The sequence below is a fragment of the Anabrus simplex genome, chromosome 3 (genome assembly GCF_040414725.1).
Source record: "Anabrus simplex isolate iqAnaSimp1 chromosome 3, ASM4041472v1, whole genome shotgun sequence".
NCBI lineage: Eukaryota > Metazoa > Arthropoda > Insecta > Orthoptera > Tettigoniidae > Anabrus > Anabrus simplex.
Window position 1 is genome coordinate 8,927,916 of NC_090267.1, and position 539,239 is coordinate 9,467,154.

Sequence of the window (539,239 nt, forward strand, 5' to 3'; positions counted from 1 at the left end):
AGACGCGAAGATGCCACCTTTCATACGATTATAATCTATGGTCACAGTAGGCTTCATTATAACTTCACTACTTCTACTTGTTCTTCCTGTAGCTTTGATGGTATTGCTGCGTTTAGTTGAGATCATCAACACGTCTCTTTTGTCCATCCACTTCATTACTATTACACCTTTATCACTTTCCATGGTATAAGACTAGTTTTTCTTCAGTTTTGCTGCAGTCACTGCGGTCGGGAAGCTATTTCTGTTCTTCTGCAATGTCCCGACACGATTTTCTTGCGGTCAAGATGTTCATTCGCTAGCTCTAGCAAAGTGTAGCAATTCTTGGTGCGTAAAACTCGTCCCTGGTCTAAGTACGGCTCCATCACGTGGAGTACAACTTCTGATGCCATAGAAAGATTTTTATCAGCAGAGACTGTTCCTTTTCCTACATAAATAATAATTTTATATGTGCAACCAGAATCATCACATCACTTGAACATGTTAATACCATATTTGTGGGGCTTTCCTGGGAGATACTGCTTGAACGATAATCTTCCTCGCCAGGGAACCATAGATTCATCTACGACCATATTGCATCCAGGGGGTCTTCCCTTCCTGAAACAGGTTTACTGACAAATTCACTACCGACTGTGTTTTGTGTAGCCTGCCTACTTGTTGCTCATTGTTGGCAAAGTGCCAGAATCTCAACAGCAACTGAATCCTGTTTCTGCTCATAAAACTACGAGCAACTTTTGAGTAGAACATTGTCTTATTGCTCCACTAACAGGCAAAGGATGGCAGCTGCACAAGACCCATCCACAAGAGCGAACCGAGGAATTTCCTAATTTTGTCAGGTGTTGTATCGACCCATTCATTAAGGCGGCTTGATCTGCTTAAATGCTTAGACATCAAAACTTGCTGAGCATGTTGGTTAGTTTGTTGTACCATTAATTACATCATCTGTAATGAATAAACAATACAGGCGAGGCTTCAGAATTATTCGCCACCCCTGTGTGAAGTGCCTCCGCTCCTTGAAAAAGAAAGACACGCTGAGCGCCAATGCAAGGTCCCCAGTTGCTGCTGGTATTACCATTATTCCCAGCTGTTCCCTGCAGTGAAACTCCATCCTCGTTTTCACTTCGATAATCACTTTCAGCAATGTCATCGTCTGTACTGACCTCAAAGTCATTGTAACTATATTCCTCGTCTATATCGGCATTGTAGGATGTTAAAGGTTTGTTTTTTTCACCTATTCAATACATATAAATTTTATAAATTAGGAATTTATTGTAGATTCCACTTGAGACATGTTTCGCCCTTCATTGAGGGCATCATCAGTCAAAATATCACCTCAAGGTAAAAAATCAGGTAACTGGTTAGTAGTAGACATGTACAAATTAATACATATTATTAACAACATATAAAAATTAAGTATGGGAAAAAATTTGCACAAAAGTGATGGTTGAACATGTAGGTTTAGATGAAAAGTCAGCACCAATGCCTAAAAATAACAAAGTAGAGTTCTGCAGTGGTGCTCTGGAGAAACAGTTGACGCAATCATATGAAAATAAAAAGTTTAAAAAATATTTACAATAAAACAATTAGGGAGAAAAGGTGTAGTGTTTGGCATCAATGTTAGTAACCAAAAATTGGTGTCAAAGGTTGGTAACTATACAGTATTTACATAGTTCAATTGAACAGTTGAGATAAAGTTTTTTTAAAAATATTTACATTTAACATTCAGCGTAAATGTTTGTAATAAAAACTAATGTTAATGATTGGTAACTATATAGTAATTGTCCGAATTATTGAACAAATCGTCCAGGCCATCTTCATTAAGCCTCTTACTGCTTGATTTACTTATAATGGTAATGAATGAAAGTAGCAATTAAACTCACACAACTTCAAAGTCTGCACTGCACACCGACATAGACAATCCGTATGCTAGATAGACAACGACTTTGTCACCCTACAATGCACGCCTGACGTACCCATATGGGGTTGCGCCAAATCAGAAATTGAAGAATGATAGGTGGACTATGCACATACATAAATAGACGGCCGACAGATGGCAGGAAGTGGCTTTATACAGCTACAAAATACATGTATGCTGAGCACCCAAATGGTAACCCACAGTTCTTGATTTCGAACCCCGTATGGGGACGTGAAGCTCAATAATTTACCACTCTCACGTACCCAAATGGTGTCGCATGGCACTCAACGTGTTAAGAACTGTCCATTGAAAACGTTATAAATATATGGGTACATATATTGTTATTCCTTCTAGAATTAGAATTCTGTTATATTCCTGTGAAATTTTAGCTAGCTTTGTTTTTATTTCAGCATGGAGAATGTTGCAGTGTCAACCGTGCGCCCTAGGAAAGGGGCGTTTCATTGTGCAAAGTGCAAAAGCACGTTCACTAAAAGAGGCTCACTTCGAAGGCACATGCTAACACACTCCGGAGATAGGCCATTTTGTTGTGAGGAATGTAATACTACATTTACGCAGCGAAGTCACCTCCGAACTCACATGACTATACATTCTGGGTTAAGGCCATTCCGATGTGATCTATGCGGTAGTACATTTAAACAGCGAGTGCATCTCAGAACCCACATGGTAGGTCACTCTAGTGAACGGCCGTACTCTTGTAAGGAGTGTGATAATACGTTTAGTCGTAAGGATGCCCTTCGGACGCATTTGTTAACTCATTCAAAAGAAAAGCCGTATATCTGCAGGGAGTGCAGCAGTACATTTGCTCGAAAATTTACTCTTGAAAAACACATGTTAACCCATTCGAACATAAGGCCTTATCGCTGCAATGAGTGTGGGAGTACGTTTAAGCAGTTAAGCTATCTGCAAAACCATATTGCGATACACACTGGTGATAGGCAGTACATTTGCAAGGAATGCAATAGTGCGTTTTCTCGGAAAGATGTCCTTGTTAGGCATATGCTTGTACACTCTCAAGAAAGACCATTCATTTGTAAGGTATGCAACTGTACGTTTTCGCAGCGGACTCATCTCCGAACCCACATTAAAATTCACTCTGGGCAAAACAGTGCGATAGTGATTTAAGTATTCTCATCGATATCATATCGTCGCTGCCGGGTGAAAACCTCTTAATTGAAATATTTTAGCATAGAACTTTGACCTGTAATGTGATGTTATCCAAGGTGCAATTTTGCATGAATATTGTCAAGGCATTCTCGCTCTTCATAATGTATGTGCTGCAGGTCAGAATATTTCCAAGAATATTATCACATTCCAGTTTTTGTCCCAGCAACGATGATATGTTAGCTTAGCTTGCAGAAATGTGGTAATTTTATAGTTTCACTCAAAAGAGGATTTTATTCGGATGTAAATCGACTTTAAGAGAACTGCCGTGTTCTTGTTTTGGAAAAGAGTGCCTTAGGCCGATCATAGGCTACGGACGCTTCGCTCCCATGGCCCATTAACGGATTCCTTAACGCACGCAGCAGAGGATTTTATTCCCGTGGAGTGTTTTGAAATTAAGTATACATTAAATTGTGAGCTTCAGTTCGAGTGCAGTTAGACCATCTCCTTTTGAGCACCTGAGGTTGTTTTGCAAGTTGTGAATAAAAACTTTTGAGGACACATATTAACTACTTTCACAACATTTTAGAAGGTATATTTGATAATTCATTCCTTCAAAATCTGGTTACCTTGGACATGATCTTTACTCTAAATTGATAATCGGCCTTATTTAATTTACACTTGTCAGTCCGCAGATTGGACGTTAAGGAGAATACGTGTTAAATATAGCCAATCATAATACGTCGAGGCATTATTTATGTTACTAAATGATGAGGTTTAGTAAAGTTAGATTTAGAAATATTTTCACACAAACTTGATCTAACGCAAGATATTAAAGCATACGTACTAGTTGCTTTTAGTTTTAATAATAAGTTCTTGTTGATTTTGGTAATCCAAAGTTTATGAATGATCCATTGCATCATATTAATTATTTCAATAATTCAGGCATTCTGATGAACTTTACTTGCATCTTGTGCAGTTATTTGCTGGTTTCATTCATTTAAATAATTCATGGCAGACAAATCTACTGCAGAGAAGGTATGATTTCATCTTGTAAAAAAAATTGCTCTTAATTCTTCCATTGTTGCATGACATTTATAATTGTTGTTGAAACTTCGGAGTTTCAAAATGTAGCATATATGATGCTTTTATAATGGTGAATTAAATACATATAACACTCAGCAAATCTTAAGTGTGCATTCGCATAATTCATTATATTCTCTCATAATTTGATAAATTCCTGAACTTACTTATTGCTTTTATATTGGAATAACTCTGCACAATAGTAATTTGCAGCAAGCCATGAACAATCATAATACTAGGTAGAACTTGTGTATGGTCGTTTATTGCTGTCCCAACTTTGTAGAAGATATGTGGGATTTAAGTGTAACTTTCTTTAAACTAGTGTTTCTTGGTTATTATTATTTATTCATTGGTGGTTCTACATGTATTCAGTTCCAGTTCATCATGAATGATGGTTCCTTAAATAGGCTTGTGCTTCAATTAAGGTTGATTTCAGCACATTAACAGGTTTTAATGTACCTACTGACATCTTACATTTATAATTTTGTGACGTTCTGCTTTGATCAACAACTGACGACCATGAGAGGAAGATCCATGGAAAAATTGAGAGAAGAGTGAGCACAGGTAGGAAGTCTGTGCACGAGGTAATTAGGGGAGTTCAGTCAGTAGTTAGAAGTGGATATCATCTGATGAGAGAAGGGGTAATTCCATCTTTTTAGTTATTCAAAGTCAAATCAGCTTGAGTTATCAATATTGAAGAGAATAGAAAGGACGTGTTTTTTTGCAGGGAAATGTTGAAAAGGAAAACTGAGAGATTACCACATGGCAGATTATATTGAAAGGAGTGCATAAGCTCATTGAGCCTCTCGGAGTTTTGACCGGAAATATTAAAACTGGTGAATCCTTAGCCTCATTTAAGGGAAACATTAGGCTACTAACGTTAGAACTGATAGTGTTCAAAGTGTTTGTAGAAAGCTGGTTCTGGGATCAGTATTAATGATAAGGACACCATTTTATATTTGATTGAGGCAACATTACTATGTTCGAATACTGAGGAACTTGTGAAGAGCTTCCCACCATCGGAACCTAATTGTAGAAAAACCATAGAACTGTTTGGTCTGGTCATGGCAGACATTGCTGATAAGGAATGTGTGACTCTTAGTACATTGTATAACAGTTTTGAAATTCAGCTCAGATCCTTAAGAATTATAGGAGTCACCTAAGAAAATTATGTCCTTTGATTCAGTGAGCACTGCCTGAAGGTCTCCTGAACGCAGTACTTCTAACAGGGGTGAGGTCATTAACTTGAGTATCTGCTTAATTAATTTGATAAAAAAATTTAAGCCTTGGGTTGAGGATGAATATTGCCTTCAGCTAGTTTGTTCTGTTACTTTGGGTGCAGTAGTTATGCCAATAACATGAGGTTAGAGAGTGTTAAAACAATTAAGTTCCATCATCTGAATACATTATTGCAGAAGAAGCAAGCAACAGGGCAGACAACATGACAGGAATTGCATTAAGTTTGGTAAAACCCACTACAACGTGACAGAATTTTCTAGCTCCAGTGAAATATCACTAGATGATAAAAGGAATTGCCTACAGAAAAGTGGATGTTATGTGTGTCCAGAAGCAGGTCATGGGGCAAGAAATATAAGACATATGATAAGTGACTTGCTTCTCTTAAACGTCATTTGACGATAATGCGCCGTTATGTTCCCAACCAGTCCGAAGTTTGGAACAGTAAGCCAACTAGGGAAAGAAGTAAGGAACCACAAGTCTTATCTCTGAAATGTGGTCGGTCCCATTCTTCCACAAGCAGTGAGCGTCCAAATAGTGAACATTGATAAATGCAAGCAAGTACTTGCTTTGTGCGACTTTGACCCTCAAAAATATTGTATGTTTAGTAACATCGTTAATGAAGTGAATATCAAACCATCAGGAAAAGGAATGTTGTTGAAGAGAATTTGGTGGAATTTAAACTCGACAATGTCCTTCACGTAACCGTAGAAAATCGAGATGGTAAATTTAATCATTCTATACGTGTATTGGATGAAGCGAAGTTTTGCGGATACATATCCAGAGTTGAACGTCAGAATCTGTATCCCATACTTGACGCGGAAGCGTATCGTCCTGCCATAGGACTCTTGATAGGAGCTGACTTTTCAGATTGTTATTGACAGGTTCAGTTGTTCATCTCGATGAAACGTAGGTGGCCATTGAGACTATACAAGGCCTGTAAAATATTCGAATATTATGTTGTCCAATCTAACCCACACTTGTAACGTGGTTCGGTCCGACCTATGGATGATAGAGGTAGGGATTTAGGATCCAGGGGAGGTGAAACCAAAGAAAAGAGAATTGTAGGCTCTCCAGGTTGTCAACCGAATTGTAAAATTTAATTAAGGGAAAAGGAACACCCGGATATTTTAAATAATAGAGATATAGCAGAAAAAATATTGGCACTTGCAACAATTTCCGCTCAGTCAAGGGACATTTGGAAGAAGGGTATTTTCCAAACATGTCTACAGTGGGGCATAAGAGAGATAGTACTTGCCTAACCATCAGTCAGTAAGAACTCCAGTCAGACCACGAGAATTCGTTCAGATTTTGATGTTTTGACCAAGCATACCACGGAAATTCTTTGAATAGCTGTCTTGAAGGGGGCACTAAATTAATAGACTATAATTAATTTCAAAGTTACTCATTCCATGCAAAAAGCGTGAAATAGTTTTATCTTCCGACATTATGAAGGCTACCTGCACATAAGTTTATCGCCATTGGGCATGGAATATGTAAACTAGTTTTACGAGGAATAGTTGTAATCGGATATCGTCGGTTAATTTTGGAGTTTCATCAAGTCCCTCCCTGCTAGAAGCTACAGTAATTCACCGAATAAATTAAGCTCCACAAATAATGAAACGAACTACAGATCTTCTGGAGAATGCATTTTACGTAGACGACTGAGTGATTAGCCTCGAACCCGAAGAGTAAGTAGACCTGCGATCCCTTACGATATTGATCCCTGCCGATCACCGGGACCTATCCTCCGAATTTAAGGGCGGTTTCAGTAATTATCATCTTATTTTAGCATTTCTCTCATTTTCGCGTTCTGTCGATACATGAACGACCTGGTCGATAGTAATGTAGTTCTAGTATCCTCTACTGGAGGGAAAAACATGGAAGGGCGGCATATCAAGGGTTATATTCCGGAGACTTTTCTGGATGAAGAAGTGTCAGGATCTATACTGGCAGAAATAGGGGTAGTAGAAGCAAGCGAGTAACCCTAACATCAAAAGTGAAGCTCAAGGCCTTCTCTTACACTTAATTACTAGAAGGGTATACATTTGCATAAGTTATAATTACAAATAAAATAAAACAAGTAATATTAATAGCAGTAGTTGACTGATCACATTCAAAAACTTGCGCCATTTCCCACATTGACGAGGATTCTCATGAAGCAACTCAATCAAGCAATTTTCGTCAAAATCTGAAGATCTTCCAGAACTTGGATCATGAGACAAGCCAAACCGTCCTGCTCGAAAGCGGGAAAACAATTTTTGTGCTGTTCATTCAGCAATTGCTTCATTCCCGTGCACTTCAAAAATTGTTCTCGCAACTGCTGCTGCACTGGATCCTCTGTTATACTAAAAGAGTAAATTGAGTCGGAAATGCTCACTTTTCTCAATTTGACATTCCATATCCGTTTGTCTGCAACATACACAAATAATACGTCCACAATCAAGAAAACCTGCGTATCACAACACACAAACTCCAAACTCAGTTAAAACATCGGAATAACGATAAGCAATCCCTTCACGCTGAATTGTTGCCAACCCATTGAATACCGCACTAATTTATGCATCGACCCATTAATATTAATGATAGAATTCTAATTTCAGAATACACAGAATTAAAATTAAATTAAGTACATTTAAATGACGTAACTACGGTAATCCATTCATCCCATTCCTTCATAACCTCAACAATTATCCAGGAAGTCAACGGGATTTGCTCGCGGCCAGCCACTTTAAACTTGCGATGAGAGGGGTTGTTTCTAATTTACCCAGGTTGCGAATTCCATGACCTGGGTACAGAGATTATGAAGGAGTAGTCGTAAACAGCTTTGCGGTTCATAGGTACAGCAAGAGAGGAACCAGATCATGTATTGTGGTCTTGATAGGATGAGAGGTAAGAAAAACATGAAGACAGATAGATGGGAGTATTAGTGGAAAGTAAGTGTAACATGTGAAGTTGGCGGCGCTGGTGCGCTTGAAGCCACGGCAGCTCCTTATGAGCATCACATCGCAGATTAAAGATATATCTTACGCAGCTGTTGAGGCTCCGGTCCAGTTTCTTTTTACTGTCGCAGGTTATTTCAGTCAACACTATCACAACAGTGATATGCAGTATCACAGAGTGAATTAGTTGTATTTTAATTCGAACATATAATACATTACATAACCGTTTCGATTATGTTTGTTGTTTAAAGGGGCCTAACATCGAGGTCATCGGCCCCAGAAACGTTTCATTGGATATAAGCATTTATGTACTTTATTACATTTGCTTATCACCTGTTGAGTCCATTTTAGAGACTCGGTCATAATAATTCATAATTTAGTCATCGAAGTAGAGTAGGGTATGATTTTATCGTTTAAAATTATTGGGGAGATGCCCTGTTGCTTGAGGGAACATGGGATTTTACTGGTACAGATAATAACTTGAGTTTTATTTGGGTTTATTAGTAAATTGTTTTTATTTGCATGGCCACTAAGATGTTGGCCAGAATTTATTTTCGTAATTGCCGTACCGATATCGCTCGGGCTTGGATGATAATAAATCTGTACATGATCCGTATATACTTGCAATTTGCAGAATTTAAACGCTTTTGCCATATCATTAATTTGGATGATAAAGACCCATAAGGGATACCGAAGGTCTTACTTTACCTTCCTGAACTCAGATTTCTAACTGTCACGCGTTGCCGGTGATTTTCAAAGAAAAGGAACAAACCGAAGTGACACATGTTAAAAATTATCTCTCGACGTGTCTGCAGTAGTAACTGAGGGTTGACAGTGTCGAAGGCGCTACTGAGATTTAATAATGTTAGTAGAGTAACGTCCCGTTGGTCCATTGCACGTCTGATTTCATCTGTCGCTCGTAGCGAAGTCCCCTGTCGCAGTGCTATGTCCATTCCTGAAGCCGGATTGAAAAGAGTTGCGGAGGGAATGCTTGGTAAGGTATTCGGTAACTTCTGTATGAACTAGACGTTCAAGCACATTGGGTAAGGGTGGTAGGATGGATACTGAACGATTATCTGAAGGGGATTCTAACATGGAGCTCTTCGGGATGGGCCTAATTACTGCATCTTTCCAAACATTTGGGAATAGTCCGTTCTTCAGGTGGTAGTTAAAAAAATGAGTTAGTATTGGCAGAACAGCTCCTAAGATATCCTTAAGCAGCGATATAGGAATGTCGTCCTTACCTGTGTCATTAGATGTAATAGAGTACATCACACCTTCAACTTCATCACTTTCTGAATACTTCTAGCTGATTTTTCGATGTAGTGTGAATGAGTGCGCGAATGAGCATATTTTCATAAAAATTAGAAATATATTCGCTGGTTATAGGTTTTTACTGTGTTTCCGTCCCTTATTATCACTAATGTTAGTTTTATATTTATTATCATGTACATTTAGATTGTCATGTTGTACATTCTATAATCGTGTTTTCATTACAATCTCCACATTTTCTATTAGTACTATATTATTTTTAAAAGATTTGTTGTATTTAAATATTATACTGTATGTTAATTATTTTAAATATTGTGGTTAATAGAATAGAATAAATCTATTTATCACCTACAGGATGTTCCAATTACAGATGATGTAATAGAAAATTAAATTAAAAATTAAATTAAATGATTAAATGAATTAAAATACAAATTAAATAATATACATACAAATATACATATATATATATATATAAGCAGATATAACTCTTCACATGTTTTCTACAGATTATTTACATAATTTACAAAATTATCATGTTCCACCCTTGAGAAGAACTTTCCGAATTGCAGTGGAAGGGTGGTGAAAAATGTCGAGTGACCCTTCCAGCTGATTTATGGTCCTAACCGTCCTACATTTGGGCAGGTGGAATGTACCTATCTGCCTTGTTCGTCTACTTGGAACATGAAGTGGGAACAACCCCAGTATAGCCGGACAGTCCACTTCACTCTTCAAGCATTTAATCGCTAACATTGCGTTCGCACATTTTCGGCGCGTTGCCAGCGCATTCATTCCAAGAATGTTTAAAAATTCTTCATACCTGCTTGAAGAGAGTGGCATGCCCAGGAATATGAAACTAATCCACTTCATGAACCTTATCTGTACTCTCTCAAGATGGTGTATGTTGCCTTTCTCTTGCGGGAGCCACACCTCACAACCACACTCAAGACAGGGTCTCACTAGGTTAAGTGTAAGAGAGGACCTTGGGCCCTAACTTCGTCATGGAAAAAGACGAATTACTTACTTACTAATTGAGAATTGCTCACACAGAGACTGTGATTCTTTAGGGAAGTCGGTAGAGGCTATATTTGCGAAATTAACAGTTAATGCCTCTGGCGATGTGCCTGGTACATGTTGCTCTACGGCTTTACGTATATGTAACCTACGTAATTTACTCCATTTTTGTCTCTGGCTATTATTGTTCATCAGTTCCTGGAGGGTATTTATATTTTAGAACTCCTAATTAACTGCTTGGTTCTGTTTCTCAAAATCTTGTACTGCTCGAAATCATCTGTGTCATGCGTCCGTCTGTATTGTCTGTACAGTTTGTCATGACTGGCTATAACAGATCTTATCTCGGCCGTTAGCCGGCGGAAGAATGGCGGGTGATTCTTACCTGTTTCTTTGGTGCGTGCTTGTCAAATATTTCTAGTACCAGTGAATTGAATTCGTTTACTTTAGAGTTATTGTTCTGAAAATTACGTATACTATCGCAAAGGCAAGTTACTGTGTGTACATCGTGGCGTACTTTATTCCGGTCCATATGTCGTAAGTCTCGTATTGTAATTTATGTTGGCTTGTAGTTAGGTATTCGTGTACAATGTGAATGTTCATTCATCAGCCCTAAGGCTGGTTGGATCCTCAACAGCTCCTCCATCAGCTGTCATAGATGGCCTAGGCTTCACTAAAGAGGCGTACTAGGGAAATGAGGAGTGAGGTAGTTTCCCGTTGTTTTCCTTACTGAGCCAGAAGTTGCTATCACATATCAGTCTGCCAAGCCCACTGAAATGCATGCACCAACTGACCGTATGAGCAACATTTTCACACCATTCATAGCAGGGACTGGCTGCATAAGGATTGGCATTACTAGCATCGCTCATACCTCAGTCATTTTAATATTGTCAAAGCCAAGGGTAAGACAGAGACAGATCAATTCTAGTCTATCCCAGAAGACTTAGTGCACTGTTAACACTAGGTCCCACCAGCAAAGGCAGTCGTGTAGAATAACAGCGTGCAGTGGGTCATGTGAAAAGATGCCAAGAGCAGGAATCTGGCCTGCTTAATTCATTTTTGAGGTTGATTTTTCACAAGATCAGTTAAGGTATTATTTATGCGGTGAGATTAATGAACGTGATTAGTAGCGTTTAGGGGTAAAATCGTCATGTTTGTAGCGAGAAATATTCAGTAGATTCTTCGCGTCACTAGTCTGCTTTTAAAGGTCACCCATGATTATGTCATTGTATACCGAGATAAGATTTGCTAATGCCTCTTCGAATTCTTCAGCCTGTCTTATTTTAGGCGGGTTGTATAACATCCCTATTAATATTTTATGGCAGTCTAATTCTACAAACATTATTTCCGGTCGCAGTATAAGTCTTGGGTCAGAAGTAGAAATTACCTTACATTTTAGGTCATTCCTGTAATAAAGTAGAAGCCCATCGCCTATTTTGTCAGTACGGTCATGGCGTCAAGTTTAGCTGCCGATGACTTCATGTCTGTACGCATACTGTTTTCAATGATTCCTATAATATGTACCTTATTCACTTCAAAAATAGCCTGTACCTCTTCCATATCAGGTAATAATGACTGGCCATTTAAATGGCAACAGTGTAACGACTGCGGGAGGTTGCTGATCTGCTCTTGCAACACAAGTCCCGTTGAAAGTGGTAGGGACGAAACAGAAGGGGAGGTTGAGTGCTGTGGAGAGGAATGAGGGACAATGGTATTACCGTTGTACTGGTCACCAAACATATGAAACTAGGCAGTAGGAGAAAAAACTAAGTAAGGTGTAAAATGAGCTTACCTGAGCAACCTGGTGAGTAGATCACAAGTACGCACACACACACACACACACACACACACACACACCTAATTTCTTTCTCTATGTTCACGTGGTCATCCTACTCCTTGCAATGTTTTTTAACTGCGCCATCGTGCATATTTGTGTTTTACTTCCATCTTCTCTTTAAACACAAATGTGTCAATATTGAGTCCAGCATTTCTGCAGTCCCCATAAACCCCTTGCCTGATTAAGGATAATTTATCTCACACTTGCGTGGGATCTGTTAACATAAGCCCGCTACCCTTCAAAGGTCGCTTCGCGTGCCCCACTCGATCACGATAAAGGTACCGAAAGAACTTTATAATGTCTGGTCGATTTTCCTGTGAGACCACCTCAACAGACGTTCGATTTCGACGGCCCAGCCTGTGGCAGCGGTCCACATCAAGAATTGAAATTTCTCTCTCGTCGTCGGACGACTGTTCCGGGACACCATACAACAAAAGGCAATTCCGGCGACCTCGTCCAACACGCCATCTTGTTTCATAAGCCGATCTTCCAGAGGCTTCAACTACACTATAAGCTTAGAGATGTCTCCACTGGCTTGTTTCTTGAATACCTGGAACTCGCCGCCAAGCGCGTGGAGCACGTTCGGTGGGTTGGCGGCACTGACTGTTCGGTCTAGGCGAGCTTGAAAGTCCTTCAAGCAATCATTGAAAGCCGATATCTTCTTAACTACTTCCTTCATAGACATAGTGATTACGTTCTAAAGATGAATGCACTTAAATATATAATTTTGTTCACACTGTAGCAGTCTTAGCTAATTAACTTGCAATTTAAGCATGGCGTAGCAAGAGCAACTGTACTCCATCGTCTCACTTGGCGCCAGAGCGTCATGGAGGAATGTTTCTTGGTTGTATAATATCTTAATTACTTTTCACGAAAATTTCTAAGAAATGTGATGCGGTGTTCAAATGCGTTACAAGTAAGAGTTCCCGTGTTTTATGTAAGGGGCAACTTTCACGTTTCTTACTGTCTGTAGGTGGGGATTTTCAGTGGCGCATAGCATACTCAAATATGTGGAGACTAAGAAACAGGAGGAGATGGTCCGTTTTGTAGAACGGAACAAGAAACTGAACTCTTCATATAAAAACTTCAATGTCAATCCTGTCACGATTCCGGGGTCTTCATTTACATGGTTTGTCGTAGAACATAACCTCCCTGTAAATTGTGCCGAATACGCGGTGCCTTTATTTCGCAAAATGTTTCGAGATTCGAAAATCGCTAAACGATACGTGTTCTCTAGAACGAAAATACCGACTGTTATTAGAGAATTGTGGGTAGACGGAAGGGAGAAAAAGTTATCACATTGCACGTGAATGCATTTTCTATTGTTACTGATGGCAGCAGTAAAAGCGGCATCAAATTACATCCTACGTTGTAACGTATTTTAGGGTTGATCTCAGAGAAATTCCTAGGTTCTGCTGTCTATGTCTAATTTATAAAGGGATGTTACTCGAGATAATATTGCCAATATTTCTCCTTCAGATTTACAAGAATTCCCCATTGTATAAAAAAATTACCTAACTCTTGGTGGTGATAACACTCTAGTAATGGTATGATTAAAGAATGGTGTGGCAGGATGTTTGAAGCGGGGAATTAGTAACATAATAATTGCAGGTTCATGACACCTCCCCCCTTTCGTTATTCCAAACCCAACATTACGAATCAGCTGAGATAACACGGAGAAAAACGCAAATGAGAGATCGCGATGATGGAAGGCGATAATTATTAGATGCCACAATCTAATGCTAGAGGGCCAATGTGGTGGATAGTATTCAGGTCCGATAAATCGTCGATCGTACCAAACAAGAAACTGTTCGAAGTTGGACCCCTTTTGTCCTATGTATCCAACTTAACTGACCTTACAACGGCAAACGAAGGAGAGATAAGACATAAACATACGTTTATTAGAAAGGTTTAAATGGAAGATAAATTCATAACAAGAAAAAATCGCTGATCCTACATTCTTTTAGAGAGTATTTAGAAGTGCTTCTTGTAAAGATTGTCAACATAACTCCTTCCTAGCGACCTTTATAAGATAATACAATTTGTGTACAGCACTTTAGTACCAGATATGGTCTAGCAACCCCACTCATTCTTTCATCAGGAGAAAAAATAATTCTCATAAAATCCCACTTATCTCGGAGATGATGTATTTCCGATCTGAATAACTTATTTCAGAAAAATATATAACTCACCACAGAGAGGTACAGACCCCTGAGGAAAAGGCTCCTCAAAATAACTTAGGGTAAAGAAAAAATAAAATAGGGCAAAATTGCGTCACATGTGACGGGTGTCAAATGAAAGGATTCGCGCCGAAAAATAAAACGGCTATCTCTAAAAGAACCCAAAAGAAAGGATAAAGTTATCACTAGGTCGCACAATAGCAAGATATTAATGGGATGTAAGACGAGTCAGCAAAATAAAACATTAATCCGGAGTAAAATAAAAACTTAGTGAAATAAGTCTTTCTCATTGATTGTGTAACTGAATACGATCTTTTCCACTCAACCGCACGACATACATACAAAATCAGGCATCTTACAGATCCAAAATGCCATGTAGAAATGCACCAAAGTACAAAGTCACTCAAGATGATAGTACTGGGGTCACACCGTAGATAGGCCCCAATTAGCAGACTAGATTTTTACCAAAACCACACGTACATAAGCACCACAATGTCCCAAGAAAACAGCATTGATGGTAAATGCCACGTAATCATTTACAAAGAGGTCTTAGAGACTTTAAAACGGGCCAAGCGTAAGACATCGATCAAATCCCCGACAAGATATCCAAAATACCAGATACGTATAAACGGGGATGTCAATCACACGAACAAGATTGGAATAGACCGTATCGTGCCGCAATATTGAAGTGATACATACAAATAAGGTAAGAAACACCCACATAATGTGGCTAGACGTTGAAAACAGGCAAAATCCAAGCAAAGGATGAAATATGGCAATGACTTCAGGGTATAATGTTCGGCTGAACGGTAATCAAACTGTGACCGATAAAGTAGGGTAAACAAGGCAAAGAAATTAACCAAGATAAAGTGGACATAGTCACAAACTTACCAGCTTAAGTAAAATTAGAAATAATAGATTCTGCGCAAATCTCCAGCATAACATTATTTGAGTCTATAATAAATAATGTAATACAGTGAGAAGGCCAGCATAGTGATTCTGGACTCCATTTTGCCTTTCTTCGAATTAAAAAAAAGTCATTAATAGACTTAAAATCCAGGAGGTAGAAAAGTCAAAGATACGAGAGGGGACACTATTGTCATCTTGTGACACTATGATAAACTATCAAGTAGAAGATTGTCAGTACAGAAAGAAAGCAAAGATTTCGTAACAATAATTCAAAATATGTGAAACTGAGAATAAATACAGACAGAGAATCAGGAGCGTCTCATCTTTCCGCTGCCCACACAATCATGTTCGTTTCTTCTGGATCCTTGCAGACATGGACCATTTTGGACAGGGGTGCATACCAAAAGGGACGATACGCCCGTATCTTAACAGCTAAGAACCATGATTGACATAAATTTACCACACAGGACAAAACACATATATATATTGTGACCGTTCACAACGTCACCTATGGTATGTCATGATATCCAGGAGATGAAAAATGCCGTTTTCCGCGTCATTCTACGATAAAAACAGCCCAAGTTAGAATTTTTCTGCCCGCTCCAGGACTCGATTTGCAGTATCCAGAGTCGCGCGACGGAGCTCTAGTTGCTGGTAATTAGCAGCAAGGCGGTGCAAGAGCGCTTGTACTCGAAGTTTTCTCACCCCAACCACGAGCGAGATGAAAGGAGACGCGTTGTCACGTGACAGAGAATCTAGGTCACTAGCTGAGCCCAGAGAGTATATCCAACGTGAAAACTAACATTATACCCTGTTTTCCTCGCTCATTCACCACTGCCAACTTAACGCATTCAGCTGTTTTACTTCTGTTAATTTTTATAAATCGCAAAATACCCAATGGAGAATTAAGCTCAAACATTCATTTGAATCAGGGAATTTTACGCATAATTATGAGACCGAGAAGTGCTCTACTTAATTGACAGAGCGGTAACTACACTGTAAATAAGGGCGCGCCATAATGACTAAGAGATGTTGGACCCTAACCGTGACAGCGAACACAAGGAATCCCCTGTGCTCGTCATCATTCACCGCCAGAGACAAAAGGACGCTTTTAAGATTGCTTGAGAATCTACGAAGCTATTTCAAAAACATTCACTCAGTGGAAATGGAAATACCAGAGCTACAATTTGATATCCTGTTCGTCACGCTACGTTGCGAATTAATGGACCATCGTGTGAGAAAGGGTTGCATTTTCCCCCTCTCTCAGCATCCCGACAGCTCGCCTATATAGGAACGAGCTGAAGAACAGTCACCATCCAATGCATTTTCAGTGTAACGCCAGTACGGTAGTATTTCGTCGTGGTTTGTGTGTGAGTCGTTTGTGAAGAAATAATCTTGTAATTTGAGCAGTGTAATGCAGTGATTCATTGAAGTCTGTGAATATACGTGGAAATAATCACCCCCTGAGTGAGATGTTAGCGTGTACAGTGTGCCGCAAATTTAATAAAATAGGAACGGTACGAAACCGCAATAACCGATGTCCGTGTGTAGAAAAGGTCGTACATCGAGCCTCCTATGTGTCTAAGTTAATACGGCTCAGTTAACATATATAGGGACGTACTTAGCGAAGTGTGTGGAGCGAACGTGCTTGTTATAAATATGAATTACCAAGAAAGTCAGTGAATGGCTCACTGTCGACCTAATTGAGGACAGTGCCACGTTAAAGTAATCTGTAGTGCACTTGAGAGCTCGACTCACGGCTAAGTGCATTAGAACAGGCCTGAACTAGTATCATGAATACGAGAATGCTAATACATTAGTGGCCTAACCACTGTCGTTTCTAGGGAAACTAGTGAAATTTCTGGGCCTATAATAGCTGCCTACAAGAAGAATAGATAAATGAGAAGGGATTAATGTCGGGCTTCTGGGACAGTACCGACATTGTGTTGGAATGCTCGTGCTAATGAGTATATCCAACCATATATTCAAATCGTGGTGTGTAATAAACTAACGCATTCACTTGAGATAATTTCCCCTCATTTACATGTCTACGAGAACGCCGGAGTGAACGCCGACGTCCTTCTGAATGCCAGAATTTTGCCTGTATATTAGAGAGAGCCAGACGCATAGCTGTCTTCGCCTGGTGTAGCAGAGAACGTCGAGAACGTCATACCAGATCAAGCCGTCATGTTCGTGATTTGCCGGGAGGTCATCAAAGGTCTTCACATCGCCGATGACGTGATGCAAGCAGCTTAAGCCCATGGTGTGCCCTCCTGTAAAGCTGTGAACGTGGTATCCAGAAGGCTGAGTACATTTCCAAGTATTTATATCTTTGAAGGTCGTGTCCCATTGTAAATATGTAGATTTTTCACTTAGATGTAACGTAGACTGCAAGCACGCCATTTCAGAGGGATAATAATTATAATTTCATTTTTATTTGAGTCTTTTATAGAATACTTTCATCATGGTTTTGGGACGACCATATTTTACTTCCATCCTTGTATAAGGGTCCGATAATACATGACGTAATTATAAGGACCTTGGCTTAATTAAGTGTGAAGCGCTGTCAAGTAGAGAAGGCTTGAATATTCTGTAAAAATGACTCCAGTTATCGTCCTTCTATAGCATATACGAGTCATCAAGATTCTTCAGTAATTCTTTTTTTTGGTGCGCTTCACCTGGTAGAGATCCCTCCTAATTAGTAACTAAGGCACCTGGAACAAGGCATCGAGACAGTGGGTATATTACATCGTTAATTAATTAGTTCGCGAATGCGCAAGTTAATTTGGACCCGTGTGGCAGGAGTTCATCAATAAATAGCACGGTATTCGAGGTATCGAGAGGAGAAACGAAACGAGTGAGTAGGCCATAGCCGTGATATATACTGTGAGATAAAAATGTGAAGTTCCCTTGGAACTCTTTAGTAATGTACACGAAGTGGATCTCGTGTTGTGAATATGTTAATTACGGCTGGACATAGCCGATATTGAATGTGAGGCCATTGTGGCTCGAGAAAAAGAAACCAAGGTCGTTTACCGCGAAGTCATTGTATGAAGGCGGCCCAGTGGCCGCCCTTTAGAAATGGGTCTTGGAAGGCCATCAGCTGAATAGATTTACGAGCCTGGCTGTAGGGACGAAGAAAAGTGTTTTCTACACTGAAAGTAAACAGATACAAGTAGCTATTTCGTGCCTCTCGGTGCAACGATTACGTGCATTGATTTAAGTATTATCAACGTCGCGGTGATTCCAGATGAGCATTAAATGAAGGACCCCTCCAATTTATTTCTTTAATTATTCACAGCGTGTAGGGAATTCCAGGTCAGGTATACCCTGTCTCAGAAGGTCCTGAGTTCATTGCAGGAGACAGTAAAGCTTACTGTCACAAGCGGCAGGTGACTAAGGCCACCTGTGATTCATTGTGTGTATGTGAAATGTATTTGTTCTTGCCCCTTTTCTTGCGGGAAGTGTTATAATGCTATGTTTATAATGTTTTGGTATTGAAGTCGCTAAGTGCTTGTCCATAGGTAGCAACGTTGTGTGAATACTGTCGTGTCATGTGTATTCATAAAAATCCTAATGAAATGAGTGTGTTTATTATATTGACTATTCGGCAATGATTAACATAGAGAAGTGTTGTAACACGACTTTCAAAAGCTTGGGAGTGTACACACAAGCAACCATCGTATATTTCAGTTCATATGTGTTCGTAGGCCTATATCACAACCTGATATAGTTTGAATATATTAATTCTCGACAAACAAACAGAATTACAGCAGGGTATGCCTATGTTGAATAGATTTGTGTGTAAAGTGATTAGTGTAAGTGTAAAGTGAAATAATTAGAGAGAAAACGCCTCTCTAAGTCTGAGATAGTGTAATAGTTCGAGAGGGAACGCCTCTTAAGTTGAATAAATGAACGTATGATGAAGTGTAGAAAAGGGACTACCGAACATTAACGTCAAGATAATCTCCAATATTACATGTATAGAGCGGTATGGCATACCCATGTAAATAAAGTGTGTTTCACTAGTATAAGTAAAAATTTGTCATACAAGATATTGTCTCTCTTCTCATTACTAATGAAATGGTATTCCTTTCATAATTAACTTTTCCCGCTACTATAGAGACTATTACTAAGAAACTTACCGCCCCATCGGACATTCCACAGACCCGAAAATGCGATATCGACTCGGCTAGCGAATTATTCTAGTAGGGGAGTGTGAGGCTTCGACAAACCGGGCTGAGTTCGAGGCTCACCGATGGTGCACCATTCTAACTTCATATTTATGAACAATGGTAACTGGTTCCTGTACTGATGCCTTGGAAAGGTACAATATGCATTTACACTTCTTGCAAATAAGCCAATAAAGTCGGCCCTTTTGGGCTGTGTTTGCAATCAGCCGCGGGCCAGATACCTCCGCTTATGTACACCTAGTCATAAATTCCGAAGTCATGGCACATTTGCCATTTATCTCGGTTTCCATCTGCCTCCTTGAATTTTCGACCAACAATGACAAAGCCATGAATCCTAGACATGCATTCATTACAGCCGGTATTTTCACCTGAAAGAAGGACGAGTCTTAGTATTTCAGAATCAGGTCATCTGTAATGTAATGCACAAGCTAACTAAACTAAACCATTAATAAGTTCCAGTTTTAACTCACGTGATAGGCCTTTAATTGGGACACATGTGCTCTAGTGCTCTACTTGACAGTAACAGGCCCGAGAAATTCGAGTATTTCTTTCCGCCTTGACCAATGCGACACAGTTTTGCACTGATCCGGTTCACTGCCGAACTAGCAGGAAATGGTCTCGTCAGAACGATGTCTCCGGTCTGGAATAGAACGGGACGTCGGTCTTTATTGTACTTTTTCGCCGCACGGTTAAAGGCATTTTTTACATTTTTAGTGGCTCTTCTCCATTTCTCCTTTACGTCCGTATGCCTGTGCGGTTGAGTTAGGTAGTCGATTTTCCACATTAATTCCAGCGGGTGGGTGATAGGTCTTTCCAGGAACTGTTCTCCCGGTGAGTGACGATTTGATTCATGGACAGCACTGTTGAATGCTACTACAAAGTAAGGCCGGTATACATCCCAATTTCACTGATCTGCAAAATGAAAAGCGCTTAAACAAAACTTTAGATTATGATGGAACCTCTCGACATGTGAGGACTGTGGGTGGTAAGAACTTAGCGAGACGTGATTTATGCCCCAGGCGAAGCAAAAATTACGGAATTTTTGGCACTTAAAAGTGGAGGTATTGCTAGAAACTAAGATTTTTGGAGGTCCGAAAACTCCAAAGACGTGACGGCACAGCAGATCAAACGCCAAGCTCGTGGAGCTCGGGAACATCCCGACAACTTTCGAAACGGCATCAATAACGGACAAGATGGCGATTTAGCCAGATTTAAATCTTACCAAGGACCCAGAAAATAGACGAATAACTTCTCTCCAGGATACGCCGCGACATCAGCAGAATGAAAAACAATCTGGCTGTTTAAAACTGGTTTACTTCGCTGATAGACATAACAACTTCTAACATATTCATAAATGTCCTTTTTCATGTTAGGCCAAATATATACACAGGAAATCTTATGCAAGGTTTTGATTTGACCACAGGTGAGCGCCCAAAACGGAGTCATGAAGATAATTCTGAATCATATGCCTCAAATCACGGGGAACAAATATCCTGGTGGACTTATTGCTAGTGTTTTGGCGAAGCAATAGACCTTTCCTGATTTACAGTATCTTGGAGGGTTCCATCATTCACTCGTTTGATCAGTCCAGGGCATTCTTCATCCCTATTCTGAAATTCTACCAAGTCAGTAAAGCTCCACGGATAATGTTGATGACCATCAATGGATTGGGATGAACAAGATTCTTCAGGAGAGTTGACGACAGACGGCCCGACACCATGCAACATTCGGAATAGGCGGTCCGCAACTACTTTCTCCTTCCCTCTAACGTGAATAACGCCGACAGACGCAGAATCCACCTGGCCGTCCTTCCTAACTTCTTAACGTTAGCGCTCATCCACGACAATGCCTGATTGTTGGTGTGTATGAAGAAATGACGATGTTCAAGGTATGAATGGTATTTCTCAACACCTAAAACCACCGATAAACACTCCTTCTCATAGATTGAATACTCGAGTTCGATACCATGGACCATTTTGCTGAAATAGGCCACGGGTGCTGGCTTCTCGTCTTCCATCTTTTGATTGAGTACGGCACAAACGGCTATATCACTGGCGTCACACTGCAAGACAAAATCCTTGGAGAAATCAGGACTATGAAGAACGGGGCTTCATGTAGGGCATACTTTAATTTGGAGAAGGCTTTTTCTTGGGGATCATTCCATTTGAAACGGACACATTTCCTTTTGAGTAGGTTCAAGGGGCCGAAATGTTGGAAAAATTTGGGATGAATCTGGCTTGACAACCAACTATTCCAAGTAATCTCCTGGTTTCAGAAACATTTTTTGGTCTATGGAATTCCTTGGTGCACTTGTCGGGGTTCACACAAATGCTTTGCCAAATGACATGCCCTAAGAAATATTTACGTCGGGAACACAAAGAAACCTTGTCAGAAATAACGCTGAACCCATACGAGCAAGAAATTCCTGTAGATGAATCATGTGATCTTCGAAGGTACGTGACGATATCACCATATCATCCAGATATAAAAAACGCACAAGAAATTGAGCTCTATATACACAGAATCTAGGATGCCACTTAGTACCAGCCCTCCAATCGATATTCCCAAGGGCACCTTACTGAATTGGTAGAGACCGAAGGGGTGGTGAGAACGGTGTAATGACGACACTGGGGGTCTAACTGTATTTGGTAGTAGCCCGAATTTAGGTCGAAGACGCTAAGAAAACTTGGCCCCTCCTAAATGGTGGAATGCACTCTCTATTATGGGCAAGGGAATACTGTCAAAAACCACATTACGATTCAAAGCCCTACCGGCGACAAAAATCACGATCTGCGCCAAGTAAACTATATCGATTACAAGCGATAGAAGCCTTAGTCCTACATTTTCTGGAAATATGTCCCCTGTTTCCACAATGCCAGCAGGAAATGACTCCTTTAATAATACTGCGGGTCGCATCTCGAGCTTGGACAACACTGTTTACGGGACACGGGTATTTTGGGGGATCAAAACGGGGGGCGAGGACGTCCCATGTTTCTCTCCATTGGACACGGTGGGGGAAAGGTGTCAGGAAAGAAGGAAGCAGAGGGACCAGGGGACAGCTGGTATAAACTGTTTTGAAATAGGGTCGATTCCAGTTCGCGTCCTAAGGCGATGACGTCATCCGGGCAATTCACATCGGTTCTTTTTATAGATAGTTTGTACTTAGGAGCAAGGTTCGTACAGAGGATATCGAAAATTTCATTATCAGGTTCAGGCGTACTAAGACGGGAGAAAAGGGTTAGAATGCCAGTAGCATAATTGTCCGCAGATTATTCTAAACCTTCAGTATGCCAGACTATTTCCTGTTTCAAGAGGAAATCCAGGTTAGGGGGCACAACATTAATTTTCTTTCTCTAACAAATTCGGACCGAGATTGGATCTTTCCTTTCACCAAGCGATATCATTTAGCCGCGGGATCATCGAGTCCAGAGGGAATGCCCGGGACAAAAACATCAAGAGGCTACACTCAGATATGACCAAAACCTTCTCCAGGAATTCCATTACAGAGTGGCTTTTCTCCTCAGCTTAAAACTTCAGTCTCCATTTGCGGGGTTTGAAGAGGGGAAACAAAATTGACCTGGAGAGAGGGGTGAGTGAGGAAAATTTGAGTAGGAGAGAGGTCCTTTTCTGGGCAATACATTTCCGGAGGACATGTGCTTTAATTTTAAATCACTGTGATGTCCTAAATTTTCAGGGGATTCATTAGTGGTACCTACGGACTCGCACGACTTCTTTCATAAGGCTAATTCCAACAGTGGACCTTATTCCTCGACACCTCACTGTCCTCACTGTACTGTTCAGTACTGTTACTCTCCATATTTGGAAACAAGTTTCAGTATTAATATTCACCAAACAAGAGTAACAAAGCACAAAGTAAATGGACACAAAACAGAATGAGATAAATTTAAATTCAGAATGGAACGGATATTCACGCCATATGAACCAGCCAAAGGGTTAGGAAGGGGAGAAAAGAGCTAACCTCCAGAAACTAGTCCAACTTTACCTCACCGAAAGTCTTGTTTTCGGTACGATGCTACGATCGAACGACGCACAATCTGCTACCATTTGTGACGCCCCCTTTTGTTGTTCCAAACACAACATTACCAGTGAGCTGAGACAACGCGGATAAAAACGCAAATGAAGAGATCGCATTAATGCTAGGCAATAAATATTAGATATCATAGTCTAGTACTAGAGGTGGAAAATATTTCGGGTCCGATAAATCGTCGATCGGAGCAAACAAGAAACTGTTCGAAATTGGTCTCCTCCTGTCCTATGTATCCAACTAAACCAACATTACTACGGCAATAAGCAAGTAGAGAGATCGGATGTGCTTAATGAGTGCTGCGGAATGGAGAATACCTTGCAACAATATAGAGCTGCGATAGGAAGTTGGCAGAGCCGATGGAAGAGCAATGAGGTAAAGGATAAGAAGACGAAGGATCCGAAAGAAGAGTTAATGGCAGCGCTGCTTGTTGCAGTGTTGCTAATGATAGGGGAGTGGAGACGAACCCAGGACCAGGCCCAGGTAATTGAGGCGCTCTTGGATGGGAAGGAATTGAGGTAATAAATGAGCTGGTGGAGGAGGCTTGTCAGGCAGACCAAGTACGGGATCTGATAACGAACCAGGCTGAGGATATTAAGCAATGTATTAAGGAGGAGATGAAACAACTAAAGGAGAGGGTGGAAAAGAACAGAGAAGATGTAGTAATACTGCGGAAGAAGGTCAAAACCCGGAAGAGGAGCTGGTAAAGGTGAAGAAGGAAAGAATTGATGGTGACCAGGAAAGAAGAAGGAAAAACATCTTTATTTATGGAATTCAAGAAGGGGCCAGAGAAAATAAAGTGGAATTAGTGTATAAGGATGTGGATGTGGTGCAAAAGAAAATGAAGATCAACTTTAGCGAGGTTGTCATTGATGATGTGTATAGAGTGGGGAGAAGGCAGGGCAATAGGCTCATTAATGTGTCGCTATTATCCACGCTGATGGCGGATATTGCGTTAAGGAACGCAGGAAATTTAAGCGGGGAGGAATGTGGTTAAAGAGTGATATTGGTAGCAAAGCAAATAATGAGCTGAGAATTTTAAGGAAACGTCTTTGGATAGCGAGAAAACAAGGCTTGAGAGCACATTTAGAGGTCGGCAGTTGGTAGTTGGAAGCGACAGGTTGTCACGTGTGTGGGGAGTGAACAAGCTTCAGCAAATAGATGACAAACATCAGTAAGTTAGCGAACAATCGGCGGCTGAAGGTGAAAGGTATGTCGATTCAGGTGCTGAGTGTGCTGACGTAGTAGGGAATAACCGTGACGAAGTGACCGAAGTCCAGTGTCCAGAGGAGGAAGGAGCATCGGGAAGATCACCGAGTGAAGAGGGATTGGTGCTGTCACACGCAAGCAGAGCAGTGGAAGGAGAAGAAAGAAGATGCCGGGAAGGGGAGAAGAAGGAGTCTAAGCTTAAAAGACGTGTGGAGTAAAAAAACAAAGGGCAAGACGACGAGGCCAAAATGAATAAAAAGGAAGAAAGGGGAGCTGTGAAAAAAGGAGCGAGGGTAACGCGAAGAAGAACGATCAACACAACAGAAGGAAAGAAATTTAAGGGAGGAAGGAAAGAGGATGGAGTGGGGAATAAATAGCAATATTGGAAAATAGGAATTGTAAATATTGAACGGGTACTAAGTAAATTGAGCAATGGGGCGATAAAAGTAGTGGAGGATTTTGACATTGTGGCCTTTTTGGAGACATGTTTAGGAGAAGGAATGAGGCTGACGTGGAAACGGTTTGTGGTAAGGAACATAACGAAGAAAAACGGATGAGGAGGGGAAGAATAGCATTGTTAATAAAGAAAGAAGTATGCGATGTGATTGAAGTTTAGAAAATCAGATGGAAGTGTGGGGGCGAGCCTGAAGAGGTATGCCTGGCCCTAGTGGCTCAGTTTCTTCGAGGAGCTGATAGTGGAAATTAGTGGGGTCAAGGAGAAGTATGAAGAAGCGGAGATGATATTGATGGCTGCCTGGAATGCGAGAATAGCGAACAATAAGGAGGCAAAAGGAATTATGAGGAGCGAAAGGAGTAAAGATAGTGGAATAAATGGGTATGGGCAGTAACTGCTGGAATTATGTTTGGCAGGTAATTTATACATTCTGAATGGATGGTGAACTGAGGATAACGTGGGGGAGTTGATATATATTACAACGCAAGGAGGGAGTTTTATCGACTTGGTAATCAGCTCGGAGGAGATGTTGGCAAAAATAAATAATATGGAGATTGTTAACTGGGCTGAATCACATCACGCCCCGATATCTATAAACTTGAAGAGGTTGGAGCACGGGGATAGGTTGCGAAAAGGAACGAGTGATAGAGGAAAGGGTATGAGACTCATTAAATATAAATGGACAGAGGAGACTAAAGTAAGACTTGATAAGTATTTACAAAATGAATTCCAAATTATTAATGTAGGGTGCGAAGTAGCATTGAGATGTAATAATGTGGATAGGGCCTTAGAGCTAGTAGAATACCCCAAAAAGAGGGTAGCAGAGGTGATACGTCACAGGGAGAAAAGGGTGGAAGAGGCAGAGGGGTGGTTCGATAGTGAGTGTAAGGGATTGAGGAGAGTTGTTTCAAGGGTTCTGAAAGACTTTAGGAAGCACGAAGGGGGATAAGAGAGCGAAAGGTTTTGTAGACTGAGGAAGGAATACAAGGCTATGATAATAGAAAGGAAACAAAGTTATGGAAGAAGGAACAAGTGGGGTCGATCAGTGGGGAATGCAAAAGCAAGGAAGGTGAAAAGGTATGGGAGACAATCAATAAAATTAATAGGGGAGAGAGGAGGTACAGTGAACCTAAAATTGATTATGAAACATGGATGGAATATTTCCGTAAACTGTTGGCAGGGAAGGATAGGTGGAAGGGAGATAGAGGGGTGGAGGTTATTGGGAGGGAGTTGACAATATGGAGTTACGAGATGAATAAAGAAATATCAGGGGAAGAGGTATTGGAAGTGTTAGGCAAAGCCACAAATAGGACAACTGGGAGTGGGAACGGAGTAACAAATTTATTTTTGGAAAAAAGTGACAAAGAATAGTATGATGAGGGCGTGTATAGTGAAGCCTTTAATAAGGTGTTCGAAGGTACCAATTTCCTGAAGGAGTGGCAGAAAAGTATTATTCGTACTATTTACAAAAATAAAGGATCGAGGATCAACCCTAGTAACTACAGGGTATGAGTAAGGTGTACACGGGCATATTAGCGAATAGGTTGAGAAAATAGGCGGAAGAATTCTCCATATTATCGATCTATCCGAGCGGGTTCACGAAAGGATGTAGAAGGATGGATAATGTGATGATAATAAAGTATGTGCGGAAGGAAAGAAGTAAGGTGCATATAGCAGTGGTCGATTTTGAAAAGGCTTTCGACTCTGTGAGTAGGAAGGCGCTGCTTGAGGAACTGGGTAGGGTTAGAATATCTAAACAGATCAGACGTGCGATTGAGGTTGTATATGAGGAAATGCATTGTAGTATTAGATTAGAGGAACGGGTTGTAAGTGGTCTAATCAAATCAAAAACTGGGTTGCAAATTATCTCCTATTCTTTTTTAATTTTATCAATGACATATTAGAAGGGGATGGGAACGAGTGTGCGAGTCCTGTATTAGGTGGGCTAGAAATTCCAGAGCTGATATTTTCAGCCGATGTATTATTGATGACACTGACTCGGGAGGATTACAGAGAAGTCTGAAGGAGGTTTTGGTGTATGCTAGGAAATGGTCGCTGAGATTAAATAGTAGGAAGGAAAATGTATGTAGGAAAATTAGGAAACGGAGGACTAAGAAGCATTGGGTGATAAACGGGGAGGTAATGGAGGAGACAGATCAGCTGGAGTATTTGGGTGTTTGTATGATTGGTAAATGGTCCTACCAAATTAATGAAGTAAGTAGAAGGGGCTAGCAGCACTCTCAGTTATAAGAGTACTGGAAAATAAATTTCCAGGAAATTATTTCAAAATAGAGAGAATGGTATTTAAAACCGTGGTTTTAAGTAGGATGTTATATGGAGCAGAAATATGGGGCATTGAAAAGGATCGTATTGTATTAAATTATATTGTTAACAGATTTAGCAAAATTGCAATGGACCTCCCAAATTGTACGGCTAATGCAGCGGTTAGGCTTATGTGTAATGAGTATGTAGAGATTGATATTATGAAGAGAGTGTTGGGGGTACTGGAGAAGGTTGGCAACGGCTTGCTCCTACAAACGGTTTACCAGCACAAAAAGAAGAGTTATTTTGGGGACTACTGGATGGACAAGGTAAAAAATATTTTATTGAGAGAATGGGCTTAGGAAATTATTGGGGGAGGGATTAGGAAAGAAGGAATGTAGATTGTTGGAGGAATACGTTAGAAAGGATCAAAGATATTCAATCACAGGAGCTGGATGGTGAATATAGGAGAAACATGTTTACTAGAAGTAAGCAAGTAGTAAATATAAGAAAAGATAATGTGAACAGATTAGAGAAATGTGGAATAATCTGGTGGATGATGGGCCTTTACAGGAATAAAGAGTGGACAAGAATACATGACAACTAGATATGTTTTTTGTGTGGGGAGACAAGGGATGAGTTCCACTTGATAATAGCATGTAAAGGAACTCGTGTGGAGAGAGAGAGAAATTCATGAGTGAGGGGCCCTTGGAAGCCATGAAATAGTCGGCTAATGAACAGAAGATCGTTAACTGGACTGCGAGAGAATGGAAAGAACACGGGAACTTAAACAAGTCTTTAGAGGTTGTCAGAAAACGCTGTATAAGGAGGTTAAAGGAATCAGAATGTTGAATATAGCAGTGTTGTGACTGTTGTTTGGTATTGATAGAGGAGAGCAGGGAGTATGTAGATCAGCAGCAGAGAAACAAAGGTCTCCTCACACTGATGGCGAACAGCATAGGGTAGGAGCCTGGCACAAGTAAGTGGTCGCCAACCCAGGCTCCCGAGCTAAGAGCACCTGGGGTCAAAGAGCATGGGGCTATATCCCTTGAAACGTTGGTTGAGTGATGAGTTGACAGACTCTACGACAGCTACACATACTGTAACTGGACTCTGTGGAGTTTCTGTAGAAGTAATCGGTGCAATTAACGTATTATCCTTGTACAGCCAAAAGATGCGCAGAATTCCAAGTTATACATTTGGCAAGTGTTTTTAACATAACGTGGCCATGAGGGAAGGTATTCGAGTAACGCATGTTCAGCACATTTATTTACGAATGGTAGTAACTTCTATTATGTGCATCTCACAATCACGAATCATGCCGTATGATCTATCGTTAATTAATTTCGAACAGTGTGTCGATATCTGTGAATGGGCATCGAAGTTGCAGAATTTCATACCCCCACTCTGGCTAGAAAGAAGATTCTCTACCGCGGCATGACGATCCTGATTTTAATAAAATTCAGCAGAGCAGTTTGATTCAGTTGAACAAATGCAGTTGTCTATTCTTTGCAATCATAGACAACACTGCTAATTTTTTGGCTTCCCGTTTTGACACATCTTACGATTTCTTGCTTGAAGTCGAGGAGTTTCTACTTGGCAGTGATGCAAACAAAGACACAATTTTACATTGCCATAAATATAGACTCTAGTGGTCTTTTGCTTCACTGAGGAATGTTTCTTGAGTCGCTGCCGAACGAAGGAAAAGTAATTGTTAGAGGACACTACGGTAGTTAATGGTCTGCTTCAAGAACAGTTCAATGTGATGGCAACAAGTTCAACTGCTGACGAGTCCTTCTCAGGCCTTAAAAGACTTCAGACTTCTTTGTGTACAACTAATGGACAGCAGATATTAAATTCATTGAGCCATCTGCATATACACAAGGAGACTGCCCGGAGAAGGTGGTGGATGATTTTAAATGAAGAAACGAGCTCAGAAATGGGGATTCCTTCAGCGAACTGATTTCCCAATGGAAACGTGTTTGTGAAGCAAGTTCTACTCCGTTTATTTATGAATATTTTTGATAGTTCCGTACCTACACTAGTGTCCAAAAGTTAAGCATAAGTTAGGAGTAAGCAGGTCAACAGGAAATACGTAAATCGCACGACATATGCACCTACCAAACTTACGAGTTCGCTCTGTATAGGAAGCGAGTGCTCCCTGCTTTGACTAGCGACTTAACAGCAAGGTAAACACAGCAACTGCCTACGCCCCAATTCCCTCAGTCGTGTTTGCCCTGTTATAGTGTGCGGAGTGTAGCCTCGTGGTGAATGTGACAACATAATGGCACAACGACGCTATTTGGACCCGTTTTGCAGGGTAGAATACTCGGTCACCTGGAATGAGGCCAGACACAGACCGAAGTCGCCATATCTTTGAATGTGCCACAAAGTGTCATTTCCAGGCTTTGGAGACGATTTCGGGACACAGGAGATGTCAGTCGTAGGCCAGTGCCAGGTCGACGAAGGGTAACCACACCAAAGCAGGAACGCCACGCCCATGCTCGAAACACTTCTTAGCTCTGTGACGAGAAACCCATGAAAATGATTGCTTCTGCTCCACTCACCGTGGAGAGAACGATCGAAAAATGAAAAAAACAACCCTGAACGGTGGATCACTCGGCTCGTGGGTCGATGAAGAACGCAGCAAATTGCGCGTCGACATGTGAACTGCAGGATACATGAACATCGACATTTCGAACGCACATTGCGGTGGTTGCCGTTTCTCGTGAAACTATGTACCGGAGGCTCAAAACAGCAGGGCTATTTGCCCGACGTCCAGCGGTGTGCGTCCCGCTCACTCCAGCACAGGGACGGGCCCGTTTACTGTGGAACCCTCAACATCGAAACTGGACCATGAATGAATGGAGGCATGTGCTCTTCACAGATGAATCCGCTTCAGTTTGCAGAACGATTCCTGTCTCACATTAATCTAGAGAGAACTGGCTAGCCGATACAACCACAGGAACATCGTGGAACGGGACCAGTGTGGTGGTGGTGGCGTCAGGGTGTGGGGCGGTATCATTTGAATGGCCGTACGGACCAGCATATTTTCATGGGTGGTCCGAGGAACACTGTTAAATATCCGAGATACAGGGATGAGGTACCGAGACCACATGTTCGACTCTTCAGAGTTACGGTTGGTCCACACTTCCTCTTAATGGACGATAATGCACGACCGCACCGTCTGTCTGGTGGATGAATTTCAGGCTGGGGAAGACATCGAATGGACTGGCCTGCGATGTCTACGGATCTGAATCCTATAGAACATGCCTGGGATGAATTGGGGAGGCGAATTGCCACGTCGCTGCGAAGCAGGTGTGGTGGTTTAGGGGTAACCATACACCCTATTAACAGCATATTTTGTTGTCGAAGACATTGCCAAGTTTTGTTAGTTGTGGTCACAGTGTACCTTTGCCATCAGAACATTTCTGACAGTTTTTTCGACAAGTTGTGTGACTTATAGTGTGTGATTCTGCTTCTGATTGTTCAGTAATCCGTCTTACATTCCTATGAGGCGGTATGGCCTCGTTTAGTGATTATGCTTAACTTTTGGACACTAGTGTACATAAGACATTATTAGTATGTAATTATGAACGAAGACCTATTTTTCTGTTTGCTTGTGAATATTGTTATTATATATAAGAAAGTTTGCATTAATAGCTGTCCATGATTTCACATGCCTGTGTTCAAGTTTATCATGCCCTTCCCCCAATAGTTAACCGAAGTCGGTGCGGTTGACGGTGGAGGAGGCAAACAGCCTGCTGTGCTGACAAGGGGCCTTGTGAGGATGGGCAAGGAAGAGGTAAAGAAACGGCCGTGGCCTTGGGACGATGTGGGGTACCACGGAAAACCACTTCGAGGATGGCTGAGTGGATCCCGTTCCAATTCTCGTAGGTACCGTACCAGTTGTCCGACCTCCGCGCGTGTCACTGAGGCGGACGAAGTAATTTAGTGATGCTCGGCATTCATGAAGTGATGATGCCATCACATCTCTGGACGAAGCAACGGTGCACGAATTATGAACTGTCACATAATATAACACATAGGCTTCCGAGACCCGCGACTTAAGGTTTGTAAGTCTGCCATCAAATGGAAGAAAGATAAGGTTCTTGAAATAAATAAGTCTTTCAAAGACCATCAATCATAATATATACATATCGAAACTGCAAACACAAGATTTACAACAATAAGGAAGCGTAACGGAAAACTTGTATGCTAGACACTCGTATGAGCATAGTCACGGCCGACTGGATCCTTCGCTGCTCTGCTTATACGGGCCTTGAAAATCGCTTGTCAAGCCCAGCATAATGCTGTAATTGGAAAGTTTCACCATAATGCCGCTCGAGCGCCCCCTTCCTAAATCACTTTCAGGAAACTCTATACCGCAAATTACAGCATTTCCAGTTTCATTTATAGTGTTTTGATGTTCTACATATTGGTAATGTGTTCACAATGAGGTGTTTGTTGGCTTGTTATTGAGAGTTGATTGTTATGCGCTAATGCATTTATTTTTTATTGTGTAGTGTGGTGATTTGGTTTGCAAAATTGTGTTTACAATATCTTGCAATATGTGATATTCTTGTGCGCTATTTTTGTACTTTGACCAGAAATTTTCTGCCAACAAGAACTAATGGAATGAGTGGCTTAAAGTGATTTCACGTCGTAACTTCGTCCTAAATAAGAATTCTACTTTATGGGATAATTCTTTCTTAAATTATTATGTAGTGTAGTGATTTGTGTTTCTTTAACTTTGTTTGGAAATATTGGAACATGTAATAGTGTGTGCATGTTTGCACTTCGAACAGGAAAACGAGCAAAGGGACACGATCAGACCAGGGGTCCAAAGCAATTTCTCGCGATAACTTGTCCCTAACAATGGGAGAACAATGGCGGTTCAGAAAATAGCGTCAGCATTTTTCTGCTGAGTCAGAACGGGAGGTCATTGACCCCTTATTGAAGTGCTCATTTAATTAATCAGTCATTTATTCGAACGTACAGAGAACATTTCATTTTTATTAAGTTCTAGCAACTGGCAGGAAACGCCTACATTCAGCAGCACCTGTCGCAATTTGTGGAGGGAGCTTGCATCTCGGGTTTGTTTGCTCGCCAGCTAAGTTTAGAAGGAGGAATTTCGACATGACGTACACAAAGCCGAACAAGGAAAAAAATAGAACTCGAACGGACAGCATTCCGGAAGCCCGGCAAGAGACGTTTGAAGTAAGGATCACGAGCGCGATGATATGATAGCGTCACGGTCATCTTGGCTAGGCATTGGTCTATGTAGGTGACGGCCCCGATCGAGGGTACGACGACTGCGTCAGTTAATTGCCCTATTATTCGGCGAAATTCTGTGCAGGTAACATCGTGAGAATAAGTTTTTATTTACGCGAGTGATCGTGTGGGGATTTGTAAATTTTGTTGGAAGACGCTCAGTCTGCATTTAATCTATTCAAGTTTTCTAATACTGGGAGAATTGTATTTAATTTTCGATTTCCAGAGGGACAGAACAGTTTCATTTAATAATTTCGAATGCATAGTAGCCTGCCTGTGTAAATGGTTTCCCAAGGACACAAAATTTATAATTTCCAGTCCAGCTATTAAATGGGAAATATATGACCTAGTTACGGGATTTGATATGAGAAGTGGTTCCGCGACTGAATAGGAACTGGTTTCAGATTCGGTGGAAATTACCCCGGTTGTAGTATTCTAGTAAATTGCAGGTTAATCTTGACCTAGTTTCTACATCGTGAACGAGGGGATGTTTTAGACGACATCCAGAAGCAGAAGCAGTGACGGAAAATACATCACCTTTCTACGCCTCGATGGAGACCAAAGGACTGATCCAAGTCTTTTCTGAAGGCATAATCATGGCTGGCTAAAACAAGATGGGGTCGGCTATTCCTGATGGCTGGCAGCGATATGTCAACGAAATAGATGGGTACAGAATTTTCAATGTAATTATGTAAGTTGAACGTGTTTAATGAGGCAAAAGAGGATAGGTTAGTTTTGATATTTAATTTCAGTAAATTTAGCCTTTGTTTGGAAGGACTTTATCCTATTTAAAGTAAATGTTAGGGAGCTTGTTAATGTAAACATAATTGTAACGTAAACGTGGACCTTTTGCACGAGGTCGCAGCTTGCTTTCTTACATTTTACTCTGATATATTTAGCTGAGTGGTTAGCGTCATTTCTTTTACGAGTCTGCTTCTTATTTCAGTCTCACTTATATATATTTATTTGTTTTGCTTTGATGTTTGAGACGCAGTGTACGTCTCGGGGCTTAAATGTAAATGCAAATAAGGATTCAAATTAAAGTCAGGAAGAACTAGATTTAAGTATTATTAATGGGAGCTCAAAGTGTACGGAAACATGCCGTCACGTTTTCTGGGATTTATTGCATGATGAGTGAATGAGTGTATAAGACTGTGGAGTGAGGATCTACACATTTTGATAGCGTCATCTTCACGACTATTTTGTATATCAAGATTGTAAATAAGTAATTGATTCACGATATGTTCCGCGAACGCAGTTTCATATTTCGAGTTCCGAATATCAGAATACATTTTATGTCAAATTTATTATTATGTATTATTATTATTATTATTATTATTATTATTATTATTTTAGTATTGTTATCAATGCGTGTTCCTCGAGTGGTAGGATTGAGATATTTCAGTAAATTTCCGTTGTTCAGACATAATCGATTGTCAGTGAGGCAATTTCTTAGTCTCAGTTTATCATATTTATTACAGAGTTGGCCACTTTACTTTGAGCGCGAGTGCCGGTCTTGTTTATTTTCACGTGAGCTTATGTTAGACGACGTCATTTTATATTCTTTTCCAAATTCAGCAACTTTAGGACATGAGATATTATTTAGTGTGACTTCCCTCGGGTAGACTGTTGAGCAGCACGTGTAAAGTGTTGGATGTTGCTTCATTGTTTTGGGAGACGTGATTCTCCGCTTTTGAGTCATTGTGTTACCGAGGAGAGTTTTATTTGAGCGGCCTATACTTCGTGATTTAATTGTTTCTGTCCATGTCTTTACGGTTGTTGAAGCTGAGGAGAGTTTTATATCGCGACGTTTTGTTCGGATTTTCTTTTGATATAACCGCGCTGTGGGATATTTTTGTTTTGTAATCTCTTTCAGGATACAACGTTGAATTATGTGTTGAAAGTTAAAGCCTACTCTGTTAAGTTTTTGAATTTGTGACGTGTAATTTATTTCAGGAACCTGCGTTGAATAGGTAGTTTTCCTTACAGTGTAATTTGTTCCCTTATATTTCCCATTGAGGCATTGAGTGGATGCGAGTTGCGTGAATGCCGCCTGAGCCCTGGAAAATATGACATCATGTTTTATTTCTTTGAATGTATACATTGCCTTGTGGTTCCGATCCACATTGTTTGTTGTGCTCATGATTTGAGGTGTGTAGGATGTTTTACCACTCAGCGTGTTACGTATATATTGTACAGTTACGTAGGTTCCCCCACCCCTTTTGCGCATTATATCACGTCTCTCTTAAGGTTAGGGACTCCACTACAATGTCAAGTGTGCAGAAATGGGGAACGTACTCATCTACAGTTCAAAGTGGTGCGAGCACGCAAGCCCGTGTGTTAAAATTAATGAGACTTCATGATTTGATTTGCTATGTTAAGTATGGGTGTCGGCATACATTGTATATTTGTAATATATTTCTGATTCTAAAGGTGGACTTTACCAAGCTGAAAGAAAACATCACTCATGAAAAAACTTGAATCATTTGATACTTTTTGCTATTTTTAAAATAGTTTGCTGCTTTACTTTAATAAACAGATTTGCCTCCTAAAACTTTGCCTTGCTTGATTTATATTTGTTGTTGACCTCACCGTGTCCATATTTGGTTATATGTTCCCCATCAAATCCGCGGTGTATGTACTTTTACGGCATTATTTTTATCATATTTCGAACCGCTGGGAGCGGCTGACTAGTCTGGGGAAAATTACCTTGATGGTAGAAACGGGGACATCATTGACCCCATGCCGTCATGACCACGTGACCGTGACATCACATTGTTTGTAAACAAAGCCGCGTGCCCGGCCACGTGGTTTTTGACAGCTGTCATCTTGATTGACCCTAACCTCACTTCACAAGTGAGCATAGTTAACCTCATAGCTGTCATCTTAACAGACCTAAACACTTTGTTGCCACCTTATACACGTGGTGGCGGGCAATTTAAAATCCGCGTGCTTTTGGCAGCTATCAGGTCCTACCCACTTGGGCTTGGATTTTAAACAAGTGAACGTGCTTAACGTCTGTGCTCCCATTTTAACAGATCCTAACCTCACAGTTGCCATCTTAACCATGTAAGGCGTGCCGAATTTAAAATCCATGTGCTTTTGACATCTGCCATCTTGACAGGTCCTAACCACGTGGGCGCGGAATTTTAAACAACTAAACGTGGCTAACCTCAGTACTGCCATCTTGACATAGCCTAACCTCACTGCTACCATCTTAACGACGTAGGAGGCGCGGAATTTAAAATCCACGCTTTTGACAGCTGTCAGGTCCTAACCACTTGGGCTTGGATTTTAAAGAAATAAACGTCGCTAACATCATTGCTGCCATTACGACAGGGCCTAACCTTACTGTTGCTATCTTAACCACGTGGAGGGTGTGGAATTTGAAATCCACGTGCTTTTCTGACAGCTGACAGGTACTTTGTTTGAACGTGGTAACTTTACTGCTGCCATCTTGATAGGACCTATCCTCATTGCTGCTACTTAGGAGCGCGGAATTTAACTTGACGGGACTTAGCCATGCCGCGGTATTTTTGAACGAGGACATAGCCAGGGGCCTAATTACAGTGGAATAAGGCAAGCTGCCCTTTTCGACATGCCCCTTCCCGTTACTATTTTGGAGGGGAACTAAGGACTATAGTTTAAGACAAGCTGCCCTTTACGACATGACACTTCCCGACATAGTTTTCATGCAAGCTGCCCTTCTCGACAATACCTTTCCCGTTATAATTTTAAAGCAAGCTGCCCTTCTCGACATAGTTTTATGCAAGCTGCCCTTCTCAACAAGACCCTTCCTCCTATAGTTTTAAAGCAAGCTGCCATTCTCCACATGGTCCCTTCCCGACACCATTTTGGAGAGAAGATTATAGTTTGAAGCAAGCTGCCCTCCTCGACAAGACCCTTCCCGTTACTATTTTGGGGGGATCTAAGGACTATAGTTTAAGGCAAGCTGCCTTTTACGACATGACACTTCCCGACATAGTTTTCATGCAAGCTGCCCTTGTCGACAATACCTTTCCCGTTATCATTTTAAAGCAAGCTGCCCTTCTCGACATAGTTTTATGCAAGCTGCCCTTCTCAACAAGACCCTTCCTCCTATAGTTTTCATGCAAGCTGCCCTTCTCAACAAGACCCTTCCTCCTATAGTTTTAAAGCAAGCTGTCCTTCTCGACATGGCCCCTTCCCGACACCATTTTGGAGAGAAGATTATAGTTTGAAGCAAGCTGTCCTTCTCGACATGACCCTTCCCGACATAGTTTTTATGCAAGCTGCCCTTCTCGACAAGATCCTTCCCTTTCTAGTTTTAATGCAAAGTGCCCTTCTCGACATGACCCTTCCCAAAATAGTTTTAAAGCAAGCTGATATTCTTGAAATGGCCCCTTTCCGACACCATTTTGGAGAGAGGTTTATAGTTTTAAAGCAAGCTGCCCTTCTTGACATGGATCCTTCCCGACTTCGTTTTGGACAGAGGACTATAGATTTAAAGCAAGATGCCCTTCTCGATATGACCTTCCTGGCATAGTTTTAATGCAAGCTGCCCTTCCTGACATGACCCTTCGCAACACAGTTTTGAAGCTAGCTGCCCTTCTCGACATGATACCTTTCCGAGACCGTTTTGGAGAGAGGATTATAGTTTTTAGCAAGCTGCCCTTCTCGACATTAAGAGCTAACTCACGGCGATCTCCTAATCTAGTTTGCAAAGAGAGGGTTCGTCAAATATTACTCTTCACCAGATATACTGTCCTCGTGTTCTTATGTGTGCGTGGTGATGGCAATCGAAAAGGAAAAACTGAAGAGGATAAACATGTATTACCTTCTCCTTACCACATCCTCCTCCTTCCGCTCCCTCCTAAATCGAAAAGAGTAAAAAGGGTAAGTAAAAGCTTATGCGACGAGGTAAAAACAAGAGGACAACGCTACACCATGCTTTCCAATCAATACTGATCTGCATTTAGGGCAGTCGCCCAGGTGGCAGATTCCCTATCTGTTGCTTTCCTAGCCTTTTCCGAAATGATTTCAAAGAAATAGGAAATTTATTGAACATCTCCCTTGGTAAGTTATTCCAATCCCTAACTCCCCTTCCTATAAATGAATATTTGCCCCAGTTTGTCCTCTAGAATTCCAACTTTATCTTCATATTGTGATCTTTCCTACTTTTATAGACTCCATTCAAACCTATTCGTCTACTAATGTCAATCCACGCCATCTCTCCGCTGACAGCTCGGAACATACCACTTAGTCGAGTAGCTCTTCTTCTTTCTCTCAATTCTTCCCAACCCAAACATTGCAACATTTTAGTAACGCTACTCTTTTGTCGGAAATCACCCAGAACAAATCGAGCTGCTTTTCTTTGGAATTTTTCCAGTTCTTGAATCAGGTAATCCTGGTGAGGGTCCCATACACTGGAACCCCAGTTTAATAACGTAAGTATATCTGGTGAAAGGTAATATTTGACGAAGCCTCTCTTTGCAGACTAGACTAAGAGATCGTCATGAGTTAGCTCTTAATGTCAAGAAGCGCAGCTTGCTTCAAAACTATAATCTTCTCTCCAAAATTGTGGTGGGAAGGGACCATATCGCAAAGGGCAGATTGCTTTAGAACTATGTTGGGAAGGGTCATCTCGAGATGGTCAGCTTACATTGAAACTATAACGGGAAGGGTTTTGTCGAGTTGGGCAGCTTGCATAGAAACTACGTCGGGAAGGGTCATGTCGAGAAGAGCAGCTTGCATAAAAACTATAACGGGAAAGGTCTTTCCAAGAAGGGCAGCTTGCTTTAAAACGATAATCCTCTCTCCAAAATACTGTCGGGGAAGGTCGAGAAGGACATGTTGCTTTAAAACTATACCGAGAAAGGTCTTGTCGAGAAGGGCAACTTGCATGAATACTATGTCGGGATTGGTCATGTCGTGAAGGGCATCTTGCCTTAAACTATAGTCTTTAGACCCCTCCAAGGTGGTAACGGGAAGGAGCATGTCGAGAAGGGCAGCTTGCCTTAAACTTTAGTCCTTAGACCCCTCCGAGATGGTAACGGGAAGGATCATGTCGTGAAGGGCAGCTTGCCTTAAACTATAGTCCTTAGACCCCTCGAAGACGGCAACGGGAAAGGGCATGTCGAGAAGGGCAGCTTGCCTTAATCCACTATAGTTAGGCCTCCTAGCTATGTCCTCGTTCAAAAAATTCCGCGGCGTGGCTAAGTCCCGTCAAGATAAATTCCACGCTCCTAGGTGGCAGCAGTGAGGGTAAGTCCTATCAAGATGGCAGCAGAAAAGTTAGCCAGTTCAAAGCAAGTGCACGTGGTTAGGACCTGTCAAGATGGCAGATGTCAAAAACACATGGATTTTAAATTCCGCGCGCCTTACATGGTTAAGATGGCAACAGTGATGTTAGGTTCTGTTAAGATGGTAGCACTGACGTTAACCACGATCACTTGTTTAAAATCCACGCCAACGTGGTTAGAACCTGGCAGCTGTCAAAAGCACGTGGATTTTAAATTGCCCGCCACCACGTGAATAAGGTGGCAACTATTGTGTTTAGGGTCTATTATGATGGCAGTACTGAGGATAGCGATGCTCACTTCTCCGGAAAATGTGAGGTTGGGGTCCATCAAGATGACAGCTATCAAGTTGACAGCTATCCAAAAGCACAGGTAACAACATAACATTAATGGTTCCTAATTGTCAGTGTTTAAGTATTAAAGTTTGTTTACAAACAATGTGACGTCGTGGTTACGTGGTCATGACGTCATGGGGTCAATGACCTCGGGTGCTGCCTCAGCAAAAAAAAGCTGACGCTATATTTCTAAACCGCTATTGTCCTCCTGCTCCTTCTTTTGTCTGTAGCCTTCATTTCAGGAAATAACCGGGCGAGTTGGCCGTGCGCATAGAGGCGCGCGGCTGTGAGCTTGCATCCGGGAGATAGTAGGTTCGAGTCCCACTATCGCCAGCCCTGAAAATGGTTTTCCGTTGTTTCCCTTTTCACACCAGGCAAATGCTGGGGCTGTACCTTAATTAAGGCCACGGCCGCTTCCTTCCAACTCCTAAGCCTTTCCTATCCCATCGTCGCCATAAGACCGATCTGTGTCGGTGCGACGTAAAGCCCCTAGCAAAAAAAATTCAGGAAATCACTCCAAAGTTTTTGCATTTTTCAGAAATCAGTTAGTGGCTGCCATTAAAACTAACAAGCTCACACATAACTGAGAACTCTACGTTGAAATCTTTGAAACAATAATCTAATTAATTGTGATAGGTATTGTTAAGATTTACTTACAAATTCATCTTCAACTGTCAGTTTCACTGTAAAACATCGAGCATAAAGTAGAGATATTACAAGCACAAGGATGACTGAAACACCTAAGGTTGCATTGTAGCTCCCTACAACTACCCTTGAAGTAGCACTTCCAACTTAGTTTTCGGTTTCCATTTTCTGGTATTTATTGCCCCTAAATTTTCTTTCATTGAATAATACTACAAGTGGAGTCATATTTGCCAAATGGCAGCAACAAAACGGATATTTCCAAGATAATCTGAACTTTAATACTTAAACACTGACAATTAGGAACCATTAATGTTTTTTGTTACCTGTGCAATGAACAGTTTGCCAAGTATTTACTCAAAATACCGTACTTTTCTCTCACTGAATGTTTATGAAAATTCTAGTGCAAGATATGAATGAAATGTACTATGAAACTATATATATTGTAACTAAAATACAAACATGTTTGACTCAAAATATTTTTATCATCCATACAACGACCATGGATGATAAAAATAGTTTGAGTCCATACAACGACTATATGCCTGTTGTAATTTCTTGATGGATACAGTACTTTTGCATCCATCTTTTGGCACAGGCCAGAGTAAAGTGTAGGTTCCACCGAAGTCCCAGTCAACATCTATGACTGTGACAATATGGAAGTTGCTGGGGGTATGGGTAGTGCTGAGTAATGACATTCAGAGCATCACTAGTCCATCTGAGTGTTATCAAGGTGCTACTCATAGGGTCAGTCGTGCTGCAATAGCACTTTCTGACCCAGTGAGGAAAGCAATGACAAACTACTTCACTCCTCATCTTGCCTGGTATGTCTCATTTTGGTGCTGCCATTGGTTTTGGGGTTTTCCTTAAAACCGCATAACCTTTGGTGGTGCTATTTGAGGACCCAACCAGCCTCTGGGCTGATGACTTAACAGACAGACAACGACTATTTAAGTACAAAAAATAAGACTTATATGTATTTACCACGCCCCCTTTCTGGCGGCAGCACTTGAAGAATTTTAAAACTCTAAGTAATCAATGACTTTTGATTTCAAGATTAACATAAGAAGACAAAAGTATTGCGGTAAGTTGCTATGAAAAATGCTATGGAATGCTATGGAAAATAAAAGTAATTACTATTATTCCTCACAGGTAAGGAACATCAGCTGGACTACACCACCTCTCCGCAGTTTCATTTCACGATAATATTTTGGGGAATATCAACGAAAGTGGCCTTTAGGATTAATAATTTTAACAGTATTAACCTACCTGACACTCTTTATTCCTCTAAATCACGATAAATCGGCAATCAAAGTGAATATGTTTTCCATAGCGGTGTAGGCATTTCTACGTACCATAAAACTTACGACGCCAGCGCCACGTATCGAGGTGTAAAACTATTGTGATTACAGTCAAATACAGTAGAGACAATACGCGACACTTGCGGGTTTAGCCTTGTAAAAATGGGAGACAATTCGACGGTGGCGCTCCTAGTGACTTGACCTGAAAAGTCGCGCTAAATTCAAATATCAGTGGAAATGCATATACGAAAATGGATAAATAAATTACGTCCAGAAAGAAAGTATTATTGAGATATTAACTTCGAAGTTGCTAAAGCAATTCTGGATGAATGAGTGAAGAATTATTTAAATGGTTATTATTTAAACACTGAAATTAGACTTATAAACAAGATGTGACATGGACTGCTGTTAAATGGCTTGATCTTTCATTTAAGCATTACTTTTTTTGCTTTAGCATTCCTGCCTGAACTTTAACGGTTAGATTTGTCTTTTTTCTCATTTAAAAAACATTGTATCATCACATTAAGACACTTCTCAATAAAAATATCGGCACATTCCTTGGACACATTATGCAATTAATTAACATTTAAAAGCTGGGCAATTTTCCTCTTGACATGAAACCTACTAACAGGAAGAAAATCTATAAAATCCCGGCTTTAATCTGAGAAGAGTGATAAAAGAAAGAAAAATGTGAAAATGTTGTCGATAGTGATGCTTTGAGGAATATTTACGTACAATTAGAGTAAAAATGTAACATACCCTTGGCTGTATAGTCGAGGATTTCTAAAGTCGCTGGCCTGGAAATGATCCGAACAGATCTTATAATTCTTATATAAATGTAACGTTCCTTCTTTCTTGCACATCTTATCTAAATCACGTCTGTGACATTTCAAAACCCACAGATCACACTTACAACAACACACCAGTATTGAAGGTTAACTCCTGCACTATACAATAAAATATGCTTATTATATTTTAAGCCAGTTAAAATATGGGTCGAGCAGGTCAGAAAATTATGAAGTACTATAAAAATCTCTTTGTCAATGGAAGAATATATATACAAACACAATATTACTTACAGTTTCTTTTTACGAGGTAAGCGAAAGAAAGACCGCGCATTCTTCTCAACTTCATAGTTAATGCAGCCAAACACAGCACACCAATCAATCAATCAATCAATCAATCAATCAATCAATCAATCAATCAATCAATCAATACTGATCTGCATTTAGGGCATGTTGAGAGGAGATATCAAGGAATGACACACGCTACTATTTAATTATGTCAACTCACTGAAAACGCATAAATAACACCAAAAACTTCACACACAAATACACGTGCTCTTATGAGAGAATTAGTAATTCTCAGGTCTACCCGCTAGAGAGAACTGTAATAGCCGTCCCTCGATATCTCGCTGAGTGTCGCGTATTGTTTCTACTGTATTTGTTACAGTGCATGGTCTCAATTGTCAAGGCCAGTAAGTAGCTAGCTAGGGCGAAGCATCAAGTCGGCCGTGGCATAGTGGTAACAGGGACCGTGCGTATAGCGAGTGCTGCCATCTGGTGGCTTAATCTGAAGTAATTGGTAGGAGCATCTTCCACCATCGAATTAGTAAATAGTTTTTATTTTTTTTATTTTACTAGTCTTTGACTGTTCACATTGCTTACTGACGTAGCCTGCGTTTTGATTAGGTTTCTTCAGCATATTCTCTAAGCATGAACAAAACTCACAGAACCAGTAAACGCAGTAAATGTCACGTTAATTGTTCCAAGTACCGTTGTAATTACATCTACGAAAACTGCCAACCAGAAACGAAATTTTTTCGTTTTCCAGTCGCATTTGCCCATAAGATCAGAAGGGAAGTATGGATAACATCTTTAAAACGTTCAACACTTGATGGACAACCGTGGGTTCCTACCAGTAATTCCTAAATCTGCAGCCAACACTTCATTGATGGAACACCTGCGAAACACCCTGATAGCCCTGGATATAAACCTAATTTGCATATGTTACCAGGAAGATCGAATGAGGACGAAATAGAGAAGAAACTGACAGCCAGGTACAAGAGGAAGAAAAGGAGACAAAGTGAAATGCAAGAAAACATGAATTCTGTTCCTGAATCACAATCTCCCCAAACTGTTTGTAGTACAGGTATTCAGACTGATAATTTACTGTTTTCATATAACCAGGAAAATGTAAATGTACTATTTTCTACTTTATATTTGCCCAGTGATAATTCAAAATGTGACTCAGAAACTCTTACAATTTTAACAGTACCTAACATTAATAAGAATGACTGATAGCCTACTTGTTTCAAGAGAGACTGTGGTGTTGGAGTTGACCTCATACAAGTGAAAAATTCATTTTGTGGATACAAATCTGTAGAGGGCAATGAAAATAATTTGCTTGATATAGCTGGTGTAAAAATAGCAGTCTTCCAGGTTTTTTGTCCCTGTTACCTACAATAAGTCACAAATGCACTCTTACCAAACAAAACATGTTACTACTCTTTGTAATGAAAATGAAAGTTGGTTTGACTTTCTCTGCTATTGCAGTTATTTTTAGGTGTCACAGAACCACAGCTTCAGCTAATTTTAAGTTTGATTTGCACCACATCGATCAAAAAACAATAGGTTGGATTTTCTGGCTACAAAGGTTCAGTATCAGAAAGACTATGTCTAATTCTTTCAAGGCCCATTATGAAGATTGTACATGCATTATTGATTGCACTGAAATACATTGTGAGAGGCCAGTGAGTGTTTGACAGAGAATTCCAATGTTTTCACACTACAAAAATGGTTTCACTGTGAAATTTCTTGTGGCAATTATTCCTGGTTTTATTTGTTTTCTCTCTAGATGCTATGGAGGTAGAGCCACTGATAGCTATATTACAGTTAATTCTGGTCTGCTTGATCATATAGAGCCTGGTGATGTTATAATATCTGATAACGGTTTCCCTCAGATAAAGACATGTACAGTATAAAAAGCAAAAATGCAATAATGGTGATGCCACCATTTGCATTTAACCCTCAGTTCTCTCCTGAAGAAATAGACACAACTTATAACATAGCATCAGTGAGTATTTATGTGGAGCGAGCTATTCACAGACTGAAAAAATACAAAATTCTTTGTAATAAATTTACTATAGATTTATTGCCCCATGTGGACAAACTTGTTCATGTTGCTGGAGTATTAGCAAATTTAAACTCTCCCATAATAAAATTACAAACATAGTCACAAAGAAAGCTATACAAAATATTATATTACATTATTGGTAGCCTGTTCTGTACATGCAGCCCATACAGTAGTGTTATATAATGTTCAAAATAAAACCTTTCGAATGTTAGCATGACTTGTGCAAGAACATTTACACTTCCTAGGGGACTATACACAAATAAGTCACATAATCTGAAGTTCAAAACGTATAATGACACTTGAATCTGTGTATAATAAATGTGTGACTTCTTCAACTTGATATCTCCCAATGGATACAACAAAAGGTAGGGCACATTGCACTCATTTCTAAAAATAATTGGTTTTTCTGCACATGAAAGTGGACACTTAATTTCCAGCAATTTTAGTCCATAAGGTCCCTCAACAATGCCATCAGGACTACAACAGAGCCATGGTTGTTTTTCATGAATAAAGAGACCAAAATGTTTTACACTGCACTTATACACATTACAATATTCTGCAATAGCAGTTTCTTCCTTATTTCTCCCATACTTAATGGCTGGCGTGTTTATGTCTTTAATCATCACAAATGATTTTGCAAGCTGTTCATACATTCCAGTTTGTAGTGTCTTACTTTTGTGTGGCTTTATACTAGCAGATATTCTCAGGTTTCTCTGCTCATGCCAAAGTTTTCATTGCAATTGAGATTTTGTAAACATTGCAATTTGAATTTTCTGTGCTTTGCTTACTTCAATGTTCATCTCATAGAACTGTTGCACTCCCTTTGGTAAATTATGCACATAATTAACTAGAAATAGTTTTGCTTTCACTTCTGATAGTCTTTAAATAAATAAATAAATAAATAATAAATAAATAAATAAATAAATAAATAAATAAATAAATAAATAAATAAATAAATAAATAAATAAATAAATAAATAAATAAATAAAAATATAAATAAATACATAAAAATATAAATAAATAAAAATAAATATAAATAAATAAATAAATAAATATTAAGGTTATACGTTTAGGCTAATAACGTTAAAACTAAGATAATTACAATTTTATACATTATTGAAAGTATCTAAATTAAGAAAATTCTCTATTCTTACCTGGATGTTAATATTATATGAGGGTTTAAGTAACATTTGTCTCTCTCAAACATAAACCAGATACTTCTTTTGAAAGTTTTTCTTCCAACTGATATATGTGACGGCTATCATTAAGCTCTCTTCCTTTCCTCAAAGTAGAATTCCTAAAATACTTGAACTCCACGTAATTTTCTGGAAACCCACAAGAATAACAGCATTCGACATTGCGGATTAATTCAAATTATACGTATTCACAACACATTTCAATATGTAAACAACGACAGCTGATGGTATTCTGGTGTTTCTCCTACCGATGAATAATCGTCTCTTCCGCTAGGGGCGCTGCGGTCGAAAATTTGTTGTTACGCACGGTCCCTATTGACGGTGTACGCTTCTGATTCCCATTTTTCTCCCGTCTCCTGGTTGGTACCATGATGTAAGTATAATCAAATACAGTAGAGATAATACGCAACACTTACGGATTTCGCCTTGCTAAAATGGGAGACAATTCGACGGTGGCGCTCCTAGTGACTTGACCTGAACAAATCGCACTAAATTCAAATATCAATGGAAATGTATATACGGAAAGGGATAAATAAATTACGTCTAGAAAGAAAGTGTTATTGAGATATTAACTTCGAAGTTGCTAAAGCAATTCTGGATAAATGAATGAAGAATTATTTAAAAGGTTGTTATTCAAAGACGGAAATTAGACATATAAACAAGAAGTGAAATGGACTGGTGTGAAATGGCTTGATCTTTCATTTATGCATTACTTTTTTAGCTTTAGCATTCCTGCCTGAACTCTTACGGTTATATTTATCTTTTTTCTCATTTAAAAACATTGTATCATCACATTAAGACACTTGTCAATAAAAATATCGGCACATTCCTTACACATATGATGCAATGAATTAACATTTCATAATAATAATAATATTAATAATAATAATAATAATAATAATAATAATAATAATAATAATATATTCGTTTACGGCCATTAGAGACCACGTTAGATAACAATTACATGTTTCTGGAAGCCTTCCTCACAGCCCAGAACTTCAGCATCCTCTCTCTGGCAGCCTGTCTTCTTTCGTCCGTCCACCCACGGTTAAGTTTTGGTTCGTCATGGAATCCCTGAAATCTGTCGGTCACTGACCTAAACCTTGTTCGGTTTGAGATGTCTTCCGAATTTAGTCCCACCTGTCTGAGATCCTTTCTCACCTCCCTGAACCATTTGTCCGACACTTTAGGTCTGCTGTCTAGTATTGTGAAAATCCTTTTCGTTAGTCTCTTCTCATCCATTCTAAATAAATGCCCATAGAATTTAAGTCTCCGTTTTCTCATGGACTCAGTTAGCCTTTCATTGTCTCGGTAAAGTTCTTCCCTTCCTCGCAGCCTATACTGTCCATTCACAATCTTTGGACCCATTATTTTGCGAAGGATCTTTCTTTCAAATTTCTCAGCTTCTCTCAGTCCCGCTTTTCCTGTCATTGGGAGGTATTCACTAGCATACAGACATTCCGTTTTAATCACTGTATTGTAGTGCCTTAGTTTAGCTCTCCTTGTATACAGGATATGTTCTACGAAAAGCCGCAGCCATTTTCTCCCGTCTGGTGTTGTTTGCTTCTCTTTCATTTGTTTTCAGTTGCACTATTTCACCCAAATACTTAAAGCTATCAACTCTTTCTATTTTACCGTGTTCTGTCTTCAGGTACCGAGGGGCAGTTTTGATGTTTGTTATATATTTAGTTTTCTCGAAAGAAATAATAATATTAATAATAATAATAATAATAATAATAATAATAATAATAATAATAATAATAATAATAATAATAATAATAATAATAATAATAATAAGGAGAAGAAGAAGAAGAATGTTTTTTGTTTTACGTCCCACCAACTACTCTTTTACGGTTTTCGGAGACGCCGAGGTACCGGAATTTAGTCCCGCAGGAGTTCTTGTACGTGCCAATAAATCTACCGACAAGAGGCTGACGTATTTGAGCACCTTCAAATACCACCGGACTGAGCCAGGATCGAACCTGCCAAGTTGGGTCAGAAGGCCAGCGCTTTAACCGTCTGAGCCACTCAGCCCGGCGAATTAACATTTTATAGCTGGACAATTTTCCTCCTAACATGAAGCCTACTAACAGAAAGATAATCTATAAAATCCCGGCTTTAATATGGGAAGAGGGATAAAGAAAGAAAAGTATGAAAATGTTGTCGATAGTGATGCTTTAAGGAATATTTACGTACAATTAGAGCAAAAATGTAACATACCCTTGGCTGTATTGTCGAGGATTTCTATAGTCGCTGGCCTGGAAATTATCTGAACAGATCTTATAATTCTTATATAAGCGTTACGTCCCTTCTTTCTTGTACACCTTATCCAAATCGCTTCTGTGACATTTCAAAACCCACAGATCACACCTACAACAACACATCGGTATTGAAGGTTAACTGCTGCACTATAGAATAATATGTGCGTATTACATTTTATGCCAGTTAAAATATGGGTCGAGCAGGTCAGAAGATTATGAAGTACTATAAAAATCTCTGTCACTGGAAGAATATATATGCAAACACAATATTACTTACATGTTCTTGTCACGAGAGAATCTGAAGAACGACCGCACATTTTTCTCTACTTCCTAATTACTGCAGCCAAACACAGCACATACCTTTCCCCTCATGTTGAGAGGAGATATCAAGGAATGACACACACTACTATTTAATTACGTCAACTCACTGAAAACGCATAAATAACACCAAAAACTTCACACAAAAATACACGTGCTCTTATGAGAGAATCAGTACTGTTCAGGTCTATCCGCTAGAGTGAGCTCCATTAGCTGTCCCTCGATATCTCGCTCAGTGTCGCGTATTATCTCTACTGTATTTGGTATAATGGTGTGTCAGCCTACCGCAGTGACGTCATACTGGTAGCAAAGCAAGGAAGGCGGTAACATTTCTCTCTCTATGAAGAGAGCGCATCGTTCAAAATGTATTCATTAACAATCGAGAGGCCACTAATATGTTACTACAGTCAGTTTATTATTATGTCATTGATATTCTAAGTACTTTACTCTTACATTTATATAATGAATGGCTTACACATAAGCATTATACGGTAGCTCTAGCAGTTCATAATGTTTGACATTTTCTTGGACGTTTATCTAATTTTCTTTCTGTTTAACTTAGAGGTGTACAAACTCCGCATTTAACTTGCCCATGCTGCTAGCCGCACGTAAACAACAGTACAGGCAGGCTGCTGCACTCCTGGCCAGGTCAAGCTCAGCCCAACTTGGGCAGGCTACAGGTTAGCTCGCTTGCTTGCTTTCTTCTTCCTGCTGCATTAATCGATGTTTGCTCGTTCATTGTGCTGATATGAGACTCGCGTGAATGCAGGCAGGAAAGGGGTTGTTACATGCCAGAATTTATACAGGATTCGTCAACACAAATATTATTTTATATGGTTATTTAGTATTATGTTAATCATTACAAAGTTATGTTTAAATTTATTTCGTAATTCAGACGTCTTTTGTAACTAATTAACAAATAATATTTCTCTCTGTCAAACATAGTTACTTAATAAAAAGTACTTTCTCTGAACAAAATATTTGAATATTTAAATAAATATTATGACCGTTGATGGAACTATGGCCATAAATAATGCATTATTTATTATTCGAGAAAATTAGAGACAAAGGTATACATAATGTAGGTACAGGTCATAAATATCTTTAAAAGAATATTTTTATAGGTAACTTTTTTTTAAATACATTTAATAATTTAGGAACTCTTTCCCCACAAAACCAAAAGAAATAACTATAAAACTAATCAGTTTAGAAGTGTAATTTTACCACTTGCTCTCTTAGTTTGTGGTCGCCTCATACTGTGCATACTGCACACCAATATTTACTGCATGGACACATTATCGCTTGTGTGTATTACTATGAGGTCATTAAGTCTTTGCGCATCAAACCGGGAACGTTTTCGCTGATTAAACTTCACGAACAGCTGAAGATCCTCTCGCTGGAGAGACTCGTACTGGGTATGTTAAACACCTTTTTCGCTACACAGGCAAGTCGGGGCAGCCTGTGCGAAATATTTTTCCACCACCGCAGTATATTTTCGTCACTAATAAACCCTTCTTGCAAGTACCTACTGACCTCATCATGTATCATTGGCGAATTTTCTGCCCAATCGTCAAATTTCGTTTTCTTACGTTGCACTGAATTTTCTTCATTTGAAGAAGATGGGAATTCTTGTCTATTTTGATTGGGTAGCTGGTCTGAAAATATATCTGCCCAAGTTATTGATATTTTATGCTAATAAAAGAATATTAAAAATATCTAATTTGCATAGGTATAATACATAATAATAATAATAATAACAATAACAATAATAACCAGATAACCTCACCTTCAGCACACATTTGTCGAGCTGCCTTGAAAACCGACATTTGTTCGCCTGCATTTAGTTTCTTTAATGTGTGATATTTAGGCACCAAAGGTGTTGCAATTTTGTGTAACATAGCGACTTCCATTTTCTGCTCCAGGAACACACGACTGGTTTGTTTCAAAAGCTTCAAGTAATCAAAATTCATTTAGTATGAAAACATTTTTACATTTAAATATCAGGAGACTCACATTAAAATGTAAAAGAAATGAAATATTAGCTGTTCATCGTCATCCTGTGGAGTACAATGGGCTTTTAAGGCATAAAACCACGGAAGAACCAGATGTAAAGTCGGGTCCTCATCACCCTCAAGATTGTGGCTTCCTTAAATGGCTTAAGAAATGTTTTAAGCAGGCCAGTAATGTCCTGATCATAACTGAGCATTTTTATCAGAGGCACCCTCCTTCTCTAAAATAGTTCTCACAGCATCAACCTGGGGGTGAACTGATTGCAGCGCGTCAATATAACTGTTCCACTGAGTGGAAATATGGTTTCAAAGATGATTGTAACCTCACACATAGGCCTCTTCTCTTAAAGTACGAAACCAGAGTTTCACTGAATGGATAACAGCTAACACATTAGGAACACTTTCTTTCATAAAAGGGTTCGCTCAGAACATGCGTCAAGACCGTATTAATAATATGAGCCATGCATGGAAGACGCTTGTATATGCGGAGGGCCTTAACAATATTGCTTCCCTGGGCTGTTAAAAATGTAATTTTACAAATATCTTCATGAGAAACGCCATGTCCCTTCAAACGATCTTCCAATTCACTGCGAATATTTTCACCAGTTTTTGGACAGTCAGGGAAGGCCGAACACATGAATACATAGTTATTAAGAGACCAATCTCTATTTATATACTGCATTGTGACAGACATATAGTGCACACTCTTGTACTTATCTGTCCACAGGTCAGTGGTACTCGCACAGATACCAGATTTAATAGCATGTACTATATCAGGAAGCGTTTTACTGCGCACTTTGTCCGCGAAAGTGTGTACCTTCCTAGCAACTGTGACTCGAGAGAGTATAACATTTTAAATATCCACCGAGCCATACCTTTTGCCCATTTCTATCAGCGTTTACCCTAAATTTAAAAATCCTTCACCCTCAATAGTTGTAAACGGTCTCAAGTCCTTGGCGCACATTTCCACGCACTTGTCAGTCACCAAATCCTTGTCCTCTTTCAAAATATTTTTAGACTGTGGAAAATTTGGGTCAAATTTTCAGACATGTCGCAACATACTTGAGGTCCCTGAATGGGTGTTGAGTAGCTTTATGCAAAAATTGCATTTGCGAGTAACCTTATTTGATACCTGTTCATAAACACATGAAAATTTTTCCCATAATAGACTTGAGCCCTGCTTTACTACTAGAATAAATTCACCACTTTTTAATTTTTCTTCGATTTCCTTTACGGTTGATTTGTTCATTTTCCTGCTGGTTGCACCTCGAACTACAACAGAGCTGCACTCGACACAATACGCAGCTACACTAACATATAACGGCACATTCACATCGCAAATTTCACGTTTACTCGTGTCAAGCCTGGCAGCCCGAACGGGTCCCAGGCAACCTGTCAGGCTTAGGGAAACCCAGGTTTTGGTTTGCTATGACTAACGCGCTCAGTACGCGTGCACTCTTGCTTCGCTGACGCTCAAGCTAAGCTGCTTTGCTTGTTGCAGAGCAGCTTGGGGCAGGCAAGCTTGAAGTACAAATTGTACACCTTTAGTTTAATTGTTGCAAGCGAATACAATATCTTGTGCGCGCTAAGGTTAAACTCACTTCTCGAGGAATTTTCACCGTCGGCGGTAATGGCTTCATGGTTCTCTCTGTTAGTTTGTCAAAATTGTGTAGGGTACCCCCCAAAGATAGTTACAGTGAAGGTCATTAAATTCTTTCTCCAGTATATTTGTAACTGTCAGTAACTCGTAACTGGGTCTCATTGAATTTCCTCTTTAGACACATTGGAGCCAGTTTGTTTGTTTGTGGCTGCCGGACAGTTGTACCTTTCTTAATGTGTTTATCCTCCAGGGTTGGTTTTTCCCTCGGACTCAGCGAGGGATCCCACCTCTACCTCCTCAAGGGCAGTGTGCTGGAGCGCGAGATAATGGGTCGGGAGATACAAGTGGGGAGGATGACCAGTACCTCGCTAAGGTGTCCTCACCTACTATGCTGAACAGGGGCTTTGTGGGGGGTGGGAAGATTGGAAGGGATAGACTAGGGAGAGGGAAGGATGCGGCCATGGCCTTAAGTTAGGTACCATTCCTGTATTTGCCTAGGGGAGAAGTGGAAAACCACAGAAAACCACGGAAAACCACTTCCAGAATGGCTGAGGTGGGAATCGAACTCACCTCTACTCATTTGACCTTCCGAGGCTGAGTGGACCCCGTTCCAGCCCTCGTACCACTTTTCAGATTTCGTGGCAGAGCCGGGAACCGGGGGAGGGGGGACGCAGCTAATCACACTAACCACTACACCACAGAGGCAGACTTGATTTTATTTTCACGGTTAATTAAAAATTTTATTTGCCTTCGAGAAAAATATATGTCTGAACATTGAAGTATTTATTTATTTATTTATTTATTTACTTATTTATTTATTCAGTGATGAACATAACAGGCTTTTTGCCCAATTACAATGTTCACAATATACGTACAATTAATAGTTACACTTCTAAACATTAAATGAAAAAAAGACAATACAAAGAATACAATGAACTACCCAAACAATACAAAGCTGGTAATACACTAAAAATATACAGTTACTACATTAATAATTATTTTACAGTGGTGCCTAACACAAAGTAACACATTCAGTTATACAGTTAAATTATACAGGCTTAGTCTTAAACATGACACATGACACATTTTGCACAATGATATTCTAAAAAGAGAAATAAAGTGTTTAATTTATAGGTCATTTGAAAACTGTGAATTCAAATAGAAGAGAAATATAAGAACAACTAGAAGAATGAAATAAAACATATACAGAAAACAGAGATAATATACAACAGTATGTGCATTATAGGAAAGTATCACATGCCAATTCAAAGTTGATTCGATTTATGAAAAAGATATCCAAGTAATTCCCATTCATTCTTCAATAAGTGTTCATATTTTTCCTTAAGGCACTATTTTCTCTTTCCAACAGTAGGATATTTCTTCTCAAATCATCCAACTCGTTAGTTCCATTTTCTCCGTTATAGCCCACCTTTTCTTCAGTTTCATCTTCCCGAAAATTAACATAGATAAGTTATTTATTCTTTTAGTCGAAGAAAAATGGAATGTTATATAACATTTAAACATGTATTCATTGTGTTTCTTCACTCACCTGTTGAAATCAGCAGCCAGCGATCTTAGAAATTCAGCTACATCCTTGTGTCGATTTCTCTGTTTTCCCTCTGAACCTCCTGCCACTATTAGGAGTTAATATATTTTCTCCTAGTGGTATAGCCTCATACATCCGCTTTTAATTCCGATAATTTAGAAGTTGTTGTCTTAAAGGGATTTCAAAGCACGTCATAACGAAATAAAGCTACCTAGCAAACTCGACCTAAAGCAATAACGTAATAACAAACTTTGTATTAACACAGAACGTATTGAATAAAGACAATAATAACTTATCGTGTATTATAAATACGTACCGTGTTTCACACTGAATTTATCATTGCGCCGAGTTTTCCCACAGACTGGCAAGATCTTCGTTTTTCGGGAATGAAAAGTACTTTGTGTATGACCCCTGGGCTTTTCTGTAGTAGCTCAAACAGCCTACTACTGCACAGCCCGGCATTTTCAAAAGTGTCATCCGTACAGATTAATGAAAAGAATAAAAGAGCTTCAAATCATGTACGGTACGGCACGTTTTTAATACATAACGCATGTTTAACACATTAAAAATACAACCGCGACAAGCCATGTAGCCACAGAGGCAGTTTCTCTCAGTGCTCCCCGCGTGACGTCACCTGCGCAGAAGCAACGCGTTTTCGTCTCTCTTAATGACACACCATTATACTCACATCATGGTTGGTACCCACGCCGACGCCATGTATTTTCTGTAGTGATGGGCTAGCGACGGAATGTGCTCTTAGAATCGGTATACTCGACTCCAGACTCGAGTCTAAGCATACTAGTGTCGCTATCTGTGGACATGTCTTAGAACTATTGTACTGGATTGCACGGCATTCAGGGTCACTCTCAGAATATTTCTGTGATGTGGATTGCAGTATGTTTGCTGCTGATGATTGGTTTCATTGAGTCATCGGTCGTCAATACTTTGATTGTTACAATAATTATTATCATCATAGACAAAATATTTATGACTTACTAACAAACCGTCAACTTGAAGAATAGACACGTACGACCGAAGATGAGCGTGGGATGGGGACAATTTCCACACTGTGGTGGGGAACTTTTCTAATGTCGATAACGGCAGCGTTCTCTTATTATTATTATTATTATTATTATTATTATTATTATTATTATTATTATTATTATTATTCTTATTATTATTATTATTATTATTATTATTATTATTATTATTATTATTATTATTATTATTATTATTATTATTATTATTATTATTATTATTATTATTATTATTATTATTATTATTATTATTATTATTGTGCAGCCTGGAAGTAGCAACCAGGGATTTGTTGAAAGCTATGAAATATTATTCCCGTGACGTCCTTGTAGGGAAACGTGTAATAATATTGTGCGAAATAATGACAATATTACTGCCAGAGAATTTATTGCAAAGATGCATGTGTAGGGCGTTCAGAAACATCCATGTGCTGTAGTATCACTTATTGTTATTGTCCAACTCGTTGGCTGAATGATCAGAGTACTAGCCTTCGGATCAGAGGGTCCCGCGTTCGATTCTTGGCCGGTTCGGGGATTTTAATCGCTTCTGATTTATTCTCCTGGCTCGGGGACTGGGTGTTTGTGTTCGTCCCAACACTCTCCTCTTCATATTCAAACACTACACTACGAATCACCACAGAAACACGCAGTTCGGTTAGGGGCGCGCGGCTGTGAACTTGCATCCGGGAGATAGTGGATTCGAATCCCACTGTCGGCAGCCCTGAAGATGGCTTTCCGTGAGTTCCCATGTTCACACCAGGCAAATGCCGGGGCTATACCTTAATTAAGGTAACAGCCGCTTCCTTCCAGTTCCTACGCCTTTCCTATCTCATCGTCGCCGTAAGACCTATCTGTGTCGCTGCGATGTAAAGCAAATAGCAAAAAAAGAAAAAAAAAATAATAATACTGCTTACATCCCGCCGCTATTCTTCGACCTTCGCTCAACTTCTAAAGACTACACTCGGTTTTGTTCCTTTGCACAGTCATGTGTTGCAATGATAAATGTCAAAACAGAGGGTGTATTTTGTTCATGGCGTTCATTGTTTAGCTAGAACAGAATGACGTTCTGTCTGATAATTTGCTTCGTGTACATACATCACATTCCGGACGCCTAATCTTAATACCCTACATTATATCCGCCGAAAGTATGATGTAAGTATAAACTATTCACCTGTTCCCTCGGACGATTGTAGGCATACCGTGACAGTAAAAAAATAAAAAAAATAAATAAAAAAAATGAAATGGCGTATGGCTTTTAGTGCCGGGAGATCCCAAGACGGGTTCGGCGCGTCGTGATGGGGATAAAATGATGATGAAGCAACACATACACCCAGTCTCCGTGCCAGGGAAATTAACCAATGATGGTTAAAATTCCGGACCCTGCCGTGAATCGAACCCGGGACCCCTGTGATCATATCCAACACACTAACCATTTAGCCATGGAGCTGAACACCGTGACAGTAATTTTAAATAATAATAATAATAATAATAATAATAATAATAATAATAATAATAATAATAATAATAATAATAATAATGTTATGAGTTGGATCCCTTCCTTTTTTCTCTCTGATTAGTGTTATATAGAGGATGGTTCCCTAGTTGTACTTCCTCTTTAAACAATAATTTCCACCACCACCACTTTTACGTCAAACTACGTACATTTTTATGGTTTTCGGAGATGCCGAGGTGCCAGAATTTAGTCACCCAGGAGTTCGTTCATGTGCCAGCAAATCTACTGACACGAGGTTGACGTATCTCAGTACCTTCAAATACCAGCGAACTAAACCAGTATCGAACCTGCCAAGCTGGGCTGAAGGCCAGAGAAGCTATGCTATCATTATTAGAATATAGGGCATATTCAGTGGAGTGGGTGAGAGACGCCGTGAACGAATATTTTCGTACCGTACTTTATTATGCGTATATAGTTGTAGTATTATCTTTCGCAAGTCTTCATCAAATTCAGATTATTTATTTTGCTCACTCGTTAAGAATATTTATATCGTACCGGTCCATCGCAATCCCATAAAACCTCGGCGACCACTTGTACATCTTGTACAACTCTGAAAAGTGTTGGCAAAAGGGGCTCTGGTTAAGACGCAGCAGGTCGTTATGCTACTTAGGTTCCAAAATGGGTAAAATATAAATATGTAAATAAATTCAGTGTTAATTTTAATCTTATACCAGTTGTATAGTATTATTAGAAGTAATTTCACATACCGTACTGTATATGAGTTGACTATATTCGTAAGATATTATAAGTAGAATTTTGTAAACAATATAAATTTATTAAGGATGATGTGTGTGTTTAATAGAAAAAATTATTAGCGTAAATTGTATAATATTGTACTCTAGAAAAATTTTCTTCGTCTCCTGTTAATTTAAAATTTAGTGCTTGACAATAATGTATTTTAGTGTACCATTTGCCACCGAGGTAGACACCTCATTTGCAAATAAAGAGATTTTGATTTGATTTTGAATATGCTGCATCCAACCAAGAGCGGGCGAGAGAGCGAACGTGTGACGTCATGCTGTCATCGAGTCTTCGCAAGCGAAACGAGCCCGAGTCTGGACTCGAAAGAGTCGAGTACCGCGATTCCAGGCATCACTCGCGCACATCACTAATTTTCTGTCTTGTGGTGTAAGTGTAATGGTTGGTGTACGTTGTCCCAGATGCCTTATGACTTCTGTCCATGTACAGTAGTTAGCTGGAGGTAAGTGAATTATACCGGGTGTATATGTATACAGTCGAGGAACAAGGCACTGGTTATAAATTTGTATGGATCCCTATTCGCTGTTTCGGGTTTACTTTCGAAGTAGTTGGCTTGTTGTTAATTAATGTTTGTGTTAATTTGTTTTGTACTGCGCATCTCAGACATACTGCGGCGAGTTTGTTCTGTGGATTGTGCTGTTTCTCTTAAGATTTTCTTCATCAGTTTCTTACGTTTTACACTGTGTCCGCTAATAAAGTTGGAGTCTCAATATCTTACATTACTTGATAGGAAAGCTTGATTGTTCAGTTCGAATTTCCATACAAACGAACAGCGGCACTAATCAGCACATGCAGTTCCAACAGAAATTCAGTACTGGTTCTGAACTCATGCTCTTGTAACTACGTTCAGAACCGTTTCGGAGTCAATGCCAGCAGTTCTCGTTCAATAGCAGGGACTGCACATGCACATTTAATTCGAATGGTAAGTGGTGCGACAACATAAAGTACGTACTGCTCATTGGAATAGTTGGCTCGGTTCAGAGGGTCCCGGGTTCGATTCCCGGCCGGGTCGGGGATTTTCACCTTTATTGGTTAATTCCAGTGACCTGAGGGCTAGGTGTTTGTGCTGTCCCCAACATCTCTGCAACTCGCACACCACACATAACACTATCCTCCACCACAATAACGCGCAGTTACCTACACATGGCAGATGCCGCCCACCCTCATCGGAGGGTCTGCCTTACAAGGGCTGCACCCGGCTAAGAATAGCCACACGAAAAATTTTTTGGAATAGTGAGGCCTTCCATTAGCTGTCGTTAAAGGTGTTGTAACAATTTGTACCCTCCCCTGCGAACCGTGTGACCTTGCCGCGGTGGAGCTTGCGTCTCCCAATGAAGCAGATAGCCGAGCCGCAGGCTAAGGAATGGTTCATTGAAAGGGGGGTAGCAGTCTTTCGGAATTTGCAAGGGCGGCAGTCTAGATGATAGACTGATATGGCCTTGTAATAATACTCAACATGGCTGAGCTGTGTTGATACTGCTACACGGCTAAAACCAACGGGAAACTACAGCCGTAACTAACTTCCGAAGACATGCACCTCTCTCTGTATGAATGATGTACTGATGATGGCTTCCTCCCGGGTAAAATATTCCGGAGGTAAACTAGTCCCCCATTCGGATCTCCGGGTGGGGACTACACGAGAGGAGGCGATCATCAGGAAGTTGGATACTGACATTCTGCGAGTCGGAGTGTGGAATGTTAGAAGTTTGAATTGTTGTGGTAGGTTAGAGAATCTGAAAATGGAGATGGATAGACTAAAGTTAGATGTAGTTGATATAAGTGAAGCACGTTGGCAGGAAGAACAGGATTTCTGGTCAGGCGACTACCAAATTATCAACACAATGGTCAATGGGTTATTTTACATCAACATGTCACCCGTATTCTCCTACCCTTTATGCTGCTAAATAATTTTAAATATTTATTATGCCCACTTGCTTTTATAACCCAGTTAATGATCCTGTCGGTTTATCTCTGGAGCCCCGAGGGGTAGGGGGCGGTTGCACTACATTGCAGCACAGGATATGGTTGTATGGAGAGAAACATCAAAGTGATATGAGACTCCCAGGGTAGTGGGCAATAAGTAAATGGCATAGTCACAGGGGTGTGCAAATTAATCCCTATCAATGGATGTGGAATGTTTTTTCATTGAAAATGTTTATTCCTGAGGTTCAGTTTCCAGGTAAATCTAGAGGTCCTCTGGCTATGAGCACAATATTAACAGTGACCTAAAACTACAGGCATGACTACTAAACAGCAATAACAGTGTTTGTTGCTCATGTTTCAGCGCAAGGCCTGTGGAAGTAATTTACATCCCAAAACTGTCGAAACCTTCACACACTATTTAATATGGACTTGGAAGTAAAGATCAAGGACGAACCAATCTGCTTTGAGGAAACATTAAATACTTCATTTGTAAGTATCTTTCCAGATAACTTTATAGTGAGTACAATTCGATTCTTAGCAGTCATCTGAGTTTGACTCATTACACAACTCTACTCGTATCTGTTCAGAAAATGTATGAGTATCATGCTGTCTTTTCTTTAGGCACAGATGTTATTGTATACTAATCTCAAATTGACTAAAGATTGTTTATATGATTACATGAATGCAGAATTTACAGTATGCATCTTTTATTCTGCACAGCATGTCTGAAACCTGAACTCATTAGTAAGGTTTGTAAGAAGTGGGTTTCTCTTTATCTCTTTTTCCTTTCTTACTGCAAAGTCCCTTGTAATCTTCTGAGTATGTGGCTTTTCATTCTGTAGCTCTTGTCAGGAAAAGTGGTAATCTGAGTAGCTCAGCTTGTTTTGGTTTGAAGTTTTCATATTAAATCTCTGATCAGCCTGATGGTGTTTACGGTGCTCAAATACATCACCCACCTGCGGGACTAATTTCCGTCATCCTAGTGTTTCAAAATCCATAAAGCTAGGTTGCATGATATAGAATCAATAATGATAACAGTTTGACAGTGAAAATCTATTCCAGAAACCGTCACCTCCTACTTTGTAAATGTGATATTGCTAAAAGTTTAGTATTCGAATAATGTTATATTGTCAACAGATGGAAAACATCACTTACATCCTTTTTTTTTTTTTTAATATTTAATTTAGCTGTTAAATAGGATACCACATGTTGATATGCCATTGGTATTTACAGAGTTGTGCATTACAGCACAGTCACGTTATTCTTGAAGTTTATTGAAGATCTGTATGGTGAAGCTTGAATTGCTGCAAGTTTTGATTTGATGTTTGCTCTTGAGATAGGGGAAGAGTCTCTGGTACTATAGGATATTCCCTTACAAAGAGGGTACATTCTCTTTTGTTGTGGTTAGCCATTTGCTTAGTTTTCTATGGGCATTCTCACAGTGCTGAAGTAATTATATTAATTCCTTGGAGGGATGATCTAAAGCTGCCTTGGTATATAAGGAATTACATGTGCATGTAATTAGGTGCAAGGTCGAATTAACTTTAATTAAATCAGGGCAGTGGTAAAGAAGTAGGGGACTGGAAATAATAATAATATTGCATTGAAAATTACTCACTTGTGTTTAGGACTCCATTTTGAATATTATTAGGTCCCGAAATGTTGCTTTATTAGTGATTTTGTGCGTAATATTGGTAATAAATGCACTTAGGAGGATATATTTATGATAGCCATCTTTGTTTCCAGAGATGTTATGGTATAGACAGGTTACTTTGACTTTACAGCAAAGCATGGAACTTCAGATAGTTGAGGAAAGCATGGAGGTTACAATGCAAACCATGGATGTTACAACATAAAGCATGGATGTTACAACTCCTCTAATTTAGTAGCTGTAACTTATCTTTGCAAATTCAGGCCAAGCTCTGTAATTAGAACAGTGGCCCCCGGTGGCCCCCTTCGGGGCCCACACTCCCTTCGAGAGGCTCTTAACTATCGCCGCGGCGCATACTGCCCGCACGGCAAGAAAAATAATAATTTACTAGCTGTAACCTATATTTGCAAAATCCATGCCAAGCTCTGTCCAGAGAACAGTGCCCCCCCTCGGGGGCCACACTCCCTTCGAGATCCTCTTAACTATCGCCACGGCGCATACTGTCCGCACGGCAAGAAAAAATGTAATTTAGTAGCTGTAACCTATATTTGCAAAATCCAGGCCAAGCTCTGTCATGAGAACAACACTCCCTTCGAGAGGCTCTTAACTATCGCCGCGGCACATACTGCCCGCACGGCAAGAAAAAAAATAATTTAGTAGCTGTAACCTATATTTGCAAAATCCAGGCCAAGCTCTGTCATGAGAACAGTGGCGCCCTTCGTGGCCACACTCCCTTCGAGAGGCTCTTAACTATCGCCGCGGCGCATACTGCCCGCACGGCAAGAAAAAAAATAATTTAGTAGCTGTAACCTATATTTGCAAAATCCAGACCAGGCTCTGTCATGAGAATAACATCTTTGCATTCTAACTTCCATGCTTTATGTTGTAACATCCATGCTTTGCATTGTAACTTCCATGTTTTCCTCACCTATCTGAAGTTCCTTGCTTTGCTGTAAAGTCAAAGTCTATACCATAACATCTCTGGAAACAAAGTTGGCTATCATGAATACATCCTCCTACTTCTTATGTGCAATTATTACCAATATTACCCAGAAAATCATTAATAATGCAACATTTCGGGACCTAATAATATTCAAAATGGAGTGCTGAACATCCGTATGTAATTTTCAATGCAATATTATTATTTCCAGTCCCCTACTTCTTTACCAGAGCCTTAAATCGGTCTTTTTTGGTACTCACATTATTCCATATAATACATAATATTAAGCCTTATATTTTCTGTAAGTTTTTGTTCTTTCCACTTGTACCAAGACCGCTTGCTTCTCCGTTACTGTTTTTCCCTGTTTTGTAATAAAACCTAAGCCTTTCAGTGGCGGTTTCTTGCAGACCTTCTGTGCCAGATAAGTGAGGTTTTTTCTGAGGAAATTATTTATTTTTAGGAAGCAAGGAATGCATAACAATTATTAAGGGAATGCGTTCATATATTATTGAAGGTTAATAAAAACTTACTTTACACTCTATTTAAACTACAGTGCACTCCCAATAATTCGCATGCGGATAATTATTTTTAGGGTTTTACGCGGGTTTCAAGAGTTATTTTTTAAAGTATTAATTCTTACACCCGCTAATCATCATGCTGAGTAAAATTATCTCTGCCTAGTTTAAAAGAATTTTAATGCGATGCGTGGAGACGAAATCATTGAAATTTGAGGAGACTGGACTTCTTTTCTCTACGATGTAGCAGCAGGCTTATATGCACACTGTTGCCAGAATGCTGCAAACATGAAAACATTCAAGAATGTTGCTGCGCGTGGCACAGCCCAGATTACCATAATCTTGGAAGCAGAGACAATGAAGGAGGAATGCACTCGGAATTTACCCTCCCTTTCCCAACAGCCCAAGGTCGCTGAAATATGAGCCAAGGAAAGGGTAAGTGTGCCGGCAGCAAGTGTATTGTAGGCTACTGTGCTTGAGAAGTGTGAACAGAGTGCGGAACTCTTTTTGAAGTTTCGGATATATCAGTAGTAAGAGTTTCCAATGTGAGTGGTCGAAAAATGAAATATTAAAGGTTACCCATCAGTAAAAAGCTGAAAATTATGGAAAGACTGGAGGAAGGCGAGGCATCATCAAAGTTAGCCTGCGAGTTTGGTGTGGGTGAGAAAGCAAAAGGAAACCCTCGTCAAATTTTATGCTAATTCTGATCTTTCATCGCCCTGGAAATCAATGAGAACATCGGGTCATGCAAATCTAGACGAAGCCATGATACGGTGGTTTAATCAAAAACCAGCGGAAGGTATTCCTGTGTCCGGCCCAATGTGTGCTGAGCAGGCAAAGCGTTTTCAGGATGCTCTTGGCTTAGAAGGCAATTTTAAAGCATCTTCAGTCTGGCTTACAGGGTTTAAGAAATGCTACGGAATACGAGAAATTGCTATTCACAGAGAGTGTCTCAGTGCAGACACGGGTCCTGCTGAAAAATTCGCTCAGGAATTTCAATCATTCATTGAAAAAGAACAGCTTGACCTTAGACAACTTTACAATCCATACGAAGCAGGGTGTTATTGGAAAAGTTTACCGTCCCGAACATTAGTTACGCAACAAGAACAGCAAGCCCCAGGCTGCAAAGCATCCAAGAAAAGAATACCCATTCTGGCGTGTGCTAATGCAATTGGTGATCATAAATTAAAATTATTAGCGATAGCGAAATCCATAAAACCCTGTTGTTTTAAACGAGAGAATGTACCTTTGCAGTACTACCATCAAAATGCAGCGTGGATGGACACACGGATATTTAAAGACTGGTTTTGCAATCATTTTGTGAAACAAGTGATGGCCTAACTAATTAAGCAGTCGCTGCCAATCAAAGCAGTGCTATTGATTGACAATGCACCTTCTTATCCACATGAAAGTGAACTTAAAGAAGGTGATATTTACGTGAAATACTTTCCCCCTAATGTAACTTCTATTCTCAGCCTATGGACCAAGGCGTTATTGCTGCTTTAAAGAAGAACTATAGGTCATCTTTGTTACAGCAGTTGGTTGATGAAGGCATCGATATTTCAACATTTTGGAAGGACTTCAGTTTTTTGGATGCTCTTCATGCAGTCAATAAGTCATGGGACAAAAATACCACCACTACACTTGCACGATCATGGAAATCTGTTCTAGGTGAAGAGCAAGCATTTGCCGGCTTCAGTGACGATGATATTTCGAACGGGCAACGTAGTCTCTCTACAATGATATTATTAATGAAAAACCTGGATAAATGCCAAGATGCAGAAGAAAGTGACATTATTGAGTGGTTAGACATCGATAAGGATGATTATGGTTTCAGACATGAAAGTGAGAAGGATATTGTACGGAATTTAATGGTTGGTGAGCAAGACAGAGATTCAGATGATATTTATTTATTTATTTATTTATTTATTTATTTATTTGTTTATTTATTTATTTATTTATTTATTTATTCCTGACTTACATTTGTGGCGAAGTTAGGGCTCACGGCCCTCTCTTACACTTAACCACTATAAACAGAATTTAAAAATGTAAACATGAAAGTAAGACATAGAAATTCTAAAAAGAAATAATACTACGGACAGATAATTCTAAGACTACCGGTAAATTAGGCCTACATATCAGTACAGCAATTAATGTGACAATACTAATAATAATAATAATAATAATAATAATAATAATAATAATAAATGAAGAAAACCCATTCACACAACATACACACAATGACTCACACAACTCAGTTTTAAGTTACCAGGAAAAATTTTCTGCAGACAGATTTGAATTTATGAGAGGAAGTAAGGTGCCGAATGTCCATTGGGAGTGTATTCCAGAGTCTCGATGCAGTAACTAAAAAGGAACGATTGTAGGAATTCATTCGACTTAGTGGAATTTCAAGTAAGGAACCAGAACGGGTACTAATTTCATGGAATGAGGAAAGGAAACGAAAATTAGAAGAGAGGTAAGTTCGTCGAGACCACTTGGTAAACAAGTGTCATTAGGTGAAAATTCCTTCGTTCATTTATGCGTAGCCATTCCAATGTTTTGTAATGTGGTGTAACATGAGCGTCATGTCACAGTTGGAAGCATATCGTATGCATGAGTTTTGTGCTCTCTTGTTCAGCATTGAGATTGACTAGTATCGTATCACAGTAGTCTAAAATTGGGAATAGTAGTGCTTGGATTAATTTTAAATGAAGTTTTTGAGGAAAAGAATTCTTGTGACATTACAGGGGATATAGAGCTGCATGAACCTTTCTACATACATTTGTTACATGTTTATTCCAGTTCAGATTCTCATTGATGGAGATTCCAAGATTAGTTACATTTTTAAGGTACGGTACAGCAATGTCATTGATTATGATTGGAGGAGGATTGATATTGCTTATTACATGTAATAATTTATAGTTTCCTATGATAATACTTTGTGTTTTACAAGGATTTAGGAGTAAGTGGTTGTTTTTAGCATAGGCAGTAAGCCTTTTAATATCCGAATTAATATGCTGAACTGTTTCATGTAAATTGTTTGTAGTGGTGTGTTTGTATATTTGCAGATCATCCACATATAAGTGGTAGTTGTAATACTGAAGTGTGGAAGATATGTCATTAATATGAAAAACGAACAGTAAGGGTCCTAGAACTGACCCTTGAGGGACACCAGATGACTTTACAGCCCATTGGGATCTTTGATTGTTTACCACTACACACTGGCGGCGATTTGTAAGGTACGACTTGAAAAAATTATGGGCTATCGGGCCGATATGCAGAGAGCGTAGCTTGGATAATAGTATGTCTATATTTACCGTGTCGATCACACTACTTAAGTCAACGAGTGTCAGTATCGTCACCTGCCGTTTGTCCATTGCTAGACTTGTGTCATCTGTTACCCGAAGAAGTGCAGTTGTAGTACTGTGTCCCTTTCTGAAGCCAGATTGAAATGGGTCAAAAAGAGAATGTCTGGTTAAGAATTCTACTAGCTGCTCGTGTACAACTCATTCAAGAACTTTCGAGATAGGGGGAAGAATCGAAATAGGCCGGTAATCAGATGGCGCATTTGCTGTGGTACCGGTATGCTTTAATATTGGGGTTACTAGAGCATCCTTCCATGCAGTTGGAAACGTCCCTGTGGTGAGACAGTGGTTTACAATGTGGGTAATAATTGGTAGGACCGCGCCAATAATGTTTTTTATAAAGCCTATTGGGATGTTATCTGCTCCTTTACTTGTGACTTAACTGAATTCAGAATACGCTTTACATCATTTACACTGACAGAGTGAAAAGAGAAATTATTTTTGTTTTCTGTAGGGTCACTGATTATTTTATTTAGATTGATATGATTTTGAGGTTGAGATTCCTTTATTGGGTTAGTTACAAAGTGAGAGTTAAGTGTATCGAGAGATATAGTTGGCATATGTGTCTCTTTGCATTTTCCAACACCCATAACGTGAAGTTCGTTCCAGGTTTCACGTGCATTTAAGTTCCTTGTTGAGTGTGGTAGTGATGCAACGGAAACTCCGAAAGTTTCCCACAGCCAAGCTAGCGTCTCTATAGACACACTTATCTCTTACATAGAAAATAGAGATGAATTTTTCTTTTCAGACATTGTTTTCTTGAGAAATCTTCGATCCAGTATTAGAAAAAATGAGCAGTCGTCTAAGAAACAAAAAGTGATGACCTATTTTTTTCGTTAGATATGAATGTTGGCATAATCCACATGGCATTTTGTAATTTTTCTCTAATGTGTCTTAAAATACAATGTGAAGTGTTACAATTATTTTCTGCATGTTCATAAAATACATTTCATTATTTTAACCTATGGTTTTGTTTTTACCAAGCTTAAAACTGACTGCACGTAATTCTCAGTTTTCAATAATTCACAGAAGTGCATGCATTAATTACTGCAAATTATCGGGAGTGCACTGTATTTTACAGTAGACCTGTGATATGGTTTTATAAAATATTGGTGTTTTGAGAATACTGTCCTGTGAGCAATAAATTTTTATTTCAGGCTTTTATATTATTCCCATCAGTAACACTAATGCAATAAACTATCAAATATCAAAAGAGTTTGTTTCTTTCCAAAACTGTACCATTGCATGCAAAGATTTATTTACAACTTTTTCAGTGCACATTTTTCAGTCACTGTCAAATTTACAACTTCATCCGTTAGAAACAGTTCAAAAGAGTCAATTGCACTCGCCCCTGGTAATAATCCAACCGTCACACCAGGATTTCCCCTAAATGGAATTATATTAGGTCGCACACTATCCCCAGGCTTACAATTTATCCACAGGGATCTTCACCTTCACTAAAATACTAAGGTCATCATGTGAAGAATAAATAGAATCATTAACAATAATATCAGAAATACTAAGATCACTTAGAGATTCATCTTTGATGTAGTTCCTTATTTAGTCTTCAGGTGAACATCTGTTCCGTTTCGCGTTCGCCATTTCTGTTTACATCGTCAGCTGGCCCGAGATTGTGCAAAGTATAGAAAATAAGGCATATTTTATGCCAGAGACTTCATGAACACAGTTGGAAACCCTCCCACCATCTGTTGTGAATGCTGAAAAGTATTTTCCAAAGAGTTTACAGTACCTGAGAAATTATTGGGTGATCATGAAATGATCACTGCAGCTAAAGGAGAATTTCTCAAGTGGTAACGTCAAGGGGAAGCATGCACGACCCAAGAAGAGGTTAATGCTTTTGTGTTTCTCCGATGCATGACCTGAGTCTTCTCGTGCACTATATGTGAATGGTTGCAGAAGACTAACCTGCATCAGCACCATACATTTATTGCTACGTGGTGCCTCTCAAGGTGTCTCTCTATTAACATGTATATGGACGCAGTGTTACCACATGTTGCCATTGCAATGTGGTCCATTCAGCCTATATATTAGACACATCCTATATGAGAGTTAATTACATTTAAATGTTTCACCATTATTAGAACAGTTGTGATATAATTCTGACAAAATTTCAAGGTAGCCATTCACTTTTGTGGACGGTATCATCAATCAACACATTACATACAAAGTCGGGTCATTGTTCAATGAAAGCCAGGCTGAGTGTCTCATACAGTTGAGGTGCTGTCCTTCTGAACCGAACTTGGCTGGTTGGCTCAGTCTGGTGTTATTTGAACGTAATCAGATTAATCAGTTTCATGTCAGTAGATTTACCGGTGCATAAGAGAACTCCTCTGGGACAAAATTCTGGCACTTGGGCACTGCTGAAAACTGTCTGATGTAGTTAGTTGGATGTAAAAAACAATAACATTACGTTCAATGTAAATTATAATTTGTTAGGCAATTTTCCTGATGTATTGTCATTGTTTCAGACTCTTTGAACAAAACCTTTCAGAATTTTAATAAAAATGTTGCAAATTTTATAACTTAGTATTGATAAAGAATACAGACTGTGTGAATTCATATATATTAGGTGATTCCCTGATATATTTTGCAGTTCTTTCCTCCTGGAAACATATTATCACAACATAGGTTTTCTTTAGTTCAGTTTTTGCCCACTGGCATTCCCAGTCATATTTTCCCACTTTTCCCAGTAATAACATAATAATTGATATGTTTTCATTAGACCTACATATCTTATGAGGTACAATATTTTGTGTGAAATTATTTACAGTAGTGCCAATAACTTCCAATTTCAAATTATACCCCAGTGTTCAGAAATAAGCATAAATCCTACTTTCTTGATTATATTCTGTATGTGTTGGACATAAGACACATTCTTACCCTGCTTTTTATAAACAGAAAGTCTGTCACAGACTACACTGAAATAGAATAAGCTATCTATGTTAATTGGTGGTAGGGGTGGTAAGTGAGCAACAAACAGGATGGGAGAGAACAAACTGTTTTGTTGTCTTAACTATTTTGTTTGTTTGCAGACAAGCAGTGCTGTAATATGTTTTGAAAAGCTACAGTGTGCCACCTGTTAAGAAGTTTCTTGCAGTGTACAATATGAATTTGTTGTGCTCCAATATACAAAACAACATGACAATAGGGAAGCAGAAAAACACTTCGGACCACCATCTGTGAAAAAATCTACAGTATGTGTTTTGGATGTTATATCGCAAAATTTGTGTGGGATTGCCAGCCCAAGACTATGTCTGCTGGGATGCAGTATGCATGTTACACGGAGTTTTCTGGTATTGGTCAAGTTTCTCACTTTTAGATTTGGATCTGAGTCTCATCCTAGTTCTGACAGTATGATAGTAAATGAGGAGTGAGCAGTAGTAAGACCATTCTCATTGCAGCGAGTTCCCATAAAAAGTGTTGTGAAAGTGTTGCTATTGAGGTTGGTTGGTGTACAGATGTCGGCGGGACCAAGCATTAGCGAAAGGAATTGGATCACATAGGTGTCTGCTTGCATTATTGAAATAGTGGGTTCAAACTCCCTCTTTCAGCAGCCCTTAAGGTGTTTTACTGCAGGTTCCCGTTTCCATACCTTAATTAAGGCCATGGTTCCTTCATCCTCAGCCCCGTCCCATCAACGCCGGAAGATATGTCTGTGCTGGTGTGATGTAAAATAAAAGTAAAAGGGCATTTTGCTGGGCTTCATCAGGAAAGGAAGGTAATGGGAAACTAACTCAATCCTCATTTCATTAGTATGTCTCCTTGCTGACTCAATTCCCTGTGGCAGTTCATAGCAGATCTGTTGGAGATCCAAGCAGTATTTCAGCTGAGGACTTGTCAAGTGAAGTGAAAGAGATGTGTGTCATGCTGAGCTGTACTTTCAGGTCCAAGTGTGATGTGCTATACTTTTAAGTGTGATCTGTATTCATGAACGTCTTTCGTGATGTCACAGTGATAATTTTAAAGGGGTTATGTGTGATGTAATTGATTCACAATAAGGAAGTAGTCTTGATCATTGAAATAGGATGATTCTCTTTGGATATGTAGAAATCCCTTAAGCATGCATGAAATTTTGAAATTAACTCAAATACTGGCAGATAATAAATTATCATGCTTGTTATTTGGTGATTAGATTAAATGTGGATGTGGAGAGTGTGCATAATATATATTCTTTCCCACAGGAAAATTTTGAACTTGTACCAGAAATTGTACTTCTGAAACAAGAAACCAAATCAGAGTTAACAGATCCAGGGCCAACACCAAAAAATGCAATGGAGGTAAGGTACTTAATTTGACAAACTATTGTGTGGTAGTGGAAATAGTGAGAAAATCACTAAACAGATTTCAGTAGGTTACTCTTGATTTAAATTCATATGATTTGAAGGTCCTGATCATTTTCTTACCTAATTTTCATACTTCCTACAAGTGATTCCAACATCTGACAGTATTTTTCATGTGGTGTAATTCTAAAGATGACCATGATATTTGTTGTTTAAATGAGGTCATTGGCCATAATTTTTAAGACCTCCACTACGTACCATGGGAGCTGGTATCTTCGCACTAATACTTTTGACTGTGTTAATATCTTTGAACTCAGACTTACTATGATTTATTATTCTTTCCTTACTGCTATTGACACCATGTGGAATAACACGAAAAAACTATTGATCTGATCTCATTGAAAGACCCACCAGTTTAAGGCAATAACTGTGAAGATCCTCTGAAAAACTGTTTTAGTAGGGTTGTCAGATATCCTATATAATACTCTATACTAGTGTCCAAATGTTAAGCATAAGTTACGAGTAAGCAGGGCAACAGGAAATAGACCGCAAATTGCACGACATATTTACCTACCAACCTCACGTGTTTGCTCTGTATAGGAAAGGGTTGTTCCCTGCTTTGACTATCAGTGTAACCGCAAGGTTAACACAGCCAGTGCCTGTGCCTCATATTCCCTCAGTCGTGAATGCCTTATTACAGTGTGTTGAGTGTACCCTCGTGGTGAACATGACAACATAGTGGCACGACGACGCCATTTGAACCCCGTTTTGCAGGGTAGAATACTCGACCGCTTAGAAGCAGGCCAGACACTGACTGAATTGACTGTATCCTTGAATGTGCCACAGTGTCATTTCCAGGCTTTCGAGACACAGCAGAGGTAAGTTGTAACAGGTCGACCAAGGGTAACCACCTCACAGCAGGACATATTGCAAGACAATTGACAGCAGAGCTTGAAGCCATCTGAGGGATTGCCGTTTCCTGGCAAACTGTGTACCGGAGGCTCAAAACAGCAGGGCTGTTTGCCCGATTTGCAGCGGTGTGCATCCTGCTCACTCCACAGTCCTACTCACTGTGGAGCCGTCAACATCGAAACTGGACCATGAATGAATGGAGGCATGTGCTCTTCACAGATGAATCCCACTGTAGTTTATTGAACGATTTCCGTCGCACATTAATCTGGAGAAAACCAAGTAGCTGATACAACCACAGGAACATCGTGGAACGGGACCAGTATGGTGGTGGTGGTGGTGTCATGATGTGGAGCGGCATCACGTCGAATGGCCTGGACGTGCACATCTTCATGAGTGGTCCGAGGAATACTGTTAACGCTCAGAGATACAGGGATGAGGTACTGAGACCGGACGTTCGACGCTTCAGATGTGCAGTAGGTCCAGACTTCCTCTTAATTGACGATAATGCCTGACTGCACCTCGCTGCTCTGGTAGATTAATTTCTGGCTGGGAAAGACATTCATCGCATGGACAGGCCTGCAAGGTCTGCAGATCTGAATCCTATAGAACATGCCTTGGATGCATTGGGGTGGTGAATTGCATCCTGTCAGCCTCCACCAAGGACCCTCCAAGACCTTTTGCATTGCCCTTTCGGAGGAATAGGATCAAATGCCGCAAGAGCTCTTGGACCATCTTATAGAGAGCATGCCATGTCGCTGCGAAGCATGTGTGACCATTAGGGGTAACCATACACCCTATTAACACATTGCAGTTGGGAGATGAGTTAACTCGTGTTCACGAAACTCGGAGATTCTGTGATGTCTGTCGAAACTTCTGAAACTAGCTGGCAGTCAAGGTTACTAGAATCTTGGTGTTGAATCTTTTGTTTATTCCATTCTAGCTTTGCTTTACATTCTTCATTTGTTTTATAAGTCATTTGCTAAGTTTTCCGACCTCATGTTTACATCGTTCAAGGAGCCATGAGGTGGGTAAGATGGCGCTTCCTAGACTGAACACGAGCTTAGACGCAGACATGATTTTTAATGAATTATACACGGATAAGTATTCTTATTGCCCCATTGATGTTGACGATCGTGAGTTCGTTGTTGAAAGCCATTCTGGCGAAAGTGTCTTGGGTGATAATAACGATGTTCGCCTTCCAAAACAGCGTGAAGTATTGGCGGTTGAGAACGATCCTGAATGTGATGTTGTGAGTATAATGTGATATGTGATATGTCTATTTCTTGCGATGAATGGTTGGAAAATAATAGTTCACCTACTTTAGAGGATTTTCTAGGAGTTCCTGGTGTAACGGTAAGTCTTGATGATTTATTTGAACTTGTTGCTGAGCAGACGAACTTGTATCACCAGCAAACTGGTTCATCACACAAAACATCCCCTAAGAGCTTGAAATGGACTGATGTAACTAGTAGTGGGATGCAAAAATTTTTTGCTTTGTTTATACTGATGGGGCAGGTAAAAATGTCATGTTGGAAAGGCTACTGGTCTACTGGTCACCTCATTGAAAACAGTGAGCAGATTCTCTCATTTCTTCATTTCAGTGACAACAGTCAGGCCACACATGATACAAATATGCTTCACAAAGTTCAGCCTCTTTTAGATTATTTCCCACCAAAATTTCAGTCATTATGTAAACCCAAATGAATGTAGGAATGATCCCATCGAGAGAGTGCCTCAAGTTTAGGACATACAACGGAGGAAAGTTGACCAAGTATGGTATTTTGGTGAGAATGTTTTGTGAGAGTAACACAGGTTATATCTGCAATATGGAGATATACAGAGAGTGAGAGAAAGTGAGCCATTTCCTTGGTATGTGGCATCATAATACCAAGATAATTATTATAAGAGTGTGTCCATATCTCAGATTCTTCTGCAACACAAAACATGAGTTTGTGGCACAATTAGGCAGAATCTTGGATTGCCAGTTGAAATGAAATGTGCATCAAAGGAATTGTCGGAAGAGGAGATGACATTTATGCGGAAAGGGGAAGTCTTGCTCATAGTTTGGAAGGACGAATGATATGTTACATTGGTATGTACGATCATTGATGCCTCTATGGCATGTACTGGTAAACGGGACAGAAAGACTGGGCAGGTTATTATGAAACCGAAGTGTGTAATTGAGTACAGTATGTATATAAAGGTGGTTGATCGAGCGGACCAGTACTTGTCTTATTTTACTCTCTTGCATAAGACAATCAAGTGGAGCAAGAAAGTGGGGTTCTACCCAGTGACCTTTGCACTATTTAATGCATTTAAACAGTACTGTGCCTTAAACACTCACAATAAGTTAAGGTACAAGCAATTTCTCATGGGAGTGGCCAGGACCTGGTCGACTGAAAATCGTTGTGTTGCTGATCCTCAACCATCCACTTCTTCAGATCTGTCCAAGAGGGTCCTAAGTAAGGACCCACCTGGGAGGCTGTCGGGGCAAATAAAGGACCATGTTCTAGTCGAAATTTCAGCTACATGAGTGAAACAAAATCCAATCAGAAAGTGCAGTGTGTGTTCCAGCAACGGCAAACGAAGTGAATCAAGGTACACTTGCAAAAGTTGTTGTGTGACCCTTCACAGAGGTCATTGCTACACAGCCTTCCACACCAGGAAACATTATTGTACGCGCACATTTTAGCGATATTTCTTTGTACAGGGGGGTGGAGTAAGGAGGCAGCTCTCACGGTTCCGGTAATACTGCCAACTGAATGGAAATGAAATCTGCATTGAATTGATAATATGATCGATCGATATGAATTTTCTAAACCTTTATTATCGTAGGCCAACAACTGTGTCATGCACACTTTATATGCGAATCTTGTTCCCAGCATGAATTCTATAGCTTGGCTTTGCTGTGTAAACAACAACAGTACTAGTACGTAAAGTGTACGCCAGATGTCACGCAGCGATGCATGAGCGATTCATAGTTTGTGTTTCAAAGGTTGCCAATGCGAATCTCAAAGATACCCGAGGTCGACCTATTCAGCACTAGGGTGTCCATGTATCGCTAAAAGGTGCGCATACGGTAGTAGGACTCTTACCAGAGGTGACCACTAAATTTCACCATAATCAGTACAAGATTAGTGAAGCTAGACTCATTTGTTTATTTGCGTGCGGTGTAGAGATAAGTTACACAGGAGCGCATCGGTTGAGCATTGTGATGAGCATCCAGTCCGCAGTGTGTTAAGAGCATATTTTGTTGAGGAAAACATTGCAAAGTTTTGTTATTTGTCAAAGGTGTACCTCAGCTATCAGAATCTTTCTGACACTGTATTTTGGACAAGTTATGTAACATGGTGTGTGATTCAGCTTCCGTTTGTTCAGCAATCTCTCTGACATTCCTATCAAGCGGCATGGCCTCGATTTTTGATTATACTAAACTTTTATACACTAGTGTAAATTTCTTCTAGTAGTTTCACGGTTCTACACTGGATGCTGTAATGTTCCATAAATTGTGCCCTGAGAGTTCCAATTTAGGATACGTTTGTAGATAATTCACCCAAGTGTCATTGAAATCTGTCTGTTCCAACACAAACTCTTCCATTAATTGTGCCCTCACAGTTCCCATTGCAACAGCCCAATCACAATGACTGACTATATTTATGCCCAGATATCTTGGAAACAAGACTGCTTTTTACATTAGAGATCATACAGACCATTTGTGTTTTCTTACATCTTGCTGAGTATTAGATTCAAAGTATTTAATATACCACAAAATGGTATTCTTTTGATTGACAATTTGAATTTGGACAAATATGAGATTTATCATTAATATTCTCATTACAGTTGGCTTTTTGTCGGAGATAGGTCTTATGGTGATGATGAAATAGGAAAGGGGTAGGAGTTAGAAGGAAGTGCCCTTGGCATCAGTTAACCTGGTGTGGAATTGGGGGAAGCATGAAAAAACTGCTCCAGGGCTGCCGAACCCATTATCTCTCGAATAAATCTCACATCATGTGAGCCCCTTACTGCATGGCCATCTCGCTCGGTGAGACTCATTTCTTCTACATGAGTGCATCTGTATTCATAAAGCATGTAGTGTTTGGTTTTCCGAACACTTGACACTCAAAGCTCACGGTATTATTGCGATAGTGCTGTATTTTTGATTGTCAGCACTTTTGCGCTCTATCTGAAAGGGAGAGTTTGATTATTACATCCGTGGTTTTTTTTCCTAGTGGCTTTACATCGCACCGACACAGATAAGTCTTATGGCGACGATACATCCGCGGTACTGAATGTGGTGTGATCTTTCACATCGTCAGCAAAAGTGAAGGGAACTCAGTTGTTTTATTGCTTTATATGAACTGAAGGTTCAGCTTTCATTAGTTTGAGCACCATATATTCTTGAACATTATCTATATGGCAGTTGTTCTTTTAGGGCACTTATTCACCTACATCAGGCAATGTCACAATAATACATGCATAAACTTGGATTACAGTTCTTTGTAATTCCATTGCAGATGTGTTAGATGAAGCTGTTTAAGAGAAACTGCGGATAAGTATGTGATACCTCAGCCCTAGAGATAAAAGTAAATTAGACGAACCGAAGAATGTAGTCAGGCAGCCCATCTCGACTACAATGAAAGATAACATACTAGTGGTTGTAATTTTGACAGCCACTCATTGGGTGGGGAGGGGGGTTCACTTTATTGGTTAGGTTTCCGAACTGATGCCATACATCGTAAAACTGCAGACATGTATATGAAGACATATGTTCGAATTTAACTGAAGTACGGAGTTAGGTTTGAGTCTTCAATTTTCTTATACTTACTCCCTAGTGTACTGTTTGTAATTATGTGTTCAGACATTACTTATAAGTACATGCAACAATGAAAATTGGAAAATGATTAATTTAAGCAATTACCCCTTCTGGTGAAAAACTGAAAGAATTGTCCAAAATGACCCCATTTTACAGTAGCTTATGTTTCCTTAACTTTTCTTCCTAAAGACTTGATTCACTAAGTTCAGCTAGCAGCTTTTCTAAGTTAGTTAATTACATTCAAACTTTTCACCATCATTAGAATATTCATGATTCATTTCTGAGGAAGTTTCACTTAAGTTTCCAAGAGAAATGTTTTCACAGATGCAGATCTAAATATCACAGCTATAGAACCAGCCTTTGGATGGTTAAGCCGTGTGCATTTACAGAATTTTGCCCAGACATGCCATTTGCGCTTATCAGTTGGATTGGCATTTCCCCGAAGATGCTGCTTAGCAATGGCAGATCAACTGCACGGTCCTGCCATCTTAGCAAATACAGTGGAGATAGAATATTCAATAAGTGGTATCTCCATGTGGCGTACACTCTTTTGGAAATGGAGAATTCACTTTTCCTTTAGCAGGTTAGCAGTACCTATTTGCTAACACGGTGAGTCTGTGTGCCACTGTTAAGTGGAGTCTTTGGGGGCGTGCCATCCAACTAAGAGCAAAACTGTGTAAACGCCTATTTACTAACTGTCAATTGATAGTAGCTTGTCTCTTTCACAAACCAAGGAGATGTCATCAAGCTATATATAACACAGAGTCAAGTCATTATCTGTTCAATTCTCTGCACTTACATATGGTAGGCGATTCACTAATATTTTTTGCAGTTTTTTCTTCCAAGAAACCGATTTTTCCAACACAGGTTTTCCTTAGTTCAATTTTTGCCCATTGACAATATTCATAATCGCATTTCTGCCATTATCTTCTTGCCATTATATTATCTTCCAGTATATTCTGTAATGTTTTGAAATAACCGTAAATCCTCCTTTCTTGTTTAAATTCTATGTGTATTGGACAATAAGACACACTTTTTTAACCCTGCTTCTTATCGACCTAAAGTGTGTCACAGACTACACTCAAGTAGGATAAGCTGTGTAATGCTAATTACTGGTAAGGGTAGTGGGTGACCAGCAGATAGGGTGGGAGAGAACTAAGTGTTTTGTTGTCTTAACTATGGTTTTTTTTTTTTTTTTTTTTTTGCAGACACAAGCAGTGCTGTAATATTTTTTGAAAAAGCTACAGCGTGTCACCTGTTAAGAGGTTTCTTGTAGTGCACAATTTGAATTAGCTGTGCTACAAAATACAAATAAACATCACAATAAGGAAGCAGAAAGACACTTCGGACAACCATCTGTGAAAATATCAACAGTATTTTTTTAGAGGTTATATCCTTGACAGCTTCCTTCGCAAAATCTGTGTGAGGTTTCCAGCGCAAAACTAGCTCCAGTAAGACACAGTATGCATGGTACACAGAGTCTACTGATATTGGTCAAGTTTCTCACTTTTAGATTAGGATCTGAGTCTCGTCCTAGAGCTGACAGTATTATAGTAAGCGAGGATTGAGCAGTACTAGTAAGACCATTCTCATTAAAGCGAGTTCCCACATCAAGTGTTGTGAAAGTGTTGCTAATGAGGTTGGTTGGTGTACAGATGGCGGGACAAAGCATTAGCGAAAGGAATTGGATCACATAGTTGTCTGCTTGCATTATCGAGATAGTGGGTTCAAACTCCCTCTTTTGGCAGCCCTTAAGGTGGTTTATTGCAGCTCCACATTTCCATACGTTAATTAGGTCCACGATTGCTTCCTCCTCAGCCCCGGCCCTTTCCTTTCCCATCAATGCCATAGGATATGTCTGTGCTGGTGTGATGTAAAATGAAAATTAATAAAGCATTTTAATGGGCTTGGCCAGGAAGGGAAGATAATGGGAAAATAACTCAATCCTCATTTCATTAGTATGTCTCCTTACTGGCTCCTGCACTCTCAGTGGCAGTTGGTAGTAGATCTGTTGAAGATCGAAGTGGTCTTTTAACTGAGGAAATTATCAGGTGAAGTGGATGATATGTGTCATGCTGAGCTGTACTTTCAGGTCCAAGTTTGATGTGCTGTACTTTTAAACGTGATCTGTATTCCTGAAAATCTTTCCTGATGTCACAGTGATAATTTTAAAGGGGTTATGTGTGATATAATTGATCCACAATAAATAAGTAGTCTTGATCATTCAAATAGGATGATTTTGTATGGATATGCAGAAATTTAAGCATCCATGAAATTTTGAATTTAACTCAAATACTGGCAGGTAATGGTTTATCATGCTCATTATTTGTTGATTAGATTAAATGTGGATGTGGAGAGTGTGCCTAATATATATTCTCTTCAACAGGTAAATTTTGAACTTGTACCAGAAATTGTACTTCTGAAACAAGAAACCAAATCAGAGTTATCAGATCCAGGGCCAACACAGGAAAATGCAATGGAGGTAAGGTACTTAATTTGACAAACTATTGTGTGGTAGTGGAAATAGTGAGAAAACCACTAAACAGATTTCAGTGGGTGACTCTTGATTTAAATGCATATGATTTGAAGCTCCTGATGAAAATTGCATTTTTTTAATTTGACCACTTTCTTACCTAATTTTCATACTTCCTACAAGTGATTCCAACATTTATCATGTGGTGTAATTCTAAAGATTACCATGATGATGTTTGTTGTTTAAAGGGACCTAACATCTGAGGTCCTTGGCCCTAATTTTTAAGACTTCCACTATGTATCATGAGAGCTGCTATCATTGCTACTAATACTTTAAAATTGGATTTACTATAATTTATTATTATTTCGTTACTGCTATTGACACCATGTAGAATAACATGAGAAAACTACTGATCTGATCTCTTTGAGAAACCTCCCATTTTAAAGCAGTAATTGTAAAGATCCTCCGAATAACATCTTTTTATAGGATTGTCAGGTTTCATACATAATATTCTAAATTCCTTCAAGTAGTTCCAACCTTCTCCACTGGATGCTGTAATGTTCCGTAAATTGTACACTTATAGTTCCAGTTTAAGATATGTTAGTGGATATTTCACCCAAGTGTCATTAAAATATGTCTGTTCCAACACATACTCTTCCAATAATTGTGCTCTGAGAGTTCCAGTTGCAACAGCCCAATCACAATGACTGCCTACATTTATACCCAGATATTTTGGAAACAAAGATGCCTTTTACTATAGAGATCATACAGTCCACTTGTGTTTTCCTACATTTTGCTGAGTATTGTTTAATATACCACAATGTGGTATTCAGTCGATTGACGGTTTGAATTCGGACAAGTATTAGATTGATTATTATTATTATTATTATTATTATTATACTTTTTACAATTGGCTTTTTGTCAGAGACAGGTCTTATGGTGATTATGAAATATGAAAGGGGTAGGAATTGGATGGAAGTGTCCTTGACATTTGAGACAATATTAAATAGTGTGAGCCTCCCTTTATAACCTTTTTGGACTGGACTTGTGCCATGGAAAATTTGTGTCAATCGGCTTTTCGCCAACATACCCTTTTTTAACCTAATGTATGCTGCGCGCCATTGTCCTGGCTTCGTGTGGTTGCGCGTAACTGCGCATGCGCCCGCCTGCTACCAAGAGACTTGCCTCCACCTCGCTTCTGACACGAGAGCCAGTTTGCTTGGGGCAGCCATCATGAACGTGAGTGTGATTGAGTGCTACTCCATGGAGTGGTGGATTACCTTCAAACTGCCGTAACTATTACATTAACGGGGATATTCCCCGTAGAACTAGTTGGAGACCTCCTACCATTTCCTCTGATTATATTTTTGCAACTATATTTCTCCGGGATACTTGCTAACAAGGTGTTGTTGCTGGCCTCGTGACTGCATTCTTTTCAACAATGGCCAGGTTTGGATTTCTCACAATTTCTTCACCACTAAAGGTATGTACCAGTGTTTGAAACATCTTAAGCGTCGTCCAGAAGAGGATTTTGATATTTTCGACGATTTCAGGAAACATGAGAATAATAATAATAATAATAATAATGATTTAAACTTCGTCGTTAAATTGGTACTTATTGGCGTGTGCGGTTATGAAAGTCTGGAAAACAGTTTCGGCAACTAATCACATTAACGCGGAAGGTCCACAGTGAACTGAATTGGGAAGTTTTTTTGGCACCTTAAATTGTAACTTTCCTTGTGAACCAAGGTACAGTCTCCAAGATAGCGGGCTTAACTTTCTTTGGGGTTTCTGTTTGCCTTCCTGTGATTTGTTTTCCCATTTGTTAGGTATGTTTTCTTCCCCCCTCCAGGGTTTTCTGTGAATTAATTTCTCTTGCGGTTTTCCTCCTTGTTTTTTGGAGGCGTTGCTTTTGTTTGGTTGTTACCTTGGCAACGGTTTTGTGTGGGTATTGTTGTCGGGATTTTGATGTAGTCTGGCGCGTGGAGCCTGTGTGGATCTTGAATTATATATTTCTGAGTGGAGTGTATCGTTTACTGTTTTAAAAGTTAATTAATTAATTTTGGCCACCCTTTAATGTTGTGTTACCTTTTCTTGGCCCGGGTGGTTGTGTTTTTCTACGTAAAATTTCTATATGTCTTGGAAACTGTCCTCGGTGGAAATTGAACGATTTAATTATGGTAATCATGAGAAGCGGCCGCGTTGAAAATCAATTTAACTGAAAACCTTGTTAACTGAGTATGGTATTTTTAATTAATTAATTATCCGTGATCGATCACATTTTAATTTAACCTTATTCAAGGAAGTATTTATGTACGGAGGTCATCCTTTTCTTTTCTTTTGTTGTTTTCATAATAATTATAAATTATTATCTGTTAAAGAATATCTATTTTCCTTAATTGTTAATTACTAATGAATTAATTTTTTTTTCAAACTATACCTGGTATTTTCTGATTCATTTTATTAATTGTTAATTACTTTTCCCCCTTTTCAACTTTACGTTGGATTTATTTACTTATTTTGGTTTTACTTCTTAAAATAAACATAGGTTTTATCAACTTAAAGATTTAACTTGTTACCTCCAATTTACCTTTCAATTAAAGTTCTTTAATTCCATTTAAGTGTTGGTTTTCATTCGCCACGTTTGGTGGAGCACTGTCACCGATTTTCTTGAGTATTAGCTTCCACGGCCTTAAGTCGTCTTCCTCCGCTGCTTCCGGTAAGTGTGGTAACTTCATCCTTTGGTTATTTCTATGGTTTCTTGTTTTATTGTGCTCGGACCTTTGTTGTCGTTTTCTTGTGCCCATCTTTCTCCCTCGTGTTCGCTTAAACTCCTATTTTGGGGCGGACACGCTAGCAACCTTCTCACCAGGGTCTCTACCTCTCTCTTTATATCTATCTATCTCTATCTCTCTCTCTCTTTCTCTCTCTCTCTCTGTCCTTTTTCCTTTCTCTTCTCCTCTCACTCTGGTGGGTATGGTTATTAACCCATCATCCCTAGGTCGTACCGGGGACCTAGAGGGTGGTGCTGGTTAGACATTAATTAACCTTGAGTGAAAATGGGAAAGCATGGAAAACCACCTCCACGGCTGCTGAACCCACTGTCTCCTGAATGCAAGCTCATAGCGGCGACCCCCTTACCGCATGCCCATCTCTTTCGGTGAGATTTCTTCTACATAGGTGGATCTGTATTCAAAGAGTGTGTATTTATGGTTTTCCCACCACCTGACAAAGTTCGCAGTATTATTGCGATAGTGTTATATTTTTTGTCAGCATTTTTGTGCTCTATCTGAAAGGGAGAGTTTGATTATTACATCCTTGTACTGAATGTAGTGTGATCTTTCACATCGTCAGCAGAAGTGATGAGAAAAATGTTATTTTATTGCTTTATATGAACTGAAGGTTCAGCTTTAGTTAGTTTGAACTCCATATATTCTTGAACATAGTCTATATGGCAGTTTTTCTTTTAGGGCACTTATTCAGCCTACCTCAGGCAATGTCGCAATAATATATTGTACCGGTTACGACCTGTACATAAGTATTTTTTGAGCATAAGTTACGTTTATTTACCACGCGTAATGTTCCGAGCGCGGATGGTTTGTTTACCAGCAGCGAGGACCAGCTAGCGAGTGTATGACGACTGTGAGCTGTGACGTAGCCACAGGGGCTAGCTAGGCCGCCCGCTCGTCTCAACACGTGTTACCAGCCTTGACTGGTATTTTCTGGATTCCACGTCACTTGTTCTAGTGAGTTTGATGGAGAAAATTTGGAAATTTCTGTAATAATTGTGCTAGCGAATCAAGCGATATGTCATCTTGTTTGGGATCACCTAAACGTCCCAATGCTCGAGTTTCAAGCGAATCCATCGAGGGATTCGGGAGATATTCAATCAAACCGTATTATGACGTAGACATCCCGGATTGAATAAAAAGGGGACCTACTGTAGCCTATTCACACAGTCTCAGCTGAGTAGTCAGCGAGGACACTCTTGCTGCTACTATCATCGTGGAACTCTGTCATTATACAAGTGTGGGAAGACGTTTCTTCCAAGTTTTATAAAGTGGACTCATAAGACTTCGAGTGTGGTAGAAATTTTTCTAAGTCTTCGTAATTGAACTTGGAATATTTACAAGTGTTCATTGAATGGACTTGTATTATTTACGTGTCATCGAAGTTGGAATTTTTCTATGTGTTAACTAAATGGACTTGTATTATTTCCATGGGTTCGAGACCCGAATTCTTCTAAGTGTTCACTGAACATTAATTACGTGTCCTCGAAGTTGGAATTTTTCTAAGTGTTAACTGAATGGACTTGTATTATTTACGCGTCTTCGAAGCTGGAATTTTTCTAAGTGTTCACTGAACGGACTTGTATTATTTACGCGTAAACGAGATTGGAACTTTTCTAAGTGTTCGTAAAATGGACTTGTGTTTTTTACGTGGAATATTTGCAACTGTTGAGGAACTCATTCTTCTAATAGACAGTGATTGATTAACATTGCTAGTGATGAACTTTAAGTTTCCAACGGCTTTGAACAGAGTTAGGATTTCACTTGCATTTACTCAAAGACTTGTACATTTGCCAGTGTTGGTTTAAAAGACTTATAAATTTCGTCAGTGAATTTATTGATGTGAATGGTCTTGTGTTTTCGTCAGTGGTCACTCAAAGACTTTATGAATTTCACCAGTGATTAACTTTAAATATATTCAGACTTCCAAGTGAATGGACTTGTGTTTTTTCGTTCGAGTTTAGGCAAAGACTTGCACCTTCGCCAGTAATGAACTTTGAGTTTAACTATAATTTCACAAGAAGGGACTTGTGTTTTTTCATTGCCAAAAGTCATACAGGGAAGGGGATCTTCCTAGTGATGAACTCTAAAATTATTAATACCACTCATATCATTTTAGGAGTGTTGGAAGTCTTGATGTACAGTTATCAAGAACTCTGCTTATAAGTTGATCATCCAAGGTGTTCATGGACTCAGTGCTACTAGTGACCTTGGGAACATCAATCCTCTCAGTCTCATTGGGCTGAGGTAGTACGTGACTATCTACAACATCGCCTGGATCATCGGGGTTCAACCCGGGCCTCAGAGTTCGAGACATCTCTACTCGCCGTCAATCCAGACAGTCCAGCTGCCTCTGTCTGGAGTATCTGGAGTCTCTGGAATCCCTGGAGTCTTCTGGAACGTGCTTCAACCAGCTTGGCTTGGTGAGCTGGAGAACCCAAGCTATACTATTGGAATACGAGGAAGACAGTCCATTTCTACTTAGAGGTGATGTGCAAACTCATGACTTATTTGAATAAACTCTTATACAATCAGAGTTAAAGTTTTTCTGTAGATAGGACCCTACCTCCTGTACCGAGCCCTAGCTATGATTAATCCAGTTTTTTTGCCCTGAGATCTCTATTTCATGCCCCTATCAAATTTAATCTGAGAGTCGGGCTCTTTTACTGGTACAATATGCATAAACATGGATGATGGTTCATCGTAATTCCATTGCAGATGTGTTAGATAAAGCTGTTAAAGAGAAACTTTCAGTGAAGTTGCGGAGAAATATGGGATACCTCAGCCCTAGAGATAAAAGTAAATTAGACAAACCGAAGAATACAGTCTTGACTACAATGGCAGATAGCATACTAGTGGGTGGAATTTTGAAAGCCGTTCATAGGGGGGGGTATATTTCACTGGTTAGGTTTCCTTAGTAATGCGATATGTGATAAAACTGCAGATATGTATATGAAGACATGTATGTTTGAATTTACCTGCAGTGCAGTTTTAGGTTTGTCTCATAAATTTTTAAAAACATGCTCTCTAGTGTACAGTTTGAAATTACATGTTAAAACATTACTTATAAATACGTGCAACAATGAAAATTCAAGAAAGATTAATTCAAGCAAATATCCCTGCTGATGAATGAAAAACTGAAATAATTGTCTGAAAAGACTCCATTTTACAGTAGCGTATGTTTCCTTAACTTTCCTTACTAATGATTAGATTCACTAAGTTCAGGTAGCAACAGTTCTATTCAGACTTTTCACCATCATTATTCATGTTTCATTTCTGAGGAAGTTTCACGTAAGTTTCCAAAAGAAAGGTTTTCACAGGTGCAGATCTAAATATTACAGCTATAGAACCAGCCTTTGGATGGTTAAGCCATGTGCTTTGCAGAGTTTTGCCCCAACATGCCATTTGTGCTTATCAGTTGGATTTGCATTCCTCTCGAAGATGCTGCTTAGCAATGGCAGATCGACTGCATGGTCCTGCCATGTTAGCAAATACAGTGGAGGTAGAATATTCAATAAGTGGTATCTCCATGTGGCGTACACTCTTTTGGTAATGGAGAATTAACTTTTCCTTTAGCAGGTTAGCAGTACCTATTTGCAAACACGGTGAGTCAGTGTGCCACTGTTAAGTGTAGTCTTTGGGGGCGTGCCAATCCAACTAATGAGCAAAACTGTGTAAACACCTATTTACTAACTATCAATTAATAGTAGCTTGTCTCTTTCACAAACCAAGGAGATGTCATCAATCTATATATAACACAGAGTCAAGCCATTATCTGTTCAATTCTCTGCACTTACGTATGGTAGATGATTCACTAACATTTTTCACAGTTCTTTCTTCCAAGAAACCAATTTTTCCAACACAGGTTTTCTTTATTTCGGTTTTTGCCATTGACAATATTCCCTAACACAATTTTGCCATTACCTTTTTGCTATTATATTTCCTTGCAATATATTCTTCTCAGTACAGATGTTAATAATCAACATGATATCATTAGTCATTCATATTATATGAGGTACATTTTTTGTGTGAATTCTTTTACATTAGTGCCTGCCATTTTAGAGCTTAAAATTTTAGTGTAGTGTTCTCAAATTATCATAAATGTTACTTTCTTCTTTTCATTTCTAATGTTTGCCATAAAATGCTCCTTGTTCCCAGGAAATACAGCCTGAAACTTCTCTGCCATTTATAGTCTGACGGTCTGTGGATACTTTTCACTGAAGACACAGAAATGCACTTGATATAATAAGTACGATTATATTAGATGAATTATGTGATGTTAAATAGAAGCAGGGCATTTATCTCATTGTGTTGTAGGGTTACTGACAAGAACAGTGCTGTAATCTGTTTTGAAAAGTTACAGCATTCTACTTGTTCAAAGGTTTCTGTCGGAGACCGAGTTCTGACCCCACTGCCAACAGCCCTGAAGATAGATTTCCATGGTTTCTCATTTTCACACTGGGCAAGTGCTAGGGCTATACATTAAGTAAGGCCTTCCCACTCATAGCCCTTTTCTCTGCTATTGTCGCCATGATATCAGCCTATGTCTGTACGATGTGAAGCAACTTGTAAAAAAATTAGCTTTCTTGTAGAGCTTAACATTTGATTTAGAAGTGGTAGAATAAACAGAATAATATGCCCGTAGGGCAGTAGAAAGACAATTTGGACCACTACATATTGGAGAATTAATTTGCCAGCGGTAAAAATAAAAGAGTTAGCTATTTGCTCTAGGGAGGTGAAAGTTTGGAAAACAGTATTATGAATTAATATATTTAGGTCTAAATTCTGTTTCTATGGTTTCAATTTACAGTGTTATATTTAGGTCCATGCTGAAAGAGTAACATTCTCTGATTTTTTTTTTGGTGAGAAATGCATCTAAATATTTTCCCTTAAATTCCCACCCTAAATATCAGAGTCTAGTCTGTCTTCTGCTCTGAAGAATATGGTATGTTACTTTCCAGCATAACTTGTATTATCCTGTCCTGAGGTCAAATCCACTTTTGTTGAGGTTGGGATTTTATTGATTGTGCAAGGGATATCTTCATAAAGTCTCTAACTGTATCGGTGTGTTATTTTCTTTTGGAGTCCTTTTAATGTGGTGTACAAAATCAGTAATAAACCACCAGAAGCCAAATTATCCCTATAAGTCATGGAAAGCACTTGCCTGGAAAATGATGTCATGCTAGGAATAATGGATGGTAAAAGGAGAACTGAAAGGGCAAATAACATTTGGTTTGATGACATGTAATGTGATACTAGTATGTACTGTATATTGCCGAACTTAAGGAAGCTGCTAGAAAGAGAGGTGAAAGGCAACGCATCATCCACGGGATAGTCAAGAGTCACATTTGACTCGATGGATGAAGGAATGAAGGAAGGAAATTGCACAGAGAGGGATGATGTTTGCCAATTGTATTCAATAATATTTCCATTCTTTTTATTTAAGCATTGTCAATTTGTTGGAAAAGAGAAGAAATACCATGGGATAAACTAGTATTACAAAAATGTGCTTTGGGAAAGAAAATCTGTGAGAAAATGTCATTGAATAAAAACTTTAATGAAAAAATTATTTGGGAATAATTGATGGGGAAAACTGTCTGGGTATGATGGTAGGGAAGTGATGAACCTGGAGAACTTCATCGGGATGACCATTACATGCCTGCTTGGTGATCAGAATCCTCTTTACAAACCAAAGGAACAGAGAAGTGAAGAGGCAAATCATGTATAGAAGGGAAAAAGTGCACATAGTATTATAACAGAATAGCTGGTCAGTGGTATTGTATAAGCTTGAGGATATTGTCCTCATCATTTCATATTCCTCTCTTCCATTGTCACTTCCTTTAGTGCTCTCCTAGTGTGTGTGTTCCTTCATGTTTCAACGTTTTTTTATATAATTATAACTTCATTTAGCACTTGCTCCTTCCTTTCCATTCTTATATATTTATACACAGTGGAAGATAAATTAATGATAATTTTATTGTGCATGTATGAAATTTACTAGGTCAGCTGTTTTTTGTTCTTTACATCTTGACTCTACTTCCAAGGTTATTTGTTACTTTTAGCCTTCTACAGATATTAAGGGGGAAGTATTCATAGAACAGCAAACAGTTGATCCACCGGTCCCGTGTGTCAAAGAAGCAAACACGTAAGTTTACATATACTTTTACTTTCTTTACAGGGTTATATTTAAATCTAACTTCTTAAAAACCTAGTGATTAAATTTAAGTGACACATTTAAAAACTTAAAAAAATTCTCTCACATGCAAAAGAGAATTGAAATAGTATACTGTACATTAACCAATGTGAATATCAGTGAATCATGCTCACACACACAATATTTAGTCTGTTTCTGGATAAAGTTTTATTGAATGCAAGACTAGAAAAATTATCTCTGGTATATAAAGATATTCTTGAAGTGGGTTTGTATGTAATACCGTTAAACAGCTCTAAAAAATATCTTCATTCTTTCATTGACACTGCATCACGTTTCATCTGAAATGTCATCTGCAATGATTTCCTCCAAAGCATTGTCAATTTTGTCATAAATACTGTACCATTGCAGTATTCAGGGAAGTAATATTGTGGTCAAGTGAGAGTAAAAGAAATTATCTGTGACGAAATTAAGCAGATTGAAATGTCATAGTAATCTCACAAGTCTAGGCTAATACCGTGCGGAAATAGATGTTATCATGAAGGTGGTGTATATAAAAAAACATGAGGTTCAAATTGTTGAATTGGTATCTGACAGCAGGAATACCCACTGGAAATCTTTGCAGACAGAAGTACAGAAGAGAAGCTGCAAATTTAATATCCAAATAACGTCAAGAAAAAAAGAATATTTAAAAAAATATGTTAGCAAAGGTGAACTATTAATTCAACATGACACATTGTGAAAGATACATAAGAATTGCCTCATATCAATGCAGATCAATAACAGGATTGGAAGACCAACTAGCCAAGAAACGCCAACACATCGAGACAGCTACAAAGAAGAAAAAGAATGCAATACACATTATTATTGGCAATACACATTATTATTGCAAAAATCTATTAAAAGAAGACTATCCGACATAAAAGTTGTGAAAGTAGTAGATAAATGCAGAGTTTGACATTATAATAGAGACCAAACCAAGCACTTCATTAAGAAAATAAATTAATTACTCAGAAGGCTTTGGAGATATTTACCTTTTGTCAGCTGATTCCCATTGTATTTGATAATTCTAAGACCGAGTACTGCAACATGGTGAATCTGTAAGCAGACAAAACAGTGGACTTCATGAGATGACTTGAGCCAAACCAAGATGATCCCATACCGAGGATGATAGCAGGACCAGATACCAACTATGGACATCGCTCAGAGATGAAGGAGAAAGAGCATATCTAGGCCAGTCCCCAGGCAACAGGAATAAGATAAGTTTCTAATAAGAATATGCATATTTAATAGATAATATTTGTTATGACCTCATGTGAATGAAAGTTAGGTGTGGTACTCCTTAAGTTGTCAGAAAAATAACCAGTGCTAGATGTTCTCGCGAGTATCTTCACTAGAAATCGATTTATAAGTAGTCGGGCAGTCTTCTTTAACATATAAGTAAATCCCAGTCTAGAGGCAGCACCAAGTGAACAAGTAGCAGTGTCATATGATAGTAGGCAATGTGATTCAGAATGCATATATGAGGACTACATTGTTGTATTAAGGAAGGTTATATGATATTAAAAGGCCATCAGGGAAGAGAAAGTTTATGATGTATTGACAATGTGAGGATGCAATTGAGAATGTTCATATATGTATATAAAGGTATTTATGCATCAAGAGAGAGCCTCCGTGGCTCAGACGGCAGCACGTCAGCCTCACATCCCTGGATACCGTGGTTCAAATCCCGGTCACTCCATGTGAGATTTGTGCTGGACAAAGCGGGGGCAGGACAGGTTTTTCTCCGGGTACTCCGGTTTTCCTTGTCATCTTTCATTCCAGCAACACTCTGCATTCTCATTTCATTGCATTTGTCAGTCGTTAATAAATCACTTTGGGAGTGGTGACCCCATCGTACTAATAGCCTATAGATGATTCATTCCTTCATTCCCTGACCCGGTCAATGACTGGAGCACAGGTTGTGGGTTTTTCATTTTCATTTTTTCATTTATGCTTCAAGAGAGGTTATTAACACTAAGAAGAGTTAGACTTTAAGAAATATGAATGGAGATCGATGATTTACGATAGTAGTGTGTTACGTGAAGGAAATGAATGAAAGAGTAAATATCAAGATATTCTACATTGAGTTGAAGCAGGAAATGGAATGTATCGAATATTTAATGGGAAGAATGACGCAAATAAGGATCACAGGAGCTTCGAATTGTGAAGTTATGAGGATTATCGAGTAACGAGGTGCTGTAGGGTTAATACAACATATGTTAACGTGTAAGAATTAGGAAGATAAGCCACAATCATCGTATAAAAGCATATCCCTCTTAGAACAAGCAACTTATTTAGACATGGAACTAGTAAGATAGAACTTGAGGTGGACAGCTGTATTCTTATAAACAAACCAAGGTTCTGAAGCAAACTGTATGTCTTCTATTCAGATGCATGTAAGTTGATACATGTTAGATGATACTTTATAATTGTGTTATTGTGCACATGAATGCTAATTCTAAGACATTATGATAGATAACAAATTAAATTTAGGTACTGTCAGCGTATTTTGAGTAAATGGAAACTTATCTTATATCCTGCGGCTTGAGAAACCATGCATGAGCATGAGATAATGCCACAAATTCAAAGGAAAGAAATTAAGCCATGAAATAATATATTAATAAACTGTGATAGGTTCATACAGAGGTAGGTTAGATATTGAAATGTTATAAGTTGAGCAAGTATTTGTGTAAATTAATTTCCCTTTTTTGTAAAAGAAGAGTGTATAGATCTATTATTATAACTCATTAACATTGAACATAACGGGATTTAGGTAATTTCAGTGCAATTTTATTGTAAATAAGTGAGAGAGACAGGATGGAAGTGATCATTACAAATGAATTTAGTGCAAGAGACATTGATTTATTAAATTGTTCTGAGTTTCATAATCCATATTAACTTTATTTACTCTTCCAAAGTTTTCTTACTTTGCATAATAAATAATTCTAATTTTAAAGTTAACTTGAAGTGTCCATTTCTGAATTCTATATTAGTGTAAGATGTGTTAGTAGTAAGATGACAAGTTTTCAAGTACATTAAATTAGCCACATGTAGGTCAGATAGAGACGATCATCGGAGTGAATGACAGTTAGGTAACATAGACCGCACATTAACATCTGCTTTCCTTCTTCAGAATCCACGTAAAAACTAATCAGATCAACCCTTGACATTAGTTGGAATAGGCTACTATGTAATTAAGTAGAGGCTCATAGTCCAAAACAGAAATAACTGAAGAATTAAGACTGATAATTATGTTTTTTACAAGTAGGCCTAATATTTTAAAAGCAAACAGTACCAGAATGAACATTTCCTGTCCTGTGCCGTATTTCGATTTCTCTCAGATTCATATCCTGTCCCAAATGCTTCCCATATCATTTTTATCATCATACCTACAACATCAAACTCGCTACCATTGCATTTGTCAACATATTGATCTAATTTGTAACAAATATCCTCTGTATTCAACTGGTTATGAACAGCCATGTTGCTGCAATGTGTTTACATTCAGTCAGCTGTCTATTCTATCTAAGAAAACGTATAAAAAACACTTTATTTTGGGATTCCATGCATGCCAGTAGTAGCTAGGAAGCGTAGGGAAATCACTGGTTGCAAAACGTTATATGTTTAGCAGACAGATAGCAGAGGAAGTCGGTTTGAAAGTCGAGTACGCTTTACTACGCAACCCGCAGGAGACAATGTGCAACTTCAGTAAGCTTTACTATGCAATCCGCAGGAAAGATAGGTAGTATTCTGTCTTTTGAAGAATATGTTTTAAGCTTGTAAGCATGAACAGTTCGCTCCAGCTGTTGCTGCTAATCTTTCACAATACTCAGTTAATGAAGTTGGTTCTAAGCATTATAGTACTTGTGATTAATTTGTCAGAAAGAGAATTTAACTATTATTGCAAACAATAAACCTCATGATAATTCTGTACTGACTTACACTACATAAATAATCACTCTAAAGAGATGTATTATGGGTCCATCTTTTGATGCAATTTAAACTTGACACTAGGTGCATTGCAGTTGCGATCAACAGTATTCTGAAAGAAAGAGGTGGTAGTCAGATGGTACCAGGTCAGGGCAGTACAGCTGGTGTGGATGTAAGTCCCATCCAAGCAATTTCAAGGTGTCTTTCATTGATTGTGCTGTGTGAGATGGCACATTGTTGTGTAACAAAATCACTCTGCCATGTCTTCTGGCCCATTTCAATCTCTTTCAATCAATGCGTGATTTAAGTGATTCACTTTTTGGCGATAGTGTTGTGCAATAATGGTTTCACCAGGATTTAAGAGTTCATAATACACAGTACTCCCTGCACTGTCTTTCACATTGCAATCACCATGTTTGAATTGTTGAAAACATGTCTCGCATATTCTAACCGATGGAGCGTGTTCACCATGTTTCTACCAGCAAACCTTTGACTGCCTTTTTCTGTTGATTAAATAAGAAAAGCAATGTGTACTGCAAATGTTCTTTTTAGGCAGAAATGTCCACATGATCACTGAACCATACAACACAGATGCAATTTTTAGCAGACTCAATTTGTGTGTGTTGGTGGGTTAATCTCATACGAACAAACTGACGTGTGTGTCAAATTCATATGCTGCGTACTGTACGCTGGCACCATCTCTTAGTGAACCTGGTAAAGACTTGTGCATACATCTGGTACATTATGACACTCAGTTTTATCTGCTGTGGGATGTCCATTGCACTATATGGCAGGGAGGCCTGCTCCAGGGATGAGTAACATATGTCATCTGGTCAGAAAGATTGCATTATTATTGAATCCAAGGTTATAAGGTTTTATCCACATTAGAATTGAAGAATGAATATTCCAATGTTAGTAATTTTGAGAATTATGATGTTAGTAATGACCGTGATTACAGTAAAAGTGCTTAGAACCTGAGAAAATAACGCTGTACTTATCCTCTTATGTTCCAAAGTGCTTAGTCCACTCATGCACATAATTAATGTTATTACTGTAGTTTCATAACAGAATAAAAGATCAGCTTTGGGCATTTTTCTGTTATTATTTCTAACCATTCTCGTGCATGAAATAGCAGATGAAACAAATATTACAGGTTTGTCTTGAAGTAAACACCACCAAGTTGAAATTCACATGTACAACAATAAAAAGATGCTACTCCAAACATGCCGAAGAAGACATACATTTTGAAGCGATAAAGCTATCTACGGGCAGCACTTGATTAACCAGTCAGGACAATTTTTGATTAAATAGTTTTGAAGGAAGAAGCAGAGGAATTTTAACCATACAATGCATAATGATTCATATGTGAATCATACGATATTCTAGCTTGCTGCTTTAACCTGTTACTGTAAGTTGACCGTACCCATGGTGCAGCTTCCACTGTACAGCCAATCCAGCACGCGTACCAGTGATGCTTTTTATTTTTTAACACGTTGACTGCCAGGACACATAGCAAGAAATGTCCCGGTGGCCAAAGCATTTTTTCTAAAAGGCATGTAGTAAATAAGCAGTAAAGCAAAATTCGAAGTGATATTTCACTTAAGTGTTCAATGTACGTACGAAATACAATAAAAATTCTCAGCACCCCGAGGTACCGCCGTGGCCCCACAGAAAAGTTCACTGCATGGTTTTGCCTAGACGGCCAGAGCGGTACAGTCTAGCGGTACTAGAAGCTTGCATCGCATGATAGTACACATTGTAGATAACAGTGTGTGCCACGATTTGTTTACTAGCGCTAGGACAACAATCGCAAGGCACTCATTCTTTTACAGTAGGGTGTGTGTGAAATACTTGCGAGATATTTCTAAGTTATTTTACTAGTGAATGGAGAGGTTAGTTATAAAAATGTAACCGTTTTCTTCTCGAACTCGGAAAATAATGACGCTAGCCCTTCAGTATGAGATCTCTGGTAAGTAGTGTCCATGTCAAACTGGTCTATTACATTTTGCAACACAAATAACTCTTCACCAAATTAAATTTGAAGGATATTTATTTCCTATTTTCTCCTTGCCAAATGCTCAGCGGTAATGTAAAATTTTGCTATGTTGTCAATACAAATACGCTCATTTTTACGCTATATTTATTGCGATAACCGTAGAAATCAGCTCAGGTATGGGTGCAACAGTTTGGAAGGAATCAGTGTGGCCTATTGATTAGGTAAGCATAAGCTTGGGGTGAAAATGGGAAATCACAGAAATCCATAACCAGGTTTCGCAACAGTAGTGTTCAAACCCACAGTCTCCAAAATCTTGAGCTTGCGAGTTAGCTAACCCGGCACACCTAAGCGCATGGCTAAACTGATTGGACAAATACTCACATATTGCCGATAAAAGGAGGTTGGATTAATAAAAAATAAAGATTATATTTTGGAAACCAAGCACGCCAGAATTTGCTCCGAGGCCATAGCGGTACGCTAGCATAGCGAATTCAACGGCTCAGCGGTTCGCCGGCCCGGCAGGGAAAGTCAAATAGCAACACCTGTCAGCGGTACTTTGTACCGCCGTGGCCTCGTGAGACACTCACTCAGCGGTACAATGTACCGCTCTGGCAGCCAACGTGTTAAATAACAGACTACAAAACAGCCCTAAAACCAAACGTACTCCTTCCACCCCATCAACATCCTCGCGTACCAACCACCGTTTATTTTACGTGGGCCCTCCCCGGCACATTACCACAGCGTTCAGGATTACCTCTGGTTCAACCTCGAAAACATTACCGACCAATGGTCGCGCAAGTATACTTGCGCCTTGCAATACGTACCAATGGCCAGTAGGCAGTAACGATCGGTCTTTGAATGTTATATGCTTAGCGAAAAATTGTGAAATATCATGTATGTATTCTGTTGTGGCAAATCACATTGCATACGAGTGTTACGGTATTAGTGTCTTGTAATGCTTTCAGATAGGGCAACACTAATGCTCTCTGTAGGTACTGACTGTGGAACTATGACTTCCTTTAGTGAGATTTCTCCACCCAGTAGACAGTCTTACAGCGTCCTGCCAATGTTTTAGAAATGCCAACTATTCTTAAGTGGGACTAATACCTCAACACCATATGTGATGTGGTTTGCCACAATGGAGTATATGTATACAGTATTTCACAATTTTTCAGTAAGGTTTTAACATTCATAGACCGATCATTACTGCCTCCTGGCCATGGGTACGTATTGCAAGGTGCAGGTATACTTGCACGACCGTAGGTCAGTAATGTCTTTGAGGTTGAACCAGAGGTACTCCTGAAGCCTGTTGTAATGTGACAGGGAATGCCCACATAAAATAAACGGTGGTTGGTACGCGTGGATTTTGACGACGTGGAAATGAGTACTGTTCGTTGTAGGGCTGTTTTGTCATCTGTTATGTAAAAAAAATAATAAGGCATCACTGGTATATGTGTGGGATTGGCTGTACAGGTGAAGCTGCAGCAAGGGTACGGTCAACTTACAGTAACTAAGGTTAAGTTACGAGTAGGTTCCCACCTTCCAGTACTTACCAATTTCTGTATAATAGGTTTATTAATTACATAATATAAACCATCTTAATCTCTAGTACATGTTTCGTTCCGATTATGGAACATCTTCAGCTAAAATTTGACAAAATGGCAAGACAATTAAAACACATTGATGTTATGATGATACAAAAGCTAAAAGATACGATAAAATGGCACGAAGATTAAAACATATAATTATGATGATGAAATAAAATTACAGTAACAGGTTAAAGCAGCAAACTATAAAATTGTATGATTCATATATGAAGCATTATGCATAGTAGGGTTAATGCTTTCTCGGTGTTTTTCTTGAATCTTTTTTAACTGTACAATTTAGATATATTGGGAAACTCTGAAGGTATATATTTGTGTTTGAGAGTAACTCCCAGAAACGTGAAAGTTGAGCTCAGTATTTCTCTTTCATTATTACTTCAATGTTCGTCCAATTGTTGGCAACCATGAATTTGCTGTACATAGTATAGTTGTAGTTTGTGTTAGAAGTGATCAGTTTAGGATTCTTCCATAGTCAGTGTAACAATATAAGACAAGAAGGGTTTACCCATATTTTTGTCTACTTTGATATTTCCTTGGAAGTTATCCAAAATAATTCAGCAAAGAGCTTTTACAAAGGAGACTTTATTTAAGCAATGAAAAGTTTAAGCAGAGCAGTTGTAATAGTGTAACCCTTTTTAAAGCATGATTGTAAGTGCCATGTGGAGAATGGTTAATTACATATGATATACTTGGTCATACACAAGTCGTTCTGAATCTTAAGATGGTGCTGGGATAACTGAGTAACAGTAAGCAGAAGGTACAGTAGTTTAGGGTCAGGTTTCTTAGGTATTGGAATAACATGTGCATGTTTCTTGGGAGTTGAAAATGTTCCACTTTTAAGAGGGTACTTAAGTACTTGAATTGTTGATGAAAGGTACACTATCACTTTGGATTTAATTCACTAAAATACTTTCTGTACTTGGATGCAAGGGATCACTTGGAAAGTAGAATGGTGTGTATCATTGCTATGCTATACATCTACGCTTTGCTGTTTAACCCTTTCCCACAGAATATCTTTGACTCACTGTTGGGCGAAACCTAGAGTAATAATTTGCTTGTCAGGTGTAGTTGTGGAGTACCTTCACTAAATAATTTATTCTGTAAAAACCACCTAAGATATCACTTTCAAATTTTGTAACAATGGATAATACACTATAGTTATTCTAAAATAATACAGTGAGATCACCTAATTACACGCAAGACCCCCCTGTTCAGAATGATACATCAGGAAGCATCCAAAATGGAGCATAAAGTTAAATTTCTTGTTCTTGAAGTCAGTCTAAATTGCTGGACATGATGGGGCTCTTATTTTCTTGGTAATACAGAGAACGCAGGAATTCACCCTGAATCTCTCAATTTATTTCATATTTGTGATCAGTCGGATGAAGATATTTAGATAGCAAATCGTGCTTCCTCTCCGACATACAAACTATAAACAATTTCTGACTGAATGGGATTGGAAGATAAAGTGACATTAGTTGGAATAGGCTACTATGTAATTAAGTAGAGGCTCATAGTCCGAAACAGAATTAACTGAAGAATTAAGACTGATAATTATGATTTTTACAATTAGGCCTAATATTTTAAAAGCAAACAGTACCAGAATGAACATTTCCTGTCCTGTGCCGTATTTCAATTTCTCTCAGATTCATATCCTGTCCCAAATGCTTCCCATATCAGTTTTTTGATCATACCTACAACTTCAAACTCACTACCATTGCATTCGTCAACATATTGATCTAATTTGTAACAAATATCCTCTGTATTCAACTGGTTATGTGCAGCCATGTTGCTGCAATGTGTTTACATTCAGTCAGCTGTCTATTCTATCTAAGAAAACGTATAAAAAACACTTTATTTTGGGATTCCATGCATGCCAGTAGTAGCTAGGAAGCGTAGGGAAATCACTGGTTGCAAAACGTTATATGTTTAGCAGACAGATGGCAGAGGAAGTCGGTTTGAAAGTCGAGTACGCTTTACTACGCAGCCCGTGGGAGACAATGTGCGACTTCAGTAAGCTTTACTATGCAATCCGCAGGAAAGATAGGTAGTATTCTGTCTTTGAAGAATATGTTTTAAGCTTGTAAGCATGAACAGTTCGCTCCAGCTGTTGCTGCTAATCTTTCACAATACTCAGTTAATGAAGTTGGTTCTAAGCATTATAGTACTTGTGATTAATTTGTCAGAAAGAGAATTTAACTATTATTGCAAACAATAAACCTCATGATAATTCTGTACTGACTTACAATACATAAATAATCACTCTAAAGAGATGTATTATGGGTCCATCTTTTGATGCAATTTAAACTTGACACTAGGTGCATGGCAGTTGCGATCAACAGTATTCTGAAAGAAAGAAGTCAGATTCCATATCAGTCTCTCTTTACACTGGTGTATTCCTCAAACCAGGAGTTAGATATAATGGACATGAATGCAGACAAAATGATCATTGTTCCAGTCAGGTGGGAACAATGATGTGAGGGCACCTGGAAATAGGAGATGAAGGGAAAGTTAGAAATGAACTAAACAGATGAAGCAGTATGTGTATACTGGCTTCAGTGATGAAGTCATGTGAGGTGAATGGAGGCGGTTGGGTTACATGAAATAATTATGGACTGATCATATAGGATAAGAGAAGTAGGGGAAGATTATGACGAGAATGATTAGTTACAGATTTTAATATTTTAAAGATAAGAAGCGAGGAACTACATGAGATCACAGATCTAGTTAAAAATAGAGGATTTTGGAAGTGTATTATTCACAGAGACTTGCAGACTTAACACTGAAAGAGATAATAGTCTAAAAGGAAGATGTATGTATGCTGAATTCTTGTTGTCTGCTCCTAAGATAGGGACTGGTGTACTGTGTGAGTAAGGTGTCTGTGAACATTCCACAGTACTGCGTTTGTATAATTATCGTGGAATGTAATCGTCTTGTATTATTGTGGTTCAAAAATTGATTATGTTTAGTTGTACACTCCGGTCACAAGTCTGAAGAACCAAGTAGATAATTGAGTTCCTGCTGGTGATGAAGGACATTGAAGCCTGATTAGACTCCCCTGTGAATTCTGCAAACCGTCTGACTTTGCTTTGCACAATGCACAGAGTACAGTGGTCTACATTTAAGAAACCCCAGATAAACTTGACTTTAGAACTTCCCTCTAGAAATGCCAAACAACTTTCCAGGTGAAATATGTTTATCAGCATTCATTAATTTCACTTTTTCTTTGGAATTTCTTCGTGGTTTATCAGATAAAATACTGCTTAAGTGGTGCAACTCTTTGTTTCTGAACTCATCTCTTCTTTAGGTATACTTTGAACTTTGAAATATCTTTTTCTGTTTTGCTAATTGCTTTACATCGCACCGACACAGATAGGTCTAATGGCAGTGATTGAAATGTCTTTTTCACTTCAAAATGAACGTCAGGGTCTATAATGTTGTATCCGTATGTACTTCATGATCTATGTATTCATAGCATGATTTTAGATTTCAGTTCATTTATAATGACTGTTATACTCATTTTCAAAGCACCTGATTTTCTTCAAGAAAAATACATTTTGCTTGACTTAAAAAAATGTTTGCATACATATAGCATGACACACTAGTTTTAAAATGAAGTCTGTTTTTGTGGTAGTTAAAAATAAATGTGATGGAAAGGAAGGTCTTAAAAGTAGGACTGTTAGGCAGTACCATATGGCTGATAAAGCAGGTATGAGGCAGTTTCTAAAAAGTAACTATGATCGGTGGAAAACGGTAAATAAAAATGTAAACAGACTCTGGGATGGGTTTAAAGACATTGTTGAGGAATGCGAAAACAGGTTTGTACCTTTAAGGGTGGTAAGGAATGGTAAAGAACCACCTTATTATAATAGAGAAATAAAGAGACTAAGAAGGAGGTGCAGACTGGAAAGAAATAGAGTTAGAAATGGCTGTGGAAGTAAGGAGAAAGTGAAGGAACTTACTAGAAAATTGAATCTAGCAAAGAAGGCAGCTAAGGATAACATGATGGCAAGCATAATTGGCAGTCATACAAATTTTAGTGAAAAATGGAAGGGTATGTATATGTATTTTAAGGCAGAAACAGGTTCCTAGAAGGACATTCCAGGAATAATTAATGAACAAGGGGAGTGTGTATGTGAGGATCTTCAAAAGGCAGAAATATTCAGTCAGCAGTATGTAAAGATTGTTGGTTACAAGGTTAATGTCGAGATAGAGGAAGAGACTAAGTCCAAAGAAGTAATAAAATTTACGTATGATAACAATGACATTTACAATAAGATACAAAAGTTGAAAACTAGAAAAGCGACTGGAATTGATCAGATTTCTGGGGATCTACTAAAGACAATGGGTTGGGATATAGTACCATATCTGAAGTACTTATTTGATTATTGTTTGGCCGAAGGAGCTATACCAGATGAATGGAGAGTTGCTATAGTAGCCCCTGTGCATAAAGGAAAGGGTGATAGACATAAAGCTGAAAATTACAGGCCAGTAAGTTTGACGTGCATTGTATGTAAGCTTTGGGAAGGCATTCTTTCTGATTATATTAGACATGTTTGTGAAATTAATAACTGGTTCGATAGAAGGCAATTCGGTTTTAGGAAAGGTTATTCCACTGAAGCTCAACTTGTAGGATTCCAGCAAGATATAGCAGATATCTTGGATTCTGGAGGTCAAATGGACTGTATCGCGATTGACATGTCTAAAGCATTTGATAGGGTGGATCATGGGAGACTACTGGCAAAAATGAGTGCAATTGGACTAGACAAAAGAGTGACTGAATGGGTTGCTATATTTCTAGAAAATAGATCTCAGAGAGTTAGAGTAGGTGAAGCTTTGTCTGACCCTGTAATAGTTGAGAGGGGAGTTCCTCAGGGCAGTGTTATCGGACCTTTATGTTTTCTTATATATATAAATGATATGAGTAAAGGAGTGGAATCGGAGGTAAGGCTTTTTGCGGATGATGTTATTCTCTATAGAGTGATAAATAAGTTACAAGATTGTGAGCAACTGCAACGTGACCTCGAAAATATTGTGAGATGGACAGCAGGCAATGGTATGTTGATAAACGGGGCTAAAAGTCAGGTTGTGAGTTTCACAAATAGGAAAAGTCCTCTCAGTTTTAATTACTGCGTTGATGGGGTGAAAGTTCCTTTTGGGGATCATTGTAAGTACCTAGGTGTTAATATAAGGAAAGATCTTCACTGCGGTAATCACATAAATGGGATTGTAAATAAAGGGTACCGATCTCTGCACATAGTTATGAGGGTGTTTAGGGGTTGTAGTAAGAATGTAAAGGAGAGTGCATATAAGTCTCTGGTAAGACCCCAACTAGAGTATGGTTCCAGTGTATGGGACCCTCACCAGGATTACCTGATTCAAGAACTGGAAAAAATCCAAAGGAAAGCAGCTCGATTTGTTCTGGGTGACTTCCGACAAAAGAGTAGCGTTACAAAAATGTTGCAATGTTTGGGTTGGGAAGAATTGAGAGAAAGAAGAAGAGCTGCTCGACTAAGTGGTATGTTCCGAGCTGTCAGCGGAGAGATGGCGTGGAATGACATTAGTAGACGAATAGGTTTGAATGGCGTCTATAAAAGTAGAAAAGATCACAATATGAAGATAAAGTTGGAATTCAAGAGGACAAACTGGGGTAAATATTCATTTATAGGAAGGGGAGTTAGGGATTGGAATAACTTACCAAGGGAGATGTTCAATAAATTTCCAATTTCTTTGAAATCATTTCGGAAAAGGCTAGGAAAGCAACAGATAGGGTATCTGCCACCTGGGCGACTGCCCTAAATGCAGATCAGTATTGATTGATTGATTGAACAATGTTAAAAAATCTATGTATAACCTAAAAAACTTGTTTGCCTTATTTTGACCAGTGGGAAAAGATTCACTCCTTACCAAATGCCTGTTTGAAGAAATAATTAGACTAGTTGAAGAGCAAACTTGTGATTTTAGTTCTGAACATGCCATTGTCCTCAAATTTAGATCAGGATCACCCTTTAAAAGGATTTGGAGATCTAATGAAGAGAAGTAAAATAAGAACTAAAGTCCTAAGTATGAGGGCTTTTCATCAGATCAAGGGGCAAAAGGATACGTTGAAAGGACAAATGAGAGCAAACAATCTTGAAAGATGCTAGTGGAAGAAGCCGTATCATTCATAAAGCGAAGTAGTCAAGTGCTGGTATGCTATGCTGAGAAGATTAGCTGATACACACAACGACAAATTATACCTTAGCTATGTTGAATGCTAAAAATTGTTACTATCCTCAAAGGAAAACAAAATTAAGTGAAAGTACAAGACTTGCTGAACCATACTTCCTTCAAAAGTTGATTAATATCACCCGACAAGAGTGATAAGAATTATATATGACATACTAAATGGGTCTTTGCTGGCAGCACTGGCCGCTTCCTATGTTATAAATCATGGTCATATGGACGACAGCATGACCAGAGCTCGTTTATATCATCTGTTGGACGTCTGCACCTTGTTGAGCATAAAACAGGAATTATTGCATGGAAAAAGCTAAAAACCTCATCTGCTTAATTACGCAGGCCTGTTCGAATGCACTGGGTTCATGAAATATCGGAAGTTACTCGGGTGGGTATATAAAGGTTCAAAATGAGAATTTATAAATTTTAATTATAAATTACACTGAAGTGCAGCATCCCATAATACTATCAATGATAAATGGAAAAATATGCAATGCACAGTCTTTATGGTGAGAAAATTTCAGAAATGGACGATCTACAAAAAATGGCTGTAAAATCCATGGACTATTTGGAGCTTGAATTTGGATTTGGATTTTCAGTTCTGCTTGCCCATTTTGTACTGCCTGGATTTTGAAAAATGGCAAGTGAGCATGAAAGATTGTAATGGAAAACTGTTCAAAAGAGAAACATTCTACAAAACTCCTTCAGAACCAGATTAGGTTTTCTCCAAAGCCAGAATATGGCAATACTGCCCAAAGGTTTTTGAAAATCCTCAGAATGCTTTGGAAATACCAGTATTAGGGTTAGAGTGTGAGTCAATAAATTGTTTCAGAATAATTAAGAGCAATTTCTTCTGGTCATGAAATTAATACTTCAATGTTCAACTGCTACTGCAGTGAACAGCAAGTTTATATGTTCGGCTATAACCGTGGTATTAAATGCCTCCAAAACTACTCAAAATACTTATCCATGGATCTTCCATTTTAGAAGCAACTCTTTTGCTGATTGGGGAACTTTCGAAGAAGCATTATAGTCAAGAAAATATAGTGAAAACCATAACAGAAATTCCTTGACAATTTCCAATAATTTTTACTTATTCAGTAGACTATTGCCAATCTCCAATCAGGTAATTTCTGGCACAGAACGTCTGCCAAGGAAGAAAAGAGGATGGTTGTCCCAGGAAGTGTTTAATTTACTTTCAGTACATGACGATAAAACAAAGCAGGAAAGGGAAGAAGGAGCAGACACAACTGAATATGAGGTTGAGTACGTATATAACTGTAAATAGTTTTATGAATTAACATAATTTAACATTTTGTATAAAACTGTTTGTTTCATATTTCGTTTGAATCTGGCCCACACTGTTGTGGTTGCGCTGCTGCACTTTGTCCCAGAATAACCATCTGAAGATGTTTATTAAATTTCTCTTGGCATAATCGAATGCCAATTTTAAGTCGAATTCTCAATGAGTGGCGCTGACTGAGATGACGAAACCAGATGTCTGCAGAAGTGGTTGTGCAAGGAAATCACCCAATTACCATCAAATTCCTGCCCTACCATGGCTCCAGTGTGTGGCACGGGTTGCATTAAGAGTAGTGGGCATTTTTCCAACCAGTACCTCACAAATGTGACGAAAGCTATATTTAATCTTGCCAGAGACTTCAGGGGAGCAAAAAACTATTGGGAGTCAGTGTGGGAGAGTATGTATGTTAAAAGACAATGCAGTAATCTAAAATACAAAACTAATAATAATAATAATAATAATAGACTAGAAGTACTGTTCCACATTTGCTGATGACATCTCAAGTTAGTGGTAAAAAGGCAGCTGGCATGATGCTAAGAGTGACGCATTGAAGTCCTGTCTGAACTACTGAGGAGAAAGAACACAGAGGGGAACATCATTATCATTAAGGTAACATGAAAAATGTCAACAATTACTAGGGAGATGTACACAGAATTTTAGCATGATGTCTTTACACTAACTCATAATAAGCTCATCGGACAAAAATTAGTCACGCCTGGAGAAATCATTACAAGCATAATTTAATACCGCCTCTGTACTTGATAGCCACCTGGATTTGGCTAGCGTCTTCAACATAGTGCGTCTATGTCACTGAGGATTTGATTGCAAAAAAACAACCAAATTACAGGGATGGTGATATCAGTGTCCTATAGATTTTCAATGGGGTTCAGGTCAGGTGATTTTTCAGGCCAATTGAGATGTAGTAGGTTTGGGGAGGGTTCATCATAAAACCGGGCACTTATGAGTCCAGCCCGATGAACTTTGTTGTTGTCATCTTAAAAAATCGTGATTTCAGTAACATACTCATTATGCTGCTTCATGTTAGTGGTCACCTCAGTGAGCAGACCCAGTCCATGATATGAAACCCACCTCCAGCTTGAACCTGACAACTCGCATCATTGGAATACAGGCAAAAGTATGATCTGCCAGTCAGGTACTGTCCACGTTCAGTGATTTCTAGCCCATTGAATGTGTGTAGCTTTATGTACTTGGTCTCATGCAAGGTGACCCACTCCAAATGTTCTTTCGCTAACAGGTTGGGATGGACCTTTATTCACCGAGTGCAGCAATTCATGTCAGGTTTGGGCGATTTTGATTCACAAGCCGTGAAACGCGTCTCCGGCCCCCCTCAGGATCTTTTTGTAACCACAATACTGATGTTGCATTTCATGGCCACGTACCACTGCTTGTAGACACTTTGAACAGTCCGCTGCAAACCACCAACACATCCAGCAACTTACGCACCATATGGACGTGGCCTAACATGATTCCCCCCCGTTGGCCGTTTTGTCAGAGCCTTACATGTACCCATGTTGATGTACACTGTCCTGTTGAAGCATCAGTGTCCCACTGATTGCTACTGCCTTGTGCTCACGTAGAGGCAGTGCGCATGTGGTTGAGCACGGGACTCATTCCCTGCACCATCTCTACAGGCTTAACGATCCATCCCTGCGTGCACACTAGGGTGGGTAATTTTTTGTCCAGTGAGCTTATTCAGTTCATAAAAAGTAAAAATCATTAAAAAATTCAAAAATACAAATTAAAGTGTGATTTTAAATACTCCGACGGTGTTATTTGAAGAACAAAAAATACCACTCTGGCTTAATCAAATGATATAATTTTCAGGTAAAATACATTAATAGATGTTTTTTTTTGCTAGGGGTTTTACGTCGCACCGACACGGATAGCTCTTATGGTGACGATGGGATAGGAATGGCCTAGGAGTTGGAAGGAAGCGGCTGTGGCCTTAATTAAGGTACAGCCCCAGCATTTGCCTGGTGTGAAAATGGGAAAACTCGGAAAACCATCTTCAGGGCTGCCGATAGTGGGATTCGAACCTACCATCTCCCGGATGCAAGCTCACAGCCGCACGCCTCTACGCGCACGGCCAACTTGCCCGGTCCAAATAAATGTTTTGGTTGTCAAGAATTTTCTAATTTTATTTCTTTCGGCATACTGAAGAACCTGGTATGGATTAACTAAGTTGAGACTGAAAAAGTCCACTATAACATAATAGGACCCAAATACTTACGATTGCACAGTTAAATGCGCTAGCTGTGTAAAATTAACGTGCGACCTGCAAGTGTTATATTTTTTTTTTTTAAATATTTGAATGCAAGTGAATATGTTTATGAACTTTCATTGGATGTATTGAATGCTGTGCTCAGGTGAGCTCATCTTATTTCATGTAGAATGCCTGTTATTAGTTTTCCTAACTGCTGAAGCATCACCCAATAACTTTCTACTCTTATAACACACATTTCCTCTCCATTGCAGCTTACCTTGAAGAATGATAGGCTGTTTTAGAAATAAATAAGTTGCATTGTATTAGGATATCAGCAAGTTGGTTGCATGAACTTTTACCTTCTGCAGCAAATCTCGAGGGATACTCACTGTTGTAACATGATCTCATTGACAGATGAGCAAGTGGAATAGCTGTTTTGCTACAGGAGAGATTTAAAATGTAGGATTATATGCAACTCAAACAGAAACCTTACCCTGAGACCTGAATATGTGGTTTTTGAAGTCACCTCTAATTTGAAAATATTAATAGGAATTTTATATAATTCACCTAATAGACAAAGCTGCTTTCATAGATCTTAATTCAGTGTATGAAATTTTTATAGTCATGGACGTCTTAAAAGAGACCAGCGAATGAGCCAACGTTTTCAGAATGACAGTCCTACCGCTTATCACTACAAATCATGTTATCCACCTTGTACACCCGACTTGCACATTACGTGTATTATCATTGCAAATTAACACTAGAAAATGATTAAACCACATGATGTCAAAATAAACCCACAATTAGTACCAAATTAGCTGACATTTTTCATATGTTTGATGCTGTTGTAGTACAGAATTAACAGTTACAAAGTGCCCATCTGGCTTACCAACAATCAAACTCAAGGACACAAAACAAATGATGGCACACACACTGTCGATTGCCAGCACTACCACAAGAAACACTAGAGGACTGGGAAGTGATGAAATCTGGGCAAACTAAAGTCCAAAGGACCTCAACAGAGGGTGGATCTTGGACAATAGGATAGAACAATTCATGAGAAATACCATAAAACACCATAAATAGTTTAAACCACATACAAATTTTAATGAAGGAAGAGTGTTCTTCTTTACATAGTAACACAAATTAATGATTTTGTTAAATGAAGGAAACAAACTAAAATTAATCTTAAATAAATGAAAAAGTTAAAAAGAAATAAATTTATACACTGAATCAATTAAGAGGAAGGGATTTAAAAAAACTTGTATGATAATCTGGATAGTTCTAAACTAATAATATAAGTTTCCAAACTGACAATTATTTTCCAAATTCATACTTAATACTTTCAGAATTTAAAAATTGTAGCATTACAATTAATGTTTCAAAAAATAGAAAATCATTCAAAGGATTTCCAGTTAAAATATGAATAACGATTAGACTAAAAACATGCATCCTGAGCAAGAAAACTCAAATTATGGTACCCGGTGAACCTAATCACAACTATGTATTACACCATTAAAAAGTTTTAAGAGGTGCAGTTCTTTTGGACCACACTTTTTTATAGAACCTTAATATATGACCATACCATACATCAATAACCTGCTGTTAAAGAAGGTCAATGGATATATCAATTTGAGTCCAGTTGATGAATATGAAAAGTGACATAAGACCAGAAATTTTTTGACGCAATAAGCTAGGATGGCAGTCATATGGAAGAAACGCAACTGTCTTCAGATTGAATATGCCAGTAAATCTGAAGAAAATGGTTTATGATCAGTGCATTCAACCTATGCTGACTTACGCCTGTGGGACCTGCACACTGAACAAATTTATAAAAGGGAATCATAGGACAGCACAGAGAGGCATGGAAAGATAAATGCTGGGTTTTGTAAGGAAAGATAATAAGAGAGCAGATGACATCAGATCGGTCACTAAAGTTAATAACATCCTTGAGGGAATAGCTACCTTAAAATGGAAATGGGCTGGACATATTGCTCGAAGGGAAGATGGACTAAGCTAGTGTTAGAATGGAGTCCAAGAGATCATCAGAGGCCGAGAGGAAGCCCGCCACGCAGATGAAACAAATACATCGAGAGAGTAGCTGGTGCTACCTGGTAGGGAACTGCTCCAGACTGTTCTATCTGGGAGTTCTGCTAAAGACTTATCTGACTTACAGAGGACATGTCATGTAATGACAGAATTGACTGATGGTGATGAACTGTTGAGAGCTTTCTAATAGAAGATTGAAGTGCATATTAAATTGCAACTCACATTTAAAAGTAGGTCACAGTAAATTAAACCAAGAAAATTTAAAACAGAAGGGGAAACACCCCAACCAACAAATTTAAAACTCCTTGAATGGCAAAAGAGTCTGCTACATGCCTAAACACATTTTCACTCAAGGAAAACAATAAATGCTTGCACAATCACCACCACCACAAATAAAAGATATTGTAGAGATCACATTTCTTAAATTTCACTGTGAATGTTATTTAATATGAGGTACTTGTGAACACAGTCACCATCAGTCAAAGACTTGACATACACTACTCAAGCATCTAATCAACAATGCTTTGTCAGTCAATATCAGTCAATAATGATTTGCATTTAGGGCAGTCGCCTAGGTGGCAGATTCCCTATCTGTTGTTTTCTTAGCCTTTTCTTAAATAATTTCAAAGAAATTGGAAATTTATTGAACATCTCCCTTGGTAAGTTATTCCAATCCCTAACTCCCAATTTGTCCTCTTAAATTCCAACTTTATCTTCATATTGAGATCTTTCCTACTTTTAAAGATGTCACCCAAACTTATTCGCCTACTAATGTCATTCCACATCATCTCTCTGCTGACTGCTTGGAACATACCACTTAGTCGAGCAGCTCATCTTCTTTCTCTCAGTTCTTCCCAGCCCAAACTTTGCAACATTTTTGTAATGCTACTCTTTTATCGGAAATCACTCAGAACAAATCGAGCTGCTTTTCTTGGGATTTTTTCCAGTTCTTGAATCAAGTAATCCTGGTTAGGGTCCCATACTCTAGTTGGGGTCTTACCAGAGACTTATATGCCCTCTCCTTTACATCCTTACTACAACTCTTAAACACCCTCATAACCATGTGCAGAGATCTGTACCCTTTATTTACAATCCCATTTATGTGATTACCCCAATGAAGATCTTCCCTTATATTAACACCTAGATACTTAACAATGATCCCCAAAAGGAACCTTCACACCATCAACGCAGTAATTAAAACTGAGAGGACTTTTTCTATTTGTGAAACTCACAACTTGACTTTTAACCCCGTTTATCAACATACCATTTCCTGCTGCCCATCTTAGAACATTATCGAGGTCACGTTGCAGTTGCTCACAATCTTCTAACTTATTTATTACCCTATACAGAATAACATCATCTGCAAAAAGCCTTACCTGTGATTCCACTCGTTTCTAACATAATTTATATATATAAGAAAACTAAGGTCCAATAATGCTGCCTTGAGGAATTCCCCTCTTAATTATTACAGGGTCAGATTAAGCTTCACCTACTCTAATTCTCTGAGATCTATTTTCTAGAATGATAGCAACCAATTCAGTCACTCTTTTGTCTAGTCCAATTGCACTCATTTTTGCCAGTAGTCTCCCATGATCTGCCCTATCTAATGCTTTAGACAGGTCAATTGTGATACAGTCCATTTGACCTCCTGAATCCAAGATATCTGCTATATCTTGCTGGAATCCTACAAGTTGAGCTTCAGTGGAATAACCTTTCCTCAAACCAAACTGCCTTCTATTGAACCAGTTATAAATTTTATATTTCATGTCTAATATAATCAGAAAGAATGCCTTCCCAAAGCTTACATGCACTGCATGTCAAACTTACTGGCCTGTAATTTTTGGTTTTATGTCTATCACCCTTTCCTTTATACGCAGGGGCTACTATAGCAACTCTCAATTCATTTTTGTATAGCTCCTTCAACTAAACAATAATCACATAAGTACTTCAGATATGGTACTATATCCCAACCCATTGTCTTTAGTATATCCCAAGAAATCTTATCAGTTCCAGCCGCTTATCTAATTTTCAAATTTTGTGTCTTATTGTAAATGTAATTGTTATCATATGTAAATTTTAATACTTGTTTAGCATTAATCTCCTCCTCTATCTGGACATTATCCTTGTAACCCACAATCTTTACATACTGCTGACTGAATACTTCTGCCTTTTGAATATCCTCACATACACACTCCCCTTGTTCACTAATTACTCCTGGAATGTCCTTCTTGGAACCTGTTTCTGCATTAAAGTACCTATACATACCCTTCCATTTCTCACTAAAATTTGTATGACTGCCAATTATGCTTGCCATCATGTTATCCTTAGCTGCCTTCTTTGCTAGATTCAATTTTCTAGTAAGTTCCTTCACTTTCTCCTTACTTCCACAGCCATTTCTAACTCTATTGCTTTCCAATCTGCACCTCATTCTTAGTCCATTTATTTTTCTCTTGTAATAAGGTGGGTCTTTACCATTCCTTACCACCTTTAAAGGTACAAACCTGTCTTCACATTCCTCAACAGTTGCTTTAAACCCATCCCTGAGTCTGTTTACATTTTTATTTACCCTTTTCTACCGACCATAGGTACTTTTTAGAAACTGCTTCATGCCTGCTTTATCAGCCAGATGGTACTGCCTCATAGTCCTACTTTTAAGACCTTCCTTTCTATCACATTTTTTTTTAACTATGACAAAGACAGCTTCGTGATCACTAATGCCATCTATTACTTTGGTTTCTCTATAGAGCTCATCTGGTTTTATCAGCACCACATCCAGGATATTTTTCCCTCTGGTTGGTTCCATCACTTTCTGAATCAGCTGTCCTTCCCATATTAGCTTATTTGCCATTTGTTGGTCATGCTTCCTGTCGTTCGCGTATCCTTCCCAATTGACATTTGGTAAATTCAGATCTCCTGCTACAATCACATTTCATTCCATGTTGTTCCCACATAGCTGATTATCTTATTAAATAATTCTGAATCCATGTCAGCATTACCCTTTCCCGGTGGTTACACTGCAAAAACATCAAGTTGCCTATTATCTTTAGAGATGAGCCTTACACGTAGAATTGCATGTTTCTCATACTTAACTTTTTCGTAGCTTACAAATTCTTCATTCACCAGAATAAATACTCCCCCTTCCCACCATTCCTATCCTGTCTCTAAACGATACACTCTCCAGTTCCATGATAAAATTTCTGCATCCATTATATAATTTCTCAGCCACGATTCAGCTCCTATTACAATATCTGGTAAATATATATCTACTAGCAAATGTACCTGTGCTTCGCTACGGTATTCTACAATGTATAAGGATATCAAAATAAATTGCTGAACATGAAGTGAATGAAAAATTTTAATTGAATGTCTCTTGGTGTTATCTGAGAAAAAGCATAGGGAGGTCCGCAGACGTTGTTTCCAATGTGAAGTGCGAGTTGCAGAGTTGTGATGATAACGACAGGTCCACTTGTCTGCCGCAATTCACTATGCGTAACGACAGTCACATTTTGATGGGTAAATTTTTTTATAATTGGGAGCACCTATACCTAATGATAAAGAGGATCAGGTAAAAGGGTTTTAAAAAATGCACACTCTCTTGCCTTCTGCTAGTCAAATCAAGAAGGGAATTATGCATTACAGTGGTACACAGGCGTTGGAGAACTATTCCATTCCTATTGCTAGTTAAAGTCGATGTGGGGAGTACTGATTACAACAGCGGACACCCTCCTGCTGAGAGTCACTATTGATTTGTAAAGTATTAATTACAATGTAAGACACACCCCTTTCTAGATTGCTGCAAATCGACTTAAAGTAATAAATGCAGATCGACATATGGAGGTATATGCATGTTCACCTTCATTTATAGAATAACTGCTGCTAATCAGTGCATTCATATTGGAAAAACGGATTGTATAAAAAGACGACTCTGGCCTCATTTAGTTATCTAATTGGCTGGCCCTATAATATTTCCTCATATGTCATCTATTTAAAGGCAAGATTATTTTAGAATCGTTGAATAGGGTGAAATTTGTGTAAGGTTTTCACACAGTGAATTACTTTTCAGATAATTATGCGACACCTTCAAACATAGAATTTGGCTGGGTGGGCCAATATTCGTTTAGAATTCGATGATCCCATCTTTCCTATAAGTGACTCAAACCATCAATTACATGTGTACAAAGTGCAAAATTTAGGTAAATCCAGAAATAGAGCCAAATTTAACATAAGGGATAGAGATACGACAAAAAGTCATAGGACCAAAGTTGTAGATCACTCCAAATTGAACAGAGATTGTGCCATCCGTTTTGTGATACGACTTACCGTTTAGCCACCAAATACCTCGAAAGGAAAGTCTGCACCACCATAAAAATTGCCTCCGTATTTCGATATTTTTGGGGGGTAAAAAATAAATGTTTTAAACATCTCGTAAAATTTCGATCGGTTACAGGCAAAAAGCTATAATTTTGCCAAATTTCTATTTTCTAATTCGTCTGGGAGATTGTGCTGCCATCTTGATATGGGGGAGGGGGTTAAAAATTAGGACTTTCAGGAAACTTTTAAGCCCATGAAACCTATAGGTTATCGTTCAGGATAAATATCACCGACTGTGTTCTTATGCACATTTGAAAGTGCCAATGTGTCCCTATCAGAGAATTTTGAGAATTTTAGATTTTTCTATGGATCCTGAAGTCATCAGGTTGTCTGGTACCAAGTTTTAAGTTTCTAGGATGCCTAGAATGGTCTCATTAATTCACGTCTGTTTTCATCTTTATGCCTTAATGTATATATGTATAGTACAGTATATATAGATTGCGCCAAACTGACTTCTATTTATTAATATGGATTATATATTTCATTTGCTTCCGAAGTGGTTCTAGGGGCGTCTTACTCCCACAGTATATTTTCCAGGTAGTAAGTCATACTTGAAAGTCATACTGGAACATACACACGTCTGTTACCTTGGGCATTCTTGACCATTTATTTTTTCACCCTTTCTCACCCTCTGTGCCAAAGGGGGGAATTTTTGTAGCTAGACTTTAAAAATCCGGAATGTTACTATTCATCTCAGCGACCCAGAAAACTATGGATTAGGCAGTATATTCGATTATTATTATATCTCACTCCCCCTCCCCCCTAAAGGGGGTTAAACTTTGAGTTTTAAAAATCGGGAGTGTTACTATTCATCTCAGCGACCCCGAAAACTATGGCTTCGACACTATTTTCGGTTATTTTTAAATCTGAATCCCCCTCACCCCCAACCAGAAAGGGGGATGAACTTGGACTTGTAAAATATCCAGGGTCTCACCATTCATCTCAGCGACCCCGACAACTATGGATTCAACATTATTTTCGTTTATTTTCATATATCACTCTCCAATTGCCACCCACCACACAGGGGGCTGAACTTTAAAATTTCCGGAGTGCCATTATTCATCTCAGCGACCTTGAAAAGTATGGATTTGACAATTCTTCCGATGATTTTTATATCACACCCCCTTCGCCCCCCCGCCCCTAATGGTTCCTGGGGTGTCCTCCCCCTATGTGGTTTGTCTCCTGATACTAAAATTTTGAAGTGTACAATTCACCTAAGAGGCAGAACAACAAGGAGATGGTTAGACCAAGCAAAGAAGATCACCGGTCTACCTCTTCACAATCTCTTAAGAAGAGCTGAAGACCGCTCAGCATGGAAAAATCTCGTTAAGGATGCACTTACTAACGAAGTGAAGAAATGAGGTCACGACGCTCAGCAATGAGTAAACCGACTGATGATGATGATAATTCACCTCGGCGAAATCGAAAACTATGTATTCGACACTATTTTTGATTAATTTTATATATCACTCCCCCCTCGCCCCCGATCCCAAAGGGGGATGAACTTCGGCTTATAAAATAACCGGAGTCTCACTATTTTTCAGCGCCCTGACAAGTATGGATTCGACACTATTTTTGATTATTTTTATATATCATTCTCCCATCTCCCCCACTACAATGGAGGCTGAAATTGGCCTTTAAAACTTCCGAAGTTTCACTATTCACTTCAGCGACCCCAAAAAATATGGATTCGACACTACTTCGATGATTTGGTATCTCAGCACCCGCCCCTAATGTTTCCTGGGGAGTATTACTCCCACGTGGTTTGTCTCCTGATACTAAAATTCCAGAGTGTCACTATTCATCTCAGCAACCCCAAAGACTACGTATTCAACAGTATTTTCTATTATTTCTATATATCACTCCCCCATCCCCCCCAACGAAGAGGGCTGAACTTGGACATTAAAAAATTCCGGAGTGGTGCTATTCATTTCAGCAAGCCCGAAAAGTATTGAATCGACACTGCTTTCGATGATATATATATGTCTCACCCCCTCGCGCCCCACCGCCCCTAAGCGTTCCTGGGGTGTCCTACCAGCGCCTCCTAGAGAACAAGGCCTGGCAATACGATTTGTGACGTCACGCGACTGGGCTCAGCCGTGACCACTACGGCTCAGCGCGAGTGGATAGTAGATGAAGCTAATTCCTTATGAAAATTGAAAAATACGCTGGTTAAAGTGCATTCTACGAATATTCTTTCTCGTAGACGCACATATCGGAAGCGAAATGAGGAATATGGGCCTACCGTAATAATTAGAAAGAACAATTAACAGTGCAAAGAAGAATTTTTTAAGGGTCTTAATACTGAACAATTTTAATAATATGTCTATATGACACATTCTTACGTATATTTAAGGGTCAAAAATGATCAGTTCCTTTTACAAAACTCGCCATAAGACCTCTCTGTGTCGGTGCGACGCAGCAAAAGGAAAAAGCAACCTTTAACAAAACTGAACTTGCTGATGAAAGATAAAAGATTAAAAACAACATGTAAGTACAGAAAATGTTATTAAATAAAAATAATAACGTATAAACTACCTTACTTACAGTATATTAGTAGCAGTCCAGGAACATACAAGCTGTAATGCCCAGTGTTGTTGGTCATGAAAACAGGTAAACATTTTTTTTTTACAATAGAAGCCTCACATAAATTAACGGGGTGAAAAGCTCACACAATTTGGCTGTTATGCAAAGAGAATGATTACAGTACATGCCAACAATAGTTTGTTCATCAAGTCATCAAAATTATATTCGCATTCCCTAGTGTAAATAAATATACTTATATGATTTTGGACCCTGATTCAAATAACCAGAACAGGGAAAAAGTTGAAATTCTTAAATTTGAAAGTAGCATGCCAATTCTTATAACATTTGAACTGACCTTCACCCAGACATTTTCTGAAATTGTTTTCAATTTAACTTCACCAGGTTGCTTAAAATTGAAATGGACATGAGGTGAACATGATATAAGAAAATATAAAAGGAAATCTCTATGAAAATTAATTGTTAAAATCCTAAGAAACCATATTAAGAACTTGCATCCCTGCCATTACATTAATAAAAAAGTAGCAGAACATACACTGAACTACTCATTTCATGCTTTATGAACCAGCTGCATTATATAGATATGACACACGTGAGATCAATTAAGTAATTAATCCCCAATTTTTCACAGATGCATGTTAGATTCATTACATAACAAAAGCTGGAAGGAGTACTTTCTCCAAGAGGAAATTCATAACCACAGTGTGAATAGGCTATAATGCTGGAAGAGGAAATTCATAATTGGTTTCACAATTACTCAAACAGGAATGTTTACTACTGAAGGAACTTACAGTGATTAGCCCTGAATTCAGATTTACACATTCCCTTTGAATGGAATTCATCGAGGTACGTCAACTCAGTGATTAATAATAGTAATGTACTAAAAAAAATGAGAAAGCCTCAGCTTACCACAGACAAAAGGAAAGGATGGTTAATGATTTTGTAGGATATATGCCACCAAGGTAATGAACCGTATTTGTTCAATGACAAAATACCTGTTTAACATAAAAGGTGCCCTCTCAAATGTAACATCACTCCCTGAAAACATAACACCTGGCAATAAATATGATAAAATAAAAGTGCTCTTGTGTTATTACTGTGTTCTCTTCTAAAGAAACTACTATGAAAAATAGAGCTACTAAATTTGTTCCTTTTCAGTGCAGTTCCAGTCTTGTTTTACAGATATTGAACTTATTTTTTCTTTAAATTCCTGGAAGTTCTTGAAAGAAACAGTACTGACATGAGCTTCATAGGTCTCTAAACTTTGAGCAAGAGCCTTCGCCAAACTTTCATTGTCTACTCGACAACGCCTATCGTCTGGAACTTCTCGGTGGGCAGATGTGATATCAGACAAGTACTCTGGGCAGTTTGGAAACTGAGAAGGAACAGCTCCTAAAATGTTTAGACCAAGTTAGAATGCATTTGCCTAGATATAAATGCGCTCGTCTATTAATTCATGGCACCACTTACTTCACAGGACCATGTCATGTCTTAGATATATCTGGTTGATTTTAATATAAAATGAATAGCACACAAGGAGACAGAGAAAATCATTGAACTTATAATAATTATACACAACCTAACATAATTGCAATAAACACAATAACATTGTTGTCTAGCCTGAACTAAAAATATTAACCCACACTAAGTGGTATTTTCCCTCATGCGATATAATAAACAGAACTGCCTCACTTGCAGTTAAGGGTACAGCACAGAAGGAATACTTGAAAGCCAATACCTTACATGCCTTCATAATTTAGGCCCTATAAGTTTTCCCAGAATATCACTGTACCCACAACAGTAGTCCTATGAAGTAATGTGACTACTCAGCACATCCCAAACTAAATGTAATAACTGGTCAATTCAATACAGCAAATGCTTAAATCAGTAAGATATAAATCACCCTAAAAAATTTACTACTTCATTCATAATTAGCAAAGATATAAGAGACCTATCCACAAAACTTTCACAAGCCTTGGGTAAGATAAAGGTGCAGTCAATAATTTCCCATTTTTCTCATCACACATGCTGGTCGTCCTTTCAACCTCATGAGTTTTGAAATGGAGCTCGCACACTCACAACACAGGGCTCCATTTCAAGGACCATTCCACAACTTAAGTGATTGAATGATTGACATCATATATAATACACTAATAACTAAGACATACCTTTGCATTTTTGGAAGGAACGAAATCATCTCGGCGAATAGCTGTTAACCACTTAGCTCTCTCAGAGTCCTCAGTTGGAAACGAGAAAACACTCACTTTAGGGCCAGTGCGATAATTGCCCTTACAATTTGGAACACTACATTTCTGAGGCATCGTTATTCATAATTTGAAAAACAGTGATCGCAATTCACAACACACCATTAAAAACAAACTCAGTTCTAACCTCACGTGGTGGCCATGCCAGCACTTTAAACACAATTTATCAATATTAACAATTTATAAGTACTATCACCTTTAACTGAACTTACACTAATAGGAATATTAAGCGAGTGTTAACACACAAGACTCGAATAACATTAATATAATCGATGAAAAACACACATAATAGGGAAACGCGTCCTCATACACCAAGCAGCAACAAGCTAACTGAGTTAACTGGCATGGGCCTCCTTCAACATACGTCATCACCTACTCTCATTCGTATTGCCAGGCCTTGTTCTCTAGGAGGCGCTGGTCCTACCCTCCTGATACTAAAAATCCGAAGTGTACAATTCACCTCGACGACCCCAAAAACTATGTATTCGACACTATTTTCGTTTAATTTTATATATCAGTCCCCCCTCGCCCCCACCCAAATGGGAGCAGAAATTTGACTCTTAAAAATCGGGAGTGTCACTATTCACCCCAGCGACCCCAAAAACTATGGATTCGACATTATTTTCGATTATTTACCTAACCCCCCTAAGGGGGCTAGTGGTGACTTACCCCCACAGTGCTCGTCTCCAGATAGCAAAGAATAAGTTTCAAAATTTGATTGAAATTGCTCCAGTGGTTTAGGAGGAGATGTGTCATTTACACACATACATCCATCATCAGGTCCCCCCTAGCCCCCCCACCCAAATGGGAGCAGAAATTTGACTTTTAAAACATCGGGAGTGTCACTATTCACCTCAGCGACCCCAAAAACTATGGATTCGATACTATTCTCGATTATTTTTTTACCTGACCCCCCTAACCACTCGCTCCTAAGGGGCTAGAGGTGGCTTACCCCACAGTGCTCGTCTCCGGATAGCAAATAATAAGCGTTCAAAATTTGATTGAAATTGTTCCAGTGGTTTAGGAGGAGATGTGTCATTTACTTACATACATACATCTATTTTTATATATAGTAAGATTAAATTACTTAATTATATTCCTTTTTTTACAGTACTTCTACAGTTCAACACTAATATTTTTATGTCATCCCTACTTGCCTTCCAGATCTCTGTACGCCTATCACTGCTCCCTAGACAACCCCGTTTCACGGAATGTACCTCCATATTACCCATTTCCTAACTTATACGTACCACTGTATCCGGTGTGGAAGACAATGACAAACACACAAGAGTGACGCAATGCATGTCTTATCAATACACATCATCTTGTCCTATTACTGTTTAAAATTATGCAACCACAACAATAACAAGAATGGAAGCTATGATAAAAGGAACAAATCCAATACATTAAAGGGAATGAGGCCCCAAAAAGATAAATAGCACCTACATTATTCAGTAGAAAATGAATAATTTTGCCAACTAAAGGAACCTATATGTAATAATATTGCAAAGAAATCAGGTTTAGTACACAATTATATCCTTCAAATTTAAATATTAATAATTATAATTGTAATATTAGCTGCACTCAGAACAGTCTCTTAGGCAATATCAGCTAATTATGGTGACCACAGGTTTAGTTTTTTTAGTTTAAACACATATTCATAATTATCAAACTTTGTAGCAGATCACTTGAGAATATCGAAGGGAACACGTTTAAATTTCACTTATTATTTCAACCAATGAAGCTCAAATTTCAGGTAATTCCATTTAATACTGAAGATATTAACTACATATTATGTTTGCTCAGCATAGTTAATAATACAGTTTGACACGATGTGTACTCCGTGCGCCAAGATGACGAGATTCCCTTTCCAAAATAAGAGTTTTTCGAAACTTACCCACGAAGGTAGTCTGTAAATAATCCTTATAGGCACCCTTTTTAAACAGTAGCACAACCCACAGTAGGTAAAAAACAATAGAATTCAAATCACATGATGACAGTCGTGAAGTTGAAGAATAAATAAAATAATCTTTCACACCAATAATATTGAGTATTTAAAAGAAAAACACAGTTTTACATAACAGGTTCCAAAACCTGTTCAGCCCCATAACTGGGGTGGTAAGTAGTCATTTCGTCTAGCCAAAATGGCTAATTACAGCCAACAGGTGTCTTGCAGTTAATGACACGTTGTTAAATGATACATTTTAGATAGTGAGAATACTTCCTCACATACTAAAATGTCATAGTTGGTAATAATTATAACAGTGTCCCTAAAAATATAATGCCACTCTGTTTTTGTTTACACACTTGCAAAAGGAATTCGTTATTATAAAAATGCTAGAAATTTTCAAACCTCCTAGAAGTCTCATATGTAAATGGATTTTGATGATTCTGTGACTGGTTTCTTGACCTTGTGCTGTATATAATATTGTCAAGCAGAATAGTTTTTGTTACTTAATTTCATGAAGAAACTGAACCAAGATTTCCAGAAATGTAAAAGTTTTACAGCCGTTTCTGTTTCTTTGTTTTATATTTAGATTCGTAACATGCCCTAGTTCATGGTCCTTCATTTGCCACATAATTGGACCAGCAAGCTCCATTTATACTGACGTTATTCAGGTTGGAATGAAGGAATTTGCAGCATTTTCTTAAATCTGAGAAAAGGATAACTGAAAGTTGGCAACACGATTTTTAGGTAGTTGTTCAACTTTAAACCATAGAGATCCATGTTCCATAATTCGGGTGCTCCATTTCCAACTTTATTCTTCCCACAAGGAATTTTCTGCGCTATTTGTAGTCTGGTGTTTACTCCTATGTATACAGTGCCCATCTGCTTCTGACACGTTCATGGTGCAATCTTCATTCTTCTCAGGAACTCTACTTCTACTTCGCTTCCGCAGTTGAAGTGCAAAGCAACATCCATAACACCTCATTTCAGTGTGGCAAACGCGACTTCGTCGCCATATAATTCCATTAAATGGTTCGTTTGTGTCAAATCATGAAGAAATTTGGACATAATGTTCTTTAGTTCACAAAGTGAAGGTTGCACAGCAAATTGTATACAGGATTATATTTGAAGTTGTCGAGCCGATTGGCTTTGGCTTGTTTACATGAACACCAGCTCACCTTTCCTTGGGTCATACTCCTGCACTTCGATGCTAATTGCCACATAATCTATGCTTTCTGGGCTTATCGCTATGGGACTATGACCAAACGAATTAAATGCACAAACATGAAATGAACTGAAGTATGCAAGTCTTTCACCCAGTCGAGCTATGAAGGATGCAGCCTTTGTTGTTTACCAAATACTGAGAGCATAATACTACTGCGTTAACAGATGATCTGTGAATGACAGTTGATACTGTAACATGCAGGAACCAACGAACCTGTATGAACTCTGAAACCTGTGTTGTTCATTTGTTGGCCACACCCTCTCCTTATAATGAAGTGGTGCTGTAACAGGTTGTTGGGCGAGTCCTAGTTCGACAATAGAGAACAGGTAAGGAGGGCAAGAATAATAATATGTCATTATGGTAGGCATATAGTTGAATATCACATCATAAGCCCCAGAGGGTTGAGGGAATGTAGAGAGTGGCAACAAAGTGCGTGACATTTGAGTGGCGAAAGCAGTAACTGCGAAGTATGCTCGGTTGTAATAGTTACCTCAGTTTGCAGCATATCACACTTTAATACGGACTGGATGTTGGCCAAATGCAATTGAATTATATGTGATCCGTTCCTAAGCTCGTGCATGTAATTCCGTCATTTAAGATAGAACACGTCATTGCCGACAAATATGAGATTTCATATTCAAAAAAACTGACAATAACCTCAACAAATGCAGATGTCAAATGTAGAATAGAACTGTACAACTGGCCACTCATTAACTTCCAAAAAATAAACTAACTACGACAATAATATTCAGAAAACAAACACGTAAATTACTACATAAACCAGCATCAAACCGCCATCAAGATGGACTCACCATCGCTGGCCAAGAGAGAAACGATGTAGATCTCCCCTACTCTTCGCCGACAGGAAGGTCACAAAAGAAAAGGCTGAAGTACCTCACTGTTGAGCCGAGACCTATTGTGACTTCAAACAAATATGATGTATTCAATACTGTCATCCCATCTGTTACTCCCACTACCGCCCCCAAGCCTTCCAGCATTGAGAAACCTCCCCCCAATACTCCAGCAACATCTTTCAGATCTCCTACTCATCAACCTTCTCATACCATAACCAATTCTTCCAATCCCCCCTGCAATGCTACTACCCAAGCTGATCCAAATCCCCCACCTACGCAGAAGAAAATCAAAATTCCACCAGTCTATGTTAAGAATGTCAAGGATATCCACGCCTTCACCTCCATCTTAATTGAAAATCAAATCGATTACTCCCTCAAGATCCTGCACGACGGAGTGAGGGTCCAAACCAAAACACCAGAAGATTTTGAGACTCTGAAATTGGTCATCCTCCACCATAAGGGCGAGTTCCACACCCGCCCCCTCTACGACAGGCGCTATAGAAAGCTGTCATCTGAGGTCTCCACGTTACACAAGACCTAGAAGATATCCAAGAGGCTCTAAAGCAACTAGGATTCAACATTACATCTGTGGCCCAACTCACAGCTCTAAGGACAAAGAGGAAATTACCTCTATTTCTGATTACCTACACTGGTGACACTACGGATGAAAATAATATCTACAAAGTAGAAAACCTGCTCCGCACCGATGTCAAAATCGAGCACTACAGAAGCCCTGCTGGACCTGTGCAATGCTATCGTTGCCAGGAGTTTGGTCACCTGTCTGGAGGTTGCCACTGCCACTCCAAATGTGTAATTTGTGGTCAACTACACGCTACTAAGATCTGTCCGAGAAGAGGGGACAAGCAAGCCAAACCCTGTTGTGCTAACTGCGGCCTGGAACACACAGCCAACTACAGAGGCTGTAGTGCCTACCAGCGCCTCATTGAGGCCCAGAACTCCAGATTACCCTCCATCAGGAAGAAACCAGCTGGTCCTCCCCTTGCTCGTCTCAGACCGAATATCACATTTGCCAATGCCACTTCTGGTTCAGAACCTCCCCCTCAGCATACCCCCAATACTCTCTCTCCCTCCGATTTCCCTGCTCTCCCCCTGACCTCGACGGCCCCCTTATCATCAAGGGAACTACCGTCTCATTCTGCTTCCCCATCTTCTTCAGAGTTCTTAGAACTCTTCAAATTACTTACTGAACCATCTCTCAAAGAAATCATATCCTTCATCAAGTCTACTCTTCAAAAAATAGTGGCAGCCCCTACCATTAATGACAAAAAACAGATACTACTTGAAGCTGTATTCCTCTGGTTCAATAATGCTTAACTGTCCTAACAGGAAAACATTTCCCAGGGAATTGAGAGTCCTATTCTGGAATGCCGAAAGTATAAAGCGCCAGCATACTGAGCTCTGTGTAATCCTAAATCAACTCCATGTAGATATAGCCCTCATCGGTGAAACCTGGCTCAAACCCCATATCCCTTTCCGTATACCTAAATTCACAATTTACCGTGATGATCGTCCCACCGCATTAAAAGGTGGCACTGCTGTCCTCATTCGACAATCTCTATCCCATCAAAGAATTCCCACCCCTCCGGATCTCACTTCCCTTGAAGCTACCACTATTAAAGTTGATACACAGAAAGGACCTCTCAATCTCTCTGCTTGTTATATTTCCCCCTCAGCCAGGTTCGACTCAGCTGATTTGGACAAACTCATTCAGGGTAGCTCCCAATGCATACTGGCAGGAGATTTTAATGCCAAGAAACCCAGATGGAATAGCCGAACCACCAATCCCAGAGGCAATCTCCTCTCTAATTACTGTGATAGGAATCTCCTCCTTACTCATGGTCCAGACAAACCAACTTTTTACTCTCACAACTCTAACGTGGGACCTGACACACTGGACATTGCCATCTCTTACAGAATCAGACACCACATTCAACTTAATACCATAGATGTCCTCGATTCCGACCATCTCCCGGTTCTCATGACACTCTCCTTTACTCCCTCTATCTCCCCATTACTCATTCCAATTTACAGCCGTAAAATTAATTGGACTCAATTTAGAGAATACATAGACACCCACATAAACGGCAATCCCAGTGTGAAAGGCCCTGCTGATATTGATGCCCTAGTAACCGAAATAACTAACACCATTATTTCGGCCGCTGAAACTTCCACCGTGGGACCAGCAGTGGTTCAGTCCAGAAAGGACACACTGCCGGTAGCAATTCTGGACCAAATCAAAATTAAAAACAGTACCCGTAAACCACTCGTGATCCGTACTTCAAAGCCAAATGGCACAGGCAAAGAAGAAACCTTAATATTCTCATTAAACACCACAGGATAAACTCCTGGATATCCAGATTAGCTGAGTTCAACGTGGCTGACAACTCCCTTCACAGGATGGCTCGCAAATTCACTAGAAAACGAACTGGCATACCCCCCTTACATGGTTTACGAGGATTGGCCTACACCGATCTCGATAAAGCAAATGCACTTGCTGATACACTTGAAAATACCTGTATCCCAAACGACGATCCCTCTGATGATGACTTCATCGACCTAGTCGAGGATGAGGTTGAAGTCATTGGAGACACCAACCTTCCCCCAACTTCAAATTTGTCTCACCCCGTGAACTATATACAACTATTTTCAAACTCAAAAACAGGAAAACTCCTGGACTCGATAATATTTCGGCATCTTTCCTGAAAAATTTACCCAAAAGAGCTCTCACATTCATTACCAAATTATTCAATGCCATATTCCGATATGGTTACTTCCCATCCCCATGGAAAACCGCCAAGGTCATTATGATTCCCAAACCACTTACAAATACCACCTTTCCTCAAAATTATAGGCCAATCTCTCTTCTATCTATACTATCCAAACTATTCGAAATACTTCTACTCAACAGCCTAAACATCATTATTGAAGAAAATCACTTAATTAACGATGAACAATTTGGGTTCCGAAGTAAGCACTCCACAGTTCACCAACTCATGAGACTTACGGAGGAAATCACCAAAAATTTTAACGATAGAAGGCACACGGGAGTCTGTTTTCTAGACATATCGCGTGAGTTTGATAAGGTATGGCATGAAGGTCTCATATTTAAACTCAATACCCTTGGCTTACCCTCTGTCATGATCCAATTATTTAAAAGCTACCTTACAGATAGGAAATTCCAAGTCGAGGTTAACAAAACCTTATCGAGCCCACGCCCTACCTATTCTGGCTGGTGTCCCCCAGGGCGGAGTTCTCTCCCCAATTCTTTTCATTTTGTACATGACCGACATACCTAAGCCAACACACGCGAAGGTCTACATGTATGCTGACGATACGGCTATCTCCTCTGTCTCTTGGCAACCACCTAGAGCACAAAATTACATCCAAGACGCCCTCTCCACCCTCGAACCATGGTTTCGGAAGTGGAGAATCAATATTAATGTAAATAAATGTAATGCAACGTTCTTTTCCAAACGCTCTATGACTAACCCACTCCCACTGGTCTTTTTCGGCGAAGTGATTCGGTGGAGAAATTCATCTAAATACCTAGGTGTAATCCTAGACAGAGGACTCACTTTTAAAGGTCACACCAGCTCGATTTCGGTCCAAGCGAACAAACGCTTATCCCAAATTATTCCACTTATGAAAGCCGATCAAGGCCTAAATCTAGAAAACAGGCTCACGCTGTACAAGACATCTATCCGACCTATACTGGAGTATGCCAGTCCGATCTGGGGAATGGCAGCCAAAACCCACCTGGATAAGGTGCAGCGCGTCCAAAATCGGGCGCTGCGTCTCATCTCTGGTGCACTATGGTTCGAACGGAATCATGACATCCACCAATCCCTTAGGATTGACGAGATTAGAACCAGAATCAAGAAGACGTCCCGGAAATTCTATTCCGGGCTAATCAACAGGCCCAACCGACTCATCTCATCGCTGGACAATTATGATACCGTAGGCTGCCGTTATAAGCGTCCTAAGGCAATCTTAGATTAGTCGCCCCCAAAAGGGCGCAGGTCATATCCTGACCAGTTCTTATTCCGTTTTTTTAGTAGGTCCTCCCTACCCATCATCAATGCAGCTTCAGCTAAATTGTTACGAGATAGCACCCAAGACCTCACTTAGGTCGGAGGGCTAAAATCCTTAACGGAACCCACTGGATTCCGTCTGAGATTGGGGCATGGCAACAAACCATTTTCGAGCAGCGTTAGTCATCTTTTTCTCACCAGTGGCGCTAAACATCAGACTTCAACTCTCGCATCGAGTATCAGTGGGAAAGATATAGTCAGTGTGTATCCAGCAGTGGGTAAGTCCTGGGCCCACTTTTATTTTTTATTAGTAGGGCGGCGGTTTACAAGCCCAAAAATACCCAAAATAGGCAGGCAAATATGCACTTCAAATCGAAAAACAGGCACTCAAATGGCAGAAAGCACTAAAAATCAGCCCGAATATACCATCTCCTTAGTATTTAAAATTACTCAGCATTTGTTAATCGTGCCACTTCGTTCTCAGTTACGGTTTTATACCAAGGGACAAGTGGTCTCCAATATTAGGAAAAGGTAAATGTAATAATACAACTGAAGACACTGTAAAGGAACCTTTGTCAGCACATGCTGACTTTGTTTCGGCTAATCTATGTGGGTATGTATGTTTGTCTCATATGGACTCAAGAAGCACGGATCGATTTCGCTGAACATTCAAAATTTGTTCTTATTACTTCTGAGATGTTTTAGGAAGTGGTTCGAACGAAATCCGATTGGTAGTTTTTTATGGTGGGTAATTTTAAGTAATTTAACTGCAAAGCCGCACCAAGATTGGATCGATTTGATGGACATGTTGTCGCTAAGCGACCACAACTTACGGTGTATAGTCCGGTAAGAAGTGCTGTATATAGGAGGATGGGAATACGCCGCCATGTTTATGAAGTACGTTTCTTGATAGGAGGCCATGCAACTACAGCAGGCGACTCATTTCCTGTTATTGTAAACAGCATTAATATAATGTACCCTGCTTATACTATTTTACAGGGTCTCTTTCAGTTCTGGGCGAGTGTCCCGCGTTCTACACGGAAGGACACGGCCGGGTATCTAATTTGCCGAGAGATATATTGCTTGATGTCGGGCTAATGTGATCTAATGCGTTAACGATTAAGCCGTAAGTCTCCTGTCTTCAACGCAATAGTTTGGTTTACCATCTATGGTATTGAAAGTGTGTTCAGTGCATTAGCTTTCAAATAGCATAGTTTCTGTATGAATTTAGGAGCGTTTAATGAGTGACTTATACAGTAGAACAGCGTGTATTCATCGTGTTATGGTACGTGAAGCATTATTCTGTTAGCGCCGCTTTCGATTCAATTGCAAGTTTCCTGGCATTCTCCCTCCCCATAGGAATACGATACCTAATTTAGTGAAAAACATGCAGCAGACGAACTGTTTTAACAGGGGAAAAGCTTGATGAAATAGGAGCTCTCTTAGGAAGAACTCCAACAAAATCCCTGTCGCGTCTCGCCGTACAATCTAATGTATGATAGTTTCACTATGGTTCGGTACTGTAACTGGTTTTAGAAATAAAGTTGTGGTGGGGTCCGCTGTCTTTAATGTCATTTATTTCGCCAAACTTTTATATATTTGTCCGTTTTAGGTCAGCTCAAGATTTTATCAGTAGTTACAAGCTTTCGTGTTTCTCTGTGTTTTCCACCATCACGTGTAAACGGCTGAATAGATCTCGACCAAACTTCATGTTTAGAGTTTACTTATCCAGGATCAGTTTTCCATATGCTTATCATTTAAAAATCACTGAACAGACTTGGGGTCTACAAGAAGACCAGAAGAGTATTTTTCAATTTTCACTTATACTATTGATTATATCTCGAACAAACTTTGTATTTAGAGTCTACTTACTCAGGAACAGGTTTTGTTATGCACATCATTTGAAAATTACTGGATCAACTGGGGTTTTATAGGAAGAACAGAAGTGGATTTTTTTCAAATTTTCTCTTTCACTGATTATTACATCTCGGCCAAACTTCATATTTAGAGACTACTCATCCAGGAACCGTTTTTGAATAAATATCATTTAAAAATATCTCAGTAGAATGGGGACTAATAGGGGTAACCAGGAGTGTATTTTCAATTTTCTCTTGCACTATTGATTATATGTAAAATCTGTAGACTGTATATGAAACGCCCCTTCATTTAAAATCATTTTTGTCATGTGCATAGTTTAGTTTACTCTTCAAATTACGAAGAAAATTACTATTTTCTGTGGGCTTCATTTTCTTCAGCAAGTGACGATCACTCTCGAAGACACAGTTATTTGAAGGATCCATAACAAGAAAATTGGAAGGTTCATAATACTTCGCTCGGCTTGAAAATTAATACCACCTAATGTAACTGAACACCGAGGAAACATGAGGTGGAACTTTTCCCTATGGTGTCTCTCTGTCTATTCCTAAAAGTAGAATACAGCTGGATTTATCTCAACCAACCTACGTATAGGAATATTATTCTCAAATATTTATGTAAACAGGGCTATCAAAAGGACTGTGTATAACAAACGTTAAAGAATATCTTATTTCCGTTCCTTTATGCCATGTACTTATTTATCGTACGACGGGTAATAAGCGTATGATTACGAAAAGTTGGATGTTTAGTCCAAGTTCCGTGCGACAAGACATGCATGTCACTTTAAGGCGGGTAATGGAGAAAACTAAATAGCCATTTCAATCTTTTTGATAGGGCAGATATAGGAAGGGGAGTTAGGGATTGGAATAACTTACCAAGGGAGATGTTCAATAAATTTCCAATTTCTTTGCAATCAATTAAGGAAAGGCTAGAAAAACAACAGATAGGGAATCTGCCACCTGGGCGACTGACCTAAATGCAGATCAGTAGTGATTGAAAAAACGGTATCATCAGCTTCAGAGATACAGTATACAACCTAAGAGCCATGGAGATTTTCGCACAACTTCGGGCCAGAAACTCTACCGTGTAATAAATTCGGAATCGTCTTCAGAATCTTTCTCGACTTTGTTTGGCTTCATCTTGTTTAATGTTACGTTATTGCCACGCGCCTTCGTAGCGAAATATAATTTTGACATGCCATATTAAACTTGTGAAGAGAGCCATGTTACTTCTCATGAATTGCACAAGGTAAGGTATAATCCACTGCAAATTCTGGGTACATATGCTAGTATATTTTTAAAATGAGAAAATGAGCTATCCAGTTCACATGAGGTCAGGAGACAGTATATCTGAGCAGCTGGCTCTGCTGGGGTGGAACCTGGTGGTGGTGATACGTCTTTGCCTTCTTCAACAGCAACAATGGCCAAAGCATCTTTACGGTCGGGATTTCTCTGAAACTTGGCACTGATCTCATCTTCATAAAACATCACACACTGATGAGAGTGTTATTCCTGTTCAATGTGTGGTTGAGGAATCAAATCTAAAGAACCTTATAGTGACTGAGGTGCTAAATTGGACCGATCAAGTGACAGATACATGTTTAAACATTCAGAAATCGAATTTTCCACCCAAATTCTGATCTTCTGTATTTACAAAACACGTTGAAACACAACTGTTACAATAACTAATCTGACAAGTTCTAGACCACTGGCACCGGTCGAGTTGGCCGTGCGGTTAGGGGCGCGCAGCTGTGAGCTCGTATCCGGGAGATAGTGGGTTTGAATCCCACTGTCGGCAGTCCTGAAGATGCTTTTCCGTGGTTTCCGATTTTCACACCAGGCAAATGCTGGGGCTGTACCTCAATTAAGGCCACGGCCGCTTTTTTTCCCATTCCTAGGCTGTTCCTCTCCCATCGTCGCCATAAGATTTATCTGTGTCGGTGTGACGTAAAGCAGATCGCAAAAAAAGACCACTGGGACCCTGTGTAAACAGGCATAGCTGTAGAAAATAATAAGACGCTTGAACGGAGCTATTACCTGTCATGGCATGGGGTGCATGAGCGTTACACACTCCACGTTTTGTATGGAGTACTAAATGCTTGTGTACTGAATTACCTCTGCTCGTGTCATAAGCATGATACGCGGAGTGGTTCCACTCTAAATTTCTGTGTCGCTCATTCCAGGACTTACAACCATTCTTTCATAGTTCCTACCATATTAGAGAATTGCGTTCTCGTAAGCTTGATGTTAGTCACCGAAATCAGATTTTGAGTGCTTCCAGCTGACTGGTATGTTAAGTGAAGTGTGAATGAGTCGATATTGTTTATTTTAGAAATTGCTTTCAATGGCCAAATCTTGCGACATATTACCTTTCCAAACAAACTCTTGGGAAATAATGAGGGAGAAAGGCCGAGGACGACCGTGGAAAGGGAATCTTCAAGAAATGGCGCTGAAAAAGTTAGTTATAATGGCGGCGGGTCGACATGTAGTGTTCCAAGTGCTCCGTATTTTGTTGTTGTTTATAGTGGATAAACGTGTCACGTGTGGAAATAACAAAGTGATCTTTAATGGTGAGGTGATCAGTGAGTGTCCTAGCGGTTCAATCCTCCAAGAGAACTTGCTAATTGTGAAAAATTGTAAAATATCGTGGTTAACAAGGTGCGCCAGTGAAAATGTGTACGTGACCGCTGGTACTGGCAGTGCGCTTCAAGCGAGGCGCAGGGTTTCTAGACCACCCTCTTCAACCTTTCACCTCATTCTCCTGGCCATAGCTGCGTGTGGAGATGTAGAAACAAATCCAGGACCTCCGAACAGAAATGTGAGTAACATAGAATGTCATATTTGCTGTTCTAAGGGCCGCATCAATCAGCTGTACGTGAAGTGTGTGTCGTGTGAAATGTCCACGCATAGGACCTGCGCGAAAATCTCTCCATCTGATTACCATAAAATTAAACGTGGCTTTTCGTCTGGGCAGTGCTGGAAGTGTTGTCTCCCGGTACCATCGGACTCGTTCTTCGAAGTGCCAAATGAAGGAAATTATGTAAATAACTCTGTAAATAGTAATGACTCAGGTACAGGGCTCCCGAAACATCACCATTCTCTCATTTAATGCCCGTAGTATAATGGGTTATAGGAGACAGCAGGAGATAAGAACATCACTGGCAAGTATCGAACCATCAATCGTAAGTGTCTGTGAAACGTGGTTGAGCAGTGCTACTTATGACGGTGAAGTATTTCCACAACCATACTTGGTCTTCAGGAAGGATAGAACCTGGACGTCTGGAGGGGGTGTTCTCCTGGAACTACAACCAATCCGACTAGGATACTTGGAGACTGACAGTGAAGCTCTATGGCTGCAGGTGAGATGTAGGGGCAACAAATTCTTGATATGTAGCATATATCGGGCCCCGAAATCCAAACCCTGTATAAATGAAGAATGACTGGAATCTCTAAGACGAATGCAACTCATTCAGCACAAGTACATTGCCGTGTACCTCACAGGCGACTTTAACCTGGACATAATATGGACCCGTGATTCCACTCCCATCCCTGGAAATCCATTGGCAGACACATTCCTAACCGCATTCTACGACCTCTTCCTAGAACAGCTTGTTTTAGGAGCTACACGTATCACCAAAACATCCCGTTCTATATTAGATCTATTTCTCACCAATCATCCCTCCTCAGTATCTCGAGTTGAAGTCATACCCGGCTTCAGTGATCACCACGCCATTCAAGCGGCTCTAGCTACTCTAGATTGCAGAAAACCTGTCAAACACAAATCCAGGCCTCAATATAGCTTCAGGAAAGCTGACTGGAAATCCATCTCTACCTTACTACTGAATCACCTACCCACTCCAACCTCCTTATCAACCTGTGACGTAGACTCTTTGTGGCTCGCCTGGAAAAATACATTTTTCTGGTGCGTTGACCAAACTGTACCGAAATGCACTTTTAAAAGAGAGAAGAAAGCCCCGTGGATTAAGAAAGAACTTTTGAAGTTAATAAGGAAACGGAACAATCTATACAAAATGTGGAAACAGTGCGAAACGGAACAAGCGTGGGAAAAGTACAAATCAGCACGCAAAGACACTAAGAATAGAATCAAGGAGGCTTACGATCAGTATATTCACAAGGCTTGCTCAGATACCAAAGAGCTGTGGAAGCTACTAAAAAGGAACTGTGGCAGCGCTGCACCAAGCTCCTTTCAAGCTAACAGGAAATCCATCTCCACGCCCGCAGACACTGCCTCAGCCTTCAGTGACAAATTTAAAGAGAATTTCTCCCAGGAACAATCAGCTGGGGACATGTATATAACCAACACACCCGTACCACCCCTCCCTCTCACCAGCCTCTACTTCTCGGAACTTAAGGTACCCCATGCGGCGAGCGGCCCTGATGAAATACCCAGCCGTATACTCCGTGACTGCGCTGAGTCACTGGCACCATCTCTCTGCGAACTATTCAACCTGTCGCTTCACTGTGGATCACTGCCTCAAGACTGGAAGTGTGCTGATGTAGTTCCGATTTTCAAGAAAGGGGACAAAGCACTATCGGCCAGTGTCTCTCACATCCCACGTATGTAAATGTATGGAACGACTGGTAGCCTCTAATATACGGGAATACTTCCGGGAAGGTAATCTGCTAAGTGAAAGCCAGCACGGTTTTCTTCCAGGAAGATCCTGTAATACTTTATTAACAAAGGTTATTGATGAGTGGCAGTTCTCTCTGGAGAAATCTAAAATTGTTCAGGTTGACTGCGTGGCTTTGGACTGGGCTAAAGCTTTTGATCAAATCCCTCATGAACGACTTTTGTTAAAATTAAGACAGATGAATCTTAGGGGAAGTGTACTGGCATGGTTGCGGTCATTTCTCGAGGGTCGACCACAACGTGTTGTGTTTGATGGAGTTCGATAATCGACCTTTAAAGTAACCTCAGGAGTATGTCAAGGCACCGTCCACGGACCTTTATTATTTAATGCACTTGTCTCTGATTTACCTAAATGTGTGACCTCAACCATAGCTCAGTACGCTAATGACACTGTAATGTACAGGGATATACAATGTGCAAATGATTGTCTGAAGTTACAGTCGGACTTGGACACTATAGCGGTGTGGTGTTACGTCAACGGTCTCAGCATTAATGCTGGCAAATGTAAATGCATTAGATTAAGTAGGTCTCGACACCCACTAGAATGTATATATACCATTAATAATGTACATATTGAGCGAGTTAAAACTATGCATTTGTTAGGAATAACCATCTCTGAACAATTAAAATGAAACGCACAAGCAGAGGAAGTGAGATGCAAAGCTGCCAGGGTGCTCGGTTTTATGCACAGAAGCCTCCGTGGGTGCAAGTCGAATGCTATACGGACGGCTTACCTGACACTAGTGAGACCTATACTAACGTATGGTCTGCCTGCTTGGCACCCTACCACTGCAGCTAACCTTCACAAACTAGAAGGAATCCAACGTCGTGCTGAACGACTAATTAACAAGAAGAGCTACCTGCCTGCCCTCCCGTCAATCGCCTCCTTGTGTAAACAAAGCGACATCGCCTTCTTACACAAGTCCCTCCAGGGGCCATTCACCTTTCACCATTTCCTCGACTCTCCTTGTCATACAGCTCCGTCCGTAGAGGCAAATGGGTGTGTCTTATACCCCCCTTTGCGCGAACTGAGTCCTACAAACTAGGTTTCTTTGCTCGTTCAGCACGGCTTTGGAACGATCTACCCGCTAACAATGTAGAATTGTAAATATAGTTCAATGTTATGTTAAGAAGCACATACGGTGAGAATGCATGTGAATATATGGAAGAATGAACGAGGGAGTGAAAGGTTGTATAAGTGAGAAATATGTATATATTAGGCTATACTTTGTTACTTTACCTGTAAATAGTGTATATGACTGTTTTACTTTAGAATTTACGTAATTATTTCAAAGGTCAGGGGGTACTACGTGTAGGGGGCTTGTCCTTTTCCCCTGACCTTCCATAGATACTGTAAAGGTTTATGGTAAATAAATAAATAATGGATGAATGAATATTTAGTATGGTTCCCTCTATGAAGTGGTAGGTGGAGCTGAGTACATGGAAGATTGATTGCTTAGAAAAGGAACTGCCTTTCGAAATCGATAATTGTATACTTCGATTACTGAAAACAGAATCCCCTGAATGCTGCAAATTTCGAAATAACGGATTGTAATTCCAGATGAACAAGGCCACAACTTCCCGAAGTGATTGAATTGGCAATGATCCATGTACTCAAAAAACGTTTTTCTGCAAGCTTGATAGCAGGGCAGATTGTCAAGTTTGCGTTCTTGTGGAAATGTACTGAAATATTTTAAATTTTTTCTGTATTATTGGATGAATTATTCAAATATATATAGTCATTCTGAGTATAGTGAGTTATGTTTTAGCTATCTTCCTGATTGCTATTATTATTACTATGATACTTTCAATTCCTTCATGTTTTGTTGCTATTAGATAAATATTTTCCTTATACATTTAAATTCTAGTTCTTTGATTAAGTCTAAGAATGGATTTTGAGCTCTTATTTCGCCACCAACTACCTATACTAGTACATATATTTGGCTTTTATGTGAGTCGTGCTTTCTCGGTCTTGGAAAATATATTTTCTAATACAGGGCGAAGATGTCTACAGGAGCGCTGCCGTTCCCATGTTCAATTTGTACGAAGGCCTTTAAAACTGCAGCTCATCTTAGAAGTCACCGCTTTGCTCATAGTGAAAAGCGTCCACACAAATGTTCAAACTGTGATAAGTGTTTTAAAACGATTGGCCATCTGAGGAAGCACCTACTTGTTCATAGTGATGACAGACCGTTCGAATGTTCTACGTGTGCGGGTACTTTCAAATCCGCGGCTATTCTTCAGGAACATATGGCTATTCATACATACGATCGATCGTTCGTTTGTTCAGTTTGTGGTAATAGTTTTAAATGTAAGGCACATCTTAGAACTCACAGCGTGAGACATAGTGACAATGCACTCTCTTATTGCTCAATTTGTGGGATATACTTTAATAGTGCGAAATACATGAAAGAACATAATCGAAGGAGACATGGTAATCATCGACCTTTCTCCTGTTTTGCTTGTCATAAAGCGTTTACAACTGCTGCTGACCTGAGAAGACACTCCATTGCACACAGTGACGATCGACCGTTTGCGTGTTCTGTATGCCCAAAGACATTCAAAACTAAGGATCAAATGAGAACGCACAGTGTTAGACATAGTAATGTTTCATCTTATAAATGTTCTACTTGCGGAAGAAGTTTTAAGACTGCAAGTAACCTTAGAGATCACAGTTATGCTCATAGTGAACTCAGGCCTTTCTCCTGTATAATTTGTAGAAAGGCTTTTAAAAAATCCGTAGATCTGAGACGACACAATATTACGCATAATAAAAACGGCGCATTATTGTGCTGAACTTGTGGAAGGTCTTTTAAATATACGTGCGAACATACCCACGGTATTGTACTCGGTCATGTATGTATGGTGGGTCTTAAGCACGATGGCTGATTTGATCCTCACAGCTCCACCAAAAGCTGTAATACGTTGCCTAGGTGTCGCTGAGGAGGCATAGCAGGGAAATTAATAGTGTGGCAGTTTCTCGTTGCTTTCCTCCATGGGTCAGAAGTTACTGTTACATATCAGTCAGCCACGCCAACTGAAATGCATGCACCAACCGAACGTATGAGCGATATCTTCACACCATTCATGACGAACTGGTTGCATAGGTAACGGCACTACTAGCGTCGCTCATACCCCAGTCACTTTCATATTATGAAAGCCAATCATGAGACTGAGACAGGTCAACGAAAGAAACACGTTTATTCTTGCCAATACGAGATACATAATGCACTGTAAACACTACATCTCGCCACCAAAGACATCACATTTTCGTAGCTTGACGAATATAATACATAGTGAGATCACTCACCGAATTCAAGCGCACTCCTGCAGAGCGGCCATAGTAGAGCCAATCACCAACGTCACAAGGTCAATTTTATTGGTGGAAGTTACAATGACGCAAATAACCAAATACAACACCCGATTCTTTGTACTTATATGAATAATATTGTCAGAGAGTTGTAAGTAGTATTTTAAGTCCCCACCAAGAAAGATATTCGGACTTTAATAAGAGGACGTGCGTCATAAATTGGAACATTGCGAAAAGCGAAAGCAATCTTGTCCTGCATATACTTTTAAAAATAGACTTTTTAACAGAGCACATACAACAAATATTCTGTGTTCTTAATTTGCCACTGTAGGAAATTAATCCTAACTTTGATTGATGAAAGGGACATTTAGCTCTCATTAAATTGCGAGTTGCATTCTTTAGTCACCTTTTGAAAGAAACCATTGGCTATTGGGCATCGGTAAGAGAACTAGACTGGGCGTGAATTTGACTAAAACTAGGGTGACCTTCTACCTTACCGCTGCTTCACTCACATCCTGATTATTGTTCCTTGGCCTCTTGATAGAGAAACTTCCGTCGAGGACCTTTGTTCCACCTGGGATTAAATAAATAGGTCGGAAGTAAGTCACCCTCTTGATACTATCTTCATTCCTTTTCCTATTGGGTACCTTTCGCGATTTTACAATCCGTGGATAGGTATTTCGGTAAATTCAGAAAATTTGAGACTCAGTCCACCTTAAATCTGTCAAAAAATGCAGATGTCATATTCTGATATTGACTGACAATTGCTCATCCTTCCGCGAAAATAACTCTTGTCCACTTCGCAAAAAAGATTAATTCCTATTGGCAGTATAAATAATTGTCTACCATCAGTCTTCCCTTCGTAACGTGATTTACAACCAGGATCGATACTGTACCACATTTTCTCGAAATAATATAAACATTCTTTATTGCACACACAAAGCATTGCACAGATATGAAAACAAACAGATTCCCATGATAGGCATTAAAATTGTTACCATGACTTCACGCACGCTCTTACCTTCGTCGAGTGTTTGGCACACTTGTTGCAGCTGGTTCATTGCGACTGTAGAGCTATACTCGGACGGCCACCAACAACAATGTTAGGAGAGCGGAGTGATCGCACGAGGTATTCTATTCGTCATCGTCATAGTAGGGTTGCCGTCTTTTTCTATCTGCAGAATGACTTAAACCTAGATGTGCATTTTCCATGCCCATGGATGGAATGATATTAGGAGTTCGAATGATGTATAGAGGAGAGTTTGCACATAAAGTAAGCCTTTCTTTTGTTCGATTTGTGGATATAGATTCATCAGCTGTTAAGTATTGTAAGCTCAAAGTGCATAGGTTTCGACACTATAATTCTTCTACTTGAGTGAATGCACCGTCACTTCTGTCTAATATTACTTATTCATGATGACAGCTTGTCTTTATCATCAAACGTGCTAAATATGGCATCGACAATCGGGAATTGCTTTCAGAAGAGATTATAAATACATACTGACTATGTACAAACTGTAGTTGAGCAATGAACTTTACAAATATGTTCTGAGGATATGTTGTAAACCACATGTATTGATTTATTCTGCATAACACCGGTGGGAAGATTTGCTGACAACAGAAGCTTTTGAATGTTGAAAAATTTGGAATAACTAACTTATATTGTCATTCCGGAAGAACAAGAGCACAACTTCCTGAAGTGATTGAATTGACAAAGTTTCATGTACCTTTCTTACTGGAGAAAGGGCACCTGAGCCGAGGCTCTTAATGGTGCAATACAAGAGTTTACAAAATATGTACTGTGCATTAATAGCTCATTCTTAAATACATTATAGTCTAAGAGAAGAGGAATCCCTTATACATATATGATATAATGCCACTATACATTACTTTGTATGCAAGACTTACTACTAATTTTCTTTAGTCCATTTGTATCTGTATTTTGTTTAAATTTTGAAATTGTTACTACCTGTTGTATATATTAGGGGAGAGCATTGTACACCTTCACAGAATAGTACTATAAGGATTGCAACCATACTTACTATTTTTTATAACGACCGTATGGACTCTCGGCTCCTTGAGTGTGTATGAGTGTAGATCAGAATTCATGATATTATAGTTTTGTGTGAGCTTGCTAGCATGTCTGGTTACCCAGGTGTTGCAGGATATTCTCATTATATCATGATTGTATGGCTGTGTGTTTATTTGTTAATATGTGTACTTATTGAATGCAAATGTGAAATAAAATGTAATGGTTATTACTTGTATGTTGCTGTTGTCATTGAATGACAGTAATTTGATACTTAAAATGATGTGCAAGTTAAAATACATTCATATTGTGAACCAGCACATCAGTGCATTGGCCCTCAAGTAACCTAATCATATTTGTCAGTGCAGATCAATTTTTTGCTCATCACATATGTGTTAGGTATCCACATACATATTCAGTCCGATCTCAGTGTTGATGAAATGGCATAATTTTTATATAGTATAAAACATTCTGCGATTAAATTCTCGTGATTTGCTTGTCACCCCTCAGTGACGACATTAATCGTCATCAGAATGTGCAAAGCAAAATAAATGACTGGAGTGAACAACAAAACAAAAAACATAATCACTGCAAACAAAAGTTTTCCTTCTCTCCCCAAGAACAGTCCACGGAGAAATCTAGTGGGACCCACCCTAATAAAATAAGGTAGTAAACAAAAGAATGTCAGGGAGTAATTAACTACTTAAAGGAATCGCCCGTGGTGAATAAAATAAAATATTACTAATAATTATAATTGAAGATCTGAGTGTGATGTAACGTTATTGTCTTTACGTACCACTAACTACTATTACGGTTTTCGGGGACGTCGAGGTGCCGGAATTTAGTCCCGCAGGAGTTCTTTAACGTGGTAGTAAATCTACCGACACGAGGTTGACGTATTTGAGCGCCTTCAAATAGCACCGGACTGAGGCGGGATCAGGTTTGTCTCCTGATACTAAGTCGTAAATGTACCAAGTTTGGTGTAGATCGTTCTAGTAGGTTAGGGACAGATGTAATACATATACGAGTCGTGTGCTGGAATAAACACACATGCATCCGCAATTTCTGTCATTTTGAACACTTTCTTCTCATCTCCATGCAGATGGGGCTAAATAACGATATCCGCAGTGTCATTATTCACCTCAGCGACCCCAAAAGCAATGGACTGTGCATTAATATTGTCGTCTATTATTTTTATATTTCACCGGTCTTTCTGTGTTTTGTATAATTCATCCCCGCCCCATGGCAATTTCTTCTATATGGTAAGTAATGTGTGTACAAAGTCTGGCTAAGAGGTATGCTAGAACATATACAAATATGTCCTTAAACTCGGCCACTTTGGATATTTTCCTTTCACCAATTTTCACCCCCCCCCCCTGGCGTTTGTGACTGAACATTATCTTAAACGGCAACTAGAGTGTCACAGTTCATCTCAGCGACACTGAAACGTATATATTCTGCACTATTTTTGACTATCTGTACATCCCATTCCCTCTTCGCCTCTCCCCACTCCACACCACCCCGAGAAAATGTGCTGAACTTATAAAATATCCGAACTGTTATTATATTCCTCAGCGACCCGGAAAATTATGGATTTGACATTATTTTCGAATGTTTATATATCCATCCCCCTCGCCCTGACCCTAAAGGGGCTGAATTGGAACTTATAAAAATCCGAAGTGAAACTAATTACCTCAGCATCCCCGAAAACTACCGTTTCGACACTATTTTCGATTATTTCGTATATTACTCTTCTCTAGCTCCTGGGGTTGCTAGACATCGATTTAAAAAACTCCGGTGTGTTACTCTTCATCTCAGCGACCGCAAAATTGATAGATTCGCCACTATTTTCGATTATTTTTATATTCCAACCATATCATTCACACTCCTACCCCTAAAGATGGTAATGTGTCCTGCCACCTCACGGTTAGTCTCCTGCCAGTAAGTCATAAGTGTGCCAAATTTGGTTCAAATCACTCCATTATTCCCAAAACTATGGATTCCGTGCTATTATTGACCATTTTTATCCATATTTCACCCCATTCACATAGGATTTCTAGAGGTAAGTAATATTTGCACCAAATTGCTGGAAAATACGCAGATACATGCACAATCGCGGTCACTTTATTCGTTTTATTTTCACACATCTATACGAAAGGGGGCTGCACGTGAACTTATACAAAATCCGGAGTGAAATTCATTATTCAACGTTCCCGAAGACAACCCATTCGACACAATTTTCGACTACTTTTAAATATCACCCCCTTCCCTCGCCCCCGCGCAAAGGGTACTGAAATTGAACTTAACAAAAATCCGCAATGTCACTATTCATCTCAGCAACACCGAAAAGTATGAATTCAACACTATTTTCTATTATGTTTGTACATCACTCTCCCCCTTTACCCCCACCCTATAGGAGACTGAACATGGAATTTAAAGAGTCCGGAGGGTCGCTATTCATCTCAGCGACCACAAAAAGAATGGATTCGACACTAGTTTCGAATATTTTATAATTCACCCCCTCGTCCCACGCCCCAATGTGTAAATGGGGCCCCCACGCAGTTTGTCAAAAGAAATCCGCATTGTCACTATTCACGTCAGCGACCCCATAAATGATGGATTTGATTGATATATCACTCCCCCTCTCCCCCACTCCAAAGGGTTAATCCGGAATGCCACTATTCACCTAAGCGACCAAAAAAGTAGTAGAGATTCAACTCTATTTTCGATTAGTTTTTTCTCATTCACCTCTTCGGCTCCCACCACAGTGGGGACTCAACTTGAACTTATAAAAAATCCGTAGTGTCACTATTCATTTCAGCGACACCGAAATCTATGGATTCTCACTACTTTCGATTATGTTCATATATCACTGTCCCCCAATTACGAAGGAGCTTGACTTGGACTTGAAAAATCCCGCAATGCCATTACTGATCTCAGTGAAGCCGGAAGTTATGGATTCGACACTATTTTCGATTAATTTAATAAATAAACCCATTGACCCGCCACCCCTAAGGGATCTAGAGATGGCTTACCCCACAGTGCTCGTCTCCAGATAACTTATCAGTGTACCACGTTTCGTTAATTTTACTCCAGTGGTTTAGGAGGAGATGTGTCATTTACATACATACACATATACAAACATTCATTTACTATCTAATCCTGCTATGCTCTATTAGAAATGTAAACTCCCATTACTGGTAGTTAAATGCTCATATATCGAAAGGAGTTCCCGTACATGAGAATAACACACGAATATATAAGGTAAGATACTGTACAATAAAATAACTACCTGTATCGGTACACTACAATTTTATTCTCAAGTGCACTTAGGCTTTTCGTAATTGTAGCAGGTTAAGTGAAACAATACAGCTGGAATGAAACGTATCTAACAGGCCCTTGTTATTTTCGGTTTACTTTTTTAATACCTGCGGGCTAAAATAAGAGAGATTTTACCCTCCTAGACACATGACACAGATGATAAGCACGTGTGGTACGCTATCCTGAAACAGTAAGACTGGAGTTAAAACTAAATAACTGGTACGTGATACTTATCACTGACGTGGTATGCCTGGTCCGCCGCAGCGCAGTGCTGGCTCCGACATTGGCTTCAAGTTAGCGCCAGCGCTTACGATACCTCGTACTTTTAAACTCTTGCGACCAGTTTTGCATGTTAAAAACCGTAAGAGATTTCCTTAGGCGCTAATAAGTTCGACATCTCCACTTGGTTTATTGTGCCCAATTATAATTTCATAAATCGTCTCCCGTAATAGCCCAGTTTCGACAAGAGTACTTTTGTCAGACACACATAGCAACATACATTCAAGATAAAATCGTCATATAAAAGTAGGCCTAAACACAAAATTTTTGGAACCGGTAAGCAAATATTACCAACCTGAAATATAATTATTGCAACGTATCAGCACACACGTACACATAAGCAGTCACATTTATTAATTATATATATTCATTAATCTAAATCCACTAAAGAAAAATATCTGAATATATAGAGGTTGCCAAATTATTAGATTAAACCTTGGAAAATAATATATTTAATTGTCTTAGGTACCTTTACAAATGGAAATTAAACATGCGTGTTCCTCAATACTTTGTATGCATCCCTTTCTTTCAAATAAGCATTTCACCCTTTTGGGCATTCTTTCAGTGAGTGTTTGCCAACTGTTTTTGATGTCACATTGTCATGGTGCTAAATCCGTTCCAAAGTATCAATCAACCTAATTTTTGTTTCAACAGTAGTTTTCTTGATTTTCTTCTTCACAATAGCCCATAAATTCTCAATGGTGTTCATGTCCAGGCTATTTCCGAGCCACGGAAGCACAGAAAGTTTTTTTATCACTGAGGAATTGAGTCACTTCCTTGGCTCCATGCCAGGGTGCACCATCATGCATGAATGAATACGCGAGGATTTTCCCCAAACTAATCCCTTACCTGAGGTAAGAGACGCTTCTGAAGGACCTGCTTCATGGTACCCTCCGGTTCCATACACTGGCATCACACTCCAGACCATAACCATTGTTGGGTGTTTTACCGTCTGTTGTGCGCACTGGTGATGAAACTCTCCTTCTGGCCTCCTACGAACGTACTCACACATTTCTTCACTTACTTCGAATATCGATTCATCACTGAATCAAACCTAGAAACACGTTTTCATCTTAGTAATGCATTGCTGGAATTATTACAAGCTATAAAGGTTATTTAATCACAATTTTTACAAGTTTTTGTAAGTTTCCAGTGTACGTTGTTAAACTGATTATAAAAGTAGTTAATTATTGTATAACTATTGTTTTGATGTTACATACGTTCTTCTAGTCGTATGTAGGCCAATCTTGAAAGCCCTTTGCCCCTTCTAATCTCTTTTCTTCCTTCCTGGTGTGATGTTTGCTTTTCTTCCGCTGTTGTACAGTTACAGTTCTCTGCCACTATTCTTCGAATTAATTCTTAGACCATTGCTAGTAGTGTACCGCACCCCTCTCTTGCTAATGATACATGACGGAATACATAAAACACGACGGGAGATTCGAGGGCGTGGATCCCGATCAGGATAAGGCAGATAATGGCCCCGAACTGAAGATGGCCCTCATTAATAATGCATGACAAGGAAGTAACTTAATACATTTTATTAAATTCCAATAAAAATTGAAATGAGGGTTTATTTATATAAACATATCAGAAAGAAATGAAATAAAACGAAGCCACCAATTAAAATTAAATAATAAAGTATTGAAAGGATACATACATTTGTCCTTCAGCTTAATCGTAGCTGGAATCGTAAGTCATCGAAAACGACACACCTCAAACATTGAGCTGAACAATAATTTACGACGTGCTCACCACTTGAATGAATTCTATCACATCACATTGAAATATCATAAAAGGAAAACAATCCTCACGGTTTTGGTCCTTTCTTTCCGCGAAGTAATTTGCTTAATATTTACCGAGCATTAATCAAGGCTGCACCATCATTAGAGCAGCAACAACAACAATGGCCATTGCGAAGACTAAGATCACAAGTCATCACGGAGTAGAGCGAAATAACAGGTATGCGGGTATCGGGATGGAACATCTCCGCACCAAACGGGCGGCCGCATGAACAAGCAAAACATAGACCAAGATAAAATAATAAACCCCACACTCGATGTGAAAACCAAGTTCACAGGGATGAAAGAAAAGTGATGTAAATTAACTGACCGATACGTCATCTTTTAAACCCCTCGCTGACTCTCACACATACACACAAACATTCTGGCATTGTCGATATCGGGTAACAAAGCACATTCCAAACACACGATGAATGACTCACCTGGCAATAAGTAAGCTCCCAGACACGACGTAGTAATATATAATAAACAGGACGATATGAACTCATGGCCCGCGGACGAGCCCCACCAACTCACGCTCGAACCCATCTCCGTGCCGACACCCAGAGCATAGTTACTTTTGGTGGCAAAAAATAACACAAAACGGTGCACATAGTCAGACTTCTCGCAGTGACCCAGTTATCTCATCACCATCACCACAAGCACATCCCTCAAGCACACATCCCATTCTTTTCACGGGGCAAAGACGTATACCAATCAGTCGCGGTTACAAAGCACAAGATAAACATAAAATAAGAACGAAAACACAGCTCACATTACCTGCAGTTAAAGTTGATAAATTAAAAAAGGGAATATGAGAACAGGCAGAGTTTAAACCTCATAAACGCCCAGCGGTAATTAAGAAAAGCTATCCCCGATCAGAGGCGACTCCATCTTTCTTTTTCCTCTGGTCACACCCACAACAAACACATCAAGTCAAGGAGATGAAGTCAAAGAATCGCGGAAAGAAGGACCATCCGTTTTCAAAGCAGGGGTGCTGCCCTCTCTGGTACAGTTTGGGAAATAGCTAAGTGAAGTCAAACAAGAGTTGATTAAAACTCTTAGCAATCACAGGAAAACTTACATGTTATGAACACGGTAAAGGAGCATGTTTCAGTAGCTGAGCGATGTGACTGGTAAACCTCGTCGTTTTCTTCCATTTTCTTAATTCGACTAACAATTTTCTGCGAATTATTAAGTCTTCTTGCTATCCCCTGTTGTGTGTATTTTCCTTCAGCAAGCATTGTACTTGCCATCGTAATTTTCCTTGGCTACGTATCATTTTTCCTCCCCACAACCTTAAAATTATCTTGATGCGTCGATGTTATGCGCTGCCTTCTAATCATGTCGCAAATACAGGTTTAATATAAGTTTAAATATGTCGGCATAAAGCACCAGAGCTCTGCTCATGGAATTTAGTGAAAATAGTAACTAAACAAACAATAAATTATTTGTTAATTTGAAACAAACAATCACATGTGCACAGACCTACAACCTGTGTCTGAAAAGTTCGGTGAATGGTCTCATGAAATAAAGACAACGTAAGTTACACACAAAACTCCCTTACTGGCCTTCAAAGTAATCTCCCTTAGCTACAACACATTTTTGACATCGACTGTAAAGCTGCTGGAAGATGGCAGAAAACGCTTCTTTGGAATCTCCTAGAGAACCCAGGTCACGCGTTTTTGCTTACCAGCTACACTGTCGAACCGGTGGCCTTTCAAGGCTAAGTTAAGACGGGAGAACAAAAAATCTGCCGGCGCCAAATCCGGAGAATACGAAGGGTGTGGAATAACAGTCACCTGACGTTCAGCCAGGAACTGGGTTACGTGGATCGCGGTGTGCGTACGAGCATTGTCGTGGAGGAGCTTCCACTGTCCACTCCGGTACAGTTCATGCCGAACCCGTCTGATGTGTTGCAGTAGCCACTTCAAAACTCCCTCGTAGAATTCCGCGTTGACAGGTACCACTGGGGTAAAAATTCATCATGAAATGATACCATTGCTGTCGAAAAAGGCGATCAGTATTGTCTTAATCTTGGACTTGGTGCGCCGACTTTCCTCGGGAGGCGGAGAAGACACTGAACACCATGCCATTGACTGTCTACTGGTCTCCGAATCATACTGATAGCACCACGACTCGTCTCCTGTAATGATGGTTTTCAGCACCTCAAGATTTTGGTCACAAACGTCAATGAAATCTCCCGACGTTTCCATCGGAGTTTGCTTCTGCTCGTCTGTCAGGTTGTGCGGTACACACCGGACACAAATCTTCCACTTTTCAAACGTTCGTGAACAATGGTCCTTACACTGTCCTTACTTACACCCACTTCATCTGCTATCATTCGTAAGGACAGTCGCCGATCATACGCAAGCATCTGGCGCACTGGGGATGTGTCTGTGGTTGGTCAACCCGAAAGCGTTTAAACCAGTCAGAAACGCACTTTTTTAATCACTGCTTGAGCGTAGTACACGTGCACTAACATCGTGTGTCTTGCCTAGGTGGAAGCAAAACTTCATGTTAAGGCGTTGCTCCATTGTGCAATGACACGAGTCCTCACACTGACTCCGTGCGATGTGCTGCAGCGTTTAACTGTGTTGAGTTGACCGATAGGGGGCAATGCGTATGCGCGAGCGCATCGCCCGAACTAGGAGACCATTCACTGAACTTTATACAGTCCTTGAGACAGCAGACAATCAATTGTAACCGTGTTGCCAAACTATGCGACAGAAAATCTTTAAAACATTACCCAAATTGCCCTATATCATTGTAATATCCCCAGTGTCTGTTCCCACAGAAACACAAACAAATGTGTACTCAGCAAAACGGAATAACGAATTTTCAGACCTTTAGTTTAATAATTTGGCCACCTCTGTAGTTCAATAATTCACAAACAGCAGTATGAATGCATACAGTTCTCAACAAATCAGAGAACTGATATGATGATGAAGAAGATGATGATGATGATGATGATGATGATGATGATGACGCTAATGATGATATCAAGAGATTTTAATTAATAGTAAATGAATTTGAACAGGTATCACCCTCTCGTGGCCTGAAATCAAGTTATCAAATCTGTAGGGCAATTTTGTTCTTGAGGGAACTGGCTCCTAAGTACACTGACTGACAGAGCAAATGCAACACCAAGGAGGAGTGGTTCGAAAGGGATGAAAGTTGGGGAAAAAACAGAGACGGCACGGACGAATAATTGATGTTTATTTCAAACCGATATGCAGGTTACACAAGCGCACGGCATCGACTCAGTAGGATGTAGGACCACCGCGAGCGGCGATGCACGCAGAAACACGTCGAGGTACAGAGTCAATAAGAGTGCGGATGGTGTCCTGAGGGATGGTTCTCCATTCTCTGTCAACCATTTGCCACAGTTGGTCGTCCGTACGAGGCTGGGGCAGAGTTTACAAACGGCGTCCAATGAGATCCCACACGTGTTCGATTGGTGAGAGATCCGGAGAGTACGCTGGCCACGGAAGCATCTGTACACCTCGTAGAGCCTGTTGGGAGATGCGAGCAGTGTGTGGGCGGGCATTATCCTGCTGAAACAGAGTATTGGGCAGCCCCTGAAGGTACGGGAGTGGCACCGGCCGCAGCACATGCTGCACGTAGCGGTGGGCATTTAACGTGCCTTGAATACGCACTAGAGGTGACGTGGAATCATACGCAATAGCGCCCCAAACCATGATGCCGCGTTGTCTAGCGGTAGGGCGCTCCACAGTTACTGCCGGATTTGACCTTTCTCCACGCCGACGCCACACTCGTCTGCGGTGACTATCACTGACAGAACAGAAGCATGACTCATCGGAGAACACGACGTTCCGCCATTCCCTCATCCAAGTCGCTCTAGCCCGGCACCATGCCAGGCGTGCACGTCTATGCTGTGGAGTCAATGGTAGTCTTCTGAGCGGACGCCGGGAGTGCAGGCCTCCTTCAACCAATCGACGGGAAATTGTTCTGGTCGATATTGGAACAGCCAGGGTGTCTTGCACATGCTGAAGAATGGCGGTTGACGTGGCGTGCGGGGCTGCCACCGCTTGGCGGCGGATGCGCCGATCCTCGCGTGCTGACGTCACTCGGGCTGCGCCTGGACCCCTCGCACGTGCCACATGTCCCTGCGCCAACCATCTTCGCCACAGGCGCTGCACCGTGGACACATCCCTATGGGTATCGGCTGCGATTTGACGAAGCGACCAACCTGCCCTTCTCAGCCCGATCACCATACCCCTCGTAAAGTCGTCTGTCTGCTGGAAATGCCTCCGTTGAGGGCGGCCTGGCATTCTTAGCTATACACGTGTCCTGTGGCACACGACAACACGTTCTACAATGACTGTCGGCTGAGAAATCACGGTACGAAGTGGGCCATTCGCCAACGCTGTGTCCCATTTATCGTTCGCTACGTGCGCAGCACAGCGGCGCATTTCACATCATGAGCATACCTCAGCGACGTCAGTCAACCCTGCAATTGGCATAAAGTTCTGACCACTCCTTCTTGGTGTTGCATTTGCTCTGTCAGTCAGTGTATAAGTGCTGATGGAATTCACTTGATAAATAAGAACAACACAGTCATTCCATTTCATGAAGCAAAAAAATACTGTTAAAATAAGGATGATGTTAAAGGATGTAAAGAATTATAGGAAACTGGATGCAAATCAACTGGATACGAATAAAATACCACATCACAAGGTTATGTAGGCCAACCTTATATTAATAAACTCACCATCATGTCAACTTATGAGATAATAACATGTGTAAGAAAAGCTGTGGGATCTTATTCTTTCTTTTACCTTTAGTTCGATGCCTTAGAAAATTTCCTGGTAGATTTTGACATTCTACTTGATCTCAGTTCCTTCCAGAGTTACGTAATCTTGAAGTAGGAACGACACGTCTTGTAGTGAAAGATCAGTTTTGGTGCAGTCTCCATGGCACGTTGCCATTACACCCCAAGCCTGAATTGTAATATTCTCCGGGCAATTATCAAAAGAGTCACCCCTCAAACCAGAGGGAGGTGAGGGGTGAGCTCTTATTGTCTCTTCTGTCTGAAGCAAGACATTAAATAATGCCTCTGAACCGTGGCACAAATAGTTTATTCCAGTTGAGAGCCACAATCCCGTAAGTTCGTAAAAACGGCAAAAGAATTAGTTGTTACTGCTGATGTCTTGATAACTTCAACACAAGAAGCACACTTCAGAATACTGCTGGCCTGGTGTACAATATAACCAGCTAAATTGTAAGCCAAACATCTTTTAACACTAGCAAGGGCACTGATGGGTGGATTTTCTCCTTATACTGAAAGACATTCTCAACCACTTCCAAAAACAATCGTTTGCTCTAAACTTCCCAACACTGATGCTTTTATGTCCCTATTTTCAATATGAGTCTTCTTTGCCAGAATTCTGATCTGGTTGACAATTGATGTTAAGGAAGTTTCTGTCTTTAGTTCACAATTCCCTCCCTTTGATAAAATTACTGGAACAGAAATTGATTGCAACATGTGAAAGTGCAAGAAATCAACTGTCGAAGTAAGGTGATGACAGGTCAGTGATCGCATGGTGCCAAAATGTCTCTCTAGTTGATCCTGATTAGATTTGCGTCTCAGTACATAGTTTAAACTTTGACCCCACACATGAACAGTAATTTCCAGTGTGCTCTGAATAGTAACTCTCAATAATTCCAATGTTCTGTTGGAAGAGAATGTGCTATCTGAATTATTTAGGACTACAGACATGTCTAGTAAAATTTGATTGGGTTTCGAACCTTTCCTCAAAGTATGTGATGGTGGGTTGAATTTAAAGCAGCAGACATACCATTCAACACCTCCAGGAATCCTTCAGTCGCTCTACTGTCTTCAAAACCTGGAATGCCAGTATATTTTTAAAAGTATGTCATTTGCCTGAAAGGCAAGTTGGGCATTCATTCGCTGGAAGGAGGTTGGATGTATATGCACAAAAGGCAATTTACTGCATGTCTTTACACTAGGGAGTTCTGAAGAATTGTCTGCATTATACACAAGTTCATAAGAGCGATAGCCCAGTGTGTCTGTATCAAATACAACAGCACGCTTGTCATGGAGGTGATTGCATATACATATTAAAATATTTACTGCATCTGTAAAAGCCCATGCTTTTCTATTTCTATCAATAGGGTTAGAGAAGTAATAATTATATCCTTTCTTTCCTGATATTTGTAAAATGCCCTCAGGTCTGTTTGTTTGATTGGCTGCCATCACATGTGAACCCTACCACTTTAGGGTTCAAGTTGGATTACATTTTGTATTAATATTTTTTCCAAAAGCTCTCCAGTAGTACCATTATTACTAGCAAAGAAATCAACTGGTTGAACACAACTGTGTAAGCGATGTACAAACATAAAAACAAGGACATGGTCAGCCAACACTTTCAAATCAAATCAAAATCTCCTTATTTGCAAATGAGGTGTCTACCTTGGTGGCAAATTGTACACTAGAATACATTGTTGTCAAGCACTAAATATTAAATTAACAAGAGAAGAAAATTTTCCTATAATACAATATTATACAATTTATGCTAACAACTTTTTCTATTAAACACACAGCTCATCCTTAATAAATTTATAATGTTTACAAAATTCTACATATAATATCTCCTATACTTACAAACATAGTCAACTCATATACAGTATGTGGAATTACTTCAAATGATACTACACAACTGGTATAAGATTAAAATTTACATTGCATTTATTTACTTACTTTCTTTACCCATTCTGGAACCTAAGTAGCATAACGACCTGCTGCGTCTTAACCAGAGCCCTTTTTGCCACCACTTTTCAGAGTTCCTGAAGGGCCTTCACAGCTATTGTAGCAGTCGCAGGGCCCTCGAAGTCCCCACTGTACTTCATCCCTACAGGCACTCCCCTGCTTTGGCTGTCCAAACTCCTTAGACCAGGAGATGGAATTAATTTATTCACACACATATTTTATTTACATTAACTTGCACTGGTCCATTGCCCTCTAATATTTCATTTATTTTCTCTGTTGCTGTTTATTCTCTTCTCGAATATCTGTACAGATTTTGGAAAAGGATGAAACACTACCCCCGGTAAACTGTTCCACTCCTTCATACCCTTCCCAATGAATGAAAATTTACTCCAATTGCTTCTGCTAAAATTCCTTCTAATTTTATATTTGTGGTCAGTCCTGCCAATATAATTATTTTCCAACTGAAGCCTCTCACGGGTATCTTCCCATGCTGCTTCTCCTGTATAGGCTCTATATAATCCTATAAATCTAGTTTTCTCCCTTCTCTTACTTAAAGGTTCCCACCCAAGTCCTTTAACATTTCTGATACACTATTCTTTCCCCTGAATTCCCCTGTTACAAATCTTGCTGCTTTCCTCTGCACACTATCTATTTCTTTTATTAGGCATTCTTGGTGAGGATCCCAAACACTGTTTGCATATTCCAATAATGGACAAACCATACTTAAGTAACTTTTTTTCTTTTAATTCTTTGTTGCATCCTTTAAGTAGCCCCATTATGACATGTAACGATCTGTATGCTTTCCCAACAATGTCACCCACATGACCCTTCCAGTGCAAATTACTTTCAGATCTTACACCTAAGTTTTTACACTTGCCATCTTTTGGGATAACTACCTCATCCAAAGTATATTCAAATTCAGTTTTAAAACTCCTGTTTGTAAATGTTGTAACAATTAATTTTCCTCCATTAACCTTCATATTATTCTCTTCAACCCACTGTTGGACACTTTCAAGATTCCTTTATAATTCTGAACAATCCTCTATTTATTTCCCTATCAACAATTATATCATCTGCATACAATCTTATTTTTGATGTTATATTATTCCCTAAATCATTTACATATATTAAGAAAAGTAACAGACCGATTATACTACCCTGTGCAATTCCCTTCCAAACTTTCTCTTTCTGCAATACATTATTTCCAGCTTTGACTTTCCTAACCCTTCAATTTAGAAATGTTTTTATCCAATGTGTAACTCTTACATCCAATTCTCTTTGCTCCAATTTCTTTAATAATATTCCATGTTCCACTCTATCAGGCTTTGGAAAGATCTATGGCTATGCAAACTAACTGGCCTCCTGAATGCAATTGATCTGATATGTCCTGCTGAAATCCCACCACTTGTGCCTCACAAGAAAATTTCTTTCTAAATCCATACTGGCTCCTCATGAACCTATTTTTATCATCACATATCCCTCTGATGTACTTTGATATTAAACTCTCCAGTATTTTACAAACTATACTGGTCAGGCTGATTGCCTGTAGTTCTCTGGTTTCCTTTTATCACCCTTTCTTTTATAAATTGGTATTATTATAGATTCCTTCCATTTGGTATTGCACTATTATTTATGACATAGTCAAAGAGAAATTTTAAATAAGGCACTATGTACCACCCCATTGTCCTTAACACCTCCCCAGTAATTTGATCACTTCCTGCTGCTTTTCCTTGCTGAAGCAGTTGGATTTTTCTGATAATATCTTTATTTATGAATGAAGAAGCTTCTTGTTTCCCTCTGTCTCTCTCCCTCTCTATCTTCTGTTTCGATATCCAACTCCTGACAATCATCTACCGAATCTCTGAATTCCCTACTAAATAGGTTTGCTTTCTCAGTATCTGTTAAATAGTGTTCACCCCCTTCTCCCGCCATTGTAGGAATTTTGATTCCTTTTCCTTTTTGATTCCTGATATATGAATACAGTTTTTTTCCATTTTCCTTTGTGGTCATTACCCTCTTGAAGTATGCCATTCATATAATTTTGCTTCCTTTTTCAGTCTATTCAGTTCCCTCATTAGCTGTTTTCTAGTTTCTCTATTCTCCCTACCTTCTTTGATTTTACTGTTTCCTATTCTACATTTTCTTTTTAATCTTATTTCTCTTGTATAATAAACAGGATCTGAAGTCATTTTACCCTTCTTAACAGGTACAAATCTCTTCTCTCCTTCCAAAATGATTCCTTTAAATTTAGCCCAGATTACTCTCTTCACTTATCCAACAACTGAATTGTGATTTAAGGTAAGTCCCAAATTCATCAACTTTAGTTTTTCTGTACAATTTCTTGTCTTGTGTGAGCCTCTTATTAAGTGTTTTAAGTACCAGACCTACATCCATTATTACAGCCTTATGGTCACCTGTTCCTTCAATTACCTCAGTTTTATCAACAATTTCCCATGGTTTAACCAAGAATACATCTAGTAAGTTATTGAGACGAGTCGGTTCTTATACTACTTGTGTAAATCCTCCCTCATGAATTAACTTATTTGCCAGTTTCTGTTCATGGGCTTCACTTGCAGCTCCATTCCATTCAACTTCAGGCAAGTTTAGCTCTCCCCCAATTATTACTATATCATTATTATTGTTTTCAAGAGTATAATCTATTATTTTCTCAAATATTTCCATGTCTCTTTCCTCTCATCCAGGCCTGTATGCTCCTATTATTCCCACCTACTTCATATTATTACAAACTAATTTTATACTTAATATTTCACCCGTTTCATCGGTAAACCATTCATGTGAACAATAAGTTTCCTTCACCAGAATAAACACCCTGCTCCCTTTTTATCACTACGGTCTCTACGATAGACTGTGTACCCTTCTGGAAATACTTCTCTATTACCCACCCCTTCTCTCAACCACGATTCCACTCCTATCACCACATCAGCCTCATAAGACTCCATCAATGTACCGAATTTTAATTGTTTATTTACTACACTCTGACAGTTTACCAAGAGCAATCTCATACCCCCTTACTCCCTAAAACTTGACTGTTGCAATTGGGTAACTTGAAATTCCTTACTTTCCTGAGTTTCATTTTCTAGTTGGCTGAGCCAGCTTGAAGTACAGTTGGCTCTTTCTACTAGTTTTCCTGGTCAGTATTATAATTCAAGGGAGTTGCCTTTTTTACAGTACACACCTCAAGATTAATAAAATCTAGAACAATATTTGCTATCCTTCGTTTACCTGAATTATTTAGATGAAGGCCATGCTTTGTGTAACAGTGTCTCTCGAAACTGCTGCTATCCATTACCTGGGTATTTCGAAAATGTTTACAAATTTTAACCATATCTGTATTAACTTTGTCCACTTCAATGTTCACACACGAGTCTCTAATCAAATTATGCCTGTGGGGTACGTTCGTTACAAAGATGTTAGTGTGAGTCAGCTTACCTAGTGTACATTTAAGTTGAGAAATGACATTGTGAGCTACGTCGTTCGTCCCGCCGATGATCACTACTGCATCACGACTTCCGAGATTTCTTGCTGCCTGTTCCGTGTTTTCCAATACCTTCTTGATTGGGACCCCTGGATAGATGACGGCGGATGCTGCAATATTTTCATTGTTCATTTTCTCCGCAATTCCCTCTCCTGGCTATCACCAAATATGAGAATGTTCGACACTGTGTGGAATTTTATGCCTAACTTTGCCGCTTGTCGTAACGGATTTTGCGCTGTACGTTTGACTGCTCCCCATACGGGTAAGTCCTTGCGTATCGCTTACTTCCCTCAGGGCTTGTGGTGTCAATTACAACGTTGTCTTTATTTAACTGTACACTTTTCCTCCTAGAATCTGAAGCAACTTGAAACCACGCGCTAGAATTCACGGAGCCACCTGTGTTCTGAGTGTTTACTGGTACCGCTACTTTCGATTCCAGTAAACGTACCTTCTCCTTTAAAATCTCATTCTCCGCTTTTAATTTATACACATTGTGTTGATCTGAAAGGTTTAAAGATCCTAATTCTGATATATTAATTTAAAAAATTGAAAAAGGATTGATTTTATAACTGCTTTATTCATGTCACGGATGTTACATTGAATTTGTCACGGATATTACGTCTAACATGATACATGTTATATTAATATTAGATTGTATAGTTAACACAGGTATGCAGTAATAAATTATTAGGTCTCTAAATAGAAATCAGAGCAAATTATTTTATTTATTGGATGGAAGAAACCATGGACTGTAGAAAAGGGTAATGTGTGGTCATTATCCAATTTGTAATTATAATGAAAAAGACTTTAAAGGCTTTTCTTAACAAATACTACTCCTACAAGCAGACTTTGCTTCCGAAATCAAAAATTCAGGCACTCCCGCTCTTCACAAATATTGCAGCACATTTTCTGTAGCAGTGTCTTTGGTGTTAAAATATTTCCTTGATAATCAAGACAGAAACGAGAAATTGCACGAACTAAACATCTGAAATTTTCATGCTCAATACAAACACATGCATTATGGGGAGTGTCTTTTTCTGGTCTCACAAGTCTGGGACGCGTTTCAAAGAACTTTGAAAGAGATATCCTTACTTCAGGATGTATCTCCAAGAATCGGTGGTAAAATTCTGCATCATTCATTACAAGGTAGCGTTTCTGTCTTTTCTCCTTCTTCCCTGTGACATCATCTTTTACTGCGAAGCGATCTCTTTTGCCAGATGTTTGCCAGCTGATATCATCATTTTCAAAAAATGATTTCACTGTTTCCAAATCTTCTTTTCAGTATTATCGTCCCCTGCGAGACACTGTAACTTTCGTTATATGGATGTCGGACTTTAGGAAAGCTTCTTTTAAAAGTTGCCTCACAACAGCCTGTTTTTTTGAAGGGCTGAATGGCAAAGAATTACATGCGTTGTAGACAACTTTTCGAAGTGTGATTGTTGAAGAATATGAGCCCAAAGCTGAAGGGTTTAGAGATGTATTGATCTTTATTGCTTCTGATTTCTTTCTTCTCCACTCCTGCACCCTCAGTCTAGTCTGTTCTCTCCTCAAATTCAAAAGGTTTTTGTCTTTTTCAAATTTGTCTTTAACTTGTTGCCTTTTTAACCTATTCCTTTCCCTATCCTTCTCCAAATATGCAGCCCATCTCTATGGATTTTAGATTTAATTCTAGCTCTCATTTTAGCCATTCTAGGAGCAAACTTTGCAGGTGGCATTATCTACAAGAAAATACACGAGTTTAGACTAAATTATAGGTTATTTTATGTTTCTGTTTACCTACCATTAATTTTAAGGATATTTCATCATAACAAAAAACAAATTACAAATGGAATAAAATTAATTTCATTTTACTGTGTGACTTAATAAAATCAAATTCTACACATCAGCAATATAATGTAAATCTGTCTGAATTTTCCCGGTTATATGTTGTGTAACATGGATTATGGTTCATAAAGTTAGACAGCTTTAAACTAAAAGTATCAGTGGTGATAGAAATGTAACATCCGTGACGCCTATTATATCCTTATTTAAACTCAGATATTCTCTTTAAGATGGTAGGGTGTAAGTATTTTAATAGAATGTCAACATTTTCTATAGAGCGTTCCAACCTTAAATTGCAGTACAGCAGTAATGGAATAATTCCGTCTCTTTCCTTCTCCAATGTTTTGCGGGTAGCGCTGTCCTACTCTAATGCAGCGGGTTTGCCAAATATCCGTAAATCAGAATGTTATCGGTTAAAATGGGTGAATATCGTGTTATGTACAAAATTTCAAGGCGCATTTGATGCCGTTAACAAAAAAATGTAAAAAAATAATTTAGTGTGAAAATGTTAATATAATATAAAGTTTCGCCAAATGCAAAATCTTCATTGCATATAACTTACCATGTCATATCTCCTATTTTATATTCTTAATTTTCCTAATTTTTTCCCTGCTGATAAAGAAACATTTCAGCTCGATGCAGATAAGATTATTTTTAAATTTAAATTATAACAAAATTCAGAATATGCGTTTATTTTCAGTCATGATCAGGGATATTTATGTGCAGGCACGAAAATGTCAGTCGCTGGCAGCGTCTTTCCTATTGAATTTGCATGGGGGGTCAAAGCGAGGCAAATGGTCTTCAGATACGGAAGTTATTTTTAAATCAATCCCCAAGTTCTTATCTTGCTTAGTTCTTAATTTGTGACAGGAAGAATATTTCCTTGAATTTTGGTTTCGCACGTGACTCGGCTGGCTGGCTGTCTGTCTGGGCTGAAGTACCGGTAATGATCTCCCAAACATGCGCCTTTAACATTTCCAGACAGTCGCATGCAGTTCAGTGCTCATTTCGTCAGTAGTATGTATAATAGTGATTAAATACATATCAGTGACATATGTATAATTCTTAAGGGAAAGTGTTTTTCGTTTGTGTGGTTCGTGAGTTCGTGCTCGTGCGTGGGGATCTAATTTCGAAGAAAAAGTGCAGAAGGATCATGGCGTGGTTAAAGAAAAGCAAACGGTATTCGGATATGGAAATTATTTTTAAAACATACCTCAAGTCCTTATCTCGTTATCTCTTAATTTATGACGGAGAACGTCTCGTTTGTTTACGTTTCACGAATGACTCGGCTGGCTGAGCTTTTAAATATACTGACAGCCGTGTGCAGTGGTGTTCATTTAATCAGTATTATAAGATTGATTAAATAAAGAACAGTGATATATATCAATAATATTTAATGGCGTGTGGCCTCCGAAGAGGCCGAATGCAGGTCTTTCCAGTGTTGACGCCGCATAGGCGACCTGCGCGTCTATAAGAATGTGGCCCTACCTGTGATGAATTCTAATGCTGAAGACGACACACACACCCAGCCCCCGAGCCATTGGAATTAACCAATGAAGGTTAAAATCCCCGACCCGGTCGGGAATCGAACCCTGGGCCCTGTGGACCAAAGGCCAGCACGCTAATCATTTAAGGCATGGGGCCGGACAAGATCAGTGATAAATGTATAGTTCTTGAGGACAAGTGGATTGTGTTTGTTGTGTTTGTGTAGTCTGTGTAGATGTCAGTTCGTGCTCGTGCGGGGGGTTCTTAGTTCCAAGAAAAAGTGCAGAAAGATGTACAATGGATGGTCAAATTAAAAAGAAACGTTCCGTAGGTAAACTGACGGGAAAATAACGCAATATTACAATGAGTGTCCTGGATTATTTTTTAAAGACTATGAATATGAGCAGCGCAGTCTGTGAAACAGCTAAAGCTACAGGTTGTTCCGAAAGAACAAACTATGCTATAAAGAAGGAACACACACATGGTCCTTTGCGAACTTCCGCAAAAAAAGCAAAAGAGAGAAGGACGGCAGAAAAATGCAAGGAAAATTAAATATGAAATTGTGCGAAGTGGAGTGCGTCGGGTCGTTCACTCTCTTTTATTTGCTAACATACCACCGACATTGAACGTAATTTTGAGTCGGGTAAATGGAGAAGATTCTTTACCACGATTTTCCAAAACTGCGTTGTATCGCTCCTTACATGATATAGGCTTCCGTTATTTAAGACGGGGTAATAAAGTAGCTTTCACTGAAAGTAATGAAATTAATTGGAGGCACAGATATCTCAGGAAGATAAAACGTTTGAGGGCAAAAAATAAAGCTATAATTTACGCAGATGAATCGTGGGTAAATATTGGGCAGACTGACAAAAAAATGGAAGGACACGACATTGAAAAGCGCACGGCAGGCAGCCATTGAGGGGGTGAGTTCGGGGCTTAGGCCTCCGAAAAGCCGAGGACCGTGATTTGCCTTAGTCCACGCGGGTAATGAACATGGTTTTGTTCCAAATCCTGAAAGAACATTTTCATGCCATAAAACTTGCCATAAACAATTGGGCAAATCACGTGAACGACGTAAAGAAAAATGAAAGAGATTTGTGGAAAGCAGACGAATTACAGGACGATGTCGACGATGAAAAGTTTTTAATACGACTTTCTTAATCGTCCAGATCATCCTCAAGTTCATCTCCCGAACCCGGTTCATCCAAAGCGGGAACATCAGGCCTTGCAGAAAGGATAGAAGTTGTACGTCCAATGTCTGAGAGCAACGCCAGTGATTAAGGTATGTCGTATTTATTTTACCATCCTAAAAATATTAATTTATGAATGAATGAAATTAAAATTACAAACGAAAATTGTGGAACTGTGACGACCTGTTTGAGTCAAACTCGAGCGTGATCATCACGGGTCGATTTGGCAACAGCGCGCTCCATCTACGCTGTACTGCAATTTAAGGGTGGAACGCTCTATACCTTTGACAAAAACGAATTTAGTTCAATGATGTATTTTTAAAAAGTTTCTCCTTTTTTGTCACGGATGTTACACCATGTACATCTGACTACTGGTTTACTTTTAATTATTAAATTTTGTCAACTTGGTCTCTAAAATTCAGTAAGTAGAGTCTCAAAATATATATTCAGCAGTAAACTTCCTGATAATGGAGTTAACAGTGAACTGCATGTAAATAAGTTCTGCCAACTTCAGTGAATAAAACTGGCCATATACTACCAGCTACTTTCGTTAGCAATAAAACATATCAAATATATATTTTTCAAAATATCTAAGCAGAATGCTAAAATTAGAAGTTTTATCTACTCACTGCATGAAAATAGAACATATTTATAAAGAAATATTTTTTTCCGTAGAATTCCCGCTTTAACTTGAATGGCTGTTCTGTAAATGAATCGTTCAAATAAACTAGTTCGCTCATTAATGATCCATCTCTTGACGTCTTAATTGACATAACCTAGTCTTGTGGTAAGAATAGCTTTGAGTGGCTTACCATTTCAGAATACAGAAAAGACTTCTTCCATCTGACACGAGGTAAGTTCAGTACTTTATAGATTATCACAAGGACGAATAGTTTATTTTGTAGCAACTACGTGAAGCAGTGGTGCTTTGCAGTCAAAGCTAGAGTTGTTTGTTCAATTTCTTTCGAAAGTAGTAATAGTGCTTTTCATCGATTTAAACTTATAATGGGTGATAAGCATGTGATTTGGTATGAAAATATTACTTTCACAGCTTTATACTTCTTCAGCTTATTTTTTGCGGTAATGTAAAATCGAATTTGTATAGGAAGGAAAAGTTTCCATCTCGAACTGGCCGTCAAGCGGTATAGAACTAGCTGGAAACTTGTAGAGCAATAATTGGGCAACTGTAAGTTTTCTACTTTCCTTTTAGTTTCTAATAGCCTAAAGTGCTGTGACACTCCAATAAACGATAACTGCAAAAAAAAAAAAAAAAAAAAAAAAAAAAAAGTACGGGTCTGAAATTTTCTAAATGTACAACAAATTTATTTTACTTAACGGATGTAATGATACAAATTTAGCAATTTCCGCACCTTTACATTGAGGTTACACTGAAATACACTAACTTGAGTAAAAACATGCAGACGTCAACAAGATGCACTAATCGTGGTTTTGCTCTAGTATAGTGAAATATCAATCAGTCAATCAATCAGTACTGATCTGCATTTACGGCAGTCACCCAGTTGGCAGATTCGCTATCCATTATTTTCCTAGCCTTTTTTTTAAATGATTGCAAAGAATTTGGAAATTTATTGAACATCTCCCTTGGTAAGTTATTCCAGTCCCTAACTCCCCTTCCTGTAAATGAATATTATTTTATGTGAGAAATGCTGCCTGTGGTTGCCTAATTTTTGCTAACGCAATAGCCTGCTTGTTTGTCCGGCAGTGATACAAGTTGATGGGAATTAGTTCTGGTTATTAACATTTCCTGTCAGTGTGTAATGCTAGTTATTAATATTTTTGATGGAATATAGTGTACTGGTAGTTTTAGTTAGCACCTGGGTTTGTACCAGGGCAGTTGTAGCTTGAATTCTTGTATAACTCAAGTTAGAATTTTCATCTAGAGATAAAGATGGTGTGGAGAAAATGTCTGCACTTAAACCCCGGATGAAAAATAATGAATCTCAGAGTTTAAAAGTGATGTTACATGGCTTGTGCCAGATGTAATGACAGTTTCTGCGATGTAACTATCAATTGCTCACTAACCAATGCTGTTACAGGGGATAGTAGAAGCCTTGGCCCATTTGTGGCTTTAACCTGGGGGCTAATATCCATAGACCAATAGTCTGGTCACTAGACAGACATGTCTCATATTTGGTGATGATCTTAACACTAGCCAGCCAGAAAATAATTCCTAAGTTGGCAACATTGTGTAGTATGCTCTGATGTCATGTAAACTGCACCATGTCAAATTCTTAATGTCTCTTTTGTGATCTGCTGGTAGAGTTTTACTGATCTCCTTTTGTTTCCTCTAACTAGAATTAAGACTAGAATCTTCTGTACTGTAGATTTACTTCCCCTCAAAACTAGAACACCCTCAGTGACATGGACTAAGGACATATAGCCTATCTGTGAATATTATTGGAATTCCCATTTAAGACAGTGGTCTAAGATGATCCCCCAAATTTTATGCACATTGGATTCATTTCAACAGATATATTAATTATTTTTTGCAGGGTATTTTATCGAAAAGTATGGGGGAACCTGTGTTTGTCAAATGTGAGCCAGCTTTGTCTTCGGATACAGAAGAACAACCCTCAAACTTTGTAAGTTTGGTACCATTAATAGTATCAAATAGTTTATAATGTGATAGGGGGTAAAACGGTTGAAAGCAAGTGCAGTTGTTCAGACCACAGATGTTTCTTGGACCTGTCAAGACAGACTATACTATTGCAGAAGTAATTTTAATATCAGGAAATCCACCTTTTCAATGCATACAAAATTGTTGCACATAAATTATACTATAACATTTTTATCATTATGAAGCTACCAGTTTCGACATGTTTACAATGTCATCATCAGCCTTTCGTAAAACCATTCAAGAGAATAAATTCACATATAGCAACAATATATACACACACTAGGTAAAATTTTGTATAATGACCCACATTTAAAAGAGTTTACATAAACTATATGAGGATTGTTAAATGTTGGCAGCATAGTAGTCTTATATTGTCATGAGGCCCCTTCTGTAAGGTTGTAAAGCTTAATGAACACGTTGAACTCATGATAAGTATCTTATTCGTAGTGAAATGCGGCACAGGAATAATCTGAGCACTGTTAATGGCATAGTCTTTCTTATATTAAAATTGTACTATACACGTCGAAAGGTGGTTTTCAGTGTACATGTAGGACCGAGGTTCCTCAGTTCGAGCGGAACGTGAAACCTAGAGAGAAAAGGGTGCTGATTTTAATGTGGTGTTTTACAAAGGGCAAGTCATATGAAGCAAAGGTATTGTGTGAGTTATAGTGTGAGACTCACTTTGCCGCAGCGTGCCAAGAAGCTTAATCTGTGGAGAGGGTTGACAACTGGAAAAGTGCCTCATGACAACATAAGACTATTACACCGCCAACACGTAACAATCCTCATATATTTTATATAAACTATTTTAAATGTGTGTTGTTATAAAAAATTTACCTAGCATGTGTATGTTGTTGCTATATGTGAATTTATTCTGCTCGGTTTTACGAAAGGCTGATGACATTGAAAACATGTCCAGACTGGTACCTTTATAATAATAAAAATGTTGTAGTATAACTTCTGTGCAACAGTTTTGTATGTATTGAAAAGGTGGATGTCCTTGCATTAAAATTACATGTGTGGTTCTCAGTTCAATATGGAACAACCATGAAGTTTTTAACTTCAGAGTATCCTATGTAAGGAATATACAGTAATGCTCATCTTTTGTAGATCTTGATTAGACATATGATGAGAATACCAAGGAAAAGTTGTTTGTTGTTAGGGCTAAATTACATTACAGGTTCACAGCAGTTACTTTGGCTCAAATTTTGGGAAGAGATTGAGGTGTGTGGAAATATAGCAAGGATTCTTCACCAGAAGATAAGTCCTTACCACATTTTTACTAATCAATCGTGCTCTCTTTCAGGTACGTGACAATGAGCAGAACATGTAGAGATTTTGGAAATATGAAAGTGATATCGTGTCATCAAATAAACAGTCTGGAGATGTGAATCTTCATATTAGAATTTAAAGCCATGTGATCTTATAATTTTATTCCACCGTAATATAGTCTTGATTTTATGGAAGTCAGTCATCACATACATAAATCATAAAGATGTAACAGTGGTGAGATAAGTAGGTTCTTCAAAGTAATAGTTATTCATGATCAGATTTATTATTGTGTACCTCTACTGCTTAGAGTAGGAATTTTATTTCAGGCTAGTGCAATTGAAGTAAGATAGTGCAATATTTATTTACAGGAGCAGTGAAGACAATATTAGCCAGAAGTATTGAGAATATATGGTATTGAGAACCTAAGTGTTGTTATAAATCTATGTGATATTGTGTAGCTGAGCGTTATGATGAGTCTGCATATTTATTAAAATGAGGAATTTGATGAATATAGAGTCTTCGCCTACATAAACATGTAGGCCGTTTAGACGTATGAATTAACGTGGAAGTAACGGAATAGTACTATCCTCGATACGAACTCAAGGATATTAGAAGCCGTATGTCAAGCTCTGCTCTTGTTATTTTTCTTAGGTACATTTTTAAGAGAACCTGACCACATCCAGTGACCAGCATCATTGTAATGTTTGTGCATGTGCATGAATTTGTTTTTTCAGCTATCGCAAGAGAGTGATCCAGAATCAACAATCCAGTATATGGTTATGCAATCATGATATATTTTGGGATGTACTTTATCCATTCTATGTATGAGCTGAGGCCACACATGTTGGTGCATTATTCGTCATTCTCAGATGATGATTTTTATATTCATACCTTCAAATGAATTCTTGCTACTTTGTGTTACATTTCATTGTGTGTGTCGAGAAGGGAAAAATCCTTTTCACATTTCATTGAATGTTTGTATGTTACTGCCATTAAGGTAATGGTAACTTATCAGTGATTTAATTAAACTACTTGAAGATGTGTACTAAGTGATGACTGCGGGTGAAGGAATGCTGGTTCATTAAATCACTAATGGATGTGAGGATTTTTCTTAGAACGACAGGCGAAGAAATGCTGGTTCATTAAATCACTAATTGATGTGAGGATTTTTCTTAGAACCACGGGTGAAGGGATGCTGGTTCATTAAATCATACGAGTTCAACAGGTGTTATTAAATCACTTAAATTATTAAATCGTGATGTCATTGAATTATACAACTTGTGTTTACTATTTCATTTCAGGTACAGTGGACATTTAAGCCATGATTCCAGATGGCATGTTAAGCCCTTTCTTGAAGATTTTAATTTTCAATCTAAGCTTGTCAGTTCATTGATTTATAATATGAAGTTTTATTTAAAATTTTAATGTGGACCAACGTGCAGGTAGAACTCAGAGTAGACACCAAAATAACTGAAATTATTAAGAAGAAATATTCTAAAGTAAAATTCATGCAGGAGCTCTGGAAGGAGTTTTAGAATTAAAGCAGGAGTAACAGGGTTAAAGGCTATCTCCGGTTCCTTTCACTGTGTTTTGGAAAACATCTGTGGATAGGAAAACAAACTTGACAAGACAGGAATGCTCAACCTAGTATACATTGGAGGATCAAAATGCAGCATCAAGATCAACTGCCTTGCATTCGCAAATGATCTCAATATCCTGTCTAGATACACTGGCACAGATACAGAGCAGATAAATATACTAAGGCAGGAAGCAGGTAAAGCAGGGCCCAAAATTTCCTTTGAAACATGCAAATACAGTAAAACCTGTCTTAACAGACACCACTCACCGGCGGACACCCCTCATTGGCGGACGATTTTCTAGGTCCGTAATTAAATGCCATGTTGTGTATGAGTAATTTACCCCTCTTATACGGACACCCTTTATTACGGACACGGACACACCATAGCCACAAGAAACTCCAATTAAACCTCTCCTAACGGACACTTTCTTTTTCAAAAAATTCTGTATTTGTGTCCTGTACAGTATGTATTCGCTTACTTTTCGCACAGCCGGTACTTCCAAGAATCACAGACTCCGTAACTTTTGATCCTGGCTGTACACATTCTTGGAAGGCAACACTATGCTACGCTATCACTTCCGGAAGTTGTGTGATCTGACATGCTCGACAGCCCTGGAATTCATACCTTCACTGTCAGGTTACTTTTCATTGACTCGTGGGCTTTTGATGTGTTCAATTTTACGTTAGTAAGTGTTTGTAAACATGGCTCCGAGGAAGTTTTTAAACTTTAAAAGAAAAGGTAGGCATAATAGACTATCATAAACGTGAGAAGTGTGGTGTGCGTAAACTGTCCGAAGTGTTTAAGATTGGAAAGACACAGGCAGCTGAAATTGTGAAAAAGCAAGAGGAACTAGTAAAAGAATGGCATTAAATGGCAACGAACAGCGCATTAAACTGTTTCAAAGTGGTAGTGGAGCTCTCATTGACAAGGCAACGCTAGAGTGGTTCGCTAAAATAAGAAGTCAGAATGTCCCTGTCTCAGGACCAATGATACAAGCAAAAGTGTTAGAATTCGCGACAGAATTAGGTATTGGAGATTTCAAAGCCTCGAATGGCTGGCTAGAAAGATTCAGAAAGCAACATGGTATCAACTTCAGAGTGATTTGTGGAGAATCATCCAGTGTTAATATGGAGGTTGTTGACAACTGGCAAGAAAAAATACCTTCAATCATAGACGGGTATGCTTCGTAAAATATTTTGAATGCCGATGAAACTGGATTATTTTTCCGTGCTTTACCCGACAAAACTTTGTGTTTCAAAGGAAATCGTTGTACTGGTGGAAAAGTTGCGAAAGAACGTCTTACTGTCTTCTTATGTGCAAGTATGAGTGGAGAACGGGAGGAGCCCCTTGTGATAGGAAAAGCTGCAAAACCAAGGTGTTTTAAAAATATGGACATTACGAAGTTTGGCATTGAATGGAAAGCGAATAGGAAAGCACGGATGACCAGAGAAATAATGACAGAGTGGCTAGGGCAATTGGACAGAAAAATGATACGCCAGGGGTGAAAAGTGTTATTATTCCTCGATAATGCAGCATCGCATCCAGACACAATTAAGTTGCAAAATGTGAAGATCGTCTTTCTCCCACCAAATGTAACATCAGTTTCTCAGCCGCTTGACCAAGGAGTGATCCAGAACTTCAAGGTTATGTACAGACAGTTAGTGATGAAGCACATAGTATCAGAACTTAACGGGAATCAAGTGACCCTTCAAACACTGACAAAGGGGCTGAACGTTCTCCAAGCAATTTCATAGATAACCAATGCATGGAAAAATGTCACGGCCTCAACAATTCGTAACTGCTTCCTGAAAGCTGGGTTTCCCGCTAGTGGTGGACATCCCGAAATAGAATCGGATACCCTTCCTGACAGCATGGAAACAACACAAGAGTTGATTAATGCAGCAGGTTACAGTGTACAAGTGAACACCTATATCGAAATTGATTCAGATATTCCAACAGAGTGTGAGAGTGGAGACACGAAAACGATTCTTCAATCCAAGGGAAGAGGGACAAAAATGAAGATTCTGACGAAAGCGGGAGTGAAGGTGATGCTAATGACGACTTTGAAGAAAATACGAAAATGAATGTGCTGCCAATAACCTCGTACAGTGAGGCTCTCGACATTGTTAAGCGACTGAAAGAATTTTATTGTAAACAAAATGATGAAAAAGGTATAAATTTGACCCAGAATTTAATTGCACATAGTGAAAACATCATTGCTAAACCGAAATGGACAAAACAAACGAACATTAAGGATTTTTTCAAGTGCTAATGTTTTACTGTACTGTGCTAGATATTGCTACATCTACATACTGATTTGATGTTTCAAAAACTCATACGTTCTTTTTAATTTTAACTTGGTGAACGGTAATAGTGTACAGTGTGCTCAATACAGGTTTCCATAGAAGTGTTTTTGTCTCTTTAATACAGTGCATCGCAGCTGCAGCAGCCCATCTACAACTTTCTCATGTGAGTACAGTGCAGTATATTGTACAATACTGTATACAGTATACAATTAAAGGTACATTTGCAAGGATTTTAACACATACTATACATGGGTTATTGTGTTCCAACTTATGTTTAATGGTACCGGTTTCATAACCTCTCGCGGGCGGACACCCCTTCATAACGGACATTTTTTTCGGTCCCGAAGGTGTCCGTTATAGGGAGGTTTTACTGTATATGACCAACATGGAAACAGCCCGTCGTCACTTTTAGGCAGTGCATGGTAAGATAGAAAGAGTTGCCAGTTTCAAGTAACTTGTGAAAATCATGCAGCTGAAAACTGCTTTTCACCGGACACATGCTTTATGCAGCATCTCAAGGCAAGCTAAACCGACACACTTTGACTGTGATTAAAACAGTGTCTGTATGCTAGTGAATGCCTCCAAAAACAGGAATGTTAGGACTATGAGAAACCGAGAAATTTAAGGGAAACACCCTGGATTGTTCAAAAATCGTGGTTGGCCAGTATAGGGTGTGAAGGTGGGCAGGTCTTTACCAGGAAAGCAAAACACTGATTGAGTCAATTAGGAGAAGCTCAGATTCTATGGACATCAGTTTTGAACACATGAGAAGTGGCTGACAAAACAGATTTTTAAAACAACACTTGACAGTTGACGTAATGTTTCTGACGGATGGTTCAGAGAGTTAAAGTGGATCTTGGGCAGTCTGGATGAAGTTGGGAAGACATGCTAAACCAAATAAGGTGTAGACTAATGATGGATACTTCAGAGGCTTCCTTAATGAAGAGAAAAAGGACAGGGGGTTGATAGAGGAAGAATGCAAAGATTTTGGGCTGCAAAGACGGCTTCCCATAATGTGTGATTGTTCCTTAACATGGTCTTAAATACCCATAAATTAATATTATTATAATCAACAAGGGATTTGATGCCCTGATGTTTTAAAACAACAGCAAGGTCTGTGAACTCTTTCCCCAAGGTCATGATGTTAACCTAATCTATCAGCTCTAACATAACCTCACACACCCTTCTGGAGAAGCCCAATAGGTGAGGTTAGTGACCTTGGACCTTCTCTCTGTACACCAAAAGTTTGCCATTCTTCTTATCTGTTTATGTCTTTCTCAGGCTTGAACCTGAAGGCTGGTGGATCAGTTGAAGAGGGGAAATGTGGGGCTCTTGTAGTGCTCATGGTCTTATATATTGTGTTGAGGGTAAATAGGAAGGTCTAGGGGGAGTAGAGTGCATACATCTTAAGACTGCAGTAGGAGAAGGTGGGGACTACATGAGAGGGGGCAGTCATCGGGAAGATGGATACTGACAGTCTGTGAGTTGAAGCATGGATAGTTAGGAAGTTTGAACTTTTGCTGTTGGTTAGAGAATCTGAAAAGGGAAATGGATAGATTAAAATTAGATGTAGTTGGTTATAAGTAAAGTTTGTGGCAGGAAGAGCTGGATGTTTGGTCAGGTTCTACAGAATTTTCAACACAAAATCACACAGGGGAAATGCAGGAGTTAGTTTAGTAATGAATAAGAAAATAGGGCAGCGGGTAAGGTAGTATGACGAGCATAGTGAAAGGATTATTGTTGTCAAGATATACACCAAGCCAATGCTTACTACAGTAATGCACATCTAAATGCCTACTAGTTAAGCTGATGGTGAAGAAATCAAAAGAATATATGAAGAGATAGAATATTTAATACAATATGTAAATGTGACAGGAATGTAATTGTGATAGGAGACTGGAATGCAGTAATAGGCCATGGAAGAAAAGATAATACAGTAGGAAAATTAAGATTGGGACAAAGGAATGAAAGGGGAAGTCAGCTGGTTATATTCTCCACCAATCATAATCTAGTCCTGGCTGATACTTGGTTCAAACCCCACAAATGACAGCTGTATATTGAACGAGACATGGAGACACACTGGAAGGTATCAAATAGACTTCATTATGATTAGGCAAAAATTCAGAAACCAGGTGTAGGATTGCAAATCTTTCCCAGGAGCAGACTGGGACTCTGACAACAACTTGCTGGTCATGAAAAGCCATCTGAAGATTAATAAATTGAAGAAAGGAAGGAATGCAACGAGGTGGGATCTAAACAAGTTGAAAGAAAAGAGTGTGAGGGATTGTTTCAAGTAACATGTTGCAAAAGAACTAAATGAAAAGGCTGAAGGAAACAGTGGAGAAAGTATGAACAGTCATGAAGAATCACGTCTCTGGGGTTGCTGAAGAAATATTAGGAAGAAAGGGAAGATCAGTTAACAATCAGTGGATAACTCAGGAGATATTAGACCTGATTGATGAATGATAAAAGTACAAGAATGCAAGAAATGAAGAGGGAAGAAAGAATACAGTCAATTAAAGAATGAAGTGGTTTGGAACTGCAAGTCAGCTAAAGAAGAATGGCTGAAGGAGAAGTAAAAAGATGGTCAAGTTTGGAAGGTCCTAGGAGAGTTAGATGCTGCAAACAGGAAAATCAGGAAAACCTTTGGAGGAAGAAAAACTAGGTGTATAAATATTAAGAGCTCAGATGGAAGACCACTTCTAGGGAAAGACAACAAGGCAGAAAGATGGCAGGAACCTATATCCAACAGTTGTATCATGGTAAAGATGTAGATGATATGGTTCTAGAACAAGAAGAGGCTGTTGTTGCTGATGAAATGGGAGACCCAGTTTTGAGATCAGAATTTGACAGAGCCTTAAGAGACCTAAATAAGAACAAGGCACCTGGAGTTGATGACGTTCCCTCCGAATTATTGAATGCTTTAGGAGAAACCAGTGTGGTGAGGTTATTCCATTCAGTGTGTAAGATGTATGAGACAGGAGAAGTGCCATCCGATTTTTGACAGAATGTTGTTATACCTATTCCCAAGAAAGCCGGTGCTGACGAGTGCAGACATGCCAAGTCTCCTGATTTGAGTGGGAGACTCCCGATTTTTCATCGTTCATCCCGATCTCTCGATCGCCGGGTCTGATCTCCCGATTTTCAGAGCAATATCCGTAATTTTCATATTATTTTAAAATCCCACGGATTTCCTCATTCTATCGATATATGGCTGAGTATGGTTGGTTGATAGTAGTTCTAATAATGATACCTGTTGATAGTACGGGGCACGGTGACCAGTCATGTGCTGCTCTTTGGTCTATAATACAGTCATTCTCTTTGCAAGCGAGTCACACGAGTAACATTCTCTTTGTAGTAACCTAACCTCAGAAACATAGTCGTTCTACCCGAGGCAAGAACTGCAGAAGTGCTCGTGTTGTGCCTTAATATTTGTTTTGGCCAAAATGTCAAAAAAAGAAATATGATGCAGTGTTTAAAAGTGCTTATAGGGAAGAGTTTCCGTGTTTGAGTTAATCAAGAAAGGGACCAACGTTTACATTCTGTACTATATGTAGGTGTGATTTTTTCAGTTGCGCATGACAGAAAATGCGATATACTCAAGCACATGCAAATGAAAAAGCATAAGGAGAGTGTTCAGTGTGTAGAAAGAAACCAGAAAATGAACTTTTCATGTAAAAACCAAGCTGTAAATCCTGTGACGAATGCCGAGGCGTTATTTACGTCATTTATAGTAGAACGTAACCTGCCTGTAAATTTTGCCGATCACGCGTGACCTTTGTCTCGCAAAATGTTTCCTGGTTCGGAAATCGCTAAACGATATGGGTGTGCTTGAACGAAAACAGTGGCTATCATTACAGAAATGTGCATGGAAGAAAGGGCAAAAATTGTATCACACTTGCAGGTGAATGCATTTTCTGTTGCTACTGATGGTAGCAATAAAAGCGACTTTAAGATATATCCCATTGTTGTAACATTTTTTAGGCCTGAACTGAATGAAATTCTGAGTTGTCTACTCTCTGTGCCTAATTTAGAAGGGGATGCTACTGGAGCTAACATTGCCAATCTTTTGCTCTCAACTTTTCGAGAATTCTGCATTCCATTAAGAAACTGCCCAGCTCTTGGTGCTGATAATGCTCCAGTAATGGTAGGATTAAAGAATGGTGTGGCAGGATGTTTGAAGCGGGAAAATAGTAACATAATCATCGTAGGCTGCTCTTATCACCTAATTAATCTTGCTGCCGAGAAGGGTGCGGCATGCTTGCCCGTAAACGTAGATGAAAGTATAATTGATATATTTTATTATCTGGAAAGGTGTGGAAAGAGGAAAGAAAAGTTCAGAGAATTTCAGACTTTACACAACACAGAGATAAGGAAAATTCTGAACCATGTGCTTACTCGATGGTTATCACTAAGAAGGTGATTAGATAGGATTTTGCTTCAGTGAGACCCTTTGGTTATATTATTCAGGAGCGAAATTGTGAGACTTGAAGACTTACAAAATTCCTAAGCACAGTTTAAGTGCAGATGTGTCTTGTTTGCCTGAAAACGTTAAGGACTGTCATAACATTTCACCTCACTCCTCAGTTAAAAGGAAAACCCAGTCATCAGTTTCATTAAAAAATGAAACTACTTATGACTAAGAGCCATGCATTGTCACGTGAAGAATAACTTTTCATGTTCCTTTCATCAAATTTGCATAAATCTTTTTGCCTTTTTCTCTCAAGTTTTATGGATATCTTTGAGAATCCAAACGTAGCTCTTCAGTCAAGTATGCCGCACATCCACTTATTGAGGTCAATTTTGTAGGAACTGTTGAAGAATGTGATTGCAAGTTTTGTGAAACCAGACATTATTAAAAGATCCTCCTCTCTCCTTGATGTAGATTATCATACTCCAGCAAATTAAAAGGATGATTGTTATCTGATGATAGGGATCTCTGCGTTTGTTTTAGTGAACACCTTGAAGTCTACTATAAGTAAGACATCATTTTCTAGCCTTAGATTTTTCATAAACAAGTGTCCGAACACTTTGACTAGTAAAATGGAACATTTGGATAAAGAAACTGATATTCTGCACTCCCAGTTCTGTAACTTTCTGCTCAAAGAAACAGACCTGGCAAAAGGAAGAATTGATGTTCAATGGGCATTGGTAGGTCAGATGAAATTAGCTGATGGTGTACTTAAATATGACAGACTCTATAAGGTGATGCTTGCTATTTTATCAATTCCACTTAGCAATGCAGAATGTGAAAGGATTTTTAGCAGAGTCACAAAGGCAAAATCACAGTTCAGATCCTTGCTGGCTGAACAAACTTTGGAGAAACGTTTAACCTTGAAATCAGTTCAGCAAGGCAAGTGCTTTGAGCAAAAATTTAGTTCCGAGTTTCTGAAGAAGGCTAAGTCAGCTGCTGGTGTGTTGAACAACAATTAGTCGTAATGTGATCACCATGTTGAAGGATGAGAAGTCACATGTTCTTACAGTTCAGGTATGTCCAGTATTTAGTATTCACTTGTAAATGATGGAATATATATATATGGGCAAAGAATTGTTAATGTATTGAATTATAAAGTATTTGTACATGTTCTGCCATCGGTGATGTGTGGTAATACGTCGCGATTTGCTGCGAATCGTGCTGTGAAATTTCTCTTGATTTTTCACTTTTGAAAGTTGGCATGTCTGCAAGTGTGAAAAGTACTGTGCCATCAGTTTAGTATCTCACACCTGGAAAATTTTAACACATATCATTTAGGAAGAATGGAAAGACAAGTTGAAACTGAGTTGAGAGAAGATCAGTTTGCCTTCAGAAGAAATATAGGAACATGTGAAGCAATCCTGACTTTCCATCTGATCTTAGAGGATCGAATCAAGAAGGACAAGCCTACGTACGTGGCCTTCATAGATCTTGAAAAGGCATTTGATAATGCTGATTTAACCAAGCTATATGAGATTCTGAAGACGGTCAGGATCAGATACCGAGAACAAAGAGTTGTCTGCAATCTGTATAAAAATCAGTCTGCAATAATACGAAGCTTTGAAAAAGAAGCAATAATCCAGAAAGGACTGAGGCATGGTTGCAGTGTGCCCGCTCCTTTTCACTGTTCATATAGAACAGGCAGTAAAAGAAATCAAACAGTAGTTTGGAAAGGGAACCCAAATCCTTGGAGAGGAAATCAAAACCCTGAGCTTTGCTTGTGATGTTGTTATTTTATCCAAGACTGCAGACGACATGGAGAAATTGCTGAATGGTATTGACATAGTCTTGGATAAGAAGTACAAGATGAAAATAAATATGTTCAAAACAAAAGTAATGAAGACCGAGGTCGATAGCTGCAGTCACTTAAGTGCAGCCAGTATCCAGTATTTGAGAGAAAGTTATTTGAACCCCACTGTCGGCAGCTCTGAAGATGGTTTTCTGTGGTTTCCCATTTTCACACCAGGCAAATCCTGGGGCTGTACCTTAATTAAGGCCATGGCCTCTTCCTTCCGAATTCTAGCCCTTTCGCCATAAGACCTATCTGTTTCAGTGTGACGTAAAGCCAATAGCAAGAAAAAAAGGTAATACGTAAGTGCAATCAAATGAAATCACATGATGCATGAAATATTAGATAAAGACTTGAAATCTTAAAGGAAGTAGACAACAATTTTTAGTTGAGTAGTAAAGTAACTAACGTTGGTAGATGTAAGGAGGACATAAAATGCAGACTAGCACAAGGAAAGAAGACCTTTCTTGTGAAAAGGAATTTGCTCACTTCAAACATTGATATAGGAATTAGAAAATGGTTTTGAAGACTTTCGTCTGGAGCGTGGCATTGTATCAAAGTTAAATATTCATTATAACTAGCTCAGCATGAAAGAGGATTGGAGCTTTTGAAATGTTGAATTACAGAAGAATGTTGAAGGTGAGATCGATAGATCAAATCACTAATGAAATGGTACTAAATTGAACTGGCGAGAGGTGGTCGATTTGGCTAAATTTGACCAGAAGAAATGATAGAATGAGAGGACACATCATAAGACACCCAGGACTTGTGCATTTGGTTTTTGAGGGAATTCTAAGTATATAAATGATAGGGGTAGACCAAGGTCTAGCAGATTGGAGCAGATGTTGGCTGCTGCAGTTGTGTAGAAATGAAAAGGTTAGTGCAGGATGGAATGGCATGGAGAGCTGCCTCAAAAAATCTATGGACTGATGACTCAAATAACAACCACCTTAACCTTTACCACTCCTCTGTCGGGTGAGGCCCGACATTACGATATTCCCGTTCCAGTCGCATGTCGGAGGAGACCCGACATGGCATTTTATCGCCCACCGCTCGTCTGCCGTCTCTTAGCCGACAAAATACACGATGTTATATTGTACTGCCATCTTTTGGTTCCGCGTGGAACTTTGTAGAATCCAGATACTATTCGACAATCAGTCAAAAATCCATTATTTAGATGGCAGTGTAGCCGTCAGCTGTCAAATCACGCACATAGTAAACAAACATGGCCGCCATGTGCTCTTCTAGTTATATATATGTTGTATATGTCAGGCAACACACAAAACCTCAGTATTTTCGCACCTCTGCTCCTAATGAATATATCTAATAGCATTTCACGATGCCTAAAAGTGAACAGACGATGGTCGGTTTGTGTACCGTAACCCAACATGTACCTGATGCTGACGGCTGGCACGATTATAAATCAACAGATTCAAATTTCAAGAAATTGCCGTTTACAGTGGTTTCAGCCTACATACTACCGCGAGGTATGAAAACAGAGACTGAATAGAGTTTTTCAATTGCTTTTTAGCGATAATTTGTACACTAAATTATTAAATAAACCAATCGGTATGCGATAACGGTAATAATAATAATAATAATAATAAAAATGCAAAATAATTCGTCTTAAATTCCACATATTGCTTTTATTTGCTCCTGTATAGCGTGCTGTAAACGTGCATAGCCTAACTACATCATTTAAAACCAAGTGCTATCTCCAAAATCGTGAAAGATAAAAATGTACATTTAAAATACGAGTAGTAGAGGCAACACAGAGAACTTTAATTCGAGGGGTAAGGGTTAATTAAGACTATGGTCGCTTCTTGCCACTTACAGCTCTTCTCTGCCCCATCACTGCAATAAGACATGTCTGTGTTACTGTGAGGTAAAGGAAATAGTACCCAAAAAAATTCATTGGTCTTGGCAGACTAATTTGTGGTAGCACTGCCTAGCTAAGAATGTAAAGTTATGGGATACTAACTCACTCCTTGTTTCTTTGGTATGCATTTGGTAATACCTGGGCTCTCTGCTGCACATGGGACATAACGTACAACAGGTGAGATGGAAGATTCATATTTCATGGTAGCTGTACTTGCTGGTATAGAGTAAAGCTTAGTGGTCTGGATTTTTAAGAAATATCTTGTTTGCAGTGAGTAAAATAATTATGAGTATTTCTGTACACTTTTTTAATGGTTTTATATGTGATATGATTGATCCACAATAAAAAGTATCCCTGAATATTTTAATAGGATGCTTTTCTTCTGCTGAACTGCACTCACTGATTTTAAGAAACCCCTATTTTTGGAAACGATCCCTAAATATTATTGAAATTTTGAAATTTCTTGCATACTGGCAGATAATAAATTATAATGTTCATTTGTTTGTGATTATATTAATAGATGTGTGCAAATTGCAACTCTGATATATATTAATTTCCACAGGAACATTCTCAACTTGTATCGATACATCTGAAACAAGAAGTCAAATTAGAGTTAACAGAGTCGGGGCCAGCACAGGTAAATGCATTTGAGGTAACGTAAATAATTGGGTAAGCCATTTTTTGATAAAGGTAATAGTGGGAAGATGGCCAAACAGATTTCATTGTGTGATCCTTCATTTCAGTATATGCAGTTTGAATGTCCTAGGGAAAACATAAATATTTAAAACCTGATTTGCATATCTGCCTTGATTGGTTACAAGACCTCGCACTAGGTATTGTGTGGTGGATGGTATATTTTCAAAGTCCTCCAGTACATATGATGTAGAAGCTGGTGTCATTTCTACTAATGCTTTTGACTGTGTGAATATCTTAGAACATAGAGTTTCGGTATGTTTTCGTTTGTTACTTTTATTGATGCTCTGTAGTATAACGTGAAAAAACTATAGATCTGATTTCAATGAGGCACTCCTTTTTTTTTTTTTAGGGTATTTATTCAGAATATGCTCTAAAATGTAGTCGTTTTCATAGCCTTGTTAGGCATCCTATATGATGTTCTAATTTTCTTCACATAGTTCCAAGGTTTCCATTGGGTATTGTAATTCATAGTTAGATGTTGTGTGGCAACTAGCATTTTTCCAAGGCCAGCTGCCTCATATCATCCAACAGCTGATACAGTTCCAAGATTCTTTGCAATATGCATAGTGTATGGCAGCTGTTATATTGCAGTAATTGCCTATTTCAGGCTGTGGCATATTGGCTTGTTTTTATGACAGTTGTGTAGACTCCGTGGCTCGGGTAACAGTGCACCAGCCTCTCACCACTGAGTTCCATGGTTCGTATCCTGGTCACTCCATGTGAGATTTGTGCTGGACAAAGAGGAGGCGGGACAGATTTTTCTCTGGGTACTCCTGTTTTCCCTGTCATCTTTCATTCCAGCAACACACTAATATCATTTCATTTCATCTGTCATTCATTAATCAATGCTTCAGAGGAGTGCAACAGGCTTCGGCAGCCGGGACAATTCCTATCCTCGCTGCTAGATGGGGCTTCTTTGATTCCATTCCTGACCCAGTCGAATGACTGGATTTTCATTTTTATGACACTTGTGTGAATTTTGTATAACTTGTTTCATGAAGTTTGGATATCAGAAGCTGTCAGAGTTATCTTCACTAAATAGAATTTCAGATGCAAATTAGTGTACTACTACGTGTGTTGGGGATCATCCCCATCCTTGCAGTCGATCCTGCGGAGACCCATCTGACAAGAAATTGTTTGCAATGAGACTTGGTAGAATGATGAGTGAAGGCAAAAAACTTGATTATAATAATATTTCTGCTGCAATATATAAGTACTTAAAAGTAGTACATTATTGCTGCAGTTTTAAATGTAATATGGTGTATCAGAGTTATCAGTTGCAATGAAACTTAGTAAAATGGTCAACGGAGACATCAAAACTTTGTCTAACTCCTATCATTCTTATATAATAATGTGTGTCTCTGGAAATATTTGTCATTGGAAAGAAATATAATGAATAACTTGTCTTCAGAAAAAATTATTCAGAAACCATCTGGGAATGTTGGTAGTTAAGTAATGAACATGGGGAGCTTTGTTGGGATGAGGATCATTATATGTCTGCTTTATAGTTAGAATCCTCTTTACAATGGAAAGGAACAAAGCAGTGGAGCACATAATTCAATAAACAAACTAGCTTGTTGTTATGGAATAAGGTGCAATTGAACAAGAATTGTGTAAGGATGTGTATATTATCCTTGTCCTTTCAAGTTTCTCCTTTTCTGTTGCTACCTGTTCAAGTGCTATCATATCATTTTGGGTTCCCTTTTGTTTTCCTATCTTTCTATATAATTACGACTTGTTTCAACCCTTCCTTTCTTCCTTTGCATTTCATAAATCATTACATTGGAAGATAAATTAATGATTATTTTATTGCGGCAATATGAAATTTATTTTGTTAGGTGCTTCTTGTATATGTATATTTTACTCTTCCTTCGTTATTTCTTACTTATAGCCTTCTGCAGGTATCGAGGAGGAGATGTTCATAGAACATCAACCTGTTCCAAATATCAAAGAAGAAGACAAGTAAGTACACTATGAAACCTACATAAGGCATCTCTGAAAACCATAAAGAGTATATAGTGGGACGTAAAGCCAGTAACATTACTATTTAAACCTACAGAATATGAAATATCTTGTTTATTTGTTCACTTTCACAATCAGTGTTAGGTTTTTTTCTATGTCTGTGAACCGGCCATTTTTGTTGCTTTAATTATTTCTTTACGTGGTTACCTTTATACTCTAATACTCTAGTGGTTAGAGATAAGTGAATTATTCAGGAATTTTAAGATCATGTTTAATCTGTTTTTAGATATAGTTCTATTTAATCATTTCTGTAAAAGTTTTCTGATGTAAATCAGGTATTTCTGAAAAATGTCTTCATTCTTTCACTGTCACTGGAGTTTTTTTTTTCATATTTTTTTCATGTGAAATGTGATCTGCTACTATTTCCCCCAAAGCATTCTCAATTTTATCAGAAATACAGCATTACCTCCAGTTAAACACAGAAATAGATTGCTAAGTAACTGGACAATTCAACATTGTTTGATTTTATAGTATAACGAATGAAATAATTACTTCAAACTATGGTAATTAAGAACAGAAAGTTGGTAAACCAAAGCTTCATTGATCAATATATTTGTTTGATATATTTATATTGGCTTCTTTTCTTAAAATTGACCTCATTTTTGAACTGTTGCTTGTAGATATATTAACTTAAAATCTGTCAGAGTTGCATTTTACACAAATGCACTCACATCCAGTTTTGCACAGTACGGGACACCCTACTTGTGTGAGGATTGTCACATTTGTAAAAGGATTTAGATGGTAAACTGTACATTTTTCCAAAGTGAATGTGAAGTAGTCTTTCTCTCACATCCACAATAATTATACATATCACACAGCGGTCAACTAGGTCTTCATGTACAAAGAAAACCATTCATAATCCTTCATCATTGTCGTACTGAGCTGTGCAGTGTACATATCCGTTGGTAACTTTCATCAGGGAATCTCAGCAAGAATCCTTTGAATTTAAGTATTTCTTGTAGGCAGTGACTGGTAGTGACAACATACACTTACAGTTTGAGACACCTTACTGGTGTGAGGTTAGGTGAATGTTATCAAGCGTACAAGTTTGATATCTTAGTGTTACAAGCTTTGTATACAGACAAATCCCAAAGTTCCAGTAGCCTGTTAAACACACACGTGTATTGAACATTGCGATGAAGGCAACCATGTTGCAAAATAAAATGTCACTAGAGAATGGATAGCTGGCCTGAGTGGCTCAGACGGTGAGGCACTGGCCTTCTGACCCCAACTTGGCAGGTTTGTTCCCAGCTCAGTCCGGTGGTATTTGAAGGTGCTAAAACACTTCAGCTTCATGTCGGTAGATTTACTGGCACGGAAATGAACTCCTGCGAGGCTAAATTCCAGCACCTCGGGGTCTCCAAAAACTGTAAAATGTAGTTAGTGTGATGTAAAGCAAATAACATTATTATTATTAGAGAATGGAGAACTGTTTCTCCACTTGAACATACAGGTCATTTCACTAAGTCATTTGATAGCAAAATTAAGTACATTTCTCTTTGATTCTCCCTGTTCCTTCAAAGACTTATTATATAGATGGTTTGTGCATTAAAACACTTTGCTGAACTGCAAGAAAATTGTGCTGGTCTTCTCACCAGTTGTTACCTATTTATGTCGCTTGCAATTTAGAGAATGCACTAATTATTCACAATTTCATTTGCTGAACTGTGCATATTCTTTGATTGTGGTTGTTAGTTGAGTATCAGTCTTTAACCTGGTATGAAACAGTTCCCTAAGCCATGGCTTCTTCTGGAAAATTTGTTGTTAATGATAATTATTGCAAATATTGATATCATGTAAGTGAAGGTCATAAACTTGAAGCTAAAACAGTGTACACTCAGTTTCCTGTGTTACTGATCACATCATTCTCTTTTGTTTGAAAATCTGCAGAGGATAATTCTAATTGAATGGGCTAATATCATTACAGAGCATGGAATGAGGCTTAATGTATGGAAGATTAAAATGCTGGCTGGTGTTATTAAAATGTATGTGAGATATCCTCCAGGATTGAAAATGGTTTGGTCAAATCACCTTGGAACAATTATCACTTCAGATGGTAAACAAGATGTAGAACTGAACCACTGTTTACAATATATTTCAGTTCAGTAGGATTATAATGGGAAAGAGTTACATGATGGAAGAAGGCAAAAGACAGAAAATGTTGGGAGCATGAGAAAACGGTGATTGATATGAGTAGTAAATAGTGTAGAAGAGCTATTGATTGGATGTTAATCGGGGATTTAAATGAAACTGGGTTAATATGTAGGACACTGGGAGTAACAGGATAGATGAATCTGGCGTCAACAGTCCTTCACTTTAATGGCAGTGATACATTTAAATTCTGGGTTTAGTATATCCAGAGAATTGGGGTAGGCTCGAAAGTAGTAATGAGATTACAGTGAACTGAAATTGAAGTTAAGGATTATGTAAAGTTTTAGTGTTGAACTGTGGAAGTATTGTAAGGAATGTGATAGAATTAAGTAATTTAGTAAAAGAAGTAATTTAACTAATTTAAAAAAAGAAGTAATAAAATTTACATATGATAACAATGACATTTACAATAAGATACAAAAGTTGAAAACTAGAAAAGCGGGTGGAATAGATCAGATTTCTGGGGATATGCTAAAGACAATGGGTTGGGATATAGTACGATATCTAAAGTATTTGATTATTGTCTGGTCGGACGAGCTATACCAGATGAATGGAGAGTTGCTATAGTAGCCCCTGTGTATAAAGGAAAGGGTGATAGACATAAAGCAGAAAATTACAGGCCAGTAAGTGTGACATGCATTGTATGTAAGCTTTGGGAAGGCATTTTTTCTGATTATATTAGACATGTTTGTGAAAATAATAACTGGTTCAATAGAAGGCAATTCGTTTGTAGGAAAGGTTATTCCACTGAAGCTCAACTTGTAGGATTGTAGCAAGATATAGCAGATATCTTGGATTCTGGAGGTCAAATGGACTGTATCGCGATTGACCTGTCTAAAGCATTTGATAGGGTGGATCATGGGAGACTACTGGCAAAAATGAGTGCAATTGGACTAGACTAAAGAGTGACTGAATGGGTTGCTATATTTCTAGAAAATAGATCTCAGAGAGTTAGAGTAGGTGAAGCTTTGTCTGACCCTGTAGTAGTTGAGAGGGGAGTTCCTCAGGGCAGTGTTATCGGACCTTTATGTTTTCTTATATATATAAATGATATGAGTAAAGGAGTTGAGTCGGAGGTAAGGCTTTTTGCAGATGATGTTATTCTCTATAGAGTGATAAATAAGTTACAAGATTGTGAGCAACTGCAACGTGACCTCGAAAATGTTGTGAGATGGACAGCAGGTTATGGTATGTTGACGGGGTTAAAAGTCAGGTTGTGAGTTTCACAAATAGGAAAAGTCGTCTCAGTTTTAATTACTGCGTTGATGGGGTGAAAGTTCCCTTTGGGGATCATTGTAAGTATCTAGGTGTTAATATAAGGAAAGATCTTCGTTTGGGTAATCACATAAATGGGACTGTAAATAAAGGGTACAGATCTCTGCACATGGTTATGAGGGTGTTTAGGGGTTGTAGTAAGGATGTAAAGGAGAGGGCATACAAGTCTCTGGTAAGACCCCAACGAGAGTATGGTTCCAGTGTATGGGACCCTCACCAGGATTACCTGATTCAAGAACTGGAAAAAATCCAAAAAAAAGCAGCTCGATTTGTTCTGAGTGATTTCCGACAAAAGAGTAGCGTTACAAAAATGTTGCAATGTTTGGGTTGGGAAGAATTCAGAGAAAGAAGAAGAGCTGCTCGACTAAGTGGTATGTGGAAATTCTAACTTCCCATGGAGGGAATTAGATATTTTTCCACCAATAGAGCGTATCAAAAATCAGATATAAAAGTAGATGTATGGCTTTTCAGGCGTTTGCTCTATTAACCAGCATTTCGTCTTAGGTCTGACACTAGACTCTTCAGAGCGGAATGTGTCAGACCCTACCCACTGATGCTGGGGTGTAAGCAGGTGAACTTACCAGAAGCCTCTTATGAGGCACTGTCTGATAACTGCATACGGGAGATAAAACTCCACAATGGAATTAATGCCCGCCTAGCAATTCCAAATGGAAATTCTATGGTGGTATGTTCCGAGCTGTTAGCGGAGAGATGGCGTGGAATGACATTAGTAGACGAATAGGTTTGAATGGCGTATATAAAAGTAGGAAAGATCACAATTTGAAGATAAAGTTGGAATTCAAGAGGACAAACTGGGGCAAATATTCATTTATAGGAAGGGGAGTTAGAAATTGGAATAACTTATTAAGGGAGACATTCAATAAATTTCCAATTTCTTTGAAATAATTTAGGAAAAGTCTAGGAAAGCAACAGATAGGTAATCTGCCACCTGGGCGACTGCCTTAAATGCAGATCAGTATTGATTGATTGATTGATTGATTGATTGATTGATTGATTGATTGATTGATTGATTGAAAGTATATTTATCTGATACTGTAATAGGAGTTGCCTCATAGCTACAAAATGGCGCTGTGGATGTGGATTCACCCCCCACACAACTGGATTGCTTGTATCATAGTGACAGGACAGGTGTCATAAGAGTATTCGATCTGGTGAAATAAGAATTTGTCTGCTTTCAGCATGTTAATGCTGAGAAACATAAGATTGTAGGTGCTGGGCTTACCTCTGAAGATAATTGGCCACTTGATATTTTTGGGTTTCACAGACCTGTGAGCAGTAGCACTGATGCTGAAGTAGAAGTATTTCATGAGTTCGTCAGTTATGTACAAAATTAAACAGAAAGGAACATGTTAACTTTGGTGCTTGCACAGCCTGAAATTGTAGACAGAAAACTTTGCTCTACATCTTCAGAACAAAAATCTTGACTGTTTGCGAGGAAGTCTTCTACAAGAATGACTTGACTTACTTATTTCCTGTGGCTCCTTCAGGAGCATAAGGTTTGGATAGATTTTCGCCAGCGGACTCTTCTGCAGGCCATCCGACGTAGTTCTCCCCAGGTTTTTCCTGCCTCAGTTGCCTCCTCCAATACAGATCTCTTCCAGGTCTGCCGTGGTCGACCCCACTTTCGTTCTTCATTTCTCTGATAATCTGTTTCAGCTTCCCATTTTCTCTCATTGTATGAACATTCCAACATCCAAATCGTGTTACCTGTTTCACGCTAAAGGTCGTCAGATTTTTGTCCCTCCGGCTATTTTTCATCTCTGCTTCTTTAATAGGTTTATTTAAGAGCTTACGCGTTATTGGCTCATAAACTCTGAGTGCCTTGGTGGGGCTGCCACCTTAAGGCCAAGGCACTGACCCTTACATGGATGTTGGTGTATATACTGAAGAAAGAGCATTTCCTCTCCTCTTCTTAACAGTGTATACTTCGGTTATACCGCCGGTACTCGGTCGCCATTTACCCAGTCTGTGATAACAGGGAGCACCGCAAGAAGGTTGGGTTTGACATTTGGCTGTGTATTACGCATCATCAGCCCCTGCTCCCCTCTACAAGAATGAGGGTTTGAATTTAAAAATATTCTACTATTAGAGAAGTTATCTGTGAAATATAAAGAGCTTCACCTTGATTTCTTGGTACAGTATGAGCCCAAAAGCCCATATCATGTCTAGATAGGTATATAATTGTAGTGGATGGTCTCAGTTCACCAAATGTTGACTGGGAAGGAAATGTGAAAGACAGGAAGCATGAGGAAATGGTAAATATGTTAATCTAGAAAGGACAGGTGAATCCAAAAGTGATAGAAACAGCTCAGGGAAAGAATAATCAGGACTGATAAAATCACTTGAGCTGTATAGAGAAACTGAAGGTGTAGGTGGTAGAAGTAATAATGGAGCAGTTTTATATGTAGTTAAGAATAGAAAGGAAGGTTGTAAAAGTAAGAATATTAATTATGTAGTATTGTAGGGTGGAGAAAAGGGAGATTTTAAAAGGCAATTATGGTCAGTGAAGAGTGGTTAATAAAAAGTAAGCCATCTCTGCAATGGGTTTAAAATAATTGGTCAGATGTGTAAAGACAGTACTTACCTTTAATGGTGGTAAGGAATATCCACTGAGGGAAGAAAATTAGCAGTCATGCAAAATTTATGGAAAAATACAAGGATATGTATATTTACCTTAAGACAGAGAAAGGTGTCAAGAAGGATATCCCGGAATTTATTAATGGAGAAGCCAAATCTGTTTGCGGGGATTTACAGAACTCAGTAGTCAGCTGTTGGCTACAAGTATTATATCCAGGTTGAAGAGGTGACTAATATTGGTGAGAAAACTGGAATATCTACAGTTATATTTACAAAATTATATTAACAATGAAAGCTAGAAAAGCAGCTTAGATTGATATGATTTATGGGGTTATATTTAAGGCAGTGGGTTAAAATATAGTACAATACCTCAAGTACCTATATATCTGCATGTAGGAATTATAACAAATGAAGGAAGAGTTTCTATAATAGTCGCAGTGCACAATGGAAAGTGTGTGAGATATGATGCAGATATATATGGGCCAGAGAGCTTGATATGTGTTGCATGAAAAGCAGCGTTATTGGACCTTTATGTTTTCTTATATATATCAATGATACGAATAAAGAAGTGGAATCAGAGATAAGACTTTTCGCAGATGATGTTATTCTGTACAGAGTAATAAATAAGATACAAGATTGTGAGCAACTGCAAAATGACATTGATAATGTTGTGAGATGGAGTGTAGGCAATGGTATGATGATAAACGGGGTTAAAATTCAGGTTGTGAGTTTCACAAATAGGAAAACTCCTCTCAGTTTTAATTATTGCGTTGATGGGGTGAAAGTTCCTTTTGGGGATCATTGTAAGTACCTACGTCTTAATATAAGGAAACATCTTGATTGGGATAATCACATAAATATGATTGCTAGTAAAGGGTACAGATCTCTGCACGTGGTTATGAAGGTATTTAGGGGTTGTAGTAAGGATGTAAAGGAAAGGGTATATAAGTCTCTGCTAAGACCCTAACTAGAGTATTGTTCCAGTGTATGGGACCCTCACCAGGATAACTTGATTCAAGAACTGGAAAAAATCCAAAGAAAAGCAGCTCGATTTGTTCTGGGTGATTTCTGACAAAAGAGTAGCGTTGTAAATTTTTTACTGGGAAGACTTGGGAGAAAGGAGGCAAGCTGCTGGTCTAAGTAGTATGTTCTGAGCTGTCAGTGGAGAGATGGCATGGAATGACATCAGGAGACAAATAAGTTTGAGTGGTGTCTTTAAAAGTAGGAAAGATCACAATATGAGTATAAAGTTGGAATTCAAGAGGACGATTTGGGGCAAATGTTCGTTTCTAGGAAGGGAAGTTAGGGATTGGAATAACTTACCAAGGGTGATGTTCTGTAAATTTCCAATTTGTTTACAATCATTTAAGAAAAGGCTAGGAAAACAACAGATAGGGAATCTGCCACATGGGCGACTGCCCTAAATGCAGATTAGTAGTGATTGATAAAAGAAAGCTGTTGAAAAGCATTCTTGCTGATTAGATAAGGCATGATATAGATGTTGATTCCCATAGGGAATGTGAAATATTTGTCCCGAATGATAAATTTATAATACCAATATAAATGGTCCGTTATTGGACATTATAAATTTTCCAGCTAACTCATTCCTGTTCCCGGTGTTTCGCCCTCGTGTGCTAGGTTGGGCTCATCAGTTGGTACCTAGCACACCTACCAAGACGCTGGCTAGTGCATACCGTGGAGGCCACTGCGTAGGCTACTTGGAGCTACCGGCGGTGCCAATTCACTATGAGAGACTTTGTCTCTTTACCTGAAATTGATGCCTGCTTCGCTATCAGATGATATAGATGTTGATTCCCATAGGGAATCTGAAATATTTGTCCTGAATGAGTAAATTTATAATACCGATATAAATGGTCTGTTATTGGACGTGATAAATTTTCCAGCTAACTTATTCCTGGTTAGCCAAACTTACACTGTTATAGAAATTATCCATATATACCACGTACCCCTGCTCAAGGTAGGGATTCAGTAATTTCAACACTGTGTCTGAGTGAAATTCCACTTCCACCATAAATTTTGAGAGTGCAAATATATCCTGAACTAAACTCGCACACCATCCGGACTAAATTGCCATACTCAGTAAGTTTTCCAGCGTTGCAAATTCGAAATTTGAAATGCCCTCTTCAAGCTAGCATCCCCTCATTCAATGCAATCTTTTTGGCTGGAATGTGTATGGTTGAATATTTATTGCTCAATATTTCCAAAATAGATCTAATTTTATACAACCTATCTGTACTATCGGCATAATGATTAACGTCACTGAAGTGAACAAATAAAAGAATATGAAGAAAGTGTGTTTGGGACATTGTTTCAGGAAATAACAGAGTCTGAAGAACAGGGTCTTCGGTCCAGGCTTTTGGACTATACCTGTGATGAACATCTACCGTAAAAAAAAATATCAACTCGGAGACATCAATCAGTTTCCAGGATTGCATTATCGAATTCTTTGTGAAAGGCTGGGGCGCTGCTGTCATCACTTCACTCGTGCATAGATTCGTCTGCTCACACACATCCTGATAAAATTTGTTATTCATAAAAACTCACCTAACTCATAATGTCCTGCCCATTTTCTATTTAAACTTTTAGACCTGGATTCCTTGTAAATGTTGGAACAGGTGGACAGTAACTGGGATGACATGTATCACTAGGGACCAAAAAAATTAGCATCTATTTGCTTCAAGATTAGCATCTGTTTTTTTCCAAAATTAGCATCTATTTACAAAGTTAAAGTAGTCACATGGCATTATTAATTTTAACGATTCCAAGTTTATGAAGTGCAATTATTGTCCTTGGTTCACACACAGTACAAATTTATTGTTCACACAAAAGCATATTCAGTACTTCGGCATTGCTTTTTTTTTTTTTTTCGAATTGCACTGTCTGTCTGCAACTACTGTGTTGCAATGAGACAACATGCACTCGCTATCTACGTTGTTGGGGTCCACAACAACTCAAGAAAGTATTTAGCAAATATGCCGAACTCTGTCTGAACTTCAGTTAATGCAAGCATGACATCACATTTTTTACTTTCTTTCATCTGGGTTTGAATTGCATGTTTCAGAGAACAGTAACCAGACCAGATATTGTTTTGTGAAAGATGTGTTACTCGAAACAATTTCTGAAGCTCAACTAATTTATCAGTGTTATTTAAAATTATATTTTTTGGATACAAAGCTTGAGAAATTGACACAAAATGCTTATGGTTGGGGTCTTTAGCTTTCAATGTGGCTACCTTGCACTGTGAAGAATGAGCAGCTTTAACAAATGTGTCTCTACATGCAGCCTGCTGTAGAGGAGTGAGCTTGATGAAAGCATCATTAGTTGCCGCAGAAAAGTTCCTGTCACAAACGAAGGTAAAACTGGCGTTAAGGTTATGCAGTTAGGGCTAAAGGAGATGAGAGGTAGTGTACCTGTCCAAGGCTTCAGTACATAAACAAGTTACCGTGTTTCATAAGTATGATATTAGAATGGAGCACCCCCGACCCGGTTGACGAAGGCTCACCCTCTCCTACTAGAATGATTCGCTAACTGAGTCGGTATCGCATTTTCGGGTCTGACTGGTGCATTCGATGGGGCTATGATTTTCTAATAATCTCTAGAGTAGGGTAATATTAATTATGAGAGGAACACTATTTCATTACTAATGAGAATAGAAGCAATATCTTGTATAACAATTTTACTATACTAGTGAAACACATATTATTCACATGGATATGCCATACAAACACTTTACATATGGTATTGAAGGTTATCTTGACGTTTAAATGTTCGGTAGTCTTTCTCTACACTTCATTATGAGTTCAATTATTCAAACTTAAGAGGCATTCCCTCTTGAACGATTTACACTATCTCAGACTTAGAGAGGCGTTTTCTCTCGAATTATTTCACTCTACACATACACTGATCACTTTACGTACAAATTTAATCAGTATGGACATACCCTGCTATAATCCTGTTTACTTGCCGAGAATTGATATATTCAAACTATATCAAGTTATGATATAGGCCTACTAACGTTGACGAACTGAAATATACGAAGGTTACTTATGTGTACACTCCCAAGCCTTTGAAAGTCGTACCACAACATTTCCTTAAGTTAATCATTGCTGAATAGGCAATGTAATAAACACGATCATTTCATTAGGATTTCTATCAATACACATATCAGGACATAATTTACACAACGTTGCTACCTGTGGACAAGCATAGAGCGACTCGAATACCAGACATCATAAACAGAGTATCATAGCACTACCTGTAAGAGATGGATGGGAACAAATGCACTTCAAACTTACACAATGAGTCACAGATGGCCCAAGTCTCCTGCTGCTGGTGACGGTAAATATAAGCTTTCACTGTCTCCTGGAGTGAACCCAGGATCTTCTGAGACGGGATATATCTAACCTGGAACTCCTTACTCGCTGTAAATAATTATGAAATAAATTGGAGGAATCCTTGTTTTAATACACATCAGACTCTATGCGACGTTGGCAATATTTAAATTGATGCACGTAATCATTGTACCGAGAGGATTGAACCAGCTACTTGTATTCTTTCCGCTTTCAATGCAACAAACACTTTCCTCCGTCCCTTTTGACGGGCTCGTAAAACTCCCAGCTGTGTCGCCCATGACCCAGTTCCAACATCGGCCACTGAGCTCTCTCATACAATTGCTTCACGGTAAATGAACTCACGTTTTTTCTTTCTAGCCACAATGGCATCACATTAAACATTGGCTCTAAATCCGGCCGTACCCATCATCTTCATAGCGCGGTATCCACTTCGCGCATATTAATAACAGATTCCAGAGGAAACCTTACATTTTTCTGCACAATATACCCTAGGGCTACAGCCTGCTTAGCCATCACATTCCATCTCTCGGTATCCTGACTACAATGCTATGTAATGAGGAACCCCTGCCACACGGGTCCAAATTACCTCATGCATCCACGAGCTAAATAATTTAACAATATATACCCCAATCTCATATCTTCATCCGTTGTTTCAGCAGCCTTAATTAAAAGTCAGAAGGACTCCCTACGAGCTCGTGAAGTGCAAAAAAAAATTAATTACTGAGTGATCTTTGATGACTCATATTTGCTATAGAAGAGATGATAACTGGAGTCATTTTTACAGAATATTTGAGCCCTCTTTACTTGACAGCACTTCACACTTAATTAATCTAAGGTCCTTAAAATTACATCATGCATTACGAAACCCTTATATAAAAAATGGAAGTAAAATATGGTTATTCCAAACCATGATGAAGGTATTCCATAAAAGACCCAAAATAAAAATAAAATTATTATTGTTATCCCTTTGAAATCACATATTGGCGATCTACATTACATCCACATTCAAATTTACTCTGTATTTACAATGTGATATGACTTTCAAAGCTACGTAATATTTGGAAATGTACTCAGCCTCAGGATACCACGAACACAGCTTTACAGGAGGGCATGCCATGAATTTACTCTGCTCTCATGACGTCATCAGCAATGTGAAGTCCTTTGATGACCACCTGGCTAGTCACGAACATGATGGCTTGATCTCGTGCGACATTCCAGATGTTCTCTGCTACACCAGGCGAAATTCCGGCAGACAGCTAGATGTCTCGTTCTCTCTGCTACACAGGCGAAATTCCGGCAGACAGCTAGATGTCTCGTTCACTCCGACGTTCTTGTAGACTCCTTATGTAAATGAGGGGAAGTTATCTCATGTGAATGCATTAATGTTACACATCACAAATTAAATATATGGTTGGATCTGCTCAATGGCACAAGCATTCCAACCCCTATGTCGGTAATGTCCCTGAAGACCGACAATATTCCCTTCTCATCTACCTATCCTTTTTATAGATAGCAGACAGCTACTCTGGACCCTGAAATTCCACTGGTTCACTTAGAAACTTCACTGGTTAGGCCACTATCGGCTTAGCACTCTCGTATTTTGAGACAATCATTCAGGCATGCTATATTGCACTTAGTCATTCGTAAGTCGAGCTTTCTACTGCATTAGGGATTGATCTAACATGTCGCTCCCCTAATCATGCCGACAATGAGCCATTCATTCACTTTCCTTATATTTCTCATTTATATCGAGTACACACGCTCCACGTACTTAGTTAAATATGTGCCTATTTATGTTAATTGAGCAGTCTTAGTTTAGGCATATATGAGGCTCGATGCACGACCTCTTCATCATGTGGACAGCAGTCATTACGGTTTCGTACCGTTCCTACTATATTAATTAGCAGTACACCGTACGCGCAGACAACTTACTCAGATTGTGGTTATTTCCACATATATTCACAAACTTTAATAAGTCACTGCATTACACTGCTCAAATTACAGGTTGATTTCCTCATAAACGACTCGCACACAAATCACGACGAACTACTAACGAACTGGCGTTGAACTGGAAATGAACTGGTAGTGTCTGCTCTTCAGCTCCTTACTATATTGGCGAGATGCCCTGGTACTAGCAGTGGGGGGAAAATGCAACCCCTTCTCAAAATGTGCTCCGGTTTTATGCAACTTAGAGTAACGAACAGGATATCAAATTGTAGCTCCTGTATTCCCATTTTCACTGAGTGAATATTATTAAAATAGCTTCGTAGATTCTCAAGCAATCTTAAAAGCGTCCTTTCGTCTCTGTTGGTGAATGATGACGAGCACTAGGGGAATCCTACAGTTCACTGGCACGGTTGGGACTCAACATCTGTTAGCCATTAAGACGCACCCTTGTTACGGCGTAGCTACCGTTCTTTCAGTTAAGTAGAGCACTTCTTGGTCTCATAATTATGCGTAAAATTCCCTGATTCAAATGAATGTTTGCACGTTACTCTCCGTCGAGTATCTTGCGATTTATAAAAATTAACAGGGAAAAACAATTGAACTCGATGAGTTGGCAGTGGTGAATGAATGAGGGAAATAGGGTGTAATGTTAGTTCTCACATTGGATATTCTCCCTCGACTCGGCTAGTGACCTAGATTCTCTGTCACATGATAACGCGTCTCTTTCTGTCTTGCTCGTGGTTGGAGTGAGAAAACTTTGAGTACCAGCGCTCTTGCACTGCCTTGCTGCTAATTACCAGCAACTAGAGTTGGGTCGCGCGACTCAGGATACTGCCAATCGTATCCCGTAGCGGGTGGATAAGTTCTAACTTGGGCAGTTTTTATCGTAGAATGATGCGGAAAACGGCATATTTCATCTCCTGGGTATCATAACATACTATATGTGATGTTATGAACGGTCACAGTGGGATACAGAGACCCTTCAAGTTCAGTAAGGAGGTCAACCAATCCAGCTGCATGATCTGTGACAAAAACCCTGTGGAAGAAGTCTATTCACTTCTTGGTCACTCAGATCAGTCAGGTACTTAATACCACAGTTATTGAAGTCTTTCATGTCAGACATCATCAGTAAAGTAAGCACTCAAATAGAAGACAAGCTATTCCATCGGGTTATGACAGGTGCAGGATAAAGCTTTGCTTCCTTTGAAGCACCACACTTTGATGTTAAGAATTGTGCATAATTATATTTTTGCTTTCCTATGTTCAAAAATGCAGACTTTACCATTGCAACCGCATGATTTAAATCTGTCATCACTGCTACCCAACTATTGCCAACCAAGCTGATCTTATGTACCCAGCACTGTACATGCATTAAATGATCCCCTATGACTACACTTGATGTTTCATAACACCGGGTCATGTATGGGGCACTGTCACTAACAAACACTTTAACTGCATCATATGGTACACTAAAACTGCAGAGCTTCTAAAACAGCATGACCGGGCGAGTTGGCCGTGCGCGTAGAGGCGCGTGGCTTTGAGCTTGCATCCGGGAGATAGTAGGTTCGAATCCCACTATCGGCAGCCCTGAAAATGGTTTTCTGTGGTTTCCCATTTTCACACCAGGCAAATGCTGGGGCTGTACCTTAATTAAGGCCACGGCCGCTTCCTTCCAACTCCTAGGCCTTTCCTATCCCATCGTCGCCATAAGACCTATCTGTGTCGGTGCGACGTAAAGCCCATAGCAAAAACAAAACAGCATGAGAGCAGTTTGTAGCATTTCCTGCATCAAGATAGTTCACAGAAACAACGTGCAGCTCTCTTTTCGATCCGACTGGGACTTGGAATATCTGTAGTTTTATCACAGAGTATGTTGATGGTCTTCCCCACTAGAGCCTCTGTTGTTCTTTCCTGGTGGTCAGAAGCAACTTCTAGAATGGAAGAAGGACCTCAAATTATACATACATACATTATCATTATACACTGTTATGCCTTTCAGCGTTCAGTCTGCAAGCCTCTGTGAATTTACTAAACGTCGCCACAATCCTCGATTTGCAACTAGTGTTGTGGCCTCATTTAGTTCTATACCTCTTATCTTTAAATCGCTAGAAACCGAGTCTAACCATCGTCATCTTGGTCTCCCTCTTCTTCTCTTACCCTCCATAACAGAGTCCATTATTCTCCTAGGTAACCTATCCTCCTCCATTCATCTCACATGACCCCACCATCGAAGCCGGTTTATGCGTACAGCTTCATCCATCGAGTTCATTCCTAAATTAGCCTTTATCTCCTCATTCTGAGTACCCTCCTGCCATTGTTCCCACCTGTTTGTACCAGCAATCATTCTTGCTACTTTCATGTCTGTTACTTCTAACTTATGAATAAGATATCCTGAGTCCATCCAGCTTTCGCTCCCGTAAAGCAAAGTTGGTCTGAAAACAGACCGATGTAAAGATAGTTTCGTCTGGGAGCTGACTTCCTTCTTACAGAATACTGCTGATCGCAACAGCGAGCTCACTGCCTTAGCTTTACTACACCTTGATTCAATCTCACTTACTATATTACCATCCTGGGAGAACACACAACCTAAATACTTGAAATTATCGACCTGTTCTAGCTTTGTATCACCAATCTGACATTCAATTCTGTTGAATTTCTTACCTACTGACATCAATTTAGTCTTCGAGAGGCTAATTTTCATACCATACTCTTTGCACCTATTTTCAAGTTCCAAGATATTAGACTCCAGGCTTTCGGCACAGTCTGCCATTAAGACCAAGTCATCAGCATAGGCCAAACTGCTTACTATATTCCCACCTAACTGAATCCCTCCCTGCCATTTTATACCTTTCAGCATATGATCTATGTAAACTACAAACAGCAAAGGTAAAAGATTACAGCCTTGTCTAACTCCTGTAAGTACCCTGAACCAATAACTCATTCTACCATCAATTCTCACTGAAGCCCAATTGTCAACATAAATGCCTTTGATTGATTTTAATAATCTACCTTTAATTCCATAGTCCCCCAGTATGGCGAACATCTTTTCCCTCGGTACCCTGTCATATGCTTTCTCTAGATCTACGAAACATAAACACAACTGCCTATTCCTCTCGTAGCATTTTTTAATTACCTGGCGCATACTGAAAATCTGATCCTGACAGCCTCTCTTTGGTCTGAAACCACACTGGTTTTCATCCAACTTCCTTTCAACGACTGATCGCACCCTCCATTCCAAGATGCCAGTGAATACTTTGCCTGGTATACTAATCAATGAGATACCTCGATAGTTGTTGCAATCCTTCCTGTTCCCTTGCTTATAGATAGGTGCAATTACTGCTTTTGTCCAATCTGAAGGTACCTTACCAACACTCCACGCTAATTTTACTACTCTATGAAGCCATTTCATCCCTGCCTTCCCACTATACTTCACCATTTCAGGTCTAATTTCATCTATTCCTGCTGCCTTATGACAATAGAGTTTATTTACTATCCTTTCCACTTCCTCAAGCATAATTTCACCAACATCATTTTCCTCCTCCCCATGAGCTTGGCTGTTTGCAACACCACCATGATGATTTCCTTTTACATTGAGAAGATGTTCAAAATATTCCCTCCACCTCTCCAGTGATTCCCTGGGGTCTATTATGAGTTCACCTGAATTACTCAAAACACTGTTCATTTCCTTTTTCCCTCCCTTCCTAAGATTTTTTATTACTGTCCAGAAAGGTTTCCCTGCTGCCTGACCTAGCTTTTCCAGGTTATTACCAAAATCTTCCCATGACTTCTTTTTGGATTCAACAACTATTTGTTTCGCTCTGTTTCTTTCATCTACATATAACTCCCTGTCTGCCTTGGCCCTTGTTTGGAGCCATTTCTGATAAGCCTTCTTTTTACGTTTACAGGCTGCTCTCACTTCATCATTCCACCAAGATGTTCGCCTTTTCCCATCTTTACACACAGTTGTTCCTAGGCATTCCCTTGCTGTATAACAAAATAATTTAAAATTACTGGATCAATTGCGTACGGGTAAAATAGTTCGATATGGAAATTGCACTCAAATTCGGTATCCTTTAATTTTGCGTGTGGTTTCGAAGTCGTAATACCTAAACTGTACCTGATCAATGAAATCGAAACTTACCCGGTAAATATACTTCACGTAGAGTTCTGACACATAGCAACTCTTCATTCCAAAACTTGGTAATCCAGGCTCTTAGCTCTTTGCTTTGCAGCTTTACCAGAGGTATATTTGCTTTGACAAATACTTTAATTGTGCGTTTTGAGAAGTTATCTCTGGAAACTTTTCATCGTTTACAAATATGTAACTCTTTAAGCACAGTGGATTGTTTTCTTTGAGACGTTACTAGCAGCAGGGGTTGAACTTTCGTTATCGCGTCGCTTACCCACGTGTTTTTCACATTTCACATGTTTCACAATGCTATCTTCTTTTCCCACCCAACTCGGCAATTACAATACTTGCAAAACACTGTTGCTCAATCTGTGGAATATAAATCATCCTTTGCATATTGTGAGCACTTTCGTGCGCAGCTTTTGTCGTGTGACCCATAACCTGAACGATCGCTCGACTTTTACTCTTCACAAATTTCAGTTTTGGACAACAGGAAAACAACACTCTGTCTGTCTCATTATTTTCATGACACTCAATGTATATTTCTATAATAATCCATACAGATCTTATTCCCCTTGCTATTCCCATTGTAAATATTGATTAAAGTCAGCAGCCAGTGATCAATCAGCTACTCTTCTTCAACGGTTGATAGATTTATGCATCATATTTTGAGTACTTCCGATGATTTTGTCGAAATATGTTATTTTCAACACTAAAAGAGCACATTTTTGTGAATTTGCACCAAAGTCACATATTCATACTAATTTCGGATTTTGGGTCACAATTCACATTTTGTTGCACTTATATTTATGCGTAAAAATGATTTTATTCCACATTAAAATTACCATAGTCAGTACAAGATTTAAAAAATGTGCATTTATTGCAAATGCGATCTTTTCAGGTCCCTATGTATCAGGCACTTCACATTCCTTTATAGGCCTATCGGATTCAGGAATCGCAATTTTCTAGTCACTCTCACTTTCACTATCTGAGTCTATTTCAGGAATATGTTCATCACCAGAATCATCATTGTGAACAGTATCTAACCATTCTTCTTCCGTAAGAAACTTTCTTTTGTAAGCCATTATACTACAGTAGTTGTCAATTGGGTACAATCAGTAAGAACGACGCATACTGCATTCGAATCTCAAGTACCGATTTGACGCATGAGGAATTGCAGAGATTTTCCCACTAAAATAGCTGCGATAAACATGAGCCCACTCAACACGAGGCTTAACTCAGCAAAGTTAGCCAACTTTCTGTTAAAACCAGTAATGCTGACTAAGGTGTAAGAATGTATAGACGATGAATATTAACAGTATTGCTTTGTGTGGAACATTAAACGATATACGCTATACACGGCCCGCAGCAAAGGAGCAAGGTTAAATGTCGTACGCCGTTCACGGTCCACGGTGCGTTATGCATTATCTGATCCTGGAATTATTTAGCAAGATTCTCTGCAAGGCAGTATTATATACTCTTGATATGAGTAATGAACTGCAATCGCAGATAAGGATTTTTGCAGATTATATTATACTTTATACGCTAATAAATGAGGTGCCCGAAGATAAGTATAGTACTTCTAAAACTGTTTCATTCCATCCCTAAAGGGGACGGCGGGCTCCCTAAAGGGTATCACAGTCTCTCAGGGGCTAGATGAGATACAGTGAAGGAGATATTCAGAGAAGGCGAGGGGGTTGGCAGTCGTGGCCTGTACTAGTAACTGTCCCAGCATTCACCTTAGTGCAAGGGAATAGAAAACCATTCTCAGGATAGCCGATGGTGGGGACCAGCATCACTTTGTCTCCTGAATGCAGAGGCACTGATCCAGGGTAGAGCAGTGGCCACCCCTCCTCTGCTCGGTTAGTCGGTAGGAGTGCAGAGCTGTCAAACCACGGACCAGCCATGGCCACCTGGAGGCCGAAGTCCACTCTGCAACCTCCTGCTGAAAATAACAAATATTGTAAAATGTTAAAGAATATGCCGGGGTTGAGTTTCTCAGATGGTTGAGGCGCTGGCCTTCTGACCCCGACTTGGCAGGTTCCATCCTGGCTCAGTCTGGTGATATTTGAAAGTGCTCAAAAACATCGGCCTCATGTCGGTAGATTTACTGGCACATAAAGGAACGTCAGCAGAACTAAATTCCAGCATCTTGGTGTCTCCGAAAACTGTAAAAAAGTAGTTAGCAGGAAGAAAAGCTGAAAAGATTATTATTTAAAAATTCCAATGATAATTAAATTTGTTTTAATTTCTTAATTTTTGCATGGATTAATCAGTAGGCTGAACCTTGGTGGATGTTCTCTCTCATCATGATTGAGATGCAGATTTCATCTCTAAAGACTATCATCAAATTTTAATGCAAAAAATGCAACTGTATTTCTTTATACAAGATATAATTTAAATTTTTATATCATTTTACACCTGACTGCTTCCTTAGTATATGAGAATATTGTAGAGAATACTGGACAATTAAAAAATAATTGTTAATTCCTGCCAGATGTTAACAAAATTATTTTAAAAAACAGGATATGTCCAACAAATTATGACAGATGGTAACCCTGTTTTTAGTTAGCTGTTTAATGTCGTACTAAAGCATCAATAGTTTTTGGTGATACAAGGATAGGAGAGGTCTAGGATTGGCAAGGTAGCAGGTGTGGCCTTCATTAATGTACAGCAATGATATTTGCCTGGGTGTGAAAATGGGAAACTGCAGAAAACCATCCTCTGGCCTGCCGACAGCAGGGTTCAGACCTTATATGTCTCAAATGCAAGCTCACAGCTGCACGCCCCTAATTTCACAGCCAACTCACGCGGTAGTCCTCAATTGATTAACCCTTCATAAACAAATGCAAAGGTCATATACGTATGTGATAAACATATTTTAATTTTAATATATTCTTCATGGTATGGGTTACTGTAGTCACGTCCTAGTTCGTGAATCATGGGCAACGGCTGAGTGGCCTAGCAAGTGGTCCTGACAGTCGGGATAGCAGTTGCTACGGAATGGGAGTGGGCATCTCGGACATATTCTTAGTCATAGCCTTCCTTGTGCTCAGGCGGTTAGGGATATACAATCCACCATGGTCCCTAACCCGTTAGAGAAGAGATCCTCACCTATACAATGTGTGAGTGGGGTAGCATCCTGCTTCATGAATTTATCAAGCTTAGAACATTAAGCAAGCCTTGGGCCTATGGGAGTAACGGAGTCCCTCTCCCATTTGACAGGCGAGGGACTACTTGGAAACAACTTGGCAAACAAAATGGAATTCGACTGGGCTTAATGGGGCTTACAGAAGAGAGAAAGTAGAACTGGCTGAGTCAGCAGAGAGGATGCATCTAGATGTGCTAGAAGTAAGTGATATTTGGGTAAGGGGAGATAACAAGAAGAGATAGGAATTATAAAGTGTGCTTGAGGGGTGTTAAAAAGGGAAGGGCAGAGTCTGGGGCAGGGCTGCTCATCAGGAATGCTATTGCACACAATATAGGCACATAAACGAGCAAATGATGTGGGGGAGATTTGGCAGTTAGAGGAATTAGGATGAGAATTTTCTCAGTGTGTTCACCATGTGAGGGTGCAGATGAGGATGAAGTTGACAAGTTTTATGAAGCATTGAGCGACATCGTGGTTAGGGTCAACAGCAAGGATAGAGTAGTGCTAATGGGTGATTTCAATGCGAGAGTTGCGAATAGAACTGAAGAATACAAAAGGGTGATTGGTAAATGTAGGGAAGATAGGGAAGCTAATGGGAATGGGAAGTGTTTGCTAGACTTTTGTGCTAGTATGGGTTTAGCAATTATGAATACATTCTACTATCATAAGGCTGTTCACCACTACAGATGGGAGGCTAGGTGTACCAGATCCATAATAGACTTCATCTTAACTGACTTAGCATTCAGGAAATCTGTTAGGAATGTATGGGTTTTTTGGTGTTTTTCGATGAAACTGACCACTATCTGATCTGTAGTGAACTAATTATCCCGAGACCTAGGATAGAGAAAGTGAAATATCTCTGTAAATGAATAAGCATAGAAAATCTCCAGGACGAGGAAATTAGGCAGAAGTACATGGATATAATTAGTAGGAAGTTTCGAACAGTGGAAAGTAAGCAGCTTCAGGATATAGAAAGAGAATGTGTGGCGGGAATGCTGTAATAGCAACAGCAAGGGAACAACTGTGTGTAAAGATGGGAAAAAGCGAACATCTTAGTGGAATGATGAACTGAGAGCAGCTTGTAAATGTAAAGAGAATTCTTATCAGAAATGGCTCCAAACAAGGGCTGATGCAGACAGGAAATTGTACATAGATGAACAAAACAGAGTGAAACAAATAGTTGCTGAATCCAAAAAGATGTCGTGGGAAGATTCTGGGAATAACCTGGAAAGGCTAGGTCAAGCAGCAGGAAAACCTTTTTGGACAGTAATAAAGAATCTTAGGAAGGGAGGGAAAAAGGAAATGAATAGTGTTTTGGGTAATTCAGGTAAACTCATAATAGATCCCAGAGAATCACAGGACAGACGGAGGGAATATTTTGAAAATCTTCTCAACGTAAAAGGAAATCTTGATGGTGGTGTCACGAACAATGGAGCTCATGGGGAGGAGGAAAATGATGTAGGTGAAATTATGTTTGAGGAAGTGGAAAGGATGGTAAATAAACTCCATTGTCATAAAGCAGCAGGAATAGATGAAATTAGACCTGAAATGGTGAAATATAGTGGGAAGGCAGGGCTGAAAGGGCTTCATAGAATAATAAGATTAGCGTGGAGTGTTGGTAAGATACTTATAGATGGGACAAAAGCAGTAATTGCACCTATCTATGAGCAAGGAACAGCAAGGATTGCAACAACTATCGAGGTATCTCAATGATTAGTATACCACATCAAGTATTCACTGGCATCTTGGATGGGAGGGTGGGATCAGTGGTTGAGAGGAAGTTGGTTGAAAACCAGTCTGGTTTCAGACCACAGAGAGGCTTTCAGGGTCAGATTTTCAGTATGCGCCCAGTAACTGAGAAATACTACGAGAGGAATGGACGGTTGTGTGTATGTTTTGTAGATATAGAGAAAGCATATGGCAGGGTACCGAGGGAAATGATGTTCGCCAACTGGGGGACTATGGAACTAAAGGTAGATTATTCAAATCAATCAAAGGCATTTATGTTGACAGTTTGGCTTCAGTGAGACTTGATGGTAGAATGAGTTTTTTGTTCAGGGTACTTACATGTGTTAGACAAGGCTGTAATCTTCCACCTTCGTTGTTCGTAGTTTACGTGGATCATCTGCTGAAAGGTATAAAGTGGCAGGGAAGGATTCAGTTAGGTGGAAGTATAGCTAGCAGTCTGACCTATGCTGATGACTTGACCTTAATGGCTGATTGTGCCGAAAGCCTGCAGTCTAATCTCTTGGAACTTGAAAATAGGTGCAATGAGTATGTATAAAAATTAGCCTTTTGAACACTAAATTGATGTCAGTAGGTGAAAAATTCAACAAAATTAAATGTCAGACGTTACTTCTGGATGGCTGCAACAACTAATGCCCTAATTTGGCAATATTCTGGGCAGACACTATCTGATATATATGTTATTAAGTACCATTATGTTATGTAAAATATACACTTCTGATACAAATAAATAAATAAATAAATGTCTGATTGGTGATACAAAACTGGAACAGGTAAATAATTTCCAGTATTTAAGAGATGTGTTCTCCCAGGATGGTAAAATAGTACGTGAGACTGAATCAAGGTGCAGTAAAGCTAATGCAGTGAGCTTGCAGTTGCGATCAACAGTATTCTGTAAGAAGGCAGTCAGCTCCCAGATGTAACTTTCTTCATATCGGGCTGTCTTCAGACCAATTTTGCTTTACGGGAGCGAAAGCTGGGTGGACTCAGGTTACCTTATTCACAAGTTAGTAACAGACATGAAAATAGTGAGCATGATTGCTGGTACAGATATGTGGGAATAATGGCAGTAGTGTACTAGGAATGAGGAGATAAAGCCTAAGTTAGGAGTGAACTCAATGGATAAAGCTGTATGCATAAACAGGCTTCGGTGGTGGGATCATGTGAGGCGAATGGAGGAGGATAGGTTACCTAGGAGAATAATGGGGTAAAGAAGTATAGGGAAACCAAGATGACGATGGTTATACTCAGTTTCTAATGATTTAAAGATAAGAGGTATGGAACTAAATGTGGCCACAGCACTAGTTGCAAATAGAGGATTGTGGCGATGATTAGTAAATTCACAGAGGTGTGCAGACTGAATGCTGAAATGCATAACAGTCTATAATGATTATGTATGTATGTAGTATTTTGAACCTGTAAGAGATACACAGGGCGTGTGCAATCTTAGATTAGGAGAGTGTACAGAAAGGGAATTGCAATTGAATAAATATTGCATAGTAGGCCACACTAACTTTTGTTGCTGTTGGTAATTGTAAATAAATTCCCTGTGATGTCATGAAGTCCTTGTCAAATGGAACTTGCATACCTTCAAAATGTGATATTTGAAAGCAAATGAAATTTATTCTTTATGTTTGAATTCTGTTAGCAAATGACTCATTAGGTGTAGTAAAATGGTTAAAGTTCATTCCTGAAAGTGGAGAAAGCACTCAAATAAAAACTATAATGAAATAAATAAAGTTCCTTCTTAGAATAATTAATCAATGTGACTTTTTAAAATTTCATTCTTGTAATCGTAAATTAGTCAGAGCTCACTCGAGTTCTAATTCACTGAAAACATATCTAAACAAATGGCTAAGTCTCAATTGCCTTCAATAAATGTCCTTCAAGGTTCTTTCCACTCATTAGCAAGTTTGTTTGAGCTTTGGAGTAGCTCTGTTAAGACTTAATATTACTCTGGCTTTACATGTGCATTTGAAAGTTATTTGTAAAATTGTACATTACTTGAGAAACTGCAAGTGACTTATGAACTTGAGAGTTAAATTGAAAGTCACTTACAAAATTGATAGTTACATGGAAAGCTGGAAGTGACTTGTAGACTTGAAAGTTAAATTGGAATTCACAGTTCATAAAGTTCAAACTAAATGGTTTTCCGTGGTTTCCCATTTTCACACCAGGCAAATGCTGGGGCTGTACCTTAATTAAGGCCACGGCTGCTTCCTTCCAACTCCTAGTCCTTTCCTATCCCATCGTCGCCATAAGACCTATCTGTGTTGGTGCGACGTAAAGCCCCTAGCAAAAAAAAAGTTCAAACTGACTGTTTTTTAAACCACACAGATATATGTCACCTTTATGTTGTTTTTCTGGATCTTGAAGTTGCTGGCTCCATCTGACTGCATCTTTGCAGCTCCGCAGTAGCACGTATCCACCAATGACCAAGAACATCATCATATGTCCCCCAATGATTTGGAACACCATCATAACGTGTCCCACGATGGAATTTCACACTACGACGCGGGTGGTTAAGTGGTGTGAAGTGGTGGTGTGGTGTCAAATTGCTCATGCCACTTGGTGCATTATAGTACAGTCGGTTCAAGATCAACAAGTGTAACTTCATAGGGAACTTTCATTTGTAATATTTTGAACCAAGGTTCCACTTAATAATGCAATTGAACCATCACTGTCCAGCTGCACAAGTTCAATATGTTGAATGCACTGTGTTCCCAACTGTGAGTTTGAATAAGGTTTATGATGTCTAAACAGAGTCTGTACATTCTTCCTTGTCAATGATAATGTCATAATGTTCAATTACACAATCTATGTTCTCTCACATAAAATAATGGGCATGTAATATTCAAGAAATAGTCTACTGCCTATGTCGTATACTGTAAGTTATTAATGCTCAGTTCCATAGTCTCTGTTCCCTTAAGTGAAGTAATGGGTACGTATTTTTTAAAAACAGAGTCATAAATAGCTGACCACTTGCAAAAGTTCAAACACGTAAACCTGTCTCATCAAATTATAAGTTATGTTATTTACTGACAGCCCAAAATTATGCCCCATTGAACAAAGTGTAACATATGTGTTTTCAAGCAAGCAACGTGATGTTAAATTGTTTGATTGCTTTTAAATAAGTCCTTTAGAAGTGGACAAAACATTTTGGAGTACCCTAAGTTTCACTGCTGTCACTGTCAAAAAGTTGTCTCGCTGATACTGAGTTTGAAGTTCAGACGTTCGGAACTTGGCACACCCAGCACTAATTCAAATCATATTCGCAGATACTACATCATGCAGCAGACCTCTTCCAGTCTCTGCTGGAGTTCGCTGTGTGCCGTTGAGTTTCGAGGCTAGCCTTTTACACGAAAACTTGACCCTGAGCATGAACATCGTGGATATCACTTGATATTTTAACATCTTAATATCTCCGTAAATAATGTAGTTATCAACTTGAGATTTAAGTACGAGGTATTTGTTATTGTCAGCTACATGGTCCTGTTGTCCACTTGCTGTTAGCGGAGATAGGGAAAGGCTTCTAGATTATTTCTTCTGGCGTGGAGGCCACGTTTTTGGTGACATAGTGGTTGTGCCTTGGCAAGCTGCAGCCGACCTTGTTAGCTGAATGCATTGCATCACAGGCTACAATGCGCACAATTTAAAATTATGAAGAAGGCCGTGCGGTCTTCTGTTCGATTACGGGCAATTGCCCGCTTAACTGGATTGTTCCAGCTTCAATATACTCTTCCAAATTACAAATAAGGTAGTGCATCGAACGCGGCAACATCTTACTGCTCAGCCAGTGATCTATATGATCTGTCCATTACAAATATAAACTGATATAAAAGAAATGCAGTGAATTCATTTATGCATTTCACAGTACATATGTAAAGACTAAAATGTAACCAACAATGCAATTTTCCAACCACCTGAGCCAAGAAAAGCCACAAAGTAACTGATAACTGTTTTTTTTCTTTTGAAACATAAAATTCTGAAATTTATAAACAATGTATAAAACATTCCATTCTATATTGTGTAAAAATTTGGATTTGAAAAGATAAGTTTTCAGAGACGCAGAGGTGTCAGAATTTTGTAGAACTAGCTGATTCAGCAAAGGGGGGATGCATTAGTAGGTAGTGATATCTGGGAAAAGGGTGGGTAACAAGGAAGCAATTGGACATTATAAAGTATTCTTATCATTTATGAAAAAGGGAATGACAGAGTGTGGGTTAGAACTGTTTATCGGGAATACTGTTGTTCGCAAAATAGTTTCTGGTGGACGCATTAATGAGAGCAAATGACGTGAACAGTGAGCAAGGATAATTTAGTGCTAATAGGCGGTTTCAGTGCTAGGGTTATAAGTAGAATGTAAGAATACAAAAAGGCTATGCATAAATGTGGGTCAAGTATGGAAGCTAACAGGGATGGGAAGTATTTATTGGATATCTGTGGTAGTATGGGATTAGCAATTCGAATGCATTCTTCAAACATGAGGCTATTCACCTTTGCAGATGGGATGAAAGGGCACCTGATAAATAATAGACTATATAATGACTGCCTTTAAACTCTGGATGTCTGTTAGGAGTGTACGGATATTCCGAGTATTTGTTGATGATGCAGACAGCTATCTCATCTCTAGTAAACTATGTACCTAGGGTTATGATTAGTGAAAAGATCCAAACAATGGATGTACAAGTTATATAAAGAAAACGGGTGGCATACAAGGTTGTAGTAGAAACAGCAGGGGAATATGTGAGGACAACTGTGTGTAAAAATGGGATAAAACGAATGTTTTGGACAAATTATGAATTGAAGGCAGCTTGTAAATGCAAACGGAAGATATATCAGAAGTGTCATAAAAGGACTAATTCAGACAGGGAATGTTACATAAATGAAAGAACTCGAGTAAAACAAATTGTTACCGTGTTTTAGCGGTAGGTAGAGGCGTAAGAAGGTGCGGGCGTGAATGGGTTTCAAACTACGGAATCAAAGTTAATGTAAAAGTAATTTAAAATTTAACTAGGTTATATTTTCTTTTCAAAAACAAAGCAATAACAGACATGGCAGGTACAATGTAGCAAAACAAGGGGAGATACAATATTTACAGGTTTTGGGCTTCATGCCCTGACTTCTGCGATCAGCTCAGTTTTACCACAAACACAAGTTTTAACAGAGGGGCAGAAAACCCCATTCATCCCTAGGAGCCCCTGGCTCCGAATTACACAGAAAAGCCTCCACGAGGCATATGACACTCCATTTTCAAAAGAGCGATCCGCTCTTAAAATTTAAGCCTTTCAACGGCCAAACCAAACTCTACCTTCAAGCTGTCCTTTAAGGACGTATTCACAGGGGTAAAATACCCAACCTACAGAGGTCTATTACATGAAAAGAAGGTTGATTACATGACCTCTAAAATAACAATTTGAGAGGAGGCGATCTTGCACTCCTAATACACTTTGTTTTTTTAAAACCTAATCTGGCTCTGGGCCACTAACGCAAGGGCTAATCCCATACTACAGAGGTGACTTAGAGAAGAACACTTTACATTACATAAACGAAGAATAGTTTGAGAAAATAAGTTCACCTCAAACAAATGTGAGTGGGAGCTCGAGAGGGTTAGCACTCTCTATCCCAATATGTAGCTTTACAAGAAAAAGATGAAACGAGTAATTACATTTTAGGAAAAGGTTACATGATGGAAATGCTTCGAACCCGCCGCGAGTGTTAAACTGCCGACCTAGCAAGAAAAGAAGTTATTAATAGGCCATTACCTGGAGTTGAACGGCTGAAGAAGAAAGAGGCGCTTCCCGCCTCCTGCTATGTACTTAATACACTGAAAGATGGAACAGAAGTGGCCCGGAGACCCTAAAATCAGCAGTTTATATCCTCTCGCGGAAGATTCTAGGCGTTAGGGGAAAGAAAACACCCTCCCTCAAAGTTTTTATTGGTTCGGGAAAAGAAGCCCCTACATAGAGGAAGAAGAAACACATTATTGGTGGAAAATTAATTAAAGAAATTCGGGATTGGCTAGATCCAAAATAAGGGGAAAAGGAGGGGTATACAGCCAACGTAAACCATGACAGAAAGAAATTTAACAAAGAACAAACTCTTGAAATAAAAATTTCTCCAACAAAATAGTTCTTTGATTTCGCACTAGGTTGCACTATTGTAATTCTTCAGTAGTGTCCTCTAGAAGAGAAAGTTCACACTTCTTACTTCAAGCGAAACAAAAACACATCAAAAGTGACACAGTTCAAAAACTCAAAATTTTCCACGTGGTGACATCTTCTGAGAAAGTAGAGAATTAATAGAATAGATAAAGTTCAACCTTCCTCCAGAAGAGGAGTTTCGACTGGCGCAACTTTTAAATAAACGGTGTAGAGGTGTACCGCCCGGTACAGACCTCCCCCCCCAAAAGTTCCTCCAGGGGTGACACATGAAATCAGTTTGAAACAAAGTCCAAGTAATGATGTTGATACGAAGATAGATAGCAGAAGCATTTACAAGATTTCTTAATTCAGTTTCAAAATATTGTTGTTGCCGGTGAATGAAAGTCTTTATGTTTGTAGAATTTGAATTTCTGAAGATAAACTTTTAATACTTAAAGGTGAAGAAAAAATTTTGCAATGTCCACCAAATATTGTTGTGGAATTCCGAAGTGTAGTTATTGCTTATGGTGACTGTCCATGTAGTTGATGTTGATGAAGTTGGATGGCCGGACCGGCCGTTGCAGCTTGCGTCCAACGGAGGCCGCTCGGACCCCTCAAGTACCCTGAGATACCGCTCGCCCGCACTATGAGGGGAGCAGAGGTGTTGAAGTACGCCGCGCCCGCGGTGAACAGATACAGGCTGCGGGCATGTAGCAGGTCGTGCGCCGCACATCAGCCTTGGCCGGGAGGTGAGCTCCGGCTCGCCGTGCACATGTCGTCCTCGCTGGAGAGGAGGGGGCCCATCCCCCTCCCCAGTCGCTGCACGGCGCTGCGCGGCTGCGGGGGCGCTGAAACATTAAAGCTAGGCGGCAGAATTGTGTTGGACAATCATTTTCTTTGAGGGTACAGGCTTGTGGAGAGGTTGAGGGGCCAGCGGCGTGTAGATATCCATGGCATTTACTATTATGAAGCCACAGTGTAAGGTGGAGCAGGAGACGGGAGCGTGGTAATGGCCGTGGCAAGAACAGGATGGCAGTTTAACGGGTCGGGGCAGGTTTTACACAAGGCTTACATCTAAAACCAAAATATTACAGAAGGGGCAGAATGCCTTAAAAGTGAAACTCAAAAAAATATAACCTTCATATCCTTTCAAAATAATATGAAGCAAGTTAACACAGAAATTACACCGGTTTCACCTGGGACAGGTGAACTCTAAATATCCTCTCGGTGGCTGGATTACTTAGCAATAAGGTAACTGGCGTAAGAAAATCGAGAATGATACAAGGCCCATGAAATCTGGGGGCAAGCTTGCCCGCGGGAACAAAATTTTTGACCATAACCTGGTCACCTACCTTCAAGGTGGTGGGTCTCCGTCCACGATCATACCTTTCCCTAACCTTTTCATGAGACACTTTAAGATTGGCTTTAGCCTTCTTCCAAAGATCTTTAATGTTATCCGGATCTATTGTCTCGGGTAGAATGTCATTCAAAGACCAGAGGTTAGAGAGCGGCGAGTTGGGAACAAACTTGAACATCAAGGAAGCTGGAGTAAACTTGTGAGATTCATGAACCGCCGAATTCAAAGCAAAAGCTATCCAATGCAGGGACGTGTCCCACCTGGAAGGATCTTCATGATGATAGGCAATGAGTGCGGACCTGAGATTACGGTTAACCCGTTCAGCCAGAGATGGTTGAGGGTAATAAGCAGATGTAGTTACATGAGAGATGGACAAGTCAAAACAGAATTTACGAAACAGATTTGATGTAAAAGCTTTAGCATTATCAGATACAATATATTGACACGGACCAAAAGAAGCAAAAATAGAATTTAAGCAAGTAATGGTTGACTGCGCGGTAGCCAGCTTAGTCGGAAATAACCAGGAAAATCTTGTAAAACCATCTACACACACAAGGATGAACTTGTTGGCATTGCCCTTTGACTGGGGGAAGGGTCCCACATAATCAATATACAGGCGTTCCATGGGGCGCGACGCTTGATGAGAAGACAAAAGGCCTACTTTAGTGGACATGGTGGGTTTACTGAGCAAACAAGATTTACAAGCTTTTACAAGTTCACGGATTTCACCGTCCATACCTTTCCATATGAACATTTCACGAATCTTTTCACGAGTTTTAAAGATACCCAGATGCCCCCCCAATGGGGTCTCATGATAGTATTTGAAGATCATAGGTACAAGAACCGCTGGAACAACAACTTTCATCAACTTATCATGCCTCGAAGGGCAACATAGAACACCATTCCTCAGAACATAAGGGACAGCATGTTCCCCAGAAGAAAGGGTTTCCATTATAGGAGCCAGCGTCGGATCTTCACGTTGGTATTTCTCAATATCCCTAAAAAGCATGGGAGCATCTGTTAGGATGGCATTAACCTCGGATAGTATGGACTCGGAAGGTGATGAACTGTCGACCGGTTCGTGGGTTTCGACGTCGTTGTGAAACATACGGCTGAGTCCATCAGCAACAACATTTTCGGTACCTCTGATATGTCGTACATCAAATTGGAAGGCAGAAATACGGATGGCCCAACGGGCTATACGACCAGTACGACGCGGCCTACCTAAGACCCAGCTTAAGGCTTGATTATCTGTCTCCAGGTCGAATTTGACATGTTCCAGATAGAGACGGAACTTTTCTAAGGCGAATAAGACTGCCAACCCTTCGAGCTCATAGATGGAATACTTGGCTTCTTGAGCCGATAGAGTCCTAGATGCATAGGCGATGGGACGCCTCCCTAGTTCAGTCTCTTGAAGAAGGACTGCAGCTACAGCTGACGACGACGCGTCCGTTTGGACGATGAATTTCTTCGAGAAATCAGGCATAGCAAGTACAGGGGCATTACAGAGAGCTAATTTAAGGTCTTCAAAAGCGGCTTGTTGAGAAGGTCCCCACTCAAATTTGATGCCTTTCCTACGAAGAAGGTTTAAGGGCGCCGCTCTATTGGCGAAGTTAGGAATAAACTTCCTGAAGAAATTCACCATACCAATGAATCTAGCGATACCTTTGATGTCCTTAGGAGGTTTAAAATCACGGATGGCCTGTGTTCTAGAATGATCGACAGCTACCCCATCGGGTGACACAATATGCCCTAGGAATGACATGGAGGGCTTAGCAAAGGCAACCTTGGACAACTTGACAGTTAACCCAGCCTTACGAAGGCGATTCAGAACTTCTCGCAGATGATCTAGATGTTCTTCAAAAGTCTCGGAAAATACGACGACATCATCCAAGTAGTGATATAAGTACTCAAATTTGATGTCGGAGAAGACCCTATCTAGTAGCCTAGTGAGCACAGCTGCCCCCGTGGGGAGCCCGAAAGGCACGCGGTTGTATTCATATAAATTCCAGTCCGTGGCAAACGCTGTAAGGTGTTTAGACTCTTCGGCAAGGGGAATTTGATTATAGGCCTGATTCAAGTCCAAGATAGTGAAGAACTTGGCCTTTCGAAACCATGAAAAGCAAGAATGAAGGTCGGGAAGGGGCACAGATTGTAACACCACCTTCCGATTGAGAGCCCTGTAATCAATGACAGGCCTGAAGCCTCCTTGGGGTTTCGGGACTAGAAAAATAGGCGAAGAATACGCTGACTTAGAGGGCCTAATAATACCATCCTTCAACATCTGATCGATGATTTCCTTCAGAGCCTTCATTTTAGGTGGAGATAGCCTATACGGTGGAAAACGGACAGGAATCGAGTCCGTGACCTCAATTTTGTATTCAATAAGGTCAGTAACACCAAGAGTATCAGAGAACACCTCGGGAAACGACTGACACAGTTTCCGAATACTATCAGCCTGCTCCTCAGGTAGATGTCTAAGGTCTAACAACATCTCATCCTGGGTAGGCGAAATAGATGAACATGCTACAGAATTACACTTTAATAGTGGGATTTTACAACTAGAAGCAAATTTGAATGTGCACGACCTAGACCGGAGATCGAGCACAAGACCAGTGTGAGAAATAAAGTCAGCTCCCAATATAATGGGGCAAGACAATTGCGTGGCCACAAACAATTTAACTTTCCATGTAAACTTAAAAACACGAATTTTGACATGTAAGGAACCTAGAATTTCTAATGGAGATGAATTAGCCGAAACATATTTAACAGGAGATGAGTCATAGTCAGGGAGTTTACAAACAGATTTCAATTTAGAATACCAATCAGCCGAAATAATGGAACAAACACTGCCTGAATCTAAGAGAGCTGTTATAGGCTCGTTATTTAACTCAATCTTAAGAAAAGGAACAGGTGCGGGGGTATCCGCCGCAATCCTAAGACACTCTTTAGGGCATTCAAAAGATGAATTTGAAGGCTGGTCGTTCTCTGCATTTACAACCTGTTTACTAGGGGCTGAGTCTCGGGAAGATGGATTAGTCGGCTCAGCCGACACCACTAGTCACTTTTTATTATTGGCATAGCTGGAATTTGCACCAGAAGTTGAGCAGGAGGGGGTGCTATTTGAGTTTGGGCAATTCTTGGCGATATGTGAGAAGGCCCCACACTTAAAAAAGCCTTGTGATGACCCTGCTCCATTCCTTGTCCCACTTGACTTGATCAGAGGACACTTATTCCGCAGATGGTCAGGCGACCCGCAAGCATAACATTTACGGGGATTGACTGGTCGGCGAGGTGGAGGCCGAGTGTTACTAAAGGAAGGCGGGGGTTCTTTCGCCACACGCAAGGAATCGGCATACCTAACTCCTTCCGCAGAGACGGCTAATGCTTCCAGTTCAGAGAAGGTTTGCGGGCACGCCGCGAAACACAAATATGACCTATAGGATGGTGAAATACCTTCCACAATAGCTTGTACAATTTGATCCTCAGGGAAGTGAAGAGCAAACACCCTAGTATAAAACTTAATATCTTGGATGAAGTCTGCCAGGTTTTCATCCAAGCGCTGTACCCGATAATAGTATTTCTGAATAAGGGAGGACCTGGCCCTAGCCGGGATGAAGTTAGCTAGCAAATGGGCATGGAAATCCTCAATAGAAGATTGCTCAGCGATGGCTCTAACTATTTTGTCAGATAGAACACCAATAGCATAAGGATAGATAATTTGCAAAATTTGACATGGGGAAAGAGAAAACACAAGGGCATGATCCTGAAATTCCACTAGAAATCTTAAAAATGAAATTACGTCACTGGTGGTGTTGACGGAAAACTTAGAGATACCTCTAAGCAACATTGCCAATGGATGAGGCAAGCTGCTGAACCCAGGTGACATAGTCGTTAAAGGTTTCAATGGCAAAGAAGTTAATTCAGCACGTACATTGTTCAACGATGTGCGGCGTTCAGACTCGTTGTCCAATGGGGCAGAGATAGTTTGAGCAGCAACGGTTATCCTATTGACTTCTCCCTGAGGAGGCTCTTCCTCGTTACCTACATTCACCGTGGCGGGTTGATCAGTTTTGGGAGGAGCTTCGCCGGTTAGCAATTGAGTGACCTTATTAGACAATTCAGAAATAGGTTCAAGGAGCGTATTAGCTTGCTTCCTCTGAACGTCATTCACCTTTAGAGACAACAGATCATTAACTCTATTTGCAAAGTGATACAGCCTGCCTTGCACACGCTTAATTTGATTAGGAGACGGATCGTTTTCATCAAAAAAGCTGACTACAGATGCTAGCCCAGTAATATTCTCGACGATCGTGGAAAGAGAGTCATCAATTTCTTTCTCTCCCAAATTGGGGATGGAAATGGGCAAATCAAGGGACTCTCTAAGCTTGTTGGTGTCGATTGCAACCGTGCCTCCAGATTGCACATTTCTGATAGTTAACTCGTATATCAACTCCTCTTTGCGCAAATAGTTAAGGAGGAGAACATCGCGAGGGCCGGGCATGATGACAGAACAATTTTGAAAAACTCAAAAATTCCAGCAACTGAGACAATTGTTAGAGTTCGAATCAAAGCAATGTTTAGCCGTCAAAAGGGGCTAAATTGAGACCCATTCAACCACGCTCTGCTACCACTTGTTACCGTGTTTTAGCGGTAGGTAGAGGCGTAAGAAGGTGCGGGCGTGAATGGGTTTCAAACTACGGAATCAAAGTTAATGTAAAAGTAATTTAAAATTTAACTAGGTTATATTTTCTTTTCAAAAACAAAGCAATAACAGACATGGCAGGTACAATGTAGCAAAACAAGGGGAGATACAATATTTACAGGTTTTGGGCTTCATGCCCTGACTTCTGCGATCAGCTCAGTTTTACCACAAACACAAGTTTTAACAGAGGGGCAGAAAACCCCATTCATCCCTAGGAGCCCCTGGCTCCGAATTACACAGAAAAGCCTCCACGAGGCATATGACACTCCATTTTCAAAAGAGCGATCCGCTCTTAAAATTTAAGCCTTTCAACGGCCAAACCAAACTCTACCTTCAAGCCGTCCTTTAAGGACGTATTCACAGGGGTAAAATACCCAACCTACAGAGGTCTATTACATGAAAAGAAGGTTGATTACATGACCTCTAAAATAACAATTTGAGAGGAGGCGATCTTGCACTCCTAATACACTTTGTTTTTTTAAAACCTAATCTGGCTCTGGGCCACTAACGCAAGGGCTAATCCCATACTACAGAGGTGACTTAGAGAAGAACACTTTACATTACATAAACGAAGAATAGTTTGAGAAAATAAGTTCACCTCAAACAAATGTGAGTGGGAGCTCGAGAGGGTTAGCACTCTCTATCCCAATATGTAGCTTTACAAGAAAAAGATGAAACGAGTAATTACATTTTAGGAAAAGGTTACATGATGGAAATGCTTCGAACCCGCCGCGAGTGTTAAACTGCCGACCTAGCAAGAAAAGAAGTTATTAATAGGCCATTACCTGGAGTTGAACGGCTGAAGAAGAAAGAGGCGCTTCCCGCCTCCTGCTATGTACTTAATACACTGAAAGATGGAACAGAAGTGGCCCGGAGACCCTAAAATCAGCAGTTTATATCCTCTCGCGGAAGATTCTAGGCGTTAGGGGAAAGAAAACACCCTCCCTCAAAGTTTTTATTGGTTCGGGAAAAGAAGCCCCTACATAGAGGAAGAAGAAACACATTATTGGTGGAAAATTAATTAAAGAAATTCGGGATTGGCTAGATCCAAAATAAGGGGAAAAGGAGGGGTATACAGCCAACGTAAACCATGACAGAAAGAAATTTAACAAAGAACAAACTCTTGAAATAAAAATTTCTCCAACAAAATAGTTCTTTGATTTCGCACTAGGTTGCACTATTGTAATTCTTCAGTAGTGTCCTCTAGAAGAGAAAGTTCACACTTCTTACTTCAAGCGAAACAAAAACACATCAAAAGTGACACAGTTCAAAAACTCAAAATTTTCCACGTGGTGACATCTTCTGAGAAAGTAGAGAATTAATAGAATAGATAAAGTTCAACCTTCCTCCAGAAGAGGAGTTTCGACTGGCGCAACTTTTAAATAAACGGTGTAGAGGTGTACCGCCCGGTACACAAATAATTATATTATTGAATTCAAGAATGACATGGTTTCAGTGCAAGATAGAAAGGCTAACTCGAGTGCCAAGTTAATCTTTTTGGAAAATTATGCAGAATATTAGAAAGGGACTGAAAATAGTAATGATTGATGGTTTGGTAAATCGGGTGAAAATATAGATCCAAGGAAGTCACAGGACTGGTGGAAGGAATATTTCGAAAATCATCTCAAGAATCCTTCTGGTGACATTACGAACAACTGAACTATTGGGGAGTTTGTCATGGATGTTGGTAAAATGAGACTGAAGTGTAAGGGATGGTAAATAAAATCCATTGTCACTATATGGCATGATTAGATGACAGTGAAATTATGAATTATGGCTTCATAGAGTAATACGATTAGCATAATGTTAGTAAGATAGCTTTTGATTGGACGAATTCAGTAATTACAAGTCGTTTTCATCATTGTTCTGTACTGAAAACAATTTTATCACAAAGTTTATACAAGGAGTATTTTATTATACCACTTATTCTATACAATCCACTGTTGTGTGGTTAAATGAACATAGAAAGTACCAAATTTTAAAGTACAGGTTTCGCCTCTCTTTACTGGGCATCATCAGCCTTGTTCAATCCTGAAACAAACATTGGTCTGAGGACCTTATCCAGTTTATATAAACTATGCTGTTAAACACTGACACTGTGGTTCCTTATATCTACAGTACAAGATTACCTAGAAAACATGTGTACACACATGAAAATCACTTTAGAAATATTGAAATGTTCGTCTAAAATAATTTGAGTCACATTATTTCTTTAAAATGTTCGTGTCTGATTCTAAAATGGATCTTCTTCATAAATACTTGAACAATAAGCAACACTTAGGGACCAGTGTACTGAACCCAAGGCTATCAGTGGAACAAAGCATGCATATTAAGTGCAAAAGCTGTTATAAAAACATAAGGGTTAAAAATGCATAGTCACATTGAAATGATATGGATTAAGTTGTCATAATATGTGTTGTGTAAAAATCTTTGTTGGTAACGAGTACTAGCAGACATTCGGTTGTTGGTCAGGATCGCTGTTAAAACTTTTCAAAAGAGTTAACTATTGGCCCATATGACAACTTCATGGAAACGTTATACCCCTTTTAGATGTAGACAACCGTAGAATGAAATGTGAATATTCTGTAATGAAACAGAAAAGGGACTTGTTGACATATGATGGAATGTGGAGTTCCTCTGGAAAATAATTTTTTATATAAAATGGGTACTTACTCATTCACCAGATATTATGTACTTCCTAATGTTTCAGCAGTGCTTGCTTGTCTGATGTTCCTACTCCTAGTGTTATATTGATGCGGTAGAGGTGGTGGGCATGTATGTTTTATATTGGGTTGCGTTGAGAATTGATGGTAGAATGAGTTATTTTTCAGGGTACTTAAAGGGGTCGTAAAAGGCTGTAATCTTTCACCTTTGCTGTTCATAGTTTGCATGGGTTTTCTATTCAAATGTATAAATTGGCATTGACGGATTCAGTTCATTTGATATGTAGTAATTTATTTGGTTTATGCCAACAACTTGGTCTTAGCGGCAGATTGTGTTGAAAGCCTGCAGTCTAATACCTTCAAAGTTGAAAATGCTTGCACTGAGTGTGATGCAAACATTTGACTTTCCAGGACTACTGTAATGTCAGTAGATAAGATACCTAAGAGAACTGGCGGTCAGGTTGGGAATACACTGGCAGAACATTCAGATAATTTCAACTATTGACGGTGTGTATTAATTGAGGATGGTCATATAGGAAGTGAAATTGAGTCAAGGTGCAGCAAGATAATGGTGTGACCTGTCAGTTGTGATGGACAGTATTCTCTAAGAAAGATATCATTTTCCATTTAAAACTATCTTTAAACTGATGTGTTTTAGGCCAACAATGTTTCATGGGAAAGAAAGCTGGGTGGACTCAGGATATAATAGGTATGAAGGTAGTGACAATGTTCACTGGAACAATCCCAGGAGATGAGGTTTGGTGTTGGAATCGTGCAGTGTGAATTGAGGAGGATAGGTTTCGCAGAAGATTAAAGGACTCAGTCTTGAAGGGGAATAGTTGTCGAGGGATACCAGGGTGATGGTGGTTAGACTCAGTCTAATGATTTAACGATAAAACGTGACATACTATGCAGGACGACAGAGCGAATTACAATTAGATACGATACCTAAGAGAACTGGTGGTCAGATTGGGAATGCACTGGCAGAACATTTAGATAATTTCAACTATTGACAATGTGCATTAATTGAGGATGGTCATATAGGAAGTGAAATGTGTTGGGATTAAGAAAATTTACATACACTGAGAGACTGAATGTTGAAAGACATAACAGTCTATAGTGAGGGTGTATGTACGTATGTAAATTGATGTGGATGTATATATTGTAATCTATTTTATAATAAGTGGGCAACAAAATGTAACCTTTATGTAAATAAATAAATAAATAAATGTGTTAAATTATAACAAAAGTGCACCTAGGTTACAAGGTCTGTATATAATCAACCTAAATGAAGGCTATGTTGAAGCAGGCATACATCACTTCCAATAAATACATATCATAACCATTGACTAGTCAGAGGATAAATTTCATAGGTTCATAAACAGTCGAATACCAGAGCAGAGGATTGATCTCCAAGGAGAAAATTTCTTAGTATTAAAGTACGGTATAAATCAGGTTCTGAGCACACAATTTGCGTACATTGTCCTAAGAACTGTGCTGACATCTACATAAAACTTTAGTAAACAGGTGACGATTCATCAAACTACCATATAACAAATTCAATTTGCATTGTTGAGAGGGAGGTTTCTCCATTTATTTCATTCCTTTTAGATATATGAATGAATGAAGTCACAGTAATGACATGTTCAAGTAAGACTAACAATACCATCAGCAGGTAGAAATATAAATGACATCGGTTCAGACAGTAAAACAGCTGATGCTAATCATCTGAGAAACCCAATTCAATGTTATATGAAAATCTGAAACAACTCATACCTTGACCAGATATATATCATGTGATATAATAATGCTGAGTTCTGACCAGTATTTATATATCAATATACAGCATTCAACTATCATCCAGTATGAAATCTATGTCTAGCAACCAAATTGAACACTTATATCCAGCTTCATTTGTATTATCTCAGTCGTGATTATTTATTTATTTATTTATTTATTTATTTATTTATCATATGGCATATACATGAACAGTACAATAAATTACAGGTACAGTACAGTATATCTATTTATCTTCTAAAAATAAATGTAAAAGTATACTTAGTCGCAAGACAGCCTCTGCATGAGAGGAAGTATTTCATAAAATATGAAAATAAAATCTACATTATTTACATATGTAATTGCCTGTGGCGTCGCCAGGAAAAATTCACTTTTTTTCTCCATTGAAACGTCTCGGTGGGCATTCTTGTGTGATGTGCTTCACAGTTTGCCTCTCAGCACCACAGTCGCAGCAGGATGGCGGCTTTTTCTTCCATTTATACAGAAGATCTGCACACACATCGTGGTTAGTCCGGATGCGGTTTAACTTGGACCATACTCTCCGCGGTTGTTCAAAGCCAGGTACCTTCTGTGTAATGCATGGTATATTTAAGGATTCTGCTGAAGCAAATTGTCTCCATTCATTAGACCATCTCCCAGTCAGATTGAAATGACTATGTACAAGGTACTCCGCCGTACAGATGGGTGGACGTCTTGACTTAAGTCTGTCTACATGTAGGTGAGGGATATCCTCATGAATGGGCAATCTTTGATTATTCTGGATCTTATTGTATTCATTCATCAGAGCAATGCTTCTACAGAGGTGGGGTGGAGGAATATGGCTTAGTACGGGCAACCATTGAATTGGAGTTGATCTGATCGTGCCAGTGATCATTCTCATTGTGTCATTTAACTTAACGTCTAATCTCTTCACATGAGGACTGATCATCCAGACAGGGGCACAATACTCCGCAGTAGAGTAAGCTAGACTGAGAGCTGAGTAGCGTAGAGTAATTGCACTTGCACCCCAAGAAGAACTACACAGTTTTCGAATTAATGTGTCTGAATCTTGGCAGCGCTCTTTCTCAGATATTCTTGGAATGACAGTATTCTGTTGAGTGTAACACCTAGATATCTGGGGTGTCTGTTGTGGCAGAGGAGAGTGTTATCAAAGTATACTTTGAGGTCCCTTGAAGCCATTTGGTTGTTCAGATGAAAACAAGAAACTTCTGTTTTACTCATACTTGGTTGAAGTCTCCATTTTGAAGGTATTTTCCTAAAACAGAGAGATCTTTTGTCAACGTTTCCTCTGTCTGCTCGAAGCATAGGTCTTTAGTGGCAAGAGCCCAGTCATCTGCATACCCAAATTTCCTGGATCTTGTGGATGGTATATCTGAGATATATAAACTAAACGAGAGTGGGGCAAGCACTGAACCTTGCGGGATTCCATTATTTAGTTTGCTGGGTTTGCAGATTTCATCCCGCAAGACTACATGAAATGTTCTGTCACTCAGCATGTTATTTATCAGATGAGCCAGACTCCTGCATGGAATCACTTTAAGGAGTTGCTCACGTCCGTAGGTTTTAACCTAAAAGTACCCTACACGTGATCCCTGGGTGGTGCTAAGCGAGCAACAGCGATCAGGCTGCCAGACTATCCTAGTGATCTCCTGGCTATTTTTACATGAAAATGATTATGTGATACATATAATTAACTCTTTGCATATATGCAACCTGGCATGTACTCTGACCTTATCATGTCATCAGCCAGCATCTTATATAATCGAGTTTAAATAAGCTCCCCAGACAACAAATTAATCACCCCTGGATAAACCATTACAAGCATTATAAAATACCGTGTAACTCCGCCTGTAGACTTGATAACCATCTGGATTCTGTTACGAAGTTCGTCCACAAGCTTGTGCAGGTTAACCCACTCGCTGAGGACGCGCATTTCCACCAAATGGCGGGGATGCTGATATCCATGTTTAACCCACTGTTTCAACATCTCGCACAGATTTTCATTAGTGCTCACATCAGGTGATCTTGCACACCAGTCAGGATGTAATTGGGTGGGGAAATGTCCATAAAGCCAATTACATATGCGTCCAGCCCGATTAACTTTACTGTCGCCATCTTGCTAAATTGGGACATCAGTAGCATATAAATCATCCAGATGTTGATTGAAAGGCAACACCTAATCATCCAGAATGTTTATAAACATGCTGGTTCATCTCGGTGGCCACCTCAATGAGCGAGCCCAAACCATGATACTGAAAACATCACATATGCACCTCCGGCTTGAACCTCACCTTGCACACATCCAGGATGAAATGCTTCATTTTGCCTCTGGTGCATTTGACGACGTGCATCATTGCAGTATAGTTAAGATCATAATTTGTCAGGCCATATTACATTCTGCCAGTTAGCTTTCTAGCAAATTGAACACTTGCAGCTTTGAGTGCCTGCGCGAGCAGTGGGCTCTTATGAGGCGACCGACTCCAGAATGCCGTTCTTGTCGCAATGTTCTTTTGCTAACAGGTTGAGATGAACCTTCAATCACTGACTGCAGCAATTCCTGTCAGGCTTGGACGCGATTGTGATTCACGAGCCCTGAAACGCGTCTCCGGTTCCTCTCAGTCGGGATCTTTTTCCGACCACAACATTGATATGGTGTTTTGCGACCACGTTTAGTACATCGCTACTTGTAGACACCAACACCAACAAATGCAGGAATTTCACACACCGTATGGCCATGGGTGCGGCCTAACACGACTGCCTCTTTTTTCCACTTGGTCACATCTTTATATTTGCTCATATTGACATACACTGTCTGCTTGAAACATCAATCTCTCACTAATCGCTACTGCCTTTTGTTCACGTAGGGGAAGTGCGCGCGTGGTTGAGTACGGGACTCATTCACTGCGCCATCTGTACAGGCTTAATAATCCATTTATGTGTGCGCACGTGGGTGAACAAAATTCTTCGTCCGCTGTGTTCACCTTACGTACATTCCTAAGTAGAATCTTCAGTAGTATGATGTTGTTGAATGGATGTAGACCTTGATATTCCCAAGACATTAAGATGTAATTTATGTATGTTTTTTGAAATATGGTGAAACTTACTATTCTTACAATAGTATTCTTAAAATCTCAATATTATATTTGTCCTTGACCCTTGTATACTTAGAATGAATTAAATACCTCTAAAATATCAATATTATAATATTACATCATGACTTTGTTTCTTATGTATAGATTAATATGTATGGGTGGTGTGGATTGTTTATTAATTCCATAACGTAGGCAGTCGATAAGTATTCTGCATTCGTCGTAAATTATTATTTAACCACGGAAAAAATTTAAATTACCAAGATAATTAAATGAACACAAAAATATCTAAGTAGGCATACTTTGAGGAAGATTGCCGAAGAGAAGTAAACAAGGAAGGCAGCCGATGAAAATCCAATGTAAACAATGACGGCCATGCTAAATATTAGCCAATAGCAATCGATAAATTATGGCAGCAGTGCAAAAATGTGATCCAATAGTGAACAGTTAATGGCGACCATGGTGAACTTAAACAATGTGATAGAAAAATCAATGTCGTCTCTATCGTTGATGCGAAAATAGCAGTGGCTCCACTTGAAATAAACAGACAAATATCCCACTAAAGTAACTAGGTTCATGCATCTGAAACAAGCATGATTCTGAAGATTCCCTTCAAATTACAACCCGAAATTTCTTTAATGTATAAAGATCATCATTTCCTCCAGCTTTAGTTACATGGTAACCGCCTGAATTATACAGTCCTGAATCACACTGGCGGTCTTTGTTCATGAGATAAATATCAACGCGGGCGGAATATGTTCATAATCTCTCTAAAGGTCCTATATATATCGCGTGTCAATTCTCACTCAGTACGACGATACTATCTCGTCTACTTCATTTAATTGCATTATCGACAACTCCCAATTATAATATAAACATACATGGCTTATAACAAAGACTTTGCTGGCATATCAACAATCACATTACAAAGATCCACATGTTGTCTCATAATACCATTATCTTACGTTATTCGTAACAAGGCGTAATATACTTTATTCTCGAAGACTGCAATCTTTCCGTGTACTTGAAGGTCATAAATATTCCTGTCGTCAAATATAGGCTACCTTTCGTACTGATGAGTAAGCTGTATTCAAATGACTATTACATTTATAACATGTTTAATTCTCAAATATGCACACATCGTCATGAGATAATAAGATCTGACCCTATTCTGGTAATTATCATTGAAGACCAAATTCCTACTCAGTGAGGTACATGTACGATGAGACCAGAAATCAGACGAATGGTTTTTTTTGCTAGTGGCTTTACATCTCACCGATAGAGATAGGTCTTATGGCGACGATGGGATAGGATAGGCCTAGGAGTTGAAAGGAAGCAGCTGTGGCATTAATGAAAGTACAGCCCCAGCATACGCCTGGTGTGAAAATGGGAAACTGTGGAATACCATCTTCAGGGCTGCTGACAGTGGGATTCGAACCCACTATCTCCCGGATGCGAGGTCCAGCCACGTGCCCCTAACTGTACGGACAACTCGCCCGGTCAGACAAATGTAATCCTTGCTCCGATTCTATACACAGTTAACATAAACTATTCAACACTTAGATATGACATCTTTTTAGTATCCATAATATGAAAATGAAGGTATATAACGGGTTGGTATTTTTTGATGAATTTGAAATATCACCATCATCAATGTCAAATAGCTGGAATAATCAGTAGTTTTCTTCAAATTAAACCTGTGTAGTTCACCTCTCATCTAATAAATAATATTTACATGAATATACCCTCAAGAAATTTAAAGGAATCTTCATACTGTATACAAGAAAGGAAAAGAATGTATACTATTTATATTAACTGGAGCTGTTGTTATATGGTGGAGTGTTTATTCAACCATGAACATCAAATCGCCCTTGCTCCGTGGATGGTTTTAGCATAAAATCTTATTATAAAATTCTTCTCCACATAAAAAATGAAATCATATGGTGCATGTGGTCTGTAGGAATATCGATTACTAAGTGACAGCTGCTCATCCTGAAGACCTATAGATTATGAGTAGTCATGTTGTCAGCACGACGAAACTTCTCGTCCATTATTCATGGCCTTCTAGACCAGCTTTTGCCACATATTAAATTAGGTTATTGGTAGCCATAATGGAAGTTTACATGAAGCTGAGAGTCAAGATTTAGTAATATTGTTAACAAAAAACACATAACTCGCAGTCTATTTCATAAAATGCTAGAGAGATATACTTGCTTCCTGGGTAATAATTACAATAAATTCATTTACAATATACAACTAAGCCTTAATCTAAAACAGTGATATGATACACTTCATATGTTTATTTCAAGAAAGCCACATTAATTTCCCTATCTCACTCCGGAATAGTTCTTGAGGATTATTTCAATGCACTTCTCACAGACACAAGACTCAACAATTCACTTTTAAATCTGAACATGAATTTACATATACGTGATCACTTTCAACCTATCCTTCTGAATGTATCGCGTCACTAATCAAGGATTTGTAGAAATGCCCCAGTGATTTTATGGTTTCAATTACCACAAGTTCACAACTTGCTTTTCTGGTATGAACAAGTTTAATTGATACATTAGCATTCTATATGATAACTTTTGTGTCAGCTTGCCATCGCGTTAACCTCCGCACGTAATAAGAGTATACTGTTATTCAGTGTCTTGGGCAGATCCAAAACTTCTGCTACATGGGAAGACATACCATAGACGAGTGATATTGACTTGACTAATATCTGTTGCAACTTGAGGAGCAGACATACTACTTGAAATTCTCAATGTGCTCAAGGCTCAACTTCTCATGAAATGATGTTATGTCCAAATCCATTTTATAGAGATTAGAGGATAAACAGTACATAATAATTATCTTCATCAATTTCATCAGAATTCTAAAAAAAAGTTGTAACAGTCAAAATCCAAGACAGAAAAGAAAACTGTTTATCTCCTTGTATTCAAATTTCCCATTCAGAACTCTATGAACAAAAATCTGGGAAGATTCCCGTTGTTGAGTTGCCTGGACTAAGGACTGCAGTATGTACCTTATTCATTTATTTTATTTGTCAGAGAAATAATTTATATATTTAAAATGACTTGGTATTTCAAAACAAATTTGTGAGATTAGATACAGAGGCTCCTGCCATATTTTGTTTCACTTGTTGTTGAAACGGGCCTATCATCGAAGGTCATCAGCCCTCCTGCCACATTTTACTTTTGGGGAATATCATGCTTAATAAAGCTATGTTTTGAACTTTTAATTCTTAATTTCCATTCATTGTGTACAGTGTTAACTTTACTCCAGCTAATAAGCAAGATATTATTGCTTTTATGCAAACACTTGATCACATGATGAATTCATCTGCAAGGTGGGAGAAATGTTGCATGTTGGGAACTTCTAAAGCACAAATAATGATATTTGATTTGTTCGGTGAAGCATTATGTACGGATTCATTAGTATTTGTTTTGATCTTAATTTGGTTTATATTTCAGAGTGAAGAATGTTGTCGTATTGACCCCGGAACCCGGAGAATGTATGCGTAGTTGTACAGTATGCAATATGGTGTTCCGAAACATCTCCAGTCTCCAAAAACACATGTTATTTCACTCAGGGGTCAGGCCGTATTGCTGTAAAGAGTGCAATAAAACGTTTTCGCAACGGCGTTATCTCAGTAAACATATGTTGACACACTTAGGAGACAGGCCTTTCCACTGTAATGAATGCAACAATACGTTTTCGCAGAACGCTCACCTGAAAAGACACATGGTAATTCACTCTGCGGAGAGGCCCTTTAAATGTAAATTGTGCAATACTAGTTTTGCACACCAAGGTAATCTTCGGAAGCATATGGTGACTCACAGTACTGATAGGCCATTCCGGTGTAATGAGTGCAACAGCACTTTTGCTCGAAAGGATTCTCTTCGCAGCCATGTTTTAGCTCATATTCCACATATTTCCTATCGCTGTGAGGAATGCAATAGCAACTTTGCGCAGCAAAGAAGTCTCCGGAAACATATGTTGTCCCATTCTAACATAAGTACATTTCAATGTGAACAGTGTGGCGGTAAATTTAACCGGAAAGATACCCTTCGATTACACATGCTAACTCACTCTCAAGAACGGCCACACCAATGCTGCGAATGTGGTATTGCTTTTACAAGGAAAGATTACCTCCGGACACATATGTTTCTACACTCTGGGATCAGGCCCTATGTTTGTCCAGAATGTGATATATCATTTACGCAGGTTAGTAATCTCCGAGCCCATATGGTTATTCACTCGGCTGAGCGACCGTACCGTTGTGAAGTGTGCACTGCCACATTTACACATCGAGGTAATCTCCGAACCCACATGGGAAGACATTCCGGAATAAAAGACGCGCTTTTGTAAGGAGGGTGATAGTGCATGTGCACGGCGAATTAACGTGTTTGCCGCCGCTCGGATATCATGTTTGGTGTGAAGGTGTTCATTTCTGTGTCCTTATGCATTTTAGATTATTAATGTAATTATTTAATATTGTTTGTGTGAATACGAGGCATGACGCGCTCGCTGCATCAGCAACACTACCGATGAGCTTTTCGCCTTCGATGCCCTTGGATGCAGAATATGCATCATGACTGGTAATGAAGTGGAACGAGGAAAATAATGTTTTGTTCGATTGTAGAACTTCTTTACAACAGGGAAATAAATTTTTAACATTTCACACAACAGTACTGTGCAGCAGAATATTATTATTGCTGTGTGAACAATGTATATTTTCATTACTCCTTGTCCGGTCTCGCGGTGTAGGGGCAACGCGTCCGCCTTTCATCCGGCGGCCCTGGGTTCGATTCCCGGCCGTTTCAGTGGGTTTTATTTGTAAATAATTAATATCCCTGGTCTGGCGACTGGGTGTTTGTGTCGTCCTGAATGTTCCTTCCCTCACATTCAACACTACACTCTTCCACAATTCCTATTATATGGAGGTTCATATCATATGGTGCAAGTAGTGGCAAAAGATCCACAGGATTCGACACCACAAACAAATATCATTTTATTAAAAAAATCTCCATAATGTGTACAATGTAACTAGTCAATACCGTGTTCTACAACAAACACTGGGAGACATGCCATTGTTTGTGGTCAATTATTTATGTCTCTTGTGGAATTTCTGGTCTCTCTGTAGTAGAACATGCTGTCCCTGCGCTGCCCCTTTTTGTAGCACTGTTTACCCCATTTCCTCAGTCTACAGCCTTTCTCCTTAGCCACACATTTACTGGCTGGTAATCACTCCTCCATTATCACCAATTGGAAATTGTTGAGTGATACCTTATTTACAGAGAATTTGTTATACAGCATGTAGGAATTGTATTACATCATTTCAACCACATGAATTCCTAGTTTTTGATATCACTTTAGTTGTTTTTCTTGTGAAAGGATAGTAGAAAATCATTTGGTCCTGGTGATCTAAGCCCGACATATGTCTATTATACTCCACTATAGCTTTAGGCTTCAGTTTTTTGGCCCATCTTGTTGCTGACCTCCACCATGCAAGCTCATGTTCTGTGGAAATGAATTGTACCTCGCGCTTATCCCGCCACTTTCCCGCGGCTGTGCCGTTGGCATAAGAGCAGACAACTTTGCCAACTTTTAGTTTGCTCTCAAAAACACTGGTGGGTGTTTCCTTTTTGCCAACTCTGCCTACTAGTAGAATGTCTCCCATTACTGAGAAGTGTAGCAGATAAAGAATAGCTGTTATAGAAATTGTCCGTATAGAGTGCATGTCCTAAATTTATCTGGCCTTGCATAAGACAGAGCACTATATTTGCAGCATGGCCTTTCCCACCTATGTTTTCTGTTATCCTGGTGTAGACAGTAAAATTTATAACTGTACCATCTGGCTCCATGAGCTTATAGAGCTTGATGCTCTATTTACTGGCAAAACATCAGCCTACCACAGCACTACACATCTCCCTACCTCTTTCATTTTATCTTTGATGTATTCGATCATTGGTCATATTTAATACAAACAATCTGTTGGTTTTGGATGTCCCTCAGCTGAGTTTTTTTGCAAAATGGAGGACCTTCAGTAGAAGTAGAAATCTCTTTTTATTCATGTAGTTCCTAAAACATGGAATGTTTAATACCCTGTGACACTTGCACAACATCCATGTGATACATAGTCCTAAAAATACATAAAATTCATCCACAGTGACATCGTACAAGTCCGTAATCCTCTTCTTTTCAGTGACATTTCCTCACAAAAATAACTTATGTAAATGCGTTACATTAAGTGACAGTGTTATTCATGTTGACTATAAGCATATAAATATAGAGTATACACTGCTCTAAAAAATAATAACAACCTAGTTGTCATCTGTAAGCAAGTGAAAATAATCATAATAATATCACTTGCAGTGGAACCTTCATTCCCGGCCCACCAATGAGGTTTAATTGTTTCATTGAGTGCAAATCTGATCTGCAAGAAATTTTGGCCATGCAATTTGGTGGGGGGAGATGAGATTTTGCTTACATCTTTCTCATCTTCTGTAATGTGAGAATTGGAAGTTGATTCTCGACACACATACGTGATTAAAATTCCCACTTGGGTGGCTATAGTCACTTTTCACACTGTCATCACTGTTGTCACTATCAATGCTGTCATTGTCACTAGCGTTCAGGAGAGCTTCCAGACTCAAATCAAAAATCAAATCAAAATCTCTTTATTTCCAAATGAGGTGATAACCTCGGTGGCAAATGGTACACTAAAATACATTATTGTCAAGCACTAAATATTAAATTAACAAGAGAAAAAATTTCCTATAATACAATATTATATAATTTACGATAACAATTTTTTCTATTAAACACACAGCTCATCCTTAATAAATTTACGTTGTTTACATAATTCTACTTATAATATCTCTCGTACTACTTACAAATATATTCAACTGATATACAGTATGTGGAATTACTTCAAATGATACTACACAACTGGTATAAGATTAAAATTTACATTGCATTTATTTACTTTTTCTTTTCTTTACCCATTCTGGAACCTAAGTAGCATAACGACCTGCTGCGTCTTAATTGCAAATCGCCTGTTTATCCCACTAATACAGGGTTTCCGCCGGTGAGAAAGTTCTGAAACTTCACTGTTCTCTCTTGACATTGCAGAAATGTATGCCATCTTCTAATTAACAATTGATCTGATGCCCAGATGGCGCATATATTTAATAACACCTTAACAATGCACAGTAAAGAGGTCTGTTGGTTTACATACATATTGGCGGAAATACGAGCTTTAATATTTGGTGCAGAGTGTGACACGTGTGTCGTCGTCTGCACTGAGTGAATGTGGCGTCATGACACTTTTATGTCATCATCGGCCACGAAAGTGTTAATCTATAATCGTGCATGATTCTACGCTGTGGACGCACATGTTTCCGTTTTAACAATTGCAGTATTTTGTTCATAAAAATATTATCTTTTTACAAATGTATTATTTCATGCAGGAAGACGATGTTTTTGTAAAGGATGTAGTATTACGTTTATTCATAAAAGTAATCTCCGAATCCATAGTGCTTTAAAGAACTCCTTAACGTAACTAGTGGGCATGTTATTCCCCTGCACGGTGTATACAAATATTGGAGAAGAATGATGTTTTTTAGAAGCATATTTTTAATCCTGCCGCATTCGCACCGTCGATTACAGAACATTGTGCTTGGAATGCACTGTGTGTTTAGAAACTACCATAGACTCAGCTAATTACTTTTATAACATATTTGTAGCTATTACTATTAATCCTTCCCTACTTACTCTGCTTATCTCTGACCATTCATCTTCATTGCCTTACCTAATTTACACTTATAATTTCACAGATTGGAGTTTCAAGAGCATGCATGTTAAGCATAAGCACTGATAAATGATATAGGCCTTGCCTTGCAATCTAGATTATGAAGTTTTGTAATGTTCAGTCTTGATTGAGCAAGCAGAGAGAATGGATGGGCTGAGGAATGGGGAACACCTTGCAACAACATAGGGCTACGACAGGAAGTTGGCAGAGCTTATGGATGACTAAGAGGCAAAGAACAAGAAGATGAAGAATGTGAAAGAAATGATATTGGCAACACTACTTGTGGCATTGGTGGTGGCAGTGTTGTTAACAATAGTGGGTGTGGAGATATATCCAGGTCCAGACCCCATGGACACTCTAGGATGGGAAGAAATTGATGCAATAAGGGAGGTGATGAAGGAGGCATATCAAATGGAGCAAGTTAGGGAGTTGGTAAAGGAGCAGTGTAAGGATATAAAGTAGTGCATCATGGAGCAGATGAAGGAGCTAACTGAGAAGGTGGAGAGCTGTAAAGAAGAGCTGGAAATACTGAGGAAGAAGATCAGAAACTTGGAGGAGGAGCTGGTAAAGTTGAAGAGGAAAGGAGTTAATGATGATCAGGAAGGAAGAAGGAAGAATATTTTTTATAATCACAGCAATAGAACCAGCTTTTGGGTGGTTAGGCCGTGTGCATAATGCATAGTTTCGTCCAGACGTGCCATTTGGACTCATCAGCTGGAATGGCACGCCCCTCCAGGACTCTGCATAGCAGAGGCAGACCAAACTGTGTGGCCCCGCCAAGTTAGCAAATCAAGTTTGCTAACCTGCTAAAGGAGAAAAGATTTCTCCGTTCAAAAAAATGCTCCCCCATTGGAGATACATCAAAAAAGGCTTTCACGGCCGCAGATCTTATAATCACAGCAATAGAACCAGCTTTTGGGTGGTTAGGCCGTGTGCATAATGCAGAGTTTCGTCCAGACGTGCCATTTGGACTCATCAGCTGGAATGGCACGCCCCTCCAGGACTCTGCATAGCAGAGGCAGACCAAACTGTGTGGCCCCGCCAAGTTAGCAAATCAAGTTTGCTAACCTGCTAAAGGAGAAAAGATTTCTCCGTTCAAAAAAATGCTCCCCCATTGGAGATACAACATCAAAAAAGGCTTTCACGGCCGCAGATCTTATAATCACAGCAATAGAACCAGCTTTTGGGTGGTTAGGCCGTGTGCATAATGCAGAGTTTCGTCCAGACGTGCCATTTGGACTCATCAGCTGGAATGGCACGCCCCTCCAGGACTCTGCATAGCAGAGGCAGACCAAACCGTGTGGCCCCGCCAAGTTAGCAAATCAAGTTTGCTAACCTGCTAAAGGAGAAAAGATTTCTCCGTTCAAAAAAAATGCTCCCCCATTGGAGATACAACATCAAAAAAGGCTTTCACGGCCGCAGATCTTATAATCACAGCAATAGAACCAGCTTTTGGGTGGTTAGGCCGTGTGCATAATGCAGAGTTTTGTCCAGACGTGCCATTTGGACTCATCAGCTGGAATGGCACGCCCCTCCAGGACTCTGCATAGCAGAGGCAGACCAAACTGTGTGGCCCCGCCAAGTTAGCAAATCAAGTTTGCTAACCTGCTAAAGGAGAAAAGATTTCTCCGTTCAAAAAAATGCTCCCCCATTGGAGATACAACATCAAAAAAGGCTTTCACGGCCGCAGATCTTATAATCACAGCAATAGAACCAGCTTTTGGGTGGTTTTTATTTAATGAGTGCAAGAAGGTGCAAGAGAGAAGAAATTGTGTCTAGTGTATAAGGTGGTGGATGTGGTGCAAAATAAAATGAATATTAACTTTACCTAGGTGGACATAGAAGATGCGTATAGAATAGGGGAATTTCACTTGAGATTATAAATTATAATTGAGGAGCACTATCTTTGATAATTGTTTGGATGTAAGGCTACATCTCAACTCAGTTAAAGCACATGCAGCTCTGGAAAAAGCATGCCCACACGGAACACACAGTCGTATTAACATCACCAGGTGCAGCTTCTGTTTCCTGCCACTACCTAAAGGGTTCTGCCTTTCTTAATGAATATAGCTCTACTTATCATATTCTATTGTCGTGTAACAGGGTTTCTAAAATGTCGGACTCTCCCCACAATAAATCTTCATCTGAGTCCCCTGCATGTTATTGCTCCTCCAATTCCTTTGGTACCTAATCACAGGGAATTTTCACAAATGCAGTTTTCTGGATAAGTGACTATTTCGTCGTATTGTACATTGCAGTAGACCAATAAGCTAGCTTCTTTAATCTGGGGGAGAACAAGGTGGCTTCAGCTAAAATTGTCATTAACATAAGTAATTCAAACTGAAGTATACCAGCGACACATTCCCTTATGCTTGACTCGCCATTTTGTATCTCTAATCTTTATGAAGTCGTCCGTTCGGGCTGTATTGTACCTCTAACCTTCATGACATCATCCGTTCGTGAAGGCTCAATAGAAGTTTTACGTCCATTGAGTTGGTGTGGAGCCTGGTAAACAGATATGTTGTGCGAAATAATAAAACTCGCAGAAGTCAGGGCATTAATAAAACTCTGACTCTGGTGAGTGTGATGGAGGTGGGAACGCTGACATCCTGTCGGTATGACTTCTGATCGTCTCATCATTAATCTGAATGATATGAACAGAAATGAAAAAGGGGACGTAGAGAGAGATAGAGTGGGGGGGGAATCCGACTTGAAAGAAGTTACCCTTTATCAAATTATAATTTGGTAAAATCCTTTTTATAATTTACTTAAATATTGGCTTTTCAAAACCATGTTTCACTATGACAGTTATTTGTGCTCTAGAAATTGCAGCAGGGAAGGTGGAATTCTTATTTATATTATATCAGAGCAGCAAGCCATATAATTATTGTCAGTCAACTGTATAGATACATCGTACAATATACTATAAATAGAAATCAGTAGGTTTCAATGGGAATATTTATTTTAGCTTCTAAATGAACTTGAAGAAATATGGAAAAAGAATTCTAGGTACTTTTATGTTACAATTGGGATACTTGTATTGATAAAATATTACAAGGTATTAGAATCATTCCATATTGATGGTTTTCACTTTACAAAGGTGAAAAAAATGAGAGTATCCTAATTCAATACATCATATATTCATTCATTAGATGGAGTAAACAAATTCAAACATGTTTCGGCTCCTTTGAGCCATCTTCAGTGAAAGTACAGTGATAATACAAGTTAAAAATGCCAAAAACATAATGAAGGAACAAATAAAAAACAAACAAAAGAGAGCCTAGACGGAAACAAAATTAGCACATATACAATATTTACATCAATATGTGGAGCAAGAAACAACTCACTGTGACAAAATTCAGTGAAACAGGTATTAATACGAAAATAATAATTGAAACTAAAAGCTGTGTTAACCTAAGAAGAAAAGAAATGATAAACAAATGATACAGATGGAAATGAACAATAGGTGCACATGGTGAGTTTGCGGACCGTATAGTTTACAAAATATTGGTTTTGTAACAATAACAAAACAGGTTGAAATCACTGTCAAAAATTCAGGCAGAAAAATCATCCTGTAGAAACCCATCGGATCAAATTGGTTGGGAGGGGAGCAGGAGCAATTTTTTTTTCAGAAACCAAGCTTGATATAATGTGCAGATGAAAAGCCTGTAACAAGGAAAAACACTGATGAAATTTAGAGCTTTAGAAATAGCAGTCCCTTTCTTGATTCTGTCAGTCATCAGCCCAGATGCTGGTTGGATCCTCAAATAGCAACACCAAAGGCTATGCAGTTATAAGAAAACCACAAAAACCAATGGTAGTACCAAAATGAGGCGAACTAGGCAAGACGAGGAGTGAGGTATTTTGCCATTGCTTTCCTCTCTGGGCTAGACAGTGCTATTATAGCACAACTAACCCTATGAGCAATACCTTTCATGACACTCACACTTGTGCTGTGAATGTCATTACTCAGCACCGCCCAATCCCAGCAGTTTCCATATTGTCACAGCCATGAATGAGACTGGGACTTCAGTGGAAGCTACTCTTTGCTCTGGCCTGTACCAAGAGATGGAAACAAAAGTACTGTATCCATCAAGAACTGAGACAGGGCCGCTACATAAAATTGAGAAGCTGTGTTAGGTAGATGACAGATGCATGGTAAACTGTAAGTGAAAACGTCAATGAAGTTCCAATCTGTAATGGAAAAAAATGAGGTTGTGTGAGAAACCTGGGCTGATAAGTAAAAAGTGTGGAATGGCTGTGTAGCAGGTGTTTGTCCTGTAGAATGGCCTGGCCTTCTTAAAGTAACGGTCTCTTTCGCATGGTCGAGTGTATTGTTGGTTCAGCTGTGTTTGCGAGGATGGAAGGAGCGGAGGGAGAAGGGGTGGTGCAGGGCTGGTGTGAGGAGGGCGGAGTGGTGGTGAGTTGGAGAGATGAAGGTGGGTTTTTTTGTGTTATGGAAGTTCTGACAAATATATGGAATGAATGTTTCAAGTAGAATGTTATTTTTCTCGTTGACTTCATTTAAATTGTAAGAGGGGTTCGTAAACTGATCTAAATCTATGTGGATGCTCTCGAGAACGTTGAGCAAGGTGCCTTTTTTGCCCATAATGCAAGATCTTATGATCTTTATCTGTTGAAGTGTATTCGTGGCTGGATGCTTTATGATGTTCACTCATAACTGAAAAATGATTATATTTGAGAGCGTTGCAATGTCAGGCGTATCTTACGACAAAATTGCGGCCTGTTTGACCAATATAGCTGGAATTACTGGATTGGCATTTTAATTTGTAAACTCCAGAGTTCAAATATTTGTTGTTAATATTATTCTTATTGTTGACAGTGTGTGGATTGAAAATGTGTTTGGAGTTGGTGTGGGAGGTTTCGTATGCTATTTTGATGTTGTGTTTCTTAAAAATAAAAATCACAAAATCAGCAGAGTTGAGTAAACTATGATAATACTATAGCCAACTGCTACCCCACTAGAGTGACACTTTTAGATCATATTTATATTAATGCACCCTCTAAAAATATTGTGTATAATGTTTACAGTGACTTCAGTGATCACAATCTACTGGTCTGTGACCTTGATATTCCAGTAAGAGATAGTAGCAGTATGTTTAAATATTCCATAACGCACATCCTAAAAATAAACATTAAAAGTGCCAGGAAACTTTCATCTAAAAATTCTTTGATATTTGATACTAATGACGAGTGTGAAGCTACTGTTAATAAGTTAACTAATCATTTAGCAGAAGCCAGCATATTGGGTTTTAAGACAATAACTGAATCAAGACATAAAAACTCATGATGTCCATGGATGACTCCTGAATTTCTCAACCTCATAAAACATAAAAACAAATGTATGAGAAAATTAAGAGACAGCATTATAGGTTGTGAAGGGGATGCCAGTATGTCTCATAATATCTAAATGTCACTAGACTTAAAAGAGAAGCTGAAAGTTCTTATTAGAGTAACAGGTTCATTTGTAGTTAAAAATCCCTGGAAATTAGTTAACGAGGTAATTCAAACAACAAATAGCAACAATAGAGATTTTCAACTAAAAGTTAATAATATAATCACCAACACCTGTGATATTTCCACAACATTAAATGAATATTTTATTAGTATTGGTGACGATCTAGCTGTTCCAACAAATCGTTAGCTGAAGGCACAGTTCCTCCATTTTTAAAAATTGCCAAAGTTATACCCATCCATAAAGGCTTAGATAAATTAGACATAAATAACTACAGACCGATCTCTATTGATCCCATTTTAGCCAAAATATTAGAAAAATTGTTAAAATGAGATTATTCCAAATTCCAGCACATACTATGCTGTTGAGGACATCTGTATACTGCAGGAAAATTAGTTCCTGGTTAATTTGTAGACTTAAGAAAAGCCTTTGACACAGTTCATCACGCGATCATGATCAGAAAAGAAGCAGGAGTAAGAGTTGTAGTGATGAACTGGTTTGAGGATTATCTGAGCACAGTTTGTTTTGTACAAAAAAGCAAAAAAAGTTTATCTCCTCCTATATCAATTGGAATTCCTCAGGGTTCAGTACTGAGTACAATTTTACTTTCAATATGTGTGTGAAAGATGTAAGCTCCCTAAAATTACAAGGACAGGTTTCTCTTTTTGAGGATGATACAAATATTGTTTATGTTGATACTCCTGCTAAAGAACTGAGGTAAAAATGCAGTATGACAGCTTATTACAAATTTACACTTCAAACAATAGACTATCTTAGCAAGACCAACTACATAATTTTCCACAAGCACTCGCGTGCAACTCTTGTTGACCTCACATTAACATTTTTTGATCATCCTTTACCAAGAGTACAATATACTAAACTTCTATGCTTAAATATTGATGAAATGCTTGACTGGAATGAGCAAGTTAAAAGCATTTGCAAACAAACTCCAGCAACTGGACTGCTTCACAGACAAGTTTTAAAAATCTATTTGTAGTGCTCTCACTGAAAGTCACCTGACTTAATGATTCAAATTTGAGTACGTTCCAATAACGAATTCTTGAGAAAATTGTCATTTTACAAAAAGGAGCAATCAAATAATTTATTATTTACCACCCTTAACAACTACAGATTATTTGTATAAGAAATGCAGACTTCTACAACTCCACATGTTACATGTTAGAACTTCAGGTATGATGGTATATAAAATCAAGCATAATTTGGTTCATACAAGCACTACCTGTTTCACAAATTCTGACATGCACTCATATAATACCTGAGGAGCTGAGAGTCCATACAGAATTTGTTAAAGTTAGTATATATGGTTTTAACAACTTAGGGCTCTACTCTGTAAAGGTATACAATGCTCTCCCTAAACGGATACAACAGGCATCAACAATTATAAAACTTAAACAAGAAAATATCTAATAAAGGGACAAAAGAAAATGAGCACTAAATCTTATAAACAAACTAATGTACAGTGGTCTTATATATATTTGTAAGGGTTTCCTTTTCTCTCAGACTGTAACGTATTTAGAAATAAGTTATTATTGTATTGAAAATATTTCGCAAAATCTGCCTTGTATTGCACCGTTAAGAGCTCGGGCCAGGCGACCCCTCTTCAGTAAATATAAAATGTCTTTGATGGACATAGGGTTGTGTTGCTTGTTCTATTTGTATCAATCAATCAATACTGATCTGCATTTAAGGCAGTCGCCCAGGTGGCAGATTCCCTATCAGTCGTTTTCCTAGCCCTTCTTAAATGACTTCAGTGACATTGGAAATTTATTGAACATCTCCCTTGGTAAGTTATTCCAATCCCTAACTCCCCTTCCCATAAATGAATATTTGCCCCAATTTGTCCTCTTGAATTCCAACATTACCTTCATATTATGATCTATCCTACTTTTAAAGACGCCACTCAAACTTATTTGTCTCCTGATGTCATTCCATGCCATTTCTCAGCTGACAGCTCCGAACATAACACTTAGTCGTGCAGCTCGTCTTCTTTCTCCCAGTTCTTCCCAGCCAAAAATTGAAACATTTTTGTAATTTTACTCTTTTGCTGGAAATCACCCAGAACAAATCAAGCTGCTTTTCTTTGGAATTTTTCCAGTTCCTGAATCATGTAACCCTGGTGAGGGTCCCATACACTGTAACCATACTCTAGTTGGGGTCTTACCAGAGACTTATATGCCCTCTCTTTTACATCCTTACTACAACCCCTAAACACCCTCATATCCGTGTGCAGAGACCTGTATCCTTTTTCTTACAATCACATTCATGTGATTACCCCAATGACGATCTTTCCTTATATTAACACCGAGATACTTACAATGCCCCACAGGCATGATTTGATTAGAGACTTGTGTGTGAACACTGAAGTGGACAATAATACAGATACGGTTAAAATTTGTAAACATTTTCATAATACACAGGTAATTGATAGCAGCAGTTTCGAGAGACACTGTTACACAAAGCATGGCCTTCATCTAAACAATTCAGGTAAACGAAAGATAGCAAATATTGTTCTAGATTTTATTAATCATAAGATATGTACTGTAAAAAAGGCAACTCCCTTGAGTTATAATACTGACCAGGAAAACTAGTAGAAAGAGCCATCTGTACTTCAAGCTGGCTCAGCCAACTAGTAAATGAAACTCAGGAAAGTAAGGAATTTCAATTTACCCAATTGCAACAGTCAATTTTTAGGGAGGAAGGGGGTCTGAGATTGCTCTTGGTAAATTGTCAGAGTGTAGTAAATAAACAATTAAAATTCGGTATATTGATGGAATCTTATGAGACTGATGTGGTGATAGGAGTGGAATCGTGGTTGAGAGAAGGGGTGGGTAATAGAGAAGTATTTCCAGACGGGTACACAGTCTATCGTAGAGACCGAGGAGTTAAAAAGGGAGGGGGGTGTTTATTCTGGTGAAGGAAACATATTGTTCACATGAATGGTTTACCGATGAAAGGGATGAAATATTAGGGATAAAATTAATTTGTGATAATATGAAGGAGGTGGGAATTATAGGAACATACAGGCCAGGAAGAGAGGAAAGAGACATGGAAATATTTGAGAAAATAATAGATTATACTCATAAAAACAATAATAATGATGTGGTAATAATTGGGGGAGATCTAAACTTGCCTGAGGTTGAATGGAATGGAGCTGCAAGTGAAGCCCATGAACAGAAACTGGCAAATAAATTAATTTGGGAGGGAGGATTTACACAAGTAGTACAAGAACGGACTCGTCTCAATAACTTACTAGATGTATTCTTAGTTAAATCATGGGAAATTGTTGATAAAACTGAGTTAATTGAAGGAATAGGTGACCATAAGGCTGTAATAATGGACGTAGGACTGGTACCAAAAAGACTTAATAAGAGGGTCACACAAGACAAGAAATTGTACAGAAAAACTAAAGTTGATGAATTTGGGACTTACCCTACCTACCTTAAATCACAATTCAGTTGTTGGATAAGTGAAGGGAGTAATGTGGATACACTTTGGGCTAAATTCAAAGGAATCGTTTGGGAAGGAGAGAAGAGATTTGTGCCTGTTAAGAAGGGTAAAATGACCTCAGATCCCGTTTATTATACAAGGGAAATAAGAAAATTAAAAAGAAAATGTAGAATAGTAAAGAGGAAAATCAAAGAAGGTAAGGAGAGTAGAGAAAGTAGAAAACAGCTAATGAGGGAACTGAATAGAGTAAAAAAGGAAGCAAAAGAGAATTATATGAATGGCATTCTTCAAGAGCGTAATGACCACAAAGGGAAATGGAAAAAGCTGTATTCATATATCAGGAAGCGAAAAGGAAATGGAATCCAAATTCCTACAATGGTGGGAGAAGTGGGTGAACACTATTCAACAGATACTGAGAAAGCAAACCTCTTTAGTAGGGAATTTAGAGATTCAGTAGATGATTGTCAGGAGTTGGACACCAAAACAGAAGTTACAGAGGGAAACAAGAAGCTTCTCGTTCACAAATGAAGATATTTTCAGAGAAATCCAACTGCTTCAGCAAGAAAAAGCAGTAGGAAGTGATCAAATTACTGGGGAGGTGATAAAGACAATGGGGTGGTACATAGTGCCTTATTTAAGATTTCTCTTTGACTATGTCATAAATAATAGTGTAATACCAAAGGAATGGAAGGAATCTATAATAATACCAATTTATAAAGGAAAGGGTGATAAAAGGAAACCAGAGAACTACAGACCAATCAGCCTGACCAGTATAGTTTGTAAAATACTGGAGAGTTTAATATCAAAGTACATCAGAGGGATATGTGATGATAAAAATTGGTTAATGAGGAGCCAGTATGGATTTAGAATGAAATTTTCTTGTGAGGCACAACTGGTGGGATTTCAGCAGGACATATCAGATCAATAGGATTCAGGAGGCCGGTTAGATTGCATAGCCATAGATCTTTCCAAAGCCTTTTAGAGTGGAACATGGAATATTATTAAAGAAATTGGAGGGAATAGGATTGGACGTAAGGGTTACACGTTGGGTAAAAACATTTCTAAATTCAAGGGTTCAGAAAGTCAAAGTAGGAATTAATGTATCGCAGGAAGGGAATTGCACAGGGTAGTATAATCGGTCCATTACTTTTCTTAATATACGTTCAGGGAACAATATAACATCAAAAATAAGATTGTATGCAGATGACATAATTGTTTACAGGGAAATAAATACCATTGAGGATTGTTCAGAATTACAAAGGGACCTTGAGAGTATCCAACAATGGGTTGAAGAGAATAACATGAAAGTTAATGGAGGCAAATCAACTGTTACAGCAATTACAACAGGAGTTTTAAAACTGAATTTGAATATACTTTGGATGGTGTAGTTATCCCAAAATGTGGCAAGTGCAAATACTTAGGTGTAAGATTTGAAAGTAATTTTCATTGGAAGGGTCATGTGGATGACATTGTTAGGAAAGCATACAGATCGTTACATGTCATAATGAGGCTACTTAAAGGATGCAACAAGGAATTAAAAGAGGAAAGTTACTTAAGTATGGTTCGTCCATTATTGGAATATGCAAACAGTGTTTGGGATCCTCACCAAGAATACCTAATAAAAGAAATAGATAGTGTGCAGAGGAAAGCAGCAAGATTTGTAACAGGGGATTTCAGGAGAAAGAGTAGTGTATCAGAAATGTTAAAGAAACTAGCGTGGGAAACTTAAAGTAAGAGAAGAGAGAAAACTAGACTCATAGGTTTATATAGAGCATATACAGGAGAAGCAGCATGAGGAGATATCCGTGAGAGGCTTCAGTTGGAAAAGAATTATATCGGCTGGACTGACCAAAAATATAAAATTAGAAGGAGTTTTAGCAGAAGCGATTGGGGTAAATTTTCATTCATTGGGAAGGGTGTGAAGGAGTGGAACAGTTTACCAGGGGTAGTGTTTGATCCTTTTCCAAAATCTGTACAGATATTCAAAAAGAGAATAAACAGCAACAGAGAAAATAAATGAAATGTTAGAGGGCATTTGACCAGGGCAGGTTAATGTAAATAAAGAATGTGTGTGAATAAATTAATTCCATCCCCTGGTCTAAGGAGTTTGGACAGCCAAAGTAGGGGACTGCCTGTAGGGGAGAAGTACAGTGGGAACTTAGAGGGCCCTGGGACCGCTACGGTAGCTGTGAAGGCCCTTCAGGAACTCGGAAAAGTGGTGGTAAAAGGGGCTCTGGTTAAGACGCAGCAGGTCGTTATGCTACTTAGGTTCCAGAATGGGTAAAGAAAAGAGAAAGTAAATAAATGCAATGTAAATTTTACTCTTATACCAGTTGTACAGTATCATTTGAAGTAATTCCACATACTGTATATCAGATGACTATATTCGTAAGTAGTACAGGAGATATTATGAGTAGAATTTTGTAAACAATGTAAATTTATTAAGAATGAGCTGTGTGTTTAATAGAAAAAAATTGTTAGCGTAAATTATATAATATTGTATTATAGGAAAATTTTATTCTCTTGTTAATTTAATATTTAGTGCTTGACAATAATGTATTTTAGTGTACCATTTGCCACCGAGGTAAACACCTCATTTGCAAATAAAGAGATTTTGATTTTGATTTTATTTTTTATTTTAATTTTTATGATCCTCAAAAGGAACTTTCACCCCATCAACGCAGTAATTAAAACTAAGAGGACTTTTCCTATTTGTGAAACTCACAACCTGACTTTCAACCCCGTTTATCATCGTACCATTGCCTATTGTCCATCTCACAATATTATCGAGGTCACGTTGCAGTTGGGCACAATCTTGTAACTTAATTATTGCTCTATATGGAATAGCATAATCCGCAAGAAGCCTTACCTCTGATTCCACTCTTTACTCATATCATTTATTTATATATAAAAACATAAAGATTCAATAATACTGCCTTGAGGAATTCCCCTCTTAATTATTACAAGGTCAGATAAGGCTATGCCTACTCTAATTCTCTGAGATCTATTTTCTAGAAATATAGTAACCCATTCAGTCACTCTCTTGTCTAGTCCAAATGCACTCATTTTTGCCAGTAGTCTCCCATGATCCACTTTATCAAATGCTTTAGACAGGTCAATCGCGATACAGTCCATTTGACCTCCTGAATTCGAGATACTTGCTATATCTTGCTGGAATCCTACAAGTTGAGCTTCAGTGGAACAATCTTTCATAAAACTGAACTGCCTTCTATCGAACCAGTTATTAATTTCGCACACATGTCTAATATAATCGGAATGAATGCCTTCCCAACCCATTGTATTTAGTATATCCTCAGATATCTTACGAATTCCAGCCGTTTTTCTAATTTTCGACTTTTGTATCTTACTGTAAATATCATTGTTATCATATGTAAATTTTAATACTTCTTTAGTATTACTCACCTCCTCTATCTGGACATTATCCTTGTAATCAACAATCATATATACTGCTGACTGAATACTTCTGCCTTTTGAAGATCCTCACATACACATGCCCCTTGTTTATTAATTAATCCTAGAATGTCCTACTTGGAACCTGTTTCTGCCTTAATGTACTTGTACATACCCTCACATTTTTCACTAAAATTTGTATGACTGCCAATAATGATTGCCATCATGTTATCCTTAGCTGCCTTCCTTGCTAGATTCAATTTCCTTGTAATTTCTCCTTCCACAGCCATTTCTAGCTCTTTCTTTCCAGTCTGCACTTCCTCCTTAGTCTCTTTATTTCTCTATTATAAAAAAGTGGGTCTTTACCCATTTTTTTATCACCTCTAAAGGTACAAACCTGTTTTCACATTCCTCAACAGTAATTTCTTTAAACCCATCCCAGAGTCTGCTTACATTCTTATTTACTGTTTTCCACCGCTGATCATAATTTCTTTTTAAAATCTGCCTCATGCCTGCTTTATCAGCCATATGGTACTGCCTAATAGTTCTACTTTTAAAACCTTATTTTCTATCACGTTTACTTCTAACTACGACAAAAACACCTTCATGATCACTAACACCATCTATTACTTCAGTTTCTCTATAGAGTTCATCCGGTTTTATCAGCACCACGTCCAGGATTTTTCCCTCTAGTTGGTGCCGTCACTTTCTGAATCAGCTGCCCTTTCCATATTACCTTATTTGCCATTTGTTGGTCATCCTTCATGTCGGTCGTTCGCATTTCCTTCCCTATTGGCATTTTCTAAATCCAGATCTCCCGCTACGATCACATTCCCTTCCATGTCGTTTCCCATATAGCTGATTATCTTACCAAATAATTAGGAATCCGTGTCAGCGCTACCCTTTCCCGGTCTGTACACTCCATAGACATCAAGTTGCCTATTGTCTTTAGAAATGTGCCTTAAAATGAGAATTTCATGTTTCACATCTTAAATTTTTTTGTAGCTTACAAATTCTTGTTTCACCAGAATGAATATTCCCCTCCCACCATTCCTATCCTACCTCTAAGATACACACTCCAGTTCCGTGAGAAAATTTCTGCATCCATTATATCATTTCTCTGCCATTATTCAACTCCTATTGTTCTACTCCTTTCTTTGCAATACCTCTACAGTTCAACACTAACATTTTTATCTCTTGCCTACTTGACTTCCAGATCTCTGTACCCTTATCACCGCTCCATAGACAACCCCGTTTCCCTGAATGTACATCCCTATTACCCTTCCAAACAAATTTCCTAACTTATACGTACCACTGCGTTTTAAGTAAAGGCCATCTGAGCGCGGATCTCTATTTCCTACCCACCCATTAGGATCTAGAAATTTCACCCCCAGTTCCCCACATACCCACTCCATATTCTCATTTAAATCCAATCACACTCCAGTCAGTATCCCTCCTACACAGTATTCCAGTGATTAAAATCTCCGCTTCCTAAAACTGCACCCGTGCTGCTTTCACCAGATCCCACACATCCCCAATTATGTTGGTACTTACACCAGCTTGCCTTAGGTTGTTGGTACCAGTGTGAAACTCTACCAGCTTCTCCTGCACTTACTCCTTCTCTTCTGCTTTTCTTAGCATCTGCCTCACACTAATTCCTGGATAACACTGTACCCTGGTTCCCTTACCGCCACACACTTTCTCCACGTGTCTAACGATGGAATCCCACATGACCAGAGCTTCAACCCTACCCACCTCCTTTGATCTCCTCCCCTCGACGTCAGCCTTATCTTTCCTGATAACTGCAGAAGCTACTTCCTCCTCCCTTTTCTCCCTCCCATGACCCTGTTCCACCTGTATTTTCTTATAATGTACTCTACATTAACTTTTCCTATCTTTTCCCTTCCTCCTACTTCCACACATCTCAGCAACAGTTCCCTGTTCCTCATTTTCCCACCTGGAGTGGCTCGTACCGATTTCTCTAGACACCTGTCCTGAATTCTGTTCCTGTATAGAGCCCTTAGCCTCCAATCTCCTTCCCCTTAGAACACTGGACCACCTGTTTTCTACAATTCTTCCCTTTCCTTCCCATCCCTCTTTTACACCTGCTGTAACCTGTACATTGTTTGAGAGAGGCCGGCGTTCCGTCCTGTCTTCTGTGAGAATCCTAATGGTCTCCCTCAAACTCTCCAACTCGTCCCTCATACCTCTCAATGCCTCGCCACACCCACAGTTCCTACACTTGCACTCCTTAGCCATTCTTTACGGAAAAATAAAAATAAAGTAACTTATTTTGTCCAAAAAATCGGAAAGAAATATTGTCTAGGATAGAACTCAAAGATCACACGACAATAAGGTAATTAGGTACTACTACACTACAGTAATATTTAGTCCTACTATATTTTTATCATACGACACTCTAAGAGATAACAACTGCTGTTAATTACTGAATAGCGAAAGGAATACACATGACTTATACAATGCTATACTGCAATTAAGGCTCTCCTAATTTCAACAACAGAATTTTTGTAAGAGAGTTTCTACAGATACTTCTACTGTACTGCACAAATATTTTACAATAATAAAGTACGCACGCTAATTTGTAATAAGATTTCTAATACGTTCAGACGTATAGTAATTACAATGTTGTTACTAACAAGGGACGCCTTTGACTTCGAACACTCCGAACCGCACGCAACCGTGCTTAGATTAACAAGCAATCATAAAAAAGGCAGTGGTGTGCTTCATTTCCATGCAAAATGTTGATTCTACCTCAAGTAACATATTAATAGAGAGAAACAAAGTAATAAGATATCAGTACTATAGGATGGAAATTATATGTGATTTAATGGCGTCAGTGTATCATTACATGTTCAATCAGCAGCGCCAAAATCTCTCTGCTTACACTAGTTTTAATAGCGCAAACACACATATACAGCTGTAACACACACCTGAAAGTGTTATACAGCATGTTAAAAACAGCAGCTTCGTTTAAGTATATCAAGGTTGCAGAGCGTTCAGAAGAGCAGCTTGCTTTAAAAAAACACCAGCTTCGTTTAAAAACTAAGTTCTCTAAGAGAACAGTAGGTTGAGAAGTGCAGCACAGTAAGTATGTTGAGAATTCAAATTTTTCTCTCTGTTCGAATCGAACTTCTTAGGAAGAAGGTATCCCCTGCTAAGCAGTGAACACAACAATCAGTGTTCTAAATACCTGTAACAGCAGCTTCGTTTGAGATAGTCAGTATGTGTCAACAAGGGGAACTGAATTAGCGATAGTCTGTTGTTTAAAGATGTCACCTTGACAGCTGTCCAAAATGCACGTTACCACGTACCTAAGGTATAGAGCGTTCCAACCTTAAATTGCAGTACAGCGTAGACGGAGCGCGCTGTTGCGAAATCGACTCGTGAAGATCACGCTCGAGTGTGATCCAAACAGGGAGTCACAGTTCCTCATTTTTCGTTTGTAATTTTGTAATTTTAAGTTCATTCATAAATTAATATTTGTAGGATAGTAAAATAAATACGACATACCTTAATCACTGGCGTTGCTCTCAGACATTGGACGTACACCTATCATTTCTGCAAGGCCTGATGTTCCCGCTTTGGATGAACCGGGTTCGGGAGATGAACTTGAGGATGACCCGGACGATGAAGAAAGTCGTATTAAAAACTTTTCATCGTCGACATCGTCCTGTAATTCGTCTGCTTTTCACAAAACTCTTTCATTTTCCTTTACTTCGTTCACGTAATTTGCCCAATTGTCTTATGTTTTTATGGCATAAAATTTTAGTTCAGCATTTGGAACAAAACCATGTTCATTACCCGCGTGGACTAAGGCAAATCACGGTCCTCGGCTTTTCGGTGGCCTAAGTTCCGAACTCACCCTTTCAATAGCGGCCTGCCGTGCACTTTTCACTGTCGTATCCTTCCATTCTTTTTTCACTGTCTGCCCAATATTTACCCACGATTCATCTGTGCAAATGATAGCTTTATTTTGTGCCCTCAAACGTTTTATCTCCCTGAGATATCTGTGCCTCCAATTAATAATTTCATCGGTTTCAGTGAAAGCTGCTTTATTACCCCGTCTTAAATAACGGAAGCCTATATCATGTAAGAAGCGATACAACGTAGTTTTGGAAAATCGTGGCGAAGAATCTTCTCCATTTACGCGACTCAAAATCACGTTCAATGTCGGTGGTATGTTAGCAAATAAAAGAGAGTGAACCACCCGACGCATCCACTTCTAACAATTTCATCATATTTAATTTTTCTGTCGTCCTTCTCTTTTTTTTTCGAGAGTTCGCAAAGGACTATGTGTGTGTTCCTTCCTTATAGCATAGATTGTTCTTTCGGAACAACCTGTAGCTTTAGCTGTTTCACTGACTGCGCTACTCACATTCATAGTCTTTAAAAAATAATCCAGGACACTCATTATAATATTGCGTTCTTTTCCCCTGAGTTTACCTACGGAACGTTTCTTTTTAATTTGACGATCCATTATACATCCTTCTGCACTTTTTCTTCGAACTAAGAACTATACATACGAGCACGAACTGACAACTACACAGACTATATAAACGCAATCCACTTGTCCTCAAGAACTATACATTTATCACTGATCTTGTCCGGCTCCATGGCTAAATGGTTAGCGGGCTGGCCTTTGGTCCAGAGGGCCCCGAGTTCGATTCCCGGCCGGGTCGGGGATTTTAACCTTCATTAGTTAATTCCAATGGCTCGGTGGCTGGGTGTGTGTGTGCCGTCTTCAGCATTAGAATTCATCACAGGTAAGGGCCCCATTCTTATAGACGCGCAGGTCGCCTATGCGGCGTCAACACTGGAAAGACCTGCATTCGGCCTCTTCGGAGGCCACACGCCATTAAATATTATATATATACATATATATATCACTGATCTTTATTTAATCAACCTTATAATACTGATTAAATGAACACCACTGCACACGGCTGTCAGTATATTTAAAAGCTCTGCCAGCCGAGTCACTCGTGAAACGTAAACAAACGAGACGTTCTCCGTCATAAATTAAGAGATAACGAGATAGGGACTTGAGGTATGATTTAGAAATAACTTCCATATTCGAAGAGCGTTTGCTTTGCTTTAAGCACGTCATGATCCTTCTGCACATTTTCTTCGAAATTAGATCCCCACGCACGAGCACGAACTCACGAACCACACAAACGAAATACACTTTCCCTCAAGAATTGTACATATGTCACTGATATGTATTTAATCACTATTTTACATACTACTGACGAAATGAGCACTGCACTGCATGCGACTGTCTGGAAACGTTAAAAGCGCATGTTTGGGAGATCGGTACCGGTACTTCTGCCAGCCAGCCAGACAGCCAGCCCAGTCAGGCGCGAAACCAAAATTCAAGGAGATATTCTTCCTGTCACAAATTAATAATTAAGCCAGATAGGAACTTCGGGATTGTTTTAAAAATAACTTCCATATCTGAAGACCATTTGCCTCGCTTTGACCCCACATGCAAATTCAATAGGAAAAACGCTGGCCAGCGACTGACTTTTTCGTGCCTATACATAAAATTCCCTGAACATGACTGAAAATAAACGCATATACTGCATTTTGTTATCATTTAAATTTAAAAATAAACTTAGCTACATTGAGCTGAAATATTTCTTTACCAGCAGTGAAAAAATTAGGAAAATAATGAATATAAAATAGGAGTTATGGCATGATAAGTTCTATGTAATGAAGATTTTGCATTTGGCGAAACTTTCCATTATATTACAATTTTCACACTAAATTATTTTTTTTACATTTGTTTTGTTAACTGCATCAAATGCACCTTGAAATTCTGTACATAACACGATATTCACCCATTTTAACCGATAACATTCTGATTCCCGGATATTTGGCAAACCCGCTGCATTAGAGTAGGACAGCGCTACCCGCAAAACATGGGAGACGGAAAGAGACGGTATTATCCCATTACTGCAGTACTGCAATTTAAGGTTGGAACGCTCTATAGTAACTATGAAGTTTAGTGTTGTAAATATAGCAGCACTGAAGTTAGCGATGCTCTGTTGTTTAAGGATGGCAGCTATCAGCTGTCAAAAAAGCACGTGGCGTTGTTTAAAAACAAGAGCACGTTGCTAAGGTAGCAGCTATAAGGTTTAGTGCCATAAAGATGGCAGCACTGATGTTAGCGATGCTCTGTTGTTTAAAGATGACACTGACAGCTGTGGTCAAAGAAGCACGTGGCTTTGTTTAAAAATTCAAATTTCGCGCGCCGAATTCAAATTTCTCGCGCTGCTGAATCAGCAGTCACGTGACCCGCTCCGCGGCCTCTGATTGTCCCGTTGTTGAACTCCCTGTTCCCGGCTACTTGTATTCATTTTATAAAGAATGTTATTCCATTTATGATATTGACAAATCTATGAGGATGAATATTTTCAAACTTTTATAGTTATTGCATCTCTAAAATCATAGTCGTCGTAGTTCCATTAATGTCGATTAAGTATATTTTGAATATTGTCATAAGGAGGTGCAAATAGCAGGCAGTTTGGTTCGTAGACAATCGGACCACCAAACTCGGTGTCTGGCAGAAAAGAAGCAATGACGTTAGTTTCTCGATATTAGCGGTGTCCACCTTTTTCAAACATTCCATCGGCTAAATTAAAGTGAACTTTGACAATCTCGACGGGAATTATCTTTGGTATGTCACGCGCAAGGGTTCTTTTTGACTTACGATTTGATTATTGAAACTAAATACTGAACCGACACTCTCTTCGTTATCAAAGTACAATTGAAAGTCGTTATTGATTTCGACACTGTTTAGATGTTTATTTGGTTCAATACTTATGTTGGTGGTAACGAAAGGTGCTTCAATCTGAATCGCTTTTTCCTAAATGTTCTAGCGTATATTGATCTGGAGGAACAGTTATTGTTCTTTAAAGTTCTTTATCTTGTTGATGATGGAGTTCGGTTTATTGTTTTTCTCCTCAGAAATCGAGAATAAAATCCCGCTAAACGAATTTGAGTAAATGTGCTGCTTATAGGCACTGTGAGTCTCTTTCCTGGGAGAGATGTATCTCCACTCAGCTGAAATAATCTAGAGACAAATAAATGAAAACTGATTGGGAATCAAAAATAAGAATTCCTTAAAAAAATAAAACATGGACATGGAGAACTTTTACCAAATTCTATTCGTTGCGGCATCATAGGACCCAGCGGCTTTGGAAAACTACACGTATTATAGATAACTACCTCTTAGCACCAGGATGGCTCAATTGGGAAAATCAATCACTTGTACGTTTACACAAAGCCTTAGACCAATCAAAATATATAAAAAAACTTATCAGCAGATGTAAAAAAGTGAAGATAAAAATATGAGATTCTATAGCTATGTTTATCGACAATAATGAGAATGATTTACTTTTAGATTAGAACGAAGATTATTCTGTAGTTATATTTGACGATTTTATTCCAGAAAATAAAAACATCGTTAGGAATTGTTTGTGTATGGGGAGACGCAAGTGCATTGTTTACTTTAATTTAGCTCATACTTACTCTAGACTTCCAAAACAGTTGGTTAAAGATAACTTGAACTTTTTAAACATATTCGAAATAGACGAGTTCAACTTAAAACATGTTTACAATGAAAAAATATCTGGAGAAATGAAACTAGGTAAATTTAAAGAAATGTACAAAAACTATTGAAATCAAGATTTTGGATTTATACATACAGACTTGACTCGTAAGCCCCACGATGGAAAACATAAAAATAAAAAACATATAGACACATACAACAGCATGATTATCTGTTAAATAACTGCTACTACATTATCGGTCTATGTTTGATTAAAATCCAGAAAGAAGAAGAGAATACAAACAACAAATTAAGATTCTGAAACGGCAGTTCAGCAAGCAAATAAAATCTTTGGTGACTTCAAGAACTGAAAGGGGGTTTCAGAGCCTTGAATTAAAAGCCGATAACAGAATTCGAGATATATAAGAAAGAAACTTAAGTGGTCATAGATGCTATTGCTAAAGTTCAAACTAAATTAGGAGGACTCGAAGAGAGTGTCATTAAAGCTATAGAAGAAAACAGAGAGGTTGAGGAAAAATTAGTGCCTTAAAAACACGACTTTAATAATTTATTCCCAATGCCTCCATCTCCTGAAGAAACATCGTTTGACACAGTTTATTCCCTGAGGTGCAATACGTACTCAGACAAGGAGACGATTCGAGCCACTCTTAGAAGAAGTTGAAGAGCGATAAATCTCATCAACATAGGACCTCAATTACTAGAAGCTTCCATCAATGCTTACGATGTTATATTTGGATTTAGGCCAGTAGGAAAAGTGACGTATATCGGAGATTCGAGAGTCATTTTTGATCAGAATGATTTCGTCGTTGAAAAAACCGGCAAAAATATACAGCAACATAATTCCATGTTCTAAACACCAAAAACCAGCTGTAAGAGACGACTAAAAGGGGTCCAGGGGGCTCTGAACTCTAGTGATAGCGTTAACTACTACACTGCAGTGGCGAGAATAATAAACATAATTTGCTCAATCTAGATTGCGTGCATGCCAATAACATACTATCATTTAGCGCGTCAATTGTAATTACTTAATTTATGATTTACGTTTATTCATTCATTTTCTGTGACTATGTTCGATGCATAGCCACGTCAGAGATTTTTTCACGGTATTCCTCGCCTGTCGTAAATAGTGACTAAAAGGGTAAAATCATATTATTTTTATGAACAAGGTAAGATAACAACAGAAAATTTATGTTCTAAAGACCAAACAAATATAGGTTGTATGCATTTAAAAAATGTCAGGCGAGTAGCCATCTTGCTCTTACCGCACAAATATGTTTCCGACCCCTCTCCCCTCTCCTCTCCCTCCACCCACACAGCTGAAAACGGGATTGAACGCGCACAGTTTTTGCGACGCAAGGGCCAGCGCCTTCCGAGCCATTCAGCGTAACAGAGTAAGTATAAAATAAAATAAAATCCTCTCCGCAATGAGGGTGGATATAACGCAGTTCGTTGTTATTTGTATGTCGGGTGGAGGCGTAAAGCCTTATGCAAACGTCACGATGCTGTTCGAAAGGAGATGTATGTGTCACTACCAAGTTTTTACCCCTCGCCCTTCCTACTATCATATATCATATAATAATCATTTCTACTACCGTGTTTTGGTGGATCGCAGAGAACTGAAAGGAGGTGCTGGGATTCAATGGGTCTAACTACGATATCGAAATTTAATTAAACATTAAATAAAGGTTATATTCCTTTTAAAAAACCAACTTAACAATCCTTCACTTAGTGAATAACAATGACAAATTTGGGGATTAAAACGGAGCACCCTAGAAAAGGGAATTTAACAATTTCGGGCTTCAGGGCCCAGATTTACAAGTTTTGAGCTACAAGATCCAGTTTACACAATTTACAAACTCGCAATGTTTAGACAAGAATCAGAATATTCCAATTTAAGAGCACTTTGCTCCAACAGCCTTCCAGAGGCGCACCTCAACATTGCAATTGAATTTAGAAGACACAGAAAAGAGCTTACGTGCTCTCCAACTTCACCAGCCCGCTATACAAAATTTTATGATCTCCGGCCTCTCAAGGCAAAACTAGCATGTACCCGCGTTTATTAATGTTTTAAACCATTTATTTTAAATAAAAATTATTTATTAACACACATCGTTTTGACATAAATTGCATGAAATACATTATTTTATTTTTGTACAGTTGATAATGGGAGAAGATGGACTCTTACAACTTTAAGCGATTGTCCTTGTCCCTGTTTGATGCACATGGCAAAACTGAAATACGTGGAAAATGGAATGGTATATCTGGAGGGGTGATATGAATCCCAGGAATGAATACTACATCGCCTGCGGCGTATCTAATCTTTACGGTGACTCGAATAATATTCGGTATCAGTTTCTTGAGAATCGTATTCCTTTGCACAGGGAAGGAGGATTCATATTTCTAAGAACGATAATCGCTGCCACAATCGTCCGCTCCAAGATATCCGAGGGTACTCCTGAAAGTACCTGTGAAACAACCAGTTCGTTGAGGCGTAGGATATGTCTACGGAATCCCTTGCTTCTCGTAAGAGGACACTAAAAGTTGAGACCGCAGGACCCCTTCCCACGCACTTCTACGAGCTTCACCATTTTCATCGTTCTATCGGGCCTCACTTAGTCAACCCTTGTAGTCTTCGATCTCAACAGTATTTGGCTCGCAAGACCTAGCCAAATTTAATGTTCATAGTTTCCTGCTCACAAAATATAGAATACATGCATGATATCCCCAACTCTTATTGTGATCTGACCCCAACGTTGTTAAGTTTGTGAGTCCTAGGGACTGCACATGGTCTGGTTTTACGACCGAATGTCTTTCGATGATGATGATGATGATGATGATGATGATGATGATGATGAATGTCGCTTGTTGTTTAAAGGGACCTAACATCTGAATGTCCTTCGTGATACCAATGCTGTGTAGAAGAATATATTGAATAATTGTATGTTTCTGCTTTGGTTGGCAATGTGTAGTGCTGTGTGTAATTCGAAGATAAGAGACAGAACGCTACGAACTAAACACTATTATTGATTTTATGTACCAGTAACTAATTCTAAGGTTTTCGGAGATACAGAAGTGGCTTTTGTTCCGTGCAGTTATTTTACGTGCCGGTAAATCTACCGCCTTGAGGCTTCGTGCCTGACCACATTGAATGAAATAACGCTTCTACTGTCAGGTAATCAGCTCGAAACACAGCTAGAGGCCGTCAAGCTGGTTACTCAGTCATCAAGTGCCCATCTCTATGGAATTTTTGAACTTCATATCCATGTATTATTATTATTATTATTATTATTATTATTATGTCTGTTTTGCATCGTTATTCTCTTCTATTGTTATCACTTAACAGGTCCCTTTAATGTGATGCATTACGAATCGCACTATTTATTTATTTACTGTTATTTTTGCATTTTCTCGCCTTCTCATAGACCACGTTCCAGTACATAGTAACTTTTCCAATTCCAGTCTGCGACAGATTCATAGAGAAAAAGTGTTTGATTTTCCTTCAGATATCCTATATTTGTCATGTCGTTGTGAAAACAGCTCTTTACCTGCATAATAATTCATCTAAGAATACGCCTAGTTAAAAATTTCAGATCTCTACGTGCCGTACATTTTGCTGGGCAACGCACACGTACTCACAGACAAACACTTCCGGATATTACGGATTGAATGTGGTTCCTCGTGTTGGGGACAGAAAATGGCTTCCTACGCCATGGACTTAAAATGGCTCCTTGATATGCGTTCTCTACCTACCTAATGTACGTTGCCTAGCGACAGTGACTCTATGCATATAATCTTGGTGACAGCACGTTGAATTATCATATTCTAATACATGTTTTCCGATGGTTTTTCGTTCATAACTCATCAAAGAAAGCGAAAATGAAAATTACGGCTTCGAGGTGCATTCGGACCACCTTCCATCTATCTATGTTCAAAATTTCAGATCTCTGCGTGCTGTAGATTTTGCTGGGCATCGCGCACAGACAGACACACAGACAGACACACAGACAGACAGGCAGACAGACAGACAAACACTTCCTTTTATAATTATAGATTTTACACAGGGTTATCTATTACCCAACCTACCGGGACTTTGTGGAAAAAGAACAGGTTAAATAAATGGCCCGAGCACAAACTGAATGAAGGCGTACAATTGCGCTCCTAGATGATGAAGTATTAAAATCCTAACAGGGCTCTCGGCCCGATGATACAGGGGCTAATCCCAAACTACTGAGGTGACTCGAATGAAAGTGTAATACATTACAGGAAAGAAAACTGTTACAAAATCGTAGTCACCTCAAACCAAGATGAAGGTAAATTCGAGAGGGTAACGCACTCTCTATCCATTATTTACAGTTAAAGACTTTATGAAATTTTACATGAAAAAGAAGAAGTTTATATCACACGGTTGCATAGTTATAATTTCGGACCTTCCCCTCCGATAAGTTTGCGGAGACAGCCAGAAAGATAGAATATAGGTGGCCATTACCTGGCTGTTGTTCTGTCTGCCGAAGAATGAGGCGCTCCGCCTCCTGTCATAACACACACACTCAGAAAAACGACGAACAATGAGTCAGTGTGGCCAGAAATGCCTCAGCTTATATACCCGACAGGATTATTCGAGATGATTCTGGACTAATCAGGACACACCCTCCAGCTTTTATTGGCAAATTCAAAAGTTACGAGCAAGAAGCCTGTGATAGACTGAAACAATAATTACCGAAAATTCTTATTGGACAGATTTAAAACTGGCGGAATGATATGGAAGTGTTGCAAACTAAGAAATATATACAAAAAACAAATTAAAGTTAATTTACTTGAAAAAAACCGTAAACGCAAAATTTATTTCAATAACAACTTCTTTTACCTTCCACCAGAGTACATAACCAGATGAGAAATGTCCAAACTTCTTGAAGTAAACAAACACAAAGCAAATAAATCCAGCTGGTTCAGGCAACTTCAGACTAACCCAATTACTCAATACTTCAATAGTGACATCTTCTGATTAAAGTTCTAACTCTCTGTAGTAGCAGTTTCACATTTTGTAGGACAGATAGAGTTCATTAAGGCGCTCCCTTTGAATGTGCGGAGTTGAGGTGTACCTCCCGGTACAACTTCGTGTGGCTATTTCTAGCCGAATGCAGCCCTTGTAAGGCAGACCCTCCGATGAGGGTGGGCGGCATCTGCCATGTGTAGGTAACTGCGTGTTATTGTGGTGGAGGATAGTGTTGTGTGTGGTGTGTGAGTTGCAGGGATGTTGGGGACAGCACAACCACCCAGCCCCCGGGCCATTGGAATTAACCAATGAAGGTTAAAATCCCCGACCCGGCCGGGAATCGAACCCGGGAACCTCTGAACCGAAGGCCAGTACGCTGACCATTCAGCCAACGAGTCGGACACATATCATATCATATCATTTAATCATATTACCTTCCCTGTGTCAGGAAGACCATCCAGTGGCTGTCCGTAAAACGTGCCCCTCCAAAATGGCGTCCGGAGGGGCATCTCTCCGTACAACTCTGCACTGTGTAGTTAGGCCCGTAAAACTGGGCCAGACGATGAGGAGGAGGGCGTCAATCAGTCGGATGGATACGAAAAGCCTTTAACAGGCCTCAAGATGACACAGGTGCAATGGTGTCAGAAAGAGCATCTGGCCGTAAAACTATTCCCTGTAAGAGGCCCTCCAAGAAGGCGCCTGAAAGGGCAACTGTCCGCAATGCTAGGCCCTGTAATGTTAGGCTCCTCCAAGATTGCTTCGGGAAGGGCAGTAAGTTTAGACCTCTCGAAGATGGCGTCGGGAGGAGCATCTAGCAAGATGGTGTTCCATGGTTTCCCATTTCCACACCAGGTAAATAAGATGACGTCGGGAAGGGAATCCAGAAAGATGGCGACGGGAAGTGCATATGGTCGTAAAAATTATGCGCTGTAAGATTAGGCCCTTCGAAGATGGTGTCGGCAAGGGCATCTGTCCGTAAAACTAGAACCATTAACGTCAGACCCTCCAAGATGGCGACGGGTAGGGCATCTAGCCGTAAAACTATGCCATGTGAGGTTATGCCCCTCCAAGATGGCGTCGGGAAGGGAAAATTGGAAGATGGTGTCGGGTAGGGCATCTTCCTGTAAAACTGGGCCCCGTAAGGCTAGGCTCCTCCAAGATGGCGTCAGGAAAGGCGTCTGGCAATATTACGTCGGGAAGGGCATCTGGCTTAAAACTAAGGCCTGGCCTTAAATGTGACGTTAGATCCCTCCAAGTTGGCGACTGTTGCGTCGGGGAGGGCATCTGTCCGTAAAAGTGAGACTAGGCCCCTCCAAAGTGGCATCTGTGAGGTTAGGCTTGCTCTCTTATGCAAAATTCTTGGGGACAGTATATATGTATGTATGCTAGGGGTCAGTGACCTTGCCAGGGGTCAATGACATCGTGTGTTGACTCGACATTAAAATAGAACATTCATTGCCCTACTACTATTTTACACTAGAGATAAAAAACCAAAACCAAACCCCATGGCACTACAGCCCTTGAAGGGCCTTGGCCTACCAAGCGACCGCTGCTCAGCCCGAGGCCCTGCAGATTACCAGATTACAAGGTGTCGTGTGGTCAGCACGCCGAATTCTCTCGGCCGTTATTGTCGGCTTCCTAGACCGACACTGGAGATATATTGATGCTTATTCTAAGCGATGTTTGGAAAGAAATAAAGGCAGAGAAAGGTACAGGATATAAATCGAGATCAATGTCGATAAATACTCCTTGAGAAACTGGGACTGATTTTGTGAAAAAAATACACGGAAAAGCCGGTAGGATATATCTGGATGAATGATGGTCGAGATTTGATCGATAGACTTGAAGTTATTCATGGAGGGGAAAATGCCGGGAACAATAATTTTTACACCGAGAAAGTTGGGACCACACAATTGCTAACTAATGAGTTTAGTGACTTCATCTTCAATCATCCTAAGGATATTCCATGTCTAATTCGGTTCTGCTCGATAGCTGCAGTCGCTTAAGTGCGGCCAGTATCCAGTAGTCGGGAGATAGTAGGTTCGAATCCCACTGTCGGCAGCCCTGAAAATGGTTTTCCGTGGTTTCCCATTTTCACACCAGGCAAATGCTGGGGCTGTACCTTAATTAAGGCCACGGCCGCTTCCTTCCCACTCCTAGCCCTTTCCTGTCCCATCGTCGCCGTAAGACCTATCTGTGTCGGTGCGACGTAAAACAACTTTAAAAAAGTAATCATCCTGATACATTTTGGAAGTCAGAGAAGCATAGTAAAGAAGTTCTTCAAAAAGTGGAATTTACGGGCGAGTTCCTGATATTGTTTCATTTCTAAATAGAATTCCTGAACATCTAAATAGAACTCCAAAACATTTCTGAAAAATGAAAATTAGTATCTGGAATAGGCGAAAACATAATTCCTTAGTTAAATAATTTAGCAAACACATTCGGCAGAACATTAATTTTCCCAACACATTAAAAAGTTTGTAGTGGAGTAGTTAACTGTTTAATTATCAAGCAGGAAAGCATAACGTCAGATTAACTCACTTGGTGTTTTGAATACTGCAGGCCAGGCAATGCACTAGATGAGCAACTAGCTTAAGGTGTTGTAGAAATAAATACTCTTGATGAAAAAGAATGTAGACCTCATGATACTGCTTACTGTGCCGGGAAATAGTTATGGGGCAAGAGCATAGCAAGGATCTCAGGTAGTGTGCGGTTGCGATTGGAGTCGGTACAGAGAAGGATGATTTCGCAGGGCGAATAATAGATGGTAATTAAAATTTTTGACAGTGTTAATTGATAATCTCCAGCAAATCACCCTGTTCCTCCTTCATCAAAATTAAATTTTCAATTGCTCTCTTCAGAATGCAGTTAAGTAAATGAAATAAATGCGCTGTTTTAATCCAATACATCCACTCGATGTTACTAATATTCACAAAAAATACCAGTTTTCTAAGATCTCAATACACCCTACAGTTAATCTAGGATCTCTCATAGAAACTCAAATTCAAATGAACACTCTGATCGTAGAACTTCATTCAACCACTTGTTGATTTACCAATAGTTTTAAATTGCAAATTAAGTCCATCATTTGTGGTGAAAACCTAAAGTCTTTCTAAAATTATTAAACATAATATTACTTGCTTTAGCAGTCTTATAGTTCAAATTAAATATTTTCAATCACCTGTTGAATAAATCCTACAGTTCATCTTAGCAAATTACACAATATTGTTATAGAGTGCGCTTGTTATATGACAAGCCCTACAGTTCGTCTAGATATTGTGCAATGATTTCAGTTTACACAACTTCGAAGATAAACCTAAAGTTCATTGAAATATGACTTGAAGTATCCTACAATTTCTACAAGCAGAATTCACACGATTAAAAATTACGAGGCAATTTTCATTTGAAAAGCTAGCACTGTTGAATGAGCGTGTACATTATTAAAAGGTTAGTTATAGTCTAAGTGTAATTACTCACTTAAGAAAAGGTAAAATACACTTATATCAACTGTATTCTGCTCATAAGAATGGATGAAGTACAGCACCAGTAGCGTACCACGGTCCATCCCACGACGACACCACGATTAGTCCCTCTCTGGATACAATGAATGTCCCTCGAAGACACCACAAATAATCCCACGCTGGATATGATGTTCGACGTAGTGTAATATTACGACACTTCGCCAAGATTTCTGGTGTTTTAAAATGAAAGTTGAAACGCGGACAAGTTCAATTCGCGCTACATAGCGAGTTGTAGGACTATTCATTACCATTAATGAGTTGAATTTCACACTGAAATAGGTCCGAATGCACAGATTATACTCGCACTATTGTACTATGGCATTAAACACGTGACTTGGAATAGCACAGTCTACGTCACAGTTCGACCTATAAGTCAAGTTACTGTAGTATTGAAGTGATATCGCTTCTGCAGTCGAAAGCACAGTTCTTCACCCCACAGTTTATAAGACATGAAATGAGACACTGCCACAGTTCATAATAATCACAGATTATGTCGAAATTCAGTATAAGAATAACTATCACAGTCCGTTAACCCGCGAGTGGTCGCGCGTGAGGCTATCTCTCACGTTAAAATAAATATGACTTTTCTCACAGTTTTGTGGGGTGTAAGGCTGAAATTTACTACTGAAAGGAAAGGCAAGTTCTACCTTATAAATTATAGAAAAAAAATGAAAAGATTAACTGTGTGTGAGAGATGGTATATGACTTTTAGCGCCGGGAGTGTCCGAGGATAAGTTCAGCTCGCCAGATGCAGGTCCTTTGATTCAACTCCCGTGGGCGACCTGTGCGTCATGCGTCGTGATGAGGATGAAATAATGATGAAGACGACACATACACCCAGCCGCGTGTCAGGGAAATTAACCAATTATGCCTAAAATTCCCGATCCCGCCGGGAATCGAATCCAGGACTTAGCCATGGAGCCAAACATGATTAGCTCTTCACTAAAGACACAAATTATCACTTAAATAACATGTGCAATATACATAAAAATACCTTCCGTCCTTAAGTTGTAAAAAATAAAATCTAACACATGCATTAAATTTAGTAATATTTACGTACAAAGCAAGGTTTCTGAACACAATAACATTTTCAAAGAGAAGAAGTGCTCATAATACAAATACTAATGCGTACAACAGGAGTAAGTTTCCCGCTCCACTTCAAAATAACACCAACGTCATTAGTCGCGCGATGAGAGAAACTCTCACGCAGTGCGCACAGACACACAGGAACCTTCCTTCTGACTAGGGAAGGGGGTGCTTACCCTTCAAATGTGAATCGCTCTACTCACGACAGTTATAAACTCAGCTAGAAGAGGGAACAGTCACCTCCCTTTCATCACTGTGAAGTAATATCACAATAAAATATAGTGTGAGAGAAAATCTCATATAGCGGCCACTCGCGGGTTAAATACTCGAATAAATGCAATTAATGTCACTTCTAGAACAGTCTCTTGAATCATAATGTTCACTGCTTAAGTGGTTTTTATGAACGAGTTCTCATAATAATAGTTCGTATGACCTAATATCACCATAAAAATGTCCTTAATATTCAGTTCTTTTCTTATGGCACTAATCGAATGTTCAAGGAAAAACATGAAATTAGCCACACTCACTCCTATTACTGAATATTTGACTGAGATAGTATTTCAAATATCTCACAATCATAATTGTATACGAGAGATGCGTCTCAAACTAATATAATTGTCTCTAATTGAAAGTTTAATTCATTACGCAATCTTTCATAATATGCTTGTCACTGTAAATGATCACGACAGATTTCAAATATATGGGGATTTAACCAGTCCATAATACTGTCGAATGGTAAATTAAACGCTGGTATTCTCAGTTTTACCTAAATGCAGTCTCTGCAGAAAGATCACTTGTTCAAGAAATCCGTAAATCTTATACGACGAAACTCGGTGTGATAGAACTTTATAACATCTCACACGTCCACGACGCGGTAGAAACTTCACTTACTACGATCTCGCACAAATTCAAAGTTTTAGAATATGACTTACACATCTCTCGCGAAGCGCGACGGAGCAGTATGACCGAGTTATAGATTTCAACGGACTATACCCTTGAGTCGTTGACCTATTTATATTCAGCTGGAAGCGAGCTCACTGGGTCAGGCGACAGAGGGGTGGATACGCATTCCAAACTTCAACTTAAACTCCTAGCTGGATTAATCTCAAATTTTGAACATTGTTCATTTGAAATGTGGGCTACATATTGGTGTTTGTCTCGTTTTTATCTGTCGAGCCGTTTGGAAGTTCTAAAAACCATTTCTAGACGTTTCCATGGGGAGGTGAGATACATGTGGCGCTGACGTCAGTTGACCTTGCTGTCTCCCTCACACTTACACGAGCAGTAATGACGAGGACAGCTGTTCCTATGTCACAACCCAGGGCCTATGTTCCTCCCGACCTGAGCAAAAGAAAATTCGCAGGATTTTCTGTTCTTATGTCTTACTCCTCTTGTTGGATGTACTGCTTCAGACTGGATGAGTTGTAAATGCCTTCGAAGGTACCGTCCAGTCGTACGATTTCGTAGGCTCCATTCCTTAAATCAGTTTTGACACGATAGAGCAGTATGAATAAATTTTAGCAAGGCAACTGAAAAGTTCACACCGTGAAATCTTCCAATAATGTCTTTAAATAATGGAGGGCGGCCATACTCTAAGGTAAGTCGATCGTTGAGAGCACGAGCATCGAGACAAATCCTGATGTTGCGATTTGGCTTACGCACTAGTGCCAGAGGATTTAGGTACTTAGTTACACAAGGCGAAATAATTCCATCATCAGTCATTTTATGAATTAAGTTCCTGGCTTCTTCCGTGTATTTCTCCGGGGTTGGATACGGCTTCTTCTGGTAAGCAGATAAGTCTGTCACGTTTATATGATATTCATATCCAGCTATTTCTCCAGGTTTATCATCGAACACTCAGGAAAACTTCTGTACGACTTCATTTTTAGACTCATCTAATTTCATTGTGGGTTCCGGATCTTCAACTACACTGGCTATAGACAGCAAATTATCTGGACCTATAATGGAGTTCTCATCAAGTAGGGACTCTACTCCGTCCTCTTCCTGGTCACCCACTCCATTATCAGCTACGGCTGGCGCTTCCTCGCTCGCAGCGTGCTCAATGCAGTCACCACTGGCTCGTTCGAAGTGCGCTCCAATTTCTTGGATCTCCAGGTCATCCCTTCCTACCAGCTGCAATTCTACGGAATCTTTTTCAATTTCACGTGGTTGGCATCATAGTCGATGGTCCCCTTGTATTGAATCATGAAATTCGAGTCAAGTATCAAATTAAAATTAAGGTGTGTCGCCACCAGAGAAATGTGCTCAAATGAATGGTTATTATTCTCAAATTCCAAGAATGCATGTGACTTGCACTTGATAATTTTGTCAGGGATTATTCCTCTAATCTAAATTTGCGCTACAGGTAATAACAGGATGTTGCTCTAATTTTTCAGTGAATCAACAAGTCTGTCAGAAATCAGGGAGGATTGCGCTCCAGAGTCAACGAGTGTCGTAACGTGTAAATTACCTACGCGTGCAGTAACAACTGGTAATGAACGTAAAATAACCGGGCATGATTTTTCGAATATCAACTCTGACTCGTCAATATGCCAATAGTTGAATTCTCGTCCTCATTATGGCTTGTAGGCAATCTCCTTCTTGCAGAATTGGTGTTTTTTATAGCTCCCGTCGATTCAGGGTCAGGTGATCGTCACTCCTTAGGTTCAAATTGTCTTTGATGTTCCAGAGTTGTGGCTCCTGGTTCCTCAGGATTACGATTCTTTTCTCTCACGTATTCCCGAGTATCTCTCCATCTTCTTTCTAACTCCTTTCTTCTCGAATCTCCATTCTCTTCAGGGGTTTTTTCCCGTTGCATCCATGGATTTCGTGTGCGGTAAGGACTCCTTTCTTGGTTCCTTTGACGTCTGAAATTCCGAAATCGTGTAGGAGTAGTCTGGTTTATCCTACTTTCTTCTCGTGGTTTAGGTTCTCTCTCCTGGGGCCTTATTTTCGTGGAGTTCGTGTTCACTACCTTAGCTCCACTAGTTTTCCGAGCAGTTTGTGTGTTAGCTGTATCCAACCTGCGTAAAGCTGCATCACAATGTACACAAAAAGAAAGTTAGGTAAGGCTATCGAAGTTGATCAGAATGGATTAGCAATGTAAACAATTTTTGGTGTATATAAATGAGTTCGTTTAGTATCAACCTTGATCATTGTCCGAGTGGCAACTTGGTAAATGCAGGTCTGCTTCTACGAAATCTTCGAATGATAAGCTAAAATCGATAATTACCTAACTAAAGCACAGAAGGAAAAGGAACAAAGTCATATTAAAATAGTGGAAATTTACTTGTAACATTTGCTATAACTGTACTGATAAAATATGCGAGAATTTACTAAAAAAGAAAGAAGGGTTCGGTTTCTACAAACACGAAGAAGAAATGTTGCGCTCTTGGTGCATTAGCTGGAGGAGCTGCAGCAGTAACAAGCTCTTGGTGCATTAGCTGCAGGAGCTGCAGCAGTAACAAGCTCTTGGTGCATTAGCTGGAGGAGCTGCAGCAGTAACAAGCTCTTGGTGAATTAGCTGGAGGAGCTGCAGCAGTAACAAGCTCTTGGTGCATTAGCTGGAGGAGCTGCAGCAGTAACAAGCTCTTGGTGCATTAGCTGCAGGAGCTGCAGCAGTAACAAGCTCTTGGTGCATTAGCTGGAGGAGCTGCAGCAGTAACAAGCTCTTGGTGCATTAGCTGGAGGAGCTGCAGCAGTAACAAGCTCTTGGTGCATTAGCTGGAGGAGCTGCAGCAGTAACAAGCTCTTGGTGCATTAGCTGGAGGAGCTGCAGCAGTAACAAGCTCTTGGTGCATTAGCTGGAGGAGCTGCAGCAGTAACAAGCTCTTGGTGCATTAGCTGCAGGAGCTGCAGCAGTAACAAGCTCTTGGTGCATTAGCTGGAGGAGCTGCAGCAGTAACAAGCTCTTGGTGCATTAGCTGGAGGAGCTGCAGCAGTAACAAGCTCTTGGTGCATTAGCTGGAGGAGCTGCAGCAGTAACAAGCTCTTGGTGCATTAGCTGGAAGAGCTGCAGCAGTAACAAGCTCTGTCCGCAAAAAACAAAAGAACGATGCAGCACTAGAAGAGCAAACGATGCATAATCTCGCTATGGAGAGAAAACAGGTAAAGGGATTTTAGCGAAAAAGACAAGAACATCCTAAATTAATTAATCAAACAATATCCACGTCCGATTAGTAATATTGACATTTAGAAATAAGTTAAACATTAAAAATTGTAGAGAAATATTTACGATTGACGAGCTACCAGCTAAACCGGGTAAAAAATTTGAATCAGGCATTTTGAACCTAGATAATTCTGATCATGTCGGTACGCATTCGATCTGGTATTTCAATATAGGCGATGAAACATTTGTATACGATTCCTGCGGTGGCAATGTTCCCAAACAATTGGTTGATTACCTCAAACCCTAAAAATTAAATGTTAATGCAGAAATACAACATTTCGACGAATATATCTGTGTTCACTTGTGTTTACATATTTTGAAACTGTTTTCCGAAGGGCATGGTAAACTAAGTGAAGTTTTAGACACAATAAATGTCGTTAGATATTTTTGGAAATCACCTTCCGTTTGACGTCATTTTTTCCTTTCTATAAATGTATAAAATCGAAAGCCATCAGTGGCATTCATTCCCAGTGAATGAAAGGACTAAAAATTACCTTATGGTGCCTAATAAAGACAGGGAGATAAATATCAACGTTGGAGATGGATGGGAAAAAATAAATTCCAACTAGCTATGAATTTCACATTACTCACGTCAATGGTACCGATAATACATATTACGAAGGGAAGTCGAACGTAAAACTCATAGGTAATTTCGCTGCTTTTCTGTGGTCTTCTGTAACTACTAAAAGGGGCAACCATATTGTGCCCTATCACAGTCATGAAGTAGTGATCCAGGCACATATATTCAAAATTGTATTAAACATGTTCTGTATTTGGCTTGCGCGGATCCGAGACGGGAACACGTGAGCATTTAACCCATGGAATGTCCCATTCAAGGAGCGAGTGTGACAGAGATAACTGTGCAACGGAAACAGAAGAGGGCAGGTCTCATTCGCGTACCACGTGATAATACCGTAGGGGAGCCAACCTAACGGGACGAAAAGGCGGGGTGAGATTAAATTTGCACCCCGATTTTCACTATGATTAGGAGAACAAATGACACCACATGCCTCTTCGGAATTATGAAGGTAGATTGTCCGGAAGGTGTTGCTAAATAACCCGAGGAATTTAAATTACACAATTGTGACTTTATCACATAAGGAAAGCGTCCCCACGCGATACACAGAACACATGGCCTGCACAGGGATTCCCGCAATTGCTTCAAAGGCAGGGGTGATGCTCTGGATAATTGCAAGGAAATATACGATCGGATTCGTTTCCGCATGCAATGAAGATTCATGGAATTATTTTAGCTACCTCCCAACCGCACTGCTTCACTGATATTGGTAATATCAATGGAATAGATTGATATTCTCCTTGGGAGGAGCCTAGGGTCAACCATCTTGTGCCAGTCTTAAATAAATAGTCCATCCAGACGTGCACGCCAATTCAGTCAGGAAATAATCTCGGAACTTGCTCCACGTTGCTCGTCGCGAGAATCAGTTTCTTTGTGCGGAGATGACCTGAGATATATGAGGTCGTATTTAGATAACAGTTCACTACTGTATGTGTTTGAGATCGAACAAATATAGAATAATTTCTGTAACTTTTAGAAACGGTTTCTGATTTTATTTAAAATATAATCGGGCGTAAAATCAGTGCGAGACGATAGCCCTGAGGTCACCATAGAGTGTGATTGCAACATTAAGTGAACGAGTGGTTAATATACTGTGTTGGTGCAAACGTTTCTTCAGTGGTGAACGAGATATCAACCACGATACTAAAAACAGCTACCCAGTTCTGGACCAATGATGATCGTCTTTGATATGGACCTGCAGGGGCCTGCCCGATGCTCGAACGGAAGGCACCATGGAAGTGTTTAGATAAGTGCATAATCCCATTATTAGTGATTATGAATACATAGCTTGTAAATAGTTCAATAGTAGATCAGGATTTATTTTTATCATAGTTCAGTGTTTAGCGTAGGAAGCTTTATGAGTGAGTTAATGTAGTTACGTTGCAGGAATTCATGTGGGGATCGTTGTAATTAATCCACTGTAATCATTGATTCACACTGATCGTGTAATTCATTTTGGGGACGGACCAGATGTACAGTTTCAGAAAAAACACCTTTAAATTTATTTTGTGAGTGCGTTAGGTTAAACATTAAGGTGATGAAATATAACAGTATGCCTGTAATCATTGCATATAAATAGAGCATAATTACTGCATGTTTTTTGAAGTAGGAATGCACTCCATACTAGTTCTTTTCAAAGTCAAATTAGTAGTAGTTTTGTAGCGTAAGGTCCATGGCTGCAGATTTGCTGTACGGTGTATTATGAACGACGCTGGGATTCGACTCCACGACCTGCATTAAATAGAGTTTTCCGTAAGGAAGCATTTCAGGTTAATTCCTCTACTCCCCTGCATTTTAAAGAAGTATGGGAGTGTGACGCGTCATTGCAACTATAACATAAGGACTGGGCAAGTTTGAGTCCTCTAGCCTCTCACTCCAACTCCAAGCACGTAACGTACAGGACGTGCCCCCGTTAAGCCGAGCAACCCAGTGGAACGTTCGGGTAACTAATCCCAGCGGGAAGCTGGGTCGGTGAGCCGATCAGTGCTGGAGGATCACCGACCCGTCAATGAAGCAGACGTGGTGATTATGCTTCACGTCCTTTAAGTTAAAAGACAATGAGTGACAATAAGGTGAAATTCCTGAATTCCGGAGGTAATATAGCCCCACAATCGGATCTCCGGGTGGGTGCTATTTTGATGTCTCATGAAAGAGAAACAATCATAGGAAAAATTCAAACCTACCAGCTTTGCACGTACAACTGTCGTTCTCTATTAGGCAATGACAAATCAGGAGAGCTTGAAAATGAACTTGGAAAGATCAGCTGGAGCGTAATTGGTCTATCTGAAGTACGCCGTAAAGGGGGAGTGTGTTACCTTTTGAATTCTGGTAATTTATTCTATTACTGTGGTGAACCAGAAGGAGGGCTTAATGGAGTAGGGTTTCTAATCAATCGACACCTCGTAAACTAGGTCTGTTTCAGGTAGAATTGCGCGATTAGTCCTAAAACTTTCTAAGAGATACGAAATGCACATTGTGCAAGTATATGCCCCACATCAAGCCATTCAGACGAGGAGTTAAAATCCTTTTATGATAGTCTACATGAAACCTGTGAGAAGGGGAATGACTGTCACTTTCAAATAGTAATGGGTGACTTCAATGCGAAGGTTGGAACCTGTAAGACTGGTGAAACTGTTATTGGAAACTATGGGATAGACAAGAGAAATGAGAGAGGGGAGTGATTGGTCCAGTTTGATGAATACACAAACATGCGTATAATGAATACATTCTTTAAGAAACACCCAGAGCGCAAATGGACATGGAGAAGTCCCAATTTTGAATTCACCAATGAGATTGATTTTGTTCTCTCTAACATCCCTCAAATCATTAAAGATGTATCAGTCCTCAACAGATTCAATACTGGTAGTGACCACCGATTAGTCGAGTTAAACATTAAGGGACATCGACTTAAACTAGTGCGGGAGAAAAAGAAACAAACAAATCTTAAATATCTAGAAGAACATAAAGAGAAATTCCATCAAGCCCTTCAACAAAGTCGGCATGAAATAACTGGTGAAAATCTGGCAAAATTGCTAACGGATACGGCTGAAGCAATTGGAGGGTTGAAAAAGAATAACACTCGGGATAAGAAACTCAGTGACGATACCAAGAACCTGCTAGAGAGGAGGAGAGAAATGAAAATTCAGTCTGACTGTGACAAAATGCAGTACTCTGAGTTGTGCAAAACCATAAGAAAGAGAATTAAAATCGACTTAAAGAAATTCAATGAAGATAGACTAAGAAATTGCTTATCTGATAAAACAAGTTTGAAGTCTGCTAAAAGGATGTTACAGACAGGGAAGAAGCAATTAATAGCATTAGACGGGGATAACGGCCGAATTACTGTTATGGAAGAACTCTTTGAGTTCATCAGAAACTTTTATAGCAAATTGTACGAGAAGGCTGATGATAACCTGTCTTTTCCTGACTAATCCAACATTTCCCACGACCAAATACTCCCCCTTATTGAAGTTATCAGCAGAAGTAATGAATATCGAATGCCGCTCTGTCTAGCCTTTGTGGACTTTGAAAAGGCTTTTGACTCGGTGAGCCACGCTGCTGTTATGCAAGCCTTGGCCGAACACGGCGTCGATGCTGCCAACATGAGAGTACTCCAGCATATCTACAAAACCTCTTCAGCCTTCGTGAACGTCAATGTGTCAACCACAGATTTTCTCATTCAAAAAGATATAAAGAAAGGCGACCCCATATCCCCCAAGCTGTTCTCAGCAGTGTTAGATATGGCCATGTCAAAAATCAACTGGCAAAGTACAGGAAGAACAATCAATGGGAAAAGGCTGAACAATTTAAGGTTTGCAGACGACATTACACTTTTGGCCAACGACATCGATGAACTACAAACTCTAATACAAGATCTTTTCTCAGCCTCTGAAAAAGTGGGACTATCCATGAACCTTTCTAAAACCAAAGTAATGCTCAACACATGGGCCCCAGCAGGAAAGCTGCATGTGGGGAAACTCCACATTACAACAGGTCAATGAGTATGTCCATCTTGTAAAGATGAAAGGGGTCTTAAGACAGGAAATCTCCGTACGTATCAAACTAGGATGGAAAGCCTGCGGAAGAAATTCTTCAATCTTCAAATCCAACATGCCAACTCACCTAAAGAAGATAGTCTTTAACCAGAGTGTTCTCCCTGTACTGACTTACGGTTGTGAAACCTGGACGTTGGGCGAGTTTGTAAAGCAAAAACTGAGAACAACCCAAAGAGCCATGGAACAGTTTATGCTAGGCTTCACGAAGAAAGACACGAAAAGAGCAGATTACATCAGGTCAGTGACATTTTAGAAAGTGCGTTTACCCTAAAATGGCAGTGAGCAGGCCATGTTGCTCAGAGAACTGATGGTAGGTGGACAAAGCTTGTGCTTGAGTGGAGTCCGAAAGATCATCTGAGACCTAAGGGAAGGCCACCTGACAGATGGGATAAAGACATCCGGAAGATTACTGGGATCAATTGGCAGAACATCGCTCAAGAACGTCCCAGATGGAGAGACCTCATGGAAACATACCTTGCTTTGGACTTAAAGAGGCCACTTCGTAAATACGATTGAATATGGCTGATAGTGATATATATATATCTGTATTATATGACTGGTCATTGAGTTTAAGAGTGTTGTTCCTTTGTGATTCTTCGGCGTGCTCATGTCACGAGAACCGGTCTGTATTCCTTGAGTCTGTGTCAGTATGAACTGTATAGTGTGAAGATCCATTTCTAACGATCTAGTTCTTTAAAGATGTGATTTGTTGTCTTACCAAATGGTATTGCTACGGACATTTATACGAGAAGTTTTAAAGCATGTTTGATTTGTTTTCAATAGAATGAAAAGTAAGAAGACAAATGGGCGTGACTTCCCAACTGTTCCAGCTGTCAGTATGAAATGTGTGGCTCTCTGAGTGAAGTACCGTGCGAGGGGAAAGCAGATTCTTGACCAAGGTCGTATTTTACTGTCACAATGGAGATGTAATTGTGTTACGTTTCTTTCATAACCAGGAAATTGTTCGGCCGCAGGCCCAGGTAACTAATTGAAAGTAGGTGATAGGAACCCCTTTCCGTTAATAAAAATATGTTTTTTCTTTCAGCAACCCGCTACAATAGCATAAGATCCATGATTTGAATCCTGTCAAAAACAACGTGAAATTGCCCGAGTTTTCTTTGATCTTGACAGATATGCACATACAGCCAATAATTGAATTTGTATTTTTTAATTGTTTTCCTTTGTTTTTCTTGATTGCCTTTGCATGTGATTTGATTTTTCATTATGAGTAAATTTTAACTTTACTCACGTAATGCTGCTAGGTTCGTATTTCTCTGTCCCAAGTTATATTATATGTATAATGTCATTTCATTGCTTTGTGTATTAATGGTAAAGGGGGCAGCATTGACCACTCAACCAACTTCAAGTGTTTTACTTGTTTAGTTGTTACTTGGTTCCCAGTATCGAAGGGATTGCCGTTTAAGATTCGCTGACGCATTCGTAACTAGAGTAGTTTATTAAATCTTATAATGGGGATGCATTTATCTGAATAAATACATTATGTCTAGAAACCATCACGTCATATAAATTTCCTTTGGTTAATTTATATCGGAGTTTCACGTACTCCAATGTATGGTCTCAAAGACTTATGTAAACGTGTGTATTATTTTACCTTAGAGTTTTATTTTATGCCAAGAACATTAAATTTTAGTTTGTTCATATTGTAAGAATTCCATTTGCCGTAGTGTAGAGCAGTCTGAGCTTTCCTCACCACCCTAAAGCCTGTAAGCTAGATATAAATCTCTACATTCGGACAAACCACCCCAGGAGATCCAGTAGGCAAGATCAATGGTGCGGAGAAGTGTGCGTTCGAATCTTGCACAGGACTTGGGCGTTGCCACATCTGCTGTCAACGATAATTGAAATTTGCTTCCACCATGGCTTCGTACTCCAGGCCAGAAAGGATTGAATATCGTTTATAGAATAGAACATCCAGTTATCGAAAACAAGCACCCCTTTTGTTCAACATATCTTTCTTTTCTTCACTCATGAGATTCCTCACTTTAAAACAATCATAAGGTATATTCGAACTCTTGTTGCACCAAATCCAAACAGTTCCAGGTCTCTGATCCTCCCCTGTAAGCAAAGCAGCAGCAGTGGGAAGTGTCTCTCTTCTAACCGTAATAATAGAGTGAGCAAGCCAAAAACTTTCTTCGCTCTCTACTTCTTGTTTTAGAAACAGTAATGACTTGGTTAGGTGATGATATGAGACACACGAACCCTCTCCATGCCTTCATACCCTCTTCCGGCAATGCAGTCTTAGGATACAGCATTGCTGCATACTTATCACAAGTAACCCTCTCAGTTGTGTTTCTAATTTATCGTAGAGGCTCCCAATACTGAGCCTACTACCTTCGGTAGCTTAATGTAGAATCGGATTTAGAAGTTGTTGTACGTATATTTCTATGAGTAATTCTTCCCTGGCATACCTGGATTTTAGGTGATCTACATTGCCATACGATAGTTTGCACCGGATGGAGGGAAAGTGTCAACCATCTCCCTGGTCACAGAACCTGGAACAGTAGCCTGTAAAATATATTGAAACATTTCCTCAAGTCCATATAACTAGCGTCGTTTATTTTTAAGCTGTCCCCAGAACCCAATCCAGTTCGTTATATCCCCTTCGATCTGTTTAAATTGAAGCTTGGGCAAACTGAATTTCCTTTTCTTGGTATTTTTGACCTCGCTCCCAACGGTATCACCACCAACAGACAAATTGACTTCAAATTTATTTCTGAATCAAACCTTAGCCTGTTGCCACTTCTACCGGCACGATTCTGCCGTGTCGAATTCGTTAGCGTCTTCTTCTCTTGTTCTTTCAAAAACCCTGAGGGCTTGAACTTTCTGATCTAAAGATAACATTCGCGTTGTCTCCTCTTCTATAATACGGAAGGGCGTCAACATCTACGACTGCTTCAGAAACTCACCCTGAGCTCGCGTAAATAACCTGCGATCTTTACTAGAACGCTCCATCGTAAGGCGGGTCCTGTCACGGCCGTCAGGAATATTACGTATTTGATATAAATATTACGGAGAGCTTAATCTATAAACACTTTACATAGGAATGTTTTCTAACATGATTTTAATAAAACAAGTCTTTTAAAGCAAATTGACACAACACTCATGACTGTCTTCTGTTTTATTTTCCGAAACAGAACCTGTGGGATGGTTTGATGATTTCAATCAGTAATAATAAAAATTGCGCAGAAATTTAAAAAAAATCACTAACGAACCTGCTCCACCTCCATCCTCGTATCCTTTTCTCTACGTTTCCCTTTTATATTAGTCCCTTCCATCTTACCCCGCTCCACAGCTACACTTCCCTTATCTCAATCTTCCCTCTGCTGATCTACCTGCAGTGACTCGTACAGATTCCTCACCGACACCTCTCTTGGACCTACTTCCTGAGAGAAATCCTTTACCTTTGTTGTCCTTGACCTTAAATCATTAGCCCACCTCTCCTCCACAACGTCTCCCCTAGCTACCCTCTCCTGTAGGTACACTGATTGAGAGAGAGATTTCTTCATTCCTGTCCTCCATTATAAGTCTAATTATCTCCCTAACGCTCGCTATCTCTTCCCTCATCGTCCATACAGTCCTTATACCTATCTCTCTCAGCCATTCTTTTACCTCTTCAAAGAAATGTGAAATAATACGGAATAATCAACAGAAATAAAATTGCGTATTCTATGGATAGAAGTACGTATATATGTCAGACGTACACAAAGATTTAACGATAATGGTACAATAAGGAAACAAACTGTTAGAACAGAGTAAAACGGAACGTCGAAATTAACGAGCAGCCAGCCAGACGGCATCAATTTTATATATCAGGTCATACGGTCATTGTTACTTACTACACTACAATTAATAACGTATCTTGATTATAAATTGCAACTAATAAGAGGCAAACTATAGAAATGTTCAAATACACTAAATACATATAGTTATGGATAAATTATTATTGTATTTATTATGATTATTATTACTTGCGAGCAAAAAAAAAAAAAAAGAAGCAAGATACTCTCTAATAAGAATAATTACGGTAAAATTCTAAAATTTAGTGAGGCCTATCCTAATTTCAACAATATAATTTTAGTAAAAGCCAAATATCTTCAGATATATTTCCCCTACTATCTGCACAAAGTTCTCGTACTACACAAATATTTTCCTATAATAAAATAGGCACACTAATTTCTACTACTACAATAATTCTAAAATGCGTTCAAGCGTACCATTACAAAATGGTATTAAGCCTACTATGCGGAAAAATGAATGAACATTTCCGTTAAATGTTGAAATTCAGAAGAATTGCTCAAGGTCCAAAAAACAAAGCTAAATACACACACACAGATTATTATAATAATAATAATTACTGTCAAATCCTACTATGCTCCAATAGAAGTGTAATCTGTCGTTACCGGTCGTTGAATGCTCAAATATCGAAAGGGTTTACCGTACATGAGAATAACATAGGAATATATCAGGCAAAATATAAGTGCCTGTACCGGTACACTACAATTGTATTCTCAACTGCACTTAGGCTCTTAGTAAGTGAAACAACACAGCTGGAGTGAAACGTACCTGATAGGCCCTAGTTATTTTCAGTTTATTTTTTAATATCTGCGCGGTAAAATAAGAGAGATTTTACCCTACTAGACACATGACACAGATGATAAGCACGTGTGGTACGCTATCCTAGTTATAACAGTAGGACTGGAGTTAAAACTAAATAACTGGTACGTGATACATATCACTGACGTGGTACGCCTGGTCCACCGCAGCGCAGTGCTGGCTTCGATATTGGCTTCAAGTTACGCCAGCGTCTATGGGACTTCTAAACACTTGCGACCAGTTTTACATGTTAAACACCGTAAGAAAACCCCTTAGGCACTAATAAGTTCGACATCTCCACTTGCTTGATTGTCTCCCGTAATAGTCCAGTTTCGACATTAGTATCTTTGTCGGGGCCGATGACCTTCGATGTTAGGCCCCTTAAAACAACAAGCAGCAGTATCTTTGTCACACACACATGGCAACATACATTCCAGATAAAATCGTCATATAAAAGTAGGCCTAAACACAATTTTTGTGGAGCCGGTAAGCAAAATATTACCAACCTGAAATATAATTATTGCAACGTATCAGCACACACACACACACACACACACACACACACACACACACACACACACACATAAGCAGTCACAAATATTAATTATATATTATATTAATTAATTGATCTAAATCCACTAGAGAAAAATATTATCTGAATGTACAGAGGTTGCCAAATTATTAGATTAAACCTTGGAAAATAATATATTTAATTGTCTTAGGCACCTTTACAAATGGAAATTAAACATGCGTGTTCCTCAATACTTTGTATGCATCCCTTTCTTTCAAATAAGCATTTCACCCTTTTGGGCATCCTTTCAGTGAATGTTTGCCAACTGTTTTTGATGTCATTGTCATGGTGCTAAATCCGTTCCAAAGTATCAATCAACCTAATTTTTGTTTCAACAGTAGTTTTCTTGATTTTCTTCTTCACAATAGCCCATAAATTCTCAATGGTGTTCATGTCCAGGCTATTTCCGAGCCACGGAAGCACAGAAAGTTTTTTTTATCACTGAGGAATTAAGTCACTTTCTTGGCTCCATGCCAGGGTGCACCATCATGCATGAATGAATACGCGAGGATTTTCCCCAAACTAATCCCTTACCTGAGGTAAGAGACGCTTCTGAAGGACCTGCTTCATGGTACCCTCCGGTTCCATACACTGGCATCACACTCCAGACCATAACCATTGTTGGGTGTTTTACCGTCTGTTGTGCGCACTGGTGATGAAACTCTCCTTCTGGCCTCCTACGAACGTACTCACTCACTTCGAATATCGATTCATCACTGAATCAAACCTAGAAACACGTTTTCATCTTAGTAATGCATTGCTGGAATTATTACAAGCTATAAAGGTTATTTAATCACAATTTTTACCAGTTTTTGTAAGTTTCCAGTGTACGTTGTTAAACCGATTATAAAAGTAGTTAATTTTTGTATAACTATTGTTTTGCTGTTACATACCTTCATCCAGTCGTCTGTAGACCAATCTTGAAAGCCCTTTGCCGCTTCTAATCTCTTTTTTGCCATACCTGGAGTGATGTTTGCTAGTGTTCTAGCAGATACATCTCTGCCACTACTCTTCGAATTAATTCTTAGACCATTGCTAGTAGCTGAGCGATGCTTTCGTGACATTGAGATCAGTTTTCGTACACCTCTTCCTACCACATATTACTGGCAAACCTCGTCCTTTTCTTCCATTTTCTTAATCCGACTAACATTATTTGCGAAATATTAAGTCTTGTTGCTGTTTCCTGTTGTGTTATTTTCCTTCAGCAAGTATTGTTCTTGCCATCCCAGTTTTCCTTGGCTACGTATCATTTTTCCTCCCCACAACCTTAAAATTATCTTGATGCGTCGATGTTATGCGCTGCCTTCTAATCATGTCGCAAATACAGGTTTAACATACATACATACATACATATATACATACATACATACATACATACATACATACATACATACATAATCATTATAGACTGTTATGCCTTTCAGCGTTCAGTCTGCAAGCCTCTGTGAATTTACTAAACGTCGCCACAATCCTCGATTTGCAACTAGTGTTGTGGCCTCATTTAGTTCTATACCTCTTATCTTTAAATCGTTAGAAACTGAGTCTAACCATCGTCGTCTTGGTCTACCTCTACTTCTCTTACCCTACGTAGCAGAGTCCATTATTCTCCTAGGTAACCTATCCTCCTCCATTCGCCTCACATGACCCCACCACCGAAGCCGGTTTATGCGTACAGCTTCATCCATCGAGTTCATTCCTAAATTAGCCTTTATCTCCTCATTCCGAGTACCCTCCTGCCATTGTTCCCACCTGTTTGTACCAGCAATCATTCTTGCTACTTTCATGTCTGTTACTTCTAACTTATGAATAAGATATCCTGAGTCCACCCAGCTTTCGCTCCCGTAAAGCAAAGTTGGTCTGAAAACAGACCGATATAAAGATAGTTTCGTCAGTGAGCTGACTTCCTTCTTACAGAATACTGTTGATCGCAGCTGCGAGCTCACTGCATTAGCTTTACGACACCTTGATTCAATCTCACTTACTATATTACCATCCTGGGAGAACACGCAACCTAAATACTTGAAATTATTGACCTGTTCTAGCGTTGTATCACCAATCTGACATTCAATTCTGTTGAATTTCTTACCTACTGACATCAATTTAGTCTTCGAGAGGCTAATTTTCATACCATATTCATTGCACCTATCTTCAAGTTCCACGATATTAGACTGTAGGCTTTCGGCACAATCTGCCATTAAGACCAAGTCGTCAGCATAGGCCAGACTGCTTACTACATTTCCACCTAATTGAATCCCTCCCTGCCATTTTATACCTTTCAGCAGATGATCCATGTAAACTACAAACAGCAAAGGTGAAAGATTACAGCCTTGTCTAACCCCTGTATGTACCCTGAACCAAGAACTCATTCTACCATCAATTCTCACCAAAGCCCAATTGTCAACATAAATGCCTTTGATTGCTTTTAATAATCTGCCTTTAATTCCATAGTCCCCCAGTATGGCGAACATCTTTTCCCTCGGTACCCTGTCATATGCTTTCTCTAGATCTACGAAACATAAACACAACTGCCTATTCCTCTCGTAGCATTTTTCAATTACCTGGCGCATACTGAAAATCTGATCCTGACAGCCTCTCTGTGGTCTGAAACCACACTGGTTTTCATCCAACTTCCTTTCAACGACTAATCGCACCCTCCCTTCCAAGATGCCAGTGAATACTTTACCTGGTATACTAATTAGTGAGATACCTCGATAGTTGTTGCAATCCTTCCTGTTCCCTTGCTTATAGATAGGGGCAATTACAGCTTTCGCCCAATCTGAAGGTACCTTACCAACACTCCACGCTAATTTTACTACTCTATGAAGCCATTTCATCCCTGCCTTCCCACTATACTTCACCATTTCAGGTCTAATTTCATCTATTCCTGCTGCCTTAAGACAATGGAGTTTATTTACCATCCTTTCCACTTCCTCAAGCATAATTTCACCAACATCATTTTCCTCCTCCCCATGAGCTTGGCTGGTCGCAATACCACCAGGATGATTTGCTTTTACATTGAGAAGAAGGTCGAAATATTCCCTCCACCTCTCCAGTGATTCCCTGGGATCTATTATGAGTTCACCTGAATTACTCAAAACACTGTTCATTTCCTTTTTCCCTCCCTTCCTAGGATTCTTTATTACTGTCCAGAAAGGTTTCCCTGCTGCTTGACCTACCCTTTCCAGGTTGTTACCAAATTCTTCCCATGACTTCTTTTTGGATTCAAGAACTATTTGTTTCGCTCTGTTTCTTTCATCTACATATAACTCCCTGTCTGCCTCGGCCCTTGTTTGGAGCCATTTCTGATAAGCCTTCTTTTTACGTTTACAAGCTGCTCTCACTTCATCATTCCACCAAGATGTTCGCCTTTTCCCATCTTTACACACAGTTGTTCCTAGGCATTCCCTTCCTGTTTCTACTACAGCATCCCTATCTGCCACCCATTCACTTTCTATATCCTGAACCTGCTTACTGTCTACTGTTCGAAACTTTTCACTAATCATATCCACGTACTTCCGTCTAATTTCCTCGTCCTGGAGATTTTCTACCCTTATTCGTTTGCAGACAGATTTCACTTTCTCTACCTTAGGCCTACAGATACTTAGTTCACTACATATCAGATAGTGGTCTGTATCATCGAAAGATCCCCAGAAAACTCGTACATTCCTAACAGATTTCCTGAATTCGAATTCTGTTAAGATATAGTCTATTATGGATCTGGTACCCCTAGCCTCCCATGTGTAGCAGTGAATAGCCTTATGCTTGAAGAATGTATGCATAACAGCTAAACCCATACTAGCACAGAAGTCCAGCAAACGCTTCCCATTCCCATTAGCTTCCATATCTTCCCCACATTTACCAATCACCCTTTCGTATCCTTCAGTTCTATTTCCAACTCTTGCATTGAAATCGCCCATTAGCACTATTCTATCCTTGCTGTTGACCCTGACCACGATGTCACTCAATGCTTCATAAAACTTGTCCACTTCATCCTCATCTGCACCTTCACATGGTGAATACACGGACACAATTCTAGTCCTAATTCCTCCAACTGACAAATCTACCCACATCATTCGCTCATTTACGTGCCTAACAGAAACTATGTTCCATGCAATGGTATTCCTGATAAAGAGCCCTACCCCAGACTCTGCCCTTCCCTTTCTAACACCTGTCAAGTACACTTTATAATCTCCTATCTCTTCCTCGTTCTCTCCCCTTACCCGAATATCACTTACTCCTAGCACATCCAGATGCATCCTCTTTACTGACTCAGCCAGTTCTAACTTCTTTCTTCCATAAGCCCCATTAATATTGATAGCTCCCCATCGAATTCCATTTCGTTCGCCAAGTTGTTTCCAAGGAGTCCCTCGCCTGTCAAATGGGAGTGGGACTCCGTTACTCCCATAGGTCCGAGGCTTGTTTAAAATGTTCTGAGCTCGGTCGAATCATGAAGCAGGATGCTACCCTACTTGCACATAGTCCAAGTGTGGATCTCTCCTATTACGGGTTATGGACCACCGGTGGATTGTATAGTCCTAGCCGCTTGAGCACAAGGAGGGCCAGGACTCAGAATATGTCCGAGATGCCCACTCCCATTCCATAGCAACTGGTATTCCGACTCTCAGGACCACTTACTAGGCCACTCAGCCGTTGCCCATGGTTCACGAACTAGGACGTGACTACAGTAACCCACAAACATGAACCATATACAGGTTTAATATAGCTTTAAGTATGTCAGCATAAAGCACCAGAGCTCTGCCCATGGAATTAAGTGACAATAGTAACTAAACAAACAATAAATTATTTGTTAATTTCAAACAAACAATCACATGTGCACAGAACTAAATACTGTCCTTGAGACAGCGGGCAATCAATTGTAACAGTGTTGCCTAAGTATGTGGCAGAGAATCTTAAAAACATAACCCAAGTTCCCCTATATCATTGTAACAAAAATAAATATGTTTGGAATCGAACAAGTAGTAGTCACGAGGTGGTGGCGATTTGGCGTCGAGTTTTGACGTAAAGAGGAGGCATTTATTTATCGAAAAGTGCGAAATCTTATCTGTTCAGTAAGATTGTTTTGATTGGAATGCATACATATCAGTACTTTATAATGAGCATAAAGACATACATATTGGCAACCCGCAGGCCTGTCGTTTTGTGTTCTCCATAAAATGTCATATTTGTATATTATAAATTAACTCTTGTAGTTGTCCTCAGACTGTCTACGTAGGCATGTTCACGTGGTCTTGTGCACTACAGAAGACACACGAGGGATAAAATATATGTTAATTTTGAAAATGAATGACTTTCGATGCAAAATTGTCAAGTGATTAATTTACATTAGCTTATAAATGCTCAACTAATTAGATCATTTGTTATAAAGTATATCGCGTGTTTTTAAAGGAACCTGGGACACATTTTCTTATTTTCCACAATTTCACAATGAAATTTTTATGGAATATGTAGGACTATTATGGAAAGAATATATCTTTATTTCAGCTTAATATCCTTATTAGTTTATGAGATATGGTGTACTTTGTGTTTATGACACTCGCAAAACAGGCAACTTTCAAAAAGTTCCCTGCGGGATGGATTTTTACCTGAGAGTTTAAAAACTTGTGAAATGATTCTTCCTTATAACATTAAAAAACTCTAGGATGGAATTTTTGATTCACCCTATATTGCTCAATTAACTCCTGTTTCAAATTTTTAATTTTATTTCATGTAATTTTCCACTAATTTTCTGTACATTTTGCCTCATAAAATGAGTATATTGAAGAAGAATGCAAAATCCATCCTACAATTTCTTTGTTAGGTCACATAGAAGCTACACACCAACTTTGGTAAATATAGGTTTAGATTTGACCCGCATGGAACACTGCAGGTTACAAAAAATTGTGTTTTGAGTTAAATGTATTTTAGTTCTAAAACCATTCAAAATTTTCATAATGGATTTTCCAAATCTCTTAAAATTCACCAGTACTATACCTCCTACCCTCTTGCTTCTTCTTGGCTTCCTCCCTGTGCACCTTGAGGATTTTCAGATTTTTTCCTGGCTGTTTTCTTTTGTTGTGTGACTGAACGCTGACTGTCAAATTTTCTTCTTTCATCTCTTTGTGTAGCATGTTTGGTGGATACTGGTGAAAGTTTATAATTCCTTACAGCCATTTTCATTTCTTGTGTTGCACTGCATCACATGTATTCTGAAACTGCATTAGAAACAGTTATTCCAAGTCTTTTTGAGGACACAAAGGTCTCTTTTGGGCACTTTTTCCATTTACATGCATGAAGACTTTCATTGCATTTTGAGTAGCCCCTCTACAACATCTAGACAGAAGTTCTGTTGATGTCAGCCTTTGGTATACAGGCACAATTTTTAGCAGCATTGCAGTTGTGAATTAAACTGACATTTTTTTGTGGGTTTTGAGGGGTTTGTCCTGTTGCGATACTCTTGTTGTAGAAGCACCATGATTCGGGTCCTAAGAGGCATTTCTTATGCTTAGGATCTTCATCTGTGGAGGAGTAATGTTATAGTGGGGCATATATTGCAGATTTCATATTATCTACTGAGGGAATATTTGGACATATTGCCTGCCTATATTAATTTTTTAGCTTCACAATAGTTGCTTCTTTCAAACTTCCAGGCCCCCTTCCACCAAGTGCAGTTCCTTTTACTTTCCACTCTTTCACCAAATTCCTGAAACCAGTCCCCATCCTTTTGGCAACATGGTTAATCCACTCTTCTTTCTTCAATTGTACATCTGGTCAATATACTGCTTCATTTGAAAGGTGGAGAAATGTTTTGGCATCCCCATCAGAAAGCACAGTTGTGTAGTGCATGCCACATTCTTCCACTGATCTTTTCCATAAAATATCAGCTGCAAATACTTCCATTGCTACAGATGATCCCTCATAATTCCTGGAGCATTTCCCCACATGCTTTATGACCGTCCAGCCATATATTATATTCTGGAGAATCATCACCCAGTTCATGAGCAGTTACAACACACATCTGACAATATTTAGATAACACATGGTAATCTATAACTAATCCACTCAGAATGTCAATCACTATGCCAACGCCATAGAGAGATGTATGGCCACGCTTGTGCCATGTTCCATCAAATGATACAGCAATGTCAAGCACTTGTTTACCTACATTGGATGGATCTACTTCCTCATGATTTGATATAATATTCACTAACAATTTCCCACAACCTTGCTTGCAATTCACGAAACTGACCAAAACAAACCCAATAGTAAACAAGGAAGTGTATAAGCTGATGTCAGGCTGTCCACTAACTTATTAAATATATGCATTTGGTTACAACTCTCAAACATATTAAAATACTACTTATATAAATACATATAATTTTTTCAAGTCAAACATGTCACTAGAATGGATATAATTTTAAACATGTTCTAAAATATAAAGTTTTATGCTGACTAAATTGTAGGTTGAAGTAGTTCATAACATAGCCAACAGATGGCAGTATATATTCCAATATTCAAGAATTGCTCTACATAACAAAAGTGGTTTTGTGCCGCTGTGACTATTTTTGACGTAGTTACAGCCGTTTCAAAGTGGCTCTGCACGGTCATTTGTTTCTCCACCACGCCCCCTTTTCTCTGTATGCTTGGCTATCCGTGTCCCTTCTGTTAGCATTAATTCCCTCTTTACAGTAGCACTGATATGACACAATTCTTGAATATTGGAATATTGTGTAATTGATACCATTAAATATCTCAAGTGTGCTACGTCGATAAGCCGCCATTTTATTCCGGTTTACGATAATCGAGAGCAAAGAAGCTTTTCTCGCTACGAGGAATTCTCAGAAGTCAAAAGACCAAAAGTCAAAGAATATACACAGCGATGACTCCAAAGAAGACGGAAATTCAGACGAAAGAGAATTGCGGTTCCTGCAAACAGGAATTTGATGGAAATTCTGCAGCCGTAAAATGTGATGGAGCATGTTCGCTCTGGTAGCATAAAAATTATACAGGACTTAAACAAGGAGAATTTGACATGCTGAGCAAAACCAGCACTAATCTAATGTGGATGTGCGGAGACTGCAGAGCCATATTAGAAGAAATGAAATACAAGAGAGACACGACTCAAGAGATCATAGAGAAAATAGAAGGGATAGCGATAAACAACCCCAAAATAGAGGAATTATCAAGGAAAATAGAGAAAATTACTGATTTCATCCAAAAATATTGAACATGACATTAGATAAAACACATCTGAAAGGAACAATACAAAACCAACTCAGACAGTGAGAAAGGGAAAAAGAATAACCACATCCCCAACACAAATAGTACGATTTCTGAACACAGAGAAGAAGCAATTGCTGAAAAGGAAATACCGACTCCACCTCAAATACAGAACAGCCCGAAAATTAACCTGGATAACAAGCAACACTCAAACGGAAACATAGAAGAGGAAAGAAACAAAGAGGGTTGGAGAGAAGTAAGGAATGGAAGAACACTACCCAGAAGAAACCAACAAGAAGCACTGATTGGTACGAATCAACATGAGGACGAACTACGCGCAGCCGAAAAGACTGCCTGGCTCTTCCTGGGAAGGATAAATTCAAATTTCACACAGGAGACAGTCAAGAAATTGAAAATAGGTGCAATGAGTATGGTATGAAAATCAGCCTCTCGAAGACTAAATTGGCGTCAGTATGTAAGAAATTCAACAGAATTGAATGTCATATTGGTGATACAAACCTAGAACAGGTCGATAATTTCAAGTATTTAGGTTGTGTGTTCTCCCAGGATGGTAATATAGTAAGTGAGGTTGAATCAAGGTGTCGTAAAGCTAATGCAGTGAGCTCGCAGTTGCGATAAACAGTATTCTGTAAGAAGGAAGTCAGCTCCCAGACGAAACTATCTTTACATCGGTCTGTTTTCAGACCAACTTTGCTTTACGGGAGCGAAAGCTGGATGGACTCAGCATATCGTATTCAAAAGTTAGAAGTAACAGACATGAAAGTAGCAAGAATGATTGCTGGTACAAACAGGTGGGAACAATGGCAGGAGTGTGCTCGGAATGAGGAGATAAAGGCTAATTTAGGAATGAACTCGATGGATGAAGCTGTACGCATAAACCGGCTTCGGTGGTGGGGTCATGAGAGGCGAATGGAGGAGGATAGGTTACCTAGGAGAATAATGGGCTCTGCTATGGAGGGTAAGAGAAGGAGAGGTAGACCAAGACGATGATGGTTAGACTTAGTTTCTAACGATTTAAAGATAAGAGGTATAGAACTAAATGAGGCCGCAACACTAGTTGCAAATCGAGGATTGTGGCGACGTTCAGTAAATTCACAGAGGCTTGCAGACTGAACGCTGAAAGGCCTAACAGTCTATAATGATAGTGTATGTACGTATGTATCTTTTACTTCATTTCTACAACGTCATCGCACAGTGTCCCGGCGAGGTCACCGCTGTCCAAGAACAAATCGGCGATCCTGTTCCACATATATTGCTTAATTTGCCCAAGTATTTATCTAGTATCATAACTAAAAGGAAATCTCCCCAAGAAAGGACATGTCTGATAATCGTCTGGCAAAGATATCCACCAAATGTTCGAAATTTCTTGATTCTGAATCCCCTTGTGATATCAGCAATAATCAGTTCACCAACAGGCATCAATCCGATGATTCTAAATCTGAAGTGTTTAAAACAACGAATATGGAACCTAAAACGGAACTTGGCAAGGGAAACGAAACGATTCAGTTAGAGAAGGCTGAAGTTCCTGTTCTGCTAAGTGAACTTGGTAGGTTGAAACAGAGACTTTCAGGACAATTTGCCTGTCAGCGTAAAGAACGGCTATCTAGGAAACAAAAAGTTATTGTGAACACTCTGTTGCAAAAGTGTCAGAAAAAGTATCCCAAAGGGGTGAGGTATGAGAGTGAAATTCTCTTAGACAGTTTCTCGCTACACGTTAAATCACCCAAGTGTTATAGACACTGCCTGAAACACGGTTTGCTGACCCTTCCATCTGAGGTGCACTTAAGGAGGTTGTCAAAGGGTTTAAAATGCATTTGATGCCATTAAAGACTACTATATTGAAGAAATAGATGAGAATAAAAAGACAGGGATTGCCTTTTTTGATGAGGTGAAACTAACAGAAGGTGTACAGTTTAATGGGTCCTCTTCGTTCATATATGGATTTGTGGACTTCGGTAATGTAACAACTGAAGACCAGTGTAAAGTTTTGGCTGACCATGCCCTTGTTTTTTATGCTTGTATATCTCTTACAGAGTTGCGTAGCGTTCACATGTGATGGCAGCCAATGAAACAAACAGACCTGGAGGCATTTTACAAATATCAGGAAATAAAGGGTATAATAAGTGTTGTTTCTTTAACCCTATTAATGGAAGTAGAATAGTATGGGCTTTTTCAGATGCGGTACACATTTTAATATGTATATGCAACCACTTCCATGACAAGCGTGCTGTCGTGTTTGATATAGACACAGGGTACTATCGCTCTTATGAACTTGTACATAATACTGACAATCCATCAGAACACGCTGGTCTAAAGAAATGCTGTAAATTGCCTTTTGCGCATATACATCTAACCTCCTTCCAGCGAATGAACGCCGACTTGTCTTTCTGTTATTTAGCACTGGCATGGCAAATGACATACCTTTTTTAATATACTGGCATTCCAGGTTTTGAAGACGGTGGAGCGACTGAAGGATTCACGGAGGTGTTGAATGGTATGTCTGCTGCTTTAAATTCCACCCACCATCATTTACTTTGAGGAAAGGTTCGAAACCCAATCAAATTTTACCAGACATGTCTGTAGTCCTAAATAATTGAGATAGTAGTTTCTCTTCCCACAGAACATTGGAATTATTGAGAGTTACTATTCAGAGCACACTGGAAATTACTCTTCATGTGTGGGGTCAAGGTTTAAACTATGTACTGAGACGCAAATCTAATCAGGATCCACTAGAGAGACATTTTGGCATCATGCGATCACTGACCTGTCATCACCATCCTTCAACAGTTGATTTCTTGCACTTTCACATGTTGCAATCTATTTCTGTTCCAGTAATTTTATCAAAGGGAGGGATTTGTGAACTAAAGACAGAAACTGCCTTAACATCAATTGTCAACCAGATCAGAATTCTGGCAAAGAAGACTCAGATTGAAAATAGGGACATAAAAACATCAGTGTTGGGAAGTTTAGAGGAAGGATTGTTTTTGAAAGTGGTTGTGAAAGTCTTTCAGTATAAGGAGAAAATCCACCCATCAGTGCCCTTGCTAGTATTAAAAGATGTTTGGCTTACAATTTAGCTGGTTACATTGTACACCAGGCCCGTAGTTTTTGGAAGTGTGCTTCTTGTGTTGACGTTATAAAGACATCAGCAGTCACAACTAATTCTTTTGCCGTCTTTACGAACTTACGGGATTGTGGCTCTCAGCTGGAAAAACTATTTGTGCCACGGTTCAGAGGCATATTTAATGTCTTGCTTCAGACAGAAGAGACAATAAGAGCTCACCTCTCACCTCCCCCTGGTTTCAGGGGTGACTCTTTTTATGGTTGGTCGGAGTACATTGCAATTCAACGTTCAGGCTTGGGGTGTAATGAACAACGTGCCATGGACACTGCACCTAAACTGATCTTTCACTACATGAAGTGTCGTTTCTACCTCATGATTAACTAACTCCGGAAGGAACTGAACTCAGGTCGAATGTCAAAGTCTACCAGGAAATTTTCTAAGGTATCGATCTAAAGGTAAGAATTAAAAGAAAGAATATGATCCCACAGCTTTTCTTACACACGTTATTCTCTCATCAATTTATATATTTTCCCCTTTTTTGCATGATGAGTTTATGCTGCGCTTAATATAAGATTGGCCTACATAACCTTGTGATGTGGTATTTTATTCGTATCCAGTTGATTTGCACCCAGTTTTCTACAATTCTTTACATGCTTTAACATCATCCTTATTCTAACAGTATTGTTTTTGCTTCATGAAATGGAATGGCTGTGTTGTTGTTCTTATTTATCAAGTGAATTCCATCAGCACTTATACTTAGGATCCAGTTCCCTCAAGAACAAACTTGCCCTACAGATTTGATAACTTGATTTCAGGTCACGAGAGAGTGATACCTGAAGAACTTAATTTACTATTCATCGGAAACTGTTGATATCATCATTATCATCATCATCATCATCTCAGTTCTCTGATTTCTTGAGAGCTGTATGCATTCTTACTGCTGTTCCTGAATGATTGAACTGCAGAGGTGGCCAAATTATTAGACTAAAGGTCTAAAAATTCGTTATTCAATTTAGCTGAGTACACATTTTTATATACTGGTTGTGCGCACAAATGTGCAGAGTACTCCAAAATAAATAATTTAAATATTATTTCTATTAATACTTAGTTTTGCGTATTCACTTATGGTTTTTGTTCGCTTTGTACACAGTTCGATGTGGAAACACAGTTGGCATATACAAGTCTTCATCGGATTGTGGTACACCTTGTTTTTGCAGAGGTGATGATAGAAGCCGTGCACTGACAGTCTCGTTAGTACATGTCGCATCTCGAAGTTTGCTGACGTCGATCATCGCACCCGTGCTGTAGAATTCTGGCCAAATTTCTAGGTGGCGGTCCCTTAAACTTTGTAATTCTTGTTCTGCTGCTACGGTAGATGGGAGCACGAAGGTTGTTTTCAAATCCTCTAGCTGAAATGATTCTCTAGCTAGTACATATGTTAGGCGGGATCTTGTTGTTTTGGATACACCGAAAGCTCTTTTCAGGAAGCATGCTTTAACTCTTTCCAATGTAGCTAGGTTTTTCCTGGTGAGGTCAGGCCATATAATTTCAATGCCATATGTTAGGATAGGAATAATCTTTGCCTCGAATAGTTTCATTGCTGTTTCCAAGCTAAGTGCTTGTATATGCTTGATGTTATGTATTGCTAGGATAGCTTGCGCAGCCCTTTCTGTTATGTAGGGAAAACTTCATGCAATCTTTATTCATTATTCTAAGGCTTTTGATACTATCTGTTACCGTGTTTTAGCGGTAGTTATGCGTAAAAGAAGGTGCGGGTGTGAATGGGTTTCAAGCTACGAAAGTATAGTGCATGTAAAATTAATTTAAAATTTAACAAGGTTATATTTCCTTTTCAAAAACAAAGCAATAACAGACATGGCAGGTACAATGTAGCAAAACAAGGGGAGTTACAATATTTACAGGTTTTGGGCTTCACGCCCTGACTTCAGCGATCAGCTCAGTTTTACCACAAACACAAGTTTTAACAGAGGGGCAGAAAACCCCATTCATCCCTAGGAGCCCCTGGCTCCGAATTACACAGAAAAGCCTCCACGAGGCATATGACACTCCATTTCAAAAGAGCGATCCGCTCTCAAAATTTAAGCCTCTCAAAGGCCACACCAAACTCTACCTTCAAGCTGTCCTCTAAGGACGTATTCACAGGGGTAAAATACCCAACCTACTGAGGTCTATTGAATGAAAAAGAAGGTTGATTACATGACCTCTAAAATAACAATTTGAGAGGAGGCTAACCGCACTCCTGATACACTTTGTTTAAGACCTACTTGGCACTAGGCCGTTAATACAAGGGCTAATCCCATACTACGGAGGTGACTTCAGAAAATAACAATTTACATTACATCACGGAAGAATTGGTTTGAGAAAATAAGTCCACCTCAAAACAATATGAGTGGGAACTCGAGAGGGTTAGCACTCTCTATCCCAATATGTGGTTTAGAAGATAGGATAGGTACCAGTAGTCTTTACATTTTAAAGGAAGGTTACATGGTGGAAGGCCTAGAACCCGCCCCGAAGATTAAACTGCTGAGCAAGCAAAGAAAGAAGTTATTACTTGGCCATTACCTTGTTGTAGACGCCGCCGAAGAAAGAGGCGCTTCCCGCCTCCTGCTATGTACTTAATACACTGAAAGATGGAACAGAAGTGGCCCGGAGACCCCAAAATCAGCAGTTTATATCCTCTCACGGAAGATTCTAGGCGTTAGGGGAAAGAAAACACCCTCCCACAAAAATTTTATTGGCTAGGGAAAAGAAACCCCTACATAGAGGAAGAAGAAACACATTATTGGTGGAAAATTAATTAAAGAAATTCGGGATTGGCTAGATCCAAAATAAGGGGAAAAAGAGGGGTATACAGCCAACTTAAACAATGACAGAAAGAAATTTAACCAAGAACAAACTCTTGAAATAAAAATTTCTCCAACAAAATAGTTCTTTGATTTCGCACTAGGTTGCACTATTGTAATTCTTCAGTAGTGTCCTCTAGAAGAGAAAGTTCACACTTCTTACTTCAAGCGAGACAAAAACACATCAAAAGTGACACAGTTCAAAAACTCAAAATTTTCCACGTGGTGACATCTTCTGAGAAAGTAGAGAATTAATAGAATAGATAAAGTTCAACCTTCCTCCAGAAGAGGAGTTTCAACTGGCGCAACTTTTAAATAAACGGTGTAGAGGTGTACCGCCCGGTACACTATCAATAGAGTTATCGTATTAGAGAAGTTGCGTAAGATCATCGGGCCTAGTTTTTATCTACTTCCAGTCATTAAGAATCTCCTTACAGACAACTGGGTAGAGATTAGTAATGGCATCACTAAGTCATATCCGATACTTCAAACCATCGGCGTCCTTCAAGGCGACCCCCTAAGCCCATTGCTTTTCATTGCCGCCACAGCTGACATTGTACAAAGAGTAGATTCAGAAAATGTCAATATTCTCATGTATGCAGATGACATGGTTCTGACGTTAACTTCTCAGTTAGATTTGCAGACTACTTTTAATAAAGTTACTAAATGGGCATTAGAGAACCAGCTGAGGTTAAATGAAAATAACACTGTCTCTCTGACCTTCAGAAAAGGAGGAAAACGTGGAACATTCTTAATCAATGACCAGCAACTAAAGTCAGTCACAAATTTTAAGTACCTAGGAGTCACTTTTCAAACATCGGAGAACGTGATCTCTTTACTTGTAAAAGACGGGCTAAATGCTGCCATAAAATCCATTAACGACATCAGATCTTTGAGCCATCTCTCACTTTCATGTGCCATCGAATTATTTCATCTTAAGGTTAGTCCTGTAGCCAGCTATGGATTAGAAAATATAGGGATATATCTTGGAAAGAGGCAGCTACGTAGTACAGAGAAGGGGAAAGCATTCTATTTAAAGAAAGTACTTTGCCTGTCAAAGTAAACTCCATCACGCCTCGTATACCAACCGTCGAGGGAATTATTCTTTGTGGAAGAGCTGCTCCCGGCCACCCCAGCGTACAAGGAATTCCTACAAGAGCTTCAACAAAAGAGAGACACCATATGGTGGGATGCGATGATCAAGCGCAACTGGACTCAAGGAGGTTATGAGTTGAGACACGTTTCACCAACGCCTGTGTATTAAAGCGAGCTTCCATGAGCCAAGTCCGGACTGCAGGCGAACTCTGTGAACGCTATCACGTACTTAAGTGTAAACTGAGAATAGAGATCTTAACAAAATTCTGTACAGACGACCGCTCATAAGAATTTTGTCCATGCACATTTGTGCGCAATAAATCATTTATTAATACATGCTATTGACGAAGATGAACTTCTTGTTTTATTCATTATGCTAATTCTGAACTCCGTTCAGTTTTTGCTAATTACAATTGGGATAACGCACACAATAGAAATGTAGTTGAAAGTAGGCGAAAAGCCTTTTGTTAGAGGTGTGTCGGTCTTGGCGTACCGGTAGGAGTCACCTATTCTCAGAATGGAGCAGTGACAACCTGCTCCAGGATCCTCTTCTCTACCGGTCCACTGTTACTCTGACAGTCTTGCACTGCGACTCGCAGTTTGCTGCTACCGGCCCACTGCTACTGTGACAGTCTCGCAGTGCGACTCGCAGTTTGCTGCTACCGGTCCACTGCTACTGTAACAGTCTAGCACTGCGACTCGCAGTTTGCTGCTACCGGTCCACTGCTACTGTGACAGTCTTGCACTGCGACTCGCAGTTTGCTGCTACCGGCCCACTGCTACTGTAACAGTCTTGCGCTGCGACTCGCAGTTTGCTGCTACCGGTCCACTGCTACTGTGACAGTCTCGCAGTGCGACTCGCAGTTTGCTGCTACCGGTCCACTGCTACTGTAACAGTCTAGCACTGCGACTCGCAGTTTGCTGCTACCGGTCCACTGCTACTGTGACAGTCTTGCACTGCGACTCGCAGTTTGCTGCTACCGGCCCACTGCTGTCTGCTACTGTAACAGTCTTGCGCTGCGACTCGCAGTTTGCTGCTATCGGTCCACTGCTACTGTGACACTCTTGCGATGCGACTCGCAGTTTGCTGCTGCCGGTCCACTGCTGCTGTGACAGTGTTGCGCTGCGACTCGCAGTTTGCTGCTATCGGTCCACTCCTACTGTGACACTCTTGCGATGCGACTCGCAGTTTGCTGCTACCGGTCCACTGCTACTGTGACAGTGTTGCGCTGCGACTCGCAGTTTGCTGCTGCCGGTCCACTGCTACTGTAACAGTGTTGCCATGCGACTCGCAGTTTGCTGCTACCGCTCCACTGCTACTGTAACAGTGTTGCGATGCGACTCGCAGTTTGCTGCTACCGGTCCACTGCTACTGTGACAGTGTAGCGCTGCGACTCGCAGTTTGCTGCTACCGGTCCACTGCTGCTGTGACAGTCCTGCGCTGCGACTCGCAGTTTGCTGCTACCGGCCCACTGCTACTGAGACAGTGTAGCGTTGCGACTCGCAGTTTGCTGCTACCGGTCCACTGCTACTGTGACAGTGTAGCGCTGCGACTCGCAGTTTGCTCCTACCGGTCCACTGCTGTCTGCTACTGTGACAATGTAGCGCTGCGACTCGCAGTTTGCTGCTACCGGTCCACTGCTACTGTGACAGTCTTGCGCTGCGACTCGCAGTTTGCTGCTACCGGTCCACTGCTACTGTGACAGTGTAGCGCTGCGACTCGCAGTTTGCTGCTACCGGTCCACTGCTACTGTGACAGTCTTGCGCTGCGACTCACAGTTTGCTGCTACCGGTCCACTGCTACTGTGACAGTCTCACAGTGCGACTCGCAGTTTGCTGCTACCGGCGCACTTCTATTGTGACAGTCTTGCGCTGCGACTCGCAGTTTGCTGCTACCGGTCCAATGCTACTGTGACAGTCTTGCGCTGCGACTCGCAGTTTGCTGTTACCGCTCCACTGGGACTGTGACAGTGTAGCGTTGCGACTCGCAGTTTGCTGCTACCGGTCCACTGCAACTGTGACAGTGTAGCGTTGCGACTCGCAGTTTGCTGCTACCTGTCCACTGCTACTGTGACAGTGTAGCGTTGCGAATCGCAGTTTGCTGCTACCGGTCCACTGCTACTGTGACAGTGTAGCGCTGCGACTCGCAGTTTGCTGCTACCGGTCCACTGCTACTGTGACAGTGTAGCGTTGCGACTCGCAGTTTGCTGGTACCGGTCCACTGCTACTGTGACAGTGTAGCGTTGCGACTCGCAGTTTGCTGCTACCGGTCCACTGCTACTGTGACAGTGTAGCGTTGCGACTCGCAGTTTGCTGCTACCGGTCCACTGCTACTGTGAGAGTGTAGCGCTGCGACTCGCAGTTTGCTGCTACCGGTCCACTGCTACTGTGACACTCTTGCGCTGCGACTCTGAGTTTGCTGCTACCGGTCCACTGCTACTGTAACAGTGTTGCCATGCGACTCGCAGTTTGCTGCGACCGGTCCACTGCTACTGTGACAGTGTAGCGTTGCGACTCGCAGTTTGCTGCTACCGGTCCACTGCTACTGTGACAGTGTAGCGTTGCGACTCGCAGTTTGCTGCTACCGGTCCACTGCTACTGTGAGAGTGTAGCGCTGCGACTCGCAGTTTGCTGCTACCGGTCCACTGCTACTGTGACACTCTTGCGCTGCGACTCTGAGTTTGCTGCTACCGGTCCACTGCTACTGTAACAGTGTTGCCATGCGACTCGCAGTTTGCTGCGACCGGTCCACTGCTGCTGTGACAGTGTTGCCACGCGACTCGCAGTTTGCTGCTACCGGTCCACTGCTACTGTGGCAGTCTTGCGCTGCGACTCGCAGTTTGCTGCCTCCGGTCCACTGCTACTGTGACAGTCTTGCGCTGCGACTCGCAGTTTGCTGCTACCGGTCCACTGCTACTGTGACAGTGTAGCGTTGCGACTCGCAGTTTGCTGCTACCGGTCCACTGCTGCTGTGACAGTGTTGCCATGCGACTCGCAGTTTGCTGCTACCGGTCCACTGCTACTGTGGCAGTCTTGCGCTGCGACTCGCAGTTTGCTGCCTCCGGTCCACTGCTACTGTGACAGTCTTGCGCTGCGACTCGCAGTTTGCTGCTACCGGTCCACTGCTACTGTGACAGTCTTGCGGTGCGACTCACAGTTTGCTGCTACCGGTCCACTGCTACTGTGACAGTCTTGCACTGCGACTCGCAGTTTGCTGCTACCGGCCCACTGCTGTCTGCTACTGTGACAGTCTTGCGCTGCGACTCGCAGTTTGCTGCTATCGGTCCACTGCTACTGTGACACTCTTGCGATGCGACTCGCAGTTTGCTGCTGCCGGTCCACTGCTGCTGTGACAGTGTTGCGCTGCGACTCGCAGTTTGCTGCTATCGGTCCACTGCTACTGTGACACTCTTGCGATGCGACTCGCAGTTTGCTGCTGCCGGTCCACTGCTACTGTGACAGTGTTGCGCTGCGACTCGCAGTTTGCTGCTACCGGTCCACTGTTACTGCGACAGTCTTGCGCTGCGACTCGCAGTTTGCTGCTACCGGTCCACTGCTACTGTAACAGTGTTGCCATGCGACTCGCAGTTTGCTGCTACCGCTCCACTGCTACTGTAACAGTGTTGCGATGCGACTCGCAGTTTGCTGCTACCGGTCCACTGCTACTGTGAGAGACTTGCGCTGCGACTCGCAGTTTGCTGCTACCGGTCCACTGCTACTGTGACAGTCCTGCGCTGCAACTCGCAGTTTGCTGCTACCGGCCCACTGCTACTGTGACAGTGTAGCGTTGCGACTCGCAGTTTGCTGCTACCGGTCCACTGCTACTGTGACAGTGTAGCGCTGCGACTCGCAGTTTGCTCCTACCGGTCCACTGCTGTCTGCTACTGTGACAATGTAGCGCTGCGACTCGCAGTTTGCTGCTACCGGCGCACTGCTACTGTGACAGTCTTGCGCTGCGACTCGCAGTTTGCTGCTACCGGTCCACTGCTACTGTGACAGTGTTGCCATGCGACTCACAGTTTGCTGCTACCGGTCCACTGCTACTGTGACAGTGTAGCGCTGCGACTCGCAGTTTGCTGCTACCGGTCCACTGCTACTGTGACAGTCTTGCGCTGCGACTCACAGTTTGCTGCTACCGGTCCACTGCTACTGTGACAGTCTCGCAGTGCGACTCGCAGTTTGTTGCTACCGGTCCACTGCTACTGTGACAGTGTTGCCATGCGACTCGCAGTTTGCTGCTACCGGTCCACTGCTGCTGTGACAGTGTTGCGCTGCGACTCGCAGTTTGCTGCTGCCGGTCCACTGCTATTGTGACAGTCTTGCGCTGCGACTCGCAGTTTGCTGCTACCGGTCCACTGCTACTGTGACAGTGTTGCCATGCGACTCGCAGTTTGCTGCTACCGGTCCACTGCTACTGTGACAGTGTTGCCATGCGACTCGCAGTTTGCTGCCTCCGGTCCACTGCTACTGACAGTCTTGCGCTGCGACTCGCAGTTTGCTGCTACCGGTCCACTGCTACTGTGACAGTCTTGCGCTGCGACTCGCAGTTTGCTGCTACCGGTCCACTGCTACTGTGACAGTCTTGCGCTGCGACTCGCAGTTTGCTGCTACCGGTCCACTGCTACTGTGACAGTGTAGCGTTGCGATTCGCAGTTTGCTGCTACCGGTCCACTGCTGCTGTGACAGTGTTGCCATGCGACTCGCAGTTTGCTGCTACCGGTCCACTGCTACTGTGGCAGTCTTGCGCTGCGACTCGCAGTTTGCTGCCTCCGGTCTACTGCTACTGTGACAGTCTTGCGCTGCGACTCGCAGTTTGCTGCTACCGGTCCACTGCTAATGTGACAGTGTAGCGTTGCGACTCGCAGTTTGCTGCTACCGGTCCACTGCTGCTGTGACAGTGTGGCCATGCGACTCGCAGTTTGCTGCTACCGGTCCACTGCTACTGTGGCAGTCTTGCGCTGCGACTCGCAGTTTGCTGCCTCCGGTCCACTGCTACTGTAACAGTCTTGCGCTGCGACTCGCAGTTTGCTGCTACCGGTCCACTGCTACTGTGACAGTCTTGCGGTGCGACTCACAGTTTGCTGCTACCGGTCCACTGCTACTGTGACAGTGTTGCGCTGCGACTCGCAGTTTGCTGCTACCGGTCCACTGTTACTGCGACAGTCTTGCGCTGCGACTCGCAGTTTGCTGCTACCGGTCCACTGCAACTGTAACAGTGTTGCCATGCGACCCGCAGTTTGCTGCTACCGCGCCACTGCTACTGTAACAGTGTTGCGATGCGACTCGCAGTTTGCTGCTACCGGTCCAGTGCTACTGTGAGAGTCTTGCGCTGCGACTCGCAGTTTGCTGCTACCGGTCCGCTGCTACTGTGACAGTCCTGCGCTGCAACTCGCAGTTTGCTGCTACCGGCCCACTGCTACTGTGACAGTGTAGCGTTGCGACTCGCAGTTTGTTGCTACCGGTCCACTGCTACTGTAACAGTGTAGCGCTGCGACTCGTAGTTTGCTCCTACCGGTCCACTGCTGTCTGCTACTGTGACAATGTAGCGCTGCGACTCGCAGTTTGCTGCTCCCGGCGCACTGCTACTGTGACAGTCTTGCGCTGCGACTCTGAGTTTGCTGCTACCGGTCCACTGCTACTGTGACAGTGTAGCGTTGCGACTCGCAGTTTGCTGCTACCGGTCCACTGCTACTGTGAGAGTGTAGCGCTGCGACTCGCAGTTTGCTGCTACCGGTCCACTGCTACTGTGACACTCTTGCGCTGCGACTCTGAGTTTGCTGCTACCGGTCCACTGCTACTGTAACAGTGTTGCCATGCGACTCGCAGTTTGCTGCGACCGGTCCACTGCTACTGTGACAGTGTAGCGTTGCGACTCGCAGTTTGCTGCTACCGGTCCACTGCTACTGTGACAGTGTAGCGTTGCGACTCGCAGTTTGCTGCTACCGGTCCACTGCTACTGTGAGAGTGTAGCGCTGCGACTCGCAGTTTGCTGCTACCGGTCCACTGCTACTGTGACACTCTTGCGCTGCGACTCTGAGTTTGCTGCTACCGGTCCACTGCTACTGTAACAGTGTTGCCATGCGACTCGCAGTTTGCTGCGACCGGTCCACTGCTGCTGTGACAGTGTTGCCACGCGACTCGCAGTTTGCTGCTACCGGTCCACTGCTACTGTGGCAGTCTTGCGCTGCGACTCGCAGTTTGCTGCCTCCGGTCCACTGCTACTGTGACAGTCTTGCGCTGCGACTCGCAGTTTGCTGCTACCGGTCCACTGCTACTGTGACAGTGTAGCGTTGCGACTCGCAGTTTGCTGCTACCGGTCCACTGCTGCTGTGACAGTGTTGCCATGCGACTCGCAGTTTGCTGCTACCGGTCCACTGCTACTGTGGCAGTCTTGCGCTGCGACTCGCAGTTTGCTGCCTCCGGTCCACTGCTACTGTGACAGTCTTGCGCTGCGACTCGCAGTTTGCTGCTACCGGTCCACTGCTACTGTGACAGTCTTGCGGTGCGACTCACAGTTTGCTGCTACCGGTCCACTGCTACTGTGACAGTCTTGCACTGCGACTCGCAGTTTGCTGCTACCGGCCCACTGCTGTCTGCTACTGTGACAGTCTTGCGCTGCGACTCGCAGTTTGCTGCTATCGGTCCACTGCTACTGTGACACTCTTGCGATGCGACTCGCAGTTTGCTGCTGCCGGTCCACTGCTGCTGTGACAGTGTTGCGCTGCGACTCGCAGTTTGCTGCTATCGGTCCACTGCTACTGTGACACTCTTGCGATGCGACTCGCAGTTTGCTGCTGCCGGTCCACTGCTACTGTGACAGTGTTGCGCTGCGACTCGCAGTTTGCTGCTACCGGTCCACTGTTACTGCGACAGTCTTGCGCTGCGACTCGCAGTTTGCTGCTACCGGTCCACTGCTACTGTAACAGTGTTGCCATGCGACTCGCAGTTTGCTGCTACCGCTCCACTGCTACTGTAACAGTGTTGCGATGCGACTCGCAGTTTGCTGCTACCGGTCCACTGCTACTGTGAGAGACTTGCGCTGCGACTCGCAGTTTGCTGCTACCGGTCCACTGCTACTGTGACAGTCCTGCGCTGCAACTCGCAGTTTGCTGCTACCGGCCCACTGCTACTGTGACAGTGTAGCGTTGCGACTCGCAGTTTGCTGCTACCGGTCCACTGCTACTGTGACAGTGTAGCGCTGCGACTCGCAGTTTGCTCCTACCGGTCCACTGCTGTCTGCTACTGTGACAATGTAGCGCTGCGACTCGCAGTTTGCTGCTACCGGCGCACTGCTACTGTGACAGTCTTGCGCTGCGACTCGCAGTTTGCTGCTACCGGTCCACTGCTACTGTGACAGTGTTGCCATGCGACTCACAGTTTGCTGCTACCGGTCCACTGCTACTGTGACAGTGTAGCGCTGCGACTCGCAGTTTGCTGCTACCGGTCCACTGCTACTGTGACAGTCTTGCGCTGCGACTCACAGTTTGCTGCTACCGGTCCACTGCTACTGTGACAGTCTCGCAGTGCGACTCGCAGTTTGTTGCTACCGGTCCACTGCTACTGTGACAGTGTTGCCATGCGACTCGCAGTTTGCTGCTACCGGTCCACTGCTGCTGTGACAGTGTTGCGCTGCGACTCGCAGTTTGCTGCTGCCGGTCCACTGCTATTGTGACAGTCTTGCGCTGCGACTCGCAGTTTGCTGCTACCGGTCCACTGCTACTGTGACAGTGTTGCCATGCGACTCGCAGTTTGCTGCTACCGGTCCACTGCTACTGTGACAGTGTTGCCATGCGACTCGCAGTTTGCTGCCTCCGGTCCACTGCTACTGACAGTCTTGCGCTGCGACTCGCAGTTTGCTGCTACCGGTCCACTGCTACTGTGACAGTCTTGCGCTGCGACTCGCAGTTTGCTGCTACCGGTCCACTGCTACTGTGACAGTCTTGCGCTGCGACTCGCAGTTTGCTGCTACCGGTCCACTGCTACTGTGACAGTGTAGCGTTGCGATTCGCAGTTTGCTGCTACCGGTCCACTGCTGCTGTGACAGTGTTGCCATGCGACTCGCAGTTTGCTGCTACCGGTCCACTGCTACTGTGGCAGTCTTGCGCTGCGACTCGCAGTTTGCTGCCTCCGGTCTACTGCTACTGTGACAGTCTTGCGCTGCGACTCGCAGTTTGCTGCTACCGGTCCACTGCTAATGTGACAGTGTAGCGTTGCGACTCGCAGTTTGCTGCTACCGGTCCACTGCTGCTGTGACAGTGTTGCCATGCGACTCGCAGTTTGCTGCTACCGGTCCACTGCTACTGTGGCAGTCTTGCGCTGCGACTCGCAGTTTGCTGCCTCCGGTCCACTGCTACTGTAACAGTCTTGCGCTGCGACTCGCAGTTTGCTGCTACCGGTCCACTGCTACTGTGACAGTCTTGCGGTGCGACTCACAGTTTGCTGCTACCGGTCCACTGCTACTGTGACAGTGTTGCGCTGCGACTCGCAGTTTGCTGCTACCGGTCCACTGTTACTGCGACAGTCTTGCGCTGCGACTCGCAGTTTGCTGCTACCGGTCCACTGCAACTGTAACAGTGTTGCCATGCGACCCGCAGTTTGCTGCTACCGCGCCACTGCTACTGTAACAGTGTTGCGATGCGACTCGCAGTTTGCTGCTACCGGTCCAGTGCTACTGTGAGAGTCTTGCGCTGCGACTCGCAGTTTGCTGCTACCGGTCCGCTGCTACTGTGACAGTCCTGCGCTGCAACTCGCAGTTTGCTGCTACCGGCCCACTGCTACTGTGACAGTGTAGCGTTGCGACTCGCAGTTTGTTGCTACCGGTCCACTGCTACTGTAACAGTGTAGCGCTGCGACTCGTAGTTTGCTCCTACCGGTCCACTGCTGTCTGCTACTGTGACAATGTAGCGCTGCGACTCGCAGTTTGCTGCTCCCGGCGCACTGCTACTGTGACAGTCTTGCGCTGCGACTCGCAGTTTGCTGCTACCGGTCCCCTGCTACTGTGACAGTGTTGCCATGCGACTCGCAGTTTGCTGCTACCGGTCCACTGCTACTGTGACAGTGTAGCGCTGCGACTCGCAGTTTGCTGCTACCGGTCCACTGCTACTGTGACAGTGTTGCGCTGCGACTCGCAGTTTGCTGCTGCCCGTCCACTGCTACTGTAACAGTGTTGCCATGCGACTCGCAGTTTGCTGCTACCGCTCCACTGCTACTGTAACAGTGTTGCGATGCGACTCGCAGTTTGCTGCTACCGGTCCACTGCTACTGTGACAGTGTAGCGCTGCGACTCGCAGTTTGCTGCTACCGGTCCACTGCTGCTGTGACAGTCCTGCGCTGCGACTCGCAGTTTGCTGCTACCGGCCCACTGCTACTGAGACAGTGTAGCGTTGCGACTCGCAGTTTGCTGCTACCGGTCCACTGCTACTGTGACAGTGTAGCGCTGCGACTCGCAGTTTGCTCCTACCGGTCCACTGCTGTCTGCTACTGTGACAATGTAGCGCTGCGACTCGCAGTTTGCTGCTACCGGTCCACTGCTACTGTGACAGTCTTGCGCTGCGACTCGCAGTTTGCTGCTACCGGTCCACTGCTACTGTGACAGTGTAGCGCTGCGACTCGCAGTTTGCTGCTACCGGTCCACTGCTACTGTGACAGTCTTGCGCTGCGACACACAGTTTGCTGCTACCGGTCCACTGCTACTGTGACAGTCTCACAGTGCGACTCGCAGTTTGCTGCTACCGGCGCACTTCTATTGTGACAGTCTTGCGCTGCGACTCGCAGTTTGCTGCTACCGGTCCAATGCTACTGTGACAGTCTTGCGCTGCGACTCGCAGTTTGCTGTTACCGCTCCACTGGGACTGTGACAGTGTAGCGTTGCGACTCGCAGTTTGCTGCTACCGGTCCACTGCAACTGTGACAGTGTAGCGTTGCGACTCGCAGTTTGCTGCTACCTGTCCACTGCTACTGTGACAGTGTAGCGTTGCGAATCGCAGTTTGCTGCTACCGGTCCACTGCTACTGTGACAGTGTAGCGCTGCGACTCGCAGTTTGCTGCTACCGGTCCACTGCTACTGTGACAGTGTAGCGTTGCGACTCGCAGTTTGCTGGTACCGGTCCACTGCTACTGTGACAGTGTAGCGTTGCGACTCGCAGTTTGCTGCTACCGGTCCACTGCTACTGTGACAGTGTAGCGTTGCGACTCGCAGTTTGCTGCTACCGGTCCACTGCTACTGTGAGAGTGTAGCGCTGCGACTCGCAGTTTGCTGCTACCGGTCCACTGCTACTGTGACACTCTTGCGCTGCGACTCTGAGTTTGCTGCTACCGGTCCACTGCTACTGTAACAGTGTTGCCATGCGACTCGCAGTTTGCTGCGACCGGTCCACTGCTACTGTGACAGTGTAGCGTTGCGACTCGCAGTTTGCTGCTACCGGTCCACTGCTACTGTGACAGTGTAGCGTTGCGACTCGCAGTTTGCTGCTACCGGTCCACTGCTACTGTGAGAGTGTAGCGCTGCGACTCGCAGTTTGCTGCTACCGGTCCACTGCTACTGTGACACTCTTGCGCTGCGACTCTGAGTTTGCTGCTACCGGTCCACTGCTACTGTAACAGTGTTGCCATGCGACTCGCAGTTTGCTGCGACCGGTCCACTGCTGCTGTGACAGTGTTGCCACGCGACTCGCAGTTTGCTGCTACCGGTCCACTGCTACTGTGGCAGTCTTGCGCTGCGACTCGCAGTTTGCTGCCTCCGGTCCACTGCTACTGTGACAGTCTTGCGCTGCGACTCGCAGTTTGCTGCTACCGGTCCACTGCTACTGTGACAGTGTAGCGTTGCGACTCGCAGTTTGCTGCTACCGGTCCACTGCTGCTGTGACAGTGTTGCCATGCGACTCGCAGTTTGCTGCTACCGGTCCACTGCTACTGTGGCAGTCTTGCGCTGCGACTCGCAGTTTGCTGCCTCCGGTCCACTGCTACTGTGACAGTCTTGCGCTGCGACTCGCAGTTTGCTGCTACCGGTCCACTGCTACTGTGACAGTCTTGCGGTGCGACTCACAGTTTGCTGCTACCGGTCCACTGCTACTGTGACAGTCTTGCACTGCGACTCGCAGTTTGCTGCTACCGGCCCACTGCTGTCTGCTACTGTGACAGTCTTGCGCTGCGACTCGCAGTTTGCTGCTATCGGTCCACTGCTACTGTGACACTCTTGCGATGCGACTCGCAGTTTGCTGCTGCCGGTCCACTGCTGCTGTGACAGTGTTGCGCTGCGACTCGCAGTTTGCTGCTATCGGTCCACTGCTACTGTGACACTCTTGCGATGCGACTCGCAGTTTGCTGCTGCCGGTCCACTGCTACTGTGACAGTGTTGCGCTGCGACTCGCAGTTTGCTGCTACCGGTCCACTGTTACTGCGACAGTCTTGCGCTGCGACTCGCAGTTTGCTGCTACCGGTCCACTGCTACTGTAACAGTGTTGCCATGCGACTCGCAGTTTGCTGCTACCGCTCCACTGCTACTGTAACAGTGTTGCGATGCGACTCGCAGTTTGCTGCTACCGGTCCACTGCTACTGTGAGAGACTTGCGCTGCGACTCGCAGTTTGCTGCTACCGGTCCACTGCTACTGTGACAGTCCTGCGCTGCAACTCGCAGTTTGCTGCTACCGGCCCACTGCTACTGTGACAGTGTAGCGTTGCGACTCGCAGTTTGCTGCTACCGGTCCACTGCTACTGTGACAGTGTAGCGCTGCGACTCGCAGTTTGCTCCTACCGGTCCACTGCTGTCTGCTACTGTGACAATGTAGCGCTGCGACTCGCAGTTTGCTGCTACCGGCGCACTGCTACTGTGACAGTCTTGCGCTGCGACTCGCAGTTTGCTGCTACCGGTCCACTGCTACTGTGACAGTGTTGCCATGCGACTCACAGTTTGCTGCTACCGGTCCACTGCTACTGTGACAGTGTAGCGCTGCGACTCGCAGTTTGCTGCTACCGGTCCACTGCTACTGTGACAGTCTTGCGCTGCGACTCACAGTTTGCTGCTACCGGTCCACTGCTACTGTGACAGTCTCGCAGTGCGACTCGCAGTTTGTTGCTACCGGTCCACTGCTACTGTGACAGTGTTGCCATGCGACTCGCAGTTTGCTGCTACCGGTCCACTGCTGCTGTGACAGTGTTGCGCTGCGACTCGCAGTTTGCTGCTGCCGGTCCACTGCTATTGTGACAGTCTTGCGCTGCGACTCGCAGTTTGCTGCTACCGGTCCACTGCTACTGTGACAGTGTTGCCATGCGACTCGCAGTTTGCTGCTACCGGTCCACTGCTACTGTGACAGTGTTGCCATGCGACTCGCAGTTTGCTGCCTCCGGTCCACTGCTACTGACAGTCTTGCGCTGCGACTCGCAGTTTGCTGCTACCGGTCCACTGCTACTGTGACAGTCTTGCGCTGCGACTCGCAGTTTGCTGCTACCGGTCCACTGCTACTGTGACAGTCTTGCGCTGCGACTCGCAGTTTGCTGCTACCGGTCCACTGCTACTGTGACAGTGTAGCGTTGCGATTCGCAGTTTGCTGCTACCGGTCCACTGCTGCTGTGACAGTGTTGCCATGCGACTCGCAGTTTGCTGCTACCGGTCCACTGCTACTGTGGCAGTCTTGCGCTGCGACTCGCAGTTTGCTGCCTCCGGTCTACTGCTACTGTGACAGTCTTGCGCTGCGACTCGCAGTTTGCTGCTACCGGTCCACTGCTAATGTGACAGTGTAGCGTTGCGACTCGCAGTTTGCTGCTACCGGTCCACTGCTGCTGTGACAGTGTTGCCATGCGACTCGCAGTTTGCTGCTACCGGTCCACTGCTACTGTGGCAGTCTTGCGCTGCGACTCGCAGTTTGCTGCCTCCGGTCCACTGCTACTGTAACAGTCTTGCGCTGCGACTCGCAGTTTGCTGCTACCGGTCCACTGCTACTGTGACAGTCTTGCGGTGCGACTCACAGTTTGCTGCTACCGGTCCACTGCTACTGTGACAGTGTTGCGCTGCGACTCGCAGTTTGCTGCTACCGGTCCACTGTTACTGCGACAGTCTTGCGCTGCGACTCGCAGTTTGCTGCTACCGGTCCACTGCAACTGTAACAGTGTTGCCATGCGACCCGCAGTTTGCTGCTACCGCGCCACTGCTACTGTAACAGTGTTGCGATGCGACTCGCAGTTTGCTGCTACCGGTCCAGTGCTACTGTGAGAGTCTTGCGCTGCGACTCGCAGTTTGCTGCTACCGGTCCGCTGCTACTGTGACAGTCCTGCGCTGCAACTCGCAGTTTGCTGCTACCGGCCCACTGCTACTGTGACAGTGTAGCGTTGCGACACGCAGTTTGTTGCTACCGGTCCACTGCTACTGTAACAGTGTAGCGCTGCGACTCGTAGTTTGCTCCTACCGGTCCACTGCTGTCTGCTACTGTGACAATGTAGCGCTGCGACTCGCAGTTTGCTGCTCCCGGCGCACTGCTACTGTGACAGTCTTGCGCTGCGACTCGCAGTTTGCTGCTACCGGTCCCCTGCTACTGTGACAGTGTTGCCATGCGACTCGCAGTTTGCTGCTACCGGTCCACTGCTACTGTGACAGTGTAGCGCTGCGACTCGCAGTTTGCTGCTACCGGTCCACTGCTACTGTGACAGTCTTGCGCTGCGACTCACAGTTTGCTGCTACCGGTCCACTGCTACTGTGACAGTCTCGCAGTGCGACTCGCAGTTTGTTGCTACCGGTCCACTGCTACTGTGACAGTGTTGCCATGCGACTCGCAGTTTGCTGCTACCGGTCCACTGCTGCTGTGACAGTGTTGCCATGCGACTCGCAGTTTGCTGCTACCGGTCCACTGCTACTGTGGCAGTCTTGCGCTGCGACTCGCAGTTTGCTGCCTCCGGTCCACTGCTACTGTGACAGTTTTGCGCTGCGACTCGCAGTTTGCTGCTACCGCTCCACTGCTACTGTGACAGTCTTGCGCTGCGACTCGCAGTTTGCTGCTACCGGTCCACTGCTACTGTGACAGTCTTGCGCTGCGACTCGCAATTTGCTGCTACCGGTCCACTGCTACTGTGACAGTCTTGCGCTGCGACTCGCAGTTTGCTGTTACCGGTCCACTGGGACTGTGACAGTGTAGCGTTGCGACTCGCAGTTTGCTGCTATCGGTCCACTGCTACTGTGACAGTGTAGCGTTGCGACTCGCAGTTTGCTGCTACCGGTCCACTGCTACTGTGACAGTGTAGCGCTGCGACTCGCAGTTTGCTGCTACCGGTCCACTGCTAATGTGACAGTGTAGCGTTGCGACTCGCAGTTTGCTGGTACCGGTCCACTGCTACTGTGACAGTGTAGCGTTGCGACTCGCAGTTTGCTGCTACCGGTCCACTGCTACTGTGACAGTGTAGCGTTGCGACTCGCAGTTTGCTGCTGCCGGTCCACTCCTACTGTGACAATGTAGCGTTGCGACTCGCAGTTTGCTGCTACCGGTCCACTGCTACTGTGACAGTGTAGCGCTGCGACTCGCAGTTTGCTGCTACCGGTCCACTGCTACTGTGACACTCTTGCGCTGCGACTCTTAGTTTTCTGCTACCGGTCCACTGCTACTGTGACAGTGTAGCGTTGCGACTCGCAGTTTGCTGCTACCGGTCCACTGCTGCTGTGGCAGTGTTGCCATGCGACTCGCAGTTTGCTGCTACCGGTCCACTGCTACTGTGACAGTCTTGCACTGCGACTCGCAGTTTGCTGCTACCGGTCCACTGCTACTGTGACAGTCTTGCGCTGCGACTCACAGTTTGCTGCTACCGGTCCATTGCTACTGTGACAGTCTCGCAGTGCGACTCGCAGTTTGCTGCTACCGGTCCACTTCTACTGTGACAGTCTTGCGGTGAGACTCGCAGTTTGCTGCTACCGGTCCACTGCTACTGTGACAGTCTCGCAGTGCGGCTCGCAGTTTGCTGCTACCGGTCCACTGCTACTGTGACAGTGTTGCCATGCGACTCGCAGTTTGCTGCTACCGGGCCACTGCTGCTGTGACAGTGTTGCCATGCGACTCGCAGTTTGCTGCTACCGGTCCACTGCTACTGTGGCAGTCTTGCGCTGCGACTCGCAGTTTGCTGCCTCCGGTCCACTGCTACTGTGACAGTTTTGCGCTGCGACTCGCAGTTTGCTGCTACCGCTCCACTGCTACTGTGACAGTCTTGCGCTGCGACTCGCAGTTTGCTGCTACCGGTCCACTCCTACTGTGACAGTCTTGCGCTGCGACTCGCAGTTTGCTGCTACCGTTCCACTGCTACTGTGATAGTCTTGCGCTGCGACTCGCAGTTTGCTGTTACCGGTCCACTGGGACTGTGACAGTGTAGCGTTGCGACTCGCAGTTTGCTGCTATCGGTCCACTGCTACTGTGACAGTGTAGCGTTGCGACTCGCAGTTTGCTGCTACCGGTCCACTGCTACTGTTGACAGTGTAGCGTTGCGACTCGCAGTTTGCTGCTACCGGTCCACTGCTAATTTGACAGTGTAGCGCTGCGACTCGCAGTTTGCTGCTACCGGCGCACTTCTACTGTGACAGTCTTGCAGTGAGACTGGCAGTTTGCTGCTACCGGTCCACTGCTACTGTGACACTCTTGCGCTGCGACTCTTAGTTTGCTGCTACCGGTCCACTGCTACTGTAACAGTGTTGCCATGCGACTCGCAGTTTGCTGCTACCGGTCCACTGCTACTGTGACAGTCTTGCACTGCGACTCGCAGTTTGCTGCTACCGGTCCACTGCTACTGTGACAGTGTTGCCGTGCGACTCGCAGTTTGCTCCTACCGGTCCACTGCTGTCTGCTACTGTGACAATGTAGCGCTGCGACTCGCAGTTTGCTGCTACCGGTCCACTGCTACTGTGACAGTCTTGCGCTGCGACACTCAGTTTGCTGCTACCGGTCCACTGCTACTGTGACAGTCTTGCGCTGCGACTCGCAGTTTGCTGCTACCGGTCCACTGCTACTGTGACAGTGTAGCGCTGCGACTCGCAGTTTGCTCCTACCGGTCCACTGCTGTCTGCTACTGTGACAATGTAGCGCTGCGACTCGCAGTTTGCTGCTACCGGCGCACTGCTACTGTGACAGTCTTGCGCTGCGACTCGCAGTTTGCTGCTACCGGTCCACTGCTACTGTGACAATGTTGCCATGCGACTCACAGTTTGCTGCTACCGGTCCACTGCTACTGTGACAGTGTAGCGCTGCGACTCGCAGTTTGCTGCTACCGGTCCACTGCTACTGTGACAGTCTTGCGCTGCGACTCACAGTTTGCTGCTACCGGTCCACTGCTACTGTGACAGTCTCGCAGTGCGAATCGCAGTTTGTTGCTACCGGTCCACTGCTACTGTGACAGTGTTGCCATGCGACTCGCAGTTTGCTGCTACCGGTCCACTGCTGCTGTGACAGTGTTGCGCTGCGACTCGCAGTTTGCTGCTACCGGTCCACTGCTATTGTGACAGTCTTGCGCTGCGACTCGCAGTTTGCTGCTACCGGTCCACTGTTACTGTGACAGTGTTGCCATGCGACTCGCAGTTTGCTGCTACCGGTCCACTGCTACTGTGACAGTGTTGCCATGCGACTCGCAGTTTGCTGCCTCCGGTCCACTGCTACTGTGACAGTCTTGCGCTGCGACTCGCAGTTTGCTGCTACCGGTCCACTGCTACTGTGACAGTCTTGCGCTGCGACTCGCAGTTTGCTGCTACCGGTCCACTGCTACTGTGACAGTGTAGCGTTGCGATTCGCAGTTTGCTGCTACCGGTCCACTGCTGCTGTGACAGTGTTGCCATGCGACTCGCAGTTTGCTGCTACCGGTCCACTGCTACTGTGGCAGTCTTGCGCTGCGACTCGCAGTTTGCTGCCTCCGGTCCACTGCTACTGTGACAGTCTTGCGCTGCGACTCGCAGTTTGCTGCTACCGGTCCACTGCTAATGTGACAGTGTAGCGTTGCGACTCGCAGTTTGCTGCTACCGGTCCACTGCTGCTGTGACAGTGTTGCCATGCGACTCGCAGTTTGCTGCTACCGGTCCACTGCTACTGTGGCAGTCTTGCGCTGCGACTCGCAGTTTGCTGCCTCCGGTCCACTGCTACTGTAACAGTCTTGCGCTGCGACTCGCAGTTTGCTGCTACCGGTCCACTGCTACTGTGACAGTCTTGCGGTGCGACTCACAGTTTGCTGCTACCGGTCCACTGCTACTGTGACAGTGTTGCGCTGCGACTCGCAGTTTGCTGCTACCGGTCCACCGTTACTGCGACAGTCTTGCGCTGCGACTCGCAGTTTGCTGCTACCGGTCCACTGCTACTGTAACAGTGTTGCCATGCGACTCGCAGTTTGCTGCTACCGCGCCACTGCTACTGTAACAGTGTTGCGATGCGACTCGCAGTTTGCTGCTACCGGTCCAGTGCTACTGTGTGAGTCTTGCGCTGCGACTCGCAGTTTGCTGCTACCGGTCCGCAGCTACTTTAACAGTCCTGCGCTGCAACTCGCAGTTTGCTGCTACCGGCCCACTGCTACTGTGACAGTGTAGCGTTGCGACTCGCAGTTTGTTGCTACCGGTCCACTGCTACTGTGACAGTGTAGCGCTGCGACTCGCAGTTTGCTCCTACCGGTCCACTGCTGTCTGCTACTGTGACAATGTAGCGCTGCGACTCGCAGTTTGCTGCTCCCGGCGCACTGCTACTGTGACAGTCTTGCGCTGCGACTCGCAGTTTGCTGCTACCGGTCCACTGCTACTGTGACAGTGTTGCCATGCGACTCGCAGTTTGCTGCTACCGGTCCACTGCTACTGTGACAGTGTAGCGCTGCGACTCGCAGTTTGCTGCTACCGGTCCACTGCTACTGTGACAGTCTTGCGCTGCGACTCACAGTTTGCTGCTACCGGTCCACTGCTACTGCGACAGTCTCGCAGTGCGACTCGCAGTTTGTTGCTACCGGTCCACTGCTACTGTGACAGTGTTGCCATGCGACTCGCAGTTTGCTGCTACCGGTCCACTGCTGCTGTGACTGTGTTGCCATGCGACTCGCAGTTTGCTGCTACCGGTCCACTGCTACTGTGGCAGTCTTGCGCTGCGACTCGCAGTTTGCTGCCTCCGGTCCACTGCTACTTTGACAGTTTTGCGCTGCGACTCGCAGTTTGCTGCTACCGCTCCACTGCTACTGTGACAGTCTTGCGCTGCGACTCGCAGTTTGCTGCTACCGGTCCACTGCTACTGTGACAGTCTTGCGCTGCGACTCGCAGTTTGCTGCTACCGGTCCACTGCTACTGTGACAGTCTTGCGCTGCGACTCGCAGTTTGCTGTTACCGGTCCACTGGGACTGTGACAGTGTAGCGTTGCGACTCGCCGTTTGCTGCTATCGGTCCACTGCTACTGTGACAGTGTAGCGTTGCGACTCGCAGTTTGCTGCTACCGGTCCACTGCTACTGTGACAGTGTAGCGCTGCGACTCGCAGTTTGCTGCTACCGGTCCACTGCTACTGTGACAGTGTAGCGTTGCGACTCGCAGTTCGCTGGTACCGGTCCACTGCTACTGTGACAGTGTAGCGTTGCGACTCGCAGTTTGCTGCTACCGGTCCACTGCTACTGTGACAGTGTTGCCATGCGACTCGCAGTTTGCTGCTGCCGGTTCACTCCTACTGTGACAATGTAGCGTTGCGACTCGCAGTTTGCTGCTACCGGTCCACTGCTACTGTGACAGTGTAGCGCTGCGACTCGCAGTTTGCTGCTACCGGTCCACTGCTACTGTGACACTCTTGCGCTGCGACTCTTAGTTTTCTGCTACCGGTCCACTGCTACTGTGACAGTGTAGCGTTGCGACTCGCAGTTTGCTGCTATCGGTCCACTGCTGCTGTGACAGTGTTGCCATGCGACTCGCAGTTTGCTGCTACCGGTCCACTGTTACTGTGACAGTCTTGCACTGCGACTCGCAGTTTGCTGCTACCGGTCCACTGCTACTGTGACAGTCTTGCGCTGCGACTCACAGTTTGCTGCTACCGGTCCATTGCTACTGTGACAGTCTCGCAGTGCGACTCGCAGTTTGCTGTTTCCGGTCCACTTCTACTGTGACAGTCTTGCGGTGAGACTCGCAGTTTGCTGCTACCGGTCCATTGCTACTGTGACAGTCTCGCAGTGCGGCTCGCAGTTTGCTGCTACCGGTCCACTGCTACTGTGACAGTCTTGCGCTGCGACTCACAGTTTGCTGCTACCGGTCCACTGCTACTGTGACAGTCTCGCAGTGCGACTCGCAGTTTGTTGCTACCGGTCCACTGCTACTGTGACAGTGTTGCCATGCGACTCGCAGTTTGCTGCTACCGGGCCACTGCTGCTGTGACAGTGTTGCCATGCGACTCGCAGTTTGCTGCTACCGGTCCACTGCTACTGTGACAGTCTTGCACTGCGACTCGCAGTTTGCTGCCTCCGGTCCACTGCTACTGTGACAGTCTTGCGCTGCGACTCGCAGTTTGCTGCTACCGGTCCACTGCTAATGTGACAGTGTAGCGTTGCGACTCGCAGTTTGCTGCTACCGGTCCACTGCTGCTGTGACAGTGTTGCCATGCGACTCGCAGTTTGCTGCTACCGGTCCACTGCTACTGTGGCAGTCTTGCGCTGCGACTCGCAGTTTGCTGCCTCCGGTCCACTGCTACTGTAACAGTCTTGCGCTGCGACTCGCAGTTTGCTGCTACCGGTCCACTGCTACTGTGACAGTCTTGCGGTGCGACTCACAGTTTGCTGCTACCGGTCCACTGCTACTGTGACAGTGTTGCGCTGCGACTCGCAGTTTGCTGCTACCGGTCCACCGTTACTGCGACAGTCTTGCGCTGCGACTCGCAGTTTGCTGCTACCGGTCCACTGCTACTGTAACAGTGTTGCCATGCGACTCGCAGTTTGCTGCTACCGCGCCACTGCTACTGTAACAGTGTTGCGATGCGACTCGCAGTTTGCTGCTACCGGTCCAGTGCTACTGTGTGAGTCTTGCGCTGCGACTCGCAGTTTGCTGCTACCGGTCCGCAGCTACTTTAACAGTCCTGCGCTGCAACTCGCAGTTTGCTGCTACCGGCCCACTGCTACTGTGACAGTGTAGCGTTGCGACTCGCAGTTTGTTGCTACCGGTCCACTGCTACTGTGACAGTGTAGCGCTGCGACTCGCAGTTTGCTCCTACCGGTCCACTGCTGTCTGCTACTGTGACAATGTAGCGCTGCGACTCGCAGTTTGCTGCTCCCGGCGCACTGCTACTGTGACAGTCTTGCGCTGCGACTCGCAGTTTGCTGCCACCGGTCCACTGCTACTGTGACAGTGTTGCCATGCGACTCGCAGTTTGCTGCTACCGGTCCACTGCTACTGTGACAGTGTAGCGCTGCGACTCGCAGTTTGCTGCTACCGGTCCACTGCTACTGTGACAGTCTTGCGCTGCGACTCACAGTTTGCTGCTACCGGTCCACTGCTACTGTGACAGTCTCGCAGTGCGACTCGCAGTTTGTTGCTACCGGTCCACTGCTACTGTGACAGTGTTGCCATGCGACTCGCAGTTTGCTGCTACCGGTCCACTGCTGCTGTGACAGTGTTGCCATGCGACTCGCAGTTTGCTGCTACCGGTCCACTGCTACTGTGACAGTCTTGCGCTGCGACTCGCAGTTTGCTGCTACCGGTCCACTGCTACTGTGACAGTCTTGCGCTGCGACTCGCAGTTTGCTGTTACCGGTCCACTGGGACTGTGACAGTGTAGCGTTGCGACTCGCCGTTTGCTGCTATCGGTCCACTGCTACTGTGACAGTGTAGCGTTGCGACTCGCAGTTTGCTGCTACCGGTCCACTGCTACTGTGACAGTGTAGCGCTGCGACTCGCAGTTTGCTGCTACCGGTCCACTGCTACTGTGACAGTGTAGCGTTGCGACTCGCAGTTCGCTGGTACCGGTCCACTGCTACTGTGACAGTGTAGCGTTGCGACTCGCAGTTTGCTGCTACCGGTCCACTGCTACTGTGACAGTGTAGCGTTGCGACTCGCAGTTTGCTGCTGCCGGTTCACTCCTACTGTGACAATGTAGCGTTGCGACTCGCAGTTTGCTGCTACCGGTCCACTGCTACTGTGACAGTGTAGCGCTGCGACTCGCAGTTTGCTGCTACCGGTCCACTGCTACTGTGACACTCTTGCGCTGCGACTCTTAGTTTTCTGCTACCGGTCCACTGCTACTGTGACAGTGTAGCGTTGCGACTCGCAGTTTGCTGCTACCGGTCCACTGCTGCTGTGACAGTGTTGCCATGCGACTCGCAGTTTGCTGCTACCGGTCCACTGCTACTGTGACAGTCTTGCACTGCGACTCGCAGTTTGCTGCTACCGGTCCACTGCTACTGTGACAGTCTTGCGCTGCGACTCACAGTTTGCTGCTACCGGTCCATTGCTACTGTGACAGTCTCGCAGTGCGACTCGCAGTTTGCTGCTACCGGTCCACTTCTACTGTGACAGTCTTGCGGTGAGACTCGCAGTTTGCTGCTACCGGTCCATTGCTACTGTGACAGTCTCGCAGTGCGGCTCGCAGTTTGCTGCTACCGGTCCACTGCTACTGTGACAGTCTTGCGCTGCGACTCACAGTTTGCTGCTACCGGTCCACTGCTACTGTGACAGTCTCGCAGTGCGACTCGCAGTTTGTTGCTACCGGTCCACTGCTACTGTGACAGTGTTGCCATGCGACTCGCAGTTTGCTGCTACCGGGCCACTGCTGCTGTGACAGTGTTGCCATGCGACTCACAGTTTGCTGCTACCGGTCCACTGCTACTGTGGCAGTCTTGCGCTGCGACTCGCAGTTTGCTGCCTCCGGTCCACTGCTACTGTGACAGTTTTGCGCTGCGACTCGCAGTTTGCTGCTACCGCTCCACTGCTACTGTGACAGTCTTGCGCTGCGACTCGCAGTTTGCTGCTACCGGTCCACTGCTACTGTGACAGTGTAGCGTTGCGACTCGCAGTTTGCTGCTATCGGTCCACTGCTACTGTGACAGTGTAGCGTTGCGACTCGCAGTTTGCTGCTACCGGTCCACTTCTACTGTGACAGTCTTGCAGTGAGACTGGCAGTTTGCTGCTACCGGTCCACTGCTACTGTGACACTCTTGCGCTGCGACTCTTAGTTTGCTGCTACCGGTCCACTGCTACTGTGACAGTCTTGCGCTGCGACTCTTAGTTTGCTGCTACCGGTCCACTGCTACTGTGACACTCTTGCGCTGCGACTCGCAGTTTGCTGCTACCGGTCCACTGCTACTGTGACAGTTTTGCGCTGCGACTCGCAGTTTGCTGCTATCGGTCCACTGCTACTGTGACAGTCTTGCGCTGCGACTCGCAGTTTGCTGTTACCGGTCCACTGGGACTGTGACAGTGTAGCGCTGCGACTCGCAGTTTGCTGCTATCGGTCCACTGCTACTGTGACAGTCTTGCGCTGCGACTCGCAGTTTGCTGTTACCGGTCCACTGGGACTGTGACAGTGTAGCGTTGCGACTCGCAGTTTGCTGCTACCGGTCCACTGCTACTGTGACAGTGTAGCGTTGCGACTCGCAGTTTGCTGCTACCGGTCCACTTCTACTGTGACAGTCTTGCAGTGAGACTGGCAGTTTGCTGCTACCGGTCCACTGCTACTGTGACACTCTTGCGCTGCGACTCTTAGTTTGCTGCTACCGGTCCACTGCTACTGTGACAGTCTTGCGCTGCGACTCTTAGTTTGCTGCTACCGGTCCACTGCTACTGTGGCAGTCTTGCGCTGCGACTCGCAGTTTGCTGCCTCCGGTCCACTGCTACTTTGACAGTTTTGCGCTGCGACTCGCAGTTTGCTGCTACCGCTCCACTGCTACTGTGACAGTCTTGCGCTGCGACTCGCAGTTTGCTGCTACCGGTCCACTGCTACTGTGACAGTCTTGCGCTGCGACTCGCAGTTTGCTGCTACCGGTCCACTGCTACTGTGACAGTCTTGCGCTGCGACTCGCAATTTGCTGTTACCGGTCCACTGGGACTGTGACAGTGTAGCGTTGCGACTCGCCGTTTGCTGCTATCGGTCCACTGCTACTGTGACAGTGTAGCGTTGCGACTCGCAGTTTGCTGCTACCGGTCCACTGCTACTGTGACAGTGTAGCGCTGCGACTCGCAGTTTGCTGCTACCGGTCCACTGCTACTGTGACAGTGTAGCGTTGCGACTCGCAGTTCGCTGGTACCGGTCCACTGCTACTGTGACAGTGTAGCGTTGCGACTCGCAGTTTGCTGCTACCGGTCCACTGCTACTGTGACAGTGTAGCGTTGCGACTCGCAGTTTGCTGCTGCCGGTTCACTCCTACTGTGACAATGTAGCGTTGCGACTCGCAGTTTGCTGCTACCGGTCCACTGCTACTGTGACAGTGTAGCGCTGCGACTCGCAGTTTGCTGCTACCGGTCCACTGCTACTGTGACACTCTTGCGCTGCGACTCTTAGTTTTCTGCTACCGGTCCACTGCTACTGTGACAGTGTAGCGTTGCGACTCGCAGTTTGCTGCTACCGGTCCACTGCTGCTGTGACAGTGTTGCCATGCGACTCGCAGTTTGCTGCTACCGGTCCACTGCTACTGTGACAGTCTTGCACTGCGACTCGCAGTTTGCTGCTACCGGTCCACTGCTACTGTGACAGTCTTGCGCTGCGACTCACAGTTTGCTGCTACCGGTCCATTGCTACTGTGACAGTCTCGCAGTGCGACTCGCAGTTTGCTGCTACCGGTCCACTTCTACTGTGACAGTCTTGCGGTGAGACTCGCAGTTTGCTGCTACCGGTCCATTGCTACTGTGACAGTCTCGCAGTGCGGCTCGCAGTTTGCTGCTACCGGTCCACTGCTACTGTGACAGTCTTGCGCTGCGACTCACAGTTTGCTGCTACCGGTCCACTGCTACTGTGACAGTCTCGCAGTGCGACTCGCAGTTTGTTGCTACCGGTCCACTGCTACTGTGACAGTGTTGCCATGCGACTCGCAGTTTGCTGCTACCGGGCCACTGCTGCTGTGACAGTGTTGCCATGCGACTCACAGTTTGCTGCTACCGGTCCACTGCTACTGTGGCAGTCTTGCGCTGCGACTCGCAGTTTGCTGCCTCCGGTCCACTGCTACTGTGACAGTTTTGCGCTGCGACTCGCAGTTTGCTGCTACCGCTCCACTGCTACTGTGACAGTCTTGCGCTGCGACTCGCAGTTTGCTGCTACTGGTCCACTGCTACTGTGACAGTCTTGCGCTGCGACTCGCAGTTTGCTGCTACCGTTCCACTGCTACTGTGACAGTCTTGCGCTGCGACTCGCAGTTTGCTGTTACCGGTCCACTGGGACTGTGACAGTGTAGCGTTGCGACTCGCAGTTTGCTGCTACCGGTCCACTTCTACTGTGACAGTCTTGCGCTGCGACTCGCAGTTTGCTGCTACCGGTCCACTGCTACTGTGACAGTGTAGCGTTGCGACTCGCAGTTTGCTGCTACCGGTCCACTTCTACTGTGACAGTCTTGCAGTGAGACTGGCAGTTTGCTGCTACCGGTCCACTGCTACTGTGACACTCTTGCGCTGCGACTCTTAGTTTGCTGCTACCGGTCCACTGCTACTGTGACAGTCTTGCGCTGCGACTCTTAGTTTGCTGCTACCGGTCCACTGCTACTGTGACACTCTTGCGCTGCGACTCGCAGTTTGCTGTTACCGGTCCACTGCTACTGTGACAGTGTAGCGTTGCGACTCGCAGTTTGCTGCTACCGGTCCACTGCTACTGTGACAGTGTAGCGTTGCGACTCGCAGTTTGCTGCTACCGGTCCCCTGCTACTGTGACAGTCTTGCGCTGCGACTCGCAGTTTGCTGCTACCGGTCCACTGCTACTGTGACGGTCTTGCGCTGCGACTCGCAGTTTGCTGCGACTCGCAGTTTGCTGCTACCGGTCCACTGCTACTGTGACGGTTTTGCGCTGCGACTCACAGTTTGCTGTACCGGGAAGTGTTGTTACTGCTAATCGCAAACGGTCCAGTGACACAGCCGTCGTCGTCCCGCATAGTTAGTGAGGTTGTGACAAGGACAGGACGGAGACATACCGGTGTGGTGTTCAATATTTCATGTGAACGTAAGAAATCCAGAGTAATCTACTTCAGCATTAAAACGTTTCTACAAATAATAATAATAATAATAATAATAATAATTGTACCGGGCGGTACACCTCCACACCGTTTATTTAAAAGTTGCGCCAGTTAATACTCCTCTTCTGGAGGAAATCTGAACTTTATCTACGGTCTTAATTTTCAAATTTCTCAGAAGATGTCACTACCTGGAAAATTTTGAGTTTGTGAACTGTGTCATTTTCGATGTACTTTTGTTTTGCTTGTATTAAGAAGTGTGAACTTTCTCTTCTAGAGGACACTACTGAAGATCAACAATAGTGCAACCTAGTGCAGAGTCAAAGAACTATTTTGTTGGAGAAAATTTAATTTCAGGAGTTTGTTCTTTGTTAAATTTATTTCTATCATTGTTTAAGTTGGCAATATTTACCCCTTTCTTCCCCTTGCTTTGAATGTATCCAATCACGAATTTCTTCAATGAATTTCTGGCCAATCAGGGGTATCTTCCCCCAACTTGTATCTGTTGCGGGGTCCTACCCAATAAAATCTTTGTGGGAGGGTGTTTTCTTTCACCTAACGCCTAGAATTCTCTGCGAGAGTATTTAAACTGCTGATTTTAGGGTCTCCGGGCCACTTCTGTTCCATCTTTCTGTGTATTAAGTACATAGCAGGAGGCGGGAAGCGCCTCTTTCCTCGGCAGCGTTCTACTACCAGGTAATGGCCTATTAATATCTTCTTTTCTTGCTAGGTCGGCAGTTTAACTCTCGCGGCGGGTTCGAAGCGTTTTCCATCATGTAACCTTTTCCTAAAATGTAACTACTCTTTTCTTCTATTCTCTTGTAAAGCTACATTATGGGATAGAGAGTGCTAACCCTCTCGAGTTCCCACTCACATCGTCTTGAGGTGAACTTATTTTTCTCACCCAATTCTCCCGTAATGTAATGTAAATTGCCATTAAGTCACCTCCGTAGTATGGGATTAGCCCTTGTAGTAACGGCCTAGTGCCAAGTAGGTCTTAAGCAAAGTGTATTAGGAGTGCAAGTTCGCCTCCTCTCAAGTTGTATTTTAGAGGTCATGTATTAATCTTTTCTCTCCTAATAGACCTCAGTAGGTTGGGTATTTTACCCCTGTGTATATGTCCTTTGAGGACAACTTGAAAGTTGAGTTTGGTGTGGCCTGGGAGAGGCTTAACTTTAAGAGCGAGTGGCTCTTTTCTAAAACTGAGAGTTGTATGCCTCGAGGAGGCTTTGCTGTGTAATTTGGAGCAAGGGCTCCAGGGTTTGATTGGGGTCTTCTGCCCCTTTTGTTGAAATTGGTATATCGTAAAGTTGAGCTAGTTGCTCAAGAATTGTGTTTTCAGGGCTCGAAGCCCAAATTCCTTAATCCCTGTAATTGTACATTTCAAGTTGTATTTCGGCTACTAAGTACCTGTTCTATTTGTTGTTACCTTATTTTGAAAAGAAAATATAACCTTGTTAAAATTTTAAATTTAATTTCTCTTTAGTAGCTTGAGACCTATTCACCACCCAGCACCTTCTTTCATGCTTAACTACCACAAAAACACGGTAACAAGTGGTAGCAGAGCGTGGTTGAATGGGTCTCAATTTAGCCCCTTTTGACGGCTAAACATTGCTTTAATTCGAACTCTAACAATTTTCTCAGTTGCTGGAATTTTTTGAGTTTTTCAAAATTGTTCTGTCATCATGCCCGGCCCTCGCGATGTTCTCCTCCTTAATTACTTGCGCAAGGAGGAGTTGATATATGAATTGACTATTAGAAATGTGCAATCTGGAGGCACGGTTGCAATAGACACTAACAAGCTTAGAGAGTCCCTTGATTTGCCCATTTCCGTCCCCAATTTGGGAGAGAAAGAAATTGACGACTCTCTTTCCACGATCACGGAGAATATTACTGGGCTAGCTTCTGTAGTTAGTTTTTTTGATGAAAATGATCCATCTCCTAATTAAATTAAGCGTGTGCAAGGCAGACTATATCACTTTTCAAATAGAGTTAATGATCTGTTGTCTCTAAAGGTGAATGACGTTCAGAGGAAGGAAGCTAATACGCTCCTTGAAACTATTTCTGAATTGTCTAGTAAAGTCACTCTATTGTTAACGGGGGAGGCTCCTCCCAAATCTGATCAACCCTCCATAGTGAATGCAGGCAGTGAGGAAGCGCCTCCCAAGGGAGAAGTTAATAGGATAACCGTTGCTGCTCAAACTATCTCTGCCCCATTGGACAACGAGTCTGAACGCCGTGCATCGTTGGGTAACATCCGTTCTGAATTAACTTCTTTGCCATTGAAACCTTTACCTACTATGTCACCCGGGTTTAGTAGCTTGCCTCATCCATTGGCAATGTTGCTAAGAGGTATCTCTAAGTTTTCTGTCAACACCACCAGTGAAGTAATTTCGTTTTTAAGATTTCTAGTGGAATTTCAGGATCACGCCCTTGTGTTTTCTCTTTCCCCTTGTCAGATTTTGCAAATTATCTATCCGTATGCTATTGGTGTTCTCTCAGATAAAATAGTAAGAGCCATTGCTGAACAGTCATCTATTGAAGATTTTCACGCACACTTGCTTGCAAATTTCATTCCTGCCCGCGCGAGGTCATCTCTGATTCAGAAATACTATTATCGAGTACAGAGGTTGGATGAAAACTTGGCTGATTTCATACAGGACATTAAGTTTTATACTAGGGTGTTTGCCCTTCATTTTCCTGAAGATCAGATTGTACAGGCTATTGTAGAGGGAATTTCACCTCCCTATAGGTCATATTTGTGTTTCGCGGCGTGCCCGCAAACTTTCTCTGAACTTGAAGCATTGGCCGTTTCAGCGGAAGGAGTTAGATACGCCGATTCTTTGCGTGTCGCGAAAGAACCCCCGCCTTCCTTTTGTAACACTCGGCCTCCACCTCGCCGACCAGTCAATCCCCGTAAATGTTATGCTTGCGGGTCGCCTGACCATCTGCGGAATAAGTGTCCTCTGATCAAGTCTAGTAGGGCAAATAATGGAGCTGGTTCATCACAAGGCTGTTTTAAATGTGGGGCCTTCTCACATATCGCTAAGAATTGTCCCAATTCGAATAGCACCCCCTCCTGCTCAACTTCTGGTGTAACTTCCAACAACAATCAAAAGTGACTAGTGGCTTCGGCTGAGTCAACTAATTCTGCTTCCCAAGGCTCAGCCCCTGGCAAAAAGGTCGAGAATTCAGGGAACGATAAGTCTTCGAATACATCTTTTGAATGCCCCAAAGAGTGTCTTAGGATTGCGGCGGATACACCCGCACCTGTTCCTTTTCTTAAGGTTGAGTTAAATAACGAGCCTATAACAGCTCTATTAGATTCAGGCAGTGTTTGTTCCATTATTTCGGCTGTATGGTACTCGAAATTGAAATCTGTTTGTAAACTACCTGTCTATGACTCTCCTCGTATTCAATATGTTTCGGCTAATTCATCTCCATTAGAAATTCTAGGTTCCGTACTGGTCAAAATTCGTATTTTTAAATTTACCTGGAAAATTAAACTGTTTGTGGCTAAGCACTTGTCTTGCCCCATCATACTGGGAGCGGACTTTATTTCTCACACTGGTCTTGTGCTCGATCTCCAGTCTAGGTCGTGCACATTCAAATTTGCTTCTAGTTGTAAAATACCACTATTAAAGTGTAATTCTGTGTCATGTTCTTCTATTTCGCCTACCCAGGATGAGATGTTGTTAGACCTTAGACATCTACCTGAGGAGCAGGCTGATAGTATTCGCAAACTGTGTCAGTCGTTTCCCGAGGTGTTCTCTGATTCTCTTGGTGTTACTGACCTTATTGAATACAAAATTGAGGTTACGGATTCGATTCCTGTCCGTTTTCCACCGTATAGGCTATCTCCACCTAAAATGAAGGCTCTGAAAGAAATCATCGATCAGATGTTGAAGGATGGTATTATTAGGCCCTCTAAGTCGGCGTATTCATCGCCTATTTTTCTAGTCCCGAAACCCCAAGGAGGCTTCAGGCCTGTCATTGATTACAGGGCTCTCAATCGGAAGGTGGTGTTGCAATCTGTGCCCCTTCCCGACCTTCATTCTTGCTTTTCATGGTTTCGTAAGGCCAAGTTCTTCACTATCTTGGACTTGAATCAGGCCTATAATCAAATTCCCCTTGCCGAAGAGTCTAAACACCTTACAGCGTTTGCCACGGACTGGAATTTATATGAATACAACCGCGTGCCTTTCGGGCTCCCCACGGGAGCAGCTGTACTCACTAGGCTACTAGATAGGGTCTTCTCCGACATCAAATTTGAGTACTTATATCACTACTTGGATGATGTCGTCGTATTTTCAGAGACTTTTGAAGAGCATCTAGATCATCTGCGAGAAGTTCTCGATCGCCTTCGTAAGGCGGGGTTAACTGTTAAGTTGTCCAAGGTTGCCTTCGCTAAGCCCTCTATGTCTTTCCTTGGGCATATTGTGTCACCTGATGGTGTAGCTGTCGATCATTCTAGAACTCAGGCCATCCGTGATTTTAAACCTCCCAAGGACATTAAAGGTATCGCCAGGTTCATTGGCATGGTGAATTTCTTCAGGAAGTTCATTCCTAATTTTGCTAATAGAGCGGCGCCCTTAAACCTTCTTCGTAGGAAAGGCATCAAATTCGAGTGGGGACCTTCTCAACAAGCCGCTTTTGAAGACCTTAAATTAGCTCTTTGTAATGCCCCTGTTCTTGCTATGCCTGATTTCTCGAAGAAATTCATCGTCCAAACCGACGCGTCGTCGTCAGCGGTAGCTGCAGTCCTTCTTCAAGAGACTGAACTAGGGAGGCGCCCCATCGCCTATGCATCTAGGACTTTGTCGGCTCAAGAAGCCAAGTATTCCATCTATGAGCTCGAAGGTTTGGCAGTTTTATTTGCCTTAGAAAAGTTCCGTCTCTATCTGGAACATGTCAAATTCGACCTGGAGACAGATAACCAAGCCTTAAGCTGGGTCTTAGGTAGGCCGCGTCGTACTGGTCGTATAGCCCGTTGGGCCATCCGTATTTCTGCCTTCCAATTCGATGTCAGGCATATCAGAGGTACTGAAAATGTGGTTGCTGATGGACTCAGCCGTATGTTTTCAAACGACGTTGAGAACCATGAACCGGTCGACCGTTCATCACCTCCCGAGTCCACACTAGTTGATGTTAGTGCCATTTTAACTGATGCCCCCATGCTCTTTAGGGATATCGAGAAATACCAACGTGAAGATCCGACGCTGGCTCCGATAATGGAAACCCTTTCTTCTGGGGAACATGTCGTCCCTTATGTTCTGAGGAATGGTGTTTTATGTTGCCCTTCGAGGCATGACAAGATGATGAAAGTTGTCGTTCCAGCTGTTCTCGTGCCTATGATCTTCAAATACTATCATGAGACCCCATTGGGGGGGCATCTTGGAATCTTTAAAACCCGTGAAAAGATTCGTGAAAGGTTCATCTGGAAAGGTATGGACGGTGAAATTCGTGAACTTGTAAAAGCTTGTAAATCTTGTTTGATCAGTAAACCCACCATGTCCACTAAAGTAGGCCTTTTGTCTTCTCATCAAGCGTCGCGCCCCATGGAACGCCTGTATATTGATTATGTAGGACCCTTCCCCCAGTCGAAGGGAAATGCCAACAAATTTATCTTTGTATGCGTAGATGGTTTTACCAGATTTTCTTGGTTATTTCCGACTAAGCTGGCTACCGCTCAGTCCACCATTACTTGCCTAAATTCTATTTTCGCTTCTTTTGGTCCGTGCCAATACATTGTATCTGATAATGCTAAGGCTTTTACATCTAATTTATTTCGTAAATTCTGTTTTGACTTGTCCATCTCTCATGTAACTACTTCTGCTTATTACCCGCAACCATCTCTGGCTGAACGAGTTAACCGTAATCTCAGGTCCGCTCTCATTGCTTATCATCATGAAGACCCTTCCAGGTGGGACACGTCCCTGCATTGGTTAGCTTTTGCTTTGAATTCGGCGGTTCATGAATCTCACAAGTTTACTCCAGCTTCTTTGATGTTCAAGTTTGTTCCCAACTCGCCGCTCTCTAACCTCTGGTCTCTGAGTGACATTCTGCCCGAGACAATAGATCCGGACAACATTAAAGATCTTTGGAAGAAGGCTAAAGCTAATCTTAAAGTATCTCATGAAAAGGTTAGGGAAAGGTATGATCGTGGACGGAGACCCACCACCTTGAAGGTAGGTGACCAGGTTATGGTCAAAAATTTTGTTCCCGCGGGCAAGCTTGCCCCCAGATTTCATGGGCCTTGTATCATTCTCGATTTTCTTACGCCGGTTACCTTATTGCTAAGTAATCCAGCCACCGAGAGGATATTTAGGGTTCACCTGTCCCAGGTGAAACCGGTGTAATTTCTGTGTTAACTTGCTTCATATTATTTTGAAAGGATATGAAGGTTATATTTTTTTTTTGAGTTTCACTTTTAAGGCATTCTGCCCCTTCTATAGGATTTTGTTTCTTATGTAAGCATGTTTGTGAAACCTGCCCCGACCCATTAAACTGCCATCCTGTCTTTGCCACGGCCATTACCACGCTCCCGTCTCCTGCTCCACTCTACACAGTGGCTTAATGAATACCATGAATATCTGCACGCCGCTGGCCCCTCACTCTCACTACAAGCCTGTACCCTCAAAGAAAATGATTGTCCAACACAATTCTGCCGCCTAGCTTTAATGTTTCAGCGCCCCCGCAGCCGCGCTGCGCCGTGCAGCGACTGGGGAGGGGGATGGGCCCCCTCCTCTCCAGCGAGGACGACATGTGCACGGCGAGCCGGAGCTCACCTCCCGGCCAAGGCTGATGTGCGGCGCACGACCTGCTACTGGCCCGCAGCCTGTATATGTTCACCGCGGGCGCGGCGTGCTTCTACACCTCTGCTCCCCTCATAGTGCGGGCGAGCGGTATCTCAGGGTACTTAAGGGGTCCGAGAGGCCTCCCTTGGACGCAAGCTGCAACGGCCGGTCTGGCCATCCTTCTTAATCTACATCAGCTATATGGACTGTCACCCTAAGCAATAACTACTCTTGGAAATTCAGCAGCAATATTTGGTGGACATTGCAAATTTTTCCTTCACCTTTAAGTATTAAAAGCTTATCTTCAGAAATTCAACTTCGATAAACATAAAAACCTTACGTTACCAACTGCAACAAAAATTTTGGAACTGAATTAAGAAATTTCTCAAAAACTTCTGCAAGTTATCTTAATATCAACATCAAAACTTGGAACTTATTTTCAAACAAACGTTTATGTTCTTCTGTGTTACCCCTTGGATGAACTTTTGGGGGGGGAGGTCTGTACCGGGCGGTACACCTCCACACCGTTTATTTAAAAGTTGCGCCAGTTAATACTCCTCTTCTGGAGGAAATCTGAACTTTATCTACGGTCTTAATTTTCAAATTTCTCAGAAGATGTCACTACCTGGAAAATTTTGAGTTTGTGAACTGTGTCATTTTCGATGTACTTTTGTTTTGCTTGTATTAAGAAGTGTGAACTTTCTCTTCTAGAGGACACTACTGAAGATCAACAATAGTGCAACCTAGTGCAGAGTCAAAGAACTATTTTGTTGGAGAAAATTTAATTTCAGGAGTTTGTTCTTTGTTAAATTTATTTCTATCATTGTTTAAGTTGGCAATATTTACCCCTTTCTTCCCCTTGCTTTGAATGTATCCAATCACGAATTTCTTCAATGAATTTCTGGCCAATCAGGGGTATCTTCCCCCAACTTGTATCTGTTGCGGGGTCCTACCCAATAAAATCTTTGTGGGAGGGTGTTTTCTTTCACCTAACGCCTAGAATTCTCTGCGAGAGTATTTAAACTGCTGATTTTAGGGTCTCCGGGCCACTTCTGTTCCATCTTTCTGTGTATTAAGTACATAGCAGGAGGCGGGAAGCGCCTCTTTCCTCGGCAGCGTTCTACTACCAGGTAATGGCCTATTAATATCTTCTTTTCTTGCTAGGTCGGCAGTTTAACTCTCGCGGCGGGTTCGAAGCGTTTTCCATCATGTAACCTTTTCCTAAAATGTAACTACTCTTTTCTTCTATTCTCTTGTAAAGCTACATTATGGGATAGAGAGTGCTAACCCTCTCGAGTTCCCACTCACATCGTCTTGAGGTGAACTTATTTTTCTCACCCAATTCTCCCGTAATGTAATGTAAATTGCCATTAAGTCACCTCCGTAGTATGGGATTAGCCCTTGTAGTAACGGCCTAGTGCCAAGTAGGTCTTAAGCAAAGTGTATTAGGAGTGCAAGTTCGCCTCCTCTCAAGTTGTATTTTAGAGGTCATGTATTAATCTTTTCTCTCCTAATAGACCTCAGTAGGTTGGGTATTTTACCCCTGTGTATATGTCCTTTGAGGACAACTTGAAAGTTGAGTTTGGTGTGGCCTGGGAGAGGCTTAACTTTAAGAGCGAGTGGCTCTTTTCTAAAACTGAGAGTTGTATGCCTCGAGGAGGCTTTGCTGTGTAATTTGGAGCAAGGGCTCCAGGGTTTGATTGGGGTCTTCTGCCCCTTTTGTTGAAATTGGTATATCGTAAAGTTGAGCTAGTTGCTCAAGAATTGTGTTTTCAGGGCTCGAAGCCCAAATTCTTTAATCCCTGTAATTGTACATTTCAAGTTGTATTTCGGCTACTAAGTACCTGTTCTATTTGTTGTTACCTTATTTTGAAAAGAAAATATAACCTTGTTAAAATTTTAAATTTAATTTCTCTTTAGTAGCTTGAGACCTATTCACCACCCAGCACCTTCTTTCATGCTTAACTACCACAAAAACACGGTAACAATAATAATAATAATAATAATAATAATAATAATAATAATAATAATATAATAATAATAATAATAATTTATTAATAATGCTATTTGCTTTACGTCCCACTAACTACTTTTACGGTTTTCGGAGACGCCGAGGTGCCGAAATTTAGTCCCGCAGGAATTCTTTTACATGCCAGTAAGTCTACTGACACGGGGCTGTCGTACTTGAGCACCTTCAAATACCACCGAACTGAACCAGGATCGAACCTGCCAAGTTGCGGTTAGAAGGCCAGCGCCTTATCCGTCTGAGCCACTCAGCCCGGCAAAAGTATTTATTTATATGATTATTATTAATGACAGTTTTCTTAACATAGTTAAAATATAGTTAAACGTCACTTTTAATACTATGACTAATCATTTAATCTGGCGAATACGATCAATGAACATTTTAAATTCACAACACTGAATACTTTTTAAAACGTCAGATATTTCAAAATGATCATCGGCGATTTCTAAACAACATTACAGGTCGGAATCTTAGGGAAGAATTACACACAAAATATTATATTTTTCCTAGTTGGGAAGTAACTGGGTAAAAGTAATCGGATTACTTGTAACGATTACATTAATAAAATACTTGTAATCGTTACTTTTTCCAGAAAGTCTACTTGTCATTTACTTCTTGAAATAAAATTGTGCCGGGCGGAGTCGCTTGGTCGGTACAGGGCTGGCCTTCTGACCCCAACTTGGCAGGTTCGATCCTGGCTCATTCGGGTGGTATTTCAAGGTACTCAAATACGTCAGCCTCGTATCGGTAGATTTAGGGGCACGTAAACGAACTCATGCGGACTAAATTTCGGCACCTCGGTATCTCCGAAAATCGTATAGTAGTTAGTGGGACGTAAAGCAAATAACATTATTATTAGTAGATTTACTGTCAGTTAAAGAACTCCTGTAGAACAAAATTCCGGCTCCTCGGCGTCTCCGAAAACTGTAAATGCACTTATTGGGACGCAAAACAAATAACATTATTATGTGTGTATTTATTAATTGAAGATAAAACATATTTTCGAGTCTTTCAACCTACCACCAATGTGCCATTATCGAATCATATAAGACAGGCGTGATCATGACATAATCAAAGAACAGAGCAAATCGTGCATCCGCTGACTACGTAAGCCTACTATGCTTTGTTCCTCAGCTCCGGTTTGTCACTGAGACCGGCAACGTGTCACTGGAGCAGTGACACATTATATCTGGACCGTCACACCTCTACCTTTTGTTGCTCCGGATTCTCCCTCTCCGTGCTAAACAAGCTGTATTAGCTCTCTATAATAATATACTTCTCACTACTTCTGTTCCTACCTCTTGGAATGATTTTTTTTTAGTACCTATCCCCAAACCTGGTCAACTTCAAACTGACGCTAATGGCTTTCGAGGGATTGTCCTTGGTTCGTGTATCCGCAAGACGTTTTTAAAAATTCTCCTTCAACGACTCCTGTGGTCTCTTGAATATTATAATTTGGTTCCCAAATATCAATTCGCCTACTTTAAAGGTCGTTGTGCTCAAGATGCTATTAACATTTCACTTATCGATATTTTATTAGCGCAAATTCGTAAGGATTGTCTTATTGCTATTTTTTTGGACATACGAGGAGCTTTTGACTCCATACCACTGCATCTTCTCTGGACTAATCTTGCACAGAAAGGTTTTCCTGCTCATTTTCTCCACATCTTGCGTAATTTGTTTACGTATCGGAAACTTTCACTTAAATCTGCTTATTCTTCTCTTCCTTGTCGTCTGTCATCTGTCGGTGTTCCTCAGGGAGACATTTTAAGTGGTCTGCTTTTCGCCCTGTATATGAGTAATCTTGAAGAATTGGTTACCCAAAAAGCTCGCATTCCTTTTTATGCTGATGATATAGTTCTTTATTACTCTCATAGTAATGTCGATGTGTGTCGTCACCATATATATCAGCTAATGGAACAAGTCATTACATGGCTTACTTTCCATGGCCTTCAACTTTCTACCTCCACATGCTGTGCAATGTTTTTTACCTCTAAGCGTAGGTTTAACTCTGAGCCACTTGTTTTCGATTCTCATGTCATTCCTTTTTGTTCCTCCCATAAATACCTTGGTGTTATGCTAGATCGCTCGTTATCTTGGAAACATCATATTACTCAGTTACGTAATTCTTCTGATATGTATATTAAAATTCTCCAAGTGGTAACTAGACGATCATGGGGTGCTGACCCTGGCACAGCTCAGTTGTTATATTCCGCTACTATTCGCTCTAGACTCGACTACTGTGCGCATGTTATAGATACTGCGTCGGATTCTGTTCTTAACCACTTAAATACTTTACAATTTAAAGCCCTGAGAACTTGTGTTGGAGCATTGTTGTCTACCCCTACTAATGCTCTCCTTGTCGAGACCGGTGAGTTCCCTCTTCCCATTCGCCGTAAAATGATAACATCTAAATATTTACTTAAAAGATTTGCTCTGGCTCAACACCCATTGCTTCCTAAATTGCAGTTATTAGATGAATATTCTCTTCTTTCACAGGCCCGCCGTCGTAAGATGCCTGCTTTGTTGTATGCATATCAATTTCTTCTTTCCTATTGAACCGTGTGTTTGGTCTCCTCCCGCCTTAAAGGACTTGGTACCTGTGCTGTGCTCCTAGCGAGCTCATTGAAAATTTACTACCATCATTGTGCGTATTTCTGAATGTCCTAGGCATTGATTGTGTAATAAATGTGTCTCTCCCTGTTCCTCACTTATGGCTCCATGGACAAGGAATTCTTTCCGTCCTGGGGCGTCCCTCCGTATTTGCATTTCTTTCGTATGTCGATCGTCTGCCATGCTCCCTCGCGTGTACTTACCCCCTCCCGGCTTCTCCGAGAGAGGGGCGTGATGACGTTGGTATCGGGACCTACCCCTCCCGGCGAGCCAGTGTGCCTCGCCGGGCGGTGGTCCGTCTCACTTACCTGCTGCTCTTGGTGGAGAGCACTACTCTTGGGTCGAACCGAGGACCGTGAGAGGGGCATGGGAGGTAAGATCTACTGGCTTGCTATGTGTTGGTAGGATGATGGGAGGAACTAGGGACTTGTACAGATATGTAACGCCATGTGTCTGGTTGTAATTGATAAGGAACGGCTTGGTGCCGAGATATTTTGTGAAAGTAACGTAAAGTAACTTAAGGTGTTGTACCTTTCTTGTAACATGGAAGAAAGATTCCCGAATGTTCTGGACGTGTAGTTGGGAAGTATGCGTGTCATTGTGAGTTCACTGATAGAAGAGTTTTCCTTACCTCGTAACTGGCGAGCTGTATATACGTTGTAGCGCTGTAGAGATTAGTAAGACATTTATTTGGTACCAAGGTGCGCAGCTTACGTTATGTTAAACCTTTATTTAGAAGAGTGGAATTCCTCTTATATTTTACAAGGATGAGAAATGGAAACGGGTTAAAACCCTTCTTAGTTATGTTATGTTGATTTTCGTGCGCTTCCGAATTGGTTTGTTTTACATTGTCTATGAATAAAGTTGTTGTCAAGCTGTTTGAATTGGGACTTGACATTATCCTCTGGGTTGGACCTTACATTTATATCCAGATCCCTGGCCCGCTCTCCTTTGGGTCATCCTGCCGGGGGTACGGCACAGTGGTGGCAGCCAGGAGCGTGGTTCGATCTGGATTTCCTTGTTTTTTCATTTACTTGCGAAATTTGCGCTCCCAGAGCTCTCTCGTCTCGGTGTTTGTAATTTTGCCTTGTGTGTTGTATCATTAACACGATGTCTGCTCGCGACATTATTTATCCGGGAGCTTTGCGGAAGGAGGAATTGCTGTATGAGTTAGCAATACGTAATTTGGAATCGAAAGGGACAGTTAAGGCCGATGAACTCTTGTTGAGGAACAATTTACATCGGAATGTCTCAGCGCCCTGTTATACCGAAAGCGAGGTCACGAGTTCGGTATCCCTTATTGAGACTAACCTCTCTGATATCGCCTCAGTGATGGATTTTCTGGAGAGCGACGTCGCTTCGCCCCATCAACTTAAGAGAGTACAGGGTCGTTTGATGCATTATGTTCATCGTGTAGGTGATTTGCTGTCATTAGAATTAAAGGAGGAGGTGTTAAATCAGGTTCAGGATTTACAGGTCAAATCGTCTGCGCTGTTAGAGAAAGTTGAGACTTGGCTAGCTGACCCGTCCATCAAGACTAAGCCAGTGTTACCTTCCACTGCGGCGGTGGTAGGCGAGTTAAACCAACCCACTCCTGACCTTGGGCCTGACGGGCAGCGAACTTCCCTCGAGCCGCATTTCTCATCTTTAGAGCGTTCTTCAAAACAGACTACGAGGCAACAGCCACCTTTGTCGCCGCAGGTTTCACCATTTTCGAGTATTCCTCACCCATTGAATAACATGCTGAAGGACAGCCCGCGCTACTCAGTGAATTCGGCGAGTGATGTGGTTGCATTTCTTCGTTTTCTTGTCGAATTCTTGGATCACGCTCAAGTATTTGGGTTGACGCATGCACAAATTTTACAGGTGATCTATCCGCATACTGTTGGAGTTCTTTCTGATAAGATTGTTAATGCTATATCGGAACAATTATCGTTGCATCAGTTTCATGCCCATATACTAACTCACTTTATCCCCGCTAGGGCTCTTAATTCTTTGGTGCAACAATTCTACTTTCGTGTGCAACGTTTAAATGAGACCTTATCAGAATTTATTTCTGACATTAAATTTTATGCCAGGGTATTCGCACTTGATTATACGGAGGAGCAGGTGGTTTCGACTATCGTGGAAGGGATTACTCCGTCGTATCGTTCTTGCTTGTGTTTTGTGTCTCAGCCTCGTAACTTTGCCGAGTTGGAAGCTATGGTCGTCTCGGCGGAGGGCATTCGACATGCCGACTCGCTTCGCGATCCTGGTCTTTCTTCTGGCCGGGGTGTATCTGAGCGTGCTGTTACTCGTAAACCCGCCCCGTTAAAAATATGTTTTGGCTGCGGCGCGTCTGATCATCTCCGTAATAAGTGCCCTTCTCGATCTCTTCAGGCACAAGGGCCTAGCCGTGGTTCGAGTACCGAGGGGCCGCCTAGGGTTTCGAAGGTTGTATGTTTTCGCTGTGGGACCCCGGGTCATGTAGCGAGGGATTGCACGAAAGGGCCGAAAGGTATCTGACTAGACCGGCAAAAGGCCAGGGACAGGCTCATTAATTCGCCGTCGCCTAGTCAAAATCATCGTACGACTCCAGGTGAACGTTTGTCATCCTGTCCTGCCGAATGTTTGCAGATAACGACCGAGAATAAGGGGGTAGCTCCATTTGTCAAGGCCGAGATTAATAATGAGCCAGTGACGGCACTCTTAGATACTGGAAGTGTTGTTTCCTTTGTAAGCGAGAAGTGGTTTGGTCTGCATAAATCTGTGTGTAAATTTCCCGTCGTCCACCCGGTTTCCTTTTCCTGTGTGGCTGCTAATTCTTCTAGAGTTGAAGTCTTGGGAGTTGTGAAGTGTAAGATTCGTGTTGCTAATTTTTCGTGGAAATTTCCGTTGTATGTGGCCAAAGATTTACCGTGTCCTGTAATCTTTGGATCTGATTTTTTCGCTTACTCAGGCTTGGTTTTGGATATACAGGAAGGGTCCTGCTGGTTCAAATTTTGTCGTGATGTTCGGATTCCTGTATTGCGGTCTAACTCGAGTTCTTCTTTTGCCGTGGTGCCCTCTGAGGACGAAAAGGGCTCCGATCTTAGCCATTTGCCCGAGGATCAGGCCAAGAGCATTAGGGAGTTGTGTGATGCCTTTCCCGAGGTTCTGACGGAAAAATTGGGGATGACTAACTTGTTGGAGTACAAGATAGAGGTCTCAGATTCTATTCCTGTTAGGAGTCCGCCCTATCGTCTTTCTCCCCCAAAAATGCGAGCATTGAAGGAGATCATCGATAACATGTTGCAGGAGGGAATAATTCGGCCTTCCACGTCAGCTTACTCCTCACCCATATTTCTCGTGCCTAAGCCTCAGGGAGGTTACCGTCCAGTTTTGGATTATAGGTCATTGAATAAGAAGGTGATATTGCAATCTGTTCCGCTCCCAGACTTGCATTCCTGTTTTTCGTGGTTCAGAAAGGCTAGGTATTTTACCGTCCTGGATTTAAACCAGGCATATTATCAAATCCCTTTGGCAGAGGAATCCCGTCATTTGACAGCCTTCGCAACCGACTGGAACCTCTACGAATTTTGTCGATTGCCCTTTGGCATTTCCACTGGCGCTGCGGTGCTTAGTAGGCTTCTAGATCAGTTGTTTTCGGATATTAAATTCAGTTATCTTTATCATTACCTCGACGATGTCGTCATCTATTCGGAAACCTTTGAGGAGCACCTTGACCACCTGCGCGAAGTGTTGTCTAGACTGCGTAACGCTGGCCTGACGGTTAAATTGTCGAAGGTTTCCTTTGCAAAGCCACAGATGTCCTTTTTAGGCCATATAGTGTCATCTAATGGAGTTTCAGTCGACCAGTCTCGCACCCGGGCCATTGATGAGTTCAGACCCCCACAGGACGTTAAAGGCGTCGCCCGCTTCATCGGGATGGTAAACTTCTTCCGTAAGTTTATCCCTAACCTTGCTAAGCGTGCTGGGCCTCTTAACGCCCTCCGGCGTAAAGGGGTGAAGTTTGAATGGGGTACTTCACAACAAGCAGCCTTCGAGGATCTGAAGTTGGCTATAACTAATGCTCCCATACTTGCGATGCCCGATTTTTCCAAAACCTTCATTGTTCAGACCGATGCTTCAGCCTCGGCGGTTGCAGCAGTCTTAATGCAGGAATCCGACCTGGGCCGGCGACCTGTTGCTTACGCTTCCAGGACCTTGACTCCTCTTGAAAGTAAATATTCAGTCTATGAGTTAGAGGGTTTGGCTGTGTTGTTTGCCCTAGAGAGGTTTCGAATGTATTTAGAACATGTAAAATTCGAGCTTGAAACCGATAACCAAGCGTTGAGCTGGGTCCTGGGTAAACCTAGGAAAACGGGCCGTCTAGCTCGGTGGGCCATAAGAATATCGGCGTTTCAGTTCGATGTACGGCATATTCGAGGCGCGGACAATGTTGTGGCCGATTCGCTTAGCCGCATGTTCTCTGGTCAGCCTATTCAGGATGATGACTCTTCTGACCCTGAGGTCCTAACTTCCTTACCCCTGGCTGGAGCGATCTTGACTGATGCCCCGTTGTTATACCATGATCTTGCAAAATTCCAAGTGGAAGATCCTATCTTAGGGACTATTGTCCAGCAGTTGAAAGAAGGCAAGATTGTTAACCCATATGTGTTAAGAAATGGTGTCCTTTGCTGTCCCTCCCGCTCTGATCACAAGATGAAAGTTGTTGTTCCGTCGGTATTAGTACCTATGATATTTAAATATTTCCATGAAACTCCTTTGGCTGGTCATCTGGGAGTGTTTAAGACCAGGGAGAAAATTCGCGAAACCTTTATTTGGAAGGGGCTGGATGCTGAAGTCCGTGAGATGGTCAAAGCGTGTAAGATTTGTAGGATGAGCAAGCCTGCCCTTAATACTCGGGTCGGCCTGTTGTCTTCTACCCAGGCGACGCGACCCATGCAACGTCTATTTATAGATTATGTGGGACCCCTCCCCAAGTCAAGGACGGATGGCAATAGATTTATATTTGTTTGTGTCGACGGCTTCACTCGTTTTTCTTGGTTTTTTCCGACGAGGTTAGCCACGGCAGAGTCCACCATAAGGTGTTTGAAAACCATATTTTCTTCTTTTGGTCCGAGCCAGTACTTGGTGTCCGATAATGCGAGGGCGTTCACGTCGAATTTGTTCAGAAAGTTTTGCTTTAGCCTGTCCATTACGCATGTGACAACGTCCCCGTACCACCCCCAACCCTCTTATGCAGAGAGAGTCAACCGCAATTTGCGGGCCGCTCTCATCGCCTTCCATCATGACGATGTTTTGAGATGGGACACTTCGTTGCCATGGCTGGCTTTCGCATTTAATTCTGCTGTACATGAAGCGCATCAGTTTTCTCCTGTGTCTCTTATGTTCTCCTTCGTTCCCAACTCTCCACTCAGTAATCTCTGGAACATTGATGAACTGTTACCAGAGAGGATTGACCCCCTTAACATCAGGGCAATTTGGAAAAAGGCTAAGGAAAACCTCAAGGTGTCCTATGAGAAGAAGAGAGAACGTTACAATGAGGGGCGCCGACCGACCGATCTCGCTGTAGGAGATAATGTTTTTGTTAAGAATTTCGTGCCTTCCGGGAAGCTCGCTCCTAGATTCCGAGGACCGTATGAAATTATTGATTTCGTAACACCGGTCACCTTGTTGGTAAAGGATCCGGAGACGGAGAGAGTCTTCCGAGTTCATCTTTCGCAAGTAAAGCCTGCTTAGCGTTTCAGCTACGGGTACCTTGGTTTCATGTGGTATGAAGCTTTAACTTGGTTATCCGGAGAGTTTTGACTCATTTCCATTCTTGTCGGAGATATGCTCTTCCCTTAGTTAGTTTAAGTTTGTTCTTTTTTTAAGAAAAACAAATCTGGATGTATTATTTATTTATTATGAATGATTTAATGTGAGTCCTCCCGGAGTCCTATCGCACCCGTACTGCTCCCATGCCCCCCGGTCCGGTCCCCTACACTGCATTGGCCCCCTGTACCCTGTACCGGTGGATGGATATCTTTCGACATCTTTGCTGGCCTTCTGCTTTATTTTACAGTGGACTGGAGTATCCACCTACGCCCACTGCTCCATGAGAAGGGCCCCTCGTGGCTGCGATTCCTGGCGATCATTGACTCCAGCCGCCGTGTCTTACGGCTACCGAGTTCAGAAGGATTGGGATTTCCAGCGTCTGAGTTGCCTAAGGAGGCTCCGAGACGGTCCGCTACTGTGGCCGTTGTCCTGCATGCATGCCGCTCAAGGTTTGGTTGGGTTGTATCCCAGCTATGATGGTTGCCGGCCCTGATGGCCCACCTTTCCCCTGGCGATTGCTGGGGACATCTTCATTGAACTGAATGTTGCCATATCCCGGGATATACTTGTCAAAGACTCGCTACTTCATTGTGGTGTACAGTAAGAAACTAAATTTTGGTACAGCAAGAATGTAAAGTCAGGGATAGGCTTGGCAAAGACTCGCTACTTTATTATGGTGTATAGTAAGAAAGTAATTTCAGTGCTAATCTTGGCAAGAACTCGCTATTTCATTTAATGTACAGCAAGAATGTAAATTCAGAGATAATCTTGGACTCACTACGTCATTTTGGTGACCAGCAAGAGTATTAATTTTATATATTATCTGGGCAAAGACTTGTTTCTTCATTTTTATGTGCAGCAAGATGTTACTTTTGTATATAGTTATTTATTGTAAAGCAAGAACACTATTGTATATCCAGCAAGTATTCAGGATAATGAACTTTATGCGGCTGATCTTTATGTAAGGAAAACACTTTGGTCAACCCTGGGTTGGTGTTTTGGGGGGGAGGTCTGAACCGTGTGTTTGGTCTCCTCCCGCCTTAAAGGACTTGGTACCTGTGCTGTGCTCCTAGCGAGCTCATTGAAAATTTACTACCATCATTGTGCGTATTTCTGAATGTCCTAGGCATTGATTGTGTAATAAATGTGTCTCTCCCTGTTCCTCACTTATGGCTCCATGGACAAGGAATTCTTTCCGTCCTGGGGCGTCCCTCCGTATTTGCATTTCTTTCGTATGTCGATCGTCTGCCATGCTCCCTCGCGTGTACTTACCCCCTCCCGGCTTCTCCGAGAGAGGGGCGTGATGACGTTGGTATCGGGACCTACCCCTCCCGGCGAGCCAGTGTGCCTCGCCGGGCGGTGGTCCGTCTCACTTACCTGCTGCTCTTGGTGGAGAGCACTACTCTTGGGTCGAACCGAGGACCGTGAGAGGGGCATGGGAGGTAAGATCTACTGGCTTGCTATGTGTTGGTAGGATGATGGGAGGAACTAGGGACTTGTACAGATATGTAACGCCATGTGTCTGGTTGTAATTGATAAGGAACGGCTTGGTGCCGAGATATTTTGTGAAAGTAACGTAAAGTAACTTAAGGTGTTGTACCTTTCTTGTAACATGGAAGAAAGATTCCCGAATGTTCTGGACGTGTAGTTGGGAAGTATGCGTGTCATTGTGAGTTCACTGATAGAAGAGTTTTCCTTACCTCGTAACTGGCGAGCTGTATATACGTTGTAGCGCTGTAGAGATTAGTAAGACATTTATTTGGTACCAAGGTGCGCAGCTTACGTTATGTTAAACCTTTATTTAGAAGAGTGGAATTCCTCTTATATTTTACAAGGATGAGAAATGGAAACGGGTTAAAACCCTTCTTAGTTATGTTATGTTGATTTTCGTGCGCTTCCGAATTGGTTTGTTTTACATTGTCTATGAATAAAGTTGTTGTCAAGCTGTTTGAATTGGGACTTGACATTATCCTCTGGGTTGGACCTTACATTTATATCCAGATCCCTGGCCCGCTCTCCTTTGGGTCATCCTGCCGGGGGTACGGCACACCTATAAAAACACTATTTTACGCACTGCTTCTTCCCCCGTTTATTCAGTAAATTTTGATTGTTTATTTTTTGTCCCTTCTATCATTATCTCCCCTACATCTTATTTTTCTTCTTCTATTCCTGGTTCTTCGTTGACTGGCCCACCTTTTAAGAAGCTACGTTTTGCTCTAAGTGATTCTGGCGTCCAGATATATACAGACGGCTCAAAAAACTCTTCTGGCGTTGGAGCAGCGTTCTATATTGTCAATACCAATGTTGCTGAACTCTATCGTTTACCCAGTGACTTTTCTATCTACACTGCGGAAATTTTTGCTATTCGTCAAGCTCTTATGTACATTAAGCATCATTCTATACCTAACGCAGCTATTTATACGGATTCCCTCAGTGCAGTTCAGTCGCTCAAGTCATCTCATCTTTCTTTTAACTGGTATTTGTATCATGTTAAAAGTCTCATTTATACTTTGCATCAATCTGGGGTGGTTCTCACTTTTGTCTGGGTCCCTAGTCATATAGGTATCTATGGGAATGAACAGGCGGATTTATTCGCGAAGCGAGCTGTTCGTGATGGCAAATCCCTACTTAACCTTGCAGTTCCTCTACCCGATTTTTATCCAGTTCTTAAACATTATGCTTATGGTCAGTGGCAAGAAGATTGGACTAGATCAGCTTCTTATAAAGGTCGCTATTATTACAATATTCAGCCTTGTATTCCTCCCTATCCTTGGTATTTGAAGGGTAACTATTCTCGCCGTCACATTACCAACATTATTCGTCTTCGCTTTAACCATGTTCTTACTCCTCAGTATAAACATCGTTTTAACCTCTCCCCCCACTCCTCCTGTATATGTGGTACTCTGAGTGCTGATGTAAATCATTTATTATTCCAATGCCCTGTGTATGATTCTTTTCGTCCGGCTTTTATTTCTCGTTTTCTCAGTCTTCAGAAAGCTCTCCCCACCAATGTCTCCTGCTTTAATACATGCTATCAATCAATATTTGGATGACTCTCATCTTCATTTGTAAATTACTGTCTGTTTATTGTTCGCACTAGGGATGGGCATGAGCGCAGCTCGAGCGGCTCGAGCTGATGACGTCACTGCTCGATCTAGCTCGAGCAGTACTCGAGCAGGAGTATGGCCTGCCATCTATGAGTGATTACCTTGTACTAAATCAGATGAGTGGCAATCTTCTTTGCTCTTTTAATACTAATGAAATGAAACCAGTGTGTGTACAGGAACACAACTGAACAAACTATATCCTCACCCGGCAATTTCAGAAATAGCTTGTTACATTTCGTACCATGAAAATAATATTTATAATGATAACGCCTTAACATTATTAACGGAATACATTGAATCCCTTACACAACATAGGAGTATATGGATTATATGGTTGTTATCCTAGAGTAATATTATTGCCTGAGAAATGATACGGCGTAATATGTAAGTAAGTCCGCCTCTGTGGTGTAGTGGTTAGCGTGATTAGCCGCCACCCTCGGAGGCCCGGGTTCGATTCCCGGCTCTGCCACGCAATTTGAAAAGTGGTACGAGGGCTGGAACGGGGTCCACTCAGCCTCTGGAGGTCAACTGAGTAGAGGTGGGTTCGATTCCCACCTCAGCCATCCTCGAAGTGGTTTTCCGCGGTTTCCCATTTTCACACCAGGCAAATGCTGAGGCTGTAGCTTAATTAAGGCTGCGGCCGCTTCCTTCCCACTCCTAATACCTTTCCTATCCCATCGTCGCCATAACACCTATCTGTGTCGGTGCGACGTAAAACCAATAGCAAAAAACCCAGTTATATTATATCGGACGCAGGACGTCAGGTCTGTTCACATTTTGTTATTATGTAGGAGAAATAGTAAATATAGCATTATAATAAGACTGAACAAAATATATTATTAAAATGATACATACAATGTTCAGAAGAACCAAGAATGGAAGTAGCGGCCAAGTAACGAAAGGAAAACCACACAAATACTATCACTATGCAGAGCTCATCGCCATGTCGAGCAGTCACTTCCATTTGATAAAAAAAAGTAATTCTGGGCATATATGGATTTAATAAACTGATGCGTCCACTATGACTTACGGTACGTATGTATTTCTGTAGAATGAACGCTATCGCTAATGACTCTACTTCTACTCTACGCGTAGTGCCGGATGGTGAATATCAACGTGAATGAGTGCAGACTGAATTCTGGCTCGAGCCCTAACACTAGTGATGGGCGAATGATACGGAAGTTCGAGCAGGCTCGAGTCGGCCCGATACGCTACGTAGGCTCGATGCCGTATCAAACCTGTTCGAACTGTCAGGCGACACCACACATCGACTAAGCGGAGCGCGGACGGAAAATTCGTCCTATTAGATTACTTTTTTTTTTTTTTTTTTTGCCACGGGCTTTACGTCGCACCGACACAGATAGGTCTTATGGCGACGATGGGATAGGGAAGGCCTAGGAGTTGGAAGGAAGCGGCCGTGGCCTTAATTAAGGTACAGCCCCAGCATTTGCCTGGTGTGAAAATGGGAAACCACGGAAAACCATCTTCAGGGCTGCCGACGGTGGGGCTCGAACCCACTATCTCCCAATAATACATTATTATGTCCGCCTCTGTGGTGTAGTGGTTAGTGTGATTAGCTGTCACCCCCGGAGGCCCGGGTTCGATTCCCGGCTCTGCCACGAAATTTGAAAAGTATCACGAGGGCTGGAACAGGGTCCACTCAGTCTCTGGAGGTCAACTGAGTAGAGGTGGGTTCCATTCCCACCTCAGCCATCCTGGAAGTGGTTTTCCGTGGTTTCCCACTTCTTCTCCAGGCAAATGCCGGGATGGTACCTAACTTAAGGCTACGCAGGTGAGGCCGCCTGGGCGAGGTACTGCTCATCCTCCCCAGTTGTATCCCACGACCCTGAGTCTGAAGCTCCCGGACACTGCCCTTGAGGCGGTAGAGGTGGGATCCCTAGCTGAGTTCGAGGGAAAAACCGACCCTGGAGGGTATGCAGATTAAGAAAGAAAGAAAATACATTATTATAATAGACGAATTTGTTATTACTTCAGACAGAGCAGACAATGGCCGGTAGAAAAAGGTCATGGACTTGGGACTACTTTGAAGAGCTTCCAGACAAACGAGTAAAATGCACTCGATGTGATAAAATATTAAAACGGTAGTAAAAATACATCGACGACGATAAGATACTTAAAAATTCATAATATTCGTCCTTCGTCGAATGACACCATTCCAAATGAGGGGGAGACACCTCCACGAAACGACGTCGACATATGCAGGTAAAATATTCTTAATAGGTTCCGTTTTGTTTTTCATGAATAGCACAGTGGACGGCCGCTCGCATTTGACTGGCGAAAGGCTCAGAATGTCCGCCTGGACAGGGTCTACATAGTTTACTGTTGAGGTATACAGTTTATACCGATTTTACGTGCGTAAGCATTACGTTATGAAACCATCAATTTATTAATTGATTGGCAATTAGTCCGCCTCTGTTGTGCAGTGGTTAGTGTGATTAGCTGCCACCCCCGGAGGTCCGGGTTCGATTCCCGGCTCTGCCATGAAATTTGAAAAGTGGTGCGAGGGCTGGAACGGGGTACACGCAGCCTCTGGGTGTCAACTGAGTAGAGGTGGGTTGGATTCCCACCTCAGTCATCCTCGAAGTGGTTTTCCGTGGTTGCCCACTTCTCCTCCAGGCTATTGCCGTGATGGTACCTAACTTACGGACACGGCCGCTTCCTTCCCTCTTCCTTGTCTATCCCTTCCAAACTTCCCATCCTCTCGCAGGGCCCCTGTTCAGCATAACAGGAAAGGCCGCGTGGGCAACGTACTGGTCATCCTCCCCAGTTGTATCCCCGACCCAGAGCCTGAAGCTCCAGGATACTGCCCTTGAGGCGGTGGAGGTAGGATCCCTCGCTGAGCCCGAGGGAAAAACCGACCCTGGAGGGTAAGCAGATTAAGACGAAGAAGAAGATGGGCAATTAAAGAAAACGATGCCGAAAACCGAAAGAGTAGCTAGTGGGTCGTAAAGCCAATAACGAACAATGGGGTTCTTTACTTCTATGGTTATGGCCCCAAACAGAAAATAAACACCCTTTACATCCTCGTTTTAAAGCGCTGAGGAAATCGGGCTAGAAAAATATAAGGTCCAAGAAAGAATAATAATTTTATTGGCTTTACGTCCCACTAACAACTTTTACCGTTTTCGGACACGCCAAGGTGCCGGAAGTTAGTTCCGCAGGAGTTCTTTGCGTGCCATTAAATCTACCGACAAGAGGTTGACGTATTTGAGCTCGAACCTGGGCGCGTATCGGGTCGGCTCGATCCTGCTTGAACACGGGTATCGTTCGCCCATCACTAGCTGTAGCCCGAGTCAACTGCGCCTTCGGTCACGTGACTGCTCGAACCTCGGCGCGTATCGGGTCGGCTCGATCCTGCTCGAACACGGGTATCGTTCGCCCATCACTAGCTGTAGCCCGAGTCAACTGCGCCTTCGGTCACGTGATGACTGCTCGAGCTTACTTCGAACAGACTCGAACCTCGGCTCGTATCGGATTGGCTCGATCCCGCTACAACACGGGTATCGTTTGCCTATCACTAGCTGTAGCCCGAGTCAGACTCACCCTTCGGTCATGTGACAGCTCGAGCTTGCTTCGAACAGGCTCGAACCTCGGCTCGTATCGGGTCGGCTCGATCCCGCTACAACACGGGTATCGTTTGCCTATCACTAGCTGTAGCCCGAGTCAGAATCCGCCTTCGGTCATGTGACAGCTCGAGCTTGCTTCGAACAGGCTCGAACCTCGGCTCGTATCGGGTCGGCTCGATCCCGCTACAACACGGGTATCGTTTGTCCATCACTAGCTGTAGCCCGAGTCAAAATCCGCCTTCGGTCATGTGACAGCTCGAGCTTGCTTCGAACAGGCTCGAGCCTCGGCGCGTATCGGGTCGGCTCGATCCCGCTAGAACACAGGTATTGTTTGCTTATCACTAGCAGTAGCCCGAGTCAGAACCCGCCTTCGATCACGTGACTGCTCGAACTTGCTTCGAACCTCGGCGCGTATCGGGTCGGCTCCATCCCGCTAGAACACAGGTATCTTTTGCTTATCACTAGCTGTAGCCCGAGTCAGAACCCGCTTTCGGTCATGTGACAGCTCGAGCTTGCTTCAAACAGGCTCGAACCTCGGCTCGTATCGGGTCGGCGCGATCCCGCTAGAACACAGGTATCGTTTGTCCATCACTAGCTGTACCCCGAGTCAGAATCCGCCTTCGGTCTTGTGACAGCTCGAGCTTGCTTCGAACAGGCTCGAACCTCGGCGCCTATCGGGTCGGCTCGATCTCGCTAGAACACAGGTTTTGTTTGCTTATGACTAGCTGTAGCCCGAGTCAGAACCCGCCTTCGATCACGTGACTGCTCTAGCTTGCTTCAAACAGGCTCGAACCTCGGCTCGTATCGGGTCGGCTCGATCCCGCTAGAACACAGGTATCGTTTGTCCATCACTAGCTGTAGCCCGAGTCAAAATCCGCCTTCGGTCATGTGACAGCTCGAGCTTGCTTCGAACAGGCTTGAACCTCGGCGCGTATCGGGTCGGCTCGATCTCGCTAGAACACAGGTATCGTTTGCTTATCACTAGCTGTAGCCCGAGTCAGAATCCGCCTTCGGTCTTGTGACAGCTCGAGCTTGCTTCGAACAGGCTTGAACCTCGGCGCGTATCGGGTCGGCTCGATCTCGCTAGAACACAGGTATCGTTTGCTTATCACTAGCTGTAGCCCGAGTCAAAATCCGCCTTCGGTCATGTGACAGCTCGAGCTTGCTTCGAACAGGCTCGAACCTCGGCGCGTATCGGGTCGGCTCGATCCCGCTAGAACACGGGTATCGTTTGCTTATCACTAGCTGTAGCCCGAGTCAGAATCCGCCTTCGGTCTTGTGACAGCTCGAGCTTGCTTCGAACAGGCTCGGACCTCGGCGCGTAGCGGGTCGGCTCGATCCCGCTAGAACACAGGTTTTGTTTGCTTATCACTAGCTGTAGCCCGAGTCAGAACCCGCCTTCGATCACGTGACTGCTCGAACTTGCTTCGAACCTCGGCCCGTAACGGGTCGGCTCGATCCCGCTTGAACACGGGTATCATTTGCCCATCACACGCGTAGAGAGCGGGATCGAGCCGACCCGATACGCGCCGAGGTTCGAAGCAAGCTCGAGCAATCACGTGATTGAAGGCGGAGTCTGTCTCGGGCTACAGATAGAACGTGCAGATTAGCAAACAGCATATGAAGTGAAGCACCTTTCACACATGTGTGTGTATAATATTTATAACGAAGGTGCGTGCTTTCACATATTACTACATTCAGTCATTGACGTATATCTTATGAGGAATAAAGGTTGGCCATAAAATTAGAAGGCTTAGATTATGATAATATGCAATGAAAAGGACAAAGCATGTATTCGTAATATTCCCCGCGTATTAACAGAAGTATTTCCTCCCAAGGCAGTACTTGTGTGCCGTGTAACAACTGCACGTTGGACGCAACATTATGAATAAAAAACCAAACCAGACCCCATGGCGCAACAGCCCCGACGGGCCATGGCCTACCAAGCGACCGCTGCTCAGCCCGAAGGTCTGCAGATTACGAGGTGTCGTGTGGTCAGCATGACAGATCCTCTCGTCTGTTAATCTTGGCTTTCTAGACCGTGCAAAATTATAAATACGGTAATATTATTCTTACAATGCGATGCTTTGGGCGGCTAAGACAGCTGGCAGCGCCTCAGGCGAGGTTCTCCTTCTGTCCTCAATGTTGGGGGGTTTGAATCCACTCCTTGGGAGAGTATTACCCTTGTTGCTCGTATAGAAGACTTTGAGTAAGAAAGGATTGATATCTCATCAATCGTATACACAAATACATGTATAAATATTATGATGCAGCAATGTTACTGTCTGATTGCGTGGTATATAGGCTATATGAAACTCAAACGTGACTCGCGATTTCAAGCTGTATCATTTACAATAATTCAGGTCAATCGGTTCAGTAGTTTTCGAGCCCATCTGGAACAAATAAAACAAGACATCATCTTATGGTTTTAAAAATCCTGATCCTACCGGGTATCGAACCCGGGACCCCTGCAACCAAAGGCCAACACGCTTACCATTGAGCCACGCACCCGAGCGAGAAACGTGTCAACAACAACTGCAGGTAAAATATACATTTTTAGTCTTGTAACCATTTAAATATGTAACTATTACGACACGTGAATGGTTTCCTTTTTCTGTCTTTATACGGCCCAAACAACACATTTTAGTAGAGAATTGGTTTATTCGGATGGAGGCATGTGTAACGAATCATCGCACAAACAAACATTTTGACTGTCTCCAATATATAGGTATGGGTCGAAATTATATTATGTACAAAATACACGGAAGTAACAGTAGAGAGGACGAACCGGTACTGTCCAGCATAAATACTCTTACATGTCCTTCTCAAGTTTGCTGGGTGTTAGTACCAGCAAGGCGCTAGGTTGCGGCGCGCGCAAAAGCTCGAGCAAAGCTCGAACAGGGTCGAGCTCTGACGTCATCTGTTCGAGCAGCTCGAGCCGGGCTCAAGCACATCACTACCTAACACACACTCCTGCTTAGTGCACATGCAAGCCTACGTCACGAGGGAATTCCGTGTTGCTCGATCTGGCTCGACACACCAGTTCGTGACGTCAGCACTCGAGCCTGCTCGAGCAGGCGATCGAGTGGCCCATCCCTAGTTCGCACCGTTACATACTCCTGCTTCCACTGTTTTTTGCTTCTACGCACTTCCTTTGTTATGTTTCGCGTTACTTAAGGTGTGTACATAGACCCGATGCTCAACTGTTCTTGAGACCTTCGTAGTGGACTCATTGCGTGTGATTTCGCATTATAAGTGTAATATCACGATAATAAGTGTAGTGGCTGGGTGAAATAATAGAGCCCATAACCTCTCCGACAACAACAACAACAACAACTCTACCTTTTGTTGTGCTGAATGATCGCGTGATGGATCAGTTCAAAATATTTTAACCAAAACGTAACAGCCCAGTAAATGAGTCGTTCAATTAAAATAGTTCGTTCATTAATGATTCATATCTATGACGTCGTTATAAATGACCAAACCGTAGTCTTGTGCTGAGAATATCTTCAAGGGGCTTACCATTTCAGAATATAGAAAGGTAGGAGTGCCTACACTAGGGCTATGCCTTAGCAACTACATGAAGCAATGGTGCTTTGCAGTTAAAGCTAGAGTTGTTCGTTCAATTTCTTTCCAAAGTAGTAATAGTGCTTTTCATCGATTTAGACTTATAATGGGAGATAAGCATGTGATTTGGTATGAAAATATTACTTTCACAGCTTTTTACTTCTTCAGCTTATTTTTATGGTAATGTAAATTTGAATTTTTGTACGAAGGAAAAGTTTCCATCTCGAACTGGCCGTCAAGCGGTATAGAACTCGCGGGAGACTTGTAGAGCAATAATTGGGCAACCGTAAGTTTTCAACTTTACTTTTAGTTTCTAACAAAGTGCTGTGCCAGTCCAATAAACGATATCTGCAAGAAAAATACGGGTCTGAAATTTTCTAAAGATTTCGAACAGTGCCCGCGCAAAACCGCGACATTTGCAGATGGGGTGAATTCTCCTTCAATTTCCAGGTAAACACCTGCATCTACAGATTACGGTGTTTTGTACTGAACATCCTAAACAAATACAACTATAATGTACAAGAAATTTATTTTACTTAACATTGAGGTCACACTGAAATACAGTACGGTAACCTGAGTAAAAACATGCGGACATCAACAAGATGCACTAATTGTGGTTTTGCTCTAGTATGGCTAAATATCAATCAATCAGTCACTACTGATCTGCATTTATTGCAATTGCCCAGGTGGCAGATTCCCTATCTGTTATTTTCCTAGCCTTTTCTTAAATGATTGCAAAGAAATTGGAAATTTATTGCACATCTCCCTTGGTAAGTTTTCCAATCCTTAACTCCCCTTCGTGTAAATGAATATTATTTTATGTGAGGAATGCTGTCTGTGGTTGCCTAATTTTTGTTAACGCAGTAGCCTACTTGTTTGTCTGGCAGTGATACAAGTTGATGGGAATTAGTTCTTGTTATTAACATTTCCTGTCAGTGTGTAATGCTAGTTATTAATATTTTTGATAGAATATAGTGTACCAGTAGTTTTAGTTAGGAGAGAGGGCGTTGTTAGCTCCTGGGTTTGTAGCAGGACAGTTGTCGCTTGAATTCTTGTATATCTCATGTTGGAATTTTCATCTAGAGATAAAGATGGTGTGGAGAAATGTCTACACTTATACCCTAGACAAAAAATAATGAAACCTCGGAGTTTAAAAGTGACGTTACATGGCTTGTGCCAGATGTAATGGCAGTTTCTGTGATGTAACTATCAATTGGTCCTCTCACTAGCCAATGCTGTCACAGGGGATAGTAGAAGCCTTGGCCCATTTGTGGCTTTAACCTGGGGGCTAATGTCCATAGACCAATAGTCTGGTCACTAGACAGACATAGCTCATATTTGGTGATGATCATAACACTAGCCAGCCTGAAAATAATTCCTAAGTTGGCAACATCGTGTAGTATGCTCTGATGTCATGTAAACTGCACCATATAAAATTCTTAATGTCTCTTTTTTGAACTGCTAGTAGAGTTTTACTGATCTCCTTTTGTTGTCTTCAACTAGAGTTAAGACAGGAATCTTCTGTACTGTAGATTTACTTTCCCTCAAAATTAAATCACCCTCAGTGACATGGACTAAGGACATATAGCCTATCTGTGAATATTATTGGAATTCCCAATATTTAAGACAGTGGTCTAAGATAAGTCCCAATTTTTATACACATTGGACTTATTTCAAGAGCTATATTAATTATATTTTGTAGGGTATTTTGTTGAAAAGTATGGAGGAACATGTGTTTGTCAAAGGTCTAAGACGAGTCCCAAATTCTATAATTTTTTTTTGCAGGGTATTTTGTCAAAAAGTATGGAAGAACCTGTGTTTGTCAAATGTGAGCCAGCATGGTCTTCAGATACAGAAGAACAACCCTCAAACTTTGTAAGTTTGGTACCATAAATAATATCTAATAATTGATAATGTGATAGGGGGTAAATTGGATGAAAGCCAGTGCAGTTTTTCAGACCACAGATGTTTTTTGGACCTGTCAAGACAGACTATACTATCGCAGAAGTAATTTTAATGTAAGGAAATCCAACTTTTCAATACTTACAAAACTGTTGCACATACGTTATACTACAACATTTTTATCATTATGAAGCTACCAGTTTTGAAATGTTTACAATGTCATCATCAGCCTTTCGTAAAACCAAGCAAGAGAATAAATTCACATACAGCAACAATATATACACACACTAGGTAAAATTTTGTATAACGACCCACATTTAAAATAGTTTATATAAAATACATGAGGAGTGTTAAATGTTGGCAGCGTATTAGTGTTATGTTGTCACGAGGCACATTCTGTAAAGTTGGGCTTTGGTATGATAAAGCTTAATGAACACGTTAAAATATTGATAAGTATCTTATTCGTAGTGAAATGCAGCACTGAGGAATAATCTGCGCACTGTTCGTGGCATAGTCTTTCTTATCTTAAAATTGTACCATGCCGTCAAAAGGTGGTTTTCAGTGTACATGTAGGTCCTAGGATGATAAGTAGGACCGAGGTTCCTCAGCTATAAAGGGCAAGTCATATGAAGCAAAGGTATACTGAGTTATAGTGTGAGACTCACCTTGCTGCAGCGTGCCAAGAAGCTTACTCTGTGGAGAGGAGTTGACAGCTGGAAAAGTGTCTCATGACAACATAAGATGTGTGTATATATTTATATGAGCAGAACATGTAGAGATGTTGGAAATATGAAAGTGATATTGTGTCAGCAAATAAACAGAGTCTAGGGATGTGAATCTTCATTTTATAATTTAAAGCCACGTGATCATATAATTTTATTGCATCATAATACAGTCTTGATTTTATGGAAGTTAGTCATCACGTGTATGAATCATAATGATGTTACAGTGGTCAGACAAGTAGGATCTTCGAAGTAATAGTTATTCATGATCAAATTTATTATTGTGTACCTATACTGCTTAGCATAGGAATTTAATTCAGGCTAGTGCAGTTGAAGTAAGATAGTACGAAATTTATTTACAGGAGCAGTTAAGACGATATTAGCCACAAGTATTGAGAATCTACGATATTGCGAATCTGAGTGTTGTTATGAATTTATGTGATATTGTGGAGCTATGTGTTATGATGAGTCTGCATATTTATTAAAGTGAGGAATTTGATGAATATAGAGTCTTTGCCTACATAAACATGTAGGCCATTTAGATGAATGAATTGACATGGAAGTAATGAAATAGTACTATCCTCGATATGCACCCAAGGATATTAGATGCCATACGTCAAGTTCTGCTCTTGTTTATTTCTTAGGTACATTTTTACGAGAACCTGACCAGATCCAGTGACCAGCATCATTTAATGTTTGTGCATGTGCATGAATTTCTTTTTCAGCTATTTGCAAGAGTGTGATCTAGAATGAACCATCCAGTATATGGTTATGCAATTGTGATATATATAGGGATGTACTTTATCCATTCTAGGTACAAACTGAGGCCGCACCATTGTTATTTGCACGTTGGTGCATTATTCGTTCATTCTCAGATGATGACTTTTATATTCATATCTTCAAAAGAATTCTTGTTACTTCGTGCTATATTTCATTGTGTGTGTCGATAAGGGAAAAATTCCTTTCACATTTCATTGAATGTCTGTATGTTACTGCCATTAAGGTAATGGTAACTTATCACTGATTTAATTAAACTACCTGAAGATATGTACTAATTGATGTGAGGATTTTATTTAGAACCGTGGGCGAAGGAATGCTCGTTCATTGAATCACTAATTGATTGCGGCTTTTTCTTAGAACAATGGGCGAAGGAATGCTGGTTCATTAAATCGCTAATTGATTGCAGATTTTTTTTAGAACCACGGGCGAATGAATGCTGTTTCATTAAATCATACGAGTTCAATACGTGTTGTTAAATTATTTAAATTATTAAATCATGTCATTGAATTATACAACTTGTGTTAACTATTTCAATTGAGGTACTATGGACATTTAAGCCATGATTCCAGATGGCATGTTAAACCCTTTCTTGAAGATTTTATTTTTCAATCTAAGCTTGTCAGTTCATTGATTTATAATATGAAGTTTTATTTAAAATTTTAATGTGGACCAACATGCAGGTAGAATTCGGAGTAGACACCAAAATAACTGAAATTATTAAGAACAAATATTCTAAAGTAAAATTCATGCAGGAGCTCTGGAAGGAGTTTTAGAATTAAAGCAGGGGTAACAGGGTTAAAGGCTATCTCTGGTTCTCTTCAGCTGTGTTTTGGAAAACATCTGTGAATAGGAAAAATCCTGTCAAGGTACACTGGCACATCTGCAGAGCAGATAAATATACTAAAGCAGGAAGCAGATAAAGCAGGGCCCCAAATTTCCTTTGAAACATACAAATATATAACCAACATGGAAACAGCCCCGTATCACTTGAAGGGAGTGCATTGTAAGATAGACAGAGTTGCCAGTTTCAAATACCTCATGGAAATCATGCAGCTGAAAACTGCTTTTCACTGGACACATGCTTTATGCAGCATCTCAAGGCAAGCTAAACTGACACACTTTGACTGTGATTAAAACAGAGTGTCTGTATGCTAGTGAATGCCTCCAAAAACAGGAATGTTGGGACTATGAGAAACTGAGAAATTTGAGGGAAATGCCCCGGATCGTTAAAAAATCGTGGTTGGCCAGTATAGGGTATGAAGGTGGGCAGGTCTATACCAGGAAAGCTAAACATTGATTGAGTCAATTAGGAAAAGAAGACTCAAATTCTATGGACATCAGTTTTGAATAGATGAGAAGTGGCTGACAAAACAGACGGCTTTCCATAATGTGTGATGGTTTCTTAACATGGTCTTAAATACCCATAAATGAATATTATAATAATCAACAAGGGATTTGATGCCTTGATGTTTTAAAACAACAGCAAGGTCTGTGACCTCTTTCTCCAAGGTCTTGATGTTAACCTAATCTGTCAGCTCTAACATAACGTCACACGCCCTCCTGGAGAAGCCCAATAGGTGAGGTTAGTGAACTTGGACCTTCTCCCTGTACACCAAAAGATTGCCATACTTCTTAGCTGTTTACCTCTTTCTCAGGCTTGAACCTGAAGGCTGGTGGATCATTTGAAGAGGGGAATTGTGGGGCTCTTGTAGTGCTCATGGTCTTTTATACATTGACTGACAGTGACAATGCAACACCAAGGAGGAGTGGTTCGAAAGGGATGAAAGTTGGGGAAAAAACAGAGACGGCACGGATGAATAATTGATGTTTATTTCAAACCGATATGCAGGTTACACAATGTGCACGGCATCGACTCAGTAGGATGTAGGACCACCGCGAGCGGCGATGCACTCAGAAACACATCGAGGTACAGAGTCAATAATAGTGGGGATGGTGTCCTGAAGGACGGTTCTCCATTCTCTGTCAACCATTTGCCACAGTTGGTCGTCTGTACGAGGCTGGGGCAGAGTTTGCAAACAGCATCCAATGAGATCCCACACATGTTCGATTGGTGAGAGATCCGGAGAGTACGCTGGCCACGGAAGCATCTGTACACCTCGTAGAGCCTGTTGGGAGATGCGAGCAGTGTGTGGGCGGGGATTATCCTGCTGAAACAGAGCATTGGGCAGCCCCTGAAGGTACGGAAGTGCCACCGGCCGCAGCACATGCTGCACGTAGCGGTGGGCATTTAACGTGCCTTGAATACGCACTAGAGGTGACGTGGAATCATACGCAATAGCGCCCCAAACCATGATGCCGCGTTGTCTAGCGGTAGGGCGCTCCACAGTTACTGCCGGATTTGACCTTTCTCCACGCCGACGCCACACTCGTCTGCGGTTACTATCACTGACAGAACAGAAGCGTGACTCATCGGAGAACACGACGTTCCGCCATTCCCTCATCCAAGTCGCTCTAGCCCGGCACCATGCCAGGCGTGCACGTCTATGCTGTGGAGTCAATGGTAGTCTTCTGAGCGGACGCCGGGAGTGCAGGCCTCCTTCAACCAATCGACGGGAAATTGTTCTGGTCGATATTGGAACAGCCAGGGTGTCTTGCACATGCTGAAGAATGGCGGTTGACGTGGCGTGCGGGGCTGCCACCGCTTGGCGGCGGATGCGCCGATCCTCGCGACGTCACTCGGGCTGCGCCTGGACCCCTCGCACATGCCACATGTCCCTGCGCCAACCATCTTCGCCACAGGTGTTGCACCGTGGACACATCCCTATGGGTATCGGCTGCGATTTGACGAAGCGACCAACCTGCCCTTCTCAGCCCGATCACCATACCCCTCGTAAAGTCGTCTGTCTGCTGGAAATGTCTCCGTTGACGGCGGCCTGGCATTCTTAGCTATACACGTGTCCTGTGGCACACGACAACACATTCTACAATGACTGTCAGCTGAGAAATCACGGTACGAAGTGGGCCATTCGCAAACGCGTGTCCATTTATCGTTCGCTATGTGCGCAGCACAGCGGCGCATTTCACATCATGAGCATACCTCAGTGACGTCAGTCTACCCTGCAATTGGCATAAAGTTCTGACCACTCCTTCTTGGTGTTGCATTTGCTCTGTCAGTCAGTGTATTTAGTGTGTTGAGGGTAAATAGGAAGGTCTAAAGGGAGTAGAGTGCATACATCTTAAGACTGCAGTCGGAGAAGGTGGGGCTTGTTGGGGACTATATGAGAGGAGGCAGTCATCAGTCATCACTCTGTGAGATGGAGCGTGGATTGTTAGAAGTTTGAATTGTTGCTGTTGGTTAGAGAATCTGAAAAGGGAAATGGATAGATTAAAATTAGGTGTAGTTGGTTATAAGTTATAAGTGAAGTTTGTGGCAGGAAGAGTTGGATGTTTGGTCAGGTTCTACAGAATTTTCAACACAAAATCAAACAGGGGAAATGCAGGAGTTAGTTTAATAATGAATAAGAAAATAGGGCAGCGGGTAATGTACTATGGCGAACATAGTGAAATGATTATTGTTGTTAAGATATACACCAAGCCAATGCTCACCACAATAGTGCAGGTCTAAATGCCTACTTGTTCAGCAGATGATGAAGAAATCAAGAGAATATATGAAGAGATAGAAGATTTAATGCTAAATGTAAAGGTGACAGGAACATAATTGTGATAGGAGACCAGAATGCAGTGATAGGGCATGGAACAGAAGGTAATACAGTAGGAGAATTTGGATTGGGACAAAGGAATGAAAGAGGAAGTCGGCTGGTTAAATTCTGCACCAATCATAATCTAGTCCTTGCTGATACTTGGTTCAAACACCACAAATGACAGCTGTATATGTGGATGAGACATGGAGACACTGGAAGGTATAAAATGGACTTCATTATGATTAGGCAAAAATTCAGAAACCAGGTGTTGGCTTGCAAAACTTTCCCAGGAGCAGATGGGGACTCTGACAACAACTTGCTGGTCATGAAATGCCATCTGAAGTTTAAGAAATTGAAGAAATGAATGCAACAAGATGGGATCTAGAAAAGTTGAAAGAAAAGAGTGTGAGGGATTGTTTCAAGTAACATGTTGCACAAAAACTAAATGAAAAAACTAAAGGAAACAAAGTAGAGAAAGTATGGACTAACATGAAGAATCAGGTCTCTTGGGTTGCTGAAGAAATATTAGGAAGAAAGGGAAGATCAATTAACAATCAGTCGATAACTCAGGAGATATTAGACCTGATTGATGAATGACAAAAGTACAAGAATGCAAGAAATGACGAGGGAAGAAAGAATACAGGCAATTAAAGAATGAAGTGGCCTTGAAGTGCAGGTCAGCTAAGGAAGAACAGCTGAAGGAGAAGTACAAAGATGATGAAGATTGTATGGTCCTAGGAAAGTTAGATGCTGCAAACAGGAAAATCAATGAAATCTTTGGAGATAAGAAAAACGAGGTGTATGAATATTAGAGCTCAGGTGGAAGACCACTTGTAGGGAAAGAAGACAAGGCAGAAAGATGGCAGGAACATATATCCAACAGTTGTATCATGGTAATGATGTAGATGATGTGGTACTGGAACAAGAAGAGGCTGTTGATGCTGACGAAATAGGAGACCAATTTAGAGATCAGAATTTGACAGAGCCTTGAGAGACCTAAATAAGAACAAGGCACCTGGAATTGATGACATCCCCTCTGAATTATTGAATGCTTTAGGAGAAACCAGTGTGATGAGGTTATCCCATTTAGTGTGTAAGATGTATGAGACAGAAGTGCCATCCGATTTTCGACAGAATGCTGTTATACCTATTCCCAAGAAAGCCGGTGCTGACAAGTGTGAAAACTACTGCGCCATCAGTTTAGTATATCACACCTGCAAAATTTTAACACATTATATTCGGAAGAATGGAAAGACAAGTTGAAACTGAGTTGGTAGAAGATCAGTTGGCTTCAGAAGAAATGTAGGAACATGTGAAACAATACTGACTTTACATCTGATCTTAGAGAATCGAATCAAGAAAAACAAGTCCATGTACATGGCCTTCATAGATCTTGAAAGGCATTTGATAATGTTGATTTGACCAAGCTATTTGAGATTCTGAAGGTGGTCAGGATCAGATACCAAGATCAAAGAGTTGTCTGCAATCTGTATAAAAAAAGTCATAAGAAGCTCTGAAAAAATGCAGTAATCCAGAAAGGAGTGAGGCAAGGTTGCAGTTTCTCCCCATCCTTTTCAGTGTTGATATAGAACAGGCAGTAAAGGAAATCAAAGAGGAATTTGGAAAGGGAATCACAATCCATGGAGAGGAAATCAAAACCCTGAGCTTTGCTTGTGATATTGTTATTTTATCCAGGACTGCAGACAACATAGAGAAATTGCTGAATGGTATTGACGTAGCCTTGGGTAAAGAGTACAAGATTAAAATAAATAAGTCCAAAACAAAAGTAATGAGGACCGAGGTTGATAACTGCAGTCGCTTAAGTGCAGCCAGTATCCAGTATTCGGGAGATAGTGGGTTTGAACCCCACTGTCGGCAGCTCTGAAGATGGTTTTCCGTGGTTTCCCATTTTCACACCGGGCAAATGCTGGGGCTGTACCTTAAATAAGGCCATGGCCACTTCCTTCTCAGTCCTAGCCCTTTCCTCTCCCATCATTGCCATAAGACCTATCTGTGTTGGCGCAACGTAAAGCAAATAGCAAAAAAGAAAAATAATAAGTGTAGTGAAATGAAGTCACATGATGCAGAAAATGTTAGATAAAGAATTGAAATCTTAAAGGAAGTAGACAACAATTTTTACTTGAATAGTAAAATAACTAATGTTGGTAGATGTAAGGAAGACATAAAATGCAGACTAGCACAAGGAAAGAAGACCTTTCTTGTGAAAAGGAATTTGCTCACTTCAAACATTGATATAGGAATTGAATTAGAAGGATGTTTTTGAAGACTTTCGTCTGGAGCGTGACATTGTATCAAAGTTAAACATTCATTAAAACTAGCTCAGCATGAAAGAGGAGTGGAGCTTTTGAAATGTGGCATTACAGAAGAATGCTAAAGGAGAGATGGATAGATCAAATCACTAATGAAGTGGTACTAAATTGAACTGGCGAGAGGGGATGGATTTGGCTAAATTTGACCAGAAGAACTCATAGCTTTAGAGGACACATCATAAGACTCCCAGGACTTGTGCAGTTGGTTTTCAAGGGAATTTTAGCTGTATGAATGATAGGGGTAGATCAAGGTCTAGCAGATTAGAGCAGTTGTTGGCTGCAGCATTTATGTAGAAATGAAAAGGTTATTGCAGGATGGAATGGCATGGAGCGCTGCATCAAAAACTCTATGGACTGATAACTCAAATAACAACCACCTTAATTAAGACTATGGTCGCTTCTTGCCACTCCCAGGTCTTGCCTGTCCCATCACTGCAATAAGGCATGTCTGTGTTACTGTGAGGTAAAGGAAATAGTACCCCCAAAAATTCAGTGGTCTTGGCAGACTAATTTGTGGTAGCACTGCCTAGCTAGGAAAGTAAAGTTATGGGACACTAACTCACTCCTCATTTCTTTGGTATGCAGTTGGTAATACCTGGGCTCTCTGCTGCACATGGGACATAACATACAACAGGTGAGATGGAAGATTCATATTTCATGGTAGCTGTACTTGCAGGTATAAAGTAAAGTTTAGTGGTCTGGATTTTTAAGAAATATTTTGTTTGCAGTGGGTAAAATAATTATGAATATTTCTGTACACTTTTCCTGATATTTTAATGGTTTTATATGTGGTGTGATTGATCCGCAATAAAAAGTATCCCTGAAAATTTTAATAGGATGCTTTTCTTCTCCTGAACTTCACTCACTGATTTTAAGGAACCCCTATTTTTGGAAACGTTCCCTAAATATTATTGAAATTTTAAAATTGACTCATATACTGGCAGATAATAAATTATAATGTTAATTTTTTGTGACTATATTAATAGACGTGTGCAAATTGCCACTCTGATATATATATATTAATTTCCACAGGAACATTCTCAACTTGTATCGATACATCTGAAACAAGAAACCAAATTAGAGTTAACACAGCCGGGGCCAGCACAGGTAAATGCATTTGAGTTAACGTAAATCATTGGGTAAGCCATTGTCTTATAAAGGAAATAGTGGGAATATGGCCAAACAGATTTCATTGTGTGATCCTTCATTTCAGTATATACAATTTGAATGTCCTAGGGAAAATATAAACATTTAAAACCTAATTTGCATATCTGCCTCGATTGATTACAAGACCTCGCACTAGGTATTGTGTGGTGGATGGTATATTTTCAAAGTCCTCCAGTACATATGATGTAGAAGCTGGTGTCATTTCTACTAATGCTTTTGACTGTGTGAATATCTTTGAATACAGATTTTCTGTATGTTTTCATTTGTTACTGTTATTGATGCTCTGTAGTTAATGTTAGAAAACTATAGATCCAATTTCAATGAGATACTCCTTGTTTCTTTAAGGTATTAATTCAGAATATGCCCTGAAATGTAGTAGTTTTCATAGCCTTGTTAGGATGATGTTCTAATTTTCTTCACATAGTTCCAAGGTTTCCATTGCGTATTGTAATTCATAGTTAGGTGTTGTGTGGAAACTAGCATTTTCCAAGGCCAGCTGCCCCATATCATCCAACAGCTGATACAGTTCCAAGATTCTTTGCAATATGCATAGTGCATGGCAACTGTTATATTGCAGTAATTGCCTATTTCAGGCTGTGGCATATTTGCTTGTTTTTATGACAGTTGTGTAGCCCTTGAAAAACAATAAAGGTTTTCTTTAATTCACCTATTCAATACTTTTATTTTCACGTATAGTGGTTAAATAAATAGGCTATCAGTTAAATGGGACATGTTTCGCCCGCAATTTAGGGCATCCTCAGCCTAAAAACAATCTTCTAGTGAACACCTTATGTTAATATGGAAGCTAAAAGTTTAGCCAGTTACTAAAATTCAGTACATAAAAATTTAAAAATGATACATAATACAAACATGTTAATGGAAACACTATCAATGATTAAACCATAAACTATTTTGTCTGAGACTAAAACTAATTCCATTAAAAATTTATAATTAAAATGGTTCATTAAAATTGTTCGTGGAATACCAAAGCGACAAAGACATAATGCCAACGACATGAGGGCATGAAACACAAGCACAAAAATGGAAGTCATGTTCAAGGCCGGTGATGAAATCATGAGCATAAGGTGAAACTGAAGCATCAGTTGAATTATTGCAGAAGGGGCCATAGGCAATATTATTGTCTGAGACCTTGTCAGGAAATGTCAGTAGATACAGGAAAATGTTCTATGTTTGTTGAAAGCTATTTATAACATTCATTTTTGTGCTTGTGTTTCACGCCCTCATGTCGTTGGCATTATGTGATTGTCACTTTGGTATTCCACTAACAATTTTAATTATAAATTTTTAACGGAATTAGTTTTAGTCTCAGACAAAATAGTTTATGGTTTAATCATTGACAGTGTTTTCATTAATATGTTTGTATAATGTACATCATTTTTCACATTTTTATGTACTGAATTTTAGTAACTAGCTAAACTTTTAGCTTCCATATTAATATAAGGTGTACTCTTGAAGATTGTTTTTAGGATGAAGATGCCCTAAATTGAGGGCAAAACATGTCCCATTTAACTGATAGTCTGTTTATGTAACCACTATACGTGGAAATTAAAGTATTGAATAGGTGGATTAAAGAACACCTTTATTGTTTTTGAACTGTAAATTTTCAGTACGGACCAAAAATGAGATTTAGGAAATGTAATATAACATGTAGTTATGTGACCTCCATGGCTCAGGTGGCAGTGTGCCGGCCTCTCACTGCTGGGTTCTGTGGTTCATGTCCTGGTCACTCCATGTGAGATTTGTGCTGGACAAAGAGGAGGCTGGACAGGTTTTTCTCTGGGTACTCCTGTTTTCCCTGTCATCTTTCATTCCAGCAACATGCTAATATCATTTCATTTCATCTGTCATTCATTAATCAATGCCTCAGAGGAGTGCAACAGGCTTCGGCAGCTGGCACAATTCCTATCCTCGCCGCTAGATGGGTCTTCTTTGATTCCATTCCTGACCCAGTTGAATGACTGGAAACAGGCTGTGAATTTTCATTTTTATGACAGTTGTGTGAATTTTGTATAACTTGTTTCATGAAATTTGATATCAGAAGCTGACAGAGTTATCTTCACTATATAAAATTTCACATCCAAATTAGTGTACTACTACGTGTGTTGGGGATCATCCCCATCCTTGAAGTCAATCCTGCGGAGACCCATCTGACAAGAAATTGTTTGCAATGAGACTTGGTAGAATGATGAGTGAAGGCAATAAACTTGATTATAATAGTAATCCTGCTGTAATATATAAGAACTTAAAAGTAGTACATTATTGCTGCAGTTTTAAATGTAATATGGTGTATCAGAGTTATCAGTTGCAATGAAACTTAGTAAAATGTTCAACGGAGACATCAAAACTTTGTCTAACTCCTATCATTCTTATATAATAATGTGTCTCTCTGGAAATATTTGTCATTGGAAGGAAATATAATGAATAACTTGTCTTCAGAAAAAAATATTCAGAAACCATCTGGGAATATTGGTAGTTAATTAATGAACATGGGGAGCTTTGTTGGGATGAGGATCATTATATGTCTGCTTTATAGTTAGAATCCTCTTTGCAATGGAAAGGAACAAAAACTGACAAGTTAAGTCCTTAAGTCATGAATAGAAACATTGCAACAAGCAGTGGAGCACATAATTTAATAAACTAGCTTGTTATTATGGAATAAGGTGCAATTGAACGAGAATTGTGTAAGGATGTGTATATTATCCTTGTCCTTTCAAGTTTCTCCTTTTCTGTTGCTACCTGTTCAAGTGCTATCATATCATTTTGGGTTCCCTTTTGTTTTCCTACCTTTCTATATAATTATGACTTGTTCAGCCCTTCCTTTCTTCCTTTGTATTTCTTAAATTTTTACATTGGAAGACAAATTAATGATTATTTTATTGCAGCAATATGAAATTTATTTTGTTAGGTGCTTCTTGTATATGTATATTTTACTCTTCTTTCGTTATTTCCTACTTATAGCCTTCTGAAGGTATCGAGGAGGAGATGTTCATAGAACATCAACCTGTTCCAAATATCAAAGAAGAAAACAAGTAAGTACACTATGAAACCTACATAAGGCATCTCTGAAAACTGTAAAAAAAGTATGTAGTGGGACATAAAGACAGTAACATTACTATTTAAACCTACAGAAAATGAAATATCTTGATTATTTATTCACTCTCACACTCAGTGTTGGGTGTTTTTTATGTCTGTGAACCGGCCATTTTTGTTACTTTAATTATTTCTTTACAAGGTCACCTTTATACCCTAATACTCTAGTGGTTCGAGTTAAGTGAAATATTGAGGAGTTTTGAGATCATGTTTAATCTGTCTCTATATATAGTTCTATTTAATCATTTCTGTAAAAGTTATCCGATGTGAATCTGGTATTTCTGAAATGGGTTCTTTTCGAATACCATACCTTGTAGCAACTATGAAAAATGTCTTTTTTCTTTCACTGTCACTGCAGTATTTTTTGTCATATTTTTATCATGTGAAATGTCATCTGCTACTATTTCCCCCAAAGCATTCTCAATTTTCCAGTTACATACAGAAATAGATTGCTCAATAGCTGCAGTTGCTTAAGTGTGGTCAGTATCCATTATTCAGGAGGTAATGGATTCGAACCCCACTGTCGGCAGCCCTGAAGGTGGTTTTCCGTGGTTTCCCATTTTCACACTAGGCAAATGCTGGTGCTGTTCCTTAATTAAGGCCACGGCCACTTCCTTCCCAGTCCTAGCCCTTTCCTGTCCCATTGTCTCCGTAAGACATATCTGTTGTCAGTGCGACGTAAAGCCAATAGCAAAATAAAAAAGATTGCCAAGTAACTGGACAGTTCAACATCGTTTGATTTTATAGTATAATGAATGAATATAATTACTTCAAACTATGGTAATTAAGAAAAGAAATTTGGTAAACCAAAGCTTCATTGATCGATGTATTTGTTTGATATATTTATATTGGCTTCTTTTCTTAAACTTGACCTCATTTTTGATCTGTTGCTTGTAGATATATTAACTTAAAATCTATCAGATTTGCATTTTACTCAAATGCACTTGCATCCAGCTTTGCACGGTACGGGACACCCTATTTGTGTGAGGATTGTCACATTTGTAAAAGGATTTAGATGGTAAACTGTGCACTTTTCCAAAATGAATGTGAAGTAGTCTTGCTCTCACATCCACAATAATTATACATATCACACAGCAGTCAACTAGGTCTTCATGTACAAAGAAAAACACTCATAATCCTTCATCATTGACGTGCTCAGCTGTGCAGTGTACATATCCGTTGGTAACTTTCATCAGGGAATCTCAGCAAGAATCCTTTGAATTTAAGTATTTCTTGTAGGCAGTGACTGGTAGTGACAACATACACTTACAGTTTGAGACACCTTACTGGTGTGAGGTTAGGTGAATGTTATCAAGCATACGAGTTTGATATCTTAGTGTTACAAGCTTTGTATACAGACAAATCCCAAAGTTCCAGTAGCCTGTTAAACACACACGTGTATTGAACATTGCGATGAAGGCAACCATGTTGCAAAATGAAATGTCACTAGAGAATGGATAGCTGGCCTGAGTGGCTCAGACGGTGAGGCACTGGCCTTCTGACCCCAACTTGGCAGGTTTGTTCCCAGCTCAGTCCGGTGGCATTTGAAGGTGCTAAAACACTTCAGCTTCATGTCGGTAGATTTACTGGCACGGAAATGAACTCCTGCGAGGCTAAATTCCGGTACCTCGGGATCTCCGAAAAATGTGAAAGGTAGTTAGTTGGATATAAAGCAAATAACATTATTATTATTATTATTATTATTATTATTATTATTATTATTATTATTATTATTAGATAATTGATAACTGTTTCTCCACTTGAACATACAGTACTACTTTGAAATCCAGGTCATTTCAATAAATCATTTGATAGCAAAATCAAGTATATTTCTCTTTGATTCTCTCTGCCTACCTCTTGTGATATCTTGTGTGACAGGTTACAGGGTGGAGAGGAACACCACACTTATTGCAGTAACATATTGTTTTACTTCTAACTTATGTACACGCTACACTTCCATAAGGGGGTGCTTTTACTTTTTACGGGGGGAAATTTAACAAGAACATGCTGCTTCCTTTTACCATCAAGCCAGGAAACTGGGTCATTTGTAGGTGCTCGTCGTGGGGGTGGGGATTTGGAGGTGTTCATACTTGATGAAGAAGCTACAGAAGGAACTGGAGATACTGACTAAATTATTTGCAAATCTTTTGTGTCTGATATCTACAGACTCTTTGCATGAACAACAGAAATGAGAGGTACATGTTCTTTTGATGAAGCCTAAATGCATTTAAGAGGGCATATTGTAAAATAAAAACATTTTAGGCTTTTGAACTGATCAGTAATATCCACTCCATGTATGTGTGGGTTATACATTCCGGCTTCTTTGCAGGTTTTCCAAATCTACTTTTTGGTAAAAATCCCTGCATTTCCTCAGTACTTGAGATTCCAATGCAGTGTGTGTCGTTCTTACCGAGCATAGTATAAAGGCTTATAACACAAAGTTTCTTACGGAAGAAGAACGGTTAGATGTTGTTCACAATGATGATTCTGGTGATGAACTTATGCCTGAAATAGACTCAGATAGTGAAAGTGACGAGGAAATTCCAGTTCCCGAATCCGATAGGCCTATAGAGGAATGTGAAGTGCCTGATACATATCATCCCAGGTGACGAACTCCTTGGAAACTACTTGGCAAACAAAATGGAATTCGATGGGGAGCTATCAATATTAATAGGGCTTATGGAAGAAAGAAAGTAGAGCTGGCTGAGTCAACAAAGAGGATGCATCTGGATGTGCTACGAGTAAGTGGTATTCGGACAAGGGGAGATAACGAGCAAGATCTAGCAGATTATAAAGTGTACTTAACGGGTGTTAGAAAGGGAAGGGCAGAGTCTGGCGTAGGGCTGTTCATCAGAAATGCAATTGCACGCAACATTGTTTTTGTTAGGCACATAAAAGAGCAAATGATGTGGGTAGATTAGGCAGTTTGAGGAATTAGGATGTGAACTGTCCCAGTATATTCACCATGTGAGGGTGCAGATGAGGATAAAATTGACAAGTTGTATGAAGCATTGGGTGACATCGTAGTCAGAGTTAACAGCAAGGAGAGGATAGTACTAATGAGCGATTTCAATGCGAGAATTGGAAATAGAACTGAGGGATACAAAAGGGTGATTGGTGAATGTAGGGAAGATATGGAAGCTGATGGGAATGGGAAGTGTTTGCTGGACTTTTGTGCTAGTATGGGTTTAGCAGATGCGAATATATTCTTCTAGCATAAGGCTAATCACTGCTACAGATGGGAGGCTAGGGGTACCAGATCCATAATAGACTATATCATAACCGACTTCGAATTCAGGAAATCTGTTAGGAACATACAGGTTTTTCGGGGATTTTTCGATGACACTGACCACTACCTGATCTGTAGTGAACTAAGTACCTCCAGGCCTAGGATAGATAAAGTGAAATCTCTCCATAAATGAATAAGTGTAGAAAATCTCCAGGACAGGGAAATTAGGCAAAGTACATGGATATAATTAGTAGGAAGTTCCAAACAGTGAAAAGTAAGCAGCTTCAGGATATAGAAAGAGAATGGGTGGCATAGAGGGATGCTGTAATAGCAACAGCAAGGAAATGCCTAAGAACAGCTGTGTGTAAAGATGGGAAAAAGCAAACATCTTTTTAGAATGATGAAGTGAGAGCAGCTTGTAAAGGTAAGAAAAAGGCTTATCATCAATTGCTCCAAACAAAGGCTGATGCAGACAGGAAATTGTACATAGATGAAGGAAACAGAGCGAAACAAACAGTTGCTGAATCCAAAAAGAAGTCGTGGGAAGATTTTGGTAATAACCTGGAAAGGCTAGGTCTAGCAGCAGGGAAAACCTTTCTCGGCAGTAATAAAGAATCTTAGGAAGGGATGGAAACAGGAAATGAACAGTGTTTTGGGTAATTCAGGTGAACTTATAATAGATCCCAGGGAATCACTGGACAGGTGGAGGGAATATTTTGAAAATCTTCTCTGCATAAAAGGATATCTTCATGGTGGTGTCACGAACAAGCTCATGGGGAGGAGGAAAATGATGGAGGTGAAATTTTGCTTGAAGAAGTAGAAGGAATGGTAAATGAACTCCATTGTCAAAAAGCAGCAGGAATAGATGAAATTAGACCTTAAATGGTGAAGTATAGTAGGAAGGCAGGAATGAAAGGGCTTGATAGAATAATAAGATTAGCATAGAGTGTTGGTAAGGTACCTTCAGATTGGACAAAAGCAGTAATTGCACCTATCTATAAGCAAGGGAACACGAAGGATTGCAACAACTGTCGAGGTATCTCATTGATTGATATACCAGGCAAAGTATTCACTGGGATCTTGGAATGGACCGTGCGATCTGTGGTTGAGAGGAAGTTGGAAGTAAACCAGTGTGGTTTCTGACCACAGAGAGGCTGTCAGGTCTAGATTTTTGGTATGCACCAGGTAACTGAAAAATGCAATGAGAGGAATAGACAGTTGCGTTTATGTTTCGTAGATCTAGAGAAAGCTTATGACAGGGTACCGAGGGAAAAGATGTTCACTGTGCTGCAGGACTATGGGATTAAGGCCAGATTATTAAAATCAGTCAATGGCATTTATGTTGACAATTGGGCTGCAGTGAGATTTGATGGTATAATGAGTTCTTGGTTCAGGGTACTTACAGGGGTTAGACAAATCTGTAATCTTTCACCTTTGTTTTTTGTATTTAAATGGATCATCTGCTGGAAGGTATAAAATGGCAGGGAAGGCTTCAGTTAGATGGAAGTATTGTTAGCAGTCTGGCCTATGCTGACGACTTGGTCTTATTGGCTGACTGTGCCGAAAGCCTGCAGTCTAATATCTTGCAGCTTGAAAATATGTGCAATGAGTATGGTATGAGAATTAGCCTTTCGAACACTTAATTGATGTCAGTAGGTGAGAAATTCAATAGAACTTAATGTCAGATTGGTGATACAAAACTGGAACAGGTAATTAATTTCAAGTACTTAGGATGTGTGTTTTCCCAGGATGGTAATATAGTGAGATTGAATTAAGGTGCAGTAAATCTAATGCAGTGAGCTCGCAGTTGCGATCAACAGTATTCTGTTGCTCCCGGACCAAATTATCTTTACATCGGTCTGTTTTCAGACCAACTTTGCTTTACGGGAGCTAAGGTGGGTGGACTCAGGTTATCATATTAATAATAATAATTTTGTGTGGCTATTCCTAGCCGATTGCAGCCCTTGTAAGGCAGACCCTCTGATGAGGGTGGGCGGCATCTGCCATGTGTAGATAACTGCGTGTTATTGTGGTGGAGGATAGTGTTATGTGTGGCATGTGAGTTGCAGGGATGGGGGGGACAGCACAAACACCCAGCCCGCGGGCCATTGGAATTAACCAATGAAGGTTAAAATCCCCGACCTGGCCAGGAATCAAACCCGGGACCCTCTGATCCGGAAGGCCAGTACGCTGACCATTCAGCCAATGAGTCAGACAGGTTATAATATTCACAAGTTAGAAGTAACAGACATGAAAATAGCGAGAATTATTGCTGGTACAAACAGGCGGGAGCAATGGCAGGCGGGTACAAGATAAAGTCTAAGTTTCGAATGAACTTGACAGATGAAGTTATATGCATAAACTATGTTCGGTGGTGGGGTCATGTGAGGCGAATGGGGGAGGATAGGTTACCTAGGAAAATAATAGACTCTGTTGTGGTGGGTAAAAGAAGTAGAGGGAGACCAAGACAATGATGGTTAAACTCAGTTTCTAACAATTTAGAGATAAGAGCTATAGAACTAAATGTGGCCACAGCACTAGTTGCAAATAGAGGATTGTGGTGACGATTAGTAAATTCACAGAGGCTTGCAGACTGAACGCTGAAAGGCATAATGGTCTATAATGATGGTGTATGTATGTAATATATTGAACCAGTAACAGATACGCAGGGCATGTGCATTCTTAGAGCAGGATAGTGTGCAGAGAGGGAATTGCAATTGAATAAATATTGCATAGTAGGCCACATTAACTTTTATTGTTGGTGGTAATTGTAAATAAATTCCCTGTGATGTCATGCAGTCCTTATCAAATGGAAGTTGCATACCTTCGAAATTTGATACCGTATTTACTCGTGTATTAGACCCCCTCGCCTATTAGACCCCCCCGGCTTTTTGAGACCAAGAGAATGGAAAAAAATAAATCTCGCATATTAGACCCCGTAACGAAATTCAGCTGAGACCAATAAACGATTCCGCTTCGTAGCGGGTACTACAAGCTGTACTGCAGCTCTGATGACGTCGTACAAATGTGTGTACAAGTTTGCGCTCATTTTCTTGAGCCCTCAGCTGCCTTTTGCCAGATCGGCACAATCGGAGCTGACAGCTTTATCTGCGACAGCCACTACAGCAGTACGGTACAAGCATCACAGAATATTGTCCGAGTTTGTAGGTGGATTAGCGTAAACGGAGAAATAGGCCTACTACTTTTTTATTCTCGACTTTCCAACTACAGACTATCACAGTACGTGTGTCTGTGTCTTGGAAAATTGCCAACATGTCAGAAAATACGGTGGCGAGTATTCCTCCATAGACTCGCAATCGGCCATCAGTGAATGAATTGAGACTTAAAATGTCCAGTAAAAGCTGATATAATCAGTACTTGTGACGCAAATGGCGGTTTATGAAAATATGCTTTGAATTCTTAACCTTATATATGTCAATATGACGAACTTTGTTACTGTTGGTTCCATTGCCAGCTGGTTGGCCTCCCTGCAGGAAGAGAGGCGGAAGTGAAACTCTCCACTCACCGCAGCTTTCTACACTGAGAGAGCTCAAGGTTCGTCCGTCCGACCCGCCCGATTAGAGCTCACACCAAAATCGTGTGATACGTCTGTCTTATAGTTAAGAGATGTCTATTTCCGTAGCTTTAGCACTATTAGCTGCCATTCCCGGGGCCCTGAGTTCGATTTCTTATTTAAGTTAATAACAACAATGCTTTTCAAATTTCCAAAGTGACCCACGAGGTGAACTATCAAGTGAAATAGAATGTACTCTCTCACTCATGTCTAGAGAACAACCAGACCAACATAGGAATAACTGAAATATATGAATTACACTATCATAAGAGATTCTGTGGCTGTTAAACTGATTACCGGTACCTAATTCTAAAAAGTAACAGCTGTTCGTATTCATGCTACTGGCCATTGTGAGTGCTGCTGGCTGCACCGCGCTGAAACGCTTGGTGGGACGGGCCATATGCCGAGATTACCCGAGCAGGTCCGGGTACAGCCGATTATGGCTGAACGTCATTGCCTAGACACAAGTGAGCACGCACGGACGCCTACAGTAGTACAGCTTGCTTACATCACGAAGGTAGTGGTATCGGTACATTAACGGCGCGAAAACGTACTATTAACAACTTTCTTTTGATAGTGGCGTGTGTCTAGTTAAGTTGCCTGTTGTTAAGTGATTTTTGCTTCAAATCATGGAGGTAAATAGTACGAAACATAAGAAATGTAGTTTCACCGCAGCTTTCAAATTAAACGCTGTGAATTTAGCGGAAAAACAAGGGGTGAAGTCAGCGGCCAGGACATTTAATGTGCAACCAAACATAATCAGATATTGGCGCAAGCAAAAAGAGAAACTGGAAGCAGCAAATAAAAGTTTGCGAACTTTTCGTGGGACCAAAACGGGCAAATATCCTGAGATCGATATCAAAGTACTAGAATATATAACAGAGTTGAGAAATGATGGTTTTGCTGTAACTCATGATATGATACAGCTTAAAGCACTTGAAGTGGCAAGAACATTGAATCTCAGTCGGCAACAGTTCAAAGCCAGCAGGGGTTGGGCTACACGTTTCATGAGGAGAAATGGTCTGAGTTTGAGAAGACGAACAACTATTTGCCAGAGACTACCTCACGATTATACGGATAAAGTCATCTCTTTTCATCGTTACAACATTCAGCAAAGGAAATTAAACAACTACTTGCTTTCTCAGATTGGCAACGCAGATCAAACTCCGATCTATTTCGACATGCCCCGAAACACTACTATTCATGAAAAAGGTGCTTCTAGTGTCGTAATGCGTACAAGTGGTGCTGAGAAAATGAGATGTACAGTCATGCTTTGCGTAACTGCCGATGGTAGGAAGCTTCCTCCATACATAATATTTAAACGGAAGACTCTACCAAAGGGAAAATTTCCGAGCGGTATTCATGTTCGAGTACATGAGAAAGGTTGGATGACAGCAGACCTGGTTCAAGACTGGCTGAAAACCGTGTGGAGTCGTCGTCCTGGAGCACTGCTGCAGCAGAAAGCCTTAATTGTGTTAGATAGCTTTAGGGGTCATTTGTTAGATGCCATTAAGGACGAACTGAAATCCCTAAAGACGGATCTCGCAATCATCCCTGGAGGACTAACATCAATACTCCAGCCTCTAGATGTGTCCATTAACAAGCCATTTAAGGGTCACATGAAAAGGCTTTATTCGGAATGGATGGCTTCTGCTACACATAAATTCACACCAACTGGGAGAATACAGAGACCATCTCTAGAAGAATACAGAGACCATCTCTAGAAACCATATGTGAATGGGTTCTCACTGCGTGGGCTCTTATCAAGAACGAAACTATTGTGAAAAGTTTCAAAAAAACTGGGATCTCAAATGCTCTCGATGGGAGTGAAGACGACGTCACGTGGGATAGTAATGCCAGCAGCGGGGAAGATGACGACACAGACGATGGTTCAGATGAAAGCAGTGGTTAGGATTGCTATAACCTGAACATTATAGCTTGTAAATAGACTTTTTGCCTACCGATACGGTTTGTGATCTTGAACATTTTCATCAGTAATTTGTGTTTTTTAAATTGCTATATTACTTCTAGTCTTCATCTCTCTAGGATAGCGTAGTTCACAGCATTAGTGCAATAACGTAGTTTTTTATGCGTTTAATAGTTTATTGTAGCTGTAGTTTTATTGATATTTGTGTGTTGGTTAGTGTATCTAGTTCTGTGTGTACCATGTCTCGTTTATTCCGGGAAATACACGTGGCAAGAAAGTTACTTGAGTCTCGGATCAGTGGAGTGTTTCTTTTGTACACCATAACCTCCCTTAACTGTAAGTACCGTAATTTGTTATTTCCTCACTCTCTTTTATTCTTGTATTCTCATTTTAGTGCCGGATGTTGTTAGTAAGTGTATACTTTGTGAATTTATTTTACCTCATGAATAATTATCTTCTGGAGTACAGTATTACATTTTATGCGGGCTGTGCGCCGCGGTCGTATTGCATCAGCTGAGCGTTGGTAACGTAGGTACGACGATGCTCGCGTGTTTCCCGAACTATCAAATACAACTGACAGTGACAAATGACTGGCCATTAAGTTCTTTTTCATTATTTTGTGTTAACATTGCTTAATACGGTAAATAAAAGTGATTGATTATATTTAAAATATATGTAGGCCTAAAAGTCATGTTCACCATTGTCTTTTTAAATTTATAAATTTTCGAACGAAAATAGCCAGTAAAACGCAGAATACATTCATAAGTTTATTAAAGAATAGTGTAGAATGTTTACGTGTACAATTTATAGCCTAGAAGTCATGTGTTCACTGCACGAAATTTGACGTTATCGCATATTGGACCCCCCTTCGCATTTTTTGACTGTAAAAGTGGAAAAAAAAAAGGGGGTCTAATACGCGAGTAAATACGGTATTTGAAAGCAAATAAAGTTTATTCTTGATGTTTGAATTGTAGGTATGTAGGTATAGTAAAATGGTCAAAGTTCATTCTTGAAAGTCTAACAAGCACTCAATTCAAAACTATAACAAAATAAATAAAGTTTCCTCTTGGAATAATTAATCAATTTGACTTATTATGAAAATAAATAAATTTCACTCTCAATATCCTAAATTGAATGCCGAATTAAAAAATTATCATACATTAGTCAGAGTTCGCTCTTGAAATAATTAATAAAGTTGATATTATTCAAGTTGTAATTCACTGGGAAAATATCTAACGAAATGGCTGTCTCAATTGCATTCTATAAATGTCTCTCAAAGTTCTTTCCACTGGTTAGCAAGTTTGTTTCAGCTTTGGAGTAGCTCTGTTAAGACTTAATATTACCCTGGCTTTATGTGTAAAATTGAATGTTATTTGTAAAATTGGACGTTACTTGAGGAATTGAAAGTAACTTATGAACATGAGAGTTAAATTGGAAGTCACAAAATTGATAGTTACTTGGAAAACTGGAAGTGACTTGTAGACTTGAAAGTTAAATTGGAAGTCACAGTTCATGAAGTTCAAACTGACTCTTCTTTAAACAACACAGATGTACATCACCGTTATGTTGTTGTTCTGGATCTTGAAGTTGCTGGTTCCATCTGACTGCATCCTTGCAGCTCCAGAGCAGCACGTATCCATCGACGACCTAGAACACCATGATAACGTGTCCCATAACGGAAGTTCACGTGATGACATGGGTGGTTAAGTCCATACAGTACATTCCATAGATGTGGTGTCAAATTGCTCATGCCACTTGGTGGGTTATAAGACTGTCGGGTCATGATTAAGCAAGTGTAACAGTGTAACATCATAGGGAAATTTTACTTGTGATATTTTGAACCAAGGTTCCACTTAATAATGCAATCGAACCATCACCGTCCAACTGCACAAGTTCGATACGCTGAATGCACTGTGTTCCTGACTGTAAGTTTGAATACAGTTTGTGAAGTCTAAACAGAGTCTGTACATTCTTCCTTGTGCATGATAATATCATAATATTCAATTACACAATCTATGTTCTATCACATTCAGTAATGGGCATGTAATGTTCAAGAAATAGTCTACTGCCTATCTCGCAACCATAAATTGTTAATGCTCAGTTCCATAGTCTGTGTTCCCTTATGTGAAATAATGGGCATGTACTACTTTTAAGAAACAGAGTCCTAAATAGCTGGTCACTTGAAAAATTTCAAACACATGAACCTGTCAAGAAGTTAGTATAAATAACCACCTAATCGAACAGCTGAAGAGGACCACTAAGTGGTCGAAACATGCCCTGTAAGTGTTAATTTATATTCAGTTTTGCCTGAGGCAATAATAAAGTATCGATTAGGTGGTTATTTATACTAACTTCTTTATTATACTCATTGATATGGTCATGCAATGGACAACTTGTAATACATAAACCTGTCTCATCAATTTGTAAGTAATGTTGTTTACTGACAGTTCTGTAGCACACAGCACAAAAATAATATGTCCTATTGAACAAAGTATAACAACCCCCGTCCTATGTCTAAATTGGCATGCAAAGCTCTGCCCACCACCTCCGACTCCCCTCAGCATTCCCCACTGCCTCTACGGCATTGATATAACACTAGGAGTAAGAACACCAGACAAGCACGCGCTGCTGAAACATTAGGACGTACATAATATCTGCTGAATGATTAAGTACCCATTTTATATAAAAGTTATTTTCCAGTAAAATTCCACGCTCCATCTCATGCCTACAAGTCCTTTTTCTTTTTCATTACAGGATATTCACGTTTCTTTCTATGATTGTCTACATCTACAAGGGGAATAACATTTCCATGAAGTTGTCATGCGGGCTTATAGTTCACTCTTTTGAAAAGTTTTAGCAGCGATTCTCACCAACACCCCAATGTCTTCTAGTACTCGTTAGCAACGAAGATTTTTACACAACAAATATTATGACAACTTAATCCATATCATTTCAGTGTGGCAATGCATTTTTAACCCTTATGTTTTTATAACAGCTTTTGCACTTAATATGCATGCTTTGTTCCACTGATAGCCTTGGGTTCAGTACACTGGTCCCTAAGTGTTGCTTATTGTTCAAGCATTTATGAAGAAGATCCATTTTAGAACCAGACATGAACATTTTAAAGAAATAATATGACACAAAATTATTTTAGACGAACATTTCAATGTTTTTAAAGTGATTTTAATGTGTGTACACATGTTTTCTAGGTAATCTTGTACTGTAGATATAAGGAACCACAATGTCAGTGTTTAACAGCATATTTTATGTAAACTGGATAAGGTCCTCAGAATAATGTTTGTTTCAGGATTAGATAAGGCTGATGATGTCCAGTAAAAGAGGGGCGACCGGGCGAGTTGGCCGTGCGCGTAGAGGCGTGCGGGTGTGAGCTTGCATCCGGGAGATAGTAGGTTTGAATCCCACTATCGGCAGCGCTGAAAATGGTTTTCCATGGTTTCCCATTTTCACATCAGGCAAATGCTGGGGCTGTACCTTAATTAAGGCCACGGCCGCTTTCTTCCAACTCCTAGGCCTTTCCTATCCCATCGTCGCCATAAGACCTATCTGTGTCGGCGCGACGTAAAGCCCCTAGCAAAAAAAAAAAAAAAAAAGAGAGGCGAAACCTGTACCTTAAAATTTGGTAGTTTCTATGTTCATTTAACCACACAACAGTGGATTGTATTGAATAACCAAACCCCATGGCACTTAACACCCTTGAAAGGGCCTTGGCCTGCCCTGCAACCGCTGCTCAGCCCGAAGGCCTGCAGATTACGAGGGGTCGTGTGGTGAGCACAATGCATCCTCTCGGTTGTTATTCTGGGCTTTCAAGCCTGGGGCCACCATCTCACCATCAGATAGCTCCTCAATTCTAATCACATAGGCTGAGTGGACCTCGAACCAGCCCTCAAGGCGAGAGAAAAACCCCTGACCTGGCCGGGAATCGAATCCGCAGCCTCCGGACAAGAGGCAGGCATACTACCTCTATGGAATGCATGGGAGCAGTAAGGATTTCAACAACTATTAAAGTATTTGATTGATTGGTATACCAGGCAAGGTGTTCACTGAAATTTTGGAATTGAATGTGTTGTTTGATAAGAACCTGAGTGAGTTCAGAATACAGAGGAGCTGTTAGCATCAAATTTTCAGTATAGATGACTTAATTGAAAAATGCATTCAGGAGAGTATACTTAGATGTGTGTTTTGTAAAAGATATTAGCCCTACAGTGGGACTATGAGTTTAAGGGTAAATTACTCTAAGCAATCAAGGGAATGTATGTTTAAAATTGGGCTGCATTGAGAATTGATGGTAGAATGAGTTTGTTCTTAAGGAACTTACAAGGGTTGCAAAAGGCTGTAATCTCTCACCTTTGTTGTTCATAGTTTGGATGGGTTTTCTACTCAACTGTATAAATTGGCATTGATGGATTCAGTTAGTTGGATATGTAGTAATTTATTTGGTTTATGCCAACAACTTGGTCTTAGCAGCAGATTGTGCTGAAAGCCTGCAGTCTGATACCTTCAAACTTGAAAATAGGTGCAATGAGTGTCATGCAAACATTTGACTTTCCAGGACTAATGTAATGTCAGTAGATAAGATACCTAAGAGAACTGATTGTCAGGTTGGGAATATACTGGCAGAGCAGTTACATAATTTCAACTATTGACAGTGTGTATTATTTGAGGATGGTCATATTGGAACTGTGATTGAATCAAGGTGCAGCAACGATAATGGTGTGACCTTTCAGTTGCAATGGACAGTATTCTCTAAGAAAGATGTAATTTCCCTTTTACAACTATCTTTAAACTGATCTATTTTAGGCCGACAATGTTTTAAGGGAAAGAAAGTTGGGTGGAGTCAGGATATCGGTTTTCATAAGACAGTAATAATTGGCTTGAAGGTAGTGACAATACACACTGGTACAAACAGGCTGGAACAATGCCAGGATATTTCCTGGAATGGGGAGATGAGGTTTAGGTTATGAATGTACTCCGTTGATGGAGCCGTAAGATAAACCCTCCTTGATGTTGGAATTGTTCAGTGTGAATTGAGGAGGATAGGTTTCCCAAGAGAATAAAGGACCCAGTCATGAAGGGGAATAGTTATTGAGGGATACCAAGATGATGATGGTTAGACTCAGTTTAATGATTTAACGATAACAGGTGAAGTACTAAGCAAGGCGAGAGAGCTAATTACAACTAGAGAAATGTGGTGGTATTAAGTAAATTTACAGGCACAGAGAGACTGAATGTTGAAAGACATAAACAGTCTATAGTGAAGTTGTATATTGATGTGGATGTACATATTGTAATCTATTTCATAACTAGCTGTGGTGTTGCCCGGATATTCTTGATTTTTATTAGCAGTTACGTGTGAAGTGAATTCCTTTTTGAAATGTTGATGATCTGTGATGTAGTTTTATTGAAACGTCTTTGATTTCAAGTTTTTGATTATTTAATTTTTGAGTAAAACTTCATCGTTATGGAAGCTCAAATTGTCCGGTATGTATCTGAACCTGTCAAAAATATAATCATTGATAACTACAGTATATGTATTTACCCGTCGCACTATAGATACGATGTATACGATTTCAACTGCCACCCATCACCCTTGCGGCCCCAAGAGCAGTCGATTCAACACTAATCTTGGTTATTTTAGATGATTTACTTTTAAGCCGATCTCAGCGTCCAGTCTGAATGAAGACTGAACGTGGACGTTAACAGTATCCAGAGCGTAGCAGTTCATATCAGCAACACATAAACAACGGATTCGACATTAATATAAGTTCTTCTACCACTTTTCCCACACCTGTGGGTTTCAGGTAACGAACTGCATCGTACGTGTGGCTTTGGCCCTGTTTTACGACCGGATGCCTTTCCTGACACCAATCCTACATGGAGGAACATAATCATTCATCAGTATTGCTTGTTCCTGTCGTGGTTGGTGGTATAGTATGTTGTCTGAATATGAAGAAGTGTTGGGACAAACATAAACACCCAGTCCCCGAGCCAGAAAAAATAATCATAAGATTAAAATCCCCTAGCAGACCAGGGATCAAACCCAGGATCCACTGATTCGAAGGCTGCTAGGCTGACCATTCAGCCAAGGAGTTGCACAACAATAATATAGGTTATTTTCCCCTCCCATTCCCCCACCTTTGCAGGGCTTCGGATATTCCATCTCCACAGGGTTTTTTCCTCCTGATGATCATATGTGTACCAAAGTTTCGTTGAGAGCTATTCTGGAACACACTCATATACATCCATGATCTCGGTCATTTATTCATTTATTTTCACCTGTTCTCAACCTCCAATCTGACTGTGGCTGAAGTAGGACTTCACCAGCATCCAGAGTGTCACGGTTCATCTCAGCGACATCCTAAAAATGGATTTGACATTAATATCAGGAGTTTTTATTTTTATATTTTAACCCCCCCCATTCCCTAGGAGTGCTAGGAGTATTTTCCCCCAACAGTATATTTTTCACATAGTAAGTCATATGTGTACGAACTTTCTTTGAGAGCTGTGCTGGAACATAGCCACATACATCCATAATCTCAGTTATTTTTACATTAATTTTCACCCCTTCTCAACGTCCATTCTGATGGCGGCTGAAGTATGACTTAACCAGAATCCAGAGTGTCGCAGTTCAACTCAGCGATCTCGTAAACAATGGATTCAACTTTGATATCAACCATTGTTGTTTATTTCTATGTTTTACCTTCTCCTCTAGGAGTGCTAGGGGTGTTTTCCTCCAACAGTATTTATTTCAGATAGTAAGTCATATGTGTACCAACACTGTATGAGGGCTATGCCAGAAGAATCATACATACATGCGTAATTTCCATAAGTTTGGACATTTTTCTTCTCTCCCCTGCTCATCCTCTTGCCAATGCTGGTTGAACATGGACTTCAAAGACATCCGGAGTGTTATTATTCACCTCAGGGACCCCGAAAACTATGGGCTGTACATTAATATTTATTGTTGTTTATTAACTTAATATTTCACCCCTCTTTCCGTATTTTTTAATAATTCAACACTACCGCTAGTGGTGCTAGCTGAATCATCCCCCTCTAGTAATTTTTTCCAGGTAATTCATATAGGTACCAAGTTTGGTTGGGTGGTATGCTAGAACATATTCACTTACGTCCGTAAACTCTCGTCACTTTGGACATTTTCTTTTCTTCACTTGTTCTCACCCCCTCTGCCAGTTGGGACTGAACATTGTCCTAAATGGCATTCAGAGTGTCACAGTTCATCTCAGTGACCCCAAAAACTATGCATTTGACACAAATATCGGTCGTTTTCAACTATTTTTACATTAACCCCTACCCTAGGGGGCTAGGGGTCTCTTACCCCAACAATATTTTTTCAAGATAGTAAGTCATACTTGTATCAATATTGATAGAGAACTATGCTAGAATGTACTTGCATACGTTCATTATCTTGGTCATTTTGGAAATATTCCTTTTCATCTCTATTCACCCACGAACTTGGACTTAAAAAATCTGGAGTGTCACCATCATCTCAGCAAGACTGAAAACTATGGACTCGACACTATTTTCGATAATTTTTATATCTCACAAACCCCTCTCCCCCACCGCAAAGAGGGCTGAACATTGCATATAAAAATCCGAATTACCGAGCTCGATAGCTGCAGTCGCTTAAGTGCAACCAGTATCCAGTATTCAGGTGATAGTGGGTTTGAACCCCACTGTCAGCAGCCCTGAAAATGGTTTTCTGTGGTTTCCCATTTTCACACCAGGCAAATGCTGGGGGTGTAACTTAATTAAAGCCACGGCCGCTTCCTTCCCAGTCCTAGCCCTTTCCTGTCCCATCATCGCCATAAGACCTATCTGTGTCAGTGCGACGTAAAGCCAATAGCAAAAAAAAAATACAGATTATTACTATTCATCTCAGCGACCCTGAAAACTATGGATTTGACACTATTTTTGATCATTTTTATATCTCACTGCCCCCCTCGCCCCCCACCACAAAGGGGCTGAACTTGGACTTATAAAAATTTCTGTGTGTCACTATTCACCTCAGTGACCCCAAAAACTATGGATTCGGCACTATTTTCGATTATTTTTATATCTCACTCCCCCTCCCCACCACAAAGGGGGATGAACTTTCACTTACAAAAAATTCAGAGTGTTACTATTCACCTGAGCGACCCAGAAAACTATGGATTCGACACTGTTTTCGATTATTTTTGCATCTCACTCCCCCCTCATCCCCCCATCAAAAGGGGACTTGGACTTGGACTTCAATAAATTCCGGAATGTCACTATTCACCTCAGTGACCTCGAAAACTATGGATTCGGCATTATTTTCGATTATTTTTGTACCTAACCCCCCTGACCCCTACTCCTAAGGGGACTAGTGATGGCTTAGCCCCACAGTGCTCGTCTCCAGATAGCAAATAATAAGTGTTAAAAATTTGATTGAAATTACTCCAGTGGTTTAGGGGGAGATGTGTCATTTACACACATACATCCATTTATATATATAGAAGATAGGACATAGATAGACAGATAGATTTTTATATCTCACTGCCCCCTCGTCCCCCACCGCAAAAGGGGCCGAACTTAGACTTGAAAAATTTGGAGTGTTGCTATTCATCTCAGCTGAACCGAAAAGTGTGGATTCGATACTATTTTCAATTATTTTTGTTACCGAGTTTTTGTGGTAGTTAAGCATGAAAGAAGGTGCTGGGTGGTGAATAGGTCTCAAGCTACTAAAGAGAAATTAAATTTTAAAATTTAACAAGGTTATATTTTCTTTTCAAAATTAGGTAACAACAAATAGAACAGGTACTTAGTAGCCGAAATACAACTTGAAATGTACAATTACAGGGATTAAAGAATTTGGGCTTCGAGCCCTGAAAACACAATTCTTGAGCAACTAGCTCAACTTTACGATATACCAATTTCAACAAAAGGGGCAGAAGACCCCACTCAAACCCTGGAGCCCTTGCTCCAAATTACACAGCAAAGCCTCCTCGAGGCATACAACTCTCAGTTTTAGAAAAGAGCCACTCGCTCTTAAAGTTAAGCCTCTCCCAGGCCACACCAAACTCAACTTTCAAGTTGTCCTCAAAGGACATATACACAGGGGTAAAATACCCAACCTACTGAGGTCTATTAGGTGAGAAAAGATTAATACATGACCTCTAAAATACAACTTGAGAGGAGGCGAACTTGCACTCCTAATACACTTTGCTTTTAAAACCTAATCTGGCTCTGGGCCACTAACGCAAGGGCTAGTCCCATACTACAGAGGTGACTTAGAGAAGAACACTTTACATTACATAAACGAAGAAAAGTTTGAGAAAATAAGTTCACCTCAAAACAAATGTGAGTGGGAGCTCGAGAGGGTTAGCACTCTCTATCCCAATATGTAGCTTTACAAGAAAAAGAAGAAAAGAGTAGTTACATTTTAGGAAAAGGTTACATGATGGAAAACGCTTCGAACCCGCCGCGAGAGTTAAACTGCCGACCTAGCAAGAAAAGAAGATATTAATAGGCCATTACCTGGTAGTAGATCGCTGCCGAGGAAAGAGGCGCTTCCCGCCTCCTGCTATGTACTTAATACACTGAAAGATGGAACAGAAGTGGCCCGGAGACCCCAAAATCAGCAGTTTATATCCTCTCGCGGAAGATTCTAGGCGTTAGGGGAAATAAAACACCCTCCCACAAAATCTTTATTGGTTCGGGAAAAGAAACCCCTACATAGAGGAAAAAGAAACACATTATTGGTGGAAAATTAATTAAAGAAATTCGGGATTGGCTAGATCCAAACTAAGGGGAAAAAGAGGGGTATACAGCCAACTTAAACAATAACAGAAAGAAATTTAACAAGAAACAAACTTTTGAAATAAAAATTTCTCCAACAAAATAGTTCTTTGATTTCGCACTAGGTCGCACTATTGTAATTCTTCAGTAGTGTCCTCTAGAAGAGAAAGTTCACACTTCTTACTTCAAGCGAAACAAAAACACATCAAAAGTGACACAGTTCAAAAACTCAAAATTTTCCACGTGGTGACATCTTCTGAGAAAGTAGAGAATTAATAGAATAGATAAAGTTCAACCTTCCTCCAGAAGAGGAGTTTCAACTGGCGCAACTTTTAAATAAACAGAGTAGAGGTGTACCGCCCGGTACAGACCTCCCCCCCCCCAAAAGTTCCTCCAAGGGGTAACACAGAAGAACATAAGCTTTGTTTCCAAAATAAGGTCCAAGTTTTGATGTTGATATTAAGATTAATTGCGGAAGCATTTATAAGATTTTAGTAATTTGGTTGGTTGCAATTTCAAAATTTTGTTGTTGCCGGTGCAGTAAAGTTTTTATGTTTGTAGAAGTTGAATTTCTGAAGATAAACCTTTAATGCTTAAAAGGTGAAGAAAAGTTTTGCAATGTCCACCAAATATTGTTGTTAAATTCCCAAATGTAATTATTGCTTATGGTGACTGTCCATGTAGTTGATGTAGATTGAGTCGGATGGCCAGACCGGCCGTTGCAGCTTGCGTCCAACGGAGGCCGCTCGGACCCCTCAAGTACCCTGAGATACCGCTCGCCCGCACTATGAGGGGAGCAGAGGTGTTGAAGTACGCCGCGCCCGCGGTGAACAGATACAGGCTGCGGGCATGTAGCAGGTCGTGCGCCGCACATCAGCCTTGGCCGGGAGGTGAGCTCCGGCTCGCCGTGCACATGTCGTCCTCGCTGGAGAGGAGGGGGCCCATCCCCCTCCCCAGTCGCTGCACGGCGCTGCGCGGCTGCGGGGGCGCTGAAACATTAAAGCTAGGCGGCAGAATTGTGTTGGACAATTATTTTCTTTGAGGGTACAGGCTTGTAGAGAGAGTGAGGGGCCAGCGGCGTACAGATATTCATGGTATTCATTAAGCCACTGTGTAGAGTGGAGCAGGAGACGGGAGCGTGGTAATGGCCGTGGCAAGAACAGGATGGCAGTTTAACGGGTCGGGGCAGGTTTTACATAAGGCTTACATCTAAAACCAAAATATTACAGAAGGGGCAGAATGCCTTAAAAGTGAAACTCAAAAAAAATATAACCTTCATATCCTTTCAAAATAATATGGAGCAAGTTAACACAGAAATTACACCGGTTTCACCTGGGACAGGTGAACTCTAAATATCCTCTCGGTGGCTGGATTACTTAGCAATAAGGTAACCGGCGTAAGAAAATCGAGAATGATACAAGGCCCATGAAATCTGGGGGCAAGCTTGCCCGCGGGAACAAAATTTTTGACCATAACCTGGTCACCTACCTTCAAAGTGGTGGGTCTCCGTCCACGATCATACCTTTCCCTAACCTTTTCATGAGACACTTTAAGATTAGCTTTAGCCTTCTTCCAAAGATCTTTAATGTTGTCCGGATCTATTGTCTCGGGCAGAATGTCATTCAGAGACCAGAGGTTAGAGAGCGGCGTGTTGGGAACGAACTTAAACATCAAAGAAGCTGGAGTAAATTTGTGAGATTCATGAACCGCCGAATTCAAAGCAAAAGCTAACCAATGCAGGGACGTGTCCCACCTAGAATGATCTTCATGATGATAGGCAATAAGTGCGGACCTGAGATTACGGTTAACCCGTTCAGCCAGAGATGGTTGAGGGTAATAAGCAGATGTAGTTACATGAGAGATGGACAAGTCAAAACAGAATTTACGAAACAGATTTGATGTAAAAGCTTTAGCATTATCAGATACAATGTATTGGCACGGACCAAAAGAAGCAAAAATGGAATTTAGGCAAGTAATTGTGGACTGAGCGGTAGCCAGCTTAGTCGGAAATAACCAGGAAAATCTTGTAAAACCATCTACACACACAAAGATGAACTTGTTGGCATTACCCTTTGACTGGGGGAAGGGTCCCACATAATCGATATACAGGCGTTCCATGGGGCGCGACGCTTGATGAGAAGACAAAAGGCCTAATTTAGTGGACATGGTGGGTTTACTGATCAAACAAGATTTACAAGCTTTTACAAGTTCTCGAATTTCACCGTCCATACCTTTCCATATGAACATTTCACGAATCTTTTCACGAGTTTTAAAGATTCCAAGATGCCCCCCCAATGGGGTCTCATGATAGTATTTGAAGATCATAGGTACAAGAACCGCTGGAACAACAACTTTCATCAACTTATCATGCCTCGAAGGGCAACATAGAACACCATTCCTCAGAACATAAGGGACAGCATGTTCCCCAGAAGAAAGGGTTTCCATTATAGGAGCCAGCGTCGGATCTTCACGTTGGTATTTCTCAATATCCCTAAAAAGCATGGGAGCATCTGTTAAGATGGCATTAACACCAGATAGTATGGACTCGGAAGGTGATGAACTATCGACCGGTTCGTGGGTCTCGACGTCGTTATGAAACATACGGCTGAGTCCATCAGCAACAACATTTTCGGTACCTCTGATATGTCGTACATCAAATTGGAAGGCAGAAATACGGATGGCCCAACGGGCTATACGACCAGTACGACGCGGCCTACCTAAGACCCAGCTTAAGGCTTGATTATCTGTCTCCAGGTCGAATTTGACATGTTCCAGATAGAGACGGAACTTTTCTAAGGCGAATAAGACTGCCAACCCTTCGAGCTCATAGATGGAATACTTGGCTTCTTGAACCGATAGAGTCCTAGATGCATAGGCGATGGGACGCCTCCCTAGTTCAGTCTCTTGAAGAAGGACTGCAGCTACAGCTGACGACGACGCGTCCGTTTGGACGATGAATTTCTTCGAGAAATCAGGCATAGCAAGTACAGGGGCATTACAGAGAGCTAATTTAAGATCTTCGAAAGCGGCTTGTTGAGAAGGTCCCCACTCGAATTTGATGCCTTTCCTACGAAGAAGGTTTAAGGGCGCCGCTCTATTAGCGAAGTTAGGAATAAACTTCCTGAAGAAATTCACCATACCAATGAATCTAGCGATACCTTTGATGTCCTTAGGAGGTTTAAAATCACGGATGGCCTGTGTTCTAGAATGATCGACTGCTACACCATCAGGTGACACAATATGCCCTAGGAATGACATAGAGGGCTTAGCAAAGGCAACCTTGGACAACTTAACAGTTAACCCAGCCTTACGAAGGCGATTGAGAACTTCTCGCAAATGATCTAGATGTTCTTCAAAGGTTTCGGAAAATACGACGACATCATCCAAGTAGTGATATAAGTACTCAAATTTGATGTCGGAAAAGACCCTATCTAGTAGCCTAGTGAGCACAGCTGCCCCCGTGGGGAGCCCGAAAGGCACGCGGTTGTATTCATATAAATTCCAGTCAGTGGCAAATGCTGTAAGATGTTTAGACTCTTCGGCAAGGGGAATTTGATTATAGGCCTGATTCAAGTCCAAGATGGTGAAGAACTTGGCCTTACGAAACCATGAAAAGCAAGAATGAAGGTCGGGAAGGGGCACAGATTGCAACACCACCTTCCGATTGAGAGCCCTGTAATCAATGACAGGCCTGAAGCCTCCTTGGGGTTTCGGGACTAGAAAAATAGGCGAAGAATACGCTGACTTAGAGGGCCTAATAATACCATCCTTCAACATCTGATCGATGATTTCTTTCAGAGCCTTCATTTTAGGTGGAGATAGCCTATACGGTGGAAAACGGACAGGAATTGAATCCGTGACCTCAATTTTGTATTCAATAAGGTCAGTAACACCAAGAGTATCAGAGAACACCTCGGGAAACGACTGACACAGTTTGCGAATACTATCAGCCTGCTCCTCAGGTAGATGTCTAAGGTCTAACAACATCTCATCCTGGGTAGGCGAAATAGATGAACATGATACAGAATTACACTTTAATAGTGGGATTTTATAACTAGAAGCAAATTTGAATGTGCACGACCTAGACCGGAGATCGAGCACAAGACCAGTGTGAGAAATAAAGTCAGCTCCCAATATAATGGGGCAAGACAATTGCTTGGCCACAAACAATTTGATCTTCCATGTAAACTTAAAAACCCGAATTTTGACATGTATGGAACCTAGAATTTCTAATGAAGATGAATTAGCCGAAACATATTGAACAGGAGAAGAGACATAGTCAGGGAGTTTACAAACAGATTTCAATTTAGAATACCAATCAGCCGAAATAATGGAACAAACACTGCCTGAATCTAAGAGAGCTGTTATAGGCTCGTTATTTAACTCAATCTTAAGAAAAGGAACAGGTGCGGGGGTATCCGCCGCAATCCTAAGACACTCTTTAGGGCATTCAAAAGATGAATTTGAAGGCTGGTCGTTCTCTGCATTTACAACCTGTTTACTAGGGGCTGAGTCTCGGGAAGATGGATTAGTCGGCTCAGCCGACGCCACTAGTCACTTTTTATTATTGGCATAGCTGGAATTTGCACCAAAAGTTGAGCAGGAGGGGGTGCTATTTGAGTTTGGGCAATTCTTGGCGATATGTGAGAAGGCCCCACACTTAAAACAGCCTTGTGATGACCCTACTCCATTCCTTGTCCCACTTGACTTGATCAGAGGACACTTATTCCGCAGATGGTCAGGCGACCCACAAGCATAACATTTACGGGGATTGACTGGTCGGCGAGGTGGAGGCCGAGTGTTACTAAAGGAAGGCGGGGGTTCTTTCGCCACACGCAAGGAATCGGCATACCTAACTCCTTCCGCAGAGACGGCTAATGCTTCCAGTTCAGAGAAGGTTTGCGGGCACGCCGCGAAACACAAATATGACCTGTAGGGTGGTGAAATCCCTTCAACAATAACTTGCACGATCTGATCCTCAGGGAAGTGGAGAGCAAACACCCTAGTATAAAACTTAATATCTTGGATGAAGTCTGCCAGGTTTTCATCCAAGCGCTGTACCCGATAATAGTATTTCTGAATAAGGGAGGACCTGGCCCTAGCCGGGATGAAGTTAGCTAGCAAATGGGCATGGAAATCCTCAATAGAAGATTGCTCGGCAATGGCTCTAACTATCTTGTCAGATAGAACACCAATAGCATAAGGATAGATAATTTGCAAAATTTGACATGGGGAAAGAGAAAACACAAGGGCATGATCCTGAAATTCCACTAGAAATCTTAAAAATGAAATTACGTCACTGGTGGTGTTGACGGAAAACTTAGAGATACCTCTAAGCAACATTGCCAATGGATGAGGCAAGCTGCTGAACCCAGGTGTCATAGTCGTTAAAGGTTTCAAGGGCAAGGAAGTTAATTCAGAGCGGATGTTACTCAATGACGCACGGCGTTCAGATTCGTTGTTCGATGGGGCAGAGATAGTTTGAGCAGCAACGGTTATCCTATTGACTTCTCCCTGAGGAGGCTCTTCCTCGTTACCTACATTCACCGTGGCGGGTTGATCAGTTTTGGGAGGAGCTTCGCCGGTTAGCAGTTGAGTGACCTTATTAGACAATTCAGAAATAGTTTCAAGGAGCATATTAGCTTGCTTCCTCTGAACGTCATTCACCTTTAGAGACAATAGATCATTAACTCTATTTGCAAAGTGATACAGCCTGCCTTGCACACGCTTAATTTGATTAGGAGATGGATCGTTTTCATCAAAAAAGCTGACTACCGATGCTAGCCCAGTAATATTCTCGACAATCGTGGAAAGAGAGTCGTCAATTTCTTTCTCTCCCAAATTGGGGATGGAAATGGGCAAATCAAGGGACTCTCTAAGCTTGTTAGTGTCTATTGCAACCGTGCCTCCAGATTGAACGTTTCTGATAGTTAACTCATATATCAACTCCTCTTTGCGCAAGTAGTTAAGGAGGAGAACATCGCGAGGGCCGGGCATGATGACAGAACAATTTTGAAAAACTCAAAAAATTCCAGCAACTGAGAAAATTGTTAGAGTTCGAATCAAAGCAATGTTTAGCCGTCAAAAGGGGCTAAATTGAGACCCATTCAACCACGCTCTGCTACCACTTGTTACCGAGTTTTTGTGGTAGTTAAGCATGAAAGAAGGTGCTGGGTGGTGAATAGGTCTCAAGCTACTAAAGAGAAATTAAATTTTAAAATTTAACAAGGTTATATTTTCTTTTCAAAATTAGGTAACAACAAATAGAACAGGTACTTAGTAGCCGAAATACAACTTGAAATGTACAATTACAGGGATTAAAGAATTTGGGCTTCGAGCCCTGAAAACACAATTCTTGAGCAACTAGCTCAACTTTACGATATACCAATTTCAACAAAAGGGGCAGAAGACCCCACTCAAACCCTGGAGCCCTTGCTCCAAATTACACAGCAAAGCCTCCTCGAGGCATACAACTCTCAGTTTTAGAAAAGAGCCACTCGCTCTTAAAGTTAAGCCTCTCCCAGGCCACACCAAACTCAACTTTCAAGTTGTCCTCAAAGGACATATACACAGGGGTAAAATACCCAACCTACTGAGGTCTATTAGGTGAGAAAAGATTAATACATGACCTCTAAAATACAACTTGAGAGGAGGCGAACTTGCACTCCTAATACACTTTGCTTTTAAAACCTAATCTGGCTCTGGGCCACTAACGCAAGGGCTAATCCCATACTACAGAGGTGACTTAGAGAAGAACACTTTACATTACATAAACGAAGAAAAGTTTGAGAAAATAAGTTCACCTCAAAACAAATGTGAGTGGGAGCTCGAGAGGGTTAGCACTCTCTATCCCAATATGTAGCTTTACAAGAAAAAGAAGAAAAGAGTAGTTACATTTTAGGAAAAGGTTACATGATGGAAAACGCTTCGAACCCGCCGCGAGAGTTAAACTGCCGACCTAGCAAGAAAAGAAGATATTAATAGGCCATTACCTGGTAGTAGATCGCTGCCGAGGAAAGAGGCGCTTCCCGCCTCCTGCTATGTACTTAATACACTGAAAGATGGAACAGAAGTGGCCCGGAGACCCCAAAATCAGCAGTTTATATCCTCTCGCGGAAGATTCTAGGCGTTAGGGGAAATAAAACACCCTCCCACAAAATCTTTATTGGTTCGGGAAAAGAAACCCCTACATAGAGGAAAAAGAAACACATTATTGGTGGAAAATTAATTAAAGAAATTCGGGATTGGCTAGATCCAAACTAAGGGGAAAAAGAGGGGTATACAGCCAACTTAAACAATAACAGAAAGAAATTTAACAAGAAACAAACTTTTGAAATAAAAATTTCTCCAACAAAATAGTTCTTTGATTTCGCACTAGGTCGCACTATTGTAATTCTTCAGTAGTGTCCTCTAGAAGAGAAAGTTCACACTTCTTACTTCAAGCGAAACAAAAACACATCAAAAGTGACACAGTTCAAAAACTCAAAATTTTCCACGTGGTGACATCTTCTGAGAAAGTAGAGAATTAATAGAATAGATAAAGTTCAACCTTCCTCCAGAAGAGGAGTTTCAACTGGCGCAACTTTTAAATAAACAGAGTAGAGGTGTACCGCCCGGTACAATTTTTATAACTCACTCCCCCCTTGCCCCCCACGACAAATGGGGCTGAACATGGACTTATAAAAAAATTGGAGTGTCACTATTCACGTCAGCAACCCCAAAAACTATGGATTCGACACTATTTTCGATTATTTTTATACCTAACCCTCTGACTCCCCACCCCTAAGGCGACTAGAGGTGGCTTACCCCCACAGTGCTCCTCTCCAGATAGCAAATAATAGGTGTTAAAAATTTGATTGAAATTACTCCAGTGGTTTAGGTGGAGATGTTTCATTTACACACATACATCCATTTTTATATGTAGTAAGATTTTTATATCTCACTGTCCCCTTGACCCCCACTGCAAAGGAGGCTGAACTTTGACTTTAAAAAATTCGGAGTGTTATTATTCATCTCAGCAACCCCGAAAAGTGTGGATTCGACACTGTTTCTGATTCATTTTATAACTCACTCCCCCCTTCGTCCCCCATGTAGAAGGGGGCTGAATTTGGCCTTATAAAAAATTCGGAGTGTTACTATTCACTTCAGCAACCCCAAAAACTATGGATTCAACACCATTTTCGATTATTTTTATACCTAATCCCTCTGGCTCCCCTCCCCTAAGGATTCTAGAAATGGCTTACCCCCACAGTGCTCGTCTCCAGATAGCAAATAATAAGTGTTCAAAATTTGATTGAAATTACTCCAGTGGTTTAGGTGGAGATGTGTCATTTACACACACACACATACGGATACATCCATTTTTATATATAGTAAGATAAGATAAGTAGGCAAGAAAATGCAACCTTTATGTAAATAAATAAATGTGTTAAATTATCACAAAAGTGCACCTAGATTATGTGGTCTGTATATAATCCACCTAACGTAAATGGAGGCTGCATTGAAGCAGGCGTACATCACTTCCAATATCCAATATCATAACCATTGACTACTCAGAGGACAAATTTCATAGGTTCATAAACAGTCAAATACCAGAGCCGAGGATTGATCTCCTGGGAGAAAATTTCTTAGTGTTAAGGTACAGTATAAATCAGGTTGTGAGCACAAATTTTGCGTACATTGTCCTAAGCAGTGTGCTGACATCTGCATAAAACTTTAGTAAACAGGTGACAATTCATCAAACCACCAAATAACTAATTCAATTTGTGTTGTTGAGAGGGAGGTTTCTCCATTTATTAGACATCATTAATGAATGAAGTCACATGTGCAAGTAAGACTAACAATAGCATCAGCAGGTAGAAATATAAATGACATCGGTTCAGATGGTAAAACAGCTGATGCTAATAATCTGAGAAACCCAATTCAATGTTACATGAAAATCTGAAACAACTCATATCATGACCAGATGTATATTCATCAATGTGATGTAATAATGCTGAGTTCTGACCAGTACTTATATATTAATATACAGCATTCAACTATCATCGAGTATGAAATCTATGTCTAGCAACCGAATTGAACGCTAATATCCAGTTTCATTTGTATTATCTCAATCGTGATTATCTGATAAATATAATTAACTCTTTGAGTATATACAACCCGGCATGTACTCTGACCTTATTTTGTCATCAAACCTTATCTTATATAATCGAGTTTAAATAAGCTCCCTAGACAGCAAATTAATCACCCCTGGATAAACCATTACAAGCATTATAAAATACCGTGTAACTCCGCCTGTAGACTTGATAACCATCTGGATTCTGTTACGAAGTTCGTCCACAAGCTTGTGCAGGTTAACCCACTCGCTGAGGACGCGCAGTTCCACCCAATGGCGGGGATGCTGATATCGGTGTTTAACCCACTGTTTCAACATCTCGCACAGATTTTCATTAGTGCTCACATCAGGTGATCTTGCACACCAGTCAGGATGTAATAGGGTGGGGAAATGTCCATAAAACCAATGACATATGCATCCAGCCCGATTGACTTTACTGTTGCCATCTTGTTAAATCGGGACATCAGTAGCGTATAAATTATTCAGATTTTGACTGAAAGGCAACACCTAATCATCCAGAATGTTTACTGAACATGCTGGTTCACCTCAGTGAGTGGGCCCAAACCATGATTCTGAAAACATCACACATACACCTCTGGCTTGAACCTCACCTTGCACACATCCAGGATGAAATGCTTCATTTTGCCTCCGGTGCATTCGACGATGCGCATCATTGTAATATAAGAAGTTATTATATTAATAACTTCTTATTCATATGGTTTTATAATGAGATTTATAACTTGTAATTGTAATATAGTCAAGATTGTAATTAGTCAGGCCATATTATAGTAATCGGCATGTAAGGCAATACACTAGAAAGTAAATATCGCTGCCCGATTTTCTTCTTCTCTCTTTTTTGTAATGGCTGATCACTGCTGCCAACCTGCTTGGTTAAATATTAAAATCACCAGACATAACCATAACAAACTAACCTCAATGTAAGCATTAATAATGAATGTTTCCCTACCCTAGTAAATGATAAAAGTTAAGATGAAATAAATCAAGATATAATTACGTCAGTTTCCATGCTCAATGAGGAATTAAGGAAATAAACACACTTTCTCACTCAAATTAATGTTGCATATTTCTGTCTTTATTTTGATATACAGTAGGTGTACTATAACCATATTCTTAAAAAGAAGGGTGTGTTAAACCATGCAGTTTATTTAACAAGTCTTTGCAGGGTGATTTTCAAAAGTTCCAGACATTATTTAATGACTTCCCTTTCTTTTGCACGAACATTTCCTTCTCTCTTTAGTAACCAGTAAGGAGAGATTATTGGGCGTATTTTCAGCCTGCAGGCTGATTATACCTTCAAGCTTATCCTGGAAACATATAGGATTACTAATGTGCCAAGATCCATGAACGGAAATTAGGTCAGCTTTCAAGTTCACTGCGGAATTGAAAATAATAATGTTATTAGTTCTACTAACTACTATCATTTTTCATATATGCTGAGGTGCCAAAATTTTGTCCTCCAAGAGTTATTTCATGTACCGGTAGATCGAGACATGAAACTGGCATATTTGAGCACTTTCAAATACCGCCAGACTCGAACCCACCATATAGGAACACTAATGTGGCAAGCTACATGAATGGAAATTAGGTCAGCTTTCAAGCTCACTGCGGAATAGAAAATAATAATGTTATTAGTTCTACTAACTAATTCTATCATTTTCATATACGCCGAGGTGCCAAAATTTCGTCCTCCAAGAGTTATTTTATGTACCGGTAGATCTAGACATGAGACTGACATATTTGAGCACTTTCAAATACCTCCAGACTCGAACCCACTGACCTGAGCTAGTCATACATTCTCTCCTTCACTCGCTTAAATTAATTTTAAACATTTCCTGCCTTTATTCTGATGTATGCATTATTGCAACTGTATTATTAAAGGGACTGGGAGAAAGGAGGGGAAAGAGAAAAAGAATTTAGATTGTATGATACATTGCAATTTCTATAAGTTCAAGGACTTACCGCATAGGATATATCTGTCCTTCCTTTTAATAATAATGCTGATAGCTTTACATCCCACTAAGTACTTTTACAGTTTTCAGAGATAACATATATATAAGAACATCATGTATCTTAAAACAAGATACTTCCCTAGTCTGCACTTTGATTGGTGTAGGTATAACAAATCTGATGATGATGGTGCTTGATGTTTAAAGGGGCCTAACATCTAGGTCAACAGCCCCTAATGGTACAAAATGAGACGAATTGTAATGATAATTTAAAAGTTCAAAATCATCCACTGATCAGCGTTTTTGAAAAAAACATGATGAAGAATGTTTGGATGGATATGAATATAAAACAATCATTGGATCCAGTTCAGAAACTATCATAAACAGTAGTATTACTGATCAAGGGACTGCTTCTAAAGCACAATCCTGAATCGAGGATGCGTGTTGTCTGGAGGAGTCCAAAATCCAGGTCAACAGCCCTTCATAATTGTACTTATCGCTAGTAAGGTAGAACCATAGTATTTGTCATGTTGCGGTACTTATCAGAAATAGTGTAGACTCACGGTGTTCAACACATTTTGGTACTACTAGCAAGTAAAGGCAACCCATGGTGTTCCCCACGTGATGGTACTAATCACAAGTAGTTTAATGGTTCTAATACAATCATCCCTTCATCGCCCCTTTTAGTCACCTCTTACAACTGGCATTGGATACCGTGGGTGTATTCATCACCTGCATCCCTCATCCATGGGGGTGTATAACAAATCTATTTGGAAGAAATACTTTTATACTGTATCTACATCATAAAGAAGTCATGTTGTCATACCAATACCAATATGCAATGAAATAAATGAAATAAGCATAATTTACTATACTAAATATTAGTTTATTTACATTTTAAGGGATATGTAGTAATAATAATAATAAGAAGAAATGAAGAACAACAACAAAAGTATGCAATAATGTATTTTACACATCAAGAGCCGTTCCATGGTCACTGAATTACAAAGCAGGGGTTATGAATAAACAAACATAAAATAAACACGAGTACTAGTATTTCGAAAGCAAAGTCATCTCCGTCCTCCCGATGATATCACCACCTTGACAGAGGCAAAATACATTTTGCCGGGTGTTTTGGAGGCTTGCGTGTTCAAATGATCCTTGGAGCTACGCCAGCAGGAGCATATGCTCCTGGTAGGGCCACACAAGCCGGACAGGTCTAAGGTGATGATCCAGACTACGAGCGATACCCTGGTCCTCCAGGTTGGGGGTTGGTGCGTGGGGCTAACAACTTCACCACCACAAAACTACATATTGTTCAGAAACCAAATAGAGATAACCGGACGGTCCTAAACTTACAATGACTAAAGCGTGCTAAATGGCAACGACATGGATATATTGGAACATGGAATGTGAGAAGTATCTTTCAGATATCAGATAGATGTGGCAGCATTACAGGAGATAAAGTGGAAGACAATCGAGGTGGCAGATCTACAGCACTTCATTTTGTTCAATAGTGAGGAGGAAGAAAATAGAATAGGAACAGGGTTTATGGTCAAGAAATCGATCATTCATAATATGACTGAAAATCAAGCAAAAAGCCTCGGACTACGCCGGTTAAGATTGCAAGGGAGATCTGCCATCATATCACTAATTAGTGTCCATGTCCAAACAGAGGATGCAGAAGGGGAAGAGAAAGAACAGTTTTATGAAAAAATGGAGCAAGCATATGACAAGTTGCCCAAGTATGATGTTAAAGTTGTCCTAGGGGATTACAATGCCGAAGTAGGCAAAGAGAAAGAAAACTACCCAGTGACAGGATATCGCAGTAAATACCAATAATCCAATGCGAACGGATGGAATTTGATTGATTTTGCCTTTAGCAAGGAGCTGGTGATGTGAGAAGCATGCATGGTGCAGACAGTGATTCAGATCACACAATAGTGAGGATCAAGCAATAAGCCTCAGACTATGCCGGTTAAGACTGCAAGGGAGATCTGCCATCATAGCACTAATTAGAGTCCATGTCCAAACAGAGGATGCAGAAGGGGAAGAGAAAGAACAGTTCTATGAAAAAATGGAACAAGCATATGACAAGTGCCCAAGTATGATGTTAAGTTATCCTAGGGGATTACAATGCCAAGGTAGACAAAGAGAAAGAAAACCACCCAGTGGCAGGATATCTAGTAAACACCAAGAATCCAATGAGAACGGATGGAATTTGATTGATTTTGCCTTTAGCAAGGAGCTGGTGATCAAGAGCACATGTTTTCCCCATGAGGAGATCCATAAAGAGGCATGGATATCACCGGATGTTGCGACAAAGATCCAGATAGACCATGTGCTGACAGATGCGCAACATGCCTCCAATATAATGGATGTGAGAAGCATGCGTGGTGCAGACAGTGATTCAGATCACATACTAATGAGGATCAAGTTCCAAGAAAGACTGGAAATTAAACCCAGGCACAGAGCTGAGCAGAGCAAGGTCTATATTGTAGAGCTGTTAAGGGATGAGAAGAAGGAGGAAGAGTATAGAGACAGGCTGTAAAGAAAACTACAGATGGGCAGAATCAGGAATGTGGACATCAATAAAATGTGGGGAGAAACCAAGCTAGCAATAAATACAACAGTGCAGGAAGTACTTAGAGGGAGAAGGGAACAGAATAGAAATAAATGGTATGTCGAAGAAGTGGGTAAGGTTCGTAGAAGAGAGAAATCTGGCCCGACAAAGAATGCTACAGAGACCCACTCGAAATTATATGGCAGTTTTTAGAGAGAAACTGTAAATAGCAAAGATATTGATAAGGAACAAGAAAAGAATAGAAGGGAGAGATTGGATGAAGTGCAGAAGAATTTTGAAAACAAACAAGGTAGAAAATTCTTTCGTGGGGTTGGACAAGTGAAGAAGGGATATCAACCTAGAAGAGAGAGCCACAGAAAGGCACTTAACAGAGAATACCACTAGGGATGCAATAGGTAGATTTATAGTTCGCTTACCCCTCAAGCAGAAACGTGAGGTTCTGGGAATCTCCTACAATCATACCAAGACTAACTCAACTAGAACTGTGTTTCAGTAGGCAGCCCTCACTTAAGTATGAGTACTAACTTTCTTCATGAGTAAGAGGCCATGGGGCAAATGGTTAATGTCAGGGAATGAAGGTGGAAGCTATTATCTACCCCATCATCGAGTTTTTAAGCTTAGTAGCTCACCTACAAAAACAAGGGTTGTATTTCTTACATCTTCTAAAATATCTAACAATATTTCATTGAGTGATATAGTAATGGTTGGAACGACAATACAAGAGGATCTTTACTCTGTTATTCTAAGATTTAGAATGCATACCTTTGCCTTCACTGCAGATATTGCTTGAAATGTTCGGCAAGTCATGATTCATGCAGATGATAGGAACATTCAGCGGATTATAGAGAGGGGATCAAATTAAATTTATTCCTTTCAGAATAGCATTAAATCATGATAAACACACATGGTACTTCTTTCTTTCACCATGCACCTAGGTGGCACACAGGCTGACCAGGCTGCTGCTAGAATAATGATGATACTCCGTCATTTTAAATGTCTTTATGAAAACAAGCCCAACATTCAGCTTGCAAAACTTTGAAGAAATGTTCCCCCTCAAAATTAGTCCAATCTAATAGGAACCACAGCCTTCAGCAAAAGTGCTGAACATATTTTTTATGGCTTGTTCTCAGGTAATTGATTGACAATTGTATCGCATTTTAACAAACACTAACCTATCCTTTATGTGTTACTACACACAACATTAAGATTTTTCAACAATAGTCCATTAACGACAGATCTCAATTTAACACCACAGTGTATTTTTATACATGTAAAATGTGTTATGGATGCTGTATATTTCTAATGGTGTTTCTTGACTAGACTCTATTGGTTCAGAGGAGTTGACTAATACTAAAGAAATATTAAAATTTACATATGATAACGATGACATTTAGAGTAAGATACAAAAGTTGAAGACTAGAAAAGCAGCTGGAATTGATAAGGTTTTGGGAGATATGCTAAAGACAAGGGGTTGGGGTATAGTACCATATCTGAAATACTAACTTGATCATTGTTTGCATGAAGGAGCTATACCAAATGAATGGAGAGTTGTTTTAATAGCCCCTGTGTATAAAGGTAAGGGTGATAGACAAAAAGCTGAAAATTACAGGCCAGTAAGTTTGACATGTGTTGCGTAAGCTTTGGGAAGGCATTCTTCCTAGTTATATTAGACTTGTTTGCAAAAGTAATAACTGGTTCGATAGAAGGCAGTTTGGGTTTAGGAAAGCTTATTCCACTTAAGCTCAACTTGTAGGATTCCAGCAAGATATAGCAGATATCTTGGATTCAGGAGGTCAAATGGACTGTATTGCGATTGACCTGCCTAAAGCATTTGATAGGGTGGATCATGGGAGACTGCTGCCAAAGAAAAGAGAGCGATTGGACTAAAAAAAGGGATCTGCCACCTGGGCGACTCCCTAAATGCAGATCAGTAGTGATTTGATTCGAGAAGATCACTGAGATTGGTAAGGAATGAGTTAGTTACGCGGTATTGACTGTGCAGTTGTAAATTTATCTATCGGGTAATCCAAACACCACCATTCTAAATGCACTGAGCTCGATAGCTGCAGTTGCTTAAGTGCGACGAATATCCACTATTTGCTAGATAGTGGGTTTGAACCCCATATGTCGACAGCCCTGAAAGTGGCTTTTCCTGGTTTCCCATTTTGATACCAGGAAAATGGTGGTGCTGTACCTTAATTAAGGCACGGCCACTTCCTTCCCACTCCTAGCCCTTTCCTGTCCCATCGTACCATAAAACCTATTTGTGTCGGTGTGACGTAAAGCAACTTGTACAAAAAAATAGATGCATGCGTAATAATGTGATAAAGTTTGATCAGAGCACATACACAGGACCAGATACCTACAATATTCAGTGTCTCTCAAAATTTAAATATATCGTGTTCACTTTCACTTTTCCTTTTTTTTTTTGCTTTACGTTGCCCAACACAAATAGGTCTTATGGTGACGATGGGATAGGACAGGCCTAGGAGTTGGAAGGAAGCTGTGGCCTTAATTAAGGTAAAGCCCCAGCATTTGCCTAATATGAAAATGGCAAACCACAGAAAACCATCTTTAGTTCTGCCGACAGTGGGATTCGAACCCACTATCTCCCGGATGCAAGCTCACAGGTGTGTGCCCCTAACCGCACGGCCAACTCGCCCGGTTTATGAACTTTGATGGCTGAAGATTCTCTCCATTGAGGACGAAACATGATTTAATGTTAATCTGAAAGGAATAAAGTTAATTTGTATTGTAACTGTGGAAATATCCTAAAAGTACCATAACACTTGATAAGAACAAGACGTAGTACACCTAGACTGGTGTACCAGCATAAAATAGCTATGTTTACCAAAAAAGGTAACTTTTACCTACAATTTTCAAAAGTAACGCTCTTATATCCGAAAGGACAGGGCAATTGGAAATGTATTATTTCCCAGCAAAGTTGGAAAACCCTTAATCTCATGGAATACCCCTTACAAGGGTACAGCAAACTCCTCAGCTTCTTTCTTCTTCTCTCTCCTCTGATTTACAGTATGGCCTTCATTGTGCAGAATCTCATCAAAAATATACCTGGTTAAAAAAAAAGAGAAATATTGTTATGCATACATGAATGTAAACAATATTAGCCAACCTAAAGTTATGTTTAGATGCTACTGTACCTCTTTAAGTGACTGTGATTCATAGGACGCATCCTTTGCAGCTCATCTTTTTGTTGAGTTTTGTGGTGGAGCCACCCCACTTCTGCCTCACCCATGACTATAAATTAAAAGGAAAATAAAAATAAAAATCTGTAACATCATTAAATATAATTCAGTAGTAGAAAATATTCACTCTACTATAATTACCATGGTCCATGGTGTGGGTTACTTCAGTCCTGTCCTAGTTCGTGAACCATGTGCAATGGCTGAGTGGCCTAGTAAGTGGTCCTGAGAGTCGGGATACCAGTTGCTATGGAATGGGAGTGGGCATCTCGGACATATTCTGAGTCATGGCCCTCCTTGTGCTCAGGTCCATAACCCATTAGAGGAGAGGTCCTCACTTGGACTATGTGCAAGTAGGGTAGCATCCTGCTTCGTGAATTTACCGAGCTCAGAACATTTTAAGCAAGCCTCGGACCTGTGGGAGTAACGGAGTGCCACTCCCATTTGACAGGTGAGGGACTCCTTGGAAACAACTTGGCAAACAAAATGGAATTCAATGGGGAGCTATAAATATTAATGGGGCTCATGGAAGAAAGAAAGTAGAACTAGCTGAGTCAGCAAAGAGGATGCATCTGGATGTGCTAGGAGTAAGTGATATTTGGGTAAGGGGAGATAACGAGGAAGAGATAGGAGATTATAAAGTGTACTTGACGGGTGTTAGAAAGGGAAGGGCAGAGTCTGGGGTAGGGCTCTTTATCAGGAATACCATTGCACTTAACATAGTTTCTGTTAGGCACGTAAATGAGCGAATGATGTGGGTAGATTTGTCAGTTGCAGGAATTAGGACTAGAATTGTGTCCGTATATTCACCATGTGAGGGTGCAGGTGATGATGAAGTGGACAAGTTTTATGAAGCATTGAGTGACATCTTTGTCAGGGTCAACAGCAAGGATAGAATAGTGCTAATGGGCGATTTCAATGCAAGAGTTGGGAATAGAACTGAAGGATACAAAAGGGTGATTGGTAAATGTGGGGAAGATATGGAAGCTAATGGGAATGGGAAGCGTTTGCTGGACTTCTGCACTAGTATGGGTTTAGCAGTTATGAATACATTCTTCAAGCATAAGGCTATTCACCGCTACACATGGGAGGCTAGGGGTACCAGATCCATAATAGACTATATCTTAACCGACTTTGAATTCAGGAAATCCGTTATTAATATATGAGTTTTCCGGGGATTTTTCAATGAAACAGACCACTATCTGATCTGTAGTGAACTAAGTATCTCTAGGCCTAGGGTAGAGAAAGTGTAATCTGTCTGCAAAACAAATAAGGGTAGAAAATCTCCAGGACGAGGTAATTAGACAGAAGTACATGGATATGATCAGTGAGAAGTTTCGAACAGTAGACAGTAACCAAGTTCATGATATAGAATGTGAATGGGTGGCATACAGGGATGCTTTAGTAGAAACAGCAAGGGAATGCCTAGGGACAACTGTGTGTAAAGATGGGAAAAGGCGAATATCTTGGTGGAATGATGAAGTGGGAGCAGCTTGTAAACGTGAAAAACAAGGCTTATCAGAAATGGCTCCAAACAACGACCAAGGCAGACAGAGGTTTGTACTTAGATGAAGGAAACAGAGCAAAACAAATAGTTGTTGAATCCAAAAAGAAGTTGTGGGAAGATTTTGGTAATAACCTGCAAAGTCTAGGTCAAGCAGCAGGGAAACCTTTCTGGACTGTAATAAAGAATCTTAGGAAGGGAAGGAAAAAGGATATGAACAGTGTTTTGAGTAATTCAGGTGAACTCATAATAGATCCCAGGGAATCACTGGAGAGGTGGAGGGAATATTTTGAACATCTTCCCAATGTAAAAGGAAATCATCCTGGTGGTGTTGCAAACAGCCAAGCTCATGGGGAGGAGGACAATGATTTTGGTGAAATTATGCTTGAGGAAGTGGAAAGGATGGTAAATATACTCCATTGTCATAAAGCAGCAGGAATAGGTGAAATTAGACCTGAAATGGTGAAGTATAATGGGAAGGCAGGGATGAAATTGCTTCATAGAGTAGTAAAATTAGCGTGGAGTGTTGGTAAGATACCTTCAGATTGGACAAAAGCAGTAATTGCACCTATCTATAAGCAAGGGAACAGGAAGGATTGCAACAACTATCAAGGTATCTCATTGGTTAGTATACCAGGCAAAGTATTCACTGGCATCTTGGAAGGGAGGGTGCGATCAGTCGTTGAGAGGAAGTTGGATGAAAACCAGTGTGGTTTCAGACCACAGAGAGGCTGTCAGGATCAGATTTTCAGTATGCGCCATGTAATTGAAAAATCCTACCAGAGGAATAGACAGTTGTGTTTATGTTGCGTAGATCTAGAGAAAGCACATGATAGGGTACCGAGGGAAAAGATGTTTGCTATACTGGGGGACTATGGAGTTAAAGGTAGATTATTAAAGTCAATCAAAGGCATTTATGTTGACCATTGGGCTTCTGTAAGAATTGATGGTAGAATGAGTTCTTGGTTCAGGGTACTTACAGGGGTTAGACAAGGCTGTAATCTTTCACCTTTGCTGTTCGTAGTTTACATGGATCATCTAGTGAAAGGTATAAAATGGCAGGGAGGGATTCAGTTTGCTGGAAATGTAGTAAGCAGTCTGGCATATGCTGATGACTTGGTCTTAATGGCAGATTGTGCCGAAAGCCTGCAGTCTTATATCTTGGAACTTGAAAATAGGTGTAATGAGTATGGTATAAAAATTAGCCTCTCAAAGACTAAATTGATGTCAGTAGGTAAGAAATTCAACAGAATTGATTGTCAGATTGGTGATACAAAGCTAGAACACGTCGATAATTTCAAGTATTTAGGTTGTGTATTCTCCCGGGATGGTAACATAGTAAGCGAGATTGAATCAAGGTGTCGTAAAACTAATGCAGTGAGCTCGCAGTTGCGATCAACAGTATTCTGTAAGAAGGAATTTGCCTCCCAGATGAAACTAGCTTTACATTGGTCTGTTTTCAGGCCAACTTTGCTTTGTGGGAGCAAAAGTTGAGTTGACTCAGGTTATCTTACTCATATGTTAGAAGTAACAGACATGAAAGTAGCAAGAATGATTGCTGGTATGGACAGGTGGGAACAATGGCAGGAGGGTACTCGGAATGAGGAGATAAAGGCTAATTTAGGAATGAACTTGACGGATGAAGCTGTACGCATAAACCGGCTTAGGTGGTGGGGTCATGTGAAGCGAATGTAGGAGGATAGGTTAACTTGGAGAATAATGGAGTCTGTTATGGAGGGTAAGAGAAGTAGAGGTAGACCAAGACGGCGATGGTTAGACTCAGTTTCTAACGATTTAAAGATAAGAGGTATAGAACTAAATGAGGCCACAACACTAGTTGCAAATCGAGGATTGTGGCGACATTTAGTAAATTCACAGAGGCTTGCAGACTGAACGCTGAAAGACGTAACAGTCTATAATGATAATGTATGTATGTATTATAATTACCACTAATTGGTCCTTCCTCCATTTCGTTGTTGGTTGATCTTCCACAAGCTTACAGTGATATGGTACATTATCCGTCCCATCACAATACATAGGGTTCTATATTTCTTAATCCTATGATTAATTGTGTTTCCACCCACATCTGAGATTTCTCATTGTTCATAGCACCATGATAATCTTGACTTTTCTTCAAATTTGTGGCAAATATCAAATCAGCACCTGTAAGAATTTTGAGTTTTAACATGGAGTTATTTCTTCTTATCCCTAAAAATATGAAGCCACCTTCTTCAGGGATATTAACAGACACAAATTGTAATTTCTGTTGAATGATTGAAAAGATGTCTGATTTTAAGTGAAGGCAATTACAATGCAACAGTCATCTGATGCTAAAGTTAGTGAATTGCTACTTACACTACTCTATGCTATTGATAGAGTGATTTAACTTCAATATGGTATATCTAGACAAGAAGTCCATGATCACTTGTATTAATGATATTACTATAAACACTAATGTTTAATACTTTAGGTGAAATGTAATCTCTACGAACACCAAACCTGCATCAAGCACTAAGAAATAGGAAGCTTAGAAGGTGTGCAGTAGTCAGTTATGCACTGATTCAGGTGCAGATTGTCAATGCAGAATGAACCTAATAAATAGGCCTGTAGTACAAGTAATTTGCTGATACCAATATCCAGTAATATTACATGAACGTACACTGGAGAAGTTTTAATTGAAGTACATCTCTAAAGATAATCGTTGGGCAAAAGTGAATAACTACATGTCTTTTATAACCAACAGACTCCTTAACAGTCAAATTCAAGAACCACTGATAGAACGCAGTGAAACAACAGATGGGAAATCTGCCACTGCCCTAAATGTAGATTGAAGCTGAAAGTTAAAATACCACTTCCTACATCAAGCCAGTCGATTTGAATCAATCATCACTGATCTGCATTTAGGTGGCAGATATTACCTAAGTAAACAGATTAGAAATCTGAAATGAAACCACGTTGTAATAATACACACGAGCAAATATATTAATACACATATGCCGTAAGGCAATAAGAATACACGAAGGCTGGGTCTGTAAACCGTATCGACGTCGAGACAAGACATGTTTAGATTAGTTTAGGTTCATAACGAAATATTTTCCATTTCAACTGCTTCTCACTGTCAGAATCTTATCATAGAAACAAAATTTAAATTTAAATGAACACTTACCCCCAATTAATTGTGAAACTCTTGTCATAAGGTCCATATCACTACGAGTGATAACTCATAGTCTCCCTTTTCAATACCTTGTAGCAATCTCTGAATTGATTTTTGTAAAGGACGTAACATTGCTTTCTTTTTCGGAGGAATTCTTGCAGATTTTTCTTCCTTCTTAGACATCCTCTTCGAATTCTTACGTAAGTACAGGACGAAATAGGAACGTAATTAATAAAATGATGTGTTCATCATTTCACACAAACTATGTTATTAAATGCATTATACGTACATGCCACAACTCTACTTACCTGGTATTAGCCACATAGATTTACAATCCCACAGAAAAAGAAAATATGCTTTAAATATTCTTGCAAATGTATCACTAGTGACTTTAATAGTAATGCAGATGCAATACGCAATTCAAGCTAGAACAGTGATTGAACGTTGCCAACGTGCCAGATTAACGGTAAATGTAAGACGTCGTAGCGGTAAGAAGGGTCCCTAAACTCTATGGTTACCGACACTGAAAAAGAACTGCAAAATAACCAACAGCAAGAAAAGTAACTATAAATCACTACCTTAACATTACAGGGGAGAAAAGCTAAGGTTGCACCCTTACCGTCTTACTAATAAAAAGTCCGTATACAGTTGTTTAACTGTTGTTTAGTTAAACAGTGAATAAACCCTGTATAAGCGTTTTACATTTTTCTTACTAATAAACGAGGTGTACGCATTGTATTACTATACAGCACGTATACACTCGTTCCAAGGCCTAGGAATCTCTTCCTGAAATTCACTGACGTATTTCGCACGTTCACCGCCTTTATGATCGCTTCTGCTGGTTATCTACAAGCAAAACTTTCCGGAAAGTTGCATAGTAGCACGGCATATCGAAAACGCAGTGGCAACACTAAGTGAGACAGCTGGAAATTGGCTTATACTGATATCAACATTTCTTCAGCTTGCTTGTGTAATGAACGCCAAAATGAAATGGAAAGGCTTAAGAAAAGATCAATAGCTCCTAACTGGGATAGTACGGAACACGTAAGCAATTGTAATTGAATCGGCGAGTTGAAAAGGGTACACATTCCAAACTCCTTACTTTTCAGGAGAAAGGAAAACCTGTTTTGTAGCTAAACGAAAGGTTTGATCAAAAAGTTTCTATTAGGCATTTATACATCATATTTCTGCGTATTCAACTACAAAGTATGGAAATCATTTTATGTACGGTTTTCAAGTTATACCATTTTTTTTTTATCTCGAGGAATATGTCCCATTTTATAGGTACTCAAATTTGAGAAAGATCTTTGTAGGGGCATATTATGTATAATAAACTCGCAATATCAAAAGTCTATTAAGCAGTAACACATTATTACACAAAACATACGCCCAACCATAATTTCTTTTATAGTTATTCATTGTCATTCCGCTCTTTAAAGTGTTTTACTTTACGAAGAGGTCTAACCTCCATAACCTCTGAATGGTTTAAGTCTTCTGTGTTTGAAATATCGTGAAGATCATCAACGTTATCGTCCATTCTTTCAATTTGTGTTCAATGTTAAATGGATAAGTCGAATATTTCATCACGATTATATTACTGTAGACAATAAATACCACGAAAATAAACTGCTCACTCATTTCTCTTTCCGCTACTCACTGTTCTACAACGCTTATACAAGGGTCCTTGTCTGTATAAGCAATTCAATGATTAACTATAACAGATGTATACACAGGAGGCTTATACGCGGTTTATTAGTAACGAATTTCACATAAACGGTGTATAAACCTTGTACAAAAGTTATACACCGTTTATTAGTAAGACGGTTAGTGTATGGCCTTCCGTGCCTGTTAGCTATTGTCCACGTTCGATGATTTCTAGCAAAGCGTGCAGCTTTTAGTGCCTGTGTGAACAGTGGCCTCTTGCGAGGTGACCGACTCAAAATTTTGATTGCATTCCGTTGTTGTCTTAACCCATTTGTTCCCTCTGTTCCAAAAATGGAACATTTCTTAAAAGCTGTTGTGTAGGTATATTGCATAATTTTGAGGGGATATTTTACTTCACATCATTTGAGTTAGCAAGATTGTGTTGCATTGAGCGATAATGAAGTGTTTTTCAGCTGTTTGTTTACAGATGTGTGCTTTTAAACATGGCTTCCACATCAGCAGCGTGCAAAGGGTAAGGTTTTGCTTGCTTCATAAACATGAAACACATTCTCGTCAATGTAGTTGTGGAGATAGAAAGACTACAGATGTAGTTAACCGAACATAACATTAAAACTCTATTACTCAAGTTGTTAATAACTTTCCTGAGCTGTAATAATGTCATGTTCCATTTTTGGAACAGCGGGCATGAATGACATGGGGTTAATCACTGCTAGCTTGTTCCACTGTTGCACTAAGGACATGAGTACTAATGATGTTTAGAGTTGTTATAAAATTATTTCTAATGTTGTCATCCAGAAATATTGGGATTCGCACTATTCTTTTCTGTTTTGCTCTAGACTGTCAGTTCATGAGATACAAGAATGGAATGAAATGGAGACTGAAGCTGTCATTTTGGACACAGATGTGTTTTTTGGGCCGCCGGAGAATTACTTAGGGTCAGATGAAGATAGTGAGGATGAAGCTGCTCAAGATATTGATAAATCCGGCAACCAGATCCATTGTCACGCGGAAGCAACTGTACAGAGAATCATAGACCTAGAAGTTGTAGATATACATTTAGGTTCGGATGAGTGTAACAGTGAACAGGCTAAAGCAGAAGAAAAGTGTGTCCATTCAGTTCAAATCCATATCAAGGAGCCAGTACAGGAAACGCAAGGCCTGATATTGGAGTTAATATAGGTGGATCCATACTTCTGGACATGATATCATTATTACCGAAGGACGTCAGCTATAATATTTACTTTGACGACTATTTCACCTCAATCAAACTTTTGGAGGAACTCCAGAAAAATGGACAAGATGGGCTGAGTGGCTCAGGCGGTCGAGGCGCTGGCCTTCTGACCCCAACTTGGCAGGTTCGATCCTGGCTCAGTCTGGTGGTATTTGAAGATGGTCAGATTCGTCAGCCTCATGTCGGTAGATTTAGTGGCATCTAAAAGAACTCCTGCGGGACTAAATTCTGACACCTCGGTGTCTTCGAAAATCGTAAAAGTAATTAATGGGACGTAAAGCCAATAACATTATTTTTGGAAAACTGGACATAATAGTACGGGAACAGTTCGCCAAAACATGTTAGGGGGAGTTCAGTTGATGAATACTAAAGAGTTAGCCAAGAGAGGAAGAGGATCACATCATTAGTTAACCGACGCTGAAGGTGTGATTACTCCTATCCGCTACAATGGCAACAATATTGTTACCGTAGCCTCGACTCAAGCAGGAGAGTTAGTTCTCTTAGAACTGCAGAGGGGTGGAACAGATCACTCAAGAGAAAAAGTGATGTTCCTCAGCCAGCAACAATAGTGAACTACAACATGTGTATGGGTGGCGTTTATCGCGTCAGCGAAAATGTTGGGGTCATTAGTCTCCATAAGGATGAAGAAATGGTACTGGCCATTGTTTGCATTTCCTCTAAATGTGTTTGCGAATAATGCTTGGTTGATTTATCGCTCTTTCAAGACCAACCACTTGATTGCTGGCATCTACTAGTATACCTATACCATATCTACAAAAATATAGTTCGGGAGCTTCCTCAGGCGGATCACCAAACCAGGTCTGCCCAGTAAACAAAAGCGTTTCAGATGAAGTGCGTTTTAACAAAAAAAAGATCATGCAGTTGCTTCCAGATGCGCACAGTATCGGATAGGAAGTGCGATTTCGGAAGTGGTGCGGGAATTCGGCTTCATACGATCAACTGTGTCCAGGGTGTATCGTGAATGGTTGAATGCGGGTGTCACCGTCCACAACAGACGAACGACCAGCCTTCCAGCCACCCTCGATGACCGTGACCGGCGACATCTAGAATGGATTTTCAATAGTGACAGACGGGCATCCGTGCAACAAATCACGGCTTAATTCAACACAGACCGTGCTAGACACGTCTCCTAGCGGACAATGCGTAGGAACATGGGTTCTATGGGGTATGGGAGCCGGCGCCGCACACGGGTGCCACTGTTAACCCAACGTCATCGGGCACAACGACGCGCATTTGTCGCCAGTCACCAGGGATGGACACTGGTACAATGGCGTAACGTGATATGGTCGGACGAATCACGATTTCAACTGCACCATGCCGATGGGAGGCTCCGTGTATGGCGCAGACCACATGAAGCGATGGATCCCGCCTGCCTCGAAGGTGTGGTCTAGGGCGCTGGTGTCTCTGTTATGGTCTGGGGTGCATTTTCCTGGTATGAAATGGGCCCCCTAGTTGTTCTGGAAGATACATTGAATGGTACACGGTATGTTGAGCTGCTCGGAGACCATCTCCACTCATTTTGGCCTTCCAGCGCCCAGACGGTTCTGCGGTGTTTCAAGATGATAACCTGCCACCACATCGCTCCCACGTCGCCCGGGAATGGTTCCAGAAACATGCAGCGGAGGCCCGACGACTGCCATGGCCACCCAGGAGCCCCGATATGAACCACATCGAGAAAATCTGGGATGTCCTGGAACGCATGCTCCGTGCCATGGATCCTACACACACGAAGAGACCAACATTGGCGGCCGCTCTGCAAACGATTTGGTGTCAGCTGCGTCCAGATCACTACTAGGGACTTGTCGACTAACTTCCACGGCGTCTCACTGCAGGTCGCAGGGCCACAGGAGGCCTCACACGCTATTAGGTGCCTAACCCATGACTAAGTCAGTGTAGTACAGTGCTTATCATGTGAACCTTCCTTACTAAAGACAGCAGATCTTGTTTGTTTGTTTCTTTGTTTCCATGCTGATTAAAATATGTCCTGTGTTTAAGTGGTAAATACAGTGTGTTTTAATTTATTTATTCTCCAATTGAAGGCCAATAAATGCAAATGCATGAAAACTCGTAAATGCGAAATTTGTTGTTCATTAATGGAACATGCGGAAAAAGGTACTTAGAAATTTCGTTAGATAATTTTAACACAATTACTACAGTTTTGAATCCTCTATGAGGAAAAGCATAATAAATTATCAACAAGATAAAAAATAAAATATTTTCAGAACAAATGGGTTAATATTCTTTCGCTAACAGGTTGGGATGAACCTTCAATCACTGACTGCAGCAATTCCTGTCAGGCTTGGTCGCGATTGTGATTCACAAGCCTTGAAACGCGTCTCCGGTTCCTCTCAGTCGGGATCTTTTTCTGACCACAATTCTGACATCGTGTTTCGTGGCAACGTTTAGTATATCGCTACTTGTAGACACCAACACCAACAAATGCAGGAACCTCCCACACCGTATGGCCATGGGTGCGGCCTAACACGACTGCCCCTTTTTGCCACTCGGTCACATCTTTACACCTGCTCTTATTTACATAGACTGTCTGCTTGAAACATCAATCTCTCACTATTCGCTACTGCCTTATGTTCACGTAGGGTAAGTGCGCGGGTGGTTGAGTACGGGACTCATTCGCTGCGCCATCTGTACAGGCTTAATAATCCATTCGTGTGCGCACGTGGGTGAATAAAATTCTTTGTCCGCTCAGTTTACCTTACATACATTCCTAAGTAGAATCTTCAGTAGTATTATGTTGTGGAATGGACGTAGACCTTGATATTCCCAAGACATTAAGATGTAAATAACGTATGCTTTTTGAAATATAGTGAAACTTACTAGTCTTACAATAGTATTCTTATAATCTCAATATTATATTCGTCCTTGACCCTTGTGTACTTAGAATGAATTAAATACCTCTACAATATCAATATTATAATATTACATCATGACTTTGTTTCTTATGTATAGGTTAATATGTATGGGTGGTGTGGATTGTTTATTCATTCCTTAACGTAGGCAGTCGATAAGTATCCTGCATTCGTCGTAAATTATTATTTAACCACGGAAAAAATGTAAATTACCAAGATAATTAAATGCACACAAAAATATCTAACTGGGCATACTTTGAGGAAGACTGCCGAAGAGAAGTAAACAAGGAAGGCAGCCGATGAAAATCCAATGTAAACAATGACGGCCATGCTAAATATTAGCCAATAGCAATCGATAAATTACGGCAGCCATACAAAAATGTGAGCCAATAGTGAACAAGTAATGGCGACCATGGTGAACTTAAACAATGTGATAGAAAAATCAATGTCGTCTCTATCGTTGATGCGAAAATAGCAGTGGCTCCACTTGAAATAAACAGACAAATATCCCACTAAAGTAACTAGGTTCATGCATCTGAAACAAGCATTATTCTGAAGATTCCCTTCAAATTAAACCCGAAATTTCCTAAATAGTTCTTTTTTTTGCTAGGGGCTTTACGTCGCACCGACACAGATAGGTCTTATGGCGACGATGGGATAGGAAAGGCCTAGGAGTTGGAAGGAAGCGGCCGTGGCCTTAATTAAGGTACAGCCCCAGCATTTGCCTGGTGCGAAAATGGGAAACCACGGAAAACCATCTTCAGGGCTGCCGATAGTGGGATTCGAACCTACTATCTCCCGGATGCAAGCTCACAGCCGCGCGCCTGTACGCGCACGACCAACTCGCCCGGAAATAGTTCTTTAATATATATAAAGATGATCATATCCTCCAGCTTTAGATATATGGTGAAATGAAAACCTACAACCTGCTTTCCAGTCATTGACCGGGTCAGGGATGGAATGAATGAAACAGATATAGGCTATAATTACAATGGGCTCGCCACTCGCAAGGTGATATTAATGACTGATAAATGCTATGAAATGATAATGGAGAGTGTTGCTGGAATGAAAGATGACTGGGAATACCGGAGTACCCGGAGATAAACATGTCCCGCCTCTGCTTTGTGCAGCACAAATCTCACATGGAGGGACCCCGGGATTTGAACCACGGTATCCAGCGGTGGGAGGCCGACGCTCTGCCGTCTGAGCCACAGAGGCTTCTAGATATATGGTAACCGCCTGAATTATACAGTCCTGAATCACGCTGGCGGTCTCTTTACCTGAGATAAATATGAATGCGGGCGGAATATGTTAATAACCTCATTGAAGATCCTATATATACACTGAAGGAAATGGAAATTGCAACACCCGGAAGGAATGGTGCTACATTGCTGCAATTTAACAGGCAGGACGAGCGTTCAGTTGTGATTCGATGATTACACTTTCAGGTCCCTCTGACAGCAAGTTTGGACAACAATCGATACAGGAGCTGCAATACATTGATGAATTCGTCGAGGCATGGATTCAATAAGGCCCTGGATCGCTTCCTGAGGAATTGTGGCCCATGCTTGCTGCACTGCACGGGTCAGTTGTTCCAGAGTTGTGGGTGACTGAGGACGGTTGGCCAGTTGTTGACCCAACATGTCCCACACATGCTCAATAGGACTGAGGTCCGGGGATCTGGCGGGCCAATCTGAGGTTGTGATGTCGTGGAGAGCTTCTCTGGAGATGCGTGCAGTGTGATCCCGGGCATTGTCCTGCTGAAACATCCCATTAGCAATGTTCGCCATCATAGGGACAACCACTTGATTAAGTACCCTATCAACGTACTGTCGAGCAGTCATAGTACCCTCAACAAGCACTAATTGTGATTTCATATTAAAAGCCAATAGCTCCCCAGACCATAATGCTTGGTGTTGGCCCTGTGTGCCTCTCGACAATGAAATCTGGGCAGCCCCTCTCCCCGGTACGTCGGCACACGATTCCGGCGATCACTGTGGGCAATACAGAGGCGCCATTCATCACTAAAGACGACCCTGTGCCATTTGTCGACCCTCGTCGATCTTTCTGGACACCAGGCCAGCCTTACATTTCGCTGTTGTAGGGTTAATGGAACACCTTTTGCAGGGACACGGGCTCGTAAGCCAGCTGCACGCAGGCGATTACCAACTGTTTCTTGTGTAACGTGGGGTGCCACAGCTGTTCGAATTTGCGTTGCTGTTGTATGGGGTTCCATCCGGGCCATCCGAATGATGCGGGGATCCTCTCTCACAGTTGTCTGTCGCGCTGGGCCTGTGCCAGGTCTACGAGTGTGGGTACCTTCATTTGACCACTGCTGCCATACACGTTGTACTGTAGATGCCTGTCGGCCAACACGTGCAGCGACAGTCCTTAGTGATAATCCAGCCTCACACAGCCAAATTATCCGAGGCCTCTCAAACGGCGACAGTTGTTGATAGCGTGCTCTTCTCTGTCGTCGAGGCATGTTTGACGGGGAACACTTCACTGCACAGACTGCAAGTCAGCTACGCTACACCAGAGTCCGTATACTGGAGTTGATTCCTCCGCGACCAATCCCGTGGGGAGACCTGTAGCAACAATCCAATGGGTCTGAAACTTGGATCGCTTACATAACTACATGGCATCGTTCCATAACTTAAAAATCAACACAAACGACCAATGCCTTCATGGTGTTGCAATTTCCATTTTCTTAAGTGTATCACGGGTCATTTCTTGCTCAATAGAACGATACTATCTCGTCTACTTCATTTAATTGTATTATCGACGACTCACAATTATAATATAAACATACATGGCTTATAACAAAGACTTAACTATTCCAGTCTGGCATATCAACAATCACGTTACAGAGATCCACATGTCTCACAATACCATTATCTTCCGTTATTCGCAACAAGGCGTAATATACTTTATTATCGAAGACTGCAATCTTCTCGTGTACTTGAAGGTCATAAATATTCCTGTCGTCAAATATAGGCTACCTTTCGTACTGACGAGTAAGCTGTATTCATATGACTATTAAATTTATAACATGTTTTATTCTCAAATATGCACACATAATCATGAGATAATAAGGAGATCTGACCCTATTCTGTTAATTATCATAGAAGACCAAAATTCGTACTCAGTGGGTACATGTGCGATAACAGCAAAAATCAGACGAATGTTTTCTTGCTAGTGGCTGTAAGTCGCACCGGCACAGATAGGTCTTATGGCAACGATGGGAGAGGCAGTTGGAAGGAGGTGGCCGTGGCCTAAATTAAGGTACAGCCCCAGCATTTTCCTGGTGTGAAAATTGGAAACCACGGAAAACCATCTTCGGGGCTGCCGACAGTGGGATTCCAACCCATTATCTCCCGGATGCAAGCTCACAGCCGCGCGCCCCTAACCGCACGGCCATCTCGCCCGGTCAGACGAATGTAATCCTTGCTCCGATTCTATACACAGTTCGTTAAACTATTAACACTTAGATATGACATCTTTTTAGTATCCATATTATGAAAATGAAGTATATATTGGGTTGGTATTTTTTATGAACTCGAAATACCACCGTCATCAATGTCAAGTAGCTGGAATTATTAGTAATTTTCTTCAAATTAAACCTGTGTAGTTCACCTCTCATCTAATAAATAATATTTACATGAATATACCCTCAAGAAAATTAGGGGAATGTTCATACTATATACATAAAAGGAATGTGTGATATTTGTCTTAACCGGAACTGTTGTTATATGGTGGACTGTTTATTCACCCATGATCATCAAATCGCCTTTGCCCCATGGATGGTTTTAGCAAAACATTTTATTAAATTCTTCTCCGCGTAAAAAATGAAATCATATGGCGCATGTGGTCTGTAGGAATATGGATTACCAAGCGACAGGTGCTCATCCCGAAGACCTGTAGACTATGAGGTGTCATGTTGTCAGCACGACGAAACTTCTCGTCCATTATTCGTGGCTTTCTACACCGGCTTTCGCCACATATTAAATTATGGTATTGATATCCATAATGGAAGTTTACCTGAAAATGAGAGTCAAGATTTAGTAACATTGTTAACAGAAGATACATAACTCACAAACTATTTCACAAAATACAAGAGAGAAATACTTGCTTCTTGGGTAATAATTACAATAAATTCATTTACAATGTGCAACTGAGCCTTGAATCTAAAACAATGACATGATACTCCTCGTAATGTTTATTTCAAGAAAGCCACGTTAATTTCCCTATCTTACTCCGGAATAGTTCTTGAGGATTATTTCAATTCACTTGTTACAGACACAAGACTCAATAATTCACTTTTAAATCTGAACATGAATTTACATATACATGATCACTTTCAACCTATCCTTCTGAATCTACCGCGTCACCAATCGAGGATTTGTAGAAATGCCCCACAAATTCACTACCTGCTTTTCTGGTATGAACAACTTAAATTAATACATTCGTATTCTGTATGATAACGTTTGTGTCAGCTTGCCGTTGAGTAACCTCCGCACATAATAAGGGTATACTGTTATTCATTGTTGTCTTGGGCAGATGCAAAACTTCGGCTACATGCGAAGACACAACATAGACAAGTGATATTGACTCTACTTTTCTTGCTAGTTGTTTTAAGTCGCACCATCACAGATAGGTCTTATGGCGATGATGGGACATGAAAGGCCTAGGAATGGGAAGGAAGCGGCCGTGTCGTTAATTAAGGTACAGCCCCAGCATTTGCCTGGTGTGAAAATGGGAAACCACGGTAATCCATCTTCAGGGCTGCCAACAGTCGGGTTTGAACCCAGTATCTCCCGGTTGCAAGCTAACAGCTGCGCGGTCCTAACCGCACGGCAAACTCGCCCGGTATTTACTTGATTAATATCTGATGCAGCTTGAGGAGCAGACATAGTACAGTAGTTGAAGAGCAGACATACTACTTGAAATTCTTAATGTACTCTTGGCTCAATTTCTCATGAAATGATGGTATGTCAAAATCAATTTTATAGAAATAAGAAGATAAGCAGGGCATAATAATTCTCTCCGTCAATTTCATTGGAATTTTAAAGAAAAGTTACAACAGTCAATATCCAAGACAGAAAAGAACCACGTTTATCTTTTTGTATTCAAATTTCCCATTCAGAACTCGATGAATAAAAACTGGAAAGATGCCCGCTGTTGAGTTTCCTTTACGAAAGACTGCAGTATGTACCTTATTCATTTATTTCATTTGTCAGAGAAATAGTTTATAAATTTAAGTTGTAATGCCATTGAGTCTTAAATAACTTGATATTTCAAAACAAATGTGTGACATTACATACAGGGGCTCCTGCCACATTTTACCGTTACGGAATATCACGCTAAATTATGCTGTGTTTTGAACATTTAATTGCTAATTTCCGTTCATTGTGTAAAGTGTTAACTTTACTCCAGCTAATCAGCAAGGTATTATTGGTTTTATGCAAACACTTGATCACACGACGTGGGAGAAATATTGCATGTCGGGTACTTCCAAAGCACAAATAATGATCTTTCAGTGTTTGGTGAAGCATTTAGTAGAAATTCATTAGCATTGGTTTTGATCTTCTTTCTAGAATTATTAATCTGCAAGGTGGGAGATTAACTGCATGATGGGAACTTCCAAAACACAAAAGTAGAAATTCATTAGCATTGGTTTTGATCTTCTTTCTAGAATTATTAATCTGCAAGGTGGGAGATTAACTGCATGATGGGAACTTCCAAAACACAAATAATTATATTTGGTTTGTTTGGTGAAGCATTAAATACGGATTCATTAGTATATATTTTGATCTTCCTTGTAGAATTGTCACTGTTTTATGTTCACCTGAAATTATAATTAGTTTGGTTTATATTTCAGGCTGAAGAATGTTGCCGTACTGTCCACGGAACACGGAGAATGTACGCGTACGTGTACAGTATGCAGTATGATTTTCCGAAACATGACCAGTCTCAAAAAACACATGTTAGTTCATGCTGGGGACAGGCCATTTTGCTGTAAAGAGTGCAACAAAAGGTTTTCGCAGCATTGTTATCTGCGAAAACACATGTTAACACACTCAGGAGAGAAGCCCTTTCAATGTAATGAATGCAACCGTACTTTCTCGCAAAATGGGCACCTGAAAAGCCACATGTTAATTCACTCTGCGGAAAGGCCATTTAAGTGTAAATTGTGCAATAGTAGCTTTGCTCATCAAGGGAATCTCCGGAAGCATATGGTTATTCACAGTAATGAAAGGCCGTTCCGGTGTAATGAGTGCAACAGCACATTTGCTCGGAAGGATTCTCTTCGTAGCCATGTTTTAAATCATTCTCGAGTCACTTCTTATCCCTGTGGGGAGTGTAATCGCACCTTTGCACAGGAAAGAAGTCTCCGGAAACATATGTTGTCTCATTTTAACATAAATGCATTTCAATGTGAACAGTGTGGCGGTAAGTTCAACCGTAAAGATACGCTTCGATTACACTTGATAACTCACTCCCAAGAACGGCCACACCAATGTTCTGAATGCGGATTTACTTTTGCTAGGAAAGATTATCTTCGGACACATATGCTTGTACACTCTGGAGTCAGGCCATTTGTCTGTCCAGAATGTGATATATCGTTTACGCAGATCAGTAATCTCCGATCTCATATGGTAATTCACTCTGGAAAAGGACCACACCGATGTGGTGTGTGCTCTGCCTCATTTACACATCGAGGTAATCTCCGAACCCACATGGCAAGACACTCCGGAATAAAAGACGCGCTTTTGTAAGGAGGGTGATAGTGCATGTACTCGGCGAATTAACACGTTCGCGGCCGCTCGGATATCGTTTTTCGTTCAAAGGAGTACATTTCTGTGTCATTACGCATTTTAGATTATTATTGTAATTATTTAATATTGTTTGTGTGAATACGAGGCGTCATGCACTCGCTGCGTAGGCGACACTACCGATGAGTTTTTCGCCTTCGGTGCCGTTTGATTCAGAATGTGCGTCATGACTGGTACTGGTGTGGAACGAGGAAAATAATGTTTTTTTTTTCAATTGTTGAACTTTTGAGAACAGAAAAACAAGTATTTCAGCATTTCACACAACAGTACTGTGTAGCAGAATATTATTATTGCTGTGTGAACAATGCATTCTTACATTACTCCATGTCCGGCCTCGCGATGTAGGGGGCAACGCGTCCGCCTGTCAACCGGTGGCCCCGGGTTCGTTTTCGGCGGGGCCAGGGGGTTTTATTTAAAAATTACTTATATCCCTGGCCGGGGGACTGGGTGTTTGTGTCGTCCTTAATTTTCCTTTCCTCACATTTAATACTGCACTTCCGCAATTCCAATTATATGGAGGTTGATATCATATGGTGCAATTATTGGCAAAAGATCCACAGGGATCGACACCACAAACAAATATCATTTTAAAATCTAATACTCCATCAGCTGTACAATGTAACTAGTGAGTACAGTGTATTACAACAAACACTGGGAGACATTCCATTGTTTTTGGTCAATTATTTATATCTCTTGTGGAATTCAACGGAACTTTTCTGAAGGCACAAGCCTGACTGTCCTGAACACTCGCTGCAGTAGAACATGCTGACCCTGGGTTGCCCCTCTTCGTAGCACTGTTTGCACCATTTCCTCAGTCTGTGTCCATTCTCCTTAGCCACACATTTACTGACTGGTAATGACTCCTCAATTATCACCAGTCGAAAGTCATAAGAGTGATACCTTATTTACAGAGAACTTTTTACACAGCATGTTGGAATTGTATAATTTCATTTCAACCACATGAATTCCTAGTTTTTAATACCACTTATTTGTTTTTCTTGTGACAGGTTAGTAGGATATCATTTGGTCGTGGCGATCTACGCCTGACTTATATCTATTATGCTTAACTATTGCTTTAGGCTTCAGTTTTTTGGACCTTCTCTTGTTGCTGACCTCCAGCATGTCAAGCTCATATTCTGTGTAAATGAATCATACCTTGCTCTTATCTCACCACTTTCCCACGGCTGTGCTGTTAGCATAAGAGCAGACAACTTCCGCGAAATTTTAGTTTGCTGTCCACAACACTGGCTGGTGTTTCCTTCCCTCCCAAATCTGAGCCTACCAGTAGAATGTGTCCCATTACTGAGAAGAGTAGCAGATAAAGAATAGCTATTATAGAAATTGTCCATATAGAGTGCATGTCCTAAATTTAGCTGGCTTTGCATAAGGAGCACTACATTTGCAGTATAGCCTTTCCCACCTATGTTGTCTGTTATTGCGGTGTAGACAGTAAAATTTATAACCATTCCATCTGGCTCCGTGACAATGTAGAGCTTGATGCTGTATTTATGTCTTATTTTTTATGTATTGACGAAACATTAGCCTACCACACCAATACGCATCTCCCTACCAGGTTAATAATACTCTTTTATTTTATCATTGAAGTACTCGGTCGTATTTTATACGAATAATCTCTTGGTTCTGAATCACCCTCAGCTAAGTTTCTTGCAAAATGGAGGCACTTCAATAGAAGTACGAACCTATTTCTATTCATGAAGTTCCTAAAACATGAAATTTTTAATAACCTGTGACACTTGCACAACATCCATGTGAAACATAAGTCTTAAAAATACATAGAACTCATCCACGGTGACATCGCACATGTCCGTAATCCTTGAATTTTGAGTGACATTTCCTTGCAAAAATAGCTCTTCTGCAAATGCGTTACATTAAGTGACAATGTTATTCAGCAAATTGTCACCTGCAAGCAAGCGAAAATAATAGCTTTCGTGTCACTTGGCTGTGGAACCTTCATTCCCTGCCGACCAATAATGTTTATTTGTTTCATTGAGTACAAAATTGATCTCCAAGAACTGACCCCTGAAATATTGCCCATGTTATTTGGTGGGGGAGAGGTTACTTACGTCTTCCTCATCTTCTGTAATGTGAGAATTGGGAATTGACAATTCTCACTCAGGTGGCTACAGTCACTTTTGTACCAGTCGTAACGGCATATACTGCCACAAGTAACAAGAACAACAGATAGCAAGAAACCAGGAAAAACTTTAAAACAAAGCGGCAAAATACTTACCCAAGTTCAGAAAACAGAGGTGAATAGATCGAGAACCAAAGATTTACACGGTAGCAAATAGTGGAAAACATGAAATAAAAACTCTGTTATATTCTTAAAGGAGATAAATAGTTCAATTACTGCGACCAAAAATTACGTATGATAATTAAGAAAACCAATTAATAAAGATTAAAAGCTGCACCTAATTGAAATTATTAAATTAATTGCCTTAGTGGTAAATTGGTTGAACATACAACCTCAGTAATTAAATTAACATTTGATAAATAGATTAACTAAATGGACTAGGTTAAAGTCAAAGAGTACCTTGAAACGACGGACGCCCTCTAAACTAAGAAAATCAATCAAAGGTTAACTTCAAACCAGATCAATTACAAATTATTATTTGTGTTAATGTCCATGGACCAATTTTTTTGTCCGACAGAGTGCTAGAGTCATTACTTAAACTTAACAAGAATTTATTTGTATATCAGTAATTCAAACAAAAATCTTTATTTTTTCGAAAATTCGTACGAACGTGGTAGTAGGTTAAAGAGAGACCTCGAGATTTTCTCCTGCGCCGAGACCCAATAGCCGCAACAAGGAATCAAATAACATGTACAGAATGCTTTTCCAAAAACCGGAGAGGCACACTAAATTAAAGGCCACGAAACAGATCATCAAATGGCCCCCAAATCACACCACGCGTTGATAAGGAAGAAACGATAGCACAATGGATAATACGCTGCCCAGCCAAAATCACAATATGGTCATAAATTATCAGAGCAACAGGACGAGGTAAAACAGTGCGTGCACACATAAAATCAAATCGCCGTGAAGAGCAGGGCAGCTCCAACCAGAAGTCAATTAAGGGGATGAATGAAGAGCCAAAACTCCCAGCATAATGGCACACACGTCACATTTATAATAATACATCCATCCACGATCAAACTTAATTAATTCTTATTACCAAACCAAGCAATAGTTCCTCCTGGCAACGGTTGCCATACAAACGTCAACATCGGAGAGCGTACCGAAGCAAGAAAAGATATACCAAAGGGAAAGAAACACAGAAAAGGTAGCAAAAGAGAACTAGATCCCGATCCAAAAGATAATCTTGCGATATCAAACCTAAAATAATTATAATTATGTAATCAAATTCATCTTCACGAAACATCTCAAACATAATTTGTAACAGCAAAACCATTTGTAACATTAGTCCAAAAGTAACGGTTCATCATGCGGGTTACTATAGTCACGTCCTAGTTCGTGAACCATGGGCAACGGCTGAGTGGTCTAGTAAGTGGTCCTGAGAGTCGGGATACCAGTTGCTATGAAATGGGAATGGGCATATTCTGAGTCATGGCCCTCCTTGTGCTCATGCGGCAAGGAATATACAATTCACCAGTGGTCCATAACCCGTTAGAGGAGAGATCCTCAATCGGACTATATGCAAGTAGGGTTGCATCCTACTTCTTGAATTTACCGAGCTCAGAACATTTTAAGCAGACCTCGGACCTATGGGAGTAACGGAATCTCACTTCCATTTGACGGGCGAGGTACTCCTTGGAAACAACTTGACGAACGATATGGAATTCGATGGGGAAGCTATCCATATTAATGGGGATTATGGAAGAAAGAAAATAGAAAACTGGCTGAGTCAGCAAAGAGGATGCATCTGGATGTGCTAGGAGTAAGTGATATTGGGGTAAGGGGTCATAACGAGGAAGATATGGGAGATTAGAAATTGTTAGAAAGGGAAGGGCAGAGTCTGGGGTACGGCTCTTTATCAGGAATACCATTGCACACAACATAGTTTCTGTCAGGCACGTAAATAAGCGAATGATGTGGGTAGATTTGTCAGTTGGAGGAATTAGGACTAGAGTTGTCTCCGTGTATTCACCATGTGAGGGTGCAGATGAGGATGAAGTTGACAAGTTTTATGAAGCATTGAGTGACATTGTGGTCAGGGTCAACAGCACAGACAGGATAGTGCTAGTGGGCGATTTCAATGCGAGAGTTGGGAATAGAACTGAAGGATACAAAAGGGTGATTGGTAAATTTGGGGAAGATATGGAAGCTAATCGGAATGTGAAGCGTTTGCTGGACTTCTGTGCTAGTATGGGTTTAACTGTTACGAATACATTCTTCAAGCATAAGGCTATTCACCACCACGCATGGGAGGCTAAGGGTACCAGATCCATAATAGGCTATATCCTAACCGACTTGGAATTCAGGAAAAATCTGTTAGGAATGTACGAGTTTTCCGGGGATTTTTCTATGATACAGACCACTATCTGTAGTGAGCTAAGTATCTCTAGGCCTAGGGTAGAGAAAGTGAAATCTGTCTGCAAACGAATAAGGGTAGAAAATCTCCAGGACCAGGAAATTAGACAGAAGTACATGGATATGATTAGTGAGAAGTTTCGAACAGTAGACAGTAAGCAGGTTCAGGATAGAGAAAGTGAATGGGTGGCATACAGGGATGCTTTAGTGGAAACAATAAGGAAATGCCTAGGAACATCTGTGTGTAAAGATGGGAAAGGGCGAACATCTTGGTGGAATGACGAAGTGAGAGCAGCTTGTAAACGTAAAAAGAAGGCTTGTCAGAAATGGCTCCAGCAAGGGCCGAGGCAGACAGGGCTTTGTACGTAGATGAAAGAAACAGAGCGAAACAAATAGTTGTTGAATCCAAAAAGAAGTCATGGGAAGATTTTGGTATCAACCTGGAAAGGCTAGGTCAAGCAGCAGGGAAACCTTTCTGGACAGTAATAATGAATCTTAGGAAGGGAAGGAAAAAGGATATGAACAGTGTTTTGAGTAATTCAGGTGAACTCATACTAGATCCCAGGGAATCACTGGAGAGGTGGAGGGAATATTTTGAACATCTTCCCAATGTAAAAGGAAATCATCCTGGTGGTGTTGCGAACAGCCAAGGTCATGGGGAGGAGGAAGATGATGTTGGTGAAATTATGCTTGAGGAAGTGGAAAGGATGGTAAATATACTCTATTGTCATAAAGCAGCAGGAATAGATGAAATTAGACCTGAAATGGTGAAGTATAGTGGGAAGACAGGTATGAAATGGCTTCATAGAGTAGTAAAGTTAGCATGGAGTGTTGGTAAGGTACCTTCAGATTGGACAAAAGCAGTAATTGAAGCTATATATAAGCAAGCAAACAGGATGGATTGCAACAACTATCGAGGTATCTCATTGATTAGTATATCAGGCAAGGTATTCACTGGCATCTTGGAAGGGAGGTTGCGATCAGTCGTTGAGAGGAAGGTGGATGAAAACCAGTGTGGTTTCAGACCAGAGAGGCTATCAGGATCAGATTTCTCAGTATGCACCAGGTAATTGAAAAATCCTACCAGAGGAATAGACAGTTGTGTTTATGTTGCGTAGATCTAGAGAAAGCATATGACAGGGTACCGAGGGAAAAGATGTTCGCTATACTGGGGGACAATGGAACTAAAGGTAGATTATTAAAATCAATCAAAGGCATTTATGTTGGCAATTGAGCTTCAGTGAGAATTGATGGTAGAATGAGTTCTTGGTTCAGGGTACCTACAGGGGTTAGACAAACTTGTAATCTTTCACCTTTGCTGTTTGTAATTTACATGGATCATCTGCTGAAAGGTATAAAATGGCAGGGAGGGATTCAGTTCGGTGGAAATGTAGTAAGCAGTCTGGCCTATGCTGACAACTTGGTCTTAATGGCAGATTGTGCCGAAAGCCTGCAGTCTAATATCTTGGAACTTGAAAATAGGTGTAATGAGTATGGTATGAAAATTAGCCTCTCGAAGACTAAATTGGTGTCAGTAGGTAAGAAATTCAACAGAATTGAATGTCATATTGGTGATACAAACCTAGAACAGGTCGATAATTTCAAATATTTAGGTTGTGTGTTCTCCCAGGATGGTAATATAATAAGTGAGATTGAATCAAGGTGTCATAAAGCTAATGCAGTAAGCTCGCAGTTGCGATCAACAGTATTCTGTAAGAAGGAAGTCGCTCCCAAATGAAACTATCTTTACATCGGTCTGTTTTCAGACCAACTTAGCTTTACGGGAGCGGGAGCTGGGTGGACTCAGCATATCTTATTCAAAACTTAGAAGTAACAGACTTGAAAGTGGCAAGAATTATTTCTGGTACAAACAGGTGGGAACAATGGCAGGAGTGTGCTCGGAATGAGGAGATAAAGGCTAATTTAGGAGTGAACTTGATCGATGAAGCTGTACGCATGAACCAGCTTCGGTTGGTGGGGTCATATGAGGCGAGTGGAGGAGGATAGGTTACCTAGGAGAATAGTGGACTCCGTTATGGATGGTAAGAGAAGTAGAGGTAGACCAAGGCGACGATGGTTAGACTCGGTCTTTGACGATTTAGAGATAAGAGGTATAGAATTAATGTGGCCACAACACTAGTTGCAAATCGAGGATTATGGCGACGTTTAGTAAATTCACAGAGGCTTGCAGACAGAACGCTGAAAGGCATAAAAGTCTATAATGATAATATATGTATGTGTGTATGTCCAAAAGTATTAAACCCACTCGAACATATTTTAAACGAAGTAGTCATTAATCCGGTTGTTTTCATATTGAAAATATTCTACGTTCATTCGAAATGAAGGTCTTTTAGAAATGGTGATAGAAGTACAGGAAATTTTTCACTCGTCAAATAAAGGTTTTGAGACGATGCCATCCAGCTCCATAGTAAAGAGAAAATCGTAGTTCACTTACTTTTGATCCATGTGAAGAAAACTAACGCATGGCGTCAGTTTGAAAAGCAGGTTACATACATTCCTTCAGCACACAATTTAAGTAGGAAAAATAACGGACGTCCACTCATAAAAAATAATAACAAATAATAAGGAAAATTCATACACTTCAGGACCTTAGCCCATGTTTATAGCACATCATCCGGGCATATCTAAATGGAAAGATGCCCAATCAGAGAGCCCGCGCACAAGGCTTTTAGCCATCTGGGAACTCGACAATGGGCTGAGAGCACGCTACAAGGCGAGCTATTGCAGGAGTGGGTAGAACAGTGAACGAGCCTAAAATCAGGCTCGCTCTGAGGCCGACCAACAGATAACAAGAAAATCGTGATTTACATCATATAAAAACATTTGAAGTACTCCGCGGAGGGAAGGAATACAGTCGCACAGTACATAAAACAAAAGAGAGTTTGAATAAATTCCCAAAACTATGCACATTTCAAAGGCGAGTCACCTGGGCATGGAGACAGGCTAAAGACGTATCCCCACTGGGACAGCCTCCCTCCGGTAAGCACAAGATAATCTTCCACGTACAATGATCCCTAAAGAAACTAAAATGTCAGAATACTAGGACCATAAGGGATAATGATCACTGCACCATAAACCATCATGATATAACACAAGAACACAACTCTCCTCAAGAGCAGTTCAATGTTCGGTGAGCACCACACATATAAACTATCTAACGTAATTGTTTCACGCTGAACCTCCTTTGCATTCACTCAGGTTAATTCCTTTTCACTTCCTCACTTATTTTCCACCAGAGGTTACTAATTTCAATATCATTTTTAACCAAATCATTGTTTATCAGGTAGTTTTCACCTTTCATTAACCACCCAAAGCTCACTTACAACCAGAAACACACTTTTACACTTAGCCACTAGCAGTTTTTGTTACCTCAATCTTTAGTAAATATTTTTACACAATCGTCAGATTCTTCGTCAAATGTGTATGCTTAAATAGTTTTTACTATTTCGAATTTCTTTTGAACGCTAAAGTAGTGCAAGTTCGTGTTTCATATTAAGCCTCAAGTTAGGCAAAACACAAAAGTAACCCAGGGGAAAGGAAAATGAACGCAGGGCAGAAAAATAGTTAAATGAGTCGCCGCATGACGTCCATTACCATAAATTAGCTCAAACATACCTCTACATACAAATCAATCGGCTCATCCTCAGAGCACACAACACATAGGGAAATAGGTGAAATGCACAAGAAACGCAAGGGATGCATTAAAATGAAATGGCTTACACACTACAAGGCAATTAAATAATGTAGAGGAAAATACACCAAAACGTGCTTTAGTTCACACTTACCATACAAATGCATACATCACAAGGTTCAATGAAATAGTATTTACGCCCATCTACAGGCATACACACATGCACAAATACTTCATCATCGAAACTCCCAGATACATTAGTTAAAAGGAGAAGAAGTATACTAACCACAATTACAAGATCACCAAACATAAACCCAATGACCATCGAAATAGGTTCCCACAAATTACCTGAAGGGACCGAAAGAATTTAGAATTATAGAAAAAAATAAAATTTTAGCTGTGCAGAACTACAAATCTGTTATCCCAATATTTTCCAAAACCTCAACGTTAACCACAATGACCATTCAACAGTTTTGCAGAATAACTAAGTTTGATCATCTCACACGCACAATGCACCACCTGTTTAGGAAAAAGGTAGAACGAGAAAACAGTAATGTTGAGTGGTAAATAACATACAGAATTATAACATTGGAAAATAATCAAAATCATGGTTAAGGTAATATATAGATATATTTTTATGCTAGGGCGATCATGGAAAAACACTGTCGGAGACCGCTACGTATTGCAATATGGTGGGGTCCGGATAGGTTTGTCATCAACAACAGGTATGTCCACTAGAATCAACCCAAGAATAGATCACAGTTTCAGTATAACATGATTACCGAATCACCTTTGACTCCATAAAAAACGGGACAGAATGATGATCAAAAGAACCTCAGTAGAGCAGAAAAGTTATATCACTAAACCTTCCAGCTTCACATAATTACAACAGTTACCCTCCGCCGAGAATATCTGATCAAATTTAAAGTAAAAGGATTAACATACCTTCAAACCATATAACCGAGAGAGTTATGCTGTCACACGCAGGGCCTCGGTAGTTAAGCGGCCTAAAGATAAGTGATATCAAACACCCTGTCGCTTCACAGCGAACCGGTACCTTCCTCCATATCTACGGGCGGCCAGGTAAATAAAAAAATAAAGGTAGATAATGATGCAGCATGCTAGAAAGCACAGAAAACAGTGAAGAGGAAAGGACACCAACCAACAGATCCCATAACCCGCCAGCAGGGCGACTTAAGTACTGCCAAGGAAACACAGGTTAATCCCGTACTTAACTGGTGGTCCACAGAACGGCAAGAAGACTAGTCAACTGTGGCAAGAGATGGTACAAAATCCACTGGGAAGAAAAGCACCATAGAGTGATAAGTAAAAATAAATGAACTTTAGGAGGCTTTAAATGAAATTCCAGAAGACATCAGCTTAGCAGGATATGTAAGACATATGAAGAAATGAACAAAACTACCACTCAAGACCAATTAGTTGCACCAAGCTAGCATCTTTCAAAAAGAGTAGCAGAATGGTATAAGAGTTCACTCTCCTAAGTTACAGGCAGTAAATGAAATACATCACCGCCCTACACCGAAATACCACCAATACCTTGTTATCACAGTGTACAACGTTAAGAACACACATAGAGACATGTGTCAGCCAAAGGGATAAAGGTATAACAACCTCGACAGCATGCTCCAAAGTCAAAATGTAATTCCCAATAATCTCACCATACCATACCACATTCTACTAACTACCGGACCAAAACCATCCATCTAATTTTTAAGAGAACTCAGCTCCTCAGGATTAATGTCCTTTTTGCATCACACACCAAAACAAGAATCACTCACACTAAAGACAACTGCAACTCAAATGGAACAACACGCTTGAATAATCGTTAGGTGCAGAAATAATTAACCAGCAAATGAATATTTCAGTAAAGCACAGAACTACTTCGGCACAGAATCAATAGCCACACTAGATCATTACTTTAACTACAACCACGTTAAGAAAGTAACAAGCATTTACTGATGAATAGATCTAAATTTCAACCTTACCAAACAAATGTGGTAACAAGCATAATGAGGATCTACTGAAGATGCCGAAGGTATGATCGGCGAATAATTATTAATGGGAAGAGGCTACAAGTAAGGTCCACCTCTGCGAAGCACACACAACAGGGAACCAGAAATGGAAACAGTAAAAGATTAAAAATCCATGCACGAGGCAAACAGGTTACCCTTCCCAATCGATAGTACCGCACAATAATGACCTTTTCCCTCCGCGAAGATGACACAGGACTAGGTATTTAAGTAAGTAGTAATTCTACAACCTTTCACCCAACAACAGTTAATGGGCATATACTCAGAAATTATCAACTATTTTCACACCAACAGCACACATTAGGAGACACACTGAAAGTAGATGATTTTAGGATATTTTACCATTCGTTGTCCTCACACACACTACCACGAACAAGTACGATAGTTACCACAAATAAAATGATCAAAATGTTACTCCATGGCAAAGATATTTCATATCTAGTTTCAACAGTAGTTCAATTATTACCAAAATAGTAATCACAATTATCTGGTTACCCAAGACACTAAACCAAACAGATACTAATTATTCAGATCACTGAAATGTAGTTTGCACATACGGTTTTCAAGTAGAACCAGAAAACTGTGTGTGTACATTTACTTAATACCAGTAACGGTACACTGGACATTAACCCGGCTTCACTTGAGAGGAGTGAATCCGTCGAATTCGCTTGGCAACGGGGTCACTCACCAACATAGATACCGGTGACAGGAACTGTAAGATAGTACAAGAGCCTTGATATCTGGGTGCAAGTTTAGCCGAAAACTTGTTAACAGCCTTACTAATGTGGTAACATTTGATGAAAACTTGATCACCAACCTTTAACTTAGTAGGTTTCCTGCCCTTGTTGTATCTTTTCTCTACCTTATTATATGACACAGATAAATTTTTCCTAGCTTCATTCCAGATTTTCTGAACGTCATTAGGGTTTTACAGGTCAGGAAGAAGACCTTATACCCGAAGAAGATTGGAGATCGGAGAATATGGTGTGTGACAAAACATGAGAGACACAGGGGTTTTGCCATGTGATTCATGACAGGCGGAATTGAAGGCGTAAGCCAACCAGTGTAAATCAGTATCCCACTTGGTCTGATTATCATGATGGTAGGCGATCAAGGCAGATTTCAGGTTCCTATTTATTCTTTCAGCGTAAGATGGATTGGGGTAGTACGGAGTAGTAGTAACATGGGAAATACACAACTCAAACCAGTACCTTTTAAATAAGTGACTAGTGAAGGCACTGGCATTTTCCGAAACCAAGAACTTGGGAGGACCAAAGGATGCAAAAATAGCATTCGGACAATTGATAGATGTCCGTGAATTGGTTGATCTAGTTGGATATAATCCAAGAAAACGGAGAGAACGCTTCAAGACACACAAAAATGTGAATGTTCCCCAAGGCGGATAGAGGAAACGGACCCACGAAATGAATGAATAGCCTCTCCAGTGGGCGAATAGCTTGAGAGGAGGATAACAAACAAACCTTGGAATTCATACAAGGTTTGCTAATCGCACAAGAAGTACAAGCCTTGACCATATTCGTAATATCCTGATCCATTCTTTTCCAAATGAAGAATTCCCAAATTCTTAGTCTGGTTTTAAAGATGCATAAATTACCAGCTAGATGAGAAGAGTGATAATATCCAAAAGTCATGGATACCAGAACTTTAGGAACAACAATTTTGAGATTGCGGTCATCACGACCTTTACAACAAAGGATCCCTTTAGACAGTGATAAGGTTTTACCGAATTTCCAGCTGTAACCTTATCAATGATTTCTTTTAATTCAGGATCAGCTTTTTGATGATCAGCAGATTCATGAAATAGCAAAGGTAGATCAGAAAGAATAGCATTAACTCCAGACATGTTAATTACTTCAGGAACATTTCAATCAGATTTTTCCTCCACTTCCTCATGACTACCATCAAACATTCGACTTAGGCTGTCGGCGATGACATTCTCAGTTCCCCTAATGTGTTTCGCATTGAAACTGAAAGCAGAGATTCGAAGAGCCCATCTGGTAATTTTTCTGGTTCTTTTGGGTCGATTCAGTACCCATGAGAAAGCCTGATTATCTGTCTCAAGATCAAAGTTAACTTGCTCAATGAACGACCTAAACTTTTCAAGGGCAAACAGCTCGGCGAGGCATTCCAACTCAGAGTACTTGCTCTCTAGATCAGTGAGAATCCTAGATACGTATGCTACGGGTCTTCGTCCATCCTCATACTCTTGAAGCAGCACGCCGGCTATAGCCTTTCCAGAAGCGTCTGTCCGAACTATGAAGCGGCGATTAAAATCCGAAATAGTCAAACAGGAGCGTTCGAAAGGGCTAGTTTCAATTTCTCAAAAGCTTCTTGTTGGGAAGGTCTCCAGAAGAACTTCACATCCTTCCGCCTCAAATAATTGAGAGGAGCAGCTACCTCAGCGATATTTGGAATGAACTGACGGAAAAAGTTGACCATTCCCACAAAACGGGCAATAACTTTGACATTTTCAGAGGGCTGAAATTCTCGAATAGCCAGGGTCCTAGATTGATCAATGGAAACTCCATTTGACGACACAACATGTCCAAGAAAAGACATACTGGGCTGAGCAAAGGCTACCTTAGATAGCTTAACTGTAAGACCAGCTTTTCTCAGGCGCTCAAGAACTTCCCGGACATGGTTCACATGTTCCTCAAAGGTTTTCGAAGAAATTCACCAGGTCATAGAGATAGTTAAAAACAAATTTAAATTTAACATCTGGTAAACGAGTCACAACGGCTGTGCGACAGCTCAATCTAAAGGCAATCGGACGAATTCATAGAGATTCCAATCAGTAATAAAAGCTGTAAGTGGTATGGACTGCTTAGATAGAGGGATTTGGTAATAAGCCTGGTTAAGGTCCAGTACTGTAAAAATTATATTCAGAAAACCACCCAAAACAAGTATGCAAATCAGGCAATGGAATAGACTGTAGGACCACCTTACGGTTGAGCAAATGGTAGTCTACAACAGCCCGGAAGCCACCAGAGGAATTAGGCATTAAGAATACCGGAAAAGCATAAGGCGAGGTAGAAGGCCGAATGACGCCCTCTTTGAGAGTCGATAAGGAGGAGATCTAACAGGTTGGTTATCAGTCAACTCTATGTCAAAATCTAGGACATCGGTTACACTAAGTTTGCTGGTGAACACCTCGGGAAATTGTTGACAAAGATTACGAACTTGCTCGGCCTTTTTGTCACTCAAATGATTAAGTTTTATCTGATTGATATCATTACTCTCCTGTGAGGTAGGATTAGCAACACCAGAAACACTAACAGTCTTAAAAGAGCATCAATTAAATCAAATTTATAGTTAGGGGCAAATTTGAAGAAATAATTTCTGTCTTGAAGGTCTAACACACTAGGAAGAAACTTAGTTCCAGAATCATGCTACATGAAAGATTCGGAGTGACAAGACACATGGTTTTCCAAGTAAAATTTCCAATTCCAAGTTTATCCTGAACAGATCCTAAAATTTTCATTTTCTTACCATCAGCCGTAACACATTCAACATTAATACTCTGAAGATCAGGCAGATTACAAGGTGACTTCTTTTGGCAATACCAACCAAAATCGATAACGTTAACAACTCTAGCCGAATCAATTAAGGCAACTAGGGGTTCATTATTAACCTCTACAGGAACAAATGTTCCCTTAGACCCAATATTAGCTGAGATCCTGTTACATCCTTGAGGATATACAATTTTGTCACAATTATCAAAAGTTTTAACCTTTTAATTTTCTTATTGTTTAGATCTTTCATTAGTCATTGACCCTGATTCTGAGAAGATCAAGGGCAGTTATTTTTGGAGTGTTGTCTCGAACCACAGATATAACAGCAAATTCCAGAACTTCGCTTCACCAATGGACAAGTGTTTTTCAGGTGATCCCTGCTACCACAATTAAAGCATTTTTATATTTAGGTTGGTTTTAGCAAGTTGAGATGGAAAAGAGTTTACTAGGTTAGTAGGTGGGGATGTTGAATTTGTCGTGATACATCCCCGTGCTTGACATCTTCCGTAAACGAACAAGCAACTTCAAGATCCGGAGAGGAAGTTGGGCATTTTGTCAACGATAAATAAGACCGATATGCAGGTGATATACCTTTAATAATCCTAGTCACCATCTCTTCTTCTGGTACGGATATTCTAAAAACTTTACAATAGAGTTTTAAATCAAGGATATATGTCAGCAAGTTTTCATGCAAAAGCTGTACCCTGAAACAGTGTCGAGGGATCAAACTCTGGAGGGCCAACGAGGGGATGAATTTTGAAAGGACTAGGTCATGAAATTCATTTATTTTTAAATTCTTAGAAGTAGCTTCAGTAATTTCTCGTTTTAGGATACCCTCACGATGGGGATAACAACCCAGATCATCCACAGAATATATGCTCCCCTGATTCCGTCATTTCAACAAGAAACCGCAAAAAGCGAATACACTGATCAATTGAATTAACTGAGAAATTCTTAAATCCATGAAATAACTCTTTCAGTGAGTTATGAGTTGGGGTGACATTTAAGCGTGACAATAAATTCTGTAATACAGGAGTAGATACACAACATGCATTATGGTGGCAACAGTTAGAGGCAACCTGTTTAGAGTCATTCTCAGGATTAGGCGTAGAAGAGCTTTGATTGCTTGTAATTGACAAATTCTCCATTTCCCTACTGGCAAGTATAATTTCTATGTCGGCGGATATACTCATGGACAGAGATAAAAGCCTAACACACAAGGATACATGTTCTACATTAGGTTTGATAATAAATCTTGTATTCTATTAATGAAGTGGCATGTCCTCGCTTTGAGCCGATTGATTTGACCCTGAGTAGGGGACTGTTCGACAAACTTCTTTCTTAAAATAAAAATTTCATGCAAAGCGATTTCAATATCATGCAAAGACTCACTCACCTTCTCAGGAGTAAGAGAGGATAAACTTGCATACAGTCTGACAACAAGGAGATGCACGGAGCATGAGTATGCCCGGGTTCCTGACCTCTGACTAATAATTCATAAATCATCTCCCCTTTCCGGAGTTGATGGTGAAACAATAATGGACGAGCCATAGATGAAACGGATATGCAACAGAAAAAAACAAGAAGATATTAGAACAATACAATGCACTCCTTTTCACAAAATATTTTCCTTAATCTACCCTTTCTATTTTTGATACAGGATTCTCCTTCAATATTCCGAGTATTTACCACTGTGCCAGGGAAAGAATTAAAGATGTACTACCGGTACATAAATTGCAATAACCACGCTTTGCTACCAATTACTGAACCAGTTGTACCGGCATCTACTGGTACAAGTAAACAGGAACAACATGATCATCAGTTTTCCACTCCAGTTGCCCGGGTGTGGTTTTCGAGCTCTCTCCACTTCTGTCTGTCCATGTACCACTCTTCTCTCAGGACGACATCCCAGCTGACTCCTCTTGTTCCTATGTCCTCCTTCATTTGGTTCAGCCACCTCTTCCTAGGCCTTCCTACCGGTCGTTTTCCGGCCACGACTGTGTGCAGCCATTGTTTTGCTGTCCTTCTATCGTCCATTCGTTTGACATGGCCAAACCATTTCAAACGGGCCCTAGTCACTTTTTCATTCAGGGATGGGTACACACCAGCTTGCTCCCTTATTCTTTCATTCCTTACCCTGTCCCTTTTTGTCTTCTGTACCATAGTTCGTAGGAACTTCATTTCTGCGGCTTGTAGTTTGCTGTCCACTTGTTGGGTTGTTGTGCAGGTTTCTAAGCCATATGTTATTATGGGGGTGAAGTATGATTGAAATAGAATCTGCTTTGATCTTAAGGGAACTTGTTCGTTCCAGAGGAGGTTCCGAACTTGATGGTAAAACTGAGCTGATTTTTGAATGCGGTTGTTAATCTCATGCTGTATTCTGTTATCACTTGAAATGGTGCACCCAAGATATTTATATTGGTCTACTGTTTCCAGCTGTGTACCTCCCAGCATTATTTTTCCTTTCTTCTTCTGCCTGTTGACAGACATAGTAACCAAACACGGTAGTAAATAGTGGAAAATATGAAAGAAAAACTCTGTTGTTTTCTTAAAGGAGATAAATAGTTTAATTACTGCGACCAAAAATTATATATGATAATTAAGAAAACGAATGAATAAAGATTAAATGCTGCACCTAATTGAAATTATGAAATTAATTACCTAAGTGGTAAATTGGTTAAACATATAACCTCAGAAATTAACTAACAGTTGATAAATAGATTAACTAAATTAAACTAGGTTTAAGTCAAAGGGGACATTGAAACGAGGGACGCCCTCTAAACTAAGAAAAATAATTAAAAGTTAACTTGAAACCAGATCATTTACAAATAATTATTTGTGTTAATGTCCATGGACCGATTGTACTGCCCGACAGAGGGCTAGAAAGATTACTTAAACTTCGCAAGAATGTAGTTGTATACAGTAATTCAAACCAAAATCTTTCTTCTTTTTTTAAAATTTTGTACAAACGTGGTAGTAGGTTAAAGAGAGACCGCGAGATTTTCTCCTGAGCCGAGACCCAATAGCCGCAACTAGGAATTAAATAACATGCACAGAATGCTTTTTTCCAAAACCGGAGATGCACATAAAATTAAAAGACACGAAACAGATCATCAAAGGGCCCCAAATTACACCACGCGTTGAGAAGGAAGAAACTATAGCACAATGGATAATACGCTGCCCAGCCAAAACCACAATACGGTCATAAATTATCAGTGCAACAGGACGAGGTAAAACAGTGCGTGCACACATAAAATCAAATCGCCGTGAAGAGCACGGCAGCTCAAACCGGAAGTCAATTAAGGGGATGAATGAAGAGCCAAAACTCCCAACATAATGGCACACACGTCACATTTATAATAATACATCCATCCACTATCAAACGTAATTAATTCTTATTACCAAACCAAGCAATAGTTCCTCCTGGCAACAGTTGCCATAGAAACGTCAACATCGGAGAGCGTACCGAAGCAAGGAAAGAAACACAGAAAAAGTAGCAAAAGAGAACTAGATCCCGATCAAAGGAGATAATCGCGCGATCTCAAACCTTTAAAAATGTTAATTACAAAATCAAATTAATCTTCACGAAACATCTCAAACATAATTTGTAACAGCAAAATCATTTGTAACATTAGTCCGAAAGTATTAATCCCACTCGAACATATTTTAAACGAAGTAGTCATTAAACCGGATGTTTTCATATTCATGAAAAATTTCATTCATTCGAAATCAAGGTCTTCCAGAAATGGTGATAGAAGAACAGGAAATCTTTCACTCGTCAAATAAAGGTTTTGAGACGATGCCATCCAGCTCCATAGTAAAGAGAAAATCGTAGTTCACTTACTTTTGATCCATGTGAAGAAAACTAACGCATGGCGTCAGTTTGAAAAGCAGGTTACATACATTCCTTCAGCACACTATTTAAGTAGGAAAAATAACGGACGTCCACTCATAAAAAATAATAACAAATAATAAGGAAAATTAATACACTTCAGGGCCTTAGCCCATGTTTATAGCACATCATCCGGGCATATCTAAATGGAAAGATGCCCAATCAGAGAGCCCTCGCACAAGGCTTCTAGCCATCTGGGAACTCGACAATGGACTGAGAGCACGCTACAAGGCGAGCTATTGCACGAGCGGGTAGAACAGTGAACGAACCTAAGATCAGGCTCGCTCTCTGGCTGGCCTGAGGCGGACCAACAGATAACAAGAAAATCGTGATTTACATCATATAAAAACATTTGAAGTACTCCGCGGACGGAAGGAACACAGTCGCACAGTACATAAGACAAACAGATTTGGAATAAATTCCCAAAACTATGCACATTTCAAAGGCGAGTCACCTGGGCCTGGAGACAGGCTAAAGACGTGTCCCCACTGCCGTCACTATCAATGCTGTCACTCTTAGCTTCCAGGCTATCATTATTAATTGCAAACCACCTGTTTATCCTGCCAATACGGGGTTTCTTCCGGTGAGAATGTTCTGAATCTTCACTGTTCTCTCCTGACATTACAGAAATGTATGCCGACATGTAATGGGCAAAGGCTACAGAGATTGTGACTAACAATTGATCTGATGCCTGGATGGCGCATATGTTTAATAACACCTCAACAATGCACAGTAAAGAGGTCTGTTGTTTACATACATATTGGCGGAAGTATCATCGTTAGTATTTGGCGCGGAGTGTGACACACATGTGTCGTCATCCGCACTGAGTGACGCATTTGTGCCATCATCGGCCGCAAATGTGTTAATCTATAATCGTGCATGATAATACGCTGTGGAGGCACGCATTGACACTTTAACAATTGAAGTATTATATTCATGAAAATATTCTCTTGATAGGCATGTATTATTTCACGCAGGAAGACGATGTTGTTTTTGTAAAGGATGTAGTGTTATGTTTATTTATAAAAGTAATCTCCAAATCCACGGTTCTTTAAAGGATTCCTTATCGTACCTAGTGGGCACGTTATTCCCGCGCAGAGTTTATATAAATATTGGAGAAGAAGGATGTAGTTTTTTGTAAGCATATGTGTAATTCTGCCACATTTGCGCCATCGATTGCAGAACACTGTGCTTGGAATGCACAGTGTGTTTAAAAACTACCATAGACTCAGATAATTACTTTTATAACATATTTGTAGGTATCACTAATAATCCTTCCCTACTTACTCTGCTTATCTCTGACCTTTCATCTTCACTGCCTTACCTAAGTTACACGTATAATTTCACAGATTGGAATTTCAACAGCATACATGTTAAGCATAAGCACTGATAAACGATATAGGCCTTGCCTTGCAATCTAGATTATGAAGTTTTGTGACGTGCAGTCTTGATTGAGCAAGCAGAGAGAACAGATGTGCTGAGGAATGGGAAACACCTTGCAACAACATAGGGCTGTGATAGGAAGTTGGCAGAGCATATCGATGAGTAAAGAGGTAAAGAACAAGGAGATGAAGAATGTGAAGGAAGGGATATTGGCAACACTGCTTATGGCATTGTTGGTGGCAGCGTTGTTAACAATGGTGGGTGTGGAGATAAGTCCAAGTCCAGACCGTGGACACTGGGATGGGAAGAAATTGATGCAATAAAGGAGGTGGTGAAGGAGAGATATCAAACGGAGCAAGTAAAGGAGTTGATAAAGGAGCAGTGTAAGGATATAAAGCAGTGCATCAAGGAGCAGATGAAAGAGCTAAATGTGAAGGTGGAGAGCAATAAAGAAGAGCTGGAAATGCTGAGGAAGAAGATCATAAACTTGGTGGAGGAGCTGGTAAAGCCGAAGAGGATAGGAGTTAATAATGATCAGGAAAGATGAAGGAAGAATACTTTTATTAATGAAGTGCAAGAGAAAAAAGTGGATCTAGTGTATAAGGTGGTGGATGTGGTGCAAAATAAATGAATATTAACTTTACTAAGGTGGACACAGAAGATGTGTATAGAATAGGGAGGAGGGTGTAGCTTTTTGTAAATATATGTTTAATTCTGCTGCATTAAAATGTTGTTGTCCACCCTGATGATGGATATTGTGCTGAGGAATGCAGGAAACTTAAAAAGGGGAAGAAGTGAAGCAAGTATTGAATTAATAATTTTAAGAAAATATTTATTGGGAGCTAGGCAGCAAGGCCTGGGAGCATTTATTAGAGGTCAGCAGCTGGTAGTTGGGAGTGGAAGAAGGTCACGTGTGTGGTTGGTGAACAAGCTATAGGAAATGGATAGCAAACATCAGAAGGTTGGCGACCAGTCGGCTGGTGAAAATGAATGGAAGATCGAGATAAGCGCAGATTCTGATGACGGAGCAGTGAATAGCAGTGACGAAGTGAGAGGAATCCAGTGCACAGATGAGGAAGGGGGAACAGTGAGAACACTGAGTTAGGAGGGTGTGGAGCCTACGCATGCAAACGGAGCATTGGTAGGAGAAGAAAGAAGAGAACGAGAAGGACTGGATAGTGGAGGAAGCCTAAGTTTAAATGACTTTTGGGGTAAGAATAATGAAGGACAGGACGAGAATAGGAGTAAAGAGAGTGGTAGAATAGTCAGAATGGGAGCTGAAATAGAAGGAGCAATGGTGACAAGAAGTAAAGTGACCATTGTATCAGAAGGAAACAAGTGTAAGGGAGGGAGGGGTGAGAACAGAGAGAGGTATTAATAACTATGCTGGAAGATAGTTTTTGTAAATATCGCAGGGGTTGATAAGCAAAGTGGATAACCGGGAGGTGGTAAAATTATTGGAGAGTTTTGATGTTGTGGCCCCTTAGGAGACATGGTTAGAAGTAGGGAAGAATCTATCGTAGAAGTGGTTTAGGGTATGGAATGTAACGAAGAGAAAACGAGGGAGGTGGGGAAGAAATCCATTATTAATAAAGAAAGAAATATGCGATTTGAAGTAATAGAAAATGAGGTGGAGGAGGTGATGTGGATTAGGTTTAAGTTAGATGGTGGAGAGGCAAAAGAAGTATACCTGGCATTTTTATATAACCACCCTAGAGGTTCGGCGTATGCAAATGATAGTTTCTTTGATGAGCTGTTAGAGGAAGTTAGCGGGATCAGTGAGAAGTATGAAGAAGATGGGATGATATTGATGGAAGACTTGAATGCAAGTGTAGAAGGATTAAATTCAGTATATATAAAAAAAGAGGGAAGGAAAATAATGAGAGGGAGAGTCGCAGTATAGGTATAAGGAGAATTGGTTATTGGCGGAACTGCTAGAACTATGCTTGGCAGGTAATCTACATTCTGAATGGATGGTGGACTGGGGATGGGGAGGTGAAGGAGGGAGTGTCACTGATTTGGTAATCAGCTCACAGGACTTGTTGGCAAGAATATATAAGATGGAGGTTGTGAACTGGGCTCAATCTCATCATGCTCTGGTTTTTATAAAGCTTGAAGTGGCCCCGGTAGTTACGTATGGGATACAATTGATATGGCACAAATTAACTGTTTCAAACTTGAAAAGAATTGAGAATATAAAGGCCAGGTACTTGAAACGGATCCTACAGATCTCAAAATTTACAGAGAATCGAATGGCATACATAATGGCAGACGAAACATTCTTTCTGGAAAACATCAGACAAACATTCGGGCTACCAGACACCGCCGCATCGACTGCCGTCCTTGAAGGAAGGAGACAGAAAGCCCAGCAGATACCTGAAGGTTTCTACGAAACGGAAGTAATGAAGAACAGTGAATGGAAGGGCCCAAACTACAAACTACGCCATGTATACACACGCTTCGGTGTCCACGGATTCCACGGGAAAATATGCCTAACCAACAGATTTCACGCCCCAAACGAAGAATGTATTTGCCGTCTCTGCGGAATGACCTGTCCTAGGTACCACCTGATGAACTGTACTGAACAAACACAACGCATCGGCACACTTGCCAAGGACTGGTAGAAAAACAACAACAACAACAACGAAGTGACGTACCAAAAGAAAATGACAAATTGTAACCTTTAACACATATGTACACATTGTGTTTAATTCCAATAAATTCAAAATAAACTTTAGGAGACTGGAGCATGGGGATGGGGTGGGACAAGGAAGGAGGGGTAGAGAAAAGGGTTTGAGACTCACTAAATAAAAATGGACAGGAGTTAAAAGAGAAACTAGAAACAGAGTTCCAAATTAATAAGGTACAGTGTGAAGTAGCCTTGAGATGTAATAATGTTAATAGGGCTGTAGAGCTACTAGAATGCCCCGTTCGGTCGATTGCAGAGGTATAAAGGTACACGGGAAAAAGGAAGAAAAGACAGAGGGCTGGTATAATAGGGAGTGCAAGGATTTGAGGAAAGTAGTCATGAAGGCGCTATGAGAGTTCAGGAACCGTGGAGAGAGGTAAGAGCAGGAAAATTTTGTAGGCTGAGGAGTGAATACAAGGTAAAAATAATAGAAAGGAAAAGTTATGGAAGAAGAAACAAATAGAGGCGATTGACAGGGAGTGTAAAATCAAGCAAGGAGAAAATATACGGGAGAGAATCAACAAAATTAACAGGGGAGAGTTATGTAAAACCTTAAATTGTCTATGAAACATGGGTGAAATATTTTTGTAAACTTTTAGGAGGGAAGGATGAGTGGAAGGAAGAGAGAGGGACTGAGGTGATTGGGAGTAAGATAGTAGTAGGGAGTTATGAGCTGGATAAAGTAATATCAGGGGAAGAGTTGTGGGAACTGTTAGGTAAAGCAAAAATAGAATGTCAGTGGGCGGAAATGGAATAAGAAATGTATTTTGGAAAGAAATGGCAAAAATAGCCTGATGAGGGAGAGTATAGTGAAGTTATATAACAAGTTGTTCGAAGGTGTCAAATTTCCAGAGCATTGGGAAAAAGGTATGTGTACTATTTATAAAAGGAAACAAGTAAGGAATAATCCTAGTAACTACAAGCGCATAACTTTATCAAACGCATTGAGTAAGGTATATACGGGTTGATAAACTGGGCGGAAGGGCTTTCACTACTATCGATTTACCAGAGTGGTTTTAAGAAGGGATGGAGGGCGATGGCTAATGCGATGGTAGTTAAGAAAATAATTGATAAATATGTGAGGAAGGAAGAAATAAATATGTATATAGCAGCAGTGGATTTTGAAAAGGCCTTCGATACAGTGAGTGGGAGGGTGCTACTTGAGAGGTTGGGGTAGGTGGGAATTTGAAATAATATGAGACGTGCGATGAAGCCATAAATGAGGAAGTGTATTGTAGCATTTGAATAGAGGAAGGAATTGTAAGTGGTTTAATAGAATCAAATATAGGTTTAAAAGAGGGTTGTAAATCATCTCCAATTCTATTCTTGATATTCATAATGACATATTAGGTGAGCATAGGGATGAGAAGTGGGTTTGTCTTATATTAGGAGAACAAGAATTCCCAGGTTTGATATTTACAGATGATGTCTTATTGATGACGCTGACAGAAGGGCGTTTACAAAAAAGTGTAAATGAGGTATCAGTGTATGCTAGTAAATGGCTGCTGAGAATAAATAGTAATAAGACAAAGGTAATGGTAAGTAGAAAAAGGAAGACGAAGAAGGAATGGGTGATAAATTGAGAGGTATTAGAGGAGAGTGATGAAATAGAGTATTTGGGGGTGTGTGTGTGTGTATAAGCAGAAATGAGAAGTCGTCCAATCAAATTAAATAAGAAAAATGGAGGGGGTTAGCAGTACTTTCTGGTATTAGAACATTGGAAAATAAACTCCCAGGTGTCAGTTATAATATTCAGAGAATGGTGTTTAAAGCAATGGTATTAAGTACGGTGTTATATAGAACAGAAGCATGGGGAGTTGGAAAGGAATGTATTGCACTATATCAGATAGTATATTTAGTAAACTTGTGATGGGTCTTCTCAATTGCACAGCTAACGTAGCGCCTAGAATTATGTCTAATGAGTACATAGAGGCCGATATGAAACGAGTGTTGAGTTACTGGAGACTGTTAAAAATGGGTGGGGGTGGCCTACTCCTGCAGATGGCTTACCAGCACCAAAATAAGACTATGTATGGGGATTACAAGATAGATAAGATTAAATGTATTATTGACAGGTTGGGTTTACGAAACTATTGGGGGAAGGAGTGGGCAAGGAGGAATGAAGTGTGTTGGAGGAATTCTGTAAGAAGGACTAAAGATGTTCAAGCACAGGAGTTGGAAGCTGACTGCAGGAAAAGGGCGATCCTAACCATGTTTAATAGAATTAATGAAGTAGTTAAGAGTAGGAAGTGTGAATAGGTTAGAGAAATGAGGTCTAATTCGGTGGATGACAGGGATATGTGTGAATAAGGGACGGACAAGAATGAAAGACAATTCGATATATATATATATTGTGCGGTGAAAAAAGAGAAGGTTTTCACTTGTTAATAGTATGCAAGGGAACTTGAATAGAGAGAGAAATACATAAGTGAGGTACAATTGAAAGCCATGAAATAGCCAGCTAACAAACAAAAGGATCATAGAATGGGTAGTGGAAGAGTGTAAAAAACAGGGAATGTATTGAAGTTTTTAGAGGCAGTTAGGAAGCATTGTATAAAAGTAACAGGGAGGATGTAGTAATAAGGTTCCGGTTGTTATGTGCAGAAAGTAAAGATGGTGAGGTACAGTAGAGTAACAGTGGGTGTCGTAGGTCGGTGCTCAGCTGCTTGACTCAGAATAATAGGTCGGAGGGAGTGAAAGAAGAGTGGGGCCTGAGTAAGCTCAAGATGGTCATGTACAGAAGAATGACTGCAAGGATAGAATATGAGTAGATGCCCGAGGTAGCAGGTCATCTGTGGCAGAAGGCAGGAGGGAACACTTACGCTGACATACACCTAGAGTAAGTAGACTTTTTAGTTAACATTGTATTTGATAATTTTATCACATTGTTATTTTTATCTGTATTTTCTCCAAAGATGACAGAGGCAATGGAAGTAAGATGGCGACTACTATGTGTGAGTCTGTGATATCCGTAGTAGATAATGGTGTAAGATGCAGTGAAAAATGTGGCAAATGCAGAAGAGTAGTTAAAAATGGGATTCTGTGTCGTAAGTGTGATGAATGGTACCATTTTCGTTGTGCAAATGTTGTAAATAGGACTGATATTGAAGAAAGTGAGTGGCTGTGTCCCGAGTGTAAACAAACCGATAGTGAGGCAGAACAACAAGAAAGAGAGACATACGAAACTATAATTAAGATTTTAGGAGTGCTACAAGAAGAGTTATGCGCTCTGAAACATGAAATTGAAAGCTTAAAGGACAGAATAAAGAAACTGGAAGATAAAGAAGACATTGGAGAAGAAAGATCGCCGTGGACGGAAGTGACGCGTAGCCATTTTAGGCCTAATGTTAAACATATGGGAGAAACTACGTACAACTTAAAACCGGGAAAAAAGTCTTTGCAGTGCCAAAATAGATTTCAGTTACTTCAGCAAGTTCCAGAAGAAGACGCACCAAGTTTTCCAAATAATTTTAAATCCAGTGGAGGTAACCTACAGAAGAAGAAAACCAACCGAAAGTCAAGATCGCCAAAGATTCATCTCTACGCAGACAGTCAAGGGCGGGGTATGGCAGAAGGCATCAAGGATGAGCTGCAGAATCCAGAAACTGAGGGTTTAGGACTAATAAAACCAGATGCCAAAACTGAAGACGTCCTTTCAAGTTGTGATCCTGTGTTAGAGAAGGACAATTATGTGGTAATTGTGAGTGGTACAAATGACATTGCTGCTAATGAAGGTGAGGAACTAATTACGACTCTCAGAGGTAAGATTTCCAAACTACCTGACTCAAAAGTAATTATAGTTAATGTGCCACCTAGGTATGACCTTTTAGAGGACTCATGTGTGAACAAAGCTGTACATGATGTAAATATAAAAATCAAGAGATTATGTAAGAGTTTTAGAAATGTCTATGTAGTAGATACTTTAGGTCTTGGCAGGCAAATGTTCACTAGGCATGGGTTACATCTGAATGGTAATGGAAAAGCAAATCTCTGTAGACAAATTGCTACAATTATCAACAGAGATTTGCAAACTAATCTGTACTTAAGAAAACCCATACCACTAAACTGGCACATACAGGGAAACTTGCCAGAAAACCCAGACCCTTAAATCAAGATCTATGTACAAGGATCTGGGTTCAAGGGACGTTCTCAACTCATGAGTCAAACGTTACCCAATTGCAACAGTCAAGTTTTAGGGAGGAAGGAGGTCTGAGATTGCTCTTGGTAAACTGTCAGAGTGTAGTAAATAAACAATTAAAATTCGGTACATTGATGGAATCTTATGAGACTGATGTGGTGATAGGAGTAGAATCATGGTTGAGAGAAGGGGTGGGTAATAGAGAAGTATTTCCAGAAGGGTACACAGTCTATCGTAGAGACCGAGGCGATAAAAAGGGAGGGGGGGTGTTTATTGTCGTGAAGGAAACTTATTGTTCACATGAATGGTTTACCGATGAAAGGGATGAAATATTAGGGATAAAATTAATTTGTGATAATATGAAGGAGGTGGGAATTATAGGAACATACAGGCCTGGAAGAGAGGAAAGAGACATGGAAATATTTGAGAAAATAATAGATTAAACTCATAAAAACAATAATAATGATATGGTAATAATTGGGGGAGATCTAAACTTGCCTGAAGTTGAATGGAATGGAGCTGCAAGTGAAGCCCATGAACAGAAACTGGCAAATAAGTTAATTTGGGAGGGAGGATTTACACAAGTAGTACAAGAACCGACTCGTCTCAATAACTTACTAGATGTATTCTTGGTTAAACCATGGGAAATTGTTGATAAAACTGAGGTAATTGAAGGAATAGGTGACCATAAGGCTGTAATAATGGATGTAGGACTGGTACCAAAAGGGCTTAGTAAGGGGGTCACACAAGACAAGAAATTATACAGAAAAACTAAAGTTGATGAATTTGGGACTTACCTTAAATCACAATTCAGTTGTTGGATAAGTGAAGGGAGTAATGTGGATACACTTTGGGCTAAATTTAAAGGAATCATTTGGGAAGGAGAGAAGAGATTTGTACCTGTTAAGAAGGGTAAAATGACCTCAGACCCTGTTTATTATACAAGGGAAATAATAAATTTAAAAAGAAAATGTAGAATAGTAAACAGGAAAATCAAAGAGGGTAGGGAGAATAGAGAAACTAGAAAACAGCTAATGAGGGAACTGAATAGAGTGAAAAAGGAAGCAAAAGAGAATTATATGAATGGCATTCTTCAAGAGTGTAATGACCACAAAGGGAAATGGAAAAAGCTGTATTCATATATCAGGAATCAAAAAGGAAAAGGAATCCAAATTCCTACAATGGTGGGAGAAGGGGGTGAACACTATTTAACAGATACTGAGAAAGCAAACCTCTTCAGTAGGGAATTCAGAGATTCAGTAGAAGATTGTCAGGACTTGGAAACCATAACAGAAGATAGAGAGGGAGATACATATAGGGGAACAAGAAGCTTCTCATTCACAAATGAAGATATTTTCAGAGACATCCAACTTCTTCAGCAAGGAAAAGTAGCAGGAAGGGATCAAATTACTGGGGAGGTATTAAAGACAATGGGGTGGTACATAGTGCCTTATTTAAAATTTCTCTTTGACTATGTCATAAATAATAGTGTAATACCAAAGGAATGGAAGGAATCTATAATAATACCAATTTATAAAGGAAAGCGTGATAAAAGGAAACCAGAGAACTACAGACCAATCAGCCTGACCAGTATAGTTTGTAAAATACTGGAGAGTTTGATATCAAAGTACATCAGAGGGATATGTGATGATAAAAATTGGTTCATGAGGAGCCAGTATGGATTTAGAAAGAAATTTTCTTGTGAGGCACAACTGGTGGGATTTCAGCAGGACATATCAGATCAGTTGGATTCAGGAGGTCAGTTAGATTGCATAGCCATAGATCTTTCCAAAGCCTTTGATAGAGTGGAACATGGAATATTATTAAAGAAATTGGAGGGAATAGGATTGGACGTAAGGGTTATACGTTGGATAAGAACATTTCTAAATTCAAGGGTTCAGAAAGTAAAAGTAGGAAATAATATATCACAGGAAGAGAAAGTTTGGAAGGGAATTGCACAGGGTAGTATAATCGGTCCGTTACTTTTCTTAATATACGCAAATGATTAAGGGAACAATATAACATCGAAAATAAGATTGTATGCAGATGACATAATTGTTTATAGGGAAATAAATAACATTGAGGATTGCTTAGAATTACAAAGGGACCTTAAGAGTATCCAACAATGGGTTGAAGAAAATAATATGAAGATTAATGGAGGCAAATCAACTGTTACAACATTTACAAACAGGAGCTTTAAAACTGAATTTGAATATACTTTGGATGAGGTAGTTATCCCTAAAGATGGCAAGTGCAAATACTTAGGTGTAAGATTTGAAAGTAATTTGCACTGGAAGGGTCATGTTGATGACATTGTTGGGAAAGCATACAGATCGTTACATGTCATAATGAGGCTACTTAAAGGATGCAACAAAGAATTAAAAGAAAAAAGTTACTTAAATATGGTTTGTCCATTATTGGAATATGCAAACAGTGTTTGGGATCCTCACCAAGAATACCTAATAAAAGAACTAGATGGTGTGCAGAGGAAAGCAGCAAGGTTTGTAACAGGGGATTTCAGGAGAAAGAGTAGTGTATCAGAAATGATAAAGGAACTTGGTTGGGAAACTTTAAGTAAGAGAAGGGAGAAAACTAGACTTATAGGATTATATAGAGCCTATACAGGAGAAGAAGCATGGAGAGATATCCGTGAGAGGCTTCAGTTGGAAAATAATTATATTGGTAGAACTGACCACAAGTACAAAATTAGAAGGAATTTTAGCAGAAGCGATTGGGGTAAATTTTCATTCATTGGGAAGGGCGTGAAGGAGTGGAACAGTTTACCAGGGGTAGTGTTTGATCCTTTTCCAAAATCTGTACAGATATTCAAGAAGAGAATAAACAACAACAGAGAAAATAAATGAAATGTTAGAGGGCATTCGACCAGTGCAGGATATTGTAAATAAAAAATATGTGTGATTAAATTAATTCCATCCCCTGGTCTATGGAGTTTGGACAGCCCAAGTAGGAGAATGCCTGTAGGGGTGAAGTACAGTGGGGACTTCGAGGGCCGTGGGACCGCTACGGTAGCTGTGAAGGCCCTTCAGGAACTCTGAAAAGTGGTGGCAAAAGGGGCTCTGGCTAAGACGCAGCAGGTCGTTATGCTACTTAGGTTCCAAAATGGATAAAATATAAATATGTAAATAAATTCAATGTTAATTTTAATCTTATACCAGTTGTATATTATTATTAGAAGTAATTTCACATACTGTATATGAGTTGACTATGTTTGTAAGATATTATAAGTAGAATTTTGTAAACAATATAAATTTATTAAGGATGATGTGTGTGTTTAATAGAACAAATTATTAGCATAAATTGTATAATATTGTATTCTAGGAAAATTTTCTTCATCTCTTGTTAATTTAAAATTTAGTGCTTGACAATAATGTATTTCAGTGTACCATTTGCCACCGAGGTAGACACCTCATTTGCAAATAAAGAGATTTTGATTTGATTTGAAGAGATCCATTAGCTTGTGAAACTGTACAGATCTGTAGAAAATGAAGGTTTATGTACCAGTAATGTAAGTTATGTAAATTTAGTTTTTGAAATATTTTCAGCCAAACTTGTTCTAAAGCAAGATATTAAAACAGATGTACTGCTAATCATATTTACTCAAAACTTCAACAGTTTCACCTTAATAACTGAATCGAGCTCTTAGCTTTTAATACATTTCTTGGGTTTCTATTAATTTGTTACGTCGTATTATGTATTTCAATAATTGTAGGTGTCCTGATGCACCTGACTTGCTGACACCTGACTTTTGCAGTTTCTATTGACGAAGGGCTTTCTTTTGATCTTGACCTTCTTTTGTTCTTAAATTTGTCATCGCCGATAGAAATTCAATTCTTTTTTTTTTGGCATTGCTTTCAAGCTTCAAGAAGAAGCAGATAGGATGCTGTTATAATGATGATCAGACGCCAGTGTACGTTTACATAATTCGTTCTATTTTCTCCTATGTGGATGCATTCCAAAATATATTTGTGATGCTTACGTTTGCACCACTGGACACCAGAGGTATGGAACAGAGTAATCATTTCAGACGAGTCCAAATTGAATCTGCATGGCTCAGATGAAAATGTGTTTGACGAGGGAAGTTGAATAAGTTTTGCCATCATGTAAACACATACAGTCAAACACCCCCAAGGACAGATGTCTGGGGGAGCATTTCCAGTCACGGAGTAGGTCGTCTGGACTTCATAAATGGCACTATCAACGCGGATGCCTACATAAGAATCCTTGAAAGGATGGGTTCAAGTGTTAGTATGGCCTGGAAATAACCCTGATCTCAATCCTATTGAGAACTGTTGGAAGCTTATGGAAAATGCTGTCACCAGAAAAAGCAACGGAATAAATGGGAACTGTTAGAGACCCTTGTGCGTGTTTGGTTTATGTAATGAGTGAGGTTTACATGAGAAAGTTAATTCATTCAATGCCTTCATGATGTCAAGCAGTGATTAAGGTGTGTGGTTGAACAAGAAAGTATTAAATGGAAACAGTGCATTCATATGCGGCAACTGTGCTTTTACAAACACTAAAATCGATTGGTGTTATGTTGCAACATTAATATGCAGTGTTTCTTTCAAAATTATTATTCATATTTCAGAAGAGCAAACAGAATAGCTCACATATCCACTTACAGCCATTTTTCAAGAAAGTGTCAAATGATAAAAACAAACCTTTTATAGAAACAAAAATAAAAAAATAAAATGAAATTGACAAAAAATACTGCATATATTCATTTCTGATAGCAATAGAGATAAATTAGGCCAATTGAGCTCGGTTATTCAATGATTATAACAAAAAATTTAATTATAAAAGGTGATGCAATAAATATTTCCATCCCTGTACCTCCCTATAACGGTTCTAAGCGAATTTCCTAACTTATATGTACCACTGCAGTTTAAGTGAAGGCTACCTGAGTGCTGATCCCTATTTCCTACCCACCCATTAGGATCTAGAAATTTCAGTTTCCCACATACCCACTCCATGGTCTCATTTAAATCTCCAGTCACCTTCCAGTCAGTATGCCTCCTACACAGTATTCCACTGATAATCTCCGCTTTTTTAAAAAGAGACAAAGAAGCACAGTCCATCACCTACTCCACACATATATAATAAACAATAGCACCAGAACCAGAGACCATCAGTTGTTCTACAATACCAGTAATGAGAGGTAAATGAGGCATCAGTGTGGGTTTATCTTTATTCTGTCCTGTAAATAAAATTAAAATGTGAATTGTAACACTTGAGGAACATGAAGAAAAGAAATCACATTAAACGGAACTGGCCAAGAACTTTAACCAGCATAGTTATGTTCATTATCACCTTCTTGCAAATGATAGAACTGTGGATGCACTATGGTGGAAGCAATGGATTTATCCTGCACTTCATTATTTTTAAGTTTTTGTAGATGATTTCTTTGTTGAGAAGAACGACTGTTGTTGAACCTTCTTGTTTGGAGGTTCACACTCTACCATTTGTGCTGGTGTAAAGCAAGTTTCATTCTGGCTGTCATTGGAACAAAGTGATGCTATAAAACCTTCAGCAGCTTTATGTTGCTTCAGAACTTCTTTTAGCTTATGCTTACCACTTTGAAGTAGTTCTAATTTCCCTACCGTTACCCGAATTGATTTCAATTTCTTCCATTATACTTTCTGCTGTAGCTTCTGCAGGTTTTCGCACAAGTGCTTCATGTGACATTGCAGTTCTAAGCAAACATCATATTTTAGGGAAGAGGGTATTACTTGTTGAGAGGTACCGTACCAACAAGGTTTTATGTTAAATGAATGATACAGTAGTGGACATGTTTGTATACCATAGTTCTGGTAAGATAATTCAGGCAACTGCAGGAGAATGCATGCACACAGATTTTGCACTTATCACAGAGCAACTGACAACAGCTCTCCAGCAGTTTTCTCTCAACCTGGTATATGCCCATTCTCCATTCTTTTTCATTTCATGCAGTTTCATGTCTCTTTTCAAACGCTTTAAAATGTCTATGGTGCTTGCCTTTTATTAAGTTCTGTATTCTGTCAAATTCATTATTTCTCACTAACTTTAAGGGAGTACGTATACTCTTAGCAAGTCTTTTAACACGCACACCTCCCAACTATTCACACTGTATGATTCTGTGAACTCTTTCTAGATGCATGTTTGTGCTTAAATCACAAACTATTCTGAAGCATTTTGCCAGAAATCTGTGGAATACTTCTATAATATCTTCCAAAATACAAACCAAAGTTTTGGGTCTCTGGATCTTGTGCACATTCTTCACAAAAATCTTCAAGTGCCTGCGAGAAATCCTTATGATGAGGAAGAGACTGAAGAATCTTCAAGGAAGGCATGACCTTTTCACGTTTTTGTGCATTTTTAATTTTGGAGGAATTTTCAGTCCATGCTTTAAACACATCCCATAGACACAGCAACCTTTGACCTGGCTCTCCCATGATACTCTTCCATGCCATGTAATACGTTTCAGTGATATCACTCAAATAATTTGGTATGTAGAGAACCAGTTCTTTCCTTAATTTTCATGAAGAGTAATTCATAAGTATAACAGTCTCTTTGTTTAGAAAACCTGAAAATAGGAAAACCTTCATTGTGGTCATCTAATACTAATACAGTTGTTAGTTTAAAGTCATAACCATTTAGGCCATGTGTACCATACAGGAGCGATTGCAGTCATAGTAAATAATTTCTGAACCATCAGTTCTTCTTGTCCTGCGATAATACTGTGAGTTGTTTTCTCGTTGCTCTGTCTCAGCCACTCTTCAAAGTCTGAAAAAGATAGAGTTTAAATAACTATCACATATCTACAAGATCATTAATTTTGCATTATTAAATAATCTGGAATTGTTCGTGGTGTGGGTTACAGTAGTTACATCGTAGTATGGGCAATGGCTGAGTGGCCTAGTAAGTGGTTCTGAGAGTCAGGATGCTAGTTGCTATAGAATAGGAGTGGACATCTCGGACATATTTTGAGTCGTGGACTCCTGTTTAAGTGGCTAGGACTATACAACCCATCGGTGGTCCCTAATCAGTTAGAGAAGAAATTCTCACCGGGAATATTTGCAAGTAGGGTAGCATCCTGCTTCACAGAGCACTCAGAACATTTTAAGCAAGCATCAGACCTATGGGAGTAACAGAGTCCCACTTCCATTTGACAGGTGAAGGACTCCTTGGAAACAACTTTGCGTAAGAAATGGAATTCAATGGAGAGCTATCAATTTCAATGGGGCTTGCGGAAGAAAGAAATTAGAACTGGTTGATTCAGCAAAGAGGATGTATCTCTACGGGTTATGAGTTAATTATATTACGATGGGGGTAGATAATGAAAAAGAGTTAGTAAATTATAAAGTGTTCTTAATAGGTATTAAAAAGGGAACGGCAGAGTGTGGGTTTAAGACTTTTCCTCAGGAATAGTATTGCGTACAACATAGTTTCTGTTAGGCATGTAAATGAGCAAATCATGTGGGTAGATTTTCAGTTGGAGGAATTACTATGAGAACTAACTCAGTATATTTACCATGTGAGGATGAAGTTGACAAGTCTCATGAACCGGATCAACTACAAGGATAAGATAGTGCTAATGGGCGATTTCATTGCGAGAGGTGGAAATAACACTGAAGGATATGACAAGGTAAATGTTAGGAAGCTAATAGCAATGGGAAACCTTTACTGGATTTCAGTGCTAATATTCAAGCGTAAGGCTACACATGGGAACATAGGAGCACCAGATCCATAATAGACTATCATAACCGACCTTCTATTCAGAAAATCTGTTAGGATGTTCAGGTATTCCAGGGACTTTTAATGATATAGACCTTATCTGATCTGCAGCGAAATAAATATTTTTAGTCCTAGGATAGAGAAAGTTAAATATGTCTTCAGACGAATAAGGGTACAAAATCTGCAGGATGAGGCGATTAGACAAAAGTACATGAATATGATTAGTGAAAAGTTCAAAACAAAAGATATTAAGTAAGTTCAGGTTATAGAAAGAAAATTGCTAGCATACAGGGATGGTGTAGTAGAAAGCAAGGGAATATCTAGAAACAACTGTGTGTAAAGATGGGGGAAGAAAGCAAACATCTTGGCGGAATGATAAAGTGGGAGCAGCTTGTAAACGTAAAAGGAAGGTGTGTCAGAAATGTACGTTAGGGTGTATGTCACGCTGCGGTGCATAATATCTTCCATCAACTCAATGTCAGTATTCAAGACAATATGACAGTGGTAGATAATTCCACAAACCAGGTTTGAGGTTTTGTGCTCTTTCACTTTGATGGGGATTTTTCCAAAGTCGTCGCACTTGAGCAACTGATCAGCTTGAAGTGCAGTGCGAGTCTTGAGTAGCAAACTACCATTGTGCATTTTCTTTAAGTCTTGCAGTTTGCCGCAGACACTTTAAGCGTATCTAAAGAACAAAACTGACTTCACCACCTTGAAATCTTGCCCATCAGTTCTGGTTGCACGCAGGAACCTAGGGAAGCTGGATCCCATGCTTTCATGTTGTGCCTGTTCCCAAGGGGTTGACCTCCTGAGGGTCACAAGCTAAAGACTTGGGTGATGGACGAACCTGGGGCGACCTGAGACGTTTTGAAGCCATGCCGAGAAACATCCTCCCCGAATGCCACCCACTCCGATCAGGGGCCCCTGTAGCCGAACCAAGCTGCCAAGGCAATACCCACCTGGTCGTAGCAGGTATTGCGCAGGGTCCAATGTTGAACAGTGCCTAATACAGCTTGACTGAGGCTATGAGCACAAGGACACCCTTCCTCAAATCACCTGCAATAGCATGTACCCCATAGCGTATATAGAGTGATAAGTATACATGTAAAATAGTAACAAGTCCTTCTGGCATTAGGCTGTGCAGGGACCTGCGTTGTAAGGCGGATACTACTGCTGAGTACATGGCGCTCCCGCACAACTGGGATACCATCTGGGCTCTTGAGCATCATCGCACACATAAGAGGCCCCTCCCCATGCTGCACACACATGAAAATTTTGATTCAGTCCACAACTAAATCTCAAGAAAAAATAAAAATATAAAGAGGGGACCAATGGCCACATGACACTTTTAGTTCCCTTTTACGACAGACAGGGATTACCTGTGGATGTATTCAGCCCCTCCCATCCACAGAGGTACAACACATGGTACTAAAGCCACAATCCATTTCTGCATCTAGGTTGCCCCTTTTAGTTGCCTCTTATGGTAAGCAGGGGATACCATTGTTTATTCTTAATCTGCGTCCCCGATCCACAAGGGGTTACACCAGTCTGTTTTCAGTCCAACTCTGCTTTACGGAAGTGGAATCTGGGTGGACTCAGAACGTCTTATCCATACGTTAGAAGAAACAAGCATGGATGTAGCGTGAATGATTGCTGAAAATTCAGGTTGGAACAATGGCAACAGGGCACTCGGAATGAGGAGATAAATGCAAAGTTAGGAATAAACTCTATTAATGAAGCTGTATGCATAAACCGGCTTTGGTGGTGGTACCATGTGAGGCAAATGGAGGAGAATAATTGACGGGTCCGGTAAAGAAGCTGACCATCGCTAATGTGGGTTTCGGATAGTTGTTGTTTTTTTTACCTGAAGGCCGGTTACATTAACATTTAACTCCAACATGTTAAATTTAACATGTTACAATTGACATGTGTATTGTGATTGTGTCTTCCAGTTGACTTTGCATGTTAACTCAGAATGTTGAGGTTAACACTTTTAACACGTTGACGTGTTTTCCGCTCGAAGTGGAAAACATTTCGTTGTTCGTGAGATGTCGGCACAGCTTCGGCAACTTCCGAGCTGTTCCCAGTCCAACTGATAGCCTAAACAACGCAAACGACGTTCTTCTCGTGAAGTAGGATTATAGTTACAACACTCATTCTCTTTGTTATAAGCGCGCACGTATGTTGTTCTCTCTGCACTATACCAGTACTAAAATTTATAGTCAGAAATGGAGTGGAGCAAGGAGATTACCGTACTATGGACTTAATTAATGATATAATAGATGGGCTTTGTTTGTGGGATCTCTCATCGAACGAATACAGAGAGAAAGCGAAGAAAGCCGACAGTTTCCAGGAACTCAAAATTATCTATAACTGTTCCCGCGAGTGCATCGAAGAAAACTAGCGTCCCTCCGCTCGCAGAACAGTCGAGAATTGAAAATGTTCAGAAAAGTCGGAGGCGGGAGCAGACGAAGTTTATTCTTCTAAGTGGTTTTCCTTTCAAGCAATGAGCAGAGTGAGGGGAGGAAATGTACCTAATAAAACTGCATTTCTAAATCATAACAAGAAGCAGCAGTGGCAATACCAAGGGCCAAATCCTCTTCATCTTCTTTTTTTTTTGCTAGTGGCTTTACGTCGCACCGACACAGATAGGTCTTATGGCGACGATGGGACAGGAAAGACCGAGGATTTGGAAGGAAGTGACCGTTGCCTTAATTAAGGTACAGCCGAGCATTTGCCTGGTGTGAAAATGGAAAACCATATTCAGGACTGCCGACAGTGGGATTCGAACCCACTATCTCCCAGATGCAAGCTCACAGCCGCGTGCCCCTAACCGCACGGCCAACTCGCCCGGTAATCCTCTTCATCTGAATCCACTGTACTTGTTTGAAAATACCAGACACCACCTAAATGTATTACCACAAATTGATACCGGTACCTGTGTATAGAAAGGAAGTCAAGTTTAACATGTTTATTGAGTGTGGACACAATGTTAAATGAAAGAGTATTCGACATTTAACACATTTAAGATTTAATATTTTGTTGTTAAATGTTAATCAGTGGAGACCGGCCTTAAGAGCGAATCCTACCATGTCCTAAGAAGGACCTTGGGTGCAGAATGAATGATTTTTCACATGTAGTTAGTGACCAATACATGAAAATATTTGCCAAGCTCGAAGCCATGTTTATAATGTCATCTAAATGTGTACCTGGTCATGGAGAACAAGAGAAGTACAGGGAGACCAAGACAATGATGATTAGACTCGGTTTCTAATGATTGAAGGATAAGATGTATGGAACTAAATGTGATCACAGAGCTAGTTAGAAATAGAGGATTCTGGATGTGTATAGTAAGTTCACAGAGGTTTGCAGACTGAATGCTGAACTGTCTATAATGAAGATGTATGTAAATAAACAAGTGCACGTTTAAATCACCAATAAATAGTAATTATTTTAAACCATAAATAAATAGTCCGCTTCTATGGTCTAGTGGTTAGTGTGATTAGCTGCTCTGAGGGGTCCACTCAGCCTAGGGAGGTGGGTTCGATTCCCACCTCAGCCATCTTGGAAATGGTTTCCCACTTCCCCTCCAGGCAAATGTCGGGATGGTCCTAACTTACGGCCACGGCCGCTTCCTTCCCTCTTCCAATCTTCCCATCCCTCCGCAAGGCCCCTGTTCAGCATAGCAGGTGACGCAGCCTGGGCGAGGTACTAGTCATCCTCCCCACTTGTATACCCCGACCCATAGTCTGAAGCTCCAGGTCACTGCCCTTGAGGCCGTAGAGGTGGGATCCCTCGCTGGGTCTGAGGGGAAAACCAGCCCTGGAGAGTAAACAGACAAAGAAGAAGAAGAAATTAATAACAGAATCTCAGAGAGCAAAAAATGTAATTGAATGTTTAAGTGACATATGAATGAAGGGAAAGAAATCTCTTACCTTGGAAGGAGTCAAATATCAACTCTTGCTTAGAGCTAAGAATTTGATGTTTTTCCTCAAGATATGTTATTAAATCTACTTTGAAATGGAAGCGTGCGGTTCACAGTGGTTCCAAACAGCGATTCATTATCGTAGAGCATACCGGTACTTCCTCCTTTTCTCCATGGACTAATTAATACTCATATTACACTGACAGCAAAAGATTTAATAAGTCGACAAAGTCCATGCAGAATTCAAGAGAGTGTACCAGAAATCAAGCGGAGTTAAACGCAATAATGGACCATGTGAAACATACCGAGCAAATTGATTAATTATTATTAATTAAAAGACCAGAGAACAGGAAATCGTGCAATCCTTATCCAGAATCCAAGAAAAATTTTAACGTAATAATAATAGTAACGCATTAATAGGTCAAGTGAAACACATCTGATGCACAGAAAGCTACACAAAGTGGTAGGTTATTACGCAACGCTACGATGTACGTCGCTCTAAAAATTCAAATCATCGAAATCGAAACAGGCTTTCAACGTATTAGGTCGTGTTACGTACATGTAGTACGTGTTGAAGAGATGTTAAGTACAGAACAAAAATGGCCAGCCGGACACCAGTGGGATCCGAACCCACAACCTCCCGATTTCGCATCGGTTGCTCTACCAATTGAGCTATGGTGGCCTAGGCCACCTTTGTTCTGTTTGAAAGGATCTGAGCTACAGGTCTGGCACTGCTGCTAGCACACTGTAGAGTGCGCTTAAGTCGCCCGTTGTGGGGCATGTCAATGAATATTGAATTTTCACGACCAGTGCCAGACCTGTAGCTCAGATCCTTTCAAACAGAACAAAGATGGCCTAGGCCACCATAGCTCAATTGGTAGAGCAACCGACGCGAAATCGGGAGGTTGTGGGTTCGGATCCCACTGGTATCCGGCTGGCCATTTTTGTTCTTTACTTAACATCTCTTCAACACTTACTACATGCACGTAACACGACCTAATACGTTGAAAGCCTGTTTCGATTACAATGCGGTCGTGAAAATTCAATATTCATCAAATCTTGTCGCCAAACGCTAGGAAGTAGTACGCGATAGAAATTCAAATCGCCAGCTATTACCGGCGTTCCAGTAGTTCAGTTGAATGATGACAGATGGGACATACAAAACACAACTTTAGTGCTCACATGGCAATTTCTGAAATCGAGACTCCTTACCGCTCCTTACAAGGTGTGCAGCGAGGAATCCAGCAGGCCGAGTGTTGGACTCGTATACGCTACTCTATAGGGGGAGGGGGCTGTGTCACATTTAGGGCCATGTTTTACAAATCGAGTTAAACCTGGTATAAATTGAACCCGTTTTACTTTAGTGCCTATAAACCTGCGTCCATTTTATCCACCTATTTCTGATACTCGTTTAGTTTAAACGACAGCTCAGTGCTAGCGTTGGCTGCACGGAAAGGCATGCTCGATTGGAATTGGCCAATGAGAGCCAAGTAAATAATTTTTGTATTAATATCAGCTGTGTGTGGTGAATTAATGCTATCGTACTTATTCTCTGTGGTACACAGTGAATAAAGAAGAAATTTGGCGGGATATTAGCTTTACTGATAAATAGTGTACATTTGTGCGAAGTGTTGCGTCGTATAATTTTACCCATCGTTGTCTAGAATTTCTTGGAACGTACTTTTGTTTCTTATTTTTCTCTAACATGCTTTACCATAAATAAGTACTGTGGGCCTAATACGTGTTCTTTGATGTCTATATTGTCTTACGGAACACACGTGAACGTTGAAATATTAAAATCCTGGTCGTTTAGCAAAATTCCTTTCCTCAAAAAATCAACATTTATGTGAATCTCAAGGAAACGAATTACAAGCATGCTCGGGATCTATCTCGTATTCAAATCCATCGCCCTCGGCTGGGATCAATCTCACAAACCTAGGATCCAGCAGACAGACCACTGAGGATGTATTACTTGATTCTATATTCGTTTATAACATAACCTAGTTCGCGGTATGTAGTACCGTACTGTATGCGTCAGACTCATCTCCCTATACCATTAATGTTTCTATTACTGGTGTGCTGGCGATAGATACGATGACGCATACTTAACTATAATTTATTACTAGTTTACTAGTAAACATGAAACACTTTATTATTATTATTCTGATGCCATAAATACATATTCTAGAGATTAGAAATGGTATACCACCACCTCTCCTACCGTGTCGGCAACATTCTGATGGTAACAATATTTTTTACAAACTGGATTCGAACCGCCTATTCGCACTTGAGGACGATGCAAGCCTGACGCTTTAACTATCGCAGCCATTAAACCGCTTGGTATTACAGTATTCATACCACCAACAGTATTTTATATAATATTGTAAAGAGACTGCAATTTAAGGCCTGTGGTCCCCGAAAAATGCAAGCTGCATAACATCTTAAAGCAACCAGAATCATTTCTTCCAGCGAAATAGCATTATTTCGTGCAGCTGATATTTTTAATGAATCCTTATTTGATACAAGACAATCCTTGCTGTTCGCTTATGAATTAAAAATCCATCAAAAAACTCCGTTACATCCGATTTTCCAGAATTGCAAACTTTTGTTGGAATGCGCCTTCTTAACTTCACTTGCACATTAAAATTATTTGCTATTTAACCAAAGACTTCAATAAATTCTTCCGTTTTTCTAATGCTAATACTACGTTCTAATTTTAGTACGTTTTCTATTTAAGTACTGCAGTACTGGTAGTTATAATGAACCCTCCTACTAGGAAAATCACAGATATGTTAATAAAATATCAATAAGGTCGAATGTAAACAGCAGTTTAAACCTACAATATAGAAGGTTTAACTTTGAGCCAAGTTTAAACTTGATACAAAGTTGAAACCAATGTGGGGAAATTGAATGTTAGTTTAAATTCAGACTTAAACCAGATTATAATGAACCTAGTTTAAACTCATTTGTGGAAAACGACCCTTATATATCGTCGATAAATCACAGCCTGGTAGATTGTCACTGGTATATCAGATACCCTGACACGGAAGTATCCATGACAAAGTATCGTTTAAGAGGTGTTCATGGATCACGTTCACAGGGCTATGTTATCTGCTGCAGCTCAAGGTCTATTTTCATTTTTCATTTACCTGTTACCTACGGCGATATTAAAGGTGTTATTATAGTGTATTTACGAGCACAGTAGAGAGAAGACCTGTCTAGAACTCTGTATGTCAACTGCTAGCTCATAGTTCATACGTAGCGCGAATTTAACAGGACAGTCCTCAGGTGCCAAATGAAGTACGTTTGAATACATCATATTTTTTTCGAGAAGTTCTTGTCCTATTTTCATAATAATCACGGTACTGCATTTGTAATGTTTGTAAATTTAAGGTTATGTGTACAAAATAGTGTCCTACCGTTTAATAAACAAAGTTAGTACGGTACCATGATCTCAGAAAATATTATAGTCATGAAACAGTTCCGTAAGCCCATGTTCCGTATACGATTACTAAATGTCAAAACAAATTATCAATATATTTAAAGCCGTTCACGAGCTATTTGAGGTGGAAAAATTTGATGAATAATCCTGTATATGGGAGGGCTCTTTGTGGTAAGTTCATAAATTCCTTACTTGTTGCTAGCGAAGAGACTGTGAATATTAGGTCTATATACCTCAGTTCTTCAGTCTTGAACGCACTTAGGTATTGTAACCTAGATGTATAACTGTACATAACCTAGGTTAAGATTGTTACTGTAACGAACCTCCAGGTTGTGTACGTATTTTGTTCTTTTATGCTATTAGCATGACGAATACAAGGACAAATGAGAGGACCACTCGAGTTCATGCGCGCCCCGCCACAGTACCGATCAGCTGGTCCTATGAATAATGCCAGAGGAATCGTATTACCCCGTAACTGATAATTATATACACTGTCTTTTAATAAAAAAGTGAGAGATTACACTTAAAATACAATGGCAGGGTACAATGATACATGGAAATAAGAGCTACGACTTTCATCACATGTTGCGGAAATCACAGGTTACTGGAGTATACATATACCGATAAATAGCATATAACTTCCAACATATTAAAATACCCAAATTGTCGGTTACTGGACTTTCGAAAGCTTGCGTGAAGATTTTGCAAATGTTCGAGATAGTAAATATCGTCGGATTTTCTTCGTTCTGAAGAAAAATCGGCACTTCAAATAATGATAAACAAGTCTGGGATTAAAGCAATAACGTATGAAGACAACGGCCATTTCGTGAAGGATTAACTTCATTTTATCCTGTGTAATCGTTACAGTGAAAAACATTTCGCCCCACACTGATTGTGAGTTTAGTTTTCCATTAATTATTTTCTCGGCCTGGAAAAGAATGTCACATACACTTTACGAACGACGTGTTAAAACCTAATTGTTGCTTGAACCATGGCCTTTAATTTTGGTGAGAACTGAAACTTAACTTTCATTATTCTCACGTAGAGAATGGGCATGGGGCGAACACACAACGTACCAAGTAAAATGGTACGCTAAACACTTCTCAATCGAAGAGTTTCGAACTGCGCTATCAAATTCAGGTACAGAGATTTCCCAGTCTTCGATATTTAATGCATCTTGAACCACAGATTTTTTTTCGTAAGGGAAGTTTCACTGTCTTCTTATGCATTTCCACATTCCGGCTAACATACGCGTCTGATTAACATACGAGGTCAAGATCAGCTCCCGTTTAGAATCGCAGTTTCCTCCAACATTTAAGCCCTTCTTTATACGGACTTAATCTCACTTGAAAGGTATTTGGGCAAAATGTCAGGCACTTCTGTTGGACGTAATTTCCATTTCATCCACTTTTTCACCATTCACTATAAATTTATCTCATCATAGTATCAATTCATCAGAGAAATGAACATGACAAATTCTGCTATTACGCGTTAAGTCAGTATTTTTCCGTCGAAGAGATCTGGCCAATTTTCAGATTGATTTCTAACCTTCGGTAGTGAACAATTCGCATTTCATCAACTACTCTACCATAGTCTGACTTACAGCCAGGCAAAAACAGTACGACTTGCAGAACTATTAAATTAGTCAAGCAACCTAAGATACCGTACACTCTTGAAGTACACAATACACAATGAACTGAGTTTAGGAAATGGAGGCAAAGAAAATTCAATTTATTCACTCATATACCTCGCACAGTAGCGTCTTCCGCTCTTTTCTATACCCGGCCTGACGCAACTACTGGAGCATGTGTTGGATATAATCGCTTGCAGTGCTTGCAGTGGCTGGACCACAAACTACCATGCTATAATGGCTGAGTCCCACACTTGGTCTTATATTCGTCATGATATTAGGTAAAAAGATAGTTATTTTACTTTTAAATATACATTAAATACTGTAATAGATTGGCATCCCGGCGGAACGACACGGGTAATCGTCACCATATTATAAAGGTGAATACAATTCTTTCCACTTCTAATGTCCTCAATCTTGCGACTACCTGACTTTGTCATCATATCAATTATAGTATTTCCCACAGACATATACACTAAAAATATTCCTGTATCTCGTAGCAATGGTGAGACAGGAAACTGGCAGCCGCCGCCATCTTACGTCACTACAGACCCACTGTAAACATATATGTTACCTGTACTTTATTACGTGCCTCCGTGGCTCAGGCGGCAGCGCGCCGGCCTCTCACCGCTGGATACCGTGGTTCAAATCCCGATCACTCCATGTGAGTTTTGTGCTGAACAAAACGGAGGCGGGACAGGTTTTTCTCAGGGTACTCCGGTTTTCCATGTCATCTTTCATTCCAGCAACACTCTCCAATTTCATTTCATTAATCATTCATTAAGAGCCTCCGTGGCTCAGACGGCAGCGCGCCGGCCTCTCACCGCTGGATACCGTGGTTCATATCCCGGTCACTCCATGTGAGATTTGTGCTGGACAAAGCAGAGGCGGGACAGGTTTTTCTCCGGGTACTCCGGTTTTCCCTGTCATCTTTCATTCCAGCAACACTCTCCATTCTCATTTCATAGCATTTATCAGTCATAAATAAATCACTTTGGGAGTGGCGACCCCATCGTACTAATAGCCTATATCTGCTTCATTCATCACATCTCTGACCCGGTCAATGACTGGAAAACAGGTTGTAGGTTTTCATTTTTTAATTTTCAATCATTCTTTAATCATTGCGCCAAAGGAGTGCGAAAGGCTTCGGCAACCGGCACATTTCCTATCCTCGCCGCTAGATGGGGCCTTCATTCATCCCATTCCTGACCCGGTCGAACAGTACGCACGGCCAACTCGCCCGGTCGGTAAACTACTGTGTGGTAGAATGGCGAATACCTCCGTTGAGTTTGGGTATGTTTGTTGTCTAGCTACTAATGCTATGCCTAATTATGTTGGAGACTGAGATAACTTCCTTGCGATAGGTATTTATTGATGGACTGCGGCATGATAATCTGTTGTAAATATTTGTAGGTAACTGTATAGCTTCATAATCAAGATGGGGACTCCTTGCTTAGGCCGAGTCAGCCCATTATGTTACCGGCACAAACCGAACCTTCCTAAATGGATGTCATAATAATAATAATAATAATAATAATAATAATAATAATAATAATAATAATAATAATAATAATAATAATAATAATAATAATAATAATAAAGAACAAAGAAAGCCACAGAGGTTAATAAAATATAATGTAGACAGACTTACTATAACAAAAGAATCAATTAAAAACTACCAAGATGAAATTAAAGTGGCTAAACAAGGCAACTGGCAAGAAATATCCAAAGCAATTAATTATGCAGCACAGAAAACATTTGGGCCAATAAAAAATAAAAGGAAAATATGGTGGAATGAAATATGTGAAGAAGCTTTAGCAGAGAGGGCTAAAACATGGAAAAAATGGAAATGCTCAAAGAAAATTGAAGATTTTGATCAGTTTAAACAACAAAGGAAGGAAACAGCAAGGATAATCAGAAGTACTAAACGAGCCTTTCAAAAGGAGAAACTTATAGAAATGGACAAAAACTTTATAAAAAATAACACCCGTGACTTTTATCAGACTTTTAAGAATGAATTAAAGGGGTACCAAACTACAAATGTTAGTTTCAAGGATGAAAACGGCAGAATTGGACTAAGCAATACTGAAAATTGTGAGATATTAGCAAGATATTTTGATCAACTTTTGAACTGTCCTGAACCAAGTCATAAATTAGAATTTCAAGATATTGATGAAAATTTGGAAGAAGACATACCACCAACTATAAAAGAAATTGAAGAAGTAATTAAAACCCTCAAAAACAACAAAGCTAGCGGAGAAGATTCTATTACAGCGGAACTTTTGAAGTGGTCCTTGCCAAATATAGCAAATGAGCTACAATTACTCTTTGAAGAAATCTGGAAAACTGAAAAAATTCCTGAGGAATGGAAAGTAGCCTTGATACATCCACTCCATAAAAAAGGTAATAAACAGGACGTTAATAACTACAGAGGAATATCTTTATTAGCAGTGGCATATAAAATATTTTCCAAAATTTTATTAAACAGAGTAGAAACAACACTAGACAATCATTTAGGTGAATATCAAGGTGGTTTCAGGAAAGGAAGATCATGCTCAGAACAAATATTTAATCTTAAGTCAGTAATTCGCCACAGGTTACTTAATTCAAAGGACATTGTAGTCATGTTTGTAGATTTCAAAAAGGCTTTTGATTCTGTTGACAGAGAAACTATATATAAAATAATTCGAGAATTTGGCATAAAGTCTAAACTGGCAAATCTAATCCGTGAAACACTTACAGACACAGTCTCTAAAGTGAAATTTCTGGGAGAGATATCACAGCCTTTCAAAATAAAAACTGGTGTACGACAAGGCGACGGACTATCCCCAATTCTTTTTAATTGTGTCCTAGAGAAAATAGTGAGAATTTGGAACGAAAAACTTATTGAACTCAACATTTCACCGATAAGGTTAGGAAGAGGAAACAAAAGGATTGAAATAAATTGTCTTGCATTTGCAGATGACTTTGCAATACTTTCTGAAAATGTGACATCTGCTGTAACCCAAGTAAATGTCTTGGAAAGAATCGCCAGCAGAACTGGCTTAAGAATTTCTGCAGAAAAAACAAAATTTTTAACAAATATTTGGGATGCACCAAAATTTCTGAAAACAGATATTGGCCAAATAGAGAGGGTAAAAAAATTCAAATATCTAGGGGAAATAATCCAAGAAAATGGTTTAGAAAAATCTGCAGTAGAGGAGAGGGTACATAAAATGGAGAGAGCTTATGGTGTCACCAAAGATATCTACAATAAAAGATGCCTATCCAAAAATGCAAAAATAAGGCATTACAACACAGTAGTGAAGCCAGAATGCCTATATGCAAGCGAGTGTCTGGCATTAAACTATAATTTAGATAAGCTAGAAATACTAGAAAGGCGAATCATGAGGAAAATATTAGGCCCACAAAACACAGCAGAAGGTTGGAAATTACGAAGTAATGCTGAAATATATCAAAAAATAGAAAATATATCAGATGTAATGAGGAAAAGGAGACTTATGTTTTTTGGACATTTATATCGAATGCAAGATAGTAGATTAACCAGTAAGATTTTCAGATATTTGTGGAGTAAGAAATCAACGACAAGCTGGGTCAACGAAGTAAGAAAGGATTTAGAAAAAAACAATATAACAACAGAAGAAATAAATAATAGAGAAGGCTTTCGGTTAAAAGTATTGAAAATAGAAGGATTCCAAGGTAGGAAAGTAAAAACGACTGGTTCAAAGTGGTCTGAAGACAGAAAGAAGAAACATAGTGAACAGATGAAAGCGTACTGGAAGAAAAGGAAAGAACAAAGAAGAAGGAATTGAAATTGGCACGTGGTCCTTTGGTGGCCCATTCGAAAGAATAATAATAATAATAATAATAATAATAATGCCCGCATCTGTGGTGTAGGGGTAGCCTGATTAATTGCCACCTCTGGAGGTGCAGGTTGGATTCCCGGCTTTGCCACGAAATTTGAAAAGTGGTACGAGGGCTGGAACGGGGTCCTCCCAGCCTCAGAATGTTCCATTCCCACCTCAACCATCCTCGAAGTGGTTTTCCGTGGTTTCCCACTTCTCCTCCAAGCAAATGCGTCGATGGTACCTAACTTCAGGCCACGACCGCTTCTTTCCCTCTTCCTTGTCTATCACATTTCCCCACAAGGCCCCTGTTCAGCATAGCAGGTGAAGCTACCTGGGCGTGGTAGTGGTCTTCTTTTCCCAAAGTGTCACACTCCGGGACACTGCCCTTGAGGCGGTAGAGGTGTGATCCCTCGCTGAGTTCGAGAGAAGAACTGTAATACAATGAAAGAAATGACTAAGTAGTCACTGGGCTAGCTCGCAAAATAGCCCTCATTGCATTACAACTTCAATTCGGACCAAATACACCCAAGACAAAACACAATTCAGAATGAATTACACTACAAGTACACAACCACATAAGAAATCTACCTTACCCTGCAGTGATCCGACCAGAGAGATAATTCAATACAACGTGAAAAACCTAGGACCCACCAGAGTGCGGATTAAATCTTATGCCGAAACGCGAAAAAATGTCACCGAGATACTGCACTAATCTATTTGGATGAAACCAACTTTACTAAATAACAATTCCTTCTTATTTTCTTAGAAGAATTCAATGAAGGGAATGCTTAGTGCACACTGGGCTGAAAACGAGAATAATCGACGTGGAATTACACACTGCATATAATCTAAAATCATACCAAGTTAAATTTATCAAGCTTAACGATACGCACATTCTGAAGGAAAGGAAACGAAAGATAATTGTGTCTGGGACAAATCTAGGTGAAACAACAAAATAACTTGAGTTTACAAGGTCACGATTTCAATTAGTATAACCGTGTTCTAATATATTAAAATCCATTTACATTGAAACAATATCCTAAAGTATGTTGGGTAATCAAGCATAAGTAGTTACAGATAAATCCAATTTTCAATCGCAGTGCGATTCATAATGAGCAATAAATGTGAGAAATGAAATTCCATCAAACAGAAAATTGCCCAATAAAATTAAAGAAATAATGTACAATTATTAATATCAGCGGCAAAGAGTTAAATAAGGAAATAAAATACACCCCTTGTATAATCAACATATGACCAATATGAACAGAGAGACATAAATAATTTAGGTATAAATAGCAACAACATTAAACTCAGATAATAAAACCACATGAGTTGAAATTACCCCGTGAGGGATGGAATAGGCAAAAATTCAATTAAGGGATACATAGTCAGGTACAACCTCTCAAACGGTATTGAACTTCCAATTGTATTCAACCAGGATCCCAATCAGCAAAAGAGGCGTTCCCCTCAGCCATGTTAGGTTTTATAGATAAAATTACCTGGAAGGCAGAATTGACCATGCAAAACAACGTGCTGAATAAGGTAGTTTTACCAAGCATATCTCATGTAAAGGTAGAGCTTGCAATTTTCAAGATAAAAAATTCACCAGAAATACCACGTAACTATTCCGTAGAAATTGACCCATGGAGGTAAAATCTATATTCGAAGTAACTGCTAAGAGCTAGAAGATTGCTCCCGATGTAAAAAATTAAAGAGCTGTAACAGCCCGCTTAGCCAGGATCAGTAATAACCCAACATTCCTTCCATGGACGAAGACCAGGGTCAAGAAGCGTTGTCATTCTAAAATACATCCAGCGTGTACCACGAGCAATAAGCATCTGAATATCGACAATTATCATGGCTGCAAAAATCACCTAGTTCACCGACTGGATATATAATACAGGAAATATACTATATCATGCAAGAGCGATCAGTGTAGGAAAGTGCATTTAACTAAAGACTCCCAAAGAGCGGAAATTACCATATCTTGGGGGAAGGTAGAGAATGCCATTAATAATAGTTAATGAAAATTGTGTCACAAATTTCAAAAAAACACTTAAAGCAACGGCAAAAAATAATAAATAAGCTGGATGTGTAACGAGACTAAACTTAGTTATATTAAGAAACCGGCACTAGAGGATGTACAGATTAAGTAATACGTAATAATAATAATAATAATAATAATAATAATAATAATAATAATAATAATAATAATAATAATAATAATAATAGTAGTACCGGGCGGTATACCCCTACGCCGCACCTTTAAATCTTGCGCCAATAAATCCTCCTCTACAGGAGAATCTCTGAACTTAAAAAACTGGATCAACTCATAAGTTTTCTCAGAAGATGTCACTGTGTGAATTTCGACGTGTTTTTGTTTACTATTTATCAAGAAGTATGGATATTCTCTCATAGATGTCACTGCCTAAAAACTATGATCATGCACCCTGGTGCGAAGTGAAGGAACTTTATTTGAAGAAATTTTGTACTCATAAGGTTTTTCTTTACTAAATTTCGTTCGTTCATTTGTGGGTTGGCAATATTAATCTTTTCTTTCCGCCGGTTTTGAATTTAGCCAATCCAGAATTTCTGTAATTAATTTTTGACCAATCGTGTCTTTCTTCTTCGATTTTTAGTGTACCTTCTAGACTGACCAATAAAGTAAGAGGGTGTGGCTTGATTATTCATGAAAGGTCTCGAACTTTCCCCGAGGGTTTATATACTGCTGATTTTCTTGTCTCTCGGCCACTTCATCAACATCTAACCTAGTGTATGGACGTGTAGCAGGAGGCCGGAAGCGCCTCTTTCTTCAGGCAACAGCTCTTCAGTTAGGTAATGGCCGTTTAACATCTTTATTTTCTTGCTAGCTCAGCAGTTTAACCCGCGGGGAAAGGTCCGAAACTTTTACCATGTAACCTACTTCTATGTAATGTAATTTTTGCCGGCTTATGTAAATACCTTTAACTGTAAATCGGGGATAGAGAGTGCTTTACCCTCTCGAGCTCCCCTTCATTTTGGTTTGAGGTGACTACGTTTTGGTGACTGATTTCTTTTCTTCCGTAATGTTCATATTTCTTTCTTATACGGGTCACCTCCATAGTTTGGGAATAGACCCTGTTTCATCGGCCTAGTGCCTTTTTAGGTTTTAAGAAGTTCATGTAGGAGTGCAAATTCACGCCTCCATTCCTTTGTATTTCGGGCCATTTACTTACCCTGTTCTTTTTCTGCTAAGGCCCAGTAGATTGGGTACAAGATACCCCCGTGTCATTGTTGTAAGTGGTGCCTTAATGGCAAGTAATTTATTGTAAAGTCTGCTATGGCCTTGAAGAGGCTTGAAAAACTGAGAGCGTGTCAGCTTCTTTCTTGTGTGGTGAAAGGGCCTCTGGGAGGCCTGATATTCTAATTTGGAGCAAGTGCTCCTTGAATGAAGGGATTTTCTGCCCTTGAAAGTATTGTGCTTGGTATATTCGAACTAGGAGCTCCAGGGAATTGTAAAACAAGGGGCGTAAGGCCCAGAATTATTCTGAATCTTGGCTTTTCCTGGTCTTGTACCGGATTGTCGGGTATTTATTGGCTTGTTATTTGTTAAATTTTGATATTCTATGTGAAAATTGTTAAGTTTTGCCATTTTAGAAAATATAACCTTTAATGAAATTTTAATTCATTTCTCGGCTTTGTAGTTTGACCCATTCACCCCGGCACCTTCTTCCACCGGACCAATGTAACAACAACAACAACAACAACAACAATAGATATATATTCGTTTACGGCCATTAGAGACCACGTTAGATAACATTTACATGTTTCTGGAAGCCTTCCTCACAGCCCAGAACTTTAGCATCCTTTCACCGGCAGCCTGTCTCCTTTCTTCCGTCCACCCACGGTTAAGTTTTGGTTCGTCATGGAATCCCTGCAGTCAACGGCTTCGATGGAGGAAAAGGATATTTCCCAACAGCTGAGAGAGCGGAAGAACTGGCTCTGCGGCTAACAACCGTAGTTCTAACCACGGACAGAGTAATCTGTCCCACCAAGCATTACCATGAGGTAACATTATGCATGATGGAAGCACTTTCAATAATAATAATTGTTACGGAGTTTTGGTGGACCGGCAGAGGTGAAAGAAGGTTCTGGGATGAATAGGTCTCAACAACGAAATTAAAATTAATTTAAAATTTAACAAAGGTTATATTTTCTTTTCGAGATCAAGAAATAACAAGTATAACAGGAACTCAGTTGTATATCAACAAGTTAAGAATGTACAATTACAGTTTATTAATAGATTTTGGGCTTCGAGCCCCCAGACACGCAATCCTTGAGCAATGAGCCCAACTTTAGTTATACACAAGGTTCAACAAAAGGGCAGAAAACCCCAATCATGCCAAGGAGCATTTGCTCCCAATTACCCAGTTAAGCCTGCTCGAGGCACACAGAAAACACAATTTAAGAAAAAGCAACCCGCTCTCAAAGTTCAAGCCAATTCAAGGGCCACACCAAACTCCACCTTCAAGCTGCCCTCCAGGCACACAAGAACAGGGGTAAAAATACCCAACCTACTGAGGCCTATTCACTAAAGAAACAGGATAATTACATGGCCCCAAAATACCAATACACTTTATAAAACCTCTTTGGCACTAGGCCGCTTATGCAAGGGCTAATCCCATACTACGGAGGTGACACGATAGGAAAACTTTATTACATTACAAAGAGAAGGGAAACTGTTATGAAAACGTAGTCACCTCAAAACACTATGAGTGGGAGCTCGAGAGGGTAAGGCACTCTCTATCCCAATTTGTAGTTAAAGAGATAGAATTTTATACAAAGTGTCTTTTACATTTTAAAGGAAAGTTACATGATAAAAGTTTCGAACCTGCCCCGAGGGTTAAACTGCTGAGCTAGCGAGCAAAAGAAGTTATTAAAAGGCCATTACCTGAAGGATGAACTGCTGCACGAAGAAGGAGGCGCTTCCCGCCCCCTGCTACATAATCACACTAGGAAAGATGTTACTGAAGTGGCGAGGAGACCAGAAAATCAGCAGTTTATATACCCTCGCGGAAAATTCGAGACGTTTCATGAATGATTACAACCCGCCCACAAAATTTTATTGGATAACAGCAAAAAACTAATACACCAGGCGAAGAAGAAACACCTTATTGGTGGAAAATTAATTACAGAAATTCCTGATTGGCTACATTCAAAACAGGCGGAAAGAAAGGATTATATTGCCAACTCTCAAACCACAGAACAAAATTTAGCAAAAACAAAACTTATGAATGTTAAATTTCTTCCGGACAGTTCATTCCTTTACACCAGAGAGCGTTATCAGTTTTGGTAGAGACATCTGTTAGAGAATGTTCAAAGTTCTTGCTATGGAGCAGACAAACGCGAATCGAAATTGACATAGTTCAGAACACTTCAAAATTTACAGTAGAGACATCTTCTGAGAAACTTTAGAATTAACATGATTGTTAAAGTTCAGGCTTCCTCCAGTAGGGGAGTTTCAACTGGCGCAATGTTTGAATTAGCGGCACGGAGGTGTACCACCCGGTACAATAATAATAATAATAATAATAATAATAATATAGGTTGAGTTTTGTTTTGGAGATATCAGTAATTGAATAATAGTGGCCTTGTTCTCTTCTATTCTTTAGGGATATGTCGTATGGATGTTAAAATTACTGTTAAAATTAGAGTGAAGTGATTTCATCAAGCGATAGGTATTAGGTTTATTATCACAGGATATTATTGAATATTTCTCAGGACGTGTGGTAATTCTCTACAATGTGATACTTGTGAGCAAACAGTTGTATAAAATAAAATACTCATCCATTCATTTCTACGAAGAATGTGGGTAATCTCTAATGAGCTATAAGGTGTATGTCTAAATTATTTATTTATGACGCTGTGGAAATATTTTACTTTATGCGTATGCAAGGAGCTCGGAATGAAGGCAGGAATTCAGAAGAGCTGCGACTTAGGAGAGGCACACCCAGTACTTTTCCATTACCAGCGGGCATTTTTAAGTTCAAATCGAACCGTAGGCTATGTATCCAGGCAGGCAGACCCCACTCTACTTCTCAAATTCAACCAATACGAGCTAGGAAAGAGGTAAAATTTGAAAATCGGGAACCCCAAGAAAACTAAATCAAGTTGACCAACTTCATCTTCGCAGAATTTGGGATCCTTTGAATTGAAGCAGAGATTACGCCACCAATATGAAATTCCACAGGTACGAATTAATGAGAAATTTGAAACAGGTACATAATTCACTTCTCAGTTATAATAATGATTACTTGAGCGCTTTTGATAATAGTACTCATTTGAACGTGAAGCCGTTGGAGTTTGAAAATCCGTTAGCAGGCCACTGTCTCTGTTAGCCGGGGATTCACCTCGAGCAACGGACAAACTGTAAGACTATTTAAACTCTCGTATGGGGAGAAGCTTTCTCATTCGCCAGAAGTATTTTCAGTGAGTTTCACGCGGTGCAAGTCGTTGTCCGCGAGAGGTGATATTTTAATTTGTGAATATAAAAGTCAGTTACACGCTATGTGCGCGTTCCAGAACTAATAATTTGCTTTGTGACTAGCAGTACTTTTAAGATATAGTTATCTCTATCTTGGGTTTTATCAAATACTTTGAAACACCATGTGCGGTCTGGTACCGTTCAGATTCCATATATTCATTAATCTGGGGACAATAGCTCGAGACCTGCGAGTGAGAGAGATGTACAATTGACGCTTTAATTCTTATATCCAGTCGGTACGTGCTCGCGAGTCACGGATATTGCGTGTGCGTTCCGTATGTTTGAACCGCAAAGAAGGACTAATATTGATGGGGTACACGCCTTAATCTAATGACGCACAAGTTGGGACTAATGCTTGCGCGTAGGCTAAGCCAATTACAGCCTATCATTAGGATCACGCAAAGCGGTGAAGAGGAGACCTTAATCCACAGAATCCTTGCAGACTTTTCCAGGAACGAGAAGAAGACAACGATGGCTCTACGAGGAATAGAAACCAGGACCAGTGAACCTTGGCTGACCGCTATCATGATGTGACACAGGGGACGTGAATGGCGTGAAGCTGCAATGTTAAGTGCTAATGTCCATATAAGCAGGTACTACTAGAGTAGGGTTAATTTGAGTATTTCAATTATTAAATGTGAGCCAATGTTAAATTGTTTTTTGTTTAATTCTTATTTCACATTAAATTTGTTCAGGGCTGGTGTGCATGTTTTTAGCCCATTTGGAGTGTACATATTTAGCTAGATGGGAGAAAGGGTAATGATAGGATAATGGCAGATGGTTTTCTTTGCTTGATTAGTGTATTCTATTTTTTCTTTTATGTCATTTATCATAGAGATATTTCGGGTAGAGTTCCTTAAAATATCAAACAGGCTATACGCCCGCTGCGTTGGATTGTGTTCTGATAATTAGTAACGTGGATTAATAAGGTTGTTCTATGCGTGTGGCATGGATGCGTGCAGTGACAATATCTCCACCGCTGGGTCAGAATAGGATCATTTATATTGGGAAGAAAGAAAGTTCGGGAACATCATGGGACTGAACCAAGGATATGCAAACTGAATGGCTTGAAATGCCAGGGGGATGTTTCTGGAGCCGAAATGCCGTATTATTGCTGGTAGCTATATTTGTATAGGCGATAATTAGCCAGCTGATGAGTTTCTTAAGAAAGTGACAGCTGAGCAAAGATGTGTGAAAGAATTTGTTTCCTCGTTCACGAGACGTATTGTTGGCGGAAGGTCTGACCAATTGTGTAATCTCCCCAGCCAAGTGCTAGTTCCCCTCCTGTCAAGTAAAAGTGGATTTATGAAGTCCCGTTATGTGTTTCCAGATCTATGCACTTTCTTGACTGTTAGATAATGTTTCGCGTTCCAAACAGCTGATCGACCTAACCACGTGGAGCAAGAGATGTTCAACTGTGTGTGTTTTAAGCGCAAGCCTACGAAGCGTGGGGTTCTATTCCCGATAAATCCATTATATTGATGCTTGTCTGTACATGTTTTATCCATAGGTTTGTTCTATTTGTGTGAGTGCACCTGTTTGTTTTATGTGTCTTGTGTTGAAAAAATTTGGGATATATAGCCCCATAGCCAATTTACTGGGAAGCCAGTTCTGTTTGGTCTAATTTGTATATGAGTGTGGACTCATACAGTAGAATCAGTGCTTTATTTTGGAGGTAATATTAAGGAATCACCCTGCACCAATGTGTTCTATTATTTGTATCTGAATATGTCGGAGTGAAAATATAGATAGTCAGTTATTTTGTACGAGTTTATTACTATTTCCGGAACACCATAAAGACAATCAGGATCGATGCTCTAGGGCAAAAGGACTTGGGAGCTTAGCTGGCGCTCCTAAACAAGAAATTCGTAACACGGTCCAAATCTCCATGTAAATAGATATAGTAACCTTATTTAACGATTCGTTGGCTGCTTTTTCCTGCCTTTGACTTTTATGTATTTGTTTATCATGTGCGAGTCACAGATTTACGACCTATTTTGGATTCGAAATTGCTAATTTTATCTTCAATTTCATTTTAGTATGAACCGTATTCATGTTTTGGACCTCCATTCTACTCATTTACATATATTTCTCATTTCAAAATATTCCTCCATATTTCGGTCCATATACTAATTAATATAAGTTTATTTAGAGATTTTCTTACGCGTTCTATTCCGCCCCCCTGAGTTACTCTGATTTAAGGACAGGATATGGTGCAGTACGTTCGTAAGAAAGACGTTGTTCATGTGTGAAAAGTTACTGAGATGTATTTTGGAGATAATACATGTAAAGGTTTAAGCTCAATCATAAAAGGGAACATATCTAATTGAAGTCTCAGCTCATTTATACGAAAGAAATGCCTTTTCATGGTTAAGCTCACATGCTTTAGATCTAAACCCAATGGACACGCATGTTTATAACATTATTAGCTTAATTTCATCACTGTTCTTGAAAAAACGTGTGAATACGAGAGTTGAATGGAAACAGATCTTACCTTAGATCGGTCGTAAGAAGATGGCTATTTTAAGCATTTGTAAATTGATAAACCAATGATTCGTAACAGTAAAATAAAGGAGCTAATAGGTCTAATTAATCAGCATTGTTATTATTATTATTTCGATGTACTTCTAATTATTTGAATTATCTCTTGTCCAATATTCCCGTTTCGGCTACTATTTTACATTAAATTATCGGGACAGGTTAGTGTCATAAAATGGCGGCGGCCGCACGCTACCGACTCCAAAATCATGCTGTTCATTCCCAGTCTGAATCTATATGTCTGTGGTATTTCCATAATAGCCGTCTGCGACCAACCAAAGAGTAACCGTGCTTCCTGTGCCTGAATCACGGATACAAGTTACAGATATTTTTGTGTCACAGTTACGCCGGTCACAGTTATTATAGCCTTGCCAGAGGCCGTGCTTCTTCCAGTTACTAACTTTTGCCGCTAGGGTCAGAGAACTGTTGTTTCGTTCACGCCGTTTCAGTGCAGGTGTATTTAATTATTTCCTAATTGATTGCGGAATAACAGAAATTATCCTTATTATTATTATTATTATTATTATTATTATTATTATTATTATTATTATTATTATTATTATTATTATTATTATTATTATTATTATTATTGCACCAGGGGTACAACTTCTCCGGTTATTTAAACTGTGCACCTTCTTTACCATGGCCAATTCTGTCTGTGATTGAGAACTTTTAAGACTTTCTAAAACGTCCTTCTCGGATGGTTAGATGGATCTGGCGTCTATTCTCTAGCGATCTCTGATGAGCTAAGCCCCAGACTATCACCAGTGAAATTTAATTTGTTATAGTTGGTAAATATCTTTACTAATTATTGTTTTTCTATCCCGAAGTTGTCAACACTTCATCTGGTTCCTCCTCTAATTTAATTGCCAATCACATGCCCGTAACTAAGTTCTCTATCAATCAGAACTCAGTGGAGTGTATGGAAATTCAGACATCAGTGTTTTTAATTCTAACATAGTCTAGAACTTTCCCCTGCGGATCTATATAAGGAGAGCTCTTTACGGCCGTGTTGTCCGACTTGCTCCGGTGATTGAGAGTGTGCCTTGACGGAGGCGGAGGTTAGAGAGGGTAGGAGACAGAGGGCAGCCGGCTTGAAGAAACTCTAGCGCTGACAGACAATGGAAGAATTCACCTACATATTGCATTGAGCCAGAGTATGTCTTTAGGGAAAGATTTCAGCGCTGTTCCATAAAATACAAGATGCAATATTTTCATTTTTCGCTGACATGTAGGACCTTCTGCGCAGTCCTCGGACTGAATTTATATTCCCTACTTGTAAAATACTTAACGTAATGGAGCACGAGTGGTGACCATAGGAACTCTCCCCTTCTACTTTCGAGCTGGGTGACTACAATTTTTCAACCTCTAAATATTGGAAATTTTCCTCATCCTTTAAACTTCCCCTTAGTCGCACTTTTTAGCGTGGGATTATCCCCTATATCTTTCGACCCTAAGCCCACTTAGTTCCTTGTTTTCCCCGAATGTTCTTTTAGGAAGTGCTAGTGTTTCACCTTCTTTCCTTTTATTTTTGGCCTCATTTTGTTGTATACTTTTTCTTTTCTTCCTTAAAACCAAGTGGGATGTGCAACATGTCCCTGCATATTCATTGCGGTTTTGTGCGTAACCATATCTATATTTAGTTCCGCTGTGGAACAGTTTAACAAAATATGTTTGTGAAATTTTGATGACTAGTTACTAGTGTTATTGAGAATGTAACAAGCGACATACCGCTTTTTTGAAGCTAGCCCCTAGGTATATGAGGCTTGTTAGGAGCAATTACGCTCTTTCATATGTTGGTAAATGAATAGGAGCTTCTCCCAATTGATCTTGTAGCTGATTTAGGACCTAAAAGTCCAATGTATTGTTGAAGCTGACGAGCTCGTTGTTAAATGTGAATATTCTCATGTAATTTTTGGATTACAATCAATCAATCAATCAATCAATCAATCAATCAATCAATCAATCAATCAATCAATCAATCAATCAATCAATCAATTGATCAATCAATCAATCAATCAATCAATCAATCAATCAATCAATTGATCAATCAATCAATCGATACTGATCTGCATTTAGGGCTGTCGCCCAGGTGGCAGATTCCCTATCTGTAGTTTTCCTAACCTTTTCTGAAATTATTTCAAAGAAGTTGGAAATTTATTCAACATCTCCCTTGGTAAGTTATTCTAGTCCCTAACTCCCTTTCCTATAAATGAATACTTGCCCCAATTTTTCCTCTTGAATTCCAACTTTATCTTCATATTGTGACCTTTCCTACTTTTAAAGACGTCACTCAAACTTAATCATCTACTAATATCACTCAACGCCATCTCTTCGCTGACAACCGGAACATACCACTTAGCTGAACAGCTCGTCTCCTTTCTTCCAAGTCTTCCCAGCCCAAACTTGGCAACGTTCTTGTAACGCTAATCTTTTGTCGGATATCACAGAGAACAAATCGAGCTGCATTTCTTTGGTTTTTCCGGTTCTTGAATCAAGTAATCCTTGTGAGGGTCCCATATACCGGAACAATACTGTCGTTGGGGTCTTACCTTAGACTTATATTCGTTCTCATTTACATCCTTACTAAAACCCCTAAACATCATCATAACCATGTGAAGAGATCTCTATCCTTCAATTACAATCCCATTCATGTGATTACCCCAAAGAATATCTTTCCTTATATTAACACCCAGATACTCACAATGATCCCCAAAAGGAACTTTTACCCCATGAACGCAGTAATTAAAACTGAGAGGACTTTTCCTATTTGTGAAAATCCCAACCTGACTTTTAATCCCGTTTATCATCATACCATTGCCTGCTGTCCATCTCTCAACATTATCGAGGTCATGTTGCAGTTGCTCACAATCTTGTAACTTATTTGTTACTCTATACAGAACAACACCATCCGCAAAAAGCCTTACATCTGATTCCACTCCTTCACTCATATCATTTATATACATATTGCATCCATAATGCAATTGCCCCAGCTATGATTTTATTAAATTTATTAATTTCACACAGGGACTATAGCCTAAAAATCTGTAGAATGTCGCGTTTTGTCTTTGTTACAGCCCAGACACTCTTGGCGTCATATCATATCCTTAATATTTGTGTTAAGGCACGTACAGGCAACATCAAGAGGTCATAATTTGCACTAGCGGCCCACCTGGAAGATTTTGCGTGCTACTTTCGCGTAAGAAAAGGAAGTGTGTCGAACAAAGAAGGGCCACTCCTTAAATGTTAGAGAACTGTGTGGGAGGTGGACAGAACGATACCTGTCACCCCTCACCAACTTGGAATAACCCTGTTAAGCAAGACATTTTAACTGCTTAAGGCAAAACTCAGCCAATCAGAAAATTGCACTAGGTAACCGCCCATTTGAAGCAATACTGAAAATCAGTCAATATCGTGATCTTAGACAGTGTTAATGAAGATTAAGTGTGCTCATATCTTCAACATATAATTTCCTGATACTTTTGTTCATGTATTAGTGTCAAATTATTTAAATATGAGTCTACGTCTTATATCCAAAAGAAGAGGGCTCATCCGAAAGTGAAGGCGCGAAAACCGACGTACAGTGTGTGACGCTGTTGACACCTAATACAACCCTGTGATCGTTTTACAGGATCATCATCATAGGGTGAATTGCATTAATTAATGGAATTAATCAGGGCAAACCAGTGATACATTCAGTGACTGATATTCAAAAAGGAAGATCCCAGGGTGTACTTGGTATTCTTCCACTACCCCTACTCTGGATTTTGTGAGGGCGTGGCATGAAAAATTCCAAAAGTAGAATCCAGAACCGCCAAGTCTTCAGTGCACCATTTTCAGTCTACAGCATTCAGTCTTCGCTCAGTTCCCAGTGAACTTTCGGTGTACGTTCCGTAAGCGTTGTATTTTATTGAAATCGATCATTTTACTGAATGCCAGTGTAATTGTGCTCAGGTATGATTTATCTGAAGCGCGGTCGCGGTACGCGATTTATAAGTAAGAGCAATTTACTGAAAGGAGAGGTGAGTGTTAATTGTAACACAGACTAGTATAAACTTTGTCATGAACAGCGTAAACTTTCCTGCAAATCCGTAGGCAAGATACATTATTCGGCCTTATATTCAGCAGTCTGAAGTGATGTTTAGACCGGTTTGTGAATTGAATATTTTATTAATAGCATGAGAAACTGTCACTTGACCGCGAGATGTAAATATATTTCTCCATAGACTATTATCCTATCCCATGAACTGTGGCATATTTCACAATTATAGACTGTGTGTAGTTACGCATATCTAGTTCCATTTCTTGCCATTTACGAAGTGATAATACTAATAATAATTTCGACCGCAGTTACAGGCTATGTATGTCCAATGTCATCTGCAGTAAAGACAATGCAACGGCAGAACTTGTCGGGATGGAATTTAGAATCCCGTAGCAGGTATAAATATTCCCGGAAGCCAGGTAACGAAGACAAACATTTCAGCTCTGCGACTGGTTTACAAGCACCGCGGCGATCTTACTACTGTAATTACCAGCACCCGTAGAAGGAACACACCGATAGTGGAGTCAGGTCACTTCATTATGCAAACGACGATCCACAATCATATAATATTAAGTGTAAATTGTATTAGTTTATAAGTTAGATAGAAGATATCAAGAACTCAAGATTGTAAAATGCGGGTGACAAATGTGTTAATATGTGTGTAATTCTCGTGTGCATCATATGTAATATCATCATGGAGTACTAATTTGAATGGCGGGATCCTAGAGATGCAGTTGCAGCCATCATACACAAGGTAATAAGATGTAAAATTTACTATGTAAATTAATGTAGGCTATAGATTAACGCGTTGTCCGGTATGGTCATTACATAATGTTTTGTAAGTAGAAGTTCACGTACTGAAGACTTAAGAATAAAATTAACGGTGATGCGACAATCTTATAATAATAATCTCGTGAATACTAGAGATTAAAACACTTAGGTTATCGATCGGATTCTGATTGTGGTAAACTCGATTTGATAATAATAATTATAATATTTATTTGTTACTGTATCATTATAAATTTTAATATAAAACTTTTTGCACAGGGGGATACTTTTTAAGACCTTATTTGAATGTTAAAGCGTCATATTTAATCTTGTTCAGTGGTGAGGTAACATCCTATTGTTGATAATAATAATAATAATAATAATAATAATAATAATAATAATAATAATAATAATAATAATAATAAATTTAGGATGTAAACGTCGTGTAATTTCATTTCAGTCTTGTCTAATCCAGATTATAAACAGGTATTTACGCGTAATAATAATAATATTAATAATGGTCATTCGAATATTTGAAATGCAATGCCGAGTTCAAATTATTGAAATAGTAATAATGATAATTATAATAATAATGATAACAACATCATTTTTCTTAATTTTCCAATGTGTATGTACACGAAAAGGGTGAGTGTTGATTGTTAATTAGACGGAGCAATGCATTTGCAAAATTTATAATAATAATAATAATAATAATAATAATAATAATAATAATAATAATAATAATAATAATAAGTAAAGTAATACATTACAGGTAGATTTTTGTTGTAGATTAAAACACGTCATTGTGAAAGCAATCATATGTCCAGATGTAATAGTTATAATGCAGGTTTATTTATCAGGCATTGTGAACTTGTGAAATATTATGATAGAAGACAGACAGGTCCAAAGTGTACGCTGGTGAAGCTTATATGAATATTAAGAGCATTATTATCCCTGAAATATGTGAAATGGATCCTGTCATTGAAGTGAAGGACAGATATTTGTGAATTCAGTGAATAATGTTAATGACTCTAATGATAAGAGCGATCCTACGATGACATACGAGAATAATAATAAATATTGGATGCGCAATCGACGTACATTGATGAAGAGGGATCATGTGAATATAAAGGACCCATGTAAGGATTATTCAATTAACGAGAGGACAATTCACATAACATAACCTTATTTTATGTGACGTTACGATATCTGAGGACTCATTGTGAAATAGTTATGCTTCGCAAATTTCAAAGCGATTGCCGACAATGACATGTAAACGTGATGTATAATTTCAACACTAAATATTATAATTGTTGTGAATCTGTGTCTATTAAAATTTATACTTAGGCCTACGTGTGATTGATCAGGGGAACTGAAATTAAAATTATTATTTCATTAATTAATATCGATAAACACGTATTATCACTGAACGGATATGCTTGCGTGTAATAATCGGAGAACATTCTAAGGAGGTTGAATATCAATTATTTGCGAAGAAATTTGCGTCGCTTTAAATCTTAAAATTTAAATCTTAAATTTCATGCTACTTTAAATTAATTTGGAAGGTCGTGAACTTCATGTTCTGTAAATAGTAGAATGTAGCTGATTTGTTTTATTTTGTATCACTTACCCAATTTGTGGATTTCTACATTGCTAGTAGAATCATAATTTCTGTAAATATTCATTTGTTTATAGTTCCAGTTGTTAAGCGGTATGATTAGGTTCAATGGACAACACGTTGGTCTTGGTCAACAAGATGACTGTAATATCTTAATACCTTTGCTCGACAACGCAATATTACAGGTCAGGTCAACAAATAATGTATTCTTGTGTTAAAATTGGTAAACGCCGCAAATTCGTTTCACAATGTAAGAATTAGATGGGTATGTGTATGATATATAAAGAAAAGTAAACAAGTCTGTGTGTTTACATAATCAACGGCAGGTGCTTGAAGTCTCATTTAGAAAGAAGGCTCAGTTGACCACTGACCTGTTATGTCTAAGCTCCTTTGTATTTGATTTACGATTGGTCCGATAACCTCACAGTGCAAGAATATGTGATGTGGTCATGGCAGCTAGTCTATCTTCTATAACTTACTTTATATAAACTTTTAAAGCAGCCATTGACTGATGACTTCCATTTATTGAATAATTACATACGACAGTGTAAATCTACGTGGTAGTGAAAGAGTGTCAAATTGACAATCACCGGGCGAGTTGGCCGTGCGCGTAGAGGCGCGCGGCTGTGAGCTTGCATCCGGGAGATAGTAGGTTCGAATCCCACTATCGGCAGCCCTGAAAATGGTTTTCCGTGGTTTACCATTTTCACACCAGGCAAATGCTGGGGCTGTACCTTAATTAAGGCCACGGCCGCTTCCTTCCAACTCCTAGGCCTTTCCTATCCCATCGTCGCCATAAGACCTATCTGTGTCGGTGCGACGTAAAGCCCCTAGCAAAAAAATTGACAATCTGCGTGTGTATAGAAGAAATTTTAGGTTACATATTTATGTGAATCATACATTATAATGTTTTAGGACAGTGAATTCGTTATAGTGTTATTTTAACAACAATTCAGTTATTGTAAATTCCTACTCCATCTAGCACATTATGGTGTAATATGAGACTGCGTTCAGCTAGATCTACGTTCTGTTTTGAAATACAGAGATGACATTTTAGTTGTTTGTTTTGACATTTACATATGATGTAACTGAATTATTTTATAACCTCAGATAATTATAATGACACTATTATATTACAAGAATTTTTATTAATCAAGTAACTTAACTTACTTCTTAATTAACATCATTTTTATACAAATTTATTTAACTTTATTTTCTTTTGTTTGTTTTGAGTAATAAAATTTATTTCGTTCAATTTGAATAATTCTGGGGATTTACAGTTATTTAGTAGCTAGCTTGACCCGTAGTTTAGTTTGGGACACCCCTATTCATCAACTCTGCCCGAGGAATCGACGGACGGCCCACGCTTGAGAAGAGAGTCAACGTTATGGTAAATTATTGGTGAATTATGTTTCTTTTCCAGATAGCCGTGGCAGATATTGGAAGGAGCTCATAATCACACATGCTCTGGTCAGATGGGCATATAGGGGATGCCCAGAAGGGTACAATATATATATTGTGCCATTTCACCGTTAGCAGTGAATAGTGTGGAACAAAAATGGACTCTATCCCGCGGGAACAATAAAAATAAGACGCAAATCTAACCGTAAATATCGAGAAGATCATACTTTTATCAGGTAAAAGCCGAGAAATAACATATAGAAGGCGGTGGAAAAGAATGAAAGAATATTCTTACAATTTATTATTATTATTATTATTAAAAAATTCATTCGAGAAGGAACCAATGCAAGCAGATCGCTACGATATATTTTAATTCAGAAAGGAGACAACATTCATAAAAGAAAGTTTTAATTGAGAAAAATAGAAACATACAACAGGGAAATTGTGCGACACAACGAAAATATCGCATACTTGCAAATTAATAAATTGAAATAGAACGACTTGTCGGAATCGTTACGTAACCAGCTACGTCACGAGATACCAAGCGAAAGAAATGCGCATCATTATAACTTGCTCGCAAGAAGAGAAGAAATACTACAGCAGTTCAGAAACAACTATAGGAAATTAAATCACTTAAAGCACAAAGAATAGTTATGTTTTAAAATATTGCGTACATAGCAGCAGTAAGTATTTTATTTTTTACCGCTAGAGCGCGTAAACATAACCTGCCCATTATGCACATATCGACTATCGTACTAAACTTCTTCTGCCAGAGCGTGCGGCAATCGCATGTGTGTGCTGCTATCTTAGCATAACCTATGTACACGAACTTAACGACGCAGGCGCGAAATTAAATATCTATGTGCTTTTTGACGAGTTCTAATCACGTGACCGTGACGTCACGACCACGTGCTCTTGTTTGTAAACAAAGCCACGTGCTTTTTTGACAGCTGTCATCTTGACGGACCCTAACATCAGTATTAATGACAATAGAGCATCGCTAACCTCACTGCTGCTATCTTCACGACGTTAAACAACATTGCTGCCACCTTATGCACGTCGTAGCGCTTAAGTTAAAATCCACGTGCTTTTTAACACCTGTCAGCGGCCATCTTTAACCACGTGGGATTTTAAACAGCAGAACATCACAAACTTCAGTGCTGGAATCATGACGGGGCTAAACCTCACTGTTGCCACCTTAGGCATGTGGTGGCTGTCAGTTTAATATCCACGCGCTTTTTAACAAAACGCTGTTACTATGGAGGTAGTAGGGTCGTAACCTTAGTTAAGGTATATCCCAGCGTTTGCTTCGAAAACCGAGTGTAGGAGCGCGTACCTTAAACAGCTGTAAAGATAGCAGCTTCTTCCTCCTCCTCTATATTAAACACAGTTTTACAGATAGATAGGCAGTTGTTATTTGCCGGTCTTGTTATTTTCGGCTTGCAGTCTAAAACTATACATCATATCTACCTGTAAAACATCTATTATGTTTATGTGTGATCTATGTAGTGTGAGTTTTTTAAAACTTGACAATCTTGAACGTCATAAAGCTGTAAAGCATAACTTAGAAATATATGGTTGCAAACAATGTACTACTATATTCGACAGACGTGAAAATCTCACACGACATGTAAATTCTAAACACGTTATTTTGTTTAATTAATTTAGCAGTAGAACGCATAGAAACATTAAATAAATGTCGAAAGCGCGATATAAAGAAGCGTGATCGAAACGATATAACATCGTCACAGCTTACTACAACTTCTGTTACTAACCTCACACCACCAGATAAAGAGAAGATGCATAAGGAAGAAAAAGAACACAACGTTTCTTTTCCATCACAGCTTTTTCATTCTACTTTATTTTCTAACCCAGCAACATGTTCTGTAGCTGTGCAAACATCTCAAGAAGAGAATCAAGATGCATTAGTAGAAGAAAAAGAAGAAGATTTAACCGCTTCTTTTCAATTAAACCGTGTTAAGTCTTTATCTGCTGATAACATTGCAGAAGCACATACCGCGTCAAAACAAGTTCTTCCCTTTTCTACACATCAACTGTCTACACTTATTAGCAAAACTCTGTTACTCTATGTACATGTAAGATACTGCAAAGACGTTGACTTACTCGTTAAACGATTACAACTTTTAAGAGCTTATCAAGATGCTGGATGCACAGTGTATGTATGAGAGATTCTAGAAATAGAAGACGAATTACGCCGTAAGCGTATTATTGTGTAACAAAATCCCTTCCCGACACTAATTTTTAAAATGTATCGGCTGTTAAGATAACAGCTTCCTCCTCCCCCTCGCAGTGAATAAGGTTAGCTCAATCCCTCCTCCTACGGAATAGTCCTTTATCACCAACATTAGTGTGTGCTTCGACATCGTACGCTATGGAACAGAAAGAATAGAACAAACAAAACTGTCAATGTGCATGCTGTTCGCATCTTATTTATCTCACACGAGTAACTAAGGCTATTAAGATGTTCTATAAACATGGAACCTTATCTCAGATGCCGAAACATCTGGTTCAATGTTTACCACCGGATTTTTATCTACGTACGCTGCTCCTTTTGTTAATAATTTTTGAGACATCCTTCCTCTCCATAGTAAGATGTCAATCGATGTAGCTTTATGCGGAACCTGTCAACGTCATTACAAGCATCGAGGACAAAATGCTGATGATGATTGGGATAGACCAAATCCGAAGACTGAACACTGTACACAGTGTATGGATGAACTTTTTTTAGTGCATGATGATTCAGACAAAGGACAAACCACATGAATAACAACAATGTAAGAACTGCATTATCTTCTTTGTAAATCATAACATACTTAGTATAATATATTTCTAAATGTTTTGTCTAATTTGAATGTTGCAGGAGGCAAAACAATTTCGGAAGCATGCTACCTGTTCGCAGAAAGCTGTTAAGAAGCATAGCAAACTTGTGAGCGGCATACTGTTGTAGTACATTGTAAATAAATACTTTATTGCATTCCTTACACCTACTCTAAAGGCTTGAGAAAACGATTGAGTCTAAACGTGCACAACTATGATGACGTCATCGCTGCAGGTTAAAAAGCACGTGCTCACTCTAGTCTTCGCGTCGTTATAATGCATGTTTAAACTTGTTTGATAGAGACATAAAGCTATGTCTTGACAGAGAAAGAGAAGGAGAGGCGGAGGCTATAACAGCCTATGTACAGCCAATATCTTGTGCAGTAGCCTCTAAGCTAGCTTTCTTCATAACAACCTGTGTACAGCTGCCGTCTTGTGCTGTAGGCCCCTCAGCCAGCTTTCTCCAAAAGAGCAGCCGCCATCTTGCGCAATCGCTCTTAAGCAGTCTCATAAGAGTAGCCACCATCTTGCGCAGTAGCCTCTAAGCTGGCTTTCTCCATAAGAGTCTGTGTATAGCTGCCATCTTGTGCAAGCGTCCCTAGGTCGTCTCATAAGAGCCTATGTATAACACCCATATTGCGCAAGCGCCCATAACCGTCATCATTCTCCTTAAGAAGCCGTGTATAGCCACCATCTTGCGCAAGCGCCCATAGTGGTCTCATAAGTCGCCATCTTGTGCAATTAGATATCCGCTATCTTGCGAAAGCGTACCTAGGGAGTCTCATAAGAGCCTATGAATAGCGGCCATCTTGCGCAATCGTCCATATCCGTCTCATAAGAGCCCATGTATAGCCGCCACCTTGTGCAAGTATATAGCTGCCAACTTACGCAAGCGCCCCTAGGGGTCTCATAAGAGCCCATGTATAGCCGTTATCTTGCGCAAGCGCCCCTAGGACGTCTCATAAGAGCAGCAGCCATCTTGCGTAAGCGCCCCTAAGTCCGTCTCATAATTGCCCATGTATAGCCGCCATCATGTGCAATTGGCGTCGGGAAGGGCAACTAGCCGTAAAACTAAGGATACCTCCCTTCAGAATGGCGGATGTGAGGTTAGGTTTATTCTCTTAGGCGACGGGAAGGGTAACTATCCGTCAAAGTGAGGTTACGCCCCTCAAGATGGCGACTGTGAAGTTAGGCTCGCTCTCTTATGCAATATCCACAAATCGGCCTAGCCCTACTACTATACTAGGGGTCAATGACCTCGGGGTCAGAACCCGTCTAGGGACACTACTAGGGGTCAATGACCTGGGGTGCGGACTCAGCAAAGAAAATGCTGACGAAGTGGTTTAGAATCGGCCTAGCTCCCCTACTAGTTTTAAACCTCTCCGCAGTTGCCATATAGAGGTGTTGATGGTGATTCGTTGATATGGTGGAGACGTAAACCCTTCACGCTATTCAACATGTCTAGGCTATGTGCTGGCAGCAGGAACTTGCTCACTTCATACACGACCCCGCGGACAAATGGGACAAGGATTGGATATGCACATACTTAAAACACTTTAACCGAGCTACAGCTATGGAGCCAAGCTCCGCATTGAGGAGACGAGTAGAATCGATTCCCAACGTTGGCCGTCCTGAGAATGGTTTTCCGTGCTTTCACATTTTCTATTCCAGGACAGTTGCTATTCATAGGCCACCTTCCACCTCCTTACCCTCACCCTATTTCATTCACGATCATTCATTTCATCTTCATCTCAGCTCATCCCTTAACCCGGGACTAATGGTTACACTTAGAAGTCTATTCTCCAGGATTTGGAACTAAGCGGAGTCCAGACGTTCTCATGCCAAAACATTCCCTATTTAAAAAAGAGAAGATGATTTCAACAATGAATACTCCCTCCTACCAAAGGATAGGAATGGTAGGAGGGGGAGTATTCATTCTGATGAAGGAAGAATTTGTAAGCTACAAAAACGTTAAAGATGACACACATGAAATTCTAGGTTTAGACGCTGATTTAGAATTACTTGATAAGATAATCAGCTAAGAATGTTGAAAGGAATATGATTGTAGCGGTAGATCTGAATTGAACAAATGTCAATTGGGAGGGTAATGCGAACGACAGGAAGCATGAACAACAAATGGCAAATAAATTAATAAGGGAAGGACAGCTGATTCGGAAAGTGATGGAACCAACTGGAGGGAAGAATATTCTGGATGTGGTGTTGGTAAAACCATATAGAGAAACCGAAGTAATATATGGTATTAGTAATCGTGAAGCTGTTTTTGTCGTAGTCAAAAATAAATGTGATTGAAGGGAAGGTCTTGAAAATAGGACTATTAGGCAGTACCATATATCTGATAAAGCAGACATGAGGGAGTTTAAAAAAGTAACCATGGAAAATGGTAAATAAAAGTGTAAAGGAATGGGTTTTAAAGCAATTGTTGCGGAATGTGAAAACAGGTTTGTACCTTTAAATGTGGCAAGGAATGGTAAAGACCCATCTAATTATAATAGAGAAATAAAGAGACTAAGAAGTAGGTGCAGATTGGAAAGCAACAGAGTTAGAAACGGCTGTGGATGTAAGGGGAATTTGAAGGAACTTTCCAGGAAATTGAATCTAGGAAAGAAGTCAGGTAAGGATAACATGATGACATGCATAATTGGCGGTCATACAAATTTTAGTGAAAATTAAAGAGTATGCATAGGTAGTTTAAGGCAGAAACAAGTTCCAAGAAGGACATTTCAGGTATCATTAATGGACAAGGGGTGTGTGAGGATCTTCAAAAGCAGAAGTATTCAGTCAGCAGTATGTTGGAGGGGCCGATGATCTTAGATGTTAGGGCCCTTTAAACAACAAGCATCATCATCATCAAAGATTGGTGGTTACAAAGGTAATGTCCAGATAGAGAATGTGACTAATGCTGAAGAAGTATTAAAATTTGCATGTGATAACAATGCCATATACAACAAGATACAACATCTGAAATCTAGAAAAGTGGCTGGAATTGATAAGATTTCTGGGGATATACTAAAGACAATGGGTTGGGATACAGTACCATTTCTGAAGTACTTATTCGATTATTGTTTGCATGAAGACGCTATACCAAATGAATGGGGAGTTGCTTTATTAGCCCCTGTGTATAAAGGAAAGGGTGATACACATAAAGATAAAAATTACAGTCAAGTAAGTTTGACATTCGTTGCATGAAAGTTTTGGGAAGGCATTTTTTCTGATTATGTTAGACATGTTTGCGAACTTAATAACTGGTTCGATAGAAGGCGGTTCGGATTTAGAAAAGGTTATTCCACTGAAACTCAACTTGTAGGATTCCAACAAGTTATAGTAGTTGTCTTGGATTCAGGAGGTCAAATGGAGTGTATCACAATTGACTTGTCTAATGCATTTGATATGATGAATCGTGGGAGACTACTGGCAAAAATGAGTGCAATTGGACCAGACAAAAGAGTGACTGAATGGGTTGGCATATTTCTAGAAAATAGATCTCAGAGAATTAGATTAGGCGAAGATTTATCTGACCCTGTAATAATTAAGAGCAGAATTCGTTAAGGCAGTATTGTTGGACGTTAATTATTTTCTTGTACACTCATAGCCATAAAAACCAGAACACCTTGAAAACCTAGTGATAGGAAGTTCATATTCACAGGACCTGTGCACCAATATGTTCTGAAGGAATGATTAGCATTTGAACCATGTCCGCCCTCAGGTTCAAGGTCCACAAAGATATCTCGGCGCACCACCACTGACTGGTTAAATGTGCCTGTGGCTCTCGTTGTCGCTACAAACCGAAGGTAATGGATCAGTGTGACTTGAGCAGATGTGCAGTATGCCTCGCAGACGTATACGAGAACCGTACCGTCAAATGAGTGAGATTGAAAGAGGGTGCATTATTGCCATGAGAGAACATGATGCATCCATCCAAGAAATTGTTGCTCACGAAGGACGAAGTGTGTCGGCAGTGCAACGGGTGTGTACAGAATGGTTCACAGAAGGCCGTAGAACACGACGAGATGGGTCCGGTCACACCAAGCCGACCTCTTCCCGAGAAGATCGACACCTCATCCGAATGGCATTGCAGGAAAAATCCACGTCCTCCTGGGCTCTGGCGCCACAGTGGAACACTGTAACACATGGTACTCTATCAGGAGTGAGAGTCCGTCGCCGTTAATTACTGTCTGGGATACCGGCGCATCGTCCGCTTCTCCGCCTACCTTTTGACTAATGTGCCTAATCCTGGTAGACTGCAATGGTGCATGGAACGACGTCACTGGGGATAGGAATGGCAGAAGATAGTGTATTCAGACGAATCCAGGTTCTGTTTGTTTGAAGTTGACAGCCGCATTTTGGTTCGCCGCAGACAGGGGAAGAGGCATCACTTTGACTGCATTCGCACAAGACATAACAGCGCCAAGTTGAGGCCTCGTGCTATGGGGTGCTATTGGGTAAAATCACAAATCACAGTTGGTGAGTGTGCAGGACACTGTTACCAGTTTGACTTACGTGAAAGACATCCTGAAACCCGTAGCCATACCCTTTCTGCACGACACCTTAGACGCCATATTTCAGCAGGACAATGCGCGACCACGTGTTGCATCACGAACACGTGCCTTCTTGTTGTCACAGGATGTCAGACTGTTGTCCGATCACAGGATTTGTCGCCAATCTAAAATGTGTGGGATATGGTGAAACGACGGGTGCGGCCCTGTGACCCAGTGCCAACCAACAAGGACGAACTATGGAGCCAGGTGTATGTAGCATGGAATGCATTCGCGCCTTATACGCGTCAATGTCGTCACGCATGGAACAAGTTATCAGTGCTCATGGAGGACTAGGCAACAGGACACATGTTGAACCTAGGTGAATGTAATGCTAATAGTTTCTGAAGAACATACTAATGAACATATCCTGTGAATATGAACTTCCTGTTTCCAGTCTTTCAAGGTGTTATGTTTTCTATAAACATGGGTGTATACACTGACTGACAGTGACAATGCAACACCCAGGAGGAGTGGTTCGAAAGGGATGAAAGTTGGGGAAAAAACAGAGACGGCACGGATGAATAATTGATGTTTATTTCAAACCGATATGCAGGTTACACAATGCGCACGGCATCGATTCAGTAGGATGTAGGACCACCGCGAGCGGCGATGCACGCAGAAACACGTCGAGGTACAGAGTCAATAAGAGTGCGGATGATGTCCTGAGGGATGGTTCTCCATTCTCTGTCAACCATTTGCCACAGTTGGTCGTCCGTACGAGGCTGGGGCAGAGTTTCAAACGGCGTCCAATGAGATCCCACACGTGTTCGATTGGTTACAGATCCGGAGAGTACGCTGGCCACGGAAGCATCTGTACACCTCGTAGAGTCTGTTGGGAGATGCGAGCAGTGTGTGGGCGGGCATTATCCTGCTGAAACAGAGCATTGGGCAGCCCCTGAAGGTACGGGAGTGCCACCGGCCGCAGCACATGCTGCACGTAGCGGTGGGCATTTAACGTGCCTTGAATACGCACTAGAGGTGACGTGGAATCATACGCAATAGCGCCCCAAACCATGATGCCGCGTTGTCTAGCAGTAGGGCGCTCCACAGTTACTGCCGGATTTGACCTTTCTCCACGCCGACGCCACACTCGTCTGCGGTGACTATCACTGACAGAACAAAAGCGTGACTCATCAGAGAACACGACGTTCCGCCATTCCCTCATCCAAGTCGCTCTAGCCCGGCACCATGCCAGGCGTGCACGTCTATGCTGTGGAGTCAATGGTAGTCTTCTGAGCGGACGCCGGGAGTGCAGGCCTCCAACCAATCGACGGGAAATTGTTCTGGTCGATATTGGAACAGCCACATGCTGAAGAATGGCGGTTGATGTGGCGTGCGGGGCTGCCACCGCTTGGCGGCGGATGCGTCGATCCTCGCATGCTGACGTCACCCGGGCTGCGCCTGGACCCCTCGCACGTGCCACATGTCCCTGCGCCAATCATCTTCGCCACAGGCGCTGCACCGTGGACACATCCCTATGGGTATCGGCTGCGATTTGACGAAGCGACCAACCTGCCCTTCTCAGCCCGATCACCATGCCCCTCGTAAAGTCGTCTGTCTGCTGGAAATGCCTCCGTTGACGGCGGCCTGGCATTCTTAGCTATACACGTGTCCTGTGGCACACGACAACGCGTTCTACAATGACTGTCGGCTGAGAAATCACGGTACGAAGTGGGCCATTCGCCAACGCCGTGTCCCATTTATGGTTCGCTACGTGCGCAGCACAGTGGCTCATTTCACATCATGAGCATACCTCAGTGACGTCAGTCTACCCTGCAATTGGCATAAAGTTCTGATCACTCCTTCTTGGTGTTGCATTTGCTCTGTCAGTCAGTGTATATAAATGATATGAGTAAAAAAGTGGAATCAGAGATAAGGGTTCTTTCGGATGATGATATACTGTATAGAGTAATAAATAGGTTACAAGATTGTGAGCAACTGCAGCGTGACCTCAATAATATTGTGAGATGGACAACAGGCAATGGTATGTTGATAAACGGGATTAAATGTGTGGTTGTGAATTTCAAAAATACGTTGAGTCCTCTCAGGTTTAATTGCTGCGTTGATAAGGTGAAAGTTCCTTTTGGGGATCATTGTAGGTACCTAGGTGTTAATATGAGGAAAGATCTTCATTGGGGTAATCACATAAATGGGATTGTAAATAAAGGGTACAGATCTCAGCACACGGTTATGAGGATGTATAGAGGTTGTAGTAAGGATGTAAAGGAGAGGGCATATAGGTCTCTGGTAAGACCCCAACTAGAGTAAGGTTCTAGTGTATGTGACCCTCACCAGGATTACTTGATTCAAGAACTGGAAAAAATCCAAAGAAAAGCAGCTCAATTTGTTCTGGGTGATTTCAGATAGAAGAGTAGCGTTACAAAAATGTTGTAAAGTTTGGGCTGTGAAGACTTGGGAGAAAGGAGACGAGCTGCTCGACTAAGTGGTATGTTCCGAGCTGTCAGTGGGGAGGTTTCGTGGGAGGACAACAGTAGACGAATAAGTTTTTTTTTTGTTATTTGCTTTACGTCGCACCGACACAGATAGGTCTTATGGCGACGACGAATAAGTTTGAGTGGTGTCTTTAAAAGTAGGAAAGATCACAATATGAAGATGAAATTGGAATTCAAGAGGACAAATTGGGGCAAATATTCGTTCATAAGAAGGGGAGTTAGGAATTGAAATAACTTACCAAGGGAGATGTTCAATAAATTTCCACTTACTTTTAAATCATTTAAGAAAATGCAATGAAAAGAAGAGATAGAGAATCTCCCACGTGGGTGGCTCTCTAAATGCAGATCAGTATTGATTGATTCATTGATTGAGCAGTGGCCTAGCATGAGGTAAAGAAATGGAACGTTATAAATTAAACCCCCTAGTGCTAGAAGTAAAACGAAGAGGTGGGTACCCACACATTTTTATCAAATGGGGCTTCTGTAAAATAAGTTTAAAGGTTGACAATGAAATCAACAAGTAACAATGTTATAATTATGGTTATCTTAAAACTTACCTAAACTGTCTTATTCACCATATCGATCCATCAGTTCTGCTTTGTTACAAACGTGTCAATGAACTTCCTAAAAATGGCGGCATTAGAGGATAGTTCTCCTAAAGTTCCTTTCTACAGCTAAAATTCTCATATCACACAAATTGGAATTCGTTATTGAGTCTGTTAAATAGGTTTTAATCCTCTTGCATGTCCCTCGCTACTTGCTGTGGTAGCGTAGTGACCATCTGTCATTTCAAAACAAGGATATGAGCCAGACCCTCAGCGCTGGCTTCCGTTGTTCACTCCATGTGAGATTCTTGCTGGTCAAAGCAAAGGCAGGACAGGTTTTTCTCTGGGTACTCCGGTTTTCCTTGTCATTTTTAATTCCAGCAATACTCTCCAATATTATTTAATTTCATCTGTCAGTCATTAATAATTGCTCCAGAGGAGTGTGACAGGCTTCGGCAGTTGGCAAAATTCCAGTCACCACCGCTAGATGAGCTTCATTCATTCCATTTGTGACCTGGACGAATCACTGGAAATAGGCTGAGAATGTTCGTCTTCTAATGCTTCCGTTCATCAGCATAAATAATGAAGAGCTCATTTTCCAGCTGGTCTTCAACCAGGGTACTGTTTTGTTAGTTTATACATTTTTGTCTTAGAAAATTCTTTGTTGTGTTCTATGAATCTTCTTTTCATTCACCAATTCTACATACTGGAGCTGTAAAAAGTCTATAATTCTGGAATTCATTTGAACAACTTGGCAGTCTATGATTTCGTGGCAGCGTTTTCAAACTCGACTTTTGAGAGTCACTGAAGCTTACATTCCCATTCAATTGGACACATTTTTACACTCAATGAGATCCTCACATATTAGGTCCTGCATAATTTCAAACACCCCTTTGATGGTCTACCATTACTCAGCAAACATTGTATTATTCGAGTGTTCCAAAACCATAAGAAAGTTTCTTCAATCCTACCTTGAGAATGATACCGGAATATGATGCTCGTCGTCTTGGGTTGAAACAAAATAACATTGCTGAACTTCCGACATAATGTTGTCCTTAACAACAGAAGTTATGGCTTCTATAAGTTCATTTTGAATCTCTGCGGAAGTACTTTTGAATGCTGATGCAGGTTGTAGGTTGTCTCATATAACCGATTACTTCTGAACAAGAAAATTTAAAAGTTGCCCTGCTGTTTGAAATGGGCATATTTGCTTTCTGTTAAGCTCCCTAACATTCAATTTCAGAGTAGGCAGTTTCACTTTCAACTCACATTGTTTTTCATGAGTAGGCCTATAATTTGATAGAGGGTTTGACCGTACGTTTTTACAATAGAGTGAAATTTAATTGATCCACTTATTTTCAATACATAAAATGTTGTTAATATAATCACAACATTTTTTATTCAGTACCGGTTTCGGTGTCTATGGGCACCATCATCAGCTGAAACAGGTTGTGTGAACAAAGATATAAAAGTATGTAGTACATTAATAAACCCTCAGTAATAAGTGACATTAATAAGATGAGGTAAAATACAATGTTTAAGAGAATATGAACACGTTATGTGCTTGTTGGTCAAAGTATAAAATGAAAGTGAGGATATTAACAAATGTTTAAAGACTTGATCACTTTGGAATGATTAAAAAGTCTCAAGCGTAGCACTGCTAAACACTAGGTGAAAATAAAACACGGACATCCGGAAACCGACGTAGGATGCAGTCCTTCCACAGAGTATTGATAATAAAGTAACATAAGTAAGTTTGCTATTGGCTTGTAACATCAACTCATAAAAAGAAGCCGTATTTTATGAGGTACTCAAAAAAGTGGATCATATTGCAGGCAAAGAGAAAGTGGATATATGGCCAGAAAGTTCTCGATCCAATTCGGAGCCTGAAGTATGAAAAGAAAGTTAAGACTTAAAATGAGATATTGGAAATAGGGCAAAACAATATAAAGTTAAGTAGGATTCTCACCTCAAACGGCCTGATGTGTGCGTGGAGAGTGGCAAGGAGGAATTGCTACAGTTTGCTAGAAGCATAGAACATCGTTAAGGGCGGGTCAGGAAGGGGGAGAGGAGGGGTTATGTAGGGTGCGGAGTCAGGTGGGCGTGGTAGGGAAGGTTAACGTGTGACCATTAATCTGAAAAACAAGCTGTTTTTAGGGAGTTTAACACTGTTGAGTACTGAAATAAGAGAATCAAATAAAATTCTGGGCTTTTCGGAAATGTCATTAAAGTTGAGATTAGGATTAAAGTATTGGTCTAGATATATGTAACAGGCTTCCGTGATATCTAGTAGGGGGCCTTTGCTCAATGTGACTAATATTGTTAAATCTTGATCTAATCCATTAAATTTATGTTTATAATCTTGTATGTGCTGACCAACTGCGGAAAAACTATTATATTTAATTGCATTGGGATGTTCGGCACATCTACTCTTGAATCTCCTGCCAATCAATCAATCAATACTGATCTGCATTTAGGGCAGTCGCCCAGGTGGCAGATTTCCTATCTGTTGCTTTCCTAGCCTTTTTTGACCTATATCTGAACTGTTTAAGTCGCTGCACTGAAACCTGTAAACACCTGACTTAGTAAAAGGGTCCGATTTGTTAATCAGGTTGGAATTGTGGAGAATATCCATATTTCTGTTGTTGGTGCGGAAAGCAATATTGACGTTATGTTTCTTGAATAGGTTGGTAACGCTGTAGATATTTTGACTGAATGTAAAAGTTGAGAAAAACTTAGGCCAGGCATTATCTCTTATTAACTTAGATTTAGAGCGATGTCTGAATTTGTTGACAATACGTTCGATGAAACTTTTATTATAACCATTAAACCTGGCTGTCGCACGTATAGTGTTAAGCTTTTCATTTAGGTCTGCTTTCGACATTGGAATGTCACTTATTACTGACGCTCTATTATATGTACTACGTACTTTTATGTCTCTGTTCACACAACCTGTTTCAGCTGATGATGGTGTCCATAAACACCGAAACCGGTACTGAATATTAACAACATATTATGTATTGAAGAAAGGTGGTTCAGTTAAACTTCCCTCTATTGCATGTTATCTCCTTTCAATACGGACCAGATATTATGTTTTTAATGTTGAACGTACGTTTTGTAACAAATTCAATTTTTAGGAATATCACTCATTGTTACGAAATAAATAACTTACCATCGATTTACATCTAAAACCTCATAAGTCCAATTTTTCACGATGTTTAGGTTCGGAATGCATGTTCGTTCTTTCTGCTGGATAAAACCTCGTATGTCTTTCTCGTATTTTAAAGAATTATTTAAATTAAATTAAACCTCGTATCAAAGTAATTGTTGAGTCACTATTAGTGCCTATTGCTAGCAAAGCTGTGTAATGTCGGTGGTTATTCTGTGAATATGAGCTGTCTTTCGCGCCTGCATTAACACAAATACAGCAAGTACCTATCTATAAGCAAGGTACCCAAGGGAAAACTGTAAAGCAGTCAGATGGCCAAAGAAGTACTTTAACATGTCCTTCATAAATCAGCAGTGTTCCCTAGGCCCTCGCGTATTCTCATTGTCGGTGGGAAACACTTATCATTTCAGAGAATGATGGGTATGTTGGGGATTGATGTGGAAATGCACGTAAAGGGAACAGATAACAGGAAAGACTAAGAAGAAAAGATGGTTTCGTATGGCACTGTTGTAAAAAGTCAGGCAAGCGAATTGTATATGGATTACTATTGCACCCATCATATCGAGCCTGTTTGGTAAATTAAATTTATTCAAAATCATAGGGGAATTGCCCATAGAATTAATTTAAATTATAAAATTACAGTATAATCCTAAGACCATCAAAGGCGAACAAGACATCATTTATGTCGAAGCCACATTCGTTTTCATTACAAAAGTAATTATCTCTGCAAAGCAAGCAAGTAACGCTCGGTGATGATATCAGAGTAGGAGTTGGGACATTGCGGAGTTACAGCGGAAAATTCCACTGCGTTAAACAAGGATATTTTGGTGCAAGAGAGACAGAAAACAGAGAAGAGCCTACCAGAAATCCCTCGATTTGTGTTGGACCCGTCCAAAGAAATGACGATCGTATACCCCTCAACATCAAAATTCGTCCTTGCTAGATTCTGAAATAAGCGAGACAAAATATTCAGCTCATCTGCTATATATAATATTAATTAACAAAGATTCTATAAGAGTAGAGTACTGGATTTTACCAGGAAAATTTACGCCCAAGCAATTACGCTAATTAAATGACAGATAAATAACTACGCACTACGCCGTGAGATAACGCCAGGTGTGGATATTTGTCGCCACAACCCAGCAATGGGTGAGAGTGTATGAGATTAAATAGTGCAACCTACGCCGTCAATGTTTGATTAAATTTGACGATCGATTCTTCAATCACACCATATAAATGGAAAGGCATGGACTTTATGTAATTAATCAAGAGGGACAATTAATTGCTATAACATTTATTGTAATTGAACGACGCTCCTTGAGCTAGGAATCGCCGTCGACTAAGTTGGTATCACTCCGCCACAGTGTAGGAGTGAAAATGTTAATTAATTATGGACTGTCCTTTCTGAAACCTCTTTCTGCCTATTGACAGATGCAGATCTAGAAAATGTTTAAGAGGGCTGACTTTTCTCTAATTTTGTTCTAAAAACCGTTATTTTTATAACGATCAAATTACAAATATAGCACACACTAAAATTCCTAAATTATTTACTTACGTTGGACAAAATACAAAGGCATTGTGCAATACTGCAATATATGAAAGTCACCGTTGTGGAATTAACTTGTGTAGATAAGGTGGTTTTATCCTTGTTTCACAAGTGTATCTAGAGTTCATCACAAAACGTGACGACCTAGCAAAATAGTTTTATAAACAACCTATTTTTCTCCTCACTATAAAGTAAAGTAAACTTGTGTCCTCATCCCGCTGTGGTGCACCACTTTTCAGGCCCGTCCCCAACGGAGGTGAGCTACATGTTCCATTTTAACAACATACCAGCCCATTGGCAGTAGCGGGAATCGAACCCGGGCCTCCGAGGACGCCAGCTACGGAGGCGGACGTCTCACCACTATGAAGGAACATAATAATATACTTTCATTTTAATGATAATGTAGAGGTAAAATATTTATACGTATGGAATAATTGCAATCAACCGCGATGTTTGCGTGCAAAAATGTCAGTACTTCTGATGGAGATATATCGTTGTCCTGATGACAATGCAGAAAAGGCAATGAATTCAATCTGTCTTCACTCATTGCTTAACGAATTTAAGTCTTCGCTCTTCCATCCGTAGAAAATGGTCTTTCAGCAGAACATATTGTTATAGGCACAATAGTAACTAATTTCAGAAGACATTATATATGTGGATAGCATCTACAGTACTTCCAGCTAACAAAAGAGAGTCGCTGTCTGCTTCATTATATTTTCCATATATTTGTTTCACAGCTCAAGTCCCCCTCACACTTCATGGTAGTCATTGTTTTTTGATATCAGAAGCTTGGTTTGAACCGTAAGTTGGAATGATACACCATAGAGCAATTATTTCCAGAAGCTCTTCTGAGAAGTGTTCGATCAACACTGATACTACTTGGTCTAGAAATGGCACGATAAAGTGTCTTAAGACCTATGCTTGGTAAACTAAATCTGTGAATCTGACATTTTACAATACGAGGAACTGACACACAAATACCAAATTCCTCACTTAATGAAATGCTTCTTGATTAAAGGATTGAGAATCTTTCTTTGAATAAAGTGCTGTGCTCTGTCAGTGTGCCAATTACATATTGATTAATTTCGTATTATTAAGCAAGTTAGGGGAAGGATCTTGTAATTGAAAAGAGAGTGCAAATGTCATAGTAGGATATCCACAATTACTTCCAATGCCACAATAAAATAAAATTGATGCATTCTGTTTGCCAAAGTAAACGCTGTTCCTCATGAATTCAGTGGCAGCTGGTAATAACGAACACGTCGTCGTGCCACAGAGTCTCATAAAGTGACTTGAGTCTTTTGGCTTCGCTTTCATGGAAATTTTCCCTTTTCTTCGAATAATGCTGCCCATTTTGATAATTCTCGAACAAAACTGAACACTTTCAATTTGCAGTGCAGCATAAGTTTTCGAAGTGGTTGTATAGTGATATTGGTTGCAATCTGCGGATATGCATCTGTACCCACTTTGTCTTCTTGCCATATTTGCTCCACTGTAACATTCCTGACCCCTCCCATGTTAAAATGGCAAGCCAATGATATGCAACTTAGTCACAATATTGTCTGATCTTATCCTTTTTAAATCATTAACATTCACAAAACCCCTGTTTTGTACATCGAAGTATCTAATGCACAATGTAAGTGGCTCATGGATACAAACATCTGTTGTCTAGTTGAATATAACTGAGACAAAAAGGCTTAACGTAATTTTCCTGAGAATATTATTACATCTCCACAACATTCAAGTAAATCATTCTGTCTTGCCTTGCTACTTAGGCTTGCATTTCTGGGAACTTTTCCCAGCTGTTCTTTGGAATTTTATCACCAGCATCTACACAAAATCTATGAGTGCACAGAAAATGCCTTCCATTTTACCTCCCATACTTGAACCAACAGTATTATATTTCCTCTACGACTTCTCCGTGGAATATCCCGATGGCCATATCATAAGTACAGCATTAATTTTATTATAGGAATAGGGCTATCTGTGTCAGTGCGACGTAAAGCAAATAGCAAAAAAAATGTAGGAATAAAACAAAACCTGTTTCGTACAACTACTTTTTATATGAGAGTCAACTTGCATTGATAAACTTCATATTTGCCTTCCATAGTTTCCTAAGCAATGGCTTTCACTACAGTGCCTTTTACGATAGTGACAAGACGAATAGTTATTTTACACTAACTGCATTTTTATAGGGACCAGAGTTAACAATAATTTCTATTAACATTGAAGGTATATCTTCAACAAAAGAGGAACTGTTACAAAATCTATGCAGTCAACACAATTGCCACATACTGTGCATACAGGAGACACACAGAAGTAGTGAAATGCGTAGACCAAAAATTAATGGAATGCGTCTAGCTGTTGAACGGCCACACCAAAAGTACGGAAGTGCCATATTTGTCCGACCTGATATTCAGCTTCAGTCCACAACCTTCACGGAGGAAAATGATATTGAAGTCCTCACTATAGAAGTAGGTAGCTGCACCATCTCCTCTCTGTATAAGCCACCTGGAGTTGAATTTACTGTTAGTAATCCTTCAAATTTTCAGAATCAACACAAGAAAATAGTAATTGGAGATTTCAATTGCCATAGTAATGTGTGGGGTTATGAATACGAAGATGAGAGTGGTATAACAGTGCAAGAATGGGCAGAAGAAAACTACCTAACTCTCATTCATGATGCGAAACTACCAGCTTCATTTAACAGTGGCAGATGGAGAAGAGGATATAACCCTGATCTGATTTTCAGCAGTAATAATATTAGCAAATAATGTGTAAAGTATGTCTGCAACCCAATACCTAAGACGCAGCATAGACCAATAATGTGCCAGATTTATGCAACAGTCAGACCACAGAGTGCTGCATTCCGAAGGAGGTTTAACTTCAAAAAGGCAAACTGGTCAAAGTTTGCAGAGATGTTAGATTCTGAAGTGCCCATCATCCAGCCAACACCAGACTGTTACGATACTTTTGTTGATGCCGTAAATAAATGCTCCAGAAAGTCCATACCTAGAGGCTGTCAGACGGGGTATGTCCCTGGCCTTACCTCAGACCTTGTTGCCCAGCTTACGGAATATGCAACTTTGTTTGAAGAAAATCCCCTAGGAGAAAAGACAGTGGAAGTTGGGAACAATCTCATGTCATCATTGACAACATCAAAACGGAATCAGTGGATGAAAACTACTGAAAGTATAGATCTTACGAGAGATAGCCATAAAGCCTGGAGATTATTGAAACACCTTAACAGTGATCCAACTAAGACTACCCAACATTTCAGTGTCACTGCAAATCAGATAGCACACCAACTGCTCTTAAATGGGAAAGCAACCAATAAAATCCGAAGGCCAAAAATACAGAGGAAGATTCAAGAAGAAAGAAGTGACCTCACTGTCCTTCACCATGTTGGAGTTGGAAAAAGTCATCAAAGAATGTAAAAATGGAAAGTCAGCAGGTCTAGATGACATTCCAGTAGAACAGATAAAGAAAATTGGGCCTAAAACCAAGAATGGGTCCTGCAACTCTTCAATAGATGTGTGAGCAGAGGTCAGATACCAAAGACATGGCGAAAAAGTAGAGTAATTGCTTTGCTCAAACCTGGCAAAGAAGGAAATCATCCTAAAGACTTCAGACCTGTTACCCTTTTGTGTCATCTATATAAATTACTGGAAAGGATGATCCTAAATCGCATTCAACCCATGATTGACCCTCTCCTCATACCACAACAAGCTGGATTTCGTCCGGGTAAGAGCTGCACTGAACAACTACTGAATCTTACACAATTCGTTGAGGATGGCTTTGAAAGACACAAGGTGGCAGGTGTAGTCTTTGTAGATTTGACTGCAGCGTATGACACCGTCAACCGTCAACCATCAACTTCTGCTAGTTAAAGTCTACAATCTGACCAAGGATATTAAGATAACCAGATTTATCGCAACCCTTCTTCAGAACCGTAGGTTTTTGTGGACTTCCAATGACAGCGCAGTCGGTGGAGGACTCAAAGAAACGGTTTACCTCAAGGAAGTGTGCTGGCACCAATCCTCTTTAATATATACACGAATGACCAGCCGGTAGCTCCAAATAGCAGAAGTTTCTTGTATGCTGATGATCTTGCTCTGGCAACGCAATGTACAGACTTTGAGACAGTGGAAAGGAATCTAACCATCGCCCTCGAAAGTTTGTCATCCTATTACAAGGCAAACCAGTTAAGGCCTAACCCTATGAAAACACAAGTTTGTGCCTTTCATCTGAAAAATAGGGAAGCTCATAGTAAGCTGCATATAGTGTGGTCAGGTGTTGAGTTACAATACTGTGAAACTCCAAAATACCTAGGAGTGACGCTTAATAGAGCTCTTACATTCAAGAAACACTGCATGAACACTAAACATAAAGTTTCCACCAGGAATCATCTACGCAAATTATCTGGATCAGAATGGGGCAGTCAACCAAAAACTATTCGTGCTTCCGCCATGGCACTATGTTATTCTGCAGCGGAATATGCCTGCCCTGTTTAGTACAATTCATCTCAAGCCAGACAGGTAGACATATCACTTAATGAGACATGTAGACTTGTCACAGGTTGTCTAAAGTCTACTCCAACTGAAAAACTCTACGTCTTGCAGGGATAGCACCACCCGGTGTGCGAAGAGAAGTAGCTGCAAATAAGGAAAGGACAAAGGTTAAGCACGAAAGTACAGGAATAACAGGAATAACACCCGTTACAACATGAATAGGAGTCAACCGTACTACAGAAATAAAAGGCGGTACAACGACAGACGAGGACCGAGCGAATATAGCAAGAATGAGGAAAATAGAAGGTACATACGAGACTTGAGAGACCAGAGACGAAACAGAAGCCGTTGGGAGGAAGCTATTAAAGACAAGGATATTAATGGTGACCTCGAAGGAGCGGAAAGTCTTGAGCTCCAAAGTTATAAACGGAGAAGGGAAGAAGAAAGAAGGAAAGAGACCGATATGCAGAGAAGTACGAACAACTCCGAGTTGTCGGAGAGAAAAAAACGCCGATGGCAGATTAGTAGACCAGGAGAGTGTAAATAATCTGGGAAAGGAAACTATTGTCAAAATTCGCAGTTGGGTAGTAGCTCAAATCGATTATTGGGACATCCAGCCGGAAGACTTGATTCGAGATGATACACGCGAAAACAAAGAACCAACATTTAAATTACCAGTGATAATAGTGAGAGTAGCCGACATCAGGATATATTGTTTAGTAGATTCTGGGGCCAGTATAAGTGTGATGTCGAACATGATATTTCAAGAGTTGTGCAAGAAAATATAAATACCGATAATACCCGTATCTGGGGTAAAAATCAGAGGTATCATACCAGATAAGTCGGTTGAGTGCAAGATTCAAGCATACCTAAACATAAGGATCGGTAGACATGAATTCGAGCACCCGTTTATGGTGAAGAAAATAAAATATAACATTATATTCGGAATAGACTTCATGTTAAGTGCGTGGATGACGATTGATATGGAAAGGTGTGAGGTTCGATTAGCAATCATACAGAATAATGGAAACAAAACAGTAGAAACGATCCAACTTAAGGATACGTTGGAAGGGAATGAATGCTTAAAGATCGAAGGAAAGGAAGTGGATTTATTGAGCAGAGAGAACCTAGTGCCAGAAGAAAAGGATTTTAGCCGAGAAATAAAGTCCGAAATGATCAAGAGAATCGAGGAGATCATAGCCATCGAAGAGGAAAATTGTGAGAAATCAGAGATCTGGGAGGCTATTGATCAAGCTGCGGTGTCAGCAGAAGAAAAGCGAACACTATACGGAATCATAAATAAATATATTGAAGTTTTTGATGACAAACCGGGGCAAATACCCAATTTCAAATATAAATTAATAGTCAATGTTTGGACACCGTGTAAGGGAAAGGTTTATGACGTACCGGAGAAGCACTTCGCTGAGGTAAAGAAGATCGTTGAGGAAATGTTAGCCGATGGATTAACCATTAAAACAACCACCCCATTTCTAAACCCGCTGGTCATTGTAAAGAAAAACAACGGGAAACTGAGAATATGTCTTGATGCTCGTAGGTTCAATGAAAAACTAATACCTGAGTATAACCAGGCCCCTAGAATCAAGGACATTGTGAAGAAATTTCGAGGCCAGAAGTACTTCACAAGTATGGATTGCACGGCATCGTTTCACCATATTGTCCTCGTAGAAAAATCACGATTATTAAGAGGATTCATGTTTAATAATCAGACTTATGCCTATTGTCGGTTGCCATTCGGACTCAAGAACAGTTCTGCCGTATTGATAAGGGCGTTAGACAGAAGCCTCACAAGTGAAGTAAAAGCATTTGTTAATTGCTATGTCGACGATCTGGTTTTTGGGAGTTCCACTTTTGAAGAACATTGCAGAGAACTGGCTTTAAAATAAATATGTCAAAGTCTAAATTGTGCCAAAGCCAGGTACATTTTGTCGGTCATGTAATCGATGGCGAGGGGATAAAACCTAACCCCGTGGAAATAGAGGCTATATGCGAATTTCCACGGCCGACAAGAATAAAAAATGTAAGGCAGTTTTTAGGAATGACAGGACTTTTCTCAGATCATTGCGAGGGATATAAGGAGACGGCAGCACCATTACACAACCTATTAAAGGTCATTAACAAATGGAAATGGAGTGATGAGACTGAACAGGCTTTCATCAATATGAAAGAACTTATGAAACAGAGTATAAAACTGGGATACCCAGATTATGAAAAGAAGTTTGTGATTCAAGCAGATGCATCGAGCATTGGTATAGGGGGCATGCTTATATCAAGAAGATGATGAGAACCAGAAACGAACTTATCTGGCATTTACCAGCAGAAAATTAAGGAAACATGAGCAGCACTATACCACTACTGAACTCGAATTTCTTGCAATCATCCACGCATTACAACAGTGGAGGCGAATAATTTATGGGTATCCAGTAACAATAAGAACAAACCATAAAGCGTTGACTTTTGGATTGACAGCGGTAATGGTCAGCGAAAGAATAACCCGCTGGATGTTATTCACGCAACAGTTCGATTTAAAAATTGAACATTGCAGCGGAAAGCAGAACATCTTAGCCGATGCGTTGAGGCGAAACTCTCCAGAACGAGAAGAACACGTTTTAGAAATTGAGTTGGATAATCTAGATGAAGAATTACTCAGAAAACTCGAACATCTGGGAGAATTCCAGGAATCTGACAGGAAATTAAAGCTTATAATTGACAAGTTGACAGATAAGGAACCGGAACTACAGTTGAAAAATAATTATGAAATTATGGATGGAATATTGCTGCAAGTAGTGGACAAAATTAACCACAGGAAAAGAATGATAATACCACAGGAATTACAAAGACAGCTAATCTGGCACACCCACAAGATGTCAGGTCATGCAGGCGTAGACAAGGTTATTAGTACATTAATGGAAAAATTCACTTGGATTGGATTGCGAAAATCTGTCAGAAATATAGTCAAGACATGCGACATATGCCAGCGAGTAAAACACAATAATTACGTCTGCGGCCATAAACCGATTCCAATCATTCCTTCGAAAGAACAAGAAATATATGCAGTAGATATATTTGGAAAATTGCCAACCGTAAGGAAAGGAAAGAGATATTTACTGGTAGTTATTAACATTATTCAAAATATATCTCATTGCAAGCTATTCAAAGAGTGAATACTAAGCAAGTTATACGGGGCCTAGTTAATAAAGCATTTCCTGAGATAAGAAAACCTAAAAGAATACTCACTAATAGAGGAACGCAGTTTACATCTGTAATATTCCGTGAGCGAATGAAAAATGAGGGTATCAAGCATACATTGTGTTCAGTGCGTCATCCGGCAGCGAACCCCGTAGAAAGATACATGAAAGAGATTGCCAAATTCGGGAGAATATACTGCAGCCAAAATCATTGGAAATGGGTAGACATGCTAGACATCATAGAAAATAGCTTAAATAATACCGTTAACAAATCAATCGGTCAAATTCCCAGCGTAGCCCATAAGAATATACACCCGCATAGAACTTGGGACAGTATATTGCCAATGCACTTGGAAAGGAAGCCAGATGTCCAAGAAATAACAGTAATGATCCAAGAAAGGCTAAAGAATCAGTCACAAAAGCGGCTAAGAAGGGTACGAAACAAGAAATTTCAAGTACCATTTAAACAAGGCGATCTCGTCTTAATTAAAACTGCTCCGTTATCCAATGCACCAGCTAAAATATGTGCAAAGTTCCTAAAGATGTACAATGGTCCATATAAAGTCGAGCGTGTGCTAGGAAACAATGCAGATGAGATAGTAAGCTTGAACGGTAGATATCAAAACATACATAATGCCTGTAATATCAAGCCTTACTTCCAAGAAAATGAGACTGTGGGATCTGAATATGAAAAACAACAGGTCCAAGGATGAATAACAAACGTACCATCATGAATTTCGCTGAGGGAAATGATAAAAAGGTTTCATTTGGACTGGACATGAGAAAGAAATCAGCTGTTATATAAGCAGTTATGAGCAAAAAAACAAATTGTATCAAAATTGACAGAATCGAAATCAATCTACTGATATTTGGTAATCGAATAGCCAGTCTAGGAATGACAAAGAATCTATACGAGATGCAAACTCACATTTACGATTCGAGTTAGAAAGGAGAAAATATATTGTGACCAATATATTTTGTCCGTGACGGGGGACAAAATGTGCACGTTTACATCTCGTAGACAGCTTTCAAAATGGCGCCGAATGAAGGTATGGCCCATCCGATCTATGAGATACAAGGAATATATATGTAGTGCCATATTATAGATGGCCATGCATGTCTGGGAACGGACAAATATTGAAGGCACTACGGGACAGTAGAGAGTACAGTGAATTGCTTTACAAAAAATAAAAGCGAAGGGATTGCTAAAAAAACTTCATCTTAAAAATCTGCATCGCAAGAGTGAAGACGTAACCGGTAAACGAGCTATATATTGAAAGAAGAAACAAGAATTTAGAGGAGATTCTTGAAGAAAAGGGATCGTCGTTGTAAAACAAATAATATAATTCACCGGCCGACGAACCTGAGTTAATTGAAATATAAAAAAATAAGCAAAATACGGTGATAAACGCCTACAAGGATCCCGAGAGCAATCGCGTAGCATTCTGTAAGGAGGGACCAATTGAAACCCAAGAGAAATACTATCATACGGCAAGAAGATTACCTGGGTCTAATTCAAGAAAGAAGAAGAATACATTTTCGAGATTTTCCCAGAAAGAGCCGATATATAAATATATGTATATATATATGGAGAACGTAATCCCGACGAGATCAATGTTATATCTCAGAGAGCAAGAAAAAGGAATAACAACTGAAGAATTATTATTGTCAGATGGATCATATCATGACAATTTTCTGCTCCGAAATGTATATTCTTGTTGCCAGCAGAAGTAATATGATGTGTGCCTGCTAAGCATGCATGATGGACCAAACTGGGGAGCGGTACATCCTTACCAGATGACCAAACCATGATGAGGAAGGCAACGGCTAACCAGATGACCAACCCATGATGAGGAAGGCAACGGCCAACCAGATGACCAACCCATATCCTGACCGCAGAGCTAACGACATCCGAGTGGAGGAGGAAAACTGGACCAAATGTAACGACAAGCGACATAAGTATTTACATTTTTAATTACGTAGTTTTTGATTTGCGTATACATTTACTTTTGGCATGTTTTGATAAGTTGGTCATAAGAACCATTTAATTAAGAGTGCATGTGAATAATGGAAGTGAAGTGTGAGATATTTAAGTCTATAGTAATACGATCAAGCAGTGTAGAATAAGATTCTAGTACATTACATACACGTCACCGCATTTTTGGTCAGAATAACTAATGAGTTACGAGAATTTGAATGAAGTGTCATTTATAACAGCTGATAGCAATGATTTGACACATTGTGAAATGTTGATAAATCTCGTATTGCTTATACTAAATGTTTACGTCATGTTTGGTCCGCGCGTCTGAGATGAATGTGTAGAATCACGTACTCTTTTCTCCGCGACAGAAGAGTATTGAACTCAATTTGGGGTTATGATATATAACGTTATTGAGATGTGTTTACAAGAAAGGCAATTGTGACATATTTGGCATGGTAATATAAGATTAATCGCGTCATGTTGTAGTGGAGGTTATGATAATGAAGTTGTTAATTGAATGTTGAAATCATGTTACGGTATTGGTAACTCGGCGAAATAAGTCAATGTATAATGAAATGTGGATGTTTATTTATGTGTTACGGAGAGGGCAAGGATTGCCTGCATCTAAGGAAATGCCATGTCACATTTATAAGAGGTAAGGATTTGTGTGAAATGATACATGTACGTGAAACTGAGCACACCGCGGGAATGACTTAAACTAAGGTATGGGTGATATACATTGAAGTAGAATTGAGATTTTGATGGGATTATATGACAATAGTAGATGCAGTATTTCAAGTGCGAGAATATTATGATATATTTTATAACGGTGTTCATGGCCAAATGCAAATATGATATTTATAAATGCGGTAATATATTTCCGAGCATAAATGCGTAGTATTTACATTCTGACTGCCCAAATGAATTGAGTAACTTGCGAAGATGAGAAATGTTATTAAATATGACAAAGGGAGAGCACATAGAGCCTGAAATAGATGTGTATGAGAATCAAAAATTATGTGGCAAGCTAGATAGATAACTCATTTATTCTGACACAGAGTTTATTTGAATTTACATTCTTCAAGAGAATAATGCATAGGGAAATGATAGGCTAGGAGCCAGAGTTAACAGGCATTAGGGAAATATGCCATAGCCCGTAAGTCGTTACCGGAGCGCATCATAGAAGATAGACCAAATTAAATGAGTTCAGATTTATGTTGAAATTTATGTTCAAACTTATGTTCAGATTTATGAGCAGATTTATATTTGTGTTCATATTCAAACTCAGATCTATTTGTTTATTTTATGCTAAACTACACGTTTTATTCAGACTTTATTAGCCTGATTTTGATGATAATGAGCAATCTAAATGTTATAACGATATTTGCGTCAACTTAACGACATGTTTTGGATGAAGACTGTGGATGTCCAGTGATCAATTGTGAGTAGTAATATCCATTTTTGACTTAATTTCGGAATTGGTGTAAATAGCTTCACATTGCATTTATTTTCCTTATCACAAGCCACTGGTGGCTCTGAATTGTTATCTGTACATAGTAACAAAGCAAATACTACCCTAAATAACATTTTTTTCCTAGGGCAATCTTTTATTCAAATAAATATATTATTATATTTTCTAGAATTTTAGTGTGATGAATTCTTTCCTTTTTACGTAGTTGATAAGCTAGTTGGTAAGCCAAGAAAGTAATTGACTGAGTTGATACCTGATTTGAATTTATCAAGGACTTACATCGTTGGTACTTTAGTCAGGTTAATTAATTATTTGGTATTACGTCCTCCGTGAACCGGCTTTCTCTTCGAACTCCCGTTAAGCGACCTAATGTAAAATCTTCAGATTTTACATGAGAAATGGATACCTTGAGAAGAACTTGAGCCGCTGGGAAATTATCTGCTTACTCTTTTCCTACAGCTTTCAAAATGGCGCCGAATGAATGTATGGCCCATCCGATATATGAGATACAAGGAATATATATGTAGTGCAAAATTTTAGAAGGCCATGCATGTCTGGGAACGGACAAATATAAAAGGCACTACGGGACAGTAGAGAGTCAAGTGAATTGTTTTACAAAAAATAGAAGCGAACGGATTGTTAAAAAACTTCATCTTAAAAATCTGCATCGCAAGAGTGAAGACGTAAACGTTAAACGAGCTATATACTGAAAGAAGATACAATAATTTAGAGGAGATTCTTGAAGAAAAGGGATCGTCGTTGTATAACAAATAGTATAATTCACCGGCCGACGAACCAGAGTTAATTAAAAATAAATAGAAAATAAGCAAGATACGGTGATATACGCGTAGAAGGATCCCGAGAGCAATCGCGTCACATTCTGTAAGGAGGGACCAATCGAAACCCAAGGGGAATACTTTCATACGGCAAGAAGACTACGTTGGTCTAATTCAAGAAAGAAGAAAAATAAATTTTCGAGATTTTCCCAGAAAGAGCCGATATAGATATATATACATATACGGAGAACTTAATCCCGACGAGATCAAAGTTATATCTCAGAGAGCAAGAAAAAGGAATAACAACTGAAGAATTATTATTGTCAGATGAATCATATCATGATAATTTTCTGCTCCAAAAGGTATATTTTTGTTGCCAGCAGAAGTAATACGATGTGTGCCTGCTAAATATGCACGATGGACCAAACTGTGGAGCGGTACATCCTAACCAGATGACCAACCCATGATGAGGAAGGCAATGGCTAACCAGATGACCGTCCCACAATGAGGAAAGCAACGGCTAACCAGATGACCAAGCCATGATGAGGAAGGCAACGGCCAACCAAATGACCACCCTATGATGAGGAAGGCAACGGATAACCAGAGGATAACCCATGATGAGGAAGGCAACGGCTAACCAGATGATCAACCATGATGAGGAAGGCAACGGTCAACCAGATGACCAACCAATGAGGAAGGCAACGGCTAACCAGATGACCAACCCATGATGAGGAAGGCAACGGCTAACCAGATGATCAACCCATGATGAGGAAGGCAACGGCCAACCAGATGACCAACCCACAACCTGATAGCAGAGCTAACGACATCCGAGTGGAGGCGGAACAACTGGACAAATGTAACGACAAGCGAGCTAAGTTTTTACATTTTTAATTACGTAGTTTTTGATTTGCATATACGTTTACTTTTGGCATGTACTGATAAGTTGGTCATGAAAATCATTTAATTAAGAGTGCAAGTGAATAATGGAAGTGAAGTGTGAGATATTTATGTCTATATTAATTCGATCAAGCAGTGTAGAATAAGATTCTAGTACATTACATATACGCCACCGCAATTTTTTTGTCAGAATAACTAATGAGTTACGAGAATTTGTAGGAGGTGTCTTTTATAACAGCTGATAGCAATGACTTGACACATTGTGGAATGTTGATAGATCTCGTATTGGTTATAGTAAACGTTTACATCATGTTTGATCCGCGCGTCTGAGATGAATGTGTAGAATCACGTACTCTTTTCTCCGCGACAGAAGAGTATTGAACTCAATTTGGGGTTATGATATATAACGTTATTGAGATGTGTTTACAAGAAAGGCAATTGTGACATATTTGCCATGGTAATATAAGAGTAATAGCGACATGTTGCTATCAGCTGTTATAAATGACACTTCATTCAAGTTCTCGTAACTCATTAGTTATTCTGACCAAAAATGCGGTGACGTGTATGTAATGTACTAGAATCTTATTCTACACTGCTTGATCGTATTACTATAGACTTAAATATCTCACACTTCACTTCCATTATTCACTTGCACTCTTAATTAAATGGTTTTTATGACCAACTTATCAGCCCATGCCAAAAGCAAATGTATACGCAAATCAAAAACTACGTAATTAAAAATGTAAAGACTTAGCTCGCTTGTCGTTATATTTGGTCCAGTTGTTCCACCTCCACTCGGATGTCGTTAGCTCTGCGGTCAGGATATGGGTTGGTCATCTGGTTGACTGTTGCCTTCCTCATCATGGGTTGGTCATCTGCTTGGCCGTTGCCTTCCTCATCATGGGTTGGTAATCTGGTTGGCCGTTGCTTTCCTCATTGTGAGTTGGTCATCTTTTTAGCCGTTGTCTTCCTCATCATGTGTTGGTCATCTGGTTAGGATGTACCGCACCCCAGTTTGGTCCATCTTGCATGTTTAGCAGGCACACATTATATTACTTCTGCTGGCAACAAAAATATACATTTCGGAGCAGAAAATTATCATGATATGATCCATCTGACAATAATAATTCTTCAGTTGTTATTCCTTTTTATTGCTCTCTGAGATATAACTTTGATCTCGTAGGGATTAAGTTCTCCGTATATGTATATATATCTATATCGGCTCTTTCTGGGAAAATCTCGAAAATTTATTCTTCTTCTTTCTTGAATTGGACCAAGATAGTCTTCTTGCCGTATGAATGTATGTCTCTTGGGTTTCAATAGGTCCCTCCTTACAGAATGCGACGCGATACGATAATACGAGGTGTAGATAAGAACCTTTCAAATGATGACATTCTCCACAATTTGGAAACTCCATTACCTATTAAGGAAGTCCAACGTCTTAATCGAAAGGTTGTATAGAATGACCAAACAGAGTGTCTACCCACAGGATCTCTAAAGATCATTTTTCGTGCACAATCTCTCCCACCCCAAGTGGTGTTATAGAAAGTGTTTTTGGATGTCGAACCATTTATCTTTTGGCCTATTCGATGTAGAAAATGTCAGCGATATGGACACAAAGAGAAACAATGTCAGGCGAAAAATCACAGATGTGGTAAATGCTCTCAATTGCATGCCACCAACCAGTGTACGGAACAATATACCCAGTGTGCTTATTGTAAACGAGATCATTTAACAGGATCTTATGGCTGTCCGGAACAACGATAACAAGTTAAACTGAAAAAATAAAGAGTACTGAACACATCTCTTTTACTAAGGCAAAAGCCATAGTAGCTCTTCCCGTTTATTATCCAGATCAAAACCCTACACAGTTTCCTCCATTATCACAGGAAAATAGATCTCCTCCTTCGAAAATTCGCGTAAACGGAAGTTCACGCAGTTAGTAATGCAGTCTCAGCCCCTACACCTGAGCCAGGATATGATAGAAAAGGTTATTAATCTATCATTCGTAATGAGCACATTCCTGCAGAAAGGATTTCTTCCAATTCAAGTACGTCAGCAGCAAATGGGACAGTGCAACCTAACACCTCCTCCCCCCCCCAACAACAAGTTCAGAGAGATATGTCGGCCCCACGGGACCCATTATTCGCCCCAACGAAGGAACATCTTCAAAAAGAAATTCAGCGCATCATCTTAATGTTAATTCAAATCTTGTGGAATGAGCCTTACTCAGTCCTGTTATTTATAAATTGCGGGATAATATAGCTGATATTTTAACTGTTTATGATCAACATCATTCAATGGAATGTTAGAAGTGGAATTCCTAAACGGCACGAATTACAATTGCTAATAAGAGAATCCCAGGCTAATTTCATAATATTACAAGAAACTTGGTTTACTTCGCATTCTCGTTTTCAGATACCGGGTTATCAAATACTAAGACATGGTGGTGATGGTGTAGCTATATGTATTCAGAATTCACTAAGATATTCTCCTCTAGCAATGAATAATCTAATACCTCAAACTTATGTTATAGGACTCATTTATAATAATCTTTATTTTATCAATTTATTTTGTCCCCCACACATATATATTACGAAAGTTCAGTTGTCGCATTTTTCTCGCAATTTGACCAAGTCCAATATGTTTTCGTTTCTGGTGACTTCAATTGTCACCATACTGACTGGTGAGGCTCAACGGATACGTAAAAGGATCTAACTTGCTATTAATGTCCAATCAACATAATTATACAATTATTAATGACGGGTCTCCCACTCGTCTCTCTCCCCCAGGTTCACCTCCCAGTGCAGTACTCACATGGTCCCATCCACCACATGGCATACCCATACTAGTGATCATGCTCCTATTCTTATCACTTATGGCCTTAGTAAATCTGTTAACTCAACGCAAAAAACGGATCATGCTAGTAATATACGTTCCCACAAAAATTTAATACTCAGATATATCGCGAATACGTCACACATTATTACAGCGTGAACGTGGTAATACGATAACATTTCCTACCCTCCTCACCTTTTTGACTCAATACCTAAATACTTATCACCCATGTAAACCGATCAAGACAACTAATCCTCTACCATCTCAATCAATAAAATGGTGGGATAAGGAATGTCATGAACTAATTTATCGGCGTAAAATATTATTCCAACATTATCGCTAATCTATGACTCAAGATAATTATTTGCAATTAAAAAACACACTGCTAAAACCAAACTTATTTTTAACACTAAAAAGCGCAATGCTTGTGAGCGTCACATAATCCCCCCTCTCAATTATGGAATTCAATACGTATGATAACACGAACTTTTCAGCCTCAGTCCCAGTATTCGTTTTCCCGAACCGTGCCAGATGATGTTCTTCAATCAGTCACCCCTGATTATATGCTATCCCCTTTTATTTCACCGATAGCACCAGCACATCGTCATTTCTCTATATTAATGTAACCTATAACCTTCCATGAACTTCAAACGGTGATATCAACGACAAATAGTTCCTCGCCTGGACCGGATGCCATAACATATAATATGATCATGTTACTTCCTTCACAGGCTCAACTTCTATATTCTACATTCAGTTCACATCCCAGTGCAATGGAACAACTTTTTTGTAAAACCTATATTAAAACCCAAAAACCCCTGATGTTCCAGAACATTTCCGTGGTATTGTTTTAAGTTCGTGTATTCGTAATACATTTTCTAATATTATACTTAGACGATTAATATGGGTATTAGATTATTATAATCTTTTCCCTAAGTACCAATTTGCCTTTATAAAGGGGCGTAGAACGCATGATCCAATTTCCATATTCATCCTTAATATATTGTTAGCCTGGTGGAGAAAGCAATCTACCATAGCTATGTTCCCAGATATAAAAAGTGCTTATGACTCTGTTTTACTACATATATTATGGGAAAAATTAGCTATGACCGGCTTTCCATTTAACTTCATCTCCATTTTGCATCAATTATTTACTAATGGTACAATCACCCTAAAATCTGCACAGCATCAATTTCCAAGTCGCCAGACGTCTCATGGATTACCCCAGGGTTCAATATTAAGTGGAGTATTATTTGCATTATATATGCGAGAATTGGAATCCATAATAACTCCTTTAAAGCGAGTCTTGGCCTTTGCAGATGATTTTGTGATTTATTTTTCTCATACCAACATAGATGAATGCCGGAAAACGATTTCACAGGTTATGAGCAAAGCTTTTCAGTGGTTAACTACTCACGGTTTACAACTTTCGATTCCAAAGTGTGCAGCTATGGTTTTTACTTCTAAACGTGTTTTTGATATAAGTCCAATAAGTTTTGACCGATATAGTATTCCATTTACTAATCGGCATACCTATTTAGGTATCTGTCATGATTGCAATCTTAATTGATATTATCATATCCAGGCTTCACACCGAAAAGCGGAGGTTTATCTTAATGCCGGAAAACGATTTCACAGGTTATGAGCAAAGCTTTTCAGTGGTTAACTACTCACGGTTTACAACTTTCGATTCCAAAGTGTGCAGCTATGGTTTTTACTTCTAAACGTGTTTTTGATATAAGTCCAATAAGTTTTGACCGATATAGTATTCCATTTACTAATCGGCATACCTATTTAGGTATCTGTCTTGATTGCAATCTTAATTGGTATTATCATATCCAGCCTTTACACCGAAAAGCGGAGGTTTATCTTAAAATTCTTCACACCGTCACTAGGCGTAACTGGGGAGCTGACCCATCCTCTGCATTACTACAGTATCGAGCTACCACTCGTGCTTATTTTGATTATAGTGCGTATATAATTGATCTAGCACCAAAAATAGTCTATAAAAATTGGATATAATACAACATACTGCAGTGAGATGTAGTATTGATGCCCTTAAAACCACTACTACCAATGCGCTTTTAGTTGAGACAAGTGAGTCTCCTCTCAATATTCCTCGTTTAATGTTAGCCAAAAATATATTATGAAACACTTTGCCCGAACGGATTCACTTATTATACCCAAAATGCAACTTTTGTACGAATATTATCAAAAACGTCCCCCTAAAAATGGTAGATATCTAGCGATATATATGGCGTACTCTGCATTGTGGCATATTCAAGACTCAGTCTTTAGAACACCTCATTTAGTCATGCACTCATACTCCTACGAAACGCTTAATTTTAAGCCTCAGATTATTATTCACTCTTCTTCCCTATCATCCCACCCTTCACAGAGTACAGAAGTAATCCTGTCAACAGTAAAGAAACTTAAAGTATCACCGAATCCACACGACGTAAATATTTTTACAGATGGAGCAAAATCCCAGCATGGCGAAGGGGCAGCATTCTTTGACTCCAATACGCGCGAAAGTTTTCAATATCATTTACCTAATACTATAACTATTTTCACGGCTGAACTTTAAGCAATTCACCAAGCTCCATCATACGTACAACGTTACGAATTTTCGAAAGTCAATATTTTTACAGACTCTCAAAGTGTTCTTCACACTTTGCATACACCCCCGCAGTCTTATAATGTTTAATTATATGAAGTCAAACAAATGCTGTATCAACTCGAGCAGTCAGGAGAATGTATTACCTTAATCTGGATAAAAGGGCATACGGACAACCCAGGTAACGATGAAGCTGACCTAGCTGCTAAAGAAGCAATTCATTCTAATACTGACCCCCTACAAATCAAAGTTCCGATTACAGATTATTTTCCCCTTTTCAAATATGAAGCTCGTCAATCTTGGCAAACCATGTGGCACCACTCGTCAAGTATCAAAGGTAAATACTTCTATCAAGTGCAGCCCTATATTCCTACAAAACCATGGTATTTAAATGGATCTTACACTCGGCGTCATATAATTTATATCATACGCTTGCGTTTTAACCACACATTAACTCCCGAGAATATATACAGATTTCACATCTCTAACGTCCCAAACTGTTTATGTGGTCAGCCAAACGGAGATAGCAATCATATATTTTTCAATGTCCGCAATAGTCAACGTCTTTTAATTAAGCAATTAATAAAATTTAACATACCTCTGCCAACAAACATTCAATCCTTATTAATTGAAACTTCACTACGTACTATTTCACTGGTAAACCAATTTCTTGACCATATCAAATTAAGGTTGTAAACAAAAGATCTGCCATTGCTTTTCGCAACTTGTATGGGAATTGCACTTCTACATTCTTTTGGTGTTAAATACAATGGCGAGATAACTTGACGTTACCAACAATATTACATATCTACGTGTGATTAAAAGTCCCCGAGTGAGTGATGCGTGTGTATATTAAGTCTCATTTATCATTCAAGAGATGATAAAAAGTGTGTACAGTGACTGGATGACAGTACGACTCAAACCCAAACAAACCTATCAAGTTGCAGAAGAAGACGGTATTTGGTCAGCGATCACCGTGGACGTGTACTATACAGTACCTGATTATTAGAACTTGGAGTAACCTAGAACACTTTCGGTGTTCGGCTGTTGTGCAGTGCACACGTCTCTCTCCGGTCACTGGTGCAGCGGCTTTTTCACGTCTGTAGATAAGTAGAGTATTTTGTGTTTGTATCCTAGTAATTCTTCTCGTGTAGTTGTTTCGGTTCTAGTATAGTGTAATCACCTTTCGGAGTACTATGTCTGTAGATAGTGGCGGTGGCCCTTTAGGAAGACCTCCTGATATTGGCAAGGATGCCATGAGTGAGGACTTACACATGGACGCTAGTAATACTGATACCCAACGAGACAGTTCTCAAGATACAATACGTGACATGGATCAGCGCCAGCACGTTTTTGTATCTACATATTCTAACACTCATCTTGGCCCCTACATAGTATATGTAGAATCGACCGAATCTCAAAATAAAATAGGACATATTCACCCTATGACTCTGGGTCGGATCTTCTATGAGAGGCAAATTGGTGAAATCAAGGCCATCCATAAGAAGGGAAGAAATAGGATCCAAATTACTTTCATGTCTAGTAAGGCTGCAAACGCCTTTCTTTCTCATCCCATTCTTAATGAAAAGAAATTGAAAGCTTTTATTCCGTCCTCGAATATTCATCGAGTGGGGGTAGTACGGGGAGTAGACACTACTATTTCCCAATCCGACATTCTCACCTATTTAGAATTGCCATATCCTGTAGTGAAAGTACAACGTCTAAATAGACGATCATCCAAAGAGGGAAAAACTGAATATATCCCTACAGGTACTGTGAAGGTTGTATTTGAAAGTCAACAACTTCCGAAAAGTGTGTTCATTTTTAAGGTTATTCTAGAGGTTCAGGCCCTTATATTCTCTCCTTTATTATGCAAACGATGCCAGCGGTATGGACATACCGCTACTAATTGTCGTTCAAGGGAGCCGAGATGTGGAAAATGTTCCCTTAATCACTCTACCGAAGATTGCACTCACCAACTAGTTAAATGCGCTAATTGTGCAGAAAATCATCCTGCGGGGGCTGAACGTTGTGAAATCCACAAACAACAGAAAGAAATCAAACGCATTATGAGTGTTGAAAACAAATCCTATTTAGAAGTAAAAAACTATTTTGCCCCATTAGAGTCCATATCCAACCCTCTTATGATGCCACAACATTTCCCTCCTTTACCCAATAGACCTTCCCAATCGGAAGAAACTCTTCATCGAAAGCGTAAATTCACTATGGTGGTTAGTAACCCTCCCCGGCCACCCGTTAAACCAGGTTATGACAGGGCGTCATATCTGAATTTGATAAGTAATCCAAAGACGGTTCCAGAACATTCTGGCACTCCAGTAGTGCGTTTGATACCTGCTACTCCTAACGAGCCTGCATCTACATCATGGAAGTCAAGTCACCAAAGGCAACCTTCGGATCCCCACGCACAAATATCTGCATCTCCCTCTGTCATAGCTTTACATTGTAATTCAAATGTTAATTCTAATGAAAAATGTCGAAACGTCTCTAAAAATTTGAAGATTTAATGGAACACATGGGACAAAACGTCCAATGGAAGCATCTCTTAAAGTCATTACATGATGAGGTTCTTATTTTATTGGGACATTCCACTACTTCCAAGTTAAACATGCGATTATTGCAATGGAATTGTATGAGCATACTAAATAAGAAACATGAATTAGTGAGTTTGTTAAATCCTCTTGATCCTGCGGTAATTTTAATGAGCGAAACCTGGTTGAAATCTCATTTTCATTTTTGTATGAAAGGTTTTATGGTCCTACGGCAAGATGCACCCATCTCTGGAGGTACAGGCATTTTACTCAAACAAGACATCTATTTTCAGGAAGCCCCATTAAACTATATTATACCGGGAACACAAGCCCTTGCAGTAAAAATTCAAGATTGGTACGTGGTTTCAATATACTGCCCGCCGTGGATAAAAGGTAATTATGCCCAATGTACATCTTTCACAAAAAACACTCTCATAGCTGGTGATTTTAATGCCCAAAATCCTCTTTGGGGGAGCATATCTAGCTGCCCCAAAGGGAGGAATGTTGAAAAAATCACCGTAAAACAGGAACTGGTTATCCTCAACGACGGTTATCCTACTCGTCTAACAGCTCCTAACATTAATAAAAGTTCAGTAGACCTCACTATTTGCACAGTTGATTTGGCACACAAAACAAATTGGAGTGTAATTTACGATACCCATCAAAGCGACTATTTCCCCATACTAATAGATATAGGCCCACAGGTTCACAGGAATATCTCTCACTTTACTGCATCCCGTAATCTCCGCTCGTTTGATTCTACACTATTCACGACCATTCTCGCAGATAAAATACGCTCTACAATTCCAGATCCGCATATTCTTGACTATGATCTACTGTTATCCTTTATTCATTCTCATTTAGATACCTATCACCCCATTGAACACAAGCAGCATTTTAAAATGCAGAGCAATTCTATTCGTTGGTGGGATTCCGAATGTGCTTCTTAGTTCGTCGAAGGCAAGCTGCCTTAAAAGCTTATAGAACATATGGCACCTATGATCACTATATCCAATATAAAAAAATAGTCGCTTCTATACAGACTATTTTTAATGAAAAACGACGAACAGCGTGGAAGGTATTTGTCACATCTATCAATCGACAAACTCCTATCAAAGACATATGGGCAGCCATCAAACATTTAAGTAATGCTCACACAAATTTTGTTTCTCAATCGGACCCTAACGGAATTGCCCAATTTTACCACCAACTAACACCAGATTACGTGGAACCTCCTTATGAATATAGTTTTATACCTGCCTCCGCAAAATTTTCTAGTCTATTACAGAATATCTCCCTCCATGAACTAGATATGGCACTAGAACATCGAAAAGATACTAGTCCGGGCAGAGATTCTATAACTTATAAAAATGTTGAAATGTCTACCTCCCACGCTAAGCAAACGCTGCTAAATACATTCAGCGCCATATTCGATAGCCATGCAATTCCTGTCGATTGGAACGATTTTCAAATTATACCACTATAAAAAAAGGTAAACATCCTCAAGACACAAACGAGTATAGAAGGATCGCTTTGGGTTCCTGCCTTCGTAAAACTTTTCAACGAATCCCCTTGCACCGTCTTCTATGGTGTTTAGAATATTATAATATACTTCCAGTGTACCAGTTTGGGTTTTTGAAAGACCGCAGTACGGCAGACGCTCTTAATATATTTTTTACAGACTTATTACTCGCTCGAAGTCGAGGTGACGTTTTGACGGCTATATTTCTCGATATAAAAGGAGCGTATGATAATGTGGAAATAGGAGTACCTATTGCCAAATGAGATAAGTGGCAATCTCCTCTTCCGTTTATTAATATCATACGGCAATTATTCACTAATCGTCATATTTTTATAAAGAACAATGGCCAGAGTCTCGATTCTAGGTACACTTCCAAAGATCTCCCACAAGGTGATATTTTGAGCCCTGTCTTATATCTGTTATATACCTTTGACTTAGAGCGGGTGATTTCTCAACAGGCTAGAATCCTACAACATGCTGACGATATAGTTATTTATTCCATTAAAGAATCGGCAATTGAATCCCGTACTACCATTGAACGTACACGAACGATCCTTCATAGATGGCTTCTACATCATAATTTAGAAACAGAATATCAAAAATCCTCTGCAATGATTTTTACGAGGAAACGAAATTATGATCATACGCCAATAACCTCTGGCTCTCATGAGATTAGTATCAAAACTTCGATCAAATATTCAGGAATTAAAATTGATAACAAATTACTCTGGAAAGAACATATCGAATATATTCTTTCCGAATTAGAAACTAAATATCATATCATTAAATCTCTCACTAAGCGCACCTGCGGATCGGACCCATATGCCCTTCTTACGGTATATAAAAATATCATCCGGTCAGTATTCGAATATGGCTGTCACTTTCTTGATATAGCATCTTTTAGCCACCTACGCAAACTTGATACCTTTCAGTTTAAAAAACTCCGCTTAATCATGAGGGCTATGTCTTCCTCCACAACGAACGCACTTTTAGCTGAAGCATCGGAACCGCCATTAAAGTTTCGACGACGACTACTCGCCAGCAAATATCTTCTAAACAAATTAAATAAATACCGCCACCCAATCCTCCCGAAACTACAGCTGTTGCACGAATATTATCAAAACCGGAATGTTAATGAAGTACATCAACCGGCTCTATTATGGGCATTTAACCAATCAATCAATCAATACTGATCTGCATTTAGGGCAGTCGCCCAGGTGGCAGATTCCCTATCTGTTGCTTTCCTAGCCTTTCCCGAAATGATTTCAAAGAAATTGGAAATTTATTGAACATCTCCCTTGGTAAGTTATTCCAATCCCTAACTCCCCTTCCTATAAATGAATATTTGCCCCAGTTTGTCCTCTTGAATTCCAACTTTATCTTCATATTGTGATCTTTCCTACTTTTATAAACGCCATTCAAACTTATTCGTCTACTAATGTCATTCCACGCCATCTCTCCGCTGACAGCTCGGAACATACCACTTAGTCGAGCAGCTTTTCGTCTTTCCCTCAATTCTTCCCAACCCAAACATTGCAACATTTTTGTAACACTACTCTTTTGTCGGAAATCACTCAGAACAAATCGAGCCTCTTTTCTTTGGATTTTTCAAGTACTTTAATCAGGTAATACTGGTGAGGGTCCCATACACTGGAACCATACTCTAGTTGGGGTCTTACCAGAGACTAATATGCCCTCTCCTTTACATCCTTACTACAACCCCTAAACACCCTCATAACCATGTGCAGAGATCGGTACCCTTTATTTACAATCCCATTTATGTGATTACCCCAATGAAGATCTTTCCTTATATTAACACCTAGATACTTACAATGATCCCCAAAGGGAACTTTGACCCCATCAACGCAGTAATTAAAACTGAGAGGAATTTTCCTATTTGTGAAACTCACAACCTGACTTTTAACACCGTTTATCAACATACCATTGCCTGCTGTCCATCTCACAAGATTTTCGAGGTCACGTTGCAGTTGCTCACAATCTTGTAACTTATTTATCACTCTATAGAGAATAACATCATCCGCAAGAAGCCTTACCTCCGATTCCACTCCTTTACTCATATCATATATATAAGAAAACATAAAGGTCCGATAACACTGCCCTGAGGAACTCCCCGCTCAACTATTACAGGGTCAGACAAAACTTCACCTACTCTATCTATCTGAGATCTATTTTCTAGAAATATAGCAACCCATTCAGTCACTCTTTTGTCTAGTCCAATTGCACTCATTTTTGCCAGTAGTCTCCCATGATCCACCCTATCAAATGCTTTAGACAGGTCAATGCGATACAGTCCATTTGACCACCAGAATCCAGGATATCTGCTATATCTTGCTGGAATCCTACAAGTTGAGCTTCAGTGGAATAATCTTTCCTAAAACCGAATTGCCTTCTGTCGAACCAGTTATTAATTTTACAAACATGTCTAATATAATCAGAAAGAATGCCTTCCCAAAGCTTACATTCAATCAATGTCAAACTTACTGGCCTGTAATTTTCAGCTTTATGTCTATCACCCTTTCCTTTACACACAGGGGGTACTATAGCAACTCTCCATCCATCTGGTATAGCTCCTCCGACCAAACAATAATCAAATAAGTACTTCATATATGGTACTATATCCCAACTCATTGTCTTTAGTATATCCCCAGAAATCTGATCAATTCCAGCCGCTTTTCTAGTTTTCAACTTTTGTATCTTATTGTAAATGACATTGTTATCATATGTAAATTTTATTACTTCTTTGGCCTTAGTCTCCTCCTCTATGTCGACGTTATCCTTGAAACCAACAATCCTTACATACTGCTGACTGAATACTTCTGTCTTTTGAAGATCTTCACATACACACTCCCCTTGTTCATTAATTATTCCTAGAATGTCCTTCTTGGAACCTGTTTCTGCCTAAAAAATACCTATACATATCCTTCCATTTTTCACTAAAATTTGTATGACTGCCAATTATGCTTGCCATCATGTTATCCTTAGCTGCCTTCTTAGCTAGATTCAATTTTCTAGTAAGTTCCTTCAATTTCTCCTCTAACTCTATTTCTCTATTTCTTTATTTCTTCTCTATTTCTTTCCAGTCTGCACCTCCTTCTTGGTCTCTTTATTTCTCTATTATAATAAGGTGGGTTTTTACCATTCCTTACCACCCTTAAAGGTACAAACCTGTTTACGCATTCCTCAACAATTTCTTTAAACCCATCCCAGAGTCTGTTTACATTTGTATTTACCGTTTTCCACCGATCATAGTTACTTTTTAGAAACTGCCTCATGCCTGCTTTATCAGCCATATGGTACTGCCTAACAGTCCTACTTTTAAGACCTTCCTTTCTATCACATTTATTTTTTTAACTACCACAAAACAGCTTCATGATCACTATTACCATCCATTATTTCAGTTTCCCTATAGAGCTCATCTGGTTTTATCAGCACGACATCCAGGATATTTTTCCCTCTGGTTGGTTCCATCACTTTCTGAATCAGCTGTCCTTCCCATATTAACTTATTTGCCATTTGTTGGTCATGCTTCCTGTCGTTCGCATTTCCTTCCCAATTGACATCTGGCAAATTCAGATCTCCCGCTACAATCACATTTCTTTCCATGGCGTTTTCCACATAGCTGACTATCCTATCAAATAATTCCGAATCCTCGTCAGTGCTACACTTTCCCGAACTGTACACTCCAAATATATCAAGTTGCCTATTATCTTTAGAAATGAGCCTTAAACCTAGAATTTCATGTGTCTCATCTTTAAATTTTTCGTAGCTTACAAATTCTTCTTTCACCAGAATGAACACTCCCCCTCCCACCATCCCTGTCCTATCTCTACGATACACACTCCAGTGCCGTGAGTCAATTTCTGCATCCATTATATCATTTCTCAGCCATGATTCAACTCCTATTACAATATCTGGTAAATATATATCTATTAAATTACTTAATTCTATTCCTTTCTTTACAATACTTCTACAGTTCAACACTAACTATTTTATGTCATCCCTACTTGATTTCCAGTTCCCTGTTCCCTTATCACCGCTCCCTAGGCCATCCCGTTTCCCTAAATGTACCTCCCTAACCCTTCCAAACAAATTTCCTAACTTATATGTACCACTGCGGTTTAAATGAAGGCCATCTGAGCGCAGATCCCTATCTCCTACCCACTCATTAGGATCTAGAAATTTCACTCCCAGTTTCCCACATACCCACTCCATAGTCTCATTTAAATCCCCAATCACCCTCCAGTCAGTATCCCTCCTACACAGTATTCCACTAATAACAATCTCCTCTTTCTTAAATTTCACCCGTGCTGCATTTACCAGATCCCACACATCTCCAACTATGTTGGTACTTATATCAGCTTGTCTTACGTTGTTGGCACCAACGTGAAACACTACCACCTTCTCCTTCCCCTCCTCCCTCTCTTCTACTTTCCTCAACATCTGCCTCAACCTAATTCCTGGATAACATTCTACCCTGGTTCCTTTTCCTCCACACACTTTCCCCACGTGTCTAACGATGGAATCCCCCATGACCAGAGCCTCAGCCCTCCCCACCTCATCTGATCCCCTCCCCTCCTGGTCAGCCCTATCTTCTCTCACCGCTGCAGAAGCTACTTCCTCCTCCCTTTCCTCCTTCCCATGACCCTGTTCCACCTGTCTTTTCCTATCCTCTACTCTACATTTCCCTTTCCTACCTTTTCCCTTCCTCCTACTTCCGCGCATCTCAGCAACAGTTCCCTGTTCCTCATCTTCCCTCTGTTGTTCTACCTGGAGTGACTCGTACAGATTTCGCACAGCCACCTGTCCTGAATTCTGATCCTGAATAGAGCCCTTAGCCTGCAATCTCCTTCCCCTTAGAACATTAGACCACCTGTCTTCTACAACTCCTCCCTTTCCTTCCCCTCCTTCTTGTACACCTACTGTAACTGTACATTGTTTGAGGGAGTCCTATCTTCCTTCCTGTCTTATGTGAGAATCCTAATTATCTCCCTCAAAATTTCCAAATCCTCCCTCATACCCCTCAATGCCTCACCACACCCACAATAAGTACACTCGCGCTCCTTAGCCATTCTTTACGGGGGAAAAAAATTAAATTAAGAAATAAAATAACTTATTTGCAAAAAATAAATGAACGAAGGGATATATTGTGTGGGATAGTACACAACAATAAGGTAATTAATATACGACTACACTACAATACTACTTAGTCGTGCTCTATTTTTTATTATTCTACAACCCCTAACAGGATAAAAACTGCTGTTAATTACTGAATATCGAAAGTAATACACAAGAACTACACAATTCCAAACTGCAATTAAGCCTATCCTAATTACAACAACAGTATTTTAGTAAGAGTTTCTACGGATACCTCTACTACACCAGTACTACACAAATATTTTACAATAATAAAATAAGCACACTCAATTCTAATAGGATATTACTCGTATACTACTGTACAGTACACTAGAGTAATTATTACACTACCAAGTAAGTACACTACCAATTCGGTCACTTTCGTACTAGCATGGTACAAACATTAAACCACCCGAAATACTCTATACCTTGTCGAGCTAGTACATTTAAACCCGACATTCTTCACACTATCTTCAAAAATAGTCATCCAATACTACGAACAAATAGTCATGTCACGAACAGTCTATTTCATTTTGCGTTGAGTACCCACGAGCAATATATCACTTTCTACACTGATGGTTCGAAGAATCTATCTCCAACTCAAATTAAAAAAAATCAAAATCTCTTTATTTGCAAATGAGGTGTCTACCTCGGTGGCAAATGGTACACTAAAATACATTATTGTCAAGCACTAAATTTTAAATTAACAAGAGACGAAGAAAATTTTCCTAGAATACAATATTATACAATTTACGCTAATAATTTGTTCTATTTAACACACACATCATCATTAATAAATTTATATTGTTTACAAAATTCTACTTATAATATCTTACAAACATGGTCAACTCATATACAGTATGTGAAATTACTTTTAATAATAATATACTAATAATATAATATAATAATAACTGGTATAAGATTAAAATTAACATTGAATTTATTTACATATTTATATTTTACAAATTTTGGAACCTAAGTAGCATAACGACCTGTTGCGTCTTAACCAGAGCCCATTTTGCCACCACTTTTCAGAGTTCCTGAAGGGCCTTCACAGCTACCGTAGCGGTCCTAGGGCCCTCGAAGTCCCCACTGTACTTCACCCCTACAGGCAGTCCCCTACTTGGGCTGTCCAAACTCCATAGACCAGGGGATGGAATTAATTTATTCACACACATTTTTATTTACAATATCCTGCACTGGTCGAATGCCCTCTAACATTTCATTTATTTCCTCTGTTGTTGTTTATTCTCTACTTGAATATCTGTACAGATTTTGGAAAAGGATCAAACACTACCCCTGGTAAACTGTTCCACTCCTTCACGCCCTTCCCAATGAATGAAAATTTACCCCAATCACTTCTGCTAAAATTCCTTCTAATTTTGTACTTGTGGTCAGTTCTACCAATATAATTATTTTCCAACTGAAGCCTCTCACGGATATCTCTCCATGCTTCTTCTCCTGTATAGGCTCTAAATAATCCTATAAGTCTAGTTTTCTCCCTTCTCTTACTTAAAGTTTCCCACCCTAGTTCCTTTAACATTTCTCCTGAAATCCCCTGTTACAAATCTTGCTGCTTTCCTCTGCACACTATCTATTTCTTTTATTAGATATTCTTGCTGAGGATCCCAAACCCTGCTTGCATATTCCAATAATGGATGAACCATACTTAGGTAACTTTTTTCTTTTAATTCTTTGTTGCATCCTTTAAAGTAGCCTCATTATGACATGTAACGATCTGTATGCTTTCCCAACAATGTCATCAACATGACCCTTCCAGTGCAAATTACTTTCAAATCTCACACCTAAGTTTTTGCACTTGCCATCTTTTGGGATAACTACCTCATCCAAAGTATATTCAAATTCAGTTTTAAAGCTCCTGTTTGTAAATGTTGTAACAGTAGATTTGCCTCCATTAATCTTCATATTATTTTCTTCAACCCACTCTTGGATACTCTCAAGGTCCCTTTGTAATTCTGAGCATTCCTCAATGTTATTTACTTCCCTATAAACAATTATGTCATCTGCATACAATCTTATTTTCGATGTTATATTGTTCCCTAAATCATTTGCGTATATTAAGAAAAGTAACGGACCGATTATACTACCCTGTGCAATTCCCTTCCAAACTTTCTCTTCCTGTGATATATTATTTCCTACTTTGACTTTCTGAACCCTTGAATTTAGAAATGTTCTTATCCAACGTACAACCCTTACGTTCAATCCTATTCCCTCCAATTTCTTTAATAATATTCCATGTTCCACTCTATCAAAGGCTTTGGAAAGATCTATGGCTATGCAATCTAACTGGCCTCCTGAATCCAACTGATCTGATATGTCCTGCTGAAATCCCACCAGTTGTGCCTCGCAAGAAAATTTCTTTCGAAATCCATACTGGCTCGTCATGAACCAATTTTTATCATCACATATCCCTCTGATGTACTTTGATATTAAACTCTCCAGTATTTTACAAACTATACTGGTCAGGCTGATTGGTCTGTAGTTCTCTGGTTTCCTTTTATCACCCCTTCCTTTATAAATTGGTATTATTATAGATTCCTTCCATTCCTTTGGTATTACACTATTATTTATGACATAGTCAAAGAGAAATTTTAAATAAGGCACTATGTACCACCCCATTGTCTTTAATACCTCTCCAGTAATTTGATCACTTCCTGCTGCTTTTCCTTGCTGAAGCAGTTGGATTTCTCTGAAAATATCTTCATTTTTGAATGAGAAGCTTCTTGTTTCCCTATGTGTCTCTCCCTCTCTATCTTCTGTTATGGTTTCCAAGTCCTGACAATCTTCTACTGAATCTTTGAATTCCCTACTGAAGAGGTTTGCTTTCTCAGTATCTGTTAAATAGTGTTCACCCCCTTCTCCCACCATTGTAGGAATTTGGATTCCTTTTCCTTTTTGATTCCTAGTATATGAATACAGCATTTTCCATTTCCCTTTGTGGTCATTACCCTCTTGAAGAATGCCATTCATATAATTCTCTTTTGCTTCCATTTTCACTCTATTCAGTTCCCTCATTAGCTGTTTTCTAGTTTCTCTATTCTCCCTGCCCTCTTTGATTTTCCTGTATACTATTCTACATTTTCTTTTTAATTTTCTTATTTCCCTTGTATAATAAACAGGGTCTGAGGTCATTTTACCCTTCTTAACAGGTACAAATCTCTTCTCTCCTTCCCAAATGATTCCTTTAAATTTAGCCCAAAGTGTATCCACATTACTCCCTTCACTTATCCAACAACTGAATTGTGATTTAAGGTAAGTCCCAAATTCATCAACTATAGTTTTTCTGTACAATTTCTTGTCTTGTGTGACCCTCTTATTAAGCCTTTTTGGTACCAGTCCTACATCCATTATTACAGCCTTATGGTCACCTATTCCTTCAATTACCTCAGTTTTATCAACAATTTCCCATGGTTTAACCAAGAATACATCTAGTAAGTTATTGAGACGAGTCCGTTCTTGTACTACTTGTGTAAATCCTCCCTCCCAAATTAACTTATTTGCCAGTTTCTGTTCATGGGCTTCACTTGCAGCTCCATTCCATTCAACTTCAGGCAAATTTAGATCTCCCCCAATTATTACCATATCATTATTATTGTTTTTATGAGTATAATCTATTATTTTCTCAAATATTTCCATGTCTCTTTCCTCTTTTCCAGGCCTGTATGTTCCTATAATTCCCACCTCCTTCATATTATGACAAACTAATTTTATCCCTAATATTTCATCCCTTTCATCGGTAAACCATTCATGTGAACAATAAGTTTCCTTCACCAGAATAAACACCCCCCTCCCTTTTTATCTCCTCGGTCTCTACGATAGACTGTGTACCCTTCTGGAAATACTTCTCTATTACCCACCCCTTCTCTCAACCATGATTCTACTCCTATCACCACATCAGTCTCATAAGCTTCCATCAATGTACCGAATTTTAATTGTTTATTTACTACACTCTGACAGTTTACCAAGAGCAATCTCAGACCTCCTTCCTCCCTAAAACTTGACTGGTGTAGGTGCTGCATTTTACTCCCCCCAACTGGCTGTGAACAAAAAATACACTCTCCCACAGCTAGCTTCTTCTTTCACGGCCGAAATATTCGCAATACGCCAGGCTTTATTGTACATAAAATATTCCGGAATATTAAAAGCTCTAATTTGTACTGACTCCTTAAGCACGTTGATGGCTTTAGACAATCCCGAACATACAAATAATTGGTACATTCAAAATTTACGCAAATTAAGTAATGACTTGTCCCTCCGTAATATTAATGTATTATTCGCGTGGATCCCGGGCCATTTTGGAATACAAGGTAACATCACAGCAGATAACCTAGCTAAAGAGGCAGCCCAGGGTACTGGATTAGACTACTACATCGCAGTTCCACACACAGACTTATGGGAACACTGTCGTCACTTCATCCACGATCAGTGGAGTGCAGAATGGCGCCTAACTTCCCAGTTTAAAGGGAAGCACTTATTCACGCTTATGCCTGACATTGCTAATAAACCGTGGTTCGCTTTTGGTAACTACACTCGGCGTCATATTACTACAATCATACGGCTCCGTCTAAATCATGTCTGTACGCCTGCACATCTCTATCGCCTTAATCTTATCGAAAGTAACTTATGTCCATGCGGACGAGCAGTCGGTACTGTAAATCACGTTTTTTTTCAAGGTAACGAGTCGATGGGAGCCCCAGGGCGAATATAGTGCTCTTTTACTCATTGGTGTCCATGGAATCCCTGATGAGCCAGGAAAATCGCTTTTTGCCTGCACGAGTGGGGGAAAAATCACTCTGTCCTGTCCGAAGGAGGGCAGGTCAGAACTGAAACCCCCTCATCGCTACGTGACGTCGGGTATTAACATGGGAAAAGGGCCCTCTCAAGAAACAGAATTTGGAACGTGAGAATGAATAGACTGTGTCGAAATTTAGAATTTGTTGTACAGGAGCAAGGGACCCCGGTACTTGAAACGAGTATTAGGTTTCCTGGTCCTGATTACCCTTTTTTAGCAGGGCGATGCCCTCGTCACTCGACTGGGAAACCACCCTCATGATCTGTTCAAACAGTGTAAGTAGTATAATAAGCGGGTTCTGCCGCACCTCCGCCGCCGCACGCCTCCTCCTCCGCCGCCGCCGCCGCCCGCGGGAAATTTGAATTTTGGCGGGAAATTTGAATTTTGGCGGGAGATTTGAATTTGTAAACAAAGCCACGTGCTTTTTGACAGCTGTCATCGACAACAACGCATCGCTAACCTCAGTACTGCCATCTTGACGGGCCTAAACCTCACTAGTGCCAACTTAACCTAACTAGCATGAGGTAAACAAAGCCACGTGTTTTTGACAGCCACGTGCTTTTTGACAGACAACAACGCATCGCTAACCTCAGTACTGCCATCTTGACGGGCCTAAACCTTAGTGGTACCAACTTAACCTCACTAGCGCGAGGTAAACAAAGCCACGTGCTTTTTGACAGCCACGTGCTTTTCAACAGATTTGTAAACAAAGCCACGTGCTTTTTGACAGACAACAACGCATCGCTAACCTCAGTACTGCCATCTTGACGGGCCTAAACCTTAGTGGTACCAACTTAACCTAACTAGCATGAGGTAAACAAAGCCACGTGCTTTTTGACAGCTGTCATCCGCCATCTTTGAGTACAGTGCTGCCCTCTTTAGCTACTTACCTTTGACAGCTGTCATCCGCCATCTTTAAGCAGTGCTGCCCTCTATGTGGTGGCGGCAAATTCTAAATGCTTTACAAACCTATGCCCCTTTTTGACAGCTGTCATCCGCCATCTTTGAGCACTGTGCTGCCCTCTTTCATCACCTGTCATCGGCAGTGCTGTCATCTTGACGGGTCTAAACCTTAGTGCTACCAACTTAACCTGGCGCGTGGTAAACAAAGCCACGTGCTTTTTTGACAGCCACGTGCTTTTTTGACAGCTGTCATCCGCCATCTTTAAACCACAGTGCACTGTGCTGCCCTCTTTATCGTAGTAGATGTAAAATTCGTCACCTGTCATCGGCAGTGCTGCCATCTTGACGGGCCTAAACCTTAGTGCTACCAACTTAACCTCACTAGCTCGAGATAAACAAATCCACGTGCTTTTTGACAGCCACATGCTTTCTTGATAGCTGTCATCCGCCATCTTTAATCTATAGAGCACAGTGCTGCCCTCTTTAGCTACTTACCTTTGAAATGTGGTGGCGGATAATTTGAAAAATGCTTTTCGACAAGCAGCCATCTTTAATCATGAGAGCACCGTGCTGCCCTCTATGTGGTGGCGGCAATTTGAAAAATTCTACATGCTCTTGTTTGGAAACAAACTCACGTGCTTTTTTGACAGCTGTCATACGCCATCTTTAATCTATAGAGCACCGTGCTGCCCTCTTTAGCTACTTACCTTTGAAATGTGGTGGCGGCAAATTCCACATGCTCTTGTTTGGAAACAAAGCCATGTGCTTTCTTGACAGCTGTCATCCGCCATCTTTAATCTATAGAGCACAGTGCTGCCCTCTTTATCGTAGTAGATGTAAATTCGTCACAGCTGTCATCCGCAGTGCTGCCATCTTAACGAGCCTAAACCTTAGTGCTACCAACTTAACCTCACTAGCGTGAGATAAACAAATCCACGTGCTTTTTTGACAGCTGTCATCCACCATCTTTAATCTATAGAGCACAGTGGTGCCCTCTTTAGCTACTTACCTTTGAAATGTGGTGGCGGATAATTTGAAAAATGCTTTTTGATAGCAGCCATCTTTGAGCACCGTGCTGCCCTCTTTGTGGTGGCAGGCAATTCCACGTGACAGCAGCCATCTTTAATCATGAGAGCACCGTGCTGCCCTCTATGTGGTGGCGGCAATTTGAAAAATTCTACATGCTCTTGTTCGGAAACAAACTCACGTGCTTTTTTCTGACAGCTGTCATCCGCCATCTTGCATCTCAAACCTCAGTGCTGCGCTCTTTAGCTAGATACCTTTGAAATGTGGTGGCGGCAATTTGAAAAAAATCTATGTGCTCTTGTTTAGTAAACAAAGCCACGTGCTTTTTATGACAGCTGTCATCCACCATCTTTAATCAATAGAGCACTGTGCTGCTATCATGCGGGCAATTTCATCACCTGTCATCCACCATCTTTAATCTACAGAGCACCGTGCTGTCCTCTATGTAGTAGCGGGCAATTTGAAAAGTTCTGTTAGCCGTCATCCGCCATCTTTAATCAAGAGAGCACCGTGCTGCCATCTATGTGGTGGTGGCAAATTCCACGTGCTCTTGTTTAGTAAACAAACTCACGCGCTTTTTTGTCAGCTGTCATCCGCCATCTTACATCGCAAACCTCAGTGCTACACTCTTTAGTTGAAATATGGTGGCGGATAATTTAAAAAGAAAAATTCTACAGCAGCCATCTCTCGGCGCTAATTGCACAAGATGGTGGCTATACATGACTCCTTAGAGGTGCTTATGCAAGATAACCGCTATACATAGACTCCCTTGGGATGCTTGCGCAAGATGGCGGTTATACATGGCTCCTTATGAGATGCCCTAGGGATGCTTGCGCAAGATGGCGGTTGCTCTTATGAGGCGGCTTAAGGGTCCTTGCACAAGATGACTAGAGACGCCCTAAGGATGCTTGCGCAAAATGGCGGACGCAAGATGGCGGCTATACACGACTCCTTGTGAGACGCCTTAAGGGTGCTTGCGCAAGATGGCTGCTGCTCTTAGCTTAGAGGCTAACGTGTCATGCTAGTTCGATTCATTAAATTTGGGGCTTAAATGCAAAATGTTAAATATCTCGAAAACGGTGCATCGTAGAGCAAAACGGACAAAATTTTTCCGCCCAATACCTCGGTTCGCAGTACGAGGAACATGATAGCATAAGTCTAATGATGAGATCGACGGTTCGGTTCCTACTTAGGCCCTATGGCATTCACTCTGTTTTAGCTTGTATTGAAGCAAGTCTTCGTAACATGATCAGGTCTAGCTATGGTAGAGAGTATAACGTGCCGTGCAGGTTCGATTCATTAAATTTAGGGCTTAAATGCAAAATGTTAAATATCTCGAAAACGGATAAAATTTTTCTACCTGATACCTAGGTTTGCAGTATCAGGAGCATAAGAAAAACATAGTCTAATGATGAGATCGACGGTTCGATCCCTACTTAGGCCCTTTGGCATTGGCAGCTATCTAATTCTACGGCTATACATAGCTTCTTATGAGACGGCTTAAGAGCGCTTGCACAAGATGGCTGCTGCTCTTATGAGACGCCCTAGGGGTGCTTGCGCAAGGTAGCAGTGACAAGACGGTGACTATACACAGCTGCTTATGATACGGCCTAGAGGTGCTCACACAAGATGGTGGCTGCTCTGATGAAGAAAGTTAGCTTTGCATCGTGCAGGTATCTTTACAGCACTAAACCTCATACCTTTGAAATGTGGTGGCAGGTAATTTGAAAAATTCGACGTGCTTTTTCATAAGCTGTTAAGGCCTCCTCGTATGTCGAGGCATAGCTCTATCGAACGAGTTTAAACCTGCATCGGGATAGCTAGAGTAAGCGCGTGCTGCAGTGATGACGTCATTATGCATGTTTAGACTTGCAAATCACAGAAGAAACGTAACAAGGCTGGAATCGAAAACTGCACTCTATGCTGTTAACTTTATCATGTGATCGAAACATTGATTGAAGTATTTAGAACACGTAATAAGTAGAACCAAACACTGTACTCGATACAACATGTGTTTAGAACATGTCAGGGGATATCTTTGTTCTAAGAAGATTAGTTTACCGCACATTCCTTGGCTAAAGGGCTAATGGGCTAAAGGGCTAATGGGCTAAAGGGCTAATGGGCTAAAGGGCTAAAGGGCTAATGGGCTAAAGGGCTAAAGGTGCAACAACCTCATCGATCGCTATCAGCAAGAACGCTTGTACTTTGTTAAGTGTAGAAAATTAATCTTTATTGGTAAATGGTTTTATGTTCAGAACAAGGAATGGAACCTAGGGGTTACGTCTTACCTAATAAAATCCTCGAGGTGCGATGAGTTACGTTTTTCGAACTAGTGTTTGGAACACTGAACTTTTCAAGATGGCAAGAGTGTGGTTAGCAATGTTCTATTGTTGGATTTTAAATTCCGCGCTACAACATGCATAAGGTGGCAGCCCTTGAGGTTTACCGCCGTAAAGATGGCAAGAGTGAGGTTAGCAATGTTCCGTTGTTGGATTTTAAATTCCGCGCTATAACATGCATAAGGTGGCAGCCTTGAGGTTTACCGCCGTCAAGATGGCAGCAGTGAGGTTAGCGACGCTCTATTGTCCTTCAAAGTGAGGTTAGGGTTCGTCAAGAAGACAGCTGTCAAAAAAGCACGTGGCTATGTTTACCAAACAAGAGCACGTTGTCGTGACGTCACGGTCACGTAGTATGCTGCCTCAGCATGCAAAGTTCAATGTCTACACCTACGTAGTTAACACTCTGCTATGTTCACAAGATTTTTATACATCACTATTCTTTATGCTTTAAGTTCATTCACATAGGCTATGCTAAGATAGCAGCACAAACACATGCGAACTTTGTACATTCTAATGGAATAAGTTTAGTACTGTGCGCGTCATGGATACATGATGTGTGCACGCATTTAATCTTGACTATACGTAATGCTGCCGCTTTGTTTACAAGATTTTTATACATTGCTATTCTTTATGCTTTAAGTTCGTGCACGCACAAGCGATACTCGTACGCTCTAGCAGGAGAAGTTTAGTACGATATTCGATACATACATTATCGATAGGTGATGTGTACACGCTTTAGAACATAGCTCATCTTTATGCTTTAAGTTCATGCACATGGGTTAGGGATACACAAAAGCGATTGCTACATGCTCTAGCGGAAGAAGTCTAGTACGATAGTCAATGCATGTAAAATCGATAGGTTATGCTAAGATAGCAGCACACTTACACGATTTTAGCACAATCTAGTAGGAAAAGTTTAGTATGATAGTCGTTTCGTGCAAAATCATTAGGTAATGTGAAAACGCTTTGAAACAAGGCTATTCTTTGTACTTTAAGTTCATGCGTACAGGTTATGCTAAGATAGCAGCACAATCTAGCGCAAGAAGTTTAGTACGAGAGCCGATACATGCAAAATCGATAGTTGATGTGTACACGCTTTAAAACATGGTTATTCTTCGTACTTTAAGTTCATGCGTATAGGTTAGGCTAAGATAGCAGCACAGTCTAGCGTAAGAAGTTTAGTACGAGAGTCGATGCATGCAAAATCGATGGGTGATGTGTACACACTTTGAAACATGGCTATTCTTTGTACTTTCAGTTCATGCATCTTAGTTATGCTAAGATAGCAGCACAATCTAGCGGAAGAAGTTTAGTACGATATTTGTTGCATGCAAATCGATAGGTGATGTGTACACACTTTGAAACATGGCTATTCTTTTTACTTTAAGGTCATGCGTATAGGTTATGCTAGGATAGCAGCACAATCTAGCGGGAGGAGATTAGTACGAGATTCAATGCATGCAAAATCCATAGGTAATGTGTACATGCTTTGAAACATGGCTATTCTTTGTACTTTTAAGTTCATGTGTATAAGTTATGCTAAGATGCCAGCACAATCTAGCGGAAGAAGTTTAGTACGAGAGTCAATGCATGCAAAATCGATAGGTAATGTGTACACGCTTTGAAACATGGCTATGCTTTGTACCTTAAGGCCATGCGTATAGGTTATGCTAAGATACCAGCACAATCTAGCGGAAGAAGTTTAGTACGAGAGTCGATGCTTGCAAAATCGATAGGTAATGTGTACATGCTTTGAGACATAGCTATTCTTTGTACTTTAAGTTCATGCGTCTTAGTTATGCTAAGATAACAGCACAATCTACCTGCAGAAGTTTAGTACGAGAGTCGATACATGCAAATTCGATAGTTGATGTGTACACGCTTTGAAACATGACTAATCATTGTACTTTAAGTTCATTGGTATAGGTTATGCTAAGATAGCAGCACAATCTAGCGGAATAAATTTAGTACGAGATTTGATGCATGTAAAATCAATAAGTAATGTGTACACGCTTTGAAACATGGCTATTCTTTGTACTTTAAGTTCATGTGTATAAGTTATGCTAAGATAGCAGCACGACCTAGCGGAAGAAGTTTAGTACAATATTTGTTGCATGCAAAATCGATAGGTGATGTGTACACACTTTGAAACATGGCTATTCTTTGTACTTTAAGGTCATGCGTATTGGTTATGCTAAGATAGCAGCACGATCTAGCGGAAGGAGTTTAGTACGAGAGTCAATGCATGCAAAATCGATAGGTAATGTGTACACGCTTTGAAACATGGCTATTCTTTGTACCTTAAGGTCATGCGTATAGGTTATGCTAAGATACCAGCACAATCTAGCGGAAGAAGTTCAGTACGAGATTCGAAGAATGTAAAATCAATAAGTAATGTGTACACGCTTTGAAACATGCCTATTCTTTGTACTTTAAGTTCATGTGTATGAGTTATGCTAAGAGAGCAGCACAACCTAGCGGAAGAAGTTTAGTACGATATTTTTTACATGCAAAGTCGACAGGTAATGTGTACACGCTTTGAAACATGGCTATTCTTTGTACCTTAAGGTCATGCGTATAGGTTATGCTAAGATAGCAGCACAATCTAGCGGAATAAATTTAGTATTAGATTCGATGAATGCAAAATCAATAATAATGTGTACACGCTTTGAGACATAGCTATTCTTTGTACTTTAATTTCATGCGTCTTAGTTATGCTAAGATAGCAGCACAACCTAGCGGAAGAAGTTTAGTACGATATTTGTTGCATGCAAATTCGATAGGTAATGTGTACACGCTTTGAAACATGGCTATTCTTTATACTTTAAGGTCATGCTAAGATAGCAGCACAATCTAGCGGAAGAAGTTTAGTACGAGAGTCGATGCATGCAAATTCGATATGTGATGTGTACACGCTTTGAAACATGGCTATTCATTGTACTTTAATTTTATGGGTATAGGTTATAATAAGATAGCAGCACGATCTAGCGGATGAAGTTTAGTACGATGGTCGATGCATGTAAAATCGATAGGTGATGTGTACACGCTTTGAAACATGGCAATTCATACTGCTGCTCTGTTCCTAAGACTTTTAAGAATAGCTAATCCTAATGCTGCTCTTAACGACGTCGAGCTAAGGAATGATTACGTGACCGTGACGTCACAGTCACGTGCTCTTGTTTGGTAAACATAGCCACGTGCTTTTTTGACAGCTGTCTTCTTGACGAACCCTAACCTCACTTTGAAGTACAATAGAGCGTCGCCAATCTCACTGCTGCCATCTTGACGGCGGTAAACCTCAAGGCTGCCACCTTATGCATGTTATAGCGCGGAATTTAAAATCCAACAACGGAACATTGCTAACCTCACTCTTGCCATCTTTACGGCGGTAAACCTCAAGGGCTGCCACCTTATGCATGTTGTAGCGCGGAATTTAAAATCCAACAACAGAACATTGCTAACCTCACTCTTGCCATCTTGAAAAGTTCAGTGTTCCAAACACTAGTTCGAAAAACGTAACTCATCGCACCTCGGGGATTTTATTAGGTAAGACGTAACCCCTAGGTTCCATTCCTTGTTCTGAACATAAAACCATTTACCAATAAAGATTAATTTTCTACACTTAACAAAGTACAAGCGTTCTTGCTGATAGCGATCGATGAGGTTGTTGCACCTTTAGCCCTTTAGCCCATTAGCCCTTTAGCCCTTTAGCCCATTAGCCCTTTAGCCCATTAGCCCTTTAGCCCATTAGCCCTTTAGCCAAGGAATGTGCGGTAAACTAATCTTCTTAGAACAAAGATATCCCCTGACATGTTCTAAACACATGTTGTATCGAGTACAGTGTTTGGTTCTACTTATTACGTGTTCTAAATACTTCAATCAATGTTTCGATCACATGATAAAGTTAACAGCATAGAGTGCAGTTTTCGATTCCAGCCTTGTTACGTTTCTTCTGTGATTTGCAAGTCTAAACATGCATAATGACGTCATCACTGCAGCACGCGCTTACTCTAGCTATCCCGATGCAGGTTTAAACTCGTTCGATAGAGCTATGCCTCGACATACGAGGAGGCCTTAACAGCTTATGAAAAAGCACGTCGAATTTTTCAAATTACCTGCCACCACATTTCAAAGGTATGAGGTTTAGTGCTGTAAAGATACCTGCACGATGCAAAGCTAACTTTCTTCATCAGAGCAGCCACCATCTTGTGTGAGCACCTCTAGGCCGTATCATAAGCAGCTGTGTATAGTCACCGTCTTGTCACTGCTACCTTGCGCAAGCACCCCTAGGGCGTCTCATAAGAGCAGCAGCCATCTTGTGCAAGCGCTCTTAAGCCGTCTCATAAGAAGCTATGTATAGCCGTAGAATTAGATAGCTGCCAATGCCAAAGGGCCTAAGTAGGGATCGAACCGTCGATCTCATCATTAGACTATGTTTTTCTTATGCTCCTGATACTGCAAACCTAGGTATCAGGTAGAAAAATTTTATCCGTTTTCGAGATATTTAACATTTTGCATTTAAGCCCTAAATTTAATGAATCGAACCTGCACGGCACGTTATACTCTCTACCATAGCTAGACCTGATCATGTTACGAAGACTTGCTTCAATACAAGCTAAAACAGAGTGAATGCCATAGGGCCTAAGTAGGAACCGAACCGTCGATCTCATCATTAGACTTATGCTATCATGTTCCTCGTACTGCGAACCGAGGTATTGGGCGGAAAAATTTTGTCCGTTTTGCTCTACGATGCACCGTTTTCGAGATATTTAACATTTTGCATTTAAGCCCCAAATTTAATGAATCGAACTAGCATGACACGTTAGCCTCTAAGCTAAGAGCAGCAGCCATCTTGCGCAAGCACCCTTGAGGCGTCTCATAAGGAGTCGTGTATAGCCGCCATCTTGCGTCCGCCATTTTGCGCAAGCATCCTTAGGGCGTCTCTAGTCATCTTGTGCAAGGACCCTTAAGCCGCCTCATAAGAGCAACCGCCATCTTGCGCAAGCATCCCTAGGGCATCTCATAAGGAGCCATGTATAACCGCCATCTTGCGCAAGCATCCCAAGGGAGTCTATGTATAGCGGTTATCTTGCATAAGCACCTCTAAGGAGTCATGTATAGCCACCATCTTGTGCAATTAGCGCCGAGAGATGGCTGCTGTAGAATTTTTCTTTTTAAATTATCCGCCACCATATTTCAACTAAAGAGTGTAGCACTGAGGTTTGCGATGTAAGATGGCGGATGACAGCTGACAAAAAAGCGCGTGAGTTTGTTTACTAAACAAGAGCACGTGGAATTTGCCACCACCACATAGATGGCAGCACGGTGCTCTCTTGATTAAAGATGGCGGATGACGGCTAACAGAACTTTTCAAATTGCCCGCTACTACATAGAGGACAGCACGGTGCTCTGTAGATTAAAGATGGTGGATGACAGGTGATGAAATTGCCCGCATGATAGCAGCACAGTGCTCTATTGATTAAAGATGGTGGATGACAGCTGTCATAAAAAGCACGTGGCTTTGTTTACTAAACAAGAGCACATAGATTTTTTTCAAATTGCCGCCACCACATTTCAAAGGTATCTAGCTAAAGAGCGCAGCACTGAGGTTTGAGATGCAAGATGGCGGATGACAGCTGTCAGAAAAAAGCACGTGAGTTTGTTTCCGAACAAGAGCATGTAGAATTTTTCAAATTGCCGCCACCACATAGAGGGCAGCACGGTGCTCTCATGATTAAAGATGGCTGCTGTCACGTGGAATTGCCTGCCACCACAAAGAGGGCAGCACGGTGCTCAAAGATGGCTGCTATCAAAAAGCATTTTTCAAATTATCCGCCACCACATTTCAAAGGTAAGTAGCTAAAGAGGGCACCACTGTGCTCTATAGATTAAAGATGGTGGATGACAGCTGTCAAAAAAGCACGTGGATTTGTTTATCTCACGCTAGTGAGGTTAAGTTGGTAGCACTAAGGTTTAGGCTCGTTAAGATGGCAGCACTGCGGATGACAGCTGTGACGAATTTACATCTACTACGATAAAGAGGGCAGCACTGTGCTCTATAGATTAAAGATGGCGGATGACAGCTGTCAAGAAAGCACATGGCTTTGTTTCCAAACAAGAGCATGTGGAATTTGCCGCCACCACATTTCAAAGGTAAGTAGCTAAAGAGGGCAGCACGGTGCTCTATAGATTAAAGATGGTGTATGACAGCTGTCAAAAAAGCACGTGAGTTTGTTTCCAAACAAGAGCATGTAGAATTTTTCAAATTGCCGCCACCACATAGAGGGCAGCACGGTGCTCTCATGATTAAAGATGGCTGCTTGTCGAAAAGCATTTTTCAAATTATCCGCCACCACATTTCAAAGGTAAGTAGCTAAAGAGGGCAGCACTGTGCTCTATAGATTAAAGATGGCGGATGACAGCTATCAAGAAAGCATGTGGCTGTCAAAAAGCACGTGGATTTGTTTATCTCGAGCTAGTGAGGTTAAGTTGGTAGCACTAAGGTTTAGGCCCGTCAAGATGGCAGCACTGCCGATGACAGGTGACGAATTTTACATCTACTACGATAAAGAGGGCAGCACAGTGCACTGTGGTTTAAAGATGGCGGATGACAGCTGTCAAAAAAGCACGTGGCTGTCAAAAAAGCACGTGGCTTTGTTTACCACGCGCCAGGTTAAGTTGGTAGCACTAAGGTTTAGACCCGTCAAGATGACAGCACTGCCGATGACAGGTGATGAAAGAGGGCAGCACAGTGCTCAAAGATGGCGGATGACAGCTGTCAAAAAGGGGCATAGGTTTGTAAAGCATTTAGAATTTGCCGCCACCACATAGAGGGCAGCACTGCTTAAAGATGGCGGATGACAGCTGTCAAAGGTAAGTAGCTAAAGAGGGCAGCACTGTACTCAAAGATGGCGGATGACAGCTGTCAAAAAGCACGTGGCTTTGTTTACCTCATGCTAGTTAGGTTAAGTTGGTACCACTAAGTTTTAGGCCCGTCAAGATGGCAGTACTGAGGTTAGCGATGCGTTGTTGTCTGTCAAAAAGCACGTGGCTTTGTTTACAAATCTGTTGAAAAGCACGTGGCTGTCAAAAAGCACGTGGCTTTGTTTACCTCGCGCTAGTGAGGTTAAGTTGGTACCACTAAGGTTTAGGCCCGTCAAGATGGCAGTACTGAGGTTAGCGATGCGTTGTTGTCTGTCAAAAAGCACGTGGCTGTCAAAAACACGTGGCTTTGTTTACCTCATGCTAGTTAGGTTAAGTTGGCACTAGTGAGGTTTAGGCCCGTCAAGATGGCAGTACTGAGGTTAGCGATGCGTTGTTGTCGATGACAGCTGTCAAAAAGCACGTGGCTTTGTTTACAAATTCAAATCTCCCGCCAAAATTCAAATTTCCCGCGGGCGGCGGCGGCGGCGGCGGAGGAGGAGGCGGCGGAGGAGGAGGCGTGCGGCGGCGGAGGTGCGGCAGAACCCGCTTATTATACTACTAGTGTAGGAACGTGAAGCTGTCGATGAATGCGAAGATTGGAATTGTACCATGGAGAGCGGGACATGCGGCGGAGCACCTTGCTTTGAAGCACCTGGAGACGACCAAGAGGCGTCTTTGGAATATAGCACCAGGCCTCACATCCATAGAGAATAATGGACCAGATACACGCTAAGTAAAGTGACCGCTTGATCCTAATACTTAGGTGTTTGTTGAAGAGAAGGGGGCTCAAGGCCGCTACCCGGGCATACGCCCTCTGGAGGGCCTGGTCTATATTCCATCTCTAGGTGAGGCCCCTATCGATGATCAAGCCAAGGTACCTCACCTTGCTCAGCCATGGCAACTCACGACGACGGATGTGGAGATGACGAAATCTCGGCCGTCTGTACGAAAACAGAATGGCTTGGGTCTTGTCCGGGTTTACTTTTGCCTTGTTCTTGGTACAATAGTATAAAAATTTGTCGATCCAAGCTTGAAGTTTGGCGGTGGCATCGCAATATCGTCGCTGAGCGGTATAAACTGCGATGTCATCCGCAAACTGTTGAACTTCCACACCAGGAACCTTCGGGAGATCGTTCACGTATAGGGCGTAGAGGATAGGTGATAGGGCTCCACCCTTTGGCACGCCCGCAAGGAGTTGCCGAAGGGTGGATTTGGCACCTTCACAAGTGGCAAGAAATCGCCAATTCCTGAGGTAAGATTGAATAATTTTGACCAAAAACGTGGGAACCTGAAATTGTTCCGCGATTTTGACGATGAGGTTGTCGTGCCAGACGGTATCAAAAGCTTTTTGGACGTCGAAAATGACCACTGGCACGCTATGCCGTATATTGAATGATCCCGTAATATACTGGACTAAGCGTAAAACCGCTAGGGGAGCTGATCGTTTGGACCGGAAACCAAACTGCTCCGGTCGCAGTATATTACTGGTAGAAAGGTAACCCTTGAGATGATGGAGAATAAGTCTCTCAAAAATTTTGGAAAGGTGAGAAAGAAGGCTGATAGGTCGATAGTTCTGCGGGAACAACCTGTCCTTCTCCGGCTTAGGAATGACCACCATCTTGGCAGTCTTCCAGGCCGAAGGGAAGTAGCCCAAGGAAAGACAGGCTGTGAAGATGGTAGCAAGAAAGACTACCGCGCGGTAGGGGAGAGATTTGAGTTCCTTGACAGTCACACTATGTAAATCACATCTTTCTTCAGTGTCAGACATATGAACATCAACGTCGCGAATTCATAGCTAAGCTTCTTAACGCGGGTCACCAACTGCCGTTAAATGTTTCGTGTTTAGTGTTCCAACCGACTTTTCGCGTTGTAGACTTAATACTCAATTTTTTAGTTACCTGTAACATCCAGTTGTAACCTTTTTCTTTCTTCTAGGTACGGACTTTCACATCCCAACCCTTATTTCTGGTCCGGTCTTGTTTGTTTGTAGTAAGACGTCGTGACAGACCACAAGGACGTTGTCACAGTGTTTTTGTGTTATGCCCTGATAGCTTAGCCTAAATAACATTGGTATTTTCCTAAGTTTCATCATTACCTGCTGTAATTATCTTCATTACACAGCTAACCCTACTCTTTCGTAGTGTACAAATTTCTTCTAACGTTGGCACCTCTCCCAGGCATTAATTAACCCGCAAACCAGTGACTGGACGTAGCGTCTTACGACGATGTCCAACAACTAACCAAGGAGAAGAAGAAGAAGGAGTAACCTAGAAGACATTGGTACGGTAGTATCACTTCACACTTGTTTCATTCATACAGTATTGGAACTGGGTGTTAGTTAAATACCGAGCCCAATCAAATATCAAGAAAAAGATTTCTTCACACTTGTTGATAGGCAAGCTGCGATAATTATAGAGCAGTTTGTCAGTCACGCAGTGATCGTTGTACGGTACACTACCTAAGTTGTGCGAGTCAGTGGTACGCGGTAGTGGTAATCAATTGTGTTTTGCTTAAGTGTGGTGAAGGAGTGAGAAGTTATGTAGACCGACAGTGGAGGAACGTTGACAGTGGCGGGCATAAACTACGAGTGGAACGTGAGATTGTCGTACCCATGGAAGAGGAATCCAAGAATGATTCACCTAGTACTACGAGACAACAGCAAGGTTCTCAGTCATCTGAGACTGATGTACAGGGACGTAATACGGAAGTAGCAGCTCGTTCTAATTCAGAACAACTTCATAATCAAACCGAGGTGTCCCCAGTAGCTTCTCCCCCGGAATATTATAATCGCTTTTATCATGGACCTTTCTTTGTATCCGTTGAATCTATTAACGATCAAAACATTGGCGGTTTACACCCTATGGCACTTGGTCGCCGATTCTATGAAACTAAGCTCAACGTCAAATCTATTCAACGTAAGGGACGCAATAGACTACAAGTCACTTTCCATACGGCTTCTCAAGCCAACGCCTTTTTGAGTAACCCTATTCTTGAAACCCTAAAAATTAAAGCTTATGTTCCATCTTCACAAGTGTTACGAGTCGGAATTATTCGTGGAGTTGAAAAAAGCCTCTCGAATGATGAAATCTTACAATATCTGGAATCTGAGGCACCAGTTAAAAGCGTGCAACGTCTTAATCGTCGTGCAATTCAAGATGGCGAAACCCAATACCTTCCTACCGGTTCTATAAAAATAGTTTTCAGGGCTCAAACGCTCCCATCCCATGTAGCCTTATATAAAGTGTATATGGCAGTTTAACCTTACATCTTTTCACCTATTCGCTCTCGCAAATGCCAGCGCTATGGACATACAATTCGGCAATGTCAAGCCAAACACGCACGTTGTGGGAAATGTGCGCAGCAACATGAAACCCAGGCTTGTACTGAGCAATTTACGCAATGCGCCTACTGTAAGAAAAATCATGTTACGGGTTCCTCAACTTGTCCTGAACACAAGTATCAAGTTAACATTAAAAGGTTAATGAGTACTGAATACCTGTCTTTTCCTGAGGCTAAAGCTCGCATTGCCCTTCCAATTTACAATTCCGAACAACAAGAACATCAGTTTCCTCCACTACCATCGAATCCCCCATCTCCTCCGACACCAAACCCCCGTAAACGTAAGTTTACTCAAGTCATCATGCAATTTCCCCCTCCTACACCCGAGCCAGGCTTTGACCGACAAGGATACATGGCCATCCTGCGAAATGAGGCTTCGGTTCCAGTAAATTCCTTCCCGTCAACGAGTGTCATGCAACAACCTCTGCACTTATCATACCCATCAAGTTCGTCACTATCTAATGGGCAGCAACCTTCCGCAGCCCCCCAAGACATAAGCTATCCTCCTACCTAGGAACGACTTCAACAAGAAATTCAGCAATTGTTGGTAATGTTACTCCAAAGTATGAGCCACGAGCCTCAGATTCACCATGTATTATATAAACTACGAGATTCTATCATGAACATTCTTGCATGATTACATTACTCCAATGGAATTGTCGAAGTGCCACCTCTAAACGACATGAGTTACAAATATTAATAAACGAAACGCAAGCTAATATTATTTGCTTACAAGAAACGTGGTTTCAACCACATTTCATTTTCAGTTTAAGAGGTTATCAAGTGTTCCGACACGATGGTAACGGTTTTGATGGAGTCGCCACATGTGTACAAACTTCATTACCCTTTACACAATTACCTTTGCAATATTTTATCCCACACACTTATGCAGTAGGGATAGTACGCCTTAATACTTGTTTTATAAATATCTATTGCCCCCCCCCCCACATTTACATTACTCAGAATCAATGGACTCAATTTTTCCAACAATTTGCAACATTCCAACACCTTTTCATTCTCGGTGATTTCAATTGCCATCACACTGAATGGGGGTATATCATAGATACAATAAAAGGCTCCAATTTACTTGCTACCTCAAATCATCAGAATCTGTTTATTTTAAACGATGGTTCCCCGACCCGCTTAACTCCGCCTGGATCTCCACCCAGTGCCGTAGACCTTACATTATGTCGTCCAACCATGACCCCTGTCACCACCTGGCACTCATTATCCGATACCTACACCAGTGACCACTTCCCCATCATTATAACATATGGTAATCGCCCAATAATTTCCCGGTTTAAGACACCTTCATGTGTAAGTAACGTCCGATCTTATAAAAATTTCAATATTTCAAACTATCAATCATATCTCAATCATATCTTGCAGCAGGAACACGAGTCACCTATTACCTTTATAACCTTGCTCCCTTATTTAATTCAATATTTAAATATGTTTCATCCGTGTCGACCGCTTAACGTGAATACGAAATAACATGGTGGGATAAAGAATGTCACAATCTCATTCATCAGCTAAAACAATTATTTAAACAATACCGCCAATCAATGACTCAGCAGCATTATTTCCAATTGCGAAATCATATTGCAAAAACAAAGCTTGTCTCTAATGCTAAAAAACGCAAAGCTTGGCAGTCTTTTATTTCTAAATTAACTCCTCAATTACCAGCAGCAAAATTCTGGAACGTGATCCGCATGATAACACGAACATTCCACCATCAAACTTATTATTCCTATCCGCGACAAGTTTTAAAAGACTTTTTATATACCCTCGCCCCCGTATCAGTCAATCCGCCATTTCTACCCACCTCACAGGACAATTCTCGTTCTTTTACTTCGTTATTAAAGCCCATTACATATAACGAACTACAATCGGTATTATGTACCGTTAATAGCTCGTACCCAGGACCTGATGTCATTACTTATCACAAGCTCAGGGCCCTACCCCCTCATGCCCAAATCTATTTACTACAACATTATAATAATATTCTTGAGACATTACACGTACCAGCAACATGGAACGATTTTTTCATAACTCCTATTTTGAAACCAACAAAATGACCTACTGAACCTGAAAATTTACGTGGCATAGTCTTAGGATCGTGTATACGGAAAGTCTTCTGTAAAATCCTCATGAAACGAATGGCGTGGTTATTGGAATATCACTCGCTATTACCTAAGTATCAGTTCGCTTTTAGACATGGTAATAGTACACAGGAACCTATCATTATTTTCCTACTTGACATCTTATTGGCAAAATGGCGGAAACAATCTACCGTGGCAGTCTTTTGGGATATTAAAGGTGCCTATGATGCTGTGTTATTGCATATTCTCTGGGAGAAATTCTTTATTTCTGGATTTCCCATCCAATTCCTTTCTATTTTAAATCAATTATTTACCAATCGCCGGTTAACCATTAAATCAACTCAACACACAATTTAAAAAAGTCGCTGCACATTACAAGGATTACCACAGGTTTCGATACTAAGTGGAATTTTGTTTTCCCTTTATATGAAAGATCTCGAATCTATTGTGACTCCACACGCTCGAATTCTCGCTTACGTGGATGATTATGGTATTTATTGTTCTCACTCCAACATTGACCAATGTAGAGCCACAATATCTCGCGTTTTAAGTTTAGTCCTCCGGTGGCTAACAACCCATGGTCTCTCACTTTCAATCGCCAAATGTGCCGCGATGATCTTTACAAATAAACGAACCTTTGATAAAAGCCCTATTAACTTTGATACCTATAGCATCCCCTTTGTCTCACAACACTTATATTTAGGCTATATATCGACCAAAGACTTACATGGCAACCCCAAATACAGTATTTAATCCGGAAATCTTATCGTTATATCACTATCTTACGAACAGTAACGAAACGTGCATTCTCGCTTACGTGGACCCCTTGTCAGCATTACAACTATATCGTGCAACTATTCGGTCCATACTTGATTATAGCCCCCATATTATTGATTTAACCGCTAAACACAGTTTACTAGCTTTGGATCGTCTACAATTTTCAGCACTACGTATCAGTGCGGGTGCCCTCCGAAAAACACCAACTAACGCTTTATTAGTAGAAACTACAGAAGAACCACTGTATATTCGCAGGATAAAAATTTCAAAAAAATTCCTACTTAAACATATCAGCAGATCGAACTCCCTTATCGTCCCTAAATTAAAATTATTATATGAATATTATCAACAGCGTCCTCCACCTTATCATCAGTACCCCGCCATATATATGGCGTATGCTGAACTCCACCATCTTACTGAAACTATACTTCGCACACCACGCGTAAATTTGTATTCATATGACTATGATATTCAAACATTCCGTCCTTCTATTATCATTGCCCCTTCTGATTCATTCAAACCATCACTGTATTCGCCTCATCCCAAATTATACGCTCTTAAGAAATTTAAAAGTTCAATAACCTCACCAGATTATCACCTTTTTACCGATGGGTCAAAATCGACTACTGGCGTCGGAGCAGCATTTTATGATCCTCAAACACAAACTAGCTTTACATATCCGTTGCCTAATAATTTAACTATCTTTACCGCAGAATTATATGCCATATATCAAGCTCTCTTATATGTCCAACAGTTGCAATCCAAAAAAAAAAATATATTCAGCGATTCTCAAAGTGTCTTGCAAGCTCTTCAGTCCTTCGCCCATAGTCAAAATACATATGTCTACGAAGTTAAACTTATTTTTCAACTCGAAACATCCGGTTTTGTTATAACGTTAATATGGATTAAAGGGCATAACCGACATGTAGGCAACGATATGGCCGATATAGCAGCAAAAGAAGCTAGTGCAGACACCACGAACTTACTACAAATCAAAATCCCGTTTTCTGACTTCTTTCCATATATCAAAAATGAAGCTAAACACACATGGTGCACAAAATGGCGTTTATCAGCTAGTACGAAAGGCCACTATTACTATCAAATTCAACCGAGTATCCCCACAATTCCGTGGTTTGCAAATGGTACGTATACACGACGTCACATTACTAACATCATCAGACTCTGTTTTAATCATGCCTTAACTCCGGTATATTTAGCTCGATTTCATATTACGAACGACCCAACTTGTTCCTGTGGAAAACCTCAGGGCGATAGTGACCATTTGTTCTTCCGTTGCCCCCAATATGCTCGCCAACATGCCACTTTAATGCAGAAATTACTTAATGTCCACGTACCTTTCCCTACACGACTTTCAGCTTTGTTGTATCAACCTTCGCCTAAGATCATTGTTATCTTAAACGAATACCTTGATAACACTCACATCAAATTGTAATTACGATCTAGGTTTTCAGTTTTTTTTTCCGACATGTTGGTGAAGTGGCATTTCTATATGTTCCGGGTGAGTGGATCTTGCGCCAAGAGTTTATTACTCTCCAATCTTCAGTTCGTCAGTACCTGCGGTGCGGTACACATCGTTTCTTAGCTGACGTGTGCTTTAGTGTAGTTTTGTTAGTGGTGAGTGAAGTGAGATACATGGCGACAGCAGTTGGAGGCGGTGGCACTAACCGTCCCCCGAATCTGGACATGGATCTGGAGGTCGATCATGAAGAAGAAATTCCCGCAAAGAATGAACAGGACGCAGTGAACTCTACTGATGAACGGCCTCCTGCCGACACAAATCTCTCCACAAATAACGATAGCTCAACACCTCTCGAATTGTATCCACGTACTCATAGGGGACCTTTTTTGATTAATGTTGAACCTGTTAGTACTAATAATACCGGCAATTTACATCCGATGGCCTTGGGTCGGCTTTTTTATGACAATAATATAAGTGGCATAAAAACTGTCAGTCGTAAAGGTGCTCGCCGGATTCAACTTGCCTTTAAGTCTGGCCAACACGCTAACAGTTTTTTGCAACATCCCCTCTTACCAGAAAAGAAACTTAAAGCCTACATTCCCTCTTCCAGCCTTTATCGTGTCGGAATAATTCGAGGTGTGGATAAAGATTTATCCAACGAAGACATCATGCAATTTATTGATTCTCCCGAACCCATTAAACAAGTGCAGCGTATGAACAGAAAGATTAGTGTTAGTGATAAAACAGATTACGTTCCTACCGGTTCTGTAAAAGTAATTTTCAAATCTCAACACCTACCGGAACATGTTTCTATTTTTTATGTGCTCTTAGAGGTTGAAGTCTTTATTTACACTGACTGACAGAGCAAATGCAACACCAAGAAGGAGTGGTCAGAACTTTATGCCAATTGCAGGGTAGACTGACGTCACTGAGGTATGCTCATGATGTGAAATGCGCCGCTATGCTGCGCACGTAGCGAACGATAAATGGGACACGGCGTTGGCGAATGGCCCACTTCGTACCGTGATTTCTCAGCCGACAGTCATTGTAGAACGTGTTGTCGTGTGCCACAGGACACGTGTATAGCTAAGAATGCCAGGCCGCCGTCAACGGAGGCATTTCCAGCAGACAGACGACTTTACGAGGGGTATGGTGATCGGGCTGAGAAGGGCAGGTTGGTCGCTTCGTCAAATCGCAGCCGACACCCATAGGGATGTATCCACGGTGCAGCGCCTGTGGCGAAGATGGTTGGCGCAGGGACATGTGGCACGTGCGAGGGGTCCAGGCGCAGCCCGAGTGACGTCAGCACGCGAGGATCGGCGCATCCGCCGCCAAGCGGTGGCAGCCCCGCACGCCACGTCAACCGCCATTCTTCAGCATGTGCAAGACACCCTGGCTGTTCCAATATCAACCAGAACAATTTCCCGTCGATTGGTCGAAGGAGGCCTGCACTCCCGGCGTCCGCTCAGAAGACTACCATTGACTCCACAGCATAGACGTGCACGCCTGGCATGGTGCCGGGCTAGAGCGACTTGGATGAGGGAATGGCGGAACGTCGTGTTCTCCGATGAGTCACGCTTCTGTTCTGTCAGTGATAGTCACCGCAGACGAGTGTGGCGTCGGCGTGGAGAAAGGTCAAATCCGGCAGTAACTGTGGAGCGCCCTACCGCTAGACAACGCGGCATCATGGTTTGGGGCGCTATTGCGTATGATTCCACGTCACCTCTAGTGCGTATTCAAGGCACGTTAAATGCCCACCGCTACGTGCAGCATGTGCTGCGGCCGGTGGCACTCCCGTACCTTCAGCGGCTGCCCAATGCTCTGTTTCAGCAGGATAATGCCCGCCCACACACTGCTCGCATCTCCCAACAGGCTCTACGAGGTGTACAGATGCTTCCGTGGCCAGCGTACTCTCCGGATCTCTCACCAATCGAACACGTGTGGGATCTCATTGGACGCCGTTTGCAAACTCTGCCCCAGCCTCGTACGGACGACCAACTGTGGCAAATGGTTGACAGAGAATGGAGAACCATCCCTCAGGACACCATCCGCACTCTTATTGACCCTGTACCTCGACGTGTTTCTGCGTGCATCGCCGCTCGCGGTGGTGCTACATCCTACTGAGTCGATGCCGTGCGCATTGTGTAACCTGCATATCGGTTTGAAATAAACATCAATTATTCGTCCGTGCCGTCTCTGTTCTTTCCCCAACTTTCATCCCTTTCGAACCACTCCTTCTTGGTGTTGCATTTGCTCTGTCAGTCAGTGTATAATCCTATTATCTGTCAAAAATGTCAGCGATATGGTCACAGTGCAAAAAATTGTAGAACCAGCAGTTCCCGTTGTGGGAGATGTTCACTATCCCATTCCACAAGGGAATGTCAGCAAACACTGTTAAAATGTCTCCACTGTAATCTTAATCATTCAGTGGGATCGCATTTATGCGAAGTACATCACAAACAAGTTACTATTAAAAAAATTATGTGCATTCAAAATATATCATTCGAAGAGGCACAAACTCAAATGCAGCCAAAGGTATATAACCCACTTTCAGTTACGCAGCAGTTTCCCCCATTACACTCCTCTGAATCCAACCCAACTGTTGAGCTTCCTAGAAAAAGAAAATTTACGGAAGTTATCTCCCGTGAACCTCGGGTCCCTCCTCCACCTGGTTATGATAAGGACGGTTATCTTCAATTAATTGGAACTCCCAGAACTGAACATCGTTCATATCACAACACTCCTACTACACACGCCCCGAGTGGTTCCGGGACTCGGTCTACAGTTTCATCCTCTAATAATGAACCTGGAAGTAGTTTCCAGAAGGATAATTCATTATCCTTTAACCCGAGTAAACTACAATCAGCCCTACGTGCTGAGTTTGTACTACTCATGGAATTATTAGGGGGTAATCCCCAATGGAGTCACTTAGTTAAGAGTATCAATGATAAAGTCAATAGTCTTTTCGAACATGGCAATTTCGATTCTCCAGTGGAATTGTAAAAGTATACTAGGTAAGAGACATGAGTTAGTTAACCTTATTACTGAATATCATCCCCATATCATATTAATTCAAGAATCTTGGTTGAAACCCATGCATACTTTTCGATTTGCTTATAAGGCGGAACGTATGGATAGTGGTGGATATGGTGGCGTGCTAACCCTTATTGCCACTGGAATAACATATCAACGCTTGGAGGTTGCTCAATATATAACAGGCACCTTTTCTGTAGTAGTGAAAATTAATGAATTAGTAATTGTGAATCTTTATTGTCCCCCCCCCCGTATACAGGGTACAGCCACACAATGGTATAATTTTTTCTATCAGTTTACTTCCTATTCTCAATTTATAATTGTCGGAGATATGAATGCCCATCACACTGCATGGGGATCTCCACACATTTCTACAAAAGGTAGGAAAATTCTTAATGTAACACAAACCCTAGATCTCCTTATCTTAAATGATGGCTCCCCAACACGACTCACAGCACCGGGGCAAGCTAAAAGCGCTGTCGATCTTTCTATTTGTAGTATCTCATTGGATCACCGAAGTTTTTGGCAAACCATTAAAGATACCCATCTCAGTGACCATTTCCCCATATTTCTTTCACTTAATGGGAATATTGGATCTCTACATCTTGATTCCTCTACAATTAGCCAACACCGGCTTGACAGGTCCCTCCATGATTTTGATTTCGATATGTTTAATAGCTATTTGAATGCCTAGCTCAAAGTTAGTCCTTCCCCTATCATGCAATATTCATCCCTTCTTACCGCAATTAACGAATATCTAAATATGTATCATCCTATACACCCCACAACATTCAAGTCCAAGCCTGAACAAATTGTAATTAGATGGTGGGATAAACAATGTGAGGCAATGGTCAAACGCCGCAAAATTCTCTTTCGAAAAATTCGAACTAACTTCACCTATTATAATTATATCCTTTATCAGAAGTATACTGCACTTATGAAACGCACCTTTAATCATAAACGAAAGGAATCCTGGAAAAAATTCATCTCTACTATTCATAGAAATACTAATCCTCAACTTATTTGGTCTGCTATTCGATCCATAGGTCGTATTCCCCGACGACACAATACTGTTACCATTCATTATGATAATCTCCAAACATTTTATAATGAACTCACTCCAGATTTTGTAATGCCTCAATTTCCGTTGTCTACGTCCGTACATAATGTCCAATTTGACACACTTCTGCAACCTATTGAACTAATAGAATTCCTCACCGCTGTTGAAGGTAAGACTTCCACTTCCCCAGGTCCGGATTACATTACCTATAAAATGATACATCATTTCCCTCACAAAGCTCAAAAAATTATAATCATGTACTTCAATTCGATTTTAACGTTCGCCACAATTCCACAGGACTGGAATCAATTTCTCCTAGTGCCATTAGAGAAATCCCCCACTGAAGGACAAGTATATCCACGGTACCGAGGCATAACCTTGGGATCCTGTATTAGGAAAGTTTTTCTACGTATAACGCTCAGTCGCTTATTATGGTGTTTAGAATATCATAATTTATTGCCCAAATACCAATTTGCTTTTATCAAAGGACGAAGTACTTTTGATGCTATCAACATTTTCTTAACTGATCTTACTTTAGCTAGATTTCGCAAACATGATACTATTGCCCTTTCCATAGATATCAAACAGGCATTTGATAATGTCTTACTACAAAAACTAACAGCTATGAAATTCCCTCCCAACTTTATAACTATCATAGGGCAACTTTTATACTATCGATGCCTACACGTTAAATCACCGTGGCAGCCTCCTAACATTCGTTATAGTTCCAAGGGCCTACCCCAAGGTGATGTCCTAAGTGGTCTTTTATTCGCATTATACCTAAAGGATCTAGAAACACTCATTACTCGTGATGCTCGTATAATTACGTATGCTGACGATGTCCTAATATATGTTACTAAAAGTACCGTTTTGGAAGCCAGACAAATCATCTCACATGTAATAGACAACGCACATCAGTGGTTCAATGAACATGGATTTGAAGTTTCACAGAATAAGTGTGCTGCCATGGTATTCACCAATAAACGACGTTATGATCAATCACCAATACAAAGTAGTACTTTAAGCATTCCAATTCGTACAACCTATAAATATTTAGGTATATATTTAGATAATAAGTTAACATGGAAATATCATTTTGAATCCCTATCTTATAAAACAAACCTTTTTTAAATATTATCAAAGCTATCGTCAGGCGGAACTGGGGGGCGGACCCAGTCATGGCGTTGACAATATGTAAGACTACCATACGATCCCGGTTAGATTACGATTGCTTCTTTTTTAACATGGCAGCTGCCACCCTTGTTCATAAATTAGACGTAATTCAATACAAAGCGATACGACTATGTATTGGTGCATTGCAATCAACCCCCACTAACGCGTTGCTGGTTGAAACTGGAGAAATGCCGTTGTTCTTACGTAGAAAGTTTCTAGCAAACAAGTTCTTACTAAGAAAAATTTCGCTTACCTCCTATTTATTATTTCCTAAATTACAACTTCTTTCGGAATATTTTCAAAAATACCCTAATACTAAATTAAAACCACCTGCTCTCTTAACAGCCTTTGAAAACATCCGGGATTATAACACTCAAGTCATTAAATGTCCCTCTTTACCTCATTATTCTTTCCCATACTCTATATCATTGTACAAACCACAACTTATTATCTCCCACTTCGGATTCAATACCCACCAACGTATACAATCGTCTCATAATATTTCTTTTCCCTTCCCAGTATGCCTATCTCCTCACCAGGATACCTTAAGCATTTATACGGATGGTTCTCGAAATGACCAAGGTGTTGGAGCAGCCTACTATATACCTTCCTCCAATACATCCGGTAAATTCTCACCACCCAAACATGCTTCTATCTTCACTGCTGAAGCATTCGCTATTCGGCAGGCCCTATTATATGTCAAACTTCATGCTATACCCAAAACCGTCATATTTTCTGATTCACTGAGTGTTCTGAAATGCATACATTCAACTCAAAATCACAGTTCGTGGTATGTTCTCAATATTAAAAAACTATTATTTAACCTAGATCAAAACCATCAGGATGTAACGTTGGTCTGGATTCCAGAACATTCTAATATTCATGGTAATCTTAAAGCTGATTTTCTTGCTAAAGACGCTGCCTTAGGAAATGGGTTCAACTGTAACATCGCTCTTCCCGCTACTGATATTCAACCTCTCATCAAACAGGCACGTTGTCAGGAATGGCAGGACGATTGGAAAGGATCTGCGACTTTTAAGGGTGGTTATTATTTTAGTGTGCAACCTTCTATCTGTTTACGGCCATGGTTTGCTAAAGGGAACTACACACGTCGGCATGTTACCACTATCATTCGCCTTCGTTTCAACCATGTACTAACACCGGCTTATAAATTTCAATTACAATTAACTGACTCACCGCTATGTAACTGTAGTAACGCTATTGGGGATGCTAATCACATTATTCTTCAATGTAAAACATTTAACTCACAACAAAATATTCTCTTTCGTAGATTATTAGAACAAAATATTGCCTTTCCCACATGTGTCTCTTGCCTGGTATCCAATCCCACACCGGAAATTGTACTAGCCGTCACGGACTATTTAAACCAATGTAATATTTGTCTTTGAATCCTCCCACACACTTGAAATTCTTCAATGCGATGTATCTAGCTCTGCGTAATTTCAACATTCATTTTCTTGTTACTAATAATCAATTGTTCTAATCGTATAAATGTCCTTTTCATATAATAATAAAACATAGAGACTAAAGTGTTCAAGCGAGTGTACAATTGGTGACTGGGTAAATTGCGTGTATGCAGCGCCCAACAACACAAAGCAAGAGAAGAAGAAGAAGAAGAAGAACTCTCAGATCTTGTACAGTGCAACACCTTTTTATTGCTCAAGATTAATAGGATATCTGTGTATTCGACCAGTGCAGATAGTTTAATACTTTTATGAACTTACATATACACGATATCATAGTGCTTCTTTCAGTTTATCTATCTAAGTGTAATCGTGCTAAAACTGGTTATTAATGATCTAAACGTGTGCTGTTGTGATACAAGTGAAAAATTTCATTGGGCTCGTGACTGGGAAAGAATACATTTGGTTCCCAAATACATATCCGCAAGACAAGACAAGACAAGCAGTTTGCAGTGCGATGGTTACGTTCAGTCACGCAGTGACAGTGATACGGTACACTACTCTACTTGTGCGAGTTAGAGGTGCGCGGTAGTGGTAACCACTTGTGCTTTCGTTCGCGTGTGGTGCGGGAGTGCCGAGCAATGGAGACCGACAGTGGAGGGACGTCGGCGGTAACCGGGAATTCCTTACGAGTGGAGCGTGAAATCGTAGTACCTATGGAAGAAGAACCCATCACCAATTCATCCAGTAATACGACACGACAGCAAGATTCTCAGTCCACTGAGTCTGATGTACAGGGAAGTAATACCGAAGTGGTAGACCGTTCTAATTCTGAACAATCTAATAATCAATCCGAGACGCCCCAAGTGGCTCCTACACCGGAATATTATAATCGATTTCATCATGGACCTTTCTTTGTCTTTGTTGAATCCATTAATGAGCAAAACATCGCCAATTTACATCCTATGGCACTTGGTCGCCGTTTTTATGAAACCAAACTCAATGTCAAATCGATTCAACGTAAAGGCCGTAATCGCCTGCAAGTTACCTTTCATACGGCTTCTCAAGCAAACGCATTTCTAAGTAATCCTATGCTTGAAACCCTCAAAATTAAAGCGTTCATCCCATCTTCACAAGTGTTAAGAGTCGGCATTATTCGCGGAGTCGAAAAGGGTTTATCGAATGATGACATATTACAGTACCTGGAATCCGAGGCACCAGTGAAAAGTGTGCAACGACTTAATCGCCGTGTCGTCCAAGATGGGGAAACCCAATACCTGCCTACGGGTTCAGTAAAAATTGTTTTTAGATCCCAAACATTACCCTCCCATGTCGCCTTATATAAGGTGTACATGGAAGTTGAACCATACATATTTTCACCCATTCGCTGCCGCAAATGCCAGCGATATGGCCACACCCTTCGACAATGTCAAGCGAAATATGCTCGTTGTGGGAAATGTGCTCAACAACATGAAACCCAGGCATGTACGGAACAATTTACGCAATGCGCGTACTGTAAAAAAAATCACGTCACAGGTTCATCAATTTGTCCAGAACATAAATATCAGGTCACCATTAAAAAATTAATGAGTACTGAACACATATCCTTTCCTGAAGCCAAAGCCCGAATCGCCCTTCCCGTTTATCATTCAGAGCAACAAGACCTCCAGTTCCCTCCTCTATCGTCAAATCCCCCATCCCCTTCAACTCCCAATCCGCGTAAGCGCAAGTTCACCCAAGTAATTATGCAATCTCCCCCTCGTACACCCGAACCCGGTTTCGACCGTCAAGGATACATGGCCATTCTACGAAACGAACCGTCAGTTCCAGTACATTCGATTCCATCAACGAGTGCCATACAACAACCTCTGTCAATAACATATCCCTCAAGTGCACCCACATCTGCTAGGCAGCAACCCTCTGCAACCCCTCAAGATATACATTATCCTCCTTCCAAGGAACGCCTACAACAAGAAATCCAGCAATTGCTGGTAATGTTAATTCAAAGCATGGGTCACGAGCCTCAACTTCACCATGTCCTATATAAGCTACGAGATTCCATCATGACCATACTAGCATGATTACTCTACTTCAATGGAATTGTCGAAGTGCCACCTCTAAAAGACACGAGTTACAAATTTTGCTGAATGAAACACGAGCACATTTTATCTGTTTACAAGAAACGTGGTTTCAACCTCATATCATTTTTCGATTACGAGATTATCAAGTTTTCCGACATGATGGTAACGGCTT

General features: G+C 40.5%; 1 protein-coding gene and 1 pseudogene across 3 annotated transcripts; both read left to right on the forward strand.

Annotated features, from left to right (window-relative positions):
* The first annotated feature begins 30,263 nt into the window (after positions 1-30,263).
* On the forward strand, positions 30,264-30,416 carry LOC136867527 (5.8S ribosomal RNA; annotated as a pseudogene).
* A 26,476-nt stretch (positions 30,417-56,892) lies between these two features.
* On the forward strand, positions 56,893-390,613 carry LOC136865921 (uncharacterized). 3 transcript variants are annotated; one of them, XM_068226916.1, is made up of 12 exons: positions 56,893-57,307; positions 59,150-59,277; positions 69,462-69,557; positions 77,672-77,767; positions 86,610-86,692; positions 157,825-157,914; positions 171,812-171,886; positions 173,837-173,907; positions 336,084-336,173; positions 344,727-344,801; positions 347,841-347,911; positions 390,526-390,613. In XM_068226916.1, the coding sequence occupies exons 2-7, from the start codon at positions 59,212-59,214 to the stop codon at positions 171,840-171,842; spliced, it is 462 nt and encodes a 153-aa protein (XP_068083017.1). In that variant the 5' UTR covers positions 56,893-57,307; positions 59,150-59,211; the 3' UTR covers positions 171,843-171,886; positions 173,837-173,907; positions 336,084-336,173; positions 344,727-344,801; positions 347,841-347,911; positions 390,526-390,613. The 3 variants fall into 3 exon arrangements, with proteins under 3 accessions (XP_068083017.1, XP_066998571.2, XP_068083018.1); XM_067142470.2 differs by lacking the exons at positions 336,084-336,173; positions 344,727-344,801; positions 347,841-347,911; positions 390,526-390,613 and adding an exon at positions 218,568-219,916; XM_068226917.1 differs by lacking the exons at positions 157,825-157,914; positions 336,084-336,173; positions 344,727-344,801; positions 347,841-347,911; positions 390,526-390,613 and adding an exon at positions 218,568-219,916.
* Positions 390,614-539,239: the final 148,626 nt, after the last annotated feature.

Excerpts from the sequence above, each read along its gene's own strand:
- LOC136865921 (XM_068226916.1), top strand. The coding sequence starts at position 59,212 with ATGGACTTGGAAGTAAAGATCAAGGACGAACCAATCTGCTTTGAGGAA. Across the intron at positions 59,278-69,461 it reads AAACATTAAATACTTCATTT|GAAAATTTTGAACTTGTACC; the intron begins GTAAGTATCTTT and ends TCTTTCCCACAG. Across the intron at positions 157,915-171,811 it reads AAGAACAACCCTCAAACTTT|GAACATTCTCAACTTGTATC; the intron begins GTAAGTTTGGTA and ends TAATTTCCACAG.